This window comes from Epinephelus fuscoguttatus, linkage group LG22 (assembly GCF_011397635.1).
Source record: "Epinephelus fuscoguttatus linkage group LG22, E.fuscoguttatus.final_Chr_v1".
NCBI lineage: Eukaryota > Metazoa > Chordata > Actinopteri > Perciformes > Serranidae > Epinephelus > Epinephelus fuscoguttatus.
Genome location: NC_064773.1, coordinates 9,173,981 through 9,664,149, shown reverse-complemented (window position 1 = coordinate 9,664,149; position 490,169 = coordinate 9,173,981). Strand labels below are relative to the sequence as shown.

The 490,169-nt window shown below is 42.3% G+C and overlaps 3 protein-coding genes across 9 annotated transcripts; 2 read left to right on the top strand and 1 right to left on the bottom strand.

Moving 5' to 3' along the window:
- Positions 1 to 33,246: 33,246 nt before the first annotated feature.
- Positions 33,247 to 316,030, top strand: ppfia2 (PTPRF interacting protein alpha 2). Of its 6 annotated transcripts, none has more exons than XM_049566804.1 (32): positions 33,247 to 33,532; positions 49,068 to 49,323; positions 234,882 to 234,983; positions 239,283 to 239,447; positions 242,046 to 242,120; positions 253,812 to 253,922; positions 263,974 to 264,195; positions 265,973 to 266,119; positions 270,380 to 270,514; positions 271,197 to 271,280; positions 273,056 to 273,187; positions 273,298 to 273,360; positions 273,591 to 273,682; positions 276,554 to 276,686; positions 279,762 to 279,979; positions 282,934 to 283,174; positions 288,013 to 288,042; positions 289,903 to 290,033; positions 290,642 to 290,823; positions 291,892 to 291,982; positions 295,506 to 295,587; positions 297,753 to 297,953; positions 300,850 to 300,912; positions 303,752 to 303,784; positions 303,942 to 304,117; positions 305,439 to 305,536; positions 305,657 to 305,832; positions 306,444 to 306,512; positions 308,471 to 308,627; positions 308,871 to 308,927; positions 311,955 to 311,992; positions 315,795 to 316,030. In XM_049566804.1, the coding sequence occupies exons 2-32, from the start codon at positions 49,075 to 49,077 to the stop codon at positions 315,804 to 315,806; spliced, it is 3,765 nt and encodes a 1,254-aa protein (XP_049422761.1). In that variant the 5' UTR covers positions 33,247 to 33,532; positions 49,068 to 49,074; the 3' UTR covers positions 315,807 to 316,030. The 6 variants fall into 6 exon arrangements, with proteins under 6 accessions (XP_049422761.1, XP_049422760.1, XP_049422764.1 ...); XM_049566803.1 differs by having other exon boundaries at positions 311,955 to 312,046; XM_049566807.1 differs by lacking the exon at positions 308,871 to 308,927.
- Positions 316,031 to 316,165: 135 nt separating this feature from the next.
- On the bottom strand, positions 316,166 to 404,172 carry acss3 (acyl-CoA synthetase short chain family member 3). The gene is made up of 16 exons (XM_049566833.1): positions 403,650 to 404,172; positions 400,132 to 400,276; positions 399,279 to 399,467; positions 394,734 to 394,868; positions 390,713 to 390,853; positions 388,573 to 388,653; positions 388,123 to 388,218; positions 384,468 to 384,619; positions 367,320 to 367,423; positions 328,467 to 328,562; positions 327,457 to 327,520; positions 324,240 to 324,321; positions 323,776 to 323,898; positions 323,594 to 323,693; positions 323,259 to 323,434; positions 316,166 to 317,612 (listed from the first exon to the last, which is right to left on the bottom strand). Exons 1-16 carry the CDS (start codon positions 403,982 to 403,984, stop codon positions 317,529 to 317,531), a joined length of 2,103 nt encoding a protein of 700 aa, XP_049422790.1. The 5' UTR covers positions 403,985 to 404,172; the 3' UTR covers positions 316,166 to 317,528.
- A 16,913-nt stretch (positions 404,173 to 421,085) lies between these two features.
- Positions 421,086 to 489,316, top strand: lin7a (lin-7 homolog A (C. elegans)). 2 transcript variants are annotated; one of them, XM_049566915.1, is made up of 6 exons: positions 421,086 to 421,200; positions 443,747 to 443,865; positions 466,414 to 466,485; positions 477,724 to 477,933; positions 478,371 to 478,582; positions 484,552 to 489,316. In XM_049566915.1, the coding sequence occupies exons 1-6, from the start codon at positions 421,164 to 421,166 to the stop codon at positions 484,574 to 484,576; spliced, it is 675 nt and encodes a 224-aa protein (XP_049422872.1). In that variant the 5' UTR covers positions 421,086 to 421,163; the 3' UTR covers positions 484,577 to 489,316. The 2 variants fall into 2 exon arrangements, with proteins under 2 accessions (XP_049422872.1, XP_049422874.1); XM_049566917.1 differs by having other exon boundaries at positions 478,371 to 478,586.
- Positions 489,317 to 490,169: the final 853 nt, after the last annotated feature.

Genomic DNA, 490,169 nt, shown 5'->3' with positions numbered 1-490,169 from the left:
CTATTTGTGACTCAGATTTGTTTATTTATTTATTTCAGTTTGAAGTTATTTTTATTTAATATGTATTTATTTATTTCAGGTTGAATTTTTTATTTTATTTGACTCATACAGCCAAACTACTGTATCTACAGTACATTTGTTATTGCCAATAAAGGTTGTCAAGTTAAATGGCAAGTTGTTGCATGGTCATTTTGTACCTATGATACATTTGGGATGGGGGCCTCCAAATAAAATTTCGCTTAGGGCCCCAATTTGGTCAGGGGCAGCCCTGCATGTCACTTTAGAATGTTGCGTGTGAGACGTACAAATAAAACACATCAGTGGTCTGTAGAAACATACAGTGCCAACACTTTCTTTTGGCAGCTGTGCTGATCCAGTTATATATGTGGTCTGGTCACTGTGGGACTGGGTGGGAGGCAGAGGGTATAAATCCACTGGAATGAGCCCGACCCCGGTCTAATGTCACCATGGGTCGATAGAGTCTGACCTGCCATGATTAAGTGAGAAATGTTCAGGGCTTTAAAATGCATTTAGCTTTCTTCTCACTGTGTTCCTGGATGCTCTCAAGGGAGCGGCCTTCCACCTCTGGAGGAGATGACTTTGAAGCATATGTTGTCCTCAGGATTCAGCGCTAGGCCTCGATTTGAAATTGCAAATCCATTGCTGGCAATCACAACATTGGAAGCCGTCGCCAATTATTCAAATGCCAGCATTCTGGTTTCTAATTTACTTGTTATTACCCCAGGAGAAAAAGAAAAATTAGTGAGCTTTAGAGGCTTTTTTCTTTACTTTAGGGAGAGCCAGTAAGTCTGTGTGCTAAGCTAAGCCAATTGCCCTCTGGCTCTACATTTTAGCATTATACTTAACGCACAGACATGAGAGTGGGATTGATATTTTCATGTAACTCCTGGCAAGAAAAACAAATAAGCATACTTCCCAAAATGTCAACTTTAAGACTGAATATTACTATTTTTTTTAATGAAATTGTCCTTTTGTGGATCTTCAAAGCAGCCATATTATATTAGACTTTAGCCTCTTTAAAGCAAAACAAAGCCTGCAGACAGTGGCAGGCTCCGTCTTGGTTTCTATTCCAAACGCTTGCTCTTTAAATGCCGCCTCCAGCCTCTGCCACATCGTCCTTCATATACCCAGCTCTCCATTTAATCGCACAGGTGAGAGAAAGAAAAAGAAGGAGAGGAGTGTCTCCTGTGGGAAGGAGACTGAATTAAATGTAGGGGATTGAGATGTGGCTGGTGGGTGTGCATGTGAGGAGGGTGATGCATGTATGTGTCTCATCACGGCATATAATGTTTACCTGATGTTGAATTGCTCAAATGCATCTGTTCCCCTAAAATGAACATATCAGATACAGGCTGCTGTCGCTCCTTCATTACATCTTTCCTCAGAGTTATTGCACCCGTTGGGACACACAGTTTGTGATGTGGTTTTCTGTAGCGCTGTTGAATATGTTCAGTCTCCGTAAACACGGCTGAGCTATTCAGACCCCCCACAGCCACGTTACAGGGATGTATTTTGACGGAGTGTCTGTCTTAAAGGGTATAAAATCACACAGTTGGTTCTAGGTGTGTGCGTGTGATGGGAATTGTTGCTCAAAGTCGATTTCCCTTATTGAATCAAACTCAGAAATTCTTCCCATGGAGCCGCGCCAGGCTGATGGCACAGGGACACTGGGGTTTAGACTGGGAAGTGACTGATAGCGTGGAGTCCTAGGCAGTAATCTGAGCTCAGGGTATCTGTCAGATTCTTGGCACAGACAACAAGGAGAGCTGTAGAGGCAGCTCAGAGAGAGAATCACAGTTGTTGGCCAGACAGTATATATGATGGGGAAAAAACAATGGAGAGTTTGCCCGCTTGTCACAGAATTGTAGATGTTTAAATTTTTTCTGAGCACATTTTATCCATGCTGGATAAAGAGTTTATCTTAATGTAATGTAAAAAATGTAAACACTTGGTACACTATTGTGTCATACATGTTAGTTTAACCTCCTGAGACTCGCACTTATGTTTGGTTTGGTTTGCATTTTCAGTTTCTCCTAGCTATTTGGGATCAGTAGGACCTGATAATTACAAAAAACTAAACACTGTCAACGATAATAAAGTCCCAAAGTCCTCAAACGAGCACTTCCTAATTAACAGTGTCTTAGCATGTTGCTTGTTGCTGTTGCCAAAATTGGTCACATTTGTTCCCATATCAAACTTCGAACATTATTAATCATAAATAGACAGTTTTCAACCATAAAATGTGATCAGGTTTTGGAACTTGTCCAATTTTGTGTCGGGATCGGCTGCAAACTGACTTGGCAGAGATGGCAGCCATCTTGTTTTTACATGTATTAGTGTGTTGTGCTCTTACTACCACTAGATGGCACAGAAAAGTGTCCATGAACCCCAAAAAACCCAAAATGTGACGTCCTCATATGAGGACACAGGGTCACAGTAATTTATATTCATGTATTAGTCATTCAGATGTTATAATCTTTTATTAAAGTCAAGCTGAAGCATAAGAATTGTTCTTAACTCTGTTTGATGCCAAGGAGGTTTGAAATAGGAGAAGTCACAGTGTGATATTAGGTCATATTAATGCTGTACAACATGTGCAGTAAAATCTGGTCCACACTTTCCAAAAGACTCAGTAGCTGGTGCACTATCATATAACATAGGAATGATTGATTAATTTCACTGAGGCATTTGCAGTCAGTCTCAGACCAGATTGTTTTTGTATGAAAAATAAAGATGTGTGAGAATTACAATTATATACAATACAAATACAATTATAATTATTGAAAAAGTCCGTAATAAAAGACCATAAACAAATGCTTTCTATAGACCCTTTTAGGGCTGACGTCATAATGACATCATGGCCTCTAGTTTCCCGGCGCAGCGCAGTGTGGCGAACCCCACGCAGAGCTAGTTTCGAGCAGGGCAACCTGAGGCGCGCTCAGTTTGGTAGTTTGGCAGACCGAGGTGCACTGAGATGGGTGTGGCGGCGCAGCAGGGGGAGGTGTCGACAGATCCAGCTTGGCGCAGTGACAGTTTCGTGCCAAAAGGCTTCGCTGAAGGTGCGCTAAAAGCTCGCCAGCTGAAACCACGTCTACTGTCAGCGCAGGCGGTTTAAGTGGAAGTTTGGCTGACCGGCGGACAGTGCACACACGTCACCAAAACCTCACAGGCAGGTTTCCAGAATATCAGGCACATTAACGATGCAATAAATACCCAAAAACCACTATTCAATGCAACTATCTGCAATCAGCACATAAATGTATCTCTATATCGACTGTCCCGTCACATCTGATGTCAGATCAAAGGGGATTGGCACCGTTTGGCACGCGTAATGGAAACCCAACCTGATTTGATTAACACAGCTGCAAACTAATGAGTTCACATCCCTCTCAGCCAGCCACAAACAGCCACAGCATCAGATAGGGAGTATATATTCAGCATCTGTCATCTTAGAAAAGCCAAAAGAAAAGAAACAGAGTGAGACTGCGAGAGAGAAAGAGAGAGAGCGCGCACGAGAGAAACGCAACATTGATTTACAATTGTGGTGACCTCCTCCCAGGCTACCTTTGCATCATCAGCCCGTGGAGGTCTGCTCACAGTTCCGTATATTCAGACACTGCGAGCTTGGACCTCCCGGACCAAAACATCAGTTTCCTCCTGGGAGGAGTTTGGCCGCCTGACGCTGCTGCTCTCTTCTGCCATGGCGAATTGAGTAAACTCTCATTACGCCTTCGCACGGCGCATTTAAGGGCGAGGAGAGGGGCTCATTTGATTGGTGTGATGTGTGTAAAACCCACTCCACGCCTTCTCTCCTCCCTCTTTCCAACTTGCGCAGGTAGGAGGGACGGAGGTGGGAAAGAGGAGTAGCTGCGCCAGCGCGCACGGTGTGCCAAACTTGCAAAATCCGCCTGGCCGCACTGGGGAGGGATTAAGAGGAATATTGGATTTCTCTGGAACGCTAACTTTTTAGCACATTAGCTAACATTAGCTTTGATAGCAAAACAAACTGGAGGAAACCATTCAGGTGTCGCCCTTCTTTCTAAGATTGGCATAGTAATCAACCACAAAGCTTCCTGTGACATCATCCATCCACTGAGTGAGAGCACACGGGTCAGCCAGTCTGGTCCCGTTGGTCAGTGTTTACTTTTTCAATCATGGTCCCAGAGAGTGAGTGACCTGACATGGTGTGTTCGTAAATTCAGTCTGGTGCTCTCCACTAAAACGAGAGCCCTGTTGGTCGAAGAAATGGAGAGTTATATTTCTGTATGAATTAACAAACGGTTAAGTAAATCACACATACTCATGCTTGGTGCTCTGTTAAGCACCAAAAAACGTGGCACTGTTCACTATTGCTAAAAGCGTCTATATGAAAACATTCCATTGCATATCAGCCACCATCCATTTGAGTGTACCCAAAACTTCTGTCAGGTTGAGCGCGCCCAAAAAGCACCTGAGCGGACATCATCCCTTTATTTCTGGCACTGTCTGATGTAACTCTCCAACACTGCAGCTCTAGTTACACCACACTAACATACCCCATTGCTCCCATGGGGTCTCATCCTTTATTGAGTACCTTTCTTGATGCTGACCACAGACCCCCCTCCCCCACATGATGTCACAGGAATTATGTCATGTGACTGGTCATGTGTGTCCACAGCAAGGCACCAAGTGCTTTGGCTGACACTTTTGAGGGCAGTGCTGTTTTCCTATACCGTCCTGAATTACCCGATGTCCCACTGTACCTTATGATTTTAGCTGTGAGCACCACAAACAAAAATCCATTCACCTACACAGTTGTCTTCATGTGTAGAAACCAGTTGAGTGGACTGACCCTTAAAAAAAACCTCTCAAACCCAAATGAAACAAAATTTGAATAATTGGTCTGATCTCCACTCGGAAGTCTTCAGGGCCGAATAAGCCGAACATCAATAAGCGCTGACTTGCTTGTTTGCTCACTGCCACCACTGATCACCCTCCGCAGTGATATCTCTTGATTACATGTCGACTGCAGTTTTGCATGCATGCATGTACTGAGTCACAGATTGTACAGGGCTTCACTCTCATTTCATGCCTGAAGGCTTTGGCTAATTAGCCTTTCTGTTTAATTCTAAACTTTCCCACTCTCCAGAAGACTTAATCAGCCTGCCTGGGCCGTGTTATTTATACTTCCTCTGAGAGTACTAAATATAAAGTGTCCAGGGCTGCTCATGCTGGAGGAGGGATGCACTTTTTAGGTTCATTGGAGAGGAATGGAAGTTCCTTGGCAGAGGATACATGGAATGCGTCCCTGGCGTTGTGGATGAGTCACAATTATCAGCTTATTAATTAATTCAGTGATTCATTCATTGCTCCGCCAGTGTTCTCTTCATTTTTCTCTGTCTCTCACGCTGTCGGCCAGCTCATTTAAATGTTTAGATATATTGACCCACCTTCATTTAAAACTATGTCGTCCCTCAGAACAGTGAGAGGTAGTTTATATCAGAGGTTTGCTTCTCGTCCACTCATTGCACCTCTTTTCCCTCAAGCAACACTCACATGAAGCAATCACGTTGCTTCAGGCTCCGTTTTCTGTTTGTAGTATCCAACCTGTGCTCCATCCGGGTCTTTAACTCCAGCCGATTACAGCCTCAACTGTAGCCACATCTCTTATTCCATTAATAAACTCCAGAGATCCTTCTCAGTATCATATTCAGCCCAATCCTGCGTCAAAACCTCCCAAAGGCCTCAGAGGAGCACACAGAAGCTTCTTCCCCGGCACCAGCCTAAATAACCAGTCTAGCACTGGTGAGATGTGCTGGTTTCCAGTCTCTCAGGATCCTATGTGTATCCTGCCCTTGCTCCCGCTTGAATTATTTATGTCTGCTGCCTATCTGGCCTCTCAGCAGGCCCAAGACACTTTGCCTTTGAAATAGAGAGCACACAAGATTCAGGAGGAAATAATGCATTGTTCAGAGGACAGTAGGAAGGGGCCGTGAGGGCATTTTATACATGCTATCTGTTGAAAAAGTCATTTCCTGTCAGCTAGATAAACAATCAGGCGGTTTAAGCAGTTTGAGAAGACTCTATAGAGGTCATGTAATATATATTAGAAATTGCATGTTTTTTATTTTATAAACAAAAATAACTATGTCCAGTTACTCACAATCTATGATGTGACTTCAGAGGATAACTATTCATCCCCTTGCTCCATATTCCCATGATAAACCCGACAGGTGGTCCATCACTCCACCGAAACATAGGAATCACCACAGGTGAGAGTACAAGGCCCTTTGACATTAGCCTCATAAAACCTTTATGTGGCCGCCATCAATCAGCCGTCGCCTGGAGAGAGAGCATGAAGACCTTGAGGGGAGGCCTGTATCTATTGAGAGACCCTGCGATCTTGTTTATCCCACATAGCAAGATTCATTGCATATGGAAGATGTCAGACATGATGTGACAAGCTGGGCGTCTGTGGTACAGATTTCTTAACGGGGAGAGAGGACTGGGAAGATGTATGGACAGACACAGTGACGTACAGGAAGATCTTTCATTCTTACTGGAGATTTTCTGACTCTATTATGTAGAGAAAGAGAATAAAATGATAAAAGAATAATAAAGTAAATGAGAAAAAATAAGTGACATGTAGTGAAAGTGCTCTCAGGCATTATTTGAACCTGGGATTATTATGAGTAACCAAAGACAGAGTATTAACGACATTTATTAATGTATCTTTGTATTGCATTTTTATTGAAATGTTAACTCATTTTTATAAACTGCCTTCACTATTTTCTTACTTGGGTTAACATAAATGTGCAGAAACCAAGCAGCAACCTCCAGGGCTAAAAAAAATTAAGCCAACGCAGAAAGGCCAAAAGCTGCAGTTCCTCTCATGGCCACTGGAGGCTGGCTCCAAGAGTGAGTCAATCCCCATTGAGTGCTCCAGGGATGATGTTTCCTGATGACCCACACTGAGGTTAGTGTCAAAAAAAGCTCTGTGGCAAACAAACACTCATGATACTGACATGCATACTTAAATGCAGTCGCCAGAAGTAAAAAGCTAATGTTAGGCTATAAACAAACTACACCACAGTGGCATGATTTAACATCTGTACCACAACAAGACTGTAAATCTGTCTTTCTGTAGTCTAATTTAGCCATTTATTAGCAACTGCCTTTTTTAGACACATAAAAGCTTCAAATTTAACAGGTGGGGTATTGTTGTAACTAAAAACTCATAAAAAAAACAAACCACTGATTTAGAGATGAGGGAACCAGAAAAATGCTAACTCACTGATGGACTCATTCCTGAGGCACTCTGCTGACCTCCATGTTAAAGTCCCCAACCACAGCAGAAATAAACATGTTTAACTGCCTGCTACAAAGCTATTTACCCCCTTCATGACAACTTTAAGAGGAGGGGTTGAATTTTTATTTAACTCAACAGCTGAAATGTTATTAAGGCTTAAAGTTATGCATCATTGAGGATGTGGATGATTTGAGAGAAAGGTGGGTGCTGTTCGTTGACAAATTGCTACCATAGCAACAATGTTGGTTGTCTTAAGGCTTTAAAACTGGAGTCCACAAACCAGTGGGTGACATCACGGTGGCTACGTCATAAGGCTGGGCGATATATCCTTGAGTTGAGTTTGAGTTTGAGTTGAGTTTATTTCAATCAGCAAATAAACAGAACGAAAATATCCACACACACACACACACACACACAAAAAAAAGGGTACATAAGGCTGACCGAAAGGGTTAAGGCTGGAGCTAAGTAGCTTATTAGATGCCCTAACCTGTATACCTTATATATGTAAACATATATACAGTACATATAGATGCATGCATGCACCTACACACATAAATAGTGCACATACTCATACACACACATATATATATATACATATACATATACACATACCTTCCACCTATACATATAAATACACATACACAGCTAATACCAAACATAATACTAGAAATTCAAATCATTTGTCCCATAAGTCATGATTACCTGCCATCATGTCTACACTTCTCCAGAATAATGTTTTTAAACTTTTTTTTTAAATTTTTTTTTTTCTCTGAAAGTTTACTCTGATCTCATCAGGCGACTTATTCCACAGCTTCACCCCATAGACAGATACGCACATGCTTTTCAGAGTAGTATGAACCATCGGTTGTTTGAAATTCCATCTCCCTCTTAGCTCATATCCCCCTTCTCCATCACTAAACATTTTTGGGATATTACCAGTAGGGATGGGTCACGATTTTCGAATTTCAAATAGTCGTTCTATTTTAGAAAAATCGATTTTTTAATGCGACTATTACTATTCGCCGTCTTACCCCCCCCCCCTTATTTGACATGCAGTTCAGCTCCTAACTGCACGAGGGCAGTATAGGATTGCTACAGCGGTGTGAGATGGGCTACCAGCTAGTTTGATGCTCTTCTACAAACAGGAGAAACATGCAGAGACTACTACTCCGCGAGGAATATCCGCAATCATTCGGGCTTTCATAGTCGAGCGCACTTCCACGTTGTAGTTTCCTGTAAAAATGTCCGTGAAAAATCCCCGCGATGTGAAAAATACATGCCGAGCAGTCACCGGTGTGCGAGCACAGGGCTTGTGGACGTCTGCTTTGAGTCTGCGCGGACCTCCATGGAGTCCGTTTCACCTGAGTATGTTCGGGCCTTTAAAGATGAATGGACCTCTGTGTGCGTGGCTCCGGGGGGGCGATTATTCGAAAAATTGTCGAATAGTTGCCACGATTTTCAAATAGTGTTTCTGCTTGTGTTGCCCATAACTAATTACCAGGAAGTAAATTATACCATGGTTTATACAAAATTTGTGCAGTTTTGAACTCTACCAAATCCCAAAATTTCAGTGTCTGTGATTTTAAAAATAGTGCATTTGTGTGTTCATGGTATCCAACATTATTCACTATTCTTATTGCTCTCTTTAGCATGTTGCATATTGTCTGCCCTTAAAATTATGTAATGATAATTTTAGGCTATTTCTCAGTACACCATATTTATCTTGATATTTTTAAATCTCCTGAGAAGCACTTCATTAATACTAGAACTGGGAGCCAATATCGAACATAATATTTCTGACCAAATACCCTCTCTGATGCCACAGAGTTGTAAGGATGACTATTGTTTTTTTTTTGTTTTGTTTTCAGAAGATATGAATACAGTGAGATTTTTAATCCAAAATCATCAATAATTTGGATATAATGTCTAAGCTGGTTAAGGCAAGCGTTAAAACAAATAGAAAACTCTGGTAAAATTATACATTCATATCACCATTTCTGCCATATCACAATGCAACGATGTCCAAAATCTAAGGCGATATATAGTGTCACATCTCAGTAACAATATAATAATGTACAGTCTATGGCAGAAATACATAAGCACTGAAAGAGACATGCAAGAAACTATAGTAGATATCGGATGATAAGCGTTCAGTTGTCAATGTCTTGCATTTTTGGAACAAAACTTTTTGCATCATCTCTACAAATATTTTGCTTGTGGTCTCTCAGCAGTAACAACAACTAGACTTGTGGTGTAAGTCCTTTAGAAAGCTTTCAAACCATTATCCTCACAAAAGTTAACAATCCAGAAAGCCTAAATTTGTCACAGCAATAGCCGGAATTATGAATCAAATGATGCCGTAGTCCTCTCCTCACAACCTGTATTTCATCTTTACACTATCATTCAATCTGTTGCAGTGTGAGGAAAAAAGCTGTTGTACTTTATCTTACAATGGTGAGACTTCAGGCCTACTGTACAGCTCTTTTGTAATTGTTAATGCACAAATCATGTATAAAAAAATCCTGCTGATCTGTCTTGGTTATTTATTATGTGGCTACAGTACAGACTATTAGTATCGACACTGATACCTCTTGAAAACTTGCAGCTAACCAGAACAAATACTCCCTGGCAAAGTGGAAATTACCCAGAGGCCTGAGCTCTGCTCCATTTGCACCACGAACAGGCGAGGCAGCGAGTCGCTGGGGGCCCGACAGCCCAGTGTTGCTGTTCCAGTGGCTGCTAAAGTGCTCTGCAGAGGGACATAGTGAGGCTACATTAAGAGCTCGTGAACGGCGTATTTTCTCAGGCGTCCCGCTGAAATGTGTTACAGCAACATCCAGGGCGTCGAGACAGACAATAAAGAAACAGTAAAGTACAACACTGCGTCATTACAGCAACATTACATGCATGAAATGTCTCGAAGCTTAAAGCAAAACACCAGGGAGCAGTTTTATCTTAAAGCCACCGGTCTGCATAAAAACTCACACACTGCTGGACACGTCCCACTTGGCCAATATTTGTGATTTGACATACTGTAAATTATAGAATAAAACAGAGGTATATTTCTCGTGGATTTCCAGTGTGGCCAAGCAGATTGAGCAGGCCGCTCGCTGCAGGATCTGTATGTGTGACCTGAGCGTGACTCATGCGCAGCAATCAACACTCTGCTCCGTGGCTGTCATGTTTGCGTGGATGCCATCTGTGTCTTTACACCTCTGAGTCCTCCACTTTCCAAAAACCTCTGACATGGCGGAGTGGAAGAGAGACTTTGCTTGCTGAAACCTCCCGAACACGTATAGTGATTACGGATGCCGTTCCTCCCTTCGCTGTGTAAATATTAGTCACTGGGCGATGAGGGGGATGGTGATGGCGATGGCGGAAGAGGTGGGGGCTGTTTAAGACATGATTGCATTCAAGCAGCTGACTCCTGGCCCCTGTGGGAGCACAGCTTCAAACACAGGAAGTAAATGAGTGTGTATACATGTGGGCATCTGTGTGTGTGTGCGTGTGAGGCGTTGTGTGTAGATATAGAGTTATGTACCTGTGTGTAGCAGGACCCCGAGACGTGTGAGGCATGAGAAAGGAGGTCGGATAGCCCTCTTCTGCAGCACGCTCCCTCTACCCGCCGCCCCGGCTTCATTAGCAGCTGTCTGTCAGCTAGGCCCCATACACCGCTGGATGGTTGCCTGGCAACTGGGACCCTGCTCGGCCAATCAGGGCCGGATGCAACAGGAGTTGTCTCCTTGACACATAAAAGAGAGAGGCCGAGTTCTCTCCTCCAATTCAATTGATTTTGCGTCAGTGTCATTCACTTCAAGGGCAGAGCAGACGTGGGGCCATTCCGCCGAGTGAATGAGTCAGCCGAACAAAGTTGTGTTAACAGGGGCTGTTTGGGGGGAATTTTCCAGAGTCACAATCATTGCCGCAACCGTCATGTAGAAATCTTTGAGAAACAGCCCGGCTCTGTCCTAAAAGGCAGACAGGAAAAGCTGCGAGTCCCACCGCTGCTCTTCTCACCAGATGGATGTGAGACACGCACACGAGCAGCCCTGCTCTTCATCAGTGATGTGTGCAGAGGGCAAAACATCCCTGCAGTATTCATCTGTGACTTATGGTAATAAATAAGCGCCTGGGGCCATTTGCTCTAGATAATGCACCTGTAGATAAGACGGTAAAGACGGCCATTAGAGAAACTGTCGCGCTCGGTGAGTCATCTCCAACCTCGGCCTCCAACTAATGGCCCAGGTGGAGGAACACAGGTAATGCATCATTGTTCTGAGGACCGATATCATGACACACTCTTTGGTGCCTTTTTAAGGTTTTCTTGACCTCTCGGTTCATTGATCCAACACAATGTCTTCTCTGCTGTAGTGTTCCTCTCTCTGTCATGCTGCGCTTAAGCACAATGACAGCGGATCTTTATCCAGAGGAGCTACATGATATGTTAGAATTACATACAGAGCAGACTCATGAATCTTCGTTCTGTCTGCTCTGATGTTGCTAAGAGACTGTCACTGGGGTCTACCTGTGTGTCTGAAATGCCTGTGGTACATCATTGCATCGGCTTTTTATCTCATATTGTAGAATTATTTAGCCAGTAAATGAACCAGAGACCCTCTTTACACCTTCCATTAAAATGTGTTTTGAATGATTAGATTGTAGTCAGATAGTGCCTGACCACATTAAAGTCCAGGTGTAAATGCACCCAAAATAACTGTATAACAACCAAAAGAAAGGCGAACTGCCCTTAATTCCAGTGGCCCAAAATTCTGAAGCCCTGTTAGTCCAACATATGTCCCATTGGACTGAAAGCCAATTTCTCTAAAATCTCTTAATCCTAAAAATCAAAAACCCAATGCTCCGAAGTCCAGTTTCTCTGAAAATACACACTCCCTGCAGTTAGACAATCCAATCGCCAGAAAAAATGTTCACATTGTAGGCTTCGGTAAACCATGGATACGTTACATTTGTGCATTAATTTGTAGCACGTTTCTCAACATTGCTGTGGTGAAGGTGTGGTCAGGCTCAGGCAGTGGTTTTCAAAATGTTTGTACCCAAGGCACACCAAAGGGCAAGCCAAAATCTCAAGGCACACATGTATTTATATTGTGCACAACAGACTGCGACGACGCACGACGATAAAAATAAGAAAAAATAAGACAGGTAGCTTTTGTGATACTGTCTACTGACAGTTTTTTGTCTCTTTTCCTTCTGTGGTAGGTCATCTTTGTTGGTGCTTTGTTGTAATTTGTTTCGTACAAGAAAGCGATCCATTGTCCTGCATCCCTCACACTGGCTGCTTATCAGGGCTTTTGATGTGACGAATAAGTTCCCCATAAAGGTTTTTTAAATTAAATTCAATTAAATTACATTTTTAGCTAGAATTTGCCTCTGTATTACAAAATGGGTGCACACAACATACTGATACAGCCAATTAAAAATGAATTCATAACTTTTTGTATAGATCCAGTTGAATATTTCAATAATGTGTGGTTATCACAAAATCCCACAGCCCACCTGGATTGACATCGGCACACCATTTGAGAACCACTGGGCTAAGGCACAAAACCACTTGGTTATGGTGACGAAAAGATCATGTTTTGGCTCAGAAACACCCACGTTTTGTGGCACAAAAGCAGCTGGAAAAGCAGGGATGGGCTGGTGAAATACACCTGGCTATACGCCGCTAAGAATTGCTGTGAAGGGTCGGTAAAAACACCCAGTGGCTCAGATGCCTCCAGGAAAGTGAAACTGACTGCAGGGAATGTGCATTTAAAGTGAAATGGAATTCTGGAGCAATGGGCGTTTGTTTTTGTTTTAACAGGCTGTCAGAGAAATGGACTTTTGGTCCAATAAGACATTTTTCTGACTAATGGGGCTTTGGAATTTTGGGCCATCGAAACAATGACATGGCACCAAAGAAAGCAGCAAGAAAGCTCATGAATATTCAGAACACTTGTGGATGGAGCCAAGATGAAACACCCCTTGCCCCTACCACTTAGTCCTACCCCTTTAATTTGTACATATACGTCCAGAGGTAGGATGTCCCATTTCTTGTTGGTATAGAAGTGTTTGAGCCATGCGGCCCTCCAAACTGATGTTCAGAGGCATACTCCAAACTCAGTGTTGTGTATTTGACATTATGTGTGAATCACAGTCAAGTTGATCCAAAGTAAAGACACATTTTAATGCAAGATGTAAAGGACCTGATAGTTTCTAAGTTGAGAGGATTTTTACATCATTTTTTATCTATTTCTCAGCAGACTCACTGCTGGCAAACATTTAACCAACAACATGGCAGCCTGTGATTGCTTTCAAACATATTAACTGTATCTCCAGAGTCATGAGGTGCAATAATCTACTTGATGAATGGGTTGCTGTTACAAGACCTTTCCTTTATGCCAAAAAATGAAAGAGTAAATAAGATATAAAACCTCATCACTGCAGCGCTTATCTGTGAATGTCAAGGACCTTCTTTAGTCAAAGTATATTTGTAGTATTAGGTGCATTTATACAACTAGATTTCTACATTTTCTAGTGCTTTCAAAGTCGAGTTTTTATAGTATCCAGTATTTATAGACTGCCCTGGCATAAAATTGTATTTTCGCAAGCCTTGAGTCTACAATCAAATGTATGATCTGCGTTAAAGTTCCCTAACTTTGAAGTCCAGGTAAAACCAAGCCAGTGATTTCTTTATAAACAAACATGTACATGTTAGAAAACATTTTTTTTTTAACAGGCCTAAAATCATGACTCGATGACACACTGGCGCCAACCTTAACATATAAAAACTACACTGAACAAAAATATAAACGCAACTTTTGTTTTTGCTCCCATTTTTCATGAGCTGAACTCAAAGATCTAAAACATTTTCTATACACACAAAAGACCATTTCATCACAAATATTGTTCACAAATCTGTCTAAATCTGTGTTAGTGAGCACTTCTCCTTTGCCGAGATAATCCATCCCACCTCACAGGTGTGGCATATCAAGATGCTGATTAGACAGCATGATTATTGCACAGGTGTGCCTTAGGCTGGCCACAATAAAAGGCCACTCTGAACTGCTCAGTTTTGCTTTACTGGGGGGTCAGAAAACCAGTCAGTATCTGGTGTGACCACCATTTGCCTCACGCAGTGCAACACACCTCCTTCACATAGAGTTGATCAGGTTGTTGATTGTGGCCTGTGGTATGTTGGTCCACTCCACTTCAATGGTTGTGCGAAGTTGCAGGAACTGGAACACGCTGTCGTATTCGCCGATCCAGAGCATCCCAAACATGCTCAATGGGTGACATGTCCGGTGAGTATGCTGGCCATGCAAGAACTGGGATGTTTTCAGCTTCCAGGAATTGTGTACAGATCCTTGCAACATGGGGCCGTGCATTATCATGCTGCAACATGAGGTGATGGTCGTGGATGAATGGCACAACAATGGGCCTCAGGATCTCGTCACGGTATCTCTGTACATTCAAAATGCCATCAATAAAATGCACCTGTGTTCGTTGTCCATAACATATGCCTGCCCATACCATAACCCCTCCGCCACCATAGGCCACTCAATCTACAACGCTGACATCAGCAAACCGCCCCCCCCACACGACGCCACACACGCTGTCTGCCACCTGCCCTGAACAGTGAAAACCAGGATTCATCTGTGAAGAGAACACCTCTCCAACGTGCCAGACACCATCGAATGTGAGCATTTGCCCACTCAAGTCGGTTACGACGACGAACTGCAGCCAGGTCGAGACCCCGATGAGGACGACGAGCATGCAGATGAGCTTCGCTGAGACGGTTTCTGACAGTTTGTGCAGAAATTCTTTGGTTATGCAAACCGATTGTTGCACCAGCTGTCCGGGTGGCTGGTCTCAGACGATCTTGGAGGTGAACATGCTGGATGTGGAGGTCCTGGGCTGGTGTGGTTACACGTGGTCTGTGGTTGTGAGGCCGGTTGAATGTACTGCCAAATTGTCTGAAACGCCTTTGGAGACGGCTTATGGTAGAGAAATGAACATTCAATTCACAGGCAACAGCTCATGTCTGTCATTCCTGTAGTCAGCATGCCAATTGTACGCTCCCTCAAAACTTGCCACATCTGTGACATTGTGCTGTGTGATAAAACTGAACAGTGTAGAGTGGCCTTTTAATGTGGCCAGCCTAAGGCACACCTGTGCAATAATCATGCTGTCTAATCAGCATCTTGATATGCCACACCTGTGAGGTGGGATGGATTATCTCGGCAAAGGAGAAGTGCTCACTAACACAGATTTAGACAGATTTGTGAACAACATTTGTGAGAAATGATCTTTTGTGTGTCTAGAAAATGTTTTAGATCTTTGAGTTAAGCTCATGAAAAATGGGAGCAAAAACAAAAGTGTTGCGTTTATATTTTTGTTCAGTGTATGTCACTACTTGCAACGATATGAGATCTTCATGGTACGAGAACCATCTCAGAAGATATCGCGTTTTCACGGTATCGTGGTGTTACAGAAATATCATCAGTCAGAATGATCCTTGAAGGAATGAAAACAGAAGGGTTGTTGATGGTTAAAGAAACATTTTATTGCTATAATCAGAACTTGAAACCATTTTGTCAGTGTAAGTATGTGTAAAAAGTCTCCCCTTTGAAAATAACTCAAATAAAGGGGAGATTCTCCATCCAGTTGCTTTTGTTTTTTTAAATATGGTAGATAAGCAAATGTACATGGTGTGATAACTGTCAACTTTGATATCTTGTTATCCCTTGAAACCAGTATATTGCTGCGACCCTACGACTAACCTTAGAGTGCATAGTGTCAGTGTCGCTTTGTTCGCTCCCTGTGTGCGCAACAAGTTTGCCACATTCAACAAACTTTCATAGCTCTTTTAGTCGAATAACTACATGAATGAACATCTCTTTTAAATGCAATAGCAATATAAACACAAGCAAAACAGCCATCACTTTTGTGTACTGCTCTAGTTTGGAGAACGTGAGACAACAGTCTCCAGTCCTCTGTGAGATAATGTGGCGTTACAGTTATACATGAATCCGCTGATCTTGAAGTCCAGGCATCACAAGTTAACTCCACCCTTCCTGCTGTACTCAAAGATTCCTCAACTTTAGGCTTCCCGTCTCTGTAGAGCTTAACTACGGCTGTGTTGGTGAAAAAACGTGGGGCGAAGTGTTTTTAGCATGAAACCAAAGCCTTTGTTTTCGACAACGCTGTATGGACGCAGATCTTTGCACATGAAGTCGGTGATGGACTGTGTTATTTTCTTCGCTCTCTCGCAGTTGGATGGTAGTTTTGTCAAGCTAAGTGTTTCCAGTGTTTTTCAGCAGGACATGTTTAGCTTAAGCTTGGCCGTCAGCGGCCCAGTGTATTTTATTCTAATTTGACATTACTTGCAAATCGCATGTGTTATATCCGAGTCCTCCTTTTTTCCGTGTCAAAAAATCCAAAATAAATCCAGATGTTTGATTTAAACACCAACGGCACATTTCTGATTTCTTCCTCCGGTGCCTCCATCTTTGTTCTGATGACCTCTGCTGACCTCACCAGCAAAAACAACATCAGCACCATCTAGTGGATCGAAAAAGCAATTGATTTTATTTAGGGGTGTCCCCGACTAAGAATTTTCATAGTCGAATCTGATTTGACAGATTTTTCCTTTAGCCAACTAATCGTCGAATCATGTTGTTTCCCCCATCATTGATTCATGAGCTCATTTGCGTCAGTTTCCATTCCAGAGAAAAGAGCTAAAACACCCAAATAAACAAATTTAATTCTTCAGTTGGCATAATAAGATAATAATAATAATAATAATAATAATAATAAAAGTAAAAGTAAAACAGTTTTCCTTCTTTCTGACTTCAAGTTACTTCATTAATCAACTCAGGTTCATAAAAGTTCATCCACACGGACCGTGCGTCACCGCTCTCAATCGTCGGACAAAAAGTAGCCAAATAAAAATTCAGAGTCTATCAAGAAAACAATCAGCGGTGAAATTCGTTTCAAGACACTTCAGGTAAACGAATAATCCTTCAAAAAAGTTTGATTTGAGAGCACATACCTCCTCCAAACTTCAGCACTGAGCTGAGGACAGTGACACAAGGGAGCCACACCAGTGCACTGGCGGCGGCGTCCTCAATGCCGCAGAAAAGCGCTGAAACGGAGATAAAGGTAAACCCGTTTTTTGCTTATTTTAACTGGCCCATCCAGTTTTCTGGAGGCCCATTCACAATCAAAATCCTGGCGCCACTATTGCTGTGTTTGTTTATGCGCTCCGCCACCGTAAATCATCACCACATGATTCCCAAGCGCGGCACCGCTGCTCACCGCTCCCTCAGGGGATGGGTCAAATGCGGAGAACAAATTTCACACACTCAGGTGTGTGGCAATCAGTGGGACTTTAACTTTAACTTGAAATCACCGCAGGCCTCGATGCTGCTCTGATGGTCCTGCAGCACACTCACTCACCTCAGCTTATTTGGATCGAGCAACTGGGTGATTTATTCATGCATAGTAATGATTATGCCTACTGATTAAACGCATGCGTCATTTTCAGTTTTTTATTAACAGAAATTAGGCTGATGTTTGTATCAAAATAGGCTATATATCATGTATTACTAGAAAACAAATACATTCTGTGTCAAATCAAGATGTTCAGCAGCAGTGAGCACCCCCATATAGTCAGAATGGTACAGTCATGTTTCACATTTTGCGACAATTCGACGGCGAGACTGGCAGTCGAATCAGACTTCTCCAAATCGAATCACCGAATCATCGACTATTTGGGGTCACCCCTAATTTTACTATTCTAGCACCAAAAGTTGTATTTAGATGTGTATTTGCAGAAACTAATAATGTATAGAAGACAGATACTTGGGGTCCGTGTATCGATACAATATCACTACGCAAAATATCGCGATACTATGCTTGATCGATTTTTTTCTCCCACCCCTAGTATAAATTGATATTTTCATAAATATCTTCATGTATACTTTGAGATATTTTTTTTCCCTGGTAGATTTTCCTTTGACGTAATGTTTCTTTCTCTCATGGCTCATCACTGCTGAATTCATGACAAGACATGGAAATGTGTAGAATACTTAATTAAACTAACAGCAGGTAACTTGTAAGCACAGAAGATGTTATGATCTATGTGCATATGTATGAATGAGCGTATTATGAGCATATATGCATGTGTGTATATAATGGAAACAGTATCTGGAACAATGGCCACCTTCTTAATATGTTTCTATTTTCATGCTACCAATTTTATTTACTCCATATTTATGCTAATGCCTTTCAAAATAAATCAGGATGCTCTACAGAAATCTATTATACCAAAATGTATTCTATAATGAAGTGTCAAAGAGATGGTTTTAATAAGATACCTTTTGTTTGGACTGATGCACCTGTGGTACCTTGTCTGGCAGAGTTGGCGACAGGGCCACAGATTCAGCAGCAGCATGTGAATCTTACTCTTGTTTGCTCTTTTTTATTCCATTTGAAAGATTATTTAAAGCCCTCTCCTTTTCTGATATACAGCCACTCCCTGCATGGTTCACAGCATCTTCTGTGGCGCGTCTGTAGATATGAACAGTAACTTCATCGCATCAACACGATGCATCAACGTCAAAAGCCCAGCAGCATTAAAAATAGATAAGAGTTTGAGCAGAAATGCGGTGGCATATGAGACTGTAATTGCTCCCGGCGAACACTACATCACGCCAGGGGTTGCTGTCGTCTCAGAGCTCCACTGATCTCTGCTGCAGTTCAAGGCGCAGCTATCTCTCCCAACAGCCAGCGCTGCCTCCGCCTCCCTCTCCCTGCCACCCCGCTACAAAAAGTCAATTGGATTTCAAATTGCGGAGGAGCACACTCGATTAATACTTAATGGCTACAGCAGCCGTGCTTGTCTTTCTGTCCGTGCGAGGTATGATGAGAGCAGCATGTGTGGCCTCGGAGCTCTGATGCCGACCTCTGACACGTGGCCTCGCCGAGGTCTGAGCTGAATTTTCTGATGCTATCATTTCCATGCCGTCAGACTGGGTGGATTTCCCCCTTCGTCTCATAAAGACAGAGACATAAAGAAGATGTCAGAAGGAAAAAAGAATCATGCAGGGTTAAAGGGATGCTCAAGAGTTCACAGTGAAGTTTTGGACAGTCTCCAGCGAGGTTTCGACAAAGAAAAAGTATCTTTCTTCCCTTTTCATTGAGCCTTCAAACAGATACTGTAATGTTTTTCTACAGTAAGACTGGCCTTTGGAGGCACTAAGAGCCAGTGAAAGGTTGTTGAAGATATTAAACTTTTTCCTACATCTTTTAAAGTTGGTTTCCAGAACTTAACAAAGCACACTGTACATTAATGTTCAAAATACGCAACTTTTATTTTGGGGGATTGACCACTGAAGAAATCAAGTTGTAGGCTGACAGCTGACATACATGAGACCCAGCCACGAAACGTCACATAGCTGGAGTGCGGCAAGAATTTTTCCGCCTTTGCAGCGTGTGGTTGCTGCCACTCTCACGGTGTGTGTATTGAGTTTATGGAGGGTTTTGAAGCGTAGGCTCGTGTGCTGATGAGGACCAGAGAGAGAGAGAGCACACATTACACCAATTTTAAAGTCTCTGCAGTGACTTCCTGCATGCTTCAGAATTGATTTTAAGATCCTTTTATTGGGTTATAAAGCTCTTAATGGTCTTTGTCCATGAATTTAAGACATAGGAGGCTGCATTTAACAACAGCTTATCAGAACATCTGTTTATAAACTTTCACACAAATCGTGCAGTATGATCCAACCCTCATTTATCCAGTCACACCCTCAGCAATCTGGAAATCCATCTGTTAAAAAAAAAAAAAAAAAAAGAAAAAGAAATAAATAATTTTTTTTTTCTTCCAGAGTTTTTCGACTAACGGAAGTGCAGGGGTCTCGGTGATCGCTCACGCCCTTCACTTCCAGCGGTGCCCCCAGGGAATCGCCGTGTTGTTTACAAATACTTTGGGTAGAAAACCAGCAGAGTTTAGCTATATATCACATTTTTCACGTCACTATATCACCATGTAGACTAATCTGATGTTTGTTAAGTCTATAAACACAATGGTTGAACAAACATTACTATGTTACCATGTGTGCACGTTTTGTAATTAATAACATGGTTATCGTAGATTAGCTGGGCTAACCATTAGCTGTTAACGTTAGCCGTTAGCTGTTAACGTTAGCCATAACGTATAAAAATAAGGTAATAACTCATTAAATGGTCTGTGAATAAAATATTTTTTTCAGCGGATATCTTAGCTACAACATGATTGAGCTAGCAAAGCAGTTTTGTGCTGCTATGTGAGGTATTTATTCAGTTATGGGAAATCACGATGTCTAGAAAGCATCAGTGGCTGCAGCTGACAGGGACAGTTAGCAAAGCTAACATCAGGATGTCATCTGTTAAAAGCCTCCCGTTGTCGGATACGACATGAAACTACTCCAGTTAGCTCAATCATGTTGTAACTAAGACATCCGCTGGGTGGAGCAGTTGCTATGGACGTGGAGCTTGCTGTTTCTGTAGGTACACACTTCCTGGGGATGCGGGCACGTCTCGGCCACGCCCCCTCCATTGTGATTGGCTAAAGCGCAGCATCATTCAAACTCAAAGCCCCACCGTTCGTCGTCTTTCACACAGGGCTGCCGACAGATTCTACAATGTAAACTGCAGAATCTGTCTTGAGAGATTACACCCTCAGTACTTCGCAAACAGACAGCCCTTTCTGACAGGAATCTGAAAGGAAAGTGAAACTTATCTATGCTCTCTTCAAAACCAGACTCCATTGACAAAACTAATAATTTTACCTCACTGAACTCAGGAGTTGCTGGTCTGCTGCTGCCTCGATCAGTCGGTTAGTTTGTAGTTTGTGTGACTCTGGTGTTTCAGAGGGTTAGTTCAGATTCACCAAAGTCACACAATAACACAAACAAAATACGGATCAAGGAAGTGGTAGACCAGCAGCTCCCATGTTTAGCTGTTTTAAAATGGCTGTTTTTGTCAATGGAGTCTGGCTGTGAAGAGAGAATAGATAAGTACTGAGCATACAACTGGATAAATGAGACTTGGTTTCCACTTCACGACTTGTGTGAGAGTTTGAAAGCAGGTTGCTGTAGTTTTGCTGTTGTTGAACATGGACCCCTATGTCTTCAATTCATCAAGATTTTTCTCTGTTTTTGGATTCTTCGTTCACCATGGTAGCATGTGAGGAAAACAAAGTTTTCTTTACACACTCTACACAACACGGGGTGACTAGTGATACACAAAAGATGATTTGGGGGGGTGATGTGTTCCTTTAATTTCTTTCTTCTAAGTGACTGGTGGGAGTGTAAATGTGTGTGTACCTTGCATCACTGTCCTCTATTACTGGCTGTACTTGACAAATTAAAAACATTTCCATCAGCTGCAGCTAGACTTTATATTTTTGTGACTGTGAGCACGTTAGCACGCTGAGGTTCAGCCACATAAAAGCTGTTTTAGATTTCGCTATGCAGCATGTTAATGGAGCTTTAATAAGGTCATTTATGAATAGTAGTGATTCATCCATTGCTTCACCAGATCAGGTGGTTTCTTATTTTACAAACACACATTCACACTCATGCTCACGCTGTGTCTTGGAGCAAAAACTCTTTCCTCTCTGAATACACACATTAGTCCTGAGATGTGACAATTTTCATCTGAATATAGGCTTGTGGATGAGGACAAAGATCCGTCAGTGTCGGGGTCGAGAGGGGTGCAGAGAGGTTTTTAGAGGTGGATAAATGAATGAAATGTACAGGTTGGTTGAAGGCGAATGGTTACGTCTGTCAGGGTTGTGTTAAATGTTTGAGCTCTACAAACAGGCCTCGTCTAATGCTGAAGCTTTAGTTAACTCTGACTGCCAGCTCTCCCTCTCATTTCCTTTCTCCCTGTGAAGTTTCTTTACTTTCATTCTTCCTTCCCCGCTCTCTCCACTTTCTTCTTTCACATGTTATTTCAGTGACTCAAACACTTGACCTTCACTCATCCCTGCCCATGCAGAAACAAACCTCCACTCACGCACAGATACAAGCTGCACCTATACACCCTCGCTGAGACTTCACCTGCTTCGTCAGCAGCCCATTTATCCTCAGATACTCCCCCACCCAGCCTGTCCTCTCTTTATTCCAACAGGTTAACGTCCCTGTGAGACACATTTTCCTATATTGTCCCCAGCACGAAGAGTGTTTGTCATAAAACATCAAAGGCCACCCATGACGGTAGTAAATGGAAATGTGAACATGGCCGTAACTTCGCTCTCTCCCAATTAGATAAACGGCGAATGCTAATGAGATGAATACCATAACCTGTCAAGAAACAGGGAGCATATGGTCGTGGTGTAATAATTGTTATGGCACGAGGTGTTATACAGCAGAGAGCACAGGTCAGGTCTGAATGCGGCATGAATCACTGGAGGCTGTGAGGAAATATGGCGATGTCAGATGTTACAGTACATTTGTCAGATTAACAGACTTAAAGAGAAGAGTAGAAGTCATTTTGCAACAGGAAGTGACTTTTATTTTTAATCTATCAACATTTTTCCAAATATTCCACATACTAAATTCCGGATAATAAAAAAACTTTATCATTTTTTTTTTTTTAAATGCATGTGTCCCTGTGTGTCATTCTGTGTCCCCTCTCTAAATTCAGATGTTTTTTTGGGTCCATGAACGCAGCACAGATGAAGCTCTCCATGAGTTTGTTTTTCCTCAGCAGTAGGTACCAGCCCTGGAAATTAACCTGACTCCTGTCTGACTGCTGAGCGTGGACACTTCCTGTGTCTGTCCTTTCAAATTAAATTCCCTCATGGTCCAGTCATATAGGTTTAGATTTATTTTGACAAGGCGCAGCTCCTAATAGAGTTTCACTAAGCAACCAATGAAATCTTGCCGACGAATGACCTTTCTTGTCGACTAACGTTTGGTCAACTATTAGAGGGCAGCCCTAAGGGTCAAAATCTGATAATTCTGAGATGTGGATGAATATCTGTGGGCTTATGATATGAAACACAATAAACAAATAATGCTGAGGTTAGCACAACAAATTAAATGGCGTGCGATCAAGTCACTGGTGAGCGCAAATGAAAACACCGAAGCTGGAAGATCCACCTACTGGCTGCCGGTGTAGAGAGCGTTATCAGAACGGGACAGTGTGCCGACGTTGCTCTGCAGTTGTCGGGGATGTGAATGGAAACATCCGACATAAACTTACATCACCCACATGTGCCGATCACCAGGATATGGAAAAAACAATCAGGAGGCCAGTTACTTATCCACGCTGCTTTCAAGCAGCTTTAGGACGCAAAATGCAGAACAGGATACTGTGTAGGTGTCTGAACAGAAACACACTGGACATGATAACACACACAGTCACTGGCACCCCTCTATAATGTAGCGTATAATGACATGACAACACACAACAACCATTGAGGGAGGTTTTCTGGTGGTCAGAAGTGGAGTGGTGTGGATAAACAGTCAATTTCGGGTGGTAACGTGTTACATGACATTGTAAATGTAATAATATTACTGAAATCCTGTTCATAATGTGTCATATTACTTTGTTACTGCTGTTAATGGCAGTAAAAAAAATCACTAACCCTAACCCTAACCCTAACCCTATGATTTATATCTGCTCTAAAATTTAATGGGTGCCTACTTGGCTCATGATGCTCCCCTCCACCAAGTTTCATGGAAATCTGGCTAGTAGTTTTACTGTAATCCTACAGACAGACAAACAAGCCAAACTGAAAACATAACCTCCTTGACAGAGGTAATAAGAAGCACTTTAACCAGTTAAGAGGTGTTTCCAATTCAGCCCTGAACCTCACTGTCCCAGAGCTTTAAAATAGACCATTAACACTGTTTAACGTGAGGATATGACTTGTGTGTTTCACGCTGACAGACGGAGGAGACGTGTGTTAAGGTGCAATAACATTGCTTTCTCAGGGGGTGGGCCCGACAGATAAAAAGATTTACAGGAGTCCAGACACCTGTAATCCCTCTCAGTTCTGTCTCTCTAAAGCTTCTCTCACCCCGGCCCGAGCTCATCTCTGTTATCGCTGTATCAAGCGGCGAGAGGTTGGCAGCCTGCTTCATTTATGATTCCAGCCAGGCCTTAAAAACACAGGTTCAAGAAAGTCATACAGATAGCAGGCCTCTGGCAGCTCTGTCTCTGTGCAGGCTGGGACTGATATATGTCCATGTGTGTTTTTTGGGGTAGGAGGCTTTTTTATCCTCCGCAGGGCAGGAGGAACGGAGGCTGAGATGACGGACTTTCAAACAGGGCTGCCTGCCAAAAGCATGTTAACAGATGTGGAAAATGTCAGCCATGATAATACACATTTTCTTTGATCTTCTGTGAAACAACCTGGAGAGGCGGTGGCGTCCTGCCAGGCAGCTCTCCCTCGAGTTCACGGGAGCATTTTCTCAGCTGTCACATCATATGCACGGCTGTTTGCATTAACATTTATTCATTAATATTAGCCGCCGCGCAAAGTCCCTCCGTCATCCTGGGCAAACACTTGCATCAGCATTTCTGTAGCCCGGTGAGTGAGTGTGTGTGTCTTTTTAATTGGCCGTGAGGAGCTCAACTGCTTAGCCTTTTGAGATCATTGAGATTTTGATGTGAGATTTGCATGCGCTAACCCCGCGCATGAAAAGAGGGCCATTTGCATGACGAAAGGGGGGAGGGTGACTCGCTGTAATGACATTCACACATTTAGCGTGTCGAGCTGCGAGGAGGAGGAGGATTGGGTTTGAGCAGCGTCACAGGTCTCTTTTTCTTTTTATAGGTGTCTTTTTATAGCTTCCTCTTGATTCCTTTATCGCTTTGATCATTGCCTTTTAACTGGCACCCGTTTTAGAATAATTTCCACTGATGGAGCAGTCAAAAGATCCACTGTACAAATCCCACGTTCAAGCTTTGCCGGTTCGGCTGTCTCTGAGACAAACCAGTCAATATGAGTGACTTTTTAGCCTCGAGGCGTTCAGATATGAGTGGGCTTTCATCACCTGGCTGCGTTACAGCCATTCATATGCAAAGGCTCATACTGACTCCTCCAGGGAAATTAATATGGAACGTCAGGAGCGATATGACACTGTAGTAGCAGAGCAGGCACACTGTAGGTCAGTACAGTGGGTGCGATGGTAAAGGAGCACCCAGCTGCATTATAAACAGGCAATTAAAATGAGGTTATTGTCACTGTCATATTCATGAGGAAAAATCAGGGCGTTTTGTTGGTCCAGTCCGGTGTATGAGCCTAAACCAGTTTGATTTTATGAAGTGGCTGAACTGGCATTATGACATGTTCTGGCTTAGGATGTCAACCAGTCAACTGCTAGAGGGTATTTTTGACCGATTATGAATGTTGATCTACATGTCAGCTCTGCTACTCTTCAGTTTACTGCTCTGCGCACCACCCGAATATGGGGGGAGACAGACAAACAGCTAGCTGGTAGCTGGTGAGCTAGCTTTGGCTGCTCAGCACTGTGCACCAGCTCGGCATTCGGCAATCGCTGCTGGTAATGCTGTCCCGACCCAACAACATTGCTGTAAAAACATTGTGCCCACCCCCCTCGTGGTGGTCTCAGTAGGAAGCGACTCAGTGTTGAGTAGCAATCCCCCTTTAGCATCACTGTTATCTCTGTTAGCATCGTTTTAGCAGTGTCAGCATGGCTAGTGGTGCTAACATAGGTTACAATGCTAAAGGGGTTTTCCCACCACCGGGACGGTGTTACCAGCAGTCATCACAAATAAGTAGCGCGGTTAGCTAACTTAGCTCTAGTCTCGCTCACCAGACCTTTCTCAAGAAAAGAAAGGTCTGGCTGGGCCGACTCTCACTTTAAGATTGGAGAAAAAAACGCCCCGGCTGCTTGTACTTCTTTCAACCAATCACAAATATTCCCGGGGGGAAACAGGTTTTGGTGTAACACGCCCACAAAAATATCGCCTACAGGACGCGAACCATGGCAGAAAAATGGCTACATCCCTGCAAGATCAAACACCGCAAAAGTTAGTAAAGGACGTGTTGAAAACGGTTGGTAGGGCGGGACTTAAGCGGTTGGCTCGTTCCACCCAATGAGAGGCTGATCTATGCAGCAAACTTCCGCCCACTCAGACTAGCTTAGCTCCCGCCTGACGAAGGTGGTGCGCAGCAAAGCAGCCAAGGCTAATGTTAGCAACCCAGTTGAGACTGGAGGGTGGGCAGTGGGCACTATGCTTCTGCACGTTAACGTGGCTAGCTGGTTGTCTGTCATCTAAGCTAACCAAAAAGAAAATAAAAGGCTTTTACACCACAAAACATTAACATTTCACCACCTCTAAATGGATAGCACTTGAAAATGTTGTGCTAAAGCTCACAGAGTCAATGAAGCACCGAACTACAAGGAGAGGGTGTTGGGCAACATTAACCAAAACGTACATCCTGTGTCCTGGCAAATAAAAAGGAGCCTACGTCAGCAATCTGTGCTGATGGCGTCACTGCGCTAAATCCAACTTTTATTGCATTAGTTATGAGCAATATGACAACTTGATGAACATAATATGTTTGCAATTAACCAGACAAGCGGAGCCACCAGTGTCTGACAGGCTATTAGCTGAGGCCGGCAACATGAAGGAGATCCAATTTCAGTAAAGGCGGACATTGTGTTTGTTTACCAGACAGTCCATGTGTTTTTTGGGGGTGACGAGATGAGACATGGGAGAGTCATTCTCTCAAGAAAACTAAAACTGAACCAGTATGGAAACATTTGGTTTTGAAGACGACAAAAGAGGTGTGCTAACTGGCCGCAAGCGATGAGGCGCACTGTTTTGAGGTGAACTTCTGTTGGATGCCCCGTTTCTTTTACGTTGAAAGCATTGCAGTGGACGAGGACCAGCTGATTCATAAAGTAGAAATGAGGAATTATCTATACCAGTGGTTCCCAACTGGTCCCTCCACGGGGTCCAGATTTCTCCGTAGTCATTAGTTCACGGTCCGCAGAGTTTAATACATTCAGTGTCATACTTGTGTTCGGCCATGTCTTCATGCTAGTGTGCTGTCTCTGTCAAGAAGCTTTCCGTCAGTCACTCAATCTACCGCAGGAAACAGCACTTCAAAATAAAAGCTCTGTGTTGGAATATCACTGTAATTAAAAAATATAGTGTGTTTTTTACAAATGTAATGACCTACTGTTGAACTGCAACCCACCAGTTGGAGACCACTGATCTATACGATGCCTCCTTTTTTCCAAAAACCTAAAAAAAACCCAGCCCTAGACACTTAGTGGTTAAATTCAGTGTAACGGTTTGGTCAAGTGTTTGGCTTAATATCAAACCAGTTGGATATTTTTACACCAGCCCATCCTTTGTGTCTTTCATTAATCCTTACATAAAAGAAACCAAATCTGTTTAAAAAAACCCACCAGAATTAGTCACCATTCACTGTTTCATCCTGGAAATGTCAGCGGTCCCACTGCTCTTAGCGTCAAGTTCTGGGCGTGTCAGTGCCGACCCAGTGTCTTCAAACAGACTTTATAGCCCACTAGCAGAGTATTTTCTCACTTGAGAGGAGAGCCAGCACTCCACTTCACCACTTAGCACCGCGTTTGTTTTGGTAATTTATCAGACAAGAGGAAAAGAACAGGGGGGAACTGAGCTGGGACTGCAACACAGAGAAGAGGCATCTGAGAGCTTGTTCCCAGGTGGGATTCAGTCCCTGCTAAAGAGAGGAATGAAACAGCAAACACCAAACTAGTGCATAATGTGTGTTAATTAAGTATCTCAGCCGATGGCAGGCAGCAGGAACATACATCCAACAGAGTGGAAGAAGGGAGGGGGGAGTAGATTCCTGCGACAGTAGTCCACAAATCCTTGATGATATGATTAAAATAAACAAATGTAATGTTCCTGCGTTGCGGCACAAAACAGCTGGCTGCACTGGTGTAATGTTAATATTTTCAACACACCTTCCTCAGTGAGCTGCAGTGCAGCACATACACAAAGCATACAGCATTCAGCACCATGGACAGTGACATCAATCGCTGGTCAGTTCTCAGGCAAGTTTGTCACGAGCCCTCAGTGCTGCAGCCGAGACAGACGGAGGACAGGGGGACAGACAGAGGTGCTCAGAGGCAGATGAAAGAGAGACATTGGGTCTTTTAATCAAGCTTCAGTGATCGCAAAATATGTAATAAAAATTTGAATTGAAATGTGATGAAATAGTGACAAATGCCCTATCTGTAAGCACGGAGTGATGTTTTCAAGTTGCTTGTTTTGTCTGACCAAAAGTCCAAAACACAAGAATATTCAGTTTACAGTGATATGAAACTGAATGAAACAGTGACTTCTCATATTTGAGGAGGTGAAAGCAACACTTGGCCTTTGTGTTAAGTTCTTGTTTGGTCTTTGTTGGGAATTTTAGCTTGCAGCCTGGAGAAAAACAGACACATCAAGACAGATGAATCTGGAACAGAATTTCAAAAATGTCAGAGAGATAACCCAGTCGCCAGAGTACAAGTGTAGGCATTGTCTGTTTCTGCAAACCATGAACACGTTACATTTCCATGTTTCATATGCTACTTATTAATGTTTCTAAAGTGATGTAGTATATAGGCTGACTTTGTGATTGGGAGGTGGAAGGGATGTGTGTCCGCCCAAGGTGCAGACCACTGTTCATGACCAACAAACCGGGTGTTTTTTAGTGAGTCATTCCTGTTTTTCCAGCGGATTTTTGGCCCCCAAACGTAGATGTTTCTCAGTGACCCGTGGCTGCTTTGCCAGCGACTTTTTAAGTTTCGAACCAAGGTTAATTTTTAGTGACCAGTGGCTGTTTTCCACTGGATTTTTAGCTTCAAAATTGTGGTTGTTTTTAGTGACCAATGACTGTTTTTCCAGCAGCTTTTCAGCCTTAAAATATAGGTCTTTTTTTAAGGACCCGTTGCTGTTTTTCCCAGCGGATTTTGGGCCCCCAAATGTGCATGTTTCTCAGTGATCCATGGCTGTTTTGCCAGCGTCTTTTTTTAGCTTCACACCAAGGTTAATTTTTAGTGGCCAGTGGCTGTTTTCCACTGGATTTTTAGCTTCAAAATGTGGGTGTCTTCCAGTGACCTGTTGCTGTTTTTCCAGTGGATTTTCAGCCTTAAAACATGGGTGTTTTTCAGTAACCCATGGCTGTTTTTGCAGCAATATTTAGCTTTAAAATATGGGTGTTTTTAGTGACCAATGGCTGTTTTGCCAGCGGCTTTTTTTTTAGCCTCCAATTTTGATTGTTTTTTAGTGATCCGTGGCTGTTTTTCCAGCAGTTTTTCAGCCTTAAAATATAGGTCTTTTTTAACAACCCATTGCCCCAAAAGTGGATGTTTTTCAGTGACCCGTGGCTGTTTTGCCAGCGGCTTTTTAAGTTTCGAACCAAGGTTAATTTTTAGTGACCAGTGGCTGTTATGCCAGCGTCATTTTTTAGCTTCACACCAAGGTTAATTTTTAGTGGCCAGTGGCTGTTTTCCAGTGGATTTTTAGCTTCAAAATGTGGGTGTCTTCCAGTGACCTGTTGCTGTTTTTCCAGCAGATTTTTAGCCTTAAAACATGGGTGTTTTTCAGTAACCCATGGCTGTTTTTGCAGCAATATTTAGCTTTAAAATATGGTTGTTTTTTAAGGACCTGTTGCTGTTTTTCCTGTGGATTTGCAGCCCCAAATGTGTGTGTGTGTTTTTTTAGGAACCTGTCAGGTTTTCTAGCGGGGATGGTACCATGCAGGTTTTTTTCCTTATATATTGCTGCTTTTCCAGCAGGGATTGTGACCCCAGAATGGTGTATTGTAAGCCAAAACAGTATTTTCCGACCCATAACCAAGTGGTTTTGTGTCTCAACTTTACCACACATTAACCACAGTGTTGCTGTACCAAGTCTGCTACATAATAACGTGCAAATGTAACACATCCGCATTTTGCAGAAAGGTGCAATGCCAACATTTTTTTCTGGCGCTTGGAACATGCAGTAAAACAGAGATAAAAACAAATTTTGTCCAACTTGTACTTGATAAACTGTATCTTTTTTTAAAATATGCCCACTTCCTGTTGCACTTCTGAAATAAGAACCCAGTCATTTATTCACTTAACTTCCCGGAGCAGACAGGCTGCTCTAAAACATTTATGCCTTTCTTTGAGAAAACTCGAGTCTTATAAATCGAAATAATACCGAGCTCAGTGACACCCAGACACAACTTACTCAAGTTCTTTAATATTTGATGAGCAGAAAAAGGGTGTTATTCTTACAGTGATCACACTCCTGCAGAGTCATACGGTGATATTTCACTGTGGGTCGATTGCTGCAACAAACATTCATGTTGTAAAAGTGACCATTAGAGCAACTAAATAATGTAATATTTAACTTCATTTAATATAAAAAGAATCAAGAATCAAGATGTCAGTGTTTGTTCCTTAGTTTATTACAATGTTTAAAATATGTATTATAGATTCTGCACATTCAAACTGACTTGTATGTTTTCAATTACAAGAAATCTAAACAAACTTCCAGGGAAGATTTTTAAGGACAACATTAAATACGGACTCACTGACATTTCAGTGTTTTATTGCCTATGGGCCAAAGTAGTCTAATTAGAAAGTAGAAGATGAAGTACATGCAGTGAATCAGAGCTGTGGTGTAAATGGTCAATATGAATGAAAATATGTGTGAGGTGAGTAATCATCTCTCGCTTTAACTGCAGGAGAGTCACAGCTTTTCTTACGTCATACAAAGGAAAACAAAAAGAGCTTTATTTCTTGATGCTACATGTGCTTGATGTCTATTGCAAGGTGACAACTCAGTGTTGGTAGCACAGCTGTTAGCCACGGGAAGCTCTGGTGGTTCTAAAGGTGGCTTCAACAACACTATGGTTAATGTGTGGTTAAGTTTAGGCACAAAACCACTTGGTTATGGTTTGGAAAAGATCATGTGGCTGAAAATACATGGTTCTGTTTGCACAATCCCCGCTGGAAAAGCAGGTGAAAAACAACTGCTTTTCATGTAACTGTCCCCTCTGGAAACACTTTGACGGATTGCTAAAAACACATCCACAAGTGGGGGCTGAAAAGCCACTGGAAAAACAACAAACATTTCACCCAAGAGAGCGATGGTCGCATCCTGTAAGTTTCTAAAGCCAAACCCTGTTCTCTTTTCCTAAAGCCAACCACATTTTTTTTTTTTGCCTAAACCCAACCAGGTGTTTTTGTTGGCTAAACCCAACCAGATGTTTTTAGTACCTAACCCTAACCAGGTGTTTTTGTTGGCTAAACCCAACCAGGTGTTTTTAGTACCTAACCCTAACCAGGTGTTTTTGTTGGCTAAACCCAACCAGGTGTTTTTGTTGCCTAAACCCAACCAGGTGTTTTTGTTGCCTAAACCCAACCAGGTGTTTTTGTTGGCTAACCCTAACCAGGTGTTTTTGTTGGCTAACCCTAACCCAGGTGTTTTTGTTGCTTAAACCCAACCGGGTGTTTTTGTTGCTTAAACCCAACCAGGTGTTTTTGTTGGCTAACCCTAACCCAGGTGTTTTTGTTGCTTAAACCCAACCGGGTGTTTTTGTTGCTTAAACCCAACCAGGTGTTTTTGTTGGCTAACCCTAACCCAGGTGTTTTTGTTGCTTAAACCCAACCGGGTGTTTTTGTTGCTTAAACCCAACCAGGTGTTTTTGTTGCTTGAACCCAACCAGGTGTTTTTGTTGCCTAACCCTAACCCAGGTGTTTTTGTTGCTTAAACCCAACCAGGTGTTTTTGTTGCTTAAACCCAACCGGGTGTTTTTGTTGCTTAAACCCAACCAGGTGTTTTTGTTGCTTGAACCCAACCAGGTGTTTTTGTTGCCTAACCCTAACCCAGGTGTTTTTGTTGCCTCAACCCAACCAGGTGTTTTCATTGGCTAAACCCAACCAGGTGTTTTTGTTGCTTAAACCCTAACCCAGGTGTTTTTGTTGCCTAAACCCAACCAGGTGTTTTTGTTGCTTAAACCCAACCAGGTGTTTTTGTTGCCTAACCCTAACCCAGGTGTTTTTGTTGCTTAAACCCAACCAGGTGTTTTTGTTGCCTCAACCCAACCAGGTGTTTTTGTTGCTTAAACCCAACCAGGTGTTTTTGTTGCCTAAACCCAACCAGGTGTTTTTGTTGGCTAAACCCAACCAGGTGTTTTTGTTGCCTCAACCCAACCAGGTGTTTTTGTTGGCTAAACCCAACCAGGTGTTTTTGTTGCCTCAACCCAACCAGGTGTTTTTGTTGCCTAAACCCAACCAGGTGTTTTTGTTGCCTAGGGTACCTTTCACGTCGTATGTGGACGTGGAAAATCCATGACCAAACGTCGATATGTGAGGTCAGAGTGAGAATGTGTTGAAAATTCATGCAGCGTTTAAATGAAAAAAATCCCATGACTTTTAGATTTGTTGCATTATTTGTAATTTAGTTTTTGCCCAACAATATTCAGGGTATCAGTTGTATAGCCTACTTCATAACACACTTGTGACTGTTAAGTTAAACCCATCGTCCCCATATGAGGACTTTTTTTTTGTTTGTCCAAAACTACTTCCTGTTCAAAGACAGTGTTTAGTTTTTCATATTTCTCAGGTCTTACTGATGGAGACATTAAAGATGTATACCAAACGGAAGCTGAGGTCTCAGGAGGACACAGTCACTGTTGTATTTTTTTTTTTAAAAAATATATATTATACCTAATAAATTACTAAATTGGGATAAATATTAGAAAATATACGTTATGAAAATATTATTTTATTATTAGCATTATTATTATTATAAAAGGTCCACACACACACACACAGAGGGGGGAAGAATTGCACAGCTGCAACTTTAAGACTCCACACGCCTCCCCTCCGCCAGCTCCGACAATGGTCTTTTCCAGCTCCGCTTATCACAGCAGAATTTGTAACATGCCATAATTTCTCCACCGGTGTGTGTACAGCCCCGGAAATCAAATGTCATTACCCGACGCGGCTAATTTGGCGATTATTCCTGCTCTTTTGCTTTTGGACAATGCCAGCGGCGGGGAGCAGCCGCACCTTCCCGATCGGATCCTCGGCGTCGCTGCTTGTTTGCACTGAAGAAGCCTCCTAGGATTGTCCGCTCGCTTGATGGTATAGCTCGCAGAGACTGCAGTTGTCATTGATCCGCTGCCAGAGCCTGCACTCATAGTAGAGGGACTAAAATGTGAGTATGCACACACACTGTTGCCGCCGGTGTTGCGGTGACCTACATTGCCCCGCTCCTGCAGGCTCAAGGTGATTTTCCGCGGTGCCCTCTTCACATCCTCAACTCTGGGTGCTGATGGAGAGGGAGGGGGGTGGGGTGGGGGGGGTGGAGGATGGATACGCGGTGTATATGAGCTATACGTGCGGTGTGTGTGGTTGACATTGCGAGGCTCTCTGCAGGGGAGAGAAACACAGCCGGCTGTCACAGTGGAGAGACAGAGAGAGAGTTAAAGGGGGGCGGGATGCAGACTGAGAGGCTGGCATGATGTAATGCACTTGAGACAATAGCCAAGGATTCTCCCCAATTATCATTTCAGAGAATGAGGAGGAGATGTAAAGACGCTGCAGTCAGGCGGCCTCACTGTGTGTGTGTGTGTGTGTGTGTGTGTGTGTGTGTGTGGTTAATAACAGTAAAAAGAGGAGCTGTCATAGGGGGAACAGCTGCCCCTCCTATAAACAATATTATCACCGGCTATTATAGAGATGCAAGCAGGGGGAGAGCATGAATAGCCTCTCTGTCATCCATCCGCACACACACGCTCACACACTTGTCATTCTGGAGATGAATGAATGAATGAAAAAGAAGGCACACGCAGGTGGCTTAATTTGATGCTAGAAGGCTAATCGCCGCAGGCAGAGCTGTGATCCTCTCTGGTTAATATTTGCCACCAACATGACAACATTTGCATCGGTCGCTGAAGTTGTGGCACAAGTGGGATGCATTATGCAGAAGCGGTAATTTTGCATTAAAGAGTGTGACTTAATAGTCATGCAAATACACTCCACTGGCTAATATGTCTGGTGTGCAGGCGAGGCTTTTACTACCTGGTGGCTTTAATGTCTGTAAACTGATGGTTTAAGGGCACCTTAATGGGCATGGTTTGACTGAAAGCAAACCTTCTGTTAATGAGGAAATGCAGCTGAAATGTTGGCGGCGGCGGCAGCAGTGTGAGGCGGCACGGTTCAAATCAACCCGAGCTTTATTGCTTTTTTTGTTCACCTCGATCCGTGCTCTTATTCAGTTTCTATCGATTGACGGTTTGCGTGACCTTGCTGCAGGGGACTGTGGGCGATGTTAAAGGCTACACGCTGTCCTTCCATGCTTTCATGTGCATGCAGACTTGTTTTCAGTTGAACGCCCAGCCGGTGAAAGACACACACACTCCTTTCCCCCTCTCGCAGATGCTCACACACAGGTAGAGGTAAAGCGCGCTCAGACAAATGGACACACACATACACACACTTGATGCACAGCGTCCTCTCCCTTTCCCGCCTCCCTAATGGCAGCAGGCTGGGTGTAACTCTACACCCGTGCCATCCTCTTCATCCCGTCTCTGTCTCATTCACTTTTTACTGCTCAGTGTGTCAGCGTTCACACGAGGCTGTCAGTCGACGCAGAACACATGAAAGAAATATTTTGTGGTAGAATTTTACACACGCACAAGATATTCGTTATTTATTTTTATCTGCTTAATCTGTTTTAATGTTCCACTGCATGGATGTCATTATGTGGTTTGTGATTTTGCGCTGATAATAACTGATATTCAAGGAAACAAAGCAACAGTTGTTGGTAGATTTTGGGTCCATGATGAAGACTGTAAATCTGTGGAGAGAGGCAGATGGGATTTTATTGATGGATCGTACATCATAGAGATGTCAGCCTCGGTTAATTTTGCTTGTGGTAGCAGTGACTACTGGTTAATTTTTAAGGGGGGAGAGGGAGCTTTCCTTTTAGTCTGGCACTCCATTGATACATTGAGCTTTAGCGCCATATTTGAAAGCACTGTCCATTATGAGGTGGTGAAATTTTAATGTTTTGTGATGTAAATGTCTTTCATTTTATTTTCTGTTAGCTTTGCCAGCTGCGTTAACATGTGGAAACATGGTGCCCACTGCCCACCTTTCGGTCTCCACAGTCTTGGCCACTCTACAATCATACGACCTGGGCAAGGTGGGTGCTAACGTTAGCTAGCAGCGCTGCTCATTTCCCACTGTGAACGTAAACATGGTGGCCACTCTCTGGTCTCCCCCAGGTAGGCTCGTCGAGTAAGCGCATTCATTTTGAGGCAAAAATCCCTTTAACATTGTTAACCATGTTAGCACCACTAGCCGTGCCGACACTGCTAACAGTGCTAACAAAGCTAATATTGATAATAGTAAAATGCTAAAGGGTGGCTGCAGCTCAAAATCGCTTACTCACTGGGGCAACCTGGGGGGAGACTGGAGGGTGGCCACCATCTTCCCATAGCAACACTGTTGGGTTAGGATGGTGGTAAACTACTAGCTGTAAACGCTAAATGAGCAGCACTGCTAGCTAACATTATCTCCCACTAGACTGGGGCAGTGTGCAGCGCAGTAAACTGAACAGTAGCAAAAAAGAATGTCAAGCTCGTCAAGTTTATGCGTAAGGAGAATAACTTGTTAAGCAGGCGCTTCAGTCTTGCCTTTCTCCAAGTTAACAGTGTCTTCCACGTTGCTTATACGCTGCTCCACCTCATACAAGTCGCGCACATCCCTCTTAACATCACAGGTTCCATCCAGAACCTTACCAGTTGTCACTTCTCATCAAGTAAAGTTTTTGCATAACATCCACATTTAGAATATATTAGTCACCTGTCTTTTCTAAGTGTCGGGTCGGGCTAATTCCTGGCGAGCTAGTGCTAGCATGGCTGCCAGTATCCGACTCGTCATCCTGCTACACAGAGAGAATCTCTAAACTCGATCTTTGCCTTTTTCGGTGGCATGACACAAGATTTATACTCTGGAATAAAAAAATACAATATGATATAATAAAAAATGTAGGATCCCACACACTGCCAAAAAATGTGGTCACTTCAAATCAAATTATTATTATTATTATTATTATTATTATTATTAATCAAATTAATTCTATTTTGTTCTTTTGATTAATTGTCATTGCCCTTGGATTAAATTTAAATCAAATTACTTTCTCCTCCTGCCTCCTGACCAGGACTCTGTTTTATATGTCTGCTTATTGTCACTTGCTAAATGAAACACAAAGACGAAATCGATTGCACCAAAAATAAGAGCTCACAGATTGTTGGATATTCATTTATCAAAATTCCTCTCAAGGTTTCCCCACATGTGCTGTTCAAATGTTGTTTCCCAACAACCTTCTGCACATTGCAGGAATCAAATTCTTGCCGAGAATACTGAATAAAACTTCTAATTTACTTTTTTTTTTACCTTGGCATACACATGGTAAAAAATGAAATGAAAATATTAGATAAATGAAGCTATCTGCGAAATACTGCCATCCCACCATGTCATGTCATTTGGTGATAACCTCAGTGATAGTTTTCATATTTTTAACATTTATTCTAAACCCCAACTGGCAAAGGTCAGTCCAATATTCACTCTCCTTTTAGCTTTGTTTTTGGTCTCTACCAACTCCTCTTTAGCAGCTAAATGCTCCACTGTGTTCAGCTGCTAGTAGCTAATTTCATCTGTCTGACTGACATGATTGTCACTCGGTGGCTCTGATTGGTTTTTTTTGCAAATGCCGTTCGAGGCACCACAAGGAGGCGGAGGAACAGGATTGTTTTTTCACAGATCATCTGTCTTATATGCTTCTGTGTGAATATAGTGACAGTTTTCGTGAAGTTATTTTTATAAAACTCCTGTTTTTACATGCACCTCAGGTCACTAAAATGCCCCAGATTCCAAGGACATGACCGTAATGTCATAGCTGCTGCCCTGCCTTAAACTAGTCACATGACATTGTGGCCATCATGGCTTAATGCAACACTTTTCCTTTGAGAACATGCCCAGCTGTTAATACTCCTCCGGTATCCGAGAGCCTTGCACTGTGTTGCAGTGACAGCGCTTTTCATCCAAACCACATCAATTAGCATCAATATTATGTTTCATCATCCATGACTGTTGCATCACCCCAGATTGTCACAGCCCAGTCGCCAGGAGAAAATGTTGGCAAATGTTTCTGCAGACCATGAATATGTTGGATTGGCATGTTTCATACAAATCAACATTTCTGTCATGAACGTGATGTCTTATAAGCTGACTTTGTCATCGGGAGGTGGAGGTGGAGGTGGATGGTGTGACACCTTGGTGAGGGGGCTACCAAGCTGCAGACGATTGGTCAAGACCGACAAATAACAAAACTGTTTGCTATTTAGCGAGTCATTGCTGTGTTTCCAGTGGTGTTTTGTAGTACCCCATCGCTGTTGTTCTTTCCAGGATAGTGTCACAAAAAGTGATTGTATTTACAGAGGCATACTTGGTTTCCTGCTGGGATAGTGTCCCGAAAAGCGCTTGTTTTTTACAGAGACATTGCAGTGTTTCCTGCCGGGATAGTGCCACAAAAAGCAGCTGTTTTTTACCGAGACATCTCTGCGTTTCCTGCCAGGACGCTGCCATGAAAAGCAGTTGTATTTACAGAGGCATAGTTGGTTTTCTGTCGGGTTAGTGCCACAGAAAGTGGCTATTTTCTTTACAGAGACGTTGTTGCGTTTCCTGCCGGGATAATGTGTTCAAAAGCGGTTGTTTTTTTCTTACAGAAACATTGCTGGTTCCCCACCTGGATAGCGCCATCAAAAGCAGTTGTATTTACAGAGGCATAGTTGGTTTTCTGCCGGGTTAGTGTCATGAGAAATGCAAGAAACACATAGCCGTGTTTCTTGCTGGGATAGTGCCCTGAAAAGTGGTTGTTTTTTACTGAGGAATCTGAGCAAGCTTTTCCTAATGATAACCAAGTGGTTTTTCAGCCTGAATCTAACCATATGTTAACTGCAGTGCTGTTGTTGATGGTTTACAGAAACATACAATGCCAAAATGTTTTTCTGGCAACTGGGTTGACACTGCAGGTCACAGATCAGCTTTGTGTGGCCTTGAAGTGTTGGAGATGAGTTAATAGTTTGCTCCATCCGCTCAGTAGAGTCCCATCTGAGTGCCATTGTATGTTCCTGTGGCTGTGATTAAATTGAATGGACTTGAATTGTTTTCTTGGCAGGCTGTCTCTTGGTTGTCAGAAGTCTCTGTGGTGCAAGGAGCCATATGAATGGGATTTCTCGGCACTATGAGTGTATCATGCAATCTGGTCTGTTCCATTCACAAAAATGCTGTGTCACACTTTTCCCACCTGTCGGCCTGATATGGATGCCAAAGTGGGGGAAGAACGGTGTGCAGCAGTTTTGCCATTACCCTTTGTGCTCATCATTGCAGTCTGTAGATGCACTTTGCGCTCAACGGCAGGCCAAGAAATCAAACACAGACATTATTTAAAAGTGGAATTTCCCAGTAGTCAGCTCCCTTGACGACCGCAAAGCGACGTGTGTAATCAGCCCAGTGCTCCTGGTACTGATGTAAGTGAAGTGCATTATCATCAAAACAATCGGGTCTAACACTCTTCTTCATGTCGTGAGGAGCTGAGCCTAATAGGGTGTTACAAATGTTTGAAAAGATGACCTCGTATTTCATAAAAGATCGGCCCCTTAATGGGCTTTTTCGGGCCTAATTTGTTTTTTAAATCATTTCTAAATGACCATCTCTTTACTTATGAATTCCATGCTTGATGATAACAAAGCTTTAAACACACTATTAAATAATGCCGGTCCTATTTTAACGTCTCCAAAGTCAGCTCAACAAGCATACAGTAGTTCAGCTTATCTACAAAGCCACAGAGTGTCGTGTTCAGTCCTCTGCTTGTTCTGCACACGCTCGCTCCTCTGCATGCCTTTTGATGTTTCCCAGGTGGCGAATAGTGCTGAATTTGCCTCACACGGCCATATATTGCTCGGGAACATACTGCTGTTTTGTGTAGCTGCTCCTTATCTGCTCACACAATTGTTTCCATTAATTAGATTAACTGAAGACATTCAGGAAATTAGCCGCAGCTTGCTGATTTGTTCTTCCCAAAATGGAGTGGTTCTACATAAGTGGTAAAATTTACATCTGTCCCATATAGATAGCTCACTGCCTGCTTCAGTTAAACTCAGGGGAACTCTCAAGCACCAGGGGTTTATTGTTCATTTTGTCACATTTGTCTGATTTACAGTTTTTAAAGTGTAGATAATCATCTTGAAGATATCTCTGCAGTTGCTGCCCTGACCATGTGGATGGCTAATATAGAGGCAAATATTATTCGAGGTCACCGTCAACACGTTCTCATTTACAACTTGTCAGATACTACAGCTTGGTTTGTGGCCCTACGCTTCAATTTATGACGCTCAAGGAGCCCCTCTAGCATCAGTTTTGGACACTTCAGTTTCCACTTGTTACGTACAGGGTATTAATTATTAAATGATATATTTTGGGCAGGGCAACACAATGGTTTGAGTTGAAGGTGTGAGAAAGAATAGTATCAGTAACATTGTTCACACTGTACTACATTACAGAGAAATACAAAACCGTACTAATGAACCTTCATTAATATAGGCCTGTGGAATAACACTTTGTCGCCTTGCTCAGTGTCCCGCCCACAGCACTGTCTGATTGGTTACATGTCATATGTAATGATGAAGGCTGCTGTGCCACAGATGGCAAAGACACAGATTAGAGTTGCTGCTCTGGTGAGCAAGCAGACCTGGAACTGTGTGTGGAACATAAGGCAGCAGATAGTACTGAAATTGTATTAAGCATCACACACTGAAGTTGCAAGTGTTTCCACTACGGTTTACCGTGGTAGTTACTGCATGTAACTAAGAAGGAGAGGAAGAGGAAATGAGACGGCGCCTTGGCGTGATGAGAGATGTGACGAGTATCATAGTTTATGAAAATGCAAAACAGCGAAGATACAGACATTTTACACACCAGACATATTTACCACAGACGTGCCAATGTGCATTCAAACCTCGTTGGACCCATTTATATGAGTCAGCCGTCCTGTCACTCTGTTTGTCACTGTGAAGAGGGGGGCACTGGCAGTACACCACCAAACCGTGGTGATACGTTGCTGTTCAGGTTTAGGAAACGATGCTGATTTGGGTTAGAATTATGTTTACTTTTGGTTTTACACGGGACACAAATCAGCGGTCTCCTACATGATTTATTTTTCTCGCTGTGTCACTCTCGCTTGCTACTCTTAAAACTGCTTACGTGCAACGACTACAAGGAGATGCAAAACAACAACAAAAAGAGCCTAAACAGCTATGAAGTTTGTGCGTCTTTCTCCAGTGTAAGAGAGATGGCAGGGCCTTTTTCATGTCTGTGCCCAGGGGCTCATTGTCCCGTAATCCGCCCATGCTTTTTTGTAGTGATCCATAATTAAGTAAACAGATGTGGCTCTTGTACAGGTCCCTTTTCTCCTGTACTTCATCGCCAAAATGCTTTCATATCCCAACTTTTAAATCAGGTGGTATCCATCGATTGCTACTTATAGGTCACACTACCTCCTGTGTTGGCACAAAGCCCTGGCATCGAACTTAAATTGTGAGGTGCTGCGTTGTCCACTGTAGATGTGATCCTGGGCTGCAGCAGTTTGTCAGTGTGGCTTTTGGAGTGGGTTTTACAAACTTAGAGCCAGTGGTTCAGGTTTTGCTGTGATCTCATCAGTTTTCGATTTGAAGTCAGCCATCGCTTCTGCCTTTTTTTCTTGAGTTTGCTCAGCAACTTCCTGCTGCCAGCTCGACGTCAGCCTGGAGCCAGGTGTCTGAGCTTAGATGAGGCTGCTAGGCAGAAAAAAGGGCTATGGATTTGTTGCACTGATTGGGAAGAAAACCTCACTCCTACCCCCCTGAATAATTCATTGATTGGCATATGGCATGGAGAGAAAAGCCCAATGATCCCTGCCTGTCTGTCTGTGCGCATTTCTTACTGCATCTGCGGCCCACAATGTGCTCAATTGAGCGCGTTGCTGTTCCTCCCTCCCGTGATTCCTGCATAATTTCAGACTCGCATTTAACATCTTTAACCAGCCGCGCTAAATTCACTCACTTAAGCTCCATCTTGTTTATACAACATTCTTAGTCTATTGCTACAAATACCAATTTCTCTCTGTGAGTATCATTCCAACAGATAAAATCGTACATACTCATTATTAGACATGCATTTATGCTAAGCCAAACGTCTGACACGCTAGTGGAATTTGAGGGCAGATTTCCTGGTGTGTATTATCATAATGTGCCATGATGTTGCACTGCGGAGGAGATGTGCAAAGAACGACACTCCATCAGTCGTCGTCCTATTTCGGGCTCTGCGAATATCTGTCGAGCAAATGGTTATTGTAATGAGGGTCAAATTGGCGGTGCACTTGTGAGGAAGTAGTATTGTTACTGCTAGTGAGACAACATCTGCATCCCGGCTGGCAAGTAGAGCTCCCAGACCACACATTGTTCACACTGCCCACTGTAGGTGATTAGCGTTTATCTTTCCAAGAGGATCACACTTGCTCTTACCTGTCATCACTACTGCCTCCTCGCTTCACACAAGAGAGAGACACACGACTCAAACATGCACTCTGCTGACAGTATATGGCAAATATTGAGCAGTAGAGGAGCCGAATTTCCCCACTTAAGAGAGAATTTTAGGAAAAGCAGTGGGTGTTTATCACTGCATTCGAGATATATTCCTCTGTCCCTTTTCCTGGATCTCCATTTTAACTAAAGAGGCAGGCCCGACGCCTTTTGAATGACACAATTAAGTGGATAAATGTTTAATTGAGTGACATGGTTTGCTTTCGGTTTTCAGGGAGGCTGCTTAATACGTCTATGGGCGCAGACAAAAGCAGATCAGTCAGTGCACTTTCCCTCCATGTCTATTGATTTTCCATAGACAGTAGAAATGATTTAAGGGGCAGTCACGGTGAGATCAAAGCATAAGGTGCAGGAACAGGACAAAAGGGGATCGTATGTGCCATGAAGCAGAAAAACATCCTCAATACACTTTGCTTCCTGCACAGCTTAAAGGGCAAATAAAACGCCATTACACAACAGAAATGGGCCTATTTGTTGGTGCACTGTGGAGACCACAGCAGAGTGGGATCACTGAGGAGTTATGAGCGATGTAGAAGATTACAAGTAAAGGTCAGGTTTTGGAGTTAACCCCTCAGAATGTGGAAACAGGAGCTGCCATTTTGCTTTTCAGAGCTGCCATTTTGCATTTTGCAGAACTAGACTAGAGCAGTAGTTCTCAACTTGGACTTCAGAGACCTCCAGGGTAGGCTTGTCACGATACTGGAATTTCAGTAGTTGATACCGATACCAGTGAATTTCCACGATTCTCGTTACTCATTCGATACCACGATAAAAAAAAAAAAACAACAACAGAAAGTGATGCAGGCGCTTAACCGTTCCGTTGTGGTGAAGAGGGAGCTTAGCCAGAAAGCGAAGCTCTCGATTTACCGGTTGATCTACGTTCCAACCCTCACCTATGTTCACGAGCTCTGGGTAGTGACCGAAAGAATGAGATCGCGAATACAAGCGGCCGAAATGAGTTTCCTCCGCAGGGTGGCTGGGCTCAGCCTTAGGGATAGGGTGAGGAGCTCAGACATTCGGGAGGGACTCGGAGTAGAGCCGCTGCTCCTCCGCATCGAGAGGAGCCAGTTGAGGTGGTTTGGGCATCTGGTAAGGATGCCTTCCCCGGACCTCGGGGCTGCCCCAGAACACGCTGGAGGGATTACATCACCCGGCTGGCCTGGGAATGCCTCGGGGTTCCCGCAGAGGAGCTGACGGAAGTGGCGGGGGAGAGGACTGTCTGGGCCTCTTTGCTGAGGCTGCTGCCCCCGCGACCCGGACCTGGAAAAGCGGAGGACGACGAGTACGAGTACGAGTACGAGAAAGACGAATGTCAGCCTTCAATGTCCACGTTTGTATCCTTAAAAAAAGTCAGTTTAAACCGGGCTCGGGCTCATAATTACAGGGACGGGCCAGGCCGGGCTTGGACAGAACATGCACAGGCTCAGGTGGGGTTGGGCTGGATTTTTTGGGCCCGATCTAAGATCTAGCACTTGTAGAAGCCATTGTTTCTAGCAAAGACGATGGAGAACATCTTCTTTGGTGCTTGTCCTCGGCACAGACTGACGCGCTTATACTGCCCCCGTCAGCTCCGACAGGAATCGACAGGGGCACAACACTAGGGCAAAATTGCATCCGGTACTTACGGTACTGAGAAAAAAACAGGTACCAACATATTTTTTGGATGTTGGCATCGACTTGGTACCAAAGTATCGGTTCTCATGACAACCCTAGTCTAGGGAGTTCCAGGGGGTCCTCATAAAAACGCTACTTAATGCACTATAGAAGTGAACCTGATGTGAGTCAAGGCTGTTTTAAAGTCGTGTTCTATGCAGAGCCTACGTCGTACCCTACACAACTGGTCTCCACTGCTCTGAGCATTTATACTTATATGGTGGTATGTCTGTGTCGCTCTACAATTACTCATTCAAAACGCTAGCTAACGGTGGTGTTTCTACACTGTGTTGAGTGCTGCCAAGTTTGATAGATTAGATCAGCACACATAAAACACACTTAAAACATGAGTTTATAGAGTGGTGCAGGAATGAGTCCAAAACCCGGAAATGAGTTAGCATTTTTGCACTCCCAGTTCACTCGTCTCAGAGTCAGTGGGTTTTTCCAAATCGGTTTTTGGTTAGATGCCTGAAATAAGGTCTGTGGTGGACACAAGCTCAAAGAGACTTTCACATTTTCTTCTATGATATAAAACACTATGTGTGTCATTTCAGAAGTTAGCATAGGAGCTAGCAGACTTTCCCCTGCTACACCAATGTTGAAATTTTAGTAAATAAAAGCCTCATTTGCACTGAGGGAAATGGTTTTTAGTTTACAAAAATAAACATGAGGTCTGCGTTGCTGTGACGTGTACTCACCTGTGATAGTTACATTTCTGGGGATGTTCATGCCAGGTCACGACCTAAGAGTGTGACTGTTCTTATCACAGGTTTTACTTCCTCCAGGCTTGTCTCCTTAACTGTGGTTCACAACTAGGCTATAGAATTCTGGTCTTAATCATATCTAACAACCTGAGGCCACATCCTATCAAAGGGGGGTCTGTGACCTAAAGTGTATCAGTTGAGGGTCCTTGACATGATAAAGGTGAATGAATTGAACCAACGACATTAAATTTTGCAGATAAATTGTAGGAAATCCCAAACTAAAATAGGCATATACAAGTTAGTTTGTTGGAAACTGGAAACGGCACAAGTACCAAGAAAACAACATCACATGAACATTTTTCATAGTGGATTACTGGAGGGTGGATTTTTCTTTTGTCACAAGGAACACAAACTTACAATCAGCATCAATACTCTGCCTTCAGCCTGTTTTGATATTCCCTGCCAGATGCCGTATTTGTATGGATTTTTATGCAACCAGCACCTTCCTCCCTGCGCTCAGCTAACACGTATTGAGCCAGAGTCAGGAATAAATCACTACCTTCTACTTAAAATGCACCACCGGTGTCCCAGTCTGTCCGCCGGCTGGCCTGCTCTCCAAGCGAAAGGCTGGCATGTGCTGGAGCGTCCAGCCAAGCAGCACACAGGCTCGGTCTCTCAGGTCTAAACGGCAGCGGATGGTGAACTGGTGAGAGTCTGGCCGGGTGCCTGGAGAAGATTTGGGAGACCCCATATTACTGCCAGAACATGCTGAGATACAGACCTGCCATTATAACCCACCCAGAGGGGACCAAGTCTGGGCAGTGGGATATTGAAAGCTTACTGAATAAACCTGGCCTGGGTCAACACACTGAGTAACTGCAGTATACATGCAGCTAACATTCAATCGAAGTGATTAACCTGTATGTATAGAGTGGTGTAGGAATGAGTTTGGAGACCTGGACATCAGTTAGTGTTTTTTACACATTAGTTCCCTGGTTTTAAAGTCAAAGGGGTTTTTGAATGTGTTTTTGGAAGGGGTGGGTTCTGCTCACTTATATATCGATACCGGCGTGGTACCCAACGCTACCCTTGTCTGGTACTTTACTTTCTCTGTAATGGCAAAAATGTAATTTTTGAACAGGCTGCAGAGGTGATGTAGTAGACAAAAATGCAGTCCTGCTCCTCTGCTTTTTTATACTCATACATATTCTGTCTCTGCTTGTGTGTGTGTCTGTGCATGAATGTGTCTCTGCTTGTTTAGTTTTGGTACTAGGCTGTTACTAAAATAATATAGAAAAGAAAATAGACCAAACACTGAAGCTGTCGTGACAGATTGGTGTTGCAGTGATAGTTTTGGTTCGCTGAAAAGTCTACAGAGCTGTTGTGGAGCTCTGTGGTTGGCTTCCTGGCTCCAAGGTGCTTCCACCTCCTGTCTGAAGTCAACCCTGGCAGCTCCATTGTCAGCCGCTGAGGTCTTTGCCTGGTTTCCAGGGTTTGGTGCACTTTGCGACACTTTGGCCTCTTGTCTAGACCCGGCCCTCCCACCCAGATGTGCTTTCAGGTACCGCAATTTAGCACTGATGGATTTAACGTGATACATATCATACCAACGTCATTCAGTTTGTACCCTCAGATGTACTGAGCTCCATACCTAACCCCAGGTTTTGGCTAGATCCCTGAAATAAGGTGTGTGTGCAACACCAGCTTAAGGCAATTTCACATATTGTTCTACAACATACCCCACTCCTAAATCTTAAGCATTTACATGTCTTAAAAAGGCGGTTGCTATCAAGCAGCTAAATCAAACTGTAGAGGTTGTCTGAGACATTAAACGACCATGCGACCATGGTGTAGTTTAATTTAAAGCCCAATGTTAGCTTTTTACATCTGGTGATGGTATCTACACTTCAGAAATCTTGTTTGAAGACGCTTGTTTGCCAAAAAGATTATTTTGTGCAGGAATCCAGTGGAAAAAACCCATGGACTTTTCGTCGAGGGAACCAGGGCGATGCTAACTTCCGCGTCAGCCTACAAAACAGCATCATCCCTGCACTACTCTATTAAGGGCCAGTGTTAGACTTTCAAATTATAGTTTGTAGACTGAGCTCTTGACACCTTTTAATATTTTTGTGGAAACTGAAAAATCAGTCAAAATATGTTTGGCTGTGCTTTTGACATTAGCATCAATCGTGATTTTTGTCAGTATTTGTTGTTCCAGGGCCTGCAAAAAATAACCAGCTAATCAGAAATGTAATACTCAACATTAGATGAATACATTGAAGCTTATTTTCTGTGCTGGAAGTTAGAAGATTTAGCCTAGAACGATTTCATACCTACGAACAGTGGAGCGATTGGTCCAAGATGAACTAACCTAGCTTAGCTTGCTTGGCGAAATAGTTAGCTCAGCTTTGGGCTTTCGATGAACTTGAAAACTATATACACATTATATCTGGTGTGTTACATTTGTAGAAATTATAAAGTATGACACGGTGGTTTAATGACTATACCAAACAGCTGGTTCCAGTGACTGTGAGTGTAGGATGACTGAAGATGCTAGCTTTGCACAATTTCACAACTCTGAATGAAACCCTGAGGATTCTTAGATGTATTAATAACTGGCTTGCTTGTTGAATAAGATATACCAAGTGACAATGACAATTTTATTGCTTTTGGAAGGTGTACTTCTGTCTTTTTTGACAGAGGCTAACTGTTTCCCCTTGCTCTTAGGCTTTGAGGTAAGCTAACGATAAGCTAAACATGTCTAGGTATCTATTTGTACTCAATGCACAGATTAAACCGATATTAAATCAGTAAGAATGTGAAGAATATTTTCCAGTGTTACTTGTACCAATGGAGTATCCTAAATGTCTCTTCTGTTTACCTCACCCTGTTAAATCATTGTAACCCACAGTTATTTGTAGCTTAGCTAGCTTACATCATAACACAACTCTGACGCGTGATGATGTAAGCCCAGTTTTAACCCTTTAACTATCCCATCAGTTGTGACGACTCCAGAGGCTTCCTGAAGCCCCTCAGGGAAGCTGGAATATGGTTTCACATATCCACTATAGCATAGATGTGGTGTATTATGCAACTCGATCTGGGCTGGATCATTAAACAGCACAAGCGTGAAATCTAGGGCAGAACGCCCAGCCTCCCAAGACGTCTCTGCAGCTTTGCAACGCTGGGGTGACGCTGAGCCGAGCTCCAACTGTGTCAGGCCCAGACTCATACTCACCAGCCATACAAGCAGAAATAGTGGGTATTCACACGTGTAGCAGGCACTGACGTAGACACAGAGTTGTCAACAGTGCTTCCAAACCTGGTGGTTGAGACCATTCAGTGGATCACAAGATAAACCTGAGGTGTCGTGAATAATAAACATGATAGAAACATTGCAGAAGTTGCAAAATTTGACCACTTTTATTGACCTTGCGATGGACCAGTGAGCTGTCCGTCCATCACTATGATGTATGGTAGGATATGTGCAGCCCGATGTAACTCTGAAAGGGTTCAGGGTTGTGGAAGTTGAATCCTTATTCCCACCTCAAATACAGAACAATACAGCCTGCAGTTCAGATTTGTTTGCAGTGCCCGGTGACATTTATTCTGAAAAGGTTGCTGTGATAGTTATTGGCACCTTTTAATAACAAAGCTAAAGAGCGTCCTCCTTATTAAACTGCTTCAGGTATGACCCAAGTGAGCTGATATTTATTGATGTTGCCATCTATTGCGTAATGCTGCCTCTTGCTGTTGAACGTTTTTGTTAAATGGCTTCCTGGGTCAAATTTTACTGAGGTTCGTGGGTTACTTCGTATGAGGCGATCAAATGGAAGCTAATTTCACCAGGATAGTAAAAGGAAAGTAGAGAGTGTACATGAAGTTATCATTAAGATGCAAGCATCTCGAAAATTGTATTGCTTGAGTAGAGATGTCAGGGGTTAACTGCTAATCAATTAACAGCCAATAATATTTTTGACTGGTTACATACTCTGTAGGTTAAATATGATACTCTTCAGTTTACAGCGCACCAACCGGGTCTGGTGCAGCAGTGCTGCTCATTCGACAATTACCGCTAGTAACACCGTTCTCACGCAACAGCACTGCTATAGGAACATTGTGCCCACTCACATTGTGAGTAAGCATCTCAATTTTTACCGCAAACCCTCTTTAGCATAATGTTAATAATGTTATCTCTGTTTGCACTATCAGCAGTGTCAGCAAGGATAGTGGTGCTAACGTGGTTAACAATGCTAAAGGAGTTTTGTGGCTCTAAATCTATTTGGCGATGGGATGGCATTATCAGTGGTCATCGCCAAATAAGCGCCGCCGCCAGCTAGCTCCCACCTGACCCAAGTGGTGCACAGTGCAGAGTGGCTAAGGCTTACATTAGCTAATCAGTGGAGACCAGAAGGTGGGCAGTGGGCACTGTGTTTCCACATGTGCATGGCGTTAACAGACTGTCTGTCACCAAAGCCAACAAATTAAGAACTGAACGTGACATCCCTATGCTTGATATATGTAACAAACATTTTATTCAAGATACCTGAATCTATGAAAGGACGTACAAGAGGAAATTCCATCAAGGTCAATGGTCTAACAGTTGTATAAATAAATTACTTTTCTATGTTTGATGTTTCGCCATCAGAAATAAATCTAACACAACACTCTCTCATCTCCCCGGCAGCGCCAGGATGATGTGCGAGGTGATGCCCACCATCAGCGAGGACACGGCGCTGAGTCAGCGTGGCTCTCAGAGCAGCGCCTCGGACCCAGACTCCCACTTTGAGCAGCTGATGGTCAACATGCTGGACGAGAGGGACCGGCTGCTGGACACGCTGAGGGAGACCCAGGAGAGCCTCGGCCTGGCTCAGCAGCACCTGCAGGACGTCATCTATGACCGTGACTCTCTGCAGCGCCAGCTCAGCTCCGCCCTGCCACAGGTGAGCCACGACAATGTTGCTTCTGGCGTCTTTTTAAATGTTATTTTCATGTCGTTTTGGCCTTTAGTGTCTGTTTGATAGTGCAGATGTGGACAGGAAAGATGGGAAGACATGCAATAAAGGTGCACAGCTGGAATTGAACCCTGGCATTGGATAGTCCAAATTAAAACACAGTTGCATATTGTTTTCCTAATGTACAGTATTTGCTGTGTTAAACCAACTCAAATGTCAGATTTCAGACATCCCCAAACAAAACCTGATAAGTAGTTGGTATTTAAAATCCCAGGCCTAATTCACATTCAGTGTGCATTCATCCATGTTGTTTGTATGACACTGCAGGCCTGCCTTTGTTTGCAGTCAAATCACTGAAATAACTGAAATATTGAGCTTGACATTTCGGGTTGCCGCTTGTTCATTTTTGTAGCAATATGTGAAGAAAAAAAAGAGAAATCTTTGGTAATAAGTCCTACAGCAAGCGGAGATTAGCACTTTCTCAAACTGTGTCAGTAATTCTAGTCACACGCTCTCCCCACTCTGTTTCCAGAAGACTCTGGAGGTTTGCTGGCGGTGGTTGGAGAGAGGAGGACTTTGTTCGATAGCACAGTAATCCGCATGGTTTCCGAGACACAGGCGAGGCACACACTGTGTCTGTATTAGCTTTGGTGTGATCTCATATTACTGCTTTAAAGAGGTTTGAAGTGTTCAAGCAATACTTCATATTTTGAATTAATTCAGCCAGAAAACCATTTCAACATCTGCTTTTTTTTCTTCGTCTCATGCTTTGGCCTGTAGAATAATTTGAATTAACCCACTTACACTTCTTCATTCGATCGTTGGGTGTCTGGGTGTCGAGATGTTACAAATATACCTCTACCAGAGTCTGTCTTTTCAAGGTTTTCATCTCGGATTCATCTTAGACTGTAGGTTTGAACTCAGGGTTAGGTGCTTTCCAGCTCATACTTTAGCCTCAGGGCTTTTTATTTTCTTCAGAAGTTACACAGAGGACGTAATATACAGTTGAGAGTACAAGACAAGAAAGGGAGAACTTGAGCACTACAGAATGCTGTTCATAGATTTCACCCAGAGAAAATAAAAAAGACGTCTTTCCCCATTCTTGTTGGAATAGCAACCGTCTTCCTCTCCTGTCCAAACGTCCGCTTCATTTCAGGAGAAAGCATCCAGGGCTGCCAAAGTGAAATAACTTTCCATTATCAGACAATTTCATTGATGTCCACCGGCAGTGGAGGTTGTATGGTGGCGCTGTGGTGATGTATTGGTTGTCATTGTGTAATGACAGAGCTGACATAGTGTTCTGGTGCTTTTCCCATCACCCGGCTTAAATTAGATGTCACTCCTGCGATTGGGATCCTCCCAGCGACGTCCTGGCACAAACGATTCCATTAATTAATCTGATGGCGTCTTATTGGCCTGTATGATTATCAACATTACTCTAATGGTTTATGAAGAGGTTTGTTAGGCCTTGGTAATTATACAGAGGCATTTAGTGACGGGAAAAGTGGCTCTGTTGTTCTGCTGTTTAAAATGCAGGAGATAAGAGTTTTTGGACAATAAGAGAAAGCTTATTTCAAAGAAGCTACCGCCACATTTTGTGCTGGTGTGTTATGAAGGTCTTTGCTCTTGATTAGGCTGTCATAAGTTTGCCTGCATCGGACACTTCTAAAGGAGCTCTGCGTACGATTTAGGGGGATTTAGTGGCGTCTAGCAGTGAGGATTGCAGATTGCAACCAGCTGAAACTTCTCCTGGTTAGAATTCTTTCAGTGGTCATTGTTCATGAAGTTTTAACCGGGAGCTGAATTTTCCGCAGAGGTGTCCTCCTCTCTAAATCAAACAGACCAGGTGATTATAACCAGTGAAAACTCTGAATGAAGCAGTGTTTTTCTAATGCAGTTTGGCATATCAGAGATGTGCTGCTAGCCCAGCGTCAGCGTATTTGTGCTCGTAACTTAAATTAAGATCCAGACATCCAGTAGGTTTATACCGGGAGCAGAATTATCCGCAAAGGTCTCTTCCTCTCTTCCTGTTTCTCCGATACTGTTTGGCATGTCAGAGATGTACCGCTAGCCCAGCATCTGCTAATGTGTGCTCAATTTTCTTTTGTTGATAATTTAAGATCTAGACCAGGGTGTCAAACACATGGCCCGCCAAAGGGTCCAATCTGACCCACTAGACAGCCAGACTAAGAGGTGCCAGGTCTCAGGAGCAAGTTAAACAACACGTTGCCTACTTCATGTAAAATTCTTTTTCCACCCTGACCAGAATACAGATCTCTGATATATCAATGAATACATACTGTGACCATGTTTAAAGATATTGCACACTGTGCAAAATATTTTTGATCAGCAGCTTCAGTTCAAAAGAATCTGTATCAGGAAATGTGTGGATAAATGCACATGTGATGACAGTGACAAGCAGACTGAGTGAATGAAACTGAGACATACTGTTGTAATTGCAGTTATTTTTCTTAAGACATCTCAGGCTGTTCATCTGTTTTAAATAATGGCCGTCTACAGAATATACCTGTAATTATTTACACAAAAAAGGGAAAATATTGGAGCTGATGGTACTTCTAGGTTATTGTACGATGGTTTTATTGGTCCAGCCCATCTGAGATTAAATTGGGCTGTATGTGGACCATCAACTAAAATGAGTTTTAAACCACTGACGTTAGACGTTCAGGAGTTTTTACCATCAGCCAAATTATCCACAGAGGTTTCTTCCTCTCCAAAACAAACAGACCAGATGATTTAAATCAATAAAAACATTGAATAAAGCAGTTTAACATTACAAATCAGCGTTTTTCCGACGCTGCTTGTTGCGGAGGGGCTGCTAACTACAGTCGCTGACGTGAAAATGCAAATGGCCTTATCTAGAGTTTTGTTTTGTTTGTCTGTTCTGGGCTACTGTAGAAATATGGCAGTGCAAAATGGTAATCTCTTTAGATGAGGACCCGCTCCCTATGTAGATAAAAACGGTTTATTCTAGGGGTAACAAAAACACTACAGTTCTTATTTGTAGGCGATTATACACAAATGAAAACACCAGGGCTTCTCCTGAAGACATTCTCTAGCTATATTATATTATATATATTTTTTTATATCTGCCAATAAATGCTCCTAATTGCTGCAATTTCTTTCAGAAACATTGGAAAAAAAGGCAATAAGCAACTTTGTGAGAGATGTCTCACAAATTGCAAAAAGAGAAAAGATTTATTTATTTATTTATTTTTAGAAAAAAGAAAAAAGCTAGAGAAAAAATATTCTTATTCTTATTCTTATTAAATATTATTATTATTACATATTTAAAATTATGGCACAGAATTATTGTAAGTTTTTCGGGTCATTTACTTGTTTTATTCTGTTTTATTTTTTAACTGTTTTTCTCATTTTTAATTTTTTTCTTTTTACTCATTTTTACTAATTTTTTCTAATATTTTTTTGCTAATTTTTGGGTCATTCTTCTCTTATTGCTCCTTGCCTTCTCTCCACATTTTTGAAAGCACTCAAGCCAGTTAACTCAGGTTTCAAAGGGTTAATACAGATCTAATTTCGCAGCAGTTGTAGGGGAGCAGCACTGTGGGACGATGCTCTGATAATCATGTAGTAGGATCCTTAAAGAGGGCAATAGGTAGCTCGCAGGTCTTTCTCCAGCCAGTGATTACAGAGGAGGTGGTGACTGAGAAAAGAAGCAGCAGAGTTTCTTTTTAAAGACAGAAGTGGCCTCATTTAGGCGATAGGCAGGCTGAGAATGTGTCTTTACTGATATCACTCCTCTGTTCCTGAAGCCCGGAGCGCTGGCAGGATTTGGCGTCGGCCCACCACAAACTTCCCTCCCTCTTGTTCTTATTCCCCCTTTCCCCTCTCTCTGTCTCTCTCTGACTGTTTCTGCTGTCACTGCCTTTTCTGTTATGTTGTGCTTTGCCTTGTGTCTCCCTCTTCTCCTCTACTTCTCCCCTCTCCCCATCAGAGGTCACGGCTCCACTACTCGTCATGACACTTTCGACTGATCGGAGTGACATTCGCCGTCCCCACTCGACGCTTCCAGGCAACACCGCACCCCCCCCCTTACATGCATAACAATCCAACAGTGCCCCTGTCCCTCCCCTGATATGCGTCCCCTCCTCACCCACTGTCCCTTGTCTTCTCCTTCTGCATTTCATCAGGCCATTTTGTTGCAGAGCGGAGGAATGGCAGAGGCAACCATTAGCTGTATATGTGTCATACGCCCATCGCTGCATGACATGCCCTGTATATATAAAATTGACGCCGAAATGCCTCTGCCTTGTATTTGAAGTAATATTTTGAAGGCTTGGAAGAAAGGCGGCTCTGAAAAGTCTCAGTCTCAGCGAAAAAAGTCATAAACATAGCAATACGCCCTGAGAAACTTCTTACATCAATCCTGCATATTATTCCTTTTCTCTACTGATTCAAGTACGTTCCAAACACTTGTAGTTGTTGCCACAAAATTGCTGACTTGTACTCGTGAGGCTTCACTGGATGTATGTTTAATATCTCATTAAAAATCCATATCGTGATGCTCGCAATATTGTGGCTCGTTGATATATCGATGTCATACTGTTACCCACGGCAACAACAAGCATGGCTGAAAACGACGTTATTACTGACTCTGCAGTGGATCCAAAAAGAGGAGCAGCTTCAGTAGTGTGGAATAAACTGCGGCGTCCTGAATGTTTCATGAACAGCCCCGGACTTCTCAGACTGCTTTATAAGTTACCGCTCAGAGGGAACTCATTCAGCGGCTCCTCTGGCAGCAGCTCAGCGTCACTCCCTCTCCTCTCTTGCCACGTGCACGCAGGAGTCGGTGTCTTCAAGTGGTTCAAACCTTTGGTAATGTAAACCTACGTAACGCTCACAGCTCGACAGAAAACTCCATATATGTGAATGTGTGATAGTTGTGGTATCATAACAGCCTGTCACAGGTTACAGCGTGATGATTAGAGGAGAAATGGCAGAGCATAAAGGTCCAGGTGGGAAAACAACTCAATCATTTAGGATTTTACCAAAAGAAGGAAATCACCTGTTGATTTATATATATAGATCCTAGGGGACATTTTTTGTATTTGGGAACTGTTTAAGTGTGTAATTTGTGTTAGATTTTTTTTATTTTCTATTTTCTTAAATTGATAATAAAATGTATTCTGTTAACTAATTTATCATATCGTCAAGACTATCGTTATCGCAGAAATGCCCTAAAATATTGTGATATTATTTTAGGGCCATATCGCCCAGCCCTAGTATAGATACGATTACAGTTATTACAGTGTTTTATACTCATGTCAGAATCCAAACCTCTTGAAAGTAATCATCTTATTTTTTAAGGGGGTCATTAGGGAGCTATTTCAACCACAAAATGACCATTTGTATATAATTTACTCACCCAGTGTTACCTTGAATTTGTGAAGAAAACTTTGTTTTTCTCACATACCTCTGGTGAACGAATAATCCAAAAATGGAAAAAAATTCTTGAGGAATTGAAGTCATAAGGGTCCGCATTTAACAACAGCAAAATTGCATCAGAACATTTGTTTACAAACTCTCACACAGCTCGTGCAGTATAATCTAGGTCTCATTTATCCAGTCATATGCTCAGTACTTCCCAAACAGACAGCACTTTCCAAGGGCGAACTGAACTGAAAGGGAAACTTACTTATGCCAGACTCCATTAACAAAAATAGTAATTTTACCTCACTGAACACAAGAGCTGTAGGTCTGCCACTGCCTTGACTAATTAGTTAGGTTGTGTTAATTTGTGATTTTGGGGTTTTAAAGAGTTAGTTCACCTTCACTTAAGTCACACAATAACACAAACTAACTCACTGATCAAGGCAGCAGTAGACCAGCAGCTCTTATGTTCAGTGCGGTAAAACTACTGTTTTTGTTAATGGAGTCTGGCTTTGTAGAAAGAATCGTCAGAAAGGGCTGTCTGTTTGGGACGTACTGAGCATACGACTGGATAAACGAGACTTGGATTATACTGCACGAGTTGTGTGAGAGTTTGTAAACGAGTATTTTGATATAATATTGCTGTTGTTAAACACCCTAAATGGACCCCTTTACTTCAATTCATCAAGAATGGTGGCTGTTTGGATTCTACGATCACCGGGGAGACATATAAGAAAAGAAGGTTTTCTTTACAAGATCAAGGTAACGTGGGGTGAGTCACTGATTAAAAAAAAAACAAAAAAAAACCAAGATGGTCATCTTTGGCTGAAATCTTCTTAAAGTGTTGTTTTTGAGCAGCAACATTGGGCAACTTGAGGAACAGTGAAAAAAGTTTCCACAGATACATAGTATAGCTGAGACGATTAAATGATTAGCTTATTAAGATCATAGGTTTGGTTTATTTAGGTTTGGGGGTCCTCCGCCAGAGGATTTTGAGCATCAAACACTTAATAACTTACATTTTTTATGCACCAGTTTCCTGCATAATTGTAGATGTGCATGTCTTTAATTATGTCAAGTAGAAGTCCTTTGCTGCTTAATCGGCAACTATTTTGAATAATTGTCAGCAAAAATGCAAAAACGTCATCGGTTCTTGCTTTTTAATCGTCAGGGTTTTGTGCTTTCCTGTGATTTCTGTTTACGTTATTGCAAGTTGAATATCTCTGGGTTTGGAAAGTTGGTTGTTGAAGACATCACCTTGGGCTTGAGGAAACTGTGATGGTCATTTTTCTCTATTTTTTGACATTTTATCAACAAAAAAAAAAAAAAAAAAAAATCGCTTATGAAAATAATTGTTACTTCCCAGCCCTAACAGATAGGTAGACTTAAACATTCCCAAAGAGGACTGTTTTTCCACAGTGTGTGAATTATCCATTCAATACATTAAATAATAAATATAATAAATAGATGTTTTTCTCAATAACCACCATCAGTTTGATACAATTTAGTGTGATATACATTCTGAGTGTTTTATTTTACCCTATAACAGGTGGTAAAGTCTATTCAGCAAATAAAGCGACAGATTTACCCTCGACTTCATCTCTGCTGCTGATGCAACATGCATTTCGTTGCACAGGGTGAGCAATTTGTTCTTGCCTCTAACTATAAGCCTCTCTGGGAAATGAGGGGCACCGCTGTCATCCGAAAGCCTGGTGTTTTTCCGTGTCTTGCATTATTCTGGCTTGTTTCCTCTGCTACAGTGTATCTGGAGTCACTCTGCTCGCACAAAGACTCCCCGCTTGTCCTCGATAAACTCAGTTTAGAGAAAGAGATAGGGAAAGACACAAAGAGTGTGGAGACAACCCAAAGCCCGCAGCGCCGCGCACATGTGACCCTCCTCCCATCCCCCAACGCCCCCTGTATCGTGACACAGGCAGGCGAGCTGGCAGACAGGCAGCGTTTCCCCGTAGCGCTCAGCTGTGCGTTACTGTACTCGGAGGGCCCTGAGGGGGCCGCGGGAGCCTTCTCCCCATGCTGTTTATTTACTGTTGCCAAGCATGGTCTCTTGTGAAAGCTGCTGCAGATGATGTTCTCAACAGCAGCTTCCGCTCCTGCTGATCCTGGTCATTGGCACCATGCTGTAGTCTTCCACAAACACAGACTCAAGATGTAGTCATACAGATGCTTCTTAGAGGAGGAGATCCTCTGGAGGCAGGAAGATGTTCCTATGTTTGATTGTCTTTAAGTGAATGGAGCCTAGGGCTGTAGTCAACCAAAGAAAATCTTGGTCGACTAGAGTCGCACATAATGTAATTAATTGATTAGTCGTGGAAAAAAAAAATCTGCACGTTACTATTACTTCCACAGTGGTGTGTCTGTGTCACTCTGCAGTTAAACCTCCAAAACACTAGTCAGCGGTGGAGGACTGTGTTAAGTGCTGTAAAGTTTAGTTCAAATCAAACTTTATTTATATAGTTAGTTCAAAACACACATTAAACATGGCTTAATAGAGACAGTTTCAAACACAAGTACACAAAGTGGCTTCACTATAAAACGCAGAACTGACAGACAAACACTTGTCTTTATCTGGACACATTTCCCCCACCAGTACGACATGCTAACGTTATTAGCACAAGCCTATGGCATTTTACATTGTATAAATTAGCCTAGCATCTAGTGATCTTGTCCTCATCTCATACGAAACCAGGGACAACAGCAACATGTAACAAAGGTAACAGCACACAGTTTGGCTTCATTACAACTCACAAGATTCACCGACAAAACAACTGTCTTATACTAAACACGTTTTCCAAACAAATACAACATGCTAGCGTTATTAGCGCCAGCCTATGGCATTTTATATGGTATACATTAGCCTAGCAGCTAGCAGAGATTTCCTCTGCTCATATGAAGCCAGGATAAAGCACACACAAGACTTAAAATGCTATTTTAGTGGAGGCTTTATTGTCTTCACAATTTATTGTTTCTTATCTGTGAAATACAAGTAAATACAAGCTTCGTTTCCACTGAAAGAAATGATTTCAGCTTACAGAAAAAGACAGGAGGTCTGCGTCACCGCAACGCTGAGCGTGAGGGTGGGCGAGTCCAACTTTCTGTCAACAAGTTTTCACAGGTAACTTAGCCTGTCCCCCCGCTGCAGGAATAATGGATTAATCCTGGAAAGCTATTGATGTAGCGCTTTTCTCCTTATTAAAGTAATACGGCGATTATTCAACCAATGAGAATTTGGTTGGATGAGAGCATAGCGACCAAATAATCGACTAGTCGACCAGGAGACTACAGCCCTAATGGAGCCAAAGTTGTTTTTTTTTACCTGGCAAAAAAGAGAGTGATCAAGAACAAATCCTGGTTCACATGCTGTATGATGGTGCTGGATTCTGATTATCTTTGATTATGGCCTTTGTGTTTGTGATTGCAGATGGCCAATCGCCAGAATAAATGTACGTTTGTGTAAATTCGTTTCATTTGTACGTTATCAGTGTTGGGCAGTAGCATCACTACAAGTAGCGACGTTACGAATTTAACTGTATTTCTCAGTTATGTCACAACTTTGTGAGTCAAATGTCTTTTCGGTAGTGAAGTTAACTAATTGATCGAGTAGCACAGGAGCGTCCACAAAATTTATAAGTTATTTTTCCCAGGGAAACGTCCAAAGTGCAGTGGACTGTTTTTCTGCAGAGGTCTGGATAAAGTAAGGAAAAAAAAAACTGAGGATAAGTAATGTGACTGACACCAGTGCCACACCGAGGCGTGTAGACGAGGTGAAGCATTTGACATCACATACGAATCCTCTGTTTGCTGCTTCTGCTATTGGCTTTTCTTGCCTCTGATTGGCTACATTGCACTTCTTGATGCATCTCTCATGTGTCTTGCCCACAGACTGTATATATTTAGTGGATTTGCAGTGGAAACAAGGGCAAAGAAAAGAGCCAGAGAGATGGAGAACAGTATTAAGAAGGAAAGAGGAGATAGAGACATACTGATGTCATGTGTTTATTTGCAGGACATGTTCATGATCTAATGTCCCCAAAAAAGAAAAGCTTTAATTTAGGTCTGTTATTTTTATAGTTTATATTACTGTCTTTTTTTTATGATGGTTTTATTGACTGAATAATATATATTGCAATTCTGTTTAAGAATTACTGACAGAGAGCCGACTGAAAGAGGCCAAGACAGAGAAATGCATTAAGTAGGACGAGAAGAGAAAAAGGCCGAGAGCAATAGGCTGACTGATGATGTCATGTTATTGGAGGACACGTTCACGGTCATAAAGTCTTCAAAAAAGTTTCTAGAGTCTGTTATTGTTGCCCGCCTATTTTTCCTATCTTTATTGCTGAGAAAATGCTGCTTTGATATAAAGTAAAATAAATAAATAAAAGTAGCTTTGAAGGAAAAAACTACTTTAGATATTTTCTGGTAGCTTAGCTTGCTACATTTCTCTGGTGATAGCTTCAGGGTAGTGAAACATTAATGCTGTGGTTAATGCGTGGTTATATTCAGGTACAAAAACCACTTGGTTATGGTTAGAAAGAGATTGCTTTGGTTTAAAATACCTAGTTTGGTGGCACAACCCTACCTTGAAATGCAACGATTTCTCAGCAAAAAACAACCCCTTTTCATTGCACTATCCCAGCAGGAAACAAAATGATGTTCCAGTAAAAAACACCTGCTTTTTGTGGCACTATCCCTGCGGCAAACACAGCCACTTTTCTTGGCATTATACTGGCAGGAAATGCAGTGAAGCCTTGGTAAAAATCAACAAGTTTTCGTGGCACTATCTTGGCAGGATACGTAGCGATGCCTCAGTAGAAACAGCTGCTTTTCATGGCTTCCACATTCCCAGTGGAAAAACAGGGATAGATTGCCAAAAAAACAACCAGTTTTGTCATTTGTTTGCCTGCAGTGGTCTGCAGCTTGGCAGCTGTCTCGCCTAAGTGCCACACCATCCATCATTCCCTCCACCTCCCAATTACAAAATCAACTCATGCACTACCTCATTTTAGAAATGTTGATATAATTCATATGAAACCTGCAAATGAACAGTATCAGCATTTTTGTCTTGAGACTAAGCCGTCTAGCCCTCATGGTCGGCAGGTGTACTTAAGCTCATGGGAAACCCCAGAAGCACAGCTGACCTTTAGATGTAGTTAAGAAAGGAAAATTGCATGAAATGACAATTTAACAAGCTCTGTAAGGGTGTGGATGTGAAGCAGGGAGCCATTTGTGTTTTTAAAATACACAAGGGAATGTCCACGAGACATGTGACTTTGCTAGTTGTTGGTTTGCGCTGCATCACAGTCACCGCTCTGTGATTTACAGCTGCGTTTTAGTCGTACACACAGCCACGTTTAAACAGTGTAATCGCTCTGTTGTGGGGTTGATACAGTGTGATTATCATATCTTTATCATAAAACATTTATCTTATGACAATTCTTATCATCACTGTTTTCATTCAGATTTAGATTCACAAATGTATTAATAAAGAATCTAGTAATAACATTAAATCATGAATAAATGTGTCGGCCACTGTGGAGGTGTAAATCTCGACTATTGGACACTGAGGAGCAGCAGCGCGGCCTCAGCTCCCCAGACGTTGATCCGAGCGCTCTCTCTGCCCGGCCAGGCAGTAATGAGATACCAGCCCATTGATCACTCGCACACCGATGTTGTAATGAAAGCTAAGACTGCACTAGATTACTGTACAGAGCAGCCAATTGATCTGTGGTTTGCTCATTCATGACTGTCATACTGGCCTCGGTAGAAATTACAACAGTGTCTTTCGTGCAGTGTCTTTCATACCACAGGGTGATTGAGCTCGGAGACATGATTTGATTTCACTCGGCAATTACAGGTTCATTTAAAGATTAATAATTAGGGCGGTTGTGGATTTATCTAAAAGGTAAGCACTATGTACATCTGTGGTGTCTGGTCATTAGCGCCCTGCTTTAAGTCAATGATCCACCGCTCCACCTCCCTGTTTATTAATCATACATGACACGGCCATTCGTCAAAGAGTCTGGCCACAGGCGCACGACCATGTCCACCCATCCTTCTTAAAGCTTCAGCCGATATCGCCAAATGAGTGTTTGTAGTCATGGAACGTACCACTCTGTGGACCTCCGTGGGGGTGAGTGAGGATGCCATGGTTGTGGGAGGAGGGAGAGGAGATGGTGAAGCTCCCTGACAAGGGCAGAATGTGGAAGCGAAGATGACTAAGCTTGTCGAGGCGAGGGGATGGGAGGTGAATCCTTCTCCTCTTTGCTTTCTGATGGTTTTTTTCTCCTCTCCTCTCCTCACCGCTTCCCTCCTTCCACCCCCTCCCTGTCTTTCTGTTGCTTGTACAGGAGCGCCTCTGGGCTCCAACAGTCAGCCAGTCAGCTGGTTTCCTCCGCCAGAGCACCACATGATTTTCCATGATTACTGTTATTGTTTGTGCCCCAGTTCACGCCGCCTGCAGGCTAGATGTGCAGTGGATGCGTGGCAAGAAGAGAGGAAGAAACTGTGCAAAGACAAGCAAGAGTGGGTTGTACAGGACTTTACCAGTAATGACGGCTCTTAAGTAACAATTTCTCAGTTTCAGAATACATGATAATACATCATAAATAACATAATCGTGTGTGGAAACTTTCATAAAAGAATACTCAAAAACAACCCAGTCGCTACAATTAATGTTGTCATTTCTCTAAACCATAGATATGTGCGAGTTGTGCGTTATTATGTAGTGCATATTTTAATGTGGTTAATGTGTGGTTATGTTAGGGCAAAAAGGCTGCAATGTGTTACTAAAAATCACAAAGGTTTGGTGACACAAACATTGCTAGAAATGCTGTGTTGTGTCTCTGAAAGACACCCAGATTTGGTGGCACAAACGCCACTGGAAATACTGTTATGTGTCGCAAAAAATCACCAAGACTTGATGACACTGTTGGAAATGCTGTGCTGTGTAGCTAAAGACACCCAGGTTTGATGGCAAAAAGACTGCAATGTGTTACTTAAAAAAAACAAAAACAGGTTTTGTGGCACAAATACCTTTGGAAATGCTGTAATGTGTTGCAAAAAATTACCATGGTTTTGTGGCACAAACGCCACTGGAAATGCTGTGTTTTGACACTGACAGAAACCCAGGTTTGGTGGCAGAAATGCTGCAATGTGTTGCTAAAAAAAGCAGGTTTTGTGGCACAAACACAGCTGAAAATGCCATGATGTATTGATAAAAAACACCCAGGTATGATGGCACAAACACAGCGAGAAATGCTGCCATGTGTCGCTAAAAAAAAGGTTTTGGTGGTACAAATGCCACTGGATGTGCTGTGATGAATTGCTAAAAAATGAACCAGGTTTAGTGGCATAAACACCGATCGAAATGCCGCGGTGTCCCTAAAAAATACCTAGCTTTGGAAGCACAAACGCGCCATGTGTCACTAAAAGAGACCCAGATTTGCTGGCACAAACACCACTGGAAATGCTGGGAAATGAAGCCAGAAAACATCCAAGTTGAGTGGCACAAACTGTTGCAAATGCTGTTTTGCTAATGAGCAACAGATTTTGTTGCTTTTTGGACTCTGAACACTAGTCTGCAGCTTGGCAGCCATCTTGCCTAGGTATCATACCATCCATCATCTCCACCTCTTGATGACAAAGTCAGCTCTTATATATGAAACCAGAACTACATCACTTTGGAAAGTATTATATGATGTGTATGAAACTTATCCGTGGCTTGCAGAATGGTGCATTGCCAGTATTTTTCTCTGGTGACTGGGCTGTGAAAAATGTAGTAGTTCATTTCTTTATGTCCTTGGCCATCTTTCGTCTAATATACTAACGCTGATCGACAGTGGTAGAGTATTTTCCAATTTTCCTGTCTTGCAGGCGTTGATTCGCAAACTAAAGCCTCTCTCGTTTTTTCTGCTCAATTTACCCCCAAAGCCTTGTTTTTCCTCTCCTCCCTTAATTCTTTTCTCCCTTTAATCTTCTCCACATTGACAGAAGCAGGGATGGGCCCTTGGCACACAGCGTATGCATCAAGTGTCTGTAATGGCTCTGACAGGGATGCTTGATCAATACCCTTGAAAGTTTAGTTGAGTCTGATTAGGGAGACGGATCTCAGCCTCCTCCGGATGAATCATCACTGCCGGTGTCGACGCTGAGCGCCGGGCGTTGGTTGACCGGTGTCTGACAGTGAAACAGAAGAAGGGGATGAGGTGGGGGTTCTGATCAGACATGCGGAGGTGACAAGACAGTGCAGAAGGATCTCCTGCAGATGTAATTATCTCTCTAATGAACAGCACAGTAGGGCACCGGAGTGGTGTAAAGTCAGGAAGTTGCAAGAACAGTAGATCAGCTTAACAAGGAGACAGCAGCTGCTCGCATACAATGTCGTCTTTTGGGTTATTCAGTCTGTGTACTCAAAGATCACTCTCAGAATTTAAAAAGTTAAAGTCAAAATATTGAAATGATGTTTTCACTTTGCATTGATGATACTGGATCACTGATCATTGAATCCAGATCGATGGATCGTTACACCACTAATATTCAGCAGTGTCAGTAGTGAATATAAAATAACACAAAAAAGATGCATAGGATACTACTACTCCTTCAATTAAACACAACCAATGACGTAAAAAACACTCTTGCCCTCATGACTCCCTACAAAAAGATCTACATGATCCTGAGGATGCGTTCCCTTCTCTGGACACAATATGCAACATCTTACAGCAGCAGTAAATACGCCATTGTGTGAGTCGACCTATGGGAAGCAGAAAAAGGTAGTGGGCTTGTAAATAGCATGATCAATCACTAATTATTGGTTAGCATGGTTACCACTTGACATAACTGATTCCAATGAAGTGTTAGTGTAGTGCTTATTTCAACAGACCATGGAAAATAATTATGACTGTCAAACTAGAGCATTAATTTTGATGAAATATTCACAGAAAAATAAAGCGTTTAAAAAAAGATAACGCTGATTAATTCCATTCCATGGTGCCCTTTGACCCAGTGCGTCATTGAAGGCCACAGTGGCTTTGTCACATGATGGAGGCAGACGAGATGACGCTGCTCAGCTATGTGAATAGAGTGTGCCAGTAAACCCGGAACTCCGTTAGCGCTAGTAGCACTTCCAGTTCTCTCGTCTAAAGGTCAATACGTTTTTTGAATGGGATTTTGGTAAAATGCCTCAAATAAGGTCTGTGGTTAACAAAAGCTTAAGTGAGCTTCAGGTTTTGTTCTACGACATAAAACACGTCAGTAAATACCCTACTTGTGAATTTTGAAGCTTTTACATGTCGTAAAAAATGCGGTTGCTAACAAGTTGCTCAATACGACTACAAACCCTGTCGGGGACATTAAACGTCATCACCCCCGAACAGGCGAGAGTGCTGGCAGTCCACCATTACAGCTTCTTATTTAGCTTAAACAGTTCGATTTCCCCATTATACAATGTTTTTAAAATAAAGCGGCCGAAGTCAGTTGAAAGCTTAGTGGTGGTGACGTCAAGAGTCATGCGACCGTGGAGTAGCCATGTAGTCCGTTAAAGCCTAACGTTAGCTTTTTACTTCTGGTGATCGCATTTAAGCTTCAAATGCGGTATGAAAGGTGTTCATATGTGAAGATTATCTCGCTGAACAAAACCTGTAAGTATCATGAACTTGTGTTAGCCACAGAGCTTATTTTCTGACATATTCCAAAACGCAATGCAAACATCACATTCACTTTCTCTTCCAGGAACCAGCGCAATGCTAAACTTCTGGGTTTTAATGTCAGCCCTGGCACACTCTATGGAACATTTACATTAAAAACACCCAGATGGAACTGTTGATAGGAGCACCGTTCTCTGCAGTTTCTGCAGTAAGGAATTTTTGTACCATCGGAGCACTTCAAGCCCTAAATATCACCTCAACACAAAGCATTTAGCAGTGAACCCGAAGGTCCGAGCTAGCACAGCCTCTGATGCTAGCGCTAGCAGCTAGCCTTGTCAAGCCACACTTGACCAGGCGTTCAGACAGACCGACTAACTAACTACCTTACAAAATGGATTGCAATGGAATGCTGACCAGTTTTGGTGGTAGAGGACAGGGGGACAATTTTGTCCGAAATCCAGCAGCTTTACTACGACACAGCTGTCAAAATTCATTTGAAATTCATTTAAATTTTTGAAATATTGTCACAGCAAAAGTTGATATATGCGATTAGTTTAGATTAATTAATTGCAGAGCATGTGATTGGTTATATTAATTTTCTAATGGCTTGACAGCCCTGAAAATAATAACAATACTTATTTTTTTTAATTTATTTAAATGTGGAAATATTATTTTATTTTATTTATTTTTTATTTTTCTATTATTTTATTTTATTTTATAAGGGTTTGTGTAAATGTGCCAGGGTTTCAACTGCCGTCCTTTGGCAAGATGTTTTGAAACCAAATTGAAAACTAATTTGAGTTTTAGAATATTATACAACTATAAAATTGAAGAAAACACACAAAAAATATTATTTTGCACAAACATGTCAGAATGCGAATGTGCCCATGCTCTGCGTAGATTCTGTTCTTACCTGAATACAAATCCCAAATCAGAAATCATTGGTGAATGTCACAATCTTCATGAAAACTGCATCACAGAATTTAAGAAGACATTTCTTCTTAGGAACAGTTAAGAACAAGGCATTTTGTTTGTGAATGATCCCTTACAAACCTGAATCAGTGTTGATGCTACAGATCAATAATGAGGGTTGATGGCGAGGGAACTGTCTCGTTCCTAGATGGCAATGAATCGTCCTGTGTTCACTGTTTAATATTAGCTTTAAGTGTTCTTGTTGGGGACGAAGGCAGAGCCGCAGCACCCATCGCTCAGGCTGTCTGCAGCATTGTGGAGATGGCTCCACAGACAGGAAGTAATTACTCAAGCATGACAGACCCAGTTGTAGGATGAAATATTTGTTACTGCTAAGCTGCAGCTTTTAGTCGGCAATTGTAAGGTATTCATTTTTAATCTGGGGCTCTTCCCATACGGCATTTATTTTAAAAAGAGGCTTCTTCCACGTTTGATAACACATAGTAGAAATAAACATTTGAAGCAAATGTAGGGGGTTACAGAAATCTTAACTCTTTCAGTGTAATCGATCCATCCAGTCCAACATTTATCCTGCGATGAATCTTAATACAATATTTATATATCAAGGCTTTTGTCGGTCCATAGTGTCCAATATGAAGCGGAGAAGTGGAAAGAGAAGTTGGGAATGTGAGTGAAGATATTGCAGGATATATTGGTTTCAAATTTGATGCTATTGACTGAACACCTAATTTACAATAGTTGCTTTGGCTTTAAGAGTGAAGACTACGCTCCACCATTGCTGTGTTCCAGTGGTTATCCCATAGATGCCGATGGCACAGATATTCATCTATAGTTCAGAGCTGGATTCAGTCAACTGGCTGTTCGTGATGAAATATGTGTACTTTATGATGTCATCTTGATCCATTGTAGGTTGAAACTGTGGAGCTGTGCGGAGAGTGTGGGACAGTGTGAGAGGTGAGGGGCAACTTGTAACGTAACTTGACCCTACAGTATATCGTGTTGTCTAAATTTATATCTTGCTTGAAAATATATCAATATATCGTATATAGTTGTTATATCGCCCAGCCATAATTTTAAGTCATTCCTCCTGTCGTCCTATCCTGCTCCCTCTCTGCTGATGTATTTCACTGTGTGCAGGTAACATTAGTGCTGGTAGAGAGAGGAGGGGCTGTTTGTCTCAGCCAGCAGCTAAGTTTTAGAGTATCTGCCCAATTTTAAGATCTCAAACCAAGTTACAGGGTTTTCCCTGGGTTTTTCGAGACCAAGGTGGCAAAGGCCTGTAGCAGGGGGCATCTTGACAGCTGTACTTTTAGATACTCTATTTAATATGAAAGGAGGCCCCCACATGTTTGAGCTTTACACTGCTGACTTGTATAATCAGAACAGACATGTCCTGTGATTTTCAGCCTTCTATGATTATATTTACCCTTTACAGCAGGCACATCCTGACAGCTGAGAATATTACTGTCAGGTATTGTCCCCCCTCTATTAAATATGAAAGGAGGCTGAAAATCACAGGACATGTCTGTTCTGATGATAAAAGTCAGTGGTCCTGAAATGTGTGTTTCTCTTCTATAATACACATTCTACATCTCGGAGGCGCCGTCTTTCCACATACGGGCTTCCTTCGCCTTTCAAACGGGGCAGAGCTCCGTGGGAAACAGTAGGAGAGACAGCCCGAGGGGGAACCGGGATCTGACACAACATCGAAGGGACAAGCAGGTCCGTGGAGCTGTGCACCGGACGAAAAACAGGCATCCAAACACCCCCCATGCACACACACACGCACGCTTTAACCAAGGCGGCGGCCGCCTTTGTCTTAGATAGGCAGGGAAAAACCCTGAATTCATCTACATACAGACAGCTGTCATTTCAGCTTATTAGTAACAATTCACTATCAGCTGAACTAGCGTGCTGTCCTTGTGTAAGACATAACGTTAGTGACGGTGGATAATCAATCAATCAATCAATCATCAATCAATTTTATTTATAAAGCCTAATATCACAAATCACAATTTGCCTCACAGGGCTTTACAGCATACGACATCCCTCTGTCCTTTGGACCCTCACAGTGGATAAGGAAAAACTCCCCAAAAAAACCCCTTTAACGGGGAAAAAATGGTAGAAACCTCAGGAAGGGGAGGGATCGCTCTTCCAGGACGGACAGACGTGCAATAGATGTCGTACAGAACAGAGCAACATGATAAATGAACAGTAATCCTCATGACACAATGAGATAGAAAGAGAGAGAGAGAGAGATGCAGGACAGACGGTAATGACAGTAGCTTACAACAACATTAATGAAAGTAATAATATTATAATTATAGTTCTGGCTACTGTGGTACAATATGTTGAAAGTATATATTAATATCTGGCAGTATACATGTGTGACAATAATCATATGTGTGTAATAACAGTAGAAGTATGACTAATGACTAATGATAACAGCAGCAGCAGGAGGCATCCGGCAGGACCACGGCAGCAGCACAACCACACACGTCATGCTATACAGGCACCGCTGTGATACGAGTTAACCTGAGAGACAGTGGAGCACAAAGGCTCCAGAGAAGAAGCCGAGTTAGTGACATCCAGAATGGCCGAGTTAGTAAGATGCAGTAATAGGACACGAGTGAGAGAGAGAGAGAGAGAGAGAGAGAGAGAGAGAGAGAGAGAGAAGGAGAGAAGGTGCCCTGTGTATTATAGGGGGGTCCTCCGGCAGACTAGGCCTAAGTCAGCCTAACTAGGGGCTGGTACAAGGCAAACCTGAGCCAGCCCTAACTATAAGCTTTATCAAAGAGGAAAGTCTTAAGAGACTGTGGACGGAGCATATTGAATATCACTGTCTCCATGTCTACATGTTCATGCTTGCTGAACACATGTATTGATAAAGTACTGGCTTCTTACTCGCTACGGTTTAATTGCACTTACAGTAACGAGCGTAGCTGCCATCAGCTCAAGTAATTTTTTAGTCATCTTGACTTTGTTTCCTCCGCGGCTGCTCGGCTGTTAACGGACTTTATGCCGTGTCCTGTAGGTGTGTGTGTATGTGGAGGAGTTTGGCCCCGGCGCAAACCCCAGGTGAGAGGCTGCAGGATGATAATACAGTAAATCAAAATGTTTAAAAGTACTGACAAAAGAACCAGTAACGCCAGAGCTCATCAATACGTTCTTTGATAATTTAGCCCCAGGGTTCGTTTAATACTGGGTTTCCGTACCAATCCCTACACACTGCAGAGATATACAACTGCCAGGCTATACATCTGATTGATTTTTTAACTTTAAAGTACTTGAAGAGTCGGTAGTGGTATTGGATGGGGACTCGGTATCAGAAGATTCTCAATCATTGGGCACGTTTAGCCTGTGTGAATATGATGATGTACCTTTATACGTCTCTTTATCACGTCTTAATGAAGCAGTGAGATCCATTGCAGCACCTCAAGGTGTTCTTTCTTTTCTCTTCTTCAAATGTCCCCAAAAAACACTTGATGAATCATTTGCGTTTAGGAAATGACAGTGCGTAGGCAGACACGCTCTGAACACTTTGATGTCATCTCCTCCAGTGAGCGAAAGTGCACGAGTGTGAGCGTGCATTTGTGTGGGTGGGATGGAAGTAGGAGAGGGCGGGGTGTGTGTGTCTGTGTAAGAGTTTGCATCACTGTGGGTAGAACTTGGGCATGACTCAGACCCCGAGGCAAGAAATACAGAAATTCTCAAATCTTACTTAATACACACACACACATACAGGCACACACACACACTCACAGACAGGCAGTCCCATCCTCAGGAACACACACCCAAATACACACTCCATGCACAAACTCATGCTGCTTGCTGGCTTTGCCCGAATGAATTAGAGAACTGGTCCCTTGAGAGCCACTTAAGTGAGCCGAGTGAAATGAGGTTATGACCAATACTTAGTTCTCCTCGCTGTGCCGACCTGGAAATGTAATCCTCCCTCCAAAACCACTACATTTGTTTATTCTGCCTCACCATTGATGATTATTACCTCCTCAGTTTCACCAGCTGCTCTGTGAGAACACTGAGAACCTCAAATCACCTGGTTTCCCCTTTAATAGCTAATAATTTAGCATGTCACACACCGCTGCAGATGTAGGCCGACTGATGAGGAAATAGACTGACGATCCTTTCTGACACGATATCCTGAAGACACGTAGCAGTAATGTGATTTTTTTCACGGGTTTGGCAGCTGCACTTGACTCCTGAGAGCAGGTCTCTGGTACGGACTGGTGTTTTTTCCGTGCAGCTGGTCCCCATTAATGGATACCTTTTAGCTTCTGAATGCTCCACTTGAAAGCCAGAAATAGAGCATGATGTCACTGGCTCTTGGCGCCGGCTGAGAATCTTGTTCAAGGACTCCTAAGAGAGTCGATGCCATGATGTCCTGCCTGCTCTGCTCCAGCCCATAATGTGCTGTGATGAACTGGGTCTTCAGCGTTACACATCTGCAAAATCATTGCACTCATTACTGCTAAATACAACGTTAGCATTTATCTGTGATTAGTTGTTTGGTTTATAAGCTGTCAGAAAATGGTGAAAACCTTCGACCCAGAGACATTCAGTTTACTGTTATGAAGGAACAATGAAAGAAGAATCTGGAATCAGAGAAGTTTTACTCTTTTAAAGTACTTTAACTGATTATCAGATTTTTGCGATTGATTTGATTTAATAGTTGAAAACCAATCAATTAATCATTGCATCTCGATTAGCCATACTGCTATTTCTGATTTCGGGAATGCACACATAGTGAAGGACAGATCAGTCTTCGGGCCTGTCCCAATACCCACACTTCCCCTAGAAATACCCACTTGCACTTGGTTGTGCACGTTCACGTTTAGGCTAGTGGTGTCCCAGAACGGAGTTGAGGTAGTGGAAGTGGTTTCCGACCGACCCGCCCTAGATTCTAAGGGAGCCCTGACCCACACTTTCAATGAAGTGGAAGATGGAATTTCCCAGAACACCTTGCAAAGTCAGCAACTTCGGCATATTTTGGAAAACAATTTGTTACTGTACAATTGGAATGTAGGCTGTACAAACAACAGATGGTTGGACCAGCATGAACTCATCAGCAATTCGGTTGAACACAGCGTCAAAATATTTAAACAAATCAACTTACCCGAACAAAATCGATCAGAAGCAGAGGACGTCGTAGGTAGGGTTGGGTCGGTATGAGAAAAAAAAAAGGTCCGGTTTTTGTGAAAAAAAAACAAACAAAAAAAAAACCGCATCAAGTCGGTAATACTGGGTTTTTGCCACTTGGGGCGTAATTTATTCATTTAAAATAAAAATGACCATAGGACAACAGAGTGACAGTAACATGTTGTTTCTTTTAAATTTGCAGCTTTAGCTTACTCAATCAGTGCAAACAAGGGTTGCCTCCTTCGTCTAGCTCAAAGCCAAAGTGTTGCCATATTGGCGCATTCTTTGATTTCTTCGAGACTAAATTGTCCGCCGTTATCGAATCCCCGTCACTGTTAAACAAACTCCAGGCTACAGTAGAAGCCCCCTAGCTCAGTCCCCGCCCCCACCCCCACCTCCCTCTCTCTCCTGCTCTCTGTGCGCTTGGCGAAGAAGCAAACACAGGTGCTCACAGACTCGGGCGTACTATAAGCGGAGCGGACTCCGCAAGGAATGTCCGCAGTCATTCGGGCTTCCATAGTCGAGCGCACTTCCGCGTTGTAGAAATGTCCGTGAAAAATCCCTGCGATGTGAAAAATACATGCCGAGCAGTCTTTTGTGTGACACTGGTGCACGGAGCGGAGTCCGTATGGTCATAAAATCTGAGCTTTGCGCGCACATGGCTTGCGGATGTCCGCTTTTAGTCCGGGTGGACCTCCTCCACATCCGTTCCGCCCGAGTACAGGCTGTAAATTGACATATGTGGTCCGGTCAGCCTCAAAAAAAAAAAAAACACCCGGTCCAAGACGGAGTACCGAAACGAATTGGTATTACCGAGAACCGACCCAACCCTAGTCGTAGGCGCCTCCTGTTTTTAGCATTTCTTCTCCATTGATTCGTCAGACGGAATAAATAATAAAAAAGAATAAACATAGCACACACCACAACACAAGCGCTGGAGCCAGCATTCTCATTGCGTCGCTACTGTGCGTGACGCATGCCTGCACGTCGGCCACGCCGATTTGCATGAAGGGAAAGATCTCTACCCTAATATTTCTCACTTCCCTCATCAAGGGTTTTCTCGCATGGGGCACTCAATACCAAGTGGAAAATTTAAGGGGTAGAAATGGGACAGGACCTTAAGCCTCAACATAAATGCAACAAAATAAATCAGGAGTTTTCTGACAATGATCAAATTGGTTCTTGTGACATCCCTGAACAAGAAATGCAGAGATGTCACCTCAAGCTGTAGGAAATTGGCATATTAGGAATATTATATTGACATATTAGGAATGTAATGGTAGGATAGCATGGAAGCATAATGCATTTACTCAGTGGTGTAAGGTCGTTATGCCACTGCGCACTGGTTACTAGTTACGAGGCGCACACACTCTACTGGCAGCTGCTTATACAAAATTCAAAGGAACCTAATTTAGGGAGCTTTTCCTCTTTTTCCTCCCATTTGTTTCTGTCTTTTCTTTCTGCTGCTTTTATGTTTGAAAGACATGACCGCTCCCTGGACTTGATGTGCTCAGCTTGTCAGTCTTGACAGATTTTGCACCTAAAGTAGCTACTGTATTGAATCATGTCACATGATCAAATAGAGAACTGACATTTGACATTAACATATGTCACCCAACAGGATGATTGCATACCTGTATATGACAAAAACATCATCACATCTCATTTAATTGAATAATTTTTCTGTGTGTATTTGTTAGTGTATTCAGAGTTTTTTGTAGAATGAGCATTTAATTTTTGTTGTGGATTGTTACTGACTTTTTTACCCACAAATGAAATGAATAAAATAAATAAAATAAAAAAATAATAAAATTATAACGAAGACGGGTTTGCATTTTATAGCAAACAGCACCATTTTTAATAAAAAAAAAATATTTATTTATTTATTTATTTATTTTAAACACAGGTGTAGTATAGTTTCAAGGTGGCAGTTTGAATCAGGGGCACCAGTGCAACTGCTCTGCCTGCACTGTTTATATTTATGCCCCTGTATTTACTGGAGAAGAAACATCTGCTTTGTTTTTCAGAATTAACAAGATAATCTTGTGATTAATATCTTTTTAGTTCAGAAAAACAAGCAGTATTTCTCCATTTAACTTTTTCTAGATTTCTGAAATAATAATCTCATTAAATAAAAAATAGGGCAATTGTTTTTTTCTCATGTGAATGAATTAGTTTTCTGTAAGATAGCCAAAAACCTTAAGGTATAAAGCATGATGACCTGTAGCACTGAGCTGTAAAACTTGTTTAATGTTGATTCCTAATACTGCCAACATTATTGTGGAAGTGCAGTCATCACATCAGTGGTACGAGTTTCTAAGAGCAGATGACTCTTTCTGCTCACAGCTTTCCTCCAAGGCCACATACACATTCTCTCACTGAGCTTTTTGTAGCATCAACAAACGACCTATATATCAATTCTTCCCACATCTAAAGTAACGTGTGACAAGGACAGGAATGAAACTCCTCGGTTTTCAAGGTGAAATATAATGACTAGCTCACACTCTCAGAGGAGTTGGTCCTCTGGGTCTCTCCATGACGGCGTCTTACGAAACTGTCAGCGCCGTACTGGAACTTCCTCCTCTCTGCGGCAGAGATGGCAGCTTCCCATTGCTCCCCTGCAGAGATCCCACATCTAGCCCACTGATGTGACTCAGGTGCATCGCAGCGTCGCACTTTATAATGTCACTACTAATCACGTGTCCGGTGTTAGGTAATACAGTGTGATGGCCCAGTAGGCAGTGTTGCAGGGGTTTGTGGGGGGATGGACGGGCGTACATCTGATATTGTTATGCAGTCAATGAGCCAGAGATGCTTGATGTAATTAAGTCATGGCTTGGTATGTCACAGTTGGTAATTACTTTCACATGATATAATACAACCCAGCTGTGCAGTAGCACTGCTTTGTCAATGCCATTGTGGGACACTGAACTTCTGACCGTCTGGTACCATGACCTAAAAACAAAGCTACACAGACAAAACCCCTTAAGAAAACACTTAGAGGAAAAGGCATTAAATGTGCTTCCTTTATGCCTCCAGGTCAGGACAGCTGTGGCCAGAGGCATTATGTTTGTGGGTAGTCCATCTGTCCGTTGTACTCTCATGAACATGATATCTCAAGGACACCTTGAGAGATTTTTTTATTTATTTTTTTCAAATTCGGCACAAACGTTCACTTGGATTTAAGAATTAACTGATTGGATTTCAGTGGTGATATGTGAAGGTCACCGTGGCCTTGCATGCATCTCATTCTCGTTATTGCAGTATCTCAAGAACACTTAAAGGGAATTTCTTGAGATTTGGAACAAACATCCACTTGAATTCAAGAATGAACTGATAAGAATTTGGTGGTCGAAAGTCAAAGGTCAAGGTCTCTTTTACCTCGTCTGTCTCGTTCTCATTAACGCAATATCTCATGAACACCTTGAGGAAAATTTTTCAAATTTGGCACAAATGTCTACTTGGACTCGTCAATGAACTGATTAGATTTTGGTGGTCAAATGTAAAGGTCACTGACCTTGCATGCATCTCATTCTTGTTAATACAATATCTCAATAACACTTTGGGGGAATTTATTTATTTGATTATTGATTTGGCACAAACTTTCACTTGGACCCGCGATGAAATGATTAGAATTTGGTTGAAGGTCAAGGTCACCATAACCTTGCATCTGTCTCGTTCTTGTAAATGCAGTATCTCAAGAGGGCCTTGAGAGAGTTTTCTTGTATTAAGCACAAACGTCTGTCGGTGATGAACTGATAAGAATTTGGTGATCAAAGGTCAAGGTCACTGTGACCTTCTATGCATCTCATTATCCTGAGCGCAGTATCTCAAGAAGTCTTTGAGGGATTTCCCTCAAAATTGGCACAAACATCCACTTGAATTCAAGAATAAACTGATCAGAATTTGGCGCTTGAAGGTCACTGTGACCCAGACGTTGCGCTAGACTTTTTCATCACCGGTCATTTTGACCGACAGGGTCATAAAAATCCAGTCATAATCTATTTTTACCGGTCATTTTAATTTTAATTTTTAAATGATAATAAAGATATTCAAAGACATTTAGTTTTCATTTGTTCGTTTTTAATAAATCCATCAAGCAAGTTATAAAGTGTGCATTAATAAGGACATGAACGAAAAGATTAACAGATATCCACACACCCGTGCCATTAGGCTTCGCCTAGGCTTCGGCGTTACGTAGTTATGCCTGTAGGCTCGGTGACACAAAATTAAAATTGTAATGAAGTGATTAGGGTATTGAAAAATGTGTTCAGTTATGCACTGTTATGTTATTTTAAATTATAAACACGGTATTTTCTCCTCACGTTCCTCAGTGCGTGCTGTTGTTATTTTATTTTGAAAATTGGTTGGATTCTCTTGTCTTTTCTGTGTCCGACTTGCTGTTCGGTACAATCCGCTCTATCCAGCTTGACAGAAGCGCTCACGGCTCGCGTGAAAAATAGACCAGATGCCGAAGTGAAGCGCTGCCTCTGCGGGTTAACATGGGTGGCGATTGAAAACTGCCTCCGCTGCTGGGTGCTGCGCTTCGGTTCCGCGTCCGGTGTGTCCAGGGCGTTATATCAACAACGCTACGTGAAGCAGATGAATGACTTTTTCTCTGCACTGTGAAAACGGCAGCCACTTAAACCACTGACTGTGCACTCTGCCACCAAGTGGGCAGGGGTGGTAATTGCAACCAGTCAAAATGACCGACGGCCTTCAGATTTTCCCGTCATTGTTGTAAAAAAACGGTCAATGACCGAGAACATCCGGTTAACGCAACCCCTGCTGTGACCTTACAAAATATGGGTTTGTCTGTAACTCACTGGTGACACCAATCTTTGGTGTCCACCTTGAAACTGATTGTATAGATCTTCTGAGCTGCCGGGATGAAGATGTGTGTGAAGTATCCATGTTTTCACAGACAGATCTTAAGGGCACCTTGAGGGGTTTGTGGAGGCATACAACTGCCTAATTCCTCACAATTCTAGTTACTGGTTGTTTTTATCTCATAGGCTTCCTGTAAATAACTGCACAAATGCAAACATTCTGACATCACTTCAGATATTTGCAGAGCCTGACACCAGAAAATCTTCCTGCTATGTTAAACAAAACTGTGAATGTCTTCTAGATAACTGTTAATGGCGTTCTGGTGTCAGCCTCTCCAACAATCAAACAGCTAGCGCATCCTTCCACACCGTTTTGCACTCATATTCAGGGTGTTGAAAGAAATCACAGAAGCAGCAGAGATATCCGTTTCTCAGCAGACAGCAGCCTCAACACACAAGAACACTGTGGAGTTTTTCGTGACTGGATGTGTCTGGCTTTTTCTATTGATATCACTTTAGCTGTCTATACGTGTTATTTACAGCTGATGTAGCAAGTCAGAGGAATTCTGGGACCTGTGGGAAACCAAAGAAAAGTTGAAGACATAAAAGATGGCGTTTCATCAGAGAACACCTTGAGTCCTTTCAAATACAAACAAACACGGATGAATCCTCTGTCCACTGACGCTGCCATTATTACGTGGCAGAGCTCAGAACACATTTACTCTGACAGTGGAAGCATGCACCTCCTCTGTCCTTTCAAAGTGTGGATATAAAAATGCTGTGGAGTTTTTAAACCCAGCAGCATTTACTTGGCCTATAATTATAATTCAGTGAGCTTGCAATGCATGAATTCTGGTAGGCACATGTAACACCCAAGACTTATAAAAAAGTCTCTTGGAGCCATAACCTAAACCCAACAGGAAGTCAGCCATTTTGAATTTAATGTGTAATTCTGATGCATTATTTTGGCCTTTTCCAGTGATCATACTTTTACGAACACTTCCCACAGATTAGATCCGATTGACTTAATCTTAAGCAACTTTTGATGTCCTAGGTAAAACTTAAGGCCCGTTTCCACCGCAGGAACTTTGGGGTAATTTTACGGGGCTAGTGGCCGCAGGAACCACCCCCGAAGGACAGAGTTCTGGAACTTTTACAGGGGCTAAACAAGTCCCTGCCTCGGAGTAGATACTCAGAACGGCCCCGAAAAACTCCTGGGTGTGGGCTTGGTGTTTACTTGGTGCTGATTGGATATACTCAAGGCGGGATGTGACGTCAACAGAAAGCGACAAAATAGCCGGCATTTACCCAGTCAAAATGGTCGCGCAACTACTCCGCCCTCTCAGTGGAGACACGGCGGTTGAGAGGGCCGAGCGAGAGGACGTTCCTGTAAACTTCCTGCCCCCCAAATACTACCAGGAACTTCTTCAGTGGAAACGGGCCTTGTGAGTGTTCGTCAAACCATGTAATCGTGGGAAGGTGTCAGATTTCCATGTTTCGTGACCAAACAGGAAGTGGTTTGTAACTCCAGCATACATGGTTCAATCTGGCCCAAACTTCACATGTGTCATGAGGCTCCAGGCCTGAAGCAAACTACATGCACCTAAGGTGTCACTGTGATTGCGCCACCTACTGGCACCACGAAGTAGAACATGTCAGATAGTTATCTTTTGATCTATCTGAAATTTACATAGTGTGGTCAACAACTGATTTACAGCAACAAGATGTATACTTTGTGTGTGATTGAATTTGTGCCCATTCAAATGAAAGACTGAACTGCTTTCAAACAGTTGTTGTTTTTTATAATGATGATGTCTTTGTTTCTCCAGCATAAAAAAGGGAATAAATAACAACAAAAACAAAATAGGCAACAACAACAACAACAAAAAAAACATCGGTGACGGCTACGGCCAAATTGTTACTTTCAACATCGGTATTGGCCCAGAATTTCACAATTAGTGCATCACGACTTAAGTTACTGTTGGGATGACTATTATGTATTTTCCTCCTTTGGACTATCATTCAATTTGTTGGCCTGTACTTTTTTCTTCCATTGGCTGAGGCTGAGTAGATAGAGTGGGTTGTCCACTATTCGGAAGATCGGCGGATCAATCCCTGGCTCCTCCAGCCCATCTGTTGAGCAAGATACTGAACCCCAAATTGCTCTCAGTAGCTGTTCCTTTGGTGTACAAGTGAATGGTTACTGAATAGCAGGTGGCACCTTGTATGGTAGCCTCTGTAGTGTATGAATATATGTGTGCATGGGTGAATATGACATGTAGAGCTCTAGTTTCGCAGACCGGGCAAGGCGGAGGCGTAGTGCACCTGCGCTTCGCTAACTGGGTGTGGCCAGGTGGATTTTGCAAGTTTGGCACACCGTGCGCGCTGGCGCAGCTACTCCTCTTTCCCACCTCCGTCCCTCCTACCTGCGCAAGTTGGAAAGAGGGAGGAGAGAAGGCGTGGAGTGGGTTTTACACACATCACACCAATCAAATGAGCCCCTCTCCTCGCCCTTAAATGCGCCGCGCGAAGGTGTAATGAGAGTTTACTCAATTCGCCACAGCAGAAGGGAGCAGCAGCGTCAGACGGCCAAACTCCTCCCAGGAGGAAACTGATGTTTTGGTCCGGGAGGTCCAAGCTCGCAGTGTCCGAATATACGGAACTGCGAGCAGACCTCCACGGGCTGATGATGCAAAGGTAGCCTGGGAGGAGGTCACCACAAATGTAAATCAATGTTGCATTTCTCTCGTGCGCGCACTCTCTCTCCTTCTCTCTCGCAATCTCACTCTGTTTCTTTTCTTTTGACTTTTCTAAGATGACAGATGCTGAATATATACTCCCTATCTGATGCTGTGGCTGTTTGTGGCTGGCTGAGAGGGATGTGAACTCATTAGTTTGCAGCTGTGTTAATCAAATCAGGTTGGGTTTCCATTACACGTGCCAAATGTGCCAAACGGTGCCAATCCCCTTTGATCTGACATTAGATGTGACGGGACAGTCGATATAGAGATACTTTTATGTGCTGATTGCAGATAGTTGCATTGAATAGTGTTTTTTTGGGGGGGTATTTATTGCATCGTTAATGTGCCTGATATTCTGGAAACCTGCCTGTGAGGTTTTGGTGACGTGTGTGCACTGTCCGCCGGTCAGCCAAACTTTGGCTTACACTGGCTGCGCTCCTCCTGCGCTGACAGTCGATCTGGTTTCAGATGACGAGCTTTTAGCGCACTTTCGGCGAAGCCTTTTGGCACGAAACTGTCACTGCGCCAAGCTGGATCTGTCGACACCTCCCCCTGCTGCGCCACCACACCCATCTCAGCGCATCTCGGTCTGCCAAACTACCAAACTGAGTGCGCCTCGGGTTGCCCTGCTCGAAACTAGCTCTGCGTGGGGTTCGCCACCCTGCGCTGCGCTGGGAAACTAGAGCCCATTGTGTTTAAGCGTTTTGAGTGGCCGTAAGATTGGAAAAGCACTATACAACTGCAGTCCATTTACCATCAAAAGCTACACAGGCACAAGTGTATTTGTATCTTTGCAAATATGAACCATTTTCTTGCAGTTGTTTTTGAACGTTTTGTCACTTATACTTTTCATTTAACACTCCAGAGTTGTTTAAGTGAATTAAATATTGACAAAATGTTTTCTGCTTTTCTGTATTTTTTTTCTTCATGTTCTACAGAAATATTTGACCAACAAAATGATCTTTTGTTCATCAATTCCGTGTAATGCTGAACTTGTGAAGAAAACTGTTTTTCTCGTATGCCTCTATGGTGAGCGAACTGTATACTCAGTACTTCTCAAACACATGCATTTTTGTTAAAATCTGACTATTTAAAACACTTCTGCATAAACAGCCTCACGCATGGCCAGCTGGATAAGTGCGTGGGCAGTGCATGTGCTGCTAATCATATTCAGAAGTGTTTTGAATAGTAATGTTTTAGGGAAGTACTGAGCATACAACTGCATAACGGAGACTTGAGTTATACTGCACAAGTTGTGAGAGAGCTTGTTAACAGCTGTTTTGATATAGCTTTGCTGTTGTTGAATGTGGACCCCTATGACTCTAATTCATTAAGAATTTTCTCTGTTTTTTGGATTCTTCGTTCACTGTGGAGGCATATGAGAAAAACAAATCAGGGTGTGAGTCACTGGTAAACATATGGTCATTTTGTGGGTGAAGTTCTTCTTTAACGTCCTCCTTAAAAATAAGATGATTCATCTCAAGAGGTCTGGATTCTGACATGAGTATATAATAGTGTAATAAGTATATAAAACATAACCATAGCATTGTTGGAACAGATTGATGGCTCATTCGGCGTTAGGATTAGTATTAAGCTGTAAGTTGCAGATGGCAGTGGTTAATTAGCATCAAGTGTTAGCTAGCTGGCCTGCTTATGTTAACAACACTTTGTGGCCCCGCTTTGCACTGTGATAATCATAGCCTGGCTTCCTTTAAAGACAGGGCCAACCCACCCACCGCTCCCACAGCTGCTTGTTTTGTTCCCAGGGCTGAGAACAGTCATCTGGTGCCGGCCTCCTGTTGCCAGCTGCTGCCCGGCCAGCTTCTATCACAGGTATCCAATAGGGCACATCATGTATTGTAGCAGGGCCATGTCCGCTGCACTGGAGCTGCCAAACTCTCATAAGCACCATTGAAATAATCAACCAGATGAAACCCAGAGGTGCTGTTCTCTTTGTTGCATTTATTACTGGTTTGAAAATGTGTCCAGCGTGTTGGCAGTTCAGAGTCCCAAATCGGGTGGGAGAAGCAGCAACCCTTGCACACCCTTATTTCTGCTGAAGTACCCTAAAGCCAGGCATTTATGGAGTGTTGCTTTAAAGAGACAGTTAACCCCTTGTGATCTGTAGTGCTATTTATCAATCTAGATTGTTTTGGTGTGAGTCGCTGAGTGTTGGAATTGTCAGCCAAGGAGATGTCTGCCTTCTCTCCAGTATAAAGGAATATAGTATGAGACTCTTAATCTCAGGGTTGTGGGTTCAAGCCCCACATTGGGCAAAGGTGTTATAGACTAAGACTTAAGCTGACATAAAAAGTGTTATAATATACCATTTTCTGAAAATGGTTCAGTCATCAAATCAGTTTCTTATGGATGTTTAGCCCAGAAGACACAATGTCCATGATTTCCAAAATTGGGTGGCTGCAGTTCAGAGGTAGGTAGACCAAGTCATCCACTAATTGGAAAATTGGCGGTTGATCCCTGGCTTCCAGTTCCATCAGTGTGTGAGTGTGTTAAAACTGAGTAGCAGGTAGCCTCGGCTACCAGTGTGCGAATGGGTCAATGTGACATGTAGTGTAAAAAGCACTTTGAGGGATAGGAAGACTAGAAAGGCGCAATACAAGTGCAGTCCATTTAGATGGCACTCAGCTTGTGGTACTTCTCAAGATGATCCACAGACTTTGTTTTCGGCAGTTTCATGTATTTTCTTTTTACAAACTGCACCCGCCAACCATTTCCCCATGCACAAAGAAGCATGTATCCACTGCTAGCTCACCTAGCACCACTAAGCTAACTAACGTAACAGCTCAGCCGAATAGGACACCATTAATGTTTACGTCTCGCACCTTCAAGGTCTGTGGATTATCTTGAGTAACCAGGTCATGATTTCTGGAAAGAGACATTGCTGTTGAGTTTTTCAAATGTAGTTTTAAGTGCTTTGAGCACCACAAGCTGAGTGCCATCTAGTTCCATTATATTGGAGAGAAGGCAGACATCTCTACAGCTGATATCTCCAACACTCTGCAACTCACACGAGAACGAACTAGACTGATAAACAGCACTACAGGTAAGAGGAGAAATATGTATTTTTGATTTTAGTGTGAACTGACCCTTTAACTTTGGTCTTCTTTGTAATTATAATGAGTGTTTTAACACCTGGTTATTGACAACAGAAGGTAATTAGCCTTAGCTAATTTTAAGACAGCATATTTACAGTTTCATGGTGATTAATGGGGATTGTCCCTGACAAATAAACAAATTAAACTAAACAGTACAAGACTGTGTTTACCCTGGATAGCTGAGAAGGTGTGAATCTAATGCATACTCTTGTTGGAAAACAAAAGATGGAAAAAGCCAGTTTAGTCCACTTTTGCTTTAAAACATCAAAGTAATGAAATGGGTGTGAAGAATGCTTAATTTGTTGTGTGACTCATTGTTTTTTTTGCTCTAACCAGCATCTGGCTAAAAGCGTCCATGTGCACAGAGCATCTTGTAACAGTGTTAGCAGGAGCCTGACATAAAATGAGGCACAGGAGGCTGGATAATCATTTTTAAAGGATAGTTTAGTGCAGGCAGGCAGGCGCTCACTCGGGACGTAAAATCAGAGACATTGTCAGGAAACAGGTGGTAGGCATCATTTCTCTTCACATGTTGCGTATGTCAGTGAGCTGTGAGCAGCTCCACCACAGCGGGGATTTTCTGTGTAACCCACTAGGTTTATTTGATTTGAATAATTTTAGGAGGTAAAACTACCTAGTATTCCACAAGGAAAAAGATAAAAATATTGTAGCAGTCGTTTGAGATTTCCGTCATTTTCAGGCTGGTTTTGTGGATTTGGAGCTAAATGTTGTGCCTGGGGCACGTCGTGTATTAATGATACTCGTTACCTGGAGAGGCTGGAAAAAGATATACGTTTCTTCCCTGTTCCAAAACCAAAATCAGACCCTGAAAAGTGTAGGGTTAGCTAGCTAGCTACTGAAGATATAGCCTACTGAATGTATACACATGCTGCTTTTGCTTTGAAATGATTATAACAGGGAAACAAAGACCGACCCTGCTGTACAGGAACCAGTGAAGGGAAGCAGGAAACTTTGCTGATATTCCACCAGCTGTGTGTCATCGCAGTGTGTGCACATAAAGGTTGTTTGACTTCCGCTGGAGCTCCCCGACCCATCAGGCAGTGGCGCCCATCAGGCGCTGGCAGCTTAACCCCGTTCATCTGCACACACTGTGATGCCACACAGCTGGTTCAATATCAGCAAAGTTTCCCTTTATATTCATTGTCTTGTGTGGCGATCAGCAGTGATGTGGTGGTTCACTTTTACACTGTGATCTGTAGCCTATAGTTCGGCTTTAGCTTCTAACTATCTTTGTCTTTTTAATCTGTTGTTGCTGCTGAGTCAGTTTGACATCCTGGATATATCCTTCAAACACAGACTGTAGACCCCTCTGTCTGCTTCTCTCTGGAATCACTCTTTCATTTTGCCAAAAATATGATCATATATCTTCAGGGAGTGCAGTTAGTTACAGTGTGGGCTCCATTACTCCATTACAGCTTGACGGACCATCACAAAGGGGCGGGGCCTAGCGAAAAATCAATTTCCTTGTTAACTCATTGTAAATCATGCTTCATTCAAACTCATCAGAAACAAAATACAACTCACCAAAACCATCTCAGTTAGTCTTGTTAGTTATCCAATTTGTCCACTGTTCCAACAATCACCAACTGTAGTTTAGTTGAAATATATCCCTTAATTCACAGAGTTAGATGTGACCGTCTCTCTCTGCCTTTCAGCTGTCCGCTAAGCAGCATCTTTTCCTTGTTCTTCAGAGGCAGCTACAGTAATGTTACATGTTCAACAAACATGCAATTAATAGCAACAAAAGAAACATAGTAGTTACTGTGATCTGCTTGTTTGGTCGTTCTTACAAAACCTCACCTCAGTGAGTTTGTGACTTGTCAGTTTGTGTATATGGAAGGTTATACAGAAGTTAGCCTGCTGAAATAATTGCAGTGGCAACAGTGTATATCCTCCTTAGTGTCCTCAAACAAGTACTTCCTAAATAACAGCCTCATATTTTGTTACTTTTGCTAAAATTGGTCAAATTTGTTGCCATATGAAACTACAAACATTATTAATCACAAATAAACAAGTTTCAACCATTAAATGTGATCAGGTTTTGGACCATGTTCACTTTTGTGTTGGGATCGGCTGACGAATGACTTGGCAGAGATGGCTGCCATCTTGTTTTTACATGGATTAGTGTATTGTGCTCTTACTACCACTAGATGGCACAAAAGTGTCCACAAACAAGAATAACAGGTCTAAGTTAAGAAGACTAAAGTATAAGGTCAAGTACACCCAAAATGTGATGTTCTCATACACAGGGTCTCAGGAGGATATAAAAATGGCCGCCGCTCTGACCAGCCTGCACTGATTAGAACAGGAATGTCCGTTTACTCTGATTCTATTTCTATGGTTCATGCATTTAAGCTTCTCTTTGCTTTAATTGTTGTCTGTGGGCCTCTGTAAAGCCCGCCAGTAAAAAATTCTCAGCAGCAACAGTAACTAACCTTGATCTGTGTCTTAACCTTGACCATGTTGGGTCCTTGAATTTGAAGGAACTGGGCCTGGAAATTGGATGTTTAAGAAGGTGTGGGAATCCTGTTAAACACTGTTGCATATCCTCATTCAGGTTTGATTTAAGGATCTTTTATAAATGTTTTACTACAGTATATTTGGTATGAATTTAAAAGGTACTTTTTTGGCTTTCATCCAGGCTCTGTTATTATTCTGTCTGACAAAGATAGGGGTCTCTTGAGCTCGATATACTCTTTTTCTTTTTTTTATAATTTCCATCTGAACCAACAAATTTATTTCAGCACTGTGGCAACTAGGAACATCACAGACAAGAAAAACCCCTGAATAATCACGAAGTGCACAAGTGTAATTTAGGTTGAGAATGAGGTATATTTCTTGTTTTGCTGTCCTCTATATGAGGATATAAGGAGGGTACCTCTCACTAAAATTACCTTTATCTATACTGATTTCTTTTGGTTGGATGATTATGAAAAAATTGGGTTTTGTTTCAGAAAGTCCAGAAACAGAACACTTTACCTTCTATCCCAGGCCTGGCAAAGAAATTTAGCCACAAAAATGGTTCCCTGAGCAGTCAAATTGCATCATTACTGCAACGTCGTTGTAATGGTATCTTGTAAACCCATGAGGGTTGGGCACATGTAAGTGTGCATGACACAAAATTAAAAACAAATCAATCCATCCATCATGGGGTGATTATTATTAGATCATGTAAATCATGTCACAACCCCTCAGCTTTATCTTAAGACCCTTCAGAGAGATCAACACCACCAGGTTTGAACTTCTTGTATTACACTTGTTTTACTGGGAGTTAACGGTGGCCAACACACAGACACACTCCATAGACTAAATTGCATGTACTTCCATGTACCAGTAAGTAAATTCCAACAATTACTGCTCTGCATTCTCTGCTGCGTCACGGATAGAGGAAAGAGCAGATGTGCACCCAATCAAAGCCAATTTTACCCCTGTTAGTTCTCGGTGAATCAATTCCACATTTGTGCCTCTTTTAGAAAATTCAGGGAAATTGTAATGGCATGGTGTTGTCTAAACTGCCTTATCATTACACTAGCTCTGTGCAGATTTCTCCACGTTATAGCGGGCTATGTAGTGTGTTGAAACGGTGCTGCAATGCTGCAGAATCTAAAGCTATTCATACAGCACACCGCTAACTGAATTACTCAGACTGTCTCTCTGTATGGCAAAATGTTTCCATTATCTCCAACAAAGAAGCGTTTGACTGAAGCCATTAGGCTCGACTCTGACTGGGAGGCCGTCGCTGCACCGCTGCAGCATGTGAGGATCACAGGTCTCATGCTTTATGGATGCCTTTAAATGACTGATGGCTTCAGGGGTCAGTAAACTGGTTTTTATTAGAGCCTTTTCATTTTTGAGAGTTTATAACTCTGTGTATATTATTATTATTCCCCAACTCTGAAAATGCACACGGAATATAGATTAGCCGCCGCTCCTTTTTTAAGCTGCTGCCTTTGGCTCCGGCTCGCCGCTGAAATGCCTAATGCAGCTAATTAGCATCTTGATTGGCCAATCTGAAGCAATCTCCCTCCATCTCTGACAGCATTAGTCATGTAATATGCAGACAAATGCACGGCTGATCACAGATCCCCTGGAGTTTGGATTAATAACCAAGTATGTTCCATGTCAGTCCCTTTGTCCATATCATGAGCTATATTACAGGCATGTTTATGGCCGCCTTGCGTTCAGATCGTAATCAGTTCTCTGCTGCTTGCTTGACAGATTCTGTCTGCTCGGTTTTCATCTTCTCCAGCCTTGTGAAGAACACACTTTGATAAGTTGATTGATTCATAATTAGATTTTTTTGTAGTCTGATTAATGACACTCTCAGTTTATTGACACTGGATTAAAAAATCAGATTTCATAAGTGTAGCAGTGCGACGATGCAACCATCAGATAAGCATTTCTCTCTGGCTGAATCGATGCAGTCAGACTCTCGGCCAGACCTCAGAACTCAATGACCGACTCGATTACTTCGGCTCTTTACGGAGATAAAACATAGGCTGACCTCTGACCTGCTTGTGAACACAATAGAAGCAGCTGATTGGTCACGTTTTTCATCAGGAGGCCTCCAGAGGCTGAGGATGTTTGTGTCGCATGAAAGAAAGTGATGAAACAAGCTTGGCACGAGGCTGTTTGTACACACACACAACAATAATGTAATCTATATTCAAAGGTCATCAGGGAGCTGGAGGGTTTTGATCCAGTGTAGTGAGTGTGTTCATGAATGTGTGGGTGGCTGGATAAATAAATGGTGAGCAGATGTGTACTGTACGCACATAAATCTGTGACTGTTTGATTTCACACAGGCTGTGTTTCATCATGCTAACATGTCTCCTTGCTTCCCTCACTCACTTCTTTTCCTCACGTCCTAGTCCAGCCCACAGGAGATGTGAGTGGAGGGGGCAAGGGAGAGATGTGAGGACGCAGGAATGAAAGCTGAAAAGAGAAATCCTTTGTTTGATAATGTTAATCTGAAGCGATGGCTGATTTATAGCTGTGCCTAGGCACGTGGTCTACTTCGCTGTGAGCATTTATACTTGTGTTGTGGTGTGTCTGCGTCACTCTGCAATTACAACTCCCAAACACTAGTTGTCAGTGAGGTTTCTATGCCACTGTGTTTGAGTTTTATGGATTCAACGACTAAAACACACATAAAACAACTCACAGGGTTCACAGACAAAACAATTGTCTGTTGGTAGACACTTTCTCCCCACAAATACAACATGCTTAGCATAGCAGCTAGCGGAGTTTTCCACTTTACATATGAAGCCAGAAACAACAGCAACATTTAACAAAGGTAACGTTACAAAATTCGGCCTTATTTTTCACGGACAAAACATCTGTCTTATACTTGACACATTTTCCAAACAAATACAACATCCTAACATTATTAGCACAAGCCTATGGCATTTTACATTGCATAAATTAGCTTAGCGGCTAGCAGAGTTATCCTCTACTCATATGAAGCCAGAAACAACAGCAACATTTAACAAAGGTAGTGTTACAAAATTCGGCCTTATTTTTCACGGACAAAACATCTGTCTTATACTCGACACATTTTCCAAACAAATACAACATGCTAACATTATTAGCACAAGCCTATGGCATTTTACATTGCATAAATTCGCTTAGCAGCTAGCAGAGTTTTCCTCCATTCACATAAAGCCAGGAACAGCAACATTTAACAAAGGTATTGTTACAAATTTTGGCTCCATTACAACTCACAAGGTTCACCAACAAAATACTTGTCTTATACTAGACATGTTTCACCACATATTCAACATGCTAACATTATTAACATAGGCTCGTGACATTTCTCGTTGCATGAATTAGGCTAGCCGCTAGCGGACTTTCCTCTACTCATATGAAGCCAGGATAAATCACACACAGGACTTAAGAATGGAATTTAGTGGAGGCTAAATTGTCCTCACAATTTATTGTTTCCTGTATGTGAAATAAAAGTAAATCAAAACCTAGTTTCAACTGAGGGAATGGTTTTTAGTTCACAAAAATAAACAGGAGGTCTGTGTCGCTGTGCCATGTAGTGACAATTCTTGGTAGGTGCATGTCAGGCTACAGTAGAGGTACGGCAAGAGTATTAACTGCTGACTTATGATGTGCTGCACAGCTGTATCACTCGTGTGACTGGTGCAGACTTCTACAGAAGCCCTTAAAGAACAATTTCAAAACCCTGCAGTGTCTTTCCTAGATAGATAGGACATTATCTTATAGGCCTTTAAAAGTCTTGCATACACAAGAGGCCTTTATTAGTTTATATATGCACATTTTATCATCAATAATCAACATAACCAATTATTATTAATGTTATGACTATTGTTGATTTTAATTATTTTAATTATTTTCTTTTAAAATCTTCTAATTTGTGCACGGATAAATGTCATTTGTTGTGATAATTAAGACTGTTTATTTAGTAAGATTATTGTTATCTGTAAAAAGAAGAATAAGATTATTTATCACGAGGGGGAAATTCACCTTTTTCACTCTGTTGTCATACACACACAGGCCTGAAATACACACACCCAGCAAGTCCTTGTGAACTGAGCTACTGCTGCTTAACAATTAAATTATCCTAAATATTCTTCAGTGTTAAATTTATCACACACAAGGTGACGGCGCATTTTATTGCATCTCACCATGTAACTGTGTATCTATCACAGTTACTATCTCCTCTCTCCTTGTCTCCTTGAAGTGCATTTAAGGGATTGGAAGATCCTCCATGATGGTGGACGGGACATGAAATCTGGGTCATGGGAGGAGAAAGGAAGCAAGGAAGCATAAGGTGCCATGATGGAAAGGACCCGAGGCACTTTATGATTATATAGTGTGTTACTAGCTAATATCACATTTGAATAATAACATGAATATAAATATAATAGAAAAACCCCCACTAAAGAATAAAATAATGTTGATATTAGTGGTTTTACACCGCCTGTAAACTGAACACCTTAGCTTAAATTGTAGCTAAGGCTGCAAAATCAAACTGCTGCAGTATTCAAATGCGACTATATCTTAATGAAATAATCATGTGATGATGCCCAGAGTAAAACACACACACACGCTCTCCTGGGCTGTGGTAAAAATCCACCATGGCCGGGCGACTGTATCAGCATTTTTATCAGCTCTCCAAACAAAAAATGTTTTCTTTTCATCTTCGCAGTTCAAATAACATTTTCCCAGCCACAATACATCAGCAGTTGTCTAAGAATACAATTAGCCCCCGAGATGACTAATTGTGTTCTCATTTTGTCATTGAGCATGATGTGCAGTTGTTATGACACATATCGCCGTGGCTGCGATGCCTGTCTATATTTGGCCACCATTGTGACAGTGCTAATTGATGATTTCCTTCTTGGTTGTGGAGCGTGGTTCACTTTCACATGAAGAGAGGAGATAAAACAGATGTAAGGAGGGATGGAAAGAAAGGAAAGGAAAGAAGAGGAATGAACGCAGAGGGAGAGACATGATTGCGATGAACATAAAGCGCAACGAGGGAGTGATGTGCTCTAAGTGACAGAGGGGTCACACTTTTATCATCTGGTGCTCAGACACACACTAATCCAGCCCGTAACTCACTCTGCAACCTCCCAGTACTCGTCTCCGTCTCCCATTCACGCTGCTTATTCAAAGAAAGTGACCAGCATTCATGCACATACTGTACTCCCACGTACATACTCCCACAAACAAACAGTCCTCACCCAGGGTTAAAGTGAATGAATATTTGTTTCCAGTCTGTGTTTTACTGCTCAAAGGTAGAAATCTTCTTGGCTTGCAGCAGCTGGATACAAGAAGCATAAAAACCTATTGACTTTTTGTACACTTCAAACAGTGAAATAAGTCTGCTTCACTCTGTGATTTTTGGGGTATTCAATCCGTAACAGCTCCCTATAAAGGTTCTCTCAGGTAATGGAGGAAATTAAAGGTATTTGTGGGGAAGGATGAACCTCAAACTGAGGCCTGTGTAGACTTTTAGACACTGAATCCCCGCTGACGCTGTTTTGTGACTGTGTTACTCAATATTCGGCTTTTAGATGTATTCATTGAGTGATTTATGTGTTGTGCTCCCAAGCGAGGTCTCTCGTGATATACTGAAACTAAATGCAGTTTCACCGACTGTGAAAGCTATTATGATCAATGTCAGCAAACTACAAATGTGGTTTGAAATAAATCCTTTTCATACTACAGTAGACAGTGTTATTACAGCTGCCATCACTGCAGTGGCATCTCACTTGTAGGTGCTGCTGGGGTCTTGAGATTATCTTGTTTTTGCCATTTTAAACAGAGCACTTTTCTTATTTTCTGTCATATATATAATGTTAAAATGTTAGATGTTCATATTAAACGTGGCCAGCGTTTTAGATAATGTTGTAAATGTATGTATAAGTAATCCCGTGAGCAAAAACCTCAGGCTTCATACTCTGTTTCCAAAATGTTTTCTCTACTTTCAAGACAAGCTGACATCAGCTTTTGAGAGATGTCTTCATATGGTCATCTGTTCCAGGCATGCTACTGCAAGTGATCATAATCCACTACATGTAGCTACATGCTGACACCAAGGAAACGTCTAATCTTGGTTTCTCCCCTATTTTATTTCCCGTTCTTACTGGAAGATGTCCGATTGTGAAGATTTTGGTTTAGAAGCTTTCATTGGCAATTTTAATGGTAGAAACTAGGGATGTCCCGATCCAGCTTTTTCACTTCCGATCCGATACCGATATTACAGCCTTGAGTTTTGGCCGATACCAAGCGCATATTATACACATTCACTTATTTTGTTGTCAGTCATGTTAGAAAAGGTTTGATCAAGCGATATTACTCTAACAAGAACAACTACTTAATCGAGTTAGTTAGAATGATCCACAACAGTTGGTATGAGAAACTGACCTGTTTATTGTTAACAGGGTTAAATAAACAAACTTGAAACTTGAACATTAACATTAAATAAAAAATATAGCTGGTTTGCTTTGGCCGCTTTGGCCCCCTAATAAATAGAAAATAAATCAACACAAGAAATCTTTAAAATGTCTAATATTGAAATTAAAATAGCAGCAAGACTCCACACACTTGTGCTTTGCCCCCCATATTAAATAAAAAATAGATTAACACCACAAGACATTGTTGGCATTTAACAAACAATGCAGCCTTTCCTTTTCAGTGATTTTTGTAGTGTCAGTGCCAGCCTGGTGCTGCTGTTTCCTGTGTGTCTGCATGCTGGCCAGGTGGATTGATAGTAAGTGCTGGAGCGGATCACTGGATTGGACTGCTTGAATCGCGGAGTGCTGGGCTTGTCGGAAAACCTGGATCAGATTCCATGAAAAACTGGATCAGAGTTCTTGGATTGGCATTTTTGCATGCAGTCCGATCCGATGCTGATGCACGTTTTTTGCAGCCGATACCGATCCAAATATCGGATTGCGACATCCCTAGTAAAAAGTGCCTCTATACTCTGTTACAGACATTGGAACCACTCTCTACCGTCCCCATTTTTGGTCCCCCCTCTATTGGGGTAACTAGCAAACAGATCTGGTGCTAAAAGGTGGAGCTGTGAACACTGCAGTCTGTTGATTGGTCAATAGAGGGTGGTCACTCTGCTCAGGGCTGAGTTGTGGCTGGTTTTAGTGATGAGCGGATCTTCAAAAATATCTACTAATTTCGACTGGGAAATGTGAACTGTATATATTCTAATCCTCACTCGGAGAAAAAAAAGCATCGTGGATCATCGTTCCTGTGGGCTACAGCAACACTAAACCCCTGAGCTTGCCTGAGAAGGACTAAATGCACAAACCAGGTATTTTAAGTTATCCCACGGAAAGAGACTCTCACTGCAGCCTGTTTTATTTTGTTCTGAAAATGCTGATGACAATAAACGAGGTGCAGACTGATAAAGGAGGAAATACAGTGAGTGCTGGACGGTGCAGTGAGTGACAACAGCCCCGCCCACATTTAAGAGAACTGTTTGTGTTGGAAACACTAGGGTCCAGGTACCATGTCTGAAGGGTTACTGTTGGTTCCAAAGGTACCATACTGAAAATGATGATGGAAACTGGGCTTATGATTATATATTGCCCTGGCATTAGCATGTAGCTACATCTAGCAGTGTGCTTGCAGCAGGGGGAATGACCATAACAGAGAGTAGCGACACTTTCTATGTTAAAAAAAATCACCAATAAAAGCTTCTAAACCCAACTGGACATGTTTCAACAGGAATATAATCCAAAAATGTGAAGAGATTACCAACATCGGCAACCGAGATTACATGTTTCCCTGATGTTAGCATGTAGCTACATGTAGCAGTGTAGGTAACGAATGTAAACACTTGCAGTAGTAGCCTGGAGAAGATGACCATATAAAGAAATCTTGTAGCCAGGGTGGAACAACATTGGAAACAAAGTATTGAGAACGGTCTGAAGCCTGAAGTTTTTGCTCAAACAAACATTTACCTTATTATTTGAAACTTTGGTCTCCTTTAATATGAACATCCAACATTGTGACACTTCTAAGACACAAAATATGGAAAAGCATACTAGGTCTCCTTTTATATTCCAGTTGGTTGTGATGTTTCAGCCTTGGAATCATTGACAATTCATAGAGTCTACCATTTATCCTTCCTGACCTTCCCTCTGCTTTATCCCTTTCTTGGTAGTTGTTCAGTAGTTCTAAAGAAGTGCACGGTTTGTTCTCGAGCTTGATTGAGACAATAATGAGTCCACTGACGTAAATGCAGCTGTAGGTAAAAGTAATGTTGAGCTGATGCCATCTCCTGCCAACCAGATCCTGTTTAGTTAATGGATCGGCAGTCGTTCCCAGAGTTGATGCTCTCAATAATTCAGCCGTCACTTATTCCGGGCTAATGGATGTAAACGCCACCTTCCTGCGCTAATGGAGCCACTGGACATGAAGGAGGCCTGAATCATCTTTTACCTACGAGGAGCCACTTGATGATCGCCAGACATCCTGCGTGGAGCATTACGCAACAGCTACTGGATTTTAAGAAAGACTTCCGCTCCTCATTTCTTGTTTATTGACGAAGAGAGCAGGAGGAGGGGAGAAGGGGTAGGAAGCTGGAAATATCATCTGTGGTGGAAGCTTGTAGCGGTGGTGGTGGTGGTGGTGAGGAAAGCGGGCCAGAGTGAGGCAGCAGTATCCTCTCAGCGGCTGGTAAGGCGATGTGACGCACAGCTGCATGACTGACAGCTCCAGTTCTGCTTCGCAAAGTAGGTCGCAGCCAACTACCCCCTCTGGTGAGACGCTGGCAGATAGACAGACATGGGGAAGGAGATAGAGAGGAGGTACACCAATGAAGGCAGACAGAGTAGATTAGTACACAGCACATTGGTCTGAGTAACCTGAATTGTACACTGGTGCAGGTGTGAACAGGTATGAGCGATGATACTCTGTGAAACCCAACTGCTTTTGTTTATATCATAAAACCACACCACCCTGGAAACAATTTAATATGTTTTGAACGTCATTTGTTCGGCTGGTGTCCGCATCAGTCGCAAATTAGGTAATGAGTCACCTAATCATGACACACAAGGCCCAGTCAAATGACCCAGTCACTAAACAGAGTCCTGTTATCGTCCTAAATGATAGGCATTAGATGTAAAAGCGGCTGCTCGCCTGTGTTCTCCGGTGATGAACCTACATTTGAAGCAGAGCGTCGACTCCATTCGTCCCCTCTTGACCTCCACACGCTGCACACACCATGTGATCACCATTATCCTCGAGGCTTGAAAGACCAAAGAGATATTTTGAGATGCATGATGAAGTGAGGGAGGAACGAAGACAAAGGACTCTTTACATGAAGCGTATACGGTTGTCTGTCTCTATGTGTCAGCTAGGATAGGCTCCAGCACCACCACAACCCCTAACAGGATAAACAGTTACAGAAATTAGTGCTAATGGTGCAAACAGTGCAGACAGAGCTAACAGTAACCCTTCTACACAGCATGCTCAAGGCAGGAATGTCATGTTTTTATGCCGCCTCACCGATCTGGATACGATAGCTGAACTGAGAGGCGGAGTTGTCTCGCTTACAAGCTGGGAATAGAGATACAGTAGTAAGAAACAACAGCGTCTGTATGGAAGGGCCAGCCTAGAGGATGGGTGTGATATTTTGGATACGTGTTATACCTGCGACCCACCGTGGAATACTTAAAAAGCAGCTAATAGCAGTTAGCAGCTAACTCAAAGAAGAAGAACAGTGTCCTTAAACATCCACAAATTGGAAAACCTGTTGTGTTACATGTCACACCTGTCATTTCTCATTTGATCCCACGATGCTTGGATGCAGTCTATAATCAAACACAGGAGTGGCATGATGCCTCGGGCATTTTGTTCTGTGTAAAAATGCAAAGGCAGCATGAAGAAGCAGCATGAAGAAGTGACCCTAAAGAGCAATCTCTGTATACCAGCTCACCAGTGGGATACTGATGTAGGACTCACACATGCACTGACATGCACCCTCAGTCTGTCAGATTACATATGAAGGTGGTGTGAATTCATTCTGTGCTCAGGATGTAATATCTTTACATAGCAAATAGTGTGTTGCTGCTATATTAAGTCTCTGAATGTCGTCTAAGGAAAACACAGAGAAAACTTCCCAGAATCAGCAGATAAACTTAAAAACTGTCAATCTCTGCACATATATAGTTTTATACAGTGAAGGTCAAAACGAAATAACAGAAAGCAGAACACATTATTGAGCAGCAGCAGCAGTGAGGGGCTGTAACTCTGCTGCCTCTGCTGAACAGCTGATCACACCTCTCCTGGCTGACAACACCGAGCTTTGTTAAAACAGCAGGCAAACTGGAAGTAATCAGTTTCACACCGTATTTGTATTATGGTGCTTTGGAATCAGATGCCCGATGGAATTCATTGTACCAGATGATGTCAAAGTGTCTCACTCATTCCACACAGTGGAATTGATAATTGATCATTTTTTGTGCGATACACGGCAGACTGGTGACGTTTGAGCCCGAGGTATAAACAAAACATCTCATCAGTGTGCGTTTAAGCCTCAAGGAATGCAAGTTTCAATACAACTCCCTGGTTAATAATTATTTTAATTTCCATTGAGGATAATTTCAGGAAAAGCGAAAGGAAAGAAGTATTAATCTGTCAGATGTCATTATTTCAAATATAAAGGCAAAAGTAAACATTGACTGATTCTTTTTTTATCTACAGAAACCAAAACATTAAGTCACAAAAAAGAATAATTTGTATGCCTCCGCACCAGTGACAGCTGTTGCCAGAGGCATAATTTTTTTGGTTGTCCATACGTTTGTATGTCTGTACATATGTCCATACATATGTTCATCCACTCAATTCTTGTGAACATGATATCTTAAGACCTTAAGGGAACTTATCCAGCTTGGTACAAACGTCCTCTTGGATTCAACGATAAACTGATTAGATTTTGGTGGTCAAAGGTCAAGGTCACTGTGACCTCATTTGCCTCATTCTCGTGCGGTATATAAGGAACACCTTATGGAATGTTAATCAAATCTGGCACGGCTGCCTACTTGGACTCAATGATAAACTGGTCACATGTCACTGTGACCTTGTATTCCAGTCACTCTTGTAAACGTGATATCTTAAGAAGACCTTGAGAGAATTTCGTCAAATCTGGCACAAACTTCCAGTTGGATTCATCGACAAACTAATTCGATTTTGGTGGTCAAAGGTCAAGGTCACTGTGACCTTACCTGTCTCATTCTCGTGCGATGTCTCAGGAACATGTGAGGGAATTTCATCAAATTATGGTCAAAGGTCAAGGTCAGTGTGACTTTGTGTCCCGCTCACTCCTGAACATGATATCCTAAGATATCTTAAGAAGACCTTGACGAAATTTTTTCAAATTTGCCACAAACGTCAACTTGCACTCAATGATGAACTGATATGAATTCGGTGGTCGTAGGTTCATGGTCACTGTGACCTCCTCTGTCTTATTCTTGTGTGATATCTCAGGAAAACCGTGAGGGAATTTCATCAAATGTGGCACAAACATCCTCTTCGATTCAGTGATGAACTTACTTGAATTTGGTGGTCAACAGTCAGGGTCACTGTGACCTTGTGTCCTGCTCACTCTCTTAAACGTCATAATCAGAATGTTCTGCATGTAAATCTTTTCTGGCCATTATTCAATGTCATATCTCAGGAGGACATTTGGTCAGATGCTGGATTGGTGACACTAATCTTGGGTGTTGACCTTGAAGCTGTGCTGACTGTATAGATCTTCTGTGCTGCTGAATGAAGATGTGTAAATCATCCATTTTTTCTCAGACATGGGTGTAAACTGTAACTGCAACTTGACTTGTTTGCGAAGGCATACAACCGTGAGGTGGTAATTCTAGTTAATATGGTGTTACATTGGTCTTAATTGAACTAAATGTAAGAGACATTTTTTTTTATCACCTAGACACATTTTAGAGTGTGGGAGGCTAAATTAAGCAAATAATTAAGTATTCGTCTAAACGAACTGTGTAACACAAAATATTTGTACATGCTGCAGAACAAGCAGACAACAGATTTCACGAACGCTGAGAAACAAATAAAAATGTTTGCATATTAAAAAGCAAATTTTTGTCAGGGTTATCATAATTGCTTCAAATGAGTATCCAAAGCCACTGAAGTGAAGGCAAAGGACACTGGGAATATTTTTAGAAGAAATAAATGTTTTTTTTCCCAGGTGTTTATATATATACATAACCCTGCCCAGCGTGGCATGAAATTATCATACTGATAATAGCTCTTGTTCTGTCATAACTCCTCTCATCTAACATGTCTTGAGTGGAGTGTCTAAAAATAGCTGTTTCCCACACACAGATGGGTTTTGAACTGACTTCATCTCTCACAGCTTTAAATCTTGAAATCTTTTATTTGTAAGCTGTCAGAGATGTTTAGAGGCATCTGAGGCACAGTTTAACATGTCTTTTTTTTTTAAAGATACTCTTCAGTCATGGCTGTGTTTCTTTTTTTGGTTTCACAGACCTTTATTTTCGTGTGGCTGGTCAGTTTTCTGAGCTCCATTCAAGAGAAAGATGCCGTTTTCACACCTTTTTTTTCTCACTAGTTTAAAAGTGAGATCACGTAAATGGAAGAGTGAGGTGTGGGGATCTGAGGCTCACACTCGGCTTTATTTAAGGCCTGTATGATTTCAGAGTGATTTTACAGACATGTTGGATCATAGCTGAAGTATTAATGGTTTGAATACAAAGTCCTGGAGGAGGCTTCAGGCTTTGTTTCCTATATCTGCTGTGTTTTCCTTGCTCTCAGTCACCTTGAGAGACACACCTGGGGTCCCTGAGAGCACCTGAAGGTTACCACAAGACGTGGAAGGCGCTCGGTGGGGCGGAGAGAGTCTGGGTTTCCATGGTGATGGTGAACGTATGGGGGATGTAGAAGAGGATGATTGAGGAGATTTGTTGGGAAAAGGGCTCAAGGGAAGAAAGCAAGGCAACATTATTATGCTATTATGGTAATTTAGGACTATTTTTTAATTTGCTGCAACTGTACTGTGTTTGTCAATGGGTGGTCTTTTATGTTAGCTCTAGAGTGGCACCGAGCAGTGGTGTAAGGTAGTTACAATAGGCCCCGGTGCACGCTATTATGACGGGCCCTTGTGCACGCTATTGTGCACATTGACATTGTATAACATTAACATGCATATTACCCAGCAGTCATCATTCCATATCTGTATATAACAAAAAATATCAAAGAAAATAAGAAATTATTAATTTAACACTTTTGATTGTTGATGTAGTTATAGAATAAGAATATAATTTGTTATAGACGGAGATGGGTTTTCCTTTTTCAAGAGCATATATAGCAAATGGCACAGTTTTGATTGTAATAGTGTAATGTTTTTAATGCATTCCCCACCCAATGCATTATTAGACAGCCCACTTTCTGAAGTCCTGTGTTTGATTCATTCCATTCATTCCTTCATGTGAGTAGAGAGAAACTCTGCTAGCCACTAGGCTAATTCATGCAATGTAAAATGTCATAGGCTTATGCTAATAATGTTAGCATATTGTATTTGCAGGAGAAAACATGTCTAGTATAGGACAGTTAATTTTTCAGTGAACTTTATGAGTTGTAATGGAGCCTAATTTTGTAACGTTACCTTTGTTAAATGTCACTGTTGTTCCTGGCTTCATATGAGCGGAGGAAAACTCCACTAGCTGCTAGGCTAATTTACACAATGTTAAATACCATAGGCTTGTGCTAATGATGTTAGCATGCTGTATTTGTGGGGAAAACATGTTTAGGGTTAATGTTTTAGAGGTGTAACTACAGAGCAACGCCACCACACAAATTCAATTTGAAAGAAGTTAACGTTAATTTCTTTGTATTTATTTGATTGCTAATCAAGACACTCTGGTAAGAATTGCTTCACCTTGCCAATATGGACTTCAAAGCTTTTTAGAAATGCAAACTAGGGGAATTCTAAACATGGGATTAAGAATGTGATTATTTATAAAGCAAAGTGCCCCACAATATGATTAGAGTTTGATTATATCTTTTATTTTGTTGGTAATTGTTGTATAATCACCCTCTGTTCACTGTTCACTCACTGGAATCAGGCCACTTCTCACAACAAATATGGACACCTGTGAAATGTGGGAAAAAAGTTATTTGTGAGCACCAGAAACTCATAACTGTACAAGTTTAACCAACTAAAGCGGAGTAATTCTGATAACCAAATATTGTTAATACTATTGTATTGATAGGCAAAAGGTATGCTGAAACAAATTACGTTAAAGGTTTAGTTGTTCCCCGTTATTGATCATTCTAAGTAAGTGCAGTGCTGCAGGAACAACACTACATTGTAAGTTATTCTTTATGTACTAAAACGCACACATTGATTTTACCCAGGGCTTAAATGTTCAGAGCTCCATACTAATCATCATAATGAGAAATCATTGGACATTGTGTCGACTGATCGAGCCACCGCAGGGAGGGGGATGACTCCAGGGAAGTTTAGACTTGGTTACAGATCACACGTAAAGGTAGCAGTGTACGGATGGCTGCGTGTGTGATGGATGCACTGACAAAACAGGTAGAAAGGAAAATAATAAAATGTTCAACTGTCTGCTTTGATGGAGGATGTGTGTCGAGCTTTGTGGAGCTGTTGAGGGAGCTCAGTGGAGTGTCTCAGGAAAGTCTTTAAAGCTGCGCTGATCGATATTTTTTAGATCAACAATGGAATAAAATTACTACGTCTGTGAGAGGAGTCGCTCACAGTGATGAGTCCTCAGTGAGTTATCACCCATGCCTGCTGTTTCCTTCAGCTCTGTAAACAGTTGTAGCTTTTAGCTCCTTGTTTTTGTCTTTGATATTCTGTTTTCATCAACCTTGCTCTGATTAACCATTTTGAGTTACCTGCTCAGTTCCTAACGACTGACAGACAAAATTAGCAACGAGTTAGCAACAGAAGCTAATCTACATGGGGTATCAACAGTTAACCCTTAATCCATTAACCCCCGAAAACTATTTAGATGTGTCACTCATGTAAGTCTATAGGGTTAATTTTGCCACTCTTCAGTTTACTACACTGTGAACCACTCAGGTCTGGTGGAAGCTAGCTAGTGGCCTTGCTCATTCAGTGATTAACGTCACTGTTACTGACGTCTTGATCCAACAGCGGTGCAGTGGAAACATTGTGCCCACCCTTTAGTCTCTGCGCAGGTAGCCCCATGGTGTAAGCAGCTAAATTGTGAACCACAGACCCCCTTTAGCTTTGTTAATGATATTATCACTGTTAGCTTTGTTGGCACCATTAGCAGTGTCAGCATGACTAGCAGTACTAACATAGTTAACAGTGCTAATGGGTTTTTGCAGCTCAAATGAGGGAGCTGGAGGGTGGCCACCATGATTTTGCAGCAACAGCATCTTGGTCCCATGGTAGTCACCAAATGAGCGGTCGACTTGGGTGATGTGCAGTGCAGAACAGCCAAGGCTAACTTTAGCTAACAAGTGGAAAATGGAGGGTGGGCAGTGAGCACTATGGTTCCGCATGTTAATGCAGCTAGCTGGCTATTTGCCAGCAAAGCCGACAGAATATTAAAAACAGACAAGAAATTTACATCACAAAATAGAAAAATTTTACCACTTCTTAATAGATAGCACCAAAAGGAAGGGCCTCTTGTCTTTCACACCATTTTGCATTTTCTTCCCTCTTAAAAATGCACTGTTTTGTTACCAGTTAATGGTTGTCCAGCTATTGAAAGCAAAATTAACCAAAGGTAACACCCCTGTATTGAATATAGTAAAGCTTTTTACAGCTACAGAGCCGAATATACTCGGGGTGGAGACCAAAGACAGAGCATTAGATTATCAATTTTCTAAGGCAGTAATAATTGTACTTACCTTAAGCCAAACCATGATGGGTTTTTTTTTGTTAAACAATGTGCTTTTGTTGCCTAAATCTGAGGAAGTACACCAAAAAACAACGGTTTTTACCAACGTTCTAAGTTCACTTTGAAAAGAGACTGTTAGCATGTAGCGAGCGGAAAGAGTACATGGCCTGTAAAACGTATATTTTGAAAATAGATAATGCATGTAATTACTTGAATTGACAAGCCGTGCCTAAACGTCCAAAAGTGATGCTGGAGGGGAACCGAGTGCTTTGTATTTTGACGCGACAGGCCAGTGACCAAGCGTCGGTATTGGACGAGTTCAGAGTGAGAACAGAGCCTACACACAAAGCTCAAACATTAATTTAATTATTGATTATTTTCTTAATATATAAATATATTTATCATTTAACACCCACAAACTGACTGGCATGTTCTTTGTTTAAGCCAGAACCATAACCAGAAATAAAATTACAACAAAATAGCCCCTGTAAATCACCTATTTTGTGGGTCATCTGCTGGGTACCCAGGTATCCGACCCAATGCAGGCTTCATATAAGCCATCACACTTGATGTGGGTGACCCTAGACAGTATCAGATTAGTTATAAAACAGGCCAATATTTCTCAATGGATTTATTTACCGTCGTTTGGAGGACATTATTTATTGTGTTGCAGCTCAGACTATCGTACTATATGCATGTTCTGACACCTCAGTGTCCTTTCTCTAACACGGTGGTGCTCCTGTCTGGCTCCAGAGTGGTAACACTTCGAAGATGTGATGTCTTTTTTTTTTTTTTTAGACTGTGTGAGTTTTACATGGTCAGTAGAGAAAAGCCGAGAGACACTGGGGCACAGATGGCCAGTGGGTAACTGATGAGAGAGAGGGGGAGAGACGGCGAGTTTGTCCTTGACCTTCACACACTGGCTCGATGTCGATGTGGAGCCCACCATAAGGAAGCGTCCCAAACACTCCTCCTGCCACACTCTGATGTATATTTATGTACATGCACATGCACTGTGTCTAATCTAACCAATCTTACTTCACATAAATCTCCTCTCCTCTGTTTAGCTCTCCTCCGTTTCTTTATTTCATTCACAGTTTCCCGCTGCAGTGAGCTCACGTCCTCACGAAGCTGCGATCAAACCTGATTCATCATTTGGTTTCATTTGTGTTGCCATGGCCCTATTTCATGTGCATCCAATCTGTGCTTCTGCTGGATGAAATCAATGGAGGAGAAAATCATTTGCGCTGTTTCAGGCTTTTATTGTTCAGATGACGTATTTAAAACACCGACAGCTAATGTAGCCAGCTTGATTAATACAATACGACATCTGATTTGACTAAAGGACACAGTTTCCACTCACAATTATTTGATTTAAAACCAACAAACTTCTGTTGTGCAGACAGCAGATGTCGTGTTGGATGCAATTAGAGTCGGAGAGTTACTGTACACATTCTCTGAGTAAACACTGGACTCTGCTGTATGGAGATGAGTCATATTGAAAGGCTAATGAGCTCCACTAATCCACTGTGTCTTTCATATCTCTGATGTCATGCTGAGCCATCGCACCTCATGGGAAATGAGAATTTGTGAAGTGTTGTAGACGGAGTGATGTAATGGGACATTAACTCGGTACAGCATGTGACAAAGAATGGTGTCAGTGTGTGTGCGTGGTGGTATTAAGGTGAGTGAGACGTGTGCAAGAGCTAATTTGGGGGCCAAACTGCAAAAGAGAGGCAGAGAAATGTAAAAAATAGAGATATCAGGGTTACATTTTCAAATCTAACATAAAAAGCAGCATGAAATACGCTAAACTACCGTTTTCTTTTTCCTCCACATGTTAATAAAAGTGTGTTTAATCTCTGTAGTACAAAAACTGTGAATCACGTCCATGTCATTTGTTCCCTCGACCCCAAATGAACTGTTTTCTTAAGTAGTGCAGTCCATTAGTGACTGGCGTGGGCTGATGTATAACGCCTCTTATTATTTCCGAACTTAACCAGAATCTGAAATATGTTTTTCTCTGTGAAGTTTAAATGTATGTTGAATGAGAATGCAGTTTCATATCCCTGCTTGATGTCTAAGGGGTCAAACATCAGGTAGTCCTAAAATTTATTAGCTTTTATCTTTGCTGAATGAGGGCTGTTGATTTCAGAGGTCGTCCTCTCAAACATGGTGGGTCATGTTATTCTCTTATATCACCTGAAAATATATCACCACAGAAAGGTTCGTGCTCTGGACTGATGTTAGTGTAAATGGTGCCTATTCTGCTCATTTTCAGGTTCATATTTATATTTAGGTTTCTACTAGAACATGTTTACATGCTTTAATGTTCAAAAAACACTTTATTTCCCTCACACTCTGTGCTGGAACACCTTTCTTCACCCTGTGTCTGAAATGCTCTGTTTTATGATCTGTCTCTGATGAGCCCAGTCTTGCTCTGAAGTTGTTGAAATCTGGCGCTTGGGCAGTGACTTACGGCGTCAGAAACCTACGGAAAAAGGCATCCTTTAACACCAGCATGATATAGTTTAATGGCACCCGGTAGCGTCAGGGGGAAAAGTGGCGAGACCAGGACGAAAGTTAAGGCGGTGAAAGTCCGAGTGGAGCGGGTGGGAGGGGTGGTGGATGGGTCCAACGAACACCGACTTTGGTCTTTGGTTGATTTTTCAGCTGAGCTAGTTTAGCGTTAGCTTGGCCGTTAGCGGCAGACGTTATCTCTGGATGGTGGAGTGTAAGGTGAGCCCTCATGTTCGTAGTATTCTAAGAGTATTTTGTTCTCTTATGGCACTGCACATGTCATGCCTACGTCCATCTTTCCTGCTGTCTTAAAAAAATCCAAAATAAGTCCAGACGTTTGATTTAAACACAGACGACACATTCCTGATTTATTTCTCCGCTGCCTCCATCTTTGTTTTGGTGAACTTCCTGCCAAATGCTGACTGATGATTGTGTTTGTTTTGTACTCAGAGGTCGGAAGTCAGAAGTGGGAATCACGTCACCTCCAAGTTGACAGTTTTTGCATTCTAGTTGACAACGGTGGACAAGTCGGAAAAAAACATGGACGTTACCGTTCTACCGTTGGGCTAGCCATAGCCACTGTGGTATTTTGCACATACAGACAGTGTAGCAATACGCTCACAGATAAAAATTGAACAGTACTATGGGTATGGCTGACCTAACACAAAACAAATAAGATAAAATTGCTTTTAACAGTACTTTAGCAGAGTGTTTACTCACTATGTACGTGACCGGCAGCCATCTTGAATTCGTAAGTCGGGGTTGATGCGGTTGCTCTGAGTTTCCGAGTTGGAAATCCGATCTCAGGGTGCGTTCGAGTTTAAACTTCCGACTGGGAACTGGGAATTTCCGACCTCTGAATACAAAATGAACACACGAACGCTCTGCTGACCTCACCAGGAGAAAAACATCAGCACCATCTAGTGGACAGAAAAAGCAATTGATTTTACTGTTTTAGTTCCAAAAGTTTTATTAAAATGTGTATTTGCAAAAATGAATAATGTATATAAAACAGATCGAGAATTGGCATCTGTGTATCGATACAATATTGTCACGCAAAATATCGCGATACTATGCTGTATTGATATTCCCCCCCGCCCACCCCTAATTCAATATTTACTCTAGATGATTGTGATTTCTTCTATCTGAGCATTAGCAAAAGTTTTTACTCTCCAGCTTTGCCAGAGTTCAAACGAAGGCCAGGGTACACTCAAAATTTGGACAGAATTTTGCACAAACGTATTATCTCCTGGATAAGTAACCTCACTTCAAACAAACCGTTACCAGTGTTCCTTTCTCAGTTTCTCAAACGCAGCACACAACACTGACCTGTAAATTACATAAGGCAACATGACCCAGCTTCCCCCTGCTTTTATTCTTCCCTTACTCTGCTTTGTCTTTATCCTTTTCACCTTACCGCCAGCACTATCTCTCTCTGTCTCCCTCACACACACACATCAGGCTCTTTCCATCGCTTTCACTTCCCTGCACACACACATATACACACACACACTCACTCTCAGACCTTCACTGTGTCTCTCGCACTTGCACCTCAAATGCTCTTCTTAAAATCTTTCCCAACTGGCTCTTTTTTCCCCTCGCTGGTCCATTTCTGTCTCGCACGTACACACACACACTTTTCTCTTGTACATGTGTATACACTCACTCACAGGTGGAGACACGTAAACACCGTATATATCACTTTTTTACTTACTGACATACAGAAAAGCGCACACACCAGCTCTGCTCTTTGTTTTTGCCGTTAGAAAACACACGTCAGCACACACAGAAACACACACTGTACTCCCATTACTTCTTGTGGGTTGACCTCCCTCTGTTTGATTAAGGACTAGCTATGGGAGGTATGTGCTGACTGACCTGGCCACAGCATGCCACACACACACACTCACACTCACACTCACACAGATACAGTGGCTCATTTTGTGATTGGATGAGCGCATGTCCCTGGCCCAGGCACCACGGTCTCCCTGGAGCCGCCTGCCAAGAAGTGATGTCACCATCTCTGTTTAGACACATCTCATCTCTCCCTTCAACAAGGGCAAAGCACAAAGCACTTTGTCTCTCCCGCTCTCTCTGCCACACACACATACATTCACACACTAGGATCAGAGTCTATACGTGGATGCTGACGTGTGAGAACACTGGCCGGACTGTGTCCTTCCTCTCGTGCTTATGTGGTCACCGTAGTGATGTCGTTTCAATTCTAAACCACACATTGCCCGTCCAAGCTTCACCTCCAGCTGTGCCTTCAGGTTAACACCAAACCACTCGAGCTGCTGCTAACAAGAGTCTGAGGGTGCAGTGGGAGCGTAGTGGTCAGAGGAGTGACCTTGCAGCTGAAGGGTCTTTGGTTTGACCGACTGGTACAATGTTGGTGGGCAAAATCTTCAACACTCAGCGACTGCAGCATGCTCTGATAGAGGTGCTCAATACACCACACACAAGCTAGCCTTCATTGATGCTCTGCAACCTTGACTTAGCATGAGAGTTTTGACACTTTTCATACAGTCAGAGAGATACATAGATCTGCCTATAAAAGCCTGCTTGTGCAGCAGAGCAGAGCTTAGATTGGGCCCAAAAAATCCAGCCCGACCCCGCCTGAGCCCGGCCCGGCCCGGCCCGGCCCGGCCCGTCCCGTCCCTTTAACTGTAGTTATGAGCAAACAAACGTGGATATTGAAGGCTGACTCTCGTCTTTCTTTCCATGGCAAGCCTTCGTCATGTGCCTCTTAAGTGTCGAGGTCCCCGTCTTTTTGCTGTCATATACCAGCATTGCGCTGCACTTGGTACACTTGACGAAGCCAACACACGTTGTCACCGTCGACAACTCATATGTGCGCAGCCAGTGGCGCCGCCAAGGGGGGGCTGTCCCATGGGTCGGGTCAGATCTGGGTCTGGTTCGGGCTCGGGGAGAGAATATAAGCTCTAGCAGCAGTGAGCTACAAAAGCCAATATCAAACCTATTGGGATGTCTTTATCTTAAATAAATCTGTAATACAGCTGTAGTGCTACATACACATTCTCACTCCCAATAAGTCATATACCAACGTTTGTTGAGTGACACTACATGTCAAAATATCATGCATTAGGTATTCCGTCTGTGTAGGTTTTGGACATTTCAGTTTTCAGTCAGGACCACTTTAGTCAAAGAAAACTTAATTTCCATTTGCAGTATTATATTTGGCGGTGTGGCTCTGTACTGGGGCCTCTCTGCCTTTCCTCAGGCCTATGGAGAAAGCCTCTTCAGGGAGAGCACACCTCTCTGCCCTTCCATGCGCCTACATGGAGAGCCTAAGGCAGAGAGAGCAGCAGCAAAGACCCCCCCGGGAACAGAACAAAGCAGCATCAATGACAAACAGACATGACACTGATAAGTCAGACACAGCATGAAAAGGAGGAGCTGGGGTGGAGGCAGGTTGCAAATGTAAGGTTTTTTAAGTTCTGTAGTCTTCAGGCTTGACTCCGCTGTTATTGTCACATGCCTTACTCTACTCACTGCAGCAAACTTCTTACTGCTGTTATTGCCTGCTACTGCTGAGTGTATGTTCTGTAGCATTTCATCCTGGCATCCACCTGTAGGCTCTGACCATTGGACGGGCTTTGGGGACGTTATCTGTGCTGAAGTTCAAGGTCTGTTACGTTGGTTTGGATTAGGATCAATTTATTTTTGGTTGCTCTTTGGTTTGATTTAGCTTCATGTCAAAACACTGCCCGATCTACATGGTTTGCTCTTGTTCTTGTCCTGCAGCTTTTAGCTCACAAGTCCTCATTAGTCATATTTACAGTAGAAACTACAGCTGCCACGATAGTTCACTGGTGTCAGTGGAGTTGTTAAATGGCAATTAATGAAGTAATGTAAACAGTTCAGTCTGTTTCTGTAGCCTCACTCAGATAGACTGAAAGGGCAGAGCGGCTTACAGCAGCTTCTCTAGATAAATAAAGGATAAATGTCCACCTCTCATGTCATATACTTTATGCGTGGTAACCTCTGACCCACTGCAGCTCGCTCCTACTGTACCACACTCTACTATCTTTCATACGAACTCTGCATCTTAAACACCTGCGAGCCAAGACTCGGTTATGTGCTCCTACATTGATATTTAAATGCCAAACGGTGCAGCATATGTGAAGAGATGTATCTGCGAGGAGGCTGACATTTCTGAGGAGGAGAGAGGGGGTAATGAGAGGAAGAGGAGGAGGGGGGTGGGGGGGGGGTGGGGGGGTAAAGAGTAGAGAGATGCAGCGAGGAGGTCGACTGTTATCAGCGGGAATTAAGCAGACGTGCAGAAGTGTTTTATATGTTTTATGTGAGTGTGTGAGCGTTTATACAGTATGAGTCTTTGCATGTGAAGTCCCAGCTCTGTGCAAGTGACTAAGAGGGCTCGTCATGTGACAGAGCAGTAGAAATAGAGGTCATCAGTGAGGGGAGTCACGCATGTCGTGTCTGAGTGACTGGAGAACACACTCGGTTTGTGTGAGGCTGACAGTTTGCTGCCTTTTCTTCCAAGTCTGCTTCTTCAAGGCAAAACCTCCCCTAAAAAGACATGTATAAGGCAACTGCATGTTCACTGTATAATTGCTAGTGAGGTACTGACTGAAATAAGCCAATACCAAATGGTATCAAAGTTTCTCCAGTCAAACAAAACCTGCATTTGATTCTTTTTGCATCAAATATGTGCTAGGCCTCCCTGCGTGGTGTTGGTGTCATTATAACAGGATACTGACCTCAGTAACAGACGTGCTGCTCACAACCATGTCTCAAAAAAAGGATCCTGCAGCCTTTCTGCAATAACTTGCCCTTATCTCTACCAATGTAGGGCTGCAACTAACAATTGTTTTCATTGTTAATTTATCTCATTTTTGCAATTCATTGATGAATTGTTGGTCTATAAAATGTCGGAGAAAAATGTTGATCAGTGTTTCCCAAAGCCAGACTTCAAATGTCTCTTGTCCACAACCCAAATATATTCTTTTACTGTCAGAGAGGAGAGTATAGAAACCAGAAAATACTCACATTTAAGAAGCTAGAATAAGAGAATTATGACTTTTTTTTTTCCTTAAAAATAATCACTCATATCCGGGGTGCCCATTAGCTCACCTGGTAGAGCAGACGCCCCCTGTACAAAGGCTTTATCCTTGCCATTGGGCTGGGCGATATGACAACTATGTACGATATATCAATGTGTTTTCAAGCAAGATATACATTTAGACAACACCGTTTATAAAATGTGTAGGCTACGGTGTAGGCTCTGCACAGAGCTGATGCAGTGCGCTACAGACACAGAGCTGCTACTCTGTTAAATCTGTCTGTTAATCAGTCTACAGTACGTGCGTTTACATGGAGCCATGTATTCCTTTTGCATTCAGGTTGGAAGCCCTACCCGAATAGAAATGCTCCTTGTAAACACCTCAACCCGCATGAAAACAGCCAACCCGAAAATAAATCTAATCGGGTAAACAGGGGTGGAATATTCCTTTTCAGAACCTGAATGGAAGAATTTTTCTGTCTTGTATACGGGAACTGCCCATTGTTCCGACCATATTAAACCCATTGTTCCAAAGTCCATTCCGAAATCATCATGATGCCCTGTGGTTAAGGTCTGGTTAGGTTTAGACACAAAAACCACTTGGTTAGGGTCAGGAAAAGATCATGGTGTGGGTTAAAATGAAAAAGAAAGTGACAAACTCATAAGCCGTGAGCCTGCTCTGCCTCAAGCCGGTCGCGGCGCACCATACGCCCACCGCGAGCCGTTCAGCACCGCGGACAGTTGGACTAATGGGATGTCGAACCAATGGGCTGTCGAACCAATGACATGGACCCCTTGTATACACCTCCTACCCGATTCCAGCCATTCCGGTCTTTCTGCACATGCTTGTTTCCTTGCCCTTCTGGCGCGATGACGTATATAGCGCACATAGCAACGGGCTGAGATAGAGCAGTTGGACTTGTGGCACTCACCGGTTTCCACTCGCCAAAGCACAGTCTTCTATTTCCCTTCTTCGACCTTCTACCTCGCCTTCTCCTCCTCAACAGACGAAGCATTAGCAGAACAAGGTTGTTGTACCGCTGCTTCAAGAATATAAGCAAAACAAGCCCGAAAAAGGCACTAAGAATGGTGGCGTCAAGCATCTTGTTATCCGGAGCGAGGACTACAGTGTTTTCTTCCGGTGAACGTAAACACGTAACATCCGCCCCGGCCCCTATCCAATCAGAAACCATCCCTGCCCCAAACCTTGCACAGACCCAAATAAAGGCGATTAAACTGATCTCCTGTGTAAGCCCTCATTTAGAATGAATATTTCTCATGTAAACTACCTGGAAAGACTTTAATTCCAAATGATTTCATTCAGATTTATTTCATTCTGAATGAGAAGCCATCATGTAACCGCACCCAGTGTGACATCATCCATATGTTGCAAGTGCTACGCTAAACCAGTTTGTGAGATGAAATTGCTGCAGTAGCACATGTGCAATCCAGCGCATGTGCACTGTTTGTGTGTGAAGTGGATCACAGAACATTGCAATTCTTCTTGGTAGTTGTAGTCTATTTTGTGACATTGAGGCAGCGCCTGAATGCAGGCGACGGATCTGTTAAAAATGGTGCATGCAGCAAAAACCAACAAATGCAGCAACAAAACAGACGTTTCATATACAAGACGTACAGTACAGGCCAAAAGTTTGGACACACCTTCTCATTCAATGCGTTTTTGTTTATTTTCATGACTATTTACATTGTAGATTCTCACTGAAGGCATCAAAACTATGAATGAACACATGTGGAGTTATGTACTTAACAAAAAAAGGTGAAATAACTGAAAACATGTTTTATATTCTAGTTTCTTCAAAATAGCCACCCTTTGCTCTGATTACTGCTTTGCACACTCTTGGCATTCTCTCCATGAGCTTCAAGAGGTAGTCACCTGAAATGGTTTTCAACAGTCTTGAAGGAGTTCCCAGAGGAGTTTAGCACTTGTTGGCCCCTTTGCCTTCACTCTGCGGTCCAGCTCACCCCAAACCATCTCGATTGGGTTCAGGTCCGGTGACTGTGGAGGCCAGGTCATCTGCCGCAGCACTCCATCACTCTCCTTCTTGGTCAAATAGCCCTTACACAGCCTGGAGGTGTGTTTGGGGTCATTGTCCTGTTGAAAAATAAATGATCGTCCAACTAAACGCAAACCGGATGGGATGGCATGTCACTGCAGGATGCTGTGGTAGCCATGCTGGTTCAGTGTGCCTTCAATTTTGAATAAATCCCCAACAGTGTCACCAGCAAAACACCCCACACCATCACACCTCCTCCTCCATGCTTCACAGTGGGAACCAGGCATGTGGAATCCATCCGCTTCACCTTTTCTGCGTCTCACAAAGACACGTGTTGGAACCAAAGATCTCAAATTTGGACTCATCAGACCAAAGCACAGATTTCCACTGGTCTAATGTCCATTCCTTGTGTTTCTTGGCCCAAACAAATCTCTTCTGCTTGTTGCCTCTCCTTAGCAGTGGTTTCCTAGCAGCTATTTGACCATGAAGGCCTGATTCGCGTAGTCTCCTCTTAACAGTTGTTCTAGAGATGGGTCTGCTGCTAGAACTCTGTGTGGCATTCATCTGGTCTCTGATCTGAGCTGCTGTTAACTTGCGATTTCTGAGGCTGGTGACTCGGATGAACTTATCCTCAGAAGCAGAGGTGACTCTTGGTCTTCCTTTCCTGGGTCGGTCCTCATGTGTGCCAGTTTCGTTGTAGCGCTTGATGGTTTTTGCGACTCACTTGGGGACACATTTAAAGTTTTTGTAATTTCCCGACTGACTGACCTTCATTTCTTAAAGTAATGATGGCCACTCGTTTTTCTTTAGTTAGCTGATTGGTTCTTGCCATAATATGAATTTTAACAGTTGTCCAATAGGGCTGTCGGCTGTGTATTAACCTGACTTCTGCACAACACAACTGATGGTCCCAACCCCATTGATAAAGCAAGAAATTCCACTAATTAACCCTGATAAGGCACACCTGTGAAGTGGAAACCATTTCAGGTGACTACCTCTTGAAGCTCATGGAGAGAATGCCAAGAGTGTGCAAAGCAGTAATCAGAGCAAAGGGTGGCTATTTTGAAGAAACTAGAATATAAAACATGTTTTCAGTTATTTCACCTTTTTTTGTTAAGTACATAACTCCACATGTGTTCATTCATAGTTTTGATGCCTTCAGTGAGAATCTACAATGTAAATAGTCATGAAAATAAAGAAAACGCATTGAATGAGAAGGTGTGTCCAAACTTTTGGCCTGTACTGTATATAACGAAGACAAAGTGTCTTTTGCTCCTTCCCTCCCCCGACCTCTTGGTTGATTATCTGTGCATAAATATGATTAATAGCATAAATATGATTAATAGCCTAATAAATAAAAATATTTAAAACGTTTTCCCGCACCAGATAAGACAAAGATTTTTAATTGTTCCAGACTACAGTGGATTTAAATCTACTTGATACCTTTATACTCATGTTGTAGTTCAGTGTCCTGTGCTGCAAACCTTTAAACCTCTGGAGCTCCATTGCTATGCGCAGAAAGTCAATGTACAGCTCTGCTATTTATTTTATATCATTGTTCATGTACATGTTGTGCAGCTGTATATTTGCAAACAGGGACAAAAATCCCTGTCTTTGCATTTTATTTTGATCACAGTCTGTTTTTATAAAAGTGCTTGTGACATCTCAAATGTGGCTTTGAGTTGAAGCTGAACACATGTCGCCCATTTTGTAGAAAATACTGAGATATATATTGTGTATCGCTAGTCAGTCTGTAAATACTGAGATATGAATTTATGTCCATATCACCTCAGCCTTACGTTACCGCAGTGACCACGGGTTTGCTTGTTGCAACATGCTTGTTGCATGTCATCCCGTGTCTCTCTCCCCCTTTCCCCTTTCATTTACAATCAAAAAAGCCCTTAAAAATAACTCAAACTGCTTAATCGATTATCAAATTACTTGGCAATTAATTTAATAGTTGACAACTAACCGACTGATCATTGCAGCACTACTCTGGAGGTTACTCAAGGTCACTGTGGAAAGAAGAGGAAAGAGGTTAACATAAAATAATTTACACAACCTTGTGATTTCCAAAAATACAGCCCTCTTAGCGACCTGTATCACCTAATATGCAAATATTAGTGTCTATAAAAACAAATACTGCATTTGCAAGCACTGATTACATTTTTTTTCTAAAAATGGTTGTACTTAAAGATATTAAAACTATTAAATATTGATGCAAAGTGTGAGCAGTATGAATCGCCTCCAACCAAAAATGTTATCATCAAATAACCGTAATATATATTCAACTGACAGCAGAGATGAGAGGGAGTGGATATTAGGACGCAGCACAGGATGTGTACAGTATATTTGGTCTCTGTCCTCCTCTGCCTCTCCCAAATTCCCAAAACATCCAGTAAGAGATGAGATGAGTGGAGGAGGAAGAGGAGGAGGAGGATGGTTGGCTGTGGGTGGGGGTTGTTGCGTGACAAACAGCAGCTCAAAAACCGCATGTCCGTGTCTTTGCCCTTAGAGGTGAATTGGGTTTGTGCTTTTCTTCCGCTGGCTGATTCTGTCCTCTCCATCCTTTTCCATCTCCCCACTCTCGTCCCCTGTGGATGGGCCGCTCTCGTCCACCATCACATACAAGCACTTACTGGACACAAATTTACTGAGGAGGAGGAGGAGGAGGAGGAGGAGGAGAAGGAAGGGGGGGGACTGTCTTTGGAAAACAGAGTGCAAAGTTTACTGCGCTAGAAGAAGCAATTTGGTTGTCAAAAACAAACGCAGAAGACTCTCTCTCTCTCTCTGTGTCTAACATCTCTGAGCTGAGAGTTATTTTAAGAATCCATAGCAACCTCTCAGCTGATCCCTCCGGTGCTGGTGGCATCGCGGCACTCCGCCACAGCAAAACGGATCTTCATGAGATCCATTCACGTGCCGGGCCTCTAAAGAAAAGAGGGAAAGGGATGAGGAGGGAGAGAAAGAGGCAGAAGCGCAGATGGATGAGAGAAATAAAGATATCGCTCAGTCAAAGCTCGAAGGAGCCGCACGGCAGCACAACGCTCTTTGAAGTGTTTGATGCTCACGAACGCTGGCAGCTCTACATGTGCATTTGGTGTATGTGTCATTTCATTCATTCATGTCTGTGTATGTTGGTAGTGGTGGTGGTGGTGGGTGGGGGGTAGGTTTGGGCCTTGAGTCTTCTAATAGCAGCGGTTTCTTTCGCCCAGCCAGAAGACAAGTGCGTGGGTGTTGTTAAAAACCTGTCGACACGTCTCCATGAGCAACAACAGCTGGTTTAGCACATAACCCGAGAAACACATTGTCATTCAAAAGAGATCAGCGGAGCGTCCTCAATTTAGCCGTCTTAGCACAGGCGGTGCTGCGGTTTTGTTTGTGCCTCCACACTGCAATTATTAACCCCATCTGTCAGTGTGTTGATTTAATTTGTGTCATTGTAGGCAAAGTCTTAAATGTTTACCTGATCTCATGTGTTGTGTCTTTTCTCTTTCTCTCCCTCTCTCTGTGCTCGCTGCCTCTTCTCATCGGATCATGGCCCCTTTCGCTCGCTCCCACTCCCGCACCACAGGTAAATAACTTTCCACTTTGATTCCTGTCGAGTGTGAAGATGCCACACAGAGTCGGACCTCTTATGCAGAGTTGTTTTTGTTCTGTGGTCTGTGTTTTGAGCGCAGTATGGGTGTCGAGACTTAAAGCTCTTGTCTATTTGGTTTGTTTGAGTTAGACGGTCCTGCTCTACTACCTGATCTTAAGGGCTTTTCTTCAAGAGGGTCTAAAGTGTTTCAGATATTAGGGTTCAGCAAAATGCACATTTTTGAAACACTGAGCATCCGACTGGATAAGTAAGACCAGACTCCACAGACAAAAACAGTAATTTCACCTTGCTGAACACAGGAGCTGCTGGTCAACCACTGCCCCGATCTGAAGTTTTTCTGTTGTTGTGTGACTTTGCTCTTTCCTAATCACATATTGGGAAAGACGAATCGAATCTTCCGTCTGTCTGAATGTCTGCTCGTGTGTGTGCACGTGTCCACTTGTCCAGTAGTAATACTAGGCTATTACTAAAATAATATAGAAAGGAAAATAGACCAGACTGTCTCAGCACTGTGGTGATAGTTTTGACTGGTGCATCTGGTTTTGGTGAAGCCAACGAGGCGACCGTGGAGCTCTGTGTCGCTGCTTCGGCCTCCTGTCTGAAATTAAACCAGGGGCCGTATTCACAAACATTCTGAGAACACTCTCAGAGAGCTCCTAACTTAGTTGAAATTTTTTTGTAAGATGTCCTAGCTTGGGAGTGATTTAGGAAAGTTCTCAGAGCAACTCTGAGCAAAGAAGGGACAGAAACTTTTACCTTAGTGAGGAGGTGTGGTTGACCCCCATTTTAACAGATGCAATTGGTTGTCACAGACGCACCCTTTTGTGAGCCTGCAAGGTGTGGACACCCAGTGGATCACTGGGTCATAACTGCTGCACTGTTGCATTTTTCCAGTTTTCCAAATATCTTAGTGATGCAATCATTTTATTTCTGGTGTCATAGTGTTATTATGTTAGGTGTGAAATGTGTACGTATCCCTAATGAGACTGATCACAAATATTATCCCTGCACGCTGCAGTCTGTAGCATTTCATTTACTCAGTGTCATCCAACGTTGGGAGAATATTTCTCGGACCTCTTTGTGTTTTCGCCATTTTCTCCTCTGGTTAAGAAACTCTTAAGCCTCTTAAAAGTCCTCCTCTCTGCTCCTAACAGTTTTCTCACCGTAGGAGCTCTTTTAAAGGCTAAGAGGTTTTGTGAATAACTTCCGTCTTTACAAGGACCTAGTCTTAACTCTAAGGGGAAATTCTAAGAAAATGTCACAACAAGAATTACTAAGAATTTTCTTAGAATTTTGTCACTAGGAACAACACTTAGCACGAGGAAGCTTTATGAATACAGCCCCTGGTCGCTCCAAGGAGCTCTGTTGCTGGCCTTGGAACTAGGGATGCACCGAATATTCGGTAACTGAATATATTCGGCCGAATATTGCAAAAAAACACACATTCTGTATTCGGTGGAATAAGTGAAAAGCAAGGCCGAATAATAGCGGTGTGTTTTGATGACGCAATCAAACAGCGTGATTTGTTTTCCACAGTGCAAGCATTTTGCTCGCATTTGCGACTAAAAATAGTTTTGTGCAGGCAAAATAAATCATTCAGCACGCTGTGTGAGTACAGATTTCAACCAGCAGCAGAAACGAAAGTCGAATCCTGCCAGTTGTGGGTTGAACGGGGGTCACGGACACAGACAGGAATACATATTCCTGTCAAATACGGCGCCCATAGTGCTCCACAGCGCAAGATAACAGCTTACCGGCAATGGAGAAGCCTGGCTCCAGGTCAAATAATTTCCTCTTCTTGGTGTCATGACTGCCCAGTAGTACCTGAACAGCCGAGCCGTGGCGGCACACAGGTATGTGACGTGTCAGAGGAGAAATGAGCGGTTCACATCTCTCTTTGTGGCAGGTAACGGTCCACAAACCTCACCGCAATTTAGGGACTGTTCCTTACTTATGGAGGGACTGTTCTTAACTTGTCAGGGGAGGAGGGTGACTGGTTGATTCTTGTTTTATTTATTTATTTTATTTTGATCCCCCCTATGTTCATCACTTATTGATGCTGTTTTTGAAGTATGAATAAGTCAATAAGTAATTTATTCCACTGAAATATCATAGATGTATTATAGAAAAGTGATTTATCTTTTTATAAATGACAAAAGGCACATCTGCCTCATTTTCGTTGTGGTATCCTGATACTACTCAGAACCGTGATACTTTCACTGGTATCGTACAGTGGGTCCCAATTTTGGTACCATGACAACACTAATCTGGAGGGGGTTCATCTGCAAAAACGAATGAAAAACTAAACAACGGTATTCAGTATTCAGTATTCGGTATTCGGCCAAGCGTTTAATTTTATTCGGCTTCGGCCACAAATTTTCATTTCGGTGCATCCCTACTTGGAACTCCATGACTGACTTCCGGGCTCCGGGATGCTTCGTTTCACTGCTGTCTTTTTTCTCGGGTAATGGATTTACGTCAATCTACTTAGTAGCACCAGGGCTCGAAAACAGGTGTGTGCGAACTGTAAAAAATATTCAGGGGCACATGTGCGCATAAAAAAATCAGCTGAAGCAGCCTGTATTTTTGTCAATAAAAAAATATGATAATCTAACCACAAATGTTGGAGGAACTCCAACGCCACCTTCCCTCTTCCCTCTTCCCTGTGTGACATGGTTATGGCTGGTTTTCCAAGCCACTGTTGGCACAATGAATCTAAGTCCCACTGTTGGCAGCGTGGAAATAAGTCAAAGTGTGGCGGAGACGAGGGACCGGGAAAAGCAGTGGACCTCCGGGGAAGCCTGCTCCGTTCTCCCTGCAGTTAGGGACCGTTCGCCACGGTACCGCTGCTGGGCAGGGTGGAAATAAGTCCTGCAGAGTTTCAGAGGACCTGGAGAATGTTTAGGATAGTAATAACATTATATAAGATAATCATATTGCAAAGATAATATATATAAGATAATAACATTAAAGACAAAATTAAATTGCAATACTTTTTCAAAACTTGATGATTTTACCTTTCTGTACATTTTGTATACAGATTCATTAAATAATTTTGCTTGTAAATGTCTATTTGCATCACGTTCATTACGGAAAACACATTATTTGATCAATTTACATTGTGCCCCTAAAGTTCTTTGTGCGCTCCTTACTTTTTCAACTTAGGAGCACATGTGCTCCTTGGGAAAAAAGTTAACGTCAAGCCCCGAGCACCATTGTAATTCGATCTTGACGCTCAAGTACCGAGTTCAGTTTCCAACCTTAAGGCTATTTAATGTAAACTCTTGCAGAAGCGTGCCTGGAGCAGATGACTTCCTAGAAAAACCCGTCGTGAGCTGATGTCGGCTCGTCTCGAAAGTCGAAAACACTTTGGAAAGAGTATTCAGAACAGTCTGAAGCCTGAGGTTTTTGCTTTTACAAACATTTACCTCTTTATTTGAAGTGTGGCCACATTGAATAAGAACATCTGACACTGTCATATTATATTTATAAGAAAATAAGAAAAAGCACAATAGGTTCCCTTTAAGGTAAGGTTGCTTTTTTAAGTTGCTGTTTTCAAAGTCAAGAATGAACTTTGAAGCTCAACTTCTTTGATTCAGTTTCATGCTTTTATTTTGTGTTCTCCTAAATGTATGTGTTTAATCAAATGACCACACTGCACACTGGTGCTATTCAAGCATAGAAGAACTTTATACATCACACACAGGACTGCATCTCAGTTTTACTCAGGTTAATTCAGCCCTGGTTTTGTGGTTCACCATTCAGTAAAATATGGTTCATAGATTCAGTGACACACATTTAAAGATGCACTTGCACTTTTGCTCGCCATCATTCACTGTGCACATAGAAAAGTACCTGTTCAAGCCAAAGCCTCACCTATTTGCTCAGTCGCTCTTTCCACAAGCCCACAGACGCCCCGTGGAGACACTTTAATTTGGGATATCGAGTGCAGTGGGCTCGGCATCTCATTACCATCTTAGCTTCAAGTGGGGTGGGAACCTGGGCTTCGCTTCCTTATCCATTATCAAGTGCAGTTTTAGCCTTTAAAGACCACAGAGCTGTGTGTATCAGACTGGAGATGAGCCACTGCTGCCGCGTACAGGTCTGCATTACACTGTGAAGGATGTTCAGCAGTAAATAAAACACGACCGTCTGTAACGGCAGCCAATATCCCCCAAAAAGATGAAGAGAAACTGGCGAGGGCAGTGAAGGAAACCTGGCTGTGCTATTTCCCAGAGCTGTTTTTAAGTCTTGGAGATAAAGTCTCGTGTCAAGTCTAGGAGGACAAATGACAAGTTGCGTCTCAGGTCTACAAGTCGAGATGCAATCTTCTCTGGTTTATGAATTCATTGATCAAGGTTATTAAAGAAATTCGTCACCCTGCAGACGACCTTACACTGTATGAATAACTCACTCAGTGTTACATTGAATTCGTGAGGGAAAGTTTGTTTTTCTCACATGCCTCCACGGTGAATTAAGAATCCAAAAACGGAGGAAATTCTTGATGAATTTTAGTCAAAGGGGTCCACGTTTAACAACAGTAAAATTTAAAGTTACAAACTCTCACACGAGTCAGGCAGTAGTTAGTCTCATGTATCCAGTCGTATGCACAGTACTTCTCAAACAGACAGCCCTTTCCAACGGGGAACGAAACTGAGAGTGAAACGTATCTATTCTCTCTTTCATTTATGAATAATAATGTTTGTAGTTTGATATGGCAACAAATTTGATCAATTTAAGCAACTGTAACAAGCTTGTTTGAGGACATTGGGGCTTTCTTGTCGTCTCATTTGAGGACATTGGGACTAGTGCTGCACGATTAATTAATCTAAACGTGTGTGCCTGTGAACATGGGTGCCTCTCCTGTAGTGTGTGGAGTTTGTTGACATCACGCCCACAAGCTATCCTGGTGCGTGCACCCAGCGTGCAGCAGTGACCAACACAGACGCTGAAGAAGAGCATGAGCACGACCATGAACAGGCCGAGTTGGTGGCGAACAAAACGTCTGTTACATGGTGATACTTTGGATTCAGGTACGGCGACGTTGAACAGAAAGACGTGCTGTGTAAGTGTAAAAGTTAAAGTTGCCACGTCCCGCGGCAACACGACCAATCTATATCAGCACTCGAGACGAGACGTGGCGACTTTAACTTTTAAATTTTTACACAGCAGGTCTTTCTGTCCAACGTCGCCGTACCTGCAAGACGTGCTGTGTAAAGTTTAAAAGTTAAAGTCGCCACGTCACGCGGCAACATGATCAATCTATATCAGCACTCGAGACAGCACAGGGAAAAGTAGGAAGAGTGCATGCGAGAGAAAGCCGAGCCGTGTAACGTTAAAAACAAAGAGACAACTGAAAGCCGCCAGAGCCTCATAAAACAACATCCAAGCACAGTTATGCAAACATTTGTAAGTGTCACAGGGAAATCATGGACTCCATAACAAATGAAAAATTGAGCAATTTTGCTCAGTTTCGGCCCACTTGACATGCTGCTGTGTTGTGCTATGGCGCTGGAATTTGTCACTTACGTGACAACGCCTGAACGCAACACAGGCTCGCCCCGCTGTGTGTACAGTTTGTGTTTATGTTTATTTAAAAAGAGACAGTGCACATTAATGAACATAATCACTTAAGTCACGTAAATGTGCCAAATTTAGCCATACAGGCTAATTTTCATCTGCAGATGTGCTGCGCTGCTGTGTGAGCAGCGTGTTTGACTGTGCTCAGTCTGTTGATGGTCATTGACACACTGTCCATAACAATAACTATGTCAGGTCAGTTCCTCCCTGATATAATGTAGGGGAAACATTGAATCAAACAAAAAGACTCATGATACCATTTATTTATTACATTTTATTGTAATTATATTGTAATCGCAATCGCAAATCGCGATATTGTCCACCATAATCGCAATCGCACATTTTTACCAAATCATGCAGCACTAATTGGGACTTTATTGTCATCTCGTTTGAGGACAGCGGGACTTGATTATTGTTGACAATGTTTAGTTTTTTACACTTATCAGGTCCTACTGATCCCAAATAGCCAGGAGAAATTTAATGCATACTAAACAAAAGTTCGGGTCTCAGGAGGATATGTGTGAGAGTTTGTATACCAATGTTTTGATGAAGTTTTTCTGTTGTTAAACGTGGACCCCAATGACGAACATTAATGAAAAATTTTCTCCATTTTTGGATTCTTCGTTCACAGTGGTGGCATATGAGAAAAGCTAAATTTTTCCTTACGATTTCAGCACAACATGGGTTGAGTAACTGATACGCAAATGATCATAACGGGGGTGAAGTGTTCCTTTAATGGCTGAATCCAAGTCCTTTCCTCAGTGCATTTCATTGGAGCTTAAGTTAAAGTGAATGGGTGTGAAAGTGTGATTAAAGCTGCCTATTTTGACTAATTCACACTAAGGAACACATTGGGATTAACAGCCGTGTTTAGTCTACATCATATGTGCGAATGTGTAAATCTCGATAGAAAGACATTTAATACCATCCAGGGGAATACAAGATCAGCACCCCACAGCTCCTCTCAGAACATTTTGCTCATGCTGTACAATAGCAGGAGCTGTGAAATGTCACACAGCTAAAGGTTATTTCCTACTTCATTAGTGCCCGGGGAAAAACAGCCATGCCTGTGTTCTGACTGAGCAAGTTGCAGTGGTCAGTGGGCCAAGGACAGTGTTAGTCTGAGATAAGGTGAGAGGGATGCTAAGTGCTCCACTGTTTAATTACAGCAGTAGGTAATGTGGTGGGATTGTAGAGTGGGCCATTTGTTGAGGAGGAAGTGAAGTTGCACGCAGGATAAACATTCACATTATTTACAGCCTTAAGTTAAAGTAACAACACAACAAAAGTCCTGCAGAGCTCTGGTCATATTTTATTGGCTTGTTTCAGATTACACAGCCCCAACCAGTGTGTCTCAACCCCCACACTCTCAGAGAATGACCAGTCATTACTGGAGCTAATTTTTGCACCCTGGGTTTATGATTGGAAGTACCAGCTGCAGCCAGCTCCAAGCAGCCCCCGCCGTGAGGGGATTATAGTAGCTGCTGTAATTTGCTGCTCTGATAGGGCGCTGCTTCCTCAAGAGCGGCTCATGCGGATTGTGTGCTCGAGTGTGGGAGGATGCTTCAGTCTGATGGCCGGCACGAAGCCGTGCGATGCCTGGTGTGTATCGATCGCAGAGGCTTTACTGTAGATGCGTGCAGACAGCGCCGTTTCCTGTCTGGATGAAAGTGCAAAGCTTGTGGCCTGACTCCTGGCATGAGTAATGATACAGAGCAACAATGAAAGTACACTGAGGTACAGCTACCTGTTATTAAAGCCATTACAACAGAAATGTAGGTGAAAAGAACAGATGAAGATGCGTCTTTAATGAGGTGTACTTCTCTAGATTTAAATGTGATGAAATCTTTGCTGATCCTCATATAGAAATGTGTTTTTATCCATTATTTTCCCCCTTTTTCCTTCATGAAATCTAAAAAATCTAAATATTCCCACTGAAAAAATCTATTGTTATTATATTTTACTTTCTTTATATATTTATTTAATATTGAATTTTGATATTATATTGTTCTAAAAAAACAAATGAATGGCAACAAAATCTGCGTGGAGGCCAGGTCAGTTCAGGCAAGATCATTTAAGGAACCCAGTGTCCCTATCGTCTGTAGGTTACCTGCTGCAGCGGCATCATTTTTCTCTTGTTGTGAGAGTCTGCCATCTTGTGGCCAAGCCAGGTAGCGCAGTCAACAGGATTAATATTAAAGGAAAAATAGAATCAGAAATACTTCATTATAATAGATATAGAAGATGAGTTCTGGAATAATTTAAAGGACTCTGTGACATCAGCTGGTTTTACTGGCTCATGGGGGCTATTTGTTGTCGATGTTTAAGCTCTAAAAAACATTTTTTAATTTGGGGTGGGTGATATGGATAATATTCTCTATCACTCTTTAGGCAATTTTATATTTTGATGTTGTTTTAAATTGCGATATAATTAATTTCCTGGAAGTTCAACATGTGGGGAACTGTGACAACAAAATTAGGTGCTGTGTCACAGTGGTGCAAAATCCTGTCAGTGCAACACTGTTGAAGAGAGTGTTCAGTAGGGGTGGGGGAAAAATAGATACAGCATTGTATCTAGATGTTTTTGTGTGGCAATATCACATCGACACACAGACACCAAGTATAGATTTTTTTTATTATTTAAATTATTAATATCACAAGTACAAATTAAACTTTTGGTGGCTTACTAGAATAATAAAATCGATTACATTTTCAGTTCATAAGATACACTTTGCTGCAATAAAAATCATCCAAGTGAGATTAGAGTTGTACCGATACCGATACCAGTATCGGAAATGCCTCTGATACTGCCTAAAATGTAGTCTTGGGTATCGGCGAGTACAGCCTATGACCAATCCGATACCACGTAATGCCTCACGTCATTACGCATACACACGCTACAGGCAAACAAAACGGAGCGGAGTTTAAAAAGCATTCTACTGTAGCCTTTAAAATGTCTTTTTTACCAAATTGTTTGGCTGCACTTTAACCTGTGTCATGATCTGTGGATAATAACTGGATAATAATAAAAAAAAAGTTTTAAGGCATTCATTCTACTATTATGTTTTTATTTCTTAATATTTTACACAGATTTTTAGGAGTTGAGACATACAACAATTCATATCCAATCCATTTTTATTTTACGTGCTAGTATCGGATCGGTATTTGGTATCTAAGGTTCAGGGATCGGAATTGGTATCGGGAAGGAAAAAGTGGTGTCGGTACATCTCTAAGTGAGATGGACGGACTGAAAACTTTTCATTTTATTACATAAAAACAGATGTTGATAAAGTTTTCCTCTTGGGACACAATTTATAGTTGAATAAAGGAAAATTTTGTAATTTATCGCAAAATATTTTAGCGCAATACTCAGTACTTATAATACATATGCCAGCATTTTAACTATCGCGGATCACAATAAGAAATACTCACATTAAGGTGATCATAGTGACTTTCTACTATCAGGATTATCATGAATATTGTGCCTAGCAGCGCCCAAAGATACTGCTCTGTTCACTGAAATAATTTCCGTGTCCTATGTGTGATGCAACAATGTTATTTAGAAGAAGAAGGTATACTTTGTTAATCCCCAAGGGATTTTTTCACTCTGTTGTCATATACACAGGCCCAAAAAACATGCAGCTCGAGCAGTTGCTCTGGGGCACCGCTGCAGCACCCAGGAGGTGAACTGGTGCTTCTCCAGCTACCAGTCCATGCTCTTGAACTGGCAACTCTCCGGTTCCCAAGCCAAGTCTCAAGTTTTAAGACTATTTAATTGACTATCGGGATAATATTGTGAATCACAGTTATTTTAACCAAGATAATCGTAACACTTCCCAAGTCTAAAAGTCAATATTCAACATAATCTCATTTCCTCCACTCAGTTAACATTTCTTCCTTGGAAAAAATAGATTATGAATCTAGGACAAAAACCTGACTGAGGAGTTCCTCTCATGTTGAGTGTAACACCTGCCTTTGTCCAGCAGATGGAGCCATATCTACTGAATTTCATTAACCTCCACTTTGCCAGCTCATGCTACAAATCCTCATTATTTACCTCCTCATGTCTCCTCATCCACCGCTGCACGAAGACCTCTGCTCATATATCTCCTCCAATATCTCCCAGCATGTCTCAAGCAGTCATTAAACTAATCCATTGATCTCTGCAAATCGATGTTGAAGCTGTGATAATTTCTGGGACTATTTATCTCGATACCTCCACTAGCAGAATATGAATTGGCTTTCCAGCGCAGGGACGAATCAAAGCGATAAATCACAAGTCATTTGTGTCAGCGGACTCCTTCAGACTTCATAATGGTCTTTATCGGGCTGAAAGCTGCAGCACGCGCTAATAAATATGGAGACTGGCAGTTTTCTGCTGCTTGCGTCCTCACTGGGGGACACTGTATTTTCTGCCTGCGGAAGTTGTGTCTCATGAATGCAGTTTGACTGTTCTGACCTTGGCGGTACAGATTTAACACTCTTTTTTCATGCCAAATTGAAGATGATGTGTCAGATCCTCGACAGGTCGCACGTGTGTTAACTTGTCTTCTGAAGCTTCATTTGCTTGCGCCTCCGTATGAGTGTGTTTGCACTGTCAGGAGGCCAATTAAGGCGTGTGATCAAGTGCAGGTCTCTGCTGGTTGCCGGCGACAGGCCAGAAGACGTAGTGCTCTGTGTCCACATCGCGGAGGATGGATGGCGCGTTCGGGGACAGTGTGTGTTCTCTGGGTAAACCAGTTGGGACAGCTTTCATTTCCATCCATCACCTCCGCCGTGATGATTTGGCCTTTGGAGAAGCGGGCCGTCTGTCCGCCCTGTTAATGAGGTTTTGAGGGATTCTGTTGGACAAAAACTTTCTTAAGTTGATGCCAGAGTGTCGTTCTTTGCAGCCTAATTGTTCTATAAACTAAAAAAAACATCTCCTGGTCTTAATTCAACAAGATTAGTAAGAATATCTTGGTGCATGATGTGGATTTATACTCCTGATTTTTTTTTTTTTACCCAGTACCCTAAATGTGCTCAGTTTCAGCCTTTTTTTCATTATCATGAGAACTTTAACCTTATTTCCTTTGCCCCTTTATTGGATTACTTAATGAGTTTCAGAGTCAGAAAGCAAAACTGCTGCAGAAATGGTATTTCGTGTCCCAAAAGCAAGGTTTGTTGTTATCTGTGAGCAGCAGCGGTATTCTTCATGCGGCCGGGGCGGTAATGAGAAAGTTATGAGATTGTTCCTTGCCCCCATTCGCGCCGCTGGAGAAGACTGATGAGCCTGAACTTGCAAATAAAGTAAAAACAATCAGGGGAGAGGGCGGGAAGGGGGACGACGCACGCGCTCGCACGCACATACCAAATAAAAAGAGATGTGCTCGTATACTGCGGGAAGATTGATCGTGTCAATATACACTTCATTTCTGTGGTGCAATATGTCTCCTCTTAGATTTCCTCCTTCACACTCAGCCCTCAGCTACAGGAAGGAAACTCCACTGCTGATTGAAACTTGTCCATGTTCTTATCAAATTGCGGTACTAATAGGACAAGTTAAGATTTACTGCAATAAAATGTTCTTAAAATCTAATTAGAGTGTCGATTAGATTTTATGTTGATCTCACGCATCTCAGTCGTATTAGCCCCGTCTGTGCCCCTCAGCATTTATTACTCTGTGACTTGGACACATTAAGTTCTCCACACAAACTTTAAAAGATAATATTTAGGAATTGACCCTTCGCTAAGTCCCACCCCCAGACACACACTGGCCAGTCATAACATAGCATTGGGCGGCTCAGACCAGGGTCCGACAGCAACACAGCTCCATTGACTCTGATGCAGTGGTTTCAGATTTCCTTCATTTTCAGGCTGGTTTTGGAGCTAAATGTTGTGCCTGGGGCACGTCATGTATTAATGATACTCGTTACCTGGAGAGGTTGGAAAAAGATGTACGTTTCTTCCCTGTAGGGCTGCAACTAACGATTATTTTCACTGTCGACTAATCTGTCGATTATTTCTTCGATTAGTCGACTAATCATTTTATTGAAAAATGTGTTAAAATGTTGAAAAATGTCGGTCTGTCTCTCCCAAACCCCAAAATTATGTCATCTAATGTCTTGTTTCCTACTCACGCCGAAGGGTTTTAGTTCACCGTCATGGGAGAGTGTGTAAAGCTGCCAATATTTGAACTAAGAAGCTGCAATAAGAGTATTTTGGGGTACTTTTATAGTACTTTTCTATGAAAAATGACTCAAACCGATTAGTTGACTACTAAAATAGTCACCGATTATTTTAATAGTCGATTAGTCGACTAATCGTGGCAGCCCTACTTCCCTGTTCCAAAACCAAAATCAAACCCGGGGTTTTTTCGGACCTAATTGTATTGCGGAGTTTTGCACAGCGGCGACCGGGTCTTTGCTCTCAAACCACAATTTTTACGTTGGCTAGTCATCCTGTTTAATTTGTCTTCTGATTAAATCGGAACCGTTAAAACAAGTTGTAGGAAGCCTCTGCAAGTAATTGGTTGCTGGCAGACACTCTGTGCTGCAATAAAATGGTTAATCAGCAGTGCCGTGCACTGTAGAGCCGATGGTTCTGCCGGCCTGAATAGAATATAATGTCTATAGCCTTACTGTTGTGTACAGCCTTTATAGACTGAGCTGAGTAGTGATGCGCGGGTCGACCCGTAACCCGCAGGACCCGTAAATGGACCTGCGGGTCGGGCAGCAGTCATCGTCTGTTAAATCGGTCTGTAAAATTTTCATAAGGAATACCTACCCATAGAAATGAATATTCGAATATCCGAATATTTGGGTACAGCCCTAGGCGAAAGCAAACACCGTTCATCTGCGCTCTCGCGAAAATATTGCTGTCCACTTTTGTATGACGTCAAAGCAAGTAGGGATGATGTCAGACACAAAACTAACCAGCATGCATTGTGCAGCGATTGCCAGTGGTTGAATCTGCGCAAGCCTGGCTCATCTCGATTGAGCCTATTGTTTTCATCTTGCGAGTTTTTTGTGTGTGGGTTATCTTGGTGGAATGTGGTCCAGCTAACGCCAACTGTAACAGGAACTACCACAGAAATGGTTTGAATGTATTTTTGCATGTTTACTGTTTGCCCAGAATGACTATATTTAAATCCAGTAGTTCAGACACTGTGCCACCCTGATCTGCTCTTCCCCATTTCTTGTAGTATGTTAAGTCCACTGCGCTAGCTACAAAAATATTTGGAAATATTTGACATCGAGCAAAGCACAGCACAGGAGACACCTGTGGCATCACAAAAATACATTTTCAGATGCTGTCCGCAGCTGTGTAACAGGTAAAAATAACGTGTGCACAGAGAGCTGGGGTCATAAATGGAGCTGAGTCACCACTTGCTGTATGAAAACATTTGCTTTTTCTAATATGAAATATCAGAAAATGGCCACTCTGCACTGGTGTTTAAAAGCATGCTGGCCATGATGCCTGTTGCTAGGTTGTTCCTTGACAACACCACATATTACAGTTTTCATTCTGACAAACCGGTTTATACTCACAGATTCAAAGCTCCGTCCCAACATCAAGAGCAGCACTGGGGACTCAATCGAGCCCGGGTGTTGAGATTATCGCTAATCATGGAAAGTCCACTTCTGACAGCCCCTTGGATCCACTGCTGTATTAACATTGTTTAGTGTTATAATACCATGGACACATGCGTGCATAGACAGTGGCTCTTCATAATTTTGCTCTGGACTCCATTTAGGAGGCATCAGCCACCCACTCAGAGCTCTGTGGACTGTCAGCAGTGTGTGTGTGTGTGTGTGTTTGTGCATGTTTAAGTGCTCATTAAAGCTTCAAAATGACTCCTGTTGACCTGTCAGCCAGCCCACATCTTTATGGATGTTCCCAGAGCTGACACAGGACGGGCATTTTGGATATTGATAGCATTGTTGTCGAGTGTCGAGTGGGGTGGCTTTCTGCGTATTATATGAAGGATTTTAATTTCAGTGTAATATAGAGGCTTGGTTCACTGTCACAGCTTTTTTAAAGAATCATGAGTTATCACTCTGTGGTAAAGGGAGTGTAATCCCAGTCTGTGTGACTGCAGCAGAATCCTGCAGATCCCCAGAGGCTGTGTAAGCTGCCATCTTGTCTCTGCTCTGAGCTTCACTCAGCCAGAATCGGTCAAGTCTGGTTTTTCAATCCATATCAGTGCACAGAAAAAAAAGTTTGTCTCTGTCCTACAAGATTTAGTTGTGTCCCCAGGAGAGTGAGACGGAGTTGTGACCTGTTTGTCAAAATGTGTCTCCGTTCCCCAACCCAAACAAAGATGGCAGGTGGAAGTGATAGTTGCTTACTCATCCACTTTCCAGCTCTGTTTGGGTGAAGATAAAACAGGCACCTCAAGAGATCTGGTCACAGCTCTACTTCCCTGTACACTGGAGGCAATTTAATTTGTGCAAACAGAACATCCTGTGTATCTTTAACACACTGCAGGCCAGCTAACAACTCTGTGAGGCTCAGCTGGGGTTGATGGAGATGGCATTAGTTTTGCATGCTTAAAGGGATAGTTCGGATTTCTTTAAGTAGGTTTGTATGAGGTACTTATCCATTGTCAGTGTATTACCAACAGTAGATGTCAGTTGGCACACCCTAAGTTTGGAGAAGCAGGCAGGAGAACTGACATGGAAACTAGGCAAAGTACTGCTGTGCACGGGGGCAGCAAAGTGACTTGTAGCCTCCTCGATCTTCTAGATCTTAAAATTATTCACTGAATAAGTGAAAAGTTTAACCTGCTGGTGGCACTAGAGTAGAAAGTATCATCACCGGCATTAGAAGAGGAGTTTAAATATCTCTTGCAAATTCCATGGCAATCCATCAGATAGTTAGAGATATTTCGGTCTGGCACAAAGTGATGCCTCAAGCGAGGGAGTTCAAGTATCTCTGGGTCTTGTTCATGAGTGAGGGTAGGATGGATCGTGAGGTGGATCAGCGGTTTGGTGTGGTCTCTGCAGTGATGCTGCACCGTGCTGGAGAAGGACATTAGCCAGAGGGCAAAGCTTTCGATTTACTGATCCATCTACGTCCCAACCCTCAGCTATGGTCATGAGCTCTGGGTAGTGACGTTGAAAGGGGTCAGTTGAGGTGGTTCGGGCATCTGATCAGGATCTGATCCGTCTGGGGTGCTTTGCTTGGCCTGCTGCCCCCGCCACCCAGCCTCGGATAAGCAGATGAAAATGGATGGATGGATGGATCAAGTGATGGGCTGACAGACCAGCATTCTTAGAGACATTCCTGGAGCTACGCTGCTGCTTATTCTGTGATGTAACTGTATGAAAATGTCTCAGAAGTATATGGCCCAATCCCATTTCTCATTTTCGCCCCTACCCCTACCCCTCTTTTTCGAGTGCCCCTTGCCCCTTGTAACAAAGTTACAAGGGGTAGGGATTGAAATATTCCCCTATGAAATGGGACAACCCTTCATACCCGGAAACGTCATCATTAGTCGTCAGTGACATCATAAAAAGACGGGACGAGTATGTTGCCGGGGAAACCTCACAACTAGCCTTTTTTTTTTTTTGTTATGTTTGTTAGAACAAACGTATATAATACATTGAAACAACATTTCCGATGGTTATCACAGTCTTTAAATCTTTAGTTACGAAGAAAATACTTACATTTATGGTTTTCTTTCATTGCCTCTGAAGCCTTCCCTGCCATCTTGCCAGTGATTCATTCAAGGCATTCTGGGAGATTTCTCGTAGCGCTCGCTTTGAAGTGTGCCTCTGAAATAACACCGTTTGGAGGGCCATATAGCCCTAGCACTCCGCCCTTCCCCTCTGCCTCAATGAGAATCGGGACATCCCTACCCCTATGCGTGAACACGCAAAACGGAGGGGTAGGGGCAAGTGGTAGGGTCAAGGGGTGTATTGGGATTGGGCCCAAGACATGGGGTCTGGGGGTCAGTGCAGTATCCCTGTTATATGCATTGCAAGAGGTGCCAAGACATGCTGCATGCAAAAATAAGATAAGGATGTCATCAAAATGTCATGTGGCCCATAAATCACAGAGGAGTGCGTTGTACATTTTGGGATGCACCTCTTGTTTTCAACGTTTTGATTGTGTTATGTGCATGGAGCTTGACGGTTCAATGTAACTGCATCTTCGTGTAAGTCAGAGCAACATCAGGAGATATACATGAACCTGGTATTGGAAAAACATGGAACCAAGCTGCAGGCAGTCTCACTGTAACTCCCAGCAGGAGCCATGCAATACTGTTCTAGATTATACACAGGGCCAAATATCCTACTGACAACACTGACCTAACAGCAGGTTCGGGGCTTCAAAGCGTAGTGATACTCAGCATGAGCGGATGCAACATGAATGATGCAATGTTTGACATTACCTTTTTTCCTGTTCTCGAACCGTTGGTGGTGTTTGCAGATTGTAATTCTCGTCACATTTATCAAGATTTCTGGATGATACATTAATGCAGTGTAACATAAAGATTGTATCCAAGTCACACAAATGAGCAAATATTAACCAGTTGGTCGTAGTTTTACAATGTCGCCTCTCATGTGTGGTTACTAAGCTATTTGTGCATCCAGAAGAAAGCTTCATGACATTCTGATGAGACTGCAGAGCCAACTTGCAAGAATGAGATGTGGGCGGTTTCACATCCAAGCTCTTCATTTTATGACTCAGCCATTATGTATGACTTTCACATTTGATTATTATTTTTTTTTTTTTTATCATGCACAAACATCAAAATAGCAGCTTCAAGTAGGAGTGTTTTGGTGCTTAAAACATTTCCAGAAGTTTTTTTATTCTTCTATAGTGTCATCAACAGATATACATGTTCATTCTTATGCATTCTCAAGTATAGATGCACTGATATTAAAGCAGTATATAACAGCGTTGAACCTCACAGACAGTGTTGGCCGTAATCAAGAACAGTTAGCTCCAACACCTTTATGTAATCATATATTTTTACATTTTTATTTATTTTTTAGGATCCTGTAGTTTGTTTTTTTTTTAAATATAGTCTTCTGCCAAAGGGTTGAGATGTCATTTTATAGTAACGGTGCTCTCATGGTTATCCTCTGTTTCCCCCGAAAAAATCTGTTTTTAGGCTATGTTGCTCTTTTCCCCTCTTCTTATGGAGCAGTTGTTTAGAAAATGAGCTTGTTGAGGATACGTCCTCATCATCCATGGATTCAGTAGTCTCCGGTTTCTTCGTCTTGTGTGGGCTGATAATCCGGATCCTCTGTTTGGTCATTGTCGTCACTTAGATCAGCATCAGAGTCTTGAGGACTTTATGGTATAAGGGCCATAAAAGTGCGTGACCTTGCACTGTAACATGTTTAAGTCACCACCTGTTAGTTGTAAAATAGAAAGTCAAAGAAAACTTTATTTCCATTTGCAGTATTATATTTGGTGGTATGACTCTGTTCTGGGGACTCTCTGCCTTTCCTAGGTTTACACAGAAAGCTTCTTCCACGTGCCTATGTGGAAAGCCTTGAGGCAGAGAGAGCACGCGTCTCTGCCCTTCCATGCGCAGCCAAGGAAAGCCTGGCGGGTTGCAAAGCAGCTTGCAGAGGAAGCAGCAACAGTAGGCAGGCCAGAGCAGGTTAAATAGGACACCCTGAATGAGATTCACCAGTTGGTTGCATAGAAAGGAATCATGTGATCTATCAGCTGACTCCCTTTCATCAGTCAGCTGCTCCATCAGCTGATTGGGCTGTTTGAGATCAGCTGATGTAGCTGGGATGTGAGCTGAGCTTGACATCGTGTCCTGCCTGAACTAACACTATGCTCAATTAATGTTAGGTTATCAACATGTATCAGTTTGCTACCTTGGAATAAGCAGTATTTCCAGTTCAGGTATTTCGTTTTAGCTATTCATCATATTTATAGTGCTTTGAAAACATCCCAGAAATAGTGAAAAATAATGCTGTTATTATTTTTTTTTTTTTTTGTTAAATTGACTCTTGAATAACATTAAATGTATATGATATTAACATTTTGTTTGTCATGAAAAATTTTACATTAATTACCTTAACACATCAGCACATTAGCTGATAGAGCATGTTTTTAGACAGTAAAAAGTAGGCATATAAGGCATATTATGAAATAAAGTAACATAAACATATATCATATATTGAACATTCAACATATGATATTGACAACAGTGAATGTTTATAAGTTATTTTATTTCATAAAAACTGTAAATTAATTATATTAGCAGTACTGCCTTTACCATAAAATGACAAACAAGTATATTAATATAATTAATTACATTAACTGTATCATATTAACAACATTGAATTATCTGAGATTTTCTTTTTTAAGAATAAATTGAAAATATATTGTCTCAGCTTCACTACATTTACCATAAATGACAACTGACATATTTGGTAGAGCATGTTTTTAGACAGTAAAAAGTCAGAGTTATAGATTTTTCTAGCATATATATGTATATATTATTGAATATTATGAAATATCTAGTATTTACGACAGCGAATGTTAATCTTATTTCAGGAAAATTATAAATTTATTATCATCACTGCCCTTATAAAATGACAAACAAATAATTTGGCAGGGCATGTTTTTAGATGGTTAGTTAAAAAAATCGCACTTATTTCAGCATATATCTAATTATATATAATGGAAAAACGTTTATTATATTATATTTACCACAATAAATGAGAACAAGTTATTTTATTTTGTAACAAAAAGTCTATTTTAAATACATTAACTTAGCTTCACTGCCTTTACTATAAAATGACAAACCGTTTCTTGTTTTTGGAAAATGATTTGACCCTTATTAGACTTTTTGTTTTTGTATCAAGTTACATAAATCTGTTCAGTAAGACCTCTGAAACTTTAATATGTCAAAAAATATGCCTACCAGTGTCCTTATGTCGGGAGTGCCATTTTTGTTGCTAACTGTATGAGTTGACCTGAAAAATTTGAACACACAGCGACATCTAGTGGAATTTTTTTGCGTAACATACCTGAGCGGTGGAGATAGTTCAGTCAGGTGGAGTTAAGTTCAACACATTTTTTAGTAAGATATAGTGTTTTAAAATATGCTCGACCAAACAGCTGAGCCAAACATAAGGAGCATTTACAGTTAGTTATTGATCAGTGAGCAGATTTATTTACATGTAAAATGCAGCGAAGGAGAAAGAAGCTTGTCAATCTGGAGTTCTGACTTCCTCTGCTTCTTTTGTCAGGTTCTATTTCCATGAAGGAAATAGCAGTCAGCGTATGCACATGAATAACTACACTGAAAATAATGATTGACAGCTGATATACCCGAATCAGCATGTTTCTTTTAGAACTGCTGAGCACGCCAGCGCTCGCCATCGGGACAGTCAGAAGCCACATGTTTATAATGCAGCGTTAGTTCACTCGGGGATGATTGAAAACCTGCTCCGGCGCTCTCTGCTCGCTTTGGGTTTGATTACTTTCCCCGATGGACTCTTCAACTGCATCCTGAAATCGGCTCTGTCTGTGTTATTTTATGTATGAGTAAACAAATAACTGTCACCAGTGGTAGTGTTCAAAGAGCTAAATATACAGTACGAGGTGCGGCGGGCCAACGGCAGAACGGCCATCCTTTGATATTGAACAAGAACTGTTTCTTTGTTGTGACAAAATATCATATTGTTCCTCTGGAATATGAATTTAAATCTTTAATATTGAGCTTGTTTTTCAGCACTGGCTTTTAATACCTATTTTCACCAAAACAAATATCTATGTGCAGTCAGTAAATCATTGTCAGCTGCACATCCATGATGTGAATCTCCCGTTGCACCACATCCCAAAGGTGCTCTATTGGACTGAGATCTGGTGACTGTGGAGGCCATTGGAGTACAGTGAACTCATTGTCATGTTTGAGATGATGTGAGCTTTGTGACATGGTGCGTTATCCTGCTGGAAGTAGCCATCAGAAGATGGGTACACTGTGGTCATAAAGGGATGGACACGGTCAGCAACAATACTCAGGTAGGCTGTGGTGTTTAAACCATGCTCAGTTGGTACTAAGAAAATCTCCCCCACACCATTACACCACCAGCAGCAGCCTGAACCATTGATACAAGGCAGGATGGATCCATTACACCAAATTCTGACTCTACCATCTGAATGTGGCAGCAGAAATCCAGACTCATCAGACCAGGCAACGTTTTTCCAATCTTCTATTGTCCAGTTTTGGTGAGCCTGTGTGAACTGTAGCCTCAGTTTCCTGTTGTTAGCTGACAGGAGTGGCACCTGGTGTGGTCTTCTGCTGCTGTAGCCCATCTGCTTCAAGGTTGGACGTGTTGTTGCTTCAGAGATGGTCTTCTGCAGACCTTGGTTGTAACCAGTGGTTATTTGACTTCCTGTTGCCTTTCTATCATCTTGAACCAGTCTGGCCATTCTCCTCTGACCTCTGGCATCAACAAGGCATTTTCACCCAGAGAACTGCTGCTCACTGGATACTTTCCCTTTGTCGAAACATCCTCTGTAAACCCTAGAGATGGTTGTGTGTGAAAATCGCAGTAGATCAGCAGTTACTGAAAACTCAGACCAGGCCGTCTGGCACCAACAAGGAAAAAAGCAGTTTCGTAGTACAAATCAGTGTTTCTCCTACGCTGTTTTGACTGGTCGCTTGCCCGGTGCCTTATGTGTTGTTCGGGAGGTATTTACCAGGAGCAGAATTGTCCCCAGGGGTCCTCCTCTCCAAAACAAATGGACTAGGTGATTAAAACACTAAATAAAGCAGTATCACATTAAGAATCAGTGTTTTTCTAAAGCTATCCTCCAAGAGTGGCTGCTAACTTCGGTGCCTGACGCAAATGTCCCGATCTAGAGTCAGTGTTTGGTTTGTTTGTTCTGAGCTTCTGTAGAAACATAGTGGTTAATATTAAGACGAGGACCCGCTCCCTATGTAGATATAAACGGCTTATCCGAAGGTTTACAAGAATTCAAGGATTTGTCTTTTCAGGTGATTATACATATTACTGAGAGAATGTCAAAGAGCTTGAAGAGGGTGAGGCAAGAATGGAAGAAAATAGGGCTGTCTGTGGTCAAGATATTAGGCTCTTCTTTTGTGTCCTGTCAGGAATTATAGAACGGGGATTGAGAGGTCAGCCAACCACAACGGGGAAACCTCAAGTCCTTTCTGCACTTGAGAGCTGAGAGGAGCTGGGAGCTCCATTTCCTGTCTTTATATTAGCTATACCATATCATAAGAGCATTTTCAAGGCAACAGACTCCGAGGACTAGAACATGAAAGATGCAGACAGAAGGAGTGTTGGAAAGTTAAAGTGGGCAGATAAAGAGATACAGAAGGAGTCTTTATGCTTCAAAGTTGTATCATTCAAAATCTTTATGTAAAAATATCTTGAAATTAAAAATATGACTCGCCAGAAAACATTGACTGTATCTGTAAGGCAAAACAGTCTAGTCTACTACTACTACTACTACTACTGTCTACTTTTCTTGGAGTGTTACCACCGCTTGTCGATCAGTGGAATATTCAGTGCTGGACCTAGCTCATTCACCTCCCAAGGCACGTGTATGTCCCCCTTGGGACAGAAGGGCAACATAGGCATTTTAGGTAGTTACCTATGTTGCCTTTGGGGGATTTGACAATGGCAATAGCGTGACACCATTGGCAGGACTGTGAATTGTGTGGCCCACAGGAACATCCTTGGCACCTGCCTAAGATACAAATAAAGCGAGACATGTTCATGAAAACCATAGACGGTAAAAGTAATGGATGTAGCTACCGTGACGTCACCCATTGGTCTGTGGTCTACTGTTTTAAAGCCTCGAGTGTGGCATTTCTGCTGTCGCCATCTTGTTTTTTTGGAGCCAGTTAACTGAAGCTAACTTTCCTTTTTTGTCCGTGTGCGGCCCTTTGTATCATTCTGCCTACTCTTTAAATTCAAATGCCTTTGCTGGTCTGTGAATGCAGCACAGGTGGAACGCGTCACAAGTTCTTTTTTTGACTCAGGGGTGGATAATTGATCAGTCGAGGTGATCAGATCAGGTCTGTGGATGAGAGGAGCAGCTGCTGAGGAGGCGAGTAAAAGCAAACTTACAGACCCAGTGCAGCAGTTAAGGGTGCTTTCACACCTGCCCGGTTTGGTTCGTTTACATCGAACTCAAGTTCGTTTGCCCCTTAAGTGCGGTTCCTTTGGGCATAGTGTGAACACAGCAATCACACTCGGGTGCGCACCAAAACAACTGGACTCAAACTCGGTGCGGTTCGTTTGTGGTGAGAACGTGTTCTGACCTCGATCTGAACCAACTGCAGTCACATGACACATTGTTTGGGTTAAACATGAGCATGTTACAGTCCTGGAGGATTATTAATGTGCACCTCCTCCTAGTCCTTGTTTCCATTTCCTCTGGTCACAAAGCACTGATTTCAAATGTCTTTATACTGCAAAGTAAAGGGAGAAAAATTACAATAAAAATACTCCAAATAGTCAAATCCAAATGTTCTCAAGCCAAAATATTGCAGCGTGACTCCAGAAGTTGACTTCTTTGGGTCCATTTTCTGTGACATCTCTATTTAAAAGTGAACTCTAAGAGCAGCAATCAGATTATTTTCCTTTGGCATAAAGCAACACTGACTCTGCATTTAGTAACAAATCAGCGTGCTGTACGCAGTTAAGTACCTTACATGATGTGATAATAACCACATACTAGAAACACTTACCTGCTGTATCACTGCTGTTTAAACCTGCTGTTGCACGAAGTCTTTCGTGTTTGTATGTGTACAGTTAATTTGCTGTACTGAGCTTTTGCAAACCTACGTATGCAGCAAACAGCCAAACCTATACTTCTCTCCATAATCATGCCAGCATCCACCTCCTCCTGTTCTGCTGGCTTATTCTCCCACTGTACAGTACTGTGCACTCTACGGCCTCAGGGCAGAGCGTTTTTCTGTGTGCACATGCATACATAAGCAGAGTTCTGGGGGCTTTTATTCTGGGATATAATGATTGCAACATATTTTAGAACAGCACGGCTGCTTGTAGAATAGAAAGTAGAATTTGTTTCTCTTTTTCACATTCTCCAAGCATGTTTAGAAGTTACAGGGAGTTCAGACAAGAACCAACACATTCATAGATGTTAATTTACAACTTCTAAATCAGATATGCAATTTGCAAATCATTGATTATCATATTGAATTACTATAAACATAGTTATTCGACAGGCTTTTGTCACAGCTGCTTAAACCCGCCCTCCTTTTTGTCCTCTCTAACATCATTTTGTTCCTTGGGTCGCATCTTATCGACTGGTTGAGGTTCCACACACTCTCACTGTACCTCTGACAATAGCTCTCTAATGTTTCAGCAGTGACAGGGCCGGGGCAACGTCCATTACGGCTGTCTGCCCACACATGACTGTTGACACGATCAATATGCCTCTGCTGCTGCTGCCGCCGCCTCAGACCTTCGTTTTCCAAGAAACCTCAGTGAAGGTAGCGACGCACGACCTTTCCTGACACCTGCAGATCTAGTGGGAGTGTTACCTGGTAATCTTGTGAGATGCTTCAGCTGGCTGATATTAAGACAAGCCAGTTAAGACACTTGCTGTCTAGGTGCAAATTGTGCGAGCAAAAGCAATCTGGAAAACACTCAATAGCAATCAAAAGCTCAGTTGTTTGAGAGTGCTTGAAGGAACGAGTATTCTGCTTATAAGGACGGAGCAGTTACAGAATTTATGGGACTCATTTGTGAGAATTAAAGCCACAAACATTCATATTCTAATAACTGGCAGTTGTTGCAGGCAGCAGAGAAAGACCCAATTAGGCGGCGACAAGTCTGATAATGAAGGTGGCAGTGTTGTGGAGCCTCGAGGGGCCCTTCAGCTGGAGACGGAGCTATCATACAGGAAGTAGCACAGAAATAAGAAAGAAAACCTCGAGCTTTCTTCACCAAACTTTCAGGAAACCTGCACTCCTTTGTCTTCAGTGATTTGTCCTCAAAAATGTCCTACTTCCTCCCAGTATTTGGAGAATCAGTGAAGCCCATTCCTGATGCTCATACATCCTTGTCTCTCTCTGTAATCTGACTCCACACCCAGAGGACGAGCGCAGATTTGCCACTTGCTTCATGTGACAGTTGAGCTCTTTGGGGAGCTCTGGAATACAGTAGGTACTACAGTACATGACAACACAGCCTCAGCGCCTTAAAGGGCCGCGTCTCTAGTCAGCTTGTTAAGAGTGTGTTTGACACTGTGTGCCAGGCATGGTGACAACAGAGTATGCTAATTCAAACATGCCACTATCCTCCCAATCCTGCAGTCCCACAGTGATTTATCATGTGCTGCATATCAAATGTGCGCCTCAGCGAGTAGCCAAAGCAGAGAAGGACTCTCTGGAGCAGTGCTATTTAAAGCAACACCAACTGGTGATGGCGTGGAATGACAGTCATGTATTATCTACTGTATGTCAGTGATCTATTTTTAGTGCATTTCATGATCCATGTCATAAAAATATGTCACATTAATATTGCAATATTGCCTATAATTTCAAGTGCAGTTTGTGCCTAAATGGATCAGTTGTTTGGTTAAAAAAAAAATTAATCTAGGTTTTGGACCCTTTTTGGTTGATTACCAAGAACAACACCTGCAATTCTGAAGACTACCCTGAGTGTTACATTAGAAGTTGTTACGGTTCTCTGCTATATTTCTGTAAAAAAATATGTTGCTAAGTAAAATACTCAAGAAACTTTAGACCTTCAAACACATCAAGAACTCCAGCGGGCGTCGGTGGCTTAGTTGTAGAGCAGGCGCCCCATGTACAAGGCTGTTGCAGCAGCGGCCCGGATTTGAGTCCAGCCTGTGGCCATTTGCTGCATGTCATCCCCTCTCTCTCTCTCCCCCTTTCACACTTAACTGTCCTGTCCATTAAAGGCACAAAATGCCCCCCAAAAAAGAAGAACTCCAGCCTCACTCTGATGACATGTTCAGGTAAAATGGGACACTCATGTTTGTTTGTTTTCTAAATGGTTACATTTTATTTAAAAGAATATATATTTCCATAGCATTTCAAATGGCCTTTTTGCATGTGAAGAAAAACAACCAATCAGAGCTGTGGAGTCTCTAACAGTCATGTCAGTCAGTGCTCGTGATTGACATAATTGCCACACAATCATGGATCAACTTTCTCATTTTACAGCTAAACAGTACACTGAAATATGTTCCTGAAAACATTTAAGGCAAGAAATAGGCAACGCAGTAACGGAATTTTGATTCATATTTGATCAGCACTGCTTAGTTTGACCCGCAGACCAGTGGTCCTCAAATGGTGTGCAGTTGGATTTTGTGATAACTACACATTATGATGGCAACATTCAACTGGGCAAACACAAAAAGTTATGAGTGGATTTTTAATTGACTCTATCAATATGTTGTGCACACACACATTTCCTAATGAAGAGGCAAACTCTAGCTAAAAAAAAATTAATTTTAAATTTAATTTAAAAAAAAAAACCTTAAAGAAAGGAACCTATTTGTCACTGTTCGAGCGTGGGAATTATGAATGTGTGACACATCACAAGCCCTGACTGGCAGGGATGATAACTAGGGTTGGGTCGGTTCTTGGTAATACCAATTCGGTTCGGTACTCCATCTTGGACCGGGTTTTTTTTTTTTTTTTTGGAGACCGACCGAACCGCGTACGTCAGGCCCAAACATATGCGGAGCGGACTCTTGTGAAGGTCTGCCTGGACTAAAAGCGGACGTCCGCAAGCCCTGTGCACACAAAGCTCAGATTTTACGACCACGCAGACTCCGCTCCACGCACCAGTCACACAAAAGACTGCTCGGCATGTATTTTTCACATCGCAGGGATTTTTCACGGACATTTCTACAGGAAACTACAACGCGGAAGTGTGCTCGACTATGGAAGCCCGAATGACTGCCGACATTCCTCACGTAGTCCGCTCCGCCTATAGTACACCTGAGTCTGTGAACACCTGTGTCTGCCTCTTCGCCAAGCGCACAGCAAGCAGGGGAGAGAGAGGGGGGTGGGGGTGGGGCGGGGACTGAGCTAGGGGGCTTTGAGTGTGCATGCACCGAGGCCTCTACTGTAGCCTGGAGTTTGTTTAATAGTGATGGGGAGTCGATAATGGCGGACAATTTAGTCTCGAAGAAATCAAAGAATGTGCCACTATGGCAACACTTTGGCTTTGAGCCAGACGAAGGAGGCAACCCTCGTTTGCACTGATTGAGTAAGCTGCAAAATTTATTTGTAAGGAATAAAAGAAACAACGTGTTACTGTCACTCTGTTGTCCTATGGTCGCTTTTTATTTTTTATTTTTTTATTTTTTATTTTGTCTCATACCAACCCAACCCTAATGATAACATTGAAATGGAGAAACCACTACCACAGACTGCATAAATAATGGGTGTGGCTATCATGGTATCTCCCATTGGTTGGTTGGTTGGTCATTGGTTGGTACTGAAGCCTCAAGTTTAGCATTTCGGTTGTTAGCATCTTGTTTTTTGGAGCCAAAAGTGACCATATTTTGATGAGAGGGTGGAGCTGTGGAGGAGCAAGCAGTGGATCCGACTCCTCGTAGACAGCCTGTCACTCAAGCTGCCCTGCCCTTAAATAGGCGTAACTTTGGGCCCAAACAGGGGAGTTATATCATAACATCAGCAATATTGTCTATAGTTTTACATGACTAGTGGTTCCATGTTGCACTGAAACAGCTGCTTAATCATTCGAGCAGTTAACAGACAGAAAATGCTGCTTTTGTATTGTATCGTGCATCATCATTGATCGAACGTGTTTTGGTTTTACTGGACAAAACAAGCACCTTGATGTTGTCACCTGGGCTGTGGGGACTTGCAGTAGACATTTTTCACTTTTTTCTGATATTTGATTGACTAAATGATCAGTCAACCCTTTGAAACCTGGATTGCCGTCACTTTTCTTGTGCTGCTTTCAGATGCCTTTCGCAAGTATTTAACTAATGCTAGAAATAACTGGTATAATGAGTGGTGGAGATAATCATAAGTTGCAGCCCTAGTTTCCATGAATGGTTGTTTTGTCCTTTGGATGAGGATAACCATTAAAATTCAGGCAGAGGGGCATTCAAGCATTTTTTTTAAGACAGCATCCTCATCTTGCTGAAGGATTGTTTTAAATAAATTGCCATATTTACCCCCAGCTTCTTCCCATTTGACAGTTTCAGTTTTTGTGTTTTTGCTCTGCACGTCAGGACAGACCGTCATGACTCTTGTTCCAGAAATAATTGCCTCCTGTCATCTCATTTGTCCCCAGTATTCCATGTAACTAATTAATTTGACTTCTCTGTTGTGTTTGCTGCTTAAAAAAAGAGAGGCTTGTTTCCAGTGATGTTTTGTTGGTGCAATATGATTTGAACACTGCTTTATCTTCATTTACAGCGTCTTCCAAGATGAAGATGCAAAAGCCGAATCGTCTTTGCACAGAGTGTTACTGTGCTGTACCTTGTTTGCAGCTCATTTGCAGTTTAAGTGGTTGTTTGGCCATACAGGCCTGCGGCAAAGTAATCTGTCAGAAGCTTACATTGTGTGTTGGAGACACACAGTGCGCACACACACATGCAGGGTGAATGAAAATGTGCGATTTACATACATATCCTCAGGTTAGCGCAGCCCTGCTAGTGTGGCCTCGTACTCCCACTATTATAGCCGAGGGTCACTGCTTAGTGCTTTATGTGTTTTCACTCAACAGCTGGGGCTTTACAGGGAATTCATATCGTCCCTTAACAAGACCTCTCAGAGAAGCGTTACACATTCCTGCACTCTTAGAAATAAACGTGCTAATGAGAGCCATGCAAGGTTCTTTGGCTTGTTGCCATAGGAGAACCCTCTGTGGTTCCTGGAACCCTTTCATACACCTTTTTCCACGACGTTAGCTCTTGCTCTTAACCCGTGTTTCCACCAGATTTGAGTGGAACCACTGTAATCAAGGATGTGTCATCAGCAGAGGGCGTTACACAATGCACATCGTAGCAATGGGGCAGATTGCACTGATCACCTGAGAGCATTTGTTCTGTTATTACAGATATTTGATTTTTCATGAGACCACTGGACACTGTTTTCCTGACGATTTCTCCAGTAACGTCTCAACTATAGCCTTCACCATCTTCTCTTTCCTGTCTGTAGTATACGACACACCCACTGATGTTGTCATGGTTCTCACCTCAGGTTATGAAAGGCTTACTGTTATTTGGTTCCAACTGCGAACCAAATTTTCAGCTTCCGAACAAATTTATTTTTGAAAATGCTCTAACGGTTCAAAATTAGGTACAGGAACCAGAGCAGAACCTGTTCCATGTTGGTGCAAAAGGGGTATCAGAGGGTTCTACCTGGAACCCAACATAAAGGGTTATACCTAGAACAATCTGTGTCAGGCACTACCCAGAACCTCTCATGGGAGGTGCTACAGAACCCTTTTATGGTGTAATGGTTCCACACAGACCCGTCAGATGCCTCTTTTCCACCAACATGGAGCAGGTTCTGTTCCAATTCCTGCACCTAGTCTTGAACTGTTCTGAGCATTTCGACCACAAATGAAGTGGTTCGGAACCCGTAAAGTTGGTTCTTAGCTGGATCAAAAAAAAAAAAAGTTGGTTTCTTTTTCCTGAGGTGTGAACCATGATAACATAAGTGGGTGTATCACATTCTACAGGTTGGAAAGAGATGATGAAGAGATGTTAAATAAGATATCATTGGATAAAACAAAGTCTGCACTTGATCCATGCTTGTGTTTTGGATAAAAACAAATATCCTTGATAACAAAACGAATGTTCTCAGGTAATCTGCTGTTTTACTCTATCTATCTACTTCTGTTGTGCAACGCCCTCTGTTGATGACACCTCCTTGATTACAATGGATTATAATGGCAAGATCTCAACAAGGTTCCAAGATTCCTGAAGAGAACTGGTTTAAGAACGCACCCAGAGGGGCTCTAGAAATAGCAGTGACTGCATTAACCATGGATCTCTCTCAGATAGGTTAGCCAGGGGTCAGGCAACCACATCCTGCAGCTTTAGGCTTGATTGGTGCAACCCACAACACTCATGGTTCATCTTTTTAGCAGATGGGGATTTCACAAAATCACAACTGTTACTACAGCCTTTACTATTGTAGTGGTGCAGTAGGGCTGAGAACCGAAATGTGGTTGTAAATTAGAACCACCAAATGCACCTGAACAGAACAACATCTGAAGTTTGTATTAGGTCATAAAAACATCGATACTTAATGATCGGTGTCTGAGCCCCATCACATTTTGCTGCCACATTGCTAAGCTAAATGACGCAGCACCACAGCAAGAAAAAGAAACATATCATTGGTTGATGCTTCAGCGCGTAATTGGAGTAGGGTTGCAGCTGTATACTGGTTTCAAGGTAAACTGTGATATTAAAATTGATGTTTATCATACCATGTACATTTGCTTATCTACAATACTGAAATACAGCTGGAGAGAAAATCTTAACTTTAAGTCATATTCAAAGGGCAGACTTTTTACACATACTTCCTTTAAAAAATGGTTTCAAGTTTCAAATATAGTAATAAAACGTTTGTTTAACCAAACATAACCCTTCCATTTGAATTCCTTTAAGGATCTTTCTGACTGATAATAATAATTCTGTAATACTGTGAAACCGCAATATTTTCTGAGACGATTATTGTACTATGAAAATCTCATACTGCGCAACCCTACATTGAGTGCTAAAAAAAGTTTAGGCCATCTCATCTATCGCCCCTTGGCAGCGACCACTGCTGGGCGCCACTTTGTAGCTTCACACACACAGGCTTCCATTTGAAAATGAATTGTAGCCTGTTGCTGTGTCGCTCATAGTGTGAACGCAGCATAAGTCTTAACAACGCTTGAAGAATGCATTCTTCAAAAAAGGGTTCTCAATGAAAACCTAAAGCCCAGCTCAGAGCAAAGATTCATGACGAGACGAGTTGAAGCTTGCAGCTACTTGCAACGGACCGTTCTGCAACGTTCTAAAAACCTGCCAGTTCACACCAATGCAGCTAGATAAGATGGTGTATCATCTCTATGCAACACCTCTGTTCTCATTTGCAGCTTGTGGCTGAATATAATTTGTCGCTTCTAAAATTTGAATGAGGATAGTGAGTGATAGTGAGATACTGGCTACAGCTGCATTTGTAGTAGTGATGGAATGGTGAAAAACATTAAACGAGCATCAGATGGACTGTGTTCATAATAAAAACACCACAATAATATAAGTAAGCAGCGCCAATTAATGGCTGGGGGACAGAGCACGTTCCGCAGCACGTTAACATGCCATCTGTGTTCATTTTGACTTCACTACAAGCCAACTGGCCGTAGAAACAAGTGACGTGCTTTATGTTCTAAAACCAGACACCGACAGTTTGACCAGCTGAGTTGCAGGTGACACCATCAGCCGGCTTGAGTCGAGCTCAGACCGGCCTGTTCGCACCGCTGCAACTTTCTGCAACGTTCTTAAAGGGCGTGTCTCGTCGCAAATCTTTGATCTGACCTGAGCTTTAGTCTACAAAGAACCCTAGAAGAACCTGTTCTTCAAAAAAATTGGTTCCTCAGAAGCAGATGCTTCTGGGTAGACCCTCAGCCCGACAGCAGGAACCCTTGTGGAACCCTTATTTCTAAGAGTGTACCTAAATGCACATTAGCTCTCCCAGATACCCCCCTCTATGTATCATCACAGCTTCTATCTGATACACTGTGTCTGTCGGAGGCTGTAGCTGGCCTCATAGATTAGGAGCGCGGACTGATCAAACACAGGCTTTCAAACCAAAAATCAATTTGTTTGAGCTCTTTGATTGATGAAAAAGGACTGTGTGTGTTTTTCTCCTTAAGGGATTTAGATGGAGACAGGGATGCATTTGAGGAGTTGTGCATGAAAGCACATGAACACAGAAACACACACACACACGCTTTCTCACTCAGGTGTTGGTTTAATGAACACAGTTTCTGCGTTTGCACAAACTGCCTCAGTGGGGCCCTGTGAATAAGCACTTTGATGAAATATTAATTAAAAATATTACTTTTTAAACACCATACTTTGATCAGAAATTCTAGTAGCTGTTTAATTTGTTCAACAATAACGTGCTTTAATTAATTGGAAATCATTCTGTAAGAGTATTGGCCTCTTGACTCGGATATGATGGTCCATCCGTGATGATTTGGCAGCTTTGAAAATGCTGAAAGACAAAGAGCGGTGTCAATCAGAGCCGGAGAAACCACAGAGAGGATTGAGAGGCTCCAGCCAATGAGAGCTCAGAAGCACTAAGCCATGCCCACTGCACATCTGTACAATGACGTCAGAGTCCAGTGCACTGCAGCACACAGGGCTTAGTTGCCTCTGATGGCAAAGATCCTGCACGTCCACAGTGTGTAGTGATGCTGCAGCAGGTCGGGCAGTTTGTTACAAGTGAGGACACAGAGCAGCAGAGAAGTGAAACGCTGGTCTTTTATTCCTTTGAAACCCTAACTTCTCAAATAATAATAGCTCCAATTTGTCCCAGTGTTGAACTGTAGCGATGTTTTTTTTTAAAAACTGAACATCATTATCCCTGCCAGTCTGGAAAACTGAACACTTTGACCACATTGATTGATTTTATGCAACACAAAAGCGCTTTTGCAAGTTTTAGCTCCTTAATAATTAAAGTTTGAATGTCTTTTTCGAATGTTCCAGGCAGCCATTGATTTCTGTTCTCCTCTTTGTGGAGATCAGTTATCAGACTGAACATGGTGAGCCCAGCAGGATCACAGGACACATCCAGACTGGATGATTTTGCGCCTCATGATTTCAGTTCAGTGCCAGTAGGGCTGCTCCTGATGAAGAATTTTCCTCGTCGACCAACAGTCGTCATTTAGGCCCATTAGTCGACTAGTCTCCTGCATGTTTACTATATTAATTTAATTATTAAATGATATATTTTGGAGGTTTGAGTTGAAGGTGTGAGAAAGAATAGTATCAGTAACATTGTTAACACTGTGCTACATTACAGAGAAATACAAAACCGTACTAATGACCCTTCATTAATATAGGCCTATATTTTATCTCCAAGTGCACGTCACACACTGAGCGAGCCGCCTGTTAATGACGCTGTGGGCTAATGGGCATGTAGCTACTTCCATGTTTCAGATGATACGTCATGTTTGTAGTCGACCAATGGAGATGAGTTTACATATCACCTTGGGTTCGTCCTTCACCTTCTCAAAATGATCCCACACTTTGGATTTCCTGCCCGACATGTTAATAACTAGCCTGTGGAATAACCGCAGGTACCAGTCCTGGAAATTAGAGGCTGTACACATGCTGCGTCTTGAACCGCCAGGAAAACACAAAGTCAGGCACTGGGTGCTACTCTTGTGCCTATTTTGTGCCAGCTTTCAAGAGCACGGCGGCAGGTTGTGTCTGAGATTGCTAGCAGCCTTAACAAGCACTGTGTAGCCTATTTACCTGAAATCCTGAGAGCACAGCTGATCTTCTTCCAGGAGCTGTTTGTAAGTGTGTAGGCCTATCGTCTGTGGGACAGATGTAAAGCTCTGGGTAGCCCTGCGCTAACATGATCAACTTTTCCATATTCATCACCGACTGAGGGAAGAAGGGAAAGATATCTGTCAGCCCTGACTTGCTGACCAGATCCGCAAACTTTCTGTTGCTGCCTTTACACAGCTTAGACCTGGTGCTACCGCTGGACACCAGCCTGCTGTGACACCCAGTGCATCACAGAAATCTGTGACCTGTCAGATACTATGACCCAGTACCAGACTTTGGGAAGTTATTAGCTAGTTGGGGTTTATGGGCTGGGTCACAGACTCTGATGGGTCACAGATTTCAGTGTAACACCAGCTGTGGAGGGTTTGCGTTGGCTAAATTCAAGCTTCTACAGCCACCATTTGAAGGTTGGTTTATAGAGCTGCTGACAGCTCTCCTCCTTTCGAAGCAGTGAACAGCAGTGGGAGCGAGGCGGAGTGACTGTGGGGTGGCTAACTAGCTAATCGTTGTCTCATTTGGCGAGGTATGACAAGCGTAAAAATAAGGTAGTCATTGAATGTTACGTTTGGTTTCAGCAGATGAGACTGAAGCTTCCCTCCCACTGTGCCCAGGTTTTGTCAGCCAATCAGATGCCTGGACTGTAGACCCCATCTGGAGCGTCTCTGCCCGGCTCTCTCCTGACACCGCTCTGGGTAGATCAGGAGGTAGTGATCTAGTCCCAACATCCATTTCTCTGAAAAAGATGGAAGATGATTTTTGACACCTTTGTGCTCCCATCTTTAATTTTGTACATATCATTGTTCCTAAGTGTCTTTTCTTCGGCTTTTACTTTATCGTCACAGTGTAGGGGTGAGCCCACACTGGATACCTGGTATTACAGCACAGTGTGAGCTTGAGGAGCAGTCTGAATTATTTTTGGGTCAGGAGTGCAAACTCAGCTCAGGCTGGTTAATGGGATCCGCTGCTCCACAGCTGGAAATGCTGTTAACCTGCGATGTAAAGAGCAAACACTTTGAAGTTTCCCAGAACCAAATCCCTCCTAAGAGTGTGAGGCTCGCTGTGAGTTCAACCCACTCAGCTTAATCAAGCTCACTGAGCTGTGTCTAACAGTACCAAATCAGGCCAGAGCACCGACCGCTTGGGTCGTTCCTATAGTGACTAAACTGGATTTGATCACTGAAGAAAAGCTGAACACTTTGCTTTTTGATCCAATTATCACATTCCACCTCATCAGGATACACGTTCACTTGAATGCTTTCACATAGTTCAGCGGAACAAAGAAAATAATGTCATTTTTAAGGTGTTTTTTTTTTCTCCTCAAGATGGCTCTTGGTAGTTAGGATAGAGAGTTGGATCAAACCATTCAGCAAATGTGGATTACTCTCATGAAAAGACCACTTGACGAGAAAAAAAAAAATGGATGAAAAGTGGAGATGTGTCACTGCTGGTTGGAAGTCTGTAGAAGGGGAAGTGATTTTCTTCATGTAAAATTGCAGATAAAAGCCGCTTCTAGGCAGTGTGCTTGTCTTAAATTGGCTGAGGCAGTTGTATTTCATAAAAACTTAAAAGTGCGTCAGCAAAAAAACAAAAAACAAATCAATATGGGCCAACTGCATGGGAACATGGCAGGTCTGAGGAAATGCTTCTAAAGCAAGAGCCTGTACTTTATTTATCTTTACTTATGTTACTTGCTTTATTTTATTTTACTTTAGATCTGCTGTACTTTATTGTTTCCCATTTTTCTTTACTTTATGTTACTGTACTTTATGCATTTTCTATACTGTATGTTACTGTTCTTTATTTTATTTTTCTATACTTTATGTTACTGTACTTTATTTTATTTTTCTATACTTTATGTTACTACTTTATTATACTTTACTTTATGTGTATATCTTTACTTATGTTAGTGTATTTTAAGCTTTATGTTACTGTTATTTTATTTTATTTTTCTTTACTTATGTTACTGTACTTTATTTTATTTTTCTTTACTTTATGTTACTGTACTTTATTTTATTTTATTTTTCTATACTTTATGTTACTGTACTTTATTTATTTTTTTTTTACTTTATGTTACTGTACTTTATTTTATTTTTCTTTACTTTATGTTACTGTACTTTATTTTATTTTATTTTTCTATACTTTATGTTACTGTACTTTATTTTATTTTTCTATACTTTATGTTACTGTACTTTATTTTATTTTTCTATACTTTATGTTACTGTACTTTATTATATTTTTCTTTACTTTATGTTACTGTACTTTATTTATCTTTACTTATGTTACTGTGCTTTATTTTATTTTTTTTACTTTATGTTACTGTACTTTATTTTATTTTTCTTTACTTTATGTTACTGTACTTTATTTTATTTTTCTATACTTTATGTTACTGTACTTTATTATATTTTTCTTTACTTTATGTTACTGTACTTTATTTATCTTTACTTATGTTACTGTACTTTATTTTATTTTTCTTTACTTTATGTTACTGTACTTTATTTATCTTTACTTATGTTACTGTACTTTATTATATTTTTCTTTACTTTATGTTACTGTACTTTATTTATCTTTACTTATGTTACTGTACTTTATTTTATTTTTTTTTTTACTTTATGTTACTGTACTTTATTTTATTTTTCTATACTTTATGTTACTGTACTTTATTATATTTTTCTATACTTTATGTTACTGTACTTTATTTTATTTTTCTTTACTTTATGTTACTGTACTTTATTTTATTTTTCTATACTTTATGTTACTGTACTTTATTATATTTTTCTTTACTTTATGTTACCGTACTTTATTTTATTTTTCTATACTTTATGTTACTGTACTTTATTTTATTTTTCTTTACTTTATGTTACTGTACTTTATTTTATTTTTCTATACTTTATGTTACTGTACTTTATTTTTGAATTTTATTTTATTTTACTTTACTTCATTTCACTTTACTTCACTTTACTTCATTCTACTTTATTTTATTTTTCTTTACTTTATGTTACTGTACTTTATTTTATTTTTCTATACTGTATGTTACTGTACTTTATTATATTTTTCTATACTTTATGTTACTGTACTTTATTATATTTTTCTTTACTTTATGTTACCGTACTTTATTTTATTTTTCAATACTTTATGTTACTGTACTTTATTTCAGGTAAGACGCCTCATAATGGTCAGCTAAATGTATTTGGTTCCAATCGATATATTTACCCATAAAAACACCTGTAAACCTTCATGTTGTGATCAATATTTCCTCCTACAGCCGCTCTGCACATGAAATGGAACAGCAACATCACTCCCCTCCCCCCTCTGAGTGAACACACGAGGCCGTCGTTCACACATAGTGTGTTCAGACAGTGATAACTTCTCATCTTGTTCCACAGAGAAAATTGCCACAGTTAAGGAATTCAAGCGGCCCTCTCCTCCTCCAATCAATACAGAGCTACACTGCAAAAAATACACACCTATGACAACATGCAAGTCATTTAATAATCAAGGTTAGATATTTAAAACTGTGTCTGTATCTCCTAGCTTTATCTCCAAAGCAGAATATACTTAGGAGTATTGTTACTTTAACAACAAGAAATAAAAAACAAACAAGTTTAATATTAATTTTATTAAGAAATTTGGCTTTATTTTTGTTTTAATTCAGGACTTTTTCTGCTACGAAAGGCAGCCCCACACTGCTATTCAACAATAATCATAGTTATTAATAGATGTAACAAATTGCCATTAATGTTACTGGTGGCTTTGGGTTTTACTGCAGTTCAGTATTTGGTTTGTGCAAGCGGTGTTGCTGTAGACCAGCACAAGTCATTGCTGCCTGACTGCTGTTGGTACAGTCAATGTCAAACACTGCTCTGCGTCTCTATTTTATTTCTTTCAAATGTATGATAAAATGGAAAGCAAGGATGTATGTGTACTGTGTAGGCTAAGTTACTGTCGATCATTATTGACCGTTTCAAGGTTTCCTTCAGTTGCTAGGAAACAACATCACCGTTCCATCTAAACTTCCAGTCCAGCCAATACTGCATGTAATAGCATATGAAACACTGACCTTGAGTCCTCTTAAGGTGAAGAACACACTGGGGGAAACACCAAAATCAGCTTTGGACCTTGCTCAGGACCTTGCTGTTCAGTCTAAGTAGTCCTTTGACAAAGTATAAACTTGAGGTTAGAAATTAAGGTCCAATGAACCAGCGCAAAGTGTGAATTGTAGCAGTCATACCAAAGAAACAGACACCTTAGGTAAACCCAAAATTTTTGCAATTTTTTGCTGTTGGCTAGCAATTGTTAGCTTGTTCAAGCTAACAATTGCTAGCCAACAGTTAACAGAGGGAGAGCAGTGCATTGGTATTTGTGTATAGGCCCATTTCCACTGAAGAAGTTCCTGGTACTATTTGGGGGGCAGGAACTACCACAGGAACGTCCTCTTGCTCGGTCCTCTCAACCGCCGTGTCTCCGCTGAGAGAGCGGAGTAGGAGGAAGGTTCCTGTAAAGTTACTGGGCTCTGTATGTGATGTAATCGTTGCGTGACCATTTTGACCGGGGCGACGTAGTGGAGCATGGACGCCGTTAGCCGTTAGCGGTGTCTGTAATAACTCCGGTCACGGTCCATGAAAAAAATATTTTTCCAGCGGATGTCTTAGTTACAACATGATTGAGCTAACTAGTACTAGTTAGTAGTAGTTTCATGTCATACCCGACAACGGGAGGCTTTTAAGAGATGACATCCTGATGTTAGCTTTGCTGCTGCTGTTAGCTGTCCCTGTCAGCTGCAGCCACTGATGCTTTCTAGACATCGTGATTTCCCAGAACTGAATAAATACCACACATATCAACACAAAACTGCTTTGCTAGCTCAATCATGTTGTAACTAAGATATCTGCTGGAAAAAATATTTTTTTCACGGACCATTTATTGAGTTGTTACAGACACCGCTAACAGCTAACAGTTAGCCTAGCTAAACTACAATAGCCATGTTGTTATTTACAAAACGTCACATCCCGCCTTGAGTATATCCAGTCAGCACCAAGTAATCCCCAAGCCCCAGCCAGGAGTCTTTCTGGGCCGTTCTGAGTACCTAGCCTACTCCGAGGCAGGGACTTGTTTAGCCCCTGTAAAAGTTCTGGAACTCTGTCCTTCGGGGTGGTTCCTGCAGTGGAGACACGCACCAACGGCCCCGGCCCCGTAAAATTACCCCGAAGTTCCTGCAGTGGAAACGGGCCTTATGCCGTGTGTTTTTCTTCATTCTACTAAAACATTGCGTAACTTACCAGTAATGTAACGAGTGCTATGTACCCTGGAGTTTCGTAATGATGTCCACTTCTTTGGTGTGACCACTGCCATCCACCCTTTGCACTTGTTTTATTTCTAACATAAAGTTTGCGTCTTGTCAAAGGGAACAACCTACCATTGAGCAGCAAGGTCCTAAAAGTAATTTTGCCATTTCCAACAGTGTGTTTTTCAGCTTCATATGCTGTTTAGATGCAGTAATGGCTTTTCTCAGCAACTAATTGACACCTCAAAACAGTCTTCAGTTTTTGTTAAGTGTAAGCGTGTCATAAAAACAAATCATAGTGCGGGATGTCACAAAAAATTCATAGTGTGTGCACTTTTCATCATGTGCCAGCTCTCTAAATGGCACTCCGTCATCAAAACCTTCCTATCTTAGGTTTTTGTTTTTAACTGCTCTAAAATGGTTGGTTTCGGGGTGCTTACTAGCTCACCTGGGAGAGCAGATTCCCCTTGTACAACCCTTTTTGTACAAGGGGAATCACTGTTTCAACTCTCCAAAAATATGATCATATTTCTGTCTACTGCTGACACTGCCAGACCATCACAAAGGGGCGGGGCTTAGTGGAAGGTCACTTGAAAATGGGGCCCCCCAATCTTAAATATGTGGTTACGGCCCTGTGTTTTCATGACTTTGTACCTAGTAAACAGTTTTTACAGTGTAAAAACAGAGTGAACGTGTGTCTCTGCTGCACCCGGGTATGTTGTTGGCTGAGCCGTGTCGTGATGCTCTGACTGATTATTGGTGAAGCCGGAGGAGGAGGAGGAGGAGGGAGGCGATAATCCGCGCACAGACGGACCCATCCGAGCCGCTGCCAGAGCTGCTTGCAGCGGGCGTCGGGGCACCATGGAGCCGCTGTCTCTCCGTTTTACTCTCCAGGCAAATCGCTCGAAGGACACACAGCATAGTCACCTACATGCGTGAGGAGGGCACATTTAAATCAGCCCAGAGAGTGTCCTCGTTTCCTTCTTTCTTTCCCTCGGAGCGTCGCTGCGCATCTCCATCTCCACCTGAGCTCTCCACCGTCTGATGCCGGGAGCGCAGCATCGGGTCAGGGGCTGATCCGAGCGCTCGCCTCCTGCCTCGGGTCGCTTTTAAGAGTTTCCGTGAAGCACACTGCGTCTGGCTGATACAGCTGTGGATTGTTGGCCCATCAAAGGGATTATGATTTTCTCAGACATGAGTACGGGGACCAACTCCCCGAAGGTGCACCCGCCGAATGGGACGAGGTTTTACACATTTCAGGCAAGTTCACAGTGGATTTTTTATCCCTCTGGTTCATAACTCAGATGTTATAGCAGTTGATGCTTTCTTCTCCTGGCAGCTCTTTGTTGATGCTTTGTGGCTGTTATTGTGGCATATTTAGGGGTGTTGGCACGCATAGGATTGCCTGCAGAGCACTGGTTGTTGGGTGTTTCCTACCTGCGTGCATGTGCAGACCCTCAGACTCCCATGATGGCTCAGTCCTAATTTTGCACGACTTTGTGTTGCATTTCAGTCCACTGCTTTTTTGCATTTTAGCTGGAAAAAGGGAGACATGCTCTTTCATAATGCCTCGTTGCATAAAGTGGATGCTAAGGAGTCCATATGTGCACCCAGTCATCATAAAAACATACCATAAGGGACTATTTTTATATACTTTAAATCTTAAAAGCAGAATATCACAGAAGAGTTGTAATGGCTTCACACTTCAGCTTGTTAAATAAAACATCTGAGGGTGAAATTGTGAGATCTTCATACTGTATAATGATGTTCAATTATTCAAGCTTAGCCCACTGTATCTCACCCTCTGTGTATCTATATTTGAATTGTGCTCTATTATATTCCTCTTGTTTCTAAAGAGAAATAAGGACACGTGCACAGTGCCCTACATTGATCACTGTAGGCTGCCCGTGCATATTTCAGCTCTGCCCAGAGCCTGTGCATGGCAATGAAGCGGTGTCAGTGGGTATTGATCGAGCGTGTTCCCTGTGACTCTTGTAACTAAGCCAGCACTTTCTGTTTTTTACTGTGGGTGGAAGAAAGGAGGGGAAGGAAATGTTTCAGCGAGTGAGATTTTGTTATTTTTCGCAGCAAGTCTTCAAGAAGCTGCTGGTTGCACCGTGACAGGGAGCAAGGAAAAATAAAAAGGTGATGATGGTTGGAGTTTTTTGCATCCAGGTGCAGTCAGCGTGATTTCAGAGGCTGCTGCTTTTGCTGGAGATGAGTGGAAAGTGGTTTGTGGGTTGCTTTTCAAGTGAGCTGGAGTGCTGATGGGAGCTCAGATGAGATGTTTATGTCGAAATACACCTGCCTCATCAGTCTAATCACAATCTGGGGCAGCGACAGAGCCGAGCATCTCATCCCTACTTGCAGGTTTTTACGTATTTGTTTTGCCAGTGCTGTGATGTTTTCAGCAAAGAAAGGCCGGGGGCTGCAGAAGCCCAATAAGCCACAATATCATTATCTCTGCCTCTTAAATCACCTCTTCCGATATCATGTTCGTCCGCCCTCTAAGTGCACAGCCACTGTGACTTTCCCAGTTGAAGATTTTTCCCTTCAGTGTCGGGGCATCATAAACCTCACTTTGCCTTTTCATGTCAAATCATTAGTGAGGAAAAACTCCCTGAGGGCTCGTACCTGTTGGAAGAAGCTCCTCTGATATCTCCAAATCAAAGGCGTCCTCGCTCACAGATTATAGTCCCGGGAAATCCCCATAAAAAGTCACTATCAGGCTGCTTCTGTACACATAAATCACAATTCATTTTCCTCCACCCCTGAGGTGACATAAGATCTATCATGCTTGGTTAGGGACTGTAAAAAGCATGCATCGCTACATTGAGCCGTGCCAAATCAGTACGTTCTCGTCAGATTGTTTACCAACACCTAATGATATTCACATTATCAGATTGCCCTTCCGAGTTTGCAATTATAAAATCGAGCGAGGCAAATTGAATTAAATTGCAAAGTAGGTGCCTTTTGAAGACTCGGCAGCTCCGTAGGGGTCATGAAGTTGTTGGGTTCCTTTAGTGTTCAGTGCCAGACTCTGCAAACATGTACCCAGAAATGTCAGAGTTTGCTTAGTTCGGGAGCTCGCTAGTCTGCGACAGAGCTGTGTCTACAGTCTCTGCATCTTGCTCCGACTCTCAGCAGATATCTCCTTTTTATATCTTCCATTTAGAAGCAACAGAGGTGGCACAATGTCACGAAACACAGAGACGAGGAGGGCAAAACAGTGTTCCCCCCCTACGCTAACCTGTAGTTTTGTAATCAACAGAGAAGTCTACACATTGCCAGAGAGACAGTAAAACATGTTCACTACGATGTATGTTAGGCTCATTTTCAAGCTCATACATGTACTTTGGGTTTCTACTAGAACATGTTTACATGTTTTAATGTTCAAAAAGCACTTTATTTTCCTCATACTGTGTGTGTTTGAACACCTGTGTTCACTCTCTGTTTGAAACGCTCTGTTTTAGCGCCTGTCTCTTTAAGACACCCTCCTCAAAAACGCTCCGATTGGTCAGGGTTTTCCAGGTTTCGGCATCTCTGTGTCTCTGCACCGTCATTGCAGAAGTGGAGTGACTGTAACAGAGAATAGCAGCATTTTGTACTGTGAAAAATGACCAATAAAATCTTGTAAACACAACTGGACTTGTCCTAGCAGGAATATGATCCAAAATCGGGAGAAATTAGCCAAAGAGTACATGTTTCTCTGATGCTAACATGTAGCTACATGTAGCAGTGTACTTGCAGCCTGAATATAACACTTCCTGTGCCTAAAAACGACTAATGACGGCTTCTGTATACACCCGGACATGTTCCAGCAGAGATATGATCTGATATCAGGGATAAATTAACAATGTCAGCAACCTAGATGACATGTTTCCCTGATGTTAGCATGTAGCTAAATGTAGCACTGTCGGCTACATAATGTAAACACTTGCAGTAGCGTGCCTGGAGCAAATTATTATTATTTTTTTCCTTTTACATAATATTTACCTCATTATTTGAAACTTTGTAGATGTTTAATGTGACCATCCGACATTGTAACATTACATATAAGGCAGAAAATGAGGAACAGCAACATAGGTCCCTGTAATGTCATGTTCAGCATCTTATTTTAGTGTGTTAGCATGGTTATGTTTAGTGATAATCAATTGACACAGTTGCTGAAATATTTATTTAATATATAATTTATTTATAAGTTCTTTCACACTAGGGCATGAACCTGGATATGCATATGGATATAGGGCTGTCAAAATTGCTCAAAAATGACGTTCGAATATTCCTTCTAAAAAATAACTCATAGGTTCGAACCATTCGAAAAAGTTTTTTTCGCATTATGTCGAGAAGAGGGCAAACTAATACAAGGAAATATACTTGTATATGTATTAATACAAGGACACATAACTCCTTGTAGGTATTTTTATTTCAACATAAATGTTTTGTACATACCTACACATTAAAACACATAAAACACATAAAACAATTATCTATAACATTACATTATAAACAACCAGGGACCTCTCGCTCGCCCCCTCTCTCTGACCCGTCAGACCACACCACCCGCAGAAGCGCTGCGAATAGCCTCGAAGCGCCGAGTAGCGAAGCCAGTTTCCTTTCGGCGCCCATGTTAACTGATCATCCACACCAGCTGCGCCGCGCCGCGCAGCTCTGTGGCCGGCTCGTGCCCTGCAGCGATCGTTTCAGCGTCTGGCCCAGGCCAACGGCCACTCGCAAAGAGGACAGCTGCGGTGGAGTTTTTTTTCCCTCCACAATCGAATATCAATTTTCACATTCGAAGGTCAATTTTTTTTCAATTTCGAATTTAGAATATTCGTTGACAGCCCTAATTAGGGGTGTGCCATATCATCTTGTTCACGATAATACCGATATAGTTTTTAATACCATATGAAAGATTCATATCGTGATACTCGTGATATTTCGGCTTGTTGACATAGTGACATCGTACTGTTACCCATGGCGACAACAAGCATGGCTTAAAGTGAAATTATTACCAACTCCACAGTGGTTCCAAAAAGAGGAGCAGCTTCAGTAGTGTGGAATAAACTGTGGCGTCCTGAATGTTTTATGAACAGCCCCGGACTTCTCAGACTCTTAGTGACTTACCACTCAGAGGGAACTCTGTCAGCGGCTCCTCTGGCAGCAGCACAGCGTCTCTCCTTCTTCTCTCTTGGCGTGCACACACAGGAGTCGGTGTCTTCAAGTGATTTTGTCATAAAAAAACTACAATATGTGAATGTGTGATAGTTCTGGTATCATAACAGCCTGTCACAGGTTACAGCGTGATGATTAGAGGAGACATGTCGCCCACCCCTACTGCACAGACCTAGCAAATATTGGTACACTGTAGTGTGTATGCCTCAGTTTAAGCCTTTTGTGTGTGTATTTGCTGGTGCTGGAGTGATATCCAATCAGATTCCTCCCATGGGAGAGGTTTGTTGGCAGTGCTCTGAACCCACTGGACCATATTAGTGGGTTCACAGCAGAGTCTTAGCCACGAGTCTCTTTGATGTGACACAAGTTTGTAAAGTCCAACAGATACACGCAGCCAGTTGTTATAAAAACAGGAAAAGCCAGTGTAATGTCTTTATCAAGTGACACTTCACGGAGTTGTTCTGGTAAGAGGCAATTGGAGAAACAGCGTGTGCAGTGTTTCTGCTCCCTGGACGATTTTCTGGTGAGATGAATGCAGTTGTGGGGTTTTAAAAATCAGCTCACTGAGTGTAAAAGTTGAGCGTGAATGTTCAAACACGCAGACTCTAGTGTTTGGACTCTGGAGACTGTCGCTTGTTGAAACTGCAAAATAGCATCTTTCATTTTTAGTAAGTGTCACTTTATAGAGAGTGCATTTATATTTAGTTCAGCCCTGGATCTTTCCTTTGTTAGATTATTAGCTGCTTTGTCCACGTCCTTGTATTTAATATCCCATTGTTCCCATCCAATAAGCTGCCAAAGTGTTTGTCAGGGTTGAGCTACCTGAAAAATGAGATATAATTGTTGCCCAGTGTTTGTCCTTGGTTGTCAAATTAGCGCTGCATGTGATTAGTCTCTTCAGCTGCCTAAAGGCCGCTCCCTGGCCTCCTGTCTCTGTCTAAAATGTATTGTTTTCCACACGGCCCGTGCAGCTCGTCACCTCCAGCAGTAGAAGGTGTATTACAGCGAGAGGATCATACTGTACTGTTAATTGAAAGAAATTGGATAACAAGAATGAGGTAACACTGACTGAATCTAATCAGGGCTGAGGCAAAGTCACGCCAAAGTTGGCAGCCAACTTTCAGACAGATTCTCAGATACATTTTAATCGTCCCTGCGGCCTTTTTGTACAAAAGCATCCCTCTGGCCGGCCGGTAATGTGGAGAGGAAGGAAATGAGCTGCTTCTCGCCGCTCTCCTTCAAAGTAATCCTCTCTTTTTGCAGTGAATTGGCATTTTGGAAGTTTATGGCGGCCGCAGGGGACTTTGGCTAAAGAGCTGCTGTTTGGGGTCGGATTCGTCTGCGAGCATCTGTCCTCAGTGCTCTGTTTGTAAGCACGGCCATGGCGCGGGCCAACCCCACTTAATCAAACCGTTAAAGCCGTGACTCGTGTTGGCGCTCCCTTCTGACAGCCTGACTGAGAGTTTGCATTCTGGGCTCGACAGAAAAGACGGATGACAGGGCCGCGCACGCTGATTAAAAAGTGCTACTTCTCATTTAGCCTGGTGCTCACCTCCACACGGGGACATTCACACTGAAGCTCGGAGTCGTCTGTCGTACGCTACTGAAGCTGAGAGCAGGAATGGCACACACTGTGCCTGTTATTCAGCTCTGCGTCTTCTGGTGCATAAATCACACACTCTCGCACCTTCACACGCACAGCTGAACACTTTCCCAGGCCCAATCATGCTCCCGGAGCAGGGAAGGTCTGTGAGACAGGATAAGTCATCTGGTGACACCAGACAGCAGTTTGAGTGACAAGTGAGCACCTAATTCTGCTGCACCCAGAGATGGCTCATCATGGCGATGCTTCAGCTGTCTACAGTCTACCTTGGTGTTTATTCTCTCATGGAAGGGAGCTGCATTTTCCGGCCTTTGTTCGTGAGGGAGTTTCTATTCCTGTGACCTTGTAGAAAGCTGGTGCCAAATAATTTACGACTAATTGAGAACTGATTAATCATTAAAGGTCCAGTGTGTAAGATTTAGGGTGATATGTAGACCCTTTTAGGGCTGACATCACAATGACGTCAGCTTGTTAGCTGGAGACAAAACCTGCCTCTCCCCCACAGGGCTGTCGGCTACATCGGAGTCTTAAAATGTCGTCTTGTTGTGTTACTGGGAGCTAGAGTAGAAGGAGTCATGGCTCAAAACCAGCCGCCACTGCCCATCAAGATTTTTTAGCACATTAGCTAACGTTAGCTTCGATAGCAAACAAACTGGAGGAAACTGTTCAAGTGTCGTCCTCCTTTGTAAGCTTCCTGTGACATCATCCATCCACTGAGTGAGAGCATACGGGTCGGCCAGTCTGGTCCCGTTGGTCGGTGTTTACTTTTGCAAGTAAGACCCACAATCCCGGGAGTGAGTGACCTGACATGGTGCGTTCATAAATTTGGTCTGACGCTCTACACTAAAATGAGAGCCCTGTTGGTCGAAGAAACGGAGCGTTATATTTCTTTATGAATTCACCAACAGTTGATCACACATTCACTCTGCTTGGGGCTCTGCTGCTCCGTCTCCACAGACAGAGTGCCCATTTATCTTGCAAGTGTACTCTTCTTCAGTGTTTTGTTTACTTCCTGGATTTTCCCCACATGGAAATTCTGACCAATCAAGAGCAGCTTTCTCACACAAGGCATTTGATCTGGTCCGCTTGTAAATGCTGCTGTGAGAACACGAACCAAATTAGTCCCCGATTCGGACCAAAGCAAGACAACTCTAGGTCTGAAAGCACCCTTAGACTTTTATAACATTAAACCTGATATCTTAAGGTTTAGAAGAAGATTGATTATTGAGAAAACAGTTGACGTATTAATCAGTGAAGAAGATCATGGTTATTTGCAGCCCTATAAATGTTTGAGAGGAATAATTATCGAGAGTCCCCATTTTCTATCATCTCTACTGAACCTACTGTATTCGTGACCTCTCGCTATCGACTGCATGTCAACACTTAATCTTGGAAATCCCCATTTGTGCAGCATGATGATGATGATGGGCTAAATGCAGGGTCCCGCCCCTGTGGTGATCTCCACGCATGTATCAAAGCGGACTGCGGTTACTCTACTCATCACATGACACCCGGATGGCGCTGATCCGGAGGGAAACATGTGGACGCTTTGTGTGACTTTTTTTTTTTTCACTGTTGCAAGCTGTGCATGCGCCTGATTAGCGAGGACTGTCTCTGCTCTTATTTGAATAGCGGTGTGTGCAGGTGTATCCACGGCAACATGTGATTATAAATGAAAACACACGACTGCAAAGAAACAGCAGCGATGCACTCTGAGGCGTACGCAGAAGTGGTAGCCTGTCACTCAAATGTAGATACATGTACACACACAGTAATACTCCCAGCTGTGGGAGTGAGCTTATCCCCCCCAGCTGTCTTACCCAGCGCCCTGTCACACCCTGCCCCCCCCTCACCTCCTCATATGCTCCGCCCTCCCTGTGTCACGTGTTCAGGGTCAGTTGGCGGAACAACAAAAGGTGGCTGTATGCAAATGAGCACAAACACGGCGAACTGATACACGGCCGGCAGATTGAAGCTGAGGTGCTTGACCTTTTATTTGTTACACTGGCACACGGTGACTGCTTACAAACGCCCCCCTGACACCCTCGCCAACACGCGGTCCTCCCCTCGGTGTCGGTTCCTGCGGCTGGTCTCCTGAGTGGTGTGTACTGTATACGTGTGTGTTGGAGGCATTTGCCCTATTTTCTTGGTCTTTTTTTAATCAGCCCTCGTGCATTTAAAATCTGGCCGGGGCAGATGGGGAAGGGAGTTTGACCCACTTTGATGGATTCCACACCGATTAAAAGGATGAGTGAGCTTTCGAAAGCAAGAGGCCCCTGTGTACGCGTGTGTGTTTGGGTGTGTGAACAAGGGAGAGGAGGAACAGAAGACTGTCTGTTTGTGTACCAGTGGTGTGTGTGTGTAACTGTAAAGCCTGTACCCTGTATGTAGCTGTGCTGCAGCTCTGTGCAGTCCCTCCAGGAATTTGTGGTTTGGTAACCGTACTGTAAGAACTGATACAAATCAGTTAATTCCCAGAGAGTGGTTAATTAATAAATACATGTTACAGATCATTAAGCCTCAAACCTCACAAACAGACTGTCTTGTAAGAACAGTGAAAGGACTTTGTTTCCCAGACAAGGTCATTATAGTTCATTAAAACTGAACTAAGAACTAAAATTAGGTGTAAAAAAACATTTTAGTTAAGTGAAATAAAAATAAAGCCCAGACTTTAGAAACAAAAACGAACTGAAATAAAAGAAAAATACACCGGAAATGTCTTCAGTTTTAGTCAACAGAACAAGCATCAGGAGGCAAGTGCGCTTGTGTTTATTGAGACTAGGATGCCTACATGACCGTGAGTCCAATGCCTTCATAAAGTGTTGTGTTTGTTTGGTAGTGCTTATTCTGAACTTAAATCTTACCCCTGACAAACACCCTCCTATTATAATAAAATAAAACTAATAAAGAAACTAATAAAACTGAACTAAAACAAACATTTTTAAACACTAAAAACTAAACTGAAATGAACTCTGTTAACTGAATTAAAAACAAATATATATAAACAAATATAAATCAATAATAAATGCGTGTCTTCTCAGGCAGCATTTGCCCACATGTTCAGTTTTGAAAGTTAACAAAACTGAACTAATTTCTACTCCGCTAACTAAAAATAACCAGCTGCTTCATGAAGCTTGCTGGCAGCACTACTTAGCAAGGTAGGAAGCATGAAGTTTGCTCCACAGACTGAATTTTGAGGAGGAAAAATTCAGAAGTATGTTGACCTTAGAAGTGGTTAGAAAGTTACTGAGGTCCCCAAACTCACTTTATTCTATCTTGAATTCATTATATGCGATAGGTTTGGGCTGTATTTATTCATGTATTTATTTATTTATTTATTCATTCATTTATTTATTTAATTATTTATTTCTATGCTGCCATATTTCCTAACAGTAACAGTACACAAAAATCATGGTATAAACCTTTGTTTTGGGTTCATGGTTTGATACATTTTCATTTATTTAAAAAAAAAACAGTAAATATCAATCAATCAAGTAAATATCAATCAATCAATCAATTTTAAGTCCAATATCACAAATCACAATTTGCCTCACAGGGCTTTACAGCATACGACATCCCTCTGTCCTTATGACCCTCACAGCGGATAAGGAAAAACTCCCCAAAAAACCCTTTAACAGGGATAAAAACATGGTAGAAACCTCAGGAAGAGCAACTGAGGAGGGATCCCTCTTCCAGGATGGACAGACATGCAATAGATGTCGTACAGAACAAATCAACATGATAAATTAACAGTAATCCGTATGACACAATGAGACAGAGAGAGAGAGAGAGACAGAGAGAGATGCAGGACAGACGGTAATGACAGTAGCTTACAACAACATTAATGAAAGTAATAATATTATAATTATAATTCTGGCTACTGTGGTACAATATGTTGAAAGTATATATTAATATCTGATAGTATACATGTGTGACAATAATCATATGTGTATAATAACAGTAGAAGTATGACTAATGACTAATGATAACAGCAGCAGCAGGAGGCATCTGGCAGGACCACGGCAGCAGCACAACCACACACGTCACGCTGTCCAGGCACCGCTGTGATATGAGTTAATCTGAGAGACAATGGAGCACAAAGGCTCCGGAGAAGAAGCCGAGTTAGTGACATGCAGTAACAGTGCATGAGAGAGAGAGAGAGAGAGAGAGAGAGAGAGAGAGAAGGAGAGAAGGTGCCCGGTGTATTATAGGGGGGTCCTCCGGCAGACTAGGCCTAAGTCAGCCTAACTAGGGGCTGGTACAGGGCAAGCCTGAGCCAGCCCTAACTATAAGCTTTATCAAAGAGGAAAGTCTTAAGTCTAGTCTTAAATGTGGAGACGATGTCTGCCTCCCGGACCGTAACAGGAAGATGATTCCACAGGAGAGGAGCCTGATAGCTGAAGGCTCTGGCTCCTGATCTGCTTTTGGAGACTTTAGGGACCACAAGTAACCCTGCATTCTCAGATGCAGGCCAATGCTTACTGTAATAGCTGAGGCACTCAAATACTGAATTTCTGTTTGGCGTGTGTGATTAATAGACAGAAAAGGACAATTTTGACTGTTTGAGTCAGAGGTAGCAGACATATGTGGCACACAGAACCAGTAACAAACAGTTTGGGACGAATACGCATACTGTTCCACCACTGTTTCCTGACATTTCACCAGGGTGTGCGGTATATGACGATATTTGCGTAAAAACAAACAAACAAAAACACAAAAGCTGAGCTGCTGATGATAGTCGTCACTGTGGCATGTATGATATCAACTAGAATGTAATTCTATTTGTCTAAAGCCCCTTTTTCACTGCACAGAAAACCCGCTTATACCCTCAAACACCTGTTTTTTTAATGTAATGGGAAAGTTTACAATCAGCATTCACACCTGGCTTCGACTGGCAGTGATGGAAGCACAACACGCGGGCAAACACGCTACTTTTGGCCTCTCAACTGTCGAGATGAAATGACATGCCACTATAAAAAAAAGTCAGTGTCTCCCCAATTAGCGCTCAAACATTGTTCAAATTTGTCTGCATCAAGTTTGAGAGACTGAATAAGTAAAAGATACATATACAAAGACAGGGCTCGACAGTGCGAGCGTTTCACTCGCATTTGCGACTAAAAATAGGTGTGTGCGAACTGTAAAAAATATTTAGGGGCACATGTGCGCATAAAAAAATCAGCCTATATTTTTGTCAATAAAAAAATATGATAATCTAACCACAAATGTTGGAGGAACTCCAGCCGCCTTCCCTCTTCCCTCTTCCCCGTGTGACACGGTTATGGGCGGTTTTCCAAGCCACTGTCGGCACAATGAATCTAAGTCCCACTGTCGGCAGCGTGGAAATAAGTCAAAGTGTGGAGACGAGGGACCGGGAAAAGCGGCGGACCTCCGGGGAAGCCTGCTCCGTTCTCCCTGCAGTTAGGGACCGTTCGCCCCGGTACCGCTGCTGGGCAGGGTGGAAATAAGTCCTGCAGAGTTTCAGAGGACCTTGAGGATGTTTTAGGATAGTAATAACATTATATAAGATCATCATATTGCAAAGATAATATATAGAAGATAATAACACTGAAGGCAAAATTAAATTGCAATACTTTTTCAAAACTTGATGATTTTACCTTTCTGTACATTTTGTATACAAATTCATTAAATAATTTTGCTTGTAAATGTCTATTTACATCACGTTCATTACGGAAAACACATTATTTGATCAATTTACATTGTGCCCCTAAAGTTCTTTGTGCGCTCCTTACTTTTTCAACTTAGGAGCACATGTGCTCCTTGGGAAAAAAGTTAGCGTCAAGCCCTCAAAGAGGTAACCACCATATTGTTTTCATTGGCATCCATGCTGCTTTCTACTGTTTACTAACCTGTATACTGTAATACCTTGTAACTGTCCTTGAGACTACAAAAAAATAGGCTTTACATTTGACTTTCAGTTTTCAGATATTGGCAAGTACATTTATCAAAACGTACACAAAAATGGATGCTTATTATTTTTGAAAAGCTGCTCGTAGTTACGTTAATTAGGATGGTAATGGTCACAGAAAGGATCCTGAAGCAGCTGTGTATTTAAAGGATAAGTCTGGGGATGTTTTTTGTGAACAAATTAAATGAAAACACCAAAACCAACATGTTCTTATGGTCGATCCCACATACACCATCCTTCACATAGGCACGTTGAATTGAGGCTGAAAGTAGTCCCCAAAAAATGGCACAATTTTCCACTGTTTGAGCAATATTTGCAAAAAAATATATATATATTTTGGGGGATATTGTTAAGCTTTTTCAAATGTTATTCGTGACCCATTTTTAAAGATTTATAGCTTCAGTGGGGAACAAAAACGCTCCAGGCTGAGCACCACAGACATAAGGAAGCCAGAAAGTACTAAGAAGACAGGCTTACCCAATGTTAGTATTCGTCTTTGTTGACACTAACAGAGATGTCAAATATTTCCTGCCTTTACCTTCGACGTGAGACTCAAATTCTTTTTCACACATCATCTCCCGCTGTAATGTCAGCCATCGTTAGCACATGCCGAACAGTGAAACCTCACTGACACAGAACAGAGCTGTTATGCACACACTTTCACACACGTGCACAGACACACACACACACACACATGCACACACACAGAGCGCAGAGATCCCACAGAGATTTTAAAGTGGAGTCGGGTGCACACGCAGGCCAACCCACTCACTTCAATAGACTTCAGTGTGCCAACAACCTCTCTTCATTGATGCAATTATGGTGTAACCCTTTGCCTGGCTTACTGCAGCAGCCTGATCTCATTCATCCAACAACGTGGACTTGAAAGGTGGAGAGTTTTAGTGTGCGGCTCGACGGAATACAGAGCTGGGAATTTATCATTTCTCTCTCTCAGGGTGAAATCAAAGCGATATGGATCTGTCCACTTGGTGTGTGTTTGGTCAGATGTCCGACTTGTTAGCTACTTGTTCGTCAGTGAGAGTGACATCAGTTGTGGAGCGTTCAGGGTGTTGAAAGACGTTAACAGAGGTTGATCAAAGAAAGCAAGGTTACATTTTATTTGAGCAGATAAAGCCTTGAGAAAACCTTTGACCTGTTTCAGAATAAGACTGACGAGAGATAGGAGAGGAGTGAATCATGGCTGGTAATAAAACCAGCCTTACCTCAGTGCTGATCACCTCACTAGAGACAGTGTGTCCTTTCCCCCCAGATTCAGTGCTCAGACACCATGTGACCCGATGGCATTGGAAATCATGTACAACCGTGATCGAGTAAAGTAAAACCCCAGTGACTATTTCCACCTATCTTTTAATCTTTAAGTCTTACACACCTGCACAGACACATACATAGAGTGTTCCCTTTCTCTGACTGCCCTGCACTTTACTTCAGAACGGGGTCACATCCTCGCCATCATCAGCACATTTGTCACCACTGTCACCCAGCCCCCATCACCCCAAGCCTCACCTAGCTCCTTCTGTTCCAGCCTAATTGCCAGAAGAAATTGTTGGCATTGCACATTTCTGCAAACCACGCTTTTTGAGCTGCAATTGTGGCACCAAAGCCTTGACATCGGGGCATTTCCAGCAGTAGTTGTGATGACACAACCATGCATTTTAAGCCAAAACATAGTCATGCCCTTATCATAACCAAGTGGTTTTTGTGCCTAAACATAACCACAGATTTGTTTCAACATATCCAGTAAAACATACAAATGTTACATATCTGTGGTTTGCAGGAATGTACTATGCCAACATTTATTCTGGCTGTTGAGTTGTCTTTTATTGTGTTGTTTTGTTTCGCCCTCACCAATCAGTAGCAAGTCATTTTTCCAGCTGATGCTTTTTTCTTATAACATGGAAGATGGGGTTGATAGTAAACTCCACTTTTTCATGAAGAAACGTACCCATGTAAAAGGTGTAATTTCCGTACGTTGACCCCAGTTTCATCCACGCTTGTTGCTATCTGTCTTCCTAGCAAGGTAGCTAGGGTTAGAAGCTAGGGGTATCAAGATGATGTCCACACTCTTGGTCCCTTCTACATATGTGATTGGTCAGTTGAATGGGCACAACTCCAAAATTTATGTTGCAAAGCCAATCATAGATGTAGCCAGTAAATTAAGAGGTCTATAATCAGGATTGTGAGGGTAACACCTGCCCCAGATTGTGATACTTGAAGTAACAAATACAACAAACAAGATAGCATGTTGATCTTCGGCTCATTTGCCAGAAGAAAATGTTGTCATTGTACGTTTCTCCAAACCAAGGAAATGTTACGTGTATGTTTCATATGTTTCTAAAGTGAGGTCGTGTATGTGCTGACTGTTTGAGACGAACATCAAAATCGGTTGTGAACCGAATGTCCAAATCATGGTTGTGTTTCCAGCAGCTTTTCAGGCCCCAGCCTTGGGCATTTTGTAGGGCTGCCCCTTGAGTGCGTCAGTCAGAGACCCCTCAGTCGACTGAGATTGCTTCAAGTCGAGCAGTCTTTTTTTGTTTGGCTAGTCAGTGTGCTGTGCAGTGTACTAATTTTCATGCTACTCTTTGGTGCAGACAGCTGCGGATGTGATGCAGCAGCACAGATAAGGTCACTGTGTCTCCAGCTGGGATAGCGTTTTTTTTTTAACAGGGCTGCTTTTGCAGTGGAGATTGCGCCTCTGCAAATGGGTATTTAGGCTGCTTTCAGATCTAGAGTTGTCTTGCTTTGGTCTGAATCAGGGACTGATTTTGTTCCAAAGTTGTATAATTGCCTAGAGTTGCTTCATGTTCTCACAGCAGCATTTACAAGTGGACCAGATCAAATGCCTTGTGTGAGAAAGCTGCTCTTGATTGGTCAGAATTTCCATGTGGGAAAAATCCAGGAAGTAAAGCAAACATTGAAGAAGAGTACACTTGCAAGATAAATGTGACACTTTCTAATGTCACAATGGAGGGACAACTACGCAGGTTGATTTTAGCGCTGCTCATCGTGGACTATATTGCTGTCATTGTTCATTTTAGTCAAAGCATACAGTTTGAAAACGAGGCGCGGCTCCAACTAGAAAACAATGTTTTGATGCATTGGATGTGCTGAATGTGCATATTAAGGCAGTACAGGAGGAGGTGCACATTAATAATCCTCCAGGACTGTAACATGCTCATGTTTAACCCAAACAATGTGTCATGTGACTGCAGTTGGTTCGGATCCAGGTCGGAACACCTTCTCACCACAAACCAACCGCACCAGAGTTCGTTTGTAACCTGACTGAGACCACCAGAAGGACGGCATGATGGAAGTCAGTAACTGTGTCATTTTTATCCTCACACTTACTTTGCAGCTTTCACTTCAGTGACAATGGATCCGTTCATTTATTCATCCATACGTGCAGTATCTGCGCCTCAGCTGATTTCATCTTACCTTCCAGCTCTCCATCTGGGAGACTGACCGTTCTCTGTCCATGGTGCTGAAACTGGAGTACCCTTTCCATAAGGCACTCCTCCATGGCCGTTAAATTTTATATCTTGCACGTGCTCAGTAATGGGAGCAGTGGGGGATGTCGGGGGCCTTCCTATGTTCCACCATTAACTCTGCATCTCCGTCTCTCTGTCTCGCGACCCCCACTCCTTCTCTCTGACGGTAACGTACCATTTGTTTCACCAACCCACCATCGGTTTGATTAAAGGGCTAAACACAGTCCATTTGGAGGCTGTGTTTTCAAACTGCTATCAGGGTAAATTCATTCATCCCAAGCCTCTCTACAGCCTGCTGTGTTAGACTTTAAAAACCGTCTCACCCACACTGTCTCTGTGCAACATTATGTTTCCCCCGCAGTCATTCACATGAGGCGATACAGTATGCAGTGGCCTTTGTGAATAATGCAGTGGCAATAAAATCTTTTGCTATGTTCAATTACACCAGCTTTGGCTGCCTCCTCTTCTACTGCTGCTTCCCTTCTGTTTGTGTGTGTAAGTTCGTCCGTGTGTGTGTGAGTGTGTGTTGATAATGGCAGGACCAGGCTATAAAGACCCAACAACATTCATTTTATCCTCCTTTATTTCTCTATTAAACCGGGATGGTTTCCAAAAGTGGACCAGCCTGTTAAAAAATGTCGTTCATAGATGCAGAGACAATCTTTTCGCAACATCGGTGCAGTTAACGTGATTGGTCGTCGTGCTCTTTTCCTCATCACATTGTAGCTCTCCAGTCGTGCCGGTGCCTGGTGATCTCTCTTTCTGTGCTGTGACCTTTACCATAGATTTAAACGTGTTGTCTCAGTCAATAGACAAATGAGAGGCAGTGTACTTAATTATCAAGACATGCCAAAGAAAGTGAAATGCCTCTCTAAGAAAGGAAGTCAATGAATGGCTATTACACATTCCCTGGCCTCTGACCTCAAGCATCCGTAACCAAGTCAACACAAGATAGCCTTTTTGTGGATATCTGGCCTGTACTCCCACTTAAAGGGCAACTTTGGTATTTTTCAACCTGGACCTTATTCTCCCATGTTTTTGTGTCGAAGTGACTAATGGAGACAACAATTTTTGGAATTGGCTCAGTGTTGAGTGAAAGCACTGCAGAAGGCAGCATTGAAAAAGACTGCCATGTAACCACTAGGGGCATTTGTGCACCATCGCTTTAGAAGTGCTTGTTTTTGCCACTGACAAGCTCAGATTGTTATTATAAGTGTTTGACAACTTATGAAAAGGATTCCTATAGAGACAGATCTTTCTGTTAGAGAGAAAGATTGTTTTGTTTAACCAGAAACAGCCCTGAAATCCCTATCAAACAATCCACCAGACTCCATTTAAATAAAAAGTAATTTTAGTGTGTATAGAGGCAGCATATTTCATTTCAAACTGGGTGAAGTGTTTATTTCAACCAAACCAGAGTTGGTGATTGTTGAAAAGTGGAAAGATGAACAGATTTTGTTTGTTTAATTCTGTTTCTGTCACCTTTGAATGAAGTGTGTTTTACGAGTCTGGGGAGTTTGGTGAAAGCGATTTCAAGGCTGTTTTTGGTTAAACAGAAAAGAAGAGGTTCTTTCCACTGTTCCAACAATCACCAACTCTAGTTTGGTTAAAGTAAACCCTTAATTCACCCAGTTACATGTGAAAATATGCTGCCTCTAAACACGCTAAAATGTCAGTTTTTTTTAAATGTAGTCTGGTGGGTTTAGTGATAGCGACTTTGGGGCTGTTTCTGGTCGAAGAAAAATTATTACTTTTTTACTTACTTACTCTTTAATAAAAAGGTCTATCTCTGTAGGGACACTTAGGATAACAATCTGAGCCTGCTATCTTGTGTTCATCAATCAAACACAATGCAAATCTTCGCGTTGCGTTACTCGTGTGAGTTTGAATGCTAGAATATCCTCCTGAGACCTGAACTTTTGTTTGGTATGCATTTTTAATTTCTCCAAGCTATTTGAGATCAATAGGACCCGATTAGTATAAAAAACTAAACATTGTCAACGATAATAAAGTCCCAACGTCTCCAAACGAGTACTTCCTAATTACGGCGTCTTTTCTTGTTGCTGTTGCTAACACAGTCAAATGTGTTGCCATATCAAACTACAACCTTTATTAATCATATATACACAAATTTCAACCATAAATTGTGATCAGGGTTTGGAACTTGTCCACTTTTATGTCCGGATCAGCTGCAGACTGACTTGGCAGAGATGGCTGCCATCTTGTTTTTACATGGATTAGTGTATTGTGCTCTTACTACCACTAGATGGCACAAAAAACTGTCCAAGAAAGGGGTTAAGTAGAATGAAGTATAAGGTCAAGTAAACCCAAAATGTGATGTCCTCATATGAGGACACAGGGTCTCAGGAGGATATTTTTGTTGACTGGCATCAAACGCACGTGAAATTGCTGAATTGATGAATGAACTTCCACCAGTACGTTCTCAGTGTCTTACATTCCCGTAGGATCTCAATGCTGATTGGCTATTGCGGCGCAAATTGGTCGCTGAAGTTCAGATTTTTCAACCCTCGCGAATAAGTGCATGATGCGAAATCCCAATACTTGCTTCATTTGTGCCCCTTAATTTGCGTATTTTGTGTCACATCCATCACATCCACCAAATTCGTGTCTAATCGCGTCTTAACATTGACTTAACATGTAATTCATTTGCGAGAGTTTTATTATATGCCCACAACATTTGCTTCTAGTCGACTTACAGTGATGGTAAACAGTTGCCCCTAGTGGTTACATTGCAGCTGCTGCCGGATGCAGCTCAAAAAAATGAGAACACAGAGTCCAAGTTGACCAATAATAAGCTTTCCCTTTAAGAGACTTAAGCTTTGAATGCTGATATTGAGAAGTGAGTGATGACTATTGATTTGTGTGTTTCTCACACAAAGTGGAAGTAGATTGTAAAGGCAAATCCATCTGGTCTATAAAACAACAGGGTTGTAAAGTTTACAAGGTCGTGGAGGTGCTGTGGTCAGGGTTTATGTACGTCTTGTTTATATTGTATATTCTGTTTACACAAACTGCATTTTAAACAGACAGGAGCAGATTCTGCAGCCCATAGGTCTGTATTCCCACTGCTACCACCCACCCCTTCCATCACGCACTGAAATGAAACCCTCCAAAATCAATACATCCGCTTGCGGGTTCACATGGGAAAAACTGCATCAGTTCAACCAGCAGCAACACCACCTCAGCACCTAATGTTTTTCCCTAAAAGCTTGATCACAGAGGGCTACCAGGAGAGCATCTGTGTGTAGAGAGCCAACAGAGAACTTCACAGCTCTTCTATCTGGTGTCTTGTAGAAACACTCTCCCCTGCTGTGGTTTCACTCCCTCTCTGGCACCGAGCTCCAGCCCAAAACTTTCCAGCCGACATTTTCACTTTTTTTTTTTCTGGGAAGATAATTTGTGCCTAAAGCCCTGCAGGTGAGCTGGGAGCCTGTCGCCATTCAGGATTTTTAATGAAAGTGTATAATGTCACAGCTGGCAATGAGATTGAAGAGGACATGCAGACAGGGCGCCAGGGAGGTCCTGAGTTAGTTTACCAGGGGCACAGCAATTAACATGGCAAGATATTGAAAGACAGATTGGATTGGCTGCTCCTCTTTTCTTGTGGCGAGAGAAGATGATCTCTCTTTTAGTATTTTAATGTGTTTCTCTGCTTTCTTTTAATCTAATGATCTTGGCGGTTTCGACAGCACACTGCTGGTTCTAACGTTGTGATTCCAGATTACTGTTTCAGCTTCCATATTATGCTAATAAAAACATGTTGTGTTCAGATGCTCGGTCATTATAGCATGCCTGGCGGCTTATGTACATATATTTGCACTGAGGATGTGTTGAGTCTGTGACAGAGGCATAAACCACATGTAGTTTTCCAGATGTAGCAGCTGCTAACAACCTCACTCCTGCTCCCTGCTGTAAATAATATGGTAATTCTGGCATCAAATCAGTCTTTATTTATGAAGCTAGCTTTCGTGGATAGCTTCCTTAAAGGCCCCCTCTGATGTGTTTTAAAGTACGTGCTCATATACTAATACTAGTATTTTGCTTAATGTGGTTTTCCCACATAATAGGTAACATCCACCTTCACTCAGAAATGTGTTTCTTCTGTTTATGTCCCCTAAAATGTCTGACCTTGACTAAACAGACTTGTATCTGTGCAAAGTTTGTCCTTTACTGTAATAGATAAATTGTGAAGACAATAAAGCCTCCACAAAAATAGCATTTTAAATCTTGTTTGTGTTTTATCCTGGTTTCATATGAGCAGAAGAAATCTCCGTTAGTTGTCAGGCTAATTTATACATTGTAAAATGTCTTAGAATTATGCTAATAATGTTAGCAAGTTATATTTGTTAGCAAAAAGATTTGTCGGTGAACCTTGTGAAGCCTTTGTACCTTGCAAATTTTGTAAAGTTTGTTAAATGTTGCTGTTGTCCCTGGCTTCATCTGAGTAGAGGAAAAGTCTGCTAGCCGCTAGGCTAATTTATACAATCTAAAATGCCACTGGCTTGTGCTAAAAACATTAGCATGTTGTATTTGTGGGGAAAACATGTCAAGCAAAAGACAATTGCTTTGTCTGTGAATGCTGCGAGTTATAGTGAAGCTGATTTGTGTTTAAAATTGTCGCTATTAAGCCATGTTTACTATGTGTTTCTTGTATGAGGCAGCGATTAAGTGACGTACGGGCGTACATTTGGATCTCAGATTTTTGGAAAGTACGCAGACATTGCCCTCATTGGCAAAGATTGTGAAAAACACTCCAGTGACAAACTTTGCACAGATACAAGTCAGTATAATCAATATCAGACATTTTAGAAGATGTAAAAAAACGACAAACACGTTTGAGTGGAGGGGGACTTTACATGTGTAAGCTACAGTTTTGAGTTGGGTCATGATTGGCAGCGCCCTCTTTTACTTCTTGTCACATCACTTTGGAAATCTCACACTCCTTAACCAGTCCAGTGGTACCAACTATGCACACATTCAGTGTAGCTATTCTGCTGCTATCTTTTTCAGTTATCTCTATAATGAACTGAAAAGCGTCTGACCCTCTGCGACCCGTCTCAGAGGCTGAGTGTGAGCCACAAGTGCCTCTTTGTATTCAGAGGTTGATCACACGCTGCAGGCTGCAGCTGTTGAGCTCCTCTATCAGTAGTTTTGGCCGCTTAGCCTGACAGTCGCTGTTTAAATGTGCGACAGCAGCGAGAACCATGTTGGCAGACTTCAGGTTGCTGAAACAGTCGCAGTCGCACTAAAGGTGAAGTGTGTGGTCAAGTAGCTCTTGTTGTAGCGCTACCAGGCTCGAGCCAGAGGCTTTAAAAGCTGCACTGTCTTGTTACTGTGTTGAATGCGTGCAGGTGTTTGAGGATTCAGGATAAAAGGAGCTTAGCAGTGGAGACAGTGTGCTAGGAAGAAGAGCGGTTGTGAGCTTTGAGTTGACAAAATGCAGGGAAGTTATGTTTGCAGTAATGAATCCGATGCTTTTTGTTATGGTGAAATAAAAGAATCTTTACGGAGGCTTCTTAAAGAAACGCTGGGGGTCCCCGGATCCCAACTTCAACATCCTCCTCTGTCTGTCTCTGTAATAAGCCTGATGCCGACACAAAGCAGGCCTCAGACTGCCTCTGTGATCTGCGCTAATGCGAGCTGACAGCTAGCCCGGCATGGCACGGCTCAGACCAGACCCCCGCAGCCCTGCAGGCCATTCCAGCCCTCCGCAAAGGAGGGGCGCACCACCTGCTACATGGCTATCACTTTAACACACGACACAGACACCATCCGCCCTACAGAGACCCCAGCATCCACCCTCGGTTGCTGTGGAGACGGTGGCTGCGGCTCGTCTCTACTCGCGCTGGTGGATCGGCTTTGCCACACCCATGGGTGTCTGGAATGAAAGACTGGGAAGGTTGAGAGGGGAAAGTGGGAGATTAGTGTGAGAGAAGAGCAGCACTACACGACTGATGCAGGTTTTTAACCCAGACAAGAACAAAATCTGAGTTTTAACAAGGACTATACCAGCACTTCTGTAACTGTAAGGATCACCATCAGCCATGAGTCAACATATGATGTCTTATTATCCTATAAGGCTCTGTTTGACTATAAAAGGTCATGGGAGTTGTGCAAGCTTGGGCTGTTGATTACAGAGATTTCAACAGATGCAGCAGTTTCCTTCCAGAGCTGGCGTCTTTAAATTCTTTTTTTTTTTTTTTTTTTTTTTTTAGTTAGTTAGTTTTAGAGTGATGATCTGCTGAAGTTTTTACCGAGGGAAAATCCAAACATTTCCAACATTGCTCAGAGGAGTACAGAGGGTCAGGATGTTCCTCAACATGTGGGTGTTTTCTGCCGCGATGCTGCTGCAAGCAACATGTGCTAAAAACAAACTGACAGGCTTGTGTAAGGGACTGCAGGATGTTGAGCTATCGAAGGAGCAGCAGAGAATGAGGAGAGATGGGGAGCCAGCGATGCGTGCAATTAAGTCAGCTCTAAAAATAAATAAATAAATAGATTAATAAAAGTATTAAAAATGTTGTTTTGACACAAACCAACACAACAATTTTCCCCTCCAAATTTAGTCCCAGCATGGTTCATCAACTTCCTCCAAACGTCTTGAGACGACGATGCATCTGTTGGATTTGATTTGATCCTTCGCCTTCAAGTTATCTTCGCAAATATTGTCTGAAAAACGTCACTGCAGGCTTCAGTTACGTTATGCGCTAGCTAGCAATGCACATGAACAGACCCCCCCCCCCGTGCCCCAGTAAACACAATGGATCTGGAGGCTGCAAATTATTACAGCTGGGATTTGAATGGAGCACAGTTCATTATTCACAAAGCCAAGAGGCCTTGCTTGGCCTGGGAATATCTTAGCTCTAGCCTAGCATGTGTGATTTGCACTTAGATGCAAGGACAACAAATGAAGGATTACATGCGAATTTAAAACCAAATATATTCCACACCTCCATGAAATGACGTTGCTAGAGAACCGTATGTAGAGGACGGCTCTGCCTGCGCCACATTATTGCAGCTGAGAGGCAGAATTAATGTAGGGCATATACAATACATATACTGTATATACAGGGAAAGAATCTGACCCACGCCCTGACAGATTGTAGTGATTCAAAGCGCACATATTTTCCTATTTGTTGTTAAATCTTGAATAATTCAGCACAATCTATAAAGTCAGCCTGTTATTTTAAAAGAATGCAGTGCATTATTAATGCAGTTGGTGCAGGTATGTTAGCATTCACATCAGATCATACACTCAACCTGTATGTTCGTGAGGAAAACCTTTCAGTGTTGTACTGAAGGCAGTGTGATCCATCAAATGCTTGACAGCCACAAAAGAAATATATAATGCAGCTCTCTCCAGGGGGAAGACATTTTTGTTCTTATGTGATGTAAGTTTGGGTAATATCTATTTATAAATACCTTAATACCGTCCTGACATTTCACTGGTGTATAGAAAGGAAATATTAGGACATTATTTTCCTTATTACACAGATAAATACAGCTGTGCACCTGCTGAATTTAAGTTTCTCTCCTCCGAACTAAGACTAGCTAAATTACTGTTTTAACTCAAAGTGTGTAAAACACACTTTATTGGATTTGGTTGGTTTGTCTTTCTTTCCTATCGTCCTAAATTTGTTTCAAGTGACTAGTGACATAAAAATAATAGTTAGCATGTTAGCCGTTAGCCTAGATACAGCCGGGGCGCATAGTAGCGTCAGACCTGTTAAAACGTAAGTGAACGGGCAACCTTCAAGTGCAAAGTTAGTCCACTAAACAAGCTTTTTTTCCACAAAGACCGCCTCATATCGTTAGGACCTGTTGCACCTCTCTCTCTCTCTCTCTCTCTCTCTTTCCCCTCCTCCATTCTTCAATTTCACAAAGCTCTTCGTCAGTGTATTCTGGCTCAAATAAATTGTTTACCATCTAGCTCTGCTTTCCAAAGCGCGGCCGAAATATCACGAGAACAAGCAGTGATCTCATACCGTGCCTGAAATCTCGCAAGAACAAGCAGCAACAGCTGGAAAAGCAGAACCAGACAGTAGCCTGAAAAGTTCATTCATTTATTTTATGAAAGATTTATAAAATAATGGCTGACTTTTTGCCAGACTTCGACTTTGTAGAGGAGGAATTTGATTTTGCAGAGTTTGATGGCCGCCCTTATTTATTTGAGCCAAAATACACTGACGAAGAGCTTCGTGAAATTGAAGAACGGAGGAGAGAGAGAGAGAGGCGCAACAGGTAGAGGACGAGAGAGGAGGAATGGCTGCTGCAAGGCTGCGTAGCTCTGGAGATTGGTGGTGTACCTGTGAATGCTGTGCCCCAGTGCCCACAGAAGAGGAATGCCTCTGTTGCAAGGAATGGGACCGGTTGCAGCCTTATTTTCAAGGTCTGGATGTGACCGAGGACGAGACACCTCCACCTGGAGTGGTATCCAGCTGGGCTTTATCTAGAGCTTTCGGCCACGCTTTGGAAAGCAGAGCTAAATGGTAAACAAACATGGCAGCACACCGGTAAAGTAAGATAATACGTTTACATGTCGTTTTCTATATGTTCTCTGACATTTATCCTAATGATATGAGGCGGTCTTTGTGGAAAAAAAGCTTGTTTAGTGGACTAACTTTGCACTTGAAGGTTGCCCGTTCACTTACGATTTAACAGGCCTGACACTACTATGCACCCCGGCTGTATCTAGGCTAACGGCTAACATGCTAACTATTATTTTTATGTCACTAGTCACTTGAAACAAATTTAGGACGATAGGAGACAGGTTGAAATAAACCGAAATTTCCCTTTAATTCACCAAGTTAGATGTGAAAGTATGTCGGCTCGACAGCTCTCCCTCCCCTGTTTACAGTCCTGTAACGTTATCCCCGACTCTCGCAGTCACATCTTTCTTGGCTCAGCTGCCTGTCCCAACCAGTAGAAGCTGACCTCTGGTGGCGTGTGCTGTGCACTACATAAAATAAATCTTCAAAACAGCATCTCCGTATGAGTTTAATAGAAAGACAAACTTTTTTTTTGTAGTAATATGATAAGAACATCAAGATATCTATATACCTCGATATGCCATAATAATACCATTAAATGCCCAAGTCTAATGTGATCATGTGTTTGCTGCGAGGGTTCCTGGTACAGTCAGGGAGCCCTTCTGTGTGGAGTCTGCATGTTCACCCCATGTCAGCGTGGGTTTCCTCCAGGTACTCCGGCTTCCTCCCACAGTCCAAAGACATGCAGATTAGGGACTAGGTTAATTGATAACTCTAAATTGTCCGTAGGTGTGAATGTGAATGTGAATGGTTGTCTGTCTCTATGTGTCAGCCCTGTGATAGTCTGGTGACCTGTCCAGGGTGTTCCCGCCTCTCACCCAGTGACAGCTGGGATAGGCTCCAGCCAACTGCGATCCTCAAGAGGATAAGTGGTTATGGAAATGAATGAATTAATGAATGAGTGATTAGGGGTGAACTGTCCCTTTAAGTTAGAATGCACAGAAATGCACAAACAGGATAAACCAATGATGGATGAAAGCATAAAGAAAATGTCATTGACAGATTGGAGGAACAACAATAAATTTGTACAGACAAACATCTGGACAACATGGACAAACATCTGCTGCTCCTTTGATCTGCTGCCCCGGTCTTGGATGAACCTCTCGATATTTGCATGTGTAAGAGATATTTCTCCACAGTCACGTGACATGCTCGGCTCATTAGGGCTCCACTAATGAAGAATCAGATGCAGACATGTTGTTGTCTGTCAGAGTCTAATGGATTATTCATGGTCATGTTTACACAAGTGCTCCCACTTAAAAGCGCTGAAACAACGTCTGTTGCGTCAACCTCCCGTACCTCTCAGCACATAAATCTCCTGTTAGCTGCCGGTTGGAGTGTATGTTGTGTGCAGTGTGTAGGTATTAATGGCCAGGCTTTTAGCGTGCCATGGGAACGGTGGGTTGAGTGATCTGTATTTGACCTTCATGTGTTTTATATGTATTTTTAACTGAGTGCTTTTGTGTGTTTGTGAGTGAATAGACACGGAAATATAAAAGTGGTGCAATTGTTTTTAAAATAAGTGAAAAATCTGATTACTGGGGCAACATGACTTCCTCTACACAAATCAGTTTTCTTCAGTTAAGTGATCTTAGCATGATAATGGTGCAGTGACTGACACTGGTTTCCTTAAATCACTGGAGAGATTTATTGGGGGCAACAAAATGAGATTTCAGATGGATTTTCTGCACTGTGTGCATGTCTGACAACTTGAGCAACTTTCACATGATCAGCATCAAAGCGCTCAACACCGTGTAAAAGCATTCATTTTTTATGGAAGGAACAGCAGCAATGCCTTCTGCAAAGAAACCACTCAGGCAAAACTCACCTCTGATGCTCAGAGTTTGAATTACTTTTACACTTTGACCATGTTTGACACCGACCTCTCGGAGGGTTGTTAGCAGTGTTCAGTTCGCATGAATTCAGCTGTAGATTCTTGTCATGTGGAAACTCCTTTACACCAAAAAAGGGCTCAGTGTTGGATCAGTGTTTGTCAGCAGGCGCCCTGCGATCTCCCAGAGACCCATTTGTAACCTGCTTAGTTGCTAAAATGTCTGCTCCATATACAGTCATGTATCTGAGAGTCTGTGCATCAGGGTGCAATCCACCATGCTGCCATATCAGCATGGTGAAGCATGGGTGGAGGAACAGCCCACTCACCAGAAGAAAATGCTGGCGTTGCATTTGTACATTCCCTACATATCATATCAACATTTCTAAAGTGACATAGTTCTGATTACATGTGTATGAGCTGACTTTGACATGTGGAGGTGAAGGGAATGGTGAATGGTGTGACATTGGCTTTTTTCCAGCTGTAGTTGTGCTACCAAAAGTGGGTATTTTTAGCAAGACATCAGCAACATTTCTAGCCATGATTGTGACACCAAAAGGGGTTGTTTTTTAGGAAGACATCAGTGGCATTTCCGGCGGAAAATGTGCCTCTAAAAACTGTTGTTTTTTACCAAGACATTGGCGGCATTTCCATCGAGCATTTTGCCACCAAAAGCATGTTTTTTTTAGCAAGACATTGACAGCATGTCCAGCGATGATTGTGCCACCAAAAGCAGTTGTTTTTAATGAGACATCAATGGCATTTCCAGCGGAAAATGTGTCACCAAAGCCAGTTGGTTTTTACCACGACTTCAGCAGCATTTCCAGCATTGAGCGTGCTACCAAAAGCGTGTTTTTCTTAGCGAGACAGCTGCGGCATTTCCAGCAGCAAATGTGCCACCACAAGCATTTTCTTTTTAGCGAGACATTAGCAGCATTTCCAGCATTGATTCTGCTACCAAAAGCGTGTTTTTCTTAGCGAGACATTAGCAGCATTTCCAGCATTGATTGTGCTACCAAAAGCGTGTTTTTCTTAGTGAGACATTGGTAGCATTTCCAGCGGTGATTGTGCCAACAAAAGCGGTTGTTTTTAGTGAGACATCAGCAGAATTTCCAGCAGTGACTGTGCCACCAAAGGCGGTTGCTTTTAGTGAGACATCAGTGGCGTTTCCAACAGAAAATGTGCCACCAAAACCAGTTGTTTTGTACCAAGGCATCAGTGGTATTTCCAGCATTGATTGTGTTGCCAAAAGCAATTTTTTTTAGCGAGACATTGGCAGCATTTCCAGCATTGATTATGCTACCAAAAGTGTGTTTTTCTTAGCAAGACATCAGCGGCATTTTCAGTTTGGATTTTGCCACAAACAGCGGGTGTTTCTTAGTGAGACATTGGCAGCATTTCCAGCTGCAAATCTGCCACCAAGAGAGGTTACTTTTAATGAGACATCAGTGGCATTTCCAGCGGAAAATGTGCCACCAAAACCAGTTGTTTTTTACCAAGACATAAGCAGCATTTTCAGCATTGATTGTGCTACCAAAAGAATGTTTTTCTTAGCGAGACATCAGCTGCATTTTCTGCAGCAGTTGCGCTCCCAGAAGAGGTTGTTTTGTAGCAGGACATTGGTGGCATTTCCAGTGACAATTGTGCCATCAAAAGGGCACATTTTAAGCGTAAACATGATCTTTTCCCAACCATAACCAAGCGGTTTTTGTGCTTTAACATAATGATTGCATTGTTAAAACATTTAGAAGCATACATTTTCAACATATCCACGACATAACAGCTCATAAATATACAATGCTAACATTAATCCTGTCAATTGGGTTGGGAGGGAAGTGTGTTTGATAGTGTGCCAGGGCGTGATGGACAGAGTATCGAGAGTGAGTGCAACGTGATTTTTTTGTTAAGAGAGAGCTCTCTGTGGCAAGTGTGTTTTTGTTCGTGTCGGGGGGCTGGGAGGTGAGTGGAGAGAGGAGCTCCTGGGTGTGTCACAGCTGCCATGGTCTGATGTTGAAGAGGTGATTGACAAGCTACTCAACCACCGAGTGAGATGGGAATTGTTCCAAATGCAGACTGTTTCCAAAGTGCCGTCCTTAGCCATCCATCACCTCTTTCTGTTTTCCCTTGCCCACAGCATGTCTCTTCTTTCTCACCCACAAACCCCAGCATACCAACGTTACAGCCACCTCCTCGCCCATTCTTGTAATACCGAGATTTTCTTGCACTTTGTACACATTAATTACAGTCTGTTTTTACAGATTCTTTGTTCCCAAAGAAACTGAGGACTTGTCAACATAATACTGCATAATGAACACAGTTTTAAAAGCCAAAGAGCAGAATATGAATCATTTCACTTTAGTTTTGGAGCAAGTCATTTCCAAATATCTGTCCTGTAATTTACTGCTCATCTCTTTTAACTTTGGATTTCATCACAGGTGTTGAGTCATGTAATTACTGCTGAAAACGGGATGAAAAATCTGCCAGTGAGGTTGTTCTGCTTCTTTTGCTTCTCTTTTAAAGGCTAGTACAAGACAACATGGTAAAGGCTAAGTATGGTATTTTTTTTAAAATAAACCCTTTTTTCCCATGTTTTTTTTTGTCTAAGTGACTAATGACAACAACAGTTTTGCTACTGACAGGCTCAGATTGTTATGTGTCTAACAAACCTAAGGAAAGGATCCTTACAGAGATAGACCTGTTTGTTAAAGAGTAAGATTGTTTTTGTTTAACCAAAAACAGCTCAAAAATTGCCATTGCCAAACCCACCACACTCATATTAAAGGAATAGTAATTTTAGCATGTATAGAGCCAGCATAGTTTCACATCTAACTGGGTGAATTAAGGGTTTATTTCAAACTAAACCAGAGTTGGTGATTGTTGGAACATTGGAAAAATAAACCAAGATGGCTTTTATGAGTTTTATTTCTGTCCACTTTGAACGAACTTTGTTTTACAATGATTAAATTAGTGTTTATTTTAAATGGAGTCTGGTGGAATTGACAGTAGCAATTTTGGGGCTGTTTCTAGTTAAACAAAAATAACCGTACTCTTCAACAAAAACGTTTATCTCTGTGGGGATCCTGTTAATAATGTTGTCAGACACTTAGAATAACAATCTGAGTCTGTCATTAGCAGAAAGCAGTCACTTTTAATGGACGTACATTGAGTGGTTATATTGCAACCTGTTTCACCTCTTGCTCAATGCTTGCCAATTTTAAAAAAATACCCTAAAATTACCATCGCCAAACTCACCAGACTCCATTTAAATAAATAGTAATTTCAGTGTGCATAGAGGCAGCATACTTTCACATCTGACTGGGTGAATTAAGGGTTTATTTCAACCAAACCAGAGTTGGTGATTGTTGGAACAGTGGAAAGACGAATTAAGACAGTGTTTGTGAGTTTCATTTTTTTTTCTGTCAACTTAAATTTAAGTGTATTTTAAGATTATAAAATTACTGTTTATTTAAATAGAGTCTGGCGATTTCGGGGCTGTTTCTAGTTAAACAAAAAGGACCTTACTTGTGAACAGAAAGGTCTATCTCTGTTGGGATCCTGTCCACAGTGTTGGCAGACACTTGGAGTAACAATCTGAGCCTGTCAGTGTCAAAAGGACTTTTTGTGGATGAAATTCGAGTGGTTACATTGCAGCTTATTTGGCCGCTTCCATGTGCAGTTGTTCTACTCAATATTGGACCAATTTCAAAAAAGGTTGCTCCCATGAACCACTCAGGAACAAAAACACGGGAAAACAGAGTCTAGGTTGAAAAATACCAAACTTACCCTTTAAGAATTAGAGTTTGTTGCAGTATTTAAAAGTTACTAATCACTTGTTTGAAAGATTCATCACGATAATGAAAGTTCAAAACTGTTTAGTTCATTTTCTGGAAGATTTCCCTCTCAGAATATTTCTCATTAACTCTGCGATTCAAAGATAAATCTTGGCGGAGATAGTGGATAATTTCAGTGAAACTGTCTCACCTCACTGGCCGAGTTTTGCACTTATTTTAAGAAAATAAAAAAATTATTTCAGGACTCCATGCCACAGTAACTGGCTTATTAAGAGAGATTTTTCCATCAGCACGTCTCACATTCACTCCTGAGAACTTCTCTGTCTGTGTTGGCTGGAGAGCTCTTCACCTTCTAACAAGTGTCTGTCACTCTTGTCTTAAAAAAGAAAAAAGTTTGAATGGTCTCCAGGCAAGCACTGAGCCCTGTTGTCTGTCACAGGCATTTCAATGATGCTTCAGTCGGCTGTCATTGAACCCCCGTCTCTTTCACCTGTGTGTGTGAGCTTTGCTGCCTGTATTCCCTCCCTGATGAGATTTCACACTTTTGTGGCGGCAACGATTACTTTATCCTTGTGTGATGTTGATTTCATGCTTGGCATACACCTTGTCACAGATGCTGCGCCCACTTTTCCAGCACTATTCTTATTTTAAGCCTCGGGGCGCCCTTCGATTTGATGCTGTTATCTCTTTTTTTTTTTTGCCCTCTGTTAATCTTCATTAAAACTCTCCGTGGGAGCGAGTATATGGCACATTATCAGATTTGTTAGGGTGCAAGACTGAATCGTCCCGTACTCAAGGGAGGCAAAAGAATATTGCTTTTACACACTCTCTGGCTAAATCAAACCTTTTCTTGTTTGCATTTTTAACTTTGTGTGATTTGAGTCTTTGGAATGAAGCACAGATGCCTTCAGTGTCCACGGCCTTGATTTTTCAGTGCAGAGAATGGCTTCCTCACACCTAAAACACCTCTTTTATTAGTTAAAAACTCCTGGCCTTTGAGGCTTACCTAAGTAGGGTTTGGTTTGTGCCTCTGTAACAGTAGTAAAGGTCACTGTACTACTGAATGGCGGTTGAGGTGTAATTGAAGTGTAATTTAGGCCTTTTGACGGGGCCCTATACACTAGAAGACTCTTAAAAGATTGAAGTCTGACACCCTCTAACATCTAAAAATGATATGAGTTTTTAGTCTAGTCTATTTGCAAGACTGCAGCCAGATTCCTTTTGAGATTATTTCCCATCCTGCTCGCCAAACTCCCTTTAAGAAATATGACGTTTAACATTTCTTTATGTGCCTGCAAGTTCACACCACTCCAGAATCACAAGATAAAAGGCATCATTTGTTGTCAGTATTCTTGTCAATTCGGCATCAATGTAATCCATAAAGGTGAACTTTACCTTTACCTTTGTTGCCTCAACTCCAGACGGTTAGCTGTGTTATTTTGGTGAGAGGAGACTGTGGGAATGAGAGACGAACTGTTTCAAAAATTAAGACCAAACTGAGCACAGTGTTCGTTCAGGACACGATGTCAAGCTCAGCTCACATCCCAGCTACATCAGCTGATCACAAACAGCCCAATCAACCGATGGAGCAGCTGATTGATGGAAGGGAGTCAGCTTGTAGATCACATGATTCCTTTCTATGCAAGGAATCATCATTCATGGCATCCTATTTAAACTGCTCTGGCCTGCCTACTGTTGCTGCTTCCTCTGCAAGCCGCTTTGCAACCTGCCTCCACCCCAGCTCCTCCTTTTCATGCTGTGTCTGACTTATCAATGTCATTTCTGTTTGTCATTCATGCTGCTCTGTTCTGTTTCTGGGGGTCTTTGCTGCTGCTCTCCCTGCCTTAGGCTATTCATGTAAGCGCATGGAAGGGCAGAGGGGTGTGCTTTCTCTACCTTCAGGCTTTCCACATAGGCGCATGGAAGGGCAGAGAGGCCCCAGACCAGAGCCATATCACCAAATATAATACTGCAAATGGAAATATTTTCTGTTTTCTTTGACTAAAGTGTTCCTGACTGAACTGAGATAAAGGAACTTTATCTGCGACAGTGAAATGATTTGAAACGTGGTCTGTTGTAAACATAAACCGCAAGCACTGTTTTAAAAAATATTCTGTTATCTCTCTTCATTTTTCAAAGGTAATGCATCATCAAAGGTGCCAAATATATCTAAAAGTTTCTGTACAAGATGATACTCTCTGATTCGATGCTCTCCACATTAGGTGTTATGATCACTCAGCATGCTGTGTGCATGTTTGCTGAGGAATAACAGGCGGCAGGAATGTGAACAGACACACTAAGCTCCAGTTCTCCCATTTGCCCACTAACAGAGAGCATTCCTGCTGCTGTGTAACTGCTCACTATGCATGAATTTGGAGGAAATGGCAAGATAAAGTTAAATATGAATTTGAAATACAGAGATTGCTAAAAAAAAAAGAGAAAAAAATGGAGACACAGCTTGCACAAATTGACCTCATCTCAGCTCCAAAGTCAATTTAGTGTCACTTCTGCCTCCATCACATTTGGTGTGGACTTGCTTTAACGACAGAAACATCACAGAAAAATGAATCCCATCTGTGAGAGATTTCAGTGACCCTCGCTTTGTCGTCACTCGTCTTTCTGGCCATTTTCTGCTACCTCATCATGTGTCTCTGCACACGTGTCACACTATTTCCTTGTGGTCACCTGCTTTATAGATTTCGCATTGTGAAAAAAATTCAACATTAAAAACCCTTTATATGGGTCACTGCATAAAAGGTCAGAGGAGAATTTTGGGTACTACTTAAATGTGGTTTTGCAGAATAATAAATCACTTTGCTTTCCATTTATAATGAGACTCAGAAGAATAGAGCAGACCATCCACCAGTCAAAGAAACATATTACATTACCTTTTCCTGAACTTCCACAAGCACAAATTAACATTTCCTCATTATTTCGTAAAACGCCATTGTTCACCTCATGAAAATAACCTCTTGAAAAATAGTACGGATGAGATTCTTTCTCTGGCATCTCGCACAAATTGTTTAACTGTATTGGGTGAGTCTCTGCACAGATGCTCCGTTCACCCCGCACAATCCTCTCATTGTTTAACATGCAGACGAGCCTCTGTTGGCTATAATCTCATGAGAGGTGCAGCAGGTCGTTTTATTAACTCAGTTTTAATAACTTCATCAAGTGCATGTGTATGCCATTACTGGCTGCTGCCCCTGGCCGTTCAGAAGACATTGAGAGGCTTATCGGATCATTTTTTATCTTTTAAGAGTGATTGAATAAGTATTTATGGGAAAAGTCGGTGAGTCTCAGGAGTGGGAGCCAGTGGGTTCACTGACTGGAATGCCAAGTGATATCGTGCAGACAAACAGTCAGACAAATCTTTATGTGACACTCTGTTGATCAGAGGTCCGACAAAACGGCTCTCTCATGACTCTGACTACCATTACTGCCACTCCTATAGTCCTATAACGCTGTCTTTCATTTGTGGGGTGGCTGTGGCTCAGAGGGAAGAGCAGGTTGTCCAATAATTGTAAGACTGGCAGTTTGATGTCAAATATCCTTGGGAAAGATACTGAACCCCAAATTTCGTCCAATGGCTGTTCCATCGGCGTGTAAGCGTGTGTGAATGGTTACTGAGTAGCAGTTGGCACCTTGTATGGTAGCCTCAGTGTGAATGGATGAATGTAGTGACATGTAGTGCAAAAGCACTTTGAGTGGTCGGAAGACAAGAAAAGCGCTTTGTAAGTGAAGTCCATTTACTGTCTACCATTTCTTAGTGACTATCTATCTACCTGTCTACTGCATCTATTTAGATAGCCAGCCATCTAGTAGGGGGGTAAATCACGAGCTTCCTCGGAGAACGATTTAGATTCTTCATTAAATATGATATTTGCTGATATCATAAAGTCTGCCCGACATAATTTCAACTAGGGCTGCCCCCAACTAAGAATTTTCCTAGTCAACCAATAGTCGTCATTTAGGGCCATTAGTCGACTAGTCGCCCACGTGTTTACGATATTAATGTAATTATTAAATGATATATTTTGGTGGTTTGAGTTGAAGGTGTGAGAAAGAATAGTATCAGTAACATTGTTAACACTGTGCTACATTACAGAGAAATACAAAACTATACTAATGAACCTTCATTAATATAGGCCTATATTTTATCTCCAAGTGCACGTCACACACTGAGCGAGCCGCCTGTTAATGACGCTGTGGGCTAATGGGCATGTAGCTACTTCCATGTTTCAGATGATACGTCATGTTTGTAGTCGACCAATGAAGATGAGTTTATATATCACCTTGGGTTCGTCCTTCACCTTCTCAAAATGATCCCACACTTTGGATTTCCTGCCCGACATGTTATTAACTAGCCTGTGGAATAACCGCAGGTACCAGCCCTGGAAATGAACCTGACTCTTGCGTCGATGATATTGGACTGTTGGTCATTAATTCGTCACACCCCTGTCATCTAGCTATGCATAGTGATTTTTTACCTATAGCTATATTTTTCTCTACCTGTCATTCATACTAGAAACAGAGATCACAAAGTGCTTAACAAGAAAGACGGGGAAAAAAAACAAAGTCATGTGCACATAGAAATGTTACTGTGAAATATTGCAGTGGTTGTTGAATTCGTGTTTCAACAGGAATCCGAATCCAACAGAAAACCATCTGTATTTCCATCTTTCTGTTTCATGTTTCTCTGGCACACAGACTCATGAGCAGCTAAACTAACCAGCTCCCACGAGGCCACGGTAGTGGTCAGTGGGGGGTGGGGTTTGTTTGGTCAGGGGTCCAGTAGCAGAAAGTCAATTAGATTAATCTTGGATGGAATTTGCAGAGGCCTGCCTATAGTCCCATACAGTCCTGTCTAATTACAGCTAACTGGTTCCTCCCAGGAAGCCCCTGTTCATGTATACACCACCCTCTCCTGTGTTAGTATATACAGTCCCATTAGGACGGGACAGAAACGGACATGTGACATGATGTGAGTAGAGATGATGGAGCTGGATGTATGGCAGGTCACTGTATGGCCGCAGAGCGCCTGTCTCTTTATTCATTTCCTCAGAGATTCCTCAAACAGATCCACTTCCTGCCTCTTATCCTGCACACAGGAAATAACATGTTACTCTTTCTCCCCTCAGTCTCCTCTCTGCAATCCGTCTATCCTCTCGTCTTTTGCTTCTGTGTTTTGATAGCAGTCGGGTCGTCTTCGTGCTGTGGTGATGCAAAAACTACTGATTATAATGACCTGTCCGTCAGCTGTCGCCAGCCTTTATTTTCGCTTCTTGTTAAGGTTGTCTCGCTTCCAACAGTCCACTTTATTTCATCCTGTCACTGCTCATTTGAACTCAATGGAAATGTGAGCTTCAAAGCCGAGATCGTCGGTGTCGCAGGATCCCTCTGCTGCACTTGTGATGTGCAGAGACATTTTTTTTGTGTGTTTGAAGTGACTTCATCGTGACACACAGAAGCTGATCTCCAGAGGAAAGCGTAAACGTCCCTCTCCTATCCAACATTTCAGCTTCTTTTAATTAACTATTCAAGCCCTCAATAAATCGATACGTACTCATGCATTTTACATCTGCCCTGAGAGTGATGGTTTGCTTTTATATGTGCTGTAATTATCAGAGTAAAGGACAGATATGACATGAAAGCCAAAGTTCAATTGGTGGAATCACCGAGCCGATCTACAGGGGCATCAGATTGCAGTATTAGCGGTCGGTCACACAGCTCTGAAGTTTCACTGCAGCACTTTGATGTTTGGGCTTGCTTGTGATAAGCCCCAAAGTCTCAGAGGCACAGAGATTGAGCAAAACACCCGGGGAGACTCCACACTGTATGTGTGTACGTGTATGTATGTATGTGTGTGTGTGTGTGTGTGTGTGTGTGTGTGTGTGTGTATGTATGTGTGTGTGTGTGTGTGCTTCCTTGAAGTCAGTCTCAACAGCTCACAATAAACATCGGTGTAGCAGAGATGAAGAGTTATCTCTGAGGTGAATTCATTTTAACGGGACAGGGCCCAGTGATCAACAGAAACAAGAGTCCTGTTTTTAATTTTAATCTGCTGCACCTGACCAGATTTTAAAAGGCAATTAAAATGAAACACACGGCGGAAAGTATGTGGACGCTACAATTACATACACACATACATATAATTATCGAACCTCTCATTCCAAACCATGGGTATAAATGTTCTACATCAGCCTCCGCTCTTCGAAGAAGGCTCTCTCTCAGGATTTTGGTACCTGGGTGCAGGGATTTGCTCCCATTCACACAAGAGAATTAGTGAGGTTGGCCGCTGATGTTGCCTGATAAGGTCTGACTGGCAGTCAGCGTTTCAGTTCATCCCAAAGGTGTTGGATTGGGTTGAGGTCAGGGCTCTGTGCCGGCTAGTCAAGTTCTTTCACACCTTGGTATGAACCTGGATATGCACAGCCCTGTCACTAGTCTTGGGTTTCTATTGTTTTTATTTTACTTACTACTTACTTTTTTACTGTGTCACTATTGGATTGGACCAGATATTAATGTGTTTTTATCTGTTTTATTACCCTGGAAATCTAGTTCTCACTAGAGCCCAATTTGAATTTGCTCAGCGAGTCACTCTGGCAATCAGTAATGACGCTCATTACCTATGCCCATGAAACCGAGCTGCACCAATCACATCGGTGTATCTGATATAGGCAGGCCAGAGGCGAGCTAAACAGATGACGACAGCACTGTGATGACGAAGTCCAGAATCAGTCAGTAAACATTGCAAGATGGCTACGGATGAACACCAGTTGTTTGAAACGGCTTTGGCTGCTACAATGAACGAGTTAGACTTGGCTTTTTCTCTAAAAGAGGAACAGAAGACGGCGCTCGAGTCTTTCCTTTGCAGGAAGGATGTTTTTGCTGTTTTGCCAACCGGATACAGCAAGAGTCTAATCTACCAGTTAGCTCCGCTGGTAGCTAAGCTCTGGATACGTCACCCCGTGTATTGTTCTGATTGGTCGTAGTGTTATCCAATTGCGTGCAGTGATATTTTCAAATGCATGCTTGTTGCCGCCCCTCGAGTTGGGCCATTTTCATTACTCATAGCCAGACCCTAAATCTTTCTAGATTTGGGTCTGGATTTCCAGGCTACTGTTCTATTAGAAAATGTTCAAAAAACAGATTGTAAAAAAAATCCATTGGGGTTTAAGCACAAAAACCACTTGGTTATGGTGAGGAAAAAATAATTGTTTGGGTTAAAATGCCCAGTGGCACAATCCCGGCAGGACACATAGTGATGTCTCGGTAAAAGACAAACAAGTGTTGTGGCACTATCCCCGGTGGACACACAGTGACAGGTTGCTGAAAAAACACAAATGTTTGGTGGCTTAAAAGTCACCGGAAATGCAGGGATGACTGTAGTCTGCAGTGGTCTTCAGCTTGGCAGGTGTCCCACCTGTCAGTGTCATGCCATCCATCATCCCGTCAACCTCCAGGTGACAATGTCAGGTCATATTCATGTAATCAGAACTACGTCATTTTAGAAATGCTGATATGATATGTTTGTGCAAATGCAATGTATCTGTGGTTTGCAGAGAAGTACAATGCCAATATATTCTTCTGGCTACTGCTTGATACGTATACCAAGAGTAGACAAAATACGGTATTTGGATAATGGTGTCCATATACTTTTGGTAATGTAGCGTCAAAATCACATTTGTGTCAAAGTTAAGATACAGTGATCTGATGTTGTCAAACCTTTACTCTAGCATCCACATCACGGCTGATTTCACAGTAATGTTCATACTGTGGTTCTGCAAATATACGAATGAAAATCCCAGTATAGTAAATTATGTCAATCATGCACTTCAGTACAGAATGATTTAAGAGTAGGAAAATGATGCCAGTCTATGTAAGATCTATATTCCAGCTCTTGTTGATGAATGGGAGGAGTTCAGCCCAGTGGAGTGGGATGGGGTTTCATATTCCAGTCAATACATAATAGAATCAGTCTTTGCCATGCGCATTAATTAATACACCATCCAAAGTTTAAACAAGGCCACTGGGGCTGCTTTCCACATTTAGCTCATGAGATGACTGGAAATAGATCACATGGTTGAGTGGGTCATTGCTGGTGTTGATTATAGCTGTGTGTGATGAACACAGAGATATGTTTTCCCAGCATATCAGGGGACATGACGAGAGAGGGGTAGCAGTGGTTAAGTCAGATTATATGTGTTTAAATACAACCTCGACAAAATGCTGATATTACAGTATGAACGTTACAGTATAATGTTACAGTGTGTTTTTATTGATTTATCTGATTGTTCATGATGCCAGAGGCCATTTAATTCCAGGAATGTAGTAAACACTGCTGAGCTGCAGTCAATAGTCTTTCAACATTCTTTATGCCTCTGCGGTGGCAACAGCCAAGGCATTATGTTTATGGGTTGTTCGTGTGTTCATACGTACGTACGTCTGTCCGTCTGTCCCATTCTTGTGGACAGACGGACAGACGTACGTACGTATGGACACACGAACAACCCATAAACATAATGCCTTGGCTTATCTCAAGACACTTTTGAGGGATTTTTTTTTTTGCAAATTTGACACAAACATCCATTTGGAGTCAAGGATGAACTGATTAGATTTTGGTGGTCAGGTCAAAGGTTAAGGTCAATTTGACCTTGTGTCCATCTCATTTTCATGAATGTGATATCTCTTAAACACCTTTGAGGGCATTTCCTCTAATCTGGCACAAACGTCCGCTTGGACGCAATGATATACAGATTAGATTTTGGAGGTTGAAGGTCAAATGTCAAGGTCACTTTGACCTTGTGTCCAGCTCATTCGCATGAATATTATATCTCTCAAACTCCTTGGGAGTATTTTCCCAAATTTGGCCCAAACGTCCACTTGGACTCAATTATAAACATGTCACATTTTGGTGGTTAAATGTCAAAAGTTAAGGCCACTGTGATCTTGCATCCATCTCATTTTTTGTGAATGAGATATCTCAAAAACACTGTGAGGCAATTTCCTCAAATTTGGCACAAACATACACTCTGACTCAAGGATGAACTGACTAGATTTTAGTTGGTCAAAGGTCATATGTCTGGGTCACTTTGACCTTGCATCCTTCTCATTCTTGTGGACATAATGTCTCACAAACACCTTGAGGGAATTTTGTCAAATTTAGCAGAAATATCCACTTATACTCAAGGATTAACTGATTAGACTTTGGTGGTCAAGGTCAAGGAACAAGGTCAGTGTGACCCTCAGCCATTTTATTTTTGTGAACACGCCTTGGGGGAATTTCCTCAGATTTGGCAAAAACATCAGCTTGGACTTGGTGGTGAACTGGTTCGATTTTGGCGGTCATGGTCACAGTGACCTCATATATCTCATTTTTGTGAATCCAATACCTAAAGAAAGCCTTCAGGGAATTTCCTCAAATTTGGCACAAACGCCCACTTTGACACAGCGGTGAACTGATTAGATTTTGTTGGTCAAAGGTCAAGGTCACTGTGAACTCCAAAAAAAATGTTCTTGGCCATCACTCAAGGATTCCTATGGATAATTGGATAAAATGATGAAGTGATGACATTTTATAACCAAAAGGTCAACTTAACTGTGACATCATGATGTTCTGCAAAAACACTTTTCTGTCCATTACTCAACACCATAACTCAGGAGCAGAAGGGGAGACATTTGGTCAGATACTGAATTGGTGACACTAATCTTTGGAGTTGACCTTGAAACCATGCTGATTGTATAGACATTCTCTGCTGCCAGGTTGAAGATGTGTGTGAAACATCCATGTTTGAAGCACTGTCAGCTGTCATGGCTACATACGACTCTGGGCAGACATGGATGTAAACTGTAACTGCAAATCGACTAGTTCACAGAGGCATACAACCACAAGGTGGTAATTCTAGTTTTCCATGTTCAGAATAATTAGTTCTCCATCATCAATCTGTGGTGCAGTTACACACCTACACCAAGCTGAACATGGGGAATCTACTCAGCCACCATTGGGCCCATGAGAGCATGTTGTTCTGCGAAGATCCACATAATGAGACCCTGTATAATCAACAGTATACAGATGCTCCGAGAGCCTCTCTGACTCATCACACATTTGTTTGGATCAAATGCAGTGTCACGGGCAAAAAAACAAACAACGTAGTTAAAAAGGTTAAAAAGAATTGAAATGAATTTGAATTTCAATTAGTGAATTAGATTTCCATAATGCAGTGACTGTGAGTCATCGCTGTGCTCGCCGTGAGTAGCTGCTGCCTTTGTGAATAAAGATGAAAAGGCTTGTTTGCTTTCTGAGGCTCCTCCAGAAGATTATTTTGCAGTCGCTCCCCGAGAGCGCGCTTTGAGAAAAGTTGCAAACTTTCTAACCTCTGCGTTGTTTATCAGAAGTTTGATGATGTGTTTGCTGTGCAGAATTTGTCTGTCGCTTAACCTTGACTGCAGCAGCGAGGTCCAGTGAAGCTTGAACGGATTTGTCTTTGGAAAGGAGGAGCTATTGGAATATTGGATTTGCAGGCTCAGCTTGGTTCTGCATGAGTGAGCTACTTCTGCTGTGTCCTGGAGGAAGTGCTGCTGGTGATTTGCCTCCACCAAACTGCTTTTACATTGCTGTCAAATTAATTGCAGACCTACATCTTTTTAATCTCGAATTCATTCAAGGAAACAGCTGAAGGGTGTCTGCCATTACTCTCCCATCCAGAACACTTATCGCTGAATCTTCCCCTAAGGTAAAGAAGTGGAGGACCACACTCCTTGAATAACACTATCCATATGTGGTCAGTGGTGAAGGAAGAATTCAGATCATTTACTCTGGTACTCTTGGTAGTTTAACAAACAGCAGGACATCATATCGTGAAAGTATTAACTATTAATGATAGCCATAATACAAAATTAATGCAGTGGGGTAAAAAACTAAGCCTGAATTGTTGTGAAATAGAATTATAAAGATCTGACAGTAGGTATTTGATTGATTGATTGATTGATTGATTGATTGATTGATTGATTTGATTAAAGGGTTAGTTTGGATCTTTTGAAGTGGGTCTGTATGAGATACTTATCCACAGCTTTACTTTGCTGTCAGGTAGTCCTTTGAACAGGGAAGTCATAAATGCTTCAGTCCCCATCTATGCTCTTGTCAGAGCCACCAGATTCCATTGACACAAACAGCAATTTTACCTCGCTGAACACAGGAGCTGCTGGTCTACCGCTGCCTCGACAGGTTAGAGAAGCAGCGGCATCCCTTCCAGTCGAGAAAGAACATTAAATTTGTCACAAAATAAAATGCTTTTCCTAGAAAATCCATGTGCAGTGAAGGCAGGATTGTACAAAGACTGGCTTTTATGAATATTATGGGGAAAACAACACATTTCCTGTGTCCTTTCTAAGAGTCAAGAGAGTCAGGACTTAGCAATATTTCAATCAGGAGAGACTCGTTCTGAGAGAAAAGAATATTTATTTACATGTGCGCAAGAGTATGAGAAATGTGAAAAGTCATTGGCGATTAGACCCCATTGGGATTTCGTCTATTCCAGGAGGGTGGTAAAGACGTGGTAGATTAGGTTAGATGCTGCTGGTGGTGATTGTGGTGATGAGATGAGACAATGAGGGAACTGAGGATCTGCATGTGAAGGCGAGTGGGCTTTTGATAAGCTCGTCCTGGGCTCTGGATAAGGTGACTGGAGGTGATCGGGTTGCGATGGTTCCACCTAAAATGACAGCAGAGAGGAGAACAGATTCAAAGTTTGGCAGCAGCAACATGAATGGTTGGAGGAGATTGTGGCAAAATTTGATTGGCTAAGAAGGAGAGCTGATTGGTGGAAGTGGTGGGAGTGGGATAGAGAGAGAACTGTGAATGGATATAGTATAAAGAAAGTCTTCCTGATTGAACTTATGCTGAGCTTCATTAAACCATTTGATAATGGTTAGGGACGAGAACATGTTTTGGCTTAAATACCTGATTTTGGTGGCACAACTGTAGCTGGAAATGCCGTAGTTTTTGTGGAACAATTGCGGCTAAAAATGCTACCAACATCTCACTAAAAACATCAGGTTCTGGTGGTGCATTTGCAGCTGGAATTGCCCCCAAGTCTTGCCAAAAATAAGCAGTTTTTGTGGCACAGTAAGGGATTGAATTGCCGTAAATGCCTTACTAAAAAGAAAGATCAGTTTTGGTGGCACAATCACGGCTTGAAATGCTGCCAGTGTCTTACAAAACACAACAATTTTTGTTGTTTCTTGGTCTTGAACAATGGTCTGCAGGTTGGCAGCCTTCTTGCCTTGGTACCATGCAATACATCATCCCATTCACCTTTAGATGACAAAGTCAGCTCATATTCATGTCATCTGAACCATCTGAACAACTTGAGAAACATTAAAATGAGACATATAAAAAACAAAGATGTAATGTATCTGTGGTTTGCAGGTGCATTCAATGCCAACATTTTCTTGAGGCGGCTGGACTGAATAAATAGGTACGCAGGCTAAAATGGTGCCAGAACCAGTCTGTTGGCAGAGTGCAGCGGCTGCACAGCAGAGCCAGCAGCCGATTGGATCTTCTCAGCCCCCGTGGAACAAAACATCAAGTTGATGCATGACTCCTCCGCCGTGTCTCCACAGTATTGAACTTCCTCTCTCCTCTCCTCCTTTAGTACAAGCCCCCGAAGCTGATCATGACCTTTTCTTTGCCAGTGAGGAAAGATAGAAACACAAGCAGGTCGTGTCGTTGCTCACTGCTGCATGTCTGTAGTGTCTGCGTAGCATGTAGAGGTGAGCGGGCGGCGTGATTGCTATTCATTACATGTCTGCTGCTTCCCATTTTATGGATTCCAGTGTGTTTAACAAAACATTGATTCAGTGGCTCTATTATCTCCAGGCAGTCATACACTAGGTAATGCTTGGCAAGCACTAATGGCACACATAAACACACAGGCCAAAGCCCTGTCATTAAAGCTCCATTCCTACAGCATGATCATCATTAGGTGTCTGCTTCACTCCTGAGGATGAATCTCCCTTTAACCAGCTGACGGTTTTGATCCTGCACTGAAAATAAGGCCATACAAGTGCGTTCAAGGACCCCCTCCACTCACTGTTTGTCTTCCTCCTCTCCACTTCATACTGGTGACCAGATGTATAAGTCATACAGCTTCACGTCAGGGTGCCTCAAGATTGAAGTCTGCTGCAGAAGCCAGCCTCCTCTGCAGCATGCACTCGAAGAATAAATGAATTACTCAGGAGATCAAAGCAATAATCATCACATCAAAGAAAACAATACAGAACAAAATCTAGGTTAGGCAGCACATAATCAGTTTGGAGCTCATTAGAGAAATACAGAAGCAAATTTTATTCATTATTTGTGAGTCATTTGAAAAATTCAAAACAACCTTTTTTACCCTAGAAAGCAGAACTGCCTTTTCATTTCCCTCGATATTCAAGTCCTTAAAACTTTTCTTTGTTTTAAGATTTCTCTGTAATTGACACAAAGAAAGACAGTTTCTTGTACTAGAATCAATAAAAAATATAGACACTCCTTGAAACTATTGAAATTAGTTGATTTGTATTAGAAAGAAGTAAAAATACTCATACTGCACTGGCTGCCTTAAAGGGACAGTTCACCCCCAAACCAAATCCACATATTTTTCCTCTTACCTGTAGTGCTATTTATCAATCCAGATAGTTTTGGTGTGAGTTGCAGAGTGTTGGAGATATCAGCCGTAGAGATGTCTGCCTTCTCTCTAATATAATGGAACGAGATGGCACTCAGCTTGTGGTGCTCAAAGTGCCAAAAAATACATTTGAAAAACTCAACATCAATGTCTCTTTCCAGAAATCATGACCTGGTTACTCAAGATAATCCACAGACCTTGTTGTGAGCAGTTTCATGTAGGAACTATTTTCTGTCTACCAAACTACACCCGCCAACATGGATGTATCACTGGACGGGCCCACCAGGCATAGGCTCAGGGACCCAAATTGTCAGGTCAGATCGACATGTACCGACTAGGAAAGGACTCAAATTGACCACAAAGAGACACAAATAGACGGCAAAGAGTTGCAAAGAAACTGTAAAGAGACAAAAAATAACTACAAAAACAGGCAAAACAATTACAAATTAACCACACGGGAAGCATATGACTACAAAACCATCTTTGTGTCTTGCTCCTATGGAGGAGAGGTGATTGGGCTCTTTCCATATCTGTGCCCAGGGGTCCGTTATTTCATAATTTCCCCAACTGTATCACTGCGCAGAAGGAAGCGTGCATCTACTCATGAGTGAGAGGCTCATGCTTGTAATGTTGCAAGATGTAAACATGAATGGCGTCCTCTTTGGTTGAGGTGTAGATGCACAATTTCTTCTACACATTGATACAACTTGAGGATGTAGTTCAGTAGCAAGAAAATAGTTCATACATGAAACTGTGCACTGAGTAACCAGGTCATGGTTTCTGGAAAGAGACATTGCTGTTGAGCGTTTCAAATATATCATTTTGGCTGTTTGAGCTCCACAAGCTGAGTGTCATCAAGTTCCATTACAGAGAGAAGGCAGACATCCCAACAGCCGACATCTCCAACTCTCGGCAACTCACACCAAAACTATCTAGATTTATAAATAGCGCAACAGTTGAGAGGAAAATATGTATTTTTGAGTTTGGGGTGAACTGTCCCTGCACACAAAACAGATTTGATACAAAGATTTTTACAGTGTTATTCACTGTGGGTATGCTCAAATATCACAAAGCACAGTGTCCGTCTTGTGGTGCACAATATTTCTAAATATAGACAATCCAAATTCACTCACCAGCAGCCGACGTGTGAGGAAATCTGGAGGATGAGGGGTCCGACTGGGTCGCCAGTTTTAGAACATGGTTATTCAGAGATAATACTGGCATGAAATATTTAAAGAGAAGAGGATCTATGCTCACCCTCTGTCCCTCAGCTCCTTGACAGCCAGAGGTCTTCCTTTCACATGATTCTTTTCCCTGTAGGTGATAAAATAAATGGCTGTATTACTTGAATTTTTGTGATAACATTACAGTCTCCTGTCAGAGCCGAAGATCCTTAACCTTACTTAACACTGCCATCAATGTCACCTTCACATTGACAACATCCATCGTGTACCTTCCCCCCCCTTTAGAATATTTGTTGTATTTTTTGTTGTTTTGATCTCGTTTGTGATAACGTATGAGACATGAATCAAGGGCTGTGCAGATGTAATTGATAGCTGCTTTTTGCTAATGGAGAATGTGACTCCACATGTGGGTGGCAAAAAAATAAAACAGTTTCCAAGGAAACAAACAAATGTGATGCTCATTTTCCCTGATAATAGTCGGCAGGATTTGAGGCATTGTGTTTCCTCAGCTAGCCGAAAATATCCCCAGGCTTCATGTCATCTGTTTTTGCCCAGAGTAATTATTTGTTAAATAAAATGTCTGAACGAGTCGTAGCTGTTCCCAAGCAGTGAGAAATGCAATGGGCTCAGTTACAGCTATAAGGCAGAGCCCACTTCTGGGTCATTAAATGGAGACATTTTACAAAATACTCTCATGTGCTCGTTTGGATTTTACTCTTTTCAACTCTGTCTCAGTAGAAGTGGTGGGTAGAAGTCATCTGATGTCATCAGTACACATTTTGGATACACGAGTTAGAGTTTCAATGAAAGTAGACAAGAAACAACACCATGTTCTTATCACTATCACTATCACTGTCATATTTAGATGCTTAGGCAGAAGCCCCCGGCGTCACTATGGTGACGGCTGTGGCGGCTTTTGTGTTGTATTGCGACGCGGGGGTCAGCCATTAGATTTAGGCAACAACTACGTAGTTATGGTTCGGTAAAGATTGAGGTGTGACTAACAACACAAGTGACAAACGACTGACTAACAACTTGTGTCTAACAACTAACGACGTACGTGACTAATGACTGACTAAAGACTCATGTCACATGAGTTGGTCAGGTAGGTAGTTAATTTGTTTGTCAGTTAGTTACTAACTGACTAATGACTCATGTCTAGCGTAGGGTTGGGTCAGTTCTCTGTAATACCAATTCGGTTCGGTACTCCGTCTTGGACCGTCTTTTGGAGACCGACCGGACCGCATACATTAGGCCCAAACATACTCGGGCGGAACATACGTGGAGCGGACTCCGCGGAGGTCCGCCCGGACTAAAAGCGGATGTCCGCAAGTCCTGTGCGCACAAAGCTCAGATTTTACGACCGCACGGACTCCGCACTGCACACCAGTGTCACACAAAAGACTGCTCGGCATGTATTTTTCACATCGCAGGGATTTTTTACTTTTTTTTTTTAAGATATTTTTTAGGGCATTTTGCCTTTATTGGACAGGACAGGTAAGCATGAAAGGGGGAGAGAGAGAGGGGGGATGACATGCAGCAAAGCGTCACGGGCTGGATTCGAACCCAGGCCGCTGCGGCAACAGCCTTGCACATGGGATGCCTGCTCTACCACTAAGCCACCGACACCCCACATCGCAGGGATTTTTCACTGACACTTATTTACAGGAAACTACAACATGGAAGTGTGCTCGACTATGGAAGCCCAAATGACTGCGGATATTCCTTGCGGTGTCCGCTCCGCTTACAGTACGCCCGAGTCTGTGAGCACCTGTGTCTGCCTCTTCGCCAAGCGCACAGCGAGCAGGAAAGAGAAGGGGGTGGGGGAGGGGCAGGGATTGAGCGAGGGGGTACGAGTGCACATGCGCCGAGGCCTCTACTGTAGCCTGGAGTTTGTTTAATAGTTGACGGGGAGTCGATAATGGCGGACAATTTAGTCTCGAAGAAATCAAAGAATGTGCCACTATGGCAACACTTTGACTTTGAGCCAGACGAAGGAGGCAACCCTTGTTTGCACTGATTGAGTAAGCTGCAAAATTTATTTGTAAGGAATAAAAGAAACAACGTGTTACTGTCACTCTGTTGTCCTATGGTCGCTTTTTATTTTGAATGAGTCAATTGCGCCCCCAAGTGGCGAAAATCTGGTATTACCGACTGTTTTTTTTTTTTCTCATACCGACCCAACTCTAGTCTAGCGACTGACTCTCTACTTATGTGTCTAATGCCAAATGACTGACCAATGACTGACTATTGACCTCTAACACTCGTTTGTCGGCTAATGACCGACTAACAAGTAGCTAACAAATCAAGTGATCAACGACTGATTAACAAGTGACTAAAGACTCACATGTCTAATGAGTGATAGAAGAGTGACTAACAGCTAACAAGTGACTAACGACACACGTCTTACACTTAACTAACAACTCATGTGTCTAACGACTTGTTTGCCTGACGACTAACGACTGACTGACAATTCGTGACTAACAAGTGATTGACTACTAACGACTCATGTAGTTAATGACCAACTAACAAGTGACTAACGAGTCAAGTGAACAGCAACTGACTAATGACTTAGGTGACTAACAGCTGACAAAGACGATTGAGTGTCACGCGTGACTGATGAGTGATTACTGACTTATGTGACTAACAACTTACGTGTGTAACAAGTGACGAACAACTCACATGCCTAACAACTGACTGACGAGTGACTAACGACTAAAGTGACCAAAAACTGACTAACTGTTAATGTTTATAACAAGTGACTTGCAACTCACGTGACGAACAGCTGACACCCTCTTTATGTGTCTAACGACAAATGACTAACCAATGACTCATATGACTAACGACTTAAGTGACAAACGACTGACTAACAACCAGTGTGTCTAGCGACTGACTTACGACTCACATGTCTATCGAGTAACTGACGAGTGACTAACGAACCACGTGTCTAAGAACTGGATAATGACTGACTAACAACTCGCATCACTAATGAGTAACGAGTCACTAACAACTGACTTATGTGACTTAAGACTCACATGTCTCAGACCCAAGTGGGTTCTGCGGATTTTTTAAGTTCTTTTCAGCAATGATACAGTGGTGAAAATCTGCTGAATACTTTTCTTTCTTTTTTTTGCTCTGTAATAGACAATATTTGTTCATGATAACAATTGTTTCTGAACATAAATGACCTCACACAATATGTTGATACCTAAAATGACCTCAAACCGGCTCAAAGAACTACTTAGTAGATTATAGTAGAAACTTTGAATCAAAAATTTTACTTAATCATGAGTACTGAAAGAAAAAAATTGTTGGAAAAGTCAATCAACAAAATGTGGGACACTTGGCCTGATGCATGTGCAACAAGTTACCACAGGTCACATGTTGACATTGCTTAGCTTTAAGGGGTGGCAAGTCAGAAAGTTTGGTATCCAGTGCTCTGGTTTACTTGACTTGATGAAGAACAAATGGAGGTGTGTCATGACTTTCTTTCTTGCAGACTTTCTTGATCCTGTGCGTCATTATTAAGCATTTGTTTGTGAAAAAGTTGAGAGAAGAAACACCCATAAAGTGAAATTTTAAGAAGTCTTGCCCTGAGACTGAAATTCTCAAAAACTCTCAGCCTGAATCACCTGGTTGCCGTCGTTTATTGAGTTTAAAATTGCGATGCCAGTGATGACTGACTGTCAGTGGAGGGAAAAATCGTTTTTGTCTTCCGCACCATGCAGAAGGCAAACAGTTGCAGCACACCAGAGGGGAGAGGTCACATGCTTTACTATGGTAACAATGCTCGGAGAAGAAGAATACTTGTTTCCAAGGAGATGTGTGTTGCTACATCGCAGATGTAGGTAGAGGAGACTGGAAGACGCTCCACCTTGAAGCGGCCTCGATTTCAAAGAAACCACGCTCCATCAAGTCGTGTCATTAGGAGCAGCTCGTCTGATTGCTTTTTGTTTCTAGAAATTCTCCTCATAAAAATCTCTTACTCGAGTGTTTCAGATTGAAACGTGCGTTTTTAATCTGCAGCATTATCATATGATTGTAGCTCTCTCAGGAAGAACAGGAGATAAATGTAGCCTCGGCGGCAATCAGAGAAATGTTGTTGTGTGTAGTAGAAATAGAACATCCAGGCAAATATAGGCAGAGCTGATCTCCAGAGCACGCAGATTTGAGTTGTTTTTTCCTTCAGTCCCTTTCTACTTTAATCTCAATCATAATCGTAATGATGCTTTGCACAGCTGTATAATCCAGAGATCCTGAAGATTACGTGTGTGGACATGGAAAACAGAATTCATCTACCTTGAAAGAGTGTATTACCCAGACCCTCCTCTGCTAATGAATCTTTGATGGTGGCCCCTCCTCACATCCTATAGGTTCAAAGTCATCCTCCTCCTTTGCCCTCCTCAATGCTGAGGTCTTACAGATTACACGATGCAAGAGCTCATAATTTTTCCAGACTGCTTCGCTGCCTAGATCCCAATTTTAATTAAGGACTTTTGTCTGGGGAAGCCGGCACCAGTGTTAATGAAAGGGACAGGCAGTGGGAGAACTTGGGAGGGATATAAATAGCAGCTTTTGTAGGCTAGGATTCCCTGTCGGGTTGGAGCCAAGCTCATAGCAGATCACGCCAGCTGATTAGCATAGACATGCTCCCGTGGCTGTGGATGCAGATGTGCCTCTGTGATGTTGTATCTGTGTCTGGGTTATGGGGAGGGGGCGGGTAAAAAAAAACAAAAAAAAACTTGTTGCTCAGTATATCCTGTCTACGGGGCTTGTATTTGCATTACATGTGTGTTTATGTAAGCGTGCGCACGCATAAATACGCAAAAGAAAAAACAAAATGAGGCCACAAGAGGAAGGGGGGAGAAATCCTCCCTGAAACACTGGGGAATGAAACAGCTACTGGCGTGTGTTTCTTGGCCTCATACACTGTTTGGTGTGTTTGTTTTATTCTTGTGGACAACTGGCCAAACACAGAGCGTGAGACTTTGTGTTGGGACATTTTCAGCACAGCTTCAGTGGAGTGCAAGAGCGGGAAATGTCAGGTAACATCAGGCTGAGGTGTCAAGTGCCTCAGAAGGGAAAAGCAAAGGTTCTCTTTAGATCCAGCAAGAGTCAGTAACAACAACAGACCATTGTGTTCAGTGTAAAGCAGTTGTTACTGAAAAATATACACGGCAGAAGTGATTTTTAGCCTAAATTCTATGTTGCCATGCATCCAAAGGTTATTTTTACTGCTGCTCATGGACACTAATCTGTGAACAAGGTCCAGTTGGGTTGTGGAGTGTTCAGAAAGCAGTCTAGATTATAGAGAACAGTAAATGAAAAGTGCAATTGAGGTACTGATTAGGCACCAGGGTCTTTCTGTTTTGGTAAAAAACAAACCCAGTAAATGGTTAAAGGCTCCCATAGGAGTCCTCTTACAAACAAACACAACTGAATGAAATTGTACGTGTCCTTGAGGCGGACAAATATGTTGAATTTACTTCCTCATGAAACATTTTCAGGGACAATTTTGGAGTAGGGCTGCACTGGTTAGCACTGTCGCCTGTCAGTAAGATAGTTCCAGGTTCAAACCAAAGATCTATAACAATAACTAGACAGGGGATGTGAGGACCTTTTATACAGACATCTCTTTTTCAGTGGTGGTCTATCCATATTGCTGCAATACCGTGAGTGGCCACTGGGAAAAATTGGAAGCAAGGCCGAGCTGCTTTTCGAGGTAGGCCTGGTTCACACCCACTGTCCGGCTGGTGCCCTTCCATGTGCAGATTGCATGTTTAAAAATAAGTGTTAGCTGCAGTCTTAGTAACAGTAGAACAGTTTTTCATCATACTCAGCTTTGACTGGAATCATTAAACACAGGCGTACCACAGGAGATGATCACCTGTAGCTGGTGAGCCACTACAGGTGAAGAAGATGATGCTCTGAACGTTAGAGATTTCTGTCATACAGCGTAACAGTGTAATAGTATTCAGAGGTGGATTAAGAGCGCAGCAGTGAGTGGATGGCACAGTGGCTGCTGAGACATATGTTCTGGCTGCTTCCCAACTGCACACCTCACAACAGCGAGGTTTTGTCTGTGTGCAGAAGTTACATTATCCTGTGTAAGCTGTGTAAGCCCTGTGCCACTGCTGTTTCTTTACTCAGGATAAGTTGACGTCTTTCAGACTGACAGGATGTGTGATTTGTGGGTCGGCATGGGGATTTGCTTCGTATGAAGAGGTGCGTTCATCCTCCGGGTTCTCTCCATTTGGCTCTTTGAGTTGAAGGAAAATACTGTAGCTCAAGGTCAGCCCATCCTGCTGCAAAATCAGTCATCATCACAATAATGGATTTTTTTTCTCTCCTCTCTCTCAGCTCGTCAGCAGCGGTTTTTCGTAGCTGCTTGTATGTCGAACATTGTTACGTGTGTTTGTGTGTGTACACTGTGAGTAGCAGTGTGGGTTTAAGAGAACAATGAGGATTGTAAATGAAATAAACCTGCACACTTGAGGCTTATAAGACCTTGCACCATTGTTTCCACCTTTGACAGCAGCTTTCTGGAGCCATCACTCTGAGTTTTACCCTCCAATCCTGCAAAGTTAGGTGTGCACAACAACCCAGCATGCTTCAAATAAAGAAAACGAAATGAGAAAAGCAGACAGAAAAAGCTTTCACCCTGAGCCCAGCCTGAGTGGATAGGTTTACAGTAACAAGTGCAATTTACATTTAAAAGTACCCTCATCAAACAGCTTTTAGAGGAAATGCTTCTTATTCACAGTGTGAGCCTCTATTCTTAGCTGCAACCAGCAGCAGCTTGTGTACATTAAGTCAGGCTGTCTGTCGGTTGGATGGTCCCAAAGAAAAAATCTAACAGCCACAAAATTGTAAGTTTCTTTGGTGATGTTAAAGGTCCAGTGTGTAGGATTCAGGGTGATATATTGGCAGAAATTGAGTATGATATAATAAGTATGTTTTCCTTAGTGTCCAATCACCTGAAAATAAGACTTATTCCCCCAATCCCAAATGTATCCCTTACAGACTTGTTGACTCAAGCCCTAAGCCCTTACAGACCTAGGACCAATTCCATTTCTTCCCCTTAGCCCTTGTCTTGGCCCTTCCCTTTGGTTTTGCGCATTCACGTGAGGGGAAGTGGTGTCCCAATTCTCCGTCAGTTTAGCTCTTAACCTGATGGAGAATAGGGAAGAACAGCAACAGAGTTCTCATTATGCATCCATGGTGAGGAGAGGAGTCGACCTGCCATAGGAGCAGAGGAAAAGAGCTGTTATGGGAGCTGGTATGTTCAAGCAGAGAGCAAACGGGGAAAAATGTATAATTCCAGAGGCGGCGAGTGGAAGTGGAAGTACAACAGTGGTGTAAAGTGCCACAGGGTGGCGTGTCAAGGAGTGCTGACATGCGTCTTGCCGCAGCCGGAGTGGGATTGTACATTGAAAACAGTAGGGGCGTATTTTTTGACGTGTGGCATTTGCCGCCAGAGTGTTTTTGTCTCTAGTCTCTGTGCAGCACTGCCTTGTATTCAGAAATTGAAATCTAATCGGGGCCAATAGCCAAAAGCCAAAAGGGCTAACTCTAACTTCAGTAGACGATTATTTAACATGAAACTGCTTTGTTCAGTGTTTAAACCAGTTTTGATGACATTGGCCATATGTTTTGGAGAGGAAGTGACCTCTGCGTGTAATTTGACTCAGTAAAAACCTCCTGAACAATGAACAATTCTAACCAGGAGAAGTTTTAGCTGGTTGCAATCTGTAATCCTCGCCACTTTTATGCAACTAAATCCCCTTAAATCTTGCACACTGGTCCTTTAAGAATAATGAAACTAATAAAGGAAAAACCATCTGGTTTCAGAATAAAATCCACTCTTTGTCTGTAAGCATGAAATATAAAACCATCATCTTGCAGGCAGTGTTCATTACAGTAATTAAACTGAGGAATGCAAATTGCCAGAACGAGCAAACACATAAATCATTGATCTTTGTTAATCAGAGACTTTGATTACATTCCTGCAGTGAACACAAACAGCATTAATATCAGGATTATTCCATCAAAGTTTAATGCTTACATTGCACATTGTTAAATAAAGCTTCTCTGTACAGACTGTGCTTTGCAATAAGCCGGTGGCTTAGACGGACAAATGTTTCATGCTCTGTTTGATCAAACAAAAGGTCATTGGACAAAACCTTCTTTGTTTGTCTTGGAACAGCATCAACCTTGGAAGTATTCATTGTGAAAATAATTTCAGACTCTGCTGCTTTTTATATCAAGCATAGTTTCATCGATGAAGCCAGAACAAACCTTGCTGGTGCTTGAGGAGCTGAAAATGTGTGGCGGCGTTCTGCAGAGCTCACATTTCACCCACTGAGACATACATCTGGCAGCCCAACAGCACATGAGAGCCTATATCTGTCAACCCTCCTAATGCCTGCAACTCGAGACAGAGCTGGCAACCCAGGAACTGTCTAGGTTTGAGGCGGAGTTGGCAGCCCCTCTAACCCTGGAGATTTCTGACACATATCTGACAACCCTGGTGGCCCTTGAGATTTCAGACACATATCTGGCAACGCTTCCTCCCACCAGGGTTCGCTCCACATGGTGCATCTCGATCTGGCAACGCAGCAGCCTGCCAGGGAACTGCAGGGAGCAGACTGGTGCAGAGGATGGAGCTGGCAGTCCACCAGGATTGGCCACTTTCTGCCATTGCATGTTTAGCCTTTTGGAATTTACACAAGGCAGCTATGACAACAAAGTTGTACCCTTGGAGGACTTTACAATTAATACTGTAGTACAGCATATATATGGCATATACTCCCTCACAAGCCCCCCTCTCCCCAAAAATACAGATTGTAATACATATATAACAGTGAATAGCAGAAAATCATTTAGGATTTTGCTAAAAGAAGGAAATCACCTGTTGATTTATATATATATAGATCCCAGGGGATAATTTTTGTATTTGGGAGCTGTTTAAATGTGTAATTTGCAGTAGATTTTATTTTGTTGAACTATTACTCACTCTGAGTTGATGTTATTGTTCACAAACTAAAGAAATGAGAGGTCATTTTGTTTAGTTTTTACTAGATAATTAAAGGCAAACTGTAAAAGTATATCACTTATTTTGTTGCAATTCTATTTTCTTAAATTAGTAATGAAATATTATTTTTACTAATTTGCCACATTGTCAAGAAAATACCCTGAAATATCGTGATATTATTTTAGGGCCATATTACCCACCCCTAGTATCAATTGGGGTTTACATTGTACACAAACTAACTAGCCAACAGTTATCAAGCTTGCGGGGCAGAGATGCATGCCCAAAGAAAAGTCCTCATTTCTGGTCAGAAGGAGATATGCACAGATATCATAACCTTTTTAAAAAGGTGATTGAAGGAATGAAAGAATGAGGCTGTGTTTGCATAGTTGAACGAGTCTGCCATAGGTGGAAAAACTTCTGGAAAAATCCTGTTTTGACACAAACTGAGCATAGCGTTAGTTCAGGACTCGATGTCAAGCTCAGCTCACATCCCAGCTACATCAGCTGATCACAAACAGCCCAATCAACTGATGGAGCAGCTGATTGATGGAAGGGAGTCAGCTGATAGATCACATGATTCCTTTCTATGCAACCAATTAGTGAATCTCATTCATGGCGCCCTATTTAAACTGCTCTGGCCTGCCTACTGTTGCTGCTTCCTCTGAAAGCTGCTTTGCAACCTGCCTCCACCCCAGCTCCTCCTTTTCATGCTGTGTCTGACTTATCAGTGTCATTTCTGTTTGTCACTGATGCTGCTCTGTTCTGTTCCTGGGGGTCTTTGCTGCTGCTCTCCCTGCCTTAGGCTTTACATGTAGGCGCATGGAAGGGCAGGGAGGTTTGCTCTCTCTGCCTCAGGCTTTCCTCACTTGCACCTGGAAGGGCAGAGAGGTGTTCTTTCTCCACCTTATGCTTTCCATGTAGGGGCGTGGAAGAGGCTTTCTGCGTAGGCCCGAGAAAGGGCAGAGAGGCCCCAGAACAGAGCTATACCACCAAATATAATACTGCAAATGGAAACAGGGCTCAACAATAACGATTGCCCAGGGCAAGTAAAACTCGCGGTCAGGCATGTAAACTAACCAAACTAAAAATAGTAAAAGTTAATAACTAATTGATAAAATAAACGTATTTTAAAACGTGCTCTTCTGCTCTGATGCAGCGGTCTCTCTCTGCCTGAAGTCACAGGCACAGCTGTGTAACAATGTCCTGCCCACAGCCCCCATTGATATTATTTTGTGTGACAGACGTTTCATATAATAACATAACAATATACTATTTATGGTGTTATGTCATCGTGTCATTTCTGTCTCTACATGGTCACCCGTTAACAATTCTCCTCTGCTCTCTGTATCGCGCACGGCGGAGTTCCGCCACACACACAGGTGAGCACGCTAGAGCGGCTCAGGCCGCATTTTCCTGACCAAACCTGACCCCGAGCCCGGTGCAGTTTGTCAGCTGACAAAGTTATTGTTATGGATACTGTGTAAATAACCATCAAGAGACTGCTATTACGCACAGACAAACAGCTGCTTGCACAGCAGCGCAGCACAGCACTCATGCTGAGCTTGTGTTGCATTCAAGCGTTGTCACGTAAATAACAACTTCCAGCACTTAAATAGGTCATAGCACAAAACAGCAGCATGTCAAGTGACTTTACTTTTATTATATTCAATAAAATTGTATGTTCCTAAATCTTGAGACACCTCATATGTAAGCTAGACAGACATTTCACCTGCTCATTACTGTGCACACATGTACTGTATGTACTTAGTCCTAAAGAGCCCTTCTGGTGCCAGTAGATACATAGAAACATCCCAGCAGGCTGTGCTTTGCAAGCATACAAAAAAGTTTCACGCATGTGAAAATTATTTTTCATGTGTGTGCTTCACCTCCGCTGCTACAACTTCATCCTAGGGGAAACACTGCTGTGTGCGTTTTGTGCAACAGGTGAATGTGGTAGTCTACTGGTAGAGTAGAGAGAGAGAGCTAAGTAGCGTTGAAGTAGAGTAGAGCAGGGCAGAGAGATGGAAGCAAAATATATTAAACCCGGTGTTAATACAGCAGAACTGGAGAGAGGAGTGAAAAATAAATAGAGGTGGGCATGGCTCAAGTAGGGCGCAAAATTAAGCCCTGACACTGTCATTTTTGTGTAGGAATTAAGCTACAATACATGACATATGTTGTTTTAATTAATAAATACAGTGTGAATAAAGATTACATAACATAAAAATAACTGCAGTCTTTGTTATTTGATAGCTGCTTAAATTAAACAGTTTTTATAGGGCAAGTAAAAACTGACTTCGGGCAAGTAGATCTCTGACCAACTTGCCCAACCAGGCACGTGAAAAAAAACCTTAGCGTTGAACCCTGGGAAATAAATAAACCAATAAGCTGCTCCGCTTTCCCACATTTTGATGTGATAAACAACATGCAGGGCACATTAATTGGAGTATTCCGGCTGTATGTGAACCGTAATACTAGTTGAATATTAATTTTCATTAGCCACGTAAACAATTTAGTGGTAATATTGTCTTTTTCAGAATAAGGGCAAAAACTGAAATATTTTGTGTTTGTAAACGTAATCATTGTACTGACGTTTGACCTTGTTGATGCTCTAGTTTTAATGGAGAGCTCAACACAATAACAATTAAAAAATCAGTGTGTAATTATCTAATGAGCTCTTTAAGACTCAAGTTAAGAAGGTCAGAAGTGTTTGTGTACACAGTGAGAGCAGGGCGGTTTTTAGAACGATGGCGCAGTGGAACAATGGGGAAGATTCGTCGAATCACGCTGGTTGGCAAACAGCGTGCTGACTTGTGATTTTCTTTGTGCCATTGTTTTGCAGTATAATGTAAGAGTGTGCATTATGTTATAATGCAGGTGGATTTGATACAGATGTCACTAAGAGTCATCTAAACCCTCTTATTATTTCATGGAGAGCTTTCAACCAAACCTGTCTTTATAGATCCGCCCTCATGTATTATTGAAGCAGGTTTCAAGTGTTTTTCTGTCATATTTTTCCTCGACAGCGCTTCTGCAGCACATCAGTCTTGCTTTAACCTTGACGTGACCCCGTCACCGAATTAAGATGCCACTGGGGAGCTTCTGCACTTGTTTGTGCGCTGGGTAGATGCTGTAGTGTTTCTTGCTCTCTGTATTCTGCTGTTGTTTCACACCGTATGCTGAAGAATGGTGCTGTGTATGGCTGTGTGCATCACAGCCTCACAGGCATAGAGATGGAGTTTTATCTCACAGGGTATCTCACCTGTGTGCGATGTGTGAGATTTATCTGCCAGGAGATGCTTCAAATGAATATATATACACATATCTCTCTATATTGGAATAGATTGGTAAATTCTGTCTTGTCGTGCTTGTGGTGCTGCACATACTACCCACGTCTGTCCTTTAGTTTTACCACATTTGAAAGCAAATAAAAAGCTTCACAGAATAGTTCTTCACACAAACTTGCACATTTGCTGCCTCAGAATTTTCCTTGAGTAAATTTGTCGCCCTTGTTTGCTGTCGCCCTCCGAACGTGTGACTCAGGACTGCAGCTCTGCGCTGCTCGGTGAAGCGTGCCCTAACTGAGAGCGATTGTGCTCTGTAGGCAAGTGGGGCAGGTTAGTGGAGAGAGAAAGAGGCTGCTGTGAGGTAATCTTTCCTCCTGCACCAACACAGCCTTGTCCGAGCCCTGGTCAGAGCTGCAGCAAGCGAACAAAGACTTCCTGGGTGCTCTTTTGTCACTGCAGTGATTGGAGCATGTTAGGATGAGGTTTGCTTTTTGTAGGGTGCATATCAGAGCTGAGAGCACATGTACAAACTATGTGCTTTTACATGTTCTTGGAGCTTTTTTCTTTGTTTCCATTGTTAGTTGGTTTGTATTATAAAGTCGACAAGGTGCTCTGAAAGTTGATTAAAGTGGATGCTAGAGTGTGCCACCATCTGCTGTTGTCAAAGTCTTCTTAAAACCCAGTTCTGACCAAAGATTTGTGACTAGACGAGTTGAAGTTTGCAACTACTTGCAATGCGCTAGTCTGTTGCTTTCTGAATCTGACCAGTTTACACCAATGCCACTACACAAGACAGTGTAATGTCTACATCGCAACAAGTCTTTGTACTTAGATTCTCACTCCAACTCATCAAAATCCAATGCTTAGTCAGTGGCCCCCCACACCGAGCAGTACGATACTGTTCTGATTGGTATGCTCTTTTTCCCGTCTCCACTGTGAAAAGTTGTGGATGGTAACAATGGAACCGTTCTGTACCGTCTGTACGGAGCGTCACAAAATGCTGCCGTCCAGTGCGTCACATACTGCTGCTAAAGGGTGCCTCAGTGTGTCTGTATCTTACACTGAGGGCCACTGACCAGGTATTTGACCAGTTGTAGTGAGACCAGGTTGAACTTCAACCCAAGTTGGGTTGGAGCCAGCTAGCACTGCTGCTTCTTTGGCATTTACCATTGGTAACGGCGTCCAATGATGGGACGGTCCCCCAGATAACCCCAGTGAGTAAGCTTCATTTTGAGCCGTAGAACCCCTTTAGCATTGTTAGCACCACTAGCTGTGTTGACATTGCCAATGATGCCAACAGAGCCAACATTTACGGGGTTTGTGGGTCAAAATGAAGCTGCTTACTCACTGGGGCTATCTAAGGGTGGGTACAGCAATGCTGCTGGGTTGAGATTGCATCACTAGGGACGGCTGCTAGCTTCCAGTTGTTGTGCAGAGCAGTCAACTGAAGAGCAGCAAAATTAACTTTGAGACTGACATACGTAACCACTCAAAAATATTCTCAGGGGTTAACAGATTAAAGGTCAGATGGTTTGACATCCCCACACTGAACTCCTACTTGTCGACTCTTTCTTAGTTGATCAAGTGTACCGTTACAGAAAACATGAACGTCTGTGTTTCAGCTCAGACTATTCCGCCTTCGGTCCTTGAGATTCTGCCTCACAGGACAAGAAGAAATTAACAGAGACGCACCACATTAACCTGCCATGTACCAGTGAAGGAGTTGTTGTGTTGTGCAGCATGTGTGTTTTGTGTCGCAGCGTGATGGATGCTGCTTGTAACGGGACACTGGGGCCAAAACTCAAGGCAAGCAGGCAAAGCAAAACATCTGGCCACCAAGCCCCTCGAGGATCTCAGGGACATTAGCCTCCCAAGGACAGTTCTCCCAGTCTGTGCACCCCAACACATCATCTGCTCAGTGTGTATGTGCCCTGCATGTGTAAGTGTACCTTCCCTAATCATCTCCCTACAGCACTCACAATCAGCCCAGACCCAGCAACGGAGAGCCGCCTCGTCAACAACAACAGCTCATTCCAAATTCAAAACATATAAAACTATTATCGCCTATCATCACGACCCCCCTGCTGGAACCAATCACAGGCGTTTTATCGCTCTAACAAGAAAACTGATCACACCGTTGAGTCATTGCTCAAACGTTGGTGTATGCAGTCAGCACATACAGAGCTTGGGACTGTGTGTTCATCACCTGCGAGCTGTTTGTGCTGTGTTTCCTGGCCCTGCAGGTTCAGCCGTGTTTTCCTTATCTCAGCACCTCTGCCTGGCTGCCAGCAGACAGCATTATCATCCCATTCTGCCTCGGTCTGTGTTTGATTTCTGCCTGACTACACGCTCCATCCCTGACCCTGCCGCTGCTGCTACTCCGCATTGGAAGAAACAGAGAAGTGATTATAGCCAGGACTGTTTTGTAAACATTTATGTGAACTTTAAATGGACAAAACGATTGTTAGTTCATACACAAGAGAGAGGATTGTTTTGATCAGTGTGTGTGCTCTGAAAGCTGTTTCCTGAATGCAGGCTGACTCTCAGGTGGTCTACTGCGTGCTACAGACCTTTTAGAAAATGCCAGAGATTCACAGCACCAGGCCTTAAACACTAATTCATTCTGAACAGTGCCAGAGGCCATTTGACTCTGTGTTTACCCGCAGAGAGATGGAGTGGAAATACTGGTGTTAGAGAGCGTATGTGTAACAGCATGTCTTCTCTTGTTATCTTCACCGCCAATCGAATATGTGCATACTTATCCATCCAAGCAGACGTGGTTTAATATACGTCGAGGTATCTTCTTTCACAAATACTGTTGACCGTGTTTTATAAGGAGCAGCCGTATGATATGAAAGCCTCCTCATCCCGAGCGGTTTGACCTTTAAAAGCTGCTGCTTCAAGACAGCATGGATGATACAGGAATATTTGGCACGGTTTGGCGATGGTATGAATGGCTGTTTCTGAGAGGGGTTTCTGGAACCGATCTCAGTCGCCGTGCCTCATCGAGAGCCCGCCGGGCACCATCTCGCCTCACATCCACGACTGTGATTTTCATTCAAGTCCATATAATTCATGCAGGAGCCCTGTGATCTGCCGCCGAGCTAAGTGTCCAAAAGACTGCGCAGGAGAGAAGGCTGGAGGAGAGAGATAACACCGCCTGTGTAAAGACGGCTCAGATGACTGGGGAAGACAAGAGCAGGAGACAGAGACGAATCAGTATTAGATGGTTTAAATGGTGACCTTAAAGGCTCCAACCCTCGAAGGCATCTGACCAGTAGCTCTCCAATTTCCTAGACATACTGTACCATATGAGCTGACACCAAATACCATGAGAAATACTACTTTTCATTTGGATCATGTTCATTGACCTCTAACACCATGCCTCGTGTTTAGCTTTTTATTTGGCAAAGGTTTTAAGATTTCTGTAATGTTTCTGCCGCCACCAAAATAAAATTTAGGCTTTCTTTTACATTCAATAACATATTTTCCTTTTTTTTTCCAGGGTGACCAACAGACCATATTTCAAAGTTTATAGGGACAAACTTTTCTTTACAACATTGTTCCTTAAAGCTGAGCCAAGACCACAAGATGTGTTTTTAATTTCCTTTATTAAATCTGATATTTTTCTGTACTTTTTGGATAACCATGACTTAAAAGTAGGGTAACATTTACATAAACTACATTTTATGTTTCTGAACATATTAAAAAAAATTGATGTAGACACTGCAACGTCTGAACTTTGGTTGTGAAGCCTTGAGTTTGGCATTTTGGCCATCGCCATCTTGGATTTTTGGAGCCAGAAGTGACCATATTTGGGCTAGAGGGTGAAGCTAACCTTAATGCTAGCTGCTGGCTTGGTTAGCACAGTGCATTTACAGCAATGGTTAACTGTGATAATAGTCTCTTTAAACAGACTCTGCATTCAGTGAATGTAGAGTCTGTAGGCAAACCCCGGAGATCTCCAGAAGAAGAGCGGAAGAGCCATGATTTCTGGTTGTAGGCTGTTCGTAGTCCGCGTGATATTGACCAATCACGTTTGAGCCGGCTGCAGTTGTTGCCAGGTTAAACGGTCTGTGCGGTGAACTAACGAGGCGGAACATAATTGGCGTCACTGCAAACTCTGAATCCATCGCAATGGTTCAGCATATTTACTTAAATATATAAACGGAAATTCGCCTCCTCCGCCCAAATCAAACCGGAATACCAAAAAATCGGGGGTCTGCCCCCAGAGGCTGTATCGCCGTCTGCCGGAAGTCAGACGCCGTGCCATGCTAATGCTAATTTTCTGTAGCAACAAACAGGCTGGAATCCATTCAAAGAAAAAAGGAATTACAGGAAAAACTGAGCATACGACTCCCAGAGTGCCTCAGTATTGTTGGACTGCCTGCCTGTACTGTGGACTTTTACACTGAGTGATAGGTCAGTCGTTGTTTTTTTTGTTATCTCTAAATGACTCTTTGCCCCATCCTTGAAGAGCGCCTGATTTTTTTACAGCTAACTTCACAGAGCCTTAACCCAGTGCAGCACTCCCTATTTTTCCCTCATTAGCTATTTACTGTTAAATGTGTGAGAAATTGTTTTTTTTTTGTCATTTGGGTCAACTGAACCTTGAAAGCAATAACTGTGAAATGCCAGTGATGCAACCGCTGTAATCTCTCCCCGTGCACTGTTCACTCAGCTGCTCTAAAACGCCGCCCGTGGTTCAAAATGCTGAGACAGTAATTGTTAATTCATGCTGTTTGATATTTACAAGCCATTTAGCTTTAATGCTGTGTCAGTCCAGGACTAAATAGACACTAAAGCTACATCACACAATGCTTTAAAGTGGCCTATAAACTGGCATGAAAGATTATATGATCACCTTGATGGTTTGGGGTGCCATTAGACTATAGTTGTGCTCTCATCAGTGTCGTCAAATAGTCATAAATGTTAATGGGTGAGTCTTTACTTATATACATAGGAAAGAATTACCCCTTGAGAGCTATAGAGACACTGAAGCAGTTAAAAGTTTCTATCTCTAATAATTCAGACATATTTTAATCTTGGGCAGTGTAGCTCTACCCTATTGTGCCTTATTTTCTAAGATTTCTCAGTTTAATCTTTGAGCTTCAGATTGCTTTGCTTTCAAGGGTTAGTGATAAATGAAGGCAAGGTTAAGGTCAGTATGACCCTGAATTCCCTGAGGACTGGAAATTGCTTCTTAGCTTCTATTTTAGACAAAACACCAAGGCCGCAGAGCAGGAGAGGAGGAGAAGGAAATGTCAAGGGGTCAAGAAAGTACAAATCACTTATTCCATGTCTGCTGCATTCAGAGATTCAGAGGAAGTCACCTCTCTATGGCTAAGCTCCTCTTTCTCTATCTTTGTATTTATTCCAGGTTTTTCTGTTATATTCCCTCTAAATTAGCTTCACGCTAGCTTGTTAGTGCTCTGCGGACTCCTTTAAGATTCCAGCAATGGAGCCTTCCTGATCTTCGAACGTGAACGTCAGACCTTCTTTGATGCACAGAGGGTGTTTTGTTTATCATGGCCGTCGCTGGTTATCTGCACGGACAGGGACTGAATCATCAATGCTCCAAAGCCCACCCTCTCTCCCTGCTGTAATCTTTGCAAATCCCACCACTTGTCTGATGAATTTTCCAAATGTGGCATCTCGCCCGCACCAAACAGCTCAGTTGCTCGGTTGGTTATCTGCCTAACTAAAATTGCCATGCTTATCTGGCAACTAGACTTTGATTTATGATACTACACTGAAGCTCATGTTCTGCTGCTTTCATCTCCGCAGTGTTCATTCACTTGAAGTTGCGGTGGAGCAGCAATGTGTTTTCTTTTGAATGGATTTGTCTCATTTGAGGCGCCTGGTGCTGTAGAACATAACCAGGCCTCAGAGAACTCTGTTCACAAACTAGCCTCTGGCCTGCACATAAAACCTCAGAAGAAACATGAAACCAGAAAGACAGACTAAAAATGAATCTCTTTGTAGCTTTGTATCATTAATTTGATACTGAAATACACTTAGTTTTCTTTTATAATTTTCAGGTGTAGAGTTTTTCTTCATTTACTGGTGTGATTTGTAACAGTGTGGGGCCATGTTCCTTGGTTGAGGTTTAGCTTGGATTGCGTGGGAAAAAAAACATAGTCAGAAACTCACAGCAATGATGGTAGTGGGATTTCAGCAACACATCAACTTTGCTAAGCCTGGTTGTACAGCTACTATCATACAGTGTTGGGCAGGTTACTCGTAATATATTAAGCGTGATGAAAATTAGAAGAAATTTTAATCATTTTACACTTTCTCATGTTTTTTAAATTCTTGTAACATTGACATTCTCCCATATCCATTCATGTACAGATATTTAGATATTTGTGATACTGTGTGTTGAAAACCTTTGAATATACAGACAAAAAAATAGATAAATCAAAAGGGCTTGAATTTAGGGATGCCCCAGTCATGTATTTTGCTGCTGATACAATTGCGGATCGTCTATGAGCCATTTTGGCTGATACCAATTTATGTTTTTGTCTTTATGCCTCCACGCCAGCGATAGCCGTGGCCAGAGGTATCCGTCCAGTTCTCCAACATGATATCTCAGGATTGTCTTTAGGGAATGTCTTCAAATTCGGCACAAACTTCCACTTCAATGCAAAAATGGACTGATAAGATTTTGAAGGTCGAAGATCAAGGTCACTGTGACCTTGCATTTTCCTCATTCTTATGAACACATAATCTCAAAAACGCCTCGAGGGAATTTCCTCAAATTTGCAACAAATGTCCGCTTGGACTTAAGAATGAAATGATTAGAATTTGGTGTCTGCAGGTCAAAGGTCAAGGTCATGATGACCTTGCAAAATATCTTTTTGTCTTTAACTGAAATATTCATATGCTAATCATGACAAAATGTCTCTCAAAATTTAAAAAAATGAAGTGATGACATTATATATCCAAAAAGTCAACGGTCAGCTCCACTGTGACATCATAATGTTCTGCAAAAACTATTTTCTGGCCATTATTCAACATCATATCTTAGGAACAGAAGGAGAGACATTTGGTCAGATACTGACTTGGTGACACTAATCTTGGGTGTCCATCTTGAAACCACTGATTGTATAGATCTTCTGTGCTGCCAGGTTCAAGATGTGTGTGAAGCATCCATGTATTCACAGACATGGTTTTGAACTGTAAGTGCAACTTGACTGGTTTGCGGAGGCATACAATCCCAAGGTGTTAATTACAGTTTTGTTTTAGCAGCTGGTCAGTTTGACTGCTTTGTAGTGTATTGGGATTTCTACCAGATGGCAGCATCATAACGTAGATTATGAATGCCGTGCAGTATGATGGTGCAGTGGTTAGCATTGTTGCCTCAAAGCAAGAGGTTTCCTGGTTCGGACCTAGGGTGAGGGGCTCGAACTCCTTTTGTGCTGGGTTTGTATGTTCTGTCCGTGCCAGCATGGGTTTGCTTCAGCTTCCTCCCACAATCCAAAGAAATGCAGGTTAATTGGTGACTCGGCTGTCTGACTCTACAGTATGAAGTAAAGCACCACAAATCGATCAGCAACTAGAAAGCATTAATCATGATCTTCCAGTCACATGTTTTTACTGAATATTTGCAGATAGCGATGGTGGCCGATCAATCTGGGCATCCCCACAGGAATTGCTTTTTTACATAAAGGTGTTGTGGTTCATGTATAGCACGACTCACATGCCAAATTCTGGTCTTCCTGAATAGCCTAACTTGTCCATAATCATTTAATAAGACCATGTCGTAAGCCTGTAAATAAAGGCAGTGAAAACTAAAAAAACAGTGAAGGCTTCAATGTGTTAATTGGCGATGAAACTAACAGTTAGTTGCAGCCCTAGACAAGAGAGTAATCCTATTTGCCAGCTAAGCTAGAATCAGAGGACACAAGGTCATCAGCCATGGGAATCATCTCCTGCTGCTGTACAAGGCGAGCAGGAGTCACAGCACATCAACCAAGAGCCGGCCTGCTGCTGTTGTATCCCTGAAAAAAAGACACACATGAACTGTTTGTCCCCTTTGGAGCGTTGTGCTCTCCATGGGTAATAGATGATGGATGGTCTGACATTTCCGGCCACGCTTGTTTGGGTGTTTTCACAGTGATATGCAGCCTGGTAGCTGCCTGGATGCCCGGCATTATTGCACCCAAATGAGGAGAGCATGACAGAATATTACATGTGGAAAACAGAGAGTAGGCATTCTCATCGGGTAATAAAACGCAGTCCCCCTCCATGACCTTTTCTAATATGGGCACACTATCACCATGCACTGCAGCAACATCAATTTATGTCAGGAATCCATACACTGGATCTGAGAGTGTCACATCGAGAGCACATGCATTGAAGAAGGGAGGTCTACTGGATACTTCCTTTCATACCCTCAATCTCATTTCCAGAATTAAAGCAAAATAATCCATCTTGGGATGAGGCTCGTTGCTCCTTTACCTTGACCTTGACTCCTCTACCTTGACAGAAGTCCTCAGACACACACCAAAGTCCAGGCACATCTCTTGTATCTAAGAGGTGCTTGTTCACTGTCTACAGCTCATCATACAAAAGGTATCCTCGACACTGACAATATTTGGAAGTAATTTTGAACAGCATAATGAATGCTCTTTCAAGGTCAAGTGTGTAGGATTGTGTGGCAGCTAGCGGAGAGGTTGCAGAGCTGAAACTTCTCCTGTGTGAGGGATGTGTAGGAGAACTATGTTTGCTGACGCAAAAAGTGAATGGCCCTGTCTAGAGCCAGCGTTTGTCCGCTCTGGGCTAATGTAGAAACAACATGGCAGACTCAATGAAATTTCTCCAGGTACTCCAGCTTCCTCCCACAGTCCAAAGACATGCAGGTTAATTGGTGACTCTAAATTGTCCGTAGGTGTGAATGTGAGTGTGAATGGTTGTCTGTCTCTATGTGTCAGCCCTGTGATAGTCTGGTGACCTGTCCAGGGTGTACCCTGCCTCTGGCCCAGTGTCAGCTGGGATAGGCTCCAGCCAACTGCAACCCCCGACAGGATGGGTCCATGTCATTGGTCCAACAGCCCATTGGTCCGACATCCCATTAGTCCGACGGTCCACAGTGCTGAACGCCTCCTGGCGGGCGTATTTCTGCCTTGATGGTGCGCCGCAACCGGCTTTGGGTCAGCTGGGAAAGGCTTGAGGCGGAGCAGGTTCACGGCTTATGTGTTTGCCACTTTCTTTTTCATTTTAACCCACACCATGATCTTTTCCTGACCCTAACCAAGTGGTTTTTGTGCGTTAACCTAACTAGACCTTAACCACAGGGCATCATGATGATTTCGAAATGGACTTCGGAACAATGGGTTTAATATGGTCGGACCAATGGGATGTCAGACCAATGGGCAGTTCCTGACAGGATAAGCCGGAAAATGAATGAATGAGTAAGAATGTAAAATCAAGTCATTCAAACTGACAAATGTTCTTCTCTACTACCTGTTGTTAATTTTTAGCAAACCTATTTTCCAGTGCAGTCGCTCATCTTTTGCACTAATGATATAACAATGAGAAATTCGTGTCCATTCTCGCCTTGAGGCTGCACAAAATAAACTGCTCTTGCCTCCACGAGGCACAAAATAACACCTCCTTCTTCACTCCTCTATGACTACAGCAGAATTCCACTAATTTAATCCCACACTGCCTCCTGAATTTTGGAGGTTAGAGGCTGCAGGCTACGGATGATGGTGTGATGGGAGGCTACAGAGGTGTGGCAGGTCCTCGTACGGGAGTTCAAAGGGATCAAAATTAGTTATTAGGTGTTGGAAGGGCAGTAAATTGTCAGGGTGTAATTTCCACTCTCAGATTTATGACTTGGCCTCAAGGGGCCTTTACAGCACAGAGACGACCCCTCTTACCTCGCCAGCTAAAGGTTATTGTAAATCACACCCCTCATACCCTCGACGCCATCAAACTCTCTCACACAAACACCCTCGATGACCTTTCATTTCCCTTTTCTTTTTTTAGTCTGCTCTACATTTCTGCTGTGCTTTCCCTGAAATAATCCTCCATGTACAAGTAGCTGTTTTTCCAAAGATCCTCTCTTTTGTGTCTTTTGTCACGTTTATTAAAAAGTTTGACTGTCTCATTCCAAACGTAATCACGGGCAATCAAGCTGCACGAAATCAATGCATTATTCAACCGAGAAAAATCAGTGGTTTCCTTTTATTCATGGCTGGCTCGTTTTAAGTTAATGGTTAATTGTGAATGATTAATTTCTGCTTGGCTCGTTATGCATACACGATCAACCTCCGGTAGGTGCCATTAGGTTTTATGTGGATTTATGTGGAGGACATGAACAAAGAGATGTAAAATCAGACAGGCATATTGCGTTATCAACTTGATTGTGTTTCTTCAGTTGGGAAAGCAATAAAAATACAGCGTGATGTTTTACAACAGCCCCCTTCAGCTTCTCTGTATCTATATTGAATCATCCTGCTGTACGCTCTTTGGTTTGAGCTGCTCTTTGAAGTTGTGATGGTTTTACAACCTGCCACTTTCTCTGCAGAGGATTAAAGGACGCTGGAATATTCATGCCTTTAAGGATCTCACATAGGTATCGGCTATAGTTGTGAGTAGAGTCGGTGGGTGTCCTCTGTGTTGTTTTGACAGATACATAGATGAAAAGCAAATACACGGTTCCTGAAGAGGCTGCATTGATAAATGCACGCTGGCTGCTGTTGTAACACTCGTCGCCCACCTTCAGCTCACCGGCATGTCGGCGTGAAGAAGAAGGGATGCTCGCTCAGCACGGTAACCTTCTTGAATATTTAAAGCAGAGGAAATGAGCCTGCTGGCTGAGCTGAAACTCGTGCGCAGCGGCTGCTCCTCTGGCTCCTCGGTGTCCAATCTAGAGTCTCTGTGACCGATCCTTCTTTATCAGCAAGATGTGGGCCAAGAATCCAACTGGCACCGGTCCAGAGCGGACCGCTGCTGCTGCTGCTGTTGTGTGATTGATGTCATGGATGTCCTTTCTGTCTGTAACCAACAGCTTCAGAAGGGGCCGTACACATGCAGCATGGAAAATGCAGGGTCAGGCGCTGGGTGGAGCGCAGTGGCAGGTTGTGTCTGAGGTTGCTAAGTAACCTCAACAAGCACCATATCATAGCCTGTTTACCTGAAATCCTGAGTGCAGAGCTGACCTTCTTCCAGGAGCTGTGTGTGTGCCTATCGTCTGTGGAACAGAAGTCAAGCTCTGGGTAGCCCTGCGCTAACGTGATCAACTTCTCCGCCATTTTTACCACAGACGAATATTTACGGAAGAAGGGGAAGATATCTGTCGGCTGTATTTGGTTGGTCCTTATCACATGACATGTGGTGTGCGCTGCTGCGTTCCAAAACTTAACTTGGTTTATCTCAGGGTGCAGCCATTGTGCCCTGAAAAACAGGCGCTCAAGAATGCAAGCTCGCCGCAATAGTGCCGCTCTGGCATTAATGAATTTGAGAGTGCATAAAATGCGGCATGTGTATGACCCCTTAAAGGATACTCCGCCGCCCAAATGACCATTTGTGCATCTGTAATTCCCCCCATGTTATGTTAAATTTGTGAGGAAAACGTTGTCTGTCTTGCATGCCGCCACTGTGAATGAGGAATCTAAAAGCAGAGAAAAATCATGATGAATTGAAGTCATAGGGGTCCATGTTTAACAACAGCAAAACTATATCAAAAGCATACGTTAACAAACTCTTACAGAAGTCATACAGTATAATCCAGGTCTCATTTATGTAGTTGTCAATCAATCAATTTTATTTATAAAGCCCAATATCACAAATCACAATTTGCCTCACAGGGCTTTACAGCATACGACATCCCTCTGTCCTTAGGACCCTCACAGCGGATAAGGAAAAACTCCCCAAAAAAACCCTTTCATGGGGAAAAAACGGTAGAAACCTCAGGAAGAGCAACTGAGGAGGGATCCCTCTTCCAGGACGGACAGACGTGCAATGATGTCGTACAAAACAGATCAGTATAATAACAGTAATCCGTATGACACAGTAAGACAGAAAGAGAGACAGAGAGTGATGCAGGACAGACGGTAAAGGCCCGAACATACTCGGGCGGAACGTACGCGGAACGGACTCCGTGAAGGTCCGCACGGACTCAAAGCGGATGTCCGCAAGCCCTGTGCGCGCAAAGCTCAGATTTTACGACCACGCGGACTCCGCTCTGTGCACCAGTGACTGCTCGGCATGTATTTTTCACATCGCTGGGATTTTTCACGGACATTTTTACAGGAAACTACAACGCGGAAGTGCGCTGGACTATAAAAGCCTGAATGACTGCCCTGAATGACTGCGGACATTCCTCGCGGAGTCTGCTCCGCCCGAGTATGTTTCGGGCCTTAACGGTAATAGCTTACAACAATATTAATGAAAGTAATAATATTATAGTTATAATTCTGGCTACTGTTGTACAATATGTTGAAAGTATATATTAATATCTGATAGTATACATATATGACAATAATCATATGTGTATAATAACAGTAGAAGTATGACTAATAATAACAGCAGCAGCAGGAGGCATCGGGCAGGACCACGGCAGCAGCACAACCACACACGTCACACTATCCAGGCACCGCTGCGATACGCTCAGTACTTCCCAAACGCACAAACCCATGCGACAGGAAACTGAATAGCAAGTGAAGCTTATCCATGCTCTCTTCAAAGCCAGACTCCATTGACAAAAACAGTGATTTTACCTCACTGAACACAGGAGCTGCTGGTCTACCTCTGCCTTGATCCCTTAGTATGTTTGTGTTATTGTGTGACTTTGGTGTTTCAAAGGGTAAGTTTTAATTCAGCAAAGTCACACAATAACACAAAAAACTAACTGATCGAGGCAGCAGCGGTAGACCAGCAGCTCCTGTGTTCAGTGAGGTAAAATTACTGTTTTTGTCAATGGAGTCTGGCTCTGAAGGGAGCATAGATAAAATTCCTTTCAATTCAGTTCCCCTTAAGAAAGGACCGCCTGTTTGGGAAGTACCGAGCATATGACTATATGAATAAGACTTGGATTATACTGCACCAGTTGTGTGAGAGTTTGTGAACAGATGTTTTAATGTCATTTTGCTGCTGCTAAATGTGGACCCGCATGACTTCAATTCATCAAGAATTTTCTCTTGTTTTTGGATTCTGTGTTCACAGAAAAAAAAAAAAAAAATCTCACTAATTCAACCTAATACTGGGTGAGTGTTTGATATACAAATGGTCATTTGGAGGGTGAAGTATTCCTTTAAAAGCTCTTAAAGTGACTCTATTAACTCACCCACCAGCATTCCAATTTACAACGGGTTAAATGTCTTTCATAACCACTGTACTTTATAACTGATTTGAATGCTCAGATGAGATTACAGCACTATTTGTCCACTTTAGTGCAGCATCGCTCTCTTGCACGTGTAAACATTTGTCAACTGTGCGAAACGCAGCGTCCGTATTAATAGCAGGAGGCTCAGCTCATCATTTATTTATAACCACCCTCTGTCCTGTCCTCCCTTTTTGTCCCACACTGTAAATATAACACTCTTTATCAAATATTAAAGACCCACAGTGTAGCGGCGCTTTCTGAAACTCAAATGTAGTAGTTGAAAAAGGACAAATATCACAATAAGGCTTGTGTTTGTGCTTGTCGCTCATTATCCGGTACTTTCCCAGAGTGTTTTTTTTGGGGAGGGGAGGACTCCAAATTAGAGTCACAGTGCATTCACAAAGAGCTCCTTTTTGCTGTTTGAAAGTTTTGTGCAATGAAAGTTGTCAGAATTCGTCTAATTTATTCTGGGAAGAGTGTCTAAAAGTTGCACTCTGCACTCTCGCTGACTTTTTTTCAATCTCATTTGCCTCATTTCGGGCTTTTGAGAATCCGCTGTTGGTTTCAGATGAGCTTCCCGAGGCTTTGCTGGTAGCGTTATTGCACTGATGGCGGTTTTTGTTTTGTTTTTTTTCGAGCTGCTCTCTGCTGCGTTTCACTCGGTGAATCAGCATGCCGTCAATCACACCAACCACTTCTCTGTGTCTCCTGAGAGTGATGTGCAATTGCCAGGGTTTGTTTTTAGCCTGGAAGCATGACTCTCCTGCAGAAGCAGCACACCTCCATTTTAAAAATATATATATAAAAAGAATCGAGCTGTAATTTTGGCCGACACTCAGGGAGGAAGCCTTGTCCACCATCTAATTTAGAGTTTACCTTCCAGGCAGACTCCACGCTCACATACACACACTCATACTCTCACACACTACCTGACATATTGCAGCGCTAGGCAGTTTGCCCAGGTAATGAGATGTGGGGAGAAGAGGGAGGTGGGGAGGTAATGGTCCAGCAGGTCATGGGTAAAATAGTGCTGGAGAGACGCTTGGAGCAAATCCTCAGCCCATGCAAGTGAAATTTTATACTCCCCAGCTGTTTGAATGGACTATAACATAAAGCTGTAACACTTCATCAAAACTGGCCGCTGATAAAACGACCTTGGGTAACATTTTGGACGAAAGCGTTAAACAGCTCGCCTCAACACACAGTCGCTTCCACTGTGTAGATTCCCTCATTTAACATTCGACTCAGCAATCACAACCTCCTCATTATCACAAACTGCAGCGCTGCTTTAGTTAGGAGACGCCGCCGCCGCTGCACACAGCTGGGCAGCAGTTGGCAACATCGAGGAAAGTCATCACCGCTCTCATCACTTCCCCTGAGGGAGTTCTCAAACATCCCCAGGGCCCCACAGTCTACTGTGTGTGTGCTATATCTGTGTGAGTGCGCACACTGTACTTCACCCTCTACCTCAGCCCGACCTGTGGGAGCACAGCCGAGGTGAAGATGCGCTGTCACGCAATCCCCTGCATGTGCATCCTCACCTTTTATTTATACACGTCAGGACGCCTCTCTTCTCCGTGCTCGCTGAGTCGTATTTCCACCGCGCTGCATTCACTCTCTATCTTTTCCATCCCACCATCCCATTTGCAGGTTATTTATGAGAGCGGCGCCTGGAGGCAGCGTTTCCTGGGAATAAAAATTCACCAGGTTGTGTTTTCCTTGAGAGAAGGAGCACAAGTAAATATGACTGAGAGGAAACAAACTTCCATTTGCTGCAGTGTGTAAAATAATTCAGTGTGGTCGGGATACACTGTTAGCAGCTCTGGTTAAGCACAAGTTACTCCTGATATTGTTTTTGTTATGTTTGAAATTGATATTTGTGTGTGTTACAGATGTTGACAGTTACTTGTGGATTCAGCATAATAGAACAAATTCGCGCAGTGTGATAGGTTGGCTTGTAAGAAAGAAAAAATGAACCTCGGTTTGAATTGAATGGGTTGAATATTGCTGTCTATATTTCTGTTTTACTGTTAAATAGCATTCAGAGTGAAAGGCAAAGGAAGAATTTTATTGCACAGGAAAACCTGTATCTAACTGTGTATGTGGCAGTAAGCACCCTGACCTTGACCTTGACCTTGTACTTGTACTGTGGGTCTCAACAAAGAAGTGATCTTTGCTATAATGTAATAAACTGGTGGTCTTTCAGTGACACTATAATAGAGCATACAGACTGTAAGACCTTGTTGCCAGTGTCATTATTTTTTCAAAAGGTTTCCAACTTTATTTACAGAGACACTGAGATTTAGCCACTTAGCTAGCATAAAGAGTAGAAATGTCAGTATTGAACCATTAATCGGTTAACAGCTGAGAATAATTTTTGACTAGTTACACATGATGTCGGTCTAAAGGTTACCTTTGCTGCTCTTCAGTTTACTGCACTGTGCACCACATGGGTCTGGTAGGAGGGGTCCATGTCATTGGTCCAACATCCCATTAGTCCGACGTCCCGTTTTTCCGATATGTGATTATACTAGGCTATACTGTATTTGTGTACCATAGAGGATCAGCAAACGCAACAAAAGTAGGCTACTGGTCGAGATACAAGTGCTATAGAGAGAAGAGAATGAAACACCATAACCTCCTGTTATTAACTCTGGGGTCGGGGTTGTGTGGGGTGCTCTCCGCGGTGCTGAACGGCTCCCGGCGGGCGAATTTCTGCCTTGATGGTGTGCCGCGACCGGCTCTGGGTCAGCTGGGAAAGGCTTGAGGCGGAGCAGGCTCATGGCTTATGTGTTTGTGACTTTCTTTTTCATTTTAACCCACACCATGATCTTTTCCTGACCCTAACCAAGTGGTGCCTAAACCTAACCAGACCTTAACCACAGGGCATCATGATGATTTCAGAACAACGGCACTTCGGAACAATGAGTTTAATATGGTCGGAACAATGGGTTTTACTGTGCATTCACACCAAAAGCATGATGAGTGTTATAAGCGGCTAGCTGGCAGCCATTCATTTTCAATGTACACTTGCTACGAAGGGCGTCAGGGGTGTCGGCTGCAGCGAGCGGTGCGATGCCAGCGACCAGAGCGTCAAGAAGAAGTTGAGAGAAGCTGAACTTTATGCAAATGAGCAGCGCCACTGCCAAAGCAGCAGCCAATTGCAAACCGGGATTCGGGTACGGAGGTCTGGGCTCTCCCGGAGCTGTATGAGCCGATGAAATTCACCATGGACTTGCCGGGTTTGCAGGACTCTGTGGACCCAGATGGCCCGACGGCTCCGGGCCCTGTGTTTCCTCAGCAAATACGCCGATGCAGTACAAAGGATTCTTCTGAAAGTGTGATTAATGAGCTCCCACTTATTTACCACCAATTACATTTCTCAGTGATCCTACGTGCCAACAGGAGAGTAAAATCATGATTGTAAAGGACTCATAAAGGCTATATTGACTGTGTTTATTAGTGTTATTTTAATTGTGCAATGAAAGTCATGGATAATACAAAGTGAAGACATAAATGATATATTTGTTCATCCTTGTAAAGTGAACAGTTGTGTCAGCCTTGATGGACACATCTGCAGCAGCCGGCCCCGCCCCTTTGGCCACTGCAAGCGCCTGCTGGAGCTGCTGCCAGGCAGCGCGATGCCAGCGACCTGAGCGACCGCTGGTGCTCATGACACTTTTGGTGTGAATGCACAGTAATATAGTCGGAACAATGGGATGTTGGACCAATGGGCAGTTCCCGGTGGGAGCTAACTAGCAGCGCTGCTCATTTGGTGATTACTGCTGCTATCACTGTTCCAACCCAACAACGTTGCTGTGGAAACACTGTGCCCACCCTCTGGTCTCCCCCTAGCTTGCCCCAGTGAGTAACCGGCTAATTTTTTAGCTGCAGACCCCGTTTGGCATTGTTAGCCTTCAGCTCACGGCTAGTGGTGCTAACACAATTAACAATGCTGAAGGAACTTTTGTGGCTCAAAATGAAGCTGCTTACTCACAGGGTGAACTGGGGCGCCGCAAGCTAGCTCCGACCTGGCCTGGGTTGTGTGCAGTGCAGTGCGGCCCAGGCTAACAAGTGGAGATCAGAGTGTAGGCAGTGGGCACTAAGGGGTTTGGGAAAAGTCGATACAGGATAGTATTGTGATATTGTGTTGGCAGTATTGTTTTGATACACACATGCTTATTGATTTTTTTTTTTATTATTATTTAAGTTATTAATTCTGCAAAAACAAATCCAACTTTTGGTACGTGACTTGATAAATAAACTCAGAACTTTATTTTATTTGATAAAACAGATTTTGACAAAGTTTCCTTTAGGGACATAATTTGCTCTAGCTTCATACTTATGAACATGAGACTGGTGATGATTTTTGAAAAAAATCTAACTCGTCTTAAGCAAAGCAAATAAGAGAGTAGTATTACCCCAAACAGTCCAGCTAGTAAATGTAAAAAATGGCTTTCTGTTTCCTGTGATTTATTACTTGCAAACTGCTGTTGAAATCCATCAGCGAGTTACTTGTTAAAGCTTTATCTTGTCTTGTTTGCTGCCTGTCTGAGCGTGCCCTTTCATTATTTTAGAATCCAAACACTCCCTCTGAGCCTGTGTGCGTTTATTTATGTGTTTGTTCCACATTTGGCTTGAGACACTGACTTGCTGACAGAACACGAGGAAGTTAATTAAAGTGGGTGTTAGCTTGCTGGATTTAGTTTGAGGACAACAGTTTCAAAATAAGCGAACACTCCCAGTGTCACAAATACCAGCATCCAGTTTCTTTATTAACCATGTCCGTGCATCTCACATCTGTTACAGCTTCTCTCTGCGTGATGGAAAGATGATTCCACTGGTTCGGAGTGGTCATTTAGTGGATCTTCCAGAAGCCACCATAGTGTGTGAAATATTGTTTCAGTGGAGCCCATAATCTGTCAGGTAGCTGCCAGTGTGGCCTTTGGAAGGAGGCAGTTTTAAAAACATTTCCTGGCCCCTGGGGTCATAGCCTTTTCTTTAACTCAGCTCAGAGAGGACAGATTGCTCTGAGATGGCTTGTTTAAAGAAGAGCTCCACAGAGAGTGTCGACTGTTGCTGAGGAAGTTGAAGCGAACCAGCAGGGATTGTTGGGTCTCACAAGCATTAAAGCAAATGATGCGATTTGCAGAAGGGCTTTTTCTCTTAAGAGGAGGTGACTGTGATTAGCTGCATTTCTCTGGGAGAGAGATTTATGAGCTCTAAGCTGCTTTTTTGTGCCTGACCTACTGCACAAACCAAGTTGGGAGAATGCAGGGAGGCAAAGAATTATTGTCTTTTCTAAGATAATTTAACATGAAAGCATGATGATCACTGTGAGGCATACGGGCCATCTTGGCAGCCAAAGATCTAGAGGATACTGGATATTTAGCAGGGATGCAAGATTGTGAAATTCTCGGTCAATACTGTTCTTTAAGATCACAAACTGATATTACCTGTTGCTAGTAATATGTCTTTGTCGTTTATCCCCCCCCCCCCATTTTGTGCCAGGGAAACAAGAAATCTTCATTATAAAAAAAACAATAACTGAACTGTTTTTAAGTCATTTAACTCCTTATTACATTACCTTTGAATGAGCACAAATTCAGTCATACAAATTTATGAAACAACCTTCAATAAAACCTTCTTTCACATGAAAACACATCTTTTAAAAAACTGTGTCAAATGCCTTTTTCTTAGTGGAGTAACGATCCATCAGTCTAGATCGATATATAGATCCAATGATCAACGATCCAGTATCATCGATGCAAAATAAAAACATTGATCCATATCGTCATCTTTAGGATGCGCTTTTATTTTGAAAGTCTGTGTCACCGTCAAACAGCAGCAGGAAGATGGCAAGCAGCCGAGAGAGAGGCGATGAGGGTAGCGTTATTTACTCGGGAATAAATCAGCAGTGTGGAAATATTTTGGATTTCGGAGAAAATACAGGCCAACAGACAGAGCACATGCTGTATGTGAACAATGCAGTTACGAGATAAAACACGACCTAACTGTCTGGACGGCATCTCATTCTGCTAACTTTTCACTACAGTAACATTAGCTGCTCTGTTTTAACGATGTTCGGCTGAAAAAACATTCCTGCAGGCTGAAATTCAACTGAGCTGTTCTGTTGTGAGACGCAATAAGTAAGAAAAATAATGACGTCATTTGTTGACCATGAGTGGAGGAAAAAAAAGTCTGGTTGCTGCTAGGCTAATTTATGCAGTATAAGCGTGCTTAAGCGAATGATGGGTGACTAGCAAAAACAATTCTTGTGTCTATGAACCTTGACAGTTATTACTGAGATGAATTTGATACCCAGCGTTATACTGCATTTTGCTTAACTTAGCCATTTGTCCTTGATTGTGGACAGTTCTTTGTGCCATCTAGTGGTAGCAAAGGGATGATACACTAAGCCATGTAAAAACAAGATGGCTGCCATCTCTGCTAAGTCAGTCCACAGCCGATTCCAACGCGTAACTTGATCGCTTTTATTCCAAGCTGGGAATAAAGAGCAAGAAAAATACTTAGAATACAAAATGAACAGATCCTTAGACTTTTACATATGTCGCTTTATTTAAGATTTTGTTTTTGGTCAGCCATGTTCCCACGTTGACATAAGCAGTTTTGTACTTCATCACACACTTGTGGCTTTCAAAATTAAATCCATTGTCCCCGTTTAAGGTCATCTTTTTTTTTTTTTTTTCCAAAACTACTCACTCTTAAAAGACAATGCTTAGCTTTTTTATATTAAGCAGGTCGTACTTTTCCTAAATAGCTTGGAAGAATTAAAAATGCACACCAAACAAAAGCTCGGGTCTCCAAATTTTATAACATCTATAAAATAAAAAAATAGTAAACACTTATAATGTTACAATCTAATCACATCTTTTTCTCTGTGCTCCTTCTGTTGTGGTGGTCCCCTCCCCTATAGGTCGACTCTTTGTCAAGATGACTTGGTTACCACGCCAACACTTCTCCCCTCATGGCTCCTGTTGCTATGGTAACAGCTGGGTCGTAACAGTTGACCTGATCTTCCTCTGTAGACAATCTAGTCGTTAACTCGACAGGCTCTCATGTGTAATGGACACATTTGTCCTGACAGTTCGACCTTTGGCTTCTTGACTTTTGTTGACCAGTTACAACTGGGTTTTTATTGGGTGTACTGGATGTCAGGCCTGGTTTTGTCTGGGTGGTCTCAAGTGGCGTGGTGTAGTAATGTGGTTGCTTTGTCTGTTTACTCCCAGGTTGGAGTTTTACCAACTAGAAACGGTTCTCCACCTCTTTCCACCAGTGTTTTATCTTCAGTTGTCCTGCAATTAACTGGATTTAAAGATACTAAAAGATCCCAAAGCATCCCGATCTCTGCACACTGATTGGCTCTCCCACCAGAGTTCAGGTCCGGTAAAGATCTGAGACAACCATGACCTAATCCTGCAGCTGGTGGATTTCACACCGATCATCCCACGAGGAAATAGAAGCCGCGTTCCTTTGCATACGCTGCATTTTATGACCACCTTTGATTACACAAGTAAATCCACTTGACTTTTTAAAAAACCCTCACTCATAATACGGAGTGAGCGTCTGTAGTGATTTGTCATGGTGTCTTTGTGCGGAGGATTTGTCGCTCTGTAAGGTCTATAAGGATTTGTTGCACTGCTGCAGCTATGAGACACAATATTGTCACACTCCCTGGAGTTTGTCTGTAAGTTATTGTCCTCGTCTCCTGAAGGGCAGATGGTGTACACACCCTGAATAATAATGTGTGCTCAGATAGACACATCACTGCTTGTGTTTATCTGACAGCTTTTAGGGCTAGGGTATATTTTTTATTTGATGTTACAAGATATATGTAAGAAGAGAACGAATGAGCAGTCATGTGTTTTTTAATGAAAGGTTCTGTATGTGACATTCGGAGCATTATTATGGCTATGTAAGGATATAGTGGAGTAATGGGATCCTGGGCAGAGAATGAAGTCCTGCTCCCTCTGTGTGTTGTAATGCGAGCTTCTCTGTGGTTTGTTGTGGCAGACTGTCCGGTCAGGCGTGCATGTTAGTGCATGGGTGTAGCCCAGTGGTTACCTCATTGCCTCTGCTTTGCACTGTGCTCGTATGGCAGTAACCTCTGATATCAGCTCTAGGGATGGGTGTCATTACGATTTTAACGATACTTGTGTAATCAAACCACCATTTATTTATTTATTTTATAGTATCTAGTTCCTAAAATGTTGAGGCAGAGGGTACTTGCTGTAGCTCTGGTTGAGGGTGAGAGGCTGTCAGTAAATAGCTTGTTGGACACAGATAAACAGAGATCTGTGTGGGTACATGAGACCCTAAAAAAGAGGGTGGGTCATGGGGAGTACCACCAGTTGGTCCAGGAGCTTCGTCACGATGATGGCTGTTTCCAGACATATTTTAGGATGACTCAGGGGCAGTCTGACAACCTGCTATTTATCGTCAGGCTGTATAGAGTGTGCCAGTAAACCCGGAACTCCGTTAGCGCTTTTAGCACTTCCGGTTCTCTCGTCTAAAAGTCAATACATTTTTTGAATGGGATTTTGGCAAAATGCCTCAAATAAGGTCTGTGGTTAACAAAAGCTTAAGCGAGTTTCAGGTTTTGTTCTACGACATAAAACACGTCAGTAAATACCCTACTTATGAATTTTGAAGCTTTTACGTGTCGTAAAAAAGGCGGTTGCTAACCAGTTGCTCAATACGACTACAAACCCTGTCGGGGACATTAAACGTCATCACCCCCGAACAGGCGCGAGTGCTGGCAGTCCGCCACTACAGCTTCTTATTTAGCTTAAACAGTCCGATTTCCCCGTTATACAATGTTTTTAAAATAAAACGGCCGAAATCAGTTGAAAGCTTAGTGGCGGTGACGTCAAGAGTCATGCGACCGTGGAGTAGTCATGTAGTCCGTTAAAGCCTAACGTTAGCTTTTTACTTCTGGCGATCACATTTAAGCTTCAAATGTGGTATGAAAGGTGTTCATATGTGAAGATTATCTCGCTGAACAAAACCTGTAAGTATCATAAACTTGTGTTAGCCACGGAGCTTATTTTCTGACATAATCCAAAACGCAATGCAAACATCGCATTCACTTTCTCTTCCGGGAACCAGCGCAATGCTAAACTTCCGGGTTTTAACGTCAGCCCTGGCACACTCTATAGCTCTGGGTATCCAGCAACCACTACCACCAGTTTCTCCTCCATTGTTTGCCAACTGTAAACTTGTTGTCGTGACCACCACAGAAGGCCCGCCTCTCAAATAATCCGACTGGACAATGGGGAAAAAGGTGACGAAAAAAGAGATGATGTAGGGAGCTTTTTCACTCTGAGTTGAAAGTTTTCTTAACTCGAGGAATTCAGAGTGCTCCGACAGACACAGAAACACGAGGCACGTTGCAACAAAAAAATAGCGAGCAAAACAAATGGCAATGAGCGTAGTGTAAAGCAGCAAGGATTAGCTAGCCAGTGCGATTCACACGCACATAGGGACAGCAGCAGGACTGTCTGTCACAGCAACCCACAGAGAAGCTCGCACTGAAACACACAGGGGGAGTGTGACTTCAATCTGTGCTCAGGACGCCATTACTTTACGTAGCAAACAGAGGTTTGCTGTTATATTATTGTTGTGAATGTATAGCTCCTTCAAACCTGTCAATCAGTTTCCTGCATAAAACAGTGCAAATCAATATAAACTGGACCCACTGTCACTGAGAGACAGGCTGTGTGTGTGTGTGTGTGTGTGTGTGTGTGTGTATTCCTGCAGTACTCAAACGCTCAAATAAACACACATTTTTCTCTTTTTTTGATTCTGAAATCAAACACAGAGCATGCTGGTTATTTTGTCACATCGACGGCTTGTAAATTAGAATATAACACAAGCCGCTCCGTCACTCAGGAGTCACATTGAGACAGTGGTGTCTCTGTTTGATTCTGTTGTACCTGCCTGATGGGACTCACTCCAAAGACACGTCTGCTCTGCGCCTAATTTAGACGCTGATGACGGGGACAAAGGTTTGAAGTCTTCCTGAGCGACGGGCTGTCTCTCCTCCTCTGATGGTTGTTTACCAGAGTGTTACTGTCACAGAGCGTGAGGCTGAGAGTCAGGACTGTGTGTTTGGGAAACAGCAGCACAGGGAGAGTGTTGTGTTTGGGGTGTGGAGAGGAGCAGCTGGTGAGCACGCTCTAACTAGTGTGTTCATGTAGTTCAGGCTCTCTGACTCTCTGTGACAGTAACAACTTCCTGTGTGTGTGTTTTCTGTGTGACCTGTAGCTACGTTAGAGTCAGTGTTGATTCACATTTTAGAGCCACCTCCTCTTCATCTTCACCCCCTTCCACCCTTTGTTCCTCCCCTGCCTCCTCCTCATTTCTCCTTTTGTGTTTTCCATTCCTTTCCATCTTCTTTCTCCTTTCATGTTCTTCTCCTCATCCTCTTCCTCCTCCTCCTCCTTCCTCTTTCTCCTTTTGTACTTTTCTTTCTTCTTCTCATCCTCCTTCCCCCTTGTCTCTCCTCTTTCTCCTCCTTTCTTGTTTTCCTGTCTCGCTCTTGTTGTTGATGTTCTTCTCCTCCTTTCTCCTTTCTTGTTCTTCTCCTTCTCATCCTCCTGCTTTTTTCCTCTCTTGTTCTTCTCCTCCTTTTCCTTCTTTCTCATCCTCTTCCTCCCTTTCCTCCCTTCTAATTTATTGTTGTTCTCCTCTTCTTTTCTTGCTCCTCTCCTCCCTTCTCATCCGCTTTCTCCTTCTTTCTCCCTACTTAACCTCTGTTCTTTTCTTTCTCCTTCTTCTCCGCCTTTCTCATTCAGTTCTTCTCCTCCTTTTCCTCTTCCTCCTCCTTTTTTTCTTGTTCTTCTCTTCTCTGTTGTCCTCCACCTCCTTTTCCTCCTCTTTCTTTCTCCTTTTTTGTTCCTCCTCCGTCTTTCTCCTTTCTTGTTCCTTGCCTCCTCATCCTCCTTCCTCTTTCTCCTTTCTTGTTCTCTTCCTCCTTCTTTCTCCTTCCTATCACTTCTCTTTCTTTTCTTCCTCCTTTTCTTCCCCCTCCTCATTCTTTCTCCTTTCTTGTTGTCTTCCTCCTCCTCCTTTCTTTTTTCTGGTTCTCCCTCTCCCTCCTCTCCTCATCACTCCTTCTTCCTCTTTTCTTGTTCTTCCTAACCTTCTTCTCTCCTCCTTTTTTGTCTTTTTATACTTCTGCTCCTCCTTTGTCCTTTCTGGTTCTTCTTCTCATCCTTTCTCCTTGTTCTTTTCTCCTTCTTTCCCCCGTCTTCTTATACCTCTCCTCCTCCTTCTTCTTCATTTTCTCCTCTCTTCCTTCCTGTCTTCCTTTGTCTTCACCTCTTCCTCATCCTTCTTGTTATTCATCTTCTGAATTACTGAATTAATTATTATTATTTCCATCATCACCATTATCAACATCTTTACTACAACCACCACTACGACTAGTAAGAGTAGTACTACTAGTAGTAGCGGTAGTGGTGCCTGTGCCACATTACATAAATGACCTCCCTCTTCGTGTCCCTAATATTGTGGTCATCAGTCTTATCTGCCAGTAGACGTTCAGCTCACCCTGTGTGATAATTTCTGCCTGTGAAAAATAAGAGTATGACTAAACTTCAATCTGCCGTGTTGATGTGACGCAGCTCCATCACACACAGCAGCCACACAGTCTGTCATCTCAGCTGCTGTCCACAGTGCTGTGCTCAGTTTGTAGTACTACTGCACAGTCAATACAAAGCTCCGTCCTCCTCCTTGCTGTCGCTCAGTGCTGTAGGTGTAAATCCACTCCACCTGGCACCGTGCCCGCACCGCTGTATGGAGCCAATCCTCTTTGGTCTGCAGATTACCACTCGACCATTCAATCCTTTCCCCTCATTGTACGACGGATTGAACCTTTGTTCCAAAATGCAATGACATGGCTGACCTGTTCCTAATATAATGCCCTTTATTGGATAAATTAAGTCAATAATAGCGTCTTAACACAGAAGACAGAATGTAGTTTATATGCTTTGTATGCAAATTAGTTGTAGTGTGTTTGCCGGAGGGGAAACCTCCTACATCTGTCTGTCACTGAGGAGCTGGGATGTTTTCTGGAGTCATTGTTGACCCATGCTTGTCTGAAGCGCCTGTGGTTGTAACCTTGATGTTGTTACAGTTCAGTGTAAAGAGACGGCTTGTAATTCAATATGTGTTTGTATGAAAAGCAGACTTGTTTTCACTGTATTTCAGTTTGGGCCACTTTTTTAGGTACGCCTCACCAGTACCAGGTGGGACCCCCTTTGCCTTCAGAACTGCCTTAATTTTTGGTGTCACAGATTCAACAACGTGCTTGAAACATTCCTCAGAGATTTTGGTCCATATTGACATGATGACATCACACAGTTGCTGCAGATTTGCCGGCTGTACATCCATGATGTGAATCTCCCGTTCCACCACATCCCAAAGGTGCTCTATTGGACTGAGATCTGGTGACTGTGGAGGCCATTGGAGTACAGTGAACTCATTGTCATGTTCAAGAAACCAGTTTGAGATGATGTGAGCTTTGCGACATGGTGCATTATCCTGCTGGAAGTAGCCATCAGAAGATGGGTACACTGTGGTCATAAAGGGATGGACACGGTCATTAATATCCATGCTTCATTCAAAAGAGGCAACGTAACTGTCAGGTACACAGCTCACACATCTAGAGACACAACACACACAGGCACACATAGAGAAAACCACATCAAGGGGACTCAAACGCTGATGAATAAAAGTAGGTTTTGAGCCAATGGTGGGGGCAGATCTGATTGGGAGGGGGATGCTGTTCCACAGTTTGGGGGCAGACACAGTAAAGGCACAATTACCCAGCTGACCTGAGGCACCTGGACGTAGAAAAGGGGGTTAGAAGGTCTGAGATGTAGGATGGGGCCAGACCAATGAGGACTTTGTACACAAGCAGGAGAACCGTAAAGTCAATTCCGAACTTTACAGGCAGCCAGTGGAGAGAAGCTAAAACTGGTGTGATGTGGTCTCTCCTCCGGGGTACCTGTGAGGACCCTAGCAATGGGACAGAGGGGACTGACTAATACAGTACAGAGCTACAGTAGTCTAAACGGGAGGAGATGAGAGCATGGGTAACTGTCTTCAGGTCTTTTAGGGAGAGAAATGGACTGATTTTGGAAATGGTGCGGAGTTGGAAAAAGCTGGCTGTTACTACTGCATTATTTTGTCTGTCAAAGGCGGACTGAAATATCACGCCAAGATTTTTGACACAGGGTTTTACATAGTTAGAAAGGCTGCTGAGCTGGTCAGGAATCCCTTTGACGGAGTCAGCCCAAAGAGTACAACTTCTGATTGCCCTCATTCAGCTGAAGGAAGTTCTGTGCCATCCAATTCTTCATGTCCTTGAGGCAGTTTATGAGACTGGTAACGTTAGACTTGTGGTTAGGGAGATACAGCTGTGTGTCGTCAGCATAGGAGTTGAAGGGGATTTTATATGTTTGATGTTTTTCTAAGGAACCCTTAAACTAAGGAACCCTTTAATGGGATTCTATGCAACTGTGTACGTCCCTCAGCTAAGGAGAAATTAAGTGTAATTAAGTGTCAAGCTTAAGGAGAAAACTTAAGGTGTTTCTTCAGAACTTTTCACATTTTTCTTGTAAATGGTTGAGTTTGCCACCGTAGGAAATCTTGAAACTGCAAGTAACATCAGTAAGTTTGATTTCATTGTATATTTTTTCATCACTCAGTTTTTACAGCCAAGTGCCCTCTAACAAGCCCTGCTGCTTTACATATGTTACATTGCATCAGAGCATTGTGTGATGCTGACGCCCTCTCTTTCTCCCTTTTGTCGATCAGGAGTTCGCTGCACTGACCAAGGAGCTGAACGCCTGCAGGGAGCAGCTGCTGGAGAAGGAGGAGGAGATCTCTGAGCTCAAAGCCGAGAGGAACAACACCAGGGTGAGGGCAGCACGGACACACATCTTTAAAGCATTTACTAAACTGATTATAAAGCCTCCAATTACTCTTTTCAAATCTGTTTAATGTGCCAGTAATTCTCAGAGGCAGTCAGAGACAGTCAGTCAGCTGTTGTTTTGACGTTTTCAACCAGATATGAAGTTGATAATGCTGTTTGTGTATTCCCTATCCAACCTATTTAAATTTGCATTCCACAAGTTTCACCACAGTTTCCCAACTTGCCCCAAATTTGCGTGTCAGCTGCAAAACGCCTGCTGCGATACTGCGATACACGGCGTCCTGAGGAAGCTTAAGTTATCTGCTGGGTACGGTTTTAAGGCTGTAGAGGCACCGAAGCAACCATGCGCACTGTCTGTTTCCAATGCCCAGACATACCTCATTAGCTCCCCACATTTCGCCTGAACATTTTTCCACTTACTCCACATGGATGGCTGCTCAACAGTAAAACTAAGTCCAAATGGCACTGATGCCCTGCAGTGTCCAGGTCAAAGTCTTTGGAGGGGAAGAGAAAAAACAAAACAACTGAAGACATTAACGGATCAGCTTGATTTTGTGGAGCTGAAGGCCTGTATCTTCAATAACAAACATTTCCTTTTTAAAGCAGTAAGCACACTCTGCTGTTGACAGATAAGACTCTGTTTTCCATCCCCACTGCTGATTAAGTGTGGATTTTTCAGCCTTGTGCTATCTGGCTTCGGGTGGAGGCAGAAGATTTTAGCGTCTAAGAAAAAACAGAGGGGAGGGAGGTGAGGCGTAAGAGACGGGGACAGACACGAGTCGTCTCCTCTCTCTCACTTTATTATCACCTTGAATCTCGCGATGGGCAATTACCAAGCGATTTTAATTAAGCTTGGTTTTGTCGCAGTTGATAATTAAATCTTGGAAGGCATGTGCAGGCAGTCAGCGGACTGAGGAGCTGAAAACAGATGTGATGACAGCGGAGACAGGTTGACTTTATTGGTTGTTTCAGATAAGCATCAGAACTAAATGACATGCATGTAAATTTATGAACTGGAGTCATGGTGAGAGACAGAAAAAGGAGAGCAGCAGATAAAGGATGAGGATATTTACGGAGCAGGAAGACAGTGTGGCTGAAGACATTACCTCAGGCAGAACTCAGAGTAAGCATTTACTTCCTGATTGATTCAGCAGTGGGCATTCTGTTGAGTGTGCAGGAGGACGTACGTAGACACGATGGCTGCTGATGAGACTCTCAGAGACAGTTGAATCAGACAGACGAGAGAAGAGACGACACTCAGTCTCCTTTCAGCCACACTATAGGTCTGCATGAGGTCTTTTTTCAACCCTTACATAGCTCTCACGTTACCACTCAGTCCTGCAGAGATTCTCATCACTTCCTCCTGCTAAAATATCTTCTATTGAGAATTTTCTGGAGAAATGAGACAAATTGGTTTTGCTTGAGGCGACGGGAACAAAGAGTTCGTTTGCTTGTTTGTGTGTGAGTTGAATTGATCACGTTGCACATCACTAGTCTACTTGGTAGTTGGACGCTTTTGCGCAGTGGTGAAACAAGCTGGATGCAGATGACAGATGAGTTTATAAAAATGAGGGGCTGTGATGATGCAAGCACGACGTGATTTTGCCAAGTAGGTCATGCTCCTGGACCAATGTTGCAATCAACCAATCACAGCCTTCTGACATCATCAGTGTGCTGCTCTTGTACTTCTCTCAAAATCCCTTTGTGCTTCCTCAGACCTAAGCTAGTTTTCCAAATTGAAGTTAGCACAATTGAACAAAATTGAAAACATTGAACAAAAATCTTGTAAGGTACTACACAGGAGCCAGAATGGACGGACTCATGGCTCAAAACTCAAATATTATCCAATACCAGCCGCCACTACCTGTCAACAAAAACAAAGACAACTATGGTTAAATTCGATAAGATGGAACGACTGGACGGTGGCGATCATCAAAAATATTCGCACACTTCATATCAGGTTAGAGAAAAAGTACTTCCTGTTGTAGGGATGACTAATATTATGTGTATTAAGGGTTATCATGTCCTCCTCATCAGAAACTGGGGAGGTGTTAAGAGGGATATTGGATTTCTCTGTGACGCTAACTTTTTAGCGCATTAGCTAACGTTAGCTTCGATAGCAAAACAAACTGGAGGAAACCATTCAGGTGTCGTCCACCTTTGTAAGATTGGCTTCCTGTGACATCATCCATCCACTGAGTGAGATCATACAGGTCAGCCAGTCTGGTCCCGTTGGTCAGTGTTTACTTATTTAGGTAACATTCGCGGTCCCAGACAGTGAGTGACCTGACATGGTGTATGACGCTCTACTCTAAAATGAGAGCCTTGTTGGTCAAAGAAACGGAACGTAATATTTCTGTATGAATTAACAAACGGTTAAGTTAATCACACTTTCACTCCGCTCAGTGCTCTGCTGCTCCGTCTCCTCAGAGTGTCCAGAGTGCGCTCTGCCACTCTGAGAGTGCGATGCTCTGGATAACTGAACGTTAGATTCAGATAGCGCTCCGAAGTTAGGAACGGTCCAGTTTGTGTGCTCCGACACTCGGAATGAGTATCTCTGAATGCACCACTCACATTATCTTCCTCCACTGTCTAAAACAAGCCAACAGAACTTGCTAGCCAGCGCTGGCTAATGTCTGTGGAGAATTGTTTTGCCTCCAGCTAAGCCCCGCCCACCAGAAAACATCATACTGCTTGGTAACAGTAAAAGGGTCTATATAGTTCAATGGATGCCGGCATAAAGGAATAGTTATTCTTTTGGTAAATTTGCTAAATAGCTTCCTTGCTAAGAGTTATATGAGAGGACCACCACTAATCTTATATCTGTACTGTAACTAAACTGGTGCAGCCAGCAACCTGTTAGCTTAGCTTAGCACAATGACTGAAAACAAGGGGAAACAGCTAGCTTGGCTCTGTCCAAAGGTAACTAAATTAATTTTATTATTGAACTGGGCAAAACAAATCAGGAACCACAAGTAGCCTACAGCATGTGTTTCTTATTAGTAACTAAGACCTGCATGTGATGTCTGTCACCAACATAAACCAAGATGAATATATAAGTGAATGTAATGGATTCTAGTTGTCAGACTCTCATTAGACCCTGCCTGTTGCTTTAAACTCCATCTTCCTCCCTGTATACTGCACATTCTGTTTTCTTACATTAAATTGTTCCCAGTCCTCTTGAATAATTAAATACTGTAATATCATACTGTGTAATGCTTAGTGAGAAAGAACGCAGCCTCTTTTAGTTTAACAGTGATACCAAGTGGGAACTTGATTTCCTAACCAGTGGTTAACCACAGAATACATTTAATCCAGCTGCAGCCTTCAGATCGGGATGTTTAGTCTCGTGAAGTGAAGATATGTTGAGGATGAAGCCAGGGAGGTTTTTCTAGGAAAGAATGGGGAGGTTATTTTGAGCTGGAACTTTACCCTCTGACCAGATCATTATCTCTGGGATGTAATATTATGTCCTCGGACAATTTCCGAGAGGGAATGAAGTGTTGAGATCTGCATCTGCTGCAGTGTCTCCACGATCCAGCGCCACTGAGTAACAAGGGGAAATGAAAGCAGATGATCTTCTGCACTGATCTCAAGAAGTGCAACACACAGTAATGAATAATGTTTTATCTCCACAGCCAGACTGGTTTTCTCTTCCCCAGTCACATGCTGGTTGTTTACTTCCAGTTGTTGTTGTTGTTGTGGAGTTTTCCTGAAGAAAGCCCCGCAGCTCTGCATCTCATCTGTCTGTCCTTGTGAAACTGCTGGCAGTTGACTTGACATGCTAGCAGCCTAGATTAGCATAATCCTTTTTGGGCACTGCTGGAAGGATTGCAGTTACTTGTATAGTTCATACCTTTACTTCACAACAAACCGTATATATACAACAAATTTTATTTGAAATAAAATAAAACGGCTGTGATTTGGAGCTACAGTATACGACCCAAAATCCCGTCATTAAAAGACAATTACCAAAAAGAAAGTTACATTTGTATTATTTTTTGAGTTTGTATCATAGTCTCATTATGTTGTTGATTTATCTTTGAGGTCTAGGAGCGAGCCTAATGAAGCACACATTAATGCATTGTCTGTTCCTCCAGTGCAGGCTTCAATAAATTAAAGGAAGTTTGGTGTGCAGCAAAGCCTCCCCCATTTGGATTCTTTCACATTATGCCTACGTTTTACCAGCACTTAACTTAATTATATTTCTGCGAGGAGGATTTCTACTTTCCAATGATGATGATGATGATGATGATGATAATTTCTCTCACGTGTCTCTTCAGCTACTGTTGGAGCATCTGGAGTGCCTGGTGTCCAGACACGAGCGGTCACTTCGTATGACGGTGGTCAAGCGGCAGGCTCAGTCTCCCTCAGGGGTCTCCAGTGAAGTCGAGGTCCTCAAAGCGCTCAAGTCCCTGTTTGAACACCATAAAGCCCTAGATGAGAAGGTGAGTGTGCCTCTATTAGGACCACATTTCAGCAAACAGTAGTATCTGGATGTAGTTTGTGTGTTGTATCTTGGTGGTTTGTAGGACGGGTCCATGAATATTTTTTAGCATTAGTATTATTTTATTTTATTTTTCAAGGTTTTATCATTCTGAACATACAGATTTTGGTTGGGGTAGGCATGTTTTAGCATCAAAATGGTATTTTCCCATCTATGAAATGAAATGAAATCTCAATTTCTTCTGTCCCGCTCACTCCTCAAACCAAAGTAATACTCTTGGGTTACTACATAATGACATTACTACATATAAACCCCTGAGCAGAATGGAACTGAGCCAAGCCTTCTTTGAGAATTGTGTGCTTTAGATCCTCCAAATTAGCTTTATTCCTCTAACCCTCTAACCCCAATGGAAGCTAGGTAAAGTACTGCTCTGGACGCCACGTCAGTTCGAAACCCAAAGTCACACAATAACACAAACCAATCGAGGCAGCTGTAGACCAGCAACTCCTGTGTTCTGTGAGGTAAAATTATTGTTTTTATCAGTAGAGTGTGGTGGCTTTAAAGAAAGTGTGTAACGGCTTCACTTCCCTGTAGGAAGGGCTGTCTGACGGCAAGATGAAGTAGTGAAAATGTGTACAAATGTGGACGTATGCCATTGTCTTGAAACAGCTGTCTGCGCTCCCAGAAGAGATTGAAGTTGTCGATGTAGGAGACCCTTAGCAGCACAGGCTGACGACAACCAAGTGTGCAGAGACAGCAGCCTGGTACAACGCCCAACACTGCGGCCACAGGAGGGGAGAGGGCCAGACACATAAATATGCCTGGCTGATCACCTTAGTGAGGAGAACAAGTGCAGAAAGTCACTTTTCAGTAGTTGTATCTTTGTACAACTATGGATTAGTTGTTAGTTGTTATTTATATTCTCAGCAATCGCCGCTGTAACCTGCGCCACTGTTTTTTGCTAACAGCTTAGGGGCCTTTCCCTTTTGAAAAACCCGCAAAAGAAGGCAGGTGCATCTCCTCTTTCAATTTTCAACAAAAATTTAAATTTTCTACTGTCAAGTATTCACATTGAAATCAGATCTCATATTGTGAGATCATGAGTTTACTAAAAATCTTTGACTTTATGTTGCCATCCAGTCTCTTTGGCAACCATTTCATTAAATGTCAATGTCAATTGAATTTTATATAATGTTTGGTAAAAATCCAAATATGTGTAATCATACAGAATCACTAGTCTCTTTTACACTGCCTGTTCAAGGCGGGAATGCCAGGCTCACTGTTCTTTATAGAAGGTACAATCTCGGGGGGCAAAGTTGTCTCGCCATTAAGCCTGCAGCAGAAGTAGTGACAGAGCTGTTTCAGCATCTGTGTAAAAGGGACAGCCAGCAGGACCGGATGGGTGTGACGTTTTGACTATGTGTTATGCATGCAACCCACCGCCGGGAGATTTGAAAATCAGCTGGCAGCAGTTAGCAGCTAACCCAAAGACAAAGACCAACAATGAGCAAAAACAATGAGGTTAGGGAGCTCCTTACCATCTGAGCAGAGGATGAGATCAGCTGCCATATAACACGGACAACGAATGGTGGTTACTGTCATGTTAATGTCATTGGTATTGTTTATAAAGTGCCGTCGACGTGTATGTTATAAGTCACACTAGAAGCAGACGCTGTCGTGTTGCCCCTCACGCACATCATGCCTCTTGTGCTTCAGGAACGCTGGCATGCTACCTAACATCAATCCCTGTGTTACTGGGTTCTGTAACAGTAAAGCTGGCAGAGTAAAGGGACGTCATGGCGACCCTATCACACGATCTCTGTGTAAAAGTGGCTGTTGAGACAGTGACATATTTTGCCGCTACAGTGTCATCTGTGTTTATAGTATCATTTGTTGGTTTTAGTCCCAACCGGCGTTCCTCCTGCCTCCTCACAGCCTGCTGATTTATGACCTCCGCCCCCTGTGTGATATCACCACCGCCCCTGTAATCCATTCATCCTCTCCTCTAAAAGCCATCATTTACAAAGCATGTCCAGCAACATGCTGTTCAACTGCATAAAAGCTGTCTCGGGCAGCTGGGGAGGGGGGCGTCCCCATTCGGACCTTGGCTAACTCCTAATCCAGGATCGACCTCCACTGAGATCTGGCGTCCTATTGGGCCACAGCAGCAGTGGTGCGCGGTCACCATGCAGTGCAAGTAATTGCTCCATCACAGTCGAGACCATCCTAGAAAAAGACGCTCTGAGTTTCTTTGAGTTCACAGAGGAAGAGAGGAGCGTAGGAGGGGAATCTCCTCCCAGCAACTGGTGCTTTAAAAGCAATAAAAGCCTCAAAACGCTGCTTTGAAGCCACGGCAAAGTGTTATTGTGAGGCTAAGGGAGAAAAAGAGGACAGCTCTTTGTGCTGCAGCAGTAGGGCTCCTTATGCTGCCTTAACCCTTGATTGTCTGGACTAGAATTCACAGTAGTCAATGGGGGAAAGTACATCTAGGTCAGATCCTGTGTGATCAGTTCAGGGCTCATGTAGAAGTCTGCACAAGTTCATCAGAGGAGTCTGACACCTGATCATGATGCAGGTTCTTCTTTTTTTTTACTTTCAGGTAAGAGAGAGACTACGGGTGTCACTGGAGAGGGTGTCCGCCTTGGAGGAGGAGCTTACAGCAGCCAATCAGGAGGTAAGAGCTGCCACAGCTTCTAATGTTGAAGATGATCAATGTGAAGGATGGATGGATGGATGGATGAATATGGATGGATGGATGGATGGATGGATGATATATGTATGGATGAATATGGATGGATCAATGGATGGATGGATGATGTGTGGATAGATGGATGGACGGATGAATGATATATGGATGGATGAATAAATGAATAGATGGATGATGGATGGATTGATGATGTGTGGACAGATGGATGGATGGATGGATGGATGGATGATGAATAGATGGGTGATGGATGGATGGATGGATGGATGGATGGATGGATGGATGGATGGGTGATGGATGATAGATGAATAGATGGATGATGGATGGATGGATGGATGATCAATGGATGATGGATGGATAGATGAATAGATGGATGGATGGATGGATAGATGGATGGATGGATGGATGGGTGATGGATGATAGATGAATAGATGGATGATGGATGGATGGATGATCAATGGATGATGGATGGATAGATGAATAGATGGATGGATGGATGGATAGATGGATGGATGGATGGATGGGTGATGGATGATAGATGAATAGATGGATGATGGATGGATGGATGGATGATCAATGGATGATGGATGGATAGATGAATAGATGGATGGATGGATGGATAGATGGATGGATGGATGATGTGTGGACAGATGGAAGGATGTATTGATGATGTGTGGATGGATGGATGGATGGATGGATGGATGGATGGATGGATGAATAGATGGATGGATGGATGAATAGATGGATGGATGGATGGATGGATGGATGGATGGATGGATGGATGATGTGTGGACAGATGGATGGATGGATGGATGGATAGATGGACAGATGGATGGATGGATAGATGGACAGATGGATGGATGGTAGGATGGATGGAAGGATAGATGGATGATGGATGGATGGTAGGATGGATGGAAGGATAGATGGATGGATGGATAGATGGACAGATGGATGATGGATGGTAGGATGGATGGAAGGATAGATGGATGGATGGATGGATGGATGGATGGATGGATGGACAGATGGATGGATGGATGGATGGATGGATGGAAGGATAGATGGATGGATGGATGGATGGATGGATGGACAGATGGATGGATGGATGGATGGATGGTAGGATGGATGGAAGGATGGATGGATGGATAGATGGATGGATGGTAGGATGGATGGAAGGATAGATGGTAGGATGGATGGATGGATGCATGGATGGAAGGATAGATGGTAGGATGGATGGATGGATGGATGGATGGATGATGTGTGGACAGATGGATGGATGGATGGATGATGGATGGATGGATGGTGTGTGGACAGATGGATGGATGGATGGATGATGGATGGATGGATGGATGGATGGATGGATGGATGGATGGATGGTGTGTGGACAGATGGATGGATGGATGGATGATGGATGGATGGATGGATGGTGTGTGGACAGATGGATGGATGGATGATGGATGGATGGATGGATGGATGGATGGTGTGTGGACAGATGGATGGATGGATGGATGGATGATGGATGGATGGATGGATGGATGGATGGATGGTGTGTGGACAGATGGATGGATGGATGGATGGATGGATGATGGATGGATGGATGGATGGATGGATGGATGGATGGATGGATGGATGGAAGGATGATGGCCTATGCTGTTGTGAACATTTATGCTTGTGTGGTGGTGTGTCTGTGTCACTCTGCAGTTACACCTCCAAAACACTAGTCGGCGTCAGGGTTTCTTTGAAGTGCTGTAAAGTTTAGTTATTCAAAACACACATTAAAAACATGAAACACACATTAAACATGGCTTAATAGAGACAATATCACACAAATCGGCCTCACTCTAACTCACAGCATTGGCAGACAAACACTTACAAATACAACATGCTAATGTTACTAGCACAAGCCTATGGCATTTTACATTGTATAAAGTAGCCTAGTGTTTAGCAGACTTTTCCTCTACTCATATGAAACCAGGGACAACAGCAACATTGGGGGAAATGTGATGAGAGAAGTGGTTTCAGCTTACAAAAACAGACAGGAGGTCTGCGTCGCTGCAAGGTGTAGTTACATTCCTGGGGAGGTGCACGTCAGGCTACAGCGTAGGCTCTACATCGACGCAGAGTCTACGCCGTAGGTTTGGCATAGATTCGACTGTACCACCATCCTCAGAGTGGTTTCAATGCTGCCTGTTTCACAGCTGCTTCCTGCAGCCCTCTCTCTCAGTATTGGACCAATTTCAAAATTGTTGTCTGTATTAGTCACTTAAACACAAAAACACTGAAAAAAAGGGATCTAGATTGAAAAATAACAAAGTTGCCCTTTATCAGGGAATATGATATATAACAGATGTACTTAAATATGGACACAAGCTGCACGAATAGCAATGAATATGCAGAAGTACATGATTAGCAGTTTTATTGTCAGGACCAGGTGACGGACTTTGATGCACATGAAAGCGATGCAGATTTACAGGTCATGTTTACTGATGAACGAAAGCAAGACAGGTTCACGGAAATGTGATATATTTAATGTATATTTCTAAACATTTTTAAATTACTTTCCATAAAAGAAAAGAGAAATAAATATCACAAAAACATATTTATAGACTTGTACATGTGTCCATGATTGAATTCACAGTGTACAGAGTTACATACTGCTCCTCTGTGAATGTGAATGTAAATCTAATACATACTGTGATGTGTCCTGAGATGTGTCTTGAATTATGTATGGCCTCAAACACCCAGAGCACCTCTGCAGGCTTCACTCGCCCTCATCTGTACACTGTGCACATGAGTGGCTGAGGCACAGCGCTGACAGAAGAGTGGCCACTTTTGCGACGGTGGCCTAACTCCTTCTCAACCTCCTGGCTGAGGCAGGCTGAAGTGCCAGAGCACCTCTTTCACTGCAGATGGTTGTGTTCCAGCTGAGAAAAAACCCTCAGGCTGGCACTTCACAGCCTGTCAGACATGCCAGTCTGACACTCAGGCCTGGAATAAAAGTTGGTGAGGAGAAGAGAGGAAGAAGAAAAGATGAGGGGAGTGAGGAGCAGAAGAGGGGGAAGGGGGTTGGGAGGAGTGTGGAGTGGGTGGAAGGGCAGAGAAGGAGATGATGTTGGAGAGGAGAGAGGAGGAAATGCAAAAGGAGCAAAGACAGAAATAGGGAAGGCAGGTTGTGTGTGGAGGTGTGTGTGTTAATGAGAGCGCAGTCGTTCAAAGCACATCTGCCAAGAGAATTGAAGGAGAGGAACAGGCAGAGTAAAGTTTGACAGACAAACAGTGTGTTTGTTAAGTGGATAGTTGAGGTGCTAGTGGTCTGAATCCAACAGTAGATGGTGTAGGATCCGAGCAGGAAGGGAGAGAATTAGAAAAACAACGTGACAGGCCGCTGGATCCCAAAGCTGTCTCTCATTTTGGTTTCACAGCTCTTGGACAAAGTCTGCTTTCTAAGCTGTAACGTCCCTGACAGACATCTCAGCAGAGGATGTAGCACTTTGAAGAATTTCTTCTCGCATCGCACAGCCAAGGTTAGAAAGACCGTGCAGTACATCTGAGGGGCCGTCCCTCGTAAATGGTTAACACTACAGTTGTCAGTGAGGCAGACAGATGAGTGATTGGACCTTGAGGCAGTGGAGGAGGCAGTTAAACTGGCTTTGCAGAATAAAAATGTCCACGCTTCAAAGGCTCCAGGGAGGCGGGCAGAGCTGCGAGCCAGCGAACCGGTAATTGATTTGTGATGGAGGTCTGGTATGAGTCCCGTCTCCCTGCGGGGTTTGGACAACACGGCCACGCCAGATGAAATCAGCGGCCTCTGACCTCATGCAGTCACAGGTGTTTAAGTGGTGGCACACTGATTGCTGCTGGTGATTGCAATTTGCTGTTATAGAACAAACTGTAGTTGAGGACTGTGTTGGAATCTGTCTGAGCATAAATGGTTGTTCTGCTTATTTACAATGGATAATGGACGTTAATCAACACCGTGACACATTCTGGATAGATATAGATATAGATAAATATGAAAGTGCCAGAGGTGGCCGAACAGCTCATTTGCACCCTTTGTCTCGTCACGATTGGAAATGGACAAAACATAAAATAACAATAATATGATAAACACCACCACAAACATTATCAGACCATAACATAACCATAACTCTTGTTAAACAAGAGCAAAATTATATCATTTATCCAGTCGTATTCTCAGTACCTCTCACACAGACAGACCTTTCTAACAGGGAGCTGAAATAAAAGTGAAACTTATCTGCTCTCTTCAAAGCCAGAGCTACATGCAGCTCTTAAGCCCCTCTCTGGTGGCTCCCTGTGGCTTAAAATAAATAGAATTATATGGAAATTAATAGCATTGTTTTTACATTTTGATTTTTATTAATGATTGCTGTAGGCCTAAAGAAACTCTTAAGTTCTCTAATTGTAAAAATGTGTAGCCTATGTCAACTATGTCTACAGCCTGGCACCTTTTCCTCTAAATGTCTGTCATCTCTAAATGAAACTCAGTAGTGGCGGCTAGTCTTGAATCTCCCTGGCAGGGCTAGCGATGGACTCCAAATCCAAAAATGTAAAAGTCTCAGAGGTAAATAGAGACAATAATAGTGGGTAGGCAGATTCATTTGCTTTCACCAGCAACTCTTACCAAATGTTCATAAGTAGTCCACTGCTGACGAGCCACCTCATGCTAAAACATGTTATGAATGCTCATTTAGACCTATTAGAAATGTTGATAGGCTTTTTTATAGTAGTTTATTATTTTTTTTAATAATAGTTTAGATAGTAAGGGTTGTCGACCCGTCCTACACCCTTGGCACACAGGAGAAGTTACAGTTTTGCAACCTCACCACTAGATGCCACTCAGTCCCACACCTTTGACATTTAAATTAGAGCTGCAACTAACGATTATTTTCATTGTCGACTAATCTGTCAATTGTTTCTTCGATTAGTCGACAAACATTTTATCGAAAAATGTGTTAAAATGTTGAGAAATGTCAGTCTGTTTCTCCCAAACCCCAAAATTATGTCATCTAATGTCTTGTTTTGTACTCACACCAAAGGGTTTTAGTTCATTGTCATGGGAGAGTGTGTAAAAGCTGCCAATATCTGAACGTAAGAAGCTGCAATAAGAGTATTTTGGGGTATTTTTATAGTTCTTTTCTATGAAAAATGACTCAAACCGATTAGTCGACTAATCATTGCAGCCCTACTTTAAATGCCACCCCCTTTGAATCCAGTTTTTCAGAATTTTCTCCATTTTTGGATTCTGGAGGAATCTGAGAAAATACATTTTGTCTTTACAAATCCAACGCAGAGTGACTAGCTGATATACAAATGATCACTGGGGCAGTTAGGCATTATTCATCAAGAGTTTAATGCTTAAAGACTTTGATTGACAGAGGCCTGTCAACATGAGCAAACCCACAACTGTCACCAGATTTGATTCAAACACCGCTGCATCTTGATCGGTGCCCAGAAGTATCCGACATTACCTATCTCAAATGGACTCCCGGGCATTTTTAGGCAATTCTGAGCAACAAGCAGAAGAATTGGAAGACATTTAGGAATTTAACAGATTTAGCAGATTCAACACAATCTGCCTTTTGCATCAGCTGAGGCTTGAACTCACAGCCTCTGAGACTAAGAATCAATTTCTATCTCACTGAGCTAATTAGTCAGTGACAATTCATATGTAGCTTCACAAACTGACACCTGCCACACGTGCAGGTTTAGCAGCCGTCCATGCATGGAGAAGCAGATTTCAAACCACTGTAAAAAATTCAGTTATTGAAACAAAAATCTGAAAATACACATATTGCATCTAGACAGCATGGAGATGTTGGTAATTTGTTTGTAACAATGATTGATTTGCTCCATAAGTGAAAAACTGATGTTTAAAATTGCCACTTTTACATTGACTCCAATTGTTCACATTAGAGCAAAATTCAAAATGCTGTCAAAAATTCAGTTTTTGAGATAAATTCTAAAATTTGCCACACATCATCTTCATGAACATTCAAGATTTATTTAGCAAGAATTTGCATGTATATGTTTACAGTACCGTTTACAGTCAAACATTTTGATGCACTGTAGGCTCAATTTTTGATAAATCAAAAATCTGAGAGACGTAGTTTTTGTAGGACAGTCTGAAGATGCTCTGTAGCAAGTTTGGTGTCAAGTGAGCAAAAATTGTGGGAGGAGATAGGTTTAAGAAGTTTTAGTGATGAATAGTGATGACCTTCATAATTTTTAATAGGTTTAAATGTACAAAAGTTTCTTCAGTATTGGGGCTACAGTTTGATGAAAGTTGTGAAGTTGTAGCACGTATGGTTGATTTGTTATGAATTTTCAAAGTTTTGAACTTTAGATGCTTGCTGTAGCGCCACCATCAGGACTATTGGCTTGAGTTTACAGCTGAGGATATCTGGCATGAGACTGGACCTTTGTGCAAAGTTTGGTGAGTTTTCACCCATGGGAGGTATGATTTCCTCGGAAGAAGAAAGAAGAAAGAAGAAGAATACCTAGGATTACAATAGTGTCCTGGCAGCTTAGTGTAGCTGGCCGGACCCTAATAAACTGCTGGCTGAAAATGTTGTGTTCATGTAAGACCCAGCCTTTCAGAATGAAAAGCTAACTGAAAGAATAGATGACAACTTCAACTGATTTTAACAAAAGAAGAATTTTAGGGCTCACTATTATAAAGCCCTGGGACCGGTCAGGTCTGAGTAAGATGGAAGACTTTGTCAGAGGAAACATGGTCCTTTTTTATTCCTCCTGTTCTGATCCAGTGTGTAACTCTAAAATATTTCAAAGAAATCCCGGATGTACCACAGGCATGTTTAAAACACACAAAATAAATGAATTTTCACCTTAAAAGAAGTGTGTTTTGCTTCCATGATTTGTGTATGTGCACATGCATTTGCACCATCGTGTTTGATTGATTGTAATGTAAGCGCATTGTACCAGAGACGTGCCTGCCCCCAGCTCTCACCTTGACAAAATCAATCTTTTATACTCTAAGAAACCCCCCAAACACCCTCCCTTCACTCCTCACATATGTCCAATCTCTCCTTCATCACATTACTTCAGACAGTCCTCTTCATGCGACACAGAGGTGCCAAAGACAGATAAGGAATCAGTCAAAAAGCCCACCTCATGCTTCTTGTCCCTCTTCTCTCCCCCTCCGTAAGATGTCTGCGTTTGATGGGAGGTAAATCAGCAACATCAAAAAGAAATAATAGGCGCCATGTTCATTTTGCATCTGTCAAACGTCTCCCCCTTTTCTCTAATTTCAGAGCTGGAGATGCATCTGTAGCACTCCACTCGTCATTTGTTGTGCCTTTCTGTCAGGAGTGGTGTTGGCGTTTGATCTCTGAGCCGCAGAAATTACAGACAATCTCAGAATAATGGTGCAGAAGCATACAGAGGCATAATTATGCCCTCGTTAAAAATAATGAACGGAGACGTTGTGTAGTCGGTGTGCAACAGGGAAGAAGAAGCCAAGCTGTTGCCAGTGGAGTGTCCAGGCATGATGCGAGGCAAACCCTGTCTATTGTGGATGAGAGGAAATCACTTTCCTCTGCCTTGAAATCCTGACATCAACTGACTCTCACTTTGATGTCAGTGAGGGCAGGTTAGGATTTGGGTTTACACCAGATCAGCCCAAAGTCACTCGAGAGCATTGTTTGTTTTATCGACGGTCGTGTCATTGATTGTGCCGAGGCTTACTTCACGGTTTCATTCACAGAAAATATCTGCTGCTGGGAGAAATGCAATTTTCTCGCTTCCTATAGAGACGCAGATTTTCAGGCATCCCAATTTATTTGTTCTGAACAAAGATGACCTTCCAGTAACTCTATTATCAATCCCTTCAGAGGCAAACTGTGAATACTATAGACTATATTGTGAGGCTTCTAATAACAGATACAGTATCTGGACTGCTTGGAAATTGAAATCACCAGGGGGAAGAAAAACAAGCCAGTCCTGGGTAATTCAGAGATTAAAACATTTCGAAATCTTTTGAAAACTCCGAGTCGAACCAGCAGGATGCAGCTTTAATCACGACAAGCTAACAGCACAGTACATGTACTGTAGTTTTTGGTCTGTGTTTTATGAATTTGCTTCTTTGTTGGATTTTTGTTTGTTTGTTTGTTTGTTTTAGCAGAGATGTCCTGGTGTGGTGGACTACTTTCTGTGACAGCATGTTTTTCTGACCCAAGAGTAAATGTTGGTGTTGTATGTTTCTGCAAAGCACAGATATGTTAATTCATTTTATGTTGTGACAACACTGTGGATAACTTGTGTTTAGGTATAGGCACCAAAAATACTTGATTTGCTTCAGTTCCAAATGAAAGTCAGAAAGGGAGTGGTAGCAGTCAGATAGCTAACTCCAGTGGAGAGATGCAAACGAGGAAATGTGTCTTTTCATTTTGTCACCTGTTGCGAATTTTCACAACGAATAGAATAAAAAAAATGCATCTGAATCAGTGTGAAAGGTTTCTGACCGATTCAAAAGATGCATTCGAAAAAAACTGACTCAGTGTGCAAAGGCCTTAAGTAAGAAATATATATAACGAAGAAACCACTGTGAAGTTTTCACAGGCCTTAAAGCTGCTTTCTACCGTTTACTAACCAGTTTTTCAGCCTGTCTATGATGTAGAATGTGACATACCAAAATAAAAGGTGTACATGGCTCTAGTCTACTGGCAACAGGAAAGGGGTCTATTGCCTATTTTTTGCAGGTCTACAAGCGCTGAAGAAGTATGAAAATTTGTGGCAAATAAAACGTGCATTTGGCTCATTTTTTGTGTTTTCAATTTCTCACAACCTTGATTAAGGTCGTATAAAAAATGGGATATCCTCCTGAGACCCCTTGTCTTCATATTTTGGGTTTACTTGACCTTATACTTCATTCTACTTAACTTATGCCGGGTGCACAACCTATTTTTCCTGTTTTAACGGAGCGTTTCCCCAACGCATTCCCCACCCCCAGAACAACGCCGCAAGGTTCCGTCGTTGGACCAGGCCAGATGCGGGCGGCTAGCTAGCGTGCTGTCGGCAAGAGCTGTTAGTAAAGTCATCTAGCAGAAGAGCTAGCAATATCTTCCTGCGACGTCACTGTACCAGCTGAACTGAGATGAGTTGAGTAGTGTGCTATTGCAAGAGCTGATAAATATATAGGCCTAGAAGTGAATGCGAAATTCGAAAATATAGAGTAATTATCAACCGCATAGAAATCAACCTATGGTCAACAGTCACTTTTAATAGTGGAAAAAAAGCTTATGCTTATTTTTCTTTTGCATAAATAAATGAGATATTGTTTGTTTACAACTGCGATTGCAGCTTCCGGCACCGTTATGCTCCATTTCTCCCATCTTGTCAACGCCCAAGTATGAAAAATCCAATGCCTCCACGGTCCGTCAGTCAACGGAACCGCTGCCGTGCTGCGCGCTAGTCCGTTACTATCTGTCATTTTCACCTCCATTGGAATGAATGACTTCCGGTCAGCGTCAATCTGTCAATGTGTTAGGTTGTGCACCTAGCTTTAGACCTTTTGTCCTCGTTCGTGGACACTTTTCTGCCATCTACTGGTAGTAAGAGCACAATACATTAATTCATGTAAAAACAAGATGGCAGCCATCTCTGCCAAGTTGGTCTGCAGCTGATCCTGACACAAAAGTGGACAAGGTCCAAAACTTGATCACATTTTGTGGCTGAAACTTCTTTATTTATGATTAATAATGTTTGTAGTTTGATATGGCAACACATTTGACCAATTTTAGCAAGAGGAACAAGATAAGACACTGTTAATTAGTATGTACTTGTTTGACATTAGGACTTTACTGTTGTCTTGTTTAAGGACACTGGGATTTTCTTATCATCTCATTTGAGGACATTGGGGCTTTGTTGTCGTTGACAGTGTTTAGTTTTTTATGCTTATCAGGTCCTACTGGTCCCAAATAGCTAGGAGACATGTATAGCAAAGAAAAGTTTGGGTCTCAGGAGGATAAAATGCGCAAGGGTTGTAACTTACTGGAAGAAAAGAAAATGCTCTGAGAGCTAGGAAAATGAGAGTGAGGATAGTTGAGCAGACAGTCCAGCGACGTGTTCAATCTGAAAACAGTGCACCATTTTGCTACACTTGCCGGGTTGAAGGACATGTTTCCTAGAAAGTGTGTGAAACAGGGTGCTTTTTATTATGCTAACTTATGCCACCTCATGTCCTCTTTCCTCCTGTGACCTGGAATTCATTCCTGCCTTCGCCATTGTGAAGGATCTTCCAGTCCCTTAAATGCATCTGGAGGACACAGGGAGAGTGGAGGCTTCTGGAGGAGCTTAGAACGAGGAGACACGGGTGTATCCTTTGTGTCTCTTCTTCGCATCTCCCTCACATATCCTTGCTCGGAGGAGCTAAGACATGAGGGAGAGATGCGAGTGAGGGAAGTAAGAAGACAAATTAGCATCATGAAAATCACCCATATATAAGTCTACCATATTAAAGAGCCAGTAACACAACGCTCTGTTTAAATAAACCTTTTTCTACCTGTTGCTGGGACGCCCCAGGTGAACTGATTCTCCCCGTTAGCCCAACTCCACCCTCCAGGCTCCTGCAGGGAGGAGTCAATGGTTGTGGAGTTTACATTATGGCTGTATGATTTACGAAATTACTGCAGTGTTTTTCATAACTGCACTGAAATAAGAGGCGGATGTTTGTACAAGAATTTGACATGTTTGGTTGGCCATTTTGCGTGGTTCAAATTACTACAGTACATGTCTCTTACGCCCACGAGCTTAGGGTTCTGGAAAGTCCTGTTTTGGAAAGAGGCACCACAGTCTCCGAGGCTTCAAGTTGTTTATGAGAGACAAGTAGCAGCCGAGTGCACTGTGTACCTTTCTCTTCCCCATCATGAGGAGAGTGATAATCACATGGTGCCTGTCAAGGAAGAGCCTAATTATTGTTGTTGTCGGTCACCCTCTGACAGGATTATGACTGTAGGATGGTTGCTTAAGGTGGTGAAATGAGACACGTGGTCCGCAGAGGCTTATAATTATAGTGATTGTATCAGCGCTCACATGCTTCCTGCTTCATGTTGTTTAAAGCCATGTTCCACAAATTCCTACAGGAGTGGGGGACATGCTGTAATTTACTTATGTTGCATAACATTGAGGTTTCAACGTGTTTGCAAAGCCACATAGAAGGAAATGCAGTGATGCATATTAGCACCATCTGATCTTGTTTGTATGGGGAACTGCCCATTGGTTCGACATCCCATTGTTCCGACCATATTAAACTCATTGTTCTGAAGTCCGTTCCGAAATCATCATGATACCCTGTGGTTAAGGTCTGGTTAGGTTAAGGCACAAAAACCACTTGGTTAGGGTCAGGAAAAGATCATGGTGTGGGTTAAAATGAAAAAGAAAGTCACAAACACATAAGCCGTGAGCCTGCTTCGCCTCAAGCCGGTCGCGACGCACCATACGCCCGCCGCAAGCCATTCAGCACCGCGGACAGTCGGACTAATGGGATGTCGAACCAATGGGCTGTCGAACCAATGACATGGACCCGTTTGTATGTCAGCTTTCTCAACCTCCTGTGTAAAGTGTTTGTAGGTCTCTGATACTGTGTCTCTTTCGGCTCTCATGTGCGTGCTTGTTGTCACCCTGCAGATCGTGGCCTTACGGGAACAAAATGCTCACATTCAGAGAAAAGTGGCTTCTGGGGACGGAGGAGAGGACATCCTGGAGGGCAGCGAAGCTCAGCAGAAGGTCCACGGCAAGGTGAGACTCCATCGAGTCAGAAACTTGTTTTTCTGTAAGTTGGATTCAGCATCTGCAGATGGACTCCCAACAGTCAAGAATGAGCTGAGTGCAAAGAGTATGTCGGATACTCTCACTGACATCAGCTGAGGTCAGGGATCTTCAACAAGCATTGTCAGGGGGGTGTCAAAGCAGTTTGGGCCGTCTTATCCAGTCATGTCCTTTGACATCAAGTAAAGCACTCGCAGCTTGTTACACACTGACAAAGAGTAAACGTCATGTAAGGCTCCTGTGCTTGTGACATCCTGACAAGACATAAAATGCAAGATTACTTCACATTCTTTCTGCTCATTTGCACATAGCACAGAGGCCTAATTTAACATGAATGTTAAATGTTGAATAGATTTAACATCATTTCTATTTTATTGTTAATAAACTTTTCGATTATATAGCTGTTGCATTTTAGAACATGGTTAACATTGAGAAACAGTACTAGTTTGGTTGGGTTAAGGCACCAAAGCTACCTGGTTAGGTTTAGGTAAAGGTCATGGTTTGGGTTACTAAAAACATTTGTCTTCCATCAGTGGGAGATTATGTCTTAAAACAGGAGGACAAGGAAAATTTTTGAAGTCTTGAAATGGCATAGTACTTCTTAAAATATTCCAATCTATACAAGCGACACAACCTGTGTGGGCAATTTTTTTAATAAAGGAAGGACATAATCTTGCCGTCCTAAATTGCTCTTATGGTACTAGATGCAGCTTGGGTATGGCTGCAATGTAACCGTTCGGGGCATGTTCACCCCGTTAGTTTACGCTCTCTAAAAGTCTTTGTTTTGCCACTGACAGACTCAGATTGTTATCACAAGTGTTTGACAACATTATGGAATGGATCCATGTAGAGACAGATGTTTTTGTTGAAGAGTTCAGGGCTGTTTCTGGTTAAAAAAAAAAAAGGATCATACTCCTTAACAAAAAGGTCTATCTCTGTAGAGATCCTTTCCATAATGTTGTCAGACACTTGTAATGACAATCTGATCCTGTCAGTGATAAAAAACAAAAGCACTTTTAGTGGACGTAAGTTGATGCTGCATTTACACAAAGTGCTTGTCGTTATCTGGACACATTTTCCCCACAAATACAGCATGCTAATGTTTTTAGCACAGGTCTATGGCGTTTTACGTTGTATAAATTAGTCTAGCGGCTAGCAGACTTTCTCCTCTGCTCATATGAAGCCAGGGACAACAGCAACATTTAACAAAGGTAACATTACAAAATTTGGCTCCATTACAACTCACAAAGTTCACTGACAAAACAACTGTCTTATACTAAACACGTTTTCCAAACAAATACAACATGCTAACGTTATTAGCACAAACCTATGGCATTTTACATTGTATAAATTAGCCTAGTGGCTAGCAGACTTTCTCCTCTACTCATATGAAGCCAGGGACAACAGCAACATTTAACAAAAGTAACGTTACAAAATTTGGCTCCATTACACGTGTAGTTACATTTCTGGGAAGGTGCACGTCAGGTTACAGTGTAAGGTATGGTGTCGATGCAACACAGAAGTATAAATCCCGCATTACACTAATAATCTGAGCCTGTCAGTGGCAAAAACAAACACTTTCAGTGGACATTCACTGCTGCTGTCTGCATCGATCTCACTCAATACTGGACAAGTTTAAAAAAATGTTGTTCCCATAAGTCACTAAGATACAAAAACATGGGAACATAGGGTGCAGGTTAAAAATACCAAACTTACCCTTTAAACAAGATCTGGGCTGTCGTATATTATCCTCAAATGTCTTCAACGTCAAAATCAGTTTTGTGGTATTACACGAATATATTCCTGCACATTTAGTTCTGTCTGATGTTTTGATGCCAGTATACTGTTATTAATATAATCTTATTAAAAGGTTTTAATCATACATTTAGCCCTGCTGGTGTTCTGAAGGTGACCCGCCGTCAGATGAAAGCTCTTGCCGTGACTTTAGCCTCTCTTTTTATGCGGGAGCACACGTGTACGTGTGCGTAGCTGAATACAAATTCCTCTCCGATTATTAATTTAAAGACGGAGGTGTAACTGCTTCCACTTTTACTAGACTATACAAAAACAGACACTACGTCAGAGCCCTAAACACCCAGCCCCAAATCTCACAGCAGACCTTTGAAATCTTTTTTACATACAGACGGCAGCATCTACATCTTACACAGGATACCTGGGTGGATCAATGCAGATGCTATTACTCCTTCAGCCTACTGGGGGAGGGGGAGTTTGGGGAGGGATGTTGGGAGTAAAAAGATGAAGGGTGTGTTGTGCAGAGGGATGGGCTAATGAGCAGACGGCTATCAGCTGCCCTGTTTTGTGAAGATAAAAGCAGTGAATACCAACGCGTGTTGCTTTTATTTGTGTGTATGTTTGCAAAAGAAATTGCTTGTGTGTGTGTTAACTGCTAAAAGTGTTTAGGTGAGAGTGAGGCTTTCACTGCAGTCACAGATGTGACAGTGGCTGCCATCGAGGGGGAGTGACAACCTTGATGTGCAGGACGCACGTCTTCTCGGAAGCACAATCCTCTCCACTCGATTCCCACGTGTCCTTTGGTTGTCATTAATGTGACAGGTGGAGAGAGGTCACAGAGGGGGAGGATGGAGTCAGAGTGAGAAAGGAGCAGCTCTTGAAGTGCATATTGACCCACAGAGCTCGTAGACCTTTAGCACAGACCTGGATCTGCCTGATAACCAGCTAATGCAGTCTGACAGGTGATGCCTGCTGCTTTAACACTTTAATTTTTCATAAGTGTGCAGCACTGGACTGGTCCTGGATTAGTTTCATTGTCAGTCACTGCTAGAGAGCAGATTTACTGACATACTCTACACCTGGGTCACCTTTTACTTTTTATAAAACATTTAAGATAGAAATTGAAAAGAAACATATTAGGAAAGCAAACAAATGAGCTGCAGTCTCATCATTTACGCCATGTCAGCAGAGTGAGCAGGAAAATGTCACCCTGTTATGAATTTGGAACGTCCATGAATTATTCCAAGATGCTTGGAGCGAGATCACCTCTTCAAGAAGGTCTTGGCCGGATTGTTTTGGCGCACACCTGCCCAAACGAACTGCACTTAGGGGGCAAATGAATTTGAGTTTGATTGAACTGAACCAAAACGTACAGGTGTGAAAGCACTTAAAGTCTCATGAACATGCTATCTCAAGAACACCTTGAGAAATTTTTTCGAATATGGCACAAATGTCCACTCTTAGTCAAGGTTAAGGTGATTAGATTTTGGTGGTTTAAGGTGAAAGGTCACTGTGACTTTGCATCAGTCTCATTCTTATGAACGGGATATCTCAAGAACACCTTGAGAGAATTTATTCAAATTTGGCAGAAATGTCCACTTGGACTCAACAGTGAACTAATGAGATTTTGTTGGTTAAATGTCAAGTTTATTGTGACCTTGCATCCAACCTATTCTCATGAATGCAATATCTCAAGAACGCCATGAGGAATTTTCCAAATGTGGCTAAAACATCTGCTTGTACTGAACTGATTAGAATTTGGTGGTCTAAGGTCAAGGTCACTGTAACCTTGCATCTGTCTCATTCTCATGAACGCAGTATCTCCAGAGGGCCTGGAGGGGAGTTTCCTCAAATTTGGTACAAATGTACACTTGGATTTAAGAATGAACTGAGTAGAATTTGGAGGTCAAAGGTCAAGGTCACCGTGATAGAATTTCATTCGCTAACGATAAGGTAATGACATTTACATCCAAAAGGTCAACTTCACTGTGGCATGTTAATGTTCTGCAAAAACTCTTTTTTGGCCCATTATTCAAGGTCATAACTCAGGAACAGATGGGAAGACAGTTGGTGACACTGTGTTGGGTGTTGACCTTGAAACTGCTGATTGTGCTGCCGGGTTGAAGATGTGTCTGAAGCATCTATGTTTTAAAATTTGTAGCTGTAACTGTACCTGCAACTTGACTGGTTGGTAGAGGCATACAACTGCAAGGCAGTAGTTCTGGTTATTTTTTTAAGTCATTTTCATATCGAATCATATCTTTATTTCAGTGACAGTACGACCCTCAACTGACATGGCATCAACAGCACTCGTTAATTTTTCCCATTCCTTGGTTTTAGCAGGCCCCTTAATTCCTCTGCTGATGCTGTTAAATTATGAACTTTCTTTTATGGATCTCTGAAATCAGCACTTCAGTTTCCAGACTCGTAAAGTTCTTCTTTTTACTCTTAAGCTGTTTTCATGAATGAACATTTTCAGACATATGGAGCAGGACGTGTAGCCTTTTACAGTATTATTGGAGCATTAGTTACGCTACAGTTCTCATGAATGTGCGCTCATTTACACTAGGGCTGCCCCCGACGAAGAATTTTCCTAGTCGACCAATAGTCTTCATTTAGGGCCATTAGTCGACTAGTCGCCTGCATTTTTACAATATTACTGTAATTATTAAATGATATATTTTGGTGGTTTGAGTTGAAGGTGTGAGAAAGAATAGTATCAGTAACATTGTTAACACTGTGCTACATTACAGAGAAATACAAAACCGTACTAATGAACCTTCATTAATATAGGCCTATATTTTATCTCCAAGTGCACGTCACACACTGAGCAAGCCGCATGTTGATGACGCTGTGGGCTAATGGGCATGTAGCTACTTCCATGTTTCAGATGATACGTCATGTTTGTAGTCGACCAATGAAGATGAGTTTACATATCACCTTGGGTTCGTCCTTCACCTTCTCAAAATGATCCCACACTTTGGATTTCCTGCCCGACATGTTATTAACTAGCCTGTGGAATAACTGCAGGCACCAGCCCTGGAAATTAGAGGTCGTACACATGCTACGTCTTTAACCACCTGGAAAACATGAGGGCGGGCGCTACTTTTGTGCCTTTTCTTTGGACGTGACACGCTTGTATGAGCCCACTGTACAAACTATAGTAAGAGAAAGTTAGATGAAAATATAAAAATGTTTGAGGCCCAGTGTGTTTTGTAATTTGGCTGAATGTATCTGCTCATGTGGAGGCAAAACTTTGTCTAAACTCTTGCAGGTTATAAAAAGATCTGCCGTTTAAACTTTCTCAGTCTTAAAATAACAGGTGTCTTAATTTTCTCGACTGTGACGCGAGCACAATAACAGGAGCCACAGATGCATAATGTATCATCTGTGGGACGTTTTGCAATAAAGTAGAGCCAAATCCTTAAAGTTTTTTATGAGAGCGGCCCTGTGCCGGTACTAAAATCAGTGGTGTGATTTAGAGGGTCTTGTTCCCTGCTCGGGTGAATCATTGATCACAGGCAGCAGGCAGAGAGGCCAATTAGGTTTGTCCTCACAGATGGATGGCCGAGGATGGGCAGCTGGGCCTGATACAGCAGAGAGACAGAGAGAGACGGACAATAAAGAGATCACTTTCCCTCAATCTTCACTTCCACCTGCTCTACAGTAATTACACTTGAACATAAAGAGGAAGCTTTGTTATTTAAAAAGAGTGTGTTATTTAGTGGTGATAATAAAGTTGTCCTCTGATGCTCTAAACGCCCGCTCAAGTTGGATCTCTCTGGCATCCCCCTCATTAATCTACCTCATGCAGAGACCCGTGGAGCTGCAGAGAGTGGGAACTCAGCAAAAGCCAATCATATTACTGATGCAAGTGTCACAGCGAGTTTTGCGATGCAGTCTGGAGTGATTCTCAGTCACCCTGTCTTTGTCACCAGCCAGAATCAAAGCAGGAGAAGAGCCAAAGCCCTGAGCTCCTGAATTTATTGGAGTGCTAATGTGTGTAACTCTCAAAAGAAGACATGGTATCTGAAGTGGGAGTGCGGCTGATTTCTCAAGGCCCTCTTCACTACGCCACAGGAAGCCGGGGCATGGCAGGAAATCAGAAAAGTGTTTTTCACCTGGTGCATTTTCAATCTGGCTAATGTCTCTATTTTTCAGTCAAAGCTGAGTTTCCACTATTGGGTGTTTCCAATTACTATTTTACCTTCACTCCACCTGTGGTTAGAACATGTTTTCAATAGAGAAATACACACAAGAAAGTGATGTGAATGGCAAATTTTAAAGCCACTCGAATGTTGATTTGATTTATTCATGAGCTTTAAGTATCCTCATCCAAATGCTCCCCAGCCAAATGGACCCATAAGACAATCAACAATAATGACCAAGATGATCACATAGCCAAGATATACACATTTGTGGTGACCAAACAAACCAGGGCTGCGTTAAGCCCTGACAAAATGTAGCAAAACACTTATTTAAACAGAAATGGTGGTGCGTTGAACACCCTGTGTGTTACGCAAGGGCACTGCTTTTTAACAGAGCGGGGTTTAATTAAATTCAACTCAAAGGGGCTTTAATGGCAAGTGTGAAATTAAAAAAAAAAAATCACTTACAATACGTAAATGTCTACGAGAATTTGGTTCTGCTGATTGGCTAACACCTCTTGACACACCCACCAAACAAGAGAAAACGTACCTCACAGTCTGTTGCACACTGTTGTGAGGAAACATTTTCTATACATTACACATATCACAAAAAAGCCAGTAGGATTACACACAATATTGGATATAGGGAGCACATGAACACACTGTTTTTAAAGTCACATGCATTGAAATTCAGGAATTTGGTTAAACTTAAAACAGCAAAAATAATGTACAAAACAAGAAATAACCTACTTCTGAGCAATATTCAAAAAATGTTTAGTGACAGGGAACATGGTGTTCATACAACTTCTGTGTATTTCAGTGTGTGGGGTGGATTTATGGAGTGGGTTGGATGAGGAGTTAAAGGGAAACAACTATTTAGGAAGTATGCAGATGAAGAGGGTGATGCTGATGGGCTGGTTCATTTATTTATTGAGATGGGGTCTATATATTTAATATCTATGACTGTTGCTAAATCATCTATATTAATGGCTGTAAATTAGTTTGGGATAGCTGCTGACAATTTCCTTTTCAAATCAGACATGAATACTGAAAGTCATCCATTCATTCATGTGAAAATGTAAAAAATAATCCACATTATGTAGCCTACACATGATGCATGCATTTTTTTCTTGTTTAAAATAAATATAATAGAAATCTATGAATATATTTGTATGTATAAATCCAGGTATTTGCAGTTTACTAACTGCTTATCATGTGTGAACTTCACCACCACGGCTCCATTCATAAATCCTTTTTATTCAACAGAGAATTATCTGCAGCCAATCAGCTGTCAGCTGTCTCTCTCCCTCAGCCAATCATGTACGGAGCTTCAAGGGTATCATTTAAAGGGGTCACATAAGTTAGCGTTACACCTGCGCGGTCTGTAATCATGAACAGGAGAGTGGACATCAAATATGCAGCATCCGCCCCGGTAACCAGAGGTTAACCGCAACATGGCGCCTGTTAGTGGCGCTCCAAGTGTAGGTAATGTCCGCTGTGGGGAGTTTGATTAATTATGACTGCGTTACAAGTGCTTGCTACGTTTTTGAGGTCGCATTTAACCTCAAAAACACAGCTAAAAATGCTAATAAACAAACTGGGATCGTTAGCTAGCTAACTAGTTATCAGTTTACTACTTTGCTTTCAATATATTTTACAACATATACTCAAACAGGAGAGCCATTTGCAGCTGACTTACCGATAAATTGTGTTGTGTTAACGGTTACATTACTGGAATCACATTTTGGCTAGTTAGCTTATCATCCTCGGTTGTCTGTTAGCATTGTTAGCTTACTTGTTAGCTAACGCTAAATGCGACACAGATACATATATATACGTAGATGATGCATTCAATGGTGCTCCTCATTGGAACGATACGTAAACGCGGCCGCCATCTTGCCCAGGTGGAGCCGCGCTGCCTAATATATATGTCTATTGAGGCAGGAGATTATTTATGATTAAAATCATCATTGCTCGCTGAATTCTCAACCGATTTTCATGCGGTTTGGTTTGCTACAATTGTCAGACATGTTATGATACAGGATACTTGGTTAAATAAAAAATGCAGCTTTTCATACCAAAATATTTGATCTTATGTAGATAAAGTAACAGTAATAGTTCTACAACACATTTAAACTAAACTGTCCCCATGTAATAAATATTCTTTTTTCTTACTAGATGTACAATGCCCACCATGATGTCATTTAATTATTAATTTTGACTATAAATGTTTATTCACATTTCACACAATGTGCAAAAAATAGTGTATCAGCAGGGTTGTGCCGAGCTGCAGTGTAGATTCTGATTAACAAATGTTGGTTTTGTACAAGTGAAAATAAATGAGCTGCATGTTTACACAAAATTTTGCTTTAATCTCATATGTATAACACCACAGTGCTCATGGGAGCCTGGACACAGAACTGTTTACATTATTAGGTCATATTTACAAAAAATACAGAGTACAGTAGCTAGTATTATTTTTAGGAGTCTGCCCAGTCCTGTCGAAGTCCTCAGGTCTGAAGTGACAGCTGCAGATGACTGAGGAGTCACTGGGACAAAGTCCTTTCTCCTCACTGCTGCTACCCGTGCCCGCCTCCTATCTGTGTTTTTTGGGAAACTACACACAAAATAAGTGTGTCAGAAAAACACAGTTCCACATAATTTGTAGTTACAATTCAGGCCACAAGTTAACTACTAACGTTATGCTGCGTTATGTCACGTTGGTGCCATGAAACAGATAGTTGACAATTTGGAATAACACATACAGCGACATAGCTGTTTGACAAAGCATCATAACTTTATAAGTAATAACGTTATTATATAAATGTTAACCTTTTTTCTTTAAGTTGTGTGACATAGCGTTAGCTTAATTTGGCATTAGGACCAGATCAGGACAGTTACTTTACTTGATTAACGTTAGCTTAAAAGAAGGATCACTTTTTGAGATATATATCTTATTAAACATGTTTGTAACAGTAAAATATTGTAAAACAACTTCTTACCTGTGGAATGTTATTCCCTTCTGCTTGGTTTTAACACTTCTTTCGTTCGTACACCCAAATGCAGAGCAAAAATGTGGCATTTTTGCCGAGTCTGACATGGGTCTGAACCGGTCAGAGCACTTAGGCAAGATGGCGGCGGTATTGACGCATCCCACAAGCCAGGGTGCGGCATGGCGTTTGTATATCTATGAATGCGACATCAATGACGTGGCAAGCATTCATTAGCTACGCTGGAGCGCCGCTAACGGCTAACTATTTAGCTAGTAATGCTAATAGACAACCCAGGATAATTAGCTAACTAGCCATGCTATTTTCCAACTATCACATATCTTACCTGTTTAAATATTTGCAATAAAATAAGTTACCATTAAACCATAATAAGTGAAGTGGTTACCAGAGAGCTAGCTAACTTTCCTAGGTTACTTATTTGCATTTCACTGCCAACTTGTTAGCTAAGTATTCAAAATGCTAACATATTTAATCATACATGTCAAGGCAGTTATTAACTGCAGTTGGAGCATCACTCCCAGACACCATGTTGGGGTTAACCTCAACAGGGGAGCTGGAGGAAGCTAGTTTGACATCTATTAAATTACACCCTCATATCATGGTTTACATATTTATTTTAAGTTAAAGGAGACATCTAATTGATATATTCCCTGTTGAAAAAGAAGGTGAATGATGTCAGGTAGGAGAGTCTCATAAAAAGCGAATGCGTTTACACATGACAAGCAGTTTGTAAAGGCAGATTTAACAGTCTGTATATGATTGTAAAGAGATTGTATTTTATTTAAAACAAGAAATATTAGTGTGCATCATAAGTACATTTGTCCACCCTATTTAAATGCATATGCACCACTTTTTTGTGTGCATTAAAAAAGAGTACCTCTACCTCATGAGGACCCAAAACATTGTTTTTTTATGCATTTTATTACGAGTAATAGGACAGTGTGCAGGATTTTTTTTCTGTGTCTCCCACACACTGATCTACAAGTTATTAATGGTGTGCATGAGCCTCCACATTCAGGTTTTTAAACTGTATGTGTGCCAACAAAAACAAATTTTGTTGTCAACATGATGCTAAAGTTGCTGTCCCGTCTTTACTCATCTCTCCCCCAGCGTCTGTCCAATGGCTCTCTGGAGTCGGCCCACGAGGCGAGCCAAGTGGTGGAGCTGCAGGACCTGCTGGAGAAGCAGAACTACGAGCTGGCCCAAATGAAGGAGCGCATGTCCTCCCTCTCCTCCCGGGTCTCTGAGGTGGAGCAGGAGCTGGAGACCGCCCGGAAGGACCTCATCAAGTCGGAGGAGATGAACAACAAGTACCAGAGGGACATCAAAGAGGTTACAGCACACACACACACACACACACACTGGGGACAGGGAAAAGCATGCACATTTGCAAGGGAATAACAGTTGCAAGAGAGACATCAAAGAAGGCTAGCAGTGGGCTAAAAAAAGCTTCTATTAGCATATACTCTCACACTCCCTCTTTATGACTATGTATTTCTCCAACACATGCACACGCTGCTTCTTTAAAGTATAAAAATACATTAAAAAGGCGTTATTAACATGTCACTCTCAAAAAAATCACACGCAAGCAAGTGAATCTTATAAATATAATATGCTGACAGGCTTTTGCTTAAAGCTTCATAAACACTTCTCAAAGACAAAAACTTAACAATGAAGAAAAACCTCTAATAAAAACAAGCAGCTGTGTCTGCACCTGCCACTGTTTGGTTATCAAACACCATTTCAAGCAGGAGTGTCGACATATAAGCACCAAACCAGCCAGTTAAATGCCACTTTCCCAGAGAAATGACAATGTTTGTGTCATACATTAGCAATTAGAGAGCCCATTCAGTATACGCATGTGTGAGGTGAATGCCAGTGAAGTGGACTGGATATGAATATAAGCTAATCTCCCCGTAGCCCTCGGCTGAAATTGCTATTGATTGCTAATGATGCAGGCAGAGGCAGTGATTGTGGCCTTATCGGGCCGACCCTTCATTATTACCCTGCACTGCGTCCTCTGAGAGCAGCCGCTTATTCAGCTCTCCCAGTGGCGACTATTTTACGTGTGGTTTCAAAACCACATGTGCTTGCATGGCGTTTGTATCTGCAGCAATTCCCCGTGCAGGAAATGAACTCTCAGAGCTTCGGAGATAATGTTGCCATCATGAGAGGAGACCTTGGTTCATGGCAGTAGTGTGAGATCCAAGATCACAGCTGTGTGATAATGAAGCTTTATAGTCTTATTTTGTATTTGTTTCTGGTCTGTATTATACTGTGGTCATGTCATAAATGGAGCTAACCTGATGACAAAGGCTTTGTTGTCAACCCGCAGTTCTGCTTTGTTTACATTTCAGGTTCAGTAACTGTGTGAAGGCTTCTGGACATTGTATGACAAAGTTGTTGCTGTAATTTTAGCTTTCATAGTCATTACAGAAGTATTTGTAATAATAACATGCTGTTATGAAATCATGGTAGTATAAATGAAGCCTGTGCAGATATTAAATCGTAAAATTAACGTTTACAAAAAGTGGTGCAGTGGTTAGCGTTGTCGCCTCATAGCAAGAGGGTTCCCAGTTTTAACCCAGGGTGGGGGAGCCCCTCTGTGTGGAGTGTGCATGTTCTTCCCACAGTCCAAAGACATGCAGGTTAGGTTAATTGGTAACTCTAAATTGCCCTTGTCAGCCCTGCGATAGTATGGCGACCTGTCCAGGATGATGTGCCCCGCCTCTCGCCCAGTGTCAGCTGGGATAGTCCCCATGTGAGAGTTTATAAACAGATGTTTTGATAAAGTTTTGCTGTTGTTAAACGCGGTTGCCTATGACTTCAATTCATCAAGAATTTTCTCCTTTTCTGGATTCTTTGTTCACTGGAAGCATACAAGAAAAACAAAGTTTCTAATGAGTAATAGATATGCAAATGATCACATGGGGGGTTAAGCATTTCTTCAAGACAAAACTAAGCAGCAACAAGAAACATGCTTTTTTCCTCCTCTCTTCAAAACCCTCATCAGTAGAGGAGAAATTACCCAATAGTGTTAAGACTGCTCTCATCTTTATTTTCACATGCTGTTATTCTTAAAATGCTCTGACTGTGTGTTTGTGTGCAGGCCATGTGTCAGAAAGAGGACATGGAGGAACGGATTGTAACATTGGAAAAACGCTACCTGAGCGCCCAGCGAGAGTCCACCTCTGTGCACGACATCAACGACAAACTGGAGAACGAGTTGGCCAATAAGGAAGCGTTCCTGCGACAGGTCTGTATAATCCAAGGAAAGTGTGCGAGGTCAAAGTAACTGATGACCTTATATCCTGAGAGATTATCAAGATAATGTGTGTTCCAGTTTTCACTGATCATTACGTCAAACCGAGTCATGGGTCCAGGTGGCTGCTGAAATGGACCATTCAGACATTTCTTTTCCACGACATAACTGGATTCCGAAAAGATTTAAAGATGCATGCAGCTGGTTGTGTGAGATAGATGGTTCCTGTCAGTTAACAAAGCCCTTAGAGCTGATCCACAGAGAGTTTGGCAATGAGCAAACCTCTTGACATTGTGTCAAATAAGGTCAGAGGAAATTACTGCCGGAGAAGGAATTTTGACGGTAGATGGCTGAAAGTCATCTTCATAAGTTGCGTAACGCTGCGCAATATGACCAAACAATGGCACAGATTTATTCTCCCTTTTGATGGTTCTTTGTGATTCATAGCAGCCAATTAGAGAAATTGCCCGGCCATAGAAGATTGAGTGACATTTTCATGAGTACGGGCTTAAGCACCAGCTGAGCTCTGGATGGATGGAAAGAGCATCACACTGATATGAGCAGAAGTGATCATGGGCGCACACAAACACCATGAGACACACAAGCTCCCTTTGGCTTTGCTGCAAAGAAAGTTACTTCGACACCAAGCAACGACTCTGTTAAAGGAACAGTTTGAAATTTTTGGAAAGACGCTTGTTTGCTTTCTTGTAGAGAGTTACATGATCGATAATCTCTCTCATGTGTCCCAGCAAATGTAAAGTCAAGTTTCTGTATGCAGCCATCAGAGCACAGCAAACCTCTATTTGTTCTGTAAAGTTAGAGCAGAGTAATGGCATGTTATCTGAGCTTCTCTGTGGTTTGTTGTGGTGGTTCGGCTGTGCATGCATGTTAGTGCATGTGTGTTTCCCACTAGCTAGCTAATAGATGCCGCTCTGCACTTTGCTCACATGACAGTTACCACTGGTATCAGGACAGTGTTGTTGTGGAAAGCGTACCACCTGTTGTTTAATGCCGTCTTTGGAGTTCGCACTGTTCCCTGCTAGCTGCTGGCTCAACCACCTCCATATTGAGAACTGCGTCCAGACAACTCATACACTCTGATGTTCATACAGAGCCCCTTTAAAATCATAAATTCAAGACTACAGCCAGCAGCCAGTTAGCTTAGCTTGGCACAAAGACTGGAAACAGAGGGAAACATTAAGTATGGTGCTGTCTTAAGGTAACAAAACCCACATCTCAAGCTCACAAATAAAAGCATTACCTGTTTACAGCAGTGGTTCCCAATTGGTGCAGCCGCAGGGTCCAGATTTGTCCTTATTCATTAGTTCAAGGTCCACTCAGTTATATACATTTAGCGTCATACATGGATTTGGTGCAGTTGGGAGAAATTTTTCTCAAGGGCTCTCTTGGTTATGGGTTAGGAATAAAGTTGTGGTTTGGGTTACAATTAATGGATTACTTTCAGAAAAGACTTCCTGGAAGAAAGCCGACAAGGAAAACTTCTCCCAAGTGTGCATTTGGTCATGTCAGCAAGACGCTGTCTCTGTCAAGTAGCCATCTGTTAGCCACTCACTCTATAGCAGGAAATGGCAATTCAGAATAAAAGCTTAGTGCCGGAATTCACTGTACTCTAAGATAGTGTGTTTTCTACAAACTTGAGAGATTCACGAGTCTGTTGCGGTCCATTCAGAATGTACCCACTTTGGGACAGCGACCCACCAGTTGGAAACCACTGTGTAATCTGTGCAAACACTGAAATGTTGGGAGTGTTTGCTCCCAGCAACGAAATAGTCTGGACAGAGCCAGGCCCTAACCTAAGCTAACAGGCTGCTAGCTATATATTTACCGTACAGACATTAGACGGGTAAAAAATTTGCTCATCGAACTCTCTGCAAGAAAACATATTACGTTCCTTGGAAATTAAATGCTGTTAGTGGTAATTCAGAGTAGGGAAGACAGTTTCAGTTAATTTTGTGTTCAATAGCCCAACACACATTAATTATACAGGACAATAAAAATGCAAAGTGATGTGTAACACAAAAGGCCTTTTCTTTTGGTCTGGCACTCCAGTGACTCAGTGAGCTTCAGCACCACATTTCAGAGGGCTATCCATTTAAAGGTAGTGAAGTTTCAATGTTTTGTGATGTAAATGTCTTGCCTTTTATTTCATATTCTGACAGGCAGGGAGCCATGCGAATATGCCCACCATCCAGTCTCCATTGGTTAGCTAATGTTAGCCAGGGCCACACTGCACTGAGCATCAGCCAGGTCGTGTGAGAGCTAGCTAGCGGAACCATGCTGATATTGCTTACAGAGCTAACATAGTTTAAAATGCTAAAGGGTGTTTGCAGTTCAAAATTGAGTTGCTTTCTCACTGGGGCAATCTGGTGGGAGACTGGAGGGTGGGCACCATGTTTCCACAGCAATGCTGTTGTGTCAGGAAAGCGTTAGTAGTGATAATCCCTGAATGCGTGGCGCCCCTAGCTAGCTCCCACCACATCTGGGTGGTGCACAGTGTAGTCAACTAAAGAGTAGCAAAATGAATCTATAAACTGACATGTGTAACCAGTCAGAAATATTCGCAGCAGTTACCTAGTTGACTGTTAACCATTGAAACGCCCTCAGAACGTACAGAAATAACATCTTAAACCTTTGGGTTTAAGCTCCTGCGACCATACACAAACACACTTCCTCGCTGGCTGTGTGATAATTTTACTTGTTGTTGTGCCACAAGCTGAACTCCAGGATCTGGCTGCTGATGTTTGAAGATGAGTTGTTCAGGGAATGTAGGCTTGGCTGTCTGTACAGAGGGATGAAGGGATGAGAAGAAATGCCGAGCAAAAAGGCAAAAAAAAAAAAAAAGATGGATGGAATGGCACTAAGGGAGAATATTGCAAACAAAAACACACTGTCATGCTTCCCCAGCGTCATCCCAGACACCAATGGGATTGTGATAAGGGTAAAGTCAGAAAATATCACTGATACACACAACACAGGCCCTGCCCCACTCCAGTCTAATTATTGCTTATAGAGCTGCCAGGCCCGATGCTTTGGGGAGCAGAGCATCTGTCGCTGATGGCAAAGGCTGCCAAGCCAGCCCCGAAAGAAGAGTCTTAAAACTGATCTGCGCCCAGAGGAAGGCGGGGACAAAAGCCTTAACACGCAACAGTGACATACACGTCACTCGGTGGCAGCGTCACTGAATGCTGGGTTTTGATTTCCATCCTTATAATCCATCTGAATGCCTCATCAGGGCAATTACCGGTATCTGCTGAGCAAAAGTTGCCACTGTCACTCTTGGCAAGTGCAGAGCCGCTGCTGTTCTGACTCTGTTATAGTGCTATTTTGAAGGAGGGTTGAGGCGCGCTGCCAGAGCCTTCAGTAGCCAGTCCTCCTACTAAACATATCTGTGCTTCTATTTTCTACCAGGCGATGATGCTCTGCTGACATTGAGAGGAAAAGAAGGAAGGGATTAATATTCACAGAATGTTTTTAAGGTTACATGCCAAGATAGAGGGGGAGAAAACATAAATACTGTTAACTATCCTTAAAGGTACACGACACAGGAATTATTGGTTACTGTTTGTAAACACATTCAAACTTGGCCCCTCCTTCAACACTGCTTGTGCGCACGCTGCAAGCTATTCTTGTAGGAACGTTTCAATGGAAAAGCTGATACTTTACCAAACTAACTAAGCCAGTGGGGTGTCACAGGCTCATTCTGAATTAGACTGCAAGTGACTCATAAGGGTGTCAAGTTAAATACAGTGAATTTTCGGCTCAGAGCTTTTATTTTGAAGTGCTGTTTCCTGCTGTAGAGTGAGTGACTAACCGACAGCTACTTGACAGTGCAGCAAACTAGCTTGACGACAGGGCTAAATGCAAGTATGACGCTGAAAATCTTACACTATGTGGACCTTGAACTCATGACAGAAATCTGGACTCCTTGGCTGGGAACCACTGTACCACGCTAACCTCTGGCACCTACCTGTTCAACAAGAAACGGCAGTCGCTGCGGCAGCTCCAGACTTTATACGTGATGAGATCACATATTGAGTTTAGCACTCTAGCTTTGTTTATTAATATTCTTGGACTGTCTTAGACCATAGGAATAATGTATGAATTTTCAAAATGAGCATAGGTCCCCTTTAACTACATTTATGTAAGTATTTAATCAGAGAATTTACAGCAACCGATATCTTGTAAATCTTCTAAATGACTACCTGCTGGTGTGGTTGATGTTTCTCTCTGCAGATGGAGGAGAAGAACAGGCAGCTACAGGAGAGGCTGGAGCTCGCAGAGCAGAAGCTCCAGCAGACCATGAGGAAGGCCGAAACGCTGCCGGAGGTAGAGGCTGAACTGGCCCAGAGGATAGCAGCCCTCACCAAGGTAGGAACACACGCACACACTCACATTAACACACACATGCTGTTAACACTTTCCCACAGATGCCCTCGTCTCTAGATTGTTCTATACCTGTGTGTAAGTGTGCACGTGGTGTCATGTCATGACGTTTCAACATGTCCCTCTCCTCTTCCTCGGCCACGTAGTCTGACTCCAGCTCCTCTTCCTCCCCCGATGATTATCACTTTGTTATGGAAGCTAAACTCCAAGACATGAACTCCATTCTTAGGAAGGTAGTCCCACAGGGCATCACAGCTACTGCCAATTCCTGTAGAGAGCAGATTTCATTCATTTATCTTATTAGTGTTTTGTGGCGAGCGTGTTTACTGGGGTTCTGCTCTGGCTGTTCTACCACCACGGGACAGCTGCATGGCAACTTCTGGCTGGAGCTCATACTTGGCAGTGCTGGAGGAGCTCTCTTCCTCTTTCATTCTGTCCTTTGGTGGCCTCGTTCTCCATCCTTCTCCTTGTCACTCTTTTTTTCAACCAGCTCTCTCTCTGTCTCTCCTGTTACGCTTTGAAACGATAGACATCCATCTTTGAGTTTGGGGTAGAGGCTTTGGCTTGTGTCGTCGCCACTGCTTTTCTTTGTCGCCCTTTCAAGGCTGTCAAACACGCAGATCATCGTGCCCTCTTTTGTCCTGTCTATGCTGTGATCCATGTGTAGGCGGAAGAGCGTCACGGGAGCATTGAGGAGCGAATGAGGCACTTGGAATGCCAGCTGGAGGAGAAGAACCAGGAGCTGCTACGGGTGAGTCACAGCGGAGGCGTCGTGCCAGGCAGCGTTAACCAGGCAGCCACTTCTGCATGAGCATGACAGCTTGAGGCGACTGCGACTGATGACATGCTGTCTGATTTATCACCGCTGACACTAGACCAAATCAATGTTTCACACACTCTGGTTTGTAAATTGCTCACAAATGATGCAATAATGTCCTACTTATTTTAGATCTCATTAGCATCTTCATAGTCATATTGTATAGTATCGTTCCAAAATGCTACATGCACAGTTTGAGAGAAAAAAGCATATGTAAATATTATTGTAACCTTAGGAAGAATTCACAAAGCTGATTTTCCCCTGGAAACCTGATTTGAACCCTGAATTGGTGAAGTTACATTTTGTTATTTACTGTAGTTTACTCTGAGAGTCAGGTCAGAATGTCGTATGTGATTTAAAGGAACACTGTATGTCAGTTACTCACCCCATGTTGTGTTGAATTCATGCTGAAAACTTTGTTTTTCCCGCATACCTCCACGGTGAACGAAGAATCCAAAAAACTGAGAACATTCATGATGAATTGAAGTCATAGGGGTCCACATTTAACAACAGTAAAGATATATCTGACCGTGAGACATGGGCACCGCGTTCATGTGTGTTCATGTGCTTTGGCTGGTCTCACACCCAAGCGCACACACGTGAGCGTGGAGTACAGAGAGGCTGGACATCAGTACTGACGAGACTGCTGCTCTTCAGAGACCGTACATCACCGATCACCCTGAGTGCGCACACGTGAGCATGGAGCACAGAGAAGCAGTCAGAGCTACAGGCTACAGTGAGGCTAAAAACAGAGTTCAAATGACGTTTTTCCGAACAACTTTTTATCTCGGGGCTTCAGGACACTTGGATCACTACGGACGAGCAGTATGGAGATATTTTGTGGTTTCAATTATGTGTTTTTGGACGTTTGAATCCACGGCGCCTTAAGCCTCCATTAGGTGGAGTTTTGTTGCCACCCCCTTTCCCCTGGGATCTCCTTAAATGTTGTGAGGACTCTAAAACTTCACCTGAGCCTCCCTCGGCATATGGGTGACTAGATAATGGCTGAATTTTAATTTTTGTGTGAACTATCCCTTTAATCTATGCTGTCTTCAGAGCCAGCCTCCATTGACAAAAACAGTAATTTTACCTCACTGGACTCGGGAACTGCTGGTGTACCACTGTCTTGATCACTTAGTGTCTTTGTGTCATCGTAGACTATAGTGAATCAGAACGGTCCCTTTAAAACTCCAAAGTCCCACAGTAACACAAACAAACCAAATGATCGTAGGCAGTGGCAGACCAGCAGCTCCTTTGTTCAGCGAGCTAAAATTACTGTTTTTGTCAATGGAGTCTGGCTTTGAAGAGAACATAGATAAGTTTCACTGACTGTTAAGTTCCCCGTAAGAAAGGTTTGTATGTTTGGGAAGTACTGAGCATACGACTCTGAGACTTGGATTATACTGCACGAGTTGTGCGAACTATATGATAAGTTTTGCTGTTGTTAAACGTGGACCCCTATGACTTCACTTTATCAAGAATGTTCTCTGTTTTTGGATTATTTGTTCACAGGAGGCAAACAAAGCTTTCTTTACAACTTCAGCATAACACAAAATGAGTAATTGGTACACAAATGATCACCTTGCGGATAAAGTATTCCTTTAAAGCACTGCACTGCTTTAAAGTAGCCAGTAGTTTTACAGCGATCAATTTAAAGGGGTTATTGTGACTTTTTTAAGTATAAATATTAAACTGTGTACTTCCTCCAGGCTCGACAGAGGGAAAAGATGAACGAGGAGCACAACAAGCGACTGTCAGACACGGTGGACAGACTCCTCACAGAGTCCAATGAGCGTCTTCAGCTCCATCTGAAGGAGCGGATGGCAGCTCTAGAAGAGAAGGTTAAAGAGGGCTGCTGTTGTCAATGGAAACCTGTCAATATCAGTTCTGTCCAATGGATGTCAGGAGGAGGTGGATTTTTACACCTCTGTGTTTTTCCTTCTCTTTGCAGAATTTGTTAATCCAAGACTCGGAAGGCTACAGAAAACAGTACGAAGATTCACTCCATGAAAAAGTAGGTTTCAGAAATGATGATGATTACCAACCTCTGCAGCTGAATAGACATGAGCTTCCTGTAGGGGAATTTCATAAGCACTCTGTTGGTATTCATTATTATGAAGACGATCAAAGACAGTGTTGACATGCACCGATATGACTACTGTTTGGTACTGGGACAGACATTCGTTGGGCATGTGATATCATGGACAGCAATGTAATGACGTCTTGTTAAATTGTTTTGTCCAGACACATCTGGCGGAGGAGATTGAGAAACTGAGATCAGAGCTGGACCAATTCAGATTGAGGGCAGGCTCCCTCACAGAACCCACCCTGTCACGGTAGGTTGGCTGTGGGTGTGGGTGTGTTAAGGTTTGAGTTTTTGTAGGCCATTATTATTTTACCACTGAAGCCTGATATGAGTTTAGACCACTGGACCCTGAAACTCTCTGCTGAACTTTGAACTTATGAAATTGACTGTTTGCTGAGCCCAGCTGCACTTGGATGCCGTCGCTACGCCCATCAAGCTTTTTGTTATTGCATGGCAGACATGCAGTCAGATTTACAGCTCCAAATACCTTTTTTTAAAATTGTTGTTTTTAAAATTATAACTTATTATCTTTGAGACAATAAGTCCTTGATTTCAGACAGAAGTGGAGGTATTTCTAGAAAGCTGCAATGTAGCTGTAACTAGCAAGCTAATTAAGCTAACATTAGCTCCTTGACTTACTTGACGTAAAGCGCTTTGCACCTCTAGGGAGCATAGGCCGTTGATGAATGTCCTCCATTTCACTTGATTGTTAGTGGTTTGCTCTAGATCTCTCCTAGACCTTTCTGTCTGGATACCTCTTCTCCAGCTGTTTTCCTAGTTCTTTGTGGGTTCCATTTCAGGGTTTATCAGGTGATGTTTGTGGCAGGTTCTCTGAAGGTGTGTCCAATCCAACTCCACTCTTGGATTACCACTTTGCGGCAGTGGAGAGGCTTGCCTACTCCAGTGATCCTGAGAGCTATGCCAGAGGGGGTTTTATACCTCTGGAAGGGTCCTCCAGGTTGGGTGTTGGGTATGGGGTTAACGACCCCACCTTGTTAAAAAGAGTGTGTTACGAAAACATTAAAAGATGAACACTAAATCACAAACCTGGTTGAAGAAGGTGCCCCAGCAATGGGGACTTTGAGCCTTCCCAGTGAAACCCACAAGGGAGTCGAAAAGCCGACACACCGTCTGACTCCAAGGAAATCTACTTGCTCTATTAGATAGTTGAAAATACCATCTTTAGCAGACTCATTTAAAATAGAATTTCTTCAAAAGCAGTCTCAAATATATGCCTGACGGGTGCATAAATCATGCTAAAATCCTGGGGCTACAGGGTCATGTCAGCATATTCACCAGTTGATGACTGATATGGAGAAGCCTTACAAGCTACAGCAGGTAACTTTTGTAAAATAATAATGTTTGACCATATTTGCAGAAACTGCCACGTTATTCTGACAGTAGTACAGGAGAGCTCCTCCTGGTGCTGCTAATGGCATTTGCAAAAATTGTCTGTTCCTGAACAAAAACAACCAATCAGAGCCAGGAGTCGTCTCTGACGCAGTGTCCATCACAGTCTTCCAAATGCCATTAGAAGCACTAACACAAGCCAGATAATTTTTGTTTTTTGTTTTACTAGGGCTGCATCGACTTACAATTATGTCAGTCAAATCAGATTTGGCCGTTTAATATGAATATTTGACAATTTTTTCATATAAAGTTAAATGTTTGAACTGGGCTCAGTGGGACGTTTAGTGGGACAGTGGCAATCCTGTCATGTAATAACGATGTATTGGAAATGTGCAACAGCTGTTTTTGCAGGCACTGGATATAAAACAAAAAGCAGACACTGTGCTGTATCAAGTATTTTTACAAGTAAAGTTCCTCCTACAGTGTAGCTGCATCACGTCCGCAACTGTCCTAACCAAAAGGTAGCATGAAAGTCAAGAGTGCTCACTCCACAGCATAGTCTGGGGACTAAAACATCCCTAGAAGTACACTGCCTCGCGAAAAAAAAGACTGATCGACTTGAAGTAATTTCAGTCGGCTGAGGATTCAAATCTCAAACATTCATACTGAATCTTAAATAAAGAAAAAGTGTTTTTGTACTTATATTGCAGTGTAAAGCCAGTTAGGCCTTGTAGTGTGTCGAAAAATAAACAGATTGTCTGAACTGATGATGACTGTTTTGTTAGTCGCTTTCATGTGAGAGGTTGAGCCAGCAGTCAGTTGTTTGAGGTGGATTAGGACCTCCTGCATCTATTTACCACCACAGGACAATCTGCAACACATTATGCATAATTAAGCCTTAAAATTAACAAGAGTTTAGCCAGTTTGGTGCTTCTCAGAAACAAGTCCAAACCAAAGTTAGATTCAGTTCACTGGAGTTCTGGAGCACACAGACAATTAAGCAACTGCATGAAACTAAGATGGATCTGTGTCCAAACATTAGGCAGTATTTGGAGAAGGATGCTTGACTCTGAACAGTGGTTTGCACTTAAAGCTGCTTAACTATCTGTGTGCCTAAGGTTTAAAAGATTCTTCACATAGCTGCAGTCGTCGAAACATATCCATTACTTTGTTATTGGGTGACATTGACTGGCTGAGATCCAGTAATTTGTGCATGTAACAGGAAGCACATAAAATGCTGGAAAACAGATACACTCTGTCCAGTAGCAAGTCCTGTTATTTTATCTGTCACTGATGAAACAATTTGCTCTGCTCTATTGTTAGAAACACTGGTATCACTGAACTCACCGCATCTATTCTTGGATGTATTCTGGCTTCCTTTTCATGCTGCATGAAGTTCTCATATTACAGTGCCGATGTGTTGACAGTAGCAGCCGTAATCTCCTCCATAGACAAACAATTTGCAGCCATAGAGGCGTGCATAACGAGCGCTGATCCTTCAAGGAGTACACTTTACACCACATCATTGTGACTGTTAGGTACGCTTCAGGTGCCTGAACACACGATTGGATTGGTTTACTGTCTGCGTAGCTGTGAACATTACCATGACATTTTTGTTGTGTCTCATCTTTTGTAATCTCCTTTACCGCTCAGGCAAAGTCCCCGTGTAGGATACTGTTCATCTTCAATATACGAGACCCAGAAGATGTTTTAGAGAAGGCACACACTCGGTAACTTGGGGTGTAGTATTACTCATTAAGTATCTTCTCAGGTCTCATCTGGACACATCAGCTGAGCTCCGATTTTCGTTGGGATCTCTGGCTGAAACACAGTCGGACCACTACCGCTCAGCCAAGGTCATCAGGCGGCCAAGGAGAGGTCGAATGGGTCTGCGTGAAACCAAGGTGAACCAGTCTTAATTGTTTGCTTTCCAGCTCGCTGTGCCTTTATTGTAAAATCTTAGTGTTTCTACTTTTACCACTGCTACTTTTAAAAAGCCAGTTGGAGGCTCTTAAAGTCATCCAGTAGAAATATTCTGAGAACCCTGAGGCTGTAACGCAGTGTTAAGTGCTAAAAGTCTCCATTAAGGCAATATAATTAACCTTTCATAAGGATGCTACAATCAGATTAAAGGGAAAACGTGTTTGTGTCTAAGGCACTATGGGGAACGAAAATATTTAAGATTGGTGCAATATTGAGCGAGAGGGCTGAAGCCAGCAATGTAAACACTCAGGGCATGTTCACTTAAAGTACCTGCTTATGCCACTGACAGGGTTAGATTATTATTCTAAAAATGTCAGACAACTGATGGAAATGATCCCTACAGAGATAGACTTGTTGTTTGGTTCAGGTTTGAGCAAAAATGGCTACAGCCAGCAACCGTGAAACAGGCTGTAATGTAGACATACTAGCTTTGGTCACACTGTCATTTACGTTTTCGAAAACTGCTTGTTTTTGCAACTGACAGGCTCAGATTATTATTCTAAGTCTCTGAAAACTCATGGAAAGGATCCCTACATAGATAGTTTTTGTCGGTCCAGGTTTGAGTGGAGGGCTGCAGCCGGCAGCTGCACAACAAGCTGCACTGTAAACATTCAGGGCATGTTTGCAGTCAATCTATGTCCATTAAACCTTTTTGTTTTTGCTACTGTCGGGCTCAAGTTATTATTCAAGGTGTCTGGCAACATTATGGCAAAGATTCCTACTTTTTTGTTGGTCCAGATTTGAGCGAAAGGGCTGCAGCTGACAGCCATAAATCACAGCTGTAATGGCCAAAACACACCAGTGGAGAATGCCGCACATCACAAAATACGGCCATAATATTGTCAATGTACAACCCCACACCGGCAACGGCAAGACTCATGTCAGCGCTCCTGGACGTGGCACTTTGCGCCTGTCCTATATCCAGCTTCACCCCCCTTGGAATTAAATGCATTTTTCCCCCACTTGCTCTCTGCTCTTCTTCTCTGCTGTGGCAGCTCGACCCCTCACCCTGGATGCATAAAGAGGACTCTGTAGCTGTTGCTGTCTCGAGTGTGACTTAGACTGGATGACATGAGACTCGTTATTGAGATAGGGAAATATTCCAAGCTAAATGACCCACAACCCGTCATTAAAAAGACAGTGGCCAAAAAGATATTGCCTGGTGAGTCATAGCTCTGGAGATCACCTCTTAATTAGTGGGTGTCCACACATGATTTCAAGCTAATGCAGAGTTGGAAGAGGTACAGACCTTTCACTAAAAGTAGTAATAACTTTGTGTAGGCTGCAGCGTGACGCTTCCAGTGTGTGCTAGGGGCAGCACTTGACACGGGTCACATGATGCGGTGTGTTTTCAGTCTCGTGTAAACATTCTGGCCATGTTCACACTGTCATTTACGTCTACTAAAACTGCTTGTTTTTTGCAACTGACAGGCTCAAATTATTATTCTATGGGTCTGACAACTCATGGAAATGATCCCTACAGAGATAGAACTTTTTGTGAAAGAATAATATCATTTTCTTTTTTTTTTTTTTAAACCAGAGACAGCACTGAAATCGCCATCACCAAACTCACCAGACTCCATTTAAATAAACAGTAATTTTATCATCATTAAACACACTTCATTTTAAGTCAACAGAAAGAAAATAAAACTAACAAAAATGTCTTTATTGGCTTTCAGCTGTTCCAACAATCACCAGCTCTGGTTTTGTTGAAATAAACCCTTAATTCACACAGTTAGATGTGAAAGTATGCTGCCTCTATACACGCTAAAATTACTGTTTATTTAGATGGACTGGCGGATTTGGTGATGGTGACTTTGGGACTGTTTCTAGTTAAATAAAAAGGATCGTACTCGTTAACAAACAGGTCTGTCTCTGGAGGGATCCCTTCCATAAGGTGTCAGACACTTACAGAAACAATCTGAGCGACAAAAAAAGCTCTTTTAGTGGATTTAAACTGACAGTGCTGACATGCCCTGAGTGTGTACATTAAGCCTGTTGTCATGGCTGCCAGCTGCAGTCATCTCCCTCAATACTGGACCAATTTCACATATTGCTGTTCCCATTAGTAACTTAAACACAGCAACATGGGAAAATAGCATCTAGGTTAAAAAACACTATCCCTTGTTATCCCTTGTCCACAACCCTGCATTTTGTTCAAAATGTATTAAGGCAATTTAAACTGAATGATAGTATGAAGGGTATAATGTGGGGAGAGAGATAAAGGCAAGTTTAAGAGGCGATCTACTTTAGTGGGGCCAACTCATTTGTGCAATTTTGGTGACAGGAGACAGTCCCTGCCACAGTGCATCAGGGCTAGCGTGGGTTTTAGTGTTGTTAGTTGGAGAAACATATTATCACCAGGAGAGTATAGGTGGGCTTCAATAATGATGTCAGCTCGTGTCATCTCTTTTTAAAGCAGTGTACAATGTTTTTTTTTTTTTTTTATGGACCAGGAGGGTAAGCATCCAGGCTTGTCTCTCACAGGATAAAATTATTTTTATTATTAGAAGGCTATACTCTACAGCAAATACATGGCTCCAGTGGTAATAGTGTGCCTTTTAAATTGAATTTGAAGTTTAAAGGAGACAACAAACTCACCATGTCGCATTCGTATTATGTCCAGACATAACAAGGCAATAGAAGTCATTTTAGAGGACAAGGACGTGCGCTCTCACGCTACAGCTGAAGCAAGTTGTAGTTCACAAAACAAACAAAATGTGTTTCCATCTTGTTGGTCTTTTGCCTTTATTTTTGTTTGCTGGTGTGATTAAGAAGGCATTCGTTTAGTTAAGTTTGGGTGCATTTATACGTAGATGTCTCCTGAAAATATTATGAATAAAGTAATAGAATTCTGATAACATGACAAAAGAATGTTACTTTGATTATGTGAAGAAAAAGGTTTCCTGAAACCCCCAAAATATTTTAGATGTATTAAATCAGAACTTAGAGTACATGGTCTGGTATTCATTGTCTGTTCTCGTCTTTACGTGCAGGCTAAATCGCTCGGGGAGCATGAATGGCGCTCGCAGCAGCTCGGGGTTCTGGGAGGCCACCACTTCGAGAGCGACACGGAGATGTCCGACATCGATGACGATGACAGGGAAACGTTGTTCAGCTCCATGGACCTGCTTTCACCCAGCGGCCACTCTGATGCACAAACTCTGGCCATGATGCTGCAGGAGCAGCTGGATGCAATCAACAAGGAGATTAGGTACCTGACACACACTGCAGTATTAATTTAATAGAAAAGGCCAGATTCCCAGACATATCGATTTGCCTCCTTTATTTATTGTGTTCCTAATCCATTTGACTTCAAATCAGATTAGCACCTGATATGTTTTTAGGATCATATTCCAGAAAGCTGCACCTTTTCGTACTGTTTGCAGATTAACAAAAATGTTTCTGACTTTAGGGTGATATCCTGGTGTTGGATTAATCCCTGTTTCCAACAGATAACACCACTTTTTTTATCAGTGTTTCTACTTTGCCCTTTTTCTCACCCCATCTTTGGCTTCCCAAATGATACTCCACTCAAAATCTATATTTAATGTAGTATTAGATAACACATCCCATTAAGAGCAGAGATTTTGGTCAGCTTGTGTTCATGTCAGTGACTACAGAAGCAGAAAAAAGTCCCACAGAGGAACTTTTTTTTACAGTTAGCTCTCACGGAATCGGGTGTGTCTGCTACAAGCCACAGAGCACCTTGACTGAAGGTCATCTAAAGTTTGTATGTGGTCAGAAATATGCCTGTGCTTTTAAATAATGTAAATAATGTCTGAGCCCCATTGTAGCGTTATAATACACCGCCACATTGCATCCCTGTGCGCAGTGTATGTGAACCTAGCATAATGTCTGCTAACTAAGCTAACAAACACAATACCACAACTAGAAACAAAAACATCTAGTTGTTTGATGCCTCACTGCATTATTGGAGCGCAAAAAAAAAAAGTTGATGTCAGATCAGCTTTGATTTGTAGCCAGTCGCACCTGTGGCGTCAGTTCGTAGCTTCATGTCACCGGCTTTCACTGAAAATGACATGTAGCCTGTTGCTTTGTTGCTGGTAATGTGAACACAGCATAAAATATACATTATTTCAAGCCTTCATAACATTTAAACAGGTGATTTATATTAAAATTAACCCCCTGTATAGTTGTTATAAACAGGAAATTAGTTACAGAGACCAAAGCAGTTTTTTGTACCAGGCTGTAAACATGCTTATTCATGCTGCAAAGTTGGGCATTTCAACGTGGGGATCTATGGGGATTGACTTGCTCTCGGTGCCACCCTCAAGTGGCCATTAGAGGAACTGTAGTTTTTGGCATGTGCTTAAATGCTTAAAGGGATAGTTCACACAAAAATGAAAATTCAGCCATTACCTACACACCCATATGCCAATGGAGGCCCTGGTGAAGTTTTAGAGTCCTCACATCCCTTGCGGAGATTGGCGGGGGGCGGCTAGCACACCTAATGGCTGACGGCGCCCCAGACTAACGTCCAAGAACACAAAATTGAAACCACAAAATATCTCCAACATGCTCATCCACAGTGATCCAAGTGTCCTGAAGCCCCGACATAAAAAGTTGTTTTGAAAAATGTCATATGAACTCTGTTTTTAGCCTCACTGTAGCCTGTAGCTCTGACTGCCTCTCTGTGCTCTGTGATCACGTGTGCGCGCTCAGGGTGATCGGTGATGTACGGTCTCTGAAGAGCAGCAGTCTCGTCAGTACTGATGTCCAGATTCTCAAGTGCAGGCATCGCCAATTCCCAGTCTGAGCAGCAAAGACTTTCCTCATCCGTTGGCATTGCTTTGCATTTGAAACAACTACACCACCAGGTTTCCAGTGCTCAACTCCGGTATTCTGCGGCTGGCTGAGGGTTAGGCTCATGAGCTGTGGCGGCTGCTTCGTCCAGGAGCCTGAGTTCCGTCCGTATACTCGGGCTCAAACAAATACGGCTCAACAAAGAAATGCTGTTTCTCCTCAATTTCAAAGTCTTCAGACATGTTGGGCTGTCCTTTGCTAAAAGATCGTAGTGCAAATTATCTTTTAGCTCTGTGGTTACTGTTGTCTCCCCCTGCGGTGCATGTGTCACATGATGTAAACACGGGTAAGCAAAGCTCATGCTTTCGCTGGTCTCGCGCAAGTGCGCACATGTGAGCGCGGAGCACAGAGAAGCAGTCAGAGCTACAGGCTACAGTGAGGCTATATGACGTTCTTCCAAACAATTTTTTATGTCGGGGCTTCAGGACACTTGGATCACTATGGATGAGCATGTTGGAGATATTTTGTGGTTTCAATTTTGTGTTCTTGGACGTTAGTCTGGGGTGCTGTCTGCCATTAGGTGTGCTAGCCGCTCCCCCTGCCGATCTCCGCAAGGGATGTGAGGACTCTAAAACTTCACCTGAGTCTCCGTCGGCATATGGGTGAGTAGATAATGGCTGAATTTTCATTTTTGGGTGCACTATCCCTTTAATATACTCCTTCTGTCATGCAAGAATCTGTCAAGCTCACACTAAGGTATCATTTGTCTTTCAGCATGGCTGTTCATTATGCTTTTCTTTTCTTGTATGCACTGCATGTTTCAGGAAGTGTGAACTGCCTCTTGCTTGTTAATGCTGTAATTATCTTGTGCTGATAAGTATTCATAACCTCGGGCACAACTGCACTTAGTTCTTAATTTCAAGGGTTCTTAATGTGGCTTTTGGTCTTTGCTGATTTACATCCCAGTCAATAGACACAGAGCCACATATCTTTCAGGAAGAGTTCTTTCAGATCTGATGGTAGATAGTGATCATGAAGGCGAGGAGTCGAGCTCTCAGCTAATTACAGAGTTCAAACCTGGGTATGGGTAAAACTAATGATCTGACTTTTAGCCTTTTTATCTCCTCACTTTGGCCTTTAATTAGTTTGCCTTATACTGTAGGTAATTAATGGACTTTGTGTGAAAATCTCTAGAAATCCACCTCCAAAGACCTCCAGAGATAAGACTAAACTCCATCGTGGGGATACTGATATCTTAACTGCCTAGAAATAAAACATGGAGCTGGAAAATATCAACTGGATGTTACTGTTACTGTATATAAGCTCCATATTGCAGCATCTTCATGACCAAATGTCTATTGCTGATTCTGCCTCTCATGTCCTCCTTGCTCCTTTTCCAAGGCTGATCCAGGAGGAGAAGGAGTCGACGGAGCTGCGGGCGGAGGAGATTGAAAACCGGGTGGCCAGCGTCAGCCTTGAGGGCCTCAACCTGGCTCGAATGCACCACCACGGAGCCTCCATCACTGCCTCAGCCACCGCCTCCTCCTTGGCCTCCTCCTCCCCGCCCAGCGGACACTCCACCCCTAAACTTGATCCTAGAAGCCCTGCCCGTGATATGGAGCGCATGGGGGTCATGACACTGGTAAGTTGCATTGACTACATGAAGACCTTGCCTCCCACCGAAAATTCATACTCATACCCTCAGCTGTAAGTACAGTACAGTACATCAACAGAGTGATGTCTCTTTAAGTTTTACAGGAGCAGCTTAACATGAGAACACATTCTTTTTAAACAAGTAATACAATCTAGTACTGTTCTCTAAATCTCTTTAAGGCATGCTTCCCCCCAAACAACCATTTGTATATCAATTACTCACCCTGTGTTACATTGAATTTGTGAAGAAAGCTCTGTTTTTCTCACATTTATCCATGGTGAGCGAAGAATCCAAAAACGGAGAAAATTCTTGATGAATTAAAGTCCTAGGGGTCCATGTTAATCATCAGCAAAACTTTATCAAAACAGCCGTTAACAAACCCTCACACAACTTGTGCTGTATAATCCAGGTCTCATTTATCCAGTTGTGTGCAGAGTACTTCCCAAACAGACAGCCCTTTCCGATGGGGAACTGAACTAGAAGTGAAACCTAGGGTGCTTTCAGACCTAGAGTTGTCTTGCTTTGGTCTGAATTAGGGACTAATTTTTTCACAAAGTTGCATAATAACGTAGAGTTGGTTCATGTTCTCACGGCAGCATTTACAAGTGGACCAGATCAAATGCCTTGTGTGAGAAAGCTGCTCTTGATTGGTCAGAATTTCCATGTGGGAAAAATCCAGGAAGTAAAGCAAACGCTGAAGAAGAGTACACTTGCAAGATAAATGTGACACTTTCTAATGTCACAATGGAGGGACAACTACGCAGGTTGATTTTAGCGCTGCTCATCGTGGACTATATTGCTGTCATTGTTCATTTTAGTCAAACCATACAGTTTGAAAACGAGGCGCGGCTCCAACTAGAAAACAATGTTTTGATGCATTGGATGTGCTGAATGTGCATATTAAGGCAGTACAGGAGGAGGTGCACATTAATAATCCTCCAGGACTGTAACATGCTCATGTTTAACCCAAACAATGTGTCATGTGACTGCAGTTGGTTCAGATCCAGGTCGGAACACCTTCTCACCACAAACGAACCGCACCAGAGTTCATTTGTAACCGGTCAGAGACCACCTCTTCAAGAAGGTCTCGGTCCGGTTGTTTTGGTGCGCACCTGAGTGTGATTGCTGTGTTCACACCTGCACAAACGAACCACACTGAGGGGGCAAATGAACTTGAGTTCGATTAAACCAAACCAATCATGGCGGATGTGAAATCAGTCTTAATCTATACTCTATTCAAAGCCAGACTCCATTAACAAAAACAGTAATTTTACCTCACTGAACACAGGAGTTGCTGATCTACCACTGCCTCGATCGGGTAATTTTGTTTGTGTTATTGTGTGACTCTAGTGTTTTTAAAGAGATAGTTCGGATTCAGCAAACTCACACAGTAACACAAACAAAATACTGATTGAGGCAGTGGTAGATCAGCAACACTCGTGTTCAGTGAGGTAAAATTACTGTTTTTGTAAATGGACTCTGGCTTTAAAGAATGCATAAATAAGTTTCAAAGTTTTTCACAAATTTAACATAACACATGGTGAGTAATTGATATACAAATGGTAATTTGGGGGAAGTATTCCTATAAAGCAGACTTTTTGGGTTTGTAAGTGAGCCTCATCTTTGAATTTATTGATGTAGTACTTGTGAGTCACCAAGAGTAAATCTGACCTGTGAAATAGTGTATTTACATACTGTATATCCAAGATTTATCAAAATTAGATGAATTATGTCATGTCATATGGAATACTGTAAATTTATTATGTTGATCTGTTGTGTACAAAATCTATTGCACGTCTGTCCTGGAAGAGGGATCCCTCCTCAGTTGCTCTTCCTGAGGTTTCTATCGTTTTTTCCCCGTTTTGGGGGAGTTTTTCCTTATCCGCTGTGTCCTAAGGACAGAGGGATGTCGTATGCTGTAAAGCCCTGTGAGGCAAATTGTGATTTGTGATATTGGGCTTAATAAATAAAATTGATTGATTGATTGATATGTAGTCTAACTAAATCTTTTTCATAATTTTAGATTTGACCCTCATTTTCAACATTCTGGAACTAACAGAGAAAAAACATAGTGCTATAATAGTGTAATCTGTACTGCCTGATACATACAGTACGTTTTGATTATTAGCAATTAAACTATTACAGTAACTGACAAGTCTGACACCGTCATCTGCCCCATCAGTGGAAATTCTTTGTCCTAAAAGTTAGTGATGTGCTCAGTGGGTAAATCTTGGAATACATTCAATAAATAAAAAGAGTTAGGTTCTTCAAACATGTATGAAAGAGCATAGTTCAGGGATGAACACATAGAAGAGCAGGAGTATGTGAAGTTTTGATTAAGAAAAAGCCTTTATTATGTATAAAATACAATTTACAAAACAACTGGTTTTGGCCTTGGTAGATTTTTGTCCGGGTTTAAATGAAGAGAACTTTTTATGCATTCATTCGCCAGAGTAGCAGCATCAATTCTTGACCCCAGAACACAAAACATATCATAAAAGATAAAACTGGCCAAATATGTGACATCCATTGTTTTTTCCCATTATATATTGTGACCTTTAAAATCACATCCAGTGGTATGATTGTTTCTGCAAAGCCAGAACACGTTATCAAGATGTATTAAGTCCCTGGGTTCAAACTCATACAGACAAGTGGTGTCTGAGGATTCACACTGATGAAAAGACTGATGACTATTATGTTACTTGAGCAGCAGTGTGAAATGTAACATGGATTTCCACGAGGCGCCGAATTGCAAATATGGCCGTCTGTCTCTGAATTTCGTGTGTGGTGCTGTGAGTGACGGGCAGAAATTTCTTTAAGGCCATCAGGGATTTGCTGTCCTCGCATCACACAGCAGCATTCGATTAGAGTTTGAGTATATGCTAAATCTGAGTGTGTACTTTCAGGGATTTAAGGTTTATTTTTAGAGATTGTACCACTTTTGTAAGTACATAGAGATGCAGATTAGTAGAGAAATGTAGTGTATATAGAATATTTCTCCTTCTCTTGTGTGAAGACTGCCATATGTCCAAAGCAGCTTGTGCACTGAGTTGGTAGCTGATGGTTGTTTCAGTCAGCTATAAACATAATTTTTGTATTAAGTAGTAATAAAGCAAAGGGAATTTAAGGTGAAATAGCTTTTTGTTAGGTCCATGTTTTTAACAGTCTCTGCATGGCAAAGAAATAGTTCACCCCCAAATCAAAAATACATACAGTACCTTCTCTTGAATATAATGGAACTAGATGGCACTCAGCTTGTGGTGTTCAGAGCGCCAAAAATATATTTGACTCAACAGCAATGTCTCTTAACAGAAATCATGACCTGGTTTCTCAAGATAATCCATAGACCTTGTTGTGAGCGGTTTCATGTAGGAAGTATTTTCTTTCCAATTGTATCACTGCATAGAAGGAAGTGTGCATCTACTCATGGACAAGAGGCTCATGCTCTTGACAGCATGAGATATAAACATTAATGGTGACATCCTTGGCTGAGCAGTAATGTTAGCTAATCAGGTGCTAGGTGAGCTAGCAGTAGATGCATGCTTCCTTTTGAGTGGCGATACGGATAGCCTGGCATTACCCCTCTGAGCTCATTTTAGATTTCCAGGATGTTTCAACGGGCGTGTACCAAAATTCCTCTGCAGGCAGATTTAAAATAGGTTGAGCAGTTGTAGTTGTAGCAGTGCTTGGTCTGTTTTCAAATAGGCCTGGTCATAAACATTCTCAAATTACAGCTAAACAGTACACTAAAATGTGTTTCTGAAAACATTTGAGACAGAAAATAGGCAATGCAGTAATAGAATCTTGATTCAGATTTCATCAGCACTGCCTAGTTTGAAAGTTTCGTGAACCTGGCATGTTGAGCTGGACAGAGCAGAGACTGGTGATGTTCCATGAGTAGATGTACGCTTCCTTCCGCGTGGTGATACAGTTGCCGGGTGTAGTTCAGTAGAAAGAAAATAGTTCCTACATGAAACTGCTCACAACAAGGTCTGTGGATTATCTTGAGTAACCAGGTCATGATTTCTGGAAAGAGACATTGCTGTTGAGTTTTTCAAATGTATTTCTTTCTTCTTTTTTTTTTTCTTTTTTCTTTTTGGGCACTTTGAGCACCACAAGCTGAGTGCCATCTCATTATATTAATGAGAAGGCAGATATCTCTATGGCTGATATCTCCAACACTTCGCAACTCGCACCAAAACAATCTAGATTGATAAATAGCACTACAGGTAAGAGGAAACATGTATTTTTCATTTTTTCAACTGTCTAAGCTGTTTAGGTAGAGAAGACATTCATTTTTAAGGCTTGCTGCATTAAGTCAGCATGCAGAGAAAGTCGTGACAGAAACTGTCTTGCTCTGTCAGCTGTCATCACGCAGGTGTCACAGGGACATCTCGCAGTTTCTCCAAGAATAGACAATAATCTGTTCTACAGCTCAGCTCCTCTCTTACTCTCTCCATGATGCTGACCTGAGGCTGAAACACTCCAGATGTGCCCATAACGGAGCTTTTATTACATAAGAAAATACTCATATGCCCCTATAATCCACCAGAACAAGGGAAGTGTGTAATATGTCCTTCACCCAGAGGCTTTTAAAGGCTTTGATTTTATTGATCAGTGAAATGACTTTTTTACCGATCCTTCAGTGTTCCTCTTTATTGATCTGTGAATTGATGCTCTGGTATTGGGAAAAGGTTCATGAGCATCTAATGGTGTATGATGTTCATATGAATGAGCTAGTCGTCTTTCATTATGTGGAAATGTGTTTGTTCATACCGGAACACATGGATATTGATGATTGCGCTTGTCTTTTCTCTGCCCAACAGCCCAGTGATCTGAGGAAACACAGGAGAAAGGTACGTACAGCGTCACAACATTTTTAATAGGATATCATTTTAAACCATGTTTCCCTGAATTAATTGTTTAAGGGGACCCCATCTTGTGTCTTATATATAATGTTAGAATGAAGGGTGCTCCTATCAAACGATTTAAAAGACTCAAATAATGTGGTAAATGTTTATTAAAGTAATCCCTATGAGCATCCCTCAGGCTTTCAGACCACTCTCCAGACACTACTGCAAGTGTTTACATTACGTAGCCTACACTGCTACATGAAGCTACATGCTGACTTCAGAAAAACATGTAATGTTGGTTGTTGATGTTGTTAATTTCAGATCATATTCCTGCTTTAACGTGACCCATTGTGTTATGAAGTTTTTATTGGTGATTTTTCATGTCAGAAATTGCTGCTACTCTCTGATATAGTCATTCCCTGGCTGCAAGCGCACTGCTAATGTACCTGTACATGTAGCTAATGTCAGAAACACGTAATCTTGGTTGCTAATGTTGCTAATTTCTCCCCAGTTTTGGGTCATATCCCTACTGGAGCATGTCTGGTTAGGAAACTTTTTATGGGGATTTTTAACAGGAAGGAGTACCGTTGTGCACAGTCATTCCCTGGCTGAAAGTTTATTGCTTCATGCTAATGTCAGAAAAACGCATTGTTAATTACTGATGTTAATTTCTTCACGATTTCGGATCATATTTTTGCTGGAATATGTCTGGTTGTGTTATGAAGCTTTAGTTGGTAATTTTTCACAGTAAAAGAGCCACTATTCTCTATTACAGTCATTCCCAGGCTACAAGTATTCTGCTAACGTATATGTAGCTACATGCTAACATCATGTAGCTTACGTCAGAGAAAAATGACACCTTGGTTGCTGATGTTAATTTCTCCTGATTTCAAATCATATTCCTGCTGGAACATGCTGAGTTATGTTTAGAAGCTTTTATTGGTGATTTAAAACAAGAAATAGTGCTACTATTCTCTGTTAGAGTCAATTGCTACATGCTAACGTCAGCGAAACTTGTACACTTGTGGTGTGTCTCAAATCACATACTTCTGTTAGTATATTTCTATGTAGTATATTATGTGCACTATGTACTCATTGGCGTAGTGCGCAAATTTCAACAGGGTAGTGTTGCCTCAAACCAAACAGTGCCATTGTGCACTCACGAGAAATGACGACCGCAGATTAGCTAGCATTCGCGTTATCGTTCGGGGTACTGAATCATTACAAACTAAATTATCCCAATCAACATACTGCTGACTTATACCCGACAACCATAAAATGTGCAGCTATTCTTTATTACAGTCATTTCCCGCCAGCAAGTACACTGCTAATGTACATGGAGCTACATGCTAACGCCTGGGGAACATTTAATCTTTGCTGCTGCTGATGTTGTTTTATTTCCCCCCGATTTCAGATCACATTCCTGCTGGAAGATGTCTGGGTGGGTTTAGAAGCTTTTATCTGTGATTTTTCATAGTTAAAAATGTTGCTATAATCCATTTCAGTCATTCCCAAGCTTCAGTGATGGTGCAGATATGCAGCAGATCCAGAAATGCTGACCAGTCAGAGCAGACTGTGCTTTTGTTGTTAGCGGGGCTTTGAGAGACAGGAGCTAAAACAAAGCCTTCTCAGACAAAGGGTGAATACAGGTGTTCCAGCACAGACAGTATGAGACAAATAAAGTATTCTTTGAATATCAAAGCAAGTAAACATGCTCTAGTAGCAACCCAGAATACCCTGTCAATGTGCACAATAGGTCCCCTTTAATAACATGATTGCTGTAGTGACATCCTGGATAAATAGGTGATGCACCGGTATCTGAGGGTCACGTTTAATGTCCCATTCTTTGCCCTCATCCCTCAGATAGCAGCGGTGGACGAGGATGGCCGCGAGGACAAGGCCACCATCAAGTGTGAGACGTCCCCGCCTCCGACACCACGCACTGTCCGAATGACACACACACTGCCAGCCTCTTCGCACAACGACGCACGAGGGTAGGTGTCAGCCACACGACCAGTTATTGTTGCATTGATCGCTTCATGTCAAATGTTTGGACTTTGAAGTATTTTTTGTGTGATTGCTTCTCTACCTTAGATGCAAATGATTTTCTTTCTTGTAAAGTGTAGCTTGATGTACTGGTTTTCAGATAATGTAGTCATCTTAGCTCTGCCTGTTTTTCCTTTGGATGAAAATGAGACTCTTTATTATGAAGCTTCCAGTTTCGCCATGCATCATTTTTATGATAAGCTAGGTACTTTTTCAAAACTTAAGGTGCAGGCAGTAGCAACAATATTAGATGAGTCTTCAGTAATTGGCATGGATAAATGAGCTTAATAAGTAGAGTCGGGGAAAGCAGCAAATACTTCACAGAAAACACATAAAAACAGAGCAAACAAAGGTATTAAAAATAAAGTGAGAGGACGATTCTTGGAACAATATCCATCGAGGTATGTATGAGTTGAGCCCACTATTAAGAACTGTCTATTCTCATTATTTATTACAAATAAATACACTTTTTCCCCACAAGATTATTGACAGTCTAAAATAAGGACCTTTGAGAAGTGATCTTTAAACTCTTTAACTCATATCTTTGTGTCTTCAGGATCGTGGCCTCTCTGGAGGCTGAGGCCAGCGCACTGAGTAGTGTAGCCAGCAGCCAAGACTCCCTCCACAAGCAGCCAAAGAAGAAGGGCATCAAGTCCTCCATCGGACGACTCTTTGGCAAGAAGGAGAAAGGCAGACTGGCACATCTGGCACACAGACAGGTCATGGTAGATCCACAAGGTGGGCACTGGAGACATGTTTCAACAATACTGATTATAATGTGCTGATATTTCACCTGATTCCTAATGTGTAAAGTTTGGATTTTTTTACTGGTTACTTTCTAAGTAAGGAGTAAAAATAGGTAATCACAATTAAAATCTATAATCATCTCCTTTTGTAGGCCTGTTTAACTCACCCCAACACCACCTAAATCTTAAAGGTCCAGTGTGTAGTATTTCATATATTGGCAGAAATGACATATGACATAGTAAGTATGACTTGTTTTGTGTGTAATCATGTGAAAATAAGAATAGCTGTGTTTTCATCACCTTAGAATCAGCTGTTAATATCTACATAGGGAGCAGGTCCTGGTTGATGGAGACTGCCGTGTTGCACCACCATATTTCTACAGCCCAGATCGCACAAATTTTTCGTGTCGGCCACTGTAGTTAGAAGCCCGACTGCGACAAGTAGCGTTGATAAAATGCTAATTTCTTTCCACATAAACTGCTTTATTAAGCATTTTTAGGGGTTTAAATCACTGGGTCCATTTGTTTCGGAGAGGAAGAGACCTCTCCGGATAATTTGGCTACTGCTAAAAACCTTCTGAATAATGAACACTGAAGGAATTCTAATCAGGAGCAGTTTCAGCTGGTTGCAATCTGCAGTCCGAGCTTTGTGACATGCTGCTCAAAACTTTAATTACTGTCAAAACAGACTCCCAAGAATTCTTACAACAGGTTTGATATTATCCAAACCAGCTGAAGGCAGAATTTGTCATGCAATGTTCTGCAGCCCAATGATAACAATCTCTGCTTTGTCTGAGTTCAGATGAAGAAATTTTTTGACATCCAGCTTTTAACATCAGTAAGGGCGTCATTAAGTGAACACATCATTCCAGGGACTGTGGATCTAACGGGCAGGTACATCTGTGTATCATCAGCGTAAAAATGAAAAGAGACACCATGTCTCTAAATAGTGTGCCTAAGGGGATGCATGTACAGGGAGAATAAAATCATCCTAGGATCGACTCTGTTCTCAGTGTATTATTGTATTAACTGATATCCCATGTTCTTCCTCTTCTCTCAGCGACCCTGATGGACTCGGACATGGCAGGCCAGGACATGGGGGTGGGCAAACTGGGAACTCAGGCCGAGAAGGACCGCAGGTTGAAAAAGAAGTAAGCTTTGTCCAAAGAAGCACATCAATAGCCTCCAAAGCAGACATCAGAACAGTCCCTGAGTAGGGTCTTCTCATACACAGCCAGCCAGTTCAATATATCTGCTCGTGCAAATGACCACATTAAAGTTCATGGTCAGTTTAGCTGTATGTTTTAAGACCTTCCACCGCTACATTACAGCCCAATCTGACCTTTGACACACACACAGAGGCTGTTACCTCCACCTCCTGTGTTTACCTTTACCTCTATGACGGCACGGCTGTACTGTATACGATACCATAACCCACAGTGATAGGAGGATCAATAGAAAGCAGAAGCTGGATCAGTATCCAGGAGCAGAGATCAGCCTCACTGTATTCAGACGCTGAGCCAAAGTCAGACTATTGATCCGGGCTGAAAACCCAATTAATCTCACAAAGCTACTTTGTCAATTTGGAAGCCATAGATGGCTTTCCCAACACCCATAGATTACACTCACCGTCAGATCGGGTGTCTCACCCCGCAGGAGAAAGGAGGAACTCCCTCTTGCAAGTCTCTCAGCAGGAGTGTTGCAGTATTTGTGTGCGCGCGCGTATGTGTGTGTGTGTGTGTGTGTGTGCATTTGCCATGCCCCAGTGCCAAATGATGAATGTCATTTGCTCGAAGTGCACATTGAGTTGTCATGACGAATAACTTTGCCTCCCATGTAGTCAATAGAGAGTACCGTTTGTTGTATGTTGACAAATGTGTTGTTTTCTCTTCCACTGCACTGACTTCTTCATAGCAGTGTCCAGGATTAAGGCCACACCACCACCTTGCATCTTGGCGCCTCCTCCTCCTCCTCCACACTGCATGCCATCGAGCTGCCTGCTACTATTTCCATTTCAGCATCTTGATCGATCAGTACCGCTGTGGTTCCTCATTGTTGGTGTGTTTTGTTTTTTGTTTTGTTTATTTCCTTCAAGAGGTAAACGACAAGTAATCTGAATGTAACTGAGCATCTGAATGTAAGGCCATGGAGGGGGTCTTGCTGTGTTTCAGTGCATTTCTCATTCCCTCTGCTGCACGAGATGTGGTCAGGACTGCATTGTAGAAGATGACATTTTTATCGACCGGTCTACAGATGCTCCTGTAAACGAATGTCCTCCATTGTGAGATATTTGTGTGTGGATGTGTGGGCGTGAGCGCACGTGTGTTTTGTTTTAGCGCCGTTACCGTTAATTGCCTATTGACTCATTAACATTTGTGTACTTTTGTCTCCCCGTCGCTCTCCTCTCTCTCTCTCTCTTCTCTCTTTTCTCTCTCTCCTTTGCTCTCTGATTCTCTCCTCTTCTTACCCTTCCTCTCCCTCTCATCATCCTCTGACTCTAACAAAGCGGGTAAGTTGTGAGGATGTATAACTGACCTCCTGGATATGACCATTGTCTCAGCCATTTTGCCCTGTCTGCCATCTCTTCCTGTCTGTCCGCCATCCGTCCTCTGCCTCCCCTCCCCCCCGCTCCCCTGAAAAAGACCAGTGCCAAAGCTGACGTCTCTTATCTATCTGTGTATCTTCTCTATCCTTCATGGCTGTTAACGACGCCATCTTTCTTTTTTCATTTACCACCTGAAGAAGTTTCTTCCCCCCTTTTTACAGTGCAATTGCAGCTGCATCCACGGCTGGACAGAGAATGTGCCGCCGCTAAAACTGGGGCCCAATTTTTACACCCGGAATGTCTTCCTCTCCTTTTATGTGTCTCTATCTATTTGTGTGAAATAACCAGCTGTAATATCTGGTTATGGGAATGTCAGATTTTGTTTGTATGATTTGTCATAACTGTTTTTCCTTACTTCCCTTTCCCCAGCTATGTTCAGTGGATGTATTTCTCCATGCATTAGACCTGACCTGAACATAAAACATGAGCTATCTCCCCATGTTGCTGGATAGATAAGACAATGAATGTACCCTGGTCGTGTTGGGGCGCACACATTTGTATGCCATGTATGTTCTAAGTGCCCTTTCACTGTACTGAGGCCTTCAGAGTGCTACATGTATATCATGTTTATTACTAAGCACCACTCTTTTCCATTTGTCAGTTCTTTGACAGCACACTCAGGGAATGTTGATTCAGAGTTTTGTGTTATGAAATGTCTTCACTAAATAGAATAAGAACTGTTTTGACGTGTGGGTGTGTGAGTGAGTGTGTCTCCTTGGTCCCCTGTTTGTCGGGCATTTTTAGGCTGTTATACGTCCTCTGTTTCCTGGCCCGAGAGTGGGAGGACTCAGCACAATACAAATAGCTCCGTGCACGACAGACCGAGAGCGTCTATTCGCTGCTCTTTGTCGATAAGGTGCAATTTACATCGTACAGCTCTCAAAGTGAGGCAAAGCAAAGTAGTGCTCTTAGGTTACACTTCAGCACCTGCGAAACAAAAAAAAACATGGAGAGCAGCCCAGACTGTGTGGAGAAAAGTTACTTGTAAAAATACCCTGCTGCATGATTCAAAAACTGCACCAACAGAAGTATCAGTGTGAAAAAAACAATCTCTCTCAGCAGAATAAACTCTGAGTGGCTGAACTGGGATGAGTCGGGGATTTGTGCTTAGATTAGCAATGCAGGTTCGCTGTAGCACAGTGCCTTCCAGGTGTGTGTATGAGTGTGTTGTGTGTGTACTCAGGGAGCACATACAGTACCACTGCCAAGGATACACAATCCTTTAACTGTGTTGTTTTAATCAGATACTTACACATTTTAAATTTTTATCCGGGTCTACATCTGCTGAATGTTTCCTGCTGTAGGGTGGGTTGATAACAGACAGCTACTTAACAGCGACAGCAAACTAGCTCGACAATATGGCCAACGCAAGTATGGCGCTTAATGTATTCAACTGTGTGGACCTTGGACTGATGACTAAGGTGCATCAAACTAACCATGTGGTGTCATTATCCAACTTTAAACACTCACTTGTTCCTTGGCTTTTAACCTTAACTTTGATTTAATGCCATTAGAATCTGCTCAGTAGTCGAAATATCCTGCTGCTACAAACACTGAACAACATACACGGCACAAGGAGGCGAGTCCTTCCTTCTACTAGCAATTATAAATACTGTAGGTGACAGGGAAAATGATAGTATAAGGTTTAGGGATTTGGGAGTGAATGAAGTCACAAGTTCAGTAATACAAAGCATGTGTGTGTGTGAGTGTGTGTCTCTGAGTGTAGCCACAGTTTGTGCGCTTGTCTGTGCCACTCTCTGGCAGCACAGAGATGAATGATAAAAACGCTGCCCTTTTAAACACTCTTAGTGTACAGGCAGGACTAGGAGATAAAATGTGTTTGAGTACTCTCCTCTCATGTATTATATATATATACACACACACACACACACACACAGTCCTGTACACGCAGACATGACATGGTGACTGCAGGGATTTGTGAGCAGCAGTGTGCAGGAGTGAGGATGTGAGAGCGTTGAAGAGGGTGTGGTATCAGAGTGAGAACGTGTGTTTATTGTGATGTACAAGTACATGTGCTCATACAAGGTCTCCTCTGTCCCCGCCCTCAGACACGAGCTATTGGAGGAGGCCAGGAGAAAGGGTTTGCCTTTCGCCCAGTGGGACGGTCCCACTGTTGTAGCCTGGCTGGAGGTAAGTAGACGCTCTCCTGTTGGTTGATCTTCCACTGATGATTTTTCACTGCAGATATACTCAAATGCAAAGTACTAAAGTTGCATATAAAGAGTTCTATTTTTCCTACTCTGAAGCTTCCTGTTGACTTTAGGTGCATGAATCTTTTTTCTGGCCCCGTTTCCACCAAACACTTTCAGTATGGTACCTTTGGAACCAACAGTAACCCTTCAGACATGGTACCTAGACCCTAGTGTTTCCACCACAAACAGTGCTCTTAAATGTGGGCGGGGTTGTTGTCACTCACTTTCCTCCTTCATCAGTCTGCATCTCGTCTATCGTCCACAGAACGAGTGACAACGGCAACATTTTCAGAGCAAAATAGAACAGGCTGCAGTGAGAGTCTCTCTACACGGGATATTTAGAAATAGCAGGTTTGTGCATTTAGTCCTTCTCAGGCAAGCTCAGGGGTTTAGTGTTGCTGGAGGCCACATATTTTTACATGTTTGAAGATCCACTCATTACTAAAAGTCTGTGTCATCTAAGAGAGACAGTTAAAACTACAGTAATAGTCAAAGTTGTCACAGTGAAATTTAAGGTGTGTTGATTGATTCACGTCATCAGCTCACACATTACGAGTTAATGTTCCACCTTAAAAGTCACCAGCAGTCGGCCCAGTGAATGAAGTTATTTTTTCTTCGACTCCAGCTGCTGTGAGAGGCAGCAAAACATCCTTTCATTTTATAGTTACAGTTTACTAATAAAACTCTCCACAGTATGAACAGTGGTTACATGAACCTCAAAACCAGACACAACTCAGCCCTGAGCAGAGTGACCGTCCTCTACTGACCAATCAGACTGCAGTGTTCACAGCTCCACCTTTTAGTACCAGATCTGTGTGCTAGGTACCCCAACAGAGGGGGCACCAAACATGGGGACGGTATGGAACGGTTCCATTGGTACCATCCACAACTTTTCACAGTGGAACTGGGGCTTTTGTCCGAATATTGCACAGAATTTAAACTAAACTTAGTCAGTCCCATTTGACTTAAAGGGACATTTCACCCCAAAAGCAAAAACACATATTGTTCCTTTTTGTAGTGCTATTTTTTAGTCTAGATTGTTATGGTGTGAGTTGCAGAATGTTGGGAGATATCAGATGTAGAGATGTCTGCCTTCTCTTGAATATAATGGAACTAGATGGCACTCAAGACTCAAAATCAGTGTCTCAAGGTCTGTGGATTATCTTGAGTAACCGGGTCATGATTTCTGGAAAGAGACATTGCTGTTAAGTTTTGAGCCGAGTGCCATCTAGTTCCATTGTTTTGGAGAGAAGCCAGACATCTCCAACTCTCACCTAAACAATCAAGACTGTGAAATAGCACTACAGGTAAGAGGTGAAATAATGCATTTATGATTTGGGGGTGAAGTGTCCCTTTATTGTTTCCCATGCGTAAACATAAGAAGTGATGGCTTTCCGTTTGACATTAACATGTAACGCATCCTTGACTTGATGAAACAAGACATTTAATACACAGTATCTGTACTTACTTAATATGGTTGCTTTGCTTAGATCTATTATGACTAATCTTATCAAGCTTTGACCCCAATTCCAAAATTAGTATTAATATTTAGCCACAAACGCACTGATGAACCAAAATAATACCTTTACAATTTACGATGAGTCATTGCAGTGAATCACTCACTGCATGTTCCTCTGCCTGATATTTTTGGACTAACTGAACACACTGGAGTAGAAAAAGCCAAACACTAGAAACACTACTGCCCCCTAATGTTCAGGGAGTGACCTGTAGCCACCAGCATATTCATGACTCCAGCAAACCCAGTCCACATGTTCCAGTTAGAGTCAAATGGGATTATTGGAGCTGAGAATTATTCAGCTGCTGATAAGGCGGCATTTGTGCTAACGTTAGACTCCATATTCATGGCAAGATGTCAACTATCAGGAGGCAAAATAATCTGCTGAAACTCAGGATGGTTGGATAAAAATATATTCTTATTTAGGTGGAATAAAATTAAGATGTTCTATGATACAGAAAATATAGATAGATAAGTAATTTTGGATGGACAGCCAGAAAAGTTGCCACTACAACTTTCAGTCTGGCCTAACTCAACATGCCTTGCTCCTTTGTCTCCCCCTTCCTCTCCTCTCTGTGCCGTAAAAGCTGTGGTTGGGAATGCCGGCATGGTACGTGGCGGCGTGTCGCGCCAACGTGAAGAGCGGAGCCATCATGTCGGCGCTGTCTGACACCGAGATCCAGAGGGAGATCGGTATCAGTAACCCTCTGCACCGCCTCAAGCTTCGCCTGGCCATCCAGGAAATGGTCTCCCTCACCAGTCCGTCGGCCCCGCCCACCTCCAGAACCGTGAGTTGTACAGAAAACATGGGAACATGGACGCAGACTGGAGTTTTAGTTTTACGAGCATTTGTTAAAGATGGAGCTGATCAGGAGGAAGAGATAATCTGAGACTTGTGTGGGACAGAAATGAAAAAGAAAGAACATTTTAAATATTTAAAACATTTTAGGAACTACATTTATTTTTTAATTTAAGTTAGATAAGATCATTGTGTCTTGACCTCGAGTCAAGTCATGTGACTTGAGTTCCCCACCTCTGCCAGCACATCAAAAACGCACCAATTAAAACCAAAGTCTAGAAATGATGATTTAGGATTTTATGGGTAATTATGAACATATAAATTAGTAAACTTTGCTAGTAGGTGGATTTTGTGACATTTGGACAGAGGCAGACAAGCTGTTTTTGCCTCTTTCCAGTCTTTATGCTAAACTAAGCTAACAGGCTAACAGGTTTCGGCTTTATATGGAGCAGTAACACCAATCTTCTCATCTAAATCTTCACAAAAAGTAAATACGCAAATTTCCCAAAATATTGAACTATTCCCTTCAACAAAAAATAAACTTTGGCTTCATTCTGCTTTTTCTGTTCAACCAGATTCACTTTCTCTAAAAATAAATGACATACTTTCTGCCTCCAGATCAGCTCTGACAAATGTTTGTATGACTGACTGTCCTCTCCGCTTACATGCACACCGCCTCCAGACATGAGTGACACGTGTGTTGGCGGGTGACAACAGGCGAATGATTAGCAAACAGAGCCGTTACGATCACGCCCAGCACATTTTAAATCCTGCAGTCTTTGTGCTAACTAAGTGAATATTACAGTGGGAGTGGGTTTGTACAACATTGCTCCAGTGTGTGTGCTGTAATTTAGCTCTCCAGTTCTTCCACACCACAGTCGCTTTCATAGCCCCCTGTTGTCATGGTAATTGCATACGGTCTCTAAGGACTGTGCTGCTCCTTAATGATAGTGACTGTTCACGCTGCGAAGCAAGGACTAATATGCTTCATACTGAAGGTACACATGCACAAACAATGCGGACCATACATCACGCAGACATGAGAAGTCGTGCACTGTTACATAAACCCAGCTGAGAATATTCATTAAAGTTTTTAGTCTCCACACAATACTATCTGTGCATGCAGAAGTCATAACTCATGAGCCCCTGCACTTTCCCCGTCCCCTCCTGTTGTAAAATAACACTAGCAGTACTTTTTTATGCTCCCCCTGTTCCCCCCTTTACCTCACCCTCTCATCTACCACTTAGCTCCACTTCCACACCTCATGAAACTTTCATTACAGAGCATGCAACTCCACGCGGCCAATCACAAACTCCCCCAACTGTGACTGGCCCTCCGCCTGTTGTCGTACTTAACCCCCCCACACACACACTTACAAGAGGGGGTTAATTGACCTTGTAAATATGGTTTGACGTGTATGTCGAGCAGAAAATTGAGGGAGGGGGGAGAATTGGTCGCTTTGACTCCACTGTCCCCTTGCAAACATGCAGTGAGGGAGTCCTGTGCCTTGCTGTGCTGCAATGACACAGCAATGCATCAAAATGAACAACAGTTAAAGTGGAATGACGGGTCAGTTCACACAAATTACAAAAGCAACTTTATTGCAGTTACTACTTTAAAAAAACAAAACAAAAAAAAGTGAAACTTCTGATTTATTTTTGTCAAAATAAACCAAAACCTATGTGACTGGGCCATGTGGTAATTTAATTTGAAAGGACAGACACAGGAAGTGTCCACGCTCAGCAGTCAGACAGGAGTCAGGTTAATTTCCAGGGCTGGTACCTGCGGTTATTCCACAGGCTAGTTAATAACATGTCGGGCAGGAAATCCAAAGTGTGGGATCATTTTGAGAAGGTGAAGGACGAACCCAAGGTGATATGTAAACTCATCTTCATTGGTCGACTACAAACATGACGCATCATCTGAAACATGGAAGTAGCTACATGCCCATTAGCCCACAGCGTCATTAACAGGCGGCTCGCTCAGTGTGTGACGTGCACTTGGAGATAAAATATAGGCCTATATTAATGAAGGTTCATTAGTACGGTTTTGTATTTCTCTTAGTCTGTAATGTAGCACAGTGTTAACAATGTTACTGATACTATTCTTTCTCACACCTTCAACTCAAACCACCAAAATATATCATTTAATAATTAAATTAATATCAGAAAAATGTGGGCGACTAGTCGACTAATGGCCCTAAATGACGACTATTGGTCGACTAGGAAAATTCTTAGTCAGGGGCAATATATATAAATAGAACAGCTAGAACAGTATAGTAAGTTCATAAAATTACAGCACTTTACTGTAATACAGCCTTTAAAACCAGAACAACACAATCCAAAATCTAACATGATACCTAGTCTTGTATTACATTATTGATTTAATATCAATTTATTGCCCAGCCACACTTTTTACTTAAGAAATAGTCCCCATTAAAGCTTCTGACTGTATGCTCTGTGGATCAGATGACACTTGGGAGAAGTGTCGTTTCTGTACTTTGAGTGAACCGACCCCTCACTAGTAGAATAAAGATGTAGAGGGGGGAGTAATGTGGGGTTTATGTGTGTGTTAGTGTCAATGATACTAATGTATTTGGTCTTCCTTGTTGTGCATGTTAACTGTTATTTGTACGTGTCCTGTATGCCGACACCGGGACGTTCTGTGCTGTACTGTGTTGTGGTTTTGTCCTCTTCATGCGCCCTCTGACCCCTGGCGGGTTTGGGGCCAGTTCATGATCTGACTGTGATGCTATAACACTATTGGCTTACAGTGGTGCTGCTCTTCTTCTTTAACACTGCTTGCCCCTCCTACCGGACCTCTACTACCAACCCTGCTGCTGCTGCTGCTGCTGCTCTGTCTCTTGGGCTCCGCCCCCTTGTAGCCGTCAGGCAATGTATGGGTGACCCATGAGGAGATGGAGACCATGGCAGCCCCTTCCAAAACGGTCAGTCCCCTTGTGTCCTTCACCATCACCCTTTTCTTTCTCTGTCAGTCGTGTGTGTGTGGGTGTAAGAGTGGGAATGGAGTGAGGAGAGAACTGGGTGGTGACTGATGGAGAAGGCATGCATCATTAAACCTCTTTCCTGTTCTTGTGAACCTTTTAACACACATTTAAACAGGGTTTTAATCAGAGGAGCCTCCCTCAATGATACACAAAGCACTGTATGTATGTTTAGTCTAAGTCTTTTGTGACGGCTCAGTGAAGGTGTGAGTCGATTTTTGCTTTAGTTTGACTCAGTTCATCTGTTTATTTATACCAACCACAACTCCGCACACACCAAATCTCTAAAAGCTATTTTATGGCATTTAGCTTCTTCAGGTCTCCAGGATTTTGTGAGCTTATTTTGGGATAGCTGATTTCACTGCAGCTTTTCTTAAACACTGCAATGTATGTTAAAATATTTTAAAACTTTTTTTGGCAAGGACTTTACAGGAGCAAGTAAAACTTGCAAAACTAGTTGCTAAATTTTGTGTATAGTTCATAAAGGCTCATATATACCAAACTGACATCAAAGAACTAGTGGCAACAAAGGCTGACTGTTGCATGGCCTCATGTCGCCTGTTTCTCCGCCAAAAGTTACACATGAACACATTGCAAAGACATCAGCCGACCAACCAACCAGCACATTCATTGTGCACCTGTGTTAGAAGAAATAACTCCACACCAGCAGACAGCAGTAGTCTGTAATCCTCATTAGAAAAGAAAATTGGATGACCGACAGGATGGATTCAAGATGCTAGTTAGCCAGTTGGCACATTGACAACACAACCCGATGTTCAAAGAACAAATTATGTTTACTGAGCACTGGTGAACAATAACAAAAACAATTATGAACTATTTCTGCTGAAGAGCTCAGTGGTTAAAAAAAATGATTTAATTTGACCTAACATAAAAAGTTTGTTTCGATGTCACTCTGTCTTGACTTTAGTTGTTTACTTTCCTCACCTCTACTTCAAAAGTAGTCGACGGGGCGACTAGTGCAAACGATATGGGATACACTATAAAAACCAGGGCGATGGACGCTCACTGACGGTCGACCATTGGCTTGGTGTATCAGGGCCCTTAAAGCTGAAGACAACCCTTGCCATTGACAATAAAACTGCACTGTTCTGAGTTGATTTATTCTTGAACGTTACCTGTAATCAAAAGCATATTAAATCAAACTCACCTTGATTTTTTTTCCAGCACCTGCAGTAGATCTGGGTGCAGCAGCCTTTGGCACGGTCCGTTGTCCATGTCTTTCAGTGAGTGTCCAGTTGTGTTTTACAGTAGAAAAGGTTGATCAATCCATGACTTTTGGTCATGTTCCACCACAATGTTGCACACCATGCAAAAACAGTTTACCCTGCTTTCTTGAAGAACATTAGGGAACTGCCCTGCCTGGTGTTTAGCAGCAAAATTTGTTAGAAAAGTGAGATGTTGGTGTTACACGTCTGCATTTTCACAACCAGAAACAAGGGGTGCAAGGGACTGCTATGATTGATTAAACTCACTGGAGCTACGCTGATTGGTCAAACTTGTGAAAAAGTTGCCGTCATTGGACAAAACTTTAAGGTCACACAGAATTCAGTGAGAGTGGTTGACTTTGTGTTAATTGCTGCCATCACAACATCCTGGAGAGGCTGTGAGTCAGCCTGATTAAGCAGAATTTAGCATGAAAGCAGCAGTTGTGTCTAAAAGAACTCTACAGAAATAAAGAAAATCGTGTGCAGATCTGATGTGCAGTGAGATCTGAAACTCTGCATCGTTGTCAGACTGTTTCAGGCTGTGGATGTGTATTTGTGGTCATGTAGATTTTTCATTATGTGTGATGGAATGAATGTAAAACACTGATAATCACATTTTTATTATCAGATTAAGTAGCTACTTGCGCTTGGTTAATTGTTTTTAACTTAAGTTTCAGCAGGGCTGCTCAAAATATTCTCCCCCTGATCTGCACTTCTCATCCAGTAGTTACTGGACGGAGTCATGATTTCAGTGTTTTAATACCATCACAGTTTTGCTCCTAACTAAACATGGACGTATACACACGCTTCATTCATGGACTTAACTACCTAGCAGGATGATATTAAAAGAAAAATATCTCATAGTTTAGGTATTTTTAATCAAAATGTTGTCAAATTTTGATGGCACTTTATAAAGAGATTCTCCCACATGTACCACTAGAGAGTGTTTGCGTACCACCTGTGGTACATGTACCGTAGTTTGTGAATCAGAGTCACAGCCAATGTGCTTTATCTCCTTCCTGGCTTCAGGACCTTCAAAGCTAAAAGCCAATTTGATGCCATTTTTCAGGACACCATTTTAGCCCATTAGTAACCTATTTCAAAACTAAATGCAAACTGTCAGGCCAGGCCACATCTGAGGCTAAAAAAAAAAGTCCCCCTGGAGACCAATTCCACATGCCATTTATATGTGAGCTTTCTTGCCTTTTAACTTGCTCAGCAGTGACTTCCACAAGCCTTTCAGCGTGTCTTGAAAGCACCTTGTCATGAGTCAGGGTTTTTGAAAATGTAGCAGAGGTTGGTGAGAAGAAACTTTCTTCCTTCATCCAACTTACTCTTAGATGTCGGAGCACTATAACCATCTTTGGGCAAAAAACCAATACAGATTTATATTTCACTTCTGATAGAGAGAGTAGCAAATAAGATCGAAAACATGCAAATGAGAATTTGCTCAGCATTATTTGCAAGTTGCATTTGGATTTGTTAGAGAACAGTCAGATTACAGTCTGCCTCCATTTCCTGTCATAAGTATATTTTTCTTTTCTTGTTTCAATCAGAAGTCAGACTCTGAGGAGGGGAGCTGGGCACAGGTAAGGCCAGAGAAACCAGATGTCATTTCTTGGATTTGTTTATTAAAAGTTGTTTATTACAGATTAAATCTTGCAGCTGATTTGAAAACATATTCAGTAAAAGCATCAGTAAAGATCTGTTGAGGTAGAGTGTGCTGACTTGTGTCTTTTCCATCAGACTCTAGCTTACGGCGACATGAACCACGAATGGATAGGAAACGAGTGGCTGCCCAGTCTAGGACTACCTCAGTACCGCAGCTACTTCATGGAGTGCCTGGTGGACGCACGCATGCTGGACCACCTCACCAAGAAGGACCTGAGGGTGCACCTCAAAATGGTGGACAGCTTCCACAGGTACTGCACTCACCGTAGCTGTGTCACACACCTCAGCTCACCTCGCGAACTACTGGACCAGTCAGCCTAATATTTTGTGTGCACATGTGTGACTGTGTGCTCAAGGACCTGTCGTGGTTGCGGTGATTCACAATTGTTGGAAAACCTGTTGTCTTGACTGTTAAATACCATCATTGGCTGCTGGCTCCTCACTCCTTTTAACCAGCGGGTTGGGGCCAGAAGTCATAAACAATATCAAATCACAAAAGAAAAGAGCAAAAAGCATTTTTGGAAATTGTCCTGGCTCAAAACAAGAGGCCTTGCCGTCTGTTGGAGGACACATTTTGGCCTTCATCTTGGCTCAAAAGCTGACATCCATAGAAGAGTTAGATCTCATTTTGAAGCGGAGCATGTGCAGATTGAATCCATACCCAGGCACATGATTGTCAAAATCCCCATTTTTGTTATCTTCACCACCATCTTGATCGTAAGGTAGTTGGTGCGGACAGTTCCACCAGATGCAGCTGTAACACCTGCATTCTGAGTAGTTGCAATCAGCTTCGGGAGCCCTGTTGCAGTCAGAATACTGCCTCCTGGTGGAGATCCACACCCTACTGAGTGCACTTTTCTGGTTTATACATTTAAAAAATATTAGAAACATTTCAGTGAGGCATTTATTTTATTTTTGGACAGGAGATAATTTAGGTTTTAGACCTGCAAAAAATGACTTTATTGTCAGTTTCAGGAAGTCTTTCTGTCACAGATGTTTTAGGCTGTTTTTGTCATCTGTCTGCAATCAAAGTTTTTCATGACATGACTGTTTATATCCCCCTGAGACCCTGTGTCATCATATGAGGACATCACATTTTGGGTTTACTTGACCTTATACTTCATTCTGATTAACTTAGACCTGTTGTCTAACCAGGACAACAGGTCTCTGTGCCATCTAGTGGCAGTAAGAGCAGAGCAGTCAGTCTGCAGCCAATCCCAACACAAAAATGGACAAGATCTAAAACCTGATCATATTATATGATTGAAACTTGTTTATTTATGATGAATAATGTCTGTAGTTTGATATGGCAACGAATTTGACCAATTTTAGCAACAGTAACATGCTAAGATGCTGTGAGTTCAGAAGTACTCATTTGCAGACGTTGGGACTTTATTATCATCTTGTTTGAGGACATTGGGATTTAATTATCACTGGCAATGCTTAGTTTTTTGTACTTCGTGGCTGCTACTGATCCCAAATAGCTAGGAGGAATTAAAAATGCATGAATGTATGAAAGTGACCAAACAAAATTTTAATTTCAGGAGTACGTGTGTGTTTTTCTAACCCCAGAACAAGTTTACAGTATGGCATCATGGGTCTGAAGAAGCTCAACTATGACAGGAAGGAGCTGGAGAGACGCAGAGAGCACAGCCAGCACGAAATGAGAGGCAAGTGTCCCCAAATTAAAATAACAAATAAACATGATAACAAACCAAGACCAAGATGCAACAGACAAATAGACAGATAAGCCTTTGACATGAGATGTTTGTACATGTGTGTGTCTGCAGACGTGCTGGTGTGGAGTAATGAGCGGGTCATCCGCTGGGTGCAGAGCATAGGCCTGAGGGACTACGCCAACATCCTGCTAGAGAGCGGCGTACATGGAGCTCTGGTCGCTTTGGATGACAACTTTGACTACAGCAGTCTGGCGCTGCTCCTCCAGATCCCCAACCAAAACACTCAGGTACTCCAGCCACAACACACACTTCTTTTTTCATCAGGCTGTTAAAATGATGACAGTTCAGTTTCTCTTTGAAACTCAGACACGCAAAAAGGTTTTGAATTCAAACTAAAGCGTACCATACATTTTTATTCCAACATTTCAATTTATCTGCAACAGTGAAATCACCTGAAAAGTCACTGGTGTAAAGCTGGACCCAAAAATCAAGTGATCTGGTAAAAATAACTTTCACAGCTTTTCCACACTGGATATGGAAACACCTGATCGTGATGAGAACCTTTTTTTAACTTGTTTCGTGACATCATCAAGCCAAATTTAAAGGTGCTGAGTATGTGCAGAAATATCATCTGTCACCAGCTTCAGTCCAAAAGTAGAGGTGTGTTGTTATCAGCCTTCAAAAAGCTGGTCCAGTCTGAATCAGAACATGCAGATTTGCCAACTGTCACTCTGGCAGCTTGCCCTGTGAATTCTCGCTGCTTATCTCATCTATACTCAGGTAAAAATGGATATGCAGCACGAACAACGTAATGTGTCAGCTGCCTCTGTTACCATGCTGCTATAAATAGCCGGCCTTGAGGAAGTCAAAATGTGTTTGTGTGTTTTTTTTTCCTCAGGCACGTCAGATTCTGGAGCGAGAGTACAATAATCTGCTGGCGCTGGGCACCGACAGGAGACTGGATGAGGTGAGTTCTACTGTTAACCACAAAACCAACCTCACGACATATGAAGCTCGTTCAGGCAACTTGCAACAATAACCTGTTAGTATTCAAGAAAGATAAACAGAATTAATAATATCACACTCACAGATCTTTAATTATGCTTTCTGTCTTGTGTGTAAATCACATCATCATTAATGCACTGAAAGCATTAAACTATTTAAATGTGACGTCTCAGACTGAGAGATGATGTGATCACGATGCTGCCTTCACATCCTTCTTCCTGAATGTCCAGCCAGAACAACAGTTGTATATTATTTTTGCTCAGTTTTCAGTCACAGTGCAGTGACCCAGATTTCATGGCATCACAACATAAAGGTTTTGAGAATAGATAGTCAGCCAGCTACAGACTCTTTGGAAAAGTTAATTTTTTGAGTGTTGTGGTTTGACACTTTTCCCTGTCAATAAATTCGACCTTTTATATTAGTCATTTGATTTAAAGCTGGAGTGTTGGACTTTAACATTAAACTAACGAGGGCCGCCCCCTGAAAGTCAAAGATCTGAATCGTTAAAGGGGAACGACTGTTTTTTTTTGTTTTTTTGTTGTTGTTTTTTTTCAACCTGGGCCCTATTTTCCGATCTACTTTTGTCTAAATGAGTGATAGGATGTTCAATATTTGACATTTCTCCAGTACGAAGCTAGGGCTGACCTGCCTGCAGCCCGTGAGCACGCGCTATATTAAATAATAGGGCACTCAGACAACATCAAACAACGTCAAAATACGTCCACTAAAAGTGCATTTTTTCCACACAGGTAAGGCTCGGATTGTTAGTATAATTATCCGACAACATAACGGAAAGGAGAAATGAACGTCTGTGTTTACCTTTAGCTGGAATCGGACATGTTCCTCTGCCTGTTGCTGCTCCCTCTCTCTCCTCTTCCGCTCTTCAATTTCACTGAGCTTTGCATCTGTGTACGTCTGTGTACTCCGTGTTCAACTAAATACGGGCGGTCATCAAATCCATATGGCTCATCCAGATCCAGCTGGTCAGAATCGGGTAAAAATTCAGCCATGACTACTCCAGAGTAACTCCTCGCGTTTGTAAAGTCACTCCAGCGGTAACTTCCTGCAACAACTCAAATCTTGCGAGACGTGAGATTTCAGAGCCAGACTTTCACCCTCTGAGTGAGTGTTTTGTCTTGTCCCAATAAACGTGTCCGAATTTTTACCCGATTTTGACCAACTGGATCTGGATGAGCCATTTGAATTTGATGACCGCCTGTATTTATTTGAACACGGACGTACACAGACGCAGAGCTCACTGAAATTGGAGAGCAGACAAGGAGAGAGAGGGAGCAGCAACAGGCAGAGGAACATGTCCGATTCCAGCTAAAGGTAAACACAGACGTTCATTTCTCCTTTCCGTTATGTTGTCAGATAATTATACTAGCAATCCGAGCCTATCTGTGTGAAAAAAATTAACTTTTAGTGGACGTATTTTGACGTTGTTTGACGCCCTTTGGTGATGTCTGTGGCAACTTTACCGTGCTGGTGATGTGTTTTACATCAACCAGCCAGAGCTAAAAGGGGGAAGGGAACCTTGAGAAGCGTCCCCTTCAAGAAAAAATCAACTCGTCGTCAGAGGATTAAAAAAAAAAAAAAAAAAAAAAAAAAAAAACTCCTGTGGGGAGGAGAGATGTAGCGAGTTCACCTGGAGGCATACGACATAAGCATGTGTCAACTGTGTTTTTGTAATTACTCTCTCTGCCAGATGGGGGAGACAAAAGCTCTGCACTCCAGCTTTAAAAAATTTTAGAAAATAGGACCATTTGTCATTTTATCTCTGAAGTATTATCATATGAACACAGAGATATCAGTGACTTTGAGTGAGCCGAGTTTATTCAGGATTTATAAGTCTTGACTGTATCCTTAAGTTTTACAATCTGGGTCTAAAAACATGAATGATATTTATCTCCCCATCAGTGTGACGACAAAGACTTCAGAGGTCCGTCGTGGCGGAGGCAGTTCCCGCCCCGGGACGTTCACGGTATAAGTATGATGCCCGGGTCTGCAGAGACGCTCCCGGCTGGATTCCGTCTCACCGCCACATCTGGTCACTCCCGGAGGTTGCCCCCTGAGGGTAAGCGCCCGTCTCTGCACCTTCACTCAGCCACTGGCAGATTATTTTTATTAGTGCATGAAACTTGTTAAAGGTGGATATTTTCTGAAAAGCGTCTTTGAAAGGCAGCTACAAAGCAAAGGTTAAATCCACCTGTTGCACTGGTAGATCAAAGCACCACACCTGAGCGCAGGAGTTGCTGCTCCTCGCTGTGTTGTGACTCTGTCTCTTGTTCTCTCCGACTCTGTGACGGCTGCTCTGCAGTCCTCTATGAGGCGCTGGATGACAGCCCTGACGACATGTATTTGGATTGGTTTCAAGGTCAGCTATGCCCCTCTGAGAGTTCCGGGCTTGTCGGCCCTGCGTGTCTTATTATTCTACATACACTCCCTCCTCTTCACATGGTCTCTGCCAAACCACTGTCCGGCTGTCTCTCTCCTTTTCTTTGTGGTCTCTCACCCTCGCCTCTCAATCTTTCTCTACTACTCTCCAGTCTCTCAGATATCCAACTCCAAGGGTGTTGTTTTGCAAAGTTGCAAAATAGTTGTGTTCAGTCACCCTGGTTGTAAAAGCTACGGGGTCAAGTTATGGATTCAGACCCATGCTTGCTGGTGTAACCCTTGAAGTTACAGTAATTGAGCAGCAAAAACTAAAGGCGGCTGAGCGGTGCTATGTAAGTGAACCTGACTCAGGAGGTTTACATAGGTAACAATACGTCTTGGATGTCTCAACAACTCAAACTGACAGTTTGTGTCATTCCTCATCCCTCTGCTGTTAAAAGAGGACACTGGCTGAAATGGGCCTCCATTCAAAGGATCATTCCAGGTTTTCTTAACTTGGCCATTATTTCAATTTGCTCTGAAAACAATGTGCTCAAAGTAAATTGCTGAGATCTGGGAACACAGTGACATTGCTTCAACAAAGTCAGACAGGCCAGAAACACAATCACACAGGCTGTAAACAATTTAAAAGCACTTCATGTGAAGGTGAAACTAAAACTGAGCCAAAAACAATCTCTGACTGCACACGAAAACTGTGAGTACAATAGCGTCAAAGCCTCCCAGTGCAGGAAGCTGCTCTGTAAACGGTGAGGCATATTTGGACAGTTCGGATTTAAATGTTACCGTTCACTGTCTCTGCCTACGTTTCCCAATTTTGGGATTTGTTTAAAGCCTGTATGATCTGATCTGACTTTGTTGACTGCTCATGTATTTTGCTCCTTCCAATGTCTTTGTAGCGATGTTCCTGCATTTGCACGTCTCAGCAATTAAACAAACACTTAACTAGAGTTGGGTCGATTTCTGGTTTGGAAGTGTCTGGTGTACAGGTGCAAACTGGTTTGATTTTATGCAGGCAGCCTGAACTGGAATTTGGTATCAGAATTAGCCTACATCAGCAACCTGTAGTAATAAGCAGTATGACAAGGTAGTTAACATGGTATTGTTTTTATGAACAGACTAACTGTGCCACTAGTGTCTTACAGGCCGTGTACAACTTAATGCCGAGTCAGCGACATGACATGAAGGAGATCAAACTTCACTAGAAATGAATGGGTAGAGGAGTTGAATGTTTTCTTTAAGGCAGTGGTATTCAAACTTTGTGTGCACAAAGTAACCCAAAATCCCAAGGCGACAAATAGGTTCCCTTTGAAGGCTTTGTCAATTAAATTAAATTACATTTGCCTCTTTATTAGGAAATGGGTGCACACAACATATTAATACGTCAATTAAAAATTCATTTATAACCTTTTGTATAGGCTCAGTTGAATATTGCAATAATAATGTGTGGTTATCACAAAATCCCATGGCACACCTGGATTGGCATCAAGGCACACCATTTGAGAAGCGCTGCTTTAAGGTGACAAGACGAGACAGGGCGGAGTTAATCTCAAGAAAACTAAAACTGTGCCAACATGGCAGCATTTTGGATTTGAAGCCAACGAAAGAGGTGTCCTAACTGGACTCGTGTTTCGAGCTAAACTTTTGTCGGATACCGTGTTTCTATTTATCCCTGTCACTTGCGTGCGCGCTGTTGAACGTAACACACCAGTTAAATAAAAAGGATGGGAAGAAGGTCAATATTATGTGTAGGGGTAGGTTTATATCACTTGGGTGGACACGCTAATTTTTGCCCTTTTCCGGCATCATCATTGGTATTCTGCGATTCTTTGTAATCTCAGCTACAAACTCTCACTTTTGAGAAGCGTTCAAATATTGTTCCAAATTAGTCGGCACCAAGATGTAGAGAGAGACTAAATGAGTAACATGTATAAAAGAGATGTAACCATGTAATATTTTCACTGGCCCCATGCTGCTCTCTACCTTTAACTAACCCTGTTTTTCGACATGTTCATGGCAAAAAACAGAGGCACACTTTTAACTGGCAACGGGAAAGGAGTCAGGGTGTCTACAGGTCCTTAAAAGTCTTAATGTCTTTAATGCAGTGTTTATTTATTTATTTATTTATTTATTTATTCAATTAAGAAAAGGGACAGTGTGCATTTATCAACACTTTAACAAATGTATGCACCCGAATCAGCTGAAAGGCTAATTTTCACCGTCAGTCCCTTCGCCAGCTGTATAAAGGCATTCTAAAAAAATTGAACAATAAAATACAGCATGTAAAGCAGGTCAAAACATATCGCATTACAGCAAAAACACAGGTTATGTTTCAACAATAAGGCCTAAATAGTCTTAAATCCAAAAATTGGTTTAAATGTGTCTTGAACTGGTCTGAAAAAGCATTAAATCTAACTGTCTTATGCCTGTAGACACCCTGGGAGTTTATTTTGCCAGTTTTGCGTGTTGTCCTGTTTTTAAAAAACTTCCATACGTGCTAAATCTGGTAGTAAAAGGGTATAAGACTTGTCAGGGGCTAATGGTTTGGTGGCCTATTAGGAGTCAGCCTCAGGTACATGACTGGAAATCATCCCACTGCACTGATTTCAGCCAGTGTTCTCCTCTAACAAGGTGTTCCCAGTGACACTGAAACAGCCTTCCTGTGTTCCTCTGTCTCTTTTCTCTGTACTCCCTGGTCTGTGACGTCCACAACACGTCCACACTCAAATCTGCTGTTATCCACTCAAAATTAAGACATCCTTTGAGTGCGTGATGCATTGCTTTCTCTTCTGGGGGTGACTCTACAAGTAATCTCCGCTGCGTGAGAAAAAAATGTTTTGCTTGTGATCTCACTCATACCGTTGAGGACGTCTGATCTTGTGGCACATGTTTTGGGTGGAAGTGGAGGAATGTTTTCTCCTCACTCACTCTCACTGGGTCCATCTGATAAAGAGGAGGCTTTAATACTTTAAACTTAAAGATCTTTTCCTCTCGCTGTCTCCCCCTACAGTCGGACCCTCTGCAGTGCAGCGGCTGGACAGCTCCACGGTGAGAACCTACTCCTGCTGAGAGGAGGAAGAGAGGGACCTTAAACTGTACGCTGTATGTAACACAACACAGACTCTCGCTTTGTTAACTACACAGCTTTCTTCAGAAGTACTTAAAGCAGACAGTGGATTAAAGAGAAGGAGGCCAATTGTCTCCTAAGATTAATGTTTGTCTCTTGGACTTGGCGAGCCTGTGCAGTGTTTTTGCCAGGTAGCTGTGATAAGGTGATAGAAGATGGCAGGGCTAGCAGCAAGCAACCGTCTCATACTGATGTCTCCGCTTTAATGTCTGTCCAAAAAAGATGAGTCAGACATTGTCCAAGCTTTGGAGATGTGCTTCAAATAAACAAGGAGTTCAATACCTTACACAGAGACTAGTTAACAAAGTCCACTTACATGATTATAGAAGTTGAAGGCACCTAAAAATAGGCCTTGTGAGACTTACCCAGACTTTACAGATTACAAAGTGAGCTTGCCCTAGTTTCATTTCCAAACTGTTTTCTTTGTACTGCCAGGTGCTGTGAAAAAGTGTCATCTCTCACAAGTCTTTGCTTTGATTTGACGACACTGTCTCTCTGCATCTGTTGTGTCAACCTAACACAAGTAAAAAAGAGAACACTGAATTCTGCTTCAGATGCACTGTTTAGCATGAAAAACCCTCGTAGTTAGGAGACTGTCACCTGACAGCTACGTGCCAAATAACTTCCTTGATCACTCATTCACTCATCTTTATATAACAGGCATAGTTTATGTTATAGTGAGCTGAAAATTAATATTTTGGACATTTATAAATGTCGTTATTATCCGCCATCACTGACAAGTGTAAATTATAACTTTCGCATTGCATTGTGGAATTGTTAGTAGAAAGCTGTGGACACGCCATGGGCACTACTTAGCCAGTCTGTTCTGGGACTTTTTAGGGGCACTGCATACAATATAGTTTCTCATACTAGAATATGTCAGAAAAAAGTCATAGTGTAGTATGTTAGAAAAATGTCATAAGTGTCAAAATATAATATACCCCAACAAATGTAAAAAAATAAAAAATTAAAAAACAGTTAAGTATGACATATTAATGCTATAAAAAGGGCCTAAAGTATGTCATAAAAATAATTAAAGTGTATGCTAAAAATGTGTCACTAAAAAAAGTCATGAATAGAGAAACCATACTGTATTTCATAAAGAAGTCATAATTAAGAATGCCAGAAACAAAGTCATCGTATCTTATGCCATTAAAATGTAAAAAAGGATTTAAAAACGTCATGATATAGTATGGCAAATAAAATGTCTTAGAAATGACATAAAAATATATTTTTAAAAAAATCGTAGTTAAGTATGCCATTAAATGTCATTGAAAAAGTCTTGCTATACTGTGACATGTTTTGCCATACTATACAATGCCTAAAACATGCTATAAAATGTCATGAAATATCTAATATCTATGTCATGAGAAAAGTGTCATACACTATGACTTTTTTAAAGACAGAGTATAGTATGTCATAAAAAGGTCATAGTATAAGTATATCTTTAAAAAGGTCAATAAAAAGTGTAGTATTTCATAAAAGAGGTCAATGAAAAACTCATAGTATTGTATGTCATAAAAAGGTCAATAAAAAGGTCAGAGTATAGTATTTCATAAAAGAGGTCAATGAAAAACTCAGTATTGTATGTCATAAAAAGGTCAATAAAAAAGTCAGAGTATAGTATGTCGTAAAAAGGTCAATAAAAAACTCATAGTATTGTATGTCATAAAAAGGTCAATAAAAAAGGTCAGAGTATAGTATTTCATAAAAGAGGTCAATAAAAAAAGTCAGTATTGTATGTCATAAAGCTCAAAGTCATAGTATAGTATGTCGTAAAAAGGTCAATAAAAAAAGTCAGTATAGTATGTCATAAAAAGTACTATATTATGTCATTAAAAAACGCAGTCTAAGATGTCATTAAAAAAGTTCTAGAAGTGCACCTCTCACAGTAAACAGTGAAGGTGTAACAGCAGGGAGGCTCCATGATTCACCAGTTTAGGCATCTTTCTGCAATGACTAACAGGCAAGAGAAGTTTTTAGTCCTAGATCAGTATCATTACACTCCTGCAGAATGTAATAAGAGCAGAGGTTCAAGGCACAGTAGACAGATAATAATGATATAACACTCTGACTGCAGGGTTATCATATAAGAGAGCAATGTTAGGAAAATAAATAACACAACGGCTGCAGGGGGAGAGAGACGGGGAAGTTAAAGCAGAGGGGGGTTGATTCAGCGGGGAAAAGTTTGTGTGAGTTACATCTTCATAACAATAATTTTGTGTTTCCAAAGAATTTGCTCATCCCATGAAGCACCCTGCGGGCTGTTTCTACGGCTTTCATCATCTTATTTTTATATCTACTCCCACACAGCAAAAAATAAAAAAGACAATACAGTGCAAAGTGCAGAGAGCAAAGGGTTGAATTTTGGTACAGTACACGAGCACAGGAAACTGAAGCTGATTCTATTTAACTATTTTCTGCACACAGTCCGACCGTTTTAACTCAAAGTATTTATATTTTTACACTGTTGTAAGATGTCACTGCACAAACACAGACAGGGCAAGAGTTGCATAGAGGCACCCCAAAAAAACAAACACCTTTGAAAGTTTCCGGGGAAGTACGCAAAGTAAACAAGTTGCCATTACTGCTGTGGTGTCTCCCTACAGTTGGTGTACATTTTTCTGCTTGTCCCTTTTCTATGTAACGTTATGTTTGACGACATTGAGAAGAAGCTATGCAGTTCTCAGCTGCAGTCCTGATTCCCAAACTTTCTGTTGCTGCCATCGCAAGAGCTACTCTCCTCTGCCAACAATCAGTTCAGTGTTGCGTCCTGTTAGCACAAGATAACACTAAACACCGAGCTGTTAAACCTATTAATAACTCTTAGGTAACTTTAGCCCCGTCACTGTGTGTCCACGGGTGGACTTTCTGTCCCTGACACAGAGCTCACACTCCTACAGCAACAACTACAACTCATACAGTCTGTGGTTTGGTGAAGTTGAGCGTGGTGTATTTGACTGTTTGCAGTTCAGCGTGCCGAGAGGCCACCATAACGTTAAAAAGTGTGGCTATACTACACAACACTACATTTACATCATACATGGGGGTTTCTCAAAGTCCAGGAAGGATCCTTAAATGGCTGGATTTCAAGGATGCTATGTCATCGAACCCCGCCTAATGACTGTTCCAATGTCGAGGATCCTTCAAATTCTACCGCGGAGTCCTTCATTCAGAGAAATTTCAAGGATACAGGTGCCGGAAAAGTTTCATTTAGCCTACCAGTTTGCTTTTTTAAGTGTAATCCAAAATTAAATTCTCCCCAAGTCACGTGACTCTGAAAATACTGCTTACATTTGTTCAAACTACACAACACCATTAGAGATTGCCATAGTGACCACAGTACCCTGAACCCCCCCTCAGTCTGCTGAGGGTTAATGACGCACGCCTAGGACTCTAGTTAGCCTGTTCCAATGTGTGTTCACCAAATATTAGGAAGGACTCTTGCCTTGCCGCTGCAGGATCCTTGACTCTGAGAAACACCAATGATGTTGAATGAAGCACCGATATCCAGCCCTAGTTAACAAGTGAAAAGCAGTGCCACAAGATGGCCAAACACACAAAGCGGTTGCCAGATTCGTGCATACAGACACACAAACATCACAAGGCAAAGTATCAAATTTGCGCCAAGTATATCTGAAAATATGTGACAAGGTTTTTTCCTCTTTCCTTTAGAAACTTCACTGAGCCTCATTAAAAACACCTCACTCTGCTTCCCCTCAGGTACAGTTCTAAAAGGAGATTAACTAGTGGAGCTGCTGGACAGGCCAACCTGCCGAGGAACAAACCATTCTGACGACACGCACTGCCAAGAAGCCCTGCTCTCCTCTCTGACCCCCCACCCCCCCACCCCAACCCTCCTCTTCCTCCTCCTTCCCCTCCCTTCCTAATATGGGCACCAGATGTCGGTGCTAAACTGTCCTGCAGGCTGCCCCGTTGTCACCATTTCTACCTTTTACATGTACAGTAACTTGTCAAAGCATAACGTACTGTGTATTTCTTCTACAGGAGATGTGTAGGTTATCTGTAAATAAATATGCCATTTTTTAATATATACACACATCAATGTATAAAAAGATATTCAGAGTTTGTGCAAAAAAAAAAAAACGTCCCTGCCACCTCATTTAGTGGACCATAGATTAATATATGCTGCTCTTTAAACTGTCTCCATATTACCCCGCCCTCTCTAGATCATTTTGTACATATGGTTTTATTTTTTCATTGTGCTGCTGATGATGATGATGATGATAAACCTGCACCATAGAGAGAGGACGAGACTGGATGTCGTGTGAAAACCTGCCCTCTAGTGGTGTCCAAAAAAAACCACCATGAGCCCCAACAAACTACATTATCCTTTCTTATGGACTCGCTGTCATAACAGGAGCGTTTTAAGGGGACATGTCGGCGCACTGGAACGACATGACAAGCACTTTGATACAACCGCATCAACTCAACGGACTATTTAGTAGCCAAGGACGAAAACAAAGAGACGCCATTGCTCTCCGAAGTCGCACAAAACAACTTCTCAGAGAACAAAAAAGCAGGACGTCATTCATAGAACCTGTCACTTGTTGTACTGTATGTTTTGTCAGGCGATACATTAACACAAAAAGGACAACTACACACACTCAGCCGAGCTGGCCTTCTCCCCCGACCCCTCAGACACTTAAACAGAACAGATGAAATAACTGAAAGACAGACCGCTTTAGCTCATAGTGTGCGTAGAGTGTATATGACCATGTTGAAGTGAGGTGACATTTAATGACAAACCTGTTGCTTGCTGTGACTTACATTGGTGTAACTGTTGACTCTTTGTTTCCGTCAGAGTTTCCAGGGTAACCTATTGTACAGCCCTGTTATCTGTCTTTTAGTTATTTCTGATGGACGACTCAAACAAGTCTTACGCTTTTGATTTGTTTTTACATCTTCAATTTGCACGAACAATGAGTCATTTTATTTTGTCCATTTTTTTATTTATTACTTCTTGTACTTTGGTCAAAACTAAGTGGTGAGCAAGCAAATTTTCATTGTCAATAAAAAAAACTACTGTCAGTGAATGGGTGGTCTTCATTATTTTTCATTAAAAATTCAAACTGTTAACAGCACCAGGGCAACATTTTGTACATTGGTTGTAACTTGCCCTGCTTATCAATTGTAAATGTACAAAGCCTGTAGTTAAATACAGTTTCACAGTATTATTCAGATTACATACATAAAAATTGACTGTTCATTTCATTATTACAGACGGAAACATTAGCCCTGTAAGAAGTACTGACATCAATGTTTCTCTCTAGCTTGACTTAGAAGAAAAATAATCACAAATTTTACTTTTACTTTTAGTTCATATTGGCGACCCCCCATTTCATAGTAAAAGCACACTTCTTGTTGAGTGAGTTTTAGTTTGTGTTGACGGAATGTATCCAACCTCAGTTTCTTCTGGTCATCCTACAGGTAAGTTCAGCCTCTGCGAGGTCTCAGGGTTTTTTCAACCTGTCTCTCAATGTCCTTGAAAACTTCTGGGTCCTCGATGGTTGGAGTAACCTGTAGGGGAGAAATAACTTACTTTGTGTCATTGAAAAAACCATAGAAAAGCACAAAATGTCAACAAAACCCTATCATTATTAAAGTATGTCATAGAATACTATGCCAAAAAATGTTATACCAATAAAAACATAAAAACGCTCAGGTATAGTTTCTCGAAAAAAGTAATAACGTCATAGTATAGTAAGACGAAAAAATTTATAAAAACGTCATAGTATAGTATGTCGAAATAAATGATAAAAACGTCATAGTATGTCAAAAAAGTCATAATATATCGAAAAAAGTGATGAAAACATCAGTGTAGTATGTTGTAAAAAATGATTAAAAACGCCATAGTATAGTATGTTGAAAAGATTTATGAAAACGTCAGTATAGTATGGTGGAAAAAATTATAAAACCGTCATAGTATAATATGTCAAAAACATTGATTAAAAATGCCATAGTATACTATGTCGAAAAAATTGATGAAAACGTCATAGTATAGTATGTCCAAAAAACTGATAAAAACTACATAGTATAGTATGTCAAAAAAGTGATTAGTCATAGTATAGCATGTCGAAAACATTGATAAAAACATCATAGTGTATTATGTCGAAAAAATGTGTAAAAACGTTATAGTATGTCGAAAAAAGTCATAGTATAGTATGTCGGAAAAAATTATTAAAAACGCCATAGCATTGTATGCCAAAAAAATGTATAAAAAACGTCATAGTATAGTATGTCAAAAAAAGTGATAAGTCATAGTATAGTATGTCAAAAAAACTGATAAAAACTACATAGTATAGTATGTCAAAAAAGTGATTAGTCATAGTATAGCGTGTCAGAAAAAGTAATAAAAACGTCATAAGTATGTCGAAAAAAGTGACAAAAACATCACAGTATAGTATGTCATAAAAAATTTATAAAAACGTCATAGTATAGTATGTCGAAAACATTGATAAAAACATCATAGTGTATTATGTCGAAAAAATGTGTAAAAACGTTATAGTATGTCGAAAAAAGTCATAGTATAGTATGTCGGAAAAAATTATTAAAAACGCCATAGCATTGTATGCCAAAAAAATGTATAAAAACGTCATAGTATAGTATGTCGAAAAAAGTCATAGTATAGTATGTTACAAAAAATGATAAAAACGCCATAGTATAGTATGTCGAAAAAGTGATTAGTCATAGTATAGCGTGTCAGAAAAAGTAATAAAAACGTCATAAGTATGTCAAAAAAAGTGACAAAAACATCATAGTATAGTATGTCATAAAAAATTTATAAAAACGTCATAGTATAGTATGTCGAAAACACTGATAAAAACATCATAGTGTATTATGTCGAAAAAATGTGTAAAAATGTTATAGTATGTCGAAAAAAGTCATAGTATAGTATGTCGGAAAAAATTATTAAAAACGCCATAGCATTGTATGCCAAAAAAATGTATAAAAACGTCATAGTATAGTATGTCGAAAAAAGTCATAGTATAGTATGTTACAAAAAATGATAAAAACGCCATAGTATAGTATGTCGAAAAAAGTCATAGTATAGTATGTTACAAAAAATGATAAAAACGTCAAAGTATAGTATGAAAAAAAAAAGTCAGTATAGTATGTCGAAAAAAGTCATAATATAGTACATCGAAAAAAGCGATAAAAACATCATAGTATAATATATCGAAAAAAAAAGATAAAAACGCCATAGTATAGTATGTCGAAATAGTCATAGTATAGTATGTCAAAAAAGTGATAAAACGCCATAGTATAGTATGTCGAAAAAAGTGATAAAAACATCATAGTATAGTATGTCGAAAAAAGTCATAGTATAGTATGTTACAAAAAATGATAAAAACGCCATAGTATAGTATGTCGAAAAAAGTGATAAAACGCCATAGTATAGTATGTCGAAAAAAGTCATAGTATAGTATGTTACAAAAAAGTGATAAAAACGTCATAGTATAGTATGTCGAAAAAAGTCATAGTATAGTATGTTACAAAAAATGATAAAAACGCCATAGTATAGTATGTCGAAAAAAGTCATAGTATAGTATGTTACAAAAAATGATAAAAACGCCATAGTATAGTATGTCGAAAAAAGTCATAGTATAGTATGTTACAAAAAATGATAAAAACACCATAGTATAGTATGTCGAAAAAAGTCATAGTATAGTATGTTACAAAAAAGTGATAAAAACGTCATAGTATAGTATGTCTAAAACAGTCATAGTATAGTATGTTACAAAAATTGATAAAAACGCCATAGTATAGTATGTCGAAAAAAGTCATAGTATAGTATGTTACAAAAAATGATAAAAACGCCATAGTATAGTATGTCGAAAAAAGTCATAGTATAGTATGTTACAAAAAAGTGATAAATACGCCATAGTATAGTATGTCGAAAAAAGTCATAGTATAGTATGTTACAAAAAATGATAAAAACGCCATAGTATAGTATGTCGAAAAAAGTCATAGTATAGTATGTTACAAAAAATGATAAAAACGCCATAGTATAGTATGTTGAAAAAAGTCATAGTATAGTATGTTACAAAAAATGATAAAAACGCCATAGTATAGTATGTTGAAAAAAGTCATAGTATAGTATGTTACAAAAAAGTGATAAATACGCCATAATATAGTATGTCGAAAAAAGTCATAGTATAGTATGTTACAAAAAAGTGATAAAAACGCCATAGTATAGTATGTCGAAAAAAGTCATAGTATAGTATGTTACAAAAAATGATAAAAACGCCATAGTATAGTATGTTGAAAAAAGTAAAAAGTCATAGTATAGTATGTTACAAAAAAGTGATAAAAACGCCATAGTATAGTATGTCGAAAAAAGTAAAAAGTCATAGTATAGTATGTTACAAAAAAGTGATAAAACGCCATAGTATAGTATGTCGAAAAAAGTCATAGTATAGTATGTTACAAAAAGTGATAAAAACGCCATAGTATAGTATGTCGAAAAAAGTCATAGTATAGTATGTTACAAAAAAGTGATAAAAACGCCATAGTATAGTATGTTGAAAAAAGTCATAGTATAGTATGTTACAAAAAATGATAAAAACGCCATAGTATAGTATGTTGAAAAAAGTCATAGTATAGTATGTTACAAAAAATGATAAAAATGCCATAGTATAGTATGTCGAAAAAAGTCATAGTATAGTATGTTACAAAAAAGTGATAAAAACGCCATAGTATAGTATGTTGAAAAAAGTCATAGTATAGTATGTTACAAAAAATGATAAAAATGCCATAGTATAGTATGTCGAAAAAAGTCATAGTATAGTATGTTACAAAAAATGATAAAAAAGCCATAGTATAGTATGTAAAAAAAGTCATAGTATATTATGTTACAAAAAATGATAAAAATTCCATATTATAGTATGTCGAAAAAAGTCATAGTATAGTATGTTACAAAAAAGTGATAAAAACGCCATAGTATAGTATGTTGAAAAAAGTCATAGTATAGTATGTTACAAAAAATGATAAAAATGCCATAGTATAGTATGTCGAAAAAAGTCATAGTATAGTATGTCAAAAAAAGTGATAAGTCATAGTATAGTATGTCGAAAAAAGTCATAGTATAGTATGTTACAAAAAATGATAAAAACGCCATAGTATAGTATGTCGAAAAAAGTCATAGTATAGTATGTTACAAAAAATGATAAAAACGCCATAGTATAGTATGTCGAAAAAAGTCATAGTATAGTATGTTTGATAAAACGCCATAGTATAGTATGTCAAAAAAGTCATAGTATAGTATGTTGAAAAAACTCGATAAAAAGTCATAGTATAGTATGTCGAAAAAGTCATAGTATAGTATGTCGAAAAAACTGCTAAAAAAGTCATAGTATAGTATGTTGAAATAGTCATAGTATAGTATGTCAAAAAAGTGATAAAAACGCCATAGTATAGTATGTCGAAAAAAGTCATAGTATAGTATGTTACAAAAAGTGATAAAAACGCCATAGTATAGTATGTCGAAAAAAGTCATAGTATAGTATGTTACAAAAAAGTGATAAAAACGTCATAGTATAGTATGTCGAAAAAAGTCATAGTATAGTATGTTACAAAAAGTGATAAAAACGCCATAGTATAGTATGTTGAAAAAAGTCATAGTATAGTATGTTACAAAAAATGATAAAAACGCCATAGTATAGTATGTCGAAAAAAGTCATAGTATAGTATGTTACAAAAAATGATAAAAACGTCATAGTATAGTATGTCGAAAAAAGTCATAGTATAGTATGTTACAAAAAATGATAAAAACGCCATAGTATAGTATGTTGAAAAAAGTAAAAAGTCATAGTATAGTATGTTACAAAAAAGTGATAAAATGCCATAGTATAGTATGTTGAAAAAAGTCATAGTATAGTATGTTACAAAAAATGATAAAAACGCCATAGTATAGTATGTTGAAAAAAGTCATAGTATAGTATGTTACAAAAAATGATAAAAATGCCATAGTATAGTATGTCGAAAAAAGTCATAGTATAGTATGTTACAAAAAATGATAAAAACGCCATAGTATAGTATGTCGAAAAAAGTCACAGTATAGTATGTCGAAAGAGTGATTAAAAAGTCATAGTATAGTATGTCAGAAAAGTGAAAAAACATCACAGTATAGTATGTCAAAAAACTGATCAAAACGTCAAAGAATAGTATAGCAAAAAAGGAAATAAAAATGTCATCCTACTATGAAATGGAGAAACCTCTGTCCCTCTGTCCGTCCGTCTGTCATCATCTGTTTTCCTCCTCACTGCTTTGACCTACTGCTCTGAACTTGCACATAGTCTTTCATCTTGGTCACGTGCAGACAGCCACGATGCAGTTTTTGCATTTTTCCCACATTTCTACTGTTTATATTCACGTTTTTGTCCACTACCCATTCATACTGTCGGCACCACTAGCAGCACAGTTTGGCTGGGAAGCCTTTATCTCCAGCACTTGTGGATTGAAACCTGTATGTGTGCACCTGTGTGCCCGCGCACGGCCCTGGGCACGTGCATGCCTCCATGCTGTCAGCCTAAACTATGCTCCAGGTATTTTGCCATAAAGCATGTTTCTAGATACAGTATTTTAGGTCTAAACATTTTTTTCACTATTGTATGTTGAAAAATTTACTTAGTAAAGTATGTCAAAGAAATATCATACTGTAGTACACCATCATTAAAAAGACATAGTATATCATTTCATAAAAATTCTCCAAAATGCTACTTTTGCTGCATAGTCTGGTGTGACATAAAAATTACATTAAAGACATCATAGTACAGCTTCTCAAAGCGTGGCCCATGGAAACACTGTATTTTCATTTCACAACAACTACTATATTAAAAGCTATTGTTTTCTCAGTTTGTCATCCACTTCTCTCCAGAGGGCTTTAGCACCTGATCAGCAGAAAATAAAGTCAGTAACTTAAAGGAAACAAAGTCCCATATGAGCCCTCAGTTCTATTTAATGAGTGCAGAGCCTGCTAATGCACCATCATTACTCAAATTCTGAACTGCAAAATGAGCTTTACTGTTCCCTGAGCAGCTGTGAATCTTTGCACAGGGGACGACAAAAACATGCACAAACAATATGTCCCTTCAGCAATTTTATCCTGCAGTATTTGACTTATGAAAAACTACTGGTGGTGGGAACAGTTCAGCTGTGTCATACCTTGTAGGGTTTGCCGTTGACCAGGTTGGCTAAAGAGGAGCGAGGGATCTTGCCCGAACGCGTCTTCGGCAATCCTCGGACAAAAAGCACTTTCCTAAAGGCAGCCACTGGTCCGATGTTGTCTCTCACAAGCTTCACCATCTCGTTTGTGATCTCCTCTTGATTTTTGTGCACACCTGAGAATTATTGCACACAGCAATAATTTTGATTATGGTCTTATATTTGTGGATAAATTATCTCATTTCATGAAGAGTGTGATTTTAAAAAAAAGAGAAAAACTACATGTGTCAAAATACTGAAACCCCAGGAGTCACAGTGCATCTGTTATGCCTCACCGTTCTTGAGCACACACAGGGCCAGGGGAACCACACCCTTCAGAGTGTCCTCTAGACCCACCACAGCACAGTCTCCCACCGCAGGGTGCTGCAGCACGGACTGCAAAACACACACGTACATAACACCACCAAGAAGAGTCAGGAAAACCTTCGTGTCACTTCCTCTGTAATCACTCTCCTACCTCCTCCAGTGCTCCAGCAGACAACCTGTGGCCTGCCACGTTGATGACATCATCAGAGCGGGACATGATGTAAAGGAAGCCCTCCTCGTCCACAAAACCTGCATCCATGGTGTCATAGTAACCCTGATGGTTGAACGGAAAGGAAAGGTCACATGATGTGTTTGGAGCAAGTCAGAAAAGCCTCTTTCACTCCAAACACAGACGAACCAACTCACTTTGAATTTAAAAGGTGTTTACAAGTAGCTCTGTAATGCAAGATTTCAACACTGGAGGGCGCCATTTCACCACACATTTCACACCACCCACAACTACACTATTCAATCCAGCGTCACAAAAGGAGAACTAAATAGAACGTCAAACAATACAAATGTTATTAAAGTAATCCAACATTTATCAAATCCGCTTTGCAAATTATTAGCTGTCCAATAATGAAAAATAAAAAAGGAAATGAGGACACGTCTTACTGGGAACTTAGTGAAGTAGAGCTCCTTGAACAGACTGCGGTTCTGCCACAGTGACAATGCCGCACCAGGTGGTAAAGGTAGTCTGAAGGAAAAGGTGTTAAAAAATTCAGTTTCATATCAATAATTCTCTTTAACCCTCTGATTCTGCCATAAACGTGAGTACCTTTTAAAGACACACTATACAGGAATTTCCTAAAAAAAAAAAACATATAGACTCTCAATCATCAATCATGAGAAGTGTGTAGCAGTGTGTTTATCTGGAGAGATCCTGAACTCTGCCTGGATTTTATTCTTATTTTGCAATAGATACAGTCTGTAAACAGTTACACTCTGTAAACCACGCCATCAGAGGAAAACAATCGGTAACCACAATATGAAACAAAGGGCTGGAACATCGACAAAATGTTTGTCTGCTTGCTGTGCGCATACTGAACGTGAGGTTCCCACAGTCTTCCCTTATCTTCCGACTGATGCCTCATCACCTGTATCCACTTTTGTCTTCTTAAAAGCTGCGAACATCAGCTTGAGAGCTTATAAAAATGGTGCATCCCACCACTCAGCAGCTTACAGGCATTTTTGCTGGCACACAAAGTGACAAGGAGGCACGTTAATGAAATACAAAGTCAACAGTGTGCCAGGGCTGACGTCATAACCCAGAAGTTTAGCATCGCGCTGGTTCCCGGAAGAGAAAGTGAATGTGATGTTTGCATTGCGTTTTGGATTATGTCAGAAAATAAGCTCTGTGGCTAACACAAGTTTATGATACTTACAGGTTTTGTTCAGTGAGATAATCTTCACATATGAACACCTTTCATACCGCATTTGAAGCTTAAATGTGATCGCCAGAAGTAAAAAGCTAACGTTAAGCTTTAACGGACTACATGACTACTCCACGGTCGCATGACTCTTGACATCACCGCCACTAAGCTTTCAACTGACTTCGGCCGCTTTATTTTAAAAACATTGTATAATGGGGAAATCGGACTGTTTAAGCTAAATAAGAAGCTGTAATGGCGGACTGCCAGCACTCGCGCCTGTTCGGGGGTGATGACGTTTAATGTCCCCGACAGGGTTTGTAGTCGTATTGAGCAACTGGTTAGCAACCGCCTTTTTTACGACACGTAAAAGCTTCAAAATTCACAAGTAGGGTATTTACTGACGTGTTTTATGTCGTAGAACAAAACCTGAAACTCGCTTAAGCTTTTGTTAACCACAGACCTTATTTGAGGCATTTTACCAAAATCCCATTCAAAAAACGTACTGACTTTTAGACGAGAGAACCGGAAGTGCTAAAAGCGCTAACGGAGTTCTGGGTTTACTGGCACAGAGCGATAAAATGGTTGTCCAAGTTAGAATGGGCGGGACTTGACGGTGATTTGTCTCTATGTTGGGGACGTTTCTGGGTGGGTAGCCCCTCAGCCAATAACAGCACCCAGGTGAGGACAGGACTTTGTAAAAAGGTATAGACCCCGGAAAACAAGCAGCATGTACCCAAGAGGAAGCTAGCTTCTGGTTTTGGAACAAGCTTTGCCTGAGAATCCATTGCTGGGTTTCACATTTGCTGGTGATCTCTAAATGAGAGGATGAAGAGCTATGCAGAGATGGCTTGTTTTGCGTTGGACAGCAGGTTGTCAAACTGCCCCTGAGTCATCCTAAAATATGCCTGGAAATTACCATCATGGAGGAGAAGCTCCTGGACCAACTGGTGGTACTCCCCATGACCCACCCTCTTTATTAGGGTCTTATGTACCCACACAGATCTCTGTTTCCCTGTGCCTGACAAACTATTTTCTGACAGCATCTCACCCTCAACCAGAGCTACAGCAAGTAGCTTGTGCTTTTCGGTGTGATTGGGGCCTAAGGAGAAATCTGAACCTCATGGCTGGACCAGCTGGGAACCACTCTATGGTCTATGGTGTATAAAAGCAGTGTAGGGAGGAGGGACCAAGTCTGAATGTTGTGTTTACTAACACTAACTGACAACTTCTGCACAGTGTACCTTTAAGCACAACATGAAGTACCACTGTCTGCATGGAAATGACTCTCTAGTTGAACGTCTTCTAGAGTTTGAATCATTTCAAATTTAGGGAGCTGTCTATCAGCCTTACTCGGGAAATAATGTATAGCTGCCTGGACATCCAGCCAGCCTCTGCTCTCTGCTAGACTTCCACTCGCCTGACACACACTCACACACTGAGACTTGGCACACACACACCGAGGCAGACAGGAGAGCTCGGTTACTCAATCTCTGTTTATCCAGAGACCACCAGTAATCCCCCTTCTTGACCAGTGTCCTGACCGAGATGATCCCATTTCCCGAGTCTGAACCTCTCAAACATGCCTCTGCATAGATTCATTTCGCTGCACAGAGAATATTCAAACACCAAACATCTTATTCAGTGCTGATAAAAAAAAAAGCCTCATTTCTGCTGTTTATGACTGCAGCAAAAAATCTGCACGCTCTCTATTCCAATATTATTTGAAGCCAAAAGAAGCAACTAATGTACGAGTTTGGCTGCCTGCTTTTCATTTTTACAGTCTGTCACACTGCTGAGCGCTTCCTACGCACAGAAGATGCACTCGAAACAATAAGTTGTGCAACAAAAGCAACATAACATTAACATTAAAAAATAATTTATACATGTATCTTTTTACTGGATAATAAACCACACGCTGCTTGGAAGCAATAACACGTTACAGTGACCTCACTCTGTAAATATTGATTATGATTTTACGAAGCTGTGGAAACAGACTTTCAGGCTACAGCGCCACAGCAGTTCCCATCTGTTTACAGCTCTACCTGAGGTCATCACTGTTCGCGCTACATGTGAGTTCCTTGGAAATCCCCAGCGTTGGCACTGAGTCAATACCAGCAGTTCCAGAGAACAGGGAAATGGAGTTGGAGAGTGATAACAGATAGGTAGCAGGCTGCAAGATAACGCGACACAAAGGGCTAAGGGCTGACTGCTGGAGCTTTTGATGAAGTCCACTTTGCACAGGCGGCTCTCTAACATAAACAGACACACACGCTTCATTCAGGAGTGAGGCTCTTTGGAGCCCGGCAGTGACTTATCAAGATTAATGACTAAAACACTGGAGTTTAAATTTGATCAGAGTGTGCATCTATGCCGCATTTAAATGTGTTTGCATGTGCGATCGACAGAGGAAAGGTCGATGGAGCTGCTCACATGGCTGTGAACATAATCACTCGGCTTACCTCACCACGATATTTCCCAGGGTTCTTGGCTTCACCTCCTGCATGTCATCATTGATCACTGTGACTGGTGGAAAAGGGAAGAGCATTCATATTCAGAGGCGCTGTATCACCCACTGGCAAACTGGAAGAGCAACAATATTAAATGCTCTGCAGGGAATGACAAGCAGCTGCAAAGTTTTGTCTATTTCACTTCTGAGATAAAGGTCCAGGGTGTTGGATTAGGGCGCATTGGCAGAAATGGAATATCACATAATAAGTTTGCTTTCTTTAGTGTATAATCACCTGAAAATAAGAATCGTTGCGTTTTCACTACCTTAGAAAGAGCCGTTTATATCTATAAAGAAAGCAGGTCCTCACCCATGCACTGTCATGCTTCTACAGTAGCCCAGAACGGACAAACTAACAGTTGGTTCGGATCCAGGTCAGAACACGTTCTCACTGCAAACAAACTGCACCAGAGTTGGTTATAACTGGACTGAGACCACCTCTTCAAGAAGGTCTCGGTCGGGTGTGCTTTGGCCTGAACCCTACAGCACAACTCGCTGCGGTTAAAGAGAAACGCAAATCAAGGTGGCAAAAAATGCCGATGGAAAGATCTGTTTGCCTTAGATGTAGGGTCTGACCACCTCTTCAAGAAGGTAGCATGCGAGAGCCAATGTTGTGTTCACACCTGCCCAAACAAACCGCACTCAGGCAGCAAATGAACTTGAGTTTGATTGAACCGAACCAAACAGGGCAGGTGTGAAAGCACCCAAAGTGACCTCTGTGGATAATTTGACTCCCGGTAAAAACCTCTTCAACAGTGATCGCTGAAGGAGTCCTAACCAGGAGCCCACCCTTGACATATGGGAGGACTTTTAACCAGTCTGCAAACTTCACTTCTAGATGCCACCATTTTCTAAAGATCCTACACAAAGCTCCTTTAAATCTGTGATTGAAGGGAAGCAATTCTACAGATCAAAAAATCTTAAAATAATGAGCAGAAAATAATATTAAAATTGAACTCTTACCATTGTAACCTGGAACAGGTTTACCAGCCTGGCCTGCAGGTGGCGTGAGTGAGTTCCCCAGACCAATGCATGAGGAGGTGATGGCCGAGCCGGTTTCTGATGAGAGAGACACAGAAAAAGAGATGCATGAAGATTCATATGTGTGTGGGAGACCCAGAAAGTTTGAGTCCAAACACAAGAGTTGTGGCTGTGTAGTTTAACACCAAAGTTTAGACACAATTCAGTTTCTCTTTTCTGCTTTCGATGCAAATGCTACACCTACTAATGGTGGGCTGATCAAAAGAGCTTGTGTGCTCCTGCGAGCAGCATTAACCTACATTATGCAAAACTATGACAGCTCCTATGGGCTCTCCCCGACTCCACCATCCAACTGTGCTCCACATACAGCAACAACCTGCCTGTTTGTCAGCTCACCCGGAGAATGAAGAACAGAATCGATCCGGCTCAGTAAGTGAGATTATATCAGCAGACCAGCCCGAGATCAGCATCTGCCTTCTATGATACACTGAAATTTAAAAAACACACAGTCCTGCTTTTTATTCACCGGGTGTGTGTCCGTTTCTTGTCGTAAATACCAAAACAAAGATGCAGCTGAATGCTTCCATCTGTCTGTCATGTTACCTTTTCCTACCTGAGAGTGTTACTTAACTCAGCTGCTGTCTTACAGGGAAACTTTAGTGTTTTTCAATCTGGACTCTGTTCTCCTCCGTTTTTGTGTCTAAGTGATAAATGGAGACAAGTATTTGTACAGGGGGGTCCTGTTATTTTGTGTGGCAATATTGTGTTGATACACAGATGCCATGTATCGATTATTTATCATATCAATTATTAATACTGCAAATACACAATAAACTTTTGGCAGCCTAATAAGATCAACTGCTTTTTCTACTAGATTTGTTTTACTGCAGTAAAAATATACTGCTCATATCATCAAGTTGAAAATCCTTACTGATGTACATTGTATAATTTGTTGAGAACAAAATGACATATCAACGGTCAGTAGAAACCAAAATCATTAATCCACTGAGGGCTGGATTCAAAATCACACTGAAAATCAAAGTAAAACATTGAAATTACAGGCTGATCCAACTTGCGTCAATTCTATCACGGCAACTCATAATGTCTGTTTGACCTCCCGACAACATCTGGGCATGCTCCTGGTGAGTCGGGAGAAGGTGTCCTGGGGGATCTCCTCCCAGATCTGGATCAGGATCAGTAAGCTCCTGGACAGTCTGTGGTGGTACTTGGCGGCGTCGGATGTACTGATACTTAACGTCCCATAGGTACTCAACTGGATTTAGGTCAGGGGAACAAGAGGAGCAGTCAATGGCATCAGTGCCTTCATCATCCAGGAACTGCCTACACACTCTGGCCATATGAGGTTGGGCATTGTCCTGCACCAGGAGGAACCCAGGGCCCACTGCACCAGGAGGATCCAGGGCCCACTGCACAAGGAGGAACCCAGGGCCCTCTGCACAAGGAGGAACCCAGGGCCTTCTGCACCAGGGGGAACCCAGGGCCCACTGCACCAGGAGGATCCAGGGCCCACTGCACAAGGAGGAACCCAGTGCCTTCTGCACCAGGGGGAACCCAGGGCCCACTGCACAAGGAGGAACCCAGGGCCCGCTGCACAAGGAGGAACCCTGGGCCCGCTGCACAAGGAGGAACCCAGGGCCCACTGCACAAGGAGGAACCCAGGGCCCACTGCACCAGGAGGAACCCAGGGCCTTCTGCACCAGGGGGAACCCAGGGCCTTCTGCACCAGGGGGAACCCAGGGCCCACTGCACCAGGGGGAACCCAGGGCCTTCTGCACAAGGAGGAACGCAGGGCCCGCTGCACCAGGAGGAACCCATGGCCCACTGCACCAGGAGGAACCCAGGACCTTCTGCACCAGGGGGAACCCAGGGCCCACTGCACCAGGAGGAACCCAGGGCCCACTGCACCAGGAGGAACCCATGGCCCACTGCACCAGGAGGAACCCAGGACCTTCTGCACCAGGGGGAACCCAGGGCCCACTGCACAAGGAGGAACCCAGGGCCCGCTGCACAAGGAGGAACCCTGGGCCCGCTGCACAAGGAGGAACCCAGGGCCCACTGCACCAGGAGGAACCCAGGGCCCACTGCACCAGGAGGAACCCAGGGCCTTCTGCACCAGGGGGAACCCAGGGCCCACTACACCAGGAGGAACCCAGGGCCTTCTGCACCAGGGGGAACCCAGGGCCCACTGCACCAGGAGGAACCCAGGGCCCACTGCACAAGGAGGAACCCAGGACCCGCTGCACCAGGAGGAACCCAGGGCCTTCTGCACCAGGAGGAACCCAGGGCCCACTGCACCAGTGTAAGGTCTGACACTCGCTCTGACGATTTCATCCTGGTACCTAACAGCAGTCAGGGTACTGTTAGCTATGACATGGAGGTCTGTGCGACCCTCCAATGACCATCACTGACCCACCGCCACCCGGCCATGCTGGATGATGTTACAGGCAGCATAATGTTCAGCACAGCGTCTCTTTCATGCCTGCCAATCTAACTGGAGAACAGGTCCCACTTGAGGACGTCGGGCCCTCATGCCACCCTCATGGAGTCTGTTTCTGACAGTGTGGTCAGAAACATGCACACCAGTAGCCTGCTGGAGGACATTTTGTAGGGCTCTGGCAGTGCGCCTCCTGTTCCTCCTCACACAGAGGAGCTGATACCAGCCCTGCTGCTGGGTTGATGCCCTTCTACGGCCCTGCAATACATTTAAAAATCCCTAAAATATTGTATCGTGACTCAAGTTTCGTAATAATATTGTTTTGTGGGTCCTCTAGTGATGTACAATGTGCGCACAATGACTGGACAAATTTCAAAAATACTTGCCTTCACTAGTCACAAGCCAAGAATATTGGAAAACAGTATCCAGGTTGAAAAATGCTGAAGTTTCCCTTTAACCAAGATTCACACAACAGGTGAGAGACGACACAAAAACGCCTGTAACAGATTGATTCCCATCAATTTTCTACCACACATTCACACTCTGGTACATCTGCCTGTTTACTTGTGTTTTTCCGCAGGTGCACGCTGTTTGCACAAAGGGGGAAGATTAATCTTACAGACAGGACTGAGAGCTTCACTGGCTGTTCAATTAAACATTAGATCAGACTTGTGACCACATTTCAAAAGCAGCTTTTTGGCTTTTTGACACTAATACGGTTAACAAACAAAAGGCAGCTAAATTACCTCATGCGTTGCGGCTTTTCTCCACCAACATGCAAATGTATGCGCGAGCTGTTCCAAAAGGTAATCAGATCATCTACTCTATAGGGAGTGCATGCAGTGTAAATATGATGTTTCTGTCATGTATTGTGCTTGAGTTATTGTGGGCGCTAGTGTTTTGGCATTTCCCCCTGTTAATATGCAAATTCATGCAGCAAGGTGCACTAAACCTGAATCAGATGTGTTATTGCACAGGGGGGAAGCGTACAGTTTCAATCACGTATTCTTTTAAAATATGCAGTCAGTGGCAGCGCTGACAGCAGAAGTGACTCGACTTCTGAGAGGCCAAAGGCCAATGGCAAAACATTCAAGCTAGCAGGCCTGCTATGCAAATGACAGCTCGGTCGATGCGACGGTGATGCGCAAAAACACATTTTAGAGTCCTCATTAAACCTTGAGGGAAAGCTACCGCAACAGAGGAGCTCAGCGGGGTTACACACCTGCCAGCTACAAAGCCCTGAGAGACAGGGCTGCATCCAGAGCCTGGCCACCACAGTGTTACATCTGCAGCTGCCCTGTGCAGTTCACATGTAAACAAAGTTTGTTTACATTCAGTGTTACTCAGCAAAAGGCACGATCTGAATCCTCGGGGTCGAACAAACATGTTGAAAGCATTTCCTTCCTCATAAAACATTTACCAAACCTGTATCGGTTACATCCATGTGCATTCCTGCCACCTGTCAATCAGTGAAGTAGTGTGAAGCACTGGCAGGAGTGTGAGCACGCTGGAGAAAAAATGGAGACCCACTCATAACATCACTGGCACTACTACTTGACGAACTCTATGGGGGACCTTTACTGCAGGTCTTACAATGACTTTTCAAGGGATTTCACTGTTCCATACGAATTTCCAACGTCGGAATAAAATGAGTTTTACCTCACTTAGTGCGCGCTCACATGATCACAGATGTTTGGTGTAAGGTGGTTGTAAAACTCAGTCTGAACTGTCTTAAATCAGTCTTTATCTTGTCTTGACGTTCCAATAAAATCAAACATGTTAAATATTATCATACACTAAGAGGCTCAATGACATCTCCATCATCTCCAGCACCAAACAGAAAGCAGCAAACTGGGCAGACAGTAAACATGGAGGGACTCTCGGGAGGCGTAAAAACAAGTCTCAGTACTATGGACTGTAGAAAAGGAGGATAAACTGATGGAGTTGTGGTGTAAACAAGAGTCCGTTTTTTTAATTTGGACTGCATTTGATCCACCAACAAGCATTTATTTTAGTGAGAAATCTTAATTTTCCTCTCATGTCAAAGGTCTTCTCCCACTAAAATAATGCATCTAGCCTACGTAGGCTGGTAGCAAACTGAGACGACAAAATCTAAAATTTAAATTTGGTACATATACAGTTACTTTATGGATTATACTGGTGCCAAATTGACATGAATACTGTCAACATTTATCTTGTGTTTCTAGAATTATGTGTTTTTGCGAACACGTAAGGAATTGTTATGTCATAACTCTCAAAGGAAATTTGGTGTAATAGTATCCATCAGGAGCACTATTGCAAATTGTTAGGTTGACATGTAAAATTATATCACTTATTTTGTTGCAATTCTATGTTCTTAAAATAGGAATAAAATTTTTTTTTTAACTAATTTGTCATATCGTCAATAATATCATTATCGCAAAAATACCCTGAAATACTGTGATATGATTTTATTTTTTTTCCTTTTATTGTCATTTTTATGATGAAACATAAAAACAGGACACTGTCTCAGGTCTAAAACCAGCCAAATTAAAAGTTCTCAGTGTAAAATTCTTCAAAATTGACTAGAAAAGCACTCGGAGAGCGCAGACCTCCGCCAAGCAGCTCGGATTTCCCCCCATTTTATTATTTTATCTACTTCGCTTCAACCGATCACCACCAAAATTATCATCTGTTCCCTGTCCCATTATCAACCTTTCCTGAAAATTTCATCAAAATCCGTTCAGAAATTTTTGAGTTATTTTGCAGACAAACAGACCAATGCCGGCGAAAACATAACCTGCTTGGCGGAGGTAATAAATAAATAAATCTAAAACAGAGGCTACTAAAAAGGACAATAAAGTGCAGGGAAAAGACTAGGTGAGTTCATGTGTGCTACAGTTCAACAGTTCAATTTGCTGCATTGTTGGACAGTTGTTGGTTTTATATTTCTCCACAATACTGTTATCATCTTCTTTGCAAGTAGCAGCAACACCCAAAGCAGATATGTCCAGTTTTTGGTGTCTATGTCTTCTCTCCCCAGTATAAAGAATGCTGGCTCTAAAGGTAAGTCTACCCCCATGAGTTGCTTGATCTCAGCCTTAATGTCTCTCCAATACTTATCTAATTTGGGACAATCCCAAAAAATACGGGTACTGTTGCCAATTTTTCCTCACTGTCTGCAGCATAATTCAGAGATGTTGCTGTATCTCACAAACATAAGAGGATTATTTAATCCTTTCATCTTTGTTTTCCATTCAAACTCCCTCCAGGCAGGGTTACTTGTGTCCATTTTTGACAGTCATGGGCTGGTTTGGGGGGGTTCAACAGGGCTACCCACTTCAAGCTGTGTTCTTTGACTGATGACTGCTTGTCTTGAGTGATGATGTTTAAAAGCAGCAGGCCGATCCACAACGCAAGTCCCTTCATATTTTTCCGGCATGTGTTTTTCCACAGCAGGGCAGGTAGAAGAAGTTAACCTGTTGGAGGTGAGCTGTTTGCAGAGGTGCAGTAACAGCCTGTTGTCTGCAGCTCTTCATCAACATCTCACTGTGGCTGTTTCTGCTGTCACAAAACCTCCATGCGGCACTAATAAACTGGCCGCTAATTCAGTGATAACACATTTCATTTCCTGTACATTCTCCACAATAAGTTAGTTGATGATGTAAAAACTTTTATTGTGAAGCCGCAAAATAAGGAAATGTTGAGTTTTAATGCTGCAACTTCACACAACTTCTAATAGATTGATGTTAGCAAACATGAAACAGCAAAACAAAGCAGATATCTAAAGTGAAAACAGGACGCAGTAGAGAAACTAAACTCCAAATCACAGAGATTCAGTTAGAAGCTGCAGAGCTGAAAACGCCTTTCTCTCTGGTCTCCTGCACAAACAGAGGTGAGTACTGCCTCGCAACACACACGGCTTGTTTGAGGGGAAGTAGAGGAGTTGTCAGGGTTTTGCTGCGTTTGGCGAGACATCAGTACTACCTGCTTGAGGGCAGGCAACTGGGCGGAACTCGGTGCGCCATGGCTTGACTCTGCGCGGCCACAAGTGACAGTGGAAAAGGTTCATAGTAGGCTTGTGAACCTCCTGGCATGTCTTTCCCCACATTTCATCCATAATAAATATTCATTTCTAATTCCCATTTCTGTTTCAGTTTTTTAACACTCCATAGTCAACAGGACAACAGGAAGATCCTTTCCAAATTAGAAGGAAGTTCACATAACCGCTCCCAGTCTGCACGTGTCTGTAGGAAGTGATGTGTTTGAAGACGTCTGAAGAAATCCTTAAGAATTCTTTAGATGTTCATGTGATTTCAAAGTTTCCCTTCAGAAAAGCTTACAACTCTTTCAAACACTTTATTGTCGTAAATTAAATATTTAAAAATGAACTATTCCCCATTTTTCTGGGGAGCCCCTCAAGGACCACTGCTCTAAGGTCTTATCTTAGGTAACTATGGGACACGAGGTCGACATCAACCAAGACATAATCACCTCCAGCATCTTGTTAAGGCCCCAGTTCATACGATTACAGTGGATACAGACTGCTTCTTCTCTACACCACTAATCTAACCAGTGCAAACGGCTATAGACCTGCTTTCAACTCCAGCACAGCAGGCTTCAAAGACACGAGCTCAGGGGCAGGAGGCTGCTGTTGGTTGAGGAGGGGATTAACTTATCAAATGAAGACAGGAAGAAGGGGGGATCTGGAGTTAAACATGTTGCCCAACCACAGTGGCCTCTGAACTGGCAACCACGAACACCTCATTCATCAGTGGCAGGTTAGCGACTCCCTGCAGGGTTCAAAGCCCATCACTGTCAGCAGAGACAGCATCCAGCACCAATGGTAAAAAAAGAGAAGATTTTATATTCCTTCATGGGGGCATTAAGTCCCACCCACGTGGTCAGAGAGCAGGGTCATGACAGAGTGATGACAGACCCCCTGTTGACCAATCATGCCCTTTGCTTTCCCCTCAGGAACACATCACTTCTTGCACTGCAACATTTATGACTATCATATAATCCGAATGAAACTGGAGCAAAGGGGAAATACTGGAATTTGTAGGGAAGTTGGAGCAGATTCGTGTGGGATTCAAGGTCAGACACACTTTTGTATTAATGAAATTCTTTATAATCATTATTTCGTGCAAAACTAAACAGAACAGATTCGTTTATTGATAAAAAGCTCACCGAACTCCATCATAATGGACCTACATGACATCATCTTCCCCACTTTTAATAACGAGCCAATATTGGCAAACCAATATATCCGTCTGACCCTGAAGGACGCCATAAGGGTCCTTTTAAAGCTCAGCTGAATTGCACGTCGATTAGGGCTCGACACAGCCACTGAACCGTGTCAGCATGAGCGGAGTGTTTAAACCTGGCTGTTTACAGCAGGAGCAGCCAGAGCTCGCTGGCGGCGATTCAGGGCCGGGCGAGGAAATTCGAAAACCCAAATGAAAAAAGACAATATAATTGGACCTTGACATTTTACAAGGCATGCAGAGAGACAGCGGACTGGTTGTGCAGCTTTGAGGCATGAAATCAAACCATTACAAAGCAAAGTGATCTCAATGAAAATTAGTTGCATCGCTTAAACATTCTGTCATTTACATGAAAGATGGTGCGCTGACAAGAGCAGAACTCAGTTTCTAAAGGCTGACTCAGATGTTTGTCGAGAGCTCCCAAGGTTCTTTTCCCAGCCCACAATATGAAGGCATAATAGATCATAACACAGCCGCTGACGTCCATTTACATCCCGATACGCCCAGGCTCTGAGACATAAAGATACAAGAATGATTAAAATATATACCTGGAAACTGAGCTGCACATGTCATTTCAGCATCAACACTGCGATGTACGCATGTGCAAAAGTCGCACTGCAGGACATGTGATGTCAAGTAAGACAAATGAACTGACATATCATGTTAGGGCTGAAAAATATGGCCTATAAATTATACTGCAATATTTTTAGGCCTTAATGCAATACACAATATATATATGTATCACGATTTTGAAATCTCCTCTAAAATAGTGTAAACTACTAAAAACTGTTGAAGGATCCGACCTGTCCTCTGTCTCACAAAAGCACGTTTACCACCAGGAAGTTGCCCTTAAATTACAGACAAAGTGGTAGATCCCATGACCTCTGAGTTGTGACTACAGGTTTGGCCGATTAATCAGCACCGTTAGGGCGTTTTACAAAGTGTTGCTATCGACGTAACTCGGCTCAGATTGTGGCCAATAGCTGTGCAGCCTCCACCAGTCAAGTGGAGACTAACATCCTCAACCGGAGCTGACGAGAGGAAAAAGCAGGTCCCTTCTGCCTGGCCAGCGCTGTAACAGCAAAAGTCTGACTCAAGACCTGTTTCCACCAAACACTTTCAGTATGGTACCTTTGGAACCAACAGTAACCCTTCAGACATGGTACCTGGACCCTAGTGTTTCCACCACAAACAGTGCTCTTAAATGTGGGCGGGGTTGTTGTCAATCACTGCTCCGTCCAGCACTCACTGTATTTCCTCCTTTATCAGTCTGCACGCCGACATTTCCGGAACAAAACAGAACAGGCTGCAGTGAGAGTCTCTCTCCACGGGATATTTAAATATAGCAGGTTTGTGCATTTAGTCCTTCTCAGGCAAGCTCAGGGGTTTAGTGTTGCCGTAGCCCACAGGAACGATGATCCACAAGGCTTTATTTACTCTGAGTGAGGATTAGAATATATGCTGTCCACAAAATTCGGTCACATGTCACATTGAAACTCAAGGTGTGTTGATGGATTCACGTCGTCAACTCATGCATTGAGTAACATTACAAGTAAACATTCCACCTTAAAAGTCGCCAGCAGTCGACCCAGTGAATAAGAGGCAGCAAAACATCCTTTCATTTTATAGTTGCAGTTTACTAATAAAACTCTCCACAGTATGAACAGTGGTTACATGAGCCTCAAAACCAGACACAACTCAGCCCTGAGCAGAGTGACCGTCCTCTACTGACCAATCAGACTGCAGTGTTCACAGCTCCACCTTTTAGTACCAGATCTGTGTGCTAGGTACCCCAGCAGAGGGGGGACCAAACATGGGGACAGTATGGAACGGTTCCATTGGTACCATCCACAACTTTTCACAGTGGAAACAGAAAAAAAAGCATACTGAACTGAACTGCTTGATGGGAAACTTTCAGTTTCAAATTAAAAGCCCTCTTGCATTTCAAACACTGTCCAATCATATGTGGATTCTGACGTAGTCTTGTTACCAAAATAATGCAGCCCTACCTGGAAACACATTTTATAATCTTTTATCTGCATCCTATTATCACTTCAATAAGCAGACATTATTCCTACTGATGTAGAAATATGACTATTGACACCCTCAGCTTTAAAATCTCCCCGTAACTCTGCTGTAACTCCCATGAAAATCTTCCCACAGGGACGAAATCTCACCCAGTGGGGTTATCCATCCAAAATGTGTCTATTTACAGGTCAAGATGAAAACGTCCTTGAGGTGAAACAGACAAAACACCTTTACTGCTACTATTCTGCTCACATTGTGCAGCGCAGATTAAATATGCTGGGTAAGAAGGGTAGGCAGACAGCACAGGCTGAGACAGGTGAGTGAACGCTAGCGGGGAGTGAGAAGAAGTTAAAACACCGTCTGTGGGCTGGAGTCACACACACACACACACACACACACATACACAGACACACTCATGCTGCTTGGTTGTCTATCTGCTCATCTGACTGACTGCTAGTGTGAGTCTTTGTCACACACACCCAGAAACAAAAACACACCTTGGTATCAGTCTTCCTCTACTCCCATCACTGTCTTTTCCTTTTGCTCCTCCTCGCTCCCTCGCGCTCTCTTTGCCTCTGTACACAAACAAATCAATCTTCCTTCGACCTGCTGGAGATGAGCTCGGCCAGTGAGAGGCATTTTGAGTGTGATGAATGGGCTGAGGGAGGGGGGTGGTTGTTGGAGGATGCGTCGGAAGAGTGGCACGGGCAATACGGAGGCGCCTTTTCAGCTGAGAAGGTGCTATCGAACAGCAGTGCTCATTACTGGTAGCTTGGGGGGGAACTGCTGTTCAGGAAAAACAAAGATGGCTCTCTGATCCTGCACTCTGTATTCTCTGCAACTCCTCGAGCGCTCTCTCTAAAACAGATGAAACAACTGTCTCCTCCTCACACAGCGTAACCCTTCCACTCCGTCTGTCGGGCCTGCACTCCAAGACACATAAAACCGATAAGGGAACAGGAGATGTTGTCCAAAGAGTGCAACTGGGATTGACCAGGTTTAAAATATGAAACCTGAAAGAGGAGGAAAGGGAGGCAATAACAGGAGAGTGGAAAAATTTAATTTCCCCACAGGGGACTAACATAAAGGTATGCCTTCTTTCATAGCTGTAACTCCAGTGCGAGCTATTTGCTTGGATGGAACATTTGCTGAAAATATTCATAGAATTAAAATATAATAAGACTGAATCAGAGTGTGTCTCACTATCCTCCTGTCACAGAGCTCTACCTGCCGACTAGCTCCTGACTAGAGAGAGTGTTCATCTCCCTTCAGTTTTATCTGGAAAGTGGCAATGGTGCAGCTCAGGTATGCTGTACACCTACACATTTACTGTATCAATGCAGAAATACACAGAATCATGTCACAAAAAAGCGACATTTAGACCAAAATTAGATGTGAGTAGATGCGAGTTCATGCTATTGTCGCATAGTTGTACGAATAACTTGCACAAGAAAATTCTGTGACACTATGTCGTGAAAGCCTATCAGCATTGAGATCTAGTTGAGATTCTCCTGACGTTACTGAGAATCAGAGATGGAGAACAAACTTTTGTTGCCGTCTGTAGGCACCTGGGGATCTGCAACTCCACATCATCAGCAGATCAACAACGACAGGAGTGAAGCGGCAATGTGCTGCAGACAACAATGTCAAATGTAATAGAGTGTTGCTATCTTGGTCCAAACAAATTCATATAGCTTACTTTTTATCCTTAGCTTGATATGGTTCTTATTTCAGGTTAAGTGTTGTTTTTTCATACCTTGACAGTTTCGACGACTGCGTCTGTCGTCATCATCAGAAGCGTCATGTGATGTCGTGGTGACGTGTCCTGTAGATGTTTTATCCAGGTTGTCATTCCCCCTGGTGACAGGTGCCAGGGGGCGGGGTTCCCTGCTATCCAACAGCCCATCAGGCGATGAAACATCTACAGGACACGTCACCCCAACATCACGCGATGACATGAAGACAGAAGGCCCGTTTCCACCGCAGGAACTTCGGGGTAATTTTACGGAGCCGGGGCCGTTGGTGCGTGTCTCCACCGCAGGAACCACCCCCGAAGGACAGAGTTCCAGAACTTTTACAGGGGCTAAACAAGTCCCTGCCTCGGAGTAGGTACTCAGAACGGCCCCAAGAAATTCCTGGCTGGGACTTGGGGATTACTTGGTGCTGATTGGATATACTCAGGAGGGATGTGACGTTTTGTAAATAACAATGTAGTTATCGTAGATTAGCTGGGCTAACCGTTAGCTGTTAGCGGTGTCTGTAATAACTCAATAAACGGTCCGTGAAAAAAATATTTTTTCCAGCGGATATCTTAGTTACAACATGATTGAGCTAGCAAAGCAGTTTTGTGTTGATATGTGTGGTATTTATTCAGTTTTGGGAAATCACGATGTCTAGACAGCATCAGCTGACAGCAGCAGCAAAGCTAACATCAGGACGTCATCTGTTAAAAGCCTCCCGTTGTTGGAAACGACATGAAACTACTCCAGTTAGCTCAATCATGTTGTAACTAAGACATCCGCTGGAAAAAAAAAAATTTTCACGGACCGTGACCGGAGTTATTACAGACACCGCTAAGGGCTAACGGTGTCCCTACGCCCCTACATCGCCACGGTCAAAATGGTCGCGCAACGATTACATCACATACAGAGCCCGGACATTCCTGTAGTAGTTCCTGCCCCCCAGGAACTTCTTCAGCGGAAACGGGCCTAGAAGCAGTCGTCGAAACTGTCAGGGTATGACAAAACAACACTTAAGCCTGTAATAAGAACCATATCAAGCTATATTGCTGTCTTGGTTCGCGCTGGTTCAGAGCAGGAAGCCTGAGTGTTCACTGTCTACACATCTGATTCCAGCTATTGGTTGTACATTACTACAAACCAAGTTAGCTGTTACTGCCTTGCTGCATCCCCCAGTTAGTAAAAACATTAGCACAGCTGTTAAGCCCAGCTCAGTTCAGTGATTTGTGACAAGATGAAACCATTTTAGAACGTTGCAGAGAAAGTTGCAGCAGTGTGAACTGGTCGTCTGATGGTGTCACCTGCAACTCAGCTGGTCAAATCACCGGTGGCTGGTTTTAAAGCATGTCACCTGTTTCTACAGCCAATCGTTTTGTAGTGAAGTCTGCTGGTCAAGTCAAAATGAAATGGCGTGTTCGCTTGCTGCAGCAGGTGCTCCGTCCCCGCCAATCTCTCTGTTTCAGTGCTATGGTGCGCCAGTGTGGGACAGGGGTGTGCTGCTGCTCCAGATATGTGCGTATTAATGTGGCGTATTTATGATGAATACAGTCCAGCTGATGCTCCTTTTTGTTTTTCACTGTTCCATCACTACTACAAATACAGCTTTAGCCAGTATCTCACTATCACTATCCTCATTCATATTTTAAGAAGCTACAAATTATATTCAGCCACAAAATTAACCTGAAAAGCTGCAAATCAGAACAGAAGTACAGCGAGGTGTTGCATAGCAATGATACACCATCTCATCTAGTTGCATTGGTGGGAACTGGCAGCTTTTTATAACATTGCAGAACGGTGCAAGTAGTCACCTGTCTTAACTCGGCTTGTTGTGAATCTTTGGTCTGAACTGGGCTTTAAGGGCCAATTTTTGCCAGCTGCAAAACACACACAAGCAACGCAAAGTGAAAACTTGCATTTGTTATGAACACAGCGTTGCTGTCCAAATATTTCGAAATAGGTCTGTAAAATCTGCTTTGAAGGCAGCCAGTTAAATTTTGAATGTAGCTGCTCCTTTGAAACACTGAAAACAGATGTCAGGTAAATGGTGCTGTTTGCTACTGCTGCCATATGGGAGGTTTGTACACCCCTCTCCTGATTGGACTTCTGTCTTAATGTTCACCTTGGACATCAACTCAAATACAAAGTACAAACAATATTTTGAAATGGCACTCAGCTCTTTAGTTTGTCGGTACTTGGAAGGACAGCAGTGAAACTAACTCCCACAATATCTGTTATAACACACCAACAAACAGCACTTAGGTGTGTAAACAACCTGTCAGAAATAGCCACGGGGGTGCTTTCTGTACATCATCCATATACACAGCGGTACTCGTGGTTGTCCTGGTGATGTGTGGTTGCTGGGGTAACTCGGTCAAGAGATAAACAAGATAGCCAACCAGAGGTCATGTGAAAAGATGGAGTGGCGTAGGAGGATGAGAGGACGAGAACAGATGGAGGGAGAGTGGGTTGTTTTTGTCTTTATTTTAACATTGCTTTCATTACTGAAGCTATGTTTCAAGACAATTAAAACCCATCTACCTCACACAAATTGATAGTGGCAGGTAAACACTATGAAAATTTGAAATAGGACGTCATACATAAAGAATTGCATTAGGAAACATGTCAAGACAGGAGAGCATGTTGTGTTGTATCCTTGCTGTTTCTCTGAGACTTTGGGTCCAAGAGTGAGTGACGCCCAAATCTCACTACAAACTTGTGGGATTAGTTCTGCCAGGAGTCTGTGTAAAACAATACAACTTAAACAGCTCACACTAAGACCATCATTGGCAGTCTGCTGGGGAGCCAAAACACAAGACGAAACCAAAGGCTTGGTTAGCCAAGCCTCTCTGATTGGGCTGAATGTCAAAATGAAGCAAAATAACAAGTGAAGACACATTGGGAGAGAGAACAGAAAATAAAGTGCGTGGGGGAATCAGAGTAGGTTGCAGCAACTACAAAGGGTTGGTGATGCGGCCCACCAAAGATAGACATGAAAGCAAGATGAGCAATCGTGTTCAACATGTGCACACACACACGCACACATCTGCACACATCCGCACACGCTCTCCCATTTTCAACTCTGGACTCTTGGGACAATTTCATTCCATCAGCTAAAAACATTGCCTCCCTTATCACTTTTCAGACGGCTCGCCTCATTCGCTCAGAGCTAAGTTTATGCATACAAATTCACTACTTAACTTGCTAATGAAAGACCCCGTCTTGTGCCTTCCAAACCTCAGCAGACAAATAATATAATGGCTTGGAATGAATGCAAGACGAATTCCCAGGTTAGAGAGCCGGTGACAGCAGCCGCCAGTAAACAACAAGGTAACACAAACGTGGCACCTCAGCTCTCGGATATGTAATTACAGGAGCCGCGACATCTGCGCTACTGTCTCTGCAGCAGTGTAATGAAACTGCATGAGCGACAGCAGCTTTTTCCTGTTTGCTGTTGAATGATATGAGACTCCCAAAGGTGGGCAAAGGAGCACGATGGTGACATGACTCAGGAACAATTTTAGTGAAAAGAAATGTATTCTGATTTGTTCTTTGAAGGAGAAGCTGAGGGAGCGGTCTACGTGGAGAAAAGGTGGGGCAGAATACCAATAAGGTGAAGAAACAAAAATGGTCTTTTTATTACTCTAGTTAATACAATTAAGAGCAACACAGGTACAACAAAGGTATTATGATGAAATGTCTCTTTGAAATGAACAGTTGTCCCCATGTTTCCCTGGTAAGGCCAGGAATGAAACTTCTCGTTCCAAATATGCAAAAGATAAAGCTAATGGAAAGTCCCTTAATCCCCCCCTATGGACACGTTGAAGGGCACTGTCCTACTTATACAATGGTAACTTATCAAAAGAAAAAATAGAGACAATTCATTTATGCTGTATTTTGCAATCAGAATCTAAAGTTTCTCAAAAGCCATATTGTAACTCAGCTTCCCTGTTAGCACCTGAGGATTTGACTAATACCTGAGACGATCATTACCATCCCATAAGGTTCTTATCCAATGGAAATGGCTGCCCCCTGAGAGCCAACCAAACATTAGTCGACTACAAAGGTCATTACTCGGCAAGACTTCATTGGTCGCTTACTCACAGAAAAAAAAGTGATTTTCAAAAACTCTGCATCTTGTCAAAATAAATCAAAACCGATATGACTGGACCATGTGGGGATTTAATTCAAAAGGACAGACACAGGAATTGTCTACGCTCAGCAGTCAGACAGGAGTCAGGTTAATTTCCAGGGCTGGTACCTGCGGTTATTCCACAGGCTAGTTAATAACATGTCGGGCAGGAAATCCAAAGTGTGGGATCATTTTGAGAAGGTGAAGGACGAACCCAAGGTGATATGTAAACTCATCTTCATTGGTCGACTACAAACATGACGTATCATCTGAAACATGGAAGTAGCTACATGCCCATTAGCCCACAGCGTCATTAACATGCGGCTCGCTCAGTGTGTGACGTGCACTTGGAGATAAAATATAGGCCTATATTAATGAAGGTTCATTAGTACGGTTTTGTATTTCTCTGTAATGTAGCACAGTGTTAACAATGTTACTGATACTATTCTTTCTCACACCTTCAACTCAAACCACCAAAATATATCATTTAATCATTACATTAATATCGTAAACATGCAGGAGACTAGTCGAATAATGGCTCTAAATGACGACTACTGGTCGACTAGGAAAATTCTTAAGCCCTGGAAATGTCATTCACTATTCCCATAAACAGGACGAACCTTAAGGCCCAGACACACCAAGCTGATATCAAAAGAACTAGTGGCAACAGAGGCCAACTGCTGCGTCGCCTCATTTAGCCTGTGTCTCTGCCAAGAAGTTGCCCTTGAACAAAACACAAAGTGAAACAATACAAATTATATTCAGCCACAAAATAAGTCTGAAAAGCTGGAAATCAGAACAGAAGTACAGAGAGTTGTTGCATAGAGATGATACACTGTCTCAAATAGTTGCATTGGTGTGAACCTGCAGGTTTTTAGAACGTTGCAGAACGGCGCATTGCAAGTAGCTGTTTCAACTCGTCTCGTTGTGAATCTCTGGTCTGAACTGGGCTTTAAGAAATGCAGAGTTCCTACTGCACCTTCTATATATTTTTCAAAAGTTTTAAGTCAATTATTGGACAAAAAAAGTATGTTTGACACCCAAAAACTTTCGCCCTTGTGTGATTGTTGAACATAACAAAACAAAACTATGGGCTGCTGCTTTATCAGCCTCCACTCTTCTGGGACGGCTTTTTATACAAGATTTTGGAACCTGGCTGCAGGGATTTGCTCCCATTAAACCACAAAACCATTAAGTGGGGTTGGCCACTGACGTGTGGTGATAAGGCCTGGCTCACAGTCAGCGTATAAATTAATGCCAAATGTGTTAAGTTGGGGTCAGAGCTCTGCCTGTCAACTTCCTCCACATCGAGCTGAAATACCAATTCTTTTTAACAGTCCCTGTATAAATGAGGGTATTATCTTAAAACAGGAAAGAGCCTTCTCCAAACTGTTGCCACGCAGTTAGAGGCAATCTACTGTCTAAAGTATCACTGAATGCTGAAGATTAAGATGTCCCTTTATTGGGGCTCAAACCACATTAAACCTGCGACAGGGTTTCCACAAAGTTCTGGTCATACAGTGCAGATAACTACTCACAAATGTCAGTGTTCTAACTGTATATTTAAAAAGTATTAGTTTGCTTACTTGCTTCCACCTCAGGATAAAATTAGTGTTAGCAATTTTGGTCTCTATAGCTAAGTTCCCCCTTCATGACAACTGTCAGGGTGTGAATTTTATATGTGACTCACCCGTTTTCATTTTATTAAGGCCCAAGGTAACGGATATTAGAGGGCGAACCCACTTGAGATCCACCCCTCCACAGCTCCAACCCCTCATCCAAATATGGTCACTTCTGGCTTAAAAAAACAAGATGGCGACGACCGAAATGCTGAACTTGAAGCTTTAAAACAAGAGTCCACAAACCGGGGGTGACTTCGTAGTATTTACCCAGACCATGGTATGAACTGTACTACATAAAGCCTAACTTTTCTGTATTAAGAGATGAGTTGATTCAAGACGCCAACCTGATCCTTTGTGATCACGCATGCGTAACGCTCTTTTTCTAGCTTCTGATTTTCTGTTGTAAGATGTCTGTATTTTTGTTTTTATGGAACTGAATTCTTTTTGTGGCTGCAGCATGGGTGAACAAGCCCGGGACAATAAAGTTCATCTTATCTTATCTTAACCTACATTACCCTTATGGTTAAAAACATCTTAATCCACGTGTTCCTTAAGATCAGTTCAGACCAATGATTCGTGATGACACAAAAGTGCTTTAGAACGTTGCAGAGAAAAGTTGCAGCAGCGTGAAATGGCCGGTCTGAGCTTGACTCAAGCCAGCTGATGATGTCACCTGCAACTCAGCTGGTCAAATCGCCAGCGGCTGGTTTTAGAGCATAAAGCACGTGACCTGTTCCAACAGCCAATCGGCTACCAACCTCTAATCCAAATATGGTCATTTCTGGCTTCGAAAAACCAAGATGGCAACAGCTGAAATGTCAAACTCAAATTGGCGTTCTACAAAAAGAAAAAAGAAACCTTTTAACCAAATGGCCAACTTACTGACTTATTGTAGAAGCACAAATATCAAGGAAAACCTACCAATTCAACAGCATCTGCAAGTCTACACAACTGTGAAGGCAAAAGGCCTCACTTCTTTTTTTTAAAAAAGATATTCTGGGCCATTTTGCCTTTGATGGACAGGACAGGTAAGCGAGAAAGGGGGAGAGAGAGAGGGGACAACATGCAGCAAAGGGCCACAGGCTGGACCCGAACCCAGGCCGCCTGTACATGGGGCGCCTGCTCTACCACTAAGCCACCGACGCCCCGAAAGGCCTCACTTCTGAAACAATCCCAGTGTGGTATAACATTGTGCCACTGACAGAATGAAACAGGGTTGCGGCCATGGCAGCCGTAATGTGTTGCAGCTGCTCCTGGTGGAACTGACCAACCCCGCTCCCTTACAGTCATGATGGAGGTAAGAGTAACAAAAACGGTTGAGATATTTGTGCCTTACTTTACCGGATTATTACAAACTGGGCATGGAATCTTAAGATGCTCCTGTTCAAAATGAGACCAAACTTTTCTATGGATTTAAAATTTTGAACTACAAAGGGCCAAAATGTGGTCTGCAATACACTGTGAGTTTTGTTTTCAGCTTTGTTTGTTTACAGAAAACTTGCGGCCCCTACCAGCTGGTTAAGACAAGTGAAAAGTCAATAAAACAGGTTTTACAGATAGAATTAGTTCACTTTTACATTTTCATGGGTCTACATTCACCTGCTTTCATCCTCCTCTACACTTAAAATGCATAAAATACTCATATTCAAAAAGACGTAGGGCTTCAAGAACAGACAGAATTTAAAGTTATAATGAAGTTCAAGTTATATAAAAATGTGTAAAACATTAATACAGCAAAAATGATTGAACATTTTCTTTGTGAGCAGCTGGTTCTTGAATAAATCTTTAATCAGGACTGCTGAAGTGCAAATATTGAACAATATCTGACTTGAAAAATGGGGCATAAATTCTTCAGTTAATCACTTCTTTTGCATTATGTTCCATATCAAAGTAGCACCCCAGTAAAAACCAATATGTTGATAAGCTGACCACTGAGAAGCTAATTGTGAAAATATATCCTGCAGGAGAGGGTAAGACATTCAGATTTAAATCAACACTGCAGAGGTAATATTTCTGTTTCTTTTTGGTCTCAGGTTAAGATTCCTCATTAACCCCTGATTCAGTGTTTTGCTGTGTATGTGCTGAGTTAGTGAATGCCAGGCTGTTAAAAGCCTCTTGTTTTTCTCCACTGAGAGGACGGTATTTTCAAGGAGGCTGTAAAACTGCCCTTCACAGACTCTCTGAGGCTCTGACTTCCAGGAGGAGGAGGAGGATGTGTGGAAAACAATCCTGTGCCAGTGCTGCATTTGGCAAAGGCCAGGAGGGAACTGTCAATTCTACAATTTATTTGACAAGATGGGTGGTTTGAGGAGGTCCGGTTCACTTTTTTATGGTAATTCAATTCTGCGTACAGAGGCGTGCGCTGTCAGTCAGAGAGAGACGGAGAAAAACAAAGACAAACAGAGAGAGACACCTAAAACACTACTGTAAGCCCGTCCGCCACCACTCACTGGTGAGGCAGCCAAACCCTGCCAACTGGAAACACACATTTGTTGCCAGGCAACACCAGTGACATCAGCAACCTTCATCATCACCCCCCTCTCCACCCCCTGCCAATAGCACTTGGCTCTTAAAATAGCGCACAGATTATTATCAGCCTTCAAAATGGCAGACATTTTCTCATATGCACATAAGGGGATGAGAGCTGGACGGGCCTCAGGTGGCTCAGAGGTGACAGACTGTGCGCGCATGTCGGTTCTGGGCGGGAGGAGGTTAGCAGATGTTGTTAATTTACGTGTGCATGTCTGTGTGTGTGTGTGTGTGTGAGAGCAGCACATAAACACGGACAATATGATGATAATGAAGGCAAAGGGGGAGAGACGGAGGAGAGAGTGCAGGTGAAAAGCAGTGCAGCGTCACGTCTGGGATGATGAGACAGGATGAATCAGCATATCAGATGACACCGGGAGGCTGAGGAATGATTGAGTCCGCTGCACATGGGAATAACGAGCACACCAATCATTTCCACTCTGTATCAAGAAAACGAATCTCTCTTGCACCAGCCAAGCGTTCCACAGTGAAAACTAATCAACGAGCTAAATTGGTCAAATTAGTCAAATTCTGAGCCGCATTAGCGCTATCAAATATTCCCAGCAAAGAATGTGTAAATTTGGCATTGCATGCAATCGCTGACAAAACATGTACCAGTTGGCGTGAAGTAAAACAATTTGTCTACGGTTATCTATTCCCCAGAAAGTCCCCTGAAATCCAAACCTGCTGGCAATATTGTTTACACTCTAAGGACGTGCAATACGTGTCAGCCCGTGACCTCATCTCTCCTGCAAGTCATGCTGCCTCTCTCAGCAGCACCATCACTGCAAACTGTCTTGAGTCAGCTGACTTTATTTCATTCCTCAGACCGGGGCCTTGTGCAGATCTGAGGAGAGCTCTGTTAGGAGGGAGCGGGCGCCGCTGGCTCTTTGTGTGATGCGACTGTTTACCAATCAGCAGTGATACACCAGTTGGCTGCAAGGTAAGGAAAGTCCCACAGGGGATGGATGGGAAAATGATGCGAAACCACAAACCCCTTATTTTAATCTTTTCAGCGGCATGCGCCTGGCACAGCTGATGAACTGCTCACAGTGTAGGGAGACGACGTTAAAGATAATGAATCAGATGATGTATCTTTTAACAGGGGCTGGAAAACACACAGACTGTTTGATAAATAAATTATTCTACAGTGATGATACAGCAGCGTTATGCCAAGGAGCTGGAGAATACACTTCAAAGGTCTGACAGAGACAGGCGTCTGGGGCGGGGGTTCAAAGGCATTTTGATCAAAAATCAAATATGGTGACAAATATTTCATTTCATTTATTCTTAATTTAGTCTGGAACCTTCCACTTTAAGTGGATTGAAATTAAACTGGATGTTTTTCAGCTGTCAGTGACATATACCAGCATGCTCTCTAAAGAAGCAACCCTAATGTACTGTACTACATCTCAAAGGGACCTTTTTTTTTCATTCCTTCCAACGATAGAAGACATCCCCATTGAGTCTGAAAATAACCATAAGATTTCCATAAGTTGCAGCTTGACTTGTCCACTTCCTCCAACTGTCCACCATAAAGGTTCATTTAATTTAAGAGCACTTTAGTCAAAGAAAGCTTTATTTCCATTTGCAGTATTATATTTGGCCATACGGCTCTTTTCTGGGGCCTCTTTGCTTTTCCTAGGCTTACACAGAAAGCCTGTTCCACGCACCTACATGGAAAGCCTTAAGGTAGAGAGAACACACCTCCCTGCCCTTCCTCACGCCCACCTGGAAAGCCTAAGGCCGAGAGACCACACCTTCCTGCCCTTCCATGCGCCTACATGGAAAGCCTAAGGCAGGGAGAGCAGCAGCAAAGACCCCCAGGAACAGAACAGAGCAGCATCAATGACAAACAGAAATGACATTGATAAGTCAGACACAGCATGAAAAGGAGGAGCTGGGGTGGAGGCAGGTTGCAAAGCAGCTTGCATAGGAAGCAGCAACAGTAGGCAGGCCAGAGCAGTTTAAATAGGGCACCCTGAATGAGATTCACCAACTGGTTGCATTGAGAGGAATCATGTGATCTATTAGCTGACTCCCTTCCACCAATCAGCTGCTCCATCAGTTGACTGGGCTGTTTGAGATCAGCTGATGTAGCTGGGATGTGAGTTGAGCTTGACATCGTGTCACTGGAAATCCTGGGGGCAGCGTAGCCAACTGGTTCTAATCTCAGGTCGCCAAAGCACAATGGTGTCTCATAGTAACACAAAGGGCCACAGACACCTTCTTGTCCTTTATTCTACAAAATGAGGGTACAGTAATATCATTAGTAAGCCACTATTTGTGGAAGATTCCAGTGGTGGCTGCGTAAGTTTGTTTGTAACAAAGCGGCAACCTTTGAGGCTGGGAAACAAAGACAATGTGTACATGCCAAAAACTGCAGTTCCTTGGATGGCCACTTGAGGCTGGTTCCAAAACAGAGTAAATCCCCCACTGACCCACATGTTGAACTGCTGTTAAACATTAAAACAGAAATAAATTAGTTGATGGCCTGGAACAAAAAACGGTTTCAGTCTCTATGGCTAATTTCGACATTATGACTTCCTAACTTCCCTGTTTACATTTTATTAAGGCCCAAAGTTAGACATATTAAATGGCAGCACTGCTCAAATGACAGGGTGTCTGCAAGGTGTCGCTGTACTCTGTGTCAGATCCACCCCTCACTCCTCCACAGTGCCAGCCTCTCACCCAAATATGGTCACTTCTGGCTCCAAAAAACCAACTTGAAGACAGCTGAAATGCCGAACTCAAGGCTTCAAAATGTCCACAAACTAATAGATGATGTCATGGTAGCTGAGTCCATTATTTATACAGTCTGTTTCCAGCTCATTTGATCCAAGCATTTAAATAACTCCAGTGCGTTTTTAAGTCCAAGCTTCATTCAAAAACCTCAATAAAAGCTTTGAATGTTAAAAAAAAAAATGACATCTGGTACGGCCATGATTAAAGATCTATGTTCAGTATACATACTGTCAGAGGTTTATTATTAGATCAACAAGTCTACGTTGCGAGCCTGGCACCTGAGCCCTTGAGGAACTCATATTTTTCCACTTCAAAACTGTTGTGTGCCACTCTGTTCACCTGCTCTTCCCATCATCGCTCATGGTGCCTGATCTCTTGCCATCGATTACGGCTTTCGGCTGCTGAATATTACATTCCAGCGCTACAAGCATGAAGCTGGGAAGATTTATGAGCAACTGCACCAGTGATTGATTTTGCTCAATATCTATCTATTTTGCAGGTAAGGAACAAGTAGAAGGACAGATCTATCAATATGTGTAGATGAAAACCAAATGTGTGAGAGAAGGGCTTAAAAAACTGCCAAAAGTTTGAGAAATTTGTTGATTCTGAGTTGGACGCCAGGAGATGCAAACAAACTTTGCTTTTCAGGTGTTTTGACGATAATGAGTTTCTCAAGGAGGACTCTGTCTCTCCTTTCTGTGATGCCCATTTTGGAGTAAACGAGCCTTGAATGTTAAACTGCTTTCCATTGACAAAGTTGCTTCTTCTTCTGTTGGAGGGGAAGATGAAGGAGGGCTGTCAAGGGACCGACATTGCTAAAAGTTGCTTGATTGATGTCCTGTCTCCAGAGAGACGGTCGAACAGTGCGTCATGACACTCCCAGCTGGGTGACTCATGAACTCAGTACAGGCAGAAGGAAACTGTGTACACACTGCTTTTTATCTTTTTACTGACGCTTGATACCTGCCTGTCACTATAACAACACTGATAAATTTGAACTGTTTACATATGCAGCATTATAGAAGGCCATCGCATTAAGTTTTCGGAGGACTATGTAGCATTATGACTGCAAAGTAATCAAGACGCCCTTGAAAATGACACTTAAAGGGACAGTTCCCCCATAAATAAAAAATACATACTTTCTCTTATCTGTAGTAGGCCTACTATTTGTCAGTCTAGGTTGTTTTGGTGTGAGTTAGGGATGTTAGAGTCAGTTTTGCTTTGGATAGCCTGACACCTGTCAGCCTGTGATAAACTTGCTCATTTTGTTGTTGTTTTTTTGGCAAGTTTTGCCGTTTTTATTGATGGGACAGCTCAGATAGATAGGATATGTGGGAGAAGACGGGGGATGATATCCTGTAAAGGGTCACAAGCTGTAATTGACCCTCTATATGTGGTGCACACTCTACCAGGTGAGCTAGAGGTCTCCCCAAACTCCCCAAAGATTTGAGTAGAGGCATTTTTTAAAGGAAAAGAATGCAATTGATGTAAATACAAGAGCCGTCCATTGACTCAGTGAGCTTTAGCACCATATTTCAAAAGCGCTATCCATTCAGAGGTGGTGAGATGTCAGTGTTTTATGATGTAAATGTCTTGATTTTTATTTTATTTTTTTGTTGGCTTTGCTGATAGACAGACAGCTTGCCGAGCTAATATGCGCAACATAGTGCTAACTGGCCACCCTCCAATTTCCAGTGGTTAGCTGGCTGCTCTGCTCTATGCACCACCTGGGTCGGGTGAGAGCTAGCTAGCTGCACCACTCATTCAGCGAAGTCCCGTTCCAGTGGCAGGCAGGTGTTGCTGCGTGATGATGGCCTCCCTCAGAGTTCCCCTCAGGTAGCCCCGGTGATTGAGGGTGCTTTCATATCCGCCCTGTTTGGTTCTGTTCAGTCGAACTCGAGTCTGTTTTTAGTGCATATGCATTTCGCAGTCACACTCAGGTGCGCACCAAAACAACCAGACTGAGACCTTCTTGAAGAGGTGGTCTCAGTCCGGTTACAAATGAACTCTGGTGCGGTTCGTTTGTGGTGAGAACGTGTTCCGACCTGGATGTGAACCAACTGCAGTCACATGACACATTGTTTGGGTTAAACATGAGCATGTTACAGTCCTGGAGGATTATTAATGTGCACCTCCTCCTGTACTGCCTTAATATGCACATTCAGCACATCCAATGCATCAAAACATTGTTTTCTAGTTGGAGCCACGCCTCGTTTTCAAACTGTATGCTTTGACTAAAATGAACAATGACAGCAATATAGTCCACGATGAGCAGCGCTAAAATCAACCTGCGTAGTTGTCCCTCCACTGTGACATTAGAAAGTGTCACATTTATCTTGCAACTCTTCTTCAACGTTTGCTTTACTTCCTGGATTTTTCCCACATGGAAATTCCAACCAATCAAGAGCAGCTTTCTCACACAAGGCATTTGATCTGGTCCGCTTGTAAATGCTGCCGTGAGAACACGAACCAACTCTAGGCAATTATGCAACTTTGTAAAAATAATTAGTCCCTGATGCAGACGAAAGCAAGAAAACTCTACAGTAGGTCTGAAAGCACACTAAGTGGCTTCATTGTGAGCCACAGAAACCCTTTAGTACCCCGTTGACAAGCTAGCTACCACCAGGCTCAGAGGGTGCACAGTGCAGTAAACTAATGAGCAGCAAAATTAACCTATAGACCGGCATACAATGGTTAACCTTTGACATCCCTGGTGTGAGTTGCCAAGCGCTGGAGATATCAGCCGTAGAGATGTCTGCCTTCCCTCCAATATAATGGACCTAGATGAAACTCCGCTTGTGATGGCAAGGCAAGGCAATTTTATTTATATAGCACCATTCATAGACAAGGCAACTCAATGTGCTTTACAAGAGAAATACATTAAAATAAAACATTAAAGGAACAAAAACGCAAGCAGGAACTATTTTCTTTCTACTGAACTACACCCGCCAACTGTATCACAGCACCGGAGGAAGCTGTTGTGCCTTAAAGGGTATCATAGCTCCAATTACCCTGATATTGTTAGTACTGTTGCAATAAGACACCAACAGATGGTGAAAATAAGTTTCTTGAGCTCTGAAACACAAATTACCTGGTAATGTTATATTAAAGCCCCTACAAGGAACTTTCATTTTGAGTTGATTTTGGCGACCCTGTGGACAAAAGCGGTAGTGTTTTGCCGGAATGAAGGCTACATTTCCCATGAGCTCTAGCGCGTAATGTCGTAAAGATGCTTACCTGGCTCGCGCATGTATTTGTTTTGGGGATGAATGAAACAACAAGACGGGAAAACTTTGCCCCCGCTCCAATCGGGGATCCCAGCTCACCTCTGCCGCGCCCCAGCTCCACCTCTCCGGCGTAAGCACCACCGCCGCCAGGGTAAACGCAGTGGTCGGCTGGTAAGGCTGAAGGCCTGTTTGGCGAGCACTTCCACGGCTTATTGGACTGAGTATGGAGCGGTGCCTCGCCTCTTTATTTCTCGGCACTCGCTGGACCCTGTCGACGCCTGGCTGGTACCTGTTGTCAGCCCGGATGAGGTGTTCCAGCCCCGCGGCCCCTGCTCTCCTCGTCCCCGCTGGCGTGGGGTGAATCTGCGTAACCTGCGGCCTCTGTGTGTGGCTCCCTGGACAGCTAACACCGTGGACCACCGGCTCCTGCCAGGATTGGGCTGGTACATGCTAGATCTCTAGCGAACAAAACGTTTATCCTGAAGGATTTCCTGACTTCCCGAGGATTGGATTTTCTCTGTGTGACGTGGCTGACTGTTGGTGAGTCCAGTGCTTTCACAGAACTTTTACCCAATGACTGCTGCTATTTTAACTCTTTTTAATGGACGTCGGGTCAAGGAGGAGGAATAGCGACTATTTATAAGAGTCACTATAAATGTAAGCAGCTAGGTAAGTGGTGGTGCTGTCTGAGTGCCGTAAATCGTTTCGTCCTGGAAGCGACCTGGGGCGGACCCGGAGACAGTTTCCTAAAGGTATGGATATACACTATATAGAAATAGCTTATCTTCACACCGATGGTCTCATTTGCTGTTGTAGGTCACACACAGACATCAGCAGAAACTATAAACTTTTGCATATCCAGTTAAAAGTTCCTTGCAGCGGCTTTAACATAAGCAATGTCAGAGGAATTCAGCTGGGTAACAGGGTAGATTGTGTGTTTACAGACATGTATTGAAAACTGTTGTTACACTTCCTGACTACTATGTGTCACTGTGAGACGGTGTACACCAGAGAGATACAGGTGCTAGGAAGGGGTGTGGCAGAGAAGAAGAACAGAGGTCAAGATATATGCTACAAGTCTTAAGCAGTGTTAGAAAATAAAGCATTGTAAAGAGTACTCTATTCTCCTTGCGTCACACCACAGAAGTGTGCATCTACTCACAGATAAGAGTCCTGTGCTCGTTACAGTGCAAGATGTACACATTTATGGCGCACTCCTCGGCTGAGCTGTAACGTTAGTTAGCTCAGTGGTGCTAGGTGAGCTAGCAGTGGCTGCACGCTTCCTTTTGAGCAGAGATTCAGTTGGCGGGTGTAGTTCGGTAGACATAAAATAGTTCCTACATGAAAGTGCTCACAACAAGGTCTGTGGATTATCTTGAGTAACCAGGTCATGATTTCTGCAAAGAGACACTGATGTTGAGTTTTTCAAATGTATTTTTTTTAGCACTTTGAGCACCACAAGCTGAGTGCCATCTAGTTCCATTATATTGGAGAGAAGGCAGACATCTCTACAGCTGATATCTCCAACACTCTGCAACTCATACCAAAACAATCTAGACTGATAAACAGCTCTACAGGTAAGAGGAAAATCTTTATTTTAGATTCTGGGGTGAACTGTCCCTTTAAATCATAAGGCTGGCACTAAGTTGTTTTTCATATAAACAATTCACATGAAGACAAATGAATTTATCCAAGTAAAAAGCAAGCTGCATTTGCTGTGCTGGAAGAATGAATCAATAAATGTCACTGTTTCTGTACTAGGCAAAGCATGCATGATCTATATCAGGCTGGGCCAAAACTTGTCTTTACTATGATGAATTAATTGTTGGTTTCTGGAAAACTGACGTTAATAGACGATATAATGCCAGCCGATAAATAAACTCAGAAAAAGTTGCTCTGTTCCTTCTGTAACTTCAGAGAGAAATGACAAACTAATGATGATTTAATGAATATGTATAACATGGTAAAGTCTGTTCCACCCACGCATCTGAAGTCAAACTGCCTCAGACACACAAAGAGAAAAGCGAGTGAGACGAGGAGTGACCCAGTCTACCGTGAAAAAGTGGAGAACACATTTGGATTGCAGCGCTGGCCGCCAGCTGCCAGTTATTGAGTTTAGCAGGGGGTGAAGAATCCAATGGGATTTACACATCTAGACAGAAATCAAGAGGGCGCCAGAGGTTTTTCTCCAAACTCAATAAATCACCTGGCGAGGATAGCCAGAAAGTGTGACAGGATTTTGTTTGGGTGCTTGTGTGTATGCGAGTGTATGTGTGTGTGTGTGTGTGTGAGGGGGGAGAAAAGAAGTGAGATCCAAACTTGACTGTGAAATAAACATCCTTTTTCCCCGAGTAGAATGAAAAGTTATTTCTCAAATTCTAAAGCTACAGAGAGAAAGATGGGAATCAGCGGCTCTGCTCAGCACATCCAGGCTGGTGTAAGTTGAGTTCATCCATCTGCACTGTCAGTCATACACAATCTAAGATGGAGGTATGGGTGGAGAGCAATGCAATGTGTTCTGCGAAGTAAACAACTAAATCATGATGCCAACAGGCTTACATGTGTCATAATCTTGTGTTTGCCTGTTGGCGCCTGCTCTAAACCCGTCAGCTCCAACACTGATAATAGAAACAATAAATGCTCGGCCATAAGCATGTAACAAAATATCAGGGTCTGGATATTTAAACTAAGCATAAAAATGCCACAGAGGGGAATTAGCTGCCATTACTGCACCTCAAATTAATTTTCACTTTCTAGGAAGGGACTGCTGACACAGTTTACAAAGCTGTGTCCCAGTTAATGGGCTGGAAGGTCACCACTCAGGAGGGTTTGTGCATCAGCACACCAGCCTGAACCTGCACCTCTACCCTAGTCTCTATATACAGACTCTACATTCAGTGAATGTAGAGTCTGTAGGCAAACCCCAGAGATCTTGCCTCCGGAAGAAGAGTGGAAGAACCCTGGTTTCCTGTTGTAGGCTGTTTATAGTCCGCGTGATATTGATCAATCACGTTTGAGCCGGTTGCAGTTGTTGCCAGGTTAAACGCTCCATGCGGTGAACTAACAAGGCGGAACATAACTGGCGTCACTGCAAACTCTGAATCCATCGCAACGGTTCAGCATATTTACTTACATATAAACGGAAATCGGAAATGGAAATTCGCCTCCTCTGCCCAAATCAAACTGGAATGCCAAAAAACTGGGTGTCTGCCCCCAGAGGCTGTATCGCCGTCTGCCGGAAGTCTGATGCCGAAAATAGCAGATGGGTTCCGAGAATGCCTCTACCCCAAATAAGACAGTCTGGCCTCACAAAGACAGAAACTATTGGTGCATTTGGCCGATCCTCTGTCTGAAAAAAGCAAGTTTACCACCAGGAAGTCGCCCTTAAATTGCAGACAAGTGGATAGTCAGATGATCTCTGTATTTATTATACAAGGTGTGACTAGAGGTCAACCAATTTATCAGCTTGGAAAATTAATCCACGTCCATAGGACATTTTATACATGGTTATCAGTGGTGCCCAATGTCTGCACAGCCTCTATCACTCATGCAGGGATGTACATCACGACCTGAGCTGAAGAGAAGACGGCTGTTTTAAATCAAGCAAAAAGGATCTGATCAGTGGGTATAGCTCCAGAGAAGACAGGTCCCTTCTGCTAAAAGTGTTCTGTCATCTAATTCACCCTGACTCCGTCTTCCGTAAACACTGTCTGTCAGCAGCAGCTCCTGGGGAGCTGAGTGGACAGCGGCTGACTCACCTGACCTCACCGGGCTGACTGGCAGTAGATATTAACTGAACCAAAATAGTTTTCATGTCTGCTCCATGGGGAAAAAAGTGTTTTAATGTATTTATTCATTGATTTTATTTCACCACCCACCATAGCGAGAAAGATGATTCTGCCTGTGGTGAAACAGGCAAGCTCACAGACTGACAGACTTTGAAAGTATCCATCCATCCATCGGGTCGCAAGGGCAGCAGGCCGAGCAAAGCACCCCAGACGTCCCTCTCCCCACCAACACTTTCCAGCTCCTCCTGGGGGACCTCAAGGCATTCCTAGTTCAGACGAGATATGTAATCCCTCCAGCGTGTTCTGGGTCTGCCCCAGGGCCTCCTACCAGTGAGACACTGGTTACATTCAGTGCGGATGGAGGGGGTGGGGCTTTTATATCACGATGGTGGGCTCAGTGGTTGACGACTAATTGCAGTTGCCATTGGTCCGACCCAAACTGTCAATCATATCAATCACGTACCATGAACTGCAGTCAAAATGTCTACAGAATCTTAATTCGTATTTGATCAGCGCTGACTAGTTTGACAGTCTGAACACTTGCTGTGATTGGCATGATTCGAGATTTGAAACAGAGTCGTGACTCCTCAACTCTGATTGGCTGATTTCAGACCAATCAGACTCTAGCTAATGCCATTAGCAGCAGTGTCAAGAGAAGAATCAGAATTTTATTCACAGACTGTCTGTCTCCTGTTTTTCTTTCGGAAAATAGTGACAAATATGCAAATATGATCATGAAAGTTACCAAATGCAGCTTTAATTACTTTGACTTAGATGTTCAGTACAACAGATACGCAGGTTCCAATATCTTATCTTACTATATAATGACGAAAACTCTGTCTGTGTGTCTGTTCCACATTTTTCTCCTCACTGACTTGGTCAATCCATGTGAAATTTGGCACAGTGGTAGAGGGTCATGGGAGGATGCGAATGAAGCAATATTACATCAATTGGCCAAAGGGGGGCGCTATAGCAACTGACTGAAATTGCGAAATTTGAATGGATATATCTCATGCCCCGTATGTCATAGAGACATGAAACTTTGCACAGAGATGCCTCTCCTCATGAGGAACACATTTGCCTCAAGAACACATAACTTCCGCTTATATAGATTTTCCGCCATTTTGAATTTTTTGAGAAACACTTCAAATCGATCTCTTCCTAGGAAGTTTGAGCGATCTGCATGAAACTGGGTGAACATAATCTAGGGAGCAATATCTAAAGTTCCCTCTTGGCAAAAGTTGGAAAACTTACTAAAACTGAGCTTCTATAAGGCAATGAATATTGCGGAGGGCGTGGCTCATCACATAAAGGTGTAGAACATCTCAAGGGTTTCACCCATCACCACACAACTTTGTAGGCATATGACCACACATAATCTGAGGGGACCCCTCCATTATTGACCCCATCAAACAAAATGGGGGCGCTAGAGAGCTAATTTCTTATCTAGGCCTAACCGCCATATCGATTTTTACTAAACTTGGTAGATATGTAGAACAGGACGCCTCAAGGTGACTGGAGAAATTTAACTCTAATTGGCAACTGGGTGGCGCTGTAACAACAGAAAAATGCTTTAAAATGGCTCAAATGCGACCGATCGCTGTGGCTCCCCCTGTGGACCAATGTTTGTTTGTTTTTTCTAATTTTTGGTATGACTAAGTCATGGTATGGTATGCTGTACATAATCACGGAAACTGTCAAGTGCAACACACACCACCGCCATACGCCGTGCGTCAAAATGCCCGCCTCCATTATATTCTATGAACAAACCCACACTGGCACTGGCCGCCGCACCGCGCCGCTCTGCTTCAGCCCACTGCTCTATTTCCAGCGTGGCTGGCACTGCGAGGAAAGCCTTTTATGTATGTCTCAGCCACCGTAGTATCAACTCTGGTTGCTTGAAATTTTTAATAAGACGATTTTGATAAGAAACTCACCCGTGAAATCCAAGTTGTTGATGCCTCAAAGTTTTTCCTATTCTTCTTCCGTTACTAGCAGTTGGTAACTGTCGGCAACTAGTGTAGGTACAGCCACCTAGCGGGCTGGGTGGGAAATACACTTTAGTGTCGACGGTGCTGCTGCTCGCCGCTGCCAATGTGTGTTGTTGGGGGGCGGCACTTGACGGCCACAGTGTGTGATGCACTTCAGTGTGTCATTCTGTCAGTCCCATGTTTTTCAAAACCTCTGTCTGAATACATTGCTCTTCTTCTTTTTTTTGGGAGGGGGGGGGGGGCTTTTTGCCAAAAGGACAGGACAGAGTGAAATGGGGTGAGAGAGAGTGGGGGATGACATGCAGCAAAGGGTTGCAGGCCGGAGTTGAACCTGCGACCGCTGCAGCGAGGCATCGCCTCTATACATGGGGCGCCGGCACTATCCACGACGCTACCGACGCCCCTGAATACATTGCTCTTCTTAATGGGTTCAGTTGACGATTTAATCTGCAATTTCCTATAACCTGTATCCCAGACACACACCATGTGAAACTGCACGTGGGCAACTGTGCACTCAGTGGGTATGGACTAGTAGTGAAAGATTTTAATTTCTAACAGTGTCAAAGACAAAATAATGAGAGGTTGGATATCAACTGATTAACCAGCTTTAAACATTCAATATCGATCTCTCTCTAACTGTGACGTTAATCTTCAACACATGATGGAGATTATTATAAAGCCCCGTGGTTCACAACATGTCCAGACTACTGAAAAGAACACACTGGAGTCCATTCATATACATCTGGAAGTGTTTTTCTTTGTACCTGACCATGTACATTGGAGGCTATTTGAGGGGAAATACCCTGCAACTATGTGGTGTGTATATGTGTGTAAAGGGCTGAAACTCAAAAGGCACTGGTACTTTTTTAAGGAGAAATTGGACAGACTTAGCTGAAATGGGACAGCCTTATCTGCCTGTTGGTATTCAACCTCGAATTGCAGACTCCAGAGGATGCAGCTTTGAAGTGGAATGCAGCACGTATGTGATAAGCCTACAGTAGGGTCAGCAATTCAAACTCAAGAGCCTGCATTGATAACTAACATTCCTGCAATATTACAATATCGAGCTCTTCACACTCCTACTGAGCCTGGACAGACCAATCAGGCGAGTGGACTAATCTGCGCTCAGATCAGAGTGTGTACAAACTCAAGGTCGATGTCGTTGCAACGATCCAACAACAGTATTGATCCCATATTTAACACAGAGATGTCGTCTTGTCCAGCCATCGATCCTCCGTTCTCACAGGCAGGATATTACAAAACAAAGAGACAACCAATTGTGCTCTTCTGCTGTCGCCCGCACATTTATCATAGTTCAGTAGTACTTGGGGAGGACGGCAATCAAACAAAGGAGGGGGATAGGGGGGTGCGACATTAGCATGATGGCACGCTGCCTGGATTCAAGCCTCCCATCCAAGAGGCTAACAGCATCTTAACCATTCAAGAATCATTACAAACTGAGGCCCAAGAACAATGCAGGGGAAGCTGGGAACCCAAGATTTCAATTACATATCTTATCATCCAGACCCACAGCAGCCATTTGTGCAATGGGTCGATTGTGAGGTGACGTAAAGGGAAATTACAAAGTTTTTTAGAAACTGCTAACTCGCCCTTCCTTGTCAAATGTACGACCACTGGACTGTGAATTAAGGGGCATGACCCAGCCTTTTAAACGATGATCGTGACTCAGCCTCTGTGAGCCCGACATTAATCTAAAGTGCACTGCGGCAATGTGGTGCTGAAGTATTGACTATGTTAATGGAATTTTTAAAGAGCAGACAGATCTAAATGAAAGCCCTCCTGCACCAAGGCTGATTAAACACAAATTATTGTAATCTTGTTTAAGTGAAAATCGACAGAATTCCTGTACCGTTGGTTGGGTCCGGTTTTGTGTATTTCGGACTCTAAGTTAGGAGCAAGACAGTGAAGACTTATTATCAAGAAGCCTGACTCGAAGCATGCTTCAGTGGAGAAGCTATTTCAATTTCCGCTCCTGCACTGATGGACAAGGTGCCCGTGATTGTTTTCTTTCCTTTATCTCTTCGCTAAGCACACAACTTAGTCCTCACATCTCAGCCAGTCACTCAGTGTCCCATATGGTTGCAAAGTCAATTAAACATTAGTGAACTCAATGAAAGGCAATGCCAATCAAAGCCGTTGTTTAATTGCCGCCCTGGAATGTGACCGGTTGAAGTAATGCGCCCTGGGAGTTTCGCCACCTCGCTGTGGCTGACTTTGAGGTGAGGAGCTCTCTGGTGTCTTTGCCTACTGGGTGTTGATCAATAATAACTTGAAAAGAACCTGCTGAACAGGAAAATCAGCCTTACTGCACGTATATACTTTGATACAGATTTTTGTCCAGTGGTAATAGAGATGCTCCATTTTAATTTTTGCACTCTGCACAGTCCTGACTCCCATTCTTGACTTCTTTAAATGGAAAGTTCAGTATTTTGACTTCTGGATTCTATTTTCCCATGTTTTGTGTCTAAAGCCCCGTTTCCACCAAACACTTTCAGTATGGTACCTTTGGAACCAACAGTAACCCTTCAGACATGGTACCTAGACTCTAGTGTTTCCACCACAAACAGTGCTCTTAAATGTGGGCGGGGTTGTTGTCACTCACTGTATTTCCTCCTTTATCAGTCTCCACAGAGGGTTTGTGCATTTAGCCCTTCTAAGGGAGTTTAGTGTTGCTGGAGCCCACAGAAACGACACTCCACAACGCTTTTTTTTCTCCAAGTGAGGATTAGAATACGCAGTTCACATAACCACTTGAAGATCCACTCATTACTAAAAGTATATGTCATCCAAGGGAGACAATAAAAACTAAAGTGATGGTCAAAGGTGTCAAATTGAAATTTAAGGTATGTTGATAGATTCATGTCATCAACTCATGCATTGTGTAACACTACGGACGAGCAGTATGGAGATATTTTGTGGTTTCAATTATGTGTTTTTGGACGTTTGAATCTGAGTCGCCCTCAGAGTTGTGTTGCTACCCTCTCTCCCCTGGGATCTCCGCAAGTGATGTGAGCACTCTAAAACTTCACCCGAGCCTCCCTCAGCATATGGGTGAGTAGATAATGGCTGAATTTTCATTTTTGGGTGCACTGTCCCTTTAAGTTATTTTTTCTCCGACTCCAGCTGCTGTGAGAGGCAGCAAAACATCCTTTCATTTTATAGTTACAGTTTACTAATAAAACTCTCCACGGTATGAACAGTGGTTACATGAACCTCAAAACCAGACACAACTCAGCCCTGAGCAGAGTGACCGTCCTCTACTGACCAATCAGACTGCAGTGTTCACAGCTCCACCTTTTAGTACCAGATCTGTGTGCTAGGTACCCCAGCAGAGGGGGGACCAAACATGGGGACGGTACAGAACGGTTCTATTGTTACCAACCACAACTTTTCACAGTGGAAACAGAAAAAAATGCTTACTGAATTGAACTGAACTGCTCGGTGGATACACAACCACTTTTGAAGTTGGTCCAGCATCGCCAATTTACAACCATTCAAAGTGCTTGTTTTTTGCCGCTATGTAGTTTGGTCAAGTGTGACTAAAAGAGATTTGCACAAACCTCAACTTGTGCTGAACAAAGCTGCACGTCTGGCTCTTCACTGCTCATCCTGGGCGAGTGTCAAGGGCATGCATTATGCTCTCTTCTGGCTCAAAGTGGTGGACAGATTTTTGAGCAATCTCCTGGTCTCTTTCGGGACTTTTGTACTTTGGCCAGGCCTAAAAGCTTACACTCAAGATTTCAATGACAGACTTGGTCATACTACCAGAAAGGGAGCACAGTGTCATAAGGTAATTCCTGCCTGGTGTAGTGCAGAGCTACTACTCAATGGAATATGCTACTAAGCTCCCCCTGAAATCTTGCTCGTTTTAAAAAACAACTCATAAAGTTGATTATTTGAAGATAATCAAAGAAATTAGTGACAGCTGTAATCTGATGTATGGCTGTATGTATCACAGTCCTGATGTTATCTTACTGTATCTTACTTGGGTTGTAGTGTCAGTTATTATGACTGATGTCAGTGTGATTGTCCTTTAAAGTTGTGGGGTTTTGGTAAAGGTATGGGGGGGGGCTAGGTGGGTGGGGGGTGTAAGGGAAATCTAGATTTTGGGTGAGTTGTATGAGGTTTTTGTTGTTGAATGTTCATGTACTTTCTTACTCAGGGCGGCAGTAGATAAGTCCATAGGCACCTGGGTTGGGAACCCGTTTGGACCAAATATGGAGCGTGGACTGGTAGCTGGAGGGGTGCCAGTTTGCTTCCTGGGCCGCCTTCTTCTTCTTCTTCTTCTTCTTCTGCTTTTGCTTCTGCTGCTGCTGCTACTAATGGCTAGCAATCCAAGTTAATGATTGAATAAGTGTATCTTCACATCCTACTAGATAAATTAAGGGTTTATGTCAACCAAACCAGAGTTGGTGATTGTTGGCACAGTGGAAGGATGATCACGCTCACATTAATACCTATGGCTCATAAACTGTAGAGTCACCAATCAACCTAACATGGTGTCTTTGGACTGTGGGAGGAAGCCGGAGTACTCGTACTCGTCATGCTCGTCCTCCTCCGCTTATCTGGGTCCGGGTCGCGGGGACAGCTGCCTCAGCAAAGAAGCCCAGACAGTCCTCTCCCCAGCCACTTCTGTCAGCTCTTCCGAGGGAACCCCGAGGCGTTCCCAGGCCAGCCGGGTGATGTAATCCCTCCAGCGTGTCCTGGGGCAGCCCCGAGGTCTCCTCCCGGTTGGACATGCCCAAAACACCTCCCAAGTGAGGCGTCCGGAAGGCATCCTTACCAGATGCCCGAACCACCTCAACTGGCTCCTCTCGATGTGGAGGAGCAGCGGCTCTACTCCGAGTCCCTCCCGGATGTCCAAGGTCCTCACCCTATCTCTAAGGCTGAGCCCATCCACCCTGCGGAGGAAACTCATTTCGGCCACTTGAACTCTCGTTCTTTCGGTCACTACCCAGAGCTTGTGAACATAGGTGAGGATTGGATCGTAGATCGACCGGTAAATTGAGAGCTTCGCTTTCTGGCTAAGCTCCCTCTTCACCACAACGGACCGGTTAAGCGCCTGCATCACTGCTGACGCCGCCCCAATCTGCCTGTCAGTCTCCCGCTCCATCCTACCCTCACTCATGAACAGGATCCCGAGATACTTAAACTCCTCCACCTGAGGCAGGACCTCCCCCCCGACCTGGAGTGGGCAATCCACCCTTTTCCGGCTGAGGACCATGGCCTTAGACTTGGAGGTGCTGATTCTCATTCCAGCCGCTTCACGCTCGGCTGCGAACCATCCCAGCAAGATCTGGAGGTCACTGTTCGATGGGGCTGGGAGGACCACGTCATCCGCAAAAAGCAGAGACGAGATTCTCCTGTCACTGAACCCGACACCCTCCAACACTTGGCTGGGTCCATGAAAGTTATGAACAGAACCAGTGACAAAGGGCAGCCCTGGTGGGGTCCAACCCTCACCAGGAACAGGTCAGACTTACTGCCGGCCACACGAACCAGACTCGTGCTCCTTCAGTACAGGGACTGGATGGCCCTTAGCAAGGGGCCACCAACCCCATACTCCTGTAGCACCCCCCACAGGATGCCCCTGGGGACACGGTCATAAGCCTTCTCCAAATCCACAAAACACATGTGGACTGGTTGGGCGAACTCCCATGCCCCCTCCAGCACCCTGGTGAGGGTAAAGAGCTGGTCCACGGTTCCGCGTCCAGAGTACCCAGAGAAAATCCACACTGACATGGAGAGATCATGCAAACTCTGCACCGAAGGCCTCCCCCAGCCTGGGGTTCGAACCCCCCACCCTGGACTTGAACATGGAAACCTCTTGCTGTGTGGTGACAATGCTAGCCACTGCACCACTGTGCTGCCCAAATCATTAAGAGAGGCGAAATCTCAAGAGAGATGATGACATGGATAACGTGACAATATGTGGCAGAACGGGTTGTGCTTGTTTAATTGCCATTTAAAAGAAAAAAGGAGTAACACCTGTGGTGGTGCTGTGCAGTGTTTCTGTGTTTCAGATACAAATGATTGCGTGCATCATATCCAAGGAAAATGTCAGTAAATCTGAGTAAAATACAGACTTTGCTTGTCCAATGTGAATGCACCACACGAAACACAGATGTGGCAGGGTAATGTCTAAATCAAATGAGGTCCCCTGGTAATACAAGTCCCTTGAGCATAGGGCTATTGACAAACAACCATAATAAACTAGGGCCCAGGTTGGAAAATATAGCAGTTAAATTTGCTGAGGTGGTTGAAGTCAATGGAATGATGTCTTTTCCCCAAAATGATCTCCAGTTATCGCAGCTATATTTCCATCTGCTCTACCTGCACGCCCCTATCTAGTTTTGACTGCTATTCAAATAACTGGTGCAAATGGTGTCACTTTGTGTGATGATCAGTTCTCACGGAAGCTTAGAAAATCAAACATTGGGGTCTTTAGCGTCATAATGACTCCAGTAGAAGGGATCCAATCCCCTGGTCTACCATAGAAAACATAAAAGGGATTAATCAAAGAGGGGAGTTTGATAAAATGTGCTTCATAATGACGACGGGCTTTCGAGGGAATAGTGATTTCCTGGAGTTATGCCTCTTCTCAAGGCCAATTTAATGTCAATGGACTAATAAAATACAGCAAAGACCACATTTATAGTCTTCTCACACTGATCAGCTTAAGATGGGACCGAGACTTAAAGATCAAGTTAAATTAAAACGTTATACACAGTTCATGCTAATAAAGTACTTGAGGTCCTTGAAATGCTTTCTCAGTGTGTATATCATAAGAGCTTAATCCCTAAAGTTTGAGAGTAAAGTGCTTCTCAACTTACTAGACTGACATAATTAATTGCACAAGGCAGCTTCACACTGAGCATATGGTACGGGATAAATGCTTGAGAGATTTTAACTTCAGCTAGCAGAAATACTGTAACACTAAGTCCATGAACTGCACACTCTGTATGCTGGCCCGGCTGTTATGTGATGCTTTGTACCCGAGAGATAAAAGAGACAGAACAGAACATAATGTTAGTGAGTCCATCATTCACTGCAAAGCTCAGTCACTGATATCCAAGAGTCACTTTGCATTTTGATTTCAACTTTCAATTTGCTGCTTCCTGTCCAACATGCAAGTTTAGGCTAAAAGGGAAATACATGCAATCAGATTAGACAGGTGCACTCTATATTTATAGCAAAATCTTCCCCAGTGTGGCTTCAAATTGAGTGCATCAACAAGGTAAAAGTCACGGTTGTCAGATTCAGATCTCTCTCGCTCTCTCTGATTTCTGTCTTTAGAAAGTACAAAGCTTCCTACCAGTCTGCCACCAGTGATCCAGGACAGGAACCCCAAAGCTCCTCTTTGCCCATTCCAGCGTCTCCACATCACAGCGCTCACCTGCCAGAAATAACGACTGCAACCTGCAAGGACAAACAGTCCATCTGTCAATCGACTTGAGGAAATGTGACATATCCAGTCTGCCACAGGAATGGTAACATTTATGCAAGGATGAAATATACTTCTTGTGTTTTTTAACCAAGTGTGAGTGTTCACATGCTCAAACCTGTTTAACACCTTTAACTATAAATTTCTGAAGGCTAATATGTGACAGAAAAAATGGGGTGCATGGCTGACAACAAATTCTGACAATTTAGTGTGTAGTGTATAGGGCTGCCCCCTAACAGCTGACCAAATGTTAGTCAACCAGAATGGTCATTAGTCGACAACATTTCATTGGTCACTCCGCAGAAGAAAAGTAAAAATTAAACAAACATGAAACTCTATTAGAAGCTGTACCTCGTCAAAATAAATCAAAACCTATATGTCTGGACAATGTAGGAATTTAATTTGCCCAGCTCATGTTTTCCAGGCAGTTAAAGTACATGTGTATGGCCCCTATCAATCAATCAATCAATCAATCAATCAATCAAACTTTATTTGTATAGCACTTTTCATACATTAAAAATGCAGCACAAAGTGCTTCACAGAATAAAAACAAACAAAAATAATACATACATGTTGAAAACCCGCCCGTCCCACCCCCACATATAAACACACACACACACACACACACACACACACACACACACACACACACAGTCAATATAGTCAATAACATGGCTGGACACTGAGGAACCAGGTGAGGTAAGAACCACCTATGGGGGGCCATCCACACTGAGAGGCGCTACAGCCCACGGCCACAGTGAGCGCCGCCACAGAGACCACCCCGACCAGACAGACCGGGATGGACTCCACACATGGTGTGGAGATTAGGAAAAATTAAAGAGTTAAAGATTAAAATAATATTAATAATAATAATAATAAATAAATAAATAAATTAAGATTTAGAAACTAAAATGCATAAAGATTTAAAAATAGATCATTTAAAAGTATTAGAAAGTAAAAAGAACATATAATAGAAGAATTAAAAGAGTAAAAGAAATCAGTTAAAAGCTAAATTAAAAAGGTGAGTCTTGAGCCTCCTTTTAAAAACAACAGTCTCTGCAGTCCTGATGCTCTCCGGCAGGCTGTTCCATAAGTGAGGGCCATAATGGCTGAATGCAGCCTCCCCGTGGGTTTTTGATCTAACTCTTGGAACAATTAAAAGGCCGGTGCCGGAGGACCTCAGGATCCGCAAGGGTTGATATGATAAAAGCAGGTCAGATAAATAAGATGGCCCAAGGCCGTTGAGACATTTAAAAACTAATAAAAGAACCTTAAAGTCGATCCTGAAACACACAGGGAGCCAATGCAGCGATTGTAAAACTGGTGAAATGTGCTCCCACCCTCTGGTCCTCGTCAGCACTCGTGCGGCTGAGTTTTGGAGTAGCTGCAGATTAGAGATGGTCTTTTTGGGAAGACCAGACAGCAGGGCATTACAGTAATCTAAACGACAAGAGATAAAAGCATGCATCAGCACCTCTGTGTTAGCCTGAGAGAGAAACGGGCGGACTCTGGCTATATTCTTAAGATGATAAAAACCTGTCTTTGTTACATTTTTGATGTAATTTAATTTCCAGGGCTGGTACCTGCGGTTATTCCACAGGCTAGTTAATAACATGTCGGGCGGGAAATCCAAAGTGTGGGATCATTTTGAGAAGGTGAAGGACGAACCCAAGGTGACATGTAAACTCATCTTCATTGGTCGACTACAAACATGACGTATCATCTGAAACATGTACTGTAAGTAAATGCAGTAAATGTAATTTTTGACCAGTTAGTCATGTCTGTACGTTAAATGTTACTCTTCAATTTACTGCACAGCACACAAACCGGGTCTGGTGGGGGCTAGCTAGCAGCACCGCTACTAGCACTGTTTGGACCCAACAGCATTGCTGTGGAAACATTATGCCACAGTCTGGGCTCCTCTCAGGTTACCCCAGTGAGTAAACCCCCTCATTGCTAGCACTGTTAACTGTGACAGCATGGCTAGTGGTGCTAACATAATAAACTATGCCAAGGGGGTTTTGTGGCTCAAAATGAAGCTGCTTAAGGCCCTGACACAACAAGCCTTTGGTCGGCCACAAGCAAAAGTTGGGCCGTTGGTGAGTGTCCGTCACCCTAGTCTGTGCAGTGTGTCCCATACCGTTGGCCCTTGTTGGCCCTAATTGGCTTTATTTCCACCAATTCATCCTGTTTAATCACCAACAGCCACAGTGGAGCCCATCAGTGAATGAAATCACTCTGATTTGCAATCCAGCCCAGCACACCAGATGAGAAACAGAAGTGAGGAAAGTAAACAAAAGAGGATAGAGAGGAAAGTAAACAAAGAGCTTAGGTTAAGAGGTAGTGAGATCAAAACAAACTTGTTACATAAGATAAGATTATATTTCTTGGCCACTGAGCTCTTCTGGGCACAAATGCAGCAGCAGAGAACCAGGCACAGTGAAAGTGAAACTTAACCTTTCATTGCATTTGGTCTAAAAGTTTGCTTTCATTCACAAACAGCTGCTCCTCTCATCCATTGATTTGATCTGATTGATTAACGGGTTAGTTAGAGGTTTATGGGTGTTAGGCTATCAAAAGCAAAAATTAACTGAAACTGACATCCCCATTCACTTCCTATTTATAAAAAATGGGAGATCCATAAAGCTGTGCAGCTTGTAAGCTAGATTTTATTCTTTTAAATGTAAGAGTTCAGTGGGCAAAAAGAATTTCATTCAGCTGCTATTGAATGGAACACACCTTCAGTATCTCTGAAAGTGATTGAAGCAGAGAAAAAATTTAAGTTGGCCTTGAAGAAATGGCAAGGAAATAGTCTCTCAGAATAGGGACCTTTTAAAACGAACACAGTATTATCCTTTTATGTTATTTCTTTTATTTTTCTATGTAATTACATAGCTACTGTATTTGCACGTACACCTTGTCCCCGTCTCCCACAGGATCACCCATGGAAACAGGCTTGTGGCTTCATTGTGTAATTCTATCCTCAACAGTAGCAGGTGTTTGTGATAACTGGCTTCAGGTGAAGTACTTTTATGTGTATTTTATGATTGTCAAATAAACCTCTCTATCTAGCTTCCGATTCACCTCTTTGTTTAAATGCTTTGCAAAGTGAACGTTGTGTTATGAAAGTTATATCGATTGTGAAAACTGTGAGATGTACTGGAAACTACTGCTGACAACTCCTCTTGAATGTGACTTGGAGCTCATGCAAAATCTCAAGAAAAAATTTTTTTGGACCACAACCAGTTTGCCTTCGAGGCAGCACCCTCCACTTCGCTTTCCCTGTGATCCTCTGCTGTGACTGAGGCATCCTTTCCGCTGCCTCCGACAATGTCAAGCAGATAGTTCTTGTCACGTTTGCTGACTAAAGGATCTTTTCTTCCTGCCTATGATGGTTTGCCTCCTCACAGTCACACTCGTCAGGACAGTAGAGATGAACCCCTGTTTGTGTTGAGCATCGTCTCCACCTGAGCCTCCCAGAGCTCATCCTTAGCGTTTTGCTTTGAATGTCAAGACAGAGAACACTGAATTCCACTTTTTCCTTCTCTCTGAAACTTCAATGCATTTTGACTGAGCTCAAAGGTGTTTCAAGTTGGGTGTTTGTCTGCCAGGAAACTGAGTCTTAGTGGGACTTCTGCTGCATTTTCACTGCACAGTGGGGCTCCACTCGACTTGCTTGGAACCCTTCTTTTTGAGGTTTCCATTCGCAAAAGTTGTGGAGTACCTAGTACCTAGTACTTTTTTTGGTACCACCTTAGTCGAGGTTCCAAGTGACGTGTCAATGTTGTGTTTAATTTGTGAAGAATATTTTGTTTTTCTTGCATGCCTACGGTAAATGAAGAACCCAAAAATGGAGGAAATTCTTGCTGAATTGAAGTCATAGGGGACCGCATTTAACAGCAGCAAAAACTATATGAAAAGAATTTTTCACTGTTTTTGGATTCTTCGTTCACCATGGAGGCATGTCAGAAAAGCAAAGATTTTTTTACGAATTCATTGCGTAACATGGGGTGAGTAATCGATGTACCTGTGGTTAGTTGGTAGGTGAAGTATTCCCTTAAATAGCTGAGCTATCGTTGATAACATTTGCAATTTGTTTTATTCACTTGACCCAGATTTTTAACTTGAGAAACCACCTCACAGTTGTATGAATCCACAAACCAGTCAAGTTGGAGTTACAGTTCACATCCATGTCTGTGAAAACATCAATGCTTCGCACACATCTTTCCCAAGCAGAACAGAAGATCTATACAATCCGCACCATTTCAAGGTGTGATCCTAAGATTACAGTCACCACTTCATTACCTGACTGAATGTCTCCCCGTCTGTTCCATAGAGTAATGGAATAAGGGCCAGAAAAATGTTTTTGCAGAACATTTTGATGTCACAGTGAAATTGATCTTTGACGTTTTGAATATAAAATGTCATGATTTCATAATCCGATTGGACATTTGCGTGAAATTTTGTCATAATTAGCAAATTAATTGACATGTTTTGTGAGATCACAGTGGCCTTTGACCACCAAATCTGAATCAGGTCATTATTACATGCAAGTGGACGTTTATGCCAATTCTGCAGAGAGTCCTTCAAGGTGTTCTTAACATTCACAAGAATGAGACACACAATGTCACAGTGACCTTGACCTTTGACCACTAATTTCTAATCGGGTCATTCTTAAGTCCAAATGGACTTTTGTGCCAAATTTGAAGAAATTCCCTCAAGGGGTTCTTGAGATATCATGGTTACAAGAATGAGATAGATACAAGGTCACAGTAACCTTGATCTTTGACCACTAAATTCTAACCAGTTCATTCTTAAATCCAAGTGGCAATTGGGCCAAACTTGAAAAAACTCTACCAAGGCCTTCTTGAGATATCGCCTTCACGAGAATGAGACAAATGAGGTCACAGTAACCTTGAACTTTGACCTATGACCAACAAAATCTTATCAGTTCATTGTTGAGATCAAGTGGAGGTTTGTGCCAATTTTGAAGGAAGTCCTTCAAGGTGTTGTAGAGATATCATGTTCACGAGAATTAGATGGATACAAGGTCACAGTGACATTGATGTTTGACCACCAAATTCTAATCAGTTCATTCTTAAGTCCAAGTAGACGTTTGTGCCAAATTTGAAGAAATTTCCTCTAGGCCTTCTTGAGATATCATGCTCACAAGAATGAGACAAACAAGGTCACAGTAACCTTGACCTTTAACCTATGACCAACTAAATCTAATCAGATCATCCTTTAGACCAAGTGGATGGTTGTGCCAATTTTGAAGAAAGTCCTTCGAGGTGTTCTTGAGATATCATGTTCACGAGAATGAGACAAACAAGGTCACAATGACTATGACCTTTGACTGCCAAATTCTAATCAGTTCATTCTTAAGTCCAAGTGGACGTTTGTGCCATATTTGAAGCAAATCCCTGAAGGCCTTGTAGAGATATCGGTTTCAAGAGAATGAGAGAAATGGGGTCGGAGTGACCTTGACCTTTGCCCTATGACCAACAAAATCTTATCAGTTCATAGTTGAGACCAAGTGGGTGTTGGTGCCAAATTTGTCCATCATGAGAATGGGATGGACAGAGAAAAGGACAACCCAGAAACGTAATGTCTCCAGCCATGGCTGTACCTGGCACAAAGGCATTAACATAGCAGTCAGTTAAAACCACGCTGTGGATAGTTGATGAAGTACAGATGTTCCTCTGTGTGGATGCCAATGAAAGGATTCAGCAAGAGCTGGACAGAGAAATGTGCGCTGTGTCGCCTTGAAAATAGCCTCATGGCAGTTTCACACTACAGTGCCATGAGGGTCAACTAAAAGTCCCACTTACATTGCCCTGGTGCTGTCTGCAGTGGAAAATTAAATTTAGAGCTGGTACCAAAAGTGTTTCAAGAAGAATCCAGTTGGATTGTGGAGATGAAGAATAAAGTGCTCTTTCTCCTCGGGAAAATTCTGCCCTTTGTACGACCTCTCAGTCAGTATTGATGTGATCCTGGTTTACCTGGAGACCACAAACTCCTGCAAGGACATCTGAATCTGTTAAAGTCATCCTTCTATGTTCAAACTGTAGTTTCCTCCTAGTTTTGTCAACTGCTGCTCCCTGGCTTCATGAAACCCTCCCTCTGTGACCTACAAGTGACCCAAAATACTGCAGTTTCTATCTTCAGCCTCCCCCAATTTCTCCCACATCATTCTTTCCCAAAACTCCCTCTGATGGCTGCCCATGGCTGCTCATATCTAATTCAAAACACTGCTGGCTGCTCACTACAAAGCTGCACAGGGATCTGTAGCCCCCCTATACATCCAGGCCCGTGTGCAGCCATAGATGCTAGTCCCATCGCTTCGCTTTCCCACAAATGACTGCTGGTCATCACTCATCGCTCTCAACCCTCCGCGATGGCACAATGGCTTTCCAACTCCAATCAAACTTGAAGTCACATTCTATCCTCAGTAACAGGCAGACAGATTTTCATCATGTCACCCCCTCCCCGTTGAATCATATCTTTTCTGTTTCTCTCCCTGGATTATTTTCTATTCTCTTTTTCACTTGATTGATCTTTGGTCCTTGGGATATTATGTAGCCTGGTTTCTCTAGTTTTCAGTAACACTGTGTATGTGGAAGACAGCGTACAAAATAAAAATGTGATTTCATGTTAGTAAGCAGAAAAACGTCATAAATATTCTGCCTTTGTTTATCACCGCCTAGATTGTTGAAGGATGCCTGGGAGCCTTCAGACAGTTCAGTCACAGTAACACAACACGGTCCAATAATAATGGAGATTTTAACGTCAAGTACCTGTAGTTAAGTTTTGAATCCGATTATGATTTTCTTTCTTCTTCTTTCTATGTTTCATGTCCAGTTTTCCCTAAACACTTTTAGTTTGGTACCTTTGGAAGCAAAAGTAACCCTTCAGACATGGTACCTAGACCTAGACTTGACCTTGGTTGCTGTCCGAGATGTCCTGTCTAACAGGAGTCCTTCTTTCGGGATTGGGATGGGACAAGAATTTTTTTCTTTTACTCTGACATGGGATTGGGACGGGACCGGTGTTTCTTGTGGGAGTGTATGGAGCTACATTAGGGTCAAAAGTTTTGTACTTGAAAAAATAAAATTTGAAACTGAAAATTCATGTGTTGATCTTGAATTTTGAAAAATACAACAATGTATTCAAAATAAAAATAAGTATTTGAAATGTTTTTTCAGGTTAAATATAATTTTGATTCACTTTAGTAATTCTTTTGAATGAATAATTTATTTTCACTTTTCACTTCCATATATATTTTAACATTTGAGGTCTTATTTTTTTTCAGTTGCATGTTTTATCTTTTCAGATTCAGATCTTATTTTTTACAGTTTCAAATCTTATTTTTTCACTTTCTAATTTTTTTTTTAGTTTCAAATCTGTTTTTTGAGTTTCAGACTTTTGACCCTGATGTGGCGTGGGGGGCGTGGCATCAACTGAGAGGGGTGTGGAATCATGAGTGACAGTGCCTTCAGTTAACTTACATACACCATATTCATGTGACTGGCAGTGTAAAAATTGATGCCAGTGACAAACTTCCATTTAGAAATCTGTTTTAGACAGTACTGAGCACCAATTGCGGTAATAGAGCGATAAATTATGCCAGATTTTGCAGTTCCACAGACACATTTTAAGTGCTGATATGTCCAATTTCCACATAGCACTGTGAACGCAGCGTAGTGTCCACTTCGCTTGCAATGATGGCATCCGGTCGGTCGGATCAATCTGCTGGAGCCCAAACATCCAGCACACAGGTGAGAAACGTTAACTAAGCTTTGGAAAATCATAACAAACATTAAGCAGTTGTTTTTGTGACAACATACATTTTTACAGCTCCATCGTCACGGCCCTGTTGATGCTTCCACATCCAGACGTGTCCCCTGGATGAAACCTTTGAGCTTGGGGAAAAGGAAACAATCCTAAAACACCTCCCTACTCACCTGGTGCCACAAAAATCACCTGGAGCCAGGTCAGGTGAGTAGGGAGGTGTTTTAGGATTGTTTCCTTTTCCCCAAGCTCAAAGGTTTCATCCAGGGGACACGTTTACTGGATGAGGAAGCATCAACAGGGTCGTGATGATGGAGCTGTGGACAATCACACTTTACAGCTCTGACAAATTCGCCACTTAAAAGACGTCACAAAAAAAGTATGCTGTCACAAAAACAACCCCTTAGTATTTGTTATGATTTCCCAGAACTTCGTTAACATTTCTCACCTGTGTGCTGGATGTTTGGGCTCCAGCAGATTGACCGACCGACCTGACGCCATCATTGCAAGCGAAGTGGACACTACGCTGCGTTCACAGTGCTATGTGGAAATCGGACATATCAGCACTTAAAATGTGGCTGTTGAACTGCAAAATCTGGCATAATTTATCGCTCTATTACCGCAATTGGTGCTCAGTACTGTCTAAAACAGATTTCTAAATGGAAGTTTGTCACTGGCATCAATTTTTACACTGCCAGTCACATTAATATGGTGTATGTAAGTTCACTGAAGGCACTGTCACTCATGATTCCACACCCCTCTCAGTTGATGCCACGCCCCCCACGCCACATCAGGGTCAAAAGTCTGAAACTCAAAAAACAGATTTGAAACTGAAAAAAAAAAGATCTGAAAGTGAAAAAATAAGATTTGAAACTGTAAAAAATAAGATCTGAATCTGAAAAGATAAAACATGCAACTGAAAAAAAATAAGACCTCGAATATTAAAATATATATGGAAGTGAAAAGTGAAAATAAATTATTCATTCAAAAGAATTACCAAAGTGAATCAAAATTATATTTAACCTGAAAAACGTTTCAAATACTTATTTTTATTTTGAATACATTGTTGTATTTTTCAAAATTCATGATCAACACATGAATTTTCAGTTTTATTTTTCAGTTGAAATTTTATTTTTTCAAGTACAAAACATTTGACCCTAATGTAGCTCCATAGAAGTGAGACGGGACAGGAGTGAAAATCCACTTCTCTGTCACCTTGTACTCTTCAGCTCTGGTCGGTGATGTACGTCCCCACATGACTGGTGGAGGGTGCACAGCCATCAGTCACTATTAGAGCCAAGTTCAGCCTGTAATGACGTTTATAAAACTTGCTATCTGCATGGATTAATGGGCCAAACTGATAACTCAGTCAGTCTCTCGTTTAGAGATTAGTTAACCACCTAAATCAAAACATAATCGAAATTGCCAGCTGTAAATGGCAGCTTCAGTTTGATTACGTACACTTTTAAGTCATTATTTCTTACAGCAGAGTTTTCTATGACTGCAGTGGAAACATAGTGGCACTACTTACTCACACAGCACTTATAAGGACTCATAATAACAGATTTAAGGACAAAGCTTTCAGTAAATGCCTGAACTGTATCAAATATGTAAGAACTACATCAAGGACCATGTTAAAACCACTGAATTAACAATGTACCATGATTCGTCTATCAGATAGATCCTGCCCTACAGCGTAACATGTGGAATAAATAAATGATTGACTCACTGCCCCAGCAGTGACCTTATGTTCCAGTTAAACCCCGCTACACTCCCACTATCATGCTTCTAGTTATCCAAGGACAATTCACATTCTCTGCAGCTTTCATGTTTTCTAAGGAGTTCAGTGGAAGTAAAGTTTGGAGGATTCACACAGACACTGTGACCTCAGAAATGGTGGTGGGAGGGCGAGGCTTTGGCTGCTGCCCAAGCTCAGGGACTGCGCACTGAGTCAGTAATAGTCAGTGTAAACAGCTGTGTTGCTTTTCCAGGAATAAAAAGAGCTTAATAAAGTTTTTCTTTCACTTTTTAAACTCTTTCTCAAAAAGAAAATCAAGGACGGTATGTAAAACGTTAATGATGGTGATGTGCGAGTTATTTCAGATTACACCTTCATGGCATGAAGCAACAATATTTATATTTTTTACATCTCAACAGCTTGTCAGTTGTTCCCAATCTTGTTAAAATTCAAATGCCTCCTTTCATCTGCCGATTAAAAGTAGAAAAATAATTATCTAAAAGTTAAGCGCCATCTGTCTCAAAATAAAGTTCTTCACAGTGTGAGGACAAACAAAGACATAATTGATTCACGTTAAAACCAGGAAGTGTGCCACCTGTTTAGTTCATCCTGACATCCACTCTGGGTTACTGGTGAAGGTAAAGTACAATGATAGTAAATGTACTCTGAACTTTACTGACGCAGGGCTATAAAAGTATGTTAACAGCAAAAGGAAATATTCTCTCTCAACAGTAACTCTGGCCACAACATGTTAACCATTAAAAACTACTTCTCTGCTAGTTAGTGAAGATAAGATTACACTAATCTCTACAGTTTGACCTTGAAGTGGGCCGATAAAGCAGATATCAACATGTTCTTGGTGGTTAAGGTTATCCACATAATGGCCTTTCGTCACATATTGGAAGTCTACAAATTGGTAATGTGTTTAAAGCTGATTCTATAAGTGGTGGGAATATAATGGAAACACTAAAGTTTGCAGCAAATATATTTTCCACACAAATTGACAGTTTAACTCTAAAACTAGTGCATGAATGTCTGTGTATGACCTGTTGTGTGTGTTAGTGTATAGTGTACTTTGGCCCCTAAAAGCCTCAATGAGGAATCTGACATTAGACCATTCTTGTGATCCTGTATTTCTATATTCCGTCATGTCTGTTATGGTGCTAACAATAACACGTCAGTTCGACTAACAGCATAGATAGATATGTACATAATGTCTTTTTGTGGCTTTCTAGCTGGTGTTACATATCTACATACTACTTATCATTAGTCTTACCTGCAATGTTTCAATAAGAAAATGATGATTTGTCCAAAAATCAGTCTTAAATTTGGTTCCCACTCCAGTCCTCTTACTTTTCGTTAGATGTGGTGTTTTTTTTTTTTTTTTTTCGGACTCAAATTGTACCGGTGACTTTTTTAACATCAACATCAACGCTTGGTGGACAGTATCATAGAGAAAAATCTACGAGACATAGACAAACTCAACCAAAAAGTAGGGAACACACTCTGCGTCTCAAAATGGCATCGCCACCTTCAGGCAACACAAACACAATGGATGTAAATGCTATGGATATGTCGGAGTTGGTGCGGAAAGTAAACCAGCGAAATGATGGAGTAGAAATTGTCTAAACTCATGAATAAATAGACAGAGGTGCCTCTAAAAGATGTTGTTAGTTAGCTAACCAGCTAGCTAGCCCACAGTCCCTACACTTCACTCCCTGCCACTAGAATAGAATTTAGAATCGGAGAGATACGCTGTGTCGCCCCCGCCACGGAGCGCCATCTTGGTTACTTGGAGACTACCTGTGTGAGGAATGTGGTCAAAAGCTCCGAAGATGGGCTCAGTAGCAGCTGTAGCAACTCAAATTTAGCCTATTCAAATCACAGCACGGGGGTTTATAGCAGGCTGCATCTAATCTGTGTAACAGCAGCAACATAAAGTTTACTGATCCAGTGAGGGAGTTTATGGTTGGCTGGCTGAAATCAAGTCGCCATTCAAGCAGCTGTAGGTCTGCCATTTACTGCTTTCTCACTTCAGCTCTGTTTTTCTTTTTTGTGACTTGCAATTTTTATCTTTTATTTAAAAAATGCACAGTGAACACAAATCCAGTGTACAAATACAACTTGATCCAACCCCCTCCCCACTTAAGCCAAGATTTTTCTACCCTATTACAACTCCTATGTGACTTTTCCCATTTCAGCAATCCAGTCCTGAAAAGCAGGTGATCCAGGTGCTTTCCAGTTCTTAAATATGTTTTGCCACCCAATCATTATTGCCGTCTGGGTCCATTTCTCCATATCTTGAGGGAGTGCCAACAAAACCCTACCATCTCCAAAATGCAAGCCTATAACATCAACAATATAGCTGTGAATCTTTGGCTTTGTTTTTCTTGAAACAGAAATTAGGTGCCAGTAATTGTAGATAGGGCTGGGCAGTATATCAATATTATATCGATACTGTGATATGAGACTGGATACAGTCTTAAATTTTTGGTATCATAGAATCCTAAGTGTTGTCTTTTTCTGGTTTTTCAAGGCTGCATTACAGTAAAATCATGTGATTTTCTGAACTTACCCAACTGTTGGACTGCTGTCATATTATTTGCTTCTGCCCACTCAGTCATTATATCCACATTATTAATGATTTCTTATCAAAAATATCATTGTGTAAATATTTTGTGGAAGCATCAATACCATGGCAATATCAGTATCGAGGCATATGGTCAAAAATGGTCATTATGAAAGAAGAAGAAAATCCGCACACTGAATTAGAGCTCCCAGTTTACTTTATTGACTAAAATGCAACGTTTCGACACAAATAGTCTTCCTCAGACAACTTCAAAAGAATGAAATGGCAGGTGGCAGGTATATATATATATATATATATATATATGTATATAGGCTAAGAGCCACGTGATATCCCACCCACGTCATCTGTCAATCAAACAATCAGACAGTCGTTCAGGTGAGCCATATATACTGTAGGCATATAATGGCTACTTAGTATGCACGAAGGATTTGCATATCAATAAGTGCAAAGACTACAGATACACAAAATATACAAATTGTTATTGGGGAAACACACAATACAAAAGAGACAATTTAACTATTAGAAAAATTTTTAGAATTTTTTAGAAAATGTTTTAAGATTTTTTTTAGAATTTTATGGAAAAAGTTTTGCAACAAACAAACAAACAAACAAACATAGTATTACAGTTTTAAAAGGAACACTGCTTGGAGAATAAAAACACCAAATACCAGTTCACAAAAAGGGCTTAATGTCAAAATCCTAACATTGTGGCCTGCTTTTTTAAAAAACACACAGGACGCAACATTTCTATTCGTGGGGCCATCACATGCAGTACCATACATGTGACTTACATGATCTGTTGCCCATGCGGCCTTGCGTATATTGGGAACATATTGGGAAAACATCCAGAGAATTACATACTAGAATCAGTGAACACAGGAGCAAGATCAGATCGGGCGACGAGCACAGCCCTGTTGTGGCCCATTTTAAAAAAGCAGGCCACAATATTAGTGCTCTGCGCTATCTAGGAGTGGAGAGGGTTCAAAAACAGTGTAGGGGTGGTGACATTGAAAGAAGACTCCTTCAAAGGGAGACCTACTGGATCTTCTTTCTCAATACCATGTCACCTAATGGCCTTAATGAGGATTTTGACATTAAGCCCTTTTTGTGAACTGGTATTTGGTGTTTTTATTCTCCAAGCAGTGTTCCTTTTAAAACTGTATTCCTATGTTTGCTTGTTTTTTTGCAAAACTTTTTCTAAAAAATTCTAAAAAAGTTTTTTCTAATAGTTAAATTGTCTCTTGTGTATTGTGTGTTTCCCCAATAACAATTTGTATATTTTGTATATCTGTAGTCTTTGTACTTATTGATATGCAAATCCTTCGTGCGTACTAAGTAGCCATTATATGCCTATATATGGCTCACCTGAACGACTGTCTGATTGTTTGATTGACAGATGACGTGGGTGGGATACCACCTGGCTCTTAGCCTATATACATATATATATATATATATATATATATATATATATACCTGCCACCTGCCTTTTCATTCTTTTGAAGTTGCCTGAGGAAGACTATTTGTGTCGAAACGTTGCATTTAAGTCAATAAAGTAAACTGGGAGCTCTAATTCAGTGTGCGGATTTTCTTCTTCTTTCTGCATGAACCCCTATTATTCAGCACCTGACCAAAAACAGTACTGGATGTGCGCACAACTACTCTGTCTTCTGTTACTCGTACATTATAACAACAAAATTCTTGAAACCTTGATACCTCTGTCTTCTTATTTTATCGATTCAGGCCTTGAAGGAAAACTGTGATACATAAGTGAAGTGATTATTGTCCTACCTCTTGTGAATACCCTGGTATATTCTCAGGAGTTCATTTAAGATAAAGTCAAACAGGGTGCAAACATCACCATCTTAAACAGCATCATCTTTAAACCTCACTATTAACTGAAGCCACTCACTTTGGCCTCTCAGCATTGAGATCGTCCTCCCGTCTTTAAAGCACTGCTGACAGAGTGTCTGCCTCTTTTGTCGGGCTTCATTTATGCAGACTGCCGCTGCCTTCACATCTTCAGACAGCCAGACTCTGGATGTAATTTTCACATCGATGGTGACAAGTAATATGGCTCAAGTATATTGATAAGGGTCCAGGGCGGTTACAGTTGAGCAGCCTCTGGAGGGGTAAATGTCTCATAGTGTCAATAATCTGCAGACAGGGTGTTTGAACTGTATCAAATTATCGCTTGAATCCATTCTAGCGTGAAATTATGTGCTTGATAATAAAGCTAACAGGATTTTCTGAAAGGTTTTACTACTTCCATCGACACACTTTTAATTAAAAGCAGCATTACTGGTATTGACATATCCCTCCAAGTGTTATAGGAAGTGTAGCGCATAGACTAGATGTGGATCCATTAGGCAATACTGTCACAAACCATTTCGTTCTTTTAGTAAATTAAACTTTCAGGACAGACAAGAATTGAATCACAAATTGTCAGTAACTCCCCCGTTAAACAAACCTTCGAAATATCAGTATTAGACAGTCTGAGTTTCAAAATGCCACATTTTATTGGCAGAAAACCTGTTTGTGAAACTGCAAAACTGAAAGTACACATCATCAGTTAGCGAATGAAAAGCTCAGACGTTGAGCCGCCCTGCGCCAAAATGAAATCATGTTTCATTGCTTTCTTTCTATTGCTGCCTCTGTGTCATGGTGACATGTTTTGTTCAGCGCCGAAGGGAAATGCAGTAATCTTTCACAAACCTGCCTCCTCCAAGGGGAAAAGGCACATTAAGAACAAGAAAGTATACACAGAAACAGCATGTCGCCTAAATGACTGATTGCGGCGAGGTTGAAACTGAGAGGATAAATGCCAACAAATATTTGAGGCAGAGATATTGGAGGAAATAATCTCTGTTTGCAAGTACAGCAGTTAAAAAAGGCGCTATGCATTCAGCTCAGGGAACAACCGGAGATCGTCAAGTTCAGCACACAGTGCCAGAGTTACTGAATGATTCACCAGGGCCATAGGTCACCCACTCCCGAATTGCTTTATGATTGTGTGCTTAGAGGCATTTTTACACTGCTGAACAGAATGAAAGTGGTGCATTGATACCACAACCCTTGAGGTCCAAATTTCTCTGCACCACACCAAACAATTAACAATTCTGATCATCTCAGCAAGTATTTCACTCACTGGGCCAAACTAATACATGAAAAATGTTTGTTTTTAACTCGGAGCTACAGGAGACCTTTACCTGAATTGTGAGACAGAGGCAGCCGAGGAAACAAGCCCATGCAGTATGATTTAATGTGGGTGAGCTGAGGTGACCTGCCATTGTTTGTTATCCATCCTGATTAAGACCCGAGCGAGTCGAGGTTACAGACTGCGAGCTGTGGAGGTGGGAGAGGGCTGTGCATCAACAGATGGCCGGAGACTAACGAGAGGCTGGACAGGCTGTGCAGAACACCGTCAGCCAGGAGATACTTTAACACATCACTCCTGGCATTTCAGAGCTCAACAAACAACCTGCAGCTGAGGGTTAAAACCTTCACCCACTGTCTTCACAGTTCTCACATTTAGTTTCGCAGAGCACCAAATTTTGTGCTTCAGTCCATGTATCACTCAATTAACATGATAAGACCATGAATCATAAGCCGCTTTTACACTGCCAGATTTTCCACGAATGTTGGGCCGTTTTGCCGGCAAGCTGCAAGCGTTTAGACACACAGAGTCGGATTGGCGAGTTGATCCGAGGTGCCCGATTTTCCGCCTCGTAGGGTAGACATATTGGTAGAACCTTTTTAGTTTAAAAAGACAGAGGCGGCCTTCCGCCACTGGAGGGGCTGTTAAAGACTTGTGGGAGGAGCTGTTGATGCCGCCGCACGTGCGACCCACTGGCGGTGGATAAACAGGAAACAGCTGATAGCAGGAATTAGCGAGCAGCTAGTAGCAAGAGGGAAACACAAACCTGACAGACACTGTAAAGATGAGCAACTTGGGAGACAAGGAATTGCGCGCCCTCCTTGTCCTCGCAAACGAAGAGGCCATTAACCGTCAAATGACGGGGACGGTGAAGAACGGGCCGACTTACGAGAGAATCGCTAAAGGACTGACCAGCCGTGGCTTCCCTCCCACGTCACTGTTTACGTCACACGCTGAGCTACGTGTTTTGTTACTTGCTCACGCCCCCCATTGCCCCGAAAAAGGCGCATTCTGTATAAACAAAAGTAGGCAGGCGGCATTTTGCTGCACTCCCCGATTTTGCTTTATACTGCCAATGCTGAAAAAAGACTGATTGGGCTTTCCTGCAAATTTGCATAATTCCCATCTAAAAGGGGCTACAGTCTAATGGGCTGAAGGGTTTGCTATGAAAATCTTTCTCTTACATCTTACACCACGCCAAAATTAAAAGCCTGTGGTATCTTTCAAGAAAATCATACACATATCCATCCATTATCTCACACTGATCCAGAGCCCAGTTGTGGGGGCAGCAGTCTAAGCAAAGTATTCCAGATGTCCTTTTCCCGAGGAGCATTTCCCAGGCCAGATGAGATAAATAATCTTTGCAGCGTGTTCTGGATCTACCTGGGGCCTCCTACCAGTGGCACATGCCCAGTATACCTCTAATGGGAGACCATTGGAGATGAATGCAAAGGAGCAGCGACTCTACTCCGAGCTCCCTCTGGATGTCTGGGCTCCTCACCCTGTATCTAAGGCTGAGTCCAGCCGTACCGCCACATTTAACACTGCAAATGGAAATAAAGTTTTCTTGGACTAAAGTGTTCCTGACTGGATTACTATTATGGGTATAAGAATGTGTAGCTACCAGGCACCTGTGGACATGTTCAGATTTGACTGAATAGATGAATAAAACAGTTGAATTACAAAGGAAATACTGCACTATCAACATAACAGGGACTTCCTGTTGTGTCAAGTGTTGCTCACTACCTGGACAGGGGGTATTTTTTCCCAACTTCAGCATGTGGGTCCTGCTGGCGAATGGCTCGGATGGCGGTGGGTGCTGTGAACATGGAGGAGGCTCCGTGTTCAGATAGGACACGGAAGAACGCCCCTGCATCTGGAGTCCCCACAGGCTTACCCTGTAAAACAGACAGAATAGCGACAGCTGGTTGGTTCACAAACTGTAACACGGGATGCAAGGATATAAATCATATGACGGACTGTCTACAGAGCGAACAGCAGATACATGGATTATTATGGAAGCTCAAAAACATTACAGCAATATTTCCACAATGTTCCGCTGTACAAATTCACTTCAACTGTGAACTACAAACCATGAATATTCATAGAGCAGCTGTTTAAACTGGAGAGGCTCACTGGAAGGCTGCCTTCCAGACAGATGGGCCTCGAAATCCACGGATTAGAAAACACAGTTGCACTATTGGAGTATTGTTTGTCTAGAAGAAAAGACATAGACAAAAGAAGCCTGCGGGCAAATGACTCCAATAGCAATTTCCACTGTGTTTCTGCGATTCAACTAGCCTCTCCCTACAGTGAGGAGACAACTACAGATGAGAATGGTAAACAGCAGCAGTGAGTTGTGGGTGTCATTTTTGCTCTGGATAAATATTTGTGTCTGTGTATTGATCAGAGGAAAGACAAAAGGTTGGCAGCATCATGCCTGAGGAGCGATGGGCTGTTAGCACAAGTGCCATGTGAGACAAACTCAGTGGCTGGAGCCAAACATTGATTTAAGGAAGTCAGATGAATTCATTGTCCAGCTGTGCTGCTTCCTACAGGTGACAGAAAAACAGTACATTTCAGCAAAATGTTAATTTCACCCAACTGTATCGGTTCAAATCTTTAGGACGCAGCCCCTCCGCTGAGCACAACATTGCCATGCAGCACACCCAACTTCTCATAAAGATGAATGGTAATTAGGCACAAACAAGCTTAATATTTTCTGCATGACTGTGTGTTTTGAACAGCCACTTGATGCATCCGATTATTACAGGTAATTTGGCTTTGCTTTGTGAGTCGACGGCCTGACAGCTCGTGGAATACATTCTCTACGCAGGTTATTTATGTGGGGGGTTATTAGCATGCAACAGAATGTGTAGGCCAGGGCGGAGAAGGATGTGTGTCTGTCTCTTGATCTTTTCCAGTACGTCTTACAGTGTAGATTTTATGCTGAGGACCACACATTACATCAGCGCTGTTACTTTGGGGCGACTGTGGCTCAGGAGGTGAAGCAGGGCTTCCACTTATTGCAATATCAGCGGTTTGATCCCCGGCTCCTCCAGTCTGCACGTTAAAGTGTCCTTGGGCAAGATACTGAAACCCAAATTGCTCCTGACAGCCGTGCCATCATTGTGTGGATGTCTAAAACAACAGTTGTAGGTGGCACCTTGTTTGGTAGCCTCGGCCACCAGCGTGTGAATGTGTGAATGTGTGAATGTGAGTAGTGTAAAAGTACTTTGACGGGTTAGAAGACTAGAAAGGCGCTATACAAGTGCAAGTCTATTTTACAGTCTTCCTTTTTTTGTAAAATGCTAAAATGTTTTACAAACTAAAAAGGAATGATAAAAGACCTGGAGTGAGGCTGAATTTATTGTATTTGCCAAATGATTGAGGGTAGGAATGAGATGATATCCAAACACTCACAATAAGTTGACAATGGTGAATCTCCACTGTTGCGATAATTATGAATATCCCACTAGGTCTGTTAGCTTCGAGCTAAGCTTAGCGCAAGTGTGAAGCGATTGGGACGAGAGTCAGCACCTCCAAATCTGAGGCCATGGTTCTCTGCCAGAATCCAGTGTATTGCCCCCTCTTGGTTGGGAGGGAGTTACTGCCTCAAGCAAAGGAGTTCAAGTATCTCGGGGTCTTGTTCACGTGCGAGGGTAGAATGGAGCGTGAGATTGATGGTTGGTTTGGTGCGGCATCTGCAGTGATGCGGGCACTGCCGTGGATTGACGGAAGAGGGAGCTGAGCTGGAAGGCGAAGCTTTCAATTTACTGGTCCATCTACATCCCAAATCTCACCTATGGTCATGAGCTCTGGGTAGTGACCGAAAGAATGACATTGCAGATACCAGCGGCCGAAATGAGCTTCCTCCGACGGGTGGCTGGGCTCAGCCCTAGAGATAGGGTAAGGAACTTGGACATCCAGAGGGAGCTCGGAGTAGAGCCGCTGCTCCTTCGCGTCGAAAAGGGGTCAGTTGAGGTGGTTCAGGAATCTAATTTGGATGCCCCCTGGGAGCCTTCTGTTGGAGGTGTTGGAGGGAGTACATATCTCATCTGGCCTGGGAACACCTTGGGGTCCCCCAGGAGGAGCTGGAAAGTGTTGCTGGGAAGAGGGACGTCTGGAATACTTTGCTTGGCCTGCTGCCCCCACAACACAGCCCTGGATAAGCAGATAAAAATAGATGGATGGATGGATCATGTCCAGCAGCATCCAAAGAGTCAGGGCTTGACATTAAAGCTAGCTCGGAGCATGTAAACCCTATGTTTGGGCAAGTGGAATGCCTCATGCAGTTCTCTGATCGAACAAGTGGAAAAAAATGTAAATAATCAGCATAAGAATTATGGCAAAAAAACATGTTTTGTGAGGTCACAGTGAAGTCAAGTCACATCCACTTTGAGTCAAGGATGAACTGACTAGATATTGGTGGTCAAAGTGCCAAATTTGAAGAGGCATCAATTAAGATATCGTGTTTAAAAGAATGACATGGAGGCAAGATCACAGTGACTTCTGATCCCCAAAATCTAATCAGTTCATTCTTGAGTCCAAGTGAACATTTGTGCCACATCTGAAAAACACTCCCTCAAGGCGTTACTGAGATGTCGCTTTGCGAGAATAAGAAGGATGCAAGGTCACAGTGACCTTTGACTACCAAAATCTTTTCAGTTCATTCTTGAGTCCAAGTGAACATTTGTGCCTAATCTGAAAAAATTCCCTCGAGGTGTTCTTGAGATATCACGCTCACTAGAATTAGACAGATTGAAGGTCACAGTGACCTTTGACTACCAAAGTCTAATCAGTTCATTCTTGAGTCCAAGTGGACATTTGCGCCAAATTTAATGAAATTCCCTAAATGTTTTCTTGAGATACCACATTCACAAGAATTAGACAGGTGCAAGGTCACAGTGACCTTTGACCACCAAAATCGAATGAGTTCATTCTTGACTCAAAGTGGATGTTTGTGCCAAAGTTGAGGAAATTCTCTGAAAGATGTTCTTGGGATATCACGTTCATGAGTTTGGGAGGAGGGGACGTACAGGTAGATGGACAACCCGTAAACGTAATGCCTCGAGCCACAGCTATCACTGGCGCAGAGACATTAAGAGTGAAAGACTGAAACAGAGCTGCAGTCTGTCTCTCCACAGTGGACTGTAGCAGCCAGAGTCAAACATGGCGACAGGGTAGAACAAAGTCCCAGTCCACATTAACTGGAGTCATTAACCAAAGATGGATGTCATCAGCATGCGGAGTCAATAAAGGCAGAAACCCAGATGACATCGACTGGACTCTGTAAGTCGTTCAACTCGGGTATTATAGTTCACATTTTCTGCTATTTCTGGTTGTTTGCAATAATGCTGTTGTAAGTTCCACATATCAAACCTTGTCTACAGGGGCCTACCTCATAGAGTACTGTGCTGTTACCATGGAGCAGAGGACCATAGCAGATGTATGAGTGGCCGACTACCCAGCCGAGATCTGACGCTGCCCACCAAACCTGTAACAGGATATAGAAGGTGAAATAAGGGAGGTGACTCTGGTAAGTAAAGAGAATTCTAATAAGTCTTAATTCCCTTTGTGCCTTCAAATGCTAAAAATATAACATCTGAAGGTCCCATAAATGTAAATCACATGGCTTATGTTATATAAATGATGAATGTAAATGAAAATAAAAAACACAAGCAACACATACGACTTCCAGAACGTGTGACTGTTCAGTTACCATAAATATTACATGATGATCAAATCGTCTTTCAAGTACAGAGCAATCTATCTCTTTGCTGACTGCGTGCTCCTTTTTTTTTTCCTCAAACATGACTCAGACTCAGAAGAGGATGTTTTGTTGCCTTACATCTCCAGGACGGAGTCCATAAATATTTGACATGGTCCATTTCAGCATCACAGCATAGCCTGCAGTGTCTCGCACAACACCCTGAGGGACAAGATAAGAAAAACATCAGACTGGTGACAGGTATGGCACTAGGCAAAGAAGCAGGCGTAATATCAATCTAAACACAGACATTCAGCCTGGCTGCAGCGGAGGAGATGGTATTTTGCTTTCAAATGACTGCCTCTCAAACTGACTCCAATTTCTGGCTTTTATTAGTTAATGGTGCTGTTAAAATATATTTGAGCAGAGCAGTGTGTCCTCGAGTCCTCATGTCTCCTATTATAGAGATTTTCACAAACTTATGGTCTCCTTACGGCAATAACTGAGAGTCACAGCAGCTCACAGAGGAAAAAAGCTGCCAATAACGGCACTATTAGGCTCTGGAAGTAGCTAGCAGGTGGATATTTTATATCATCAGTTGGTCGAAGACAAAATGATCCTATTTGAGAGGAGCTGGGGGGAGGTTCATTTGGAACTGCCTGCAGGCAATTCCTCCTGCATGAGTCCCAGCTCCTGCTGTGGAAATCTTATTTATGTCACGGTGACGGTGTTTAGATTGGGCCTGGATTGTTTTGCAGTCAAAGAACAGATGAGTCACACAAAAGCTCTATACAGAACTGACAGCCTTTATACAAACAGGGCCGACTGAAAATCCTGCTAGGGGTGTAAGAAAGAACAGATACCAGGGAAGCACTGGTTTATCATCCAAACATTGGCATCGGCCGATATTCGCCTTGATGATGGCCATCAGCCTATCTGCAAATAACATGACATTCACGGATGGCAGTAGCCGATGTTTTTCTGTTGTGTCACAGCTATTTTTGCAGGCTGACACTAAAAGCATCCTGTTGTCCCAGAGACAATAGAAAACAAGACTGGGACACACAGAGATCTTTCCTGGGGCACCTTTGGGACAAAAGGACGCAGCAAAGACTCGCTAAGACTCACGACTGGCACATCAGGGGACACACCAGATTTTTTCTCTGATAATGCTACCTTGTTAAAAAAAAATCTGTTGAAATCGGGAGGAGACCTTGTTAGTAAGGGTGTAAATCACTATTTATTATGAAACAATATTATATCCGTTCCTTGGACAAGAGTACGATATTTGCATATCCAAAAAAGTCTGCCACGATACAATTTTGATTCAGTGTGATGCGAGAGTTGAAAAATTTGAACCTCAGATACAAATTTGCACCGCAATAGCCAATCAGCATTGAGATCCTCTGGGAACGTATGATGCTTAGGACGTACCGGCAGAAGATCATTTATCAATTCAGTGATGTCACACGCGTATGATGTGAGTTATTCAGAAACTGCCCATTGGTTCGACATCCCATTGTTCCGACCATATTAAACCCATTGTTCCGAAGTCCGTTCCGACATCATCATGAGCCATTCAGCACCGCGGACAGTCGGACTAATGGGATGTCGAACCAATGGGCTGTCGAACCAATGACATGGACCCAGTTATTCGTGCATATTAAGCGAGTCAACACAAAATATTCTAGTGTTTAAACTCGTGCAAGTAATGCAATGCGAAAATTCACACTGCAAAGATTTTAGTTTCTGATGTGACACTCCTGTTAGTGCAGTTGTTTTAAGGAGAAATTTGTTGATGTTGTCACTGCAATATAAAATAGATTGAAGGGAGGGAATTCTAATATATTATATGTCATAAAAAAGGCTTTTGAAGCAGTTATTTTTAAAGATGTTTTTTATGTGAAAGAAGGTTATATTAAAGGTTGTTTCATAAATTTGTATGATTGAATTTGTGCTCATTCAAAAGGCTGAATGACCTCAGAACAGTTCTTTTTTATTATGAAGATTTCATTATTTCCCTGGCACAAAAATAAACAACAACACAACCAAAAAACACTGATATCAAGTATTGATCAAACTGTTATTTTAACACATCGGTATTGGTATTGGCCTAGAATTTAACAACCTGTATGATGATACATATCGCATCGGCGGATTCTCGCCAATACAGAGCACTAAATCACGTCTACTTGAGAATGTACGTTTACATGACATCTACAACTATAAACCAGGTACTGATTTTCCCCTGCTGCTGTTCACAACCCTGTGACGTCAGTACCTTTGGCGTTCCAGTGGTTCCAGATGTATAGAGGACGTAGAGAGGGTGGTTGGAGGGAACAGAAACACAGTCATGCGGCCGAGCAGTGGCCATCTCTTCCTCCCAGTCCAAACTCAACTCAGGTCCCAATGATACTTTTTCCTTAGAAACACAAAGACAAATGAGATATAAATACTCAGTTTCATTCTAATGAAACTGCTATAAAAAGGAAACTGTTTAAAGTGGTGAAGACTGTGCTGCTTTATAGCTTCAAACAGTCATCACATAATTTTGGGTGGTCATGCAGTGTGAGTTATTGATCAGATCCATCGACTCCGGTGTTTTGATTTGTGTTTTAAAATGTTTTTTTCAGTTTGGGGAAAGAGACATATACACTCACTCCTATTTGCTTGCTATATGAGTAACTGGGGAAATAAATTCTCTCTTCAAGTCGAATAAATACATATTATACACGGACGTTTCTGTTGAAATTCTGTTCTAACTCCCATCAGTCATTATAATTTCTTGTAGTCGCCAGCAGAGGTAATTTGGGGTCATAGAATAATGCCCCTTGTATCTCTGACATCTGTCTCATTCCAAATCTCTTTGATACTTTAATTTCATTAACATTTAAATCCTCCCAGGAGGCCAAAGAAAAGTCATTTCTTTCTTTGGTTCTCCGAGAATGAGCTCAAGACTGCGACATCATTCAGTATCACACAGCCTCCTGAGGCGGAGGACAGACGGCCCATATAACCTCCAGCTGTCTGAAATGCATCCCATTTTACTCGATTTACTCAAAGCCAAGCCGGAGTAAAAACTTGGCTGATTTAGCGAGGCTTTCATGTTGGGAGCCGTGTCCACAGAATCACAACCTCTCGCTCGCTGAATGCAGTAATTGATCAAACAGCCGCAACCACCTTCAAAGCCGTGCTTCACATGATTTTAAGGGGATGAGTTTCCGCCGAATTACCAGTGAAAACCATTTCTCTGACTACACTGCTAATGGACCTAAGTCCACCGTGTATTATCGTCCAAAAAAGATGCAACAGAGATGTCTTAATTCAGCAGATCATTCACTGATAAATAACACTGGAGTATACAAACCAGATAAAAGAAATCGTGTAGTGTTAATGTAAGAACACAGACAGTCAGACAGAGGTATGTGGCGTAACTGATAACAACGTTGAACTGAGACGTGGGGGCCAGAAAAAACACATTACAAGAATGATTGCAACACTGGAATCAATTCTAAGAATACTTTCTATTTTCTGGGCTGAAAATTCGATGATTTTCTTTTACACTTGTGTGAAGGTGAAGCAAATTTCAGCTTGCTGCCACCATATTAATGCATAATTGTGTTCTGTATAATCATTCTACACTCCAAACTGGATCTGTGCCAGGCAGTTTATGACGGGCACCAACCTGCAACCCCTGCTGCAAACACACTACACACACTCTTAACTTTCTCTCATCTACTTGAACCAGCCATACAATCAATCAGCCATTTATTTGTCACATAAAATCATGAAGTACACCTCCAGAGAAATATGATCCTGTCAGCTCCTTCAACTTGTGCACTGTAATTTAATCCTTTTTGCCTTTTTCTTACATTGCAGGCTGCTGCTCTATAGTTGTTTACAGATGGTTCTGGTAATCCATGGCTTCTGGTTGTGGAATGAGTTAACTGTAGCTCAGTCAAAGAAAACTTTATTTCCATTTGCAGGCCTCTCTGCCTTTCTTCGGCCTACGTAGAAAGCCTCTTCCATTTGCCTACGTGGAAAGCCTAAGGTGGAGAGAGCAAACCTCACCACCCTTACATGCGCCTGCATGGAAAGCCATAAGGCAGGGATAGCACACCTGTCTGCCCTTTCATGTGCAAATGAGGAAAGCCTGAGTCAGAGAGAGCAAACCTCCTGCCCTTCCATGTGCCTACATGGAAAGTCATAAGGCAGGGATAGCACACCTGTCTGCCCTTCCACGTGCAAACGAGGAAAGCCTGAGCTGAGGCAGAGAAAGCAAACCTCCTGCCCTTCCATGTGCCTACATGGAAAGTCATAAGGCAGGGATAGCACACCTGTCTGCCCTTCCACGTGCAAACGAGTAAAGCCTGAGGCAGAGAGAGCAAACCTCCTGCCCTTCCATGTGCCTACATGGAAAGCCATAAGGCAGGGATAGCACACCTGTCTGCCCTTCCACGTGCAAATGAGGAAAGCCTGAGGCAGAGAGAGCAAACCTCCTGACCTTCTATGTGCCTACATGGAAAGCCATAAGGCAGGGATAGCACATCTGTCTGCCCTTCCACGTGCAAATGAGGAAAGCCTGAGGCAGAGAGAGCAAACCTCCTGACCTTCCATGTGCCTACATGGAAAGCCATAAGGCAGGGATAGCACACCTGTCTGCCCTTCCACGTGCAAATGAGTAAAGCCTGAGGCAGAGAGAGCAAACCTCCTGCCCTTCCATGCGCTTACATGGAAAGCCTAAGGCAGGGAGAGCAGCAGCAAAGACCCTCGGGAACAGAACAGAGCAGCATCAATGACAAACAGAAATGACACTGATAAGTCAGACACAGCATGAAAAGGAGGAGCTGGGGTGGAGGCGGGTTGCAAAGCAGCTTGCAGAGGAAGCAGCAACAGTAGGCAGGCCAGAGCAGTTTAAATTGGGCACCCTGAATGAGATTCACCAATTGGTTGCATAGAAAGGAATCATGTGATCTATCAGCTGACTCCCTTCCATCAGTCAGCTGCTCCACCAGCTGATTGGGCTGTTTGAGATCAGCTGATGTAGCTGGGATGTGAGCTGAGCTTGACATCGTGTCCTGCCTGAACTAACGCTATGCTCAATGTTTGGGGACAGTTGCTTTTGTTGTTTCAGAAATAAATCCAAAACAGACTCAGTGAATTAACTGATGTCATCAGTGACACAGACGGTGTCCTGGAATGTGCTCCAGACTCTGATTGGCTCCAGCTCTTGCGCCACTAGGGGTACATGTCATAGTTTGTACGGCTGCCCCCTTAAAGTTGAAGATTCAAATCATCAGTTGGGGACCCCGCAGTCAACTGAGATTCTTCAAGTCAAGCAATCATTTTTTCTTTTTTTTTGTCAGTCTGTGTACGTGATGTTTTGGTCCCCAGGTTCAGCTGCAAAGTGAGCACTCCTCGCTTTCATACTGCCCTCCAGTACAGGCAGCTGGGTGAGTTTGACTGAGATGGTGGCAGCTGGAGGAAGGAAGGCTTTGTCAGGTAAGGCTTCGAGATAATGTTATCTTCTGCCATCTGCTTTTAAATGGTGAACTTAGAGCTCACAACAACTTCCTATGACATTCTTTGGCTTTTCTTCATTGGTGCGCATGCATTAACTCAGACGCTAAATTGGCCGGTTTACGAAATTACAAAAATGTTGCTGTCAACCTGAACGCCTGCCTTACCCTGTTCAAACTGTCAAACTCTATACGGAAAGACAAGGAGTAACCTGGTTGAAATGCGCTGTCCAGTATTCCAGGATTTAGTCAAGTTTCGCTGAAAGGAAGGATAATAAAGTTCCTATTGTCTCATACTGAAACTGGCACAGAAGTTGTTCAGTGTGCAATCCAACGTCTGTTCGACGGCTAGCAGGACACTAGTTTTGCTGGTGCCATCTTCTCCATCTTGACCTTGATGTTTACTGATGTTTACATTTGAAAACCCCAACCTGGTTAGCTAGCAGAATTTGGCAGGAGGAGAGTTTACAGAGTGGTCATTTACTTTCCTCATCCTGATGAGCGCCTCACAGCTATATGTCACCATTGCCAAACGCCAACCAGAAAAAGAAATTCCAATTCTAGGCAATAATCCTTTAAATCTAATCCTTTAAATTGAGTTCAGTGATTAAATCCTTTTTTATAGGTTAGAAACTGCAACAACAGCAGCTACACAATGATATTAATTAGGATCACATATGGCCGCCATATGTTAGATACATTTACATTCTGTCACACAGCCAGCAGGTTTGGAAACGACACCACGTTGACAAATTAAGCTTTATGATGCTTTGTGCTTCTTACCATGTTAGGCCTGTTGTAGATGAGGACTTTCGAGGGTCTGTGAGAGCTCAGCTCCAAGGCCTTCTTCACCAGAGGGATGTACTCCACTCTCCTGCCTGGCTCGATGCCAAATGAGGCTGTAACCATCAGCTTGGGCTGAGAAACACAGAGATCAGGTGAGAATTGGACTGTGTTCAAATGTCAAGAACGCACAGCATCATGTTTCTTCAGCTGTGTTAGAAACAGAATCTCGTGCTCCCATCATACCTGCCTTGAATGTTTGTTTTGATACATTTTTAACAGGGTATTAGTGGTATGAGTCTGTTGCCTGTGGCAGCACTCCAGTGTCGAGTCACATCAAGTTCACGTACATGAGTGCAATGATGATTCTGTAATAAATAGCAGGCTCACATCACACCTGAGGCGTTCTTATTGCCTGGGTCCAGACCTTTGAATCTGCCCACTCCACTGAGTTGATTGATTCGTCTGGAATGTGATATGCAACAGCAGTAACTTGGTGAGAAAGATAAACAACCAATAAGCATCATGTGGGGGACTACTGATTAGACAACCAGAACCATGGATGGAACTAACGGCACTCTCAAGCTGTTGTCAAGCTGTGCGCCGGAACCAATGAGGAATCATCGAGGTGGATGTTAATCTACAATTCTTCTCTATATCGCCCAAACGGCAACATGCTTGTGCTTGCTTAACCCAAACAATGTGTCATGTGACTGCAGTTGGTTCAGATCGAGATCAGAACACGTTCTCACCACAAACAAGCCGCACCAGAGTTCGTTTGTAAGCGGACCGAGACCGCGTCTTCAAGAAGGTCTCAGTCTGGTTGTTTTAATGCGCACTCGAGTGCCATTGCTGTGTTCACACCTGCCCAAACGATCCACACTTAGGGGGCAAACAAACTTGAGTTCAATTGAACCGAACCAAACAGGGCAGGTGTGAAAGCACAATAAGGTTTGGTCAGGGAAAACGGAATCCTCCTCCCCTACGAACATTGGATAAGCTGAGCATTCACTGTATGATTTGAGCATGTTTCCCCAGGGTTAATGTCTTTTTATCAACTAAATCAGCATATAAGTAGCTAGTATGTTGGTACTGCTAACTGAATGCGTGAGAATCAAAACTTAGTCCGGCCCACTTTTGCAGGAATGGACTTTTACGCTCTTTTAAGCCCTGGATGTCTGTCGGCTTTTCGGGATGTCTGATTGTTTTTAAACGTACAGTATTAACACTCAGGTTGTGGACTGACTGAACTTACTCGTACAGCAGCAGTTGGAAAGAAAAAACGTCTCTAACACCATGTCATACAGTGTATGCCCAGCTTTAAAGTGGGCATAATCTTTGACCGAATACGGACAAACGGAGTGTAACGAGATGACAGTTCTGTCTGATATTAGGCAAGTGTTCCCTCAGAGTCAGTAATATTTTCTGTAACTTTTTAGATTTTATAGTTTGATGCACAAACACCACAGCTTTGAAAGAGATTCCCTTCAAACGCACTCAGTCATAGTTTATTTTCCCTAGTGGCCACTATAAGGCATTTCAATGTCTACAGGAGAGGTGCTCAACAAGGATCATTCACTCGCCTCTTTTAATTGCAAAGGGGATTCATTTCTCTAAAAAGGTCTCCTTATTCATGCAGATTATTATTAAGTGTTCATCTGAAAAGAACTGAGTCAACAAAACTCATGACAACATTAAGCGTCCCGCGGAGAGTGCCTCAACAATAAGAGTTGAAACACTAGATCAAGTCGCTGGTAGCGATACTTAATAATACTGTATTACTTCAGATTTATGTTTGTGTAAACACATCCATCAACAGAGATCATCATCTTCACAAACAGTCGCTGTCAAAATGTCAGATTGGTCCATTAATTCTTCTGCTGCCCTGTTAGAAACTCTGAGTGCAGATGGCATCATTCTTCACTGTGTGATTGCAAAAAGAAAAAGCAAGCCAAGTTCTTCCCCCTGTGAAAGATTCATTCTGAGCTTACAAACACAAAGGGACCTCAGGCACCTCTGGCTTTCAGTGTTTCAGATACTTTTTCAGGGTGAATGGTGCACATTAGTGCTCTTCAATATGCACTTGTCAACCTTAGACTAGTGCTAAATCCAAGCAAAACAAAGTTCATGCTTTTTTTCTAGAGCAAGAAATTCTGACAGTCCTCCTCAGTCCACACTGGGTGGTATCAATACTGAGAGCCGCAGAGTATAAATATCTAGGTATCTGGCTTGATCAATCATTTAAACATCACACTGAAAATCTCATCACCAAACTGCAGCAAAAACTTCTGTGCAGAAACAAATCCTGTTTCCTTCTGAATTCTAGGAACAGTATAGTCGAGGCTGTCTTTCTATCAGTCTTAGATTATGGTGGTACAGTATCATCTGCAGATATGCTGCTGCTTCTCTTTAACCCCCAGACTAAGTTGATCATTCTTCCCCCTGAGTCTTTATTAGAGATCCCTCTGATAGTCACCACTGCATAAGTTGGTTGGTCGTGATAATCACTTGTATCTCCTTATCCATTAATCCCTCTTTAGACATTCAGCACTACACATAACATCTACGCTGGACTGGACCACAGCTAGTGTTGGGTACTGTTTACAGTTCCAGTTCCTGGAATTCGGCACAGGTACTCAAGTTTTTCGGTAATCACAAAACATTTTGTACAAGCTGCAGGGGATATGTAGTAGACTAAGACACAACTGACCCTTAGCTAAGTCCCACCCCTGAACGCAGACTGGCCAATCATAATGTAGCATCGGGCTGGCTCAGCCCAGGGTCCGACAACAACACAGCTGTGCTCCATTGACTCTAATGCAGTCATTTCAGATTTCCTTCATTTTCAGGCTGGTTTTGTGGATTTGGAGCTAAATGTTGTGCCTGGGACACGTCGTGTATTAATGATACTCGTTACCTGGAGAGGTTGGAAAAAGATATACGTTTCTTCCCTGTTCAAAAACCAAAATCAAACCCTGAAAAGTGTAGGGTTAGCTAGCTAGCTACTGAAGATATAGCCTACTGAATGTATACACATGCTGCTTTTGCTTTGTAATGATTCTAACAGTGAAACAAAGACTGACCCTGCTGTACAGGAAGTGAAGTGAAGGGAAGCAGGGAAACTTTGCTGATATTCAACCAGCTGTGTGTCATCGCAGTGTGTGCAGATGAACAGTGTTTGGCTTCTGCCCGTCTGCCGGCGAAGCTCCAATGGCAGTGGTCTGGAAGCTGGCGGCACAGGAAGGGGAAGTCAAACCCCGTTTATCTGCACACACTGCGATGCCACACAGCTGGTTCAATATCAGCAAAGTTTCCCTTTATATTCATTGTCTTGTGTGGTGATCAGCAGTGATGTGGTGGTTCACTTTTACACTGTGATCTGTAGCCTATAGTTCGGCTTTAGCTTCTAACTATCTTTGTCTTTTTAACCTGTTGTTGCTGCTGAGTCAGTTTGACATCCTGGATATATCCTTCAAACACAGACTGTAGACCCCTCTGTCTGCTTCTCTCTGGAATCACTTCCCTTTTCCAAAAATGTTATAATACTTTTTCAGGGAGTGCAGTTAGTTACAGTGTGGGCTCCAGGCCAGCTCTGACAACTTGACAAACTATCACAAAGGGACAAGGCTTAGCAAAGGGTGAATTCTGCTCCTTTAACTCTTTTCTAATCACACGTAGAGCTAATCTTCTGTTTGTCTGTCTGCAGTGATACTTGGCTATTACTCAAATAATATGGAAAAGAAAATAGAGCACATGCTGAAACTTGATTTGAATCACTAGGAAGTCGATAGAGTGGTTGCGGAGCTCTCTGTTGACAGCCTCAGGGCCCCGTGGCTTTGGGGTGTTTCACAATACTTATGCCTCTTGTCTAAATCTGCTGCTCTCACCCAAATGTGCTCTCAGGTACTGAAATTTGGCACCAATGAATTTAACGTGAATCGGTACTCGGTAGTGGCACCATAATTTGGTCGGTACCCTTTTAAGTATCGAATTCAGTACCTTTCCCTAAACAGGAACCTACCAAGCTTTACTACTACTGCTCTACTGCGCTACTAACTATGCTTCAAGTCTAACAGGTTTATTCTGAACTTGGAAAATGTGCCTAAAGATTTTGTGCACCACCTGTAATAATTTCCAACACATTCTCAAGATCAACACTCCCTCTACCCTGAGATAATTCAAGATCATGACCTCAAAACACTTCACCTCAGTATGCTATTGTTCTTACTGAGTATTTTCCTGTTATGATTTTACTGTATCTCAACATCCTTGCAAATGAAGGAAACCTCAAGGCTAAGACAGAAGCTTTGCATTGGCACATGAAAATAGGAATTAGGAAATGAATAGCTTCAGCCACGTCATTTCTCTGCTTCATATAAGCACATAAAAAGAACAAAGGGTGATCAGATCAGCCTGCCCTTGGGTTTTAATAAGTGGTCAAGGTTCTGAGACTGACATTGAATTAATAAAGATCATGTAGCCCTGTTGCCATGGCTCAAGAAAAGATAAACCTCAACCACAGGGTGAATAACAAGATCTTCTAACCTTGGCATGATCGATGCGGACAGAGAGCTCTTTTGAAGCAAAGCCACCAAAGATAAGGCTGTGCGGTGCACCGATCCGTGCACAGGCCAACATGGTGAACATGGCCTGCGGCACCATGGGCATGTAGATGACTACCAGATCTCCTTTCCGTACCCCGTTCTTCACCAGGACTCCTGCTAACCTGGAAACCTGAAACAAGACATAGAACACAGAACATTCACACTGCACTCCTTCAAATATCCGCATTAATCTACTTTAGATAAGTGCTCATGACTAAGTATACCCAGCATAAACAAATGATGGTAAAACTGACACACTTTCTTGAGCATGGTTTTGGGTTATTAATGTGAAAAGAACTGTGGATTTAAGTCCTTTATAGATTGCCTTCAGCTGGAAATAATCTGACAAATGAAAGACCTCAATATGTTGTTGTAAATTCAATCAAATTAAATTAAATGTATTTTTGCTCTGGGGGCAAAGCACATTCTGATTATAGTGCATGCAACTGAGTCTTTATTGAACTGAAGCATCTGCCCAAATGCCACCAAATTAATAATTTCCTTTTAATTGTGTTATTGTGTTTTGCTGTGTTTCATGCTAATGTTGGCTCAATCCAGCAGCAGAAAAGCTCAGGCAACAGTCTCAGTCGAAGGATGAAAAATGTATCTATTGTCATGGCAACACTGACAAACTCCACTGCTCTGAAATCCAACCAAAGGTTACTTGCATGCCTCTCAATCCATTTTTTACCACACATCCTGGCAGTCCAGATCAGGCTTTAACAAAGTGACTCCTCCAACTCCTCATGCTGCTGCTCACTTCTGTGACTCCTGCCTCTAATAAAACCTTTTACCTGGTCCTGAAGTTCCCTGAAAGTGATGATTTGTTTAGTTCCAGTCACTGGGCTGTCATAGATGATGGCAGGCTGCTCTCCACGGCCGCTCTCTACGTGTCGGTCCACAGCATTGTAGCAGACGTTCAGCTTCCCTCCGACAAACCTGACAGAGACAAAAAGAATCAACCAACAAGCAACACCACTGTTCAACGATCATATATAAACCACACATATTTTTGCACATGTGCATTAGGGCTGGGCGATATGGCTTTAAAAATATTCTTGAAATATTTTAGGCTATTTCAGAGACACAATATATCTCTCAATATTTTGAAATCTCTTCTACACTATTGTAGACTACTAAAACACATAATTATTAACTACAGTTACAATAAAGTTAAACAAAGTAGCTACTGTCATAATACAGTTAAATAAAGTACTGTTATAATAAAGTGAAATAAAGTATTGTTGAAAAAAATCAAAGCAGAACCACTGGTGCTTTCATTCTGAAGCATCTGGCTTGTCTTGGACTGGAGGTGTTCATGTTTTTGCCGTGAATGTGAAGCTTCCGGTTAACAGTTAGCAGTTTGCAGAAAGTTAAACTGTTGTCACTGTGCCATTAAATGTGATGATATTATTCACGGTAAGCGACAAACTAACAACTTTCCAGTCTGTGTAAAAATAATATCTGAAAGTTGCAGTGGTGCTCCATGGTCACAAAATGCGACTAAACAGTCACGGTCTGGAGCCCTGCAGTTACAAAAACACACACTGTCTGCTCACACTGTTAAACTCATTGAGTCAAACTCTTACTGTGGTGCCATTAAACATGATAATTTATTCACGGTAAGCTACAAACAAACTAACAACTCATCAGTCCATGTATCAGTAATATCTGAAAGCTGCAGTGGTGCTCCATGGTCACAAAAGGCAGCTAAACAGTAGTGGTCTGGAGCCCTGCAGGTACAAAAACACACCATCATCTCATCTGCTCATACTATCCTTCAGCTTAATGAGTTAAACTGTAAGTGTGGCACCATTAAAAATGATAATCTACTTACTGAAAGCTACAAACAAACTAACACCTCTCCAGGTCCATGTACTAGTAATATTTGAAGGTCACAGTGGTGCTCCATGGTTGCAAAATGAGACAAAATATTCAGCATCTGGAGCCCTGCAGGTACCAAAACACACACCATTGTCTGCTCATAGTGTCATTACATTCGTTAAGTTAAACTGTTACCGCAGTTCCATTAAACATGATGATTTATTCACTGTAAGCTAAAAACAAATTGACACCTCTCCGGTCCATGAATTAATAATATCTGAAAGTTGCAGTGGTGCTCCATGGTCGCAAAAGACAGCTAAACAGTAGTGGTCTGGAGCCCTGCAGGTACAAAAACACACACCTTCATCTGCTCACACTATCATTACACTCCTTAAGTTTAAGTGTTACCACAGTGCCATTAAACGTGGTGATTTATTCACTGTAAACAACAAACAAACTTAAACCTCTCCAGTCAATGTATCTAATCAATATCCAAAAGTCCCAGTGGTGCTCCACGGTCGCAAAATGCCACTAAATAATAGTGGTCTGGAGCCCTGCAGATGAGACACACGTTACACCTGCTCACATACTATTGCTTAAGAGAAAGTGATCTAAATGGGTGGGGGAGTGTGTGACGTGTACGTTTGTGAGTCTTATTGTGTGTGTGTCTGTAGCAAGAGAACCAAAGTGAGCTCATGGCGGTGATTTAAAAAGAGACGACTGGACAATTTATACTTGATATTCACAATTTAGTCTTTTAAAACATCCCATCAGGAACAAGCCACAATACATCGAGTATATTCAATATATCACCAACTCCTAATGTCCATACATACTTTAGGTTTCTATATCATCAACATCATATGCCACCGTCTCTATCTCCACATCTCTAAAAGCATGCTTTCCTTAAGAGTACATTTTTGGCTGACAGGGTTCTTTCTTTTCACTTAATATTGAAACACAACTTGATGAAACCACTTGAAACTAAAACATATGCAGCTGCCTGTGCCAGCAGTACACAAATCAATGCACTTGATAAAGCGACAGTTTCAATCCATTCTGGTGCTGTGCATATGGATAAAGAGCAGTGAGCAGGTTGAGCAGATGGTGTTTTGGAAGCCAGAGAGAGACACACTGGCTGTGTCCTTCATTTTAACATGACAGAAATGTTGCTACATTCAGGCAGCTCTGGCTCTTTTTCTACCAGGCTACATGATATAACTGACAACCCCACCGTCCAAACAAACAAACAAACAAACAAACAAAAATATTTTCAATTCATTCCATTCCCAGTGCAGGTGTACGTCGGTTGTCAGGCATTTTAATGGTTTGCTTGCAGCTATAAAGAGAGCTTTTATCCATCTAGAAAACATCTTAATTTGCTTGTACAACAAATATGAAGATTTTTTTTTTTTTTTTAAATTTGGTGTAATTTAAGAAACTTTCAAGACTCACTTTGCGCCTCTCTTACAAGACCTCTCTACTGTTAGCAGGCCTGAGCTGACAAACTAGCATTAGCTGATAAGCTAACATTAGCTGTTAGACTAGCTTTAGCTAGCCTCGATGAGAAACACAAGAAGGGTTGGGACTCGATTTGAAGAGGTGGTGGACATCACAGTGTGACTGCTGTGTTCACACCTGCCCAAATGAACCGCACTTAGGGGGCAAATGAACTTGTATTCGATTGTGTGACCCTGTAAGTAAATGGTGCACAATTGCCCCAAGTGGTTACATTGCAGTCTGTTTTTGCAGCTCTACCCTGCAGCGGTCTCACCCAATACTAGACCAATTTCAAAAGATATTGCACTCATTACTCACTTAGACACAAAAACGTGACAAAGTAGGGTCCAGGTTGAAAATACTGAAGTTACCCTTTAAAGATGCAGAACTGACGATGTTGTCCTGTAAGACTCACCTGTCACTTTTTAAATTATTACTTCATATTTTTCATGTTTTTCTTTCACACAACACAACAAATGAAAAATGCCACTTCTTTTTGTTTGACTACGTATAGGTTTTTGTTAAATTGTAGTTTAGTAACCAGAAGTGACATTTCTCACGTCTATTTAATGTATCTTTGCTCAGGGGGCAGAATATTATTGATCTGTAAATATACAACCTGCATCTTGAGGTGAAGTGAGGTGTGTATTTTTGCAGGATAACAGATTTACTATAATTTCTATCTAAGAGCCTGTGTAAATCAAACAAGGCTCCACATAAGCTTCTTTAACTCCGCATTTTGTCGTCAAAAGACATTTTGGTGATTATGTAACAGTCATGCCTCATGACGGAGGAGTCTATAGAGCTTACTGACATTGTGTTCAGTGATTTTACGATGAAAATGTTAATACTTCAGGGTGATAATTTGACTTCTGAAAATGTTTCATGTTTTTACTGTGTTTTTTGGACGCAAACACACGTGTCATTTTGAAGTGTTGAACTGAAACTGTTCCTTGCCGTGTTGCTCGCTTGCAACATTGAAACCTACCAGTTTGGAAACACTGGATCCTCAACGTGCAAAGTTTTAGTCCACGGCTCAAACCAGTTAATATCCAGTCCCACCTCACCCCAGAAAGTCTCGGGGTTGTCCCTGGCCGAGGCGAAGGCTCGGCTGTACGCGGTGTCGGATGCATACTTTCTGCAGCACTGCAGGGCGAAATACTTGTTCAGGTCTGCAGATGCATGCGACCCTGCAGCTCTCACACCACGTTGTTGTTGTTGAGCTGCAGCTGAGACAGTCCACAGTTTCCTCCCGAGGCTCCTCTCGCGCTGAACTGACGCGCACTGATTCAGCCGCAGTAGGTGTTTGATTTGGAAATGCATCGCAGCTGGAGTTGTTTCTGAATGGGGAAACTTCCCACGTTTCTTCGGTGTTTTCCTGCAGGTGAGGAACCCTTCTACGGCTCGACTCTGAGCGACGTCATCTGAGGCCACGTCAGGGGAGAGAAGGCTCCTGCAGAGATCTTCGCAATGCACTCAAGGAATGCGAACTCTGAACTGGATGTGGTCTCTTGCAGGAGGAGCTCTGAGCCACAAAACTGTTACACAACACATAAACTGGTATTACTGCAAACCGCATTATAAACCGCACAAAGTATTTCTGCACAAATATGTAAAGGATGCTTTTAACAAAAGAAATAGGATGAATTGAGGTCATGTGGGACACTTTTTTGTTTATGCCTCTGCAGATCTACATAAAAACTCACCCTATAAATCATCTTAAGTCTTTTTATGTTGGAATAAAATGAGAAAACACAATTTTTTGAAGCTTTGTGCCTCCAAACACACCATGACTGCCCCTCTGTCACTCAGGCAGCGTGTTCAGGTTGTGTGGGACAGCTTGTTTGATAGATAAGGTGAGACACCGCACTCACCATGTGCTTGCAATGCACAGACCTCCGGTAAAGGTAGACCACGCCCACTTTGATAATGTCAGACCAATCCAACCCAAGGTGACATGGCAAGAATGCTTTCCCATGCCACCCCTACACCCTCTACCAACACATTTCCACTCTGTTTTCTACTTTCACACGTATCTCCCATATTGGGTGCTGTCCCAAACCAACTGGTGAGGGGTGGAAATATTATATTATGTTATAAAAACCCTCCAAACAGCGAGCCTGCACCGATGCCAACATATCGACCATGTGCACGCTCTGTACAATTAAATTCCACGCGACTACCCTGAGGTTTGTAAACTGTTCAAACGAAGACATACATTTAATATTGTCATGCAGACGTTAACATCTGAAACGCTACATTGTATTTAGGATCAAATCTACACCTCTCTAGCCTCTGTAAAACTGTAGTCGTGGTTTTTTTATGGTAAAGTGTAAGAGACCGAGTAAAGTCCGCTTGAGGCATGGGTTGAATGGTTTGATTGTGAGTTTGGACAGCCCTTAGCACTCCCAAACTTCCCAGGAACACACCCGCAAAGTCCACTAATCTGCAAGTGCGGTGAAGTCCGGACATTTGGCCCAAATGTCTGAAATGGTGTCCAAATCCACAATTCATCCAGTCCACAAGCGGACTTTCTGCAGACTTCCAGAGAGTCCGCTTGGGGTGCAGACCTCAGCAGACTTCACTGATTTAATAACCCACAGTTTACTGCAATATGGGCGTGACATGGTAGTAGGGTTTTTTTTTCAATAGCCGACTAAAAATATAAAACATATGTCTATAAAGCAGTTACCGTAGCCTATTAAAACAATACTTGAAATTGTGCAGGCCAGAAATAATATTCTACAACATCATGATACAGAAATACACAGTAATATAGGCTATGGAAGGGAACCAAAATGCATTGTATTTCTGCACCCTTGCGCAGGGTATTGCCAACTATAAGGGCTAAAGTGTCTGCAGTCCATATGTTATACACTAATACAGTCTATTGTTACACAGAACTTTATTTTGTTCACTCACATGTGGGTTTTATATCTTGTTATCTCCAGGGACAGATGAGCAGAATGAATCTGACGGCAGTTATAATGATTGTAACTGTCACTCCAACGTTTCCATTGGCAACGAGTAAAACAGTCTCGAGGGCTGTCTTATCAGCGGCTTGCAGTCTCTGCCCCAACAGACTGTATGTAATGACGGTGAACACGTCACAGCGCGTTCGACTGGAGGCCACAAGTGCTCAGTCTACAAGTCTAGACTCCGGACTCGTGGACATTGCGGGCACTTTCTCAGGAAGTCCAAAGCTACAGTTCATCCAGTGCACAAGGGGTCTAAAGCAGACTTTCTGCAGACTTCCAGAGTCCACCTGGGGTGCAGACTTCAGCAGACCTCTCTGATTTAATACCCATTGCAATATGAACGTGACGTTGTGAGTTTTTGAACTGCCGAAAAAGACAAACCATATGAATGTGTAAAATAATTATTGATAGTTAGGTCTATTAAAATGTTCCTTGAATTGCATAGGCCAGAAATAATATTCAACCACATCATGATACAGAGATATGTTTAAGTCTTGGCTGTAGAGGGACTGAAATACATTTTATTATTCATCAGGCTGTGCAGCGAAATAGGCTAAAAAACTGGCCGAAATAAAAAAAAAACAAAAGAAGGTTTCTAATGTCAGTAATGCCCAGTTTATTGAGTTATAGTCCTGTCCTTAGTTACAAACATTTCTGTTTTTGAACACCTGTATCCTGTATGTTATATAGAGATGTTAATACATTTTTGTTCTGTCACAGAAAACTCTGTACGGTACATGGGATTTATATCTTGTTATCTGCAGAGACAGATGAGTAGGCACTGTTCATCAGCTCATATGACATATATATAAATATGGCAGCAGCAATTGCTGAATGTTTCCACGGCAACAAGTAAAACCGGAGGCCTGTCCATCAGGCGCTTGCAGTCTCTGCCCTCGCAGACTTTATGCGATGACGGTAAATACGTCACACTACAAGTAATCTCTCAAGACAGATTCTGCAGTTTACATTGTAGAATCTGTCGGCAGCCCTGTGTGAAAGACGACTTGGGGGGGACATGCTGTGCTTTAGCCAATCACAATGGAGGGGGCACGGCCGAGACGTGCAGGTGTCCCCAGGAAATGTGTACCTACTGAAACAGCAACCTCGCGTCTGTGGCAACCGCTCCACCCAAAACGCCGTCTCGTCAACATGGGAAAAAACATGTTTTTTCCAGCGGATGTCTGAGTTACAACATGATTGAGCTAACTGGAGTAGTTTCATGTCGTATCCGACAACGGGAGGCTTTTAACAGATGATATCCTGATGTTAGCTTTGCTAACTGTCCCTGTCAGCTGCAGCCACTGATGCTTTCTAGACATCGTGATTTCCCACAACTGAATAAATACCACACATAGCAACACAAAACTGCTTTGCTAGCTCAATCATGTTGTAGCTAAGATATCCGCTGGAAAATATATTTTATTCACGGACCGTTTATTGAGTTATTACCTTATTTTGATACAGTCTGTTGTTATTACAGACACCGCTAACAGCTAACGTTAACAGCTAACGGTTAGCCCAGCTAATCTACGATAACCATGTTATTAATTACAAAACATGCACACAGAAATAGTAACGTTTGTTTGATCATTGTGTTTATAGACTTAACAAACATCAGATTAGTCTACATGGTGATATAGTGACGTGAAAAATGTGATATATAGCTAAACTCTGCTGGTTTTCTACCCTAAGTATTCGTAAACAACACGGCGATTCCCTGGGGGCACCGCCGGAAGTTAAGGGCGTGAGCGATCACCGAGGCCCCTGCACTTCTGTTAGTCGAAAAACTCCGGGCTGTGCCTCCAGAGGTAAAGGAAGGAATTTTTTTTTTGGATTTCCAGATTGCACTACGAGCAACTGAAGTTTGCAGGGCTCAGTCTGCAAGTCCAGAGGGTAGACATTCCAGGAGAGGTGCAGCCGTTGTGTGGTGGCAACAATTAAAAGTTCCCATATTCTGCTCATATTCAGGTTTGTATTTTATCTTTAATGTTCAAAAACACATTAACTGGGTCCTTTTAAGGATGTGGCCTTTGCAGTTGATGTCGGCAGTCTATGTCCTTTGAAGACCGCATCAGCCAAACCGTATGGTTTCCGAAATGAGACGGTTTGGTCTGCGGAGGGTTTCCTGGTTGCATCACCAGTTGTTCTCGCCCCGTCCCTTTGGCATCTTTGCTTCCTAACAACAAGCTGCACTTGACAAAAGAAGGAGCAAACTAGTAAGTTAGTTAGCCCTAAATCATGGACCCAGAGATTGTTATATATATATACTTGAGGAGTCACTGCCGGAGACACCACCGTTTGATATATTTCAGGCTGATCGTTGGACCGTTTTCAGGAAAGCTTTTTAGATTAAGATTGTTTAAGCTGTGTGCTTTTAGCTAATCATAATGTTAACTGTTAGTTAACTTACGTCACCGGCACACAATGCATCTTGGGATAGGCGGGGCCATGAAGGATTTATGCGTTGCATCCTCCAAATTCTGGGATAGATGGCCTGATTTCTCGGCCGCGTTTGAAATGGGACAGCCTGGGTCGCTCCGATGTGACGCAATCGGTCTTCCAAATGCAGCCTTTAAAGGCTGCAGCCCCCGAATTGAGACACAGCTATTGGTTCTCATACTGTCTGCCTTTATATACCTGTAATCATCCTTGGTCTGGAACGTTCCGTTTTTTATCTTTATAGGCCATTGGCAACAGCTTGGGTCCATGTTTACTTCCTGTCAGCTGATGTCATCCACATACACTGCAAAACATTCCAACAAGAAACACAAAAGAACCAAATTAGATTGTTGAGGTTTCAAACAGTCTGCATAGTAGACTTGTGACATCACAAATTCACAGAAATCTTGACGGCTCATTTACAGGCACAGTTTCTGATTATGAGCTGTGTGTGTTTCTCTGTGTTTTGATACTTTCACAGTATTTATATGGCACTAATACCTGCTTTACCTTTAAAAAGACATGGGTATCTGACTTTGACAATATGGGACCTTTAAATTTAATAACAGTGTTTATCTGATGTCCCACATCCCCTGAACTCACCGTAATGTTTGCATGTATTATTTTGGGATTCTGCTTACAACCTGATATCAGCATCATAGTTTTGAGCTCCACACAGTTTCCAAAACATTTCTCAGGAGTAGCAGTTCAGTCTTTTATCATGAAAACAAGAAGAAATAATTGATATTTATTTGTGAACGCTTGCAGCTCATTATCATGGCAAATCTTTGTTTACTAGCAGCAGCATTAAATTCTCATGGTCCTCAGGGTGGCATCAATAACAACCCTCTTGTTAAGAATGCAAATACCTCTGATTAAACTGATCAGGGAACTCTTCCAGGGGCTTGTTGGAGGATATTTATGAACATGGCTGAGTTTATTGTATGGAATCAAATTCTATAAAAATCTCTCGTTTAGCTGAGTCACTCGTTCTGGTGTCATCACAGCGGCAGCTTGTGCAATCCTGTCACGCCACACGGCAGCAGCAGCAGCAGCAGCAGCAGCTCTGTCTGCTCTCAGATGGTGCTGTGTACATCTCTTTCGTCACTGCCATCATCCAAGCTGCGGGTAAATACCCATAATCCAGCTGACCCCCTGGACGTGACCCCTGCACACTGGTGCCCCTGGTTGAGTAACTCATCCATGTGATATTTCAGGGTCATCTGTTTCTATTTATATGTGCGGAGCAGTGTTTTCCATTAGACAGTCCTGGAAGCAGCATGCACTTTTCCAGGAAACGCAGTGCACTGCCTCGCAGCTACTGGGCTCATAACATTTCTCACTGAATGTGTAAATGTAAAAGAACTCAGACAAACACCTTGTTAGTTTAGCTTAGCAGTGGTTCCCAGGGAAAATAAACAGAGAAGTGAATATATCATTTATAAACACAAATGTTATGTTATCATCTACATTTTACATATTCTGAATTATTGATGAAGGCTTTTTTTGTACCCATCACATTCCAGTGTTATCCTGTGGATTGTTTTGGATCTGATGAGCCTGTGCCATGGGTGGATTATAAGATAATGGGCCCCTGGGCACAAACATGCAGAGGCCCCCCACCACCTCTGCTACATAAGAGCAAAAGGCACAGACTTCGCATGCCTTTGTAGTCATGTTGTCTTTATGGTGTAATTGTGTGTCTTTTTTGGTCGTTTCCTGTCTCCTTGTAGTTGTTTTGTGTCTGTGTGTAGTTGTTTTGTGTCTTTGTGGTCATTTTGTGACTTTTTCTAGCTGTTATGCGTCTGTTTGAAAGCAAATTTGGCTTTTTTGCTCATTTTGTAACTCTTTGAGGTAATTTTGTGTCTTTCTGTAGTCATTTTGTGTCTCTTAAAGGTAATTTTGTGTCTTTTTGTAGTCACTTTGTGTCTCATTGTCATTGTTATTGTCTCCTTGCTGTCACTTTGTGTCTCATTGTCATTGTTTTGTGTCTCTTTGTGGTTGTTTTGTGTCTCCTTGTTGTCCCTTTGTGTCTCTTTGGTTGTTTTATGTCTCCTTGTTGTCATTTTGTGTCTTTTTGAGGTCAATTCATGACTCTTTGTGGTTGTTTTGTGTCTCATTTTCATTGTTTTGTGTCTCCTTGTCGGCACTTTGTGTCTCCTTGTCATTGTTTTGTGTCTCTTTGTGGTTGTTTTGTGTCTCATAGTCATTGTTTTGATTCTCCTTGTTGTCACTTTGTGTCTCATTGTCATTGTTTCGTGTCTCCTTGTTGTCACTTTGTGTCTCATTGTCATTGTTTTGTGTCTTCTTGTTGTCACTTTGTGTTTCATTGTCATTGTTTTGTGTGTGTTTGTGGTTGTTTTAGGTTTGCTTGTAGTCTTTTTGAGGCCACTTCATGTCTCTTTGTTGTTGTTTTGTGTCTCCCTGAGGGCTTTTTTTTTGTATCTTTGTGTTTGCTTTGTGTCTTTTGGGAGTAATTTTGTGAGGGTTTTTTGGTCATTTTCTGTCTCAGTGTGGTTGTTTTGTGTCTGTATGTGGTGATTTTGTGACTATTTGTAGTCATTTTGTGTCTCCTAACGATAGTTTTTTGTCTTTTTGTAGTCGTTTTATGTCTCTTTGTAGATGCTTTGTTTCTTTTTACAGTAGTTTTGTGTATGTTTGTAGTCAATTTGTGACTCTTTGAGCTCACTTCGTATTTCATTGTGTTTGTTTTGTGTCTCCTCCTAGTTGTTTGTGTCTCTTTGAGGGCATTTTCTGTATCTTTGTGTGTGTTTTGTGTATTTTTGGGGTAATTTCATGTTTGTCTGTAGTTGTTTTGTGTCTTTGTAGTTGTTTTGCATCTTTTTGTAGTTGTTTTGTGTCCGTTTGTGGCTGTTTGTGTCTCTTTTGCAGTCATTTTGTATCTCTTTGAGGCCACTTCATATCTCATTGTGGTTGTTTTGTGTCTCTGTAGTCGTTTTGTGCTTCTTTGAGGTGATTTTGTGTCTATTTGTAATCATTTTGTGTCTCTGTAGTAATTTTGTTGTTGTCGTTTTGAGTGTCTTTGTAGTTGTTTTGTTTCTTTTTGTAGTCTTTTTGTGTCTGTGATCATTTTGTGTTACTTTGTGATTATTTTGTGTCTCTTTTGAACTTTTGTCTGTCTTTGCAGTCTTTTTGTGTCACCTGTATTCAGTTTGAGGCTTGCTGGTCAGTATGTGTTAATTTAAGTGACATTTTGCAGGTAAAGGCTAGGGGGGAACCCTGACACTCTGGATCCCTGGAGCTATGCCTGATAGACCCGTTCAATAATCCATCCATGACCTGCGCTTGTTTTTAAATCTCATCACATTTCAGCAGAGCATATAAAATACAATCTATATTCATGTAGGATATAACTACAATCAAACTTTGATGAGGAAAGATGCCTCACTTCTCCTCTCATGCTGTAATTTGTCCGGCCAAAACATCTCACTAAATCACTCCTCCCCCAGACTCTGCTATAACTTTTTTTAATAACAGTGCAGATGCTGTTGGCAGAATACATATCATTCTTTCTTTCTCTGGCACCGGATGTGCTTGGAGAGAACACTAACTAATAGCTGCTTGCAATCAGACCCAAACCAGAGTCCAAGATGGCTCATTACGGCCCCTCCATCTTGCCCTCTTCTGTGATTTGATGTAATGAGTGCGAATCTTTTGAAGCAGAAATCAGTCGGCTGCCCTTCAGAAACAGTTAGAGGCAAATTACCAGAGTTTATCTACAAATGATTAATCTCCAAGCACCATGTTTTTTTTTTACCCGTAGAGCGTCTGAATATGGATTTATAATAGAATTAGTCTGAAGATAATGATTGCCGTTTTGCATTTTGAATGGGTTTTGGATGCGGCAGTTGGCGTAGAGGCTTGTGAATGATTTCAGTCAACATTATTCATAGTTTAGAATAACTGATACATCATTACGGATTATTACAGCTGAGTGATTCTGCCTAATATTGACCATGCAAAATACTAGGGACACTTTGTTGTTGATTATTCTCGTATGTAATGCCAGTCAAAGCAGGAGATGAAGACAAGAAGGGTTTTTAAGCGTTTAGCTCAGTATAGATGTCTTAATATTTTTTTTACCGTCACTCTATGAGCAGCTAAAATGCCAAATAAACAGAGAGCAGCAATGAATGTCCTCATTTCATGCTGTGCAATAATGTGTCTCAGGGGACAATATGCTCCTCATAGCATTTCAAATGAAATGAGATGAAATCACTTACGACAAAGGGAACTACTTTGTAATGTCATTACTTTAATGTCATGTATTATTTCCATATGACAAAGTGACTGTGCGCTGTTTCCCTGAAGGGGGCGTCAGTCGCCTAATGGTCAGAGGAAAGCTGTGTTAAAGGTTAATCCCATGGCAAATGCACGGTATGGAAATCAGTGTTGCGAGCTCTCAGCTCTGTGGCGCCCATGAGTGAGACATTTAATCCCAAAGTTGCTTCGGTTACGAATAAAAGTCAGCTACGAGTTGACAGCTTTGACAAGTGAAACAACATCATCATGGAGACACTTCCCTCAGTTGTTCCTGTAAAGAAAACTGTATATCTGTTTTTTTGACGTGCCTTGAAAGAAAATAAATACTATTTTTAAGATGTCTATCAGCTGACTGTATCTCCCTCATGTTTACATGATGATCTACTTTCATTATTTGTCAGCAGCTGCGAGATGGAGCCTGGTAATAAACAGCAGAGCAGCTGTGGGAAAGCAGCCTGTCACATCATGCAGCACGCCTTCATACTCAAACTATTACATACAGTAAAGACATTATTTCTGAGATTATATCAGGTCACCAGGAAAATTTCTTATGGTTTTTCCCAGTGTTACTTGCCATACAGATCACAGTAAATGTAACAGATGGATTAGAGAAGGGGTGTCAAACATACGGCCCGAGGGCCAGATCCAGCCATCCAAAGGGCTATGACTCAGTGCATATGGTCCCCGTATGCCTGTATGCACTCCTGACAACGTCTTGGCATGCTCCGGATGAGTCAGTGCATGGTGTCCTGGGGGATCTCCTTCCAGACTTGGATCAGGGCATCAGTGAGCTCCTGGACAGTCTGTGGTGGTACTTGGTGGCATTGAATGCACCAATACATAACGTCCCATAGGTGCCCAATTGGATTTAGGTCAGGGGAATGAGAGGAGCAGTCAATGGCATCAGTGCCTTCAACATCCAGGAACTGCCTACACACTCTGGCCACATGAGGTCGGGCATTGTCCTGCACCAGGAGGAACCCTGGGCCCGCTGCACCAGGAGGAACCCAGGACCAGCTGCACCAGGAGGAACCCAGGACCAGCTGCACCAGGAGGAACCCAGGGCCCACTGCACCAGGAGGACACCAGGGCTCACTGCACCAGGAGGAACCTAGGGCCTTCTGCACCAGGGGGAACCCAGGGCCCACTGCACCAGGAGGAACCCAGGGCCCACTGCACCAGGAGGAACCCAAGGCCCACTGCACCAGGGGGAACCCAGGGCCCACTGCACCAGGAGGAACCCAGGGCCCACTGCACAAGGAGGAACCCAGGGCCCACTGCACCAGGAGGAACCCAGGACCAGCTGCACCAGGAGGAACCCAGGGCCCACTGCACCAGGAGGAACCCAGGGCCCACTGCACCAGGAGGACACCAGGGCTCACTGCACCAGGAGGAACCCAGGGCCTTCTGCACCAGGAGGAACCCAGGGCCCACTGCACCAGGAGGAACCCAGGGCCCACTGCACCAGGAGGAACCCAGGGCCCACTGCACCAGGAGGAACACAGGGCCCACTGCACCAGGAGGAACCCAGGGCCTTCTGCACCAGGAGGAACCCAGGACCAGCTGCACCAGGAGGAACCCAGGGCCCACTGCACCAGGAGGAACCCAGGACCAGCTGCACCAGGAGGAACCCAGGGCCTTCTGCACCAGGAGGAACCCAGGACCAGCTGCACCAGGAGGAACCCAGGGCCCACTGCACAAGGAGGAACCCAGGACCAGCTGCACCAGGAGGAACCCAGGGCCTTCTGCACCAGGAGGACACCAGGGCCCATTGCACCAGGAGGACACCAGGGCTCACTGCACCAGGAGGAACCTAGGGCCTTCTGCACCAGGGGGAACCCAGGGCCCACTGCACCAGGAGGAACCCAGGGCCCACTGCACCAGGAGGAACCCAGGGCCCACTGCACCAGGAGGAACCCAGGGCCCACTGCACCAGGAGGAACCCAGGGCCTTCTGCACCAGGAGGAACCCAGGACCAGCTGCACCAGGAGGAACCCAAGGCCAACTGCACCAGGAAGACACCAGGGCTCACTGCACCAGGAGGAACCCAGGGCTCACTGCACCAGGAGGACACCAGGGCCCACTGCATCAGGAGGAACCCAGGGCCCACTGCACCAGGAGGACACCAGGGCTCACTGCACCAGGAGGATCCAGGACCAACTGCACCAGGAGGAACCCAGGGCCCACTGCACCAGGAGGAACCAAGGGCCTTCTGCACCAGGAGGAACCCAGGGCCAACTGCACCAGGAGGAACCCAGGGCCTTCTGCACCAGGGGGAACCCAGGGCCCACTTTTGTTTTTAAATATATTTTTTTCTCTTTATTTTTCTGGATTCTATGTTGTTTTTACTATGTATGCAAATAAAAAAGGTAAAAAAAATTTTAAAAAAAAGGGTAAAAAAGGAGGACACCAGGGCCACTGCACCAGCATAAGGTCTGACAGTTACTCTGAGGATTTCATCCTGGTACCTAACAGCAGTCAGGGTACTCTTGGCTATGACATGGTCTGTGTGACCCTCCAAGGATATGCCTCCCCAGACCATCACCGACCCACTGATGTTACAATCAGCATAACATTCACAATGGCGTCAGACTCGTTCACGCCTGTCACATGTGCTCAGTGTGAAGCTGTTCTCGTCTGTGAAGAGAACAGGGCGCCAGTGGCGGACCTGCCAATTCTAGTGTTCTCTGGTGAAAGCCGGTCAAGCTACAGGTCCCACTAGAGGACGTCAGGCCCTCATGGAATCTGTTTCTGACAGTGTGGTCAGAAACATGCACACCAGTAGCCTGCTGGAGGTCATTTTGTAGAGCTCTGGCAGTGCACCATAATACGAGTGCCATCTAGTCCCATTATATTGGAGAGAGGGCAGACATTGTGACGACTGATATCGCCACACAGGGTACCATACAGACATGAGAGTGTTTCTGATCTTCTTATCTAACACTGGGTGAGAAAGTGATTTTCCAAAATGTTGAACCTTTAATGACATGTTGAATTTATTTAGCACCAGTCCTGATAGAGATTGGTGCCCACAAACCTTCTGACACTGTCTGAATGTTATGATCTTTAATCTGATAGTCAAACACACTTCAGTCTGGTGGTCTGTATTTGCCTTGTGGACATGGCCTCCCGCTCCCTCTGTGGGAGTGGAGACCTTTCAGAAATCAATTCACTTGCAGTTAAGAGCTTTAAGAGCGCTGCAGCATAATCCCACCTCTTAAAAAAAAAAAAAAGCAGAACTGTATTCCAGCCCATATGGGTGGGAGCCTGTAATCTCCCTCTGCCCCCTTTCCGTGCGCTCTCTAAGCCGTCAGCATCCCTATCCGTCCGTCCAGCCCACCACTTAGCACCAGTTTACATCTGCATGCAGCTGGGTGGGACTGTGGGTGGCTGGAATTCACCAGCACATATGGACTGTGTGATTAGGTTTAGTAGCAGTTTCAATCAAAAAGCGAGCTGATTACGATGACAGAACATTCCCTGAGGATGAAAACTGAATCTAACTGAAATCAACAGAAACAGGTCGATACGACATTTAAAAAAAAACAAATGCCATTCTTGGATTATTGCATAGCTGCCAATATGAAGCAAAGTGAGGTGAGGAGTGAGGTAATTGCTTCCCAAATGGGTATAGGCTAAAGTGATTTTTCATGCCAGCAAGATAAATGAGATTCAAATGATTCCAGTGTCTGTATGAACTGTGGATTCTGCTCTGAACAGCTGTGCACATGGAAGCTTAAATATTGGTCCTCGCCTCAGGTGTGTATTTGTGTTTACAGCTTGCATTTGTCATGGCGGAGTCACGGTTTGTGAGCCATGTGACTCCCCGGGCTGCCTTCACGTGTCCCCCTAACCAGGGATTTGCTACTTGTTTTTGTTGAGCACTGCTTCTGTCGAGTGCAGTGACTGTCCAGGTATGAGATATGCCACAGCAGCAGGCACCATTAGGCAGCAGATCTACAGTAGATGAAGAGAGTCAGTGGTTTGGCTCCGTTCTGTGGTAGCACATAAACATGAGGATTAATCCTTAAGCCCTTCGACAAAGGTTCACAACCATCATTCAGTCCTTATCAGGCTGCATGCAGCGCATGTATCCAGGAGAGGAGATAACATGGCTCAGCGCTTCACAATAAACCTTAATGGCGAGCGTGGTCGCAATCAGCTGATCTCTGAAGTGCAGCGGATGAATGGATCATACGCGGCTAAGTGTTCACGCATGCAGGCACAGAGACACACGTGTACAGTATATGAGTTAGAGACTAAGGGCCACTGGTTTGACCTATGTCATTGGTGAAGCCAAATGTAGAAATAGCTGTAGCTTGTCTCCTTTATGGTGCAGGGAATCAATGCCCTCTAAGATCCAGTCCAAGTCCATTTCTGCTGCCACTTATCATCTCTGCACTAATTTATTTAAAAAGATTCAATGTTTTAGTGACAAGGATCCTTCTTCAGACATATCAACACTCATAAAGTGACACAGTGCTTAAATATAGCCCACAATTGCATGATAGCCCACAGCTGTGTTGAAGGGGTGTCGATAATCACACGCCGAAACACACCCACTCAAGATTTCCTCACATACAGCATCCATAGGTTTTTACACCTGTAAAAGTCTGACATTACTCAAGACATTACCCAGGTATACAGAATACAAACTGCAGATTAAGTCGTGTAAATGTACAAAGTATGCCGTGGTCAGGAAGCTGCTTTGCAAGCTAGTAACACTCCACACTGGAAGAAGTTCGTTAAAATATGGATGTGATATGAAATCATGTCAAAATGTGCTACGAAAAGTGGCAACCTCCAAGGCTGAAACATGAAGCCAGCACTGCAATGCTAAAAACTGCAGTTCCTCAAATGGCCACTTGAGGCTGGCTCCAGAAGCCAGTCAGTCCTCATGCATTCTCGGAACCCATCGGCTGTATTCGGCGTCTGACTTCCGGCAGACGGCGATACAGCCTCTAGGGACAGACCCCTGATTTTTTGGCATTCCGGTTTGATTTGGGCGGAGGAGGTGAATTTCCGTTTCCGACTTCCATTTATATATAAGTAAATATGCTGAACCATTGCGATGGATTCAGAGTTTACAGTGACGCCAATTATGTTCCGCCTCGTTAGTTCACCGCACGGACCGTTTAACCTGGCAACAACTGCAGCTGGCTCAAACGTGATTGGTCAATATCACACGGACTACAAACAGCCTACAACCGGAAACCAGGGCTCTTCCGTTCTTCTTCCTGAGGCAAGATCTCCGGGGTTTGCCTACAGACTCTACATCCACTGAATGTAGAGTCTGTATATAGAGACTAATCATCATGTAACTCCTATATTGAAAACAACCCAGTCTCACTCCAATCCAGTGCTTGGGCAGTGACTTGCGGTGTCAGACACTGACGAAAAAAACATCCTTTAACATCTGCACGTCGCTGCTTTAGTTTGACGTTACTCGGTGGCATCAGGAGGAAACGTGGCAGGATAAGAACGTAAGTTCAGACGGTGAAAGTCAGAGTATGGTGGATGGGAGGGATGGAGAATGGGTCCAAAAAACACTGACTTTCACCTGGGAGAGCAGTGGTTGTGTCCCATACGTTTATAATGCCAAAGCCTGTTCGTTTTTCCTAAACCCAACCATGTGCATTTGTTGTTGAAGGCAAAAACACAACAACATACATTTGCAGTGTCAAGCTGATGTAGTGCCTTTATTTTGAAAGAGACAGTATGTAAACGGTAGATTTCTTGTGAAAACAGAAGTGTATTTTGAAAACAGACAATGCATGTAACAGGCAGAACTTGACATGGTGTCCCAGAAAGTCACCAGGGTACCTTTCACGTTATATCTCATTGTGGAAAGTCCATGACCAAACGTCGAAATGTGGCGAGGTCGGAGTGAGAACGTGTGGGTTTTTTACGAGACTCACCCATTTAAGTTTCATTAAGGCTTTAAGTTATTTCAAGTGACAAGATGTCTGAAGACAGTGTCCTCAGCTTCTCAGTTAGATCCATCCCTTGCTCCTCCACAGTGCCAGCCTCTTGCCCAAATATGGTCATTTATGGCTCCAAAAAAACAAAATGGCGACGGCCGAAACGTCGAACTTAAGGCGTCAAAACAGAAAACCACAAACCAGTGGGTGACGTCATGGTAGCTACTTCCATTTTTTTTTTTTTACAGTCTTTGCAAAAAAGTCACATGCCACAAGTCACAAGTTTACAAATCATAAACCAAAAAAATAGAATACCCCACTGTTGATGGGAAAGTGTGGGAATGTCAGCTTTGGTTTTGTATTCAGTCTCCATCAGTCAGACAGCTGCCTTCAGAAAGCAGAGGTGGAGGTATTGCATCAAGCAGGATGACTCAGTTAGCCAGGTAACTTCTAAAATAGCCACAACTTCTCTGAACTGACTCACTGTGGTCAAAGAGGGTTCAATCACAGCAGAGAAGCTATGGTAAAACTAAATAAAAGAATATTATTTTCCTTTTATGACCTTCTGTAGTTTCGGTAGCGTAGTCGGTACTACACTACTGCAAAATAAAGTTAAAGTACTTGTTTAATTACACATAGTTCACCACCTCCTAACACTGATATACAGCCTACACCTACACCTTCCACGGTTACTTTATTATTCATCAGTTACAGTAAGTGAGATAAAACAGTTGTCCTGACTGCTGCTCTGATTTATGAGATACACTGTGAGGCCAAAAGTACATGGTCCCCACACCCACAGATTTTTGAATACTTGTCAAATGTGAGCAACTTCCTGCAGCACGGCTCCAAAGTTATATGGAAAGACTGAAACAAGAAGAATGGAGGCTGTAATAGCTGCGTATCAATGCCCAACATTTTGAAACAAGATGATCAGCAAACACATGTGGATGCTACACTCTGGGGTCCACATTCTTTGTTCATGTGACCACTCAATTTTACTGAATTAATGATATTAGTTTTCAGGAAAAACAAAACAAAAAACAAAACAAAATCAAACAAACAAAAAAAACAAAAAAACAGGAACAGGATATCATCATAATTTTTTTTTCCAGAATTTAAGAAATTATTATTTCAGAATTCTGAGAAAAATTTTCATTGAAAAATATCTGTTCTATTTTTTCTAAATTAATGAGATAATAATCTTGTTAATTCAGAAAATTATGATTTATGAGATTATTATCCTGTTATTTAAAAAAAAAAGGAGCAGACATTTTTTTTTAATTCTGAGATAATCTCATTAAATAAGAGAAATTTGAGTTTGACACTCCAGTCCGCTAGGCTGGGAAGTACAAAATAGCGCTTTTTCAAGGGCGGCGATGCTGGAAAAATAGGACAATAGTGTGAAGTGCCGCGGTGCAGCACGTCGACGCGCATCGAGCCGCCGCCGGTGTGGGTTTGTAAATAGAAAATAATGAGGGCGGCTGTTTTGACGAGCATCATAAGCCACCGGTGTGTTTTGGCCTTGAGACAATAATCTCATTACTTCAGAAAATTGAGAATTAATGAGATTCTTATTTTGTTAATTCCAAAAAAAAAAAAAACAAAAAAAAAAACCCCATTTTTTTTTTGATGAAAACTTTTCTGGAATTCTTAGATAATCTCATCAAATAAAAAAATGGAGTTTATAAGATTACTATCTTAATTCATTTAAACAAGAGAGAATTTTCCTTAATAAAAACTTCTCTCAAAATTTTGAGATAATAATCTGGTTAATTCAGGAAAAAAAGAGCATTTTTTTTTCTGATAAAAACTCAGAATTCTGAGACAATAATGCTGTTAATTTAGAAAAAAAATGCAAATTTTTTAAATCAAAACATTTCTCAGAATTCTGAGATAATTGTCCATTAATTCAGGAAAATGAGAATTTATAAGATTGTTATCTTGATTCCAAAAAACACGAGCAGACATCTTTTGATAAAAACTTTTCTCAAATTCTGAGATAATTACATTAAAGACGAAAAATTTGATTTTATGAGATAATCTCAATCCAGAATAACAAGAGCATTTCCTGTCATGACATTTTATGAAAACGTTTCTCAGAATTCTGAGATAATAATACGGTTAATTAAGAAAAACAAGGCAAATATTTTTTTTCTAAAGTCAATGCATTTAGCTTCTGTTGGTCGGTGCCTCTTTGTTTATCATTTCACAGTTGTTGACATCCACTCAAAGCCTCAGCTGCAGTATCATCACTTTTAAAAAGCTATTTATTTAATCATGTGTTAGAAATCAGGTTGAGCCGAATACTGGTACAGATAATGCACGAGTCAAATGTGTCATTGTCTGTACCCATTTTGGTAGCTGTGTTTAATCTGTTACTCTACAGCTTAAAATAACAACTTCTGATTAGGCCAAACCCACTTTGACATAAGCTCCACCCACTTCTGTGATAAGCCCCGCCCGTTCCGAGTACAGATACAAATCATTTAGTTGGTTGAACAGATACAGTTATAGATGATGCACTCACTCGTCTTTAGGTAGAAATCAAATGTCTGTGAGGAAAAAAATACATAAGATGATTTTATTGCAGATGTGTCAAGACATCATCGTGCTACATCTTTTTACAGTGGTGCTTCAATATGACAAGAAGCACATTTAGTTATTTATTTTGTTTGCAAAGCTGCTGTTCCTGTGCAAACAATGCCAGGTTATGAGATATGATGAGGATGGAGGTAGATTAATCCCCCTCCCAACCACTCCCAGCACCACCACCCCCCCCCATCTCTCTTCCTCCCTCTCTTCCTCTCTCTCTGTCTGTGTGATGCTGCAGCTCTGTAGCTCTGTAGTCTCTCCAGTCTCCAGTAAACAGCAGTCATGGCGACAGTGGTCCAACCGCTCTCTCTGGATCGAGGTAAGGCGCTCGGAGCTTTCTCATGTCTGTGTCATCTGGCGGCTTTTTGCACCTTTTGTCAAACTTCGGGCAAAAGGACCTGGCAACCCGGGGTTGATCCAGGTGTTTGGATTTCGTACAGATTTGTCTTTAACGGGTCGGCATTTGAAGGCAACATGAGCTCGTGCTATTCTAAATAAGAAAAAACAGCCTGTCCGTTGCGCGCGTGCATTTTGCAGAACGGAGCGCTTGATTCATGTGTTTAATTATCGCATTAATTCACCATCATGCATGTGACAGATGGGCATCCGTACATCGCTTACAGCGCGTTTCATTCATTCCCATCTATATTATGTAACCTCCTCGGTATTATCACACCGTTACTGCTTGTTTTTGTGCGCTTCATCTGTAAACATAAAGCTTGAGCTGCTGAAGCGCTCTGGCACCAACATCCACTTTGACATATACGAGACAACTTTTGTATTTGGATTTGTGCAGGTGCAAGCCAGGCAGGTTGGTGCCTTCACGGGAGTGTTTTTTGCACTTGTTGGAAACATCCTGTGTGCACGCAAATTGCAATTAAAGCCCATGATAACACACTGTGATGGTGTCAGCCTGCCTGTGCTGCTAATGCACCACAGGTAGTGTTTACTAAGAGCTGTGTGTAATTGCAGACCATGTGACTTAAACACTTATTTGTGCATCCCCTGACCTCATTCATAAGATAGTAATGCCTCCAGGATCCAGTTTTGCATAATATGTTTCATTCTCCTTCTTAAAGAAAAGAGCTGCTGTGCTGTAACCCAGTTTAGCATATTGTATAGACATTAAAGCCCCCCTTAGAAATATCATAGCAATACCACTGGGAGCTTTTAGACAGATTTCAGTACAAAACGCCCCGTATACATGAAGCACAGACTCACTTTATATCCCCGTACTTTCTTGTTAAAGTGACTATTTTTAGTGCACAAGTGAGAAACTCCCAGCCTTACATTCAGACCAATGCATATCCCATGGTGAAATGTAATATTGCGCAAGCCTTGCATAGGAAATGGATGCTGTCAAATATAGAGAGAGGAGAGCTATTTCCTCTGTGCCAAGTAAAGCTAACATCAGCTCCCCAGTCACTTCCAAGCCACAGGAGGTGACTATAAATACACGTAATCTCGTGGGAGCATGAATTATTACGTGGGAATTAATCTGACTGGTGTCACTTGTTATGTGGAATCCAAGTAATTAGCCACAATTGATCATTTTCGGCTATAAAGAGGGGTTTGTTTTTTTTTGACCCGCTGTGTGCTCAATTTCAATTTGTTCTTCAGTAAAGTTTAATGTGTGTGGGCAGTGAAGCTTTACTGATGCACAGTCTGCGGGGTGAAGAAGTGCTATATCATGGAGAGTTAATGAAATGAGTTTCAGATTGCAGGCAATCAGAAAAACAATACAACCCACGCCTCTGCGAGTCATCCTATAGAATTACAGAAAGAGGCTTAGCCGTGCTGATAAACATGCTTTTAAACACTCAGAGGAATGTCTTCCATCTTGGTAAAATGTCAGCGCTCAGCCTTATCTGATCGCAGTCATTTGCAGGGGCAGAGATTCAGACGTGACCTCAGCCTGAATGCAGGAGGGGAGGACTGATCCATATTCGCATGCTGTGGCATGAATTCGACCAGTCAGCGGCTGGCAGCTGTAATGGCAGGAACAGTAATAATGATAGCTTCACACAGGCTCTCTTACAGGCTCGCTTTCCTTCAGCTGCTGCCACTTTGGAGAAAACACTGTAATTGCTAATGAAAAGATAGCCTCGTCTCATGTTGGGAGTAGGCTTCAGCTGCCGGGTTGCTGAGTTTGTCAAACACACGCAGGGAGGAAACGGATAGAGATGTTCGTTTCCAGAGCTCCCACTTGGCTTGTTGGGTCACAGCAGGATGAAAAGATCTTACATCACTGGCCTTCCTGTTATTGTCGGAGGAAATGGCTGTGATAAGCAAGCAGCAGCATCCTCTATCAAGAACAATGGGTTTGAACCTCCCTGAATATTTTATAAAAACCAGTCTGCATTTCTCTGTGGAGCTGGCATTTAACTGCAAATAGGCAAGTCTCAGACATGACAGCAATTTTTGATATGGAATAGTGACAGCAGAGGTCCTTCTGGATGTATCTCAGTGGCTGCTGCTGGTCGAGGAGTATTTTTAGAAACTTACAGAGAATGAGCAAGCTAGATTTTCACCCCTTTGCCAAAAGAGAGATCGTCTGTGTGTGCAGTAATTGCAAGTTGTGGCAACTACGAACTACAAACTTATTTAATGGGAAAAGTCCTAAGTATAGTGGAGGTTATACAGAGGTACACGGGGTATACTCACCTATCAGCTAAAAAGTCATTGGAATAAATAACAGTGTACCAACTTCCTACTCCCATCTACCCCGAAGTACACCCACCACATCAACTACCCAACACATTCTCACCCCGATCTCGTCACATATCGACGTTGGGTCATGGACTTTCCATGTTGAGATATGATGTGCAAGGTACCCTGGGTACATTGGTTGTTGGCGTTCTCGGATGCTGTGTCAAGTTCTGCCTGTTACATGCACTGTCTTCTTTCAAGAACACTTCGGTTTTCACAGGAAATCCTTACAAAAATGTTTGTGGTTAGGTATAGGCAACAAAAGCACATGGTTAGGTTTAGGATAAATAACAGGGTTTGGCTTTATCATCTTATGGGACGTGAACACCACTCCCCCAGGTGGAAGTTAGTGTTTGTTGGACTTTCCCTGGCTTAACTTTCGTTCTTGTCCCACTGCATTTCAACCTGACGCTGCTGAGTGCTGTTAACCTATAACGGCAACCGGCTGTGTATCAGGCCGACGTAAAAAGAACGCATTTTTTTGATGGTTTCTGACGCCGCAAGTCACTGCCCAAGCGTGGGATTTTGACGACTTCAGAGTGAGCCCGGGCCCGTATACCTACCTCTTCTGGCTATTTACAGTATACTCACCTATCAGCGAAAAACTGATTGGAATAAATAAGAGTATACCGACTTCCTCCTCCAATCTACCTTGACGCACACCCACCTCATTAACTACCACTATGCCACTGGGAAAGGTTACAATCAGCCTTCACTCCCAGGACAAATGACTGTGCAGTAGTCATGGGCATTTATCGGTTCCAGCTCTGATTGGCTCCAATCAACAGTGTTGGAAATATGACACCCCGGTTGATGTGCCACAAAATATACCGTCCATCTTCGTCCAGTCATCGCATGAATTGGAAATTCTTAACGTTCTCTCCAATAGTTGTTGATATATTTCACTCAAAACCACGAATGTCAACCTCATGATGGCTCTATACAAAGAGTGCCTATGTTTTACGTCTGGGGGAGTATGAATGTCTTTACAAAATTTCATGCCAATGCATTCAGTAGCATAGTTGTTAAGATGGTAAAGTCTAAACTGAAAAAGCCAATCAACAGCAAGGCTCGTATCACACTGCTAGCATGGCTAAAAACATCAGTTTGACAGAAATAACCCAACCTAAAGAAGAACTGACTTTACTGTGAATAAAATGCATGTTATACATTAGCAGCTGGTGTATATCAGGACTTGTAACCTGCACGTCTGTGTGTGTCTAGACATTGTATGATTCAAAGAAAACTGCTCTGTCAAACATCTTTTCAGGTATTAGCAGCAGTGTCTTGGTAAAAAAACAACCAATTTTCGTGGCGCTATCCTCAATAGCAAAACAACCACAGGTTGCTAAAAAACAACCATCTTCAGTGACTAAAAAGCCACTGGAAACACAGCAGTGACTCACCAACACACAACTGTTTTTGTTATGTGTTAGTCTCAGAACAGGGATCTGCAGCTTGGCAGGCATCTTGCCTAGGTGTCAAACCATCCATCATCCTCTCACCTCCCAGAGACAAAGTCACCTCATATACTATGCTACTTTAAAAATATTGGTATGATGTAACAGGTTTGGGTTTGTAGAAATGTACAAAGCCAGCATCTTCTATTGGTGACTGGGCTGCCACAGTACTTCTGATTCAGTTAGTGACTGCCTCCACATCCAATGATCTTTAAAAAGCCCAAAATACAGCGCTGAAGTTGATGTTCATCTGTTGGTTATACAGGTAGAAAGACAGAGTGATAGCCTGGTGAAGCCTTTGGAAGGGCATGAAAGTGATACATTTTCAATTTGAGAAATATTTGGACTGACTCTTCACACAGAGTGCAACATCATGTAGCTGTGTCATCTTCAGGTCCATAGAGGCCAGTTTCTCTACAGTGCATTCCTCTCTGTGAGGCTGCTGAACATCACTTCAAAATGGCAGCTCCAGAAAGAACTCCTTGCTTCTTTAAGCACGACTCCTTTTTGCTTTCTTCCCTGTGTGTCAAGGTTTTGTGAGTCTCACTACAGTTTACAGCCTCCTGTCTTAATAGACTGAAAGGAATATGTGCTGCACTCGGCTGCCCCAGTCCTAGTTTTCCCTCTGAGAGATCATGGCGAGTTCACTGATTTGCGTCCGGACCTTATTCCCATCACATGCTCTCAGTCACACCAGCGATTGAAGGATTAGAGGGTTGCTGACAAGCTGACGTCACTCTGTTGATATCTCAACCAACCCTTGTTAAATACAGAACTAAATGCTTCTTGGAGTAATTGTCTTGGAGGGGCATTTGACAGCAGATTTGCTAAGGGCGCCAAGGACACCCAGGTCAAAGTGGCGATGGCAGATGAAAAGGTCTTTTCAGGACATTGTACTCTAGCATAGCATCCCAGAGAGCATCTCTCACAGTGGAAAGGTGAGCTGAGTCACAGGATTGGGCTTGCAGGAAAGCCCAATCAATCTTCTTTCAGCATTGGCCGTATAAAAACAAAATCGGGGAGTGCAGAAAAATGCCGCCTGCCTACTTTTACATTGATACATTTGAGTATTGCAATACTGTTTTGATCATAAAACTGTATTGATTTTTAATTTATAATTCACATGCAAAGATTTGTGTTGTGTTTAAAACCCCAACCACAAGATCTTTCAGTGTTGTAGTGTAGCCTAATTACAGATGTCAGTTTTGGTTAATTTTGCTTTTGACAGCTTGAAACCCATTGACATGAAGAGACCTCTCCTTTTAGTCCAGCACTCCACTGACTCGGTGAGCTTTAGCACCACACGTCGACGCGCTATCTATTTAGAGTTGGCGACATTTAAATATTTTGTGATGTAAATGTCTTGGCTTTTATTTTATTTCATGTTGGCTTGGCAAGCAGACAGCCAACTAGCCGCAGTACTACACAGAAACATAGTGCCCACTGTCCACCCTCTGGTCTCCACTGGTTAGCTAATGTTAGCCTTGGCTGATCTGCGCTGTTACCACCTGGGTCAAGTGGGAGCTAAAGTAGCTAGCGGCGCCACTAATTAGCGATTACCAATGGTAACATCGTCCCAGCGGTGGGACAGTGCTGCTGCGGAAACAAAGTGGCCACCCTCCACTGAGGTAGCCTCAGTGAATATGTAGCTTAATTTTGAGCTGAAAAGCCCGCTTAGCATTGTTAACTACATTAGCACCTCTAGCTGTGTTGACACTGCTAACGTTGCTAACAGACAGTGATGCTAAAGGGGTTTTGTGGCTCAAAATTGAGATGTTTACTCACTAGGGCGACGTGCAGGGAGACTATAGTGTGGGCTCAATGTTTCCACAGTAACGCTGTTTGGTCAGAATGGCGTTAGCAGCGGTAAATGCCAAATGGGCAGCACCGCTAGCTAGCTCCCACTACCTGGCTGGTGTGCAGTGCAAAGCAGCCAAGGCTAGCTAATGAGTGAAGACTGGAGGATTGGCAGTAGGCACTATGTTTCGCATGTCTGTCCAGCTCTCGTCAGATTCAGGTGGTGCAAAACGCAATAAAGTGAAGAGGATGAAAATGAATGTATAGACCGACAGTGTCACCGGTCAAAAATGTTCTTGGCAGTTAATTAACTGTTGACCTAGCTGTAATTTATCTTTAGCAATTTGACTTTTCCACGTAATAACACATTGCTAGCAAATACACAAAATACAACTAGCATTGATCGTTTACCTAAAATTAGTTTTAAAGGAAAATCTGGTAGGAATTAGGCAATACAATATGTATCACAATACAGGGGTTACAATTCAATATATTGTGATCATGAAAGCAAGACAAATTTTTTTTTTGCCTGGAAGGTGCCACTGAGATACAAGATCTCTTCTTGCAGGGAGTCCTGGTCAAGACAGCGACACTATCAGGTACAGCAGTAAAAATAATAAAAATATGTCACATATTTAAACACAGGGGAAACATAGTCAGAGAAAAGGGGTACACAGGCCAAACCAGTGATGTCCATACACAGTCCACTTGGGTCAAGGACCATAAAAGCAGCAACATGTTTCCTCTAAGGCCGTTTTTAAAATACTTTAAAAAATGTTCAGGGAAGGGAGTGCTTTGAAGGTAGCAACATCTTGGAGCTCATTCCATACCCAGGGTGCATAAGAAGAGGAAGCAGTTTTACTGAGCTCTGAGTGCACCCTGGGGACATTTAAAAGAATACCATTTGATGAATGAGAGCAATAGTTGCTTGTGTGAAAGGACAGAAGGCTAGAGATATAAGTGGGCAATTTACCTAATAATGCCTTGGCAATAAATAGTAACAATAGCAGCAGAGACCATCCAAAAGATTAATACAAAATTTATTTAAGCAATATCATACTCAAGGTTGTGCTGTGGTATTGAACATCGTCACAGCTGCGATTATGTCATAGGCACAAGGCCACAGGACGAGTGCTGAAGATAATCAAAGCAGGTGAGTTAAGAACTAAGACTTGCAGTTCAGTATCCAGGCTTCTTTTCTTCCTTTGGTTCTAGGGCTGCCCCCGACTAAGAATTTTCCTAGTTGACCAATAGTCGTCATTTAGGACCATTAGTCGACTAGTCGCCTGCATGTTCATGATATTAATTCAATTATAAATTATATATTTTGGGCGGGGCAACACAATGATTTGAGTTGAAGGTGTGAGAAAGAGTAGTGCATTACAGAGAAATACAAAACTATACTAATGAACCTTCATTAATATAGGCCTATATTTTATCTACAAGTGCACATCACACACTGAGCGAGCCGCCTGTTAATGACGCTGTGGGCTAATGGGCATGTAGCTACTTCCATGTTTCAGATGATACGTCATGTTTGTAGTCGACCAATGAAGATGAGTTTACATATCACCTTGGGTTCGTCCTTCACCTTCTCAAAATGATCCCACACTTTGGATTTCCTGCCCGACATGTTATTAACTAGCCTGTGGAATAACCGCAGGTACCAGCCCTGGAAATTAACGAGACTCTTGTCTGACTGTTGAGCGTGGCCACTTCCTGTGGATTTCCTCACTCCTTAAGTACAACTCCTTTTTGTTTTCTTCCCTGTGTGTCAAGGGTTTGTGAGTCTCTGTACAGTTTACAGCCCAGCATCTTGTAGCCGCGTCATACAGACTCTATAGAGACTAGTTTCTCTACGTACATTCTTCTTAGTGAGGCTGCTGAACATCACTTCAAAATGGCAGCTCCAGAAAGAACTCCTTCTTTAAGCACAACTCCTTTTTGCTTTCTTCCCTGTGTGTCAAGGTTTTGTGAGTCTCACTACAGTTTACAGCCTCCTGTCTTAATAGACTGAAAGGAATATGTGCTGCACTCGGCTGCCCCAGTCCTTGTTTTCCCACTGAGAGATCATGGCGAGTTCACTGATTTGCGGCCAGACCTTATTCCCATCACATGCTCTTAGTCACACCAGCGATTTGAAGGATTAGAGGGTTGCTGACAAGCTGACGTCACTTGTAGTTGTTGATATTTCAGCCCACCTCTGTTAGACACAGACATAAATGGTTCTTGGAGTAACTGTCTTGGAGGGGTACTTGGCAGCAGGGTTGGTCAGGGCACCAAGGACCCCCAGGTCAAAGTAGTGATGGCAGATGAAAAGATCTCTTCAGGACATTCTACTCTTGCATAGCATCCCAGAGAGCATCTCTCACAGTGGAAAGATGAGCTCAGTCAGATCAAGGTCACTCAAGCAGAGATATCTCAGCCTACCTCTGTTTAATACAAAAATAAAGGGTTCTTGGAGTAATTGTCTTGGAGGATCGCTGTCCAGTAATTAGTGAGGATGAAGAAGACAATAAGTGTGATGTTTTCGGTCTCTGCTCTCACCACAGGCTCCCACAGGAGCCATTAGTCCTCAAGGAGTGATTTATTTGTTGTGCTTCGAGGGGATCGTCGCAGTAGGGCAAATTAGAGCTAATTCTCTTGGCATGGGAATTGTTTGGTAAAACCCCGTCGTCCCATTTCACTCATTCAGAAAGTGATTATTTCAGTTATTATGGTTGGAATAAGCAGCAGAGTTGCCAAGGGCACCAAGGACACCCAGGTCAAAGTGGTGGTGGCAGATGGCAAGGCCTTTTCAGGACATTGTATTCATGCACGGCATCCCAGATAGCATCTCTCAGGCTACAAAGGTGTGGAGGAGTGGAGGCGGAGGAAGGTCGTTCAAGCAGAATTTGAAAGGAGGATCCTCAGGTTTCAGAGATTTATCACGACCGCATTGTTTAATGAGCTCAGCCTCGGATCTGGGCGTGTTTATTTACATCCCTTCAGTTTTGTCAAAACGACACTTCTAAGTACTGGAAATGAATTACGCTCAGTTCTGCCACTGATATAAAGTGACTAATTGTACCAGAAAGCTGGAGCGTTGCCCAGTGCGAGCACATCCCCACAACAATGTTGTGGGGCCTTGTCGAGCGTTGAAGCCTTCATCACGTGTCACTGTGGCTTTGTTCAGCTCTGTGCCTTTTCTCTAATCAGCAAATGATGAGGATGACCTTTTTTAGTCACAGCCTGATGTTAGAGGAGCTCAGGGAAATTAGTTTCCAGAGTACGCTGCCACACACACAATGTCAGCTATAGTCATTTTACACTATCTTTCTTCTCTGCATTGAATTTTATTATTCTTTTAAAATAGATCGAAAACAAGAAGCTATAAAGACCTCTTGTATGCGTCTACAGAGTCTGAGTGTGTGATGAGGTAAGCGTGGGTCTCTTTGGTTGTTAAAGCTAGTCGTATCAAGGGGGAACTACATTTTGTTTGCCTGATATCAAACAGAATTGTCAACTTATTACACTTCAGTCTGACATTGCCTCCGGTCTAACTGATTTCCATCGGGGACGGTATTCGATTTTCTCCAACCATGGGGGTAATTCACACATTTGCAAGTTACAAGCAAGTCTCAAGTTTTAACCTTAAAGTCTCAAGCAATTCCAAAGTTACTGTGGTCAGAATAAAGCAAGTCAGGTTGAGTCCCTGCTTTAAGTCAAGCGAGATAAGTCAGGTCATTGCTCAGGTCAAGCAAGTCACAAATCAAGTCGTGAAATTCAAGTCCAATAAGCTAATGAGTTAGCGGCAGCATGGTGGTGCAGTGGTTAGTATTATCGTCTCACAATTAGAGGGTTCCTGGTTCGAACGGAGCTCCTCTGTGCTGAGTTTGCTTGTTCCTCCAGTAACAGTGTGGGTTTTCTCCAGGTACTCCGGCTTCCTCCCACAGTCCGAAGACATGCACATTAGGTTAATTGGTGACTCTAAACTGGCTGTAGGTGTGAATGTGAGCATGAATGTCTCTATAGCCCCTTTTAGGTAGGGATTGTGCAAATTTGCAGGAAAGCCCAATCAATCTTCTTTCAGCATTGGCCGTATAAAAACAAAATCGGGGAGTGCAGCAAAATGCCGCCTGCCTACTTTTGTTTACAGAGAATGCGCCTTTTTCGGGGCAATGGGGGGCGTGAGCAAGTAACAAAACGTGTAGCTCAGCGTGTGACGTAAACAGTGACGTGGGAGGGAAGCCGCGGCTGGTCAGTCCTTCAGCGATTCTCTCGTAAGTTGGCCTGTTCTTCACCGTCCCCGTCATCTGACGGTTAATGGCCTCTTTGTTTGCAAGGACAAGGAGGGTGCACAATTCTTTGTCTCTTTTGTCTCTTTGTGTTTCCCTCTTGCTACTAGCTGCCCGCTAATTCCTGCTATCAGCTGTTTCCTGTTTATCCACTGCCAGTGGGTCGCACGTGCGGCATCATCAACAGCTCCTCTCACAAATCATCAACAGCCCCTCCCGTTGCAGAAGGCTGCCTCATTCTTTTCAAACCAAAAAGGTTCCGCCAGTATGACTACCCTGTGAGGCGGAAAGTTGGGCACCTCAGATCAACTCGCCAATATGGCACTATGTGACTAAACGTTTGCAGCTTGCCGGCAAAACGGCCCAACATTCACAGAAAATCTGGCAGTGTAAAAGCAGCTTCTGTGTCAGCCTTGTGATAGTCTGGCGACCTGTCTAGGGTGTACCCTACTTCTCGCCCATTGTCAGCTAGGATAGGCTCCAGCTCCAGCCCCCCCTCAACCCCTAACAGGATGAGCGGTTACAGAAGATGAATGAAAAATAATTTAGCTAAAAGGACACATTTATGTACCTTTTTTGTGGGTTTTGTGGTGATGGAGGCAGTTGGATGTTTTGGTGATCATGCCACTGATTTTTTAAATTGGTTACTGCGAAATTCACCCCTCATACAGTTGTCATGAATGTTGAAGTTAGCTCAAGAGACCCAAACTGTTTTTGTACCAGGCTGTAAACATGTTTATTTCTGCTGTAAAGTTGGGCATTTTAACATGGAGGTCAATGGGGATTGACTCAGCCGCAAGTGGCCATTTGAGGAACTGCAGTTTTTGGCAATGTGTGTTGGCTTCCAGAGGCTGTCACATTGTTCTAGTATAAATACATTTTCTAAAAGGAAAACTACTTCATTAGAAGCTTTTATACTCTCATAATCCATCTCTGACTGTTAGCATCTAGCAGGAATTTTGCTGTTCCGCACCAGCCTGTCCTTCCTGTCTGTTTCTACCTTAGAAAGCCTTTCCACAGCCTCCAGACAGGAGAAGCTGTTGGATTCAGTGTATGTGCCCGTATAGTTGTAACAGCCATGAGAATTTTTGCCCCAGTCGTTTAAAACATTTAGTAAACCTTCAGTAGAAACCCAGGTTGTTGAGGTCCATTAACACTGACTGTTTTGCTGGCTCACCTGTTTGCACCTAACTCCCATCTGCGTTGTAACACTGCCTCGAAATTGATGTCATGAGGTCATATTTTCGACACGGGAAGTCAAGTACACTATATGTTTTGCATTCAGGTGATGAAAGTGAACAATGTTGCTAGGCAACCAACAACAAAACTGCATGTTGTCTTCACGCTTTTCCTGCAAGTACAGTGAACATAATCCCACTTGAGGACCGCATGAGGTCAATTCAGGACCTTGCAGCCTGAAGCGAAAAAGAGAGAAAACATTTTGGGAAATTTACTCCTATTTTAATCCTGTTTGAACACCTTGAACTGATGGTTTGGGAGTGAAACGGTGGAGTTAAGAGCCAGCAGTGAAAATCTGTCAGGCACATTTATTAATGCTGCTTTTTGGTTCATTACTGAACCTTCATAAATATTGTGATTTTATCGTCAGCACACAATGGAGACTTTATTCAGAGAAACTATTAGTGAAGTCTTGACAGTCTTGTAATTAAAAAACTTGCATTAAACTTAGCTCATTTCATCGTTAAGTATCACTAATGAGAATGCCCTCATCCTAAGTATAGCGGAGGGAAATTAACTGCTGACGGGATCTCTGCCGGTGTCATCGCTCTGCTTAATATGGCAGCGGTGCATTACACTATAACTGTATCTTGATGTAGCGTGTGCACAATTTATTCTGATTGGTGTCACAACTCCTCAAACATGTCAAAAGATACTCTGTAATTACAACTCATGATTTTCCTTTGCACAATGTGATACTTTGGTTTGTTTTTTTTCTGAAGCTCTCTCTTGCAGATAATGAGAGAGAGAAACTTTTTTTCGTGTGTCACCGTTCTTTAAAAAAAGACCTCCTCATTTAGATACAGCAGCATCAGCTCTTTTTTCTCTTCCTTTGGAGAAGAATCTGTCAAACTGCACAGTGAGAATGACCTAATTGCATACAGTCTGTTTGCTTCACAGATATGCTCAATTTGGCAGATATTCAGTTGTCAGCGTGGAGATTGAGCAGATATAGTTCTCACTGAGGTGGATGTATAAAACTTGTGCAGATGTTGCACACATCTGGACCCACTGATTCCCCAAGAGCATGAAACTGCGGGTCTCTGGGTTGAGATTAAAGTCAAAATAGAAAACACTCGAGGGCTGAACTTGATTTCCCTCCACTGTATTTTAAGAATAGATTTGGTCAGGGTTGCTGTGAAGTCCAGTAGTGGAGGAGTATTTCCCTTACATAGCAGTTGAGTATGACAGATTAAAGACTCGGATGCACATTTGAGTTGCAACCTGGCGGAGGACTGAGAGTAAGAGGCACACACATATATATACATATATATATATATATACTGGGGCAGGTTGATGAGACTATTGGGAGCAGCTGTGCAGCTGGGTGTGGCTGTCAGGTGATGATCAGAGGTGAAAAATGCTCACACTAACTGCAGGGTAGGGGTGGAATAGCAGGCTCTGGAATGTCATGATATTAGTAGCTGCCAGATAAATAACAGAGGTTAAAGGTGCATAATCATTTTTATATTAAAGGGGATTTATCATGCTTTTTCTGTCAGAAAATTACAATGGTTGGATGTTCACATTAAACATAGCCAAAGTTTCAAATAACGAGGTAATTGTGTGTACAAGTAATCCCCGTGAGCAAAACCTCAGGCTTCAGACCGCTCTGAATATGTTGTTTTCAACATTCTTTTCTGCATTGGTTTTAAAATGACATCAAAGTGTGACAGATTTCTTTATATGGTTATCTGCTCTGTGCACCTTACTGCAAGCATTTACACCAGCCTACATACACTGCTACATATAGCCACATGCTAACGTCAGGGAAACATGTAAATGTGGTTGCCCATGTATTTTTTTCCCCAGATTTTGAAACATAAATCTGCTGGAACATGTCTGATTGTTAAAAAGCTGTTAATGGGTGAAAGTGCCACTATACGCAGTCATTACCCTATAGCAAGTACACTTCTACATGTAGCTACATGTATGCTAATGCCAGGAAACCATGTAATCTTGGTTGTTGATGTTGTTAATTTGACCCTGGTGCCAGGTCAGATTCCTGCTGGAACATATCTGGTTGTGTTTAGAAACTTTTATCTGTGATTTTTAATGAGCGAAAGTGCCACTCTACACAGTCATTATCCATGTACAAAGACACTGCTACATGTAGCTACATGCTAATGTCAGGGGAAACATGTAATGATGTTGACCCTTGTTTTTGGATCATATTCTTGCTGGAACATGTTTGGCTGTGTTAAGAGGCTTTTATTGGTGATCTTTAACAGGACAAAGTGCTGCCATTCTCCATTGCAGTCATTGCCAGGCTGCAATTACACTGTTGGATGTAGCTACATGCTAACGTCAGAAAAACATGTAATCTTGTTTGAAAATGTTAATAATATTTTGTTGATCTTGGATCAGATTTCTGCTAGAACATGTCTGGTTGTGTTTAGAAGCTTTTATTCGTGATTTTTAATGGGTGAAAATACAGCTACACACAGTCATTACTCAATTGCAAATACATTGCTACATGTAGCTATATGCTAACGTCAGGGAAAAATATAATGGTGTGTTCCAGGCAACCTGTAACTCGTGTTTTCACTACCTGTAACCCATTAAAGTGCACTGGAACGGCAGTCAAACCCGTAACTTCCCACCCGTGAAGTCGTACCAGATCGATGTACTCCCAGTTACGGTTTCTGACGTCACACAGCTCTCTAAACCAATTACCTTACTCCTCTAAACAACAATGGCAGCCCTATGGATGCGGTGTTGATGCAGGTGATATATGGTGAGAAATAGGCATAAAATCACCCTAATGTTAACGCATTATTGGCAGCTGCTCTAACAGCTAGTTTCTAGTGCAAGAATAAATCAATACAAAATACGTTCCCAAACACACAGATAACGTAAAAAATAGCCTATAATAGCATCTGTGACCCTATCCTCCTCCGTTTCACTCAAATAAGCAAGGAGCAGGTACCTTTGGCGATAGCAATAATGGGGAAGCACAAACAAACGGTTCGCCATGTTCAACGTTAAACAGGAAGTTTGCCGTAACTTTCCTGGAACGCTACAAAGTCGTAACTCGTGACTTGAAGTCGTGACTTACAAGTTCAAAAGCCTGCCTGGAATGCACCATAATATCTTGGTAGCTGACGTTGTTAATTTGACCCTGGTTTCGGATCATATTCCTACTGGAACATGTTTGGTTGTGTTAATAGGCTTTTACTAGTGGTTTTTAATGGGAGAAGTTCAACCATCCATAGTTATTCCCTGGCTGCATATGCATTGCTGCTACATGCTAACATCAGGGATACACAATCTTGGCTGCCAATATTGTAAATTTCTCCCCAGTGTCATGTCATATTCCTCCTTGAACATGTCTGGTAGTGTTTAGGAGCTTTTACTGGGGGATTTCTCACGGCAGGAAGTGCTACTGTTCTCCGTTACAATCATTCCCCCAGCTGCAATGATTGGTCAGCCTTTCCTGGAAAAATGCATGGCTTGAAATACAGTTTATTATTTAATTATGACATATTGTAAAGGTGTTAAATTTAGCTGTGTTCATGTGTGTTGTTGTTGTGTAGCAGAGTTGGTTGGATCATATTTCCTATATTACCCTGCAGCTAAAGTTATTCATGGACTGCATGTAACAGGCACACCATGTGGGTGTTGAACACATACTTAGTGTTATCTTCAACTGTGCTTAATTTGCTCAGTCAGCCTCTTTTCTCAGTCCAAGGTATAATATGAAATAAGTGTGGTCTTTCACCGTGATTATGTCATCACACAAAGGGTCATCCAGGAGCTTCCCCCCCCCATCCCTCTCACTGCCAGACTATTAGATAATGTAACATGCCATTTCGCTGCACATCTGATTCGGAAAATCTTTTCCTGTAAATGTGACGTAACTGTGATCCCCCTGCAGTCATCTCAGCATGCTCTGTCATGGAACACAATCACCCTTCAATGCCTCTTCCCCTGGGTTTTTTTTACACCCCTCTGATCAGTCACACAGCTCATCTGATGTCCCACTTTCACATCAAGCATGCAGAGCCGTGGGTATTGGAGTAGACTCATGGGACTTTTTTGCTTAAATCTGTGCGGCTCAGAACTTAAGACACAAACAAAAGGGAGTTGTTGGGTTTTTTTGCACCATATTATGTGCTAGAAATAATCCAGCAGGCATGTGCCGGTTTTCATGCAACACTACTTTGATTTGTTTACACATTTTCTCACAACGCTATCTCCCGTGTGTGACAAACAGTGTGACAGCGAAGCAGAAAATCTTCACAGACAGAGATTAGATATCACTGGAAGCAGTAAATGTGCCAATATAGTGCCAGCAGACATTTCATTACCCCTGAGCAGCTCCGTGTGAACCAAGGAGCTATATGATTACACTTACTACCACTCATTTTGAGTTGACACCTGTAATCACCATTTCTGTGTCCCTGTACTTTTTCACTGGGATAAAACTGCAAAGGGCCATGACGTACATTGAGTGGAGCAGGCTTATAGTGTTCATCCCCTGAAAAAAATGTTGGCCCTGTACATTTCTGCAAACCATGAATATGTTACACTTGCATGTTACTATGCAGCAGAAACTGTAAAATTTTATGTTTAAAAAAATGTCACTGATTTGGGTAGGTTCAGACACAAAAACCACTTGGTTATGGTTAGGAAAAGATCATATTTGGCTTAAAATACTCGTTTTGGGGGGCATAATCCCTGCAGAAAAAGCAGCAATGTCTCTGTAAAAAATAACTGCTTTTCATAGCAACAAACCACCACAGTTTGGAGCCTAAAAATCTGCTGGAAAAACAACAGCGGGTCATGACAGTGCACCACTGTTTGGAACCTAAAAAGCCAATGGAAACATGCAGATGGGTTGCTACAAAACTGCCATGTTTATAGCCTAAAAAGCAGATGGAAACACACCAAGGGGTTGCTACACAATACCAAGTTTGGAGCCTAAAATAGCTGCTGGAAAAACATCTACTGGTTGCTACAAAACACCCATGTTTGGAGCCTAAAAAGCCAGTGGAAACATACAGATGGTTTGCTACAAAACTGCCATGTTTATAGCCTAAAGAACAGATGGAAACACACCAAGGGGTTGCTACAAAATACCAAGTTTGGAGCCCAAAATAGCTGCTGGAAAAAACACCAACTAGCTGCTACAAAACACCCATGTGTGGAGCCTAAAAAGCCAGTGGAAACATACAGATGGTTTGCTACAAAACTGCCATGTTTATAGCCTAAAAAGCAGATGGAAACATACTGACAGGTTGCTACAAAACATCCACATTTGGAGCCTAAAGAGCAGCTGGAAAATTACAGACAGGTTGCTACAAAACACCAATTTGAGCTTAAAAAGCCAATGGAAACACACCGACCGTTTGCTACAAAACACCCATGTTGGAAGCCTAAGAAGCCAGTGAAGGCACACCATTGAGGCACTACAAAACTGCCATGTTTATAGCCTAAAAAGCTGATGGAAACATACAGACAGGTTGCTGCAAAACACCAATTGGAGCTTAAAAAGCCAATGGACACACACCAACCGGTTGCTACAAAACACCCATGTTGGAAGCCTAAGAAGCCAGTGGAAACATATCGACAGGTTGCTACAAAACACCCACCATTGGAGCCTAAAAAGCTGATGGAAACACACCGAGAGGAAACTACAAAACACTCATGCTTGCATGTAAAAAGACAGTGTAAACATACTTGCGGGTGGCCACCCATGTTTGGTGCTTTAAAAGCCACTGGAAACAGCAAAGACTCACCAAAACAAAACCGGTTTACTGTTTGTTGATCTTGGCAGGGGTCTCGCCACGTCTATCCACCATCTTCTACACCTCCCAATGACAGTCAGCGCATACATGACATCACATCACGTTTTAGAAATGTTGATGTGAAATGTATGAAACGGGCAAATGTAATACATATTTATGGTTTGCAAAAACATACAATCCCAACATTTTCTTCTGGTAACTGGGTTACAGTATTACAGTTATTACAATAATTGTAATACTTAATTGAGCAGCTCATCTATTTGATCCAAAGCTTATGAAATTTACCCAAATTCAAATAGAAAGATTATATTAGGAAATGAGCAGGCATCACTTTTGATCAGCGAGATGAAAGCACCAGCAAAAATGTCTGCAATACCAATCTTTGAAGTTAAGTTCCAAACGCCTAGTCAAAGTCCTTGATGTGGATAAGGAAAATGGTGCTAATGAGCATGTGAAAGCAAATAACTGCAGAAAGGGGGGGGAAATCTTTCCTGGATGGCCCTTGACCTCCATTTAATGAGAAAGAAATGCTCATAAACCTCCTAGACAGATGCCCTTGCTGCTTGGAAGTGTACCAGCTCATTACAAGCTATTCAGACTCTGTGTTTTATATATTCAGGCATAGGGGGGAACTGACCCACACACCTTGATAGAAAATATTAATATGGTATACTTAGCAGAAAATCAGCTCTTTAAAACCCCATATGGTGGATTTGTTTTTCAGTTAAAGCAGCTATATTATGGATATAGAGAACTGGATACAGTGAGGTATGGCCCCATTCATTCCTATTAATGTTGCTCAGTGGTGAATGAAACTCAAAAGGTTCAATTTTCAGTTAGGAAAATTTTTCAGATCTTCCACATCCATGAACTTATAGAGCAAACGCACTAGTGTTTCTTTTCACTCCATTCCTTATTCCAATCGCTATAATAAATGACAGTAGGAAAATAACTCTAGAGACAGCTATGTAGTGAATTTTAAAACTTAAAGCTTTTATTGGTGATTTTTCATGTGAGAAAGTGCTGCTATTCACAATCATTCCCTAGCTGCAAGTAGGCTACACTGCTACATGTAGCTACATGCTAAAGTCAGTGGAACATGTCATCATGGTTGCTGATGGTAATTTTTTTTACTAATTTCATATCATATTTCCGCTGGATGATGTCCGGTTGTGTTGGGAAGCTTTTATTGGTGATTTTTAGCTGGAGAAAGAGCCACATTTCCCGGCTGCAAACACACTGCTACATGTAGCTCCATGCTAATGTCAGGGAAACATGTAATCTTGGTTGCAGATGTTGTAAAGTTCTCCCCGATTTCGGATCATATTCCTGCTGGAACATGTCCAGTTGTGTTTAGAGGCTTTTATTGGTGATTCTTGACAAGTTCTGAAAGTGCTGCTATAGTCATTCCCCAACTGCTGCACACACTGCTACATATAGCTACATGCTAACGTAAGAGAACCATGTAATCTTGATTGCTGATGTTGTTAATCTCTCCCCAGTTTTGGATCATATTCCTGCTGGAACATGTCAGGCTGTGTCTGTGTGTTATTGGTGGTTTGTAAAGGGAGAAACAGCCACTTTGCACAGTCATTCACCAGCTGCAAACACACTGCTACGTGTCGCTACCTGCTAATATGTAGGAACATGTAATCTTAGTTGCAGAAGTTGTCAATTTCTCCCTGATTTCGGATCATATTCTTGCTGGAACATGTCCCTATTCTCAGTCACATTTATACACAATGCAGAGATGCAGAGATATAGATGACCTTGAAGCACTGACCAATGAGAGAAAAACTGGCTTTTTCAGGAGGGGTGCTTATGGAGACAGGTGCTAACATGGAGTCTTTCTGACAGAGGGGGAATATAGACCTGTGTTTTAGCACAGACAGTATGAGGAAAATAGTGTTTTTTGACCATTAAAGCATGTTAACATGTTTTAGTAGGAGCACAAAATGCAAGTATGAACCTGAAAATGAGCACAATGGTTCTCCTTTAACATTGTGTCGAATTTACAGGTATCTGCGACCATCTTCACAGGCAATTCTGAGTCTAATCGTTTGATTAATGGCTGATTAGCATCATCATGATGACTTGCCTCATTGCCAGCTCTCATTTGCCAATACAACTCCCGCCGGACCAGTTCTCGCGAGCTGTAACCCGCCTCGATGGGAACTGAACTTGCAATTTCAAGCAGATCAATATAATCCGCGGTGCTTTATTACAGAGCGCCTAAAATAGAAACAGGCATTGGATTTCTGCACTCACTGTCGACCATATGCAGTATAAAAAGGAAAATGCAATAAAGGGTACAATCTCAGTGTGTTCCATATTTCCTTTTTATGGCCTTAAACAGTATTCACACAGTCGGAGCAGGAGTCTCCTTCTTTTCTTGTCTCCCACAGGTCTGCAAACAGTAAAAGCTCCTCTGTCTGCCATCTGCTTTATTGAGTTACTCCCATATTCCCAGAATTCAATATCAGTGTGTGTGTGCGTGTGTGTGTGTGAGTGTAATGCCGGTGCGCACAATTCATCACTGTGTACTGTGAAAAGAAACACTGATACAACCTTGTAGAGATGACAGTACAGAGAAACTGATTAGTCAGTTTGTATTCACTTGCTGCTTGTTTAAGATCAGATAGCTTATTTTCTAAAGGTATATACTCTCGTCAGCTGTGCTCATCATTAGGGCTGCAACCAACAGCTATTTCCATGGAAGCTGAACCATATTTTAGGCATTTTGATGTTGTAAAGTATTGATTTATCGACTGGCATAAGCACTATTTGTAATACTTAAACAACAGAGGAAAACAAGTTGTGCGTGGTTGTTGATCTCATTTTTCCTACATAAATATTGATGCATGTGTGTGTGTGTGTGTGTGTGTGCATCTGATGCAGAACACATGTACAGTAATCTGGAGAATGTGTACGTGGCTGTTCAGCATTGATCGATTCCTGCTGGGCAACCAAGCGAGCTGTGGAAGGTCTTTTTAAAAAATGATGCCGTTGATGCTCGGTGGAGTGACATGAATCTAAACCAGCAGCCTAGCTGTCAGTCATGTAAAGTGTGGGTGTTGTGTTTGCTGGTGGAAAATAATGTTAAATAAAATAACTAAATAAGCTGTGGAATACGGCTAAATGAAATTGATTTAAAAGCGTTACAAAAACTAACTTTGCAAGTCTTTTTAAATCACCTTTTATCATGTGCCATCAAGGAACAAACACAACAAACAACAAATTACAACCCATATTTACAATTTTGTTGGGCGGCAAACTATAGTCGCCATAGTGAACATTATGGGAGCAAAGGAGAAGGTCAGGCGACGTAGTATTGAGCGCAATAAGTGGGAGTGAGAGGAGGTAGATGGGTCAAACAAACACTGGACTTTCATCCAGGAGACTGGTATTCATGTCCTGTGTGAAACCAAAAGTCAATTCAGACTTATTTTGACAAAAAAACTTAGTTTGTCCACTTATGAGTGATGTCAATGTGAGTGATTACATGTGACGTATGTCGTGTAAAATATTGCAATACGTACTTTTATTAAGCTATGCCATGATCTTTTTCTAAACCTAACCATGTAATTTTGATGCAATTGCCACCGTTTCATAACGTTACCCACGAGTTTGAAACTGCAACCATTAATGGTTATATTAGCTATTCTGTCATTCACCAGTAGGTTAGCTAGTCAAGGAAACACTCCTGTGGGTCGTATTCAGAGGTATGAACATATGACATATGTCTACATATGAGTCTGAGGACTTGTTGGACCATTTAGCAGCTTAACAGACAGATGTTTCCCTCGAGAGATGATGGTGACCAAAACAGAGCTAAAAGGAGAGCAAATATTCACAACACCTCTCCAGATGAATTCAGACATTACTTGTTCAGAGCTCGCTCAACAGATCAGCTTTACATGGTTTTCAATATTGTGTTTGCAGCTTGCATTGCTGCCCCAAAGTGGCCAAAAAATCTATTTGTGTATGTTGAAAGAGCTAACACGTGTAGCGCTAAAACGATCTGTGTTTTTTATTTTCATTTGAAATGATTGGAAATGCAAAAAAAGTTTGGGATTTGGACTGTTCCTCTGGAAAACAAGTAATAACGGGCAGTCTGATTCTTTTCACAGTACCAGTTTCTTTGAGTTTAAATATGTAAATGTTTTGGACCTTTAAAGTTTGGATACTTTTTGCAAAATATGGTGTCAGTTTCTCCATAACACTAGGTTATAGAACATGGACGTTTGACAGCTAGTCCTGCCCGCCCCACAAAACTTCTCTTGGGTCATCATGTATATGTTTACATTTATAAAGTTAAAGTATTTATTTTTAAGCATTGTTTCAGCATCCCACTTGTATGTAGGTAGGTAAGCTCAATACGATGTTACAGAAATGTCACTGACTGGGACACAGCCTTGTGCTGCATTCATGTGGTGTGGGAATAATCTGAAGAATGAGTTTACCATAGTATTTCATGGCTCACCTGATAAGTTTCCTTTGCTCTTTGTCATCAATGTATTGTTTAATCGCTCTGAGTGATAGAGTACAACATATCTTCTTTGTAGCGCCCATGTTTTTGACAACCTAAAGCCCATGTACACAAGTCGACCCATCTGAGAAGCACTCGAATGCACCAATGGCCTTGGCTGGCAAAGGTCTCAACTTAAGTCTGATTTAATTGCTTCTTGTTTACTCACTGTAGCAGGGAGCATGAGCTGCGATAACAGCGAGTGGGAGAGTCAGATTCATGAGCACTCGGACATACCATTGGCTGACCTGGTACATACCGGACACTAAAAGGAGTTGCTTAAAAAGATTTGTTTACTTTTTTTAAAAAACAAGCAATTTGAAGAACTCCTAATCTGTTTGGGAACTTGTGATTGGCGTAATTACCATTTTAATGAAATAATCATGAGATTAATTGATAATGAAAATAATCATCAGTTGCAGCTGTTAAAATGGGGGTAATGCAACACCACTATATTTTGGCGTGTAACTAGAACACAGAAAAACTCCCCCGCTCTACTGTAAAACTGTACCAATCGTGTGTCTCTGTGTTGTCGCAGGTCTCTGGACACACAAGCTGAATAAAACATATTATTGACCCAACAGTCCAAGTCCAGTGATTGAGTACCAAATCACTCCCCCCCTCCCTCCATTATGTATCTCTATTTGGCCTGCCAGTTTCAGAGGGCGAGAAATTAATCAGCCAAGCTGGCGGACTCATTCAGCTCAAGCTAATTAGGGGAGGAGAGCTCAGTAGACCCTGGAGTCACAGCCTCTAACTTAAGGCTTACGGTTTAGTGTAAATGCTTTGTAATGCCTGCCGGTGCCTACTCTTACCAGGAAGTGTTACCTTTGAACAAATGAGTGCCTGACTTATTCCCCCTCTGCCTTATTCTCATGCATATAGCTAAGCCAATGCAAACGATCCATGGATGGGATTGCTATTCTATCTTTCTTGCCCCAGCTGGCCTTGACTGAGTCTATTTCCATTATCCCACCCATTGATTCGCTCCAGCGCCTGTGCTGTTAATGTAATTGAATGGGGCATTTTTTCCCCCCTTTGTCCCCTTGGCATGACTACCCACACACATACACTCACACCCGCTCTCCATCCCTCTCTCTGCCAGATGTTGCCAGGGCTATCGAGCTGCTGGAGAAGCTGCAGGAGTCGGGTGACGTGCCCGGTCACAAGCTCCAGTCTCTGAAGAAGGTCCTTCAGAGCGAGTTCTGCACAGCCATCAGAGAGGTGAGTCACAACCAAGGAGGGAGCCGCTGGTCCGTGAACACCGACATGACTCATGTCTTTTCGTACTTTTTCTTCTGTGAGACTTTTTATTTATTTTTATTTTCTACTTTTTTATGATGACCTTTCTGGTGCTAGAACTCGGTTGTTGCAGAGCTCCTCCAATCAATCATTGTGCTTGGCGCTGGGATGTTTTTCCCCTCGAAGTTGCTGCTGATGAAGCTGTTGTTTTTTCACCTGTTTGGTTGTGGTTGCTGTGTTGTCAGGACCTTAAAGGAATACTTCACCCACAGAATGTCTATTTGTCTATCAATTAATCACCGGGCGTTACTTTGAATTTGTAAAGAAGGCTTTGTTTTTCTTTCATGCCTCCACACTGAACAAAGAATCTAAAACCTAAGAAAATTCTTGATGAATTGAAGTCATTGGGGTCCATGTTCAACAACTGTATCAAAGCATCTGTTTGTAAACTCTCACACAACTCATGCAGTATAATCCAAGTCCCATTTATCCAGTTGTATGCTCAGTGCTCCTCAAACACAAGCATTTTTACTAAAACCTTACTATTACAACACTTTTGCCTATGTGTAATGAACATGGGTAACTGTATGCATTTGCGTGCCTGCACCTGGTGGACTGCTATTTACATGGCGGATTTGTAAATTGGATTAGGGGAGTAAGACATCAACTCTGCTCTGCTCTGATCTCTGCTATGTTCACATTTTGCAAAATGTAATTCATATTTTCCTCAGTAATGATGTGTTATTTCACCTACATGTTGTAAGCCCAGCTATGTAGGAGTGTATTATTATTTGAATAACGCACCCTTTAAATAGCAGGAAAATACTGTACCATTGAATTTATATCAGGTTTTTGTTGGTCAGTGTCGTGTTTCACTGCCTCAAAATAGCCATGCGCCAACAATGCACTTGAACACACCTCATTTGAAGACCTGTATGCCCATAGACGCACACATGGGTGCAAGTATATTTACAACTAATGCAAGATTTGTACTTCTGTGTTGAATCAACACTGTACCTACCGCATTGGCTCTGTGTCGACGTAGAGCCATCACAGTACCCTACCCTGTACCCTGACATGCACCTCCCCAGAAATGTAACATCCTGTCTGTTTTTGTAAGCTGAAACCATTTCCCTCAGTGGAAACTAAGCTTTTATTTACTTTAAATTCACAGATAAGAAACAATAAACTGTGAAGACAATAAAGCCTCCACAAAAGTAGCAGTTTAAGTCTAGTGTGTGATTCATCCTGGCTTCATATGAGTAGAGGAAATCTCCACTAGTCGCTAGGCTAAATATTACAATGACATGTAAAATGCCATAGGCTTGTGCTAATAATGTTAGCATGTTGTATTTGTTTGGAAAACATGTTTAGTATAAGACAGTTGTTTTGTCAGTGAACCTTGTGAGTTGTAATGGAGCCAAATTTTGTAACGTAACCTTTGATAAATGTTGTTGTTGTCCTTGGCTTCATATGAGTAGAGGAAAAGTCCGCTAGCCACAATATGTTTGTTTGTGTTACAATGTAAAATGCCATAGGCTTGTGCTAGTAACATTAGCATGTAATATTTGTGGGGAAAATGTGTCCAGATGAAGACAAGTGTTTGTCTGTGAACAGTGTTGTGCTAGTTACTGAAAAAAAACAAAAAAACTTGACTTTGGACTCTCGTCTTGGCTTGCCATCACGCCGTGACTGTGACGCACGCGCATTAGTGTCATCTATACTCTGAGTACATCCTGGCTCTAGATGACTGAGTGGGGATGCTAGAGGGCGCTATGTGCTTTTCTTTTTTGCAGTGTAGTTTTTCTTAGCCACAAAGAAGACAAAGTTTATTGATGTTTTGGGAAACTCAGTCCTGCAGCCCAAAACATTTCCTAACTGTACTGGCTCAATGAAAATGAGCTAAAGAGAACATTTGAAGAGCTACATGATGATGTCAAGTCTGTCGCCCACTGCAGACATTGTCTGTCCACAACAAAAGCTTCCTCGGGATAACAATGGATATCACATTACTGGATATAACGTTACTGGGACTAAAAATCTACAGAAACGCTAACATTACCGCTGAATGTACAGCACTGTGGTGAGGCCAGCAGGTCGACAGTGACTTCAGAGATGGTGAGAGACGTGTTTCATTAAGATGCTCTGGTAAGAATTGTTCATATACCTCTATCTGACTTGACTATCTTTTATTGTTTAGGCCTAAAATGTTTTAGTGAAAGTGAACTTCAGTTTGTGAAGGAATACTGCATGCTGCGCGCCGTTGTAAAACCTGGCCAAAAATAACGGAGTAATGCACCGTTTGGTAACGGTAACTGAGTTACTGAATTTAAAAACTAACATGTTAGAGTATTAGTTACTGCCACAACTAACGGCGTTACTGTAACGCGTTACTAATAATGCGATACTGCCCAACACTGCCTGTGAATGCTGCGAGTTATTGTGAAGCTGATTTGTGTACTTGTGTTTGAAATTGTCTCTATTAAGCCATGTTTAATGTGTGTTTAATGTGTGTTTTGAATCAACTAAACACTTCATAGAAACCCCGCTGACTGACTAGGGTTTTGAAGGTGTAACTGCAGAGTGACACAGACACACCACCACACAAGTATAAATGCTCATGATGGTGTAGGCCACATGCGTAGGCTACAGCGTAGGCTCTGCATAGAGCTGACACACAATTATAAATCCTGCTTTACACGACAACTGCATCAGCCTGAAACTAGCAATGCATCCTTTTATCTTTCTGTTAGATGTATTAAGTGCCTCCCTTATTACCAGAATAGCACCCAGGATGAAAACATCTCTCTCTGTAACACTTTTGGTTGCGGCCAGTACAAGTTATATAATAAAGTGGCAAATATAGTGTTGCATTTAACATTAAATTTACACCTAAATTTGTGATCAGCTGGTGCACCTGCCCGCTATAGCCATGCTTAAAGCTGTCAACAGAGCAGTTCCATGATTTGGCTCCACTGTAGGTAAAACATAGCACCTGATTATGTTGCAGTGTGGGCTCCCAGGCAAACACTGGTGCTTTGAAACTGAGCAGAACAATAAATTTAAAAGAATTATGACTCTACAACAAAAGAAGCTGAGAGTGTACCTTTAAATTAGCGTTGTGTTACATCAATCAAAAGTGACTGCAGCGTAATGAAAATGTCAGAGATTATTGCTCTGCTTTATTACTGCCGGAGCCGAGCAGCAACAGTGAATTTTTGACTGCATGAAAAATTCACACACATTTCAATAATCACAAGGCCAGAAAACATTATGAGCATTTCATTAACTTGAAGGGTTGATAAGCTCGTTACACTGTATTTTAATTAAGCAAATCCCTGTTAGAGATTGCTTTTAATCACATTTTACAGGGACGGAAGAAAGTGTGAATCATAAACAGAGAGTTTTTCTTCTCTCGCTTTGAATGCTTTGATTCACACGCACGCTAACAGCCACCCACTGATCCATCATCTTAACACCATTCATCAGGAGGACGGGGTACAAAACAAACAAGAGCTTTCACTCTTACATGACACCACTACACAGGCTGATAACAGCAGATCTTGTATATTTAGTGTCCTGTCTGTTGTGATATACTGCAGCAACACCCAGGACATGTATTTGTTAAGCAAACAGGGCTTTGAAGAGCGGAGAGACAGATGACAGATGCAGCGATGGCATCCGTGTTGCAAGTTAATTGTAAACAAAGTCAACATGTAATTTGTCCTCGGATAACAGCAGACGTGATCAGACTGTTGTTATGTTGTGAATTAAGGGGACATTATTACGGTTTTACTGCTTCAGAGCACAAAATAACTATAATATATTTTGGAGTATTGATCTGTATCAATGACTCAGGGTTTTGTAGGCCAGCTGCTGAGATCTCTGGTTTATTCAGCTCTTTACTTTCTGTTTGTCAGTTAGATATTTATAAGATGATAAACCAAACTAACCCTTTTTATGTACTTCATCCCAATTTCTAATGGCGCTGCAAAGTAATGCACATATATTTCAATTATATTAGAAAGCTTTATCAATTTCCACCTCGTATTTTCATGACTTTCGGTGATCCGAACACGTGTGTACATCGTGCATCTCCAGCAGACCACTTCTGTTCAGATTTCATTACTGCCCACTTATCTTACGCAAGAAGGTCAAAGGGCACGGCACACAGTTATTATGTTCACACTGGGGACTGCCCATTGTTCTGATGGCTCAAAATTTTGAAGCCCCACTAGTCCGAAAAATGTCCCACAGAACTGAAAGTATTAAATATAAAGAAAGGTCAGCACACTGTAGCTCCCTTAAGTCCAATTTATTAGCACATCCACAAGTGACATTTCGAGCTAATGCTGTTCTTCAGACTCAGCTGTACAGTATGTCCTCCTGAGACCCTGTGTCCTAATATGAGGACATCACATTTTGGGTTTAATGGACCTTATGTTTCATTCTGATTAACCTAGATGTATTGTCCTCATTTGTGGACACTTTTTGTGCCATCTAGTGGTAGTGGGAGCACAGTACTGGGATCTATACTTGTGCTTTAGCTCTATAGAGCCTATGCTGTAGCTTACGCTGTTGTGAGCATTCATACTTGTGCGGTGGTGTGTCTGTGTCACTCTGCAGCTACACCTTCAAAACAGTAGTCAGTCAGCATGGTTTCTGTGAGGTGCTGTAAAGTTTAGTTGATTCAAAACACCCAAAACACACATTAAACACACATTAAACACGGCTTATCAGCGACAATTTCAAACACAAGTACACAAATCAGCTTGACTATAACTCACACCATTCACAGACAAACAAATCCGGACACATTTTCCCCACAAATACAACATGCTAATGTTTTTAGCACAAGCCTATGGCATTTTACACTGTATAAATTAGCCTAGCAGCTAGTGGAATTTTCCTCTACTCATATGAAGCCAGGGACAACAGCAACATTTAACAAAGGTAACGTTACAAAATTCAGCTCCATTACAACTCACACGGTTCACTGAAAAAACAACTGTCTTATACTGAACACGTTTTCCAAACAAATACAACATGCTAACATTATTAGCACAAGCCTATGGCATTTTACATTGTATAAATTAGCCTAGCTTACAGAGGAGACTTCCTCTGCTCATGAAGTCAGGATAAATCACACACAAGACTTAAAATACTATTTTTGTGGAGGCTTTATTGTCTTCATAATTTATCGTTTCTTATCTGTGAAATCGAAATAAATAAAAGCTTTGTTTCCACTGAGGGAAATGGTTTCAGCTTACGGAAACAGACCGGAGGGCTGCGTCGCAGTGATGTGTAGTCACATTTCTGGGGAGTTGCAGAGACATGTCGTCTTGCATAGGGCAAAACAATGGACGGTCATTCAACTCATCATAACATGGCCAAGTTGTAGAGCATTAGCATGCCAACAACAACCACATCCTACATAGATGACATAGTCCGTGGACGCATCGGGCTGTATTAGCATTTACACCACAAAACATATGTTATCAAATGTGTCCCAGACCACGTCAGCAAGTAGTTAGAGAGATTGGATGACAATACGTCTTGTTGGTCAATTACACTTGTGTTTAGAGCTGTCTACTTGTGATGGGAGCACCCAAGATGCATGTTAATCACACAGACAACAAACAATATGTTGACATTACATTGACTGTACACAACAAAAACACAATACAACAAATAAATAACACCATAAAAAGTCATTTGAGACATAATAACAGCAGAGAGGTTCCGTAAAGACCACATCTAAAAGTATTTTTAGCATTTTTCTTATAGAAACTCATTAGAAGCTTTTGTTTACAGCCTCATTATGATAACGAAAAGGTCGGCAGCACTGTCAGTGACACCAATTAGGGTAAATGGCTTCTGACAGAGCGTTACGTAAAAAAACTCTGACATCATTCAAAGTGACAGAGAGGAAGAAAGCTCTAGTCTTCTCCTCTCACAGGGTCCAGCTCTGCTCTGGCCCTCTCGGGGAAGCCTGGCACATCCTCACACCGACTCCACGTCTGGCAAGCGGCTGACTGATCTCAGCGCCAGTTACTGGAGTGCAATGACAATGATTCTGAAAAACCTCTGAAAAGGGCCTCAGCAGCAGCAGCGGCAGTGGCAGATGCCCTTTTCCAAGAGGTGAAGATGCAGACTACTTCAGCCACAGAAAGCTTGCTAAAGACGGTCACCAGGGAAACCGGCAGAGACGCTCTGGGATTAGCGGGCTGCAGAGAGGCTGACTGTGGTTTATGGTCGATTACAGGTTTGTGAGAGCTGATGATACGACAGCTTCTCTCTGTGGTGCTGAGCCAGCTGGAGGACAGGTTGTAAGTGCTGGCCATCGCATACTGTAGGTTATTATTGTTATTACCGGAGCATTAAAGGAGCCGTGGTGGAATATCACCGTTCTCGACAGCTGGGTCCTCCGACAAGCTGGCTGCAAGACAGACTGATAGTGGAAAGTGGAGAAGAAAGGAATCTCAGTGGGAAAGCAGCAGTTAGGACTGAATGGCCTGATATGCACGAGTCTGTCTGAATGTGTTTGTTTGTGACAGCAGGGAGCGTTCACATCCACAGGGTTCACTTACCAGATAAATCTGTTCTTCTAACACATGGCAGCCCTCTATTTCAGGCACTAAAAATGTTGTCAGCATCACATTGAAGAATCCCACTGGTGTTTTGGTACATTTTAGCTCGTTTACTGCAGTACAGTATTCTTTACATTTCTGCCAACCACATGTTGTCTTTTATATTTTTGAAGGTGTCTGAAAAGAGAGAGCGTTCACATTCACAGGGTTCACTTTCCAGATGATCTGTTCTTCTAATGCAGGATTTATACTTATATACTTAGTTACTAATGTAACTACACATCGCGGTGACGCAAACCTCCTGTCTATGTTTGTAAGCTGAAACCAGTCGAAACAAAGCTTTTATTTACTTTAATTTCACAGATAAGAAACAATAAATTGTGAAGACAATAAAGCCTCCACAAAAATAGCCTTTTAAGTCTTGTGTGATTTATCCTGGCTTCATATGTGCAGAGGAAGTCTCTGCTTGTAGCTAGGCTAATTTATACAATGTAAAATGCCAGAGGCATATGCTAATAATGTTAGCATGTTGTATTTGTTTGGAAAACGTGTTCAGTATAAGACTTTTGTTTTTTCGGTGAACCTTGTGAGTTGTAATGGAGCTGAATTTTGTGACGTTAGCTTTGTTAAATGTTGCTGTTGTCCCTGGCTTCATTAAGTAGAGGAAAAGTCTGCTAGCCGCTTGACTAATTTATACAATGTAAAATGCCATAGGCTTGTGCTAATAACGTTAGCATGTTATATTTGTTTGGAAAACGTGCTTAGTATAAGACAGTTGTTTTGTCAGTGAACCTTGTGAGTTGTAATGGAGCTGAATTTTGTAACATTACCTTTGTTAAATGTTGCTGTTGTCCCTGGCATCATATGAGTAGAGGAAAAGTCCGCTAGCCGTTAGTCTAATTTCTACAATGTAAAGTGCCATAGGCTTGTGCTAATAACTTTAGCATGTTATATTTGTTTGGAAAATGTGTTAAGTATAAGACAGTTGTTTTGTCTGTGAATTTGTGAGTTCAACAAAAAGTCCAAAACATTAAACTTGTGCGGTTGATTTCAGGGAAACCGTATGACAGTGTGCTTGCTTAGCTGAGTAATGTTATTGTGCTAAAATATGGTCATACATTATATACATATACACATATATCAATCAATCAATCAATTTTATTTATAAAGCCCAATATTATAAATCACAATTTGCCTCGCAGGGCTTTAAACCATACGACATCCCTCTGTCCTTAAGACCCTCACAGTGGATAAGGAAATGGAGGGATCCCTCTTCCAGAGTGGACAGACGTGCAATAGATGACAGAACAGATCAACATGATAAATTAACAGTAATCCGTATGACACAATGAGACAGAGTCAGCCTAACTAGGGGCTGGTACAGGGCAAGCCTGAGCCAGCCCTAACTATAAGCTTTATCAAAAAGGAAAGTCTTAAGTCTAGTCTTAAATGTGGAGACGGTGTCTGCCTCCCAGACGGCAACAGGAAGATGATTCCACAGGAGAGGAGCCTGATATCTAAAGGCTCTGGCTCCTGATCTACTTTTGGAGACTTTTATACAGTCAGTCTGATATGAAATACAGTCATTATCTTTATCTCTTTTATATAAAAGTGCAGGCATATGACTCGTCCAGCCGTTCATACGTCTCTTTAATGAAATATTTCACAAGACATGCTACGTCCCTGGTAGGCCAACATATCCATTTATTTATTAACAAAAAATATACAAAAGCAGTGACAAAGTTGTAAGTAAAAATATCATAATATGTCCTTTATTTAATCCATAGAGGTTTACGGACAGAAATAGTCCAGGTTCATTATTAATCAGCTCTTGAAGTTTTCCAAGCAAGAAAAGAACGGAAACCAAAGGTTGTAACAAATATAACCATAGTCAGGTTTTTCTGGGGTTAAACTTTGCAGTAGTAAAGACTGTGATAAAGTTGGACATTTGTTTTTAGTAGAAGTACGCACTTCATACTGTGCATTTTTTGAATCAAATTTAAAGTCAGACATATCCTTTAATAAACAAGGATTTAAATCAAATTCTGTTTACAGATTTGAAGTAGTGAAGGAATGGATTGAATTCCAGTAATTTATCAGATTATTGCCAAAACAGATTCATAATATTCTGTCTTTAGTTTTGCATCTAGGACAGTTTGGTGAGTTATATTTTGTAATTTTATGCACATTTATAAGAGCGAGACAGAATTTATGGAGGGACCTAAAATTAACTTCCTTGGTTTTATTACTTGTAATGAGAAATCTATTCTTTAAATGGTAGGCATGAGATGAGCTTCGACTTAATAAACTGTTTCAGACTGAGGTCTGGATTTCAAAACCTCACTCTCACTGGAGTATAATTTGGTATATTACATCCATGTTTGTTGAGACATGATGTAATGTCACTGTAGCTGCCTCAGAAGAACGAGGAAGACAGCAGAGAGACAGAGAGACCACAGGGATAAACAGTGTGCAGATCAGCATATTTTCACATCTCACTCTGTGAGTAAGGGATTTATTTCAACCAAACTAAAGTTGGCGACTGTTGGAACAGGAGAACAATCAGCTAGACAACTAACAAGACTAATTAAGATGGTTTTATTTTGTTTCTGTCGAGTTTGAATGAAGTGTTTTATGTGTTATCTTTAGGTTTAGTTTGGTGAAAGAGAAACTTGGATCGATGTACAGGTGTATTTTAGTGTTTAATAAAGAAAATAGTTGTAAGAATAGGCCGAAATTACGTCCTCAAACTAGTGAGTGTGACACACTTTATGCCCCACTGACATAGGCTGTCACCATGACAGCAACAACAATCGCCATGTCTTTTGTACAAGTCAAATGATCAACCTTCTTTGTCCTTTCTATTAATTTTTTTTCCATGGTGCCACACATACAGCACTTAGCAGATTTATGTGTTCAGGTGTTCTTATGTCGTCACTAGATTCAAGTTGTCAAACATCTACTGTCCGACAACATTTTATTGGTGCTGAGAAAGCTGTCATATCCTCATGATTATTTTCACTACTTCCATTTTTGTTCATCTTTTTGGTTTGATTCTCGACATGTCAGATTCAGATTTCTGTATTGTCATTGTACAAACATACAACGGAATTCAGGTGCACTGAAGTACCGGGCTTGTATATAAAAATAAGTGATAAAAAGTAATAAGATTGTCATAAAATAAATAAATAAATAAACGCCTCTATTCCACTCATATTCTACACAGTCAAAGATAGAGGGTAGAGACTGTTAATTTTTGAATCTTGTGATTTGTGTTTTGATGGACTTGTGGCGTTTTTTGGAGGGTAACAGCTCAAACAGGTAATGAGCAGGTCTTTTAGGATGTTATGTGTTTTCTTCAGGCACTGGGAGGTGAAGATTTTTTCAAGGGCAGGTAGCTGTCTGATGTTCCGCAGTTTTTATGGTTCTCTGTGGAGATTCTATCTGCTGCAGAGCAGCTAACATACCACATAAGGATGCTGTATGTGAGAATACTCTCAATGGAGCAGCGCTAGAACAACACCAGAAGCTGTTGTGACAGGTATAGCTGCTTTTGTGCCTTCGTAACTAGTTGTGGTGTTTGTCGTCCATGAGAGGTCGTCTGAAATGTGCGTGCCAAGGAATTTAAAGCTGGTCATCCTCTCCACCCTTTCTCCATTGATGTGAAGTGGTTAACGGACATCCTGCTTCCTCCCAAAATCAGTCATGAGTTCTTTTGTTTTCTTGATGTTGAGAGTAAGGTAATTTTCTCTGCACCACTCTGTCAGCATCACTACCTCTTCTCTGTAGGCAGCCCCATCGTGGTTGTATCGTCTGCAGATTTAATTATGGTGGTGGTGTTATGGGATGGAACACAGTGATGAGTGTCCAGAGAGAACAGGAACGGGCTCAACACACAGCCTTGTGGGGCTCCTGTGCGTGAGTGTCACAGTGGGGGACCAGTAGCAGCCCATCCCGTCTGACTGTGGCCTGTTTGTCAAGATTTGAAATCTCAGATGTTGGAGCTTCCTGCTAGCACATCAACACACCACTCTGGCAGAAATAAATCAGCACTTTCAACATAACTGTCATAATGACAGTAATATGAATCCAGTAGCCTCCTGGAGGAGCAAAAATGCATCCATCAGTCTAAAAAAAGTACAGTGTGCCTTGTAGTAAATGTATAAAAAACAAAACCCTGGTGTAGTCCCTAAATGGGAGCATTTTTCCTCCACTTCAATGTCTTTGTTTTTTCACTCCTTTCTGTATAATCCTGGTCTAATTCATTCTGACTGCACTCACTTTTCCTTCCTGTATGTCATCCATCAGTGTTAACTACCCGAGTTAAAAGAGCCATAAAACGCAGGTTAAACTGTAAGTCCAACCCTCTTGTTGTTAATTTTGATCACACACACCTCTGTGACATTTCATTATAACAGATGACCTTTCTTTCAAGTCCGGGCCTTGTGTAATCTGATTCCTTCCTCCACACACACACACATGTGACGTAGCTCATTTCACAGTCCACTGGGCCGACGCAGAGCCTGACAAGATGGACATACTAATCTGTCTATATCGTAAAAACCCTACTGTAAGTCCACCTCCAGACCTGATCCTGTACTCCATGTCAATAGAACTTACAGAACATGAATCAGCCTTGTTAAGGATGACAGGCCCGGTGTCAATATGAAGAATGGATAGCAGGGGAAACAGTCTGTTCAGCAGTGTTGGGCTAAATGACGAAGAGACAGAGTTTGATGAGCTGGTTGTCTTTCCCCGCCACGTTCATCAATGACGGAGAGGGGGTAGAATCTCTGGGCCTGTGCGTTAGTCTCACTGCATCAGCCTGAATGAGTTGTCAGGGTCAATCAGCCTTGCAAATGGGAAAGGAAGGACACAAGACGAAATGACTGGGAGAGCTAACCAGCTGGAAATGATGGAGAGTGGGAATTCACCGTATATTGGGTTAGAGGGTCCCTCCTGACGAACACAGGAAGTGCAAAAAGCAGGCCGGAGCGATAGCATCTTTCATCAGCTTTCACACTGCAGTTGATTTTCCACTTCAGCAAAGATTTTCAATCAACATAATTGACTGTGGGGTTTTTTTATTTATAAAAGCAAAAGCAAGCGAGGGCGGAGGGTTTGTGTTGATTTGATCCTGATGCCTCTGCCTCCCACGTCACATTAAGTTAAAGGATGAAAGGTACATTAAAGTGGAGAAGTGAAGTTAATGTTGATTGCACAATTCAATGGCTATAGAATAATGACACCATGGGAGTTTGATTGGTTCCCTATAAGCCTCCCTGTCACCATGCAATTCTGAAGGCCTGATTTGAGTTTGCTTGCTAATCTTTTTTAAAGTAATAGTATTACTTTACTTGTTACTCCCTGCTGACAGTAATTTGTTAGACTATTCATTGGTTATTTTAACCTTTTTCGTCAAAATTCAGACTGTGTCTCTGTGTGAATGGCAGGGTCATCACCGGTAAGCACAGCTAAAGTTAGATAACTTGCAAATTACTTTTTTACCTGGGGATTTTCTGTTGCCTGCGACTGGTGTTTTGCCAAAACTCTGTCTAAAGGCCCTGACACACCACGCCAACAGTCAGCCGTCGGTCAATTTTGGGCCATTGTTGGCCCTTGTCGCTGTGGTGTAACCTGCACCATTTGCTCTTGTTAGCGCTAGTTGGCGCTAGTTGGCTTTTTTGCCGCTGATTCAGCATGTTGAATCAGTGTGGGCAACGGCAGAGCCCGTCAGTGAGTGAAATTGCTCTGATTGGCAGTTCAGCTCAGCACATGAGAAGAGATTCCGAAGTGAGGAAAGTAAACAAAGGGCTAAAGTCACGAGGGAATTACACCAAAACAAACTTTTACAGAATATAAGATGTAATATTATCACTGGTTTTTTTTTTTTGGTAATTTGCAAGACTACTTGTTACTGGGAAAAGCTACCATTACTGTAATGCGTTACTAGCAGCAGCAGCAGCAGCAGCAGCAGCATTACCAGTAGCAAATAACTGAGACATGTATAGCTGGAGACACATTCCATTTGTAGAGTACACAACACGCACCTACAAACAGCACTCACCTGCAGTACAAGACAATCCCACCAACATGATGGTTATCTGATTCCTGCTACAATGGACATTATAGTGAACAAATATCAGGCCAAATGTAGGAGTAATCCACTTAATGATTTTTAATACATGAAGATGTGATTCACCTTTTAAGTGACAAGATGTAATCCTTAACATTACCCTTATGGTAACCTTTACAGCCTCTCTTTTAAGCGAATACTTCATAGCTAGCTAAATGCTAATTCAGCATTTTCTTCAGGGCTTCCACTTCCAGACCAAGGATCGCAGGGGGCTCATCATGGACTGATGTATAGGCATGGTTGGTGAGTCATGTGGATGCAATGCTGCTCAATTTAGGGCACAAAGGAAGTGCAGCAAATATTGCACAACAGGTAGAAGATAGTGCTTTTGTTATCCCTGGTAGTTGTTGGTAGCTATCCACAGTTTCCAAAGAGCATCAGTTCCTTGCAGTCCTCAGTGGCAGAAATGACAAACTGTGGAACAACTGAGTAACTGCCACCAGCACTAACCATACCGGTGTTGTTGTCGGCAAAGCCTCGGGCGCCGTAAAATGAGCGTTGTTAATTGAGGCGGGAGTGAACGACGCTCATATTCAAGTTCTTAAGTTTCAAACTGAAGTGTTCAGTTCAACGTTCACTAAAAACATGAGCATGTTCAAAGAAAGCGCTCTTTTAGTGTGTTCATACACAACACTGTTTGTAGTAGTCAGGCTCTAAGGAAGACGGATCTGGTAGTCTTTGCGACAGCAGTGCAGACAATGATGCCACCTGGAAATGCTAGTTGGGTAAAGGTGAAAAGTTGTCTGTTTCCACTTTAGGTCAGTCCGTGCAAGTCTGAGGTTTTTCCCTCTGTGTCATGGTTAGCATCGCCAAGAGGGAGGCTGTATTGTTCTGTGCTGACTTTTTTTTTTTTAATCCTATTCCAACCACATCAACCAGGCTAATGCATCTTCTGCCCATCCCCCTCCCTGTCTCTCTGACTCAGAGGAAGCAGGAAGCCATGGTTACAAGCAGGGTGGTCACGTTAGTTTGCCCCGCAGGCATCTCTCTCTATTCTCTGGCTTTGTGGCGTCCTCCTTGTAGGTGCCCGTGCCCGTATCCCATCAGTAATCATGTGTTTGTGTGTTTTACTATAATCCACTGAGGTGAACCAGGCAAAAGGAAACATGTCGGAGAGGGTGGGCCGATGGTGACAGTGTTTTAGAGATGGGCAGTGAAGATGTCTGGCGAAAGGAAAGGCAGAGGGGGAATTGAAAAGATGCCCGCAGGACAAACTGGCCTCTTTAGAGCAAAGTGCAGTCACTACAAGAGCAGGCCGACATTCAAAAGCACACAGCTATTTGTTCCCTGTTATGGCTCTGTTATTCAGGACACTGCATTCAGGTGAAATACGTAGAGACATATTAAACGTGTATCTCAGTTATTCATCAGTTCTTATGCACAAAGAAATTGTCTTGTTTGATCTCCACACAGCCTTTTAGGAAGAGGTCGTGTTTACAGAATAATTTCTGTCATTGACATTTAATTGTGATGGAAATATCTGGAGTCCGTCTGACATTTAAACAGATTAGAACACTGAGGACGATCAACCATGACTTCGAGTAATTCACACCCAGTCCGGTTAGTGGCTAGCATATGTCAGTTAGCTACACAAACGTATTAAGAGACCTGGGTACAGCATCGGTGGTGGGGCCCCATTCATTCCTATGAAAGTTACTTGGTAGTGCGTGAAGCCAAAAAAGCTCTACATCTGCGGTATGAAATTCCCTTGATGATCGGTGCAGGCACATAAGAGAGTTAAGGTCGTCAAGATTGGCTGAGTGCTGCCGAGATGCCAACTTCTGCCAGCAAAGTGGCTGACTTCCAGTTAAGCGCTCTGCTAACTTGAATGGGGATGAAATAATTTAATCTTGGGGTTCTTTTAAGCCCCATTTCTACCAAACGCTTTCAGTATGGTACCTTTGGAACCAACAGTAACCCTTCAGACATGGTACCTAGACCCTAGTGTTTCCACCACAAACAGTACTCTTAAATGTGGGCCGGTTGTTGTCACTCACTGCTCCGTCCAGCACTCACTGTATTTCCTCCTTTATCAGTCTGCACCTCATTTATCGTCCACTTGGGGGTTTAGTGTTCCTGTAGCCCGACGCTATGCAACCCTTTTATTTTCTATGAGTGAGGATTAGAATATATGCAGATGACAAATTAATATATATAAACACTTGAAGAGTGTGTTCACAGCTCCACCTTTTAGTACCAGATCTGTGTGCTAGGTACCCCAACAGAGGGGGGACCAAACATGGGGACGATACGGAACGGTTCCATTGGTACCATCCACAATTTTTTGCAGGGGAAATGGAGAAAAGCGTACCAGACTGACCTGAACCATACCATACTGCTCAGGGGAAACAGGGCTAAAGACTTTGGAAATGTTATCGAACCAAATTAATTAAACTTTTATAATAGAACATGCCATTTTGCGGGGGTTGTGACACTCAAAATTATCTATCCACTGATTCATAGACATCTCTTCCCCATTGTACGACTATAAAAAAAAGTCTTTTGAGTCCAATGGCATCACATAACAGACACTTGAAGTTGCAGTACCACTGTTTGTCCACAATGAAATTGGCTTTAAAGCTCAGCACATTTCCTGGGGGCCTCATCAGCTGTTGTTTACTCGTATCTTTGTTCTCAAGTACAAGACCCCATTGTGTACCTGGCTTTAACCAAAGAGGTCACCACTTTGATTCGGCCATCGCCTTGGTAGGCTACATAGCTACATACCATTGTAGCTGAGTGTCCAAAGTGTCTTTAAGCTCAACATCTGCCAGGTAAGCACAAACTAACAGCAGCAGCAACAAAATCCTTGCGTCTACAGTGTTAACTCAAGAAAAATCATCCTCCCTAAATTTTCTGTTTACATCTGCTCACAGTGTAAATATCAAGCAAAAACCAACATACAGTATGTGAGCAAAGAGAAGTTAAAAGAGAATCACAACTTTATGACTTGTTATTTTTTATCCACGCTCAGGGACTGTCAGACTGCACCGAACATCCCATCCAACAAATGAGGAAAGAGAACAGAAATGTATAAAAGTAGAGGAGGCAGCTTCCCTCGCGCTCTTTCAGCGGTCATTAATTAAACCTTCAGCTCCAAAATAAGTTTTAAAATCCATCCCTGATGCACCCTGTGAGAGAACACTCTGCTTTAACTCACTGCTGTGCCGCTGGTCCCTCTCACACACTCGATGCCAAATATCACATGAGCACTGCAGCTCTTTCTGTAACACTTCTGTCATGTCTGAAAAGAGCCATTACTGAACGTGTACGATAACAGAGATCAATGTTTGGAGGCCCAACCCATATGGAACTGACATATATGTACATTATTTTCATATAATTTCTGTACACTTATATATGTTTGACACATGTCTATCAGTATATACGTAATATCACTGACAGGCTTTGGAATGGATACACACACATACATATGCTATAAACATATCTTTATATCCAGATGATATGATAATATATCACTTTATTGGTAACATTTAGGAGCATATATGTCATATATTACATTTCTATAGGGGGAAAGCCATTACTTAAATAGATACATGAAGCCAAAGTGCTAAGAACGAGTGACAGAAGCAGGCAGAATAAATGAGTAATTAGTAGTAGTGTGTAACAAAAGATAACTATGGGAAAAAGGAAGCAACTCGGCCAGAAAACCCTTTCATGGCATTTATAAAGCTGTGCTCAGCCCCAAAAAGTGCAAAGGTGGAAAAAGTTACCATTGGGGAGTTGAGCGTGTGTGTATGTGGACTGCAGGCTCCTTTTCCCGCAGATGCATCAGCGTTACAAATCTACAAATATGTGTTGCAGTGTGAAACGTAGAGCCGCGCTTTCATGTGGTCTTTGAGATTCATGAGCAAACAAGACAACAGAAGCTCAGGGATATTTTTCCTCCCATCTCTGAGATCTGTACATACAAATATCTCACGGTTTGTATCCTATAAGTATACATCCTCTTTGATGATTCAGAGAAGCAAGGCCCTTGCAATGTTGTACTGTGGCACGTCAAAGCCACCAGGCATGTTTGCTTCCAGGCGAGCTGCCATGCTTTGATGAGAGACATCATGTAGTGAGTGGAAACAGATGATTAAAATTCATCTCTGAGCCACAACGTATAATATGTCATAGAGGAGAGATTTCAGCTTGTATTTGCGCAGTTGTTAATTATAAAAATAATTTTTCATCATTACTCTGATTAGAATTTGATTGCTCATTTGCCCAATTAACTGAAACTGCCATGAATGTGAATGTAAAACAAGTAGATTTGTTTGTACTTGGAAAACTTTGCTGCAACATCTGCTGTAATTTATTTGTTTGATAGAGTCAGTTGCACCGACTCAGCAAAAAACATTTCCTCTGAGACTTTTATAAGCAGTCCATATGTCTCAACGCTTGGAAAGGGATAGTTCAGAGCTATTGAAGTGGGTATGAGGTACTTATCTATAGTCAGTGTACCTACCGTAGATGTCAGCTGGCACACCTCCAGTTTGGAGAAGCAGACAGGAGCACCACTACAGAAGCTAAGCAATATACTGCTGTGGATGGACGCAGCAGCAAAATGTATTTTAAACACTAATAAATCAGTATCAGTTTGTGTACGATAGACCAGGGGCGTAAATATAGACAGTGCAGGCAGGGCAGTTGCACCGGGGTCCAAACACAATGCGCTCCCCGTGTTCCTGTGGACGCCGCCATTGTTGTTGTTGCTTCCCAGCTTGTCAGTGTTGCCAGATCTTGGGAGAGAAACAAGCAGCCAGGGCTATGGAAACAAGCCCAAAAGAAGCAACTATCATGCGTTTAAATAAGTTATTTGAAGGATATATATAGAGAAAGGTGATGTTTGAGAGCAAGCCCAAATAAGCAGCTCCATTCTAGAAACAAGCCCAAAGTCACAGCTAATAAGCGGACCTGGCAAGTGGCAACCCTGCAGCTTGTCCTCCTCACATTTCTTCCGTCCTGCGTGCTGACGTGGGACGTATCCCGCCTCTCATTGGCTGATGCTCTTTGTCAGTCGTGTCAGACTTCTCCAGTTTTCTAGCATGCCAGATATCCAGTCCCAGTCGCCAACAAGGGGGTGACTTGCTCGTAGGCTTGTTCACACATGAGGATTCATCGTGGCAGACTCTCTGCCGACTCACCTCTGACCCAAGGTGGCTCTCAAGATCCTCTGCGACGTCAAAATCGTGGTGAAAATTGTGTAATGTGAATTAGGCTTTAACGTTCCACCTTAAAAGTTGCTGGCAGTCGGCCCAGTGAATGAAGTTATTTTTTCTCCGACTCCAGCAAAACTCCGGCAGCAAAACATCCTTTCATTTTATAGTTACAGTTTACTAATAAAACTCTCCACAGTATGAACAGTGGTTACATGAGCCCCAAAACCAGACACAACTCAGCCCTGAGCAGAGTGACTGTCCTCTACTGACCAATCAGACTGCAGTGTTCACAGCTCCACCTTTTAGTACCAGATCTGTGTGCTAGGTATTGAATCCATTTTATCCTTTTCCTTGGTGTCATGGTTCGGTAGCCTCTCTGTTAAGAATAAGAACTCTTTAAATCAAATTGTGAAATGGTCAAGTAAGCTGATTGGCGAGTCCCAGCTGAACCCCTCTTCCCTGTATACCAAACAGTTACAGCGGATAGCCAGGACCATTTTAAATGACAGGTTGCATCTTGTGCACAGCGAGTTCCAGCTTCTTCCCTCTGGACGGAGGTTTTTAGTCCCAAGTTGTAACAGCTTTGTTCCAGCAGCAATCACACTGGTAAACAAGCTGTCGAATCTTTGCACAAAACTGCACAAGTCAGTCACTTTAGAGTATGTATCGTATTTTTTATTTATTGATTGATTTTTATCTCATTGTTTTTTTCTTATTCTATTGAACTGTTTTGATTCTTTTAACTCACGTCTTGTAGGGAATTTTGCTCTCTTTGCACTTTTATTTCATGGATTGCAGCACTTTCTGTCGATTTTAAATTTCTTTCTTGTATTCTCTGTTTTATGTTTTGTTTTGATTGTTCAAACTGTGATGGATGTTTTGATTCTCGACTGCAAAACTAGTCTACTCTTGGGTATCAATAAAGTAACCTGAACCTGAACCTTCCATTGGTACCATCCACAACTTTTCACAGTGGGAAAAAAAGCGTACCGAACTAACCTGAACCATACTGCTCGGTGGAAATGGGGCTAAGGAGAGTGGTGCTTAGTTAAAAATGGTGCTTTATATGCCTTGGGGATGGCAAATCCATCTCCATCATGGCTTTCTTTTTTGTGACATAGCCAGCAGCAACTATAACAGGCTGGAGGGGCAGGCAAATGGGTGACCAGTGAGTGTGAATCACAAGGTAGACTGAATGATCTGAAGGATGAGCAGAGACTGGGCTGCAGAGCCGGGGTATTTGTATTGCTGGGGTTGATTAGTGGATGGCTATCAGGTGAGCAGACAGATTGGCAGCAGGAGTTGATTGGCAGCAGGAGTTGATTGGCAGCAGCACTGATGAGACCCAGACACACAGACAAACAAGGACCCACAAGAAATAAAGGGGAGGGAGGAAAACAGCTGACACATGAGCAATGAAGGAAAGGCACAGACTATGACAGCAGCAACTCCCATGTTCTGCGAGGTAAAATTATTGTTTTTGTCAGTGGAGTCTGGTGGCTTCAAAGAGAGCATAAATAAGTTTCAGTTCAGTTCCTTGTCAGAAAATGACTGTCTGACTGCAAGGTAAAGCAGTAAAAATATTTTGAATATAGTGTACTTTTAGGGCCCGTCCCAAACCCCCCCCCCTTAACCCCCCCCCCTTAGCCCTACCCCTTGGCCCTACCCTGCGAGTGTTAAGGGTGTCCCAATTCCTTTTTGCGTGTAGGGGGCATAACGAGGGGTAGTGGGTATGAAACTAGCCCTTTGGAGCGAGGAATTTCAGATGCTGACTTGCCAGCGAGGGGTTAGTCTCGCCACCAGACAATCAGAGATCTCCGCCTTCTGATAGTCTGGGGACACTCCTATCTAAAGTGTGTTTAACACACCGGCGAAAACGGCCAGCAACAAAGCAACGCCTCTTGCATTTTTGAAAAGGACACGCCTTCTCGGAAATGTGTGCTCCCCCTTTTCTCGTCCGCAAGGAAACAAACACACAAAGAGCTTGAAAATGGATGCCGAGAGATTTAACTCCGTTTTATCAAACGTGTGCTCATCCGTGAAGAAAATATTTTTCCAGCGGATGTCTTAGTTACAACATGATTGAGCTAACTGGAGTAGTTTCATGTCGTATCCGACAACGGGAGGCTTTTAACAGATGACGTCCTGATGTTAGCTTTGCTGCTGCTGTTAGCTGTCCCTGTCAGCTGCAGCCACTGATGCTTTCTAGACATCGTGATTTCCCAAAACTGAATAAATACCACACATAGCAGCACAAAACTGCTTTGCTAGCTCAATCATGTTGTAACTAAGATATCCGCTGGAAAAAATATTTTTTTCACGGACCGTTTAATGAGTTATTACCTATTACAGACATTGCTAACGGCTAACAGGGCTAACAGCTAACGGTTAGCCCAGCTAAACGTGCACACAGAAATAGTAATGTTTGTTCAATCATTATGTTTATAGACTTTACAAACATCGGATTAGTCTAAACGGTGATACAGTGATGTGAAAAATGTGATATATAGGCTATATATACATAGCTAAAAGCTCTGCTGGTTTTCTACCCGGAAGTATTTGTAAACAACAAGGCGATTCCCTCTAACATTATAGTCCGGACGGACGGATGAGTCATGGCCTTGTAAAAGATTATGTTTGTTTCTTTTAGTTGGTGAGAATGTGTCGCCGCAAACGCGACAAACATCCACTAACTTTAACAGCATTTTCTGCGAGCACGGCTGAGCCATTTTGTACCGCTACATGTGTTTCTAGTGGGACTATGTTTACAAGCACAAGAGTTCAGCGAGCCACCGAAGGACCGCCCTGCAGATTTACTATTGGTTCTGCAACGTAGGGAGTGTTTTTAAACTCTGAAATTGTATCCACCCATCTAAACACAAAATCAAGGAGAAAGTCATCAGTCTTTAGTTAAGCAAAGCGTCTAAAGACTGACTTGTGAGTCTAGCGAGGGGTAGACGTCGCCATGGCTACCACCAAGCAAGAGACAGGGAAAAAAGTTCATACATTGCTAAGGTTACTGTCGTCAGGTTGCTTTTTAGCTAGCTAGCTAGCTCGCACTATCTGGCGTCTGTCAACTTTCCTGTTCTGCAAAATTGTCGGACTTTTCATATTACTATAACACGCCAGCTAGTATAACTATGCTGCCTCGTAATGTCTCGTTCATCAAACGAAGCATAATGATGACAGCAAATGCAATCGGTAGGATGAACTCAACCAGAAACTCCATTGTAGATGCCGGTTGGAAATGTAGATGGCTCGCAGCTTCCTGTTTAAAATAGTTACGTATGCGTGAACGTAACGTAACTGACGTAGTGAGTGGTGTCCCAATTCCTAGGGAAAGATTTCAACCCCTACCCCTCTTTGCTTCATTTCGAGGGCCAAGGGGTAGTGGGCAAGGACTAGGGGTAGGGCCAAGGGGGGATATTGGGTTTGGGCCTTGAACTGGTATTGGTTTTTGCTTGAGTTTTGCTGCTCCCCACATCCACAGCAGCACGTTGCTCAGCCTCAGCCTGGTACTCCTGCCTGCTCCTCAAAACACAGCAGGAGTGGTGACTGCCATCTACTGTTGGTAATACACTGACTGTGGATAAGTACCTCATACAACCCTACTCCAAAAACTCCAAATGATCCTTACACACTTTCATCTCCATCCTCTGATTTTACTGTTCATTATGTGGTTGTCAGTGTTGGAGGGATTTTAGGCTGCAGCACAGCTGGTTAGGTGAAGATGTATTTGAATAGCAGCATTCAGGAGTGCACTTACAGAAAAAAGTACTTTTGTGTTACAGTGTATTAACTACACATCCTCATTCAACACTGGCTCTATCCTCTCTGCTTAATCTGTGAACAAGTTCAGTTGTAAGGTGTCTTTAAGAGACATCTTAACTGGAAAGGTCAGCTGTCTGCATTGATTCTGTCTGCCTCAGCGAATAGGCAGAAAATCTTGTTTTTTACCCAACTCGACGTACAGCAACCCGGCTCTTGGCACCAATTCAGGCCCAGTGGTTTGTGCTGCAAGGTCAGGATCAGGTTGAGCCTGTGTTTTCTTGAGCTAAGAATTTGTCTCATTCGTGAAGTGACGTATTCATACCAAGATGCTGCACAAATAAGGAGCACCCTTTAGATGGATTTAGTTCAGACTACAATTATATAATCTTCAAGTCTGGAACCTTTTGCACCTTAAAACATCCTTAATACAGTAATTGAAAAGTACTCTTATCTTGTCTGACACAGAATTTTCATCCTCATTTACCTGATTTGCTGCTGTTTGCAGTAAGTCTTCACATTTCAAAGGGATTTCCTGTTACGAGTGAATTTGAGAAAACCTTGATTTGCATGGCGTCGCCTACAAATGCATCTGAGCGCAAAATAATGAGATTTACATACTGTTTGCATGTGTAGGACTTATTCCGAGCAGGACTTATGGATGATGCAATTAGTACAAGCATACAATAACTCTGTTGCCGAGCGCCGTATGTTTCCATCAGTCCGCCTGTTAATGCAGCACATGTCCATACAGCCAGCTGTGAGCGAACACCATTATTTGACTATGGAAATGAAGTGTTTGAGCTCAGATGCATTTCCAGCCCTGTGAAACATAATTATAACACCTGTCTCTCTTCATTTCTTCCAGGTGTACCAGTACATGCATGAAACCATTACAGTGAATGGCTGTCCAGAGTACCAGGCGAGGGCCACAGCTAAGGTAAGATCTGAGCTCTACATACGTTATTATTTGCAATAAAACACAAGATATGACTGTAGCTAATGAGTGGTGAACTATCTGTTAATCACATTACCCGGCAATATCGTTCCCATCTTTTCTTCTGGCCAGAGCAGAATGAAATGAGCGGAGTATGCTCCACTTTGTTAATGGCCCTCATTAAGAGTGCATGTGTAATTAAGCAACAACATGAGAGTGCCAGTTTTCTAAGAATAAGGCGAAAGCTGGCAGAATATCACGTGTAAAGCACCTCGACTGTATGTTTGCTGCTGTACCACAGTTTTAATGCTGATCAATTAGTGCTTGAGTTTAAGCTGTAGGTTGTTTTTACATGTGCAGTGTGTAAGATTTAGGGGGATTTCATTGACAGGATCTCGAGGTGCAGCCAAGGGATAGGAGGAGGAAGGGGTCCGCTTTGGGGACCTTAGAATTTCTCTCTGCTTTTCGGAGATGACGTTGTTCTGTTTGCTTCATCACACCGTGACCTCCAGCGTGGTTTGTAGCCGACTGTGAAGCAGTCTGAGGCCATGGTTCTCTGCTGGAAACCAGTGGATTGCCCCCTCTAGGTTGGGGGAGAGTTACTGCCTCAAGTGAGGGAGTTCAAGTATCTTGGGGTAGGATGGAGCATGAGATGGATCAGTGGTTTGGGGCGGCTTCAGCTGTGCCAAACCGTCGTGGTGAAGAGGGAGCTGAGCCGGAAGGTGAAGCTTTCGATTTATTGGTCCATCTACGTCCAAATCCTCACCTATGGTCATGAGCTCTGGGTAGTGACCTAAAGAATGAGGTTGTGGATACAAGCGGCTGAAATGAGTGTCATCGGTGGGGTGGCTGGGCTCAGCCTTAGAGACACGGTAAGGAGCTCGGACATCCAGAGGGAGCTCGGAGTAGAGCCGCTGCTCCTTCACGTTGAGAGGGCTCAGGTGAGGTGGTTCAGGCATTTGATCAGGATGCCTTCTGGGCAACTGGTGTTCCGGGCCCGTCCCACTGGTAGGAGACCCTTGGATAGATCCAGGACACGCTGGAGGGTGTGTGTGTGTGTATGTGTGTGTTAGGAGCTGTAGGTGGAGCTGTCGATCATGTGCAGGGGTTGCAGTCAGTTTGGTTCTGCGTTCACTTACAGCATGATGTTTTTGATTTGAGCATGAAATCAAAAGTACGAAGAACAAGCCATTATTTGTTTTTTGTGTTGGATTCATAAATGAATAATGAGATAACAAACTGTTTAATTTCCAAATTTGGATTCCCTATTGAATATCCTCCTGAGACCCAGAGTGTTATCTAGTATGCATTTTTGATTTCTCCTAGCTAGACATTAAAGGTCTAGTAAACCCAAAATGTAATGTCCTCATATGAAGATATTAAGTGAACATTTGTGGAGTCAAAGTGGCAGCCCCAAACCAATGGGTGACGTTGCTGTGGCTACATCCAAGCCTTTTGTACAGTGTAGTGTCTCCTCTCAGATCCCTAGTTAGTATGCTTTGGGGAAAATAACACAACTCACAAGGTCAAACAAACTTGTAATCAATACTGGCATCAAAAGCAGACTTTTTTCCCCAGATGAAAGACTGACAGATTTCAAAATGTGCTCAGAATGTAATTTCTTCAAAGGAAAACTTTCCCTTACAGTATTAATCCACCGGAATGTCCAGCTCCTCATCCTTGTTTCAACAATCTTCAGTTACTTAATGTCTTTCATTTGAGCTCTAAATCTTTCTTTAATTCCACATAATGTCCCCCCGAATCATCAGATTAGCAGCCACTAGATTTCCAGCTTTACTCCCATTAGGCACAAATTTTGTTTGCTGTAGCAACACTGATGTCACTTTAAATCCTGTTACACAACCTGGATGAGAAATGAGTCTGTGAAACGATATAATAAAAGCATATATTTGTTTCGCTGTTATCACAACTGACAGGCTCGCTGTATCTGATTGATTTTTTTCATTTTGTTTGGTCAAAGTGTTAGTGTACATTCAAATCAAAGATAAACTGTTTCTGTTTTCACTTTGTAAGCAGTGATATTTAGTCAGGACTTACTGCTTATATGAGAGTGTCTAGACGACAGCTGGAATCTTTTTATTGATTCAACACATAAAATGTCAGTCATTGAAAAAGTTCATCCTTTCTGCTTCTTCCTCTTGACTATTTAATATTTCAGGCAGTTTTTTGTTGTTGTTTTTGGTGCACAAAAGAGAGAGTCACTTGAGCGGGTCTTGTCATCAGCACCTCACCTACAAAGAGACACAGACCTTTATGAAAGAAAACAAAGCGGGCAGGCTTGTCTGATATCGTGTGGAGGATGAGGATGATGAGATGCGGGGAGGAGAAGAGACAAGAGCACCTCTCTGTCCTTCAGTTGTTCAGTGTCCAGCTGGGTCCGCTCCTCTTCAGTACATCAGAGGGAGTGGGTGGATGATATGAACAGAACGGGATGATGAATGCAGAGAGACTGTGTGAGGCTTCAAATGATGAGTGCCTTTTTTCTTTTGTTGCTTCCCCTAACCAGCACTCTGCCTCTAGCACAATAGTGCCGAGGCTGGTGAATTGCAATTGAAAACCGGGGTAGGGGAAACGTTCAACACATTGAAAAACACACATTTGCTTTCTTGCTGAGAGTTAGATGAGAAGATTGATACCTCTCACATGTTTGTGCGTTAGAGGAATAAAGGGGGATTTCTACTTACACACATGGCCTATGCTGTTTCCTAGCATTTATACTTGTGCAGTGGTGTGTCTGTGTCACTCTGCAGTTACACCTCCAAAACAGCAGTTGGTGGCAGGGTCTCTGTGAAGTGCTGTAAAGTTTAGTTGATTCAAAACACACATTAAACACACATTAAACATGGCTTAGTAGAGACAATTTCAAACACAAGTACACAAATCAGCTTCACAATAACTCGCAGCATTCACAGGCAGTGTTGGGCAGTATCGCATTATTAGTAACGCGTTACAGTAACGCCGTTAGTTGTGGCAGTAACTAATACTCTAACATGTTAGTTTTTAAATTCAGTAACTCAGTTACAGTTACCAAACGCTACACAAATCAGCTTCACTATAACTCGCAGCATTCACAGACAAACACTTGTCTTTATCTGGACACATTTTCCCCACAAGTACAACATGCTAACATTATTAGCACAAGCCTATGGCATTTTACATGTATAAATTAGCCTAGCAGCTTTTCCTCTACTCATATGAAGCCAGGGACAACAGCAACATTTAACAAAGGTAATGTTACAAAATTCAGCTCCGTTACAACTCACAAGGTTCACTGACAAAACAACTGTCTTATACTAAACACATTTTCCGAACAAATACAACATGCTAACGTTATTAGCACAAGCCTATGGCACTTTACATTATAGAAATTAGCCTAGCAGCTAGTGGACTTTTTCCTCTACTCATATCTCCATCACAACTCACAAGGTTCACCGACAAAACAACTGTCTCATACTAAACGTGTTTTCCAAACAAATATAACATGCTAACGTTATTAGCACAAGCCTATGGCATTTTACGTCATTGTAATAATTAGCCTAGCGAAAAGCATAGATTTCCTCTGCTCATATGAAGCCAGGATAAATCACACAAGACTTAAAATGCTATTGTTGTGGAGGCTTTATTGTCTTCACAATTTATTGTTTCTTATCTGCGAAATTAAAGTAAATAAAATCTTTGTTTCCACTGAGGGAAATGGTTTCAGCTTACAGAAATAGCTGGAGCATATCCCAGCTGACATTGGGTAAAATTAATTTAATTCAGTTCAATAGAACTTTATTTATCCTGAAGGAAATTCTTGTGCCAGAGGATGCTTCCAATTACAGTTACTATTACTATCATATTTTAATGCTGTCAGTGCCCTTTGTGTCAGCTCTCCTCCCTACAGAAGGGGGAGGAGTTATACAGTCTGACGGCCACAGGTAGAGAAGACCTCCTGTGGCGCCCTGTGGTGCTCCTTGCTGGTCTCAGTCTGAAGCTAAATGTGCTCTGATATGACTCCAGAGTGGCGTTCAGGAGGTGAGAGGAGTTGTCCAGAATACTGAGTAGTTTCCTCGTCTCTGACACCTCCACTAAAGACTCCAGTTCCACTCGCAGGACCGAACCAGCTCTCCTGATGAGCATTTTGAGTCTGTTGGCATCAGCTGCTCTGAGTAATGAAACATCTGCAACCTTGTTCTGCAGGTGTTGAAAGATTTGAGTCTCCTGAGAAAAAATGAAAAAGCTCAGGTTGCGTTTGTGCATTAAATATGGAGCTTGAGCCAGGAGGTGGTTAGCACAAGTTAAACAGCTACTGGAAACAGGGGATACAGCCAGCAGGGCAGTCTGAAAAATATACCTTCCAACACGCCTAAGGCTCACTCATTCACAATTTATATCCTGTTTGTGTAATCTATTCAAAAAAAGAAGTGTAAAAACATCAGGTTGTGTCTGTGCATCACAGTTTTTCTCTGGAAACTGCAATCCACTTGATTTCCATCACAAACCCTCTCAGCACAGCAGTAGTCTTCTCTCCCAAACGTGGTAACACCTTTTAATCAGTTTCACACGTTTCACACACTTTTTCGAAACAGTTAACACAGATCTCATACAAGGACCAAAAACTCGATTGCACTAACTGTGTTAAGCAAAAGGAAAATATCTATTTGCAGTTGATAGAAATTACTTGCATAGTTATAAATCTCTGATGCACCTCTGTGAAACTTCTTTACGCCACTCTTCAACCAGCAATCAGTCCGTATACACCTATAAAAGATGCCACCTCTGTGTTGCTAGTTGCAAGCACGGATCAAAGAAGAAAAGAGACTGCTATGCACTGTTGCCAACTCCTCAGTAAGAAAAGGAGCTATTGGCTGTCCTGAAAGTCGCTAGAAGTCGCTAAATGACATCATCGCCTAATTTGCATAATTGTCCATATGCATGTAATTGTAATGGACGCTGTAGAAGAGAGGAATAGCGTCATGGGAGAGACAAAAACTGAGTAAAAAACACCCTGAATATGTTTAGAACTACAAATGAACCTTCTTTCAGTGATTTATATTAGATATATTTATATTACCACCAGCAGTGGTTCCGCACATGCGCGATTCACTCGCAGTCTGGACATGGAGGGGTTAATATTTCCTGCTCTGACTGCTGCTGGGAGGGAGGACTGGGCCGCCTGTGAGTGCTTTGGGGTGAGGGAAGGGCCCCACGGCAGCATCCGCTCCTTGTTGAGAAGAATAAGAATGATACGTGCTTTCACGTCAGAGTCTCCAAAAGTCTCCAATAACATCGGAAAAAGTCACTAGATTTGTCGCTAGTCGCTTTTTTGAAAAAGAGTCGCTAGAGGGGTCTGAAAAGTCACTGCTATGACTGAAGCATTTCTAAGTTTCAAAAGTATGAAAACAAGATTAGGTCAAGACCTACGTGACTTTAGCAGCAAAGGAATAACAGGAGGTGGTTAGCTTAACAGTTAGCGTAAAAGGCTACGGCAAGCTTTAGATCAGGGAACTGGTTGGTCGCAGTCCAAAAGTTCAGAATGGACCACAAGTGACTCCCAAACGTACAGTGAATTTCCCGCATAAAGCTTTTATTTTGAAGTGCCGTTTCTTGCTGTAGAGTGAGTGACAAACAGACAGCTACTTGACCGAGATAGCTAACTAGCTTGAAGATAGGCGCAAATTCAAGTATATTGCTGAATGTATTTAACTGTGTGGACCTTTAACTAATGACTACGCGGAAATCTGGACCCTGTGGCTGGACCAGTTGGGAACCATTGCTATAGCCTGTATATAAAGATGAGCGACATGACAGCTCCCCAAAAGTGAAGCCGAAACATCTTGATCGCCCCCTGGTGGCTGGCTGCCGTATAGGTCGTAATGCCCACCCTCCCCATGTGGGCAAAACTAAAAATTCACATCAAATACATGTTTCCCAAAGATGGTTTCTGTCATTTAAGGTAGTTTTCATCACTCTGCTGTATATTTATTTATTCGTATTTTCTAATAACTTTGGTAGAGTGTCATGCATTCCCCCCGTCACTCAGGGAGGCTTAAGGAAAAACATTTGTAGCACCAGGGAGGATCAAGAATACAAAAAACAAACAGTGGCTTCATGCACCACTGAGCAACTTCATAGCAATGAACGGGGCCTGGCCTCAAACGCTGTATCCACTTCTTTATATGAATCCATGCTCCAGCTTCATACTTCATGCACAGACATCAGAGCGGTATCAATATTCTCATTTCACTCTTCAGCGACTAATCGTATTTCTCACAATGTCAAACTATAAACAAAACAAAAAGAGACTTTTTTAAGGAAAGATTTGCTGTCAACAAAATCAATTTTATTGATTTCCTCCAATTACTTATCTCCTACTGCATTTGAAATATCTCCCGTCATTTGTCAAGCGGGCTCCGATGTGAGATCTGTACAATAACATCTTTATAGTTATTTCACCCCACAAAGAAACTGTGATGGATAAGCTGGAAAAAAAAGAAGTGTCTGTCTCTTTTTTTCTGAGCCTGAAGCAACCATGAAGACATGATTTAAGCAGCTTTAAAACTCCTGCCTACTTTTTTCTCTTCGCCCAAAACTTTGAGAAGTTACTGCTCCTTAAATCTGTATTAAAATTGCATATCCACCGGGCAATTAAACACACGGCTAATGGCCTGAGCTGGCTTTGCTGTGGGGACACTGTCAACTGGGAGCACTGGAGGTTTTTAAAAGTTTTTTTTTACTCTCTCAGGAGGTGCTCACTACGCCAGGACACGGCGCCAATTGCATTCAATTAGTATCACATATAGTCTGAAAGGGAAAGAGATGCATACTTTAGCGACGGTATTGAAAATTAAGTCTATAAGCTGCTGCGGTAATAATGACGAAATGCGTGAAATATGCTGCTCATCTGCCTCTTGAGTACTTTACTTAGTGAGACGGTAAATCTCCCAACAGTTGAGATTTGTGTTTCACCTGAACAACTCGATTCTCTTTGATTGCTTCATTAATTAAATCAATTCAGCCTCTAATTCCTGGCTCGAGGCCCTTATTACTGATCTTAATGGAGACAGGGACTGAGGGGTAAAAATGGGCTCCAGAGGTAAAAAAAAAAAAAATGGGAGTGGATGATCAAGTGACTTTGGATATATTAAGTCATACTTCCACTGTACGGTGCTGTTACCGAGAAAGTATCCTCCAGCAATCTTTTTATTTGAAAGGCCTCCCCTGTGTTTGAGAGGCGCCGGCCATCTGCCAGATTGTTTTTTCGTTCGCAGAAACCCAGATAAAGTTGTGAAGGTCGATGTGCTGTGAGGCCTGGGAGGCGACGGTATGCATGCTGAGGAGCTGCCTTTTAGCTTCACAATGGGACAGTGAGGGAGGGAGGAAGAGAAGAAGAAGGAGGACAGAGAGAGAGAGAGAAAAGGGAGGGAGAGGGGGGAAGTTGGGAGAATACAACAAGCAGATTAAAACAGGCAGTGGTAGAATGAGCAGAAATGAATGCGTATATATGAAGATGCATATGAATATGGAAGAGAGAGTAGAGATGGGGATGCTGCCTGGAGGGAGCGTCAAAGACCTCAAAGTGCCAAGATACCCGCCTGCTGCTGGGGAATTTGGATACACATCTGCAAAAGCTTCTGACAGAGCCTCCCCTCCTCTACTTTTTTCATCCTCCCTTCTCTCGATCTACCTCACATATCATAAATGATGCCGACTTGACAGCGAGGCACCTGTGGCAATGCATCTGTGGATCAGTGGGCACGAGGTGTCTCTTTCTCTGTTCGTCTGCCATTAGCTTTCCCAGCCTCGGCTAACAAGCTCCTGGGTGCTTTGTTCTGAACGCACAAGGAGCAAGGAGCTCGGGGTTCAAAGAAACCCCACAGCCAGCGAGCAACATCAACCAGCTGGTAGAGATACAGAGGGTGAAAGTTGTCTGGCTGCTTCTCCAGTGTGAACTTGGATGTGTTAATCCATGTGCTTAGAAAGCCGGAGAACTTCTCATGTGGAGTCTAAATCCCCCGGCCATGACTAAATCCTAACGCTTTGTTAAAGCCCTCCTCACTGAAATGAGAAGGTGCAGCAGAGGTTCATATTATATTCCCACCTCCACCATCATTTTGTACTACTTTTTAAATTGGCTTCCTCCTTTGCATTCCTTGTGAGTGTAATGAAGAAGATGAGAAGCCAGTGCAGATTGCAAGATTTGCTGTATTCCTCGAACATCAAGACACTGACAAGACAACTGCTGTCACAGGCTGTTGTCATGCACTGTTCGGATGAATACCTACGAAAAAGTAATGCAACAGAATGTGTATAACATACATAATCATGATCCAGTGATTTGTATATCACCTATGTAATCAGGAAGGCTGTGATCACATGACCAATTCGTTGTAAGTCCATGTAAGGAAGCAGGTTGAGATGGTTGATGGGTCAAACAAACATAGGACTTTCTCCCACGAGACTGGTGTTTATGTCCCATGTGAAACAAAGTGAACTTTAAGTTATTTTAAAGGTATGTCATCACCATGTTTCTTCTCCTAAACCTAATGTTAAATTTATCGTAAGTAGGTAACGTGATAACGCCCAACCATGTTTCTTTTCCTAAGGCCTAAGCCTAACCCACGTGACTTTCTTAAACCTAACCTACATAACTTTACTCACTAAACCTAACCTTAACTTAACTTTAAGTACAGTAAAGTGTCTAACTTCACGTTAAGTAGATAACATGACAATGCCGAGACGCGTTTTTTTCAACAAATCTTTCCTAAACCTAAACTTAACTTTACATTAACTACATCACAAAGTACATGTAAGGTGAAGACACCCAACCATTTTTCTTTTCCTAGGCCTAATCTTCATAACTTTCCTAAACCTAACGTACGTAACTTTACTATACTACTATACCTAACCTTAATTTTACTTTTAGTACATTACAAAGTACGTAACTTTACGCTAAATAGGTAACGTGACAATGCCCAGCCATGTTTTTTTTCCTAGGCGTAAACCTACGTACCTTTCCTAAACCTACCTCCTAAACTTTACTTTTCTAAACCTCAACTCAACTTTTCGTTAAGTACGTAACAAAGTATGTAACTTTACATTAAGAAGGTAATGTGATGACCCACAGCCATGTTTCTTTTCCTAAGCCTAACCTGCGTAACTTTACATTTCTAAACCTAACCTTAATCTTACATTAAGTATGTTACAAAGTATGTAACTTTACATTAAATAGATAAGGTGACAATGCCCAGCCATGTTTTTTTCCTAGGCCTTATGTACAGCCTTATGTACATAACTTTCCTAAACCTAACCTTAACTTCACGTTAAGTACGTTACAAAACACATAACTTTACGTTAAGTAGATGATGTGATAATGCCCAGTTATGTTATTTTTCATAAGCCTAACCTACATTAAGTATGTTACAAAGCATGTAAACTTACGTATTGTCAGCCTAACCTACATAACTTTCCAAAACCTAACCTACGTAACTTCACATTAAGTACGTTACAGAGCATGTAAACTTACGTTTTGTCAGCCTAACCTACATAACTTTCCAAAACCTAACCTACGTAACTTCACATTAAGTACGTCACAAAGCACGTAAACTTATGTTTTGTCAGCCTAACCTACATAACTTTCCTAAACCTAACCTACGCAACTTTACATTAAGTACGTCACAAAGCACGTAAACTTATGTTTTGTCAGCCTAACCTACATAACTTTCCAAAACCTAACCTACATTCAATTTTATTCAGTTTTATTTATACAGCCCAATATCACAAATACATAACTTCACTTTCCTAAACCTAACCTTATCTTCACGTGAAGTGAGTTATAAAGCACATGACTTTAGGTTAAGGTAATGTGACGACGCTCAGCTATGTTTCTTTTTCTAACCTACGTAACTTACCTAAACCTAACCTATGTAACTTTACGTTAAATACATTAAAAGGTAGGCAACTTTACTTTAAGTATGTAATGTGATGACGCCCATCCATGCTTCCTTTCCTAAACCTAACCTACATATCTTTACGTTAAGGCCTAACTTTTCATTTTGAATGTAACATGGTGATGCCATTTGTGATGTGCTAAATTGTTAGATATCCTACAAACTGTTGTTACTGCATTTTTGTAAGATATTACGTGTTGTTGTTGTTGTTGTTGTTGTTGTATGAGGATATGAAAGTTATCAACATGTTGATATGGGACTCTGGTTGATGTTATCCCTTCTCAAAAGTAGGACTACATTTCCCATAAAGTCTGTTGTCTCAAGTAACAAAGTAAATAACCCAATGGCCAAAATAATGTTGGCACTGTACATTTATCTCAAACAAGGATAGGTAACATTTGTACTATAATGTAGCGGATATGTTATATGTTGAAATATTTCCTTGCGTTTCAACAGTGCTATGGTTAACGTGTTGTTATGTTCAGACACAAAAACTACTTGGTTTTGACAACAAAAAGATCCTGTTTTGACTTGACCAAGTTATGGTGGCACAATCAAGACTGAAAATGCCTTGGATGTCAGGCTAAAAAGCAGTCGCCAGAAATGTTGCCAATGTCTCATTAAAAACATCCACTTTTGGTGGCACAATCACAGCTGGAAATGCTTCTCTTGCTATTAAAAAAAAACAACTTAAAAAAAACAGCATTGTTGTCTGTTGGTCTGGAACAGTGGTTTGCAGTGGTCTGCAGCTTGGCAGCCATCATGGGAAACATACAATGCCAGTGCCTTTTTCTTCTTGTGACTGGGCTGAACAAATGTTTGTTTGTTTTTTCTTCTCTTGCTTTTCCAACGATGATAAATGTATATGAGCACTGAAGTTCCTTTGGGACCTTCATTTGTAGCAAAGGCTCAAAGATCGACATACTTTTGGAGCTTTCAGCTGCATCTAATGGTCTTTGGGATTAATGTAGATTTCTGTATTTTACTTTTACACTTTTCTGCATTTGCAAGTTACTATTAAGGGTTGTCTTTTCCTGGCTGTGAACTTTTCTTTAAGCTCCACTAATTAAGTGTTTTAGGCAGTTAAGTTTAGGGCTCTAGCACTGAAAGCACCCTAAAATGCAACCCTGGAGTTTTCAAACTAAAATGGGGTCAGATGTGTTTTGTAGTGTCTGAAAACACTGGAGTAGTGTGGACATTACATGTAGTGAAAGTTATGGGCTTTAAAACAAAAACGTGTTAGTGTGGCTGAAGCCTAACAAATCCCATCTTGCTTCTCTTCTCTTAGGCCACAGTTGCAGCCTTCGCAGCCAGTGAAGGTCACTCCCATCCGCGGGTGGTGGAGCTACCTAAGACGGAGGAAGGACTGGGTTTCAATGTGATGGGCGGCAAGGAGCAGAACTCACCTATCTACATCTCCCGCATCATCCCCGGAGGTGTAGCCGAGAGGCACGGCGGCCTAAAGCGAGGGGATCAGCTCCTTTCTGTCAATGGCGTGGTAGGTCTAACCACACTTAACATTTTGATACAGCTGGTGTGGAACGGAGGGAGAGTGCGGATACAATTTTCTGTCCTTATTTATTATTTAAGCCTGCTCCCAGAAAGATATATCCTCAACTGAAATATTTTTGGCAACGTGTCACAAGATGGAGCACTGTTTAATTTCCAGTCTGAGATGCGAGTCAACAGTCAGGAGAGCTGTTGAGATCAAAGTGCTGCACATGTCTTGAGTACGGAGCAGAAACACTTCTCCAACTGCAAGAGGGACTTGAATAACTCTGACTGTAAGCCTGCTGGTTTTCACAAAATATCACAGGGTATTAAAAAAAGAGGAAATATCCTTTTTCTCCCTAAGAGGAGTTACTATTTTTAAGGCTATATTCAAATCAGCTTCCTCTTAAAATCCCACTCCCTCTGTCTCTAAACCCCCTGTAGAGCGTGGAAGGCGAGCACCACGAGAAAGCAGTGGAGCTGCTGAAGGCGGCCAAGGACAGTGTGAAGCTGGTGGTTCGCTACACCCCCAAAGTGCTGGAGGAGATGGAGGCTCGCTTCGAGAAGCTCCGTACGGCCCGGCGGCGCCAGCAGCAGCAGCTCCTCATGCAGCAGCAACAACAGCAGAACCTGGCCTCGCAGCAGAACCACATGTCGTAGGTGAGGCGCTTCATTGCTTTAAGGGTGAGGGGTGGGGGGGCGGCGGACACCAGGAGCACAAGGTAAGGCAGAGAGGAAGAGGCATGGCATGAATGAAAAGCCAATCTCAAGATTTAAAGCAGCAATACGACATTCAGACCATGAATATAGCAGCAAACAGCTATTTGCTGTGTAAATATATGGAGGAATAATGCATGGCGTCCAGAGCAGAGAGTGACGTCACGAGACCTCTGTGCATGTTGTAATCTGAGCCTCTCCATTTTGTTGTGGTAGACAGTCCCGCCGCATGTGCATGTTAGTGCATGTGAGCCTCTGTGTGTATGTCCCTAAGCGCTGCCACTCTGCACTGAGCTTATATGGCGGTTATCGCTGATAATGCAGTCTCGACTCACGGTGGCGGGACGTCATTGTCATGGAAACGTAACGCCAAGCCTACAACCTCCCCCAAGCTTAACACTGTTAGCTCCGTCAGCATTGTTGCCATTGTTAGCACTGTTTGTACTTTAAGCGCCGTTAGCTGCTAGCACCGTTAGCTGCTAGCTGCCTGCTCAGCCACCTCCAAGTTAAGAGCTGTGTGCGCTCATTTACTGTCTTTCTGAGAGTTAGATGAAAATATCGGTGTCACTTTCATAGATGGATGCTAATAATGGAGCTATAGTCAGCAGGCAGTTAGCTTAGCTTAGCATAGAGACTGATAGCAGAGGATAACAGGTCGCTCTGTTCAAACAGAATTGTAAAAACAGTTTGTGTAGTTTTTTTCAGCATGGAAATCCGCATTAGTCTGTTAATACATAAATACATGTGCTTAGTAAGCTCTAGAAGTGCTGGTAGGTTCATTTTTTATTTTTGGGCAGAGCCAGGCGAGCTGCCCCCCCCACCCCCGCTTCCCGTCATTATGCAAAGCCAAGCTATCTGTCCCCTGGCCGTAGCTTCATATTTAGTAGACAGATTTGAGAGTGGTATTGATCCTCATATCAAACTCTTGGCCAGAAAGCAAATAAGTGTATTTCCCAGAAATGTCAAACTGCTTCCCCAACATCTATATTACCCACAACTACAATAATGATGAAATATTCAAGTGTAAGTGTAAGTTAGGAGTGGACAGTGGATGCAGATATCCACATACCTTATTACCTTTTTGTCATTTTCCTCATGAGCACGTGCAACGCCTCAGACCTAGACCTCCCAGCTGTCCCAATTTCAAGGTGACCTGACTTTTTCTGTCAGAATACGCTGCTGGCAGAATTCTAATCATCTTCAAAATTTCTTCAGAAATCTTATTTACTGTACAAACCTTTTATAATCTATGTATATTTATTATTGTACACCAATCCTTGTAACCCTTTTTATGTCTCTGTGCACGCAACAGCCGTAGTCAGAATGCAGTATGTTTACAGGTTATTCATCTGTCCCATTCTTGTGAACATAATATCTCAAGAACACTTAAGGAAATTTTTGCTTCAATTTGGCACAAACGTCAACTTTGACTGAAGGACAAACTTGCTAGAATTTGGTGGTCAAAGGTCAAGGTCACTGTGACCTTGCGTTTATCTTGGTCTTGAGGGAAGTTCTTCAGAATTGGCACAAATGTCCACTACGACTCAGTGATGAACTGTTTAGATTTCAGTGGTCAAAGGTCAAGGTCACTGTGACCTTTTCTGCATCTCATTCTTGTAAACACAATATCTTATAAAGGTCTTGAGGGAATTTCTTCAAAATTGACCAAATGTCCACTTGGACTCGGTGATAAACTGTTTAGATTTTAGTGGTCAAGGGGTCAAGGTCACCTTGACCTCGTCTGTCTTATTCTTGTGAACGTGATATTTCAAGAATACCTTGAGGGAATTTCTTCAAATTTGGCATAAACGTCCACTTAGACTTAACAATGGACTTATTAGAATTTTGTGGTCGAAGGTTAAAGAGGACCTATTATACTCATTTTCAGGCCTTTGTATTTGATTTCTGGACTCCTATAGAGCAGCTACACACGATTACCTGCACACAAAGCTTTGTAGATCTTCAGGACGCTGTGCCTCTCGCTGCACTCCTTCCTTGTATTTCCTGCATCCCGCGAAAACGGTCTGTGTAATTTACTCCACCCCCCGGCCGTCGCCTCCTGCCGAGCCCACTCCGCTGTGGTTGGTCACACTCTCGAGGACTTCCGAAGGGCTGCCGAGCACTCCCGGCATGCCTGGGCATGCCCATATAAGTAAATTCGGCACACATTAACGTCACACGGACTACACTGTTTAAAAAAAAAAAAAACTGTAAAACACAGCGTGCAGGGCTCACTTCCAAATGCACGAACCTCATTATTTGACGCGTTGGCATCGTTTAACACGAGTATGCAACATTGAAACAACATTTATAGGTAAGAAAAGAGGAAAAGCATAATAGTTCTCCTTTAAGGTCACTGTGACCTTTCATTTATCTCAGTCTCATGAATGCAAAATAAACTTTATTTTGAAGTACAATGAATATCCAGCACAGAGCTTTTTTTTAAAGTGCCGTTTCCTGCTGTAGCGTGAGTGAACAACAGACAGCTACTTGACAGAGACAGCAAACTAGCTCAACAACATGGCCAAATGCAAGTAAGAGGCTGAGTGTATGCAACTGTGTGGACCTCGAACTAATGATTAAGGAGAAATCTGGACCCCGTGGCTGGACCAGTTGGAAACCACTAATCTAGATCACCTTACACTCATGTGTTACTTTCACTAACAGTTCCATCTCGTTGTTGGTCCCAGCAAAGAAATTTCTGGTCTCACTATTTTCTGTAACTAAGCAACCAAGATCAGACAGACAATCTGCATCCTGTGCACATCCACACATGCATGTCCTGTGTACATGAAAGGTCATGTGATGTTTTTTCATGTGTGATAGTGTGGACAGAGATTATTTCTGCCTGCATGTACAAAGATTGTTTTCGTTATAAAATGCTGTTTTAAAATGAAAACGTGTTGTTGTGAATGTGTCCTGAGTGTCCAGCTGCTCCAAGTGTCAAAACTGACATATTTTACAAGCATACAGCTACAGAGGAATATAGGTGGAGAGAAATGAAGTGGAAGCAGGCTCAGCTCTCCTTTTGAGTTGTATTCGCCATGCTCTGCTTTGCCTTGAAACCACTTATATTGGCTCGTGTGCAGGTAGCAGACATTTACATCCCAGCAAGGAGCCTTTAAACCTCAGTGGTATCTTTTGCAAACTCAGCGGCTGGTATCCTCTGTGCAAACTTTACTGCCTCTGCTGTGTTCTGCCAGTGATTCTGTTGTAAAGGCTGTAAATTATTCAAGCTTAAACTGATTACATCTGTGGCTCATGCTCTGCAGGTACGCCGAGAAGTAGATACGGCCTGCAATGCTGTTAACTTGGAAGCTACAACTGGAGTGAGGGTCTGCACACACACCTCTGCTTTAGACAATATTTTCACAGTCCAAATTTAGAACAAAGCTCCGTGCTGCCTGTCAAACTGAAGCACACTTTCACTGTGTGAAAATAGCAAAACTTAAAAGCAAGAAGAAACTTTTCAGACACTAATCACACCATTAAGCTAAATCATATCCTGCTACGCTTAATTCTGCCCAGGCCTTTCGAATTATTTAAGCGATTCCCCGACGTATTGGAGGCGGGCATGTGTCCAAGATCTCTGTGTCACTGCCCGTTTGATGCTAAATCCCCCAAGCATATCTCTTGTCTTGCACTTGGCACAGCGCAGCTTGGGAAGGTATTTGGGAGCTTGTAACAGTGTGTTATGGTGGAGCTACAGACAGGGAACCGAGCAGGGATCATGTTTTATCAATGCCGGCATGCTGACCGCAGAGATTTGCTTTGTCGGCCAAGAGGCTGCTGACCAGGTGACACGCACAAGTAGACAAGAATGCAACATAAGCCGCTGGTTTGCCTGGTATTCATCTGTCTTTGTGTCTTTGTGTCTCTTTGTCCAAACACAAACGCCTTACATTACAGCTGAAGTGAGGTTTTGAAGACGGCTTTAATCTCCCGATCAATAATGAGTTGATGAATAAGAATGAATATATAAGAAACGCTCCTGAAAGTTAATGTGTTAGTTTATAAAAGTGTTTTAATGGGGGTATTTTAGGCAAGGTGACCCACCTCTACATTAAAAAGCTGCAGGAGACGCTGCATATATATGCAGCATTTAGTCACCCAAACCACATCAACAAAACCCTACATAAATTATCATAAGTTTTGAGGCAATATAACTTTTTGGTTTTACTACCTTGTCTGGCTTCATCAAAGAATTACTGCTGTAGTCTGAAAAACTATCACCCCACTTTTATTTAGAGCCTGTATAATTCTGCGTCGTGCTTTGGTTCCCAGGGTTTGTCTTTCAGCAATTTATTGCACGGCAGCAGCATAACCTCCTTCTAACTGTAGTAAAACACTGCATTCACAGGGTCTCGCTTGCATAAATGCTCCCTGTGCCTGTGTTACGCAATGAACAGAGTCACTAAATGACCCATGCTACAGTGGCCAACATTGTCTCCGCACTCTAGCGTTGCGAGCAACACAGCTGCCCTGACAAATGCCCGCAAAAATTTGTCCTCTAATTACAGAACACTTTAGCTCTAACACACAGTCGACAGAATAAAATGTTGGCGTTGTTCATTTCTGCACACCGTGGATATGTTACATTTGTACGTTTCAGGCATATGAGGTAGTTCAGGTTACATGTATAGGAGCTGAACTGCACTTTGTGCACTTCCATAATTTCGTGCAACCTTATACCCACTACAACACCTGACCCAACCATCCCTTTGGGGACATACATGGGATTGGTGCAGAGATGAATATTGGTCTTTCTTTGACAGTTGCTCATATGGGAGGATACAAGCACCCGCTGTTGTTAGTACTGTTGGGCTGTTAGCATCACTGATAATGCCGTTCCAACTGGATGACAGGAGTGGGTCACTACGGAAGCACCACTTTCTGGCCCACCCTCCCCAATCCCCAGGTCGCCATAGTCACTATGAGCTAACCCGCATTAACACTGGTAGATCTGTTGCACTGCTAGCCGTCACCATTTCAGCTCAGACACCTCTAAGTTTGCCTGTGATGTCTGAGGTGAGAACTTTGTCCAAACCTGGCCTGAATTACATATATTTCATAGGGGGAAAGCCCCATGGTTTGGATCCACTCCAAAATTTAAGGGGTTCTTCCTTGGCCCATGCAAGTTTCATTAATATTGGGCTTGTGAGTTTTTCCATAGTCCTGGTTACAATAAGACCAACACACAAACCAAACCAAATTCAGGACCTCCTTGATGGAGGTAATTCAGGAATAGCTTTGTGGCTTCCTTGTATTTGGCTTGAAATGTAGGGTAGCGTGATGGCCAAAGACTGCCTTAAAAGCTTGAGAGTTTGGTTCGGTTGAACTCGAGTTCATTTGCCCCCTAAGTGTGGTTCATTTGGGCAGGTGTGAACACAGCAATCACACTCAGGTGCGCAGAAAAACAACCAGACCCAGACCTTCTTGAAGAGGTTCAGCACATCCAATGCATCAAACACTGTTTTCTAGTTGGAGCCGCGCCTCGTTTTCAAACTGTATGGTTTGACTAAAATGAACAATGACAGCAATATAGTCCACGATGAGCAGCGCTAAAATCAACCTGCGTAGTTGTCCCTCCATTGTGACATTAGAAAGTGTCACATTTATCTTGCAAGTGTACTCTTCTTCAACGTTTGCTTTACTTCCTGGATTTTTCCCACATGGAAATTCTGACCAATCAAGAGCAGCTTTCTCACACAAGGCATTTGATCTGGTCCTCTTGTAAATGCTGCCGTGAGAACATGAACCAACTCTAGGGAGTTATACAACAAAGCAAGACAACTATTGGTCTGAAAGCACCCTTAGTCTTTGTAAAAATCAAGTTTCTATTAGTCTGAAATGTCAGGAAGCTTTAAGGCATCGCTCTCAGCTTGTTTCTCCTTTTCATGATCTACAGGTTGTTCCAAAAGAAGAAGAAGTGAAGGAGAGCGAAGAGGTGGATCTCAAAGGCCGCCTGTTCATTGTTGAAGATCCCAAAGGAATCTCTCCGTCGTGGAGGAAACCAACAAGTGGAAGACTCTTTTACTTAACTCTCTCCCTTCCAGTGTACCACCGATTACTGAGCAAAAACAAAGAGAGCCGTTTGTCCCGAAATTGGTGCTTCGAAAAACAAGTATGAGGGAGGCTAGCACTGAACGTCGTCCATTTTAACTTTGTATTCCCTTTTATAAGTTGTTGACCCCCCCCCCCCCCCCCCCCCCCCCGGTTGTGACTCTTATTGATTCTCCCCTTTATCTTGTGTTTGTTGTTTTGTTTACAGTCATCCATTTTTGATTGCTTACTGACATCCATTACACCGTTGTGGCACCTTTGCCATTTTGCCATAGATATCATTTGTACAGTGGTGTTTCTATTGATTCTTCAACTGGTGCTCGTGTCTCTGTATGAATGACCATCGGTTTCTTTCTGTGTGTGTCAAACTTGTCCTGTTTTGGATAAACGTGAACTCTTTTTTACCTTCTATATTGTAGCAGGAGAAGATTTTTGTATCTTGTAGGTTTAGCAATAACACACATTCTTCAGTTTTTACATTTCGCCACTAAATTCATGATCGGATCCATGCATTATATACAGAGTTTAGGGGATAGGTGCACATGTAAATCACTGTAAAGCAAAACTGGGTCTTATGTACTGTAAGGCAGCTTCTGTGTCCAAATCTATCCTCTGTGCCATTTAAAGAGATTATTGATTTACAGGTGGCATGAATAATTAATGTGCAATAATTATTGACAGACTTTGTAAGCTACTCCCGACTGAGATTTATCCAGAAATTATATGTCACCGAGAGATTTTAACAAGGTTCAAATCGACCCTCGGAAATGTTAACTGTGTCCTGACAGACAAACAGAATGTCACCAGTTTTCATTTGAGCAGAGCGGCAATTAAAAATCAAAGAATTACGTTTATTTTTCAGACTTCTCTATTTTATAGTTCATGAAATCAGAGATTTAACATAAAGTTTTATTGTTCCTTTTAAATATTATATGTTCTTTCTAAGACGTGCAGATTATTATTATTATTTAAAAATCTATTCATTGTATTAACAGCTGAATACTAGCACATGTAGATCTGTTCCCTGCGTTTCTGTTCAGACAATCATTTTTGAGAAGTTATGAGACTGAGTGGAATGTTTCGCCTTCTTTTTTCCTCCGTACCTGTAAGGGAAATCTGTTTTTAAGCTAAAGTGGTTATCCTCCACGTTTACTTTTCTTTCCATCTTCGGTGCTAAGCGCTCCTTGTTGTGTTTGTTTTGCGCTTCACTTCTTTGTGTCTCTGATACCTTCTTGTTTTTTCTGACTTTTTTCATTTTCTGTAGGTGGCGCTCTTTTCTTCGTTTATTCAACCGTTCAGACTTTACCTCTTTTTCTGCTTCTACTTGGCATAAACAAATCCCAGTGCTATTAAATCAAGGCTAGGACACGGTACATGATACATGGAGTATGACACATGCCAACCTCGTCTCATGGAAATACATGAAATGGACACAAAGTTCTAACAACTCATTACATGGTGGCGGGCATGACATTCTAAAATGATGCGCTGGTAACAAGAAAACAATGTTAACACAAAGTCAGTGAGGATCTTTTCTTGTGGTAGATACACAAATTTAAGCCCCCCTTTGCTAAATAAAAGTGTTTCTTTTGTATATGTCCCCTAAAATGTCTGACCTTGACTATACTGAGCTGTATCAGTGCAAAGTTTGTCACTAGAGAGGTGTTTTCACATTCCTCTACTGAAGGAGGCGACGTCTGTGTGCTTCCCTAAAATCTGCTGGGCAAGCTAAATTAGCTACGTCATGAATATGAAAGCCTTTCTAAGCCGGTCTAATGCAGGAAACACATATCGACAGGGAACAGACTTTGACACAACAACGGCAACAAAACCTAAAAAACTTCCAGCTGTCAGCAGACTCATCAGTACAGGGTCCGGATTTAACGTTAGCTTAGCTAAAGTTTTGACAGCAAACATGTTTGAATGAGCGGTTTTTGGATGTAAACTGAGTCCTGGAGCTTCCTTTCACTGTCAACCAATAAACCCTACTGCAGCAGATGTTATTGTATGTTTCATAAACACTAACGCTCAGTCAGCCACCTCCAGTTAGCCTACAAGCTAACAAGCTAAGAAACAACAGAAATAAGATGCTAGCTACACGTAGCATCCTGATACATCTGCTAGTCACTAACTTTGGTGCACAACAGGCTCCTCGTCTGAGTCTGAGTCTGACTGAGGCTCAAGCATTTAGGGCTAAATCTCTCCAATGTTTCCTGTAACGCTAATAGTAGCCATTTTGATGCACAACAATTCTCATTGAGGGAGAAAGAGTAGATCTGCTTCAGGCCCCTTTACAGAGTGTTTTTTTTTTAACTATTATGTGGGCAAACCACGTGAAGTAAAATATTAGTTTCAGTATTTTAAAATGTGTCTGAAGAGGGAATTTAAGTATAAAGAATGAGAAAGTCACATAGGGCAGCTGGGAGGGGTATTGTATGTGTCACAGAAACAGACTTTCAACCAGGAGACTGCTGTTTGTGTCTAATGTTACACCAAAAGTCATCGTAAGTACGTGACTTTACGGACTTTACGTCACTACGTAAAGTATGAAAGTTTATGTCACTTAATTCAGTGCGTAGATATTTTAACCAAAACCACGATCATTTCCTTAAGGCATTTGTTTGTTCTCTAAACAAAACCAGGTGTTTTCTCTCCCTAACCTAACTAAGTACGTTCTTAATAGACTTTGCATTGGCATTGTTTTCACGCAGCACATCTCATGCCCACCACCACTTAATGCCTTGTTAAGATGTTGCGTCCATTTCACAATGTCTGTGAGACTGTGTTGCACATGCACAATCTAACTGCAGCAGAGATGTTGGAGGGTTCTAGCAGAAATAAAGGGATGGTACTGTTCAGGTGCTCTTTGGGTGCGCTCAGTCTGACAGAACTTTTTTCGAATGGATAGCGGCCAATATAAAAAGCAAAAGTTTTCAAATAGAAACCTACAATAAGACTATTGTTCCTATGAGGATGAAAAATAGGGGATTGTCCATTGTTCTGACAGCCCAAAAACAAACACACATTTGCAGTGTGTACATCTGGAAACCATAAATGCATTATATTTGTAGTTAGGTTTAGGTACAAAAATGCTTAGTTATGGTTATGTTTTGGCTCAAACATCCAAGTTTGGAGGCACCAGGGACAGGTTTGGTGAGAAACACCCAGATTCGGTGGCTCAAATTCAGCTGGGAAACTCTACGCAGGGTCAGTAGAAACACCTGGGATTGGTGTATTTTTGGAGAAACTGGACTATGAGACAAATGCAATGGGCCTTTGTTGTTGGAATAACACGCTATTGTAGAAATGGGCTTTCAGTCCAATGGGACATTTCTTGGACTAATGGGGTTTTGGAATTTTGGGCCGTTGGAAAAATGGCATGACACCAGATAAAAGACTTGAGTTTTATTGCGAATTGACATTAAATTTAAGGGTGTCTCACACCAAGTAAGGCCACTCATGACTTGCAGATTAATTTAATGACATGGTCTGCTTTCCTCATACCTTTATTTTTTGTATAAAATATATCCTCCTGAGACCCAAACTTTTCTTTGGCTTGCATTTTAAGTCCCAATGTCCTCAAACAAGTTCTTCCTAATTAACAGTGTCTTGTTACCGTTGCTAAACTTGGTCAAATTTGTTGCCATATCAAACTGCAAACATTATTAATCACAAATAAACAAGTTTCAACCATAAAATGTGATCAGGTTTTGGACCTTGTCCACTTCTGTGTCGGGATCGGCTGCAAACTGACTTGGCAGAGATGGCTGCCATCTTGTTTTTACATGGATGAGTGTGTTGTGCTCTTACAGCCACTAGATGGCACAAAAAGTGTCCACAAATGAGGACAACAGGTTTAAGTTAAGTAGAATGAAGTATAAGGTCAAGTAAATCCAAAATGTGGGACAGGGTCTCAGGAGGATATTCTGACCCAAGGCCGGCAGCAGATGCCTCAATGAAACAAATGAATTGTCCCCATGTTCTGTGATCGTGCGCCAGCTATTGAGCGTCTCAGCAAGTACAGACCAGATTTTACTGCGCATGTGTTATACCCCAATAATATGACGCGATACGATATTGTTCCTCTTAGCCAGCTGCATAAATCCAAAACATAACATTACTTCCTGTATGCCGGAGGATTTTTATTCCCCAGCTGTGTGTTAAGAACAGAGAATGATAAGCTGTCATGAAGTTATTAAGTTTTTATGAAAATGTTGCCGATTATTCCTTTATGGATTTACAGAAAATGATCATCTCCATCTTTAATCCCGTCTGATCTACATCACATCTAATTGCACAAGTCCAGCAGAATGAAATCCATGTGTCACGCTGCCAGATATTCCCATTTCATAAACAACCTGTGAGCACTGAGGTCACCTAATGCCAGATCTTTTGTATTAGGTGACCTCTGGGCTCAGGGCTCAAAGGATATTCACTCACTCATCAAGCAGAACATCTCAATTCAACAGATCCCTTTTTGTATCTTTAAATCACAGGTACTCTTTCTTAATTGACTTACATTTTTGAAGCTGATGGTCCTGTACTTACCGTAAAGATAAAAAAGACAACAAACTGTTGATATGCAATTGTTATACATACTATATTTGTATAAATAAATCTATGTGCTTGTGTACAGTGAATGCTTTGTTGTGCCTTCCTTCGGTATCCCGTACTTCATCTTTATGGTCTCATTTAGCATTTAGTCGACTGTGAACAGGAACACCAGCAATTATGTTGCCAGTGTGTTGCCCAGAGAGGTATTGATTTGATGCCTACTGAATAATAGCAGAGAAGTAGATCAAAAATATGGATTTACTAAAATACAGATGGTTATGTCCGGGCCCTCCCCAAAGAGATAGAAAATGATTTATTTGGAAAGGTTTCAGAGGTGACACAGAGTACAGCTGACTGTGGTGGTGTGCACTGCAGGAGGGAGTCTGAGTCGGCCTGATCGTACAGACGAATTAGCAGTTTAAAGAAATACTTCACCCCCCAAATGATCTTGACCATGTGTTAAAGTAAATCTGTTAAGAAATCTTCCTCACATGCCTCTGGTGAATGAAGAATCCAAAAACAGAGAAAATCCTTGATGAATTGAAGTCCTAGATGACCACACAACTTCTGCAGAATAATCCAAGTCACATTTATCCAGTCATACGTATGCTCCATACTTCCCAAACAGACAGCCCTTTCTGACAAGGAAACTGAAAAGGACCATGAAACCTATCTATCGTCGCTGTCTGATGAAAAACACGTATCTCCACTTTTGACGATTTTGACTTTCTACGTGCTTTGATGGGCACTTCTGACAGCCAGTGGAGATACGTGTTGAATAGATGATGTAATAGATATCTTTCCATTGGTCATTTGGATATCCAACGCTAATGGTTGCTAAAGAATATTATGGACACTCCATGCATTGTAGAAATTCAAAATCGTCAAAAGTGGAGATACATGTTTTTC

Coding starts and splice junctions, on each gene's coding strand:
- ppfia2 (XM_049566803.1), top strand. CDS start 49,075: ATGATGTGCGAGGTGATGCCCACCATCAGCGAGGACACGGCGCTGAGT. Junction 242,121..253,811: donor TTACAGCAGCCAATCAGGAG/GTAAGAGCTGCC, acceptor GTCACCCTGCAG/ATCGTGGCCTTACGGGAACA. Junction 308,628..308,870: donor CCGGAGGTTGCCCCCTGAGG/GTAAGCGCCCGT, acceptor GCTGCTCTGCAG/TCCTCTATGAGGCGCTGGAT.
- acss3 (XM_049566833.1), bottom strand. CDS start 403,984: ATGCATTTCCAAATCAAACACCTACTGCGGCTGAATCAGTGCGCGTCA. Junction 394,869..399,278: donor TCCGCATCGATCATGCCAAG/GTTAGAAGATCT, acceptor TGTGTTTCTCAG/CCCAAGCTGATGGTTACAGC. Junction 324,322..327,456: donor CTGGGAAATATCGTGGTGAG/GTAAGCCGAGTG, acceptor CTTTTCCTTCAG/ACTACCTTTACCACCTGGTG.
- lin7a (XM_049566915.1), top strand. CDS start 421,164: ATGGCGACAGTGGTCCAACCGCTCTCTCTGGATCGAG. Junction 421,201..443,746: donor ACCGCTCTCTCTGGATCGAG/GTAAGGCGCTCG, acceptor TCTCTCTGCCAG/ATGTTGCCAGGGCTATCGAG. Junction 443,866..466,413: donor TCTGCACAGCCATCAGAGAG/GTGAGTCACAAC, acceptor CATTTCTTCCAG/GTGTACCAGTACATGCATGA.